Source organism: Stenella coeruleoalba, assembly GCF_951394435.1.
Source record: "Stenella coeruleoalba genome assembly, chromosome: 14".
Taxonomy (NCBI): domain Eukaryota; kingdom Metazoa; phylum Chordata; class Mammalia; order Artiodactyla; family Delphinidae; genus Stenella; species Stenella coeruleoalba.
The window spans coordinates 40,451,349-41,028,064 of record NC_137160.1 but is presented as its reverse complement, the minus strand read 5'-3'; the positions used below and the strand labels follow the sequence as shown (position 1 = coordinate 41,028,064).

Genomic DNA, 576,716 nt, shown 5'->3' with positions numbered 1-576,716 from the left:
ACACAATAAATGAAAATAAAAATTCTCTAAAAAGGAATCAAGAGCAGAATAACTGAGGCAGAAGAATGGATAAGTGACCTGGAAGATAAAATACTGGAAATAACTACTGCAGAGCAGAATAAAGAAAAAAGAATGAAAATAATTTAGGACAGTCTCAGAGACATCTGGGACAACATTAAATGCACCAACATTCGAATTATACGGGTTCCAGAAGAAGAAGAGAAAAAGAAAGGGACTGAGAAAATATTTGAAGAGATTATAGTTGAAAACTTCCCTAATATGGGAAAGGAAATAGTTAATCAACTCCAAGAAGAACAGAGAGTCCAATACAGGATAAATCTAAGGAGAAGACACAAGACACATATTAATCAAACTAGCAAAAATTAAATACAAAGAAAAAATATTAAATGCAGCAAGGGAAAAACAATAAATAATATACAAGGGAATCTCCATAAGGTTAACAGCTGATCTTTCATCAGAAACTCAGCAAGCCAGAAGGCAGTGGCAGGACATCTTTAAAGTGATGAAAGGGAAAAATCTACAACCAAGGTTACTCTACCCAGCAAGGATCTCATTCAGATTCAACTGAGAAATTAAAACCTTTACAGACAAGCAAAAGCTAAGAGAAGTCAGCACCACCAAACCAACAAATGCCAAAGGCACTTCTCTAGGCAGGAAATATAAGAGAAGGAAAAGACGTACAATAACAAATCCAAAACAATGAAGAAAATTGTAATAGGAACATACATGTCAATAATTACCTTAAATGTAAATGGATTAAATCCCCCAACCAAAAGACATAGACTGGCTGAATGGATACAAAAACAAGACCCATATATATGCTGTCTACAAGAGACCCACTTCAGACCTAGGGACACATACAGACTGAAAGTGAGGGGATGGAAAAAGATATTCCATGCAAATGGAAATCGAAAGAAAGCTGGAGTAGCTATTCTTATATCAGACAACAAAATAGACTTTAAAATAAAGACTATTACAAGACACAAAGAAGGACACGACATGATGATCAAGGGATCAATCCAAAAAGATATAACAATTGTAAATATTTATGCACCCCACATAGGAGCACCTCAATACATAAGGCAAGTACTAACAGCCATAAAAGGGGAAATTGACAGTAACACAATCATAGTAGGGGACTTTAACACCCCACTTTCACCAATGGACTGGTCATCCAAAATGAAAAACTTCCTTAAAAAACGAAATAAGGAAACACAGCTTTATATGATACATTAAACAAGATGGACTTAATCGATATTTATAGGACATTCCATCGAAAACAACAGAATACACTTTCTTCTCAAGTTCTCATGGAATATTCTCCAGGATAGATCATATCTTGGGTCACAAATCAAGCCTTGGTAAAGTTAAGAAAATTGAAATCATAGGAAGTATCTTTGGCAACCACAACACTATGAGACTAGGTATCAATTACAGGAAATAATCTGAGAAAAACACAAACACACGGAGGCTAAACAATACACTACTTAATAACCAAGAGATCACTGAAGAAATCAAAGAGAAAATCAAAAACTACATAGAAACAAATGAAAATGAATACACGAACACCCAAAACCTATGGGATGCAGCAAAAGCAGCTCTAAGAGGGACATATATAGCAATACAATGCTATGTCAAGAAACAAGAAACATCTTAAATAAACAACCTAACCTTACACCTAAGGAAATTAGAGAAAGAAGAAAAAAAAAAAAACCAAATTTAGCTGAAGGAAAGAAACCATAAAGATCAGATCAGAAATAAATGAAAAAGAAATGAAGGAAACGATAAGAAAGATCAATAAAACTAAAGGCTGGTTCTTTGAGAAGATAAACAAAATTGATAAACCATTAGCCAGACTCATCGAGAAAAACTGGGAGAAGACTCAAATCAATAGAATTAGAAATGAAAATGGAGAAGTAACAACTGACACTGCAGAAATACAAAGCATCATGAGCGATTACTACAAGCACCTATATGCCAATAAAATGGACAACCTGGAAGAAACGGACAAATTCTTAGAAAAGCACAACCATCTGAGAATGAACCAGGAAGAAATAGAAAATATAAACAGACCAATCATAAGCACTGAAATTGACACTGTGATTAAAAATCTTCCAACAAACAAAAACCCAGGACCACATGGCTTCACAGGTGAATTCTATCAATCATTTAGAGAAGAGCTAACACCCACCCTTCTCAAACTCTTCCATAATATAGCAGAGGGAGGAACACTCCCAAACTCATTCTACAAGGCCAACATCACCCTGATACCAAAACTAGACAAAGATGTCACAAAGAATGAAAACTACAGGCCAATATCACTGATGAACATAGATGCAAAAATCCTCAACAAAATACTAGCAAACAAAATCCAGCAGTACACGAAAAGGAAAATACACCATGATCAAGTGGGGTTTATTCCAGGAATGCAAGGATTCTTCAGTATACACAAATCAATCAATGTGATATACCATATTAACAATTGAAGGAGAAAAACCATATGATAATCTCAATAGATGCAGAAAAAGATTTTGACAAAATTCAACACCCATTTATGATAAAAACCCTCCAGTAAGTAGGCATAGAGGGAACTGAGCTCAACATAATAAAGGCCATATATGACAAATCCACAGCCAACATCGTCCTCAGTAGTGAAAAACTGAAAGCATTCCTACTAAGATCAGGAACAAGACAAGGTTGCCCACTCTCACCACTCTTATTCAACATAGTCTTGGAACTTTTAGCCACATCAATCAGAGAAGAAAAAGAAATAAAAGGAATCCAAATCGTAAAAAAAGAAATAAAGCTTTCACTGTTTGCAGATGACATGATACTCTACATAGAGAATCCTAAAGATGCTACCAGAAAACTACTAGAGCTAATCAATGAATTTGGTAAAGTAGCAGGATACAAAATTAATGCACAGAAATCTCTTGCATTCCTACACACTAATGACGAAAAATCTGAAAGAGAAATTAAGGAAACACTCCCATTTACCACTGCAACAAAAAGAATGAAATACCTACGAATAAACCTACCTAAGGAGACAAAGGACCTGTATGCAGAAAACTATAAGATACTGATTAAAGAAATTAAAGATGATACAAACAGATGGAGAGATATAGCATGTTCTTGGATTGGAAGAATCAACATTGTGAAAATGACTCTACTACCCAAAGCAATCTACAGATTCAATGCAATCCCTATCAAATTACCAATGGCTTTTTTCACAGAACTAGATGAAAAAATTTCACAATTTGTATGGAGACACAAAAGACCCTGAATAGCCAAAGCAATCTTGAGAAAGAAAAACGGAGCTGGAGGAGTCAGGCTCCTGGACTTCATACTACACTACAAAGCTACAGTAATCAAGACAGTATGGTACTGGCACAAAAAGAAAAATACAGATCAGTGGAACAGGATAGAAAGCCCAGAGATAAACCCATGCCCATATGGTCACCTTACTTTTGATAAAGGAGACAAGAATATACAATGGAGAAAAGACAGCCTCTTCAATAAGTGGTGCTGAGAAAACTGGACAGCTACATGTAAAAGAATGAAATTGGAACACTCCCTAACACCATAAAAAAAAATAAACTCAAAATGGATTAAAGACCTAAATTTAAGGCCAGACGCTATAAAACTCTTAGAGGAACACACAGGCAGAACACTATGACATAAATCACAGCAAGGTCCTTTTTGACCCACCTCCTAGAGAAATGGAAATAAAAACTAAAATAAACAAATGAAACTTAAAAGCTTTTGCACAGCAAAGGAAACCATAAACAAGATGAAAAGACAAACCTCAGAAGTGGAGAAAACATTTGCAAATGAAGCAACTGACAAAGGATTAATCTCCAAAATTTACAAGCAGCCCATGCAGCTCAATATCAAAAAAACAAACAACCCAGTCAAAAAATGGGCAGAGGAGTTAAATAGACATTTCTTCAGAGAAGATATACAGATTGCCAACAATCACATGAAAGAATGGTCAACATCACTAATCATCAGAGAAATGCAAATCAAAACTACAACGAGGTATCACCTCACACCTGTCTGAATGGCCATCATCAAAAAATCTACAAGCAATAAATGCTGGAGAAGGTGTGAAGAAAGGGGAACCCTCTTGCACTGTAGGTGGGAATGTAAATTGATACAGCCACTATGGAGAACAGCAAGGAGGTTCCTTAGAAAACTAAACATAGAACTACATACGACCCAGCAATCCCACTACTGGGCATATACCCTGAGAAAACCATAATTCAAAAAGAGTCATGTACCACAATGTTCACTGCAGCTCTATTTACAATAGCCAGGACATGGAAGCAACCGAAATGTCCATCGACAGATGAATGGATAAAGAAGATGTGGCACATATATACAATGGAATATTACTCGGCCATAAAACGAAATGAAATTGAGTTATCTGTAGTGAGGTGGATGGACCTAGAGTCTGTCATACAGAGTGAAGTAAGTCAGAAAGAGAAAACCAAATACTGTAATCTAACACATATATATTGGAATCTTAAAAAAAAATGGTTATGAAGAACCATTTGAAGGAAGGACAGGAATAAAGACACAGATGTAGAGAATGGACTTGAGGACACGGGGAGGGGGAAGGGTAAGCTGAGACGAAGTGAGAGGTTGGAATGGACTTATATATACTACCAAATGTAAAATAGATAGCTAGTGGGAAGCAGCCGCATAGCACAGGGAGATCAGCTTGGTGCTTTGTGACCACCTAGAGGGGTGGGATAGGGAGGGTGGGAGGGAGACGCAAGAGGGAGGAGATTTGGGGATTTATGTGTATGTATAGCTGATTCACTTTGTTATAAAGCATAAAGTAACACATCATGGTAAAGCAATTATACTCCAATAAAGATGTTAAAAAAAAAGAAGTAAATAAATATCACACACACAAGAATATCTGAGTATTTTTCAAAATTTGTGACTCATCCTGAAAAAAATGGGAGATGTCATTTTCGTTGCCTATGACAAAATAAATACTTCCATAATAAGCTGTAGCGAAGTTATCATAGGAAATTACTTCTGAGACTGACTTTAAGCAAAAGCGAAGTACAGAACTGCATTGCAGCAGAACTGTTGCAGTGAAAGGGAGAGGCATTGAGAGAAAGAGAAGCCATATTGCAACCTTTTGAAATCTTATTGTACGTTCAAATAATATTTATTCAGAATCCTTGGCAGGGTCCTTTTAAGTCCATCCTTTGCCTGTCTGTGTATTGTCTTTTATAAGCATGGAATTAAAAAATTACCTGAGCTAGTCCTTCAGGGAACTCCAGTTGTTAAAGCTAATGTCCCAAATTTTATAAATTAGGTCTTTGAACTTACCTCTTTTTAAGTCATTACTTTTAATCTGTTTGAAAGCCCTATTTATTTTGTTTATGATGTTTTGCTCTGAGTAATGTCGTTTAATAAAATGGTTTCTAGGGACTTTTGATTAAAGATACTCCAGCAAAATACAGTAGTCCTTAGAAGCCATAAAAACAGAGATAAAAAGATTAGGGGAATAACCAAAACAGAATTCTGGAATCTGGAAAGCAGATGGATACGAGGTAAATGCTTAGAAAACTTGAGAAAGATGAATTCTAAGCTTTAGTGATAGAAGTTGTGTAGTAGCATGAAATAACTGAAGAACTTCTAAACTGTTCAGAAATTGATGGCTGTGAGAGTAATCGTGTGGTTAAATAACAGGGGATCATTCAAATGCTATTTTGAGGAGAAGTTAGACCCTCAGATCCCCACCCTTACTCTGTATATCTAGGCAACTACCTCTGCCCCACCTTAACAGAAAATTGTAGATTTATTCTTTGGTGAGGAAAGAAACAGACATCCTGTGAACAAGCACTTTTTCTGTAATCTATTGGTGTGTAACAAACCACTTCCCAACATGTAGTGGCATAAAATAATCATCTATTATTATACCTCATTGTTCTTATGGGTTGACTGGGCTCAGTTGGGCGGTTATAACTGGGGCCCTCTAATACTGATGTACATGCATGGTACATCAATTCAGCTTTTTATTCCCTACTCCTAAATATGAGTAAATAGTTTAAGAGCAACAAATAAGAGAATATACCAAGACAAACAGAGAAATGTACAGGAAGAAAATAAACAAAATGATAGGTAAAGAAAACTTTGAATCATATCTTTAATATCATCAGAGAGAAAAGGGAATGTAGTACAATCTTGAAACAAGAGCAGGACACTATAAAAAGTAATATTCATAGAATTAGAAAACCTCTTGGAAATTATATACGCAGGTAGACAATGTGTGGGTGAGTGTGGTTTTGTGAGTTTGTAAATGATAGAAAATAAGAAAAATTAAATTAAAATATTGGAAGACAGAATTTTAAATAAAGATATGGAAAACAGGGGGAAGCTAATATAGTTAGAGGATCATTTTACAAGTTCCATGATCCAAATAACAAATGTTCCGGAGAGAACAGAACAAATACAGGTAGGAAATGGTTTTTTTCTTTTTTTTTGTGGGGGTACCCTCCCTGTGCAACTACCTACAAATGGGACCCTCCCTATCAACTATATACAAGAGGGACCCTCCCTGCCCAACCACCCACAAGTGGGACCCTCCCTGCCAACTACCTACTAGTGGGCTTAGACCTGCTCAAGAGCCCACACATGGCACCCTAACTGCCCAGTTATCTAAATGAGGGATCTGTCCTGCCCAAATGCCTACAAGTGGGACCCTCCCTACCCAACTACAGATATAAGGTACCCTCCATGCCCAACTACCTACGTGAGACCCTCCCTTCCAACTACATACAAGTGGGACCCCCCTGTTAAACTTCCTACAAGTGGGACCCTCCTGTCAACTACCTATGAGTGGGACCCTCCCTGCCAAATAGTTACAAGTAGGACCCTCCCTGTTAACTACATACAACTGGGACCTCCCTACCCAATTACCTAAAAGTGGGACCCTCTCTGCCAGCTACCTACAAGTGGGACCCTTCCTGCTCAATGACCCACATGTGGGAGCCTCCCTGCCCACCTACCTTCAAGAGGGCCCCCCCATCTGCTCAACTACCATCATGTGGGAACCGACCTGCCCAACTATCTAATTAAGGATACTCCCAGCCAACTACTTACAGGTGGGACCATCCTGGCCAACAACATACAACTGAGAACAACTCTGTCAACTACATACAAGTGGGGCACTCTCTGCCAATTACCTACAATTGGGACACTCCCTGCCTAATTACCTAAAAGTAGGACCCTCTCTGCCTGACTACCTACAAGTGGGAGCCTACCTGTTCAACAACACAATCCAACTGAGGACACTCACTGCCCAACCACTGACAAGTGGGACCCTCCTTGCTCAGTGACCCACATGTGGGAGCCGACCTGCCCAACTACCTAATTGATGACACTCCCTTCCTAACTACTGACAAGTGGGACCCTCCCTACCCAACTACCTACAAGTCGGCTTAGACCTGCTCAAGAACCTACATGAGGCACCCTAACTGCCCAGTTACCTAAATGAGGGACCTGACCTGCTCTGCTACCTACTGTGGGACCCTACCCACTCAAGCACCCCCATGTGGGACCCGACCTGCCCATCTGGTAGGAAAACTTTCAAAGAAACAAATCAAGAAAATTTTCCAGAACTGAAAAAATTGAATTTCTAGTTCAAAGGAGGCTGTGATGGGTTGAATTGTATCCTAAACCCCAGCACCTAATAATGTGACCTTATTTGGAAATAGGGTCTCTGCAGATGTAATCAAGTTAAGATGAGGTCGTTAGAGTGACCCATGATCCATTATGATTGGTGTCCTTACACAAAGAGAAAAATTTGGACACAGATATAGATGTTCACAAGGAGATGGCCTCTTGAAGGTGAAGGCAGAAATCTGGGTCAGTCATCTGCAAGCCAAACTGCCAAAGTCTGCAAGTAATCCTCCAGAAGCCAGGAGAGAAGCATAGAACAGATTCTCCCTCACAGCGCTCAGAAGGAACCAACCTTGCCGATATCTTATTCTCAGACTTCTAGCCTCCAGAACTGTGAAACAATGAATTTCTGTTGTTAAACCTCCTACTTTGTACTACTTTGTTATGGCAGACCTAGGAAACTAGACCCACTGAGTATCCAGTGGTAAAGAGAAACAGCTCTGCAGCAAAGCACATGACTGTGGAATTGAGGGAACTCGAGTGAGGACAGAAAGAAGACTCTAAAAGCTTCTGGGGAGAGAGGTGTAGGAGACTAAACTACCAGTTAAGTGTTAGGGTAGAATAAAGACACGTGAAATTTCAACTATTTCATTTCTCAAACATCTATAGGATGACAAGGGCCACAAAAATGATGGAGTAAACAAAGAAAAGGAAGATATGGGATTAAGGAAAAAGAACCTAGTGTAAGAGACAAATAAGAGGGTGTTCCCAAGATGGTTGTGAGAGGATTTTTCAGGATGAAGGCTATGTGGTGGGGTTAGAGGCCAACTAGGTCAGTTTGAGCATGTCAGATGACTCTAAACAAGGAGAGAGAAAGAGAGAGAGAGAGAGAGAGGAATCCAATTTGTTTGAGAAATTTTTACACTTATGACAGGGGCTAGTGGATGAATAAATAATCATTCGTGGAAAAAGAAAACTCCAAGGAAATAACAAAAAGTTGTGAAAGAAAGAAAATGAAATCATAATTACAGCTGTAAATTGGATTTTATAGTCATATTGATATAAATACTGAATATTGATTTTTTAAAAATTTTAAATAATTAGGATAAGAGAGAATTCTGATAATGTGAGGTAAGAGGTAAAGGAGAAAGAGTATTAAATACTCATCTTTTATAGCGAAAAATTAGTAGATAAAGCCTAATATTAAAAAATAGAAGTATAAACATAATATTGATGGCTAAGAAATCATTACCCCCATAAAGTGGAAAAGTGATTGCTTTGGGGAGTCAGAATAGAGGAGTAGGAGGGATACTGCTGTTTCTGATCACAAGCCTTGTAGAACCACTCTACCAGTTAAATATTATGCATATATAGCTTTGAAGCAAGTAACAGTTATTGAGAACCTCTACCGAATAATTCTATATTTGATGTGTAAAGGTAAACCTATGGCCATTTACTCTGGGCCAGTGCTTCTCAAAGTGGGATGTGCCCAGGAATTGGCTGGTACCTTGTTTAAAACACAGGGCTGGAGTAGGACCCAATATTATACACTTACCACAAACTCTCAGGCAGTGCCAATCCAGCTGGGCCATGGACCACATTTTGAGTAGCAAGGCTCTAGGACAGTATTTTCAACTCAAGCTACATGGTTCAGCCACACGAAGAGCTTTTTTAAAAAGTAAAGATGGTTAGGAACTTTTAAATTCCTTCAAAGACCCCCATATTGTTTCTAGCCTAGAGTTTAAACCTCATAATGACATACAAGGCCCCTTTGTATACAATTCTTGTCCTGTTTTGATGCCACTGCCCCATTGTCACCAACAATTCCATCGACTAACATTACTGAAGCAGCCCAGAGTGCCTGCTGTATAACTGAGCTGTAGACAGCCTCTGTGTATTGGCCCCTAGGTTGTTTGCTTCTTCAAAACCGGGTACAATCTGTTAGCTCAAAAGCCAGCCGGGGCTTCCCTGGTGGTGCAGTGGTTGAGAGTCCGCCTGCCGATGTAGGGGACGCGGGTTCGTGCCCCGGTCCGGGAAGATCCCACATGCCGCGGAGCGTCTGGGCCCGTGAGCCATGGCCGCTGACCCTGCGCGTCTGGACCCTGTGCTCCGCAACGGGAGAGGCCACAGCAGTGAGAGGCCCGTGTATCGCAAAAAAAAAAAAAAAAAAAAAAAAAGCCAGCCAGTGCCAAACTCAAATTTGTTTGTATTTTTATTTATTTTATACATTCATTTATTTTTAAATTCCCCAGATAAGCAGGTTTTTAGTCATTTAGAGCCTGCCTACTTTGCATACCTCCCAAGCCTCACCCCACATCTGCTGGCAGTAAATAAGGATAAACCCCAAGCCACAGAGATCCCAAGCTGCTCTTCCCTTCCTAGCTTTCCAGCCCAGAGGTTCCCTGAGCTGCTAGCACGTAAGTCCCCTCTCCAACTCTCTGATCTCTCTCTAAGTTCCCTTCTGAGTAGTAACCCAGTTTCCTCAGCCTTTGGACAGGTACCTGTAAGGGGCTGTGAGGGACTTTTCCTATAAGTCAACCAGCCAGTGTCACCCATAAAGCTTGTATGTGCTATGACCACCTGAGGGTCATAACTTTTCCCTTGATTAGCCCCCGAACCTCTCACCCTCACTCTAAGGCTTTAAACACTCTACAGTTCATTGTGCTTTAACTGGCTAATTTCTTTTTATATTTAGGATCCAAGTCCTCCAGGAAGTCTTCTGTGACCTACACCATGGAGAATGAATTAGTGTCCTGCCTTGCAATACCTCTGCATGTAATATGATCACCAATCAGAAGCTCCAAGAGTTATGTTTACCTTCACTGATCTCTAAAATACCATGGGGAAAACCTCACTTTCCCTATATGTGAATGGGGTCTGGGGTTTCATCCAGTCAACCATTGTTTATTAAGTAACAACCATGTACCAAGTATAGTCTCCGGATTGGATTTTCAATGGTAAGAAAAGAAAATAATGGAGTTTCTGCTCTTGTAGAGTTTAAAGTCAACTGAGGGAGGCAGGCATTAATTCATCAAAAGAATAAGTGCAATTGGGATAAATACTCTGGAGGAAGGTACTCAGAAGAGATTATGGACCATAATTCAGGTCAGCAGTACAGAGTACAGCACAGATGAGAATTTTTAATTCTCTCTTAATTTTCATTTCATCCTCTCTTGAAATTAAGACTCCTCAGACTACTCCCTTCTTTCTAGCCTATGCCTTTGGGCGTCCAATCTAAAATCATTCTACCTGTGCTTAGCAGTATAAAACTCTGGGCCTTTGAACTTGTTTGCTTGTAAATTGCACTGAAGTCAGATGGACCTTCAAAGACAACTCTTGGCACTGGTGCAGGTGCTCTCTTGGCCCAACCCAGCATGGAGATGGAGTTGCCAAATATCAGGCACATACCCCAATGAAGGTGGTAAATTTTGTTGCCTTCATTTCAATTTTTTCTCTGACTATAAATATTATGTGTCATAGACTATTTTGAAAATACAAATAAGTATAGAGAAGAAAATAATGTCACCATCAATGTGTGAGCCTGGTTGACAGTTTGCTGCACAGGCATACCCCCTTTTATTGTCCTTTGCTTTTTTTTTTTTTTTTTTAGTTTTTACAGGCATTACATTTTATACACATTGAAGGTTTGTGGTAACCCTGAGTCAGGCAAGTCTACTGGTGCCATTTTTCCAAGAACACTTACTCATTTTGTGAATCTGCATCACATTTTGGTAATATTTCAAACTTGCAATATTTCAATATTGCAATATTTCAAACTTTTCTATTATTATTATATTTGTTATGGTGATCTGTGATCAGTGATCTTTGATGTTACTGTTGTAATTTTGGGGTGCCACAAACCAAGCCCATATAAGACAGGGAACTTAATGACAAATGTTGTGTGTGTTCTGACTGTGCCACCAATTGGCCATTCACCAATCCTTCTCCTTCTTCTCAGGCCTCCCTATACTCTGAGATACAACAATATTAAAATTAGGCCAATGAATAACACCACATTGGCCTCTAAGTGTTCAAGTGAAGGGAAGAGTCAATCAATGTGGCAAACATCATTGTCTTATTCTAAGAAATTGCCAAAGCCACCCTAACCTTCAGTAATCACCACCCTGATCAGTCAGCAGCCATCAACATAGAGGCAAAATCCTCCATCAGCAAAAAGATTATGACTCTGGAAGGCTCAGATGATGGTTAGCGTTTTTTAGCAATGAAGTATTTAAAAAAATTTTTTTAGACATAATGCTATTGCACACTTAACAGACTATAGTATAGCATAAACATAACTTTTATATGCACTGGGAAATCAAAAAAAATTTATGTGACTCACTTTATTGTGATATTTGCTTTATTGTGGTGGTCTGGAACCAGGCCCGCAATATCATCAAGGTATACCTGTACTTCCTCTCCTTATTTCTATGTCTCTGTAACAGAAGAGGTATATTAGCTATTGTCCCACTGAAAGGTTATTCTAACCATCATCTTGTTGAACATCTCAATCCCCTACAGGTTTCCAGAACCATCAGTTAGTGGACTGCCTGCAGGTACCAGTTGGATGGGGGCAGATGCCCTGAGGCACTAAGCCAGTAAAACTCCTGAATTAGCAAGGAGAGAAGGGCTTGGCCTTGAGTCAGTGTCTACTCTTTTTCTACAGAAAATGTCTTTGGAAAAATGGCACCAATAGATTTGCTTGGTACTTGCAAATGAAAGGTTCTATTTTCCTCCCCAAGGATTGAGGTCTTCTAGTTCCTTCCTCCCATCTGCTTCTACTCTCAGGCTGCTTCTTCCTTTTCACAGCTCTAAGCCTTTCAGGGAATAGAAAAATGTGCTCCTCATGCAAGTCTGTGAATATTTTTATGCAGCACATCAGTAACTTGCAACTTCTATCTTTGAGATTTAGTCTTTAGAGCTCTTTCTAAGGTAGGTGATCCATGCCTATCATGTGAAACAGAAACCAAGCAGGACCCTGCAGGGCCTTCCTAGGGACAGACCTCCCCACCCCCACACCTCCTGTTTGTAGATAAGCTTTACCCTCCTAGGCCTTCCCAGAGTTCCAAAGAGCAAATTTAGTCAGAGAAGTTAGAAAATGCAGGAACAAAGGAAAGCAGTCAAGGAAGACAAAATAACAGCAGTGTAGTCATGAAACAAAGTCAAGAACCTTTAGTTCCTTCTCAAGGGTGATAGATAATACACTGAGCCATATCCTTGAGTTGTTTTACAGATATTAAAACCCCCACCAGGTGGAGGAAGTTAACTGCATGCTGACCACCAGCACATAGACCACAGACTGGTTGGAACCAGAAGGTTGATGACTGAGATTCCCAACAAATCACCCTGTTACCTCATCATCAACCAATGAAAGAACTGTGCGGGAGCTAATCACACACCCTGTGATCCTCTCCCTCACACTGACTTTAAAAGCCCTTCCCTGGGCTTCCCTGGTGGTGCAGTGGTTGGGAGTCCGCCTGCCGATGCAGGGAACGCGGGTTCGTGCCCTGGTCTGGGAGGATCCCACATGCCGCAGAGTGGCTGGGCCTGTGAGCCATGGCTGCTGAGCCTGTGCGTCTGGAGCCTGTGCTCCGTGACGGGAGAGGCCACAGCAGTGAGAGGCCCGCGTACTGCAAAAAAAAAAAAAAAAAAAAAAAAGCCCTTCCCTGAAAGCCAAAAGAAATTTTGGGTCTTTTGAACACACACTGCCCGTTCTCCTTGGTTGGCACCCTGCAATAAATGCTGTACTCTCCTTCATCACAACCAGGTGTCCGTGGATTGGCTTTGCTACATGTTGGGTGAGCAGACCCAAGTTTGGTTCTGTAAAAAAACAGGCTTGGAAACATGCCCCCTGGAGTAAGAATGAGAGAATTCTATGATCTAGGGAGTAAAGGAAGATTCAAGAGAATTACAGCCTAATACAGATTAATAATCCTGCCACACACGTGTGTAACTTTTATTTTACATAATCAAAATATACACAGTCAACTTTGTGTCTTGATTTTCTTAATTGAATACTATTTTGAAAACATTTCATCCAAGTCATAAAATATTCTTTGAGAACTCCATTTCAAAGTTTGAAGAATATTCCATCCTCTAGTCCACTAGCTGCTTAACTAGTTGCTAATCGGTAATTTCATGTAGTGGTAAAAATCTCAGGATCTGGATTCAGATGACAGCCTAAACTGTGCCAGGGAATAAGATATTTTCCTCTACCCTTCTAGATTTTTCTGGCTGGTCTAAGAATTAAATTGACATGAGACAGATTAATAGGAGAAAATCATATTAAACTTTAATAACATGTATACATGGAAGAGACTCAGGAAAACGGAACCACTGGCCAAAATGAATGAAGCCCTCAATTTAAATACCATCTTCAGTTAAAGGCAAAAGAGGATGCTGGGAGTAGGGGTTTGGGACTTTAAAGGGAGAAAGGCAATTGACAAGGAGATAGAAAAGTAAATGTTTGATAAATGGGACAGAGAAAATGGGACAGAAAGAGGATTTTAACAAACAGACTTTGCTACGTTCCTCCCTGTCTACACACCTAGCTCATACTATAATTATCTATGGTGACAGTTCCCTTCCTAGAACAGGTCCCCTGTCTGCATTCTTTTAGGCAGGGAGATTGAAATTTCTTCCTGAGTCTTTTGGGCCTTAAGAGTAATCAGCTTAACCCTCATGCCAAAGAGACACAATTTAGTGTGGCAAAATTTGCTCCCCAATGGCTAGAATCTCACCCACCACCACTGTGACCTTGGAAAAGATTCTTAACCCCTCAGTACTTTCCCTGTAAAATTATTTCCCTGTAAATAGGAATATTAATATTAGTTATCTCATAAAATTATTAGGTAATTTAAAAGTTAATATACATAAATCACTAAAAACAGCAAATATAGTCAATACATGCAGTGGCTGTTGCTATAGTTATTTGATTTTTTAATATAATTTTTCACTTTTCTAATATTCTAATTTTTCATTTCTATAGACAACTACAAATATATATGTATATAAATCTATGTCTTTCTTAAAAACCTTTTTAGATAGAATTGTAGAAGTTGTATTAGCAGGATATGAATTTTTAATGGCTCTGGATGTATTTTGCCAAATTATTTATCAGAAAGATTATATAATTTTACACCCATACACAGTTAAATGTTTTCTCTTAAATAAATTCTCCATCAACAAGGAGAGTAATCTTTTTAAAAAACAGACTGGAACAAGTCCCTCCCTAAATTGTTAGCCTGACTTCAGGAGCCCTGTATACACTGCCTCATGCCACTCTCCACCTCCCCTGCAGCTGTCCTCCTGCTAGGTCACCATGTTCCAGCCACACAGGATTCCTTTCCATTCCTAAACGAGACACCTTTCTTCCAACCTCTGGACGGCAGGATCTTTAAGCTTCCTATTCACTCTGCCTGGAATATCTTCCCTCTCCCGTTCTACCCCCATCTTCCCAACTTTATCTAGTTAACTCTTGGTTCTACATACACACTCTAGCGTCAGAACAGAGTGTTTATTCACCCTCTTAAATACTCTCAGGGCACTGTCCTTTGCTCCATAGCACTTAATGCAAATAAAATTAGTTAACTGACTAATTATGTAATAATGTCTTTAATGTTCTTCTCGGCTTGTTTCTGAGCACCATGAAAGAGGCACTGTGACTAGTTTCAGGATGATCATTGTATTCCTGCTGTCTTTTCCAAGTCAAAGTAAATAAAAACTTAAGTGAATAGAAAAGCAAAGGAAAGAAGATTCACATGACTGGATCTTGTTTTCCCTCTGGTAATATTTGTCATTAAAATTTCCATTCACTTACTAAAGTGTATTTTATACCTTTCTCTTCTACCTAAATACCTCATCAGAAACACCAAGTCTTCATCCATTAACTCAAGCCATATTCCTCCCATGATCCAGGCTAAAGACAGAGGCTTTCTTTCTGGAAAGGCTGAACTAATAGGTTCTACCTGAGACCCAGAGATAGGGCTGGGGTGAGGTACGGCACCATGATGGGACAATGGGATTAACTGATCCCTCTCTCCAAGGTCCTTAACCCACTCAGCTCACTGATCACTGGCAGTGGGCTTGTAGCCCACAGAGAGAGGTTGGAGGATTCCTCTTTGGGCAAACTGATTGGCTCAGGATCCTGACCTTTGAAGAAAACATTTAATGTGAGAGAGAGTAAAACACACAAACAAACAAAGGAACTTGGGTGAAACAGGAACAACCAGGCAGCAGAAGTAATGTCTATGGGACTTCCCTGGTGGTCCAGTGGTTAAGACTTCGCCTTCTAATGCAGGGGGTGTGGGTTTGATCCATCCCTGGTCAGACAGCTAAGATCCCACAAGCCTCTCAGCCAAAAAAACAAAACATAAAACAGAAGAAATATTATAACAAATTCAATGAAGACTTACAAAGAAAAAAGGTCCACATCAAAAAAATCTTTAAAAAAAAAGTAATGTCTATAATAAATTTAACATTGTAAAAGAAAAAACAGAACAAAAAAGTAATACAATTTTTTGAAGAATATTTGAAAAACAATAAAAATAACCCCTCAGAAATTAAACATAGAAAAGCAGAAATGAAAAATTCAGTCAAAGGTTTGGAAGATAAATTTGAGAAAAATCAATTAGAAAATGGGAGAAAAGTCAAAAAATAGAAAATAGGGAACAAGATAAGAAAAATAGGGGGTCAATCTAGGATTTATCATCTAAATGATAAATGTCCCCCAAAATAATAAGGAATAAAATATTTTTAAAAAGAGAACACAGGCAAGAAAAAATTATCAATAATAATAACAATCGTAAGTATGAGGCTAGACTAAAACATTTTCCAGAAATTTAAGATCTCAAGGATGAGCTCTCCCAAATGACAGAATAAACCAAGGAAGAAGGAGACATGAGATCCGGAGAACAGGGAATTCAAGGAAGTAGAGAGAAAGAAGTTCCAAGGATAATGGTGAAGGGACATTCCACAACAGCTGGGCAGCAGACTCAGAACAACCAGACCAGACAAAAATAGGGAGAGATGCCAAGGTAGTACCTCATGTGCTTGGTAATATTGAAAGAAATTTTACAATTCTTTCAGAGAGTTTTACAATAAATACGTGACAGTGTATTTCACCAAATCTAAGATATCATAGATTCTAAAATGTACCATCCATAAGCAGCACTATTCACAAAAGGCAAGACATGTAAACAACCTAAATGTCCATCGACAGATGAATGGATAAAGAAGATGTGGTACATATATACAATGGAATACTACTCAGCCATAAAAAAGAATGAAATAATGCCATTTGCAGCAACATGGATGACCTAGAAATTATCATACTAAGTAAAGAAAGTCAGAAAAAGACAAATACCGTATGATATCACTTATATGTGGAATCTAAAATATGACACAAATGAACTTATCTATGAAACAGAAACAGACTCACAGACATAGAGAACACACTTGTGGTTTCCAGAAGGGCAGGGGAGGGATGGATTGTGAGTATGGGATTAGCAGATGCAAACTATTATTTATAGAGAATGGAAAAACAGCAAGGTCCTACTGTATAGCACAGGGAATTATATCCAATATCTTGTGATAAACCATAATGGAAAAGAATATAAAAAAGGATGCATATATATGTATAACTGAATCCTTTGCTGTATAGCAGAAATTAACACAACATTGTAAATCAACTATACTTCAATAAAATAAATTTTTAAAATAAATAAATAAAATGTACCAAACATCATTTTATATACTACTAATGAAAAGATGATTACCAATTAAATATGACTGTTTTCTTCTATAATTATTGAAATTTAGACTTATGTAGACATGGACGTAGACATGGATTTCTATTACACTAACTATATATGCAGAGCAAATACAAACAAAACAACTCGATCAAGGTCTTTGTAAACTTTCATATTTGGAGTTCTAATTTCAGATATATTAACATGTAAAACAAAAAAGAGCATGTCTTAGAATCCATAAACTATAGTTAGGAACAAAATTACAAAGCAAATGCAAAAACAATGAAAAGTGATATTTTTAAGATAAGAAATATAATAATAGAACATGATGTGGTTCAACTGGAGTAATATTTATATAATGATTGTCGTTTAGAATAACATCAAGGGAATTCCCTGGCAGTCCAGTGGTTAGGACTCGGTGCTTTCACTGCCATGGGCCCGTGTTCAATCCCTGGTGGGAGAACTAAGATCCCCCGAGCCACATGGTGTGGTCAAAAAAAAAAAAGAAAAATCAAGACATGTGAAGTATATAAAATAACACTGGATGTTATTTAAATATTTGTAGATTTTGCAACCTCACCAAAAGTGAAGACTGTTAAACTAATTCAGAATATTATCAACCAGAATAATCCAATCATGTGACGAAACAACTTGATTTTGGAGGCATGGAGGTGAAGGGATTCAGACTTAAATTAAATTTAAAAATTGAGAAATTAGTTACTGGAATCCCAGGCACACAGACCAAGATCAAATTTTTTAAAAAATATTTACCTTAAAAAATAATAATAATTTTAGGCTTTGGCTTGGGCCAGCACTGTCCACTAAGATAGGAATTCCAATTTGCTCAGAAAAAGGTAATTGTTTTCTTTGTGTAATAGTCTTTAACTCTGGGAAATTTAGGGTAATGTATAAAATAATATATCAAATTTAGCCCATAACAAACACATTAATATCTCTGCTTTAATTTGGTATTTAAGAATTCGGCATTCCAACAAATTAGTTAATCCAAAGATTAGTCCTAATATTCTAGAGTATCTGATTTTGTCTTGAGGTTTTTATTTGGAAAGTATAACAGAAATTTAGGAAATATATCAGCCATGTTAGAATGTTTAGGATAACTGGAGAGTCACAATATTTACAAGTTTACTTTGCTAGATTTACTAGGATTATTTAAATTCTTGGTTTTGTTTATTAGTCAGCAAAATGAAATACTTGAAGATATTAAATAGGAAATAAAGTTTAAAGCTGTTTACAAGATTTTAATGAGCTAAGTTTGTAAATGGGACCAAACATTAGTAAAAGGCTCTCGTATAAATGACTATTAATACGAATTGATTAGGGATAGAATAATAAAATTTGTATGTTGAACTTAAAACCTTAAAGTAAAACATTTTAAAAATTATAACATTAAGGAATTGAACCAATATTTGAAATCCCAAATAAACACAAATACATATTGTTTTAAGTGTACACAGACTGCAATCATGAACGCACACAAAACGCCCCCTCACGGTCCTGATAATGTAAACGCTGCAATATTGACCAAAGCCTGCGTTGCAGAATAACTGTATCTGGAAGATGGGGGAAAAGCAAAGTTGTATGTTGGTGGGGGGTGAGTGGTAAGAAGGCAAATTGTTTCTCTCTTAGAGAAGGAGTCAATAAAACGTGTCTGAGGTTGAAAAATAAAGAAATAACAATAGGTGCATATTATTTAGAAATACAGAAGGAAATAACAGAAAAAGCAGTTCACAGAGTTGAAAGTGGTTGCCTCTAGAAAGCCTGAAGTAGGAGTGGGGAGGAGTGAAGCAGGCAAACTGCTGTTTTTATAAGCTTGTTTAAAAAAACTTTTTTGAATATGTATTACTTTGATAAAAATAAAAGTTAAATTTTACAAAGAAACACGGAGAAAATCACTCAGTTTTGAATTCTAAGTACATTGGAATTTTAATTTATTTTGGTCACCAAAACCAAAAATTCCAATTTTTTCGAGGTCTTCATTCCTTTTTCTTATTTCCTCACCCAAGGTTAGTTCTCTCTTCCCTCCTAGGTAATTCTAACCATACGACCAAAAAAGTCTCATGCGGACATTTATCATCGAGGGGCCAAATACAGGGAAGGACTTTGCTAGTAAAGAGTAATACATTTGATGCATCTGGAGGGGGGTAATTCCACCCATAGGGCCTACAGTGTACAGCGTACATCATGTGTGCACAGAAGCCTTAACATAATCACAACTATACTCTCCCAGCTAAAGTCAGATTTTGACAAATTAACAGAAAAGTTGATTTCACATTTGTACTCAAATCAATACACCCTCGGAGATCAATATGCTTAAAGTTTCTGCTTGGGCTACTTAATTCCTTTCTCAGAGCCTATTCACCTGTTAATTCCAATAAAAGGTTTAGATTTATTAAAAAACCTCAAAGGTTTAGATTTATAAAAAAACCTCAAAACTATTCATATCTCCATAAGAGCTTCTTTTTTCCAATATAGTTACTAAAATATTCATTACAAAGTCAGTCTTTTTTTATTCCCATCCTTTACAATCTTTTTATATCCAGACAAATCAAAGAGATTTAAATCATTGCAGTGTATTATTTTTAAAGTCACTCTTAGTATAATAAGCAGAATTGTGATGTCTTTATTCTCATTTATTCCTTTGTTTAGATTCTTTGTTCTCTACTTGCCTGGCAAACTGGTCCCTGATTTTCAAGACCCAACGTAAGTGTAACCTGCAAGTCTTCCTTGATGCCACCAGGTAGAATTGGCCACCACTCCCCATGTGTTTCCTCTGCCTCCTTCATCCTACCCCCACTCAGACTTTCATCCTAGAACCTGAGTATCTGGTGAGCTTTACCAGACTCTGGGCTCCTGGAAGGTAGCAACCACATTTTGCCCATCTCCATATCCCCAGCACACAGCACAGTGTCTGGTACACAGCAGGCACTCAATATTTATTTGGTGAATGAGTGAATGTAAGTGCAATAAATTAGAAGGCAGAAGACCAAGGATCTTAGAGAGTTCTATCAACTCTCTAAGCTTCAGTTTTTATTCTTATAAAGTGGGACTAATGACATGAATCATTTTATAGTTTCTGAGTGGTTGTGATTAAATAAAAGAATGAATATGAAAACACCTTGTAAATTATAAACAATTATACAAAATATCATTACCTTCCTTCAGTCATTCGTGCACCAAGTACATACTGAACACTTATTTGTGCTTGGTGTTATTCTAGGTACCAGGATACAGCAGTGAATAAAACATAAACTATCCCTGTCCCAAGGAACTTAAGCAGGCAATAACCAAATCAGTAAAATATACAGTCTGTTAGATAGTGATAACTACTATAAAGGAAAATAAAGTAGAAAGGGGGAATAGAAGGACTGGGAATACAATTGGACACAAAGTTGTGGAAGAAGTCCTCAGATGAAAAGTGACCCTTTGGCAAAGATTGGAAGGAATGGCATCCAGGCAGAGGGAATAGCAGATGATTCTGCAGAAGAGGAAATGAAGTTGTGGGAAAGATGGGAGAAGTGCTGGAGGACTGAGCTTGAAGGTTCAGGAGAGAATGGGATCTAGTCAAGGAGTAAGATGCTTCATCCATGGTAGCAGGGGGCAAGGCAGAGTAACAAGCACAGACACGGGTAGGTGGGCAGAGGTGGTCATGTGACCTTGAGGAGGTTTTCCTTTCAGTAAAATCAGAACCGGGATATCACTCAAACGTGAGGAAAAGTGAGGCAGTGTTAGATGTTGAAATAGAGAGGAGAAATAGTCTTTCAGAAGAATATGAGTGAATGGAAGAGGGACTATAGTATAACTGCTAGAAAATAGTAAGGAGCCACTTACAGTCAGACAGCATAGATTTTGGTGTTACCAGCTGTTGTATTGTGTTTTTGCTCAGTATTGGTCAACACTGCAGGTGAAGGCACAGTGGAGGCAAAGTATTGGATTTAGCTGGATTTGATTTAGTTAAGGGAGTAGGATACAGTGAGCAGCATGGGATTTGAGGGTATGTGCAAGGAACAGTGAGTAATAGTGAGATCAACATCATTCTTCATCTTGTATCTATGTAAAAATCATGTTTTGCTAGACGTAATAAACATAGAATTTCAGAAATAAAATATTTTCACATCATTTTTGCAACCAAATTAATTAGTCCTATAATTTGAGATATTAAATTACTCATAATAAAAAAGAAGTGATGTACAAACCACTAAGATTTTATTCATTCATTCCACAAATGCTTATTAATCATCTCCTATGTGACAGACACCATGCTAGTTCTCGAGGTACATTGGGGAACAAATAATAGACATGGTTTCTTCTTTCAAGGATGTTACAGTGTGGTGGAAGAGATACATTTTAATCAAAATAAATTACAAACAAATTAATTAAACAAAACAAAGAAATAAATTTAAACAAATTAATTACAAATTGAAATGAGCACTGTGAGAGTAAAGAACACCATTTTATTAGAATATTTAACACAAAAATGCAATTAAATATTGGAACAGGGTAGCATAGGAAATTTCTTAAAGAAGCGATACAGTGACAAAATAAAAGGCAGTGACAAAATAAAAAGGCCACCTACTGAATGGGAGAAAATATTTGCAAATCATATGACTGATAAGGGGTTAATATCCAAAATATACAAACACCTCATACAGCTCAATAACAAAAAAACAAACAACCCAATTAAAAAATGGGCAGAAGACCTGAAGAGACATTTTTTTTCCAAAGAAGACATATGGACAGCCAACAGGCACATGGAAAGATGCTCAACATCCCTAATCATTAGGGAAATGCAAATCAAAACCACAGTGAGATATCACCTCACACCTGTCAGAATGGCTATCATAAAAAATACCACCAATAACAGATGTTGGCAAGGATGTGGAGAAAATGGAACCCTTGTGCACTGTTGGTGGGAATATAAATTGGTGCAGCCACTTTGGAAAACAGTATGGAGGTTCCTCAAAAAACTAAAAGTAAGACTACCATATGATCCAGCAATTCCAATCCTGAGCATATATCTGAAGAAAAGAAAAACAATAATTCAAAAAGATACATGTACCTCAATGTTCATAGAAGCACTATTTACAATAGCCAAGACATGGAAGCAACCTAAATGTCCACCGACAGATGAATGGATAAAGAAGATGTGGTATACAGTGGAATATTACTCAGCCAAGAAAAAGAATAAAATTCTTCCATTTGCAACAATGTGGGTGGACCTAGAGAGTATTATGCTTAGTGAAATAATTCAGACAAATACTCTATGTTATCACTTATATGTGGAATCTAAAAATAAAACAATGTGTACAACAAAACAGAAATAGACACAGATATAGAAAACAAACTAGTGGCTACCGGGGGGGGGGAGAGGGAAGAGGGGAGGGGCAAGATAGAGGAGGTATGGGATTAAGAGATATCAACTACTATGTATAAAATAGAGAAGCAACAAAGATATATTATACAACACAGGAAAATATAGCCATTATTTGGTAATAATTTTAAATAGAGTATGATCTATAAAAATATTGAATCACTATGTTGTACACCTGAAGTTAACATAATATTACAAATCAACCATACTTCAATGAAAAATAATAAATAAAATAAAAATGACACTTCTGGTAAGATCTGCACTAGAAAGGTTAACCAATGAAGAGGGGAGGGGGGAAAAGAGGAGAGTATTCTAGGCAAAGAGGATTTCTAGAAGAATATAAGATATTCAATGATGAAGGTACCATTTTTCTCCTCAATCTTCCATTGGTAAAAATACCCAATAGACCAAGTTATGCAAAGCAATAACTTCCATTAAAAGCCTGACATAATGTCTTCTTTATGAAGATTGTGTAGATGCATTTTTTGGTTTTGTTCTTAGAAGCAATATTGTATGGTAAAAGCACAGAGTTGAATCCAGATGAGCTAGATTCAAATCCCAGATTGCCACTTATTAGCTACTTATTAGTGGGACATTGGAGAGGTCAGTTAGCCATTCAGTGCCTTAATTGCTTCATTTGTCAAAGTGGGAGTAGAAACAGAAGCCACTTGTTGTACAGATTAAATCAGTTCAAGTATGTGAAGGCGCTTAGAAAAGTGCTAGGCAGGGCTTCCCTGGTGGCGCAGTGGTTAAGAATCCGCTGCCAATGCAGGGGACATGGGTTCAAGCCCTGGTCCGGGAAGGTCCCACATACCACGAAGCAACTAAATCCGTGCCCCACAACTACTGAGCCTGCGTTCTAGAGCTCGTGTGCCACAACTACTGAAGCCCACGTGCCCAGAGCCCATGCTCTACAATGAGAAGCCACCACAATGAGAGCCCAAGCACCGCAATGAAGACCCAACGCAGCCAAAAAAAATAAGTGCTAGGCATATTAGAGATAAAGTAAGTTGAATAGGAATACTATTATCAGGAATAGTTGGCCTTCTGTTAAGAATTTAATCTGTTTTTATCCTACACATGTTATGAATTAAGAATTATGTTACAGGTCAGATGCACATCAGTGTACGTATCTATCTTTGTATTTAATGATAGAGAGCTTAGGACTGGTATTCTTTGACCCTCTGGTATAGCATGGGTGTACACTATATGTTGACCAGCATTTAGACTTTTTTTTAATTACAGTTGAGTATACCTGTTGTCATGGAAATGTTTATCAAATGGAACGTTTTACTCTGAAATTTTCAATAGAATGTAAAGTGGGGTTCATCTTGCTTCAGTAAGATGAGAGAGTCATAAAGAAAAATTAGGCTGGTGCCAAAAGAAAGATTTTACAGAACATATAAGACATTTGCCTCATTATTTCATAGACGAATTAGGTATAAACAGTAAGCAGTTCTACTTAAGCAATGGCTGTGCTTAAGGGCAATCAAGTTCTCTGTGATTGCTTTAATAAAAATAGGAGAGTTATACTGGGGCAGTGATTGTGATATAATTATTGGTGACATGATCAGTCTTATTTTCATGCTTTTAATCCCTTCAAGAATGCCCCCCAAAATTATGGCATTCAGAAGCATGATTTAAACCCAGAGTTTAAGAACCACTGACTTGGAACTCAAAGGAGGTATATAGGACCTCACTGGTGTGCATTTTTCTGTTGGCTTAATTTCTGGACCATTATCCATCCCTATCAATTTATTTCTTTGTTGTATCATTCTCAGTTGTAGTTTATGTTCTTTGGCTAGTTTTATGTATTTTTAGAAATCATCTTATAGTAGGCATAATAAGAGTCCCCAAAGATGTCCACATCCTAATGCCTGGAACCTGTGAGTATGTTACGTTACATGGCAAGGGGAGGTTAAGGCTGTAGATGGAAGTTAGGTTGCTAATCAGCGGACCCTGAGCCAGGGAGATTATTTAGGATTATCCAGGTAGGCCCAATGTAATCACAAGCGTCCCCGGGAATGAAAGACAGAGGCAGAAGTGTCAGAATCAGAATGATTTAATGTGAAAACTCAACCCATTGTTGCTGGCTTGGAAGGTGGAGGATAGGGGTCATGAGTTAAAGGAAGGAGCATTGACAGCCTCTAGAAACTAGAAAAAATGGATTTTCCTCTCCAGGCTCCAGAAGGAACACAATCTTGCTGACACCCTAATTTAAGCCCATTGAAACCCATTCCGGATTTCTGACCTCCAGGATTGTAAGACAATACATTTGTGTTGTTTTAAGCCACTAAATTTTTGGTAATTCATTACAACAGAAATAGGAAACATATAATCTTAAAACATTTGGGGAACTTGGTGACTTTTAAATAAAAATATAAATACTTTTTCACTGAAATACGGTCACCAACTTTAAAAAAATATGCTAACAAAATATGTCTAACTTCAAATATTAAATCACAGTAGGAAATTCCAAAAACTTGTACAACTCTTTTTAAGTTCTTAGTTACTTTAGAACTGAAGTTTTAGCTCTTCATTTATTTACTTTAAAGATGGTTGATTATCTGAGAGATTTTACTGCCCCACCCAGCCATTCACATGATCATGTTCCATTATTCAAACTAGCAGTGATCTCTAACTTGGAACATTGAAAAGCACATTTTTCTTTCATTGCTTTAGCAAATTTTTCTGTATGGAAGTACCTGGAAAACTTATTGCTGCTTCTTTTGCTATTCACAGACACTTGCTCAAAGCTTTTAACACATTCTGCCATCTGTAAAGTTTCCTGTTCATTGTTTTAAGACGAAGGAGAAAAAGAACAATTGTGAAAATAATAGGGAAAAGATAAAGAAATGAGATTTGACCTTCACACTGAAACAATTTCAAAGCTGTTTTTCTTTATGGAAGGTAAAAGGGATGCATAGGCGTTTGCTTGGAGCCCACATTCCGGTAGGGTTCTGGAATGTGGGTGGCATTAACTCTGGTGAGCCAAATTTATTCTCTAGGAAACAGAGATCCTCAGATTTGAGAAGCCCTGAGCTGGCATATTTCATGACTTTAAATTCAGCACAAAAACGCAGTAAGAAAGATGGTGAAGGACACCTCTATGGAAAACGCTAGGACCAAACTCGTGGGATAGAACAGCTGAGTCTCTGATAAGATAGATACACATTCTCCTGGATTTCTCAAAAACTTTCAGGCATCAGGGATGAGAAACTAGGTTTGCCCCCCAGTTTGTGTCTGCTTAATATTGTTTGTCAGGTTGAAGACAGATTTGGGAGACATTTGTCTGTAATTTCAAGAAAAAAAAAAAAGCCACAGTAAGGCATTTTTCTTTGCACACCCTCACATACACAAATTAGTGTGATCACATGCCTGCAATCTACACAGCAACCAGGCCAAAAATAAAATGGGCAGATTGGAAAATACAGAGATAATCAAAATCCTTTCAATCAGGACTTCGGATAACAGTAATAAGGTGAACATTTTTCATATAAATCTTTCATGAGCTGTTATGTTGGGATAAACACATAACCGTTCCTGAGTTTGTTCACGTGTGTATTAGTATAGTCATTGGGCACCGTTACACACAGCCTCTGCAATGCACTCCAGGGATACACAGTCACATGGTCCTAGATCTTGTGGGTCTAACCAAAGGACAAGTTAGAGAAATTTTACATTACAGAAAGATAGGGGTTATTAAGGAAATGTGAACAGATAGCCATTATTGAAGCAGAGAAGCACAAGCTTATGTCACGAGGAGAGGTAGACACTTGTTACTCTTTTTGCCGTTCAGCATCTTAGTTTGAATTCCTTTAGAAGCTGACTTTGAGGAAAAGATTCAAGTACAAGGTGATTATATGGGAAGTAAAGGAAACATGACTAGGGGAGGGGAGTTGGACCAGACAAAGGAAGGCAGCCAATAAAGGCTATGTTATCAAGCCAACTGCCACAGTGAGAGTTTAGAGCATAATCCCACTTGGAAATTCTAGGAAATGGTATAAAACACACATCTCATTGTTATTCTACCCAAGGAGAGAGGCAAGAGAGAGGGAACGCCTATCAGTCACTGGCTGAGGCCTTCTCCTGAGGCACCCAGTTCCACCCAGCACTTCCAGCCAGCCCTGTGAACGAGCAGAGCCCCTTTTACTGGAGTTGGAAATAGCCTTCAAGCAAAGACAGTGGCAACAGGATGTCACAGTCAGTCAGAGGACAGTGAAAGGGGTGAGGTTCAAGGGATATGAGTGAGGCACCTACAGTTCTTTCCTACAGCATCTGAACTACTTCCTAGGTTCGGACAATCCCCAAGTCGATGGCCTTTGGTAGGAAACAGAGACCACCTAGGACTATAAAACAAAATGGGAAACACTCACCTCCCTTGCAGCTAGGCCACAGCGTCTGAACCAGGCTCCACAGATCAGACACACCCGAGTAATTTAAGCAGAAAGTTCAGCAAAACTCTCTCCTTCCATCAGAGGTGATGGTACTAATTTATCAAAGTCAAATTTCACATCAAGCAGACGGCTTTCCCCACGTGTCTTCTTTCTCCTACTTTTTCTGCTGAACATATGCATATAAGGCCAGCTACAAAATTTGCCGGAGTCAGTGCGAGGTGAAAACACAGCCCTTTGTTGAAAAAGTAGAGGAAAGTGTCCTTAAAGGTACATGTAAAGCAGTTTTCCTGTCTGTGCTCTCTCTTTGTCCTTCTCTCGACTTGTCATGCTGTTTTGTATTCGCTATTTAATGTCATTCGAAATATAGTCAAACTAAAACGTTAAATTTTTAGCATAAATTTTACCATTCATATTTATATTGTGTCATGCTAGTTTTCAGTACAAATACCAGAGTATTTACCTTGTATGTGACATCACCAAGATGATAAAATGCCTATTCTGTGGCTCATCCCCAGAGGGTGCCTTCAGCTGGCCAAAAGAGACAAATCCATGCCAGAATCAGGAAAGTTGGAAGGAGGAAGAGAGGCTCCCTCCAGTCACAGAGCCGTCAAGTGAAGACCCTCAGAGTCACCCGGGGATCCTGCCTCACCATGTCGGGCATCTGTGCTCCTTAGGACTGCCGGGATCCCCTTGCATCACCCTCAATCCATGCACTACAGCCCACGGACGGGTGTGGCCTGGGAAAGGCTAGCCAGTCACCTTCCCTTCCCACAAGCCAGTCACCCCAAGCCACACAAATGGGTGAAACCCAATGATTTATTTTTTTTACTGAAATATAGTTGATTTACAATGTCGTGTGTCGTGTTAGTTTCATGTATACAGCACAGTGCTTCAGATATATATATATTCTTTTTCAGATTCTTTTCCCCTATAGGTTATTACAAAATATTGAGCATAGTTCCCTGTGCTATACAGTGGGTCCTTGTTGGTTATCTATTTTACATACAGTAGTGACTCACAAACATAGAAAACAAACTTATGGTTACCAAAGGGGAAAGGGTGGGGGTAGGGATAAATTAGGAGGATGGGATTAATATATACAAACCCAGTGATCTTTAAACCTCCACGCTGGGAAGTAATAAGTACCTGGATCCGAGATGGACTACATGCTAGTCTCTGCTGACACATGGCCTCTGGCCGGCCACGCACCCAACACTCCGTGATGCTGCCAGCCCGGATGTGCCAGCTGTCACTATTCCCAGCCCCAAGACATGGCAGGATGAACATATCCACCCCTGACCCTTCTCGTGCCCATGCTCAGGCTCCTTCTAGGGGCAGGGGCAGCAGCGAAGCAGAGACCAAGTGGGCCTGGAGCGCCAGGGGTTTGGGAGGCAAGTAGCAGAGAGCCTCGTATGGGGGGAGGGAAGTGGGGGGAGACGGGGCCCCAGTGCTTGTTTCCCTGTCTGATCAGCCCTCACTTATAAAACATAAATTAAAAGAGTTGCTAATAATATCAGGACAGCAGTGGAAGAGCAATAAACCCCAAGTGTGGTGCCCTTCTGAGCACAGGGCCCTGTGTTAATGTACTGGACACACACCCATGAAGCTGGCTCTTCGTATATACACACAACTCGCTTGACCACAGGCAAGATTTTACTGTTTTATTGTATTTTATTTTATTTATTTTTGGCCAAGCCACTTGGCATGCGGGATCTTTCTACCCCAACCAGGGACTGAACCCCCTGCAGTGGGAGTGTGGAGTCTTAACAACTGGACCTCCAGGGAAGTCCCTAGGCAAGCTTCTTGAAAGAATAACTCACACTCCCTATCTGCTCCTCTCCTCTACCATTTATATCTCAATTCATTGTATCAGGCTTCCACCTCCAAAGTCAGAAATGGATCAGGCGCTGTGGGACCTAAAGCTTATACCATTTTGAGGTCAACTTTAAGAAGACAGATTATGAATTATGACCATGAGATTAGGAATATGAAGGAGAATTTGCATTTGAGTGGTCCTGATGCTGAAACTCCATTAGCTTCAGAGCAAATCCTCCTCTGCCCACAATTTCCCTCTCTCTGCTCCCCCATTTTCCCTCCAGTTGTCAAATCTAATGGACAAATTTGAGTCTGAGTCTTACTTGACTTCTCCCCTGTAATTGATATGGATATCATTGACCGTTTGTGCCTTGAAATCCTCCAAATTGGCTTCTAATACATCATCTATCTTCTGATTAATTGATTCGTCATCTTTCACTGGCTTTTCTCTTTTCAATTTCTTTCACCTGTGGTACCTGGATAACTTTTAGTGTAAATGTTTGTTTTTAAAGGAGAGACGACTTAAAACCAAGATGATATAACATACGTGGAAGTGCACTGTAAATTGTAAAGCACTGTGTAAATATGAAATATTATTATTATTTGGTGATTGATTCTATAATTTGTTCAGCAAACACTTATCTCGATTTTCCAAATGATCTTTTTATATCCCAAAAGAAATATGTATGTAAGGGATTCACACAAGCTGTAGAAATGACTTTATATAGTATTTTTATGTGTCTTACATATTTTGTAATCCCTATTCCAAGATAAATAACACTGAAAAATTAAGGGAATGATGTTTATTGTGTGTAGCTCTCTGTTTCTCCCGTTACATGAGTGAAATTTTTATTTTTATGGAAATCAGTTGCATGAAACTCAAGCAGAAGTATCTAAATGTGGCAGATATATTTCCCTAACCAGAAATTAATCTGTCCAAAAGAAAAACCAACCAAAACACAAGATTCCTTCTTCCTTATCTGAATTTGCTCTTTTATGCCACTCAAAATGACATCTTGAGTGGCATAAAAGAGCCACTCAAGATGTCATCTTTTATGCTTGTCTCATCTTTTATGCCACTTCATCTTGCTATAAATTTTCTGCTGAATTTTTTGAGTAGCTTTGTCTCTGCATTAATAAAAATCAACCTATCTGAAGTCAGACATTACATAAACTGATATTATAGTCTTGTTTCAAAGTTAATCACAGTTTCAAAACTATCTCCACCATAAAAAAATACACTTAGGCTTATGAAGGTCAAGACAATAAAAACATGCTTCACAGCTAAGATATTAATTGCCAAAAGGAAAATGATAGTTTACTATTTATAATGGTGATTTTTCCTCTAAAGAGTGGACTAGGCATTCATGATCTTCATATTTGTAAATCCATCGTTATAATTGAGAAAGTAAGTTTTCGTGGCAAACATTCTTTTTTAAATTACCATTAATCCTCTTAAGAGTGGAAAAGCAAGTTTTTCCACGGCAAACATTCCTTTTTAAAATTACCATTAAGCCTACTACTGTCTTTGTTACAAATTCTGTTCAGATTTTGTTTTTGTTTTTACATCAGGGAAAAAACATTCTATTGGTTTCCCTAACGGTAAGTTTTCCAGAGATATCTGGCTTCAACAGCTATCTTGTTCATCTCTTGCCCATAAAATAATGAATCGTGTTTCCTTAATACTTATATGAGGATAGTCACTTCTTTAATAAACTCAGTGAGTTTGGGAACTCTATCACAGAATAATAACAAAGAGAAATTAACAGCATTGGTAGTTATTAATATTTCAAATTATGTTTCTTTAACAAGACCATTTTGGGTCATGGCATCATGCCAACTGTATTGCATTGGATTCTGAATAAGTCAGATTTTCCAAGCATTATTAACAGGTGTAGCTCTGGTACCCGCTGATGGGCATGGGCATCTTAGCAAAGCTGTAAAAACATCACTTCCCATAAAGCTGGAATAATAAATGGCATTTGACCAGAATAACTATGCACATTTAGAGATCCCTCAACTGTAAAACTGCCAGCAGAACTAAGATCATATCTGTAGCTGATATGAACAGTCAGAACTCAAAAGGATTGGACCCCTAGTTTTGCTGAGTTGCAGAATAATACCTGGCTTCCAGTCAAATACTTCAACCTTTTCTGTAAAGCGCATGAACTGACCTTGTCATAAATTCCCTGCTCTAGAGAAAAGACTGACAAAAGTATTAAGGAATTTTTGTACAATATTTATCTGTTATCTTCTAGAAAAAAAGTAATATTTTAATTTGCCCATTCCATCAGTTATTCAACAAATAATCATTGAGCCCCTGTCATGTATAAGATCACACTGTAAACATATGTAAGTTACAGAAATTTAACTCTATATATTAAACATCAAATACATCATAGCATATAAACACATGAGGTGCATTTAAGGGGGTTCAACTTGGCCCCTAAAATGCAAGCAAAGTACTTCATCTGTTCTGCAACCCATCATCTGTTTCAAAGCTTCAGGAAAATCTAACTGTGCTGGAATTATTGAAAGTTGTTCTATCTGACTTCTGTTTCCTTTTATTAGCAATGGAAGATATTTTAAGAGCATTTTCACAGGTTCAAGTTTTGTTTTATGTGTGAACTTTAGAACAGAAACCCTCATGCCCACACCAACCTGCTACTGACCTACCTTTTACAAGGAGATTCCATTCTACCATGTTAGATATTTGGCATATGGAGGAGAAAGGATTTTAAAAGACCTACTCATTGTCCTCAAAAAACTTGTAAATCAGGGAGAGGAATATATTTTGTAAGTTAGGTCTCTAGGTGAGGCAATATCAATCAGATACATTCAATACAAAACAAGGTCCCCGTGATCTCAGTGCCCACCCTCAGCCAAAACCCATTTCTTCTTTTTTTCTTTTTTACTCTTTGGCTGCACCACATGGCATGTGGGACCTTCAATCCCAACCATGGATTGAACCCACAACCCGTGCAGTGGAAGAACAGAGTCTTAACCACTGGACCACCAGGTAAGTCCCAATCCATTTCATTTTTGAAAATTCCATTTCTTCCACTAAAATTTTGGAAAAAAGAAAAACTATAAATAAGGAGAAAGTTTGTCATGTTATACACATGTTATGAAGAGAAAAAAAACTCTCAGATGTTTTACTTATAAATAATCTCTTTGGGTTGGTGCTCATTTACTCATGGCCCTCTGCTTGCTGGTGTAATAACAGGTATCTACCTTGAGCATACATATTTTACAAACTTTTTTTGTGACAATCTGCCTGACAGGCTGCAAAATTCCATACATAATTACATATATTATATTCCAACTTAATATATTGAGAATCATCTCCATGAAAAAGTGACACAGAAAGTCTCTGGACACTTAACTTCCTTGTCAGCTTCATTTAAAATACTCAATTCATAAAATGAGAAATGACTTTTTTAACTTGATAATATGAAACTTTAACTCTAGACCAAAGGGGTTGTATGTACTTTCTTATTTCTGTTACCTACAGAAGTTTCAAAAACTGATGTTTTTGATGAACTATAAAATGCAAGAAAAGGTAAAGCATAAAGAGTCACATCTTATTTAACTGAAGAGAACTTTTGTTTTTATTTTAACTTCCAAAGCATTTTCCCCCTGTAGTTTAAAAGGAATATATACTTTAATGTACTTTCTAGTCAACTTTATTTTAGATACCTAAAATTTTATCTCTCATTTGGATTATTTTCTGTTCTCATGCAAACACTTCTCTCATGGCACATATTGAAATTTTTCTGCTCATCAGTTGATTATGTACAAAATAGGACTTAGTCTCCAGCTGTCCTTTTCCTTGATGACCCCATAAAACAAAAATGTTAAGTGGCTTTATATGCAAAGGAGCCAGAAATTCAAAAATAGATAAAACATAATCCATTACTCTCAATGAGTGGTGGAGATACACAAATAAACAGTTGCAGTAAAGCATGAAAAGTGCTATAGATATTTAAAGAACATAAAAGAAGGTGTAATTAACCTCTCCCCATTTTGGAGTATAAGGATTAGGGAACACCTCACAGAAGACGCTGATGAAGCTTAGCTTCTCTTTGAGCTTCACTTAGGTAAAAGTTTTCCTGTCTAAACAATAGGGCCACATCAAGCAAAGAAAAAATGTGCCAGAAATCTCATGGCACATTCAATGTTCTTAGAATGGCTTAGTGCAAGGGTGGGCAAACTATTCTTTATGGGCCAAATCCACCACCTGTTTTCATGCAGCCTGTGAGCTAAGAACGCTTTTTAAACTCTTAAATGGTTGGGGGAAAAAATCAAAGAGGAATATCTCATAGCGCATGAAAATTACATATAATTAAAATTTCAGTGTTCATAAAAAATGTTTTATGGGAATACTTCCATGCCCATTCCTTTATGTATTGTCAATGGCTGCTTTTGTGCTACAATGGCAGAGTTGAATAGTGTGACAAAGACCTTTTGTCCACAAAGCCTAAAACATTTACTATCTGACTCTTTACAGAAAGTACCGTCTCCTGGTTTAGGGGACTGGAGCAGAAAGTCTTTAGGAAATAGTGAGACACGAAAGAAGCAAAAGAAATAATGAGGGTCTTCCTTCCTTGATGTCATGCATGTAGGCAATAGGTGATGGAGAGCTAGTGAAGCAGGATAGTTTTAAATGGTACAGCAATAATATTAGATTTCCATTTTAGTAGTTTGAAGAGCAAAACTAGAAACAAAGGGAACTGTTAAGTGGCTAGTGCTGTGATGGTGAAAGTCTGAGCTGGAACAATTATAGTAAGATCAAAAGGGGATATTTGGATATTTTGGAGATTAATCCTTTGTCTGTTGATTCATTTGCAATTATTTTCTCCCATTTTGAGGATTGCCTTTTTGTCTTGTTTATCATTTCCTTTGCTGTGCAGAAGCTTTGAAGTTTCATTAGGTCCCATTAGGTTATTTTTGTTTTTATTCCCATTACTCTAGAAAGTGGGTCAAAAAAGATCTTGCTGTGATTTATGTCGAAGAGTGTTCTTCCTATGTTTTCCTCTAAGAGTTTTATAGTGTCCGGTCTTACATTTAGGTCTTTAATCCATTTTGAGTTTATTTTTGTGTATGGTGTTACGGAGTATTCTGATTTCATTCTTTTACATGTAGCTGTCCAGTTTTCCTAGCACCACTTATTGAAGAGACTGTCTTTTTCCATTGTATATTCTTGCCTCCTTTGTTATAGATTAGTTGATCATAGGTGTGTGGGTTTATCTCTGGGCTTTCTGTCCTGTTCCATTGATCCATATTTCTGTTTTTGTGCCAGTACCATACTGTCTTGATTGCTGTAGCTTTGTAGTATAGTCTGAAGTCAGGGAGTCTGATTCCTCCAGCTCCATTTTTTTTTTTTTTTCTCAGATTGCTTTGGCTCTTCGGGGTCTTTTGTGTCTCCATACAAATTTTAAGATTTTTTGTTCTAGTTGTGTGAAAAATGCCATTGATAATTTGAGAGGAATTGCATTGACTCTGTAGATTGTGGTATAGTAATTTTCACAATATTGATTCTTCCAATCCAAGAACATGGTATATCTCTCCATCTGTGTCATCTTTGAATTCTTTCATCAGTGTTTTATAGTTTTCTGAGTACAGGTCTTTTACCTCCTTAGGTAGGTTTATTGCTAGGCATTTTATTCTTTTTGTTGCAGTGGTGAATGGGATTGTTTCCTTAATTTCTCTTTCTGATTTTTCATTGTTAGTGTATGGAGTGCAAGAGATATCTGTGCATTAATTTTGTATCCTGCAACTTTACCAAATTCATTGATTAGCTCTAGTAGTTTTCTGGTGGCATCTTTTGGGTATAGTATCATGACATACAGATGGCCAAGAGACACATGAAAACCTGCTTAACACCACTAATTATTAGCGAAATGCAAATCAAAACTACAATGAGGTATCACCTAACAGTGGTCAGAATGGCCATCATCAAAAAATCTACAAACAATAAATGCTGGAGAGGGTGTGGAGAAAAGGGAACCCTCTTGCACTGTTGGTGGGAATGTAAATTGATACAGCCACTATAGAGAACAGTATGGAGGTTCCTTAAAAAAACTAAAAATAGAATTACCCAGCAATCCCACTTCTGGGCATATACCCAGAGAACACCATAACTCAAAAAGACACATTCACCCCAATGTTCATAGCAGCACTATTTACAATAGCCTGAACGTGGAAGCAACCTAAATGTCCATCAACAGAGGACTGGATAAAAAAGATGTGGTACATATATACAATGTAATATTTCTCAGCCATAAAAAGGAATGAAATTGGGTCATTTGCAGAGAGGTGGATGGACACAGAGTCTGTCATACAGAGTGAAGTAAGTCAGAAAGAGAAAAACAAATATTGTATATTAACGCACATATGTGGAATCTAGAAAAATGGTACAGATGAACCTGTTTGCAAGGCAGAAATAGAGACAAAGATGTAGAAAACAAACATAAGGACACCAAGGGAGGAAAGGGGGGGTGGGAGGAATTGGGAGTTTGGGATTGACATATATACACTAATTACTATGTATAAAATAGATAGCTATGAGAACCTGCTGTACAGCACAGGGAACTCCACTTTGCTGTGCAGTAGAAACCAACACAACACTGTAAAACAACTATACCCCAATAAAATAAAATAATGTAACATAAAATAAAATAAAATAAATGAACTTTCATTTTTTTTAAAAAAAAGGAATGTTTGGGAGTTATCCTATATCAGCTATCCCCTGACATAATTATTTTTTTTCATATGGTGGTGAAAACACTGTAGTAATCAAAGTTACTGAGAGTCAACCATGCAAAGAAAATCCAGGTTTAAAGGTGAAGCAACCCATTGAAGAACATTGATTTTCTCTATAGCTTATAAAAATATGAGTTAAATAAAGATGCAAACACCTTCTCTTTTTTCCAGGTTTCTTATCTTCATCAATAAAATAAAATCTTCACCCACTCTGGAGTAATATTTATCCAACTAATATTGAATTATGTGCAAATGTATGTCAGGTATTAGCCACACCCACATGGAGAACTAACAAAGCTTCATGATGAACTCAATATAAAGGGTGAATGGAAGAGGAGACTGGTTTCTGATTGGGTTTCAGGATGATTGATGGTGGTGTCATTAACACAAGACAAGGGCTAAAACTTTTTCCCTTTTTTTAACCATTTAGGAAAACTATATATATATATATATATATATATATATATATATATAGTTTATATATATAGTTTATATATACACAATATGTCCCAGACTCTATTCCAGAGGTGCTCATTCAAAGTAATGTGTTAAAATGATGAAATACAGAATGCAAACAAAACAACAACAAAATCATTCATGGGAAAGATCAGGCAGGACTCAGAGATGGGAAACTGAGGCACATATTTGTGAGTGTGGGGAAGGGTGATTAGGGGAATGCTTCAGGTAATTGAAATCACATGTGCAGAAAGCCAAGGGATTCTGAAATAGTACAGATGCTAGTCCATATACTTGGGACTCATAGTTTAAGGTGGTGAATAGGACAATAAGATTGGAAAGTTACTGGGGACCATATCATGCAAAGACTTGTTTATCAAGCTAAAGAGTTTAAAGTTTGTCCTGAGAGCAACTGGAGTTGTTGAAAACAGAGAAGGTTTAAGTCACAAGTAACTTAATCAGAATTGAATCTGCAAGATACCACTCTGACTGTGGTTTAGGGGATACTGGGTAAAAAGCAAGGCTTAAAACAAGACTGTTTTATATTACAATTAGACTGTTTAATAATGTGAATGAGACATGACCTTAGATCTGGCCTGAACTGAGGTAGTGGCAAAGGGGATGGACAAGAGTGGGAACATGTGAGAGTGTTAAGAGTAGTGACTGATTGGCTGACAATGCAGGGAGAGGGTATAAGGCCAGAAGTCTGCACACCTTGGTATAAGGAGGTGTCATTCACAGAAATGAGAAACAGGTCTAGAGGCAAAGATGACTTTCCTTTTGGACAGGTTGAGGGTATACATGGGCCTGAATTTAAAAGCTGTCTGGTCTAGAGAGAGGGATTTGGGCATCATTAGTGCAGGAAGGGTGGGAGTGTAGGATGGGCCTAAATGGGATCAGCCAGGAAGAGTTTACAAGTAAGAGACAAAAAGGTTGGAATGGAACCCTGGAAAGTACCTACTTTTAAGGAAAGGGCCTTAGGAAGGAGACCTCAGGCTTAAGAAAACTTCCAGAATTCTCAGCCATCACCTTTCTCTTTCTCTTGTCACCAGAGTGATATATGCTCTCGTCGTATTTAGAAAGGGGCATCTGGTCCCAGTGGCATCCTCTATTGCTTGTGTCTGGTGATGGGAGGATTTTCTCTCCTCACCTTGGTGGTTGCCCTCAGCTTGCTCTACTGATGACCCTAACCACACTCAGAACTGCTTTCTCTGCACAAAGTATGGTGGCCATTGGGTTGGAGGCTAGCCCTTAAAGGTCTTTCCTGCTGATTCAGCCCCTGTCGCATCTCTTATTACTATTTCTTAGAGGAATCCCCAAGAGGCAGAGTGGCTCTTAATTCTCAGCTATCTTCTGCACCCTGCGTTGGCCTGGTGGAATGTTTTGATCTCCATTCTGTCTCACAGGAATGAAGGACATCTCTCCATCCTCAGCACCTCTACTCTGCCGTCATGAGGGAAGGCTGCAATACTGCCTCTCCCCAGAATTCATGTCTCCAAACCTATCTAGGACTTCTACTGCCCTTCCTTCTCCAAGCCTCCTCCTCTCAGACACTAGAGGATGGTATCAGAACTCTTACACTGATCTAAAATGTTCCTTCCATCCTTAGCAGTGTTCTTCAGACTTCACCCCAATTCAGAATCTGCTCTCTGGATAGTGGAAAAATATTTTTTGTTGTTACACATTATTCTTTTCTCTGTGATTTAAGATATGGAACTCAATGCCCTGATTCAGCCAGACTTTATACTTGACATGCAAAGAAAAGTCCTTAACATTCCAAAGCACTTTTTTTTCTCAAGTGTTTGCCTCTTGCAATTCAGAATTGCTTTTAAGACACTGCCTGCTATGGCCTTATCAAAAAAATACATGATGAAACTCAAAAAAACTGATTCTTCATTCTTCTTGGGTTGTTTTCTCTCTCTTCTGGGTAATAAATCTTAGTCTTTTTTTAAGACTACATGTATTTACATTAATTTGAAATGTTCAAAGCACAATATGTTAGAGTCCATAAAATTTTAAGATTTACATACACACAAGCATATGAACAAATGTTACTTTCCTAGAACATAGGTTTAGTCAATTACTGAGACATGTTGGTTTTGACAGTCACATACTTATTGCAGCAAATAATTATGATTGTAGACTTTCAATAACTTTTGTACAATGATAGAAAATGTACAGAATGTAAAGAAGATAGTAAAACAAATGTGTCTTTCTTACACAATGACACCATGAATGATATGGTATTACAGAGTAAATTTTATCACAGTAGTCTCTTCAGCCTTGTCATAAGTGATGAAACTAAATGAACATTTCCAAAATCTTATTTATTTTGTGTTTTATAAGCAAATCCTGCTTTTTTTCCTTCTATGTATTTAAAAAATAAAATAGGACAGCAATGCTTTTCTTTAAAGTAATTCAACTTTAATTGTAATAAGTTAGGAAAGCCCATTTTAACATTAATTTTAAGAACATTAATATATGGAGATTTTTTATTATTTTGAAATCTGATTTTAATGTTGGAAAGCCTTCAGGGGAAAAGGAGTCAGTTACAGAGACAGAAATACACAGTAGATAGTATCTCAAAATATTAACCCTCTCTACACTTTTACACAGAATATATCTCATTCCTCTCATCCTCCAACCTGGTGACTTTTTCCTTATTTTAACCATTTTTTTTTATTGAAGTGTAATGAATTTACAATGTTGTGGTAGTTTCAGGTGTACAGCAAAGCGATTCAGTTTTTTTTATATATATATATATATATATATATATATATATATAGTTCTTTTTCAGATTCTTTTCCATTATAGGTTATTACAAGATATTGAATATAGTTCCCTGTGCTATACAGTAGGTCCTGGTTGTTCATCTATTTTATGTATAGTGGTGTGTATATGTTAATCACAACTAAACTGCTTGTTCACGGTTCTAGAGTGCAATCTCCTTGAGAGTAGAAAGCATCTTATTTATTGTCCTCTATCAATAACTACCATATTACCTAGCACAGTAGAAATGCAATAAATTGTTGCTAAATAAGTAAATGAATGAATGCTGGTACCTCTTTATAGATAAAGGGATTGATGGTAAAGACATATTCCTACAAACATGTCTGCTATAAATCCAAAATTAAAACAAAAAATATATAATATCTGCATAATTTTACAAAATGATTTTGTCACTAGAGTGGAAGCAAAAATTCATTTTTCCTTTACTTAAACATTCAGCAATAACTATACTCAAAATCAGAAAATAACTTACTGATTATAACTTGATAGTTCATTTAGACCAACATGAAACTTATTCAAAGTCATCATGGTAATATGGTCTTAAAACGTTGGACTTCTGCAGAAATGTAGGTTTAAATTCTAGCTGTTTGACTGGGATGCCTTATTAGATTTCTCTGAACCTAGATTTTTCTTTATCCTTGACTTCTCTCTTTAACTTGCCCCTCCCCTGAAAAAACTGTAAGGATTAAATTTGGCCCTTAGAAGATAAAATTTAAAATTTTTTAAATCCTTAAAAACAGAAAAGAAAGAAAATAAAACTAAATGCGTGTCCTGTTGGTGGCATAATCACATAGAAAGGAACTGTGCCAAGTGACATTAAAACACAGTAATTTCACTGCCTATTGAGATATAATTTAAGGATGAAAAAATGTTAAAAGAAAACAGTATCTTAAACTCTTTCCATTAATCATATTGTTGGCAGTAGTGTCGATAGCTGGCAGGCTGGTATTGTTATTCTGGAACAGTTATATGTGGATGTGGAATAAACTAATTGAGTAATTATGTGATATTCTAGTTATATTCCTGGTGTGGTTGTAAACCAGAATTCTTTATTCTTATTGTGGGGGGCATAAGAGGTGCATATAGAAGATATCAGGTAAAAATAAAATAAAATTTTAAAATTAAAAAAGTATAAGAAAATACAAACAACAACAGGAAAAAAAATGGTAGTCCTGAAATTGAGTTGGATGTGTCAATAGAATTCATGATAGCATATACATACATGTTCATATTAATATCTATCTATACTTGTATATATATTTTTGTGTATTTCCTCACTTTATTATGTAAAAAAGTTGAAAACAATGATGAATCCAGTAGCAATGAGCACCCTTAGCACCCAGATTGTGGTCTCCACGTACATCACTAAAAGGAACAGATCCTTAGAGAAATGGCTAATTCCAGCTTTGCAATAGGCTAACTATAAAATAAATCCAAAGAATCTTGCCATATCAGTTATCAGGGAAGCTATCAACAAATACTAAGGTCATGTCAATAGGACTTAGGGGTCAGCTTAACGAGGTACAAACTGGCCAAATATGGGCTATGTTTAGCTTTAAAAATGATAATTACTGTGGATGGAGAAACCAAGTATGGTTAAGTTCATGAGTTCATAAGGGTGTTGAAAAAGAAAAACCTAATCGGTCACCTTTGGAGAATGATGAAGAATGAATTCATTATCTTGAACATTGGTAGATAAAGGGAACAATACCAGGCATTTATCCTGTGTATGCTATGTGAACTATACCACCAGGCAAAACCAAATAAGAGATAAAAAGAATAAATATGTATAAAAGGATCCCAAGTAAAAGAAGACCAGAAAAAAATGATAGTTTGATAATATTGGAATGTCACTATTTTCTACACCCCCAGTTGGACTTAGGCACTAAGTATCAATGGCTTCTGACACCACCAAAAGAGAAATAGCCAGACATGAGTGACTCCTGATGGTAAAATTCACTATCTTACCAAGACACTCCAACCTGAATCTGATCAGACCTCCAGAGCTACTTTTAATTTACAGGAAATTTACAACACAGAGCAACATGTTAGACAATTCCACAAGGATACAGTCTGCACGATTCAGACTACAGGAAAGTCTAGAGAGGCATGTCAACCAGTCCCAAAATATGATTTATTTAAATCCCGATTCAAACAAGTGGAAAAAGAAAAACATATAAGCTATTATGATGGTTATGAATAATTAAGTAATGGGTTAGGTCAAAGACCTCCGAAGGTATTATTTTCCTGAGTTACAAAATACATGCCCACCCAAGGAAAATGTAATTTTGGTCAGAGTAGCAATTAGCATGGTCAGTGTAAACCACGTCCTCATAAAAATATAGTTTTTTCTCTTACATTGCCTATGGAAGCATTTTATTCATTATGATAATTTATGTTTTTAATCTTTTCAGTTAATATACCCAGAGGCAATGAAATTGGAGCAGCTAAGAAGGCAGAAATGAATACAATATTATGCATAAATACAAAAGCATTAAGAAGCAACTCTATTCTTTGGTTTCTGAAATCAAGTAGGTCAAAAATGTTTAAAGAAAACTATAAAACTTGTATTTCCCTTTCTAATCACTGACTTTTGTTATAAAATTATTTTAAAAATCATAAAATCATGACTTTCAGTGGGTAAGGCTATTGTTTATCAAAATGGGAATATTGAACCTCAAATTAACAATTCCCATTTAAAACTAAATTACTCCAGGGTGTCAATTAGATACTCCTTAGAAGTAATGTTCTATTTTCTTACACGTCTAGGAAATCATCTATGGTACTCTCACAAATCTTATGGCTTCAAACTTGAAAGCAGTTTCAATTTTCCAATACCTCGTTTAATTAAAAATAAATATTCCATACAGTGTATGACTTACTGTTTTTCTTTGTCTGGAGTGAGAAACGCCATTAGATGTCTCCCCTGCTTTAAGGCTCAGATGCCTCCAGTTTCACCAGACAATGCTGGCACTAGCTTGCAGGTTTCCAATTCTGAGCCTCTGGATATTTCACACAAAGGTAATTCTTTTTTTTTTTTTTTAATAAATTTATTTATTTATTTATTTTTGGCTGTGTTGGGTCTTGGTAATTCTTTTCGATTCTGAGTTATCAAGCCAGTTGTCACTTCTTTACTTTAAAGCTGTCCTTTGGGGCTTCCCTGGTGGCGCAGTGGTTAAGAATCTGCCTGTGAATACAGGGGATGCAGGTTCGAGCCCTGGTCCGGGAAGATCCCACATGCCGCGGAGCAACTAAGCCTGTGCGTTACAACTACTGAGCCTGTGCTCTAGAGCCCGTGAGCCACAACTACTGGAGTCCATGCGCCTAGAGCCCGTGCTCTGCAACAATAGAAGCCACCACAATGAGAAGCCCGCACACCACAATGAAGAGTAGCCCCTGCTCTAGAGAAAGCCCGTGCACAGCAACAAAGACCCAACACAGTCAAAAATAAATAAATTAATTAAATAAAATAAATTTAAAAAAAATAAAGCTGTCCTTTTTTACTGGAAGCAAAAATAGCCATTATTTTCCTACCAGAACTCTCCTTTGATGCAAGAAATAAGTACATACATCAAAAAAATATTAAGCTCCTTTTTATTTTGTTCTATAAGGAAATGACAGTTCATAGCCATACCCATGCACTATCATCACCTGATTTGAAACCATCCTTAATTCTGTTTGTACCACTCAAATACTTTCATGCTGAGAGCATGGCAGATTATAATCTTTATTGGAAAATCATGTAATTTAAACATTTCTCTTCATGTCAGACTAGCTAACTCTTTTGAAGTCCATTGCAATAATACTTCAGTTAAACCAGTAAACCTCTTTTTTCACATTTCAGAGGATCCACTTAAAATAATTTTCTAGGACTCACAGAAAATGCTATTGTGGTCCCCTTTTAGATAGCAGAATTGAATATTTCTTCAGTGTGATCATTTTCTCCCTTACAGAATGTATGAAGAGCTAAAATTTCTCTTAAGGAAATATACCCCATCTTTTAAACTCATTGCTACTTATTTACTAAGACTTCACCATTTCAGTCATTTTTAAATTATTTTTGAAGGTATTAATAAAAAAGAATGAAGAGATTTAACAGAGATGACTAATCAAATATTGAAAACTCACATAACTTAAAATCGTGACAGGGTCTGACACACACCACAGGTTCAAACAGTATATTCTGAATGAATATGTGAATAAATATTCTGGCCATTATTGCACTGTATAATATAATGAGTTTTATATACAGTATGTTTAGCCATCCATACCGTGAACTCCAGGAGGGCAAGAAAAGTGCTTGATTGCTAAAACAACATCTGGAATGTAGCAGATAATAAATAAATATTGAAGGAACAAAAGAAGTGAGCAAGTCTCACTTAAGAAGAAAAAATTACCCATTCATGTTATTTAGACATAATCTTACAGTCATTGCTACTTTGACTTTATAATTAACTTTGATATGATGAAGTGCAATGATTATTTTGTACAAACTCTTCAATTTTTTATCAGAAATACACTGTGGCTGTTATATTACCTTTGGATGTTTTTGAATTTCGTCCTAATCTTTACTACCATTAGAGAGACAAAGGAAATGATATAATTCTACTCAGAATAGTCTGTGGATGCTCCACGTTGATGTAGTTGTGTATTTATTTCAGATTTCGTGTCATCCAAATGTACAGCTTCTCCAAGACCTTCAATATTAGAGATAACCCACAGCAGAAATCAATGCAGAAAAGCCCATTCAGGTGGGCTCTTGTTACAGGTCTGGTAGTAGGCAATCAACGCACAGAGCTGAATGAATATGATGAAATAGAGAGTTAGTGATGTGGCAAGCAAGAAGCACAGAGTTATTAGGGAGTTTGAGGACGTAGTAGTCCATGTGCTCAAGAAACAAAGATGGGAGTTATGTTACAGGAATGCAGATAGAAAACATGTAGGAAGCTACCTGACTGTGTGATAGGTCAAGACAAGTTGGAGGTGATGACATTAGAAAAGCAGACAATTCATGGATTCCAACATTCAATAAATGTTGACAAAACGTCAAGCACTGGGAACATAAGACCAATAAATAGTGGTCCAAATCATCAATTGGCTTATGGTCTAGCAATCAGATTTTGAAAATTGTAAATAAGTAACCACCGTAGTCTGTTACAGAGGCTATGATAGATTTCTATATGGAGCAGAGGATAGGGCAGAAAGTAGGGAATGTGATTATTGCTAGTTTGGGGAGAAACTGAAAGGGAAGACTGCCTACTTAAAACCCAGTTGTGGAATAAACAAATAAATGAGCAATTAATATAGTAAGTGTAGTAAGTGCTGTGACAGAAGTATCCCAGGGTGCTTACTATGACTACTAAGCTGGCCTCTGAAATTAAGCTATAAAGCAGGAAATTTAGACACAACTATTAAAGACTGTGGACATTTTGTAGTCTAAAATTTTTAATTAAATTTTCACCTTTTCAAAATTATCAAACAATGAGAGCCATAGACTCCTTCACCATATCCTTGAACCTCATCCCATGTCTAGATGTCACCCTATCCCTGAGCCCTTATCTGAGATATGGAAATATGGGGATGGATTGAGTGCAGGGATTGAATGACTGATACAGATGAGGTATAATGCTCTGGCTTCTAGGGTCTTTGGTATCATAGAAAGATATTTGTTTTTTATCCCTGGTTCCTGGCACAGAGTTCCTAAAACCCTTGGAATTTCCTGAGAAATAAGGGTGATAAAAGTATCTTTTTTTCTAATGAGGCGAGTCTTGGCAGCCCCCCAGATAGCTTTTGGGTAATCACCAGAAGACCAAACCTTGATGTTGAAGGAGGTTGAAATTTTCAGGCCCCAACACCTGGGGAGGTGAGAGGGACTGAATATTGAGTTAATCGCCAACGGGCAATAATTTAATCAATCATGCCTATGTAATGAAACCTCTATAAAAAATCCTGAACAATGGGGTTCAGAGAGCTTCAGAGCTGGCAAACACATTTATGTGTAGGGAGGATGACACACCCCAGATCCACAGACAGAACTCTGGCGCTCAGGACCCGTCCAGACTTTGCCCTAGACATGTCTTCATCTGGCTGTTAATTTGTATCCTCTATAATAAACCAGGAAATGTAAGTAAAGTGCCTTCCTAAGTTCTGTGAAATATTTTAGCAATTTGTTGAAACTGAGGAAGCAGTAAAGGGAATCCCTAATTGATAGCTGCTCAGTCAGAAGAATGTAAGCCCAGGGCTGACAACTGGTGTCTGAAGTGGGGGCAGTCTGCAGGATGGAGCCCTTTAACTTGTGGGATCTGATGCTAATTCCAGGTGGTTAGTGTCAGAACCAAATTAAATTGTAGGACACCGGGTTTGTGTCCAGAGAATCAGAGAATTGGTTGCTGGTGTTGGAAAAGTTGGAATGTCAAAATGTCTGAGATAATCAAAATGTCAGGCACCAGAAAGACTTTCAGTGGGCATAAGCCGAGTCCTGGAGGATGATTCAGATCTTGGCCAACTGAGGAGGTCAGGGGAATGGAAGAAAGCCATCACAGGCAGAAGGACAGGATAGGCAATGATGCAGGAATTTAAGAGAATGTGACTTGCTGTGCTCCGTGTGGCTGGCACATGGGAAGCCAGGCGAGGAACCCAGAAGAGATGAAATTGGAAAGACCATCAGGGCTGGAGTGGACAGGGCTTTGTGCTGTGTTCTCAGTTAAATATGATTATCATCTCGAACACTCCTGGAGGATTGTAAGGAAGCAGGTGGAACGACTATGTGTTTGTTTTACAAATATTAATGCAAGACTAGAAATCTCTCCCATTTCTTTCTCAGGCCTATATTTATTGTACACATTTACTGTGGATCACTAGCTACGACTGTCATCACAGGTTTCCAAGGATTTTGCAGTGGAGACACTTCAAATGGAAACACTCAGCTGCCATTTGAGATCCCTGATTTTGCAGTTGTCTCTGGGAAAACCAACATTTTTAACCTTGCCAGTACAAGATACTCGCTCGAGTCTCTCTCCTGTAGCAGATGCTGGGCTGTCTCTACACAGCACCTGCTACAGGAGATGCTGTAGCAGATGCTGTGTAGAGACAGCACAGCATTAGTTCACAGCACTTGTGAACTAAGTTTCCTTGTGAACTTAGTTCACAAGGAAAAGGAAGTATAAGTTCTCTTTTTTTGGCTTTGGCTCAAGGAAGACAAATCCACAGCAGACCCTCTCCTGGTTCAGGGATCTTGATCATACACTTGAATACGTGTAGCTTTCGCAGATGAAGTTGAATAGCACATACGTGCTTGCTTAGTCTGGTAGTTTACCAGATATTAGAGATGGAAGGATAGCTGAGATCCTGAATTTCCAAGTCCTTAAATCTCCTAGCAGCTTCTGTAATACCATGCTGCTAGATTACTAAGAAGGAGGATATGTCGCTCAGAGAATATATTCACACTGTAGGTAGATCTCAGAGTGTGGTACAGAGATTGTGGGAGTCCCTGAAACCCCATTCAGTGGGTCCTCAAGGTCAAAACTATTTTCATAATAACACTAACATGCTGTTTCTTTCACCGTGTTGATATCTGCACTGGTGATCCAGAGCAATGGCTGGTAAAACTTCTGTTGCCTTAGAACGAATCAAGGCAGAGGCAGCCAACTGTACCAGCAGTCACTGTGGTCTTCTCTTGCAGATCAGGCCCACCTAAGAATGCCCCTGATTGTGAAGTCAGAAATATTAAAACATGATTATACTCAATCCATGAGTACATGGCTTTTTAATATTCTGTATGACTCAGTGAGAAGCACACCTAGAGAACTTTTGCTGCCTCCCAAAGTATGACAGTAGTTGCAAGGAGATGCCCTTTGAGTGTCCGGAGCTGAGCTGAGCTGGGAGACAGAGGGAAATGAGCTGTCGCGTGTCGGAGTAGCCCATCGAAGCAACAAGCCAAGAATGAAAGTGTTAATCACTTACTGAGAGCGGTATAAGCAAGAAGCTAAAACAGGAAGAAATACTGACTCCCTCTGTTCTGCTTTCCCCCGTGGAAGGGCACACCAGTGTCAGGCTGATCAGCACAGACACTTGGGTCCATCTCACTGTGGAGGGAGCCCTGAACGAAAGGCTCTGGCCATTTTATGGACCCTGAAGTCAGGAAGGAAGGCTCAGGCCCGGGCTCGGTGTGGAAAAGTACTGGTACTGAGTCAGAGTGGGGGGAGAGGGGGCTCTCCAAGGGTTTTCCCTCCTCCCCCATAAGCACAGGCACCTGAGGAAGACCTCTGCCCAAGGCCTCAGGTAAAGAGACTGAGGAATGAAGCTGCCCGGACTAGGAGAGGGAATATTGTACAAAGAGCACGACAGACGGGGGCCTGAGTGCTCGACGCAGCTCTGTTCAGAGTCTGCAGTGAGCGGCTGTTTACCAAGGGTGGTGTGGGTAGGTCAGCTGCCCCTGGGAGGCCTGCCAGACAAAGCCTTTGTAAGAGCCCATTGTCAGGCCTGAAAAATCACACATGGGTTTTGAATCAGGAGCCTGACTCACACAGGATGTCACGAGAAACGTGATTGAGTTAAAAGCTGAACTAGCTCTTTTTACACGGAGCGCCATTTTCATCTGAAAAAATGACAGACAAACTGTGGTTATTGAAACTTCGGTGGGCATCACCAGAAAATCTACAAACAACAAACGCTGGAGAGGGTGTGGAGGAAAGGGAAGCCTCTTGCACTGTTGGTGGGAATGTCAATTGATCCAGACACTATGGAGAACAGTATGGAGGTTCCTTAAAAGACTAAAAGTAGAACTACCATACGACCCAGAAACCCCACTCCTGGGCATATACCCTGAGAAAACCATAATTCAAAAAGACACATTCACCCCAATGTTCATTGCAGCTCTATTTACAATAGCCAGGACACGGAAGCAACCTAAATGTCCATCGACAGAGGAATGGATAAAAAAGATGTGTTACATATACACAATGGAATATTTCTCAGCCATAAAAAGGAATGAAATTGGGTCATTTGTGGAGACGTGGATGGACCTAGAGATTGTGACACAGAGTGAAGTAAGTCAAAGAGAGTAAAACAAATATCGTATATTAACACATATATGTGGAATCTAGAAAAATGGTACAGATGAACCTGTTTGCAAGGCAGAAATAGAGACACAGACATAGAGAACAAACGTATGGACAACAAGGGAGGAAAGGGGGGGTGGGATGAATTGGGAGATTGGGATTGACATATATACACGAATTAATGTGTATAAAATGGATAACTAATAAGAACCTACTGTATAAAAAATAAATTAAATTTTAAAAAAAAGAAACTTAAGTATTTGGCAGACATTTCCTCAAAAATGAACAACGGGAGCCTGTCACTTCAAGGAAAATGAGTATTTGTTGCCAAAGATAGAATGCAATCTGCCAAGGAAAAATTCGAATTCTGGAACACTTGTATCCACCAAGGTGAGCCTGGCTGCTCCATGAGAGCGGCAGACTTTTTGGAGTGAGTTCAGTGGTGATGTTCATGACTGTAGTTGGTAGGGTTTGAATTGGATCCCTCAAAAAGGGTAGGTTAAAGTCCTAACCGCCAGTATCTCAGAATGTGGTCTTATTTGGAAATAGGATCTTTACAGAAATACTCCAATTTAAATGAGGCCATTTAATCCAATACGATGAGTGTCTTTATCAAAAGGAGAAATTTGGACACAGAGACAGACACACGCAGAGGGAAGATAACGTGAAGACAATGTGAACACACACAGGGAAGATGCCGTGTGAAGATGCAGGATTGGAGTGGTGCATCTGCAGGCAAGGCATGCCAAAGATTGTCAGCAAACCATCAGAGGTAGAAAGAGGCAAGGAAGGACTCCCCAGCAGGTTTCAGAAGGATTTCTGACTTCTAGACTCCAGAGCTATGAGACAATAAATCTCTGCTGTTTAAGTCACCCAGGTTGTGATACTTTGTAACAGCACCTCTGAGAAACAAATACAAGAGTTGTTTCATGTTGTAAAATAAAATGCGTCAACATTTAGAAGATCTGTACACTAAGGTGAACTAGTATTTTCCAAATATCATGTGTAAAGTTACAAAATCATACATGGGTAAAAGATCTTTTCAAGGTTTTAGTAAGTTTTAATGTAGCAAAGTACCTCGATATGGTTGGATGTAACGTATGACAACCAAGCTTTAAAAACTACCACTTGTTAACTTTTGGTATCATATCAAAAAAGAATATTGACAATTATCTAAAAAAACTATTAAAATATTTCTCCCTTTTTGAACTACATGTTTCTGTGAGGCTATGTTTTCTTCAGATGCTTCAAACAGAACAAAATATTGCAGCAGATCGATTGTGAAAGCAGATACAAGAATTGTCTTATAGTGAGCCAAACGTTAATGATATTTGTAAAAGTGTAAAATAACTTCTCTATTCTCACTATTTGTTTTACTTTGAAAAAATATAGTTTTTCAAATAAAAATATGCTAATTATAACTTATAATAAGTTGGGATATTTTTGATGAATTAATACCTTTAAGCTTCCTCAGTTTTGATTTCTAATACAGCAGACATTGATAGATTGAACATAAACAAAAGCTTTTGGGATCCTCAGTAATTTTTAAGACTGTAAAGAGGTACCAAGATCTAAGATTGGAAATTGCTTTTCTAGCAAATGCTCACTGTTATGATTCTCTGAAGTTTGGTTACCTTTTAAACCCTGCCTAGTGTCCCACCCCTGTGAACTGAGTTAGGCCAGTTTGTGAGCCCACAGATTCCCCTCCTTCCTCTTTCTTGGACCCAGTTGTGTTTTCAGATTCTTCTGCTCAATGAGTGGAGATGGACATCGTATGGGCCCATTTACTGCATGTGCCACGTGGGAGATGCGTCTTCAGAGACAGAGCTAAGCCTGGTGGAAAGAGCACTGTGCTCTTCCCACGAAAATCCCACCCCCAGCACACAGTGGGCTCTCAGGGAGTCTCCTAGCTTCTTTTGGCTGTAGAGGAAGGGAAGGAACCTAGGAGCCTTCCCATCACCACCACCAACACAGTGGATCTGTTACAGATTCCTAGGACCCATCCCAAGAGATTATAAAGGTCTGAATTAAACTCCAAAATCAATATTTTCAACAAGCAGCTCAAAAGATTCTGAAGCTGGTGGACCACATATAAAAAACAGTGCCAATTAGTAGGGTGTGCTGCCAACCGTGACCAAATACGAGAGGAAGTTACTGGTGAGCCCGGTGCTAAAGCCTAGGTGATTATCGAGAGTAACCGATCCATTACATCCAGAAAGAACACTTGCCTCATGATTTTACATAGATCAAGAGAGACACGTGCAGGATGCCAGCAGGGCACGACAATTGATCTAGTTAACTCAGAGAGGAAGAAGAGATGGCTTTGTCAGTGTGAGACCCTAGGTGGGAGAGTGGGCCCTTCACACAGACTCACCTGGAAAATAAAACCGATGCAAAATGAATGTCAATTACCCAGTTCCAGAGGGCCTGTCCATCTTTCACTTTTTTTTTTTCGACCTATCATTTGCTCCATTACTCTTACATCAAGTCCCCATGACAATAATACCTGAGTGCCCTTTAGACTCTTGAGAAATGCACAATTCATTGAACTGTCCAAGGAAACACAATCCTTGTTTGTCTTCACAAAGAAACAGAACAACAGTGCAATTTTCCAACCTAAGTTGGAAAATTTACACATATAATTTGTGTGACTGATTTTTAGGAAAGGTTGGGACTATCAGTATCACCTGGGGTAGGTCTAAATATCACAATTACCTTATCACAAATAAGCAAATTAGCATTTTGCTTTGGAAATCAGCCTTTTGTGTTAGGTTGCTGTCCTAGACTTTCAGAGTCCAGCAGAAAATTCTTTCTGCTTCTAGGATTTACCCTCCACCCCCAGCCTTTTCTCTACTCTGTGTAGCAGCTTTATCTTTGAAAATTAAAGTCGATTTCAGGGCTCTTTATACTGTGCCATGCTACCACACTGCTTTTCTTTACGGAGCACCTTCTATGTGTTGGACATTCCTTCAGATGGTTTTTACCTATTATCGCTGTTCCTCACCTCAGACTCAGAATGTATGCCTTATTCTCCCCATGTCACACTTGAAGAAAATGGAGTTCGAAGAGCTTAAGCACATATATCTTGGTAAAGAAACTATTCTGCTTGAGCTAGAACTCTTGCCCAGTTACAGGCTCTGACCCCTAAGCCCATATTCTGGCCCCTCCTCCACCCTGAAGAAGCTTGGATAAATTGATAGTAACAGGTTTCTAAATCATAAAGGCTGAGGTCAGTGCCCTTGGCTGGTCATCTCTGAAACCTACAGCTGGCCTTGTCTATTTCCTAGAGTAATACCGTGGGATTCTACTGGAAAACACACTATATAGCAGGACTAGTTAATTTGGCTTCACTAAAGTCCCATCAAGCCGCTAAGCAGAGTCGGAACTCTTCAAACAGTGGCAAAGATAGCTTTGTGTCAAGCCACAGAATCACACAGCAGCACAATAAAAATAAGAATGACTAATACTTTTTGGTCTCTGTCACGTACTCTGCCAAATAGCTAAAAATAGAAATGTTCCTCAAAATGTCACTTTAGGAGGAGTTCAGAAAGAGTTCCCACACTGTACGTGTAAATATCACTTCAGAATCTGGGACCTGCTCACACAAAGACGGACCTGAAAACCTTAGTTTTCAAGTCTTTAAGATTCAATAATCTAATATGCTGTACCTTTTGAGAACAAACCCAAGCATTAAGCTTGAAGAATTTAAATTACTGGAAACAAAAGTATTTTTCAATGTGTTTTCTAGTGCTGAACTGGATTTTTTAAAATAGACTGAAAATTTTGGTATTTGTCTATTGCACTTGCTTCTTTTTTTTTTTTTTTAAGAATGTCTGTAGCAATAACAAATAACAAAACAGAATACGGATGTCCTTTGTAGGTGGATTCCTAGAATTACTCAAAATCATTCTGAAGTTGTCTTATATTAACATGCTTCAAGCCAGAGCACTCAAGAGTAATGAGTCTCTTTATATCTATTACCTAATCAATAAGAAATAAAACCTCCGGCCCTAACAAATTACCATTTCAGCAAAAAGAGATTTATTTGGCTTGGACTGTATTTCCTCATTAGTAAAGTAAATGCAAGAAAGTCTGATTTATCTGGGTTTTTTCCCCACTGAACAAAAAGTAATTTGGTGAAGCTATTTTCATTGTACTGTATTTTTAAATTAAAACTGGCCAGTGGAACCTCTCTAGTCTCAACTCTCAAGGAATATGTGTATTAAATCTCAAGGAATCCTAAAGCAACTAGAGAGAGTTTCATTTTTAGTAAACTGCAAGGCATTAAAATCAATAAATGAGCTGATGATGCAATTAATATGCTAGAGGCCTTTAATGGAGAAAAGGAAGATTTAGTATTAACACCCATTACTTCTCTCAGTTAAAGAAATTTCTAAGCCTGTGCTTTACTAAGTAAACTACATAATCGGGACCATTGAACAGTAGTTGTGTTTTCATTATAGTTAATGCTAATTAGTCTGTTTATTTTGGGTGTGATTATCGTTAATTCAGAGATTTGTATGCTGTTCCCTGAACAGCTTCTGTATATAATTCATAACCAAGAATACATCCACTGGCATGGTGATGCACTCCAGGAAGGCTTTGAATTCAGAATATTGTTCAGTAGCTAATACAGGATACGTTTATTCAGGATCTTGCCAGAGATCAGATTCTCCCGTAGTCACCTCCATCAACTCCTATATTGCTATTCCATAAAGATGGCAAGAATAGAGGCATCTAAACTATTTTGATATTTATTTTATGTTTTAAAGATATTCAGTGATTTTAATGATTATAAATCAAAATGCAATAGGCTTAAAATGACAGTGAGACACTGCAAAGCTTGTGCGGGATGCTGAGACAACTTCAACTTGAACCCTGGCATGAAGGAGATTACAGACTTGTGGAGGTGATAAGCTTTCTACCCAAATGCCCTAAGCTCAGATTAATTCCTAGATGAAACTGTGTCCTTTGGGGTAGGAGCAGACCTGGATCTACAGCCTAGGTGGAAAACTCATAGTCATAGGAACTTGGACAAATCACTCTGCCTCTTAATGTATCAAATTCCCAATTTATAAAAATATGGAAGTAATAACTAACATGTAACATTGTTTTGACAATGAAATGACATTACGTACATTAAAAGTTCTAGTGTAGTACCTTACAAATAATAGGTGTTGAAGAGGAAACCTACTTTCCCCCTCCTTCATACTAGGTTCACCTCACTCCAAAGTTCAAACACGGTTTCATTGTAGAACACATATTCAGGTCAGCTCCTTTATCCTCAAAGGAGTTCCATGAACTTGGATGGGGACAAAAATACATTGCATTTTCACTAGTTAATTTCAGCTGGAGAACCTAAATTTAACATTTCCTTCGATGATGACTATAGGCAAAGAGCCACAGTGGTATTTGCAGCACCTATGACTTTGTCACCAATATAAAACCACACATATTTTTTATCACATAATCCTGCTTTTCAGATCCTAAAATATCATTTATGTTTATCATTACTTTGAAATTTAAAGCGTTATTGGATTCAACGTTAGATCTTTTTATTTAATGCAGTCATCAAGAAGCACATAAAAAATTATGATACAAATTTTAGACACTTTTTTGGTATCTATTTTTTAATATTATTAGTTCACTTTATAATCCTATGTACTTTACTTTATGCATTTAAAAGCATTATTCTCAGGACTTCCCTGGTGGTGCAGTGGTTAAGAATCTGCCTGCCAATGCAGGGCACATGGGTTCGAGTCCTGGTCTGGAAAGATCCCACATGCCGCAGAGCAACTAATCTCATGCGCCACAACTACTGAGCCCGCGTGCCACAACTACCGAAGCCCATGCGCCTAGAGCCCATGCTCTGCAAAAAAGAGAAGTCACCACAATGAGAAGCCCACACACCAATGAAGAGTAGCCCCCACTTGCCACAACTAGAGAAAGCCCACGTGTAGCAACAATGACCCAATGCAGCCAAAAATAAATAAATAAAACCGTTAGTCTCGGGAGTTCCCTGGTGGTCCAGTGGTTAAGATTCTGCGCTTCTACTGCAGGGGGCACTGGTTTGATCCCCAGTCAGGGAAGTAAGATCCCACATGCTGTGTGGCATGGCCAAAGGAGAAGATAAAAGCACTGTTCTCATGAGGAGGTGTCCCAAGATGGCGATATAGGAAGATCCTGAACTCACCTCCTCTCACGGACACACTGAATCTACAGCTACATATGAAACAATTCCCTCCGAACAAGACCTGAAAACTAGTTGAACAACCACTTCACATCCAATGAGAAAAGGGCCAAGGTGAGTAGGAAAGACTGAGATGTGCTCTCACCAAAACCCCACCCCCAGTGGGGTCCCCCACAATCAGCAGGGATCTCACAAATCCAGAGCTTCTCCCTGAGGAGTGAGGGTTTGTAGCTCACCCCAACTTTTAAGACCAGCACCTGATATATAAGCGCCCCCGACAGCTGGCTTTGAAAGCCATAGAGGTTTCCGCTAGACCCAAGGGGCTGTACTGAACTGAAGAATGGCCTTGAAGGGCTTGCACACAGACTTCCTCACTACAGGCCACAGCACAGAGGCAGCAGTTTGAAAAGTTCCCAGACTCTACAGAAGGGAGATTGATTTGCTAATCGCAAAGTGTCTACTGGAGGGACAGAGGCAGTGGCGGGTGTCATTTTTGTGATTTCCCTCTGCCATGCTCCACAGTGCCTGTATGTCCCAGAGGGGAGTCTTTATGCGTGTCTGATGCCCTGGGTTTTTACATCGGGTGCCCCAGTTTTTGCAGCAGCATCCCAGGGGATACCCTCGAGTGCCTGGCTCTGGAGGCCAGGGGACCTTGTATTCTTGGGTCCCACGGGACTGTAACAATCAGAGAGACCGTTCTTGGCTAAGTACCACCCCTAGGGCACTGCATAGAAAGCAGACTGAAACACATCCCCGGTCTTTCTGAAACTGAGCAGAACGCTGTGGGGCCCTCCCAAGTACAAAGGCCCCTCCATGTCTTCTGCCTCTTGTTTGTAGAAAAGTTGGAATCTCCCATGCCTCCCCTGAGCCACAAAAGGGCAGACTCGGGACTTAATTATCAGGACAATACAGTCACAGAATCTTTAAATCCTCCCTAAAGTACATAAATAGCAGTGTCTGATGCATATTCCTGAGTTGTTTTACAGATATTATAATTGCCACCAGAGGGAAAATCTAACTGCGTGAAGAGCAGACCGTAGCCATGACATAAGCTGCTCCACCTTGAGCAGTACTGAATCTATTGCACGCACAATGCCAAGAACTGGCCTCAAGAGAATGGGATTGACACTGTTGCTCATAATAATCTGTATCTTTGTGGGCATCAAAATGATTGTGGCTCGTTCTATCCATATATGTAAGCAGGCAACTAAAACTGTCAGCAAAGAGATGCTGCAGACCCATGTCAACATCTCCCACTCTGAGAATACAGCACCCTATGTCGGCATGAAGCAGTTACAGAATATGGACCTTCGCCACACGACGGGTGCCAAAATCTGTTACCGAACTCAGGCTCGGTCGCTTGTCTGTAGAGGACTGGCTTTCCAGCAGCCAAAAATGAGCTCGGTAACGTTTCTAAGAAAACCTATTTGCCTGTCCAGGAAGTTTGGCTTGCGGGCGGGCTCCTGGTCTGGCACATCTAGAGGCCTACACAGGGGCTCTTGGGGAATGGAGGCCCACGAACGCCATCACTGCGCTCTCCCTGCCTCACTCCAGCTTGCCAGTGTCTCCCAGAAAGGAGCTTATACCCTTCACTGGCACCCCGAGTTTTGCAGTTGCTGCCAGAGGACACCTCTACGTCACCTGGCTCTGAAGGCCAGTGGGGCTTATGCTGGTGGGTCCCACAAGACTACAGCCAATGAAGAAAAAGTTCTTAAGTAGCTACCACCCCCAGGGCACAGTAAGAGGCAAGAGACCCAGGAGCTCAGTCTCCCTGTGAAAGAGGCCTATTAGCTTATCATAATGTAGCCTGAGGGGTAGGCTTCAAAGGGCTGACTGTAAACCTCTCCAGAGACCTTGGAAGGTGGGGGCTATCTTCAGGCTTTCCCTCTGCCACACCCAGAGAGCCAGTATATTTTGGCGGGGAGCTCTCCCATGTGTCTGGTACCCCACTTTTTGTGTCTGATGCAACGGTTTTTGTGACTGTCACACAGGGGATGCTCATTGATCTCCTGATTCTGGAGGCCATGAGGACTGCATTCTTGGATCCCACAAGACTGTAACAATCAGAGGGACAGTCTTGGCAAGCTACCACCCCCAGGGCACTGCACAGACAGCAGACTGAAACACATCCCCAGTCTTTCTGTGAAAGACGCCTATTTATTTGTCCTGAAGCTTCAGCCAGAGAAGCAGGCTTCAGGATTGCTACACATCTTAGAGGCTACAGAGATGCTATCAGGGAATGTCAGTAGGGGAGGTCATCTTTGCACTCTCCCGCTGCCTTTTTATAGCTTGCCACTGCTTTTCAGAAAGGCTTATACATTCATATGGAGCCTTTGTTACAGCAGGCAGGTACCTAGATATGAGCAGAGAAATGGGGGCAGGGGCCAGGTGGTAGGGATTCATGCAGCTCATAAACAGCAGGGGTCCACGGGCAGACAAAGAGAAGCAGGAACCTCCACACTGACAGGAAACCACAACTTTTGGGTGATAAGTGTCCTGGAAGCAGGCAAAGAAAGGTGAGGAAAGGCGGGAAACTTCTGCATCCCAATGGAACCTGTTGCTCATCATGCTCTCATTACAATAAAATTAGCCTTACAGATAAGAAGCCTGTGAAAAGAGACCCCAAACACAGTAGTTAAGCAAAATGAGAAGACAGAGAAATACACAGCAGATGAAAGAGCAAGGTAAAAACCCACCAGACCAAACAAATGAAGAAGAAATAGGCAGTCTCCCTGGAATTCAGAGTCATGATAGTAAGGATGATCCAGAATCTTGGAAATAGAATGCAGAAAATACAAGAAATGTTTAAAAAGGACCTAGAAGAACTAACGAGCAAACAAACAAAGATGAACAACACAATAAATGAAATTAAAAATTCTCTAAAAGGAATCAAGAGCAGAATAACTGAGGCAGAAGAATGGATAAGTGACCTGGAAGATAAAATAGTGGAAATAAATACTGCAGAGCAGAATAAAGAAAAAAGAATGAAAAGAACTGAGGACAGTCTCAGAGACCTCTGGGACAACATTAAACGAAACAATATTCGAATTATAGGGGCCCCAGAGGAAAAAGAGAAAAAGAAAAGGACTGAGAAAATATTTGAAGAAATTATAGTTGAAAACTTCCCTAATATGGGAAAGGAAATAATCAAGTCCAGGAAGAGGAGAGAGTCCCGTACAGGATAAATCCAAGGAGAGACATGCCAAGACACATAATAATCAAACTATGAAAATTTAAATACAAAGAAAAAGTATTAACAGCAGCAGGGAAAAGCAACAAATAACATACAAGGGAATCCCCATAAGGTTAACAGCTGATCTTTCAGCAGAAGCTCTGCAAGCCAGAAGGGAGTGGCAGGACATATTTAAAGTGATGAAGGAGAAAAACTACAACCAAGATTACTCTACCCAGCAAGGATCTCATTCACATTTGATGGAGAACTAAAATCTTTACAGACAAGCAAAAGCTACAAAATTCAGCACCACCAAGCCAGCTTTACAACAAATGCTAAAGGAACTTCTCTAGGCAGGAAACACAAGAGAAGGAAAAGACCTACAATAACAAATCCAAAACAATGAAGAAAATGGTAATAGGAACATACATATCGATAATTACCTTAAATAGGAATGGATTAAATGCTCCAACCAAAAGACATAAGCTGGCTGAATGGATACAAAAACAAGACCTGTATATATGCTGTCTACAAGAGACCCACTTCAGACCTAGGGACACATACAGACTGAAAGTGAGGGGATGGAAAAAGATAGTCCATGCAAATGGAAATCGAAGAAAGCTGGAGTAGAAATTCTTATATCAGATAAAATAGAACTTAAAATAAGGACTATTACAAGAGTCAAAGAAGGACACTACATAATGATCAAGGGATCAATCCAAAAAGAAGATATAACAGTTGTAAATATTTATGCACCCAACATAGGAGCACCTCAATATATAAGCCAAATGCTAAAAGCCATAAAAGGGGAAATTGAAAGTAACATAATCATAGTAGGCAACTTTAACATCCCACTTTCACCAATGGACAGATCATCCAAAATGAAAATAAATTAGGAAACAAGAGCTTTAAATGACACAATAAACAAGATGGACTTAACTGATATCTATAGGACATTCCATCCTAAAACAACAGAATACACTTTCTTCTCAAGTGCTCATGGAACATTCTCCAGGAGAGATCATATCTTGGGTCACAAATCAAGCCTTGGTAAAGTTAAGAAAATTGAAAACGTATCAAGTTTCCTTGCCAACCACAATGCTATGAGAATAGATATCAATTACAGGAAAAAAATCGTAAAAATACAAACATATAGAGGTTAAAAAATACACTACTAAATAACCAAGAGATCACTGAGGAAATCAAAAAATACCTATAAACAAATGACAATGAAAACACGACCACCCAAAACCTATGGGATGCACCAAAAGCAGTTCTAAGATGGAAGTTTATAGCAATACAATCCTACCTCAAGAAACAAGAAACATCTCAAATAAACAACCTAACCTTACACCTAAAGCACTTAGAGAAAGAAGAAGAAAAGAAAACCAAAATTAGCAGAAGGAAAGAAATCATAAAGATCAGATAAGAAATAAATGAAAAAGAAATGAAGGAAACAATAGCAAAGATCAATAAAACTAACATCTGGTTCTTTGAGAAGATAAACAAAATTGATAAACCATTAGCCAGACTCATCAAGAAAAAAAAGGGGGAAGACTCAAATCAATAGAATTAGAAATGAAAAAGGAGAAGTAACAACTGACACTGCAGAAATACAACGGATCATGAGAGATTACTACAAGCAACTCTATGCCAATAAAATGGACAACATGGAAGAAATGGACAAATTCTTAGAAAACCACAACCTTCTGAGACTGAACCAGGAATAAATTGAAAATATGAACAGACCAATCACAAGCACTGAAATTGAAACTGTGATTAAAAATCTTCCAACAAACAAAAGCCCAGGACCAGATGGCTTCACAGGTGAATTCTATCAAACATTTAGAGAAGAGCTAACACCTGTCTCAAACTCTTCCAAAATATAGCAGAGGGAGGAACACTCCCAAACTCTTTCTACGAGGCCACCATCACCCTGATAACAAAAGCAGACAAAGATGTTACAAAGAAAGAAAACTACAGGCCAATATCACTGATGAACATAGATGCAAAAATCCTCAACAAAATACTAGCAAACAGAATCCAACAGTACATAAAAAGGATCACACACCACGATCAAGTGGGGTTTATCCAGGAATGCAAAGATTCTTCAATATATGCAAATCAATCAATGTGTTACACCATATTAACAAATTGAAGACTAAAACCCATATGATAATCTCTATAGATGCAGAAAAAGCTTTTGACAAAATTCAACAGCCATTTATGATAAAAACCCTCCAGAAAGTAGGCATAGAGGGAACATTCCTCAACATAATAAAGGCCATATAGGACAAACCCACAGCCAACATCATACTCAGTGGTGAAAACTGAAACCATTTCCACTAAGATCATGAACAAGACAAGGTTGTCCACTCTCACCACTATTATTCAACATAGCTTTGGAAGTTTTGGCCACATCAATCAGAGAAGAAAAAGAAATAAAAGGAATCCTAACTGAAAAAGAAGAAGTAAAACTGTCACTGTTTGCATATCACATGACACTATACATAGAAAATCCTAAATATGCTACTAGAAAACTCCTAGAGCTAATCAGTGAGTTTGGTAAAGTAGCAGGAAACAAAATTAATGCACAGAAATCTCTTGCATTCTTATACACTAACGTTGAAAAATCTGAAAGAGAAATTAAGGAAACACTTCCATTTATCACTGCAACAAAAAGAATAAAATACCTAGAAATAAACCTAACTAAGGAGACAAAAGACCTGTATGCAGAAAACTATAAGACACTGATGAAAGAAATTAAAGATGATACAAACACATGGAGAGATATACCATGTTCTTGGATTGGAAGAATCGACACTGTGAAAATGACTCTACTACCCAAAGCAATCTACAGATTCAATGAAATCCCTACCAAACTTTTCACAAAACTAGAACAAAAATATTCACAATTTGTATGGAAATGCAAAAGACTCCGTATAGCAAAAGCAATCTTGAGAAAGAAAAACGGAGATGGAGGAAGCAGGCTCCCAGACTTCAGACTACACTACAAAGCTACAGTAATCAAGACAGTATGGTATTGGCACAAAAACAGAAATATAGATCAATGGAACAGGATAGAAAGCCCAGAGATAAACCCAGGCACATATGGTCACCTTATTTTTGATAAAGGAGGCAAGAATAATACAATGGAGAAAAGACAGCCTCTTCAATAAGTGGTGCTAGGAAAACTGGAGAGCTACATGTAAAAGAATGAAATTAGAACACTCCCTAATACCATACACAAAAATAAACTCTAAATGGATTCAAGACCTAAATGTAAGGCCAGACACTATAAAACTCTTAGAGGAAAACACAGGCAGAACACTCTATCACATAAACTACAGCAAGATACCTTTTGACCCACCTCCTAGAGAAATGGAAAGAAAAACAAAAATAAAGAAATGGGACCTAATGAAACTTAAAAGCTTTTGCACCGCAGAGGAAACCATAAACAAGAGGAAAAGACAACCTTCAGAGTGGGAGAAAATATTTGTAAAAGAAGCAACTGACAAAGGATTAATCTCCAAAATTTACAAGGAGCTCATGCAATTCAATAACAAAAAACAAGCAACCCAATCCAAAAATGGGCAGAAGACCTAAATAGACATTTCTCCAAAGAAGATATACAGATTGCCAACGAACATGAAAGAATGGTCAACACCACTAATCATTAGAGAAATGCAAATCAAAACTAGAGTGAGGTATCACCACACACCTGTCAGAATGGTCATCATCAAAAAATCTAGAAACAATAAATGCTGGAGAGGGTGTGGAGAAAAGGGGATCCTCTTGCATTGTTGATGGGAATGTAAATTGATACAGCCACTATGGAGAACAGTATGGAGGTTCCTTAAAAATCTAAAAATAGAACTACCATATGACCCAGCAATCCCACTACTGGGCATATAACCTGAGAAAACCATAATTCAAATAGAGTCATGTACCACAATTGCAGCACTATTTACAATAGCCAGGACATGGAAGCAACCTAAGTGTCCATCAACACATGAATGGATAAAGAAGATGTGGTGCATATATACAATGGAATACTACTCAGCCATAAAAAGGAATGAAATTGAGTTATTTGTGGTGAGGTGAATGGACCTAGACTCTTATTCAGAGTGAAGTAAATCAGAAAGAGAAAAACAAATACCATATGCTAACACATATATATGGAATGTAAAGAAAAATAAATGGTTCTGAAGAACTTAGGGTCAGGACAGAAATAAAGACACAGACGTAGAGAATGGACTTGAGGACATGGGAAGGGGGAAGGGTAAGCTGGGACGAAGTCACAGCGTGGCATTGATATATATGTACTACCAAGTGTAAAATAGATAGCTAGTGGGAAGCAGCTGCATAGCACAGAGAGATCAGCTCCGTGCTTTGTGACCACCTTGAGGTGTGGGATAGGGCGGGTGGGAGGGAAACGCAAGAGGGAGGGGTTATGGGGATATATGTATACGTATAGCTGATTCACTTTGTTATACAGCAGAAACTAACACAACGTTGTAAAGCAATTATACTCCAATAAAGATGTTAAAAAAATTGAATTGAAAAATACACTAGAAGTGTTCAGCAACAGACTTGATGAAGCAGAGGAAAGGATCAGAGAGCTCAGAGACAGGGCAATGGAATTCAAACAGGGCAGGAAAAAGAAATGGAAGTTTTAAGTGAAGACAGTTTAAGGACTTATAGGAAACATCAAGCAGACCAACATTCACATTATAGGGCTCCCATAAGGACAAAAGAGAGAGAAAAGGGAACAAAATTTATTTGAAGAAATAATGGCTGAAAACTTCCTTAATCTGGGGAAGGAAACACATTCAGACCCAGGAAACCCGTTGAGTTCTAAATAAAATAAACCCAAAGAGATTTATACCAGGACACATTATAATTAAAATGTCAAAAGTTAAAGATAAAGAGAGAATCTTAAAAGCAGCAAGAGAAAAACAACTTGTTAAAAAAACAAAATCTTGTTATGTACAAGGGAACCCCCATAAGGCTATCAGCGTACTTTTCAGTGAAAATTTAACTTGAAAGGTTAAAGAGTCTTCTTCAAGCTGAAGAGAAAGTTTGCTAATTGGTAAGAAGAAAACATATTAAAGTGTAGTTCTCACTGGTAAAGGTAAATATATGGTAAAGCTGGTGGATTAATCATGTAAAAAGCTGATACGAAGATTTAAAAGAAAGTAATAAAAATAGCCATAAAATAACTATAATTAGTTAAGGGATACGCAAAATAAAAAGTTATAAAATGTGATACAAAATACATAAAACAAGGCAGAGGGAGTGAAAATATAGTTTTAGAATGTGTCTAAATTTAAGTTATTATCAACATACAATAGACTGTTATAAATATAGGTTGTTATGTGTAGGCCTCATGGCAACCGCAAAGCAAAAAATCTATAGTAGATACACAAAAGATAATGAGAAAGGAATCTAAGTATCACACTAAAGAGAATCATCAAACCCCAAAGACAGTAAGAGAAAAAGAAAGAAGCAGAGAAACTATAAAACAGCCAGAAAACAATGAACAAAATGGCAATAAGTACATACCTATCTATAATTACTTTAAATGAAAATGGACAATATTATCCAATCAAAAGACACAGAGTGGCTGAATGGATAAAAAACAAGACCCATCTATATGCTGTCTATAAGGGACTTACTTTAGATATAAAGACACACACAGACTGAAAGTGAAGGGATGGAAAAAGATGATCCATGCAAACGGAAACCAGAAGAAAGCTGGATAGCTATACTTATATGAAACAAAATAGACTTTAAAACAAAGACTGTAATAAAAGACAAAGAAGGGTGTTAAATAATGATAAAAGTGTCAATCCAACAAGAGGACATAACATTTATAAATAATTATGCATCCTACATGGAAGCACCTAAATATATATAGCAAATATTAACAGACCTAAAGGGAGAGATAGACAGCAATACAATAATTGTAGGGGACTTTAATACCCCACTTACATTAATGGATAGATCATCCAGGCAGAAAATCAATAAGAAACATCAGCCTTACATGACACATTAGATCAGAATGACTTAATAGCAAAACACTCCATCCAAAAGTAGCAGAGTACACATTCTTCTCAAGTATGCATGGAACATTCTCCGGGATGGATCATATAGCAGGCCGTAAAACAAGTCAATAGATTTTAAAAGACTGAAATCATATCAAGCATCTTCTCCAACCACAATGGTATGAAACTAGAAGAAAACTGGAAAATCACAAATACGTGGAGATTAAACAACATGCTACTGAAAAATCAATGGGTCAATAAAGAAAGCAAAGGAGAAATCAAAAAATACTTGAGACCAACAAAAATGGAATCACAACATGCCAAAATTTATGGGATGCATGAAAAATAGTTCTAAGAGGGAAGTTCATAGTGAAACGAGCCTACCTCAAGAAGTAAAAATCTCAAATAAACAATCTGACTAACCTTACTCCTCAAGGAACTAGAAAAAGAACAAACAAAAGCCAAAGTTAGTAGAAGGAAGGAAAAGCAAAATCAGAGTGGAAATAAGTGAAATAGAAATTAAAAAGACAATAGAAAAGATCAATGAAACTTAGAGCTGGTTCTTTGAAAAGATAAACAAAATTTATAAACCTTTAACTAGACTCACTAAGAAAAAAAGAGTGTCAAATAATTCAAATCAGAAATGAAGGAGGAGACATTATGATTGATAAGCACAGAAATACAAAGGATCATAAGAGACTGCTATGAACAATTATATGCCAAAAAATTGGATAACTACAAAAAACGGATAAATTCCTAAAAACATACAATCTTCCAAGACTGAACCATGAACAAATAGAAATTATGAAAAGACCAATTACTAGTAAGCAGATTGAATCAGTAATCAGAAACCTCCGAAAAACAAAAGCCCAGGACCAGATGGCTTCACTGGTGAAGCCAAACATTTAAAAGAATTGATATCAATTTTTCCCAAACTCTTCCAAAATACTGAAGAGGTGATAATGCTTCCAAACAAATTTTACAAGGCCAAGATTACCCTGATACCAAATCCAGACAAGGAAACCACAAAAAAAGAAAATTACATGCCAATATCCATGATGAACACAGACGTAAAATCCTAAACAAAATATTAGCAAACAGAATGCAATGACACATTAAAAAATTATATGCTATGATCCAGTGGGATTTATTCCAGGGATGCACTGATGGTTCAACATCATCAAAGCAATCAATGTGAAACAGCACATTAACAAAATGAAAGACAAAAATTATATGATCACCTTAACAGATGCAGAAAGAAGCATTTGACAAAATTCAATATCCGTTTAAGATAAAACACTCAACAAAGTGAGTGAAACTAGACTATAACGACACACAAAAATCAATTCAAAATGGTTTAAAGACTTGAATGTAAGACCTGAAACCATAAAACTCCTATAAGAAAACATAGGTGGTAAGATTTTTTTCATCGGTCTTAGCAACGAATTTTTGGATCTGACTCCAAAGATAAGCAAAAATAAACAAATAGAACTACACCAAACTAAACACATCTGCACAGCAAAGGAAACATCAACAAAATGAAAAGACAGGAAGAAATGAATGGGAAAAAATACTTGCAAATCATATATCCAATACAGAGTTAATATCCAAAATATATAAAGAACTCATACAACTCAATAGCAAAAAATGATAATAATAAAAATTTTTTAAATATGATTAAAAAATGGGCAGAGGGCCTGAATAGACATTTTTCCAAAGAAGACATACAGATGGTCAACAGACACATGAAAAGATGCTCAATATCACTAATCATCAAGGAGATGCAAATCAAAACCACAATGAGATACAACCTCATACTGGTTACAATGGCTATTATCAAAAAACAAGAAACAGCAAATGTTGGTGAGGATGTGGAGAAAAGTGAAGCCTTCTGCACTGCTGGTGGGAATGTAATTTGGTGCAGCCACTATGGAAAACAGTATGGATGTCCCTCAAAAAATTAAAAATAGAACTACTTCTGGGTATTCTACTTCTGGGTATTTATCTAAAGAAAATTAGAACACTAATTTGAAAAGATATATGCACCCCCATGTTTACTGTAGCACTAAAGTAATTCCCCAACATATGAACCTTCAAGTTGCGAACTTTCAAAGACGCGAACATGTCCAGTCACATAAGTTAGTTCACGTTTCTGGCATACATTGTCACACGCATGCATCCTCTACAAGTGGTTGTGCTTTTGTGTACTTTTACTGTACAGTACTGTATAGAGTACAGTAGAACAGTATCTTTATTTCAAGCTCAGGATGTCTGGAAGCAAGCGTAAAAGCAGCAGTGATGTAGCTGGTACTGCTAAGAAGCGCCAAGGGATAACAATGGAAACAAAAGTGAAAATAATTGAGAGAGTGGAGTGAGGGGAAAAGATGATAGACATCGCTCGTTCTTATAACATGAATAGTTCAACCATCAGCACGATTCTAAAGAACAAGGACAAGATCATGGAACATGTGAAGTCTGCTGTGCCGATGATGTCAACAACAATATCAAAGAAGTATGGAAAAGTGATGGAGGAGAAGGAGAAACTTCTCAGTGTGTGGATGCAGGATCAGCATCAGCGTTGAGTCCTGCTCAGCATAATGCCAATTCAAGAGAAAGTTAAAAGGCTTTATGAAGCCTTGAAGGAGAAACACGGTGAAGAATCAGAGGGCGCATCTTTTAATGCCAGCCATGGCTGGTTTCATCAGTTCAAGGCTAGAGCCAAACTTCACAACGTAAAAGTAAGTGGCAAGTGCATATACGGTAGCTGCCTGGGAATTTCATGAAATGCTTCGAGAAATTATTGATGAAGGCACGTATTTACCTGAGCAGGTTTTTAATGTGGATGAGACAGGACTGTACTGGAAGAGGATGCCAGACCGAAGTTACATAAGTAAGGAGAAGTTGATGCCAGGCTATAAAGCAGCAAAGGACAGGCTAACTCTTGTTTGGTGGCAATGCTTCTGGCGATATTAAGCTGAAGCCTCTCTTAGTTTATCATTCAGAGAACTCAAGAACCCTTAAGCATAGCCAAGGGCTCTCTTCCTGTTGTGTGGAAGAGTAACCCCAAAGCCTGGGTTACCCAGGCCATTTTTCAGGCTTGGTTTTTCCACTTTATCCCAGAGGTAGAGAAATATTGCTTGGAGAAGGACATCCTCTTCAACATTATTTTGCTGCTTGACAATGCTCTGGGCTGCCCCCCCTTCATGGACGACCTTCATCCCAATGTCAAAGTAGTACATCTGCCACTGAATACTACATCGCTCATCCAACCTATGGACCAGAAAGTTATAGCAAATTTCAAGAAATATTATTTACATCACACTTTTCATCAGGCAGTAAAGGCAAGTGACAAGTCAAGAACAACCTTGTGACGATTTTGGAAGGACTATAACATCTACAAGGTCATAAAAAACATTGACTTTGCTTGGAGTGAGGTTACGGCCATCACCACGAATGGGGTTTGGAAGAACCTTTGCCCACAGTTTGTTCACAATTTTAGTGGATTTGAGAAGGTGGAGGAGGAGCCCAAAGAGGTCTTCAGCAATTTAGTGACCCTCAGTGAGAAGCTGGAGCTAGACTTGCAAGAGGACGACTTCATTGAACTCCTTGCTGTACAATGTGAGGAGCTTACTAATGAAGACCTGATGGAATTGGAGGCCCAGAGAAAGGACGAAGAGAGACAAGAGGAAGAAGTAACTGAAGAATCACAGAGATTCATGACATAGGAAACGATAAGGGGATTTTCTTTATTGAAGGAGGTACTGTTCATTTTTGAGGCACAGGACATGGTACGTGAAGGTTGCAGTAGCCATTCAGAATGCAATCCAGTGGTACCGTGTCACCTATGATGAGAAAAAAAGAGATACTACCTAGACATCACTGGATCGTTGTTTCAAGAGAGTAGACAGAATTGAAACCAGCAAGGAACCAGAGAGTAGACAGAATTGAAACCAGCAAGGAACCAGAACCTGTGCCATCAGCGTCAGGCGTGAGTGAACTTGCCCTCCGTCTCCTATTGCTGACGATCCTTCAGCTCTACCACCTCCCACTTCCTGGCCCTCCTCCAGTCAGTAACTCTTCTTGCCTGTTCACTCGATGCCAGCCCCTGTATGCCAGCTGTTGTGCTGTACTACTGTACTTTTCAAGGTACGATACCATAAGATTCAAAATGTTTTCTTTATTTTTTGTGTTTGTTTTTTATGTATTATTTATGTAAAAATTATTATAAACCTATTACAGTACAGTACTATATAGCCGATTGTTACTTGGGTACCTAGGCTAACTATGTTGGACTTACAAACAAATTAGACTTAAGAACATGCTCTTGGAATGGAACTTGTTCAAATGTAGGGGACTTACCTACTATATTTACAGTAGCCAAGATATGGAAACAACATATATGTCCATCGGATGAAAGGATAAAGAAGACATATATATGTATATGTATACATATATGTATACGCGTATATATATGTATACACACACACACAATGGAATACTACTCAGCCATAAAAAGAATGGAATCTTGCCATTTGCAACAACATGTATGAACTTTGAAGACATTATGTCAAGTAAAATATGTCAGACAAGGAAGGACAAATATTGTGTGATTTCATTGATATGTGGAATCTTTTAGATTTTAAAGCAAAACAAACAAGTGAAAACAAAGCAAAACAAAAACCAAGTTCATAGGTACAAAGAACAAGCTGGTAGTTGTCAGGGGGTGGGGGATTGGGCAAAGTGGGTGAAGGGGGTCAAAAGGTACAAATTTCCAGTAAATAAGCAATAGGGATGTAATGTACAGCATGGTGACTATAATTTATAATACTGTATTGCATATTTTAAAGTTGTTAAGATTAAATCTTAAAAATTCTCCCCCCCAAAAATTAAAATTATAAAATAAAAACATAATTCTGAGAAGAGGCTCCTAGGCTATACCAGACTTTACAAAAGGGTCCATGGTAGAAAACAGTTAAGACCCGCTCTCACATAGAGAGACACAGTATCTAGACTCTGCTAAGAACTCTATGGTGGTAGAGACCAAAATAGAGAAGCCACAATATGAATAATTGAGAAACACCCTTAAAGATAGGAACAGATATATCGAGTGATTATAAAATCTCCAAACAGATCTGAAAGACAAGACCAGGAGGACAGAGCCTAAAACACTGTCAGCATTCTTGGGTGGGTTTTAGGTGGTATCCCTTGTAGGCGACAACTCCGTTCTTCCAGGACTAAAGCCAAAAAATTAGAATCTTTGTGATTGTCCCCCTTCTCTCCATACCACACTGGCCACACTGGAAATCTATAATCAAATCCCAGCTGCCCTATCTTCAAAATACATCTAGATTCTGCTCATCTTACCCAATTCCACCATTGCTACCTGGATCCATGCCACCATTATCTCTCACTCAGATAATTAGACTCTTAACAGCTCTTGCTATTTCAGGCAAGGCCTGAAACAATCATAAAGTTTTAGAAGCACATGGCCAAGGCACAGGACTAAAAATACCTCTTGCAAAAGTCTGGAGAAGTCCTCTTATAACACATCCCTTGGGTTCAAAGGAGAACTGGAAAGTAAAGGGTTCTGAACGTGATGTATTAAAAAATATACCTCAAAATAACGTTCTGCCTGGGGCTGCCAGCATTGCAAATTTTTAAAATTGCAATAAATCACCATGTCTCAAATGCCACTCATGATGAGAGATGACAACATGCATAGGTAAATTTTCATTCCCTGAATATGATGAATCTCTCACACAGGGAGAGTGCTCCCAGGTGTTGGTTTGCCAGACATCATCTCCAGACGTCTGGCTCAAGACTGGCTGGGAATCTGGAGAAGCAGAAATCAAATTTTCCTTGCCTACCCTCCTTCCTTCAGATCCCACTCTTATCTCTTCTTGGCCAACAGTAAGTAAAGCATTCTGGCGACATAGATTTGCCTGGACTACTTCATTAGGCATCGGCAATGGGTTTCATTTTTAAACATCATGAGTGAGAGTCACTGGTGTGATAATTATGTGCAGCCTGGGAAGTCTTTAACAATGAGGCATTTCAGAGCCCAGAGGAGCTGGACCCATTCCAGTGAACCTCAGCCCCAGGGGCAGCAGCTGAAGCCTTCTGGACATAATTTGGGATGGGAATAGAGGAGGGATGAGGTTTCAGTCTTGAATACAGAGTGGACCTCGAAATCTTTCAAAAGACCACACTCTTTAGGCATATTTCTGAATCTTCTGATACAAAATATTCACCCAACCGCCTTCCCGGGGAACTCCAAAAAGTTCCAGAAGTAGCCTCAGGAAGGTGGGAATCGGACTTCCCAATGGGATACTGATCAGCTTCCAAAGGAGGACAGACACACCTCTGGGTAACCAGGGGCTTAATGATGAAGTCCAACGGGCTAAGAAACCAAAAAGCTAAGCAGTGTTAGTGGAGAATGTTGTGGTTTCATAAGGAAGGATTATTGCTAAATACTGCTCATCTCTTGCCTTATTCCCTAGCCTTTCCCACAAAATTGAAATAAATTACCTGACAGTGCATGTGAGAGAAGAACTAGGTATTCAAACCCATTTTCTTTCTTCCCTTCAACATAGAAGCAGAGTGGAGTCTTCCTGTACACCATAAATCTTACCAGAGCAGTATTGTCAGTGGGTAAGGAAGGCTAGAAGGCATGTTTTGGCTTTATCAGTAATTAAAGGGCTATTTGATTCCCACCTGCTAGACTCATTTTTTATTTGGTTCAAAACTCAAGTAGAAAAACAAAGCTCTTATGTTACTGGACCCCTTCAAACCCTATGTTTTAGCTGTTTGATAAATAGTTCCTTTCAACAATCCAAGAAAGAAATATGTGTCCTAAGGAAACTTGATCTGCGTAAAGAACTGTGATGGCCGAGAAAGAAATAGATCCTCTTCGTTGCATAGTAGACAGAAACTTTAGGGAGTAAAACATGAGGTGGTCTTTGAAGAGAGGAAGAATTTACATATGAGGAATTGGAAAAAAAAAAACACAAGCAGGAGGATCCAAGCACTTGAACAAAAGACTGAAGGCATGCAGTGTACCATAAATATGGAGCAGAAAACAGCTAAGTTTGACTAACACACACAGCAGGGTCTTGAAAACCGGCTCAGCCTAAGGACAGCTGAATTTTGCTCAGTGAAAAATAAGGAACCACTACGGACACATCAACAGTCCCAAATGCAGTTGGAATTTATCTTTTGATATCTGTGAAACGTCAAACAAAATCCTTATGAGAGAGTATTTATTGGACATACACAGAAAGTTGGAATAATATAAATAAAAATAACATGACTCCTGTTTAAAGATGTTGAAATTCATAAAACTCTTTGTTATTTTAACATAGTATGATCAATTTCTTTCTTTTTTTTTTTAAAGATTTAATTTTTTTGGCTGCATTGGGTCTTCGTTGCATGCAGGCTTTCTCTAGTTGTGGTGAGCGGGGGCTACGTTTCGTTGCAATGCATGGGCTTCTCCTTGTGGTGGCTTCTCTTGTTGTGGAGCATGGGCTCTAGGCACGCAGGCTTCAGTAGTTGTGGCACACAGGCTCAGTAGTTGTGGTGCACGGGCTTAGTTGCTCCGTGGCATGTGGGATCTTCCCGGAGCAGGGCTTGAACCCATGTCCACTGCATTGGCAGGCAGATTCTTATCCACTGTGCCACCAGGGATGTCCCACTATGATCAATTTCATACAACTGAATATTATGCAGTCATTAAGATGATGCTTTTGAAAAGTAATGACAGAAGAAAATGCTGAAGTTGTGTAAATATTAAAAGGAGGAGTCAAAATATTAGACTGGAATCTCAGTTTTTGAAAGAAAAAGAAAAAAACGTGTGAATGTGTATATAAATGTAAAAATTGAACATGGCAAACTATAAAAAGCATTATTTCTGGGGTTAAAATTATGATACATTTCTTTTATTGTGTTCAAATTCCCCACAAATTTGTAATACTGTAACAGTCTTTGTAATACCCTTCAAGGCACAGAGTACTACTAGTTTAAGAACCATTTATAAATCTGATTTTGTATGCCAAATTGATTCCATTCTTACTACTGTATATTTCTAGCAATTCCTGTAGTTATATATTGGTGATAGTAGGAGAAAAATATTGGCTTACATGTATTTATATAGTGTTTTATAATTTGTATACATTTTCAGATGGTATACGATGGCTCCTGGTCCACTGTGTATATTTGGTTCCATGCTAATAACAACTATGTGCTTGAAGAAATTGTATTTCAGAGAAAAGTTCGTGTTTCCTATAAAGACCTCCTCTTATATAACTGTGAAACTTGGAATTTCCCAGATACCATGGCCCATTCTTTAATGGGTTATATCAGTGTAAGTTAAAAATCCTGTTAAAATCAAATGATCTCTAAGTCATAGAACGTAACATTGAAGAACATGGTGGGACAAGCAAAGCTTTGGAGATAGAGGCATAGAGATTAAATATAAATCTAGATATTAATAACCTTTGATAGTTATATGAATTTGGGGAACTTCTCTGAGCTTTATTTTTTTCATTTATAAAGTGTGGAGAATAATTCCTATTTTATAGGATTTGTGTGAAGATTGAATTAAGTAACACAAGCAAAACATTTAGCACAATTTACTAGGAGCTCAAAAAAAACCCATTTCGGGGCTTCCCTGGTGGTGCAGTGGTTTTAAGAATCCGCCTGCCAATGCAGGGGCCACAGGTTCGAGCCCTGGTCTGGGAAGATCCCACATGCAACTAAGCCCGTGTGCCGCAACTACTGAAGCCCACGCGCCTAGAGCCCGTGCTCCACAACAAGAGAAGCCACAGCAATGAGAAGCCCGCGCACCGCAACAAAGAGTAGCCCCCGCTCTCAGCAACTAGAGAAAACCCGCGTGCAGCAGCAAAGACCCAATGCAGCCAAAAATTAAAAATAAATGAATAAATTTATTTTAAAAACAATTCTATTTCCTTCTACTGAGAGTAGAGGCTGATTTAGAAAACCTGTAACTGTAACCTGTAACATATGTAATGCAAACATATGTATCCTTTACTCAGAGGTTAAAAGAAACATTCAAAATCTGTAAACTCGATCATTAAAACAACAAGGCAATAATATAAATACAATCTTTTTTTTTCATTGAAGGAGCCAAATTGGTTATAACCTTTGGAATTTCCATATGCATATTTTAAACCAATATTGATGATATATAGTCATACAAAAAGTATTGTGCCATTTTAGATGTACTAAATAGTCTTTCTATCTCTAATTAAGGGGGAAAGATTCTATTTATGCCCAAACACCCTAATGCTTAAGGGTGATTAAATGATGCCAAACACTGAACTGAAAAATGTAAAATTCAAATATTCAGATGGTTACAAATATCCAGAGTAGTCTTGAGTGTTAATTAAACACCTAGATGCTTCAGAGATTTTCTTTTCTTTTTTTTCTATTTTGTCTGAAATTTTGGTCACATACCAATAAAATTGAGTTCAATCATGATCCGTTTTCATTAATAGTGTTCTAATATGCTATTTTCTGGTTTAAAAGAAAATGCAACACAATTTCTTTTTGAAAAATAGTGAGGATGGATAGAAGATTCTTGGTTGATAGATATAGCTTTACTCTTACTTAGCACTTTGAACCTGCCACCTAACTTCCTTCTTTTTTTTTTTTCTAATGAATCAAAGTTTTATTTAACATCTTTATTAGAGTATAATTGCTTTACAATGGTGTGTCAGTTTCTGCTCTATAACAAAGTGAATCAGCTATACATATACATATATCCCCATATCCCTTCCCTCTTGCATCTCCTTCACCCCCACCCTCCCTATCCCACCCCTCTAGGTGGTCACAAAGCACCGAGCTGACCTCCCTGTGCCATGTGGCTGCTTCCCACCAGCTATCCATTGTAATCACTATGGCTCCCTCGGTGGCTTCTGCCTACCTCAGAGAGTTTGGAGTAGTTTCCAACCACACTTCTGGTCTTCAAAACTCAGCTTCACCGTATAAAAACAGTGTGGCCTTTGTGAGTGTATTGGCCTCTCTAAAACTAAATTTCTTCATCTGCAAAGTGGGATTATACTGGTAACCACAAGGATTATCGTGAGGCTTAAATGAGGTAAAGTGTTTAGACCAATGTCTTGCACACAGAAGGTATCAGTAAGTGTAAGCCCTTAGTGGATCAGGCTTGGATACTGAGATGAACAAGAACATGATACCTCATTCATTTGGTGGGGGCAGGCTTCTTTCCCATAAAAATAAACGATTTAATCACAGAAGCACAAATGCTTAAAACATACCAATTTCTACATACAATTATATATGATAAGAAAAAGGTAAAACTAAAAATCAATGCCTTAGATAGTCAAGATGGTGGATTGAATTGGTTTTAGAATTATTACATAAAATGTTGCTGTTTTTTAATCTTCTTTCACCTTGAAATATCTTGAGTTTATATGCAAGTTTGTCCTCCATCCGTTACCTGCTTATTCTCAACCGGTGTTAATTAAACAATCTTATCTGTTCTCAGCATATATCAGAAGAAGAAATTACTTCTGATTTCTTCAAGAAAAGCTTTATCTAGCCTTCCCAGGTCTGAACCCCTACCATGCCCTCTTTATTGCCACCTCCCTGATATAATCATACAATTTATTTGTTGGATCAACTGGGCACATGAATTACTCAAACATATGCCTAAAGAATGCACTTACACAATCTGGGTAATCACTTCAAATAAATGTTAGGTTCATATTTCTCTTTATACACTTGAAGTTCTAACTCTAACAATATAATCAACAGCATACATCTCTCTGTTGGGAACCCATTAGGACTGGTAAAGTGTGGCTTTTGTTCATTATTCTTAAGTATAGTAAAACCTTGTTGGCTCTCTCTAGCAATAAAAAGAATAACATATAATGTTTGAAAATTTCTTGCAAAAACTCTGTCTAGAAATTATGCTTCCTTGTTCGTTTAATGTTTTTATGAAAAAATAAAGAATATGACTTAGGGTCTGAGAGGTCTCAGTAAATTTCATCCTTTAACCTTCCTCCCAAATTCTGAACCAACTATGTGAGAAGAAAAGTAGTAAGGCAGGTGGGAAAATAAAAGTGTTTCTTTTAGTTTTGATAGAACTGATATGGAGAATGTGATTTATGTCTGTGGACAAGACAGACGTAAGACCCGTTTGAGCTTCCAAATACTAAATCTGAGTATTGGACCAAAGTCGGTATAGCCCTGGAAAACTGAAAGCTTCCTCATAGAGGGACCTACTTGGGAAAACTCGGGCGGGGGTGGACCAGAAATAAGACCTGGCTAGAATACGGAATTGGACCTGATTCTCACCTACTTCCTAAAACTAACCCAGATTCCTGCAAGTAAGACGCCTATGTCCAGATCAGCTGAATTCACCCTGACAATCAACACAGTAACTGATTCCTGACCTAGGCCTCTATGTCATGGCCACCAATATCCCTCACAATCAAAGATCTTTTCCCTTACCTTACTCATCTCCCTGCCTTTTGCTAGTGCCTGTTTCTTTCTTGAAGATCTTAGCCTTTTTCAAAATGAAACTTATATACCATATTTAAACACATAGATGACAAGAGCAAACATTTTTTATAGTGTTTACCATGTGCCAGACACTTTTCTAGGCATTTTCCATACATTAATACAGTTAATCCACAGGGGGAAAAAAAACCCTGGGCAGTAGGTACTAATATTATCCCCATTTTACAGATGAGGAAACTGAGGTACAGAACGGATAAGGACTTGCACTAGGTTACACAGCTAGTAAGTATGGGGCTTGGATCAAACCATAAATCAGCCTAAATTCTTAACCATCATCCTCTATAGCGTCTCCAGAGAAAGACTGATAGACAGAAACAGCCAGCCAATAGATGCTGGATATGAAGATATCAATTTCTTCAGAGCATTAAATCACAGTACATATATTTTTTGTCATTTAAATTGTTGTAGATAAATTATGGCATTGACAAGAATTCTGTAATAGATTGTGAAATACATAGACATAGATGATGAAAATGATCGGGAAGGGGTTGCTTATGACTTGATTGTGGTGGGAGTGGATCTTTCCAGGAAAAGGCACTCATATCTTTTCTTTGATTTCATTTTCTGACTTAATAGACTATTTCTCATTTTTACGTTACTACAGAACAAAACCTTGATTTATGTTTTATAATATATATAGCTGTTTTCATGTAGGTTTAACAGTAATCAATTTTTTAAAAATTTCCAGCCATGGGAAGGAAGAGTTTGGAAGGCCCAGAAGAAGTTTGTGGTGTTAAGTGTGTCTTCTGTTTATGTATTCCCTCCCATTCTATGCTTTTGCTTATGAACCTATAATATCTTCGTACTTATATATAAATTTTAATAGCAGAGTTAGGGGACAGCTTAATCTTATTTACACAGTACTCTTTATTTCATTGGTTCTTTCCTATCTAAAAGTTTGCTGCAATTCAGCAGAAAAGTGTGGGGGGGCAGTCAGGAAGAAATTTCTTGACTATTCAGTGTAACAAATGTAAGAAAAAAGTTACATTTTTAGTTAAACCCTTTGACTTCATTCTGTGAGATTTTTATTCCACTCATCAGTAATCTGCAAAAATTTATACTTACTTTCCCAACTTTTCTAGTTTTATGGAGATTAGGCCAATTTTTATCTTCTTTTAAATGAACCTTGAAGAATGCAATCATAAACAGCTTTGAAAAGTTGGTATACTTTTAGGCCATTTATTAGAAACTAACATTAAACCTAGTTATTGATTTTTTTTTGAAAGTTACCATAGCTAATTACTCTCATTTGAGTCTTAGGAGTTTCTGAATTGTGTCTTACAGGAATTGATGAACTTAATTGCCTCCTAAAAGCTCCCACAGGCAGTATACACCTTTTATGAAAAGTAAATAAAACACAGAGAACTAATAATTTACCATCTCTCTGTCTAGGAAAATATGAGCATGAAAAGTGTTTTCCCTCTAGTGTAGGAGAATTTTTCATAAGAATATTCTGTTAACAGGAAGCAGTTAGTTTTTTAAATTAGATCACATCCACCTCAGTAGTTCAGGTTTTCCCCACACACTAACAATTCAACTTAGATCTTTCTGGACAAAAGCAGAAATAGTACACTTGTGACTAAATAAAATTAGTCTTGAGAAGTGGTTATGTCTTCTCGGCCACTAAATACAGAATTCAGTACTTACCTATCTGCTTTGGGGTCAAAATGGAAATAAACCTTCTGGATCCACACAAGCTTTAGATAAATGAAGATGGATACAAGACTGAAGGTTGCTCTGGCCATTTGTGGAAAAGGTGCTCCTACGCAAGCTGTAAACAAATAGAAATTCATTAGTACATAGCTTGAAAAAGACAAATTGCCTAGAATTTACGGGCGTGTAATTTCTTTCCTTGAAGTCATGATAATGAATCTCCATTATCCAACATTTTTAGTTTACCCTCGGTCCTCAGAAATTGGAACAATGATTATAGGCTCCAGTGAAAAATAGTTCCCATCTTCTTTCTTTGATTCTCTTACACGCTAGGAAATGGGATTCTCTTCGCGCTTACCTTTGCTGAGTATAGGATCTTAGAGATGAATGTGCCACATGTTAACATTATTTCTAAAACTTATTCCCTAATCTATCATTATTAAGTTCTAGAGTAAGAAATTAAATAGATAAGCAGTTTTCAACTTAAAAGAACATTATGCCCCAAAACATTGTCCTTTGATTTTGCTTTATTTAAAACTTTAAATATATTTTCTCATAGAAGTAATATTATAAATAGTCACCCACTTCCCAATTAAAACCATAAAAGCTTACTCCATCAGGTAGCCAACCAATAAATGTATAGATTTATAGTATCAGTAATATAGGTTAAGTTCATCATCTTATATTACATTCTTTTTTTTTTAACCTACTAGTATAGCTCAGGACTTCTTTTAAATAAATACCCATAAGAAACTCACATCTGCACAAGAGAAGATACATATGTGGGTGTTATCGCTGGCATTGTTTGTAATACCAAAAACATGGAAACCACACAAGTGTCTATTGATAAGTGAAAGGAACTAGTTATATATATATACTAGATATAGGTGAATGGAACTACATATATACATAGTTATAAATTGAAATATTTATACAATGGAATACTATACAAACTTTAAAGTAAATGAAATGTCTCTATGTACCAACATGAATAAATCTTAGGACTTACTTTGAGAGGAAAAAAGTAGGTTGCATAATAATGCATGTAATATAAATAGCATTTAATATATGATTTAGATAATGTTTGGAACCGCTTGAAATGGTATATATTGTTGATTAATATGTGTATATATAATAAAAGTATATGAGCACGATGGTAAGAATGCACACCCACTTGAGGGTAGGGGTCAACTCTAGAAAAGAACGGAGGCTAACAAGTTTTAGATTAGAGGAGACAGTATCCCAAATATACCTGCAATATTCTCTCCTTTTAAAACCTTACCTTTCAGGCAGTCCATGAGGTCAAAATTATTTTCCTAATGATTCTAAAATGTTAGTCTTTTTTTCATTGTGTTGACATTTGCACAGGTGGTACAAAAACAATGGTGAGTAAAACTGCTGGCAGCTTACCAAGCTTCAAGGCAGTGGAACCAAACTGTACCCCCTGTACTCACAGATCTGCATGCACAGTAAAAGTGCCAAATTCAATTAAAAATGCCATTTAAGAAAAAAATTTAATTTTATTACATCTCAAATCTTGAGTAGATGTACTTTTCATATTATGTGTGACAAAATGGAAAATTCAGAGAAAACACTTCTGCTGCATTCCAGAATACGATGGCTGTCCTGAGGGAAATCTCATATGATTATTTCAGTTACAAGTTGAACTAACTGAATTTTTATGGAATACCCTGTTTACTTGTAAGAAGTATTATCAGTTACACTGTACTCAGACTAAAGTATTTAGCAGACATTTTTTTGAACATAAAGGTGAGCCTCTCATTTTCAGAAAAGCAACAAATCATATTTGTTACTAATGATAAAATTTTGCTTTCAAGAGAAAATTCAAATTTTGGAAAACATATCTGCCACCATAAGTTTTTCAGCTTTTCAATACTTAACAAATTTTCTAAGGTACACAGTGATATAACAAATGTGATTTATGAAATAGTATAACAAAATGTTATAATGTCAAATGTCAAAACTCCAATGACCAATGCATGACGTTACAAAATGTTGCATGGGCAAAACATTCATACAAAGTGTGAAACTAACCAATGCAGTTTAATGTATAGCAGATTAACGAAACTTCCTTAACATTATGTCAGATAACACATTGCAACTAACCTCTAAGGTATGACCAATTATCAATTTTTAGAAGAATATTACTATTATCTGAAAGGCTATTAAAACACTGCTTCCTTCTCTAAACATTTACAATATACTAAAAACAAAACAACAGATAGCAAACAGATTGAATGCAGATATGAGAAGCTAGCTGCATTCTATTAAGTCAAACATTAAAGAGATTTGCCAACATGTAAAATAATGCTGCTCTTCTAATTTTTTTCTTGTTTTGGAAACTACAAAAAAAAAGTCTACAGCCTATAGATACTACAAGAATTTTTTAAATAAGAAAAAGAGGAAAGAAAAAACTGTCCACAATCCCAGCACCCATGTATAATAATCACAGGCAACACCTCAATATATTTCTTTTCAGACAGTAGGCATAATCTACTTGTATCATTTGTCCATCTTCTTTGGCAAGTTTCTTTTCAATGTATATGAATTCTTTATATGTAGAAGATATTATCCCCCTTTCTGTCACACTTATCATAAACATTTTCCCTCAAGTCAGGGTATTTCAAAAGCCCATTGTTTAAAGTATCCAATGACTAACACACATGGTAGTTGAATTTCAGTATTTAAATGGCTCTAAAACAATAGTGTGCTACAGTCAGTTTTGAAGTTTGAAGCAAGGTCCGTTTAGGAATGACATATTTTCAAGCTATTTTTATTTACACCCAAGCTAATTCAATTTTATCTATAGTGCATTATTCCCACTCAGATTCCAATATACTTTTCTGATGGGAAGGAAAAGAATGGAGTTAGTAGCCTTGATGATAATTGAATATTACCTTGACTATTGTCCAAATAAGTGGTATCTTCCTGGAAATATCATCTGTCAGGGAACTTATGGCAGAAATATAGCTGAGAATTGCTGCTTTAACTAACAGAACTGGCTAGTGGCAAGTCTGCAGGATACAGTGAGCCTTTATCGTACTTTATGGTTATCACATAATTGCCTGTCTTCTCTGCTAGATTACAAGCTCTATGAGAACCGGCTTCACCTGTCTTGCTCATCCCTGTATCCCAGCACATAACTGTTGAATGCTTGGATGAATGAATAATGAGAATAAAACAATCACGTAGTATGTTCCACTATGTGCTTCCTTAATAGTTAAAACAAGAGCAGTAGAAATTGATATTTTTGTTTGCCCATAAATGACTTTGGTCATGCAACTTTGCCATGACTGTCTGAATGAATCAAATATTACCGAAACAATTTTCCAAACCCTTGAAAATAATTTTACTTATTTATTTATTCTATTTGCTTCTTTCCTCCTAATTGGGAAGACACATTGAATAGAAATTTTTTTTAAATCTCCTGAGAAATCTTGATCTACATGGTGGATTGTTTTCTTCCTTGTAACACAAATAAATAAGTGCTCAGTTTTGTCAAATTAGCAGCAAATACTGAGTTCTGACTTAAAGCTAATTACACATACACCCTTCAGGTAAAGACCCATTACAAGTAAAGACCCTGGTAGATGCACGATAGTTACACTGCTTCATTTATCTATTTCCAGTGGAATGTCTTGACCAGGGATCCTGACCACTGTCTGAACTCGTCTATAACATGTTATTTCCGTCTCTGGTTTTCTTTATAAAATGACAATTGCCTTTCCCCTTCTTTTACCCTTTCTTACATTAATTATCCCAGTAGATGCAACTAAAATGGAGGTACAGGATATCAGGCCATCCCACTCAGATGAGCCACACTGTGGAACAGTCACCATGGTTACCATGTTTGGACCCCCTTGAGCTGCTCCAGGACTGCAGTTTCATCCGTCCTCCCTGAACTGTTAAGTTTCAAATTTGTCAAACTCAGAAGACACTGCTTAGAAAACCAGACTGCCAGTTTATTAATTTGATAGAGAATACACATCAATACTTTTGCCCATGAGCCAAGGCATAGCTTTTCCTATAAACGAGACATTTTGGAAGTTAATCAGAAAAATCTTTCCGGTGAGCATAAAAGAACAGATTATTAGGTGTTCTTGACAAATATTTCCTTCAAGTTGTAGAGAAGTCTATCACTACCCTAACGCAGAGAAACCCTCTTTAGAGACAGAGTGCTCAAGCCTGCCAAATTGACTCCTTTCTCTCTCCTCCTAGAAGGATGCTGTGTGTGCATATACATTCTGCTGTTTGCTTCTTTTTAGTAGACATGAAAAACGCAACCATATGTAATAAAGCATAAATCAGTGCACATTCTTAGTAGATTACAGCTACATGTATTTACATGTATTTTGTACATGTGTATAAGTAGTCAATAAATGTTAGCTGCAATCATTGTACTTCTGCGTATCAATGCCTATCATGGACCTAAGGTAACTGTCTACTACAATCTTTATATAAACCAGAAATTTCCAAGGTAGAGATCAGGGTCAAATAATCTACTTAATAAGCTATATTTCTTACCAAAGTACCATTATTAAGCAATGCATTTTCATGTATATATAGAAAATGTATACAATGCTTTACTTCTAAGTTTTATCAATATTTTTGTATCATCTTTATGTCAGTCATGTTTTAAAGTTCAATTTCAGGGATGAAATTATGTTTATAAATCATTTGAAGAATGTCTATTAAATTTTGACCCTCTGTTCTATAATGATGATGACTATCATTAGTAATTCATCTTCTAGGATTGTGATTTTTATACTAAGTAGGCTAGGAATGAAAATCACATTTTGTACGCCTTACATCACATGTAAAATATTATAATAACAAGACAATTTAAATTAATTCAGTAGGCATCCTAAAACCGTGTCTAAAACACTGACTTGGCTTTCATTTGTTCAAATACTTGCATTCACTTTAAAGCCAATTCTGATAATCACCTAGTTAATTCTATTATATAAAATTTCTCATGAGTATAGCTAAATATTTCCAATCCTAGGAGATTGTATGGCAACCAATGCTAAAACAGTTAGAAATAAATTGGTTGCCTCCCTGGCATGCATTCCTTCTATTCCCCACCAACAGTAACCTGATTTTCCTTGGCGAGTTCACTCCTCCCAAATCCTTAACCATGTGGCTGGGATGGGATTGACCTCCCTCATCCAGCTTTTGAATTAAGCCCTCTAATTGGTTCAAGAATGGAAACTTTTCTCATTGTGGACCAATAGAGAGAAAAAAGTTCTATGGCATGTGCGCAAGCTATGATAATTGATCTCATGTCTTAAAGGTGTGAGGCTTGCCTTAGACACTTTGTGACCAGAAGGGGAGCCACCATACAGCTTTACCCACCTGAGGATAAAGGTGACAGGATTTTTTAACATCTTTATTAGAGTGTAATTGCTTTACAATGGAGTGTTAGTTTCTGCTTTATAACAAAGTGAATCAGTTATACATATACATATGTTCCCATATTTTGTTATAAAGCAGAAACTAACACTCCATTGTAAAGCAATTACACTCTAATAAAGATGTAAAAATGAAATAAAAATTAAATTTAATTTAATTTAAAAAAAAGAGATGACAGGATTGGAGGCAGAGCAGAAAGGCAAAGAGAAGCCAGATCTTGGCAACGTTGTTTAAACAGCTAGCTGGATCAGTCGTGACCCAGAGCTGGCTGTACCACTGGACTTTCAAGATAAAATCAGTGTATAATTCTTTTGTTCACTTGTTTGTTTTAGCTGTTTGAGTTTTATTTGCCACTGCATGTAACTAAAAAATTTCCACCTGACATAGAAACTAACATAGAAACTGACTTCAGAATTATATGGAGTTATATATGCATTTAAGAGCTATCACAGCAGATAAATTCATTTCTGCATTTTAAAAATAGTTGAGTATTTATTCCAGGCAATGTAGTAGTGCTGAGGATTCAGGGGTAAACAAAACATGCATGGTCACTCTCCTATGAATGTCCTGCTTCATTCTAGCAGGCAAGAAAGACATTTAAAACTAATTACACATTAACTCATTCACTTTAATTTTGCAAGGGCCTTGAGGAAGAGGAATGGAATTGCATGGAGGCTCATCACAGAAGACTAGACCTAGTCTGGGGTCTTCAGTTCCTTAATCACAAACTGGGGGGCTTGAAACAATAGGAAGCTATTCTCTCATATTCTAGAGGCTAGGAGTTTGAAATCAAGAGGTTGGCAGGACCCTCTTCTTTAGAGCCTTTCTCTGGGAAGAATCTCTGCCTCTTCTTGGCTGCTGGCGGTTGCTGACAATCTTTGGCATTCCTTGGCTTGCGGCTCCATCACCCCCTTCTCTGCGTCCATTGTCATATAGGCTTCTTCCCTGTGTCTCTGTGTCTCCAAATCTCTCTGTTCTTAGGGGATTAGGACTTCCACAGATTTTTTTGGAGCACACAATTCAATTCACAATGGGGGGCCTAGGAAAAATTCTCTGAGATCACCTCAAGCTGACATCTAAGGATATGGAGGGAGCAATAGGGACGTGTATTCCTGGTATATGTTGCATTTGCTGCTGGTCCACTATTTCTGCCATGGCCCATCATTGCACTATATTACCTTTCGGTCGTCCATCTGCACATCTCTGCCAACACTTTATGGGAGAGAAATTGTAGAAGGGCAACTCCTAATAATGATGCAATCTCTTGGGCAGTCACTGGGCCACATGGTAAATGAATCCTGCTTGTGCTTTTATTCATTAAAACTATTTTTTCCTAAAGTATTGTAGAGCAATTAGGACTTTCTCTCTCTCTCTCTCTCTCTCTCTCTCTCTCTCACACACACACACACACACACACACACACAGAACTGTATTCAATGTTTTTATCTGGAAGAAATAAGCATGTAATCTACTTTCTGCCTTTAATTTTCACTGCTAATGTTAAACTATTAGCACATACATTTTGTTAATTGCAAAAACCACTTTAAAATTTTCTCAATTAAATGTTCTCAAAATAAAATTTAGACACACTGCTATTAACATTTCCAAAGGAAACCTGGGTTTAATCAGCTTAAATGAGTGAGTTCCCTCACTGACTAAGAGCTTTCATTCAGAACATAAACAGCTTTGTCCCACATAAACTTCCCTCCTTCTTACTCACCCACTAGTGGCTGAATTCATTGTCTTTTCTTCCACAGATGACTTGTGTATGAGCTTTATTCAACATTTGATACTTACTGACCATGAGAAAAGATAAAATAAAATTAAATTGGGGGAAAAATTATAATTTGAGTTGTAGGTGTTATTTTGTATTCAGAAAAAAAAAAAAAAAGGTTTTTAACATTTTGATAGTGCTGAGACTTGGTGACAGCCGGGGCTGTGCAGTCTCTGGTGGGAGCTGTAGTCCATGACTCAGGCCCTGGCCAGCCTACACTCTCAGTCCTGATGCCTTCATTCCGAGGGCTTTTTATCTGAGATATTCCTCAAGTGCCTCTATTATTTGAACAAATCTCACCATGAATGTAAAACATTTTATTAGGTCGTGAAACAAAAATGTTTAAAAGATTACATACATATAGAATCTCACCATTATTTATCGAATCAGGTATTTTACTGCACTCATTTTGCAGTCTTATTTTCAAAACCACTTTATAAATACAATATTATTACCTCCGTTTCATGGATGGAGACAGGTGAGACCCAAGGTCACATAGCAAGTAGGTATATTCAAAGACAACAAAAAACCTAGGTTTGTCTAACTTTAAAGTTTGTATTTTGTCCATTAATGCCACTTTTATTCTTTCCCAAAGTCTCCTATACAGAGAAAATAACACATATTTTTAAAAGTATGTCTTACCTTCTCTTTTAACCTGAAATCCAATAGCTCATAGGGCACTACTCTTAGTTATGTGCTCTCATGAAACTAATGCCCTAGGAGCAAGTCTTCCTCATCACCGTTAATGAGCACATTTTTTAGCACCTACTATGTGCACGACACTGACAAAATGCTATCATTGAAACGTGGAAAAATGAACCCCGCCATGAAGGGATTTACAATCTACAAAGAAAGACAAGATATAGAAGATTATTATCTTAGAATTCTTAATTGACTATTGTTTCTAAGGTAAGGTCTAAACTCATTAACAAGACTGCATGACCTTAGTTTCACCTCAACGCTTTAGCTTTAGTTTTTGCCAGGGATGATCCTCTTTTCCCCACCCCTCCCCAGATTTAAATATACAGCCATCCTGAAATTCAAGCTCCTGAACCCCTATTTCTACCCTCACCAATATCTCTGCCACCTCTGGCAATCATTTGAGCAGGTTTTCTTCTATCATCTTTGATTAATCTGTGAGTTCCACCTTGATAGTATTTAGGACACAGAATACGCTCAACTGTTTATGGACATGCAAAAATAGACTATATGCCTTTGTTGTCTGAGTGTTGGTAGGCTGGGTGTTTGGTTGGTTTGTCTTTTAATGAATTCATTTATTGAGGAAAAGATTTTCTATAAGTAAGTGCAATGCCTCTGTGACTGTGTCTACATCAGGGAAAAGTTTACAATGTCTCTTCATAGCATAGCCATCACAGCAAACAAAAAAGGCTTTTGAATGTTTTTACAAAGGATTGGTTTTTAAAATAACCCTATGTAATCAAAGAGAAACTGTGTCATTAAAAAAAAATCTAGGGACTGATCATATAACTTTTATAGATTCCACATTCATTGAATAAAGCCATGTTTATTCATCCCTTCTAATTTGCTCTCCCATGTGCTATTCTTTCATAAACACTTTTTAAAAATTCACCGATCTACTAACTATACTCTTTCATAACTGTTAATATGCTAGTTAATGATAATGTGATAGGACAGTTAATGCAATGTAATACCAAGTTTGGAATTTTTTTGGTGAGACCAAAAGTTTAAAAGTACTGTTTAATACTCTTTCTCTTTTCTGGATGTTGGTGTTGCATTTTTTAAAAATAAAGAATGGTGCTATGTCTGGGCATGAGGCAACCAACTTTAATCTGAGTTACAATATTCACTATCATTAGCAAAATATTTAAATGCAATTACTCTGCCTGACACTGAGCCTCAAAGTCTAAGACTACAATAGTTCCTAAATAGTTTCCAGATCTTAAAGTGAGAGGTTATATGAAAAACATGCTACTAGATTGTGAAACTGGCCATGCTAACTTTAGATCACCCACCACACACCAAAATCTTGTATAAGAGGGGAGAAAAGAACTGCTTTGGAGACAGTCCTTGGAGTGCTAACGGCTTCCGTCTCACTGCAAGCTAAGGGAAAAAGAGATAGCAAAGTAAGGAGGCGAAAAGAAAGTCAGTGGGCGTAGCTGATGGTGGGCTGCGTGTACCCTCCACCCCCACCTATTCCCTGCAGGGGAGGGTGAGCATTAACGACACAGGGACTTCAAGAGAATCACTCTGAGAGTCCATGAGTGTCCTTGGGAATTTTGGCCCCAAGCAGCAAGCAAAAACAACAAACAAAAAAAGGCAGTATTGCAAGGGAACTGTATTTTGACAAACTATGCAGCAAGGAAGCATAAATCTTCCCTCGGGCCAAGCAACCTTTGCTAACCTTTGGGAAAACACAAGCCTGAGATCCGGTTAAATGGACTTTGCTCAAGAGGATTACTTTTCTGGAGAATAACGGGATCCCAAGAGAGGTAATCTGTGTAAAGTAGAAACCAGAACACCAGGAGGTAAAGGGAGAGGGAAAATTGGCCAGCCATAAGAGAGGCATTTCCCTAGACAAAGGATGTTGTGGTGAAATCTCTAAAAAATACAAAAAGGGCATTCCTGAGAGAGCCAGCAACTGTGCATCAGTCCCCAAAGAATCAGCCATGCAAGATAGTGCTTTTTCCCTTAAATCCTTCTTTCCCTGGGCTCACCTCTGCTGGGATCAGAAACGCTGGCTACTAGATAGAGGCAGCTATGAAACTAGGTTGCGGGGGAAGAAAAAGAACAAGAACGAAGAGAAGTCAGTTCTGCTCCTTTCCTGCCCTGTAGGCTTCCGGGTCTGGGCTGAGAAGAAACTTGAGCTTGAGCGACTAAAATTTTGCTTATTATACTTACAACAGAGAGACATTTACATTTGCTTAGATGAGCTCTATTCTTTGACTAAAAAGGATGAGAAATTTATGGGGCATGTTGCAGATCTGATGCAGGAAAGAAAAGGAATGAATTCAGTGAGCAAGTTTAAGGCGAAGTTAAAAAAAAAAATGTATGCTCTCTATCCTTACCAAGTTCAGTAAAACAATTACATGTTAATCAGTCACTTACTATGTACCAGGCACAGTGCTAAGTGCTAAATACCATCAACCCACTGGAAGATGGTAGGAGTGAAAGATGCTCAAGATGTTTCCCTTAGAACCTGGCGCTGCTTGGTCTGGTGGGGAGAGTGTCGCCAGAGCGAAAGATGCAGACAGCCCCAGAAAGAAGCACGAAAGGAAAGGTCTGTGGAGAGTCGTGCATCCCCGGCCGTCAGCAGCTTGTGGGATCCCAGCTCCCTGACCAGGGACTGAACCCAAGCTCTTGGCAGTGAAAGCATGGAGTCCCAACCACTGGACCGACAGAGAATTCCCTAAAATATGTACTCTTTAAAGAGGATTCTTTATAAAGGAGAAGCAGGCTTGGGAGTGAGCTGAAAGTCTGCTGAAAGAATACGAAGGACATCAATAGCAGACTTTATTAAGCTACCAGCCAAGCAAACCTTGGATTGGATCAAGATTATCACAAGGTCTAGAGAGACTTAAAAATATATATTATTTTTCTTTCCTTCAATCTTTCACAAGGGAATATGCAAGACATCCAGAGGGAGGGCTTGGATAACTAACTTTAAATGCTGAGATGGTAACTCCTCTGTGGCATGTTACTAGCTGGCAATTAAAGACATGTCCTAAAAGGCTAGAGAAAAGCTACCTGCAGGAGCGTCTGAAAGCAAGATGTACTGAGTCTTCAAATACAACTCTGATAGGATGAAAATACCCGAGTAGGGTTCAAAAGTTTTCTAAATAAACCTGAATAAAATCAGATTAATAATGATTGTGCTTAAAATTTAGAGAGAAAGGTACATGTTTATATCTGCTTGCTTTTCTATATAAACTCTTCTAACAAGAGAAAATGGGACCTATAGAATAAGTTTGATCATGTACAAGTCTTATAATTTTAGGGATGTGAGTCTAGTGGTCTTATTACTATGGATTATTACTAGTGGATTATTAGTATGTTTCTGCTTTCAGAATTGAAATCATGTGTTAATTATCTTTTAAGCTACAGTTGATATTAAAAATAATATTACAATGAAAAATATTCTAATAGAAAAATGCCTGGGAAGATAGACATCAAAATGGTAAGAGTAGGAAATGAGATCACTGTCTCAAAAAGATATCTGCACCCCCATGTTCAATGTAGCATTATTCACAATAGCCAAGACATGGAAACCACCTCAGCGTCCATCAGTGGATGTATGGATAAAGAAGATGTGGTATAGGTATACAGTGGAACATTATTTAGCCATGAAAAAGAAGGACATTCTGCTAAGTGAAGTAAGTCAGACAGAGAAAGACAAATACTATATGATATCACTTATATGTGGAATCTGGAAAAAGACAACTCATAGATAAATTAATATCATAGAGATTGGTAGTTGCCAGAGGTTGGGGGTGTGGGTAGACAAAATGAGTGAAAATGGTCAAAAGGCTCAAACTTCCAGTTATAAGATAAAAGTCCTGGGGATGTAATGTACATCATAGTGACTATAGTTAACAATATTGTATATTTGAAAGTTGCTAAGAGAGTAGATTTTAAAAGTTCTCATTATAAGAAAAAAAAAGTATATATGTGTGGTGATGGATGTTAACTAGACTTACTGTGGTAATCATTTCACAATATACATATATATCAAATAAAAAAAACACTAAAGGTAATTATATATGAGTACTTATTTCTTTTTTACTACTTTCTGTATTTCCAGATGATTTTTTTGCAAAGTGTAAATAAAAAATATACTTATAAGACTTTCTCTAAAAAAAAAAAAAATGTTGCTCAAGATCATCTATATATTACTATGCTACTCTGAAGAGGTGATATTCCTCCAGATGCTGCCTCTAAACTCCACCTGAAGCTCAGAGTATATAAAGTAATGAACTAGATGTTCATCATTCTGTTTCCAGTTCTGAAATATTCTCCTGAAGCACAGAAGAAAGATTATGCATCTAATAATAAATGTACCTATATTAAGCCTATATACTATGCACCAGGTACATTATATATTATCTCTAATACTCAAAACTTCAAAAGGAGTTATTGATTTTATTTTACAGGTTCAAAAAGGTTGAGTAACTTGTCTGAGATTTTACAGCTAGTTAAGGATGATGCCAGGATTCAAATGTAGTTCTGTTTGATTCCAAGAATTGTGCTCTTCCCACTACTCCATACTCCTTCTCACTAAAATACAATTTCTTACTGTTTTGTGTAAGATTCCTCAAAAAATGAAGAATAGCACTATCATAGGATCCAGATATCCCACTTCTGGGTATTCATGCAAAGAACATAAAAACACTAATTTGAAAAGATATATTCACGCCTATGTTCATTGCAGCATTATGGAAACAAGCTAAATGCTCACTGATGGATGAATAAAGCAGATATGGTATTTATATACAATGGAATAATAGTTAGCCATAAAAAATATGAAATCTTGCCACTTGTGACAACATGGATAGACCTCGAGGGTATTATGCTATGTGAAATAATGCAGATGAAGAAAGACAAATACTGTATGATTTCACTCATATGTGAAATATAAATAAACAAACAAAACACAAAACAAACACATAGATACAGAGAACAGAGTAGAGGTTACCAGAAGGGTAGGGAGGTTGGGGAAGGGTGAAATGGGTAAAGGGGCTCAAATGTAGGGTGACAGATAGAAACTAAACTTTTGGTGGTGAGCATGCTGTAGTGTACACAGAGTCAAAATATAATGCTGTATACATGAAACATACATAATGTTATAAACTAATGTCACATCAGTAACAAAAATTTAAAAAAAGATACAAACTCATGACAGGATATAGAGGCTAAAGATTTTGTCAATTAAGTTTAAATGGCCCACTTAATGATATACATACATAGATTAAATAATTTTTACATATTTAATATCTGAAATATATGGGAGAATTATTACTTTACTGATAGGATTTCTGAGCTCACAAAATTGAATGTCCATAGGCACAAAACAAATTAATAACACATGCAAAACTACAGCCTATATATCCTTATTTGCATGCCTTCTCTACTTCACAAAATTACTCACAACAATGGGGGTTATTGGATGGATGCATATGAGCAGATACTCAGATGGTGGTTGTCAGGACTAAAATGGTGAAAGAGATAGTGCTTTCTTTACATATACTTTCCCAAAATAATAAGAAAGCAATGCATAGACGCAAATTAATACACTCGTTAGAACATGTACAGTCCATCTCTGAATATGAAAAATCATAGCAGAAAACTGCAGGCTATTTACTAGTTGTAAAGTAAGAATTAGGACAAAGTTTCTTTACAATGTTAAAGGTCTAAAGTATTTTCAGAGCAATTTTACTTACCACTTTCTTTTTTTCTTTTTTTTTTTTTTTTTGCGGTATGTGGGCCTCTCACTGCTGTGGCCTCTCCCGTTGCGGAGCACAGGCTCCGGACGCGCAGGCTCAGCAGCCATGGCTCACGGGCCCAGCCGCTCCGCGGCATGTGGGATCTTCCCGGACCGGGGCACGAACCCATGTCCCCTGCATCGGCAGGTGGACTCTAAACCACCGCGCCACCAGGGAAGCCCACCACTTTCTTAAGACAACATTTTTCTTGACTGTTCATAATAAAATTCCAAGAGAAGAAGTACTTGGTGCCAAAATATGTAATTTTGTATCGAAGATCATAACAATTGAATTATTTCTATCAGAACTTCTTTAGAACAGAATTTATAAGCCGCAATAATTATAAAACAATCTGAGAATAGAAGTTAAAAAGCCAGAAATCACCGTTGTGATTATTACCTATATTTCCTTATTGTTTCACTGTGATTTTACACAATCATGTTTCAAAGCTGAATTATAAACCAAACAGCCATGATTACTTTTATATTTCCTTTCCTTCTTTAAAAAATGAATAAAATATAAAGAATATGGCAGTTACATTCTATCTTCCAGATTTTTGAATCACTTATCTCCTAAAACTAATGCTCAAATTATACGGATAACTCTGAGGGAAGAAAATAAGCAGCATATGTTTTCCTTCCTCATGTAATTTCCTTCATGATTCATTGATCAGGCTATTTTCAAGGATCAGCTGTAGTACTTTCCTGACTGTTTGACTCTGCGGGATAATGGGCTTTATACCTATCTGATATCTTGATGCTGTTTGAATTAAACTGAATATGGGCTAAACATTTGTATTATTGTCTCCAATGAAATTTGTTCTCTCTCAACTGCAGTTTGTCTTTCATCCCACTTATTGACAGCAAACGAGGTAAAGTTTGGTAAAATTCACAAGTAAAGCCATCTGGGCTTGGAATTACTTTGTGGGAAATATTTGGATAAGTAATTAAGTTTCATAAACAGATATACATTTACTCAGGTTAAATATTTCTCCACAATTACACTCTGGTAGTGTGTATATTTCAAGAATTGTCCCATTATATCAGACTGTTGACTTTATTGACCTGCATTGTTCAGAATATTTCCTTATTATCTTTTGAATGCTTGTAGGGGCTGCAGTAATGTTTCCTCCTTCATTCTTGATACTGATAACTGTGTCTTCTCTTTTTTCTTGACTAGTTTGACTAGAAGTTTATCAATTTATTGATCTTTTCAAAACTTTCAGTTTCAATGATTTTCTTTTATTGTTTTTATGTTTTTTATTTCATTAATTTTTGCTTTTTTATTATTTCTTTCCTCTGCATACCATGGGTTTAATTTGCAATTTGATTATGATATAACTTTGATTATCGTATGGTTCTCTCCAGTTTATTCTCTGAAGATATGCTGGTCTGTCTCTCTATGCATTGCCATCTTCTATGGTGTCTGGCACAGCAACCTCTATCTCAGTGAACCTCTGTTTCCTACACTCAGCAAGTCTCCTGAACTTGATCTGGACTTCTCTTTTTAAAATGTAGCCTGGAAACCGTATCCAGGCAGTAAGTTAAGGGCAATTATAGGGATAAGTTCTTTTGTTTCCTTTATTTCAAGAATTACAGTCCCTTGTTCTTTCTTTTCCAGTGTCTGAAAACCATTGTTTCAATATTCTGTTCACTTTTCTTGCTGTTTCTAGGAGGGGAATTCCCATGCCATTAATTCTTTGAGGTTTGAAATAGAAATCTTGCTTACTGAAAACACATTCAACAATACAGACATATACAAAAATAAAAAGCAGAAATGTTCTTCCTTGTTTCTTTGTGTCCAGTGGCAATTTTAGTAATTATTTTTTGAAATTTTGTTCCTACAAAAAATAATTACATATTTAGATATTTTTTTATTTTACAAAGATGGGAATTACACAAAATTTTCTTTTGAAATATAGTTATTTTTCTTATCAATGAACATGGATAAAATTTTATTTCAGTGTATACAGCTGTGCTGTCAGATTTTAGACTATCAAATTATATTCAATTGCATGCCTTTTCCTCAATTTACTTAATAAACATTTTAATTGTTTCTATTTTTTCTCTATTAAAAATAGTGGTGCGGTATATATTCTTGCCTTACTATATACTTTTTGTCACACGTACATGAATTCTAAGAAAAATTCTTAGAATTGCTGCATCAAAGAGTATGTGAATTTAAAAATTTAATAAATATTGCAACCTTCAAATCCTCTCCTAATGTAGTTATGCTTCATCTGAATGGCACAACAGGGTTATAGGGTTTTAAAGCAGTTCCTCACTGCTCTTCATGTGCTCTGTTGAACAAACCAAAATCAATTTAAATGTGTAGTCTAGACATTAATTCCCTATAGCTTTATAGCCATCACCTATGTTTCAATAATATAACATACATAGGTTTGCATATATATAGGACCACTGATTCAATGTGGTCCACTTTAGAAAGTCACTCCACATGTGCTATCCAAAAAAAAAAATTAAACTAATTGTGAATAGAAGAAATTCCAGCACGTGATAAAGGTGAAATTGATTCACATTCTTGAAAACCTTGTTTCTTTAACAGTATGTCATTGCTTTAAATTTAGGTACATGTTTCTTAATATATTCCTTTCCTTTTGTAGAATGTGTTATTTTACCAGAACAGTGTACCTTAATATATTTCTTTCATTTTAATAGTACCTTGTGCTATTAAAAAATAGCTTCACTTCTTATTTTATCTTAGAGCACTATATATAAACCTGATCTCTCGCCCTACATGCATAACTAATTCCTTCATTAGGCCAACTGGAGTTTAAGACTTGAAGACTGAGCTGAACTAAAGGCATGCTAAATCAGTTCTTACTAGTGTCCTGGTAGTATGTACAGAGAAAAAGAGAGAGAGAGAAAGAAAGGAAGTATGCCAACTTCTCCTGGCTTTTCAAGGTCTGGAAGAAAGATCAAAGAAGATGAAATATAACACTGGTATTTTATTAAAGCTACTGTGAATTGTCTCATTGTAAACTGCTCAAGGTGACAAAAGGGGAGCATCCAATAGAAAACCACCACCACAATTATCTCTTCTGACACAAAGAATTGATTATGAAGTAATTAACAAAAAAATGAGTTTAATATCCCCTTAGATATTAGAACTTCACTTCTGTGTCTCAAAGATTTTTCAAAATACCTCCAAAACTTATGACAAGAATTTATATTTGTGCGTCTAAGACATTCATTCAAGAAATATTTATTGAGCATCTATGATAATCCAGATACTATTCTAAGAACCAATAGCATACAGCAGTGAACAAAACATATAAAACTCCCAGTTCTCCTTAAGCTTTCATTCTAATGGAGGGAGACATACACACACAGACACACACACACACACACACACACACACAGAAAAATTAACATAAATATTGCATGGTGTCTGTGGTAGACAGAATCCTAAGCTATCCCCCGGTGACACTTGCCCTTGTGTGATCCTCTGGCCTTGAGTTGGGGTGGGGTTGAACCTGTGAATATGATGGAAATCACTCCTGTGATTATGTTATATGGCAAAAGGGATTTTGTAGGTGTAATTAAGATCCTAGATCAGTTTAATTTGTAACAGGGAGATTGTCTAGATGGGCCTGACTTAATCATATGAACTCTTTAAACTTGTACCTTGAGGTCAGAAAGAGGAAAGTCAAAGATTCAAAGTCAAGTAGGATTCAACACAAGAAGAATTCTCTGATGCTGCTAATGAAGGGAGCCATGGCAAGGACCTGAGAGCATCCTTTAAGAACACAGAGCAGCCACTGGCTGATAGCCAGCAAGAAAACTGGGACTCATTTCTGCAACTTCAGGGAACGGAATCTGCCAACAACCTGAATAAGCTCCCAAACAGATTTTCCCCAGAGCCTCCAGACAAAAGTTCAGGCTTGCTGATACCTTGCTTTCTGCCCTGTGAGACACTAACTAGTACATCCACCACACCATGCTGACTTTGGGTTAGAAGTTTTGCAGATAAGTTAGTATTGTCTTACGTTGCTAAATTGTGGTATATTGTTATGCAACGATAGAAAACTAATACAGTGAAACTGGGCTCAAAGTGGTGATATAGAAAGACCCTGGACTCACCTCCTCCTATAGAGACAACAAATTTACTGTTACATATGGAATAATTTTCCCCTGTAAAAGACCTGAGACCTAGATGAACAGGCCTCCACAACAAAAGATTAAAGAGATGAACCAGCATGGGTAGGAAAGGCAGAGACACTGTCTTGCTCAGGACTCCACCCTGGGAGCAGTGACCCACGATCAGGAGGGATCCCCAAAATAGGGCTCACCACAGAGATGAGCCCCCAAAGCATCTGATTTTGAAAATCAAGGGGATTAAGTCCAGGAAAACTACAGAACTGCAGAGAACAGAGAATCTGCTCATAAAGGCTGGTGCACAGACCCACTTGCCCTGAGATCCGGATTATAAATTACAGTTCGAAAAGCATCTAGATCATAAGTGATCTTAAAGGAGCTGCCAGAGAGGCGGGAACCTGCTGGGACTTTCTCTGGGGTCAGAAGCGCTGGAAGGTGCCATCTTTACAATTTCTTTCTAACTTTCTGATTACAGAACTGGCAGGTGCCATTTTTGGTGCCCTCCCCCTATCCCGCTAGCACCAGTGGGCATGCTCCTTGCACTACACACTGCAACTCAACCAGTGAGTGTCCCATGCCCCACGCTGCACAGCAGCCAGGTCGCAACCAGACCTGGTAAGCCCCATGTGCCCCACCAACTCCATGCCACAGCAGCTGTAACACAACTGAGCTGGGCAAGCAAACTGTGCCATGCCCTCCCCGCACAGCAGCCACAGCCCAGCCACAGGCAGCAGGCACTCACAGCTCACGCAAGGGACAACCCTTGAGCACCTAGCTCTGGTGGTCAGGGGATATTTGCTTCTGGGTCCCACGGATCATCTCCTATAAAAGACCACTTCCTCAAGACTGGGAGAGGTAGCTCTTCTGCTTAATGTATACAGACAAATACAGAGAGTCAGGCAATGTGAGGAGACAGAAGAATGTGTTGCAAATCAAGACAAATCCCCAGAAAAAGATCTTAATAGAATGAGGACAAACAACCTACCCAATAAAGAGTTCAAAGTAATTGCTGTATAAATGCTCACCAAACTCAAGAGAAGAGTGGGTAGACACAGTGAGAATGTCAACAAAGGTGTAGAAAATATAAGAAAGTACCAATCAAGAGCTATAACTGAACTGAAAACTACACTTGAGGGGTTCAACATCACACTGGATAAAGTAGAATGAATCCGCAAGCTGGAAGACAAAGCAATGACCCAGACAGAGCAGCAAAATAAACAAGGAAATTTTAAAAAGTGAAGCTACTTTATGGGACCCCTGGGACAACATCAAGCAGAATGACATTGGCATTATGGGGTCCTGGAAGGGTTAGAGACAGAGAAAGGGCCAGAAAAATTATTTGAAAAAATAATGCTGGAAACTTCTCTAATCTGGGGAAGGAAACAGACATCCAGGTCCAGGAAGCCCAGAGGGTTCCAAATAAAATGAACCCAAAGAGTACTACACTATGACACATTTTAATTAAAATGGTAAAAAAGTAAGGATAAAGAGAGAATCTTAAAAGCAGCAAGAGAACTTGTTATGTATGAGGGAACCCATAAGACTATCAGCAGATTTTTCATCAGAAATTTTATAGGCCAGAGGGAGTGGCATGACATATTCAAAGTGCTGAAAGGAAAAAATTTCCAGACAAGAATTCTGTACTTGGTAAAATTATCATTCAGAATTAAGGAGATTAAGAGTTTTACAGATAAGCAAAAGTTAAAGGAATTCACTAAACCAGCCTTACAAGAAATGTTAAAAAGAGTTCTCTAAGTGGAAAAAAAGGGCACTAATTAATAATAAGAAAACACGAAAGTAAAAAAGTTCCCTGGAAAACGTAAATATATAGTAAAGGTAGTGGATTAATCACTTATAAATCGAGTATGAAGACTAAAAGACAAAAGTAGTAAAATTAACTAAAACTACAATAATTTGTTAAGGGAAGGATAAAATGAAAAGATGTAAAAGGTGTCATTGAAAATATAAAATGTGGAGAGGAGTAAAAATGTAAAGCTTTGAAATGTGTTTGAATTTAAGTTGCTGTCAATTTAAAAGGACTACTATATAAGTAGGATGTTATATGTGAACCTCATAGTAACCGTAAAGAAAAAACTTACTGTAAACATACAAAAGAAAATGAGAAAGGAAGCTAAACATTACACTTAAAACAGCCAGAAAACAACAAGGGAAAAGAGAAAGAGAAGAAGAAAGGAACAGAGAGGAACCATAAAAACAGCTAGAAAACAATGAACTAAATGGCAGTAAGTATATACCTTTTGGTAATTACGTTAAATGTAAATGGACTAAATCTGCCAGTCAAAAAACATAAGAGTGGCTGAATGGATTAACAAAAAAAGAAAGAAAGAAAGAAAGAAAACCTATCTATATGATGCCTACAAGAGACTCATTTCAGAACTAAGGACACACATATACTGAATGTGAAGGGATGGAAAAAATTGTTCCATGCAAATGGAGATGAAAAGAAAGCTGGTATAGCTATATTTATATCGGACAAAGTAGACTTAAAAACAAAGACAGTAATATAAGACAAAGAAAGATACTACATAATGATAAAGGGGTCAATTCAGCAAGAAGATATAACATTGATAAATATATTTGCATCCAACACAGGAGCACCAAAATATATAAAGCAAATATTAAGGGACCTAAAAGGAGCAAATGAAAGCAAGACAATAATAATAGGGGAATTCAACACCTACGTTACAGTAATGGATGGATCATACAGACAGAAAATGAATAAGGAATCATCAGCCTTAAACAACACAATAGACCAGTTGACCTAATAGATGTATATACAGAAAACTCCATACCAAAGCAACAGAATGCACATTCTTCTCAAACGCACATGGAACATCCTACAGGATTAATCATATGTTAGGCCACAAAACAAGTCTCAATAAATTCAAGATTAAAATCATATTAAGCATCTTCTCCAACCACAATGGCATGAAATTAGAATTAAATTATAAGAAGAAAAAAACATGAAGATTAAACAATATGCTACTAAGCAACAAATGGACCACTGAAGAAATCAAATTAAAAAATTAAGAGGGCTTCCCTGGTGGCGCAGTGGTTGAGAGTCCGCCTGCCGATGCAGCGGACACAGGTTTGTGCCCTGGTCCGGGAAGATCCCACATGCCGCAGAGCGGCTGGGCCCGTGAGCCATGGTCGCTGAGCCTGCTCATCCGGAGCCTGTGCTCTGCAATGGGAGAGGCCACAACAGTGAGAGGCCAGCGTACCACAAAAAATAAATTAATTAATTAATTAAAAAATTAAGAAATACCCAGGCACAAATGAAAACAGAAGTACAGCATACCAAAATCTGTGGAATGCAGCAAAAGTGATTCTAAGGAGGAAGTTAATAGCAATAAATGCCTACATCAACAAACATGAAAAAATCTCAAATAAACAATCTAACTTTATACCTGAAGGATCTAGAAAAAGAAGAACAAAGACCAAAAGCAGCAGGAAAAAAAAGATAATAAAGAGCAGAGTGGAAATAAATGAAATAGAGACTAAAAAGACAATAAAAAGATCAATGAAATTAAGACCTCATTCTTTGACAAGATAAACAAAATCAACAAACCTTTAGCTAGACTACCCAAGGAAAAAAGAGAGAGAGCTCAGATAAATAAAATAAAAAAATTAAAGAGGAGATATTACAATTGATACCAAAGAAACACAAAGGATCATAAGAGAACACTACAATTATACAACAACAAATTGAACAGCCTGGAAGAAATGGACAAATTCCTGGAAACATACAATCTACCACGACTGAATCATGAAGAAGTAGGAAATCTGAATAGCCTGATTACTAGTAAGGAGATTGAATCAGTAACCAAAAATCTCCCAACAAACAGCAAACTAAAGTCTAGGACCAAACAACTTCTCTGGTGGATTCTTCCAAACATTCAAAAACGATTTAGTATCTAACCTTCTCAAACTCTTCTAAAAAAATTAAAGACAAGGAAATGTTTCCAAACATATTTTACAAGGCCAGCATTACCCACATACCAAAACCAGACAAGGACAACACACTCACTCACACACACACACACACACACACACACACACACACACACACACAATTAGGCCAATTTCCTGTTGAACATAGATGCAAAAATTCTCAACAAAATATTAGCAAACTAAATTCAATAATACATTGAAAGGATCATACACTATGATCAAGTGAGATTTATTCCAGGGATGCAAGAACAATTCAAAATCCACAAATCAATGAACATGTTACATCACATCAATAAAACAAAAGATAACTATTATATAATCTCCTCAATAGGTGCAGAAACAGCATTTCATAAAATTCAACATCGGTTTATGATAAAAACTCTCAATAAAATGGGTATAGAGGAAATGTACTTCAGCATAATGAAGGCCATATATGGCAAGAACACAGCTCACATCATACTCGAAGGTGAAAAGCTGAAAAGTTTTCCTCTAAAATCAGGAATAAGACAAGGACCCTCACTCTTGCCACTAGCATTCAACATAGTATTGGAAGTCCTTGCCACAGCAGTTAAGCAAGAAAAAGAAATAAAAGGTATCCATATTGGACAGGAAGAAGTAAAACTGTCACTATTTGTAGATAACATGGTATGTATAGAAAACCCTAAAGACTCCCCTAAAAATTGTTAGAACTAATAAAGGAATTCAACAAAGTCACAGGATACAAAATCAATATACAGAAATCTGTGGTGCTTCTATACATTAATAGTGAACATTCAGAATGAGAAATTAAGATAACAATCCTATTTACAACTGCATCAAAAAGAATAAAGTACCTAAGAATAAATGTAACAAAGGAGGTGAAAGACTCGTACACTGAAAACTGTAGGAAACTGATGAAAGAAATTATAGAACACACAAATAAATGGAAAGATATTCCATGCTAATGGGTTGGAAGGATTATTATTGTTAAAATGTCCATACTACTCAAAGCAATCTACAGATTCGATGCAATTTCTACCAAAATGCAAATGGCATATTTCACAGCACTGGTACAAATAATTCTACAATTTGTATGGAACAGTGAAAGATCCTGAATAACCAAAACAATCTTGAGAAAGAAGAACAAAGCTGGAGGTATCACACTCCCTGATTTGAAACTCTACTACAAGTCTATATTAATCAAAACAGTACAGTACTGGCACAAAAACAGACACACAGATCAATAGAACAAAATTGACAGCCCACAAATAAACCCCCACATATATGGACAATTAATTTATAACAAAGAATTAAAGAGCACACAAAGAAAGGACACTCTCTTCAATAAATGGTGCTGGGAAATCCTGGACAGCCACATGCAAAAGAATGAAAGTAGACCACTATCTTACACCATACACAATAATCTGCTCAAAATGGATTAAAGACTTGAATGTAAGACCTGAAACCATAAAATTCCTAGGAGAAACATAGATGGTAAACTCACTGACATTGGTCTTAGTGACATTTTGTGGATCTGACTCCAAAGGCAAGAGAAACAAAAAAGCAAAAGTAAGCAAACTGGACTACCTCAAATGTAAAAGCTTCTGCACATTTAAAGAAGCCATCAACAAAACAAAAAGGCTACCTAATAAACAAAAAAAGATATCTGCAAATCATATATCAGATACGTGGTTAATATCCACAATATATAAAGAACTCATACAAGTCAACAACAAAAAAAGCAAACCATCCAATTTTAAAAATGGGCAGAGGATCTGAATAGACATTTATCCTTAGAAGACACAAAGATGACCAACAGGCACATGAAAAGATGTTCACATCACTAATCACTAGGGAAATGCAAATCATAACCATGAGATATTGCCTTACACCTATTAGGATGGCTATTACCAAAAACGTAAGAAATAACAAGTGTTGGAGAGATGTGGAGAAAAGAGAACCCTTGTATACTGTTGATGGGATTGTAAATTGGTGCAGCCACTATGAAAAACACTATGGAGAGTCCTCAAAAAAATAAGAAGCACACTACCATATGACCCAGCTATTCCACTACTGGCTATTTATCTGAAGAATACAAAAACACTAATTTGAAAAGACATATGCATCCCTATGTTCATTGCAGCATTATTTACAGTAGCCAAGATATAAAAACAACCTAAGTGTCTACTGATGGATGAATGGATAAGGAATGTGTGGTGTGTACATAAATACACACATATATACATACAATGGAATACTACTCAGTGGTAAAAAAGAATGAAATCCTGCCATTTGCAACACCATGGATGGACCTTGAGGATATTATGCTAAGTGAAATAAGTCAGAAGGAAAAAGACAAATACGTATGATTTCACTCATGGGGAATAAAAAAAAAAAAGAACAACTAAACAAAAAACAAACTCATAGATGGGTTTGCCGGGGGGGGGGGGTTGGTGGATGTGGTGAAGGGGGTCAATTGTGTGGTGATGGATGGTAACTAGGGTTTGGGGGGTGATCACTTTGTAGTGTATACAGATGTTGAATTATAATTTAATATACCTGAAATGCATATAATAAATAGAAAAAAAGAAAAAGAAAATTAATACAGTATTTTAGGAGCTAATCAGTGTTATGTAAGAAACAGAGGAAAGATGTGGCAGGACATGAGGGAAATGGGAGTGGAATGGGTGCGAATGAAATTCTAAAAGTAATAGTTCCAATCCATTTTATATGGATTATTTGTAAATATATCTTCTCAGTTGGTAGCTTTCAATTATCTTCTTTTATGTGACTTTTTTCACAAAGTTTTTATATTAATGTAATTAAATATTTCAGTCTTTTACTTAAAAAAAAATAAAGTAGTAGTTAGCCAAATTTGAGTAAAACAGAATAAGGTAAGAATCCAGCCTTGTGGATATCCAGAGGGAGAAGTTTGCAGCAGTGAGAACCTCTACAAAGGCCCTAAGGCTGAAGTTTGCCTGGGGTGTTACCAACCAATTACCATAATCTGTGGGTGGTTTAAATGAAGTATAAGGAATAGATCCTGCCTGCTTTAAAGAGTACATAGTTTAGAAGAGAAAGCAATCCCTCCCTCCCTCTCTCCCTTCCTTCTTTCCTTCCCTCCTTCTTAACTCTCCTTCCTTCATTTCTTTCTTCCAATGTTTTTTCCTCCTTTCCTTCCCTCCTTCCATTCTCCTTTCAACAAGAATTTATTATATGCCTATTTTCTGCCTGGAAGTGTAATAGACAGTGGAAATATAATACTGAATGAGACAAACACCACTGTTACCCTCAGGGAGTTTACTCCCAGGCGACAGTAAAGGGGCAATCACAAGCAATTTGGTAAGTTGTAGGGGAAGAAAAATAAACTATGGCACAGAATAACAAAGGAGGGAGGGCTAGTCCAGATTTGGTGACTCCGAATGGTTTCTCTAAGCAAGTAGTATCTAGGCTGAGACCTCAAAGAAGACTGTTTTCCAGGAGAATGGGGCCAGGCGGCAGGCAGTGGTTTCCTGGCAGAGAGGAACCTACCAGGTTCAAAGACCCCGAACAGGGATAGAATAGGCTCCCAAGAGGAACTATGAAGAGTTCAGAGTGTCTGGAGCATGCGCTACAAAGGATGGGATGGGGAGAAGTAGGGAAATGCTCAAAATAAGCCTGGGAAAGTGGGCTGTGGCCAGGTCTTTTGAGCCGTGTGAATGAGTTTGGACTTTTCCCGAAGAGTAAAATAAAGCTGTTGAAGCATTTAAATGGAGGACTTTGCCTTTTAGGAAAATGTGTCTTTTAGGAAAATTGTTCTGGCTGTCACATGGAGTATATGCTTAAGAGTTAAACTGGAGAGAGGGAATCCATTTAGGAGGGAGGTCCTGCTAACCAAGGGAGAGATGGGGAGAGCTTTGGCAGGGGCAATACCAATAGAAAAGGAGGGATTCTGGACAAAGTTGCAGGGAAATTGATAGGAATGCGCTGTGGAGGGATTGCAGAAGGTTCCACATCTGTCAGATTTCTGATCTGGATGTTATTAACTGAACTGTGTCTGATATATTTTAATTAGCTCTATAATCAAGTATGATATCAAAGTAAGTGGTATGAAGAACTGTGGGAGTTGAGAAGAAAAGAGGATTTGGACAGGGGCAATGTTAGAGAAGGCTTCTGAGAAAGATGGAGCTTGGTTGGGACTTCAGGATGGCATCTGGTTGTAAGAGGGGTAAAAGGAAGCTGCTTTCTCTGAGTGGAACAGCCCGAGCAATGGCAGAATAAGAAACATGACTGATAAAAGGCCAGAAAAGACAAAACTGAGGATGCTCAGGGTGGCTATAGGAGTGAAGACCATCTCTCTAAGTAGAGTCAGGTTACAGAGGAACTGCAAAGGCAGGCTTTGGAGCACAGGACACCAGTAAGTAAGAAGAAACGAAGCAAGAGCTGTGTATTTTGCAGGTTAGCCTAGTTTCAGTCGACTGGATACTTTGAGCACAGAAAGGATATCTGAATGCAGGAAAGAGCAAATAAGTTGTTTCAAAACTCCATGTACAATGTGATGATGTCATATATCAGGGCACATCTCCCTGTCAATTAACTAGGAAGGAAGAACTGATGAATACAGTGAGATCTTTGAACCAGGACTACACGTTTGGAAGGACTAGACGCTGAGCAGATAAACCTAGAAGCATATTAGTGGGGCAGGGGCGGTTCTTGGTATAGCAAACAGAAGCTCCATGAGGCACCTAGCATCAAGGCATCCCAGCATGGACTAAATGAGGTCTGCAAATGAGTTAGTGAGGAATCCAGGTTCATATAATATTTAGAGACCTGAGGATGCAGATAAGCAGCACTGGTGGTTCACATCAAGAAAATCTGCCAACAGTTGCTCAAGCTCCAATTAACAAGCAAGGATTGAGAAGAAAGACACAGCCTTTAGAAGAGATACTGTCAGAGAAACCGGGATCACCAGGCAGATTATTAATGTGGGGACATGAGGACAGACAGTAAAACTAAGATCCACTCACTGTAATGAGGGATAATGTGAAAATCGGGTTAGGGAAAGATATAAAGGTCAGTTCAGATTCGGGGCACAGGAAAGAGAAAATAGTATGGACTAGACTATTGGGTGACTGAATTTCTTTATATTCACCCTGGTTAAACTTAAAATGGAGACATAGACTTCTCAGAGCCAGGTCATGCCTACTGGTTAAGTGTCAAGAATTGTTAAAAAGAGGAAAAAAACAGAATATTTGGATTTAGTTAGGGCCTGATAATAAGAGTCCAGAAATAGTTTCACTTTAATAAACATCTACTATATGCCAGGCACAGCGCTACTGTCAAAACCTTTATTATCTTTAGTACTCATATAAGCCTTGTAAGGAATTAACGCTACCTAGATTTTCTGATGAGGAAACTCAACAGCAGAAAGATTAATTCATTAATAAGTTCACACAAATAGTAAACTGGCAGAGCCAGAAATTGAACCTAGGCCCCCCGTGGTTTCAAAACTCAGTCTCATTCCAGCAGTAGATACAATGTGGCTTTGGTGTGAAAAATACTACACACTCTCTTGGATGCAGTGCCATGGGAGATTAAGGAGTGAATCCAAAAAGCCTGCCCAAAGGAGACAGGACCAATTAAATACGGAAGAAGATGCAAGGGAAGAGAGGGAGGAATCACAGATGATGCAACAGCTTTTGGCCTGCTAGATTATAAGATTGGAGATACGGAAATGAGAAACATTGAGGGAAATTATTTTTTGTGGTGTGTGCATGGATTGCTGATGAAAGAAGGAAGTGGTTTTGAGTATAACTAATTTAAGTGAAAATATTTTAGAGGTATTCGTAACTAACAACGTTTAAGAGGAGATATATATTTCGAAGCACATTTTAACTTGATTCTATTTATTAACACAGAATCTTGACTGGAAGAAATTAAAACTACTGTGGCCATTTTTATGATCTAGACTATGAGAAAATTGCTATAGATATGTTTTTGTATGTGTGCTGTCTTTAGGTGATATACTTTTAGGGATATACAATCAAATTATACATATAACCGATTATATACTATATGTATGCGTGTATGTGTGTAAGTGAGCATTTATAATTGCTTACAGAATATTTTCACTTAAACTAATTATGCCCCAAATTAAGTCTGTCTTCTCTCTTCCTTCTCCCACCAGCAACCCACACACACACACACACATATGGTATATACTCTGCTATATATAATTTGACTTTATATTCCTGATTTATATATATACACACACATACACACACACACACACACACTCTAGAGTGTAATTAATATATATGAATATGTATATGCATGAATAAGTTTATATATACATGTATACTCTGTATAAATTAAAATATGGTCCTTTAAAATACACTTAGAGTGTCGTTTATGTAAAAATTCACTAGATTTTAATATTCTAAAATTTCAAGGACATGTGCAGAATTAAGGACATATATATTCAGGTTCAATGCAAATATAAGAAAGATGTGAGAATTAGAAAGATGTGCTAAGACTCCTATCAGGGAAGTCCTTGATTAGAAAAGTACAGTTTTGGGCTTCCCTGCTGGCAGTGGTTAAGAATCCGCCTGCTGATACAGGGGACACGGGTTCAATCACTGGTGTGGGAAGATCCCACATGCAGGAGAGCACTAAGCCCATGCACCACAGCTACTGGGCCTGCACTCGAGAGCCCATGAGCCACAATTACTGGGCCCGCATGCCACAACTACTGAAGCCTGTGGACCTAGAGCCTATGCTCTACAATAAGAGAAGCCACCACAATGAGAACCCCTTGCACTGCAAGAAAGAGTAGACCCTGCTTGTTGCAACTAGAGAAAGCCTGTGCACAGCAACAAAGACCCAACACAGGCAAAAATAAATAATAAATAAATAAATAAGTTAAAAAAAAAGAAAAGTACAGTCTTGTTAGATGTATCAGGGCTGTGCCATTTGCACACAGAAAGAGGCCCTTTTCAGTTCTATTCGGTAAGGGGTACTGTTCAGTACCCTAAGTATTAAGATAAAATGTCAGATAATCTTTTTTTATTATAAAAGCCATACATTTTAATGAATATATAGGAATTTAAGGAATAAGGGCCCTTCCTGAGAAATCTACTAGAGAGTAAGCTTCAGATAGTCAAGAGCAATGAAGAGATGTCAACACAAAGATTGGTGATTTGAATTTGGAATCATGTAAATATTTTGCATAATTATGACTTAAATTAATTTTTAACAAAGAAACCAAAAAAATGAACATAAAATGAAACAACTGAACCTATATGGAAACAGTTCGTGGCATAATAATACAAAGAGGCACAATTCCAAGTCACTTCAAAGCATAATAATTTGTCCCAGCTATAACCTAAGACAAAAGGAACTGCAAAAATAATAATAATTCACCCATTTTAAGCAATCATATTGCTGGTGGTAATGCTTCTATTGGTATTCTGAAATTGTTATATATGTATTTTTGGACTATAAAACAAAATTATGTAATGCTCTAATTCTTATTCCCAGTGAATTTGAGACCTAAATTTTGCGCAGGAGAAAAGTGACTCAAATGTACATCTAAATATGAATTGGGAGTATAAACAAGAACTCATGATGTTGTTTTTGTTTTTTTTTTTCCTGAGTTCTGCCAGTGGAAAGGCCTAGAAACAATAAGCAAACCAATGGCAACAAATACCCCAAATGCTCAGGTTTAGATTTTCAAAAATCATTTTCCAATTTTAAGAAAAGGAAAAGAAAAGAAACAGGGGTCCTTGAAAATGGGGCTGATTCTAGCTCTGGTACCAGATATGCACAAGATGAGTCTGAAATACCAGATAGTAAGAAAACTATTGAAGACTACTAGGGTCATGTCAATGAGACTTACAGCCAACTTGAAGAAGCTGCCACTGGCCCAAAATGGGACAATTTGGCTGTCGATAAAGATAATAACTGAAACATATCAATAATTTAAATTCATGAATTCATAATGATATTAAAATAAACTAATTGGTCACCACTGCAGGATAAAGCAAGTCAACTCAACATTTTGAAAATAGTTAAGAAATCAACAGAATTGAGCATTGCTCCTGCCATCCCTATATGAATTGTGCCACTGGATAACCAAAGAGTAGATGAAAGAAATTTTTGCTTTTGGATTTTTTTTTAACAGAAGTATTCTAGACAATTAATGAAGAAGAAATAATAGAATATAGGTATTACCATTTTGCAACTCCAAATGGATCTAGGCTTTGAGAATCAATGGTTACCAATATAACTACAAGAGAGTGAACTAGAGATTAGATATTTCTTTTTTTGTTTTTAATAATAACTGGAAGTTTGTAACTTTTTGACCACCTTCACCTGTGGGTGAAGATAAATGTGTCTTCATGGTACACTACCACTTGTGAAATGGCCTTTAAAAATAAAACACAACTAACCTGAATCTGATAAAGCCCTTACCACTTTCCAACTGCTAATTTACAGAAAATACAGAGTTTAGGGAGATATGTTATAAAACACTATGGAGATGCAAACAATAAATTTTACATTGTGGGAAATTTTTCAAACAACTGACTCTGTGCCCTCAACAAACAAACTGCAAGAGAAAAAAGAGAAATGAGTGAGGAACCAATTGGAAGAAAATTAAAAGACATCATTAATTGAAATGTGCAGACTATGAAACTACTAAAAATGTAATATAAGGCAATTGGAAATTTGAACACTATACATTTGATGATATTAAGGAATCATTACTATTTTTTAATTTATAACAATGGTAGGTATGTGGCCAGATATTTTTTGGAGGAAGTGATAGAATCTCTAAGATTTCATGGAAATAATATGGGAAGAGAGCAAATGGGTGGAGGTATAGATGAAATAAGATTGGCTATGGGTTGATAATTACTGAAGCTGAATCATGGGTATATGTGGGTTCATGTTGTTATTTTATCTACTTTTGTATACATTTGAAATTTTCCAAAGTAAAAAATATATATGTTATTTGGGGTAAGAGTTTAGCCTGCACAAAACAACTGGCGAAATTACTAAACACAGGCTTGAACTTCGCATTGTACTCTCGCTAGAAGGAATCTTAGCTGTGAGATATGCCAGCGTTGATTGACATTGATCTACTCCATGTGGAATAAAATAAGTAGATTAGGTGGAATCTGATTTCCTAAAGAAGAGGATTTGGACCAAAATCAGGAAAGACATTTTTCTAGCTACTCTTAGATTAGAATGTCATTAGTACTCTAATTAGAAGTTGTACCTGGCAGTGTCCTGGCAAGAAACACATGAGATACTCAAAATCATTTAGCTGAGGAGACTTTAATAAAAGGACTACTTGCAGAAGAGTGGGTAGAGTGACAGGGATCAACAAGGGGTCGAAACACCCAGGAGGTAGAAGAGTGGGAAGCAGGGGCAAGCCCTGGGCCTCAATGTGCAAGGGGAGAAAACTGTAGAACCTGAATCCCCTAAGAGCTGGAGCTCTGCAGGTGGTCTGCCCAACAGGGGCTGTGGCTAGAAGCCAATGGGCAAAAGGAGCCAGCGTGACACATTCCTTAGAGGTCGTTCTCCTAGGGCAGGACACAGAAAGATAGACAAGGGAGCTAGATGGGGACCAGCTGACAACAACCAGTGCAGAATGTCTTGTTGTATTATATGTGTGCACACATATTGACTACATAGTTTCATATATTATATATATATGTGTTCTGTGTATTACATATAGATGTAATATATGCATATACATAATATATATGTAATAGCTGGAAACACATATAAACTCCTTATCGTGTGTGTGTGTGTGTGTGTGTGTGTGTGTGTGTGGAGAGATCGATCCAGAGTATGGATTTAGACCTTTACATCTAATCCTTTAGTTTTAAGATTTTAAAAATAATCCACAGAAAAGAAAATACAAATGTCAGATAAACTATAAAAAGATGTTCAACATTACAAGAAATCTGGGAGATGCAAAATAAAGTAAGATACTATTTTTTACCCATCAGATTGGCAAGTAATGAAACATTTAAAAATATCAAGTATTGGTGTAGGGAGTGGGATGGGAACTCACACACACAAACAGGGAGAATGCAAATTTGTTTAGCTCCTTGTTCAATATGGTGGTGTCACCAAACTGAGACAGTACGGTAACAAGGTGAAGAGCTCAGACCTGCTGTGGGTTCAGATACCTGCTCTGCCACTTAATCTCCACAGAATCTTCTGTGAATCACTTAGTCTCTTATACTTCTTATTAAAAATACTTCACCTCCCTATGCCTCAGTTTCTCTACCTGGAAAATGGGTAAGTAGCAGCATTTAGCTCACACTCTTAAGTGTCAGGTGCATAAATGCTCAGCAAACATGAAAAATGCCCATGTACCATGAGTCAGCCATTTCACTCCTCCTCTATTTGCATAAGAAGCTGACACATGGATATTTATTTCATCATTATTTGTACTGTTTGTTATGGCAGATAAATGGAAACAAACATTTGTGTTCATTGCTAGCTATGGAAAAATTCCTGGCACATACTGTTGAGTGAATAAAATATCAATGAAAAATGCATGCTTTCCATGGAGCTCTATTTTTGAGCTCAATTATAGCTGCTAACATTTATAATATATTTGTACCTATATCTATATAAAAGTTTTAGAAAAACTCTTGGGGAATATATCCAATCTGACAACATACTTATTTCTGCAAAGGGACTGGGATTAGGGGTGAGGAAAGATAGTCAAAGGAGCTTTATATTTTATCTGTTGTGTCTGAATTCTTATCAGGAAAATTTATTCATGAGGCACTTGTTTGATTAAAAATTAATACAGTGTTGAAAAATAATTCAGGTCCACCTGATTCCAAAACCAATGTGTGTAGTCACTACATATCAGAAAACCGTTTTCATTTACCAGGAAAGCCTTTCCTCTATGGCTATTTCTTTATTCATAAAAATTGTAGTTTAAAATTGTTTTCACTAGCTGCCTTGCTGGAGTTTTTATGTTAATCATTTATTGCCCATTAAATGTGAGTCATATCGAGATGCATGAATGACAGCAATGATCTATGTTATTTCCAATGGTCTGTATTACTTCTATCTGTTGGTGCCAAACATTATTTTCTCCTTGAAAAAAGAAAAGAGTGACAATAACTAACAGTAACGTACAGTTACAGTTTATAGTTACCTAACATTTTCACATAAGAAATAGGGGTTTTAAAAACGCAGCTTAATTTTTACCTAAAGAGTTGTAAATAAAGTTTACAATGTGAGATATGGAGTTAAAAATCAGAGATGGAAATAGAATACTTTTGACCAATTCAAAGTTCATAATGAGTTATTATCCAAACTTTCAGATGAAGTCTTTAACGACAACAACAAAAAAAGAGCAAGATGGACAGCAGATGAAATTTGGTGAAGAAAATATAAAATTGTAGTTAGATGTCTGAATTTGTTTAACAAGCTTTCTGAATAGTATGATTATTTTTAAAAGCACGAAATGTTCGAAAGTAGACTGTTATTAATCATTATTTTAATAATAATATTTTATGCTGTAGGAAAGAGGAAAATGATTTAATTGTATGTTTATCGTCTTTTTCCCTTTGGGATCTCCAAGTCAGGGAAAGAATGTGTTTTGTAAACAACTATAAGTTTAATGTTCATCTGGGGGCAACTTCCCAAACTGCGGTCCTGGGCTTTACAAGGAAATTGCCTCACACACAATAAAGTAATAAATCATTAAATCGGATATCACAATTTGCAGCCACCTCAACTCACCCCTTGGATGTTGATGTCCTCCTTGGCTATATATTATTAATATAACCATTTGAAAACTATAAATCATATTATTTATTATTCATTGACCTTGACACCACTTTCATTTTATTATTAAATTGATTGGTTATTTTTACACAATATAGTAATACTATTATATTGTAGAATTAATAATGATATAGAGTAAGACTTCAAGCTCTATGTAATTTCTTGATTCTATGTTTTTTCATTCATTATAGTTCTTTTATATTTGGCAACAATAATACCATAAAAATTACAGTTCTCCCTTGGATTATCCCTCCACCCCCAAATAATTTTCCTCCACAAAAAAAGCAGTAGTGTTAAGGATAATAATTTCAAACTGAATTTACTTTAAAAAAATGATATTAATAAATATATTTTTTAAATGTAATTAGGGAATTTTAGCAGTTCATAATCACCATACTCTGCAAAACAACTGATTTCATTCAGGATGACATATATTAAAAATAGATATTTGACTTAGTTTAATGTGTTTAACCTGAAAGACACTGAACAAATTCCAAGCAGCTGATGTAAGCAAATATCAAAGTAATTGATTCCACTTTGCTCTAAAACTTAAAAAACATAAAGTAGATTATGTGATACTTTCCTTGATATAAATCAAGGAGTACCATTCTAGACTGATTGATCATCTTCTCATTTTCCTTTCTTCTAGTCTACCACTGGAATCCAGCATTTCCTCATTACTGCCACCACCTCAAGAACCCCACATCCTACAGGTAATGTTGATAAAGGAGAATTTTTAGGGAGGTAAGAAAGCCTTCTCTGGGAACCTAATTGTGACTTTGAAATATTTCTGGAAGGATTTTGTTCTCAATCAACCCATTCTCGTTTTCTGTTTCCCTCTTTCCTTTCTAAGCCCCAGATATCATTTAGTATCACCAGATATTAGCAACAGGTAATACTGAAAACCCACCACAAATTATTCAGAACGTATATACTGGTTTATTTTGCTTTTCAAAAATTTCAAATAGATTATTTTCTTTTTAATTATTCAGATAACAAAAAAATACAAAAAGAAAACACACGTTTAATATCATTGCCTAGAGGCATCCACAATTAACATTTTGGTGTAGATCTTTCCAGAGTGTCTTATACATATATGATTATATAGATATTTACTTTTTTTGAAAAACACAGAAGCACTTTTTGTGTGTAACTTATTCACTTAATATATTACAATTTTATTTACATATAAATAAATATTGATTTACAAGCACATTTTAATGGTATCATAGTATTGCATTATAATATGTTATATGTAACATGTTGCATAATATATAATATGCAATATGTAATATATACATACATATGAAGTTTTAATATATATATGTATATAAATTTTAAATTTTATACATAAAACTTTAATTTAAAAAAATGTTTCCCAACCGTAATGTTAGCTATTAGAGGGCTGGTTAAGTTTTACTTAAGATCCCTCATTTACTCAGATCTGCAAAAAGGCCTTCACAGAGTTACGTAGCCTCTGGTAGTAGCTACCTTCTCCTGCTTCTGTTAGAGTTGGGGAACAAAATTTACTTAGAATCTGTCCCTGCCAAAGTATCTTCATCATTGAGAAAATTTAGTGGTTTTCCCCTTTGTTCATTTCTTCAGCAAATACCAATACTTACTGATCCCCTAAAATAGTGTTGACATCACATTGTTGAAACTTGGTTGGTATTACATTTTACCTACTTACTCCAGTTCCTCTGGGAATACCCGAGTAAGCCTAGAAGCCATATAATTGTGATTTAGAGAGAGGGTTAAAAAATCACAGTAATAATGACCAACAGGCTAAACAAGGGTGAAAAAAATCAACCGGCTAGGAAACAGAAACGGATTAAGAGGAGGTAGAATAATACACATTTATGTAGTCAGCCATTTCTTCACCCAACCAACATCCCTGAGTGTCTGGTAAGTGCCAGGAACTGTGCTAACTCTAGTGAGAAGACACGTTTATGGCCAGGTGACAAGTACCATGACAGAGGTAAACTCAGAGTGCCTACTATGAAAGATCTTAGAAAAGGCACCGTCCCATAATGGAGGTAGGAAGTGGTGGTCAGAGGAGAGTTCCAAATAAGAATAGAGATTAGGCATTTGGAGTGTTAAGTTAATTAAACAAGGAGGTCAATAGACTGAGGTGACTCTAAGGCCATAGAGCCTATGTAAGCAAACCAAACTCTAAGCCTGTAAATGTCTCAAGGTTAGGAAATCGAAACCTAAGGACAACCAATCACAAACAACCAACTAGGCTATAGGCTGTAGACAATCAGTAATTCCCTTTCTTTCCTTCTCTCCTTTCCCTGTAAAAATCATTCCCTGAGCTTCTGCCAGGGGAGTGCTCTAACCATTTCCGGTTTGCCGCTGCCGCACTCTAATCAGATTTTGCTCAGATAAACTTAAAATTTTTAATATGCCTCAGTTTGTCCTTTAACAGGAGTTAGAAACTACAGGATCTCTTACTGATGTTTCAGATCCATAGGTTTTGAACTCCAAATACAGTCAGTACAGAAATGATCCAGCAGCAGAATAAGGAAGTCCTATTAAAATGTAGATGCATGTTTGTTGCATCTACAACAAACATGATATATAGTGTCTGAGAGACTGTCAAAAAAGGAAGTGCCCGGAAGGGGGGAGGATTTAAGTCCAGCTTCTGCCATTCACCTCAGTTGAGTGGACCCTCAGTTTTATCTACTTTACAGGACTATCATGAGAAAAGAAATGAAAAACCATCAAGCATGTTCCAGCATTTCATAAACTGTTAAAAAGGTTGCCAATGTAAAATCTGCTACAGTAAACACTGCAGGGGCAGCTTGAATGCTGACACCATTGAAGCAGTGGCGTATTAAAACTACATTTAACACAATGGATTTCCTTCTGACAAAGTAATGAAGGAGATATGAGACATGTTAATCTATTAATCCAGTATTTTATAGCCCTTAACATTAATTAAAAATACTCTGCCTGCTTATACTCTTCTGCTCTCCTCAGAGACTCTCTCTTAGTAGACATGTTAATATAAGACTAATCTTTCCAATGCAGTTCATTTCTAGTTAAAAAATAAATAGGGTAGAATAAAATAGATTAGACAGCCATAAACACAGATAACATTTTATTATTTAGGTATATATGTTTGGCTCCCAAATAGTCAAAATTCTGATTACCATCTGTATGATCAGGCCACCCGAGATGGCTGTTCTCTTGCTCTCTGTACATCTCCTGCTGGACCAGTCCCTGCTTCACCTACACCCTACCCACACAATTGACCTTCCCTCTTAATCACAGAGCCTAATCAGTAAATGCCTACAGACTTGCCCCTGGCCCAGCTAGTGATTGTTCTAATCTTCAGATCAGAACTCTCCACTAGGATAGTTTATCAAAGGAACTGTGAGGGGCACGCTCCTCTGCTGGTTTCCCTAGTAACCGATGATGTCAATTCCACCCCCACCCCCACCCCCCCCACCCCCCCCCCCCCCCCCCCCCGCCCCATAGCTGGTAACCTCCCTCTACCCACTCCTTGGGAAGACTGCTGCCTTGTCCTGCCCGTCCTGCTGTCTGCCATCCACGGTGGGGTGTCTGTCACTCCAGGACACCCTTGTTTCAGATGTATAGGATCCCCTATCCAACCACTGACGTCGCATCCCCTGACTCTGGGCTCTTTCTTTGGTCTTGCAGCTGGGCAATTTACAGGGCTTGCAGGCCTGTGGGGTGCAGCCCAACACCATCAGTTTCAAGAGAAGTTGACATGACTAGAAGAAAATCAGAAAGTGAGTTTCTGTCAGGCGTGTGCACATAGATTCCCAATGGGAGACTCAGGGATACTGAGGCTAAGTCCCTGTTGAGGATAGTTGAGAGGTAGGGCTTTCTTCCTGTCCAGCCCCCACTAGGGTGACAAAAGTTCTGTCTTGAAAGAAGTATGCTGAGAATACTGGAGCACAGTTGCCTTTCCCCTGCTTGTGACGTGGACATTCCATGCCAGGAGAGCAAAGCTGAGAGGTCCCCAGGCTGCTGGCCCCCAACCACTAAGTGCTCAGCTTCTGGAGTTGGTGTGTCAGTCAGTGAGAAGGCTGCTTGCATTATTCCTAGCCTCAGCTCCAGAGCCCTGGCTCAAAGACTGCCTGGGGGGAGAAACAGGCCATTAAACAGCTCTCAAAACTCTTCCCAAAGAAACGGACTTCATTTGCAACAGAGAGTGAAGAAGTTCAAGCCTAAAGGCACTCTGAAGAAAAGTGGAGGTTGTGATGAAAGGATATTGGGAGGATATTCAATATATAGGCTAAACCATTTTCCCGAGAAAACAGGAAATAGGACACCTGGGAGGAGATCTTCTGAGATCAGAACAAAAATCAAACTCCATCCTAGGAAACTATTTCTTCAAAGGAGCCAGAATTTGATTGGGTATCATTTCTTTAAATGTTCAGTAGAATTCACTAGTGAAACCATCTGAGCTAGGTACTTCTTTTTCTGGAAAGTTATTAATTATTGATTCAATTTCTTGAACAGATATAAGTCTATTCAAATTATCAAATTTTTCTTATGTGAGTTTTAGTAGTTTGTGTCTTTCAAGGAATTGGTCCATTTCATCTAAGTTATTAAATTTGTAGGCTTATGTCTCTGGGCTGTGACCTTCACAAGTGCATCTTGACAAGAAGATCTTTCTTGGATCTTCAGCATGAGAACCTGGAGGGGTTCCTGGAACTAATGCCTCTAAAAGTGTGGGGTTCTCCCCCAATATGCAACTCCCAAGAATTTCTTACTCTCATGTAAGTCTACATTTGGCCTCTAAACAATTCATCAAATTTACCAATTAAATCTTCCTCTCAGTTCATAGTTCCAGTGGCTGCTGAAGTACATCTTGGCTGTGACCCTCTATATTTGTCTGTCCATCAGATTTCAGGGTGATGATTTGCCCTGCAACCTCAGCTCTCTGATGGGCTCCAAGAAAAGGCATTGCTTTTCGATTTGTTCCGTTTTTTGTTTTGTTTTGTTCTGATATAAAACAGAAGTGGTGGTAACTTCCAAGCTCTTTATATGTTGGATCTGAAACAGGAAGTGGTCAGTTTACTCTTTCTTATTGCTGAGTAGTATTTCATTGAATGAATTTACCAGTTTGTTTATTCATTCTCCTCTTCATAAGTTTTGGGGTTGTTTTGAATTTTTGTCCATTATGAATACAGCATCTGTGAACATTCTTTTAACTGACTTTTGGTGGCCTTAGTATTCATTAATTCTAGAATTCTGTATCCAAACTAAACAATGGATCACAACAGTGCACCTATATAGCAAGTGAATCACTCACAGTGTAGCTGACTTTGTAACTCACGTGGCAGCGGCTGACTAAGCATTCTCTGCAGAAAACAGAGCTGAGTAGCATCTAACTTACTCTTTGTAGACTTCAGCCTAAGAACCATCCCTTCCTGTAACACCATCCATGAACTCAAGTGGGCATAAAAGTATCTTTCTTTTCCTAAAACTACATTTCTGTTGAGACACTGACTTGGTGACAGCATATGCAATCTTAGTCACTTCCAAGTAAACTCACCCAGTCGATAAAGATTTCATATTCTTACTCATGCCCTGTCCCCAGTTTCCCTTCCTGATTCTAAGCTCTGAGGTGGATATTGTGCCATTACATTGGTGAGGTGATATCTTGTTCCACCCTGTGGTGGCACTTGCTGAGACAGATAGTTTCCTAAAGATGCCTTTGGATTGCTGTGCTTTCTTTTTTGAAAATTTACACACTGTTTTATTCTACTTTGTCAACTGAAAATATTACCTCCATAAACTGTAACGGGTTATTATCAAATAGCTGCAATTATTTTGTATTTGAAATTCAAATCACAGTACACAAGGTGTCTGGAAAATCATATCCCTTCTAACCTTAGGTTATAGCAAATCATCATGAATACCTGTAGTCAATTCACTTTATCATAGTGCCACATGCCTAACAAAATATTGTTATGACCAATAAAATCATCTGGAAGAGGTTATTTCAAGGTCACTACAGAATGTTTTCATTCTTAAGAGTGTTAACTTGTATGTGGTGGAGTCCATTTATCCTCAGTATAGAGAATAATTCTCTCTCACTATCATCCCCTGTTAAGGGCTATTCTCACTAAATATTAGTTGATTTGCTTTTTATAATCAACCAATTTCTGCCTCCACTCCCCCCCTCCCAATACATACACACTAATGAAGTTTGAGAAATTTTTTAATGCTACTGAAAGCCAAGCTTCTGAATTTTTACTAGACTCATCCTGATATTAGGCAGGCATAAAGTGTGAGCATCTCTTTATTGGGACCAGAAAAAATCTTAGATTCGATGAAAAGTCAGTTCAGAACTTGTCATTAGCTGGTCCATAGAACATGTGGGAAATTGGGCTTCATTTGAACTTCCTTGAGATAGTTTATGACAGTCAAATTTAGTAGATTTTTGGTCTTTACAAAAAATTATTTAACAAGAACTTAGGTTTTATGGTAGATATGAAACGAACCACATAATTTTCAAAATAAACTTATGCAAATGACTACTATAGTGTTCAGTAGATATTAGTAAGTATGAACCTACATTTTTGTGGTTCTCAGTTTCTTAAAATGGTGGAAGAGGTGACAGGTTGAACTCCATTAACTCTAACGCTTCTTACCAGTCAAAAATTCTGTAGTTTTCACTTAAATTTATCTCTATGGGCACAGAAGAGAAGGGAATGCCTACAAGGCCAGGGAAATGGCAAAAGACATAATGGCTGGAGAAAGTCAAGCAACTTGACTATAGTAGAGGGTTTATGTTGGGATTAGTATAAAGTAAAGCTTGAAGTGTAGATTGCAGCCCAGATTACAAAGAGCCTTGAATACTGGACTGAAGAATTTGTATTTTATTCTACAGATAATGAAGAGCTATTGTAGGGATTCAGGTGACGGTGAGCCTAATAATGGCGTTAAAAGGAATGATCCGGTGTTAACAATTAGGGATGGATTAAAGGGGAGCGAGGCTAAAAGAGGAAAAATCAATAGAGAGGATGTTTTCTAAAATAGGTGTGAGCTAATGATGGCTTGAGCAAGGGTGATGTCAGTAAGAATCACAGAGTAACAAAAGCATCTGGAAAAAAAGAATCAGTGAAACTGGCTGATATGATATATAGAGCTAATGAGAAGAAAGAGTCAAAGAATATTCCAATTTAATGTTAGGAGAATTATATTTCCACTTAGTTCAACATGGATAGCATTTAGAGAAAATCAGTTCAGTTTTAGAGACTTTTCATTTGAAGCACAAGTAAGTATATGAGAGGAAATGCATATCGTGCCATGGAAACTGCAGAACTAGATGAGAGGTGAGGGTTGAATTAATTTTAAATAAAACCTCACTGAACAAAAATAAGCAGATGAAATATTAAAGTTTCAACTTGAACATCCCATTTGAAAACTTAACAGACCTGGTCATTCCTATTATTTCTCATTTTTTAAATTTATATTCAAACATATTGGTTAGATTCTGCATTTGATCATGTCTCTTAAGTATATGCTTTGCTAGAACACTATAAGCAATGTCTTCTGATTTGGCAGGGATTAGTAAACTGAATGTCTGTGATCAAAGGGAAATTTTTACCGTTTAAGTGATTGTTCCCATTTAATACTGTCAATAAAATGTGAAGTGTTAGTGTTTCTGGCAAAAGAGGTCTCTGGATATACTACATCCACATAATATCAAAGTAACTCAGTGGTTCAAGGCAGTGAGAAAATAATTCTATTTTATCAACTTACTGGTTAAATCAAAATCAAAGCAGTTATTTAATAATTTTTGGTAGGTAAAACCATAATATGATCTGCTTGAAAATTAACTTATGTTCATTTCTTTGCATGTTAAAGAGGCTCAAAACATGTAAGTAATTAATCTAGCTTCGGTCTCCTCATCTGTGAAGTAGGAAGTTGGAATGATACCTGAGCAAACAGAAAACAAAAGGAGCTTATGATTGAACATGTCAGGGGTACTAAACCATGTGCCAGAAAGAACAATCGTGAAGAAAATCTAAAATCATGAGACATTGTGATTGATACTGTCTGGAATGTATTTTACACTAAGCCCTTGTTATCCAGGAAGCTTAAAGAGTTCTAATTGTAGTAATCACAGTCTTAAAAGGGAGGGAATAGGAGCAAATATTCTAAGCCCCATTTCAGCTGACATAGCAAATCAGCAGTATAAGTGGTGTCCTCATATCAACAGCCTAGGTATCGCCTGGGATCTCATTAGAAATGCAGAATCTCAGTCTCTACTCCAAACCTACTGAATTAGAATCTTCATTTTAACAGGATCTACAGGTGACACCTGTGCATATTAAAGTTTGAAAAGGATTGATGCACAATCCTACTGGATCTACATCCAATGAGTGAGGAAATTCACATCATCCACCCATGCAGATCCCATATCTGTCTTCTCTTTAGTTAATTACATTTTATGATGTCACTTGCCCTAATGTCATATGCTTGGTAAAAGAAGATATGTGACCCTGAAGAGATTCTTCATGAAGGAAGTAGCTTAAATTAGACTTCATATAAGAGTGGTATACCCCATTCATGGGAACCTCCTCCACTCTAGCCAAGGAGTGCCCGGAGAAATTCAGTTCAAAATCTTAACCAAGTTTCTTCATTCACCAGGGCACAAACAAAGGTTATCTGGAGAGCGAGACGGAGATACATATGTTCTTCATCATTTTGCAATTAATGTTCCACTCTTTTACATTTTTGATGCAGAAATTGCTTTAAGTTATACACAAAGGACTATTTCTTGCCTCAGCTTCACTAAGCTTTTTTAAAATATAGGGTTGCAATGATGCTTGGAAACAAGTAAACTGAACTGACTGAAAAGAGTACTTGTTTGGTTCACTAGGGGGAAGAGAAAGGGGAGGCAAAAAGAATGAAACCATTACTTGGGCATCTACTCTGCGCTAAGTACTACACAAGATGTTTTATATAAAGAACCAGGGTCTCTAAAATGTCAAGCTTGAGACCTGTTTTCTAACCATATAAACATGGTGTTATAGTAATCTGTCACAGCTCTAAAAACTATAAATAGGTAGCTTGATGATCATTCAATAACTTATAAAACTCTATGTGTTTACGAGGAGCTTCAAGATGGCAGAAGAGTAAGACGTGGAGATCACCTTCCTCCCCACAAATACATCAGAAATACATCTACACGTGGAACAACTCCTACAGAACACCTACTGAACGCTGGCAGAAGACCTCAAACCTCCCAAAAGGCAAGAAACTCCCCACGTACCTGGGTAGGGCAAAAGAAAAAAGAAAAAACAGAGACAAAAGTATAGGGACAGGACCTGCACCAGTGGGAGGGAGCTGTGCAGGAGGAAAGGTTTCCGCACAGTAGGAAGCCCCTTCACTGGCAGTGACGGGGGCTGGTGGGGGGAAACTTTGGAGCCACAGAGGAGAGCGCAGCAACAGGGGTGCGGAGGGCAAAGCGGAGAGATTCCCACACAGAGGATCAGTGCCCACCAGCACTCACCAGCCCGAGAGGCTTGTATGCTCACCCGCTGGGACAGGTGGGGGGCTGGGAACTGAGGCTCGCGCGTCGATCAGAGCGCCAGAGAGGACTGGGGTTGGCGGCGTGAACACAGCCTGCAGGGGTTAGTGCACCCCGGCTAGCCGGGAGGGAGTCCAGGAAAAAGTCTGGAGCTGCTGAAGAGACAAGAGACTTTTTCTTGCCTCTTTGTTTCCTGGTGCACGAGGAGAGGGGATTAAGAGTGCCACTTATAGGAGCTCCACAGATGGGCGTGACCTGCGGCTATAAGAGCGGACCCCAGAGACGGGCATGAGACGCTAAGGCTGCTGCTGCAGCCACCAAGAAGCCTGTGTGCGAGCACAGGTCACTATCCACACCTCCCCTGCCGGGAACCTGTGCAGCCCGCCACTGCCAGGGTCCCGTGATCCAGGGACAACTTCCCCGGGAGAACACATGGCATGCACCAGGCTGGCGCAACGTCAGGCCAGCCTCTGCCGCGGCAGGCTCGCCCCGCACTCCGTACCCCTTCCTCCCCTCAGCCTGAGGGAGCCAGAGACCCCGAATCCGCTGCTCCTTTAACCCCGTCCTGTCTGAGTGAAGAACAGATGCTCTCCGGCAACCTACACACAGAGGCTGGGCCAAATCCAAATCTGAACCCCGGGAGCTGTGCGAACAAAGAAGAGAAAGGGAAATCTCTCCCAGCAGCCTCAGGAGCAGCAGATTAAATCTCCACATAACTTGATGTACCCTGCATCTGTGGAATACCTGAATAGACAACGAATCATCCCAAATTGAGGAGGTGGACTTTGGGAGCAAAGATATATATATATTTTTTTCCCTTTTTCTCTTTTTGTGAGTATGTTATCTGTATGCTACTGCGTGTGATTTCGTCTGTATAGCCTGGCTTTTACCATTTGTCCTAGGGTTCTCTCTGTCCTTTTTTGTTTTTATTACTTTATAAAATATTTTTCTTAATAATTATTATTTATTTTAATAACTTTATTTTATTTCATTTTATTTTATCTTCTTTCTTTTTTTCTCCCTTTTATCCTGAGCCTTGAGGATGAAAGGATCTTGGTGCTCCAGCCAGGCCTCAAGGCTGTGCCTCTGAGGTGGGAGAGCCTAGTTCAGGACACTTGTCCAAAAGAGACCTCCCAGCTCCACATAATATCAAACAGCGAAAATTTCGCAGAGATCTCCATCTCAACACCAAGACCCAGCTTCACTCAACGACCAGCAAGCTACAGTTCTGGACACCCTATGCCAAACAACTAGCAAGACAGGAACACAACCCCACCCATTAGCAGAGAGGCTGCCTAAAATCATAGTAAGGCCACAGACACCCCAAAACACACCACCAGATGTGGAGCTGCCCACCAGAAAGACAAGATCCAGCCTCATTCACCAGAACACAGGCACTAGTCCCCTCCACCAGGAAGCCTACAAAACCCACTGAACCAACCTTAGCCACTGGGGACGGACACCAAAAACAATGGGAACTACGAACCTGCAGCCTGCGAAAAGGAGACCCAAAACACAGCGAGTTAAGCAAAATGAGAAGACAGAAAAACACACAGCAGATGAAGGAGCAAGGCAGAAACCCACCAGACCTAACAAATGAAGAGGAAATAGGCAGTCTACCTGAAAAAGAATTCAGAATAACGACAGTAAATATGATCCAAAATCTTGGAAATACAGAAAATACAAGAAACATTTAACAAGGACCTAGAAGAACTAAAGAGCAAAAAAACAGTGATGAACAACAAAATAAATGAAATAAAAAATTCTCTAGAAGGGATCAATAGCAGAATAACTGAGGCAGAAGAACGGATAAGTCACCTGGAAGATAAAATAGTGGAAATAACTACTGCAGAGCAGAATAAAGAAAAAAGAATGAAAATAATCAAGGACAGTCTCAGAGACCTCTGGGAAAACATTTAAGGCACCAACATTCAAATTATAGGGGTCCCAGAAGAAGAAGAGAAAAAGAAAGGGACTGAGAAAATATTTGAAGAGAGTATAGTTAAGAATTTCCCTAATTTGGGAAAGGAAACAGTTAATCAAGTCCAGGAAGCACAGAGAGTCCCATACAGGATAAATCCAAGGAGAAACACGCCAAGACACATATTAATCAAAGTAACAAAAATTAAATACAAAGAACAAATATTAAAAGCAACAAGGGAAAAACAACAAATAACACACAAGGGAATCCCCATAAGGTTAACAGCTGATCTTTCAGCAGAAACTCTGCAAGCCAGAAGGGAGTGCCAGGACATATTTAAAGTGATGAAGGAGAAAAACCTACAACCAAGATTACTCTACCCAGCAAGGATCTCATTCACATTTGATGGAGAAATTAAAACCTTTACAGACAAGCAAAAGCTAAAATAAATTCAGCACCACCAAACCAGCTTTACAACAAATGCTAAAGGAACTTCTCTAAGCAGGAAACACAAGCGAAGGAAAAGACCTACAATAATAAACCCAAAACAATGAAGAAAATGGTAATAAGAACATACATATTGATAATTACCTCAAATGTAGATGGATTAAATACTCCAACCAAAAGACATAGACTGAGTGAATGGATATAAAAACAAGACCTGTATATATGCTGTCTACAAGAGACCCACTTCAGACCTAGGGACACATACAGACTGAAAGTGAGGGGATGGAAAAAGATATTCCATGCAAATGGAAATCAAAAGAAAGCTGGAGTAGCAATTCTCATATCAGACAAAATAGACTTTAAAATAAAGACTATTAGAAGAGACAAAGAAGGACACTACATAATGATCAAGGGATCGATCCAAGAAGAAGATATAACAATTGTAAATATTTATGCACCCAACATAGGAGCACCTCAATACATAAGGCAAATACTAACAGCCATAAAAGGGGAAATCGACAGTAACACATTCATAGTAGGGGACCTTAACACCCCACTTTCACCAATGGACAGATCATCCAAAATGAAAATAAATAAGGAAACACAAGCTTTAAATGATACATTAAAAAAGATGGACTTAATTGATATTTATAGGACATTCCATCCCAAAACAACAGAATACACGTTCTTCTCAAGTGCTCATGGAACATTCTCTAGGATAGATTATATCTTGGATCACAAATCAAGCCTTGGTAAATTTAAGAAAATTGAACTCGTATCAAGTATCTTTTCTGACCACAACGCTATGAGACTAGATATCAATTAAAGGAAAAAAATCTGTAAAAAATACAAACACATGGAGGCTAAACAATACACTACTTAATAACCAATGGATCACTGAAGAAATCAAAGAGGAAATTAAAAAATACCTTTAAACTAATGACAATGAATACATGATGACCCAAAACCTATGGGCTGCAGCAAAAGCAGTTCTAAGATGGAAGTTTATAGCGATACAATCCTTCCTTAAGAAACATCTTAAATAAAGAACCTAACCTTACACCTAAAGCAACTAGAGAGAGAAGAACAAAAACACCCCAAAGTTAACAGAAGGCAAGAAATCATAAAGATCAGATCAGAAATAAATGAAAAAGAAATGAAGGAAACCACAGCAAAAATCAATAAAACTAAAAGCTGGTTCTCTGAGAAGATAAACATAAACAAAAATTGATAAACCATTAGCCAGACTCATCAAGAAAAACAGGGAGAAGACTCAAATCAATAGAATTAGAAATGAAAAAGGAGAAGTAACAACTGACACTGCAGAAATGCAAAGGATCAAGAGAGATTACTACAAGCAACTCTATGCCAATAAAATGGACAACCTGGAAGAAATGGACAAATTCTTAGAAATGCACAACATTCCGAGACTGAACCAGGAAGAAATAGAAAATATGAACAGTTCAATCACAAGCACTGAAACTGAAACTGTGATTAAAAATCTTCCAACAAACAACAGCCCAGATCAGATGGATTCACAGGTGAATTCTATCAAACATTTAGAGAAGAGCTAACACCTATCCTTCTCAAACTCTTCCAAAATATAGTAGAGGGAGAAACACTCCCAAACTCATTCTATGAGGCCTCCATCACCCTGATACCCAAACCAGACAAAGATGTTACAAAGAAAGAAAACCACAGGCCAATATCACTGATGAACATAGATGCAAAAATCCTCAACAAAATACTAGGCAACAGAATCCCACAGCACATTAAAAGAATCATACACCATGATCAAGTGGGGTTTATCCCAGGAATGTAAGGATTCTTCAGTATATGCAAATCAATCAATGTGATACACCGTATTAAAAAACTGAAGGAGAAAAACCATATGATCATCTCAATAGATGCAGAGAAAGCTTTCGACAAAATTCAACACCTATTTATGATAAAAACCCACCAGAAAGGAGGCACAGAGGGAACTTTCCTCAACATAATAAAGGCCATATATGACAAACCCACAGCCAACATCATCCTCAATAGTGAAAAACTGAAACCATTTCCACTAAGATCAGGAATAAGACAAGGTTGCCCAATCTCACCACTGTAATTCAACACAGTTTTGGAAGTTTTAGCCACAGCAATCAGAGAAGAAAAAGAAATAAAACGAATCCAAATCTGAAAAGAAGTAAAGCTGTCACTGTTTTCAGATGATATGAAACTACACATAGAGAATACTAAAGATGCTACCAGAAAACTACTACAGCTAATCAATGAATTTGGTAAAGTAGCAGGATACAAAATTAAGGCACAGAAATCTCTGGCATTCCTTTACACTAATGATGAAATATCTGAAAGTGAAATTAAGGAAACCCTCCCATTTACATTGCAACAAAAAGAATAAAATATCTAGGAATAAACCTACGTAAGGAGACAAAAGACCTGTATGCAGAAAATTATAAGCCACTGATGAAAGAAATTAAAGATGATACAAATAGATGGAGAGATATACCATGTTCTTGGATTCGAAGAATCAACATTGTGAAAATGACTATACTACCCAAAGCAATCTACAGATTCAATGAAATCCCTATCAAACTACCACTAGCATTTTTCACAGAACTAGAACAAAAAAATTCACAATTTGTATGGAAACACAAAAGACCCCGAATAGCCAAAGAAATCTTGAGAAAGAAAAACGGAGCTGGAGGAATCAGGCTCCCTGACTTCAGACTATACCACAAAGCTACAGTAATCAAGACAGTATGGTACTGGCACAAAACCAGAAATATAGATCAATGGAACAGGATAGAAAGCCCAGAGATAAACCCACACACATATGGTCACCTTATCTTTGATAAAGGAGGCAAGAATATACAATGGAGAAAAGACAGCCTCTTCAATAAGTGGTGCTGGGAAAACTGGACAGCTACATGCAAAAGTATGTAATTAGAACACTCCCTAACACCATACAGAAAAATAAACTCCAAATGTATTAGAGACCTAAATGTAAGGCCAGACACTATCAAACTCTCAGAGGAAAACATAGGCAGGACACTCTATGAAATAAATCACAGCAAGATCCTTTCTGACCCACCTCCTAGAGAAATGGAAAGAAAAACAAAAATAAACAAATGGGACCTAATGAAACTTAAAAGCTTTTGCACAGCAAAGAACCATAAACAAGACCAAAAGACAACCCTCAGAATGGGAGAAAATATTTGCAAATGAAGTAACTGACAAAGGATTAATGTCTGAAATTTACAAGCAACTCATGCAGCTCAATAACAATAAAACAAACAACCCAATCCAAAAATGGGCAGAAGACCTAAATAGACATTTCTCCAAAGAAGATACACAGATTGCCAACAAACACATGAAAGAATGCTCAACATCATTAATCACTGGAGAAATGCAAATGAAAACTACAGTGAGATATCTTCTCACACTGGTCAGAAAGGCCATCATGAAAAAATTTACAAACAATAAATGCTGGATTGGGTGTGGAGAAAAAGAATCCCTCTTGCACTGTTGGTGGAAATGTAAATTGACACAGCCACTATGGAGAACAGTATAGAGGTTCCTTAAAAAACTAAAAATAGAACTACAGTATGACCCAGCAATCCCACTACTGGGCATATACCATGAGAAAACCATAATTCAAAAAGAGTCATGTACCAAAATGTTCATTGCAGCTCTATTTACAATAGCCAGGACACGGAAGCAACCTAAGTGTCCATGAACAGATGAATGGATAAAGAAGATGTGGCACGTATATACAGTGGAATATTACTCAGCCATCAAAAGAAACGAAATTGAGTTATTTTATAGTGAGGTGGATGGACCTAGGATCTGTCATACAGAGTGAAGTAAGTCAGAAAGAGAAAAACAAATACTGTATGCTAACACATATATATGGAATCTAAGGGGAAAAAAATGGTCATGAAGAACCTAGGGGCAAGATGGGAATAAAGACAGAGACCTACTAGAAAATGGACTTGAAGTTATGGGGAGGGAGAAGGGTAAGCTGTGACAAAGTGAGAGAGTGGCATGGACATATATACACTACCAAACATAAAATAGATAGCTAGTGGGAAGCAGCCGCATAGCACAGGGAGATCAGCTTGGTTGTTTGTGACCACCTAGAGGGGTGGGATAGGGAAGGTGGGAGGTAGGGAGACACAAGAGGGAAGAGATATGGGAACATATGTATATGTATAACTGATTCACTTTGTTATAAAGCAGAAACTAACAGACCATTGTAAAGCAATTATACTCCAATAAAGCTGTTAAAAATAATATTTATAATAAATTTAAAAAAATAACAAAACCGCCCCAAAACTCTATGTGTTTAAATTAGCTTTATTATAAACTATTAACACTTCCTGGCATTTCTCACTTTCTGTTAGACACTATTAGGAAATATAAAAGTAGAGATCAGATGATCTTGTTATTACAATATCCAATAGTGCCTATCTTAGATCTTAAACACACATGGAGATTTTACCTGGGTTCCTATGACGATACTGTTTATCTGATTGTGGTCCCTGAAAGTATCTCTGGACCATAATTGAAAGCATTTTGCAACCTACGTTTTACCATATGGAAGATATCTTTCCTTCATTCAATGCATATCTATGGATACATCCTATCTGTCATACAATTTTAACAGCACAGTGTGAAAATACATAAGTAAAGAGACATAAATAATTATAAATTGTGAAAAGTGCTATGAAGGATAAAAACATGAGACCATGACAGAAAACTATCAGGAGACAGTTTCCTCTTCTGCTGTGGATAAGAAAGATCCAACCAGAACAACCAACCTCCAGAGAACAACGATACAGACTCTGAACAAAATCCAGGCAGTCCTCACATTGCATCATACCTGTTAAACGAAACTCGTGCGTATTGGAACTGTGTCCTTGCTTTACACAGTTCTGTAGTAAAAGTTCCTGTGCAAAGCGAGAGCCTGGGTACAAAATTCACAGGTTTCAGTTAACAAACCTGTGCCTGCAAGGACTACCTACATAACAAAACGACCACCTGAAGGGTGGAGAAAAGCAGGTGGATATTGGAGGAGGTCAATACTTTTAAAAAGGAATAATGCGGAAGCTTTTACCTTTTCTACAGTTCTTTGCCTGAAAGAATGTTTCAGAAGGCACCATGTACAGAATGGATAAAATTCCTCCAGAACATCTGCAGACTTTCTGACTCAAAGAAACAGGACAGAATCTCAGGGTCCTGTGAGACAGTAAGGTTTAATAAGCATGTAATTCAAGTTAAGAAGGAGAGGAGTACAAGAATGGGGCAGAAATAATATTTGAATACATAATGGTTGACTAGTTCCAAAATTTGGCAAGACATTTATATTTACAGTTTCCAGATTCTCAGATAACCCCAAACAGGAAAGATATGAAGAAAAACACTCATCAGTATGTCATAGTCAAAATGATGAATACCATTCAGAGAAAATCTTGAAGGCAACTGGAAACTCTGAGATAATCGATATGTGTTGTTGTTTTAAGCCACTACATTTGGGGGTAATTTGCTGTGCAGCAATGGATAACTAACACATCTATTATAGTGGGGGTATCAACACCCCTCTCTCAATAATTGATAGAATTAGTAGAAAATCAGGATATAAGAAGATAAAATATTATCAAGCAATTTGTCCTAAATGCAGTTTATAAAACATTTCAGTCAATAACAGAAGAAAATGAATTATTTTCAAGTGAACACAGATTATTTATTAGGATAAATCATATTCCGGACCATAAAATAAACGTCAGTAAATTTAACAGGGTTGAAATCATTCAAAGTATGTTTTCTGTCCACAATGGAATTAAATGAGGAATCAACAACAGAACAATGTCTGGAAACACCCTCAATATAGGGACATTAAAATCACACTTCTCGGGCTTCCCTGGTGGCGCAGTGGTTGAGAATCTGCCTGCCAATGCAGGGGATACGGGTTTGAGCCCTGGTCTGGGAAGATCCCACATGCCACAGAGCAACTGGGCCTGTGAGCCACAACTACTGAGCCTGTGCGTCTGGAGCCTGTGCTCCACAACAAGAGAGGCCGCGACAGTGAGAGGCCCGCACACCGCAATGAAGAGTGGCCCCTGCTTGCCAGAACTAGAGAAAGCCCTCGCACAGAAACGAAGACCCAACACAGCCAAAAATAAATAAATTTATAAAAAATAAAAATAAAAAAATCACACTTCTAAATAAAACGGATCCAAAAAGATATCACTGGGAAAATTAGAAGCAAATTTTAACTGAATACAAATGAAAAACAGTATATAACCATGAGATACAGGTAAAGCAGTGCTTAGAGAGAAAATTATCACATAAAACTCTAATATTAGGAAAGAAGAAGGGTCTCAAGCTAATAATCTGAGTTTCTACCATAAGAATCTAGAAGAAAGAGTAAATTAAACCTCAAATAAGCAAAACAAAGAAATAAAGGTAGAAATCAATAAAAAAAGAAAACAAAATGATCCAAAAAGAGACAATCAATAAAGCCAAAAGCTGATTTTTTGAATGGATAAATAAAATTGATAGCCTCTGTAAGGCTTACTAAGAGTTTATCAAAGAGAAATGAAAATACAGATTTAAAAACTAATCAGGCATATTTATTCAAGAGATGAAAGTATAGACGCTCAAAAAATGTTTATATAAAAACATTCATAGCAGCTTTATTCGAAGTTTTAAACACTGTAAACAACCCAAATGTCTATCAACAGAGGAGTAGATAAACATATTGTGATATATTTATGTCATGGACTCAACTCAGCAATAAAAAGGAACTAACTCTTGATACACACAATGACATTGGTTGTGGTGAATCTCACAGACATATCACTGGGTTAAAAGAGAGACACAAAAATATATATACTATCTGAATCCATTTATACGAAGTTCTAGAAGAGACAAATCTAAACTATAGGCATAGATATCAAAACAGTGATTATCTCCGGGTGGAGAAGGTGGGTAAAGATTTATTAGAAAGGAACACAAGGGAGTTTTCTTGGTGCCCTGTATCTTGATGGGTGTAGGTGGGTTACAAGGATGTATTCATTTATCTACATCATCAGACTGTTCACTTATGATCAGAGAGAGAGAGAGAGACAGAGCAGGACGCTGAGAGAAAGAGAGAATATGAAGGGACAAAACCAAGTAAAGAAAAACAGCTGCCCAGCATCTTGGGGGAAAAAAATTAATCTGGACCAGGTCAGAAGCAGAGAGGAGTTAAAAAACAAGACCAACTTGGAACACTAAGATGCAAACATTAAGAAGGAGTAGTCTCTAGAGAATGGACAGGAGCCTCCAGGGATGACCTGCCTTTAAGTTATTTACTCTGCATCTAAACACTTGCACTTGTAATTGTTTGTGTGTGTGTGGTGGCTATTTTATAAATAACCACACTGGCTTTAAGTATGTATGTGTGCAACAAGAACCAAGTTAAGATTCGTCCCCTAAACACAGACAATATTATGGTATTCTGCCTTATCTACCCCCATTGTGTAATTCTAAATTAAAATTGCATTAACCATAGACTGAAATATTTATGATGAATATATGTGATATCTAGGATGTGCTTCAAAGTAACAGGGGTGGAGAGATGAATGATGATGTGGAAGAGTTTGGCCATGGGTTAATAATTGCTACAGCTGGATAATGGGTATCATTATATGTGTTTGAAAGTTAAATAAAACCTAAGTAACCATATAATAAGTGTGCTAAGGCCAGTGAAGTTTTTATTTGCTTTTCATGAATAACTACTTTGAAGCTTTTAAAGCAAATCTTCTGTTTTAGTGCCCCTGTTGCTAATGTTAAAAGCCCACACATAGGGCACTTACTGGGTGATCCTACTCTGGTTAGACTGAGGATTGCTGCCAGCGAGTGTCTTATCTCAGGAAGGTTTTACAGGTTAAAGGTGCCCCAGGGGCAGTGCAAATAAAAGCTAAGAGATGGAGCCAAATCCTTTGTCACTGCCTAGTAAGAAGCATTCCAGCTAACAGGAGAAAGGACCGGAAATCTTTTCCACGTCAGATGACACAGAGGCAGCAGTAGAGCAGGTCCTGGTATATTTAGCTTTTCCATTTGGGACATGAAGAAAATTATAATTGAGAAATAAAACATAATTTTAGAAATAAAAAGTAAGGTAGCAAATTTGAATTTTGTAAAAACACTGTTGATTGTAGATTGCAGCTTTTTGATATGACCTATTGTTAAACATATGTATTTAATACATATTAGGCAATTTATAAATATTTTCAGTTGTTGAAATATTTGTTCATTTTCTCTGAGCAAATATAAACCATTCTGTAGTCATGTTGAGCATATAACTGGAAAAGTTAATCAGCTTAAATTTTTAGATTATCAAAAATTTACAACAGTGAGAAAAAAAATACCAAAGAAAGAAAATCCTTTATACTTAAATACTTCTACATTTGTTTTTTAAAATTTCTTAAAGTAAGAAATAAAAAATTATATTGCCCCCAATTAATGATCCTACAGTAATCTTTCCTGGTTAAGGTAGAAATTTACGAGATCATAGGTAGTATTACTCCTTGCAACTAAACAACAAACCAAGTTTTTACTTCTTATTTGTTTATAGAAATAGAGGAAGACTTCTGTTATCAAACTTTAAATCATTATTGTAAAAAAATTTAATACTGTGCTAGGAATATATATCTTAACACTTGGAAATGCACACAGATTAATAATAAATAGAAAGAGAAGACATTACTCTTACATTTGGGGCAACATCGTGTCAAAATAGTAACCTATTTTCAGTTAATCAGGAAAGCAATCAGCAAGTGTTTACTGAATAACTACAAGATGCTGTGAAATGTACAAGAGATGTATAGGATAAGGAGTTCACAACAGCTGATGAAGGAGCAGACAATTCCGATATCTAACACACATGAAATGATTAGATAACACAACACAGTATGTGAATAGGTTTCAAGACAGGGTTTCATATGAGTTCAAGGAGGATGGATAACACTAGGCTGGAGAATGTACTTTGATGATGGTAAGAACAGGACAGAATGCATTTGGAACATAATATTTATGCAATGCATATAATCCTTAAAGTATTCGCTCCACTTCTACTATAAAATAAGTAAATTGTTTCTATCTTCTTTGAAATCATAAACAGAAGATCTTAAAATATCCTCTATTTTCTTTAATGTAAACTGTAAAAATTTTTTAAATGCAGAGAATCTCTTCCTCTAAACATATAAGACAGAGACAGAGACCGGTGGAATTACAATTATTTTTCCTTGTTAAATTGAAGAATATGATTACAAAGAGAAACATACTGGCCTGGTATTGATCGCAAGATGTGCGTAACTCCATTTTCCAAAATTTGGGGAGTTTGTTTTAAACATACAAAGAAAGAGAAAGGTTTAGGTACCCCAATAGCAAAAGCAAGCCACACAGGGTATCCAATTCAGCTTGTTCACATAAAACATATCAAAACGTACCCTGCCAGAGGTATTTACAAGCTTAAAAGAATTATTTCCATATGCTTCATTGTGTCAGATTAAAAGTTTTTTATTTTCTTCACCAGAGTTCTCATCTTATACCTACAGCTATTCTCCAAGCACCTCCTATATGAAATAAACATGCTTGATTCTCTAGGGAGGAAAAAGAAAGGATGTTTTCATCATGGCCTCTGTCCTTGAGAATCTTAAAATGTTTTTTGAGTTATGCGCAAATAAAAAAAAATAACAACCTCAAAATCAGGAAACTTTCATGTTTGTCCAGTGAGCAGTACAAACAAGGCCAACTGTAGATTAGGAACTGGCTACAGCATAAGGCTTTTGGTTTTGATAAAATATTGTGAAATCTCTGCCATTCCTGTTCCTTTCTGACCAGCTGATTAACATTAACATAGAGAGTAAAAGTAATATGTAAATGAAAAGCATTAACATCCTATAGAAAGTTCACGCTGATCTGGTGATGCAGGTCAGGAACAAAATGGAGGAAAGGACAGGAGAATCATACACAATATTTGTGGCACAAATAAAAGACAAGATCTTAATTAACAAAGAAATTTGCGTATTAGTAAATATATTATCACCTCATAGGAATACTCTTTAAACTATCACAAAATGCACCTCCTAAAATGTAAAATACCATTATTTCCAAAAATAAATTTTAATTATGGATCTACTCACATATTTGTTACACATTTTAAAAGATTACAATTTGATTAGTTTAGTTTCATCTCTACCCCCACCTTTTTTTCATTTAGTTTTTTGTTATAAAATACAAGGCTTCACAGCATCCAATAAGTTATATGGTATTTACTGTAGGGATTAACTTTCAAATTAAAATGTGTGCTTGTTAACATGGTCCTGACCATCTACAGGAGATTTGGGCTGTGTCTATATGATATGCAAAGAATTATTTCAGTGGGAAATAATTAAATTAGGCAAATGATTTCACATAAATAAAAGTGTTTTGACTATGCTTTTCACTTTGTAACAGGTTTCTTTGGTATCATTGAAAACATTAGGTTTTATTTAGAAATCATCAAGGAAAAATTAGACATTTCCCTGAGATAATGTGGATAGCTATTCAGATAACTCATTTTCAATAAATAGCAATTTTTGGCCTTAATTATTTGGATTGGTCATCTACATTGACCAAATTTGTTAGTGACATTTCTACTTTATTCAATATTATTCTGGATTACGTGTATCAAGACATTCTGTATTCTTGGGCAAAACAAAAACAGTCAGCCCCAAAGCAATTAAAAATAGGGTCAATCATCAGCAAAGTGAGTAAACGATAGGCACTGTAAAGCTGTACTCTCCAGCTGGCGTTTTTTGCACTGTCCCCACTGTGACAGTACACATGAGTTCTATCTGAAACATTTGGGGTTTATGTTCCATTGAGAGAATAGATTCTTCCAGGAGGAAAGGGTGCACTAGCGTGATGCCATTGAGAGATGTAAACCACCATAAAATGTGTTCATGAATTGCCACTATAAGGTGGAAGAGCAGCTATTTAAAATAGCAGCAGATTTATTTATTTGAACCCTAGGAAACAAGATACACTGGACCGCTTAAACCCATTCTTAGGCTCCGTTCTCCCTTTCAGTGCATCCGAGGAGAGCATGGAAAATGCAAATAGCATTTCTCCTGAGGATGTTAGTCAGACAGGAAGATCAACTGAGGAGACACTGGCTGAGCACCAAAATAGGTGCTGCCAGAAGCAGCTGAGTTACGAGGCACTCAGTCTAGGTAACGGGGCAGGGAACACAGGTGGGTGCGGAAGAAAAACTGCCCTCCTGGGCTTGCAAATACTCCCTAACAGGTGTCAGAAGCGTGCCTCAAAGCAGGATTTCTCAGGCAAACAGACACCTGGCTTAACTATATAAATATGCATCTTGAAGTGATGCATGAGGAGGCTGAATGAACACCCTTGGTGTTTATAAATACAAACACATACTGACACCCCCTCAATTTTTATGATTGCTTAGGTCACAGTTTACACTTTTCAGTGCAGGTCAGAAGACCGTGTTCTGTCTGAGGCTGATGAGTTCCAAAACAGTGGTATCTTGGAATGTCAGAGAACAGCAAAGGGTTCTGACTATCCTTGGGAGCCAGAGAGAAGGCAGGACTTCTACAGGAAGGGGGGACAATGAAAAAAAAAAAGAGAGGAACAAAATTCGCCCACTTCATAATTCTGCCCAGGGCTCACTCTGGTCTCCAAGTTTTGTAGCTGTCACACCAAAAATATCATATAACCATGAATCCCCCAAGCCACAGCTCAGTTGATCCATCATCTCTACCTGTGTTGGACTGTTAATAGACTTTTCATTCTTGAAAGCTAATCAGTGTATTGGGGGAGCAGTATTTATGTAAATTTTGTGTTGTTCAAGCCCCCATATCATCCTTCTCTGAAACAGTAGTCTATAGCCGGGGGTATAAGTGTTTTTAATTGATAAAATAGTGATGTCTTTACTTCTTCAACTCTTTCAAATCCATTTTCTTTTATACTTTTGTCATTCAAATCTTTTAAATATTCCAAAATTATTAATTCTTCATTCCCCCAAACTAGGACCAGCTCACAGATGACAGCAATCATTCTGATTTGACGTATAACCCATATACACTCCACACGTCACTATGTTAATAAAGTACATACACACACACACCTAGTTTCTCTGTAACATAGTGAACATTCTGATTTGACCTATGGCCACTCTCATTTTCACTATAACCTATTTTAAAACTCAAGAAGTTATAAGAGCAAAATAGTAAATATGCGTAAATTATTTTCCTCGGTAAAGATAGGCTAAATTAGTAGGAACCACAAATACGTGTGCATAGTCCTATTAAAAATATTTTTTTTCCTAAATGGAATTTTTCTGACACAAACAGCTAGTGATTGTTGAGTCACTGGAGTTGTAATGTATTTCTGAAACACAGGCTATAATCATCAAGCCTAAATACATCTCTAATTAAAACAAATGCTGCCAAGAGTATGCAGATCAAAAGGAAAGTGCTCTTGATAACACTGCTGCTCAATTCAGGCCTCCAACCCTTGTGTAGAAATCTCCCAGAAATACGGCAAAGCCATCAGACTCCGCTACATGCTACCGCTTCTAGTTTAACTCCAACAGCATGTGTAAAATCCTAGATTATAAATCACCGTTGTGATCTATGACCAGGAATCCATCTAGTTGAATTGTTTATGAGAAGGATTGGAGGAAGGTGTACAAAGCAGCATCTTTAGGGCTGACCGATCACAAAATATAAATATTTCCAAAACCATGAGTGACAGTGCTCAGCACTTCTCCATTCAACGTGTGTAAAACTATGGAGGACCATTATATTCTTTTAAAATGAAGCCCACAGAGATGCCCACCTCTAATTATTATTAGGCTTAATAAAGACTTATGAAAAGCACTTTGAAAAATCAGAAGTGCTTTAAAAATATAAGATGTTATTATTATTATTTTCCTTTAAATATTGCAAGTCTAGCTCTGTTGCCTATTTTAATATACCTTTGCCTTTGGTTTCCCATATACCTCCCTGAATTTCAGTGTTAATTTCTTCTTAAAAATTTTAACTATGTCATGGCTATTTGATTCCATTGTCATTTTTCTTATTCCATTATACTGACAGGTCAGTCTATTTATTTCTTCTAGTGGACCCTGTATGGAATTATGAAGATTGAGATCACTCAGGATAGGCTCTGCAGAACTCACACCTGGTTTCTTTACCATTAAATTCCAATAAGCTTATCAAAAAGTAATGATAACAGAAGTCTATGATTTCTTAAATTTGTTTTCCATGAAGCAAAATTTGGAAAATTTTAGCTTTCACTTGAAATTTGATCCTCTTTTTCTACTTTTATGTTTTTTTCCCTTCTTCTCTCCCTCTTCCTATAACTTCTTAATACCCTTTTATTCTTCCCTTTCCCCCACCTCCTTTCTCTGCTTCTCTTTGACTTATTCTCTCTCTCACAACATTTTTCCTCTCCTCTCTTCTCTGCTGAATTTTCCTATATACATCTGCACAAATGCTATCCAAGAGTGCTCTTTGTGAGAACTTTTACAACATAAAAAAAATTCCCATTTAGTGTTTATGTGAGTACAGTGCATGTGCAGGTGAAGGGCAAAATAATGTATTACTTTGGCCATTGAGATACTGTGGAGGTCAAAGACAGATGAAATCTGGAACACAAAGACAGATGAAGTAATTTTAACATGGAGCAGAAACTAAGTAGGTAAAAAGAAAAGGAGTGTATCTTGTACTTTCTTTGTGATAATTTATAACACTAAAAATAATAAAGTGTTCAGTGCATATATATATATGCACATATACATATATATACGTATATACACATATACGTATATATATGTATATATATATCATCTCAACAACTAGATGTAAACTAATGGAGGACAGGTTCCATGTATTAAATTCCTTTATACCCTTCAAAAGAGCACAGCTCTTCATACACACCAGGCACTTAAAAGAGGATTGAATGAAATACAGAAATCGTTATGAAATTGGTGACTACCCCCCAAAACATTGACTGAAATTGCTTGTTACTGCTAAGGAGTTTAAAACACTCAAATGAATATGAATACACACAGGGACATGCAGACATAAAACAGCCCCGGAAAAACGAAAGAAAGAAAATAAATGGAAACATGAAACTGGAGATATATACAAATACACAAGAGAACATTCTATGAAAACCCATACTAGAGAAAAATTAATTAACTAATTTGCGATCTTAGGCAGAAGGTCATTTAAAAATAATCAAAAATATCTTCATTATTTTTCAGTACCTTAAGTTTCCAGGAACTGATAATAGTGAATTTGGCAAATTGTGAGTAGCTGTGCAATTAATGTTTATAGTGACATACTGACTTACTTGAACCTGGATAAGTCATGTTATCTGCCCTGTGCTTCTGTATCTCTGAAGTGACAGTACTAGTTGCCTTCTCATCCTCTTCCTCTGCAAAGATGTTCTGCAAATAAATGAGGTAATGTTTGGGAGATGTTCGCAGCTTGGGAAAGAAACCCACTGCACACATCTCAGATGGTATTACTATTCCATATTCAAACCTGGCATATTATTGCCTCTGTTTTAAATTGAAATTGTACTGTTTGAGTCTTGGGTTCTGACCAAAATCTGGGTCGACATAAGAGGACGATTATTTTTAATTTTAATTCTGAGGCTCTGTTCAGCTCCCTTGCACGTGTGAGGGCCAACTGTAGGAAATAAACAAAGCACATAAATCAAACTGTGAAAGAGGAAAATCTTTCTCCAGAAGGATTTTTCTTTTTCCTTTTTTTTTTTTTTTTTTCAATGAAGAGCGTGAACACCGTATTTCCCTTGAAGAATATTTCGGTCCAGGAAGGAGGATAGTGCATGCCGTGGGAGCGTATGTGTGCGTGTGTGTGCATGTGTGTGTATGTGTGTGTGCTGTGCGTGCGCGCCCGCGGAGAGAGGGGCGGGGGAGGCGGATGAGGAGGATGAGATCATAGTTTCAGGATCCTCAGGAAACCCTGGTACTGGCAGCAGCCAGCCTCTGCTGTGCCCACATGACCCACAACTCTGGCAGCGGACCGGGCACTTCCAACATTATTAAATAATAAGAAAGCGGCTCCTACTCCATGCCCAAACCTCCCCACAGACCGGTGGACACCTTCTAAGAGTTTGACGAGTCGGTGACTGAGGCGCCCGTCCATTCCAAGGTGTGTGCGAGGCGTTTTCTTCCCTGACAGCTCCGGAGTGGGGGAGGGCGCGGGGGTGGACGGGGTCCGTGTGGCGGGCGAGGGTGGGCGCGGGGCCCGGCTGCCGCGCGCTGACCCCGGCCGCCCGGTGCCGCGGAGCCAGCCGCCGGGCGGGAGATGCCGGTGACGCGCAGCCCTAGCTGCGCAGGGACCGCAGCAGCCCACGGCGCCGGGGCGCGGGCTGAGGAGGCTCGGCCGCCGGAGCAAGGGCAGGCGCCACGCACCCGGCAAAGTCAAGAGTGGAAGCGGGCGGCGAGCGCGGCGAAGGGAGGGAATCGCCCCTACGCCCACTCGCGGGGGTTCCCACCTGTGCGCGGGCGCCGGCCGCCGGGAGCGCGAAGCATGTGCCGGACGCCGCAGCCGGGACTGCGGCGCGGCGCCTCCCCGGGCGGCGGCGGGCGGCGCCTCGGGCCCGCGGGGCGGCGGGAGCGGCTGCGGCAGGATGGCCGGCCCGGGGGCGCGGGGCCGCGCAGGTAAATGTCGGCCTCCCGCCGAGGCAGGGCCGCGCCGCAGTCCCCGCCGCCACTGCCGTCGCCGCTGCACAGCTCCCGGGAGGGCGAGGGCAGCCGGCTCGCTCGCGCCGCGGGTTGAGTTGTTTTTGTGGTCACGGTTGCTCGCTCGGTGGTCCCCGCGGGCTGAGCTGCTGGGAGGTGGCGTGGCCACCTCCATTAGGGATGACACTCACGTGGGGAGAGTTCTGGGGGGCTACTGTTGACCGGGAAATCCGCGGTGGGATCCTCTCCCGCCGGCGGCGTCTGCGCGTGTTGCAATGCACTGCGGTGCCGGGGCGGCGGGCCGGGCGGGAGGGGGCGCCCTGCGGGGCCGGGGGGGCGGTCGGCGCGGACGGTGAGTGTCTCCGGCTTTTATAGCCTGTTGCCCACTCTGGAGTTTTCCTCTGAACAGAGGGCGGAAGCGAGGTCCGTTCTGGTACCGGAGTGGGAGGTGGCGAGGTGTCTATCAGGAGACCAAAGCCAAGGAGAGAAGAGGGATGGCGGGGCTGGGCTCAGGGGTACCATGCCCGGGACTTGGTAGTAAAACTTTCCTCTGGCGAGATTGGGGTATGGTTTTGAGAAGGTAAGTGTAGAACTTGAGTCGGGGTGAGGGGTATTGGATGTACTCTGGCAGTGAAGTTCACCGCCATTAGGTTCATTGTTGCTCTAAAAAAGGGTCTTTTGAGTTGATGTTTTTGTTCAAGTTTATCTGTTATGATCGCTTGGTGTTTAATGTGTCTTGTGTTTCCTTTCAAACGTATCAGTAACCTACATTGTTGACGTATGCCTAATTATTAATTTCTTTTACAAAAAGGACTTATTTTGCTTATTCCAAAGGTAGAAACTTTAGGAAAAAAACAGCCCTCCAGGCACAGTTCTGTGAACTTTAGCTTTAGTCACTCACTTAATTCTAACACCACCATAAAGAGTAGGTAATAATACTGTCCACCTTTTACAGATGAGGAAATCCAGACACAGAGAGGTGAAGTAATTTTCCCAAGGTCGTACAGTTTTAAATATTAGAGCCTAGTTGAGCTTTTGATGTACTCTAAACCAACATATATTTTTTTTTCATAAAAATAAGACCTAAAATCTTCTGTATTTGATATATTGACCACGTCTCTACCAAGATGAACCTCTTAACTGTGTGCTACGCCCTTAGGACAATTAACACTTTTTCTAATACTATAATTTCTAATACTATAATTACGGCAAGTATCCTTTGAGTCATTTCCTTTTGCCACAATTGACCGTTTCCTACAACAATTATAGATTAAAGTAGTATTTATCAGCAAAGTTAAGATTTTCAGCAGTTAAGATTTATCAGCAAAGTAAATTATAAAGCAGGCAGCTGAATCTCTAAATTTGCACTTAATTTTAAACTTCGTAAGGTATTAGTCTGTTCTTTGCTCAAAGCAGGGCCATCATTTTCTTCCAAACACCATGTTGCAGAAATTTTGAGCGAGTTTAATCATCTTTAATTCAATCACACTGACAAGAGCTTAGGCAGTTTTAAAAGAAGAATTATGCAATTCTCTTTCAACTCTCAGTGATTAAAAGCAGGCTATATTGCGAGTGTTTGTATATGTCATGCCTTTTCACCAATTGTATGTACTTTAGGCAAAGTTGTGTAGCAATGAAGACTGAAATCACATTTTCTCATTAGTTCTAAGCTGAAATACTGTAAAAATATCCACTTGTTTTAAATGAACCATGATGTGAAGAAAGGTCTCAATGGGGTGAAGTCCAACTGCACATATTTAGAGAATTACTTCTCATTTGAACTTATCATGGAACTCTTATAATATTCATTTTATTGGACAGATGTCTCTCTTAGGTCTTCATCTGTTGTTTTTTCAAGTAAATTTAATTTCTGCTTCACATAATGTTTCAAAATTATTTTGACATTCATAGATTTCCTTAAGTCTTGTCTTTCAGTTTAATTAAATTCAGTGTACATACTTCAAATGCTCACTTATTCCACATCATATGTGAAAAGAGAATACAATCCAACTGAACTATATGGAAACGTGATCTTTGGACATGAAAATAATTATCTTCAGTGGTTAAACTCTTCCACACGCCAAATTAGGGCTCCATCTTTCTTTGGGGGTGTTAGAGCACAGTGCTGTAGTCAGGAAAGTTGCATGCCATCAGGCACAATCGTTTTTGTTATTGAAAGTGAATTTGAATTTGCCAAGTCTATATAAAACGTTGATGGTTATTAAGGCATAAATCCTATGGCACATACATATATCCTTTCTGAACTGACTCACCTGTTCCAGTTTTCTAGTTTCTCTTACTTATTTTAGAAAAAGCATTCTCTCACTACTTTTATCTCACCTGGGGGATTTGACACGACTTTTTCCTTTCAAGTCCCCTACCTCTAGTTTTGGGAGAGTTGTGCTGTCTCTGTTTCTTGAGAGGTCCTTCGCCTCCAGTGCTGGGCAAAGAACTGGGGATCACTGGTGAGCAGAAAGATGAGTGCGCCCTGCCAGCACAGGGGCCAGACTTCAATACAATGATTATACAAATAAATGTTTATTTACAAATTGCCATGAGTTCTAAAAGAAGGATTTCTGTAAGAATGTGTAATAAAGGATTCTGGGCCAGACATGGAAGTTGGAACAGGATGCCCTAGAAGTCACATATTTACAGAGGCATGACGTGTGAGGAGGTGTTTAAGTCAGGTGGTCTTCTTAAATGCTTTCATCAATGTTTTCTGAATCAGAGATTTATATCTCACTCTGGTTATCTCTGCACTTCTCTATTTACCAGCTGATGTACTGTTTCACCTCATCATCCACCTATGGACATGGGGAGGATTACAAAACTTCTATCAATACTTTTTATAGCATGTAGAGCATGTGCAACCCGTATCTGGTTATTATCCGATTTTTGAAGTTATTTAAATTTAATGAAATATAGTCATTTTCTTTCTTTGCCTTAACAACTACTTTCAAATTTTAAAAAGCAGTTGTGTGTGTGTGTGTGTGTGTGTGTGTTTGGTTGTTGTTAAAGTGGCAGAATGTCTCAAAATAGAAACGTAATCGATTCATCGCACATCCATAAGACTCCCTGAAATGTCCGTAGGAAGAGAAGAGGCACCAGAGTGAGTGAGGTGAATTAAGTGTTGAACACGCTGGGGAAATGTGTATTAATAATTTAAAGCAAACAATAATAATAACTAAATTTATTGACTTACTGTGTGCTGGACATCATTCTACAGCTCTATATAGAGTAACTTAGGTATTCTTCACAAGAGCCAAACGAAGGCTTCCTATATTACCATTATCCCCATTTTATGGAGGAGGAAACTGAGGCACAAGGAGAACAGTAATCATGACCACTGTCACATAGGTAGAGATTCTGATTCAAGTAGTGATTCTGTAATCCATACTGTTAACTACAGATGTAGTTAGTACTAGTCATAGTTAGACTAATAACTGTAGTATCTGGTTCATAATTTTACTGATGCATTAAGTTCCCATCATTGTTAAAAATCATAACACCTAATTTGATCTTTTGGTTACTTCTCCCTCAATAAAAACCAGTGGAAAATCTTGTAACTGCCTTTATATAAATTCTTTTTGCCCCATATTTTACATGTAAAATATATAAAGCAAGAACAGGTATATAAATGCCTAGACAAAGCCTGGTGACTGCTGGATTATGGGGAATTTCTCATTTATGTTATATATTTTTTGAATTCAAAAATAATAACTTGAGGACCATTTGAAACTATAGAAATTTTTAACATCAAGAATATATACTATAGCATTTCAAATAATTAGGAAAATATCTTTAACAGCTGGAACTTCTATGACCATCAATAAACTTAAGAATTTAAAGTCACCTGTTTCATCTACCCCCAATATCTGTCTAGAGTACTGTATACTGCAAAGAGGATATAAAGTATAACATAAAAACACCTGTTGAATTATCTTGGTAAAATTAAAAAGTCTCTGTTAATCTTTACACTGGAAACTTTTGACATGACCCATAGTAATTGTTATGATAAAAAAACTTAATGTTAAATATTATCCAAATAATGTTAACCTAGAACACATGGCACATGTGATTAGCAAAGTGAAGTACTAATTGGTTAGGTGTGCTGATGCACGTGAAGATCTATTTACAGTGTTTGAAAACATTAATCAATGTTATTTCTCCCTGCAAATGATGGGTAATATGCAGTTGATATGATTAATGTTAATATTAACCATGAATCACAGTTTATATAGAGTGCACATATACAAATACCTGACTCTCTTCTTTGAAGCTGTTGGAAATGTTCTAGGCCGCGCATACATTTTCTGTGACTCATGTATCCCTGAAGAATGTGAAACAGAATTTCACTGTGTGCTCCCCAAAATACAAAGCATCATGGAGTAACTAGTAAACTATTGTTCCAGTTTATACCATAAGGAAAGGGACTCAAGGCTTGATTTGACTTTGTGTGTGTGTGTGTATTATCAGAGTGGAAGATTCCATCAAGTACACCAATGAATAATTCATTAACTATAGTTTACAGTTTGATGCCATAGAGCAGTGTCCTATTGCAAAGACTTTTGTGTGTTTAATGTAAATACAAAATATATTAGTCAGTTATAATAGTTTAGGTTATGCAGTCATAGCAAACAACTCTAAAATCTCGGGTCCTGAAATGAATACAGGTTTATTTCTTGCTAATGCTTTGTGCCCAAGTTGGTCAATAAAAGACTCTTACTTTACATCTTCCTCACTCGGGGACCCAGGCTCATAAGGCCCCTGTCATCTACAGGATCCTCATAATTCATTCATCAAACACATGGGAACATGGTGAATCACCCACAGGTTCTTAAAAGTCTTCTATCAGAAGCAACACCTGGAACTTCTACTCATATTTTATTGGCCAAATCAAGTCATAAGGCCACTCCTAACTTGAAGATGAAAGAGAAGTGCTGTTCTATCACACGCCCAGATGGAAGTAAACTGCAATATTAGTGAACAGACCTAATTATTACCACATGAAATTAGCCAGTTCCCTTCAATAGTTTTATCACATAAAAATGACTTATTAATGGAACAACTGTGTTTTAGAACTTCAGCCTAGGAAGGTAATCCCTGCATAAAACTACCAGCAAAGAGAGTAGAGGCTAAACTTGTAAAATTGGTGATATCCCTTTTTGTCAGTGGGGATTGGATCTAGGAATGATGATAAAGCTCTGGTTTATTTTGAGTAAGAAGAAGATTGCCTTTTTGACAGCAAGCACAAGCCAAGAACAGTGCCAAGACCTGCAACACAGCTATGTTTTCTGAACAGATTTGATAGTAGCAACACAGCACAGAAAACTGAACAGCTATGTGTGTATCTTTTTTTGTCACCTGCAGCAACATGAATGAAAGTATCATATGTGGTATCATATATTATTGTAAAAAGTAATACAGATAAACATATAAACATATTGTATGATTATTTTACATTGACAAACATAATCTGAAAAGTTAGAATATATCCAATCCATGTTTGTAGTGCTATAAATTTCCCTGATGCACTGCCATTGCTGTGTCCCATACATTTTGATATGTTGTGTTTTCATTTTAATTCAGTTCAAGTACAATTTTTAAATATTTCTCCTGAGATTTCCTCTTGGACCCATGGAGTTATTTAGAAGGGTGGCATTTAATTTCCAAATGTTTGGAGATTTTTCTGTCATCTTTCTCTTATTTTGGTCAGAGAACTTTATTTCCTGTGTTATCTTTCTCCATTTTGGTCAGAGAACACACTCCGTATGATTTCAGTTTTTATAAAATTTGTTGAGGTTTATGTTATGGCCCAAAATGTCTATCTTGGCATATGTTTCATGGAAACAATCTTGAAAAGATTGTGTATTTTGATGTTTTGGGGTAGAGTGTCTTGTAAATGCTCATTAGATCCTGTAGGTTGATGGTGCTAATGAATTTTTGTATGTCTTTACTAATTTTCTGTCTAGTTGTCTCATTAAGTGTTGAAATAATTTTTGAACTTTCCAATTATAATTGTGGATTTGTCTATTTCTCATTTCACTTCTATCAGTTTGACTTTATGTATCTTGCAGCTCTGTTGTTTGGTGTGTATATAAATATTTAGGATTGCTATGTCTTATTGGTGTATTGATTATTTTATCATTGCATAATATTCCTCTCTATATCTGGTAATTTTATTTGCTCAAAGTCTACTGTATCTGATAATACAGACATTCCTTTTTTTCTTTGATTGATGTTTGCATGATATTTCTTTTCCTGTCCTTTTACATTCAGCCTGGCTATATTATTATAGTTGATTTGAACTCCTTGTTCATAAAATATAGGTGAATTACATATTTTAATCCACTCTGCAGATCTCTGTCTTTTAATTTGTATATTTTCACCATTTACATTTACTGTAATTATTGATATATTAAGGCTATGTATGTCTGCCATTTTATTGTTTGGCTTTTTTTTCCCTCTGTTTTTGTTTTTTAGTTTCTCTGAGTTTTTTTCCCTGCCTTCCTGTCAGTTACTTGAGCATATATAAAATTCCTATTTTATTTATCTATAGTGTTTTTAAGTGTATCTATTCATATAGATTTTTTAGTGGTTGCTCTGAGTATTACATCATATACATCATATACATATAATTTATCACTGCCTGTCACTGTTGTCATTTTATCAATTATAGTGAAGCATAGAAACCTTACCTTTCCTTATGTACCTTTATCCTCTTCCATCTGTAGTATAATTGTCTTAAATATTTCCTCTACATACATCAGAAAGTGTTATAATTTTTGTTTCAACTGTCAAATATAAGTCAGAAAGCTCAAGAGGAATAAGAAAAAATTCATTGTATTTATCGATATTTTTGCTTACCGTATTCTTTCTTCTTTCTTGATATTGCAACATTCTTTCTTTTATTGCTTCCTTCTTGTTTCGAGAACTTCCTCTAGCCATTCTTTTAGAGCAGACTGGTCTCCTCGTGACAATATATTTTTGTTTTCCTTCATCTAAGAATGTCTTTATTTCTCCTTCATTCCTGAAGGATGTTTTAACTGGATATAGGATTCTGGGTTGACAGTTCTTTTCTTTCCGTACTTCAATATGTTGTGCCACTTCCTTGTGGCCTCCCTGTTTTCTGGTGAGAAATCTTTTGTCCTTCTAACTGTTTTTCTCCTATAGATGAAGCGTCATTTCTCTCTTGCTCTTTTAAAGATTTTTGTTTGTTTTTAGTTTTCATAAATTTGACTACACGTGTCTAGTTGCGGTGAGCGGGGGCTACTCTTCGTTGTGGTACGCGGGATTCTCATTGCGGTGGCTTCTCTTGTTGCAGAGCACGGGCTCTGGGCACGCGGACTTCAGTGGTTGTGGCGCATGGGTTTGGTTGCTCCACAGCATGTGGGATCTTCCCAGACCAGGGCTCGAACCCATGTCCCCTGCATTGGGGGGCAGATTCCCAACCACTGTGCTACCAGGGAAGCCCCCTTAGCCCATTTTTAAATTGAGTTATTACTCTTACTATGGAGTTGTGGGAATTCTTTATATATTTGGGAGCATAATCCCTTATGAGATATATAGTTTGCAAATATTTTCTCCCATTCCTTAGATTGCCTTTCCACTCTGTTGCTTCCTTTGGTGTGCAGAAACCTTTTAGTTTGATGTAGTCCCACTTGTTTATTTTTGCTTTTGTTATCTATGCTTTTGGTGTCATATCCATGAAATCATTGTCAAGACCAATGTCATGAAGTTTTTCCCCTATGTTTTCTTCTAGGAGTTTTATAGTTTCAAGTCTTACATTTAAGTCTTAACTAGACACATGTATTTCTTTGGGTTTTCTGTTTGGCATTCAGGTTCACGAATCTATAAATTTAGGTCTTTTGTCAAAATTTGAGAAATAGTCATCCTTTATTTCTTTGAGTACTTTTTGATCCCTGTCCATTTTCTCCTCTCCTTCTAGGTCTCTAAGACATGAACGTTAGCTCTTTTGTTATAGTACCACAGTGTATTAGTTTCCTATGGCTGCTGTAACAAATTACCACAAATGTGGTGTTTTACAGCACACATTTATTCTCTTACAGTTGTGGAGACCAGAAGTCAGAAATCAGTTTCACTGGGCCACAGTCAAGGGGTTGGAAGGACTAGTTCCTTCTGACGGCTCCTGGGGACAATACCTTTCTTTGCCTTTTCTAGCTTCTGGGGGCCACCAGTATTCTTTGACTCACAATCCCTTCTTCACATCACTCCAGTCTCTTGCTTCTGTAATCACATCTCGTACTTCCTTTCTATAGTCACATCTCTTTTTGCCTGCCTCTTTTAAGGACACTTAATTACATTCAGGTCCCACCCAGATAGTCCATGATATTATCCCTATCTCAAAATGTTTAATTTTATCACATCTACAAAATCCCTTTTGCTGTATAAGGTCACATTCACAGCTTCCAGGGATTAGGACCAGCCTGAAAATCTCTGGGAGCTTCCACGGGTTTCTGAGGCTTTGTTGTCATTGTTAGTTTTGGTCTGTTTTCTCTGTTGTTCAGACTGGGTAATTCCAATTGTTCTATCTTATCATACCTACCTATCAGATTCTTTCTCTGTCACTTCCATTCTGTTATTGAGCCCACCCACTAAATTTTATATTTGGTTACTGATTTCTTTCAGTTCTAAAATTTCCACTTAGTTCTTTCTTATATGTTCTGTTTCTTAGCTGACACTTTCTACTTTTTCATTTGTTTCAAGCATGTTCATAATTTCTCATTTTGATGTATTTTTTTATTATAGCTGCTTTAAAAACTTTGTCAGATAATTCTAACATTTCTGTCATCTCGTTATGGGCATCTGTCATTGTCTTTTTTCACTCAGTTTCTGATTTCCATGGTCTTGGTATGATGAATGATTTTCAACTGAAACCTGGCCGTTTTCTTATTATGTTACAAGACTCTGGATCTTATTTTAACCTTCTGTTTTATTTTATTTTATTTTTTAAAGATTTTTTTTGATGTGGACCATTTTTAAAGTCTTTAGTGAATTTGTTACAATATTGCTTCTGTTTTATGTTCTGGTTTTTTTGGCCGTGAGTCATGTGGGATCTTAGCTCCCTGACCAAGGATTGAACCCACACTCCCTGCATTTGAAGGCAAAGTCTTAACCACTGGACTGTCAGGGAAGTCCCTAACCTTCTGTTTTAGCTAGCTTCCAGTAACATCACCCCAGCGAAATGGGAATGGTGCCACCTCATCATCAGTGGATGTAGAAGTGTAGACTTCTTACCCAGTCTCCCCTGTCACCTGAGAGGGCTCCGGATTCGTGTGGGGTAGGGTATGAATTCAGGCTCCTCACTGGGTCTTCACTGATACCTCTCATTCTGTTGCCCATGTGCCCTCACCTGACGACATGAGGACAGGGAGGTGGTCTAATTACTGCTGGGCCATGATGATAGTCCTTACTCTCCTCTAGGCCTCCCATGACACCACCCAGTATAGAGGACAAGGGGAGACTTGGTACGACCAGATGGGGGTGGAAGTTCAGGCTCCCCATATGGTCCCCATTGACAGCCTAGTGGAGGTGGGCAGTGGGAGTCCCATTACTGCCTGGTGAGAAGGAAGTCCCACCTCCCTACTTTGCTTTTTGTGACATCACCTTGATGGGGTTGAGGGGAATTGGGGTGCCTTGTTACAGCCTGGTGAGGGTGAAAGTCTAGGCTCCCTACTCAGTCTTTGTTGGCATGGAGGTTGTGGGACCCCAGTTTTTCTGTCTCATATGGCTGGAGTAGAGAAGTTACTGTCTAAATGTTTTTTTGTTTTTTTATGCTGCTCTTTTCCTGGCCCTTTGGCTGAAAGAGCACACTTCTGGTGGCCTACCATTTTTTTATCTGCGCCTTTTGGCATTTCTGGGTTTCCGGTTTCTTTATATCCATGTCTGGTATGTATGAAGCAATGCAAAAATCCAGGGAACTCGCCACCCTGTCATTCCTTGGGCCCTGAGAACCCCTAGCTTCGTTTGCCTTCTCGCTTTAAGAGTCTGTATGTTTATTTTATGTGCAGTGTCCAGGGTTTTGAGTTATACGTAGCGAAAGGAAGAGGGAAAAGTACTTCTGCTCCATCTTCACAGACGTCCACTCCACAGTTTTTATGCAAGTGTAAACTTAAAAATATCACTCAACATTGATTCTCAGAGGATAAATCTCAGGGGATTACGACTGATCTGTTTCTGAATAATAAGCACTTTACAGATCAGTGGGATGAGGGAGTACTTGGACAAGGATACAAATAGGATTACAGAACATTCCATCAGTGCTAAGGTTCAGGGATCACGTGGCGGTACTCTTATTCCTCCGAACCAAGGCTTTTTCCTCTACAGGGAAACCATGACTGCAGGCTGCAGCAAGGTTGGAAACTTCCCCCATTCTCATAGACTGTCTTTTCTGGCAGAATGCTGGAACTATACCATCCCAGCCCTTCCTGAATTCTCACTAAGTGTCCTTCATTCCCAGGAACATTATCCATCTGAAATGCAGTTTTCAGCCAGAAAGCGTGTGGGAAAAGGTGGCTAAGCTAGGAAGAAAATAGTGAACCCCAAATCTATGTTTAATCTCTAAGGAGCACCTACCAGCAAGCATTCATGTTAATTTCTTTTGATGTAAAATTATGCATTAAAAATAAGTATATTGATTTTGTCAACTTGTTTGATCCCTACTCAGGAGATTAAGTACAAGAGCCGGGGCTAAGAAATAACAGTTGACAACGAGGCAATCACAAAGAACAACAGTCTAGCGAAATTCTTCCCAAAGACAAATCTAGTTAATGACATTGTAGTTAACCCTGAAATTCTCACCATAGTAGAAAAGTGGTTCTCAAAGTGTGGTCCTCAGGCAGCATCAGCACAACCTTGGAACCCTTTGTGAATGCAAATTTCTAAGACACTCTGGGGATAGAGCCCAGCAATCTCTTGCAACAAGCCCTCCAGGTGCTTCTGATGCTTCTACAGCTGGAAACCAAATACCTAGAGCAGCCCCTTCAACCATTGCAGGACACACTAAATTTATGCTTTTCATGATTCTTGACTCATCAGTTAAGGTTTTTGGAAAATCTGTGTATCACATTTAACATTCAGCATGTTTTAATTATAAATATGTTTCAAGGAAATATAGAAAAGAAATTTAAAATTTATACCCCAAATGGTCTCTTCAGTTGAAGCTTTCTTAATGATCTGCACAATTGTTTTGTATCCTTAACCCAAATAGTCATAACTGCTCCATGTCTGATTCTGTGATGGAAACCAAAAAATTCAGCCACGCCTACACTTCCCCGCCTTTGTTCCTCGTAGCTGCCAAGTCGTACATTAATGGGTTTTTCTAGATGTTTTCTAGGGCTGACACCAGGCATGAGGATATTTGGAGGCGAAGGTGGGGGGCGTTTTTGCATCACTTGAAGATTCATTTTAGGAGATCTTGTCACACAGTATTGTTAGAGACAGATGCATATGCAGATGTCCAGACTCATCATTGTCATTACCACACCAGCTCTACCATGGGGGATTCACTGTCTATTGCATGCTGGCATTTTTCTCTGGAGTCATGTGAGATTAAAGGAATCTTGGCTCCAAAGCTGTCCTGAGGAAAGAGAAGCTCCATTCCTAAATAGAGATTTTCTAATTGGGCTGCAGTTACAAACCCCAGGATGCGGTAAGACAAAATCAGTTCAGAAGTAAACGGTTAAAAGATGAAAAAATATGTTTTATGATTGTAATAAAATACAGATAGATGCAGATTTGAGAAGTAGTCTGTGGCTTATAGTCCTAAATATGGTTCAGTTTTAGTTTATTTTAAGGATGGTATTTTTTTTAATTATTTCACTCTTTCAATTAGCAATTCACTAATCTTAGAGAACATAATAGTTTTGAGTTTACTTAGTATCCGTCTCTTTGGGTGACAGATATTTTAGATTTTTGATCAGTTACCACATTTTACTATATGGAATTTTTTAATGGAATTTTTTAGTTTCTATAAATCACAAATTTCAGGTCCACATACCTTTTATTCCACATGCTTTTTTAAAGGTGTCTTGTTCTTGAGTAAATCAGGGAAATGGCTCATAAACAGTTTATCTGCTTTTGAATTCAAATGGCACGTCCTGGGTCTGGAAAAATATTATGTTATCCTTTCAATATTCCCCACTGCCAGTTGTATTATGCTTTTCATCCCTTCTGTTCCCTTTGTGCCTTACATATGATTATATTTCTCATTTACTCATCCTGCTTGGATGTTTAAATGGCTGTGCCTTCACAGTGTTTTGGGGAGAAGACTTTTCTAAACCTTCATTATACGGTGTTTGTTAAATAACACCATTTGGGCAGGTTGGAGGAAGCACCTCTTCGAAAATGTATTTTGAAATGGTGGAGCAAATATTTTCTCTCACACACTCATCCCTTATAAATAAAGGCCCCTAGACCTGGCAGTACTAGTCAGATGTCTTCTTTCTTAGAGGAATCACTTGGTTGGCATTTTTAAATGTGGTGGTTATATCATCACCAGAATGCTTAGGTAAGGCTTAAATATGAAGGCAAATAGTTCTTCCACAATAAATGGGGGGCAAGAAAAGGGGGATTCAGGAGGGGTAAGTGTCTTCTGCAGGTGGTACTCCAGATTTTCCTCTACAGTGTTAGTTTCTATTTATACACATTAAATGTCACGTGATTTTTTTCCATATGCAGATAAATTCTGACCCTTCCTTTTAACCTAAACACTGCCAAAGTAATGTTTACCATGAGAATGCATACAGAATAATATTTCTGCTAATGCTGCTAAACAACTTTTAGGAAGCAATATATGTCAGGTTGATTTTGAATATTTGGTCAAACCGTGAATCAGATTTTCAATATAGGAAAACATTTCAAAGCATCCAACTGTTCTCTTTTGTCTTCCTCAATGTCAGTGTAGTCTGTTGTTTGTGCATTTTTTCATTTTCTTTTTTTTTTTCCTTTATTGGCTTAAGAATTCTTTTTCCTCTTATGCCTTATTTTCCAGGAGCATATGACATAACAACTATAAATTAAATGTTCTCATTTTCTAACTACCTCTAATATTTTATTTTTTTGAGGTACGCGGGCCTCTCACTGTTGTGGCCTCTCCCGTTGCGGAGCACAGGCTCCGGACGCGCAGGGTCAGCGGCCATGGCTCACGGGCCCAGCCGCTCTGCGACATGTGGGATCTTCTTGGACCGGGGCACGAACCCGTGTCCCCTGCATCGGCAGGCGGACTCTCAACCACTGCGCCACCAGGGAAGCCCCCTCTAATATTTTAGACGTGAGATTGAGAGTTGCTTCATCTTTCTACAGTTTGAATCCTCATATTGACAAAGAAGAAAAACACCCATCTGCTCTGGAGTGGTTACAAAGGGAAAATAATGCAACTTCACCCAGACACCATCGTCTAAGGGGAAAAAATAGCCCTGTGATTTCACAAGGTTGAACATGTGGAATATTTTTTGGTTTTGATTTTAGGGTTGAGTTGGTGATAAAGGGGGGAGAAGGTGACAGATATCGGTGCTCCATTTCTTTCTTAGCCTTCATCCTTCTGCATGCTTGTGAACAGATGCTAATCTATGCCAATTACCTTTTTCTCCTACCTATTCTTGCCATCATTTTGTTTGTTTGTTTGTTTTGTTTTGATTTTCTCTTCTCTTCCCCCACTCCATACCCCAGCCCCCATCTAGCTGTGAAAGGTCATCAGGAAGACTCATCAGTTATGAAACTAGAAACATGTGAGTCCCTGGCTTGTGCTTCTCCGAGCTCTCACCAAGCCCGTGGCAAGACCATATCTTCTACTTTTCCTTCCTCCCTGGTGCATCAGTCATTCCACATTATTTACTTGGATTCAGTATCTTATGATATTCTGTGAGCGAGCTCACCTTTGCCATAATTTATACTCACCATGCCTTCTACGTGCCGCTCTGGCTCAATGGGGCTATGAAATTGGCCATTCATTTTTTTTAATCAGTCTCAAAATATGTTTCAAGGACCACCTGCATCAGAATTGTCTTTCTGACTCTAGAATTTCAAGGCTAACACTGATTATGGGGGTTAGTGCAGATCTGTGCTTACAGCCCAGGGTAGCTTTTTAAAAATCAGAATGCATGGATCCCATCCCCAGGTTGTAATTTAAACAGCCTGGTGTGTTCTAACATGCAGCCTCTGTTAACAACCAGAAAATGAGCTGTAGAAGTTGGGAGGAAAGACAGAGGTTGGTGTTGACACAGAAGCATTACTTCAGTGAATTCATCAAAGTCCAGAGATTGAATTCAGAAACCAGATCTTTTTCTCAAGGGCATAGTCACATTAAGCAAGCTTATACGGACTGAGCTATAAATAAGGATGCCATTTTTAGAATTATCATTGTCACTAGGATCAGCACGATCAGGGCGTTCTTGCCCTATAGGCAAGAATCTCCATGGAAAGAAAAATTATCATCAGAAGTTGGCTCCTGGCATCTGGAGTCAGACTAAGGGAAATGAGTTGAATAAAAGCAGTGGAAACACTGAAGAATTACGAGGTGTCAGGAACTCTCCTAAACATTTCACGTGTATGATTTCATTTAATCCTTCTCAACAATGCTTTACATAACTTGCTTAAGGGGTAGAACTGAAATTCCCAGGGTCTATGACTAAGTTTTTAGTGAACAAAGAAAGAAGCTACCAGACAGCTTTAGAGTTGCCTGGGCCTTGTCATCTAGGTAACTGATCAAGTGGGGGCAGAATAGCTTCTAGAAGGTGGAGAAGAAAGGAATGTGCAAAACACTGATTGTATGAATAGGATGCTTTCGAGTCATGAGTAATTAGGAAGAGCAGCCACTGGGTGGATGAAGAGTGATGCCTTGGTCAGACCTTGTGGCTTGTTTATCTGATCTCTCTATAGTTGTAATTAAGTGAGAGACCCGCATAATCAGGCTCTGCTCTCAAATTTTCTTTTTCTAAGGACATATCACAGCCATATACAAACAGCTAATCATATTATAATCACATATTAATCACATATTAATAAACAGGAATAAGACATATTTAAATATAATAGGCAAGTTTGCACATGTCAGCCTCATGGATGTCCCCAAATCCTGAGGTAACTCTGTCTCACAAAATATGAGTGAAATTGGCTTGAACTTCCACTAGCACCACCTCAAACATATTTCCTGTTTGAGGGAGAGGTTTCCATGTAGCTTACGGTTTCCCTGTGTCTCTGTTCTGAGTTTCTGCATCTGTTGAATGCCTGATCACCACTCTGTTTTGTTTCCTTGCCCACGAGGTCCCCCTACCACGAGGTGGTACAATGCCATCTACCACCCTTGAGCCTTTATGCCCCAAAGTACCATCAGCCCGGGCTGTGTGTTTGGCAGACTTTGCTGTAGGATTTGGGCAGTGGAGTTGAATTATGGCATAGAAATATTAGATAGCCCTAGTATTACAACTTCCTCAATCATTTCTGAAAAAAGTTATACTTTGTGATTTTCACTTATGCTTCAGCATCTCCCCAGGTGAGAAATGGGGTTATTTCTAAGTGTATAGATTCATCTCAAAGTGGCAGATACACACCAGTAAATCATATTTCTGACTTTCTGTTTTCCCAAGTTTATCTGCTAGTAACTGTTTATCTATCAGATTCTCAGCTACTATTGAAATGTAACCCTTACTCTCTCGGGCAGGAAAAGCAATGGCCCTCTCACCTATGAAGCAAATGGCGGCTAGCAGCAGACCTCAAAAAACCCTCAGCACATATGACTGTTCCACCTTGCATTGGTGAATCCAACAGACAAATTGCGTAGCTGCCATTATGGTCTTGGGGTTAATACTTCGAGACCATTTGAAGCCAGAGCGCAACCCTAACTCCACAGTGGTGCTGGTGTCACCATTCACTGAAAAGGACTTGTGAGAAGTACATAATCTGCTAAGAGTGGAAAACCTTAGGGCTGTAGGTCTGGAAAACATCATATATCGTTGAACAGACATCTTTCAAGAACAAAACAACTCTTTTATTTTAACTCTTTTTAGCTTAAACGACTCTTTCCGATATGAGAGATGACTAGGAACAATGCTTAAATAAACATGTTTGGCACCTTGCAGGTTAGGGTTTATCCATTTTTGCTTATTTGATGGAAAAAAGTAGAAATTTTCTACCGTGATGAGAAGTAAACACTGCATTATGAGATCCAAACTAGCAAGGCTTCGTAAAAGAATGATCCTTTTTTCCCATAAGATGTGATCGTTATAATCAGGATGACTGTGGTGAATGAGGTTCACTTGATGGATCTAACAGTTCATAGAGAATTTTAGAAGTTGCTTAAAATTGGTGATAAAAGTAACAGCCACCCTGTTTTAGATTATCATGCATTTACACAGACATAGCTTTTGAAGCTCAGTTTATTTTCCAGAAGCCTTTACTTCATATCTCTTAAAACTGCCAGGGTGTGTATTATTGTGAGCTTGATCTATTATACTAATCACCATGTCCATGACCCCAGAAAACACTCATCAAGATGGATGCAGACCCAGAAGATAAACACAAAGCTTAACCACAAATATACACTGATAGTGAAATTGACATTGCTGCAAAATTAAAACCTTTATATGGTCAAAATATGTCAGTCTTTACATAGTGATAGACTAAGAGGAATATAGAGCAGATCTCAGACGCAAAAATAGTATCTTACTGCTAACATCATTTTCTTTAGCAGCACCTGAAATGTTACCTGGGCTTTGCCAGATGCTGAGCCGGCAACTGAATGATTTGCCCTAAGGTCTCATGAGAGAAGCCATCAGCCTATTGCAAAGTAACGTTTCCTCTGCTTAGGTAGCTCAGGGCGGGACTGGAGGAAGATGAAGGTGTCCATTCACCAGTGTGTATGGGAAGGCAGGGCCACTCAGAGCAGTTGGAGAAGCACCACTCCCTTGTCCTCAGGGAGCTTACATTCTACTTGGGAGATGCAATTCAGAAGAAAAACAGTGAAACAACATGACATAAAGAAAGGTAAAATTGCTTTGTTGTATGAAATACTAGACATTTGGGAAAATGCGTTGAAATTCCAAGAAGTAGGAAGGCTCTCCAGAGTTATGTGACAGTCTCTCAGGTGCTTCCTTGGGTTAGAAATCAACAACAGCATGAAAAAGTGGGTATCCCCATCAGCTACTGCCTGCAACCCACCTCAGACCCCTGAAATGAAGACATAAACAGACCTCCCTAGACGCTACACTCATGTGAAGTGAAAGAGAAGACCAGGTAGCAATAGAAAGGGAGCAGACATCAGGTCCTGGGCCTCACTGCAGGATTTCATGCGTTGCGCTTATGTCTTTTTCTGGAAAGAGAATAGGGAAGAGGAAGGAGACTAATTTATCTATTTATTTTTAAGAATCTTTTTTTAAAAATTTACTTATTTTATTTATTTTTGGCTGCGTTGGGTCTTCATTACTGCACATGGGATTTCTCTAGTTACGGCTAGCAGGGGCTACTCTTCGTTGTGGTGCACGGGCTTCTCATTGTGGTGGCTTCTCTTGTTGCAGAGCACGGGCTCTAGGCACACGGGCTTCAGTAGTTGTGGTGCACAGGCTTAGTTGCTCCGTGGCGTGTGGGATCTTCCAGGACCAGGACTCGAACCCGTGTCCCCTGCATTGGCAGGAGGATTCTTGTGTGGGGGTTGGGAGCATGGCAGTGTTTTCATGGGTTGATTATCCTGGAATGTATAATTGTAAGCTTTTGAGTATTCGTTTAACAGTTCTACTATTGGCGCAGACTGCCTTCCCCTTGCTTGATGCCTTTTTAAATTCTCTCTCAAAATACTCCCAAACAGGGACTTCCCTGGTGGCGCAGTGGTTAAGAATCCACCTGCCAATGCAGGGGACACGGGTTCAATTCCTGGTCCAGGAAGATCCCACATGCCACGGAGCAACTAAGCCCACGCGCCACAACCACTGAAGCCCACGTGCCTAGAGCCCGTGCTCCACAACAAAAGCCACCGCAATGAGATGCCCGTGCACCGCAATGAAGAGTAACCCACACTCGCGGCAACTAGAGAAAGCCCGCACGCAGCAACGAAGACCCAATTCAGCCATAAATAAATAAATAAATTTATATATATTAAAAAAAAAAGAATACTCCCAAACAGCTGGCTCAACCTACTCTACCTGCCTCTACCCTGAGATCAGCTCTAAGCCATTCCAAATGGATTCTTCCACTTAGGTTGCCAGTAGGTTCACTGGCTTGGTTCATTTTGTTAGATGGCAAAGTCCATGAAGGAAAGACTCCCTCAAGTCGGTGTTTGGACTCTTGGTTGGCTAATCCCTGTGGTTTCCTAACTGTTCAGGAAATCTGGGCTACTATGCTCCTCCAGCTGCAACCTCCTACACAGACCTTTCCTTGGGGAAAAACAAAAACAAAACTATGATGCAAAAGGACATTAATTCCTCAGTTATTTTTAAAATACTTCCATACATGTACACAGACACAACAAAACCATTTTTTTTTTTTTTTTTTTTTTTGCGTATGCAGGCCTCTCACTATCGCGGCCTCTCCCGTTACGGAGCACAGGCTCCGGACACGCAGGCTCAGCGGCCATGGCTCACGGGCCCAGCCGCTCCGCAACATGTGGGATCCCCCTGGACCGGGGCACAAACCCGTGTCCTCTGCATCGGCAGGCGGACTCTCAACCACTGCGCCACCAGGGAAGCCCCCAAACCATTTTTGAAAGTGTCTTATTTATATTTGTGAAATTAGCTTTGTCTTCAATTATGTTGTATATTGTCCTGTTTACCATAGCGGACTAAATGTGTCACCTTTGTTCTCTATTAGTCGTGTTTTACTAGGATATTGCATTTATGTTTCCAGTTTTCCTAAGAAAGTGTTCCCAAGCACTGTATACTTGTTTGATGTATCCTGTTTCCAGAGGTTAAAGTTTCTTATCATCAACAAATGCTGTTCTAAAACCACATTCGTAATCTTACCAAAGGGAAAAACTTCACCTTTTTCTTCTAACCAGGTCCCAATGATAATCTTCCTCCTCCCCCTCCATCTCCTCCCCCTCCTCCTCAACTCTTATCCTCTACCTCTGGCTTAGGACTAGGATGTGCTTGTAGAATGTTAAAATCATCTAGCCCCACCCTCTCCTCTAAGAGAGGAGTTGACAGGAACTTTCCAAGGCCATACACTATGTCAGTCACACAGGCAATGAATAAAGATCGAGACCTTTGAGCTTTTAGGCAAGCTCTCTCTACTCCTGTATCTGAAATTTTAACTGATATAATGGAATTTAGTCAGCTCCATGACTGCTGGATGTGATTAACCAAAGCAGCTGCCACTGCTATATAAAAGGTGAAAACTTCTCCTATTGAAGCTGCCCTAAGCTTCTTCAATGCCTTCATTTTTTAAACAACTTTAAATTTTGAGATATAGATTCACATGCAGATGAAAGGAATAATAAGAGGTCCCATGTACATTTCAGCCAGTTTCCCCAATAATAACATCTTGCAAAACTGTAGTGCAATATCAGGACCAGGAAAGTGACATTGGTATGATCCACCAACCTTATTCAGATTTCCCAAATTTTACATACACTCCCCTGTGTATGTGTGTATGTGTCTGTTTAGGTCTGTGCAATTTTATTACATGTGTAGATTTGTGTGAACATCACTGTTGTCAAAATAGAGAACTGAACCGTTTCATCAGCACAGGATTCCTAGTGCTACCCTTTAATAGCCACTCCCACTTCTCTCCCCCGCCTCCTTCCCTCCATCCGTAATCCTTGGTAACCACTAATCTGTTCTCTGTCTCCATAACTGTGTCCTTTTAAAAATGTAATATAAATGGAAATGTACTATATGTAACCTTTTGAGGTTTTTTTTTTAACTTAGTATAGTTGCCTTAAGATCTAATCAAATTGTTGCATATATCCATAATTTATTCTTTTTTATTGCTGAGTAGTATTCCATAGTATAGACATACCACAGTTTATCTAGCCATTCACCCATTGAAGGACACCTGGGTTGTTTCCAGTTTGGGGCTATTACAAATAAATATGCTATGAACATTCATGTATAAGTTTGTGTATAAATGTAAGTTTCCATTTCTCTTAGATAAATGCCCAAGAGTACAATTTCTGGATGTTAAGTTTCATAAGAAACTGACAAACTGTTTTCCAAAGTGGATGTGCCATTGTACATCCCCTCCAACATTTCATGAATGATGTAGTTTCTCTGTGTTCTCACCAGCATTTGGTGTTACCACTTTGCTTTATTTTAGCCATTCTGAGAGGCTTGTAGTGATATCTCACTGTGGTTTTAATGTGCATTTCCTTGATGACTAATGATGTTGAACAGTATTTCATGTGCTTATTTGCCATCTATATATCTTCTTTGGTGAAATGTCTTTTGCCCATTTTCCAATTGTATCATTTGTTTTTTTACCGTTAAGTTTTGAGAGTTTTTAATATATTCTATATGTTAGATGTGTAGTTTGGAAATATTTTATTTCAGTTTGAAGCATGCCTTTTCATCTTCTTTACTGGGTCTTTCACAAACAGTTTTAATTTTTATGAGGTCCGATATATTCATTTTTTTAATGGATTGTGCTTTTGGTGTGAAGATTAAGAACTTTTTATGTAGCCTTAGATCCTCAAGATTGTTTCCTGTGTTTTATCCTAAAGGTTTTATAATTTTACATTGTATATCTGATTCCATGGTGCGCTTTTAATTTTGTATAACAAGAGAGGTTTAGGTTGAGGTTCATGTTTTTGCCTATGAATGCCCAATTACTCCAGCGAAAATGCCTTCAATTTTTTTTTTTTTTTCGGTACGTGGGCCTCTCACTGTTGTGGCCTCTCCCGTTGCGGAGTACAGGCTCCGGACGCGCAGGCTCAGCGGCCGTGGCTCACGGGCCCAGCTGCTCCGCGGCACGTGGGATCTTCCCAGACCGGGGAATGAACCCGTGTCCCCTGCATCGGCAGGCGGACTCTCAACCACTGCGCCACCAGGGAAGCCTGAAAATGCCTTCAATTTTGATGTATCTTTTTTTTCTAGTCAGCACACATTTATTGTGAGAAGCTACCACGTGTAGACATGATTAGGCAGTAAAGACAGGAAAATTAATAGAATATGATCCCCAAAAGATCTCATAGTTGGGGAGGTGCATATGCAAATACTTTGAAATTTTTAGGTTAAATTATAAGAGAGAGGAATACATAGAGGAAAAGGACTTGAAGAACATAAGGGGATGCTGACAAGAGTAAGTGTAAGCTATGTAAGCTAAGTGTAAGAGTAAGTGTAGCTTACATGAGAGATCATTAAAGCAGGGATATAAAGACTGAAGGGGAGGAATATATATGAGAAATATTTTATGAGGAACGTTTATCAGAGCCGCCAAGTAAGGGGTTACTTAGATAGAAGGAAGGATCAAAGGTTGACTGTATGGATGGTGGTTTATCCAAAAAGAAAAATAAGGAACAGGTTTGGGTGGGAGATAATGAATATGTTTGAAACTTCTTGAGTTTGAGGTAGCAATTAAACATTTTGGTGGAGATGGCTTAGTCACAGTTTTGACATGTGAAGTAATATTTCTGAGTGAATTTCATGGTGAGCAGATTTTGAAAATTGCCAATAATCATTTATAGCCAGGATGCTATACATTTAGGTTACACTCTTTTAAATCAAAGGCATAGAATTCTAGAAGGAAGCATTATGTTTAATGTAAAACCTTTGTGCTCTGGTGCATTTTAGGCTAGAGTCGGAAATAGAGTGTTTCTGATTACAAATTGTGTTAGCTAAAGAAGTTTGGGGTTTAAAAAAAACCTCTTCTGAGCCTCAATTTTCTCATCTATGAAATGGGTGTATTTGTAACCCTAGAGCTTACAGGATTGCAGTGAGGACCAAATGAGATGAACTGGAAGCCTAAAGTACTTTATCTACAAGGAAGATTTAGCACATATTAGTTCTTTTTTCCCTGCAAGGTATTTTTGAGATCATTTAGGATACTGTTTGAAAACATTAAGGAGGGGAACCCTTCTTTCAAATGAAGGCTTATTCAGACCCAGAAAACAGATAAAAGCAAAGCTGTATCCTCTTTACCCAGGTTCCACCCAAGCAACAATGTGGAATCTCAGGGCTCTTCGAAAATCACTAATATCAGTAGATCCTCAATTTAAAGATGAGAAAACTGGTCAGAAGAGGTAAAGAAAGTTTCCTCAAGTCACATGGTTTGCTGGAGACAGACCCTCTTCTAGCCCCCAGGTTACTAACTCCCTGTTACAAAATATTCTGAAATCCCATAGTACCTATGACTCAAATAACATTGACTTCCATGGATGGCTATAGTTACAGTTCCAAAAGAAACTGGTGTCTTAAATATTCTTTGAGGTGCAGCAGCATTCCTGTCTCTTGTGGCCTCCAAACCACCCTTCTGAAAAGCAAGCCTCTTTTTCATAGGTGTGCTTTGTTGTAGTTAAGAAATGGGCTTTATGTGCCCACTTCAGATAAAAGATGACCATGATGTTCTTTCTGTCCTGCTCTAACAGCCAGTGTTGGCAAACATTTTATGTCTTAGAGGGCTTGGAAGATCATGTCCTTGGGCAGTGGTTTTAAACATGGAGTTACCCAGGGGATGCTTTTAAATTATATATTCTGGGACTCAATCCTTGAAGATTCTAAGGCAATAGATCTGAAGTGTATCTTTAGAATCTCATCTTTGAAAACTTCCCAGGTGAGGCTAGAATTTGAGGACCATTGCTCTGGGGTTGCCACTGCTGTTCTCCTAATGTTTCCTTTCTAGATAACTATTGCTTTTGAACACTTAATAACTTTGCCCAAATCTTCTTTCTAGTTCAGAACTAGGACACATTCTGTCCTATCTGAGTCAGCCTGTTCCCATCCATCAAACCTTTTCCACGAGTAACATCTTAGAGGCAAAAGATAGCGTCAGCTTGGCAGTAACAACAATAACAACAACAAAGTTACTTATTACTTATTGAGTATTTACTATGTGACCGATGAGTTCTTGGTGTTTCGCTTATATTTTCTGATGACAGAAGTCTGAACCATAGACTTTTATTTACAACAGCTTACTCAATATTTCACACAGAACTTTTTTTTTTTTTTTTTTGCTGTACAAGGGCCTCTCACTGTCGCGGCCTCTCCCGTTGCGGAGCACAGGCTCTGGACGCGCAGGCTCAGCGGCCATGGCTCACGGGCCCAGCCGCTCCGTGTCATGTGGGATCTTCCCGGACCGGGGCACGAACCCGTGTCCCCTGCATCGGCAGGCAGACTCTCAACCACTGCGTCACCAGGGAAGCCCCACACAGAACTTTTGATTACTCTCTTCCCTGATATATGCTCCTTTCCCTGCTTCCCTCACTCTGTCCCCAGCAGCCTGACAGTTGCTCATGCCCAGATCTAGGTGTTATTCTTGTCCCCCGTTTCCCCTGACACCCCATAACCAAGCCAGCGGTACATTCTGTCAGTCGTGCCATCAAAGTGTATCCCAGTCTAACCACTTCTCACCTCTTCCACCAAGAGTCATTCAATACAAGTCACTACTATTTCTTTTCTATATTATTTTGGTAGCTGGCTGACTGGACTCCCTATTCTGCTTTTGCTTCCAACGGCTAGTTTTTCAGAGATGAAGTAGGAACAATCAGATAAAAGTACAAATCAAAGAGGGTCATCCCTCAGCCTAAAACCTTCAGTCACTTCCTATCACATTTAAGTTAAAAATTCTTGTCCTTACCAAATACTACCCACAAGTTCCACACAATCTGGTTAGTCTTTCTCTTCAGACTCATGTCATAGGACTCTATTCCTTGTCCTTCTTCCCTCTACTTCACTACTGTTCCCCAAATAAGCCAAGCTTTTGCCTACCTCAGGGCCTTTGCACTTGCTGTTTCCCATAGCTAGACCACTCTTCCCCTAGAGCTTCCCATGACTCACTCTCCTACTTCACACAGGTCTTTGTTCAAATATCATTCTCAGTAAGGCTTTCTCTGCCCATTCGGTCTAAAATAGCCTCCCTGTCACTCTCTACCCCTTTTCCCTCCTTCACTTTATAGGCTTTATGACTACCGAACACTGTAGCATACCTTTAGTTGCTTGTTTATTGTCTCTCTCCCCGACTAGAATGCAAGCTCTGTGGGGCAGGGGATTCTATCTGTGTCTTGTTCACCTTTGTATCCCTAGCACTTGGCACATAGTCAGTGCCCATTAAATATGTGTTGAATAAATGGATGAATGAGAAATCACAGTGGTTGTTACCCTTCTGGGTTCTCTGCAGCAATGCTTTTGATTTTTGCCCCTCAGACGTACATGGAATTCCTGTAAATTTAGATGACCTAAGCCTTGATCTCTGTCAGTCATTTTATTCATGATCTCGTTTGCCTTTTGTTACTACTCTTTAATATTTATAAAGAACACAGCCATTCCTAGAACAGCTAGTCATGAAAATACTTCACTATTTTCCCTCTATTCTGAAGCCACTAGGCTTTGCCTCCTGGCCTTTGCTCCAGCGCTGTCAGATCTAGATTGAAAGAGGGCTATAAAGATGGCATGTGACATCAGGTCGTGCGTGCCCTATAGACAGGGAGACTCCAGCCACACTTATTGTCTCTCCCAGACCTGTATAGAACCATAGGAAGGAGGGAAACGTACTTTTACACGATATGATAAGAATGCTGACTCTGGAACCTTCAGACTAATATTCCTCCTTACTTCTTGCACTAGAAACATACAGACGGGTGATTTTCCTTCCTCTTCTGTGGGCGGCTTCCTATAGAGAATGAGCCATTCTCTATAGGAAGTTTTGCGTGAGGTCTATGTTCACTGTTGCTGAAATACTAGTGCAGCTCTGTCCTCTTTTTATTCATGCTAGGAGCATTTGTTTTATGACACATGAGAGCCAGCAAGTGTGCTCAAGTGCAAACAGACCCATGTGTAGGTTGGGTGGAAGGGCTCCTTGCAGAAAGCCAGCTCTCACCACAGTGCACCCACACACAGACCTTGGAAGGCTGGCGGCTCTGCTGAAGTAGAATGGGCCAGCTTGCCAGTGGGCATCTTGCCATCAGAACAGATGGGCCCAAGCAGGGGCAGCAGCAGAACACGCATGTCCATTCTGGCCACATGAGTATTTCTCGTTTAAGTCTTTTAATTTACAGGAGACAAATTCTTGCAGAGAAAGGCTAAGTTTACAAAATAAGAGTCAGGAAGGATGAGCTTTCAGCCCTTCATTAAAATATTCAAGCAAAGAAATCAACGTTTTCATCTCATTTAGTAAAACTTAGAGTAACTTTTTGTTACAGACCCTCTTCAATCCCAAATCCCTCATCACTGGAGGTGATGCCCTGTCTTGCTCTAAGCAGTTTGTCACTTGCAAACTCACTAGGTAGCCTAATCTTTTTCAAAAAATCCAAAAATCTAGGAGAATCACTGCATTCAGTGAAACTAATTTTACCAGTGTATTTGTTATTTGAAAATATTATGAGAATTACTCTCCAAAACTATTTTTCTCTTTTTAATTTTCCCATTTTAATATAATAAGAACTCAATTTCATTTCTTTTCCTGCTAACTTCAAAAGATGACTGTATGGTGATAGGACTAAAATGGCAGCATAAGCAAAAATATTTACACTTTGAGAGGCTATTTTAATATTACTTGTTCAATTGTCCCATTTGCCCAAGTGGAAAACTTGAAAGAGAAAAGAATAATTGTGTCACTGAAAAATAGTCACCTTAGATGATTTATAAGTATTATATCCATCTGAATAGCAATGGAAAAAAGAAACCTTTCACAGACCCTATGTATCATTCATGGGCATATTATAATAATATTCACTTTTACATCACACCTGACATTTCCCACACAGTTTTCACATACATTATCTCACTTGAGCCTCACCATAACCTTGTGAGGCAAGTAAAACAGGCCTGTTAGTCTCACTTTGCAGTCGAGGAAACAGGATTGTGCAGGTAGAATGACTCAAGCTCAAACTTCAAGATCATTTGTCTTTTATCATTGGGACTTCAGTTTGGAGGCTGTTATAAAATGAGAAATTATCTAGTGCTGACTTCTAAATTTTCATAGTCTTTACAATCTTGCTTTCTTGTTTTTAATTTAAAAAATATATATACATACTTTAAAAATAACATTTGATTTATTATTGCAGAAGTAATACTTGTTCATTTTTTGAAAAGAAAAAATAATAAGGAATAATATACAAATAATAGAAAATGGAAAAACACCAAACAGTGGTAACTAACATTAACTCATGATTAATATTGTTCCAGCCTTTTTCATGTAGGTAGTATGTTAATAGGTAGATGAGAGAGATATAGAGGGATAGACAGATAATCATTTTGAATGAAAACAAGACCGTACTGTTGTATTGTTTAAAGCTTTGTTTTTATCACTGAATGTATCATAAACATCGTCAACATCAACAAGTATTCATGTGCAACATCACTTTTGATGAATGAATAATATTCTATTATGTGAACTTACAATTTACTTAACTATTATTCCATTGTTGGACATTTGGTTTATTTACATGTTTCATTATGACATACAGTATCTCGATAATCTTGTCATTAAATTTTGTGAGCATCTCTCTCAAGTGATTTCTTTATATATAACTCCTAGAAATGGAATTTCTAGATCAAAGGGTATATATACTTTTAAAGCTTTTTAATACGTTGACAGATTACTTTCCTGAATTATTTTATCACTGTATAATCTTCCAGCAAGATGAGAGAGCCCTTTTCTTTCAACCTCACCAATACTGAGCATTAGCATTTTAGTAATTGCCAGTATAATAGTTTAAATTTTTATTTTGTAGCTTATGCTTGCATTTCTTTAAGTAAGATACGGTTGAACATTTTTTCAATATTTTGAAGACAATTGATTTACTCCGTGATTTGCCTCCTACTGTTATTTTTCTATAGGGTGTATCTTTTTGTTGTTGCTTTATAAAAACACTTTCTATATTAAGGAGTTAAATTTTGTCATACATGTTTCAACCACTTTTATCATGTTAAAAATGTGTACTTCTATGTGTCTTTTACTATCAGATTTCATTAATCAGGAAAGAATGTTGAATTTTCAGTCTATTGAGATGATTGTGGCTTTTTCCATAATTAATCTGTTAATATGTAGAAATGTATGAATTGATTTCCTACTTGCTTTCTATTTTTGATTTTGCTTATGAAATCTGACAATGGAGACATAAGGGGAGCTCTTATGTTTCAAGTGTCTTGGCCACTGGCTGCAAAGTCAGTATTCTGGGCCTGCTATGTATGTTTTTGACAACAGTCAAGCCTTCTAGGGCTTTGAGTAAGTTACTGAATGTGTGAAATTTTTGAATAATCATGCTGATGGTTGTTCCTGATCTTTTTTGCTGCATTCTCTATCAATTCCATTTAGAGATATTAAAACAATATCACTGCTCAAGGGAACTGTGGGTGGAGACATATAGTACTTTTGTTTTCTACAAACTCAAGTGGTGACTGCCAAAATAAGTAGAGAAGCGATAAGTAGAACTCTGTAGTAAATTGCTGTGCTCTGTGGATGCTTTGTATGAAAATATCCTTGTAAAAAATGTAAATTTCATTTTGTACCACTGTGCGTAACCTCGTGGGGTTTTTTCCCAACTAAGTATGGACTTGAGGACCCAGGGAGGGGGAAGGGTAAGCTGGGACGAAGTGAGAGAGTAGCATTGACATATATACACTACCAAATGTAGAATAGATACCTAGTGGGAAGCAGCCGCATAGCACAGGGAGATCAGCTCGGTGCTTTGTGACCACCTAGAGGGGTGGGATAGGGAGGGTGGGAGGGAGGCGCAAGAGGGAGGGGATATGGGGAGATATGTATACATATAGCTGATTCACTTTATCATACAGCAGAAACTAACACAACATTGTAAAGCAAGTATACTCCAATAAAGATGTTAAAAAAATACTATGTTCTTATTTTGACATGCTAACAAACAACACTGCTGACAAACAACACGCAATAATTACTGTTTACATTTACCATTAAAAATTATAGATTTTTGCCCTTGGACCTACCTAAAGCTAATAAATGCAATTTTCCAGTCTTAAGAACCAATCAAAAATCTTCTGAAAGTGAGCTCACTTAAAGAAACCCAGAAAACTACTCTCCTCATGAAGCTTGGTAGGATATCATCTGACTCCTATAATAAATAGCCTGTTTGAAGAGATAGCAGTAAGTTAAATCACAAACAGTTTTCCAAGTAATTGGTATCCATTACTGAATTTGGATAGGGCAGAATTATTTGTTTATGGTGGCTGGTGCTCTGGTATGCAAAGATAGTGTGCCTTTTCTGTTGTCAGTGGCTTGCAGCAAAATTATAGTTTTTTTTTAAGACTTCGCAGAGCCAAAAGAGGATTTTTTTTTTTAAGGTTCATACATGTCTCAGAATCTAAGTGAAAAATATTCCAAGAAGCTGTGACAGCCCGGCCATATGTGTCTGCTAGAGGACTAAATTTCATCACTTGCGCAGAGAGCCTAGCACTCAATAGCAAGTGCGTTTGGGGCATCCTGGAGCCATATAATAAGAGATGAATTCTAGCGTAGATTGGACGACAGCTACATTTCCTAAACCCACTAGTTCCTTAATTCTGTCTTGAGGTCATAAAAAGGGAAATAATTAAATTCAACACGTACCCTAGGTGACAAATTTTTGCAAGGAATCAGATTTGATGTCAGCTTTGTAGTATGGGGTTGGCCAAAAAGTTCATGAGAGTTTTTCCATAACATCTTATGGAAAATCCTGAATGAAGTTTTTGGCCAACTCAATACACGTGGAAACAATCACTCCTAGGAAAACTGAGATGGAGGTCTTTGTTGCTCAACCCTCCAAGTCTGCATGAATCCCCGAAGAACAAAGAGCAAAATGAGAACGAATAAGTACTCTGCTCCCTAAGGCATCAGGGTGTCCAGTGGGGCCGGCAGATCCACAGCATTTGCTTCTCCCTCTCCAAAAAAATAGACATAGATATAGATATAGATACACACACACACGTTGAACAACCAGGGCAGGGATGTCATTCCTCTACCACCACGCCTTTGTCCACTTCCTCTCACTTTCTGTCTTTTCTCCATCTCAGGTCCTCCTTTTCCCCTCTGCTGCTCTTGGAGCCCCTTCTGTCTGATTCCTGGAGTTTATCAGTACCTACCTTAGACTGTTCTGAATGTGATCTGTCCCTGTTTGAGGGAGTATTTAGACTTTTGGTATATAAGTTTTAAAAAAGCATTGAGACCAGAGGTTCTTCATCCTTCAGATCTTTTGTTAAAAGAGAGCCTATTCAGCAATCACATTGTTCTATAGTGGGCCTTTCCACTATTCAAAGAAAACCACTCCTCTGATACACAGTGGAAGAACTAGAAAGAAAGAATTCCTCAACACAGTTTTATTGATTGAGGAAGAGCCAGTAGGTTTTAGTGGAAACAGAAAAGAATGAGATTTCTAAGAATTCCCATGGAATTATATTTGGACATAATGAAAACAGAAAAAGCAATAGATGGACTAGCTAAGGTGCTACCAAGAATTTTAAGTTATCAGTGCATCTGTTTTCTCATTCATGCATTCATCATTCCTGAGAATAGGTTAATATCATCTCCACATCACAAAGTTGAAGCTAGGCTCAGTTCCCCTGTGGTCTGGCCTGGTGCTCATTTTTGTAGGTTACTAGGGTTGTAGGACTATGATGGTTGGTACATCCTTGAACTCAGTGTTCCTTTGGCACACTGAGCCATGCTCTGTAGCAGAATGTTTGCCAGTAGAAAGGAGTGGTTGGTGATATATGATAAAAGAACATGACCCCACATATTCTGGTTAAAAACCAAAGATCCATTATTCACTGGGCTTTACTGTTAGAGTCTTGAGAGATTAGCAAATCTTCATAAAATTTTGTTTCACACAAAAGTAGTGGGGGACTTAAAGAGAAAGAGTTGTGATTTAATAGCTTTTGTCTTTTGTATTCTTACTCTTTAGATTGGTTGAAAATACATTGAATATAAAGCACTCTTACCAGGGACTCTTGACCCACATTGACTGAACTCACATCCCAGCATCTAACCCTTAATGGGTCGTGTGCTCTTGGGAAATTTTGCTTAGAAATTTTCCCCTCTGAAAATGGGAATAATAATGGTACCTACATCATAGGGTTGTGGTGAGTATATGTGTGCTGAATGTAAAATACTGAGAGCAGTGCCTGGCACTTATTTTAAAAATATTTACTATAATTATTAGAATTAACCAATAAAATAAAACTGCTATAACTCTAGATTTAAATCATCACAGAAATATATTAATGCTAATAATAGGAATATATAAAATTATAGTTTTGTGGAACTGTACTTCATAGAGTTGATTCAGTCCCATGAAAGCAGTATTTGACTGTCCCCAGCATAAGAAGCTGACCTTCTACTTGTTTAAGGATGCACAATTGGTATTTTTGCCCATTCTTAAAATGTTGATGCTTTTCTTAATGAGCAAGAGAAGAGAAGCCACTTCTATAGAGGCAGTTTCTGTTCCTTGGTCTACTGTTTTTTTTTTGTTTGTTTTTTTTTTTTTTTTTTTTTTTGCGGTATGCGGGCCTCTCACTGTTGTGGCCTCTCCTGTTGCGGAGCAACAGGCTCCAGACGCGCAGGCTCAGCGGCCATGGCTCACGGAACCAGCCGCTCCGCGGCATGTGGGATCTTCCCGGACCGGGGCACGAACCCGTGTCCCCTGCATCGGCAGGCGGACTCTCAACCACTGCGCCACCAGGGAAGCCCCCTTGGTCTACTTTTTAAATTTAAAGTTGGAACATTCTCTTGCACGTGTATATGGTTTCCATCCACAAGGGGCACTGGGGTGATCTGTTCGTTCACTAACAAGGAACAGACTCTAAAATCTCAGGCAGGATTTAATGGCAGGCTCTGCTTGCTTTTCCCACTACTTTTCTCAGGCTTATCACTTTTTAAGCATTTGGCCATAACTTTTTTTCCTCTCTCCTCTCTCTACACCTACCCTTTCTGTGACTCCTCCCATGTAAGTACACATAGATATATGCATACGTGAAATGTGGTGTGTGTGTGTGTGTGTGTGTGTGTGTGTGTGTGTGTGCGTGCATGTTGCCATACTTGAATCTAGTAGTTAAGTTCTTTCTGCGGAAGGAGAGCAGCAGTAAGACTGATTAGACAGGAACTCAAAAGGTCATTTAGTCAAACCCTTTTATTTCAAGTAGCATTTCCCACAAACCAAGGGGAATTGTCTACTCATCAAGAAATAGATTTCTTATCTTCCCTTAGTCCTGTACAAAAGTGTATTTTTAGTGGTTCACCAGATGCTGCCAACAGTTATAAAGAATGGCATTTTAATAGTAGACATTCTCGATACAGACAGAAACCTCAGTGAAACAAGACAATGTTTCATTTTGTTTTTGTTCAAGGCCCTGTGCTTCCTGCAAAAAAAGGTGAAATCATTTAAGTGGCAAAAACAAAATCTATATTTTGAGTGAAGACACATTGTTCTTCGTTTAGTTTCTCCAGTTTTGTGACTTGCAAATTTGACCTATCATTTTTAAAAGTTATTTTTATTCTACAGAACAAAAATAAAAACCTGGAAAAATATTTCTGTAGAGTCAAGTGCCTAATCAAAGGTCAGAGAAAATCATTGGTAAGACAGAGATTGGAACACCCAATTTTCAGTTGTTAAACTGTGACTTAGACCACTAAACCATGATACATAAGTCCAGATACTGCAGTTAAACAAAACCCCAAGTTTTGCTTGAGACTCTGTCAAGCTCAACAAATTACCTGTTTGTCACCTATTTGGGGAAATTCTTTGTGAATTCCTTCTTGAAGTGACGTTGCTTAGACCCCTATTGTCCAGTGAAAGTGCTCCTCTTATGCCTAGGCTTTAAGCAGGGGATTTGCAAGATGAGTGTTCTCAGCCTCTGGAGTACACAAAGATGTGACTATACCTGCTACTGGGATTGATTTATTATTTAATTCTATTTTTATTTCCTCATTTAATGAATTAGAGCCTCCATACTTCTGTCTTAGAAACCCATTTATTTCTGATATATGGTTGTAATGAAAGCATGCCCTTGAAACCTGGATTTCCTCTACAACCATTATGCGTTAGACAAGACCTTGAAATTAGACAATTGACTGAACCGAGGAAACTTCTGCCAGATCTATTAGAATTAACCATGAAAGTTATTTGGAACCAAAGAAGAGCATTAACTTCATAGCTTGGAATTTGTTCCTTTAAAAATTCTAGAATTGTCCATCCAGCTGGTAATGCCTACTCTGAGCAGAGAAGCAGTCATGGGTTAGTCTTATCAGCTCATACAACAGGGTGTGGCTACAAAGCAGAACAGGGAAGTCATCGTAACAACAAAAGTCATCGAGATAGTGCCTTGTTAATTTCACGTTCAGAAGCACCAAATATATTCATATATTTTTTCTGATTTAAATAAAGCTAAGTAAATGATGATTTACACTCTGGGTAACTGAAGAGTTTTAGGTTAACTACTTTCTAAAAGAAAAGCACCACCCAGAACTAATGCATTGGTGCCACGTTGCATAATGAGATCAGTCTTTGGGTTGCAGGGCCTAGTAAATTGTCTAGAAAAAAATGCCTTTCTATCCTCAGGATCTGTTGTACCCCTTACACACACTACCCATTGGGTAAGTGCTTCTGTATTTTAAATGTGAGTCTGTATTTTTCTTGAGAAGTTAGAGAATATGGCTCAAATTTGAACTGAGGGTTGAAAGCTTAGGGTCATTTTAATGAATTGCTGTGTTTCCTTGGTTCATGGCTGTGGCAGAATTCATGTCGTCACACCCAGTACCTAATCCGAACCCTACTCACTTGCCTGTCCCTACATTATCGGTTGTAAAGTTTATAGATTGTCTTTTCTAGTCTCCCTTGTAAGTATGGGTACAATGTGACACAGTTCTAACCACTGAGATGCAGGTGGTTGTCCGCTGGCACTGCCTCTGCTCCCATCCCTTTCCTCCTGTTGGGATCAACAGCTGAATGAGTGGAGTTGCAGCAGCCTTCACGCCACCATGAGAGAAAGACTTTAAGAATCTGAGAGATATTACATCCAACATGTTTGAGCAGCTAAACTCATACTAGTGATTGCCTGCTTCTAGAATCCTTGGTATCTGACTTTTTGAACTCTGTATAGGTATATAGATTGATATGCCCTCTGTCCTTCGTCCTGTTAAATAGCATGGTATAACTTCATCATCAGAAGTACTGATTCACTTATTCATTCATGATTCGTTACATGGTAGCATATGACTGAATTCAGCAAACAATATGACAAGGTAAAATAAATTTTTAATGATGAGAAGTATAGGGCAAAGAGAATATAATGGTAGAAAAGTGAAATAAAGCCAAAGAACACAAAAATATACCTAAAGGTTTTATGTATTTTTTTAGAGATTAGACAAAAATTTGGCTCATACGCTCCAGCATCCCGTGCAAAGGGGTATACATGATGAATTATACAATTTACAGTGTCCATGACAGAAAAACAAATCAGTTGCTTAGCAGAAGGCTGACTGCTGCTGACTAGGAAATGGTAGAGACATTTTCCCCATGGACAGTCACAAAGTGGTCATTGTGTCCTGTAAAGAACAAGACCTTCAACTGTTTTCATACAGTTACATGTTTTATAGGTTTTTTTTTTTCTTGGACTGTCTCTTAATATACGCTGGTGTTATTTGCCAAATTGCACTTTAATGAAAACAACTTTAAAAGTCACCAGTATGATACAGTATCAATTCATGATTATCTGAAAGGCTGGTTTATTCCGGAGTATAACCAGGAGTATTTAGAAAAATGGAATGTGAGAATGTGCTTCAGAAAGTACCTTCTTCAGTAGTTTCTCTCAACCAAAGTTTTGGTAGCTATTAAGAGACGCTGAGTCACAAAATATTTTTAATAAATGTAATTATGAGGGCTTTCCTGGATTCTCTGAAAAGATAGATATGATAACATGTTCCTTTCACTCTGTGAGGTTATAAATGAAGGCAAGAGACGGGTAGATCCCTCTAAACTACTTTATCCTTGAGAAAATACTTGTTGACGTAGCGTTTGGGACTCTTGATCATGGAAGGTGGAGAGTGACCTGGTGGGCCGGCCCACTCTCTTCCAGGGCAGAGCAAATTCCCACAATGGCCAGTCAAAGCCTGATGCTCAGAATGAGGATGTGAACATCATCAAGGCTAATTTATCCTAATTTGGAACTTTAAAGAATGATGACACTTTAATAAAAACATTAAGTTTTAAATGAGCCATTTACTCTTGGTCCTCTTATGTTCATGCTTCATCAATCTAGGTGTCTTTCTCCTTCAAGAAAAATGAAATCCTGATGAAACTGTGTCATGCTCATCACTTGGAAATCTGTCTCCAGTATCACCTTTAGTCTCTTCCCACCAATACCCTTCCTTTTCTTCAGTTGCCCTATCTCCATATCCACTTAACCCCCATCTCTGCTTTTTATTGTATTATCATACATGGAAAAGCATCCTGAATAATTCTGTACCACCAATACTATTAATAATAGCTAAATTACTGGGGATTTATTAAGTATCAAATCTTTCCTAAGCACTTTTACGTACATTATGTCATTTAACCTAAGTAGCAATGCTATAAAGAAGATAACTATCTTTATCCCATTTTTTCTGATAGAGAAGATTTTTGGAAGTCACTAAATAGTAGAACCAAAATTCAAACCCAGGCTATCCAATCCAGCACTGTCACTCTTGACCACTCTGCTTCTAGAAGTCCAGCTGACGGTCAGAGTATAGAACAAGAGTTCTTTGTCACCATTACCAAGGAATCAGCAGGGAATGCTTCCTCTTAGTATATCAGCAGCCCCTGGTCTCCTTCCCTGTTCTCCCCCCACCTCCCCTCCCAAAACAGTTACAGCATGTTTCAAATGTCCAGTTGAACATTTCTGTACAATCATATAGCAGCTGGAACTTGTGCAATTTGTTTTTCTAATGCTTTAAAATTATAGCAGCTTCTGGAAAGCCACTGACATAAAGTACAGGCGATTATACACTTAGGTCAAGAGATGAATCTGAATGGGAACATGGTATTGAGATTAAAATTGAAGGACACATGAGAAACACAATTTGGCTAGACGTCTCCACCTCAGCCTAGAATTTGTGTGTTTCCACTCCGAGTGTAATTCATGATCCTTTGGAGGCATCAGGAGCTTACACTAGTAAAACCAGCAGAGGACTGATGGTCAGGAGGTAAGGATTCCAGTCTGGCTCTCCCCAGCTGTCTGTGTGACTTTAAGCCAGGCTTTGTTTCCTCATCTCTCTCAGAAATACTCATAACTCTGCTGGGACTTCCTATTGTATTAGTGTTATGAAGACATGATTAAATAAGCTATTTTTTCCTTTGAAAATTTACAACTATGCTATAAGTAAATGATAACAAAAACATTTTACTCTCCTCCGCCTTTCATTTGCACACCCATTATCCAGGTTATAACTTTCTGCTCTTTTTTTTTTTTTTTTTTTGCTATCGCTTTATTCTTTGGGCTATAATCTATGTAAATTATTCAACTATGCAAATGCAGACACAAAACGCTTAATGATTAAGACTGTAGTCAGACAGTACAGAGCAGTTTGAGTACCTCAGTTTCAGTTCAGATTTTTTAATGAATCTAAAATTCATTCAGTGTTCTCTGTCCAATCAGGTAAGAATTCTGAACCATTTCTGACTGTGAGTTTCAACAGTTTTTAAAAAGCATCTGAGAAGCCCTGGAACAAAATAAGATAATACTTTGTTTTTATTAGTTTTAAATAGCCACATGGAAGGTTTTTTTTCCCATTCCTGTTAAAAATCCTCTCCCTCAGAGTTGAAAAAAACATGAAAATCTTCAGCCAGAAGGTTAAATCCTTTGACTAGAGGGCCTTTCAGGGAAAGTGCCCGAAGATCACAAAGAATAAAAATGCTTTCTCAACGATTTAATTTAATTTAATTCAACAAGCATTTACTGAGCAACTCCTAGGTGTCGGTTATTGTAAGAGCCCCTCTGGGGAGCTCAAAGATGAATGAGACATGGCACCCGCCTTCTATTAGCGCACAGGCCAGTGGAAGGAAAAGACGCATGCAGACGTTACTGTCAAACAGAGCCAACTGGGTAACTGGTCAGTGGAAGCAAGGAGTGATGTGATGGAGGAAAAGGAGAGATTAATTCTGACTAGGGCATTTTAGCAGACTTTCCTGATGAGGGGGTATCATTGAAGCCATTTCTCGAAAAATGATAAAGGAACAGAAGGCCATGCTAGGCTGAGACAACTAAATAAGCAGAGAAGAAAAAGGTGCTGGTGCTTGGGGTCCTTTGAGGAACCGTAAGAAGACAAGTTGACTGGATTGTAGAGCACGGGAAGATGCTAGAAAGCTCAGCTCAGGCGGCTTTATGGAGGGTTTGAATGCCAGATTGCCGCTATGGAATTTGGAATCCACCATATGCGACAGGAAACAATTGAAGGTTTTTATTTTTTAGCAATTAACACCTTGAAGCCTTGGGAATTCCCTGGAGGTCCAGTGGTTAGGACTCAGTGGCCAGGGCCTGGGTTCTGTCCCTGGTCAGGGAAACAAGATCCCACAAGCCGCGAGGCATGGCAAGAAAAAAAAAAGATAAAATTAAATTAAAAAGGAAGCCTTTGTTTTTATGCCCCTCTCCCTAGTCCATGTTACTGCCCCTTCCCTAATGTCATAGAACCTTATGCATACCAACAAAAAGAGTGTGTAGCATAGTGAGTCAGATTTGCCTACTCACTTCTCTATTGCTCTGCTAGGCTGTAAGCCCTCTGTGAGTCCGATCTGTCTGTTTCTGTATTGTTAGCATCTCACTAGTACAATAGGAGGCAAATGATTATCACTATATATGCATTCATGGAACGAACACATTTTAAAAATTAGAAACCATGTAGTCAGGGTCGTGTTTTAGGTAGACAGATTTGGTGACCAGGCATTGGATGGATTGGAAGACGGAGACATAGAGAGTAACTGGACAAGGGAGAGGGTTTGTAGCTCTCCTGGGAGGACAAGGGAAGGGACTGAAGCAGGATATCGAGGATTCAATTTGGACAAGATTTGGTGACTTCTTGAGTTTAAGATTAAAGGAGAAGATGTAGAGGGAATGAAGATGTTTCTTTCAGTTTTCTAGGTTGTGTAACAAGGAACTGACTATACCATTAGCTGGCTAGGGAAGAGGATGGAAGGAGAAGGTTTCAGGGTCACACATGGAGAGGGAGATGATGACTTCCTTTTGGATATGGGGAATCTGAGTGTTACCACATCAACAGCTACTACAGTATTGTCTCTGTCACTTACAGAAAGTGAAGTCAAAGATAAACAACAGAATTTAAACTAAGTATTTTATACATGTATAAACTCATTTAATCCTGAAATAATTCAATAAATTGAGTATTAGTATTACCCACCTTTTACAGGTGAGGAAATGGAGGCCAGCAGAAGTTATATTATTTAACCAAGTTCATGCACTGGCTAAGTATTAGAGCCAAGATTAAAATCCACACAGACTAACCCAAGGGGTTGAGCTCTTTACCACTTTATAATACCATAATGCAGGAAGGAAGGTCACTTTTGTTGGTGAAATAATGTAGAAGATTTGGGGAGATGAGCAAAATGATAGGTTTTTGTTCTCCCCAAATCTGGCTTTTGATAATAGACTCACAGTCTCATTGAGCTAAATGCACACAGTGGGAGATGATAAGTCCTGCCAAGTGTAATGGTCCCTATATCTGCTGTCTTCCACAGTGATTAAGTATCAGCAATTAACCTCTGCTAAGTCTAGTTAGTAGCTCTCACTCAAATGTGTGTAACTGGGAGGAGAGGGCAACCATCCACCAATAAGCACGGTTAAAACAACATTTCAGTACACCTCTCTGCAGGAAGATCTTCAAAGACTTGAGTTTATGTGTTGTAATTTAGTGACTCATTTATGGCATATATTTTCTGAAAATTCAGTCTTTTTCTCAAGAGAGAAAAAAAAACAGAAAGTAAGAGAGAAAGAGAAATCTGAAAATGTATCTGGTTAAAGCCTAAACCATAAAGAAACAAAATATCTGTTCAATATGTAAATATCTGACTCTGTTCTGGACATGATATTAAAAGATCTTGGTTGAGGCACTTTACGGTAACAGATGAAAATCTGTTGACGGTTCTAAAAAAAAAGCCAGAACTTTAGCGTTTCTGTGTTTCTTAAATTTGGTGAGACATTTTTGTTTGGATTCCGCAGGAGCAATTTAAATGGCTTTGAGAAATGAATGAATTTTAAAAAGAATAAAGATTTGCTTGGTTATCAGTCTTCTGAGAACTTAACCATTTGAAACTCAGTTTCCTTAGCTCAGAGTGGGAACAGAAAGGACTTCAAAAACATACGCTCGGGCTTCCCTGGTGGCGCAGTGGTTGAGAGTCCGCCTGCCGATGCAGGGGACACGGGTTCGTGCCCCGGTCCGGGAAAGATTCCACATGCCGCGGAGCGGCTGTGCCCGTGAGCTATGGCCGCTGAGCCTGCGCGTCCGGAGCCTGTTGCTCCGCAACGGGAGAGGCCACAACAGTGAGAGGCCCGCGTACCGCAAAACAAACAAAAAAACAAACAAACAAAAAAACCATACGCTCCATTGGAGAATTAATTAAATAGTGCTTGAAAAAAATATTTTTATTCTGGAGAAAGTCTTCAAATAAAAGGTATTGTTGTGTTACAACAATTTATGCCCTTGGTAAAGAAGAAAACTAAGAGGAGGATACATTCGTTCACTACTTTTCTTGTCATTATAGCCAAGACAATAAGATCTGTTAAATATATTCAAACAGAAGAGCTGGGGAAGAATATATATTATCCCTCTAAAGGTATTTGAATATTAGAAGAGGGTCAAGAAAGGGTTAATTCATTTCCTTCCTCCCACCTCCCTTCCATCCCTTGCCTTTGTGAATATTGAGTGCCTCTTAGGTTGAGATATTGGTGTTGGCATTGAGGATACAATGATCAAATCAGCCATGTCGAAACTCTCTTTTCTCCTTCCTCCCCAGCCTACCAAAATTTGCATTCTTGCTGTCACGTTTGAGGAAGTGGAAGTTCAGCTTTGTCCAATGAGAGGTGCTTTGACCGAGGTTTTCCTTAATACCCTTCAGATTTTAACCTTTATAAGCAACAAATGTTTCATGTTAGGCATTATGCAAAAAGCTGGCCTTTACTGTCATCTAAAGGATCCAATAGGCGAAGACTCTCCTAAGACATATTTCAGTAACTAACAATCCATAATTAAAACGGAAAGTGAAAATAATAGCAGTTGATCCTCACGTCAACTGCGGCAAAATAATTTGTATGGTTTTATATGTCAGCGTTTACAGAATTGACTCTTCCATTTTATTCCTATATCCTTTTATTCCAAAACTTATTTCATCACTTTCCTCTTGGCTACAAGCAAACAAGGACTAAGGATTAAATATTACTGGTTACCAAATCAATCACCAAAAGAACTGCTAGCTTTGGAATTAATTGCTTACCCAGTCCCTTTCTGTTTTCACTGTATCACCTACCCTAATTTCCTTTCTCAGTTACTGAAGACAGTGTGGTATTCTAAAAAGATGACTCAAAGACCTGTCACTGGTTTTGACCCATGTCCAACCATTAACTAGCAGTTGATATTTGTCATATCCCTTGGTTCTTAGTTTCTTCATGTTTTAAATGAAGAGGTTGCATCAGGTAACTGAATTTGTTCTAGCTTTAAATTAATCATTCTTTGTTTCTCTGGAGTCAGGCAAAACTAACCCCACTGAACCCCATTCCTCATATTTTTTCAGTTAAGTGGCTGGTCTGATCTCTGATTTGAGCAACTCTAATTCCTAAGCCTGTCAAACGCTACACTCTCTTTAAAACAAGTATTTGGTCATGCCTGATACTCTTCTGAAATAAAATTTATAGATAATACGACCTTATTTACACACAACTGAAACAAAATATCAATATATTCTCTAAGTTAAATAAGCGAGAAATTAAAGGAAAATAATTTAGAATAAAATGATATGCATTTCAACATGTAAGTGCTCAGACCTCACTATATAAAAAACAATGAAATATTAAGATGCTTCCACCTGGTCAAAGGCTCACTGTAGATGTGACAACAAGTACAATTGTGATTCACCTGTGTTGATACAGACAGATTGTATTGATGACTCACCTAGTGCTAATAGCATTGCTGTTGGTGATGTGATCTTTCAGAATGGTAAACAAGATTTGGTCAGTTTCCCAAAAAAGTACAGCCTTCTCTAATTTCTATGGTAACTATATAAAAGCTACTTTATGTGTGCGTGTGTGTCTGTGTGTTAGGTTATAGGCTCAGAAAATAGTAAACGGGGTTTCACTTATGTGACTTTCCCAAGGGACACTTAAAGGTCTCGCAAGACTCGGAGCAACTCTTCTTACGAAGAAGTGAGTCAAGTGTATTGCAGGACATCAGGCGTCCTTGACCTTTGCTTACCACACAGTTAAGAGGAGCACCCCCTGCTCTGAGGACCACTGGAGGAGTGAAGAGACTCGCTACTTTTCTTCAGATTAGCACAAAATTTTTATTTGGTTTGAAGAACTTTTCATGAGCTGCATGTTTATTTTAGTTGTGTTTTGGCATTTGGGCCATCTAAGCAGACAGGAATCTGATTAGTCTTTTGAGCTCTTGTGTCTTCCATGTCTAACGTGTTAGAAGATCAAAAATATTTGATGATTAAAAGAAAACAAAAAAGGGAGGGAATGTATCTTCCAGCCTTTACATAGGTTCCCTTTGAAAACCAAGGTAAACAATGAAAAGTTTTTGAACTACAACTGAATGGACTAAAATACTATCATTTATAATCAAAAGAGAATAGGGAAAGGAAAATGTGTAGTAATATAGGATTGAGAAAGGCATACTGAGAATGGTTGGGCCAAGACAGACATTTTGTGGGAAAGGGAAAAAAATTTTTTCTTAATGGAAGAATAAAGTAGAAGTTTCTGCAGATGTATGCCTTCAGCATTAACAATAAGTACTAACATTTACGTAGTGTTTACTGTGTGCCAGATACTGTTTTAAGTGCTTTACACATGTTAAATCATTTCATCTTCACAGCGATACCCATTTCACAGGTGAGAAAACTGAGGTACAAGGATGTTTAGTACATAGGTCATGCAACTAGAGAGATGGAGTTGGGGTTTGAACACAGCTACCCTACCTGTGTCTTAAACTACTGTTTTATATTGTTGAGGCCTATGTGCTGGTCGCTCAAAATAATACTTTAAAATAATATTTTTGCTGAGTAAATTAGTTTTACCATTATAAAGCCATGAAAGGTTTAAAATAATGTGATTGAGAGAATGAAAGGTCAGGACAATTCTCAGTTGTGAGACAATCTCCCACGCACATGGGCAGGATATCAAGCATCCTTGACTCCTGCCCACTAAATACCAGAATTCTGTGTTTTAATTACACAAATAGCACACGAAGGCATTCTCACGATAAAACTTTAAAATTCAGAAGTTTATAGAGTGAAATCATCTTCCTTCACTCTTCTAACAATTCTTCTATTTTTCATAAAAATAACAGTTTGGGATATTTCTTTCTGCTTCTAAGAATTTATGAACACACACACATACATAGTTTTCTAACATAAAAAGGCTGTGAAATGTATATTTCTTTGTTTCATTTATTCTTGCCATTTTTTTCATACCCAAATATATGGATCTTTCTAACTTCACTCTGTATGACAGACTCTAGGTCCATCCACCTCACTACAAATAACTCAATTTCGTTTCTTTTTATGGCTGAGTAATATTCCATTGTGTATATGTGCCGCATCTTCTTTATCCATTCATCTGTTGATGGACACTTAGGTTGGGACCTAGAGACTGTCATACAGAGTGAAGTAAGTCAGAAAGAGAAAAATAAATACCATATGCTAACACTTAAATATGGAATCTAAAAAAAACAAAAATAAAAGGTTCTGAAGAACCTAGGGGCAGGACAGGAATAAAGATGCAGATGTAGAGAATGGACTTGAGGACACAGGGATTGGGAAGGGTAAGCTGGGACGAAGTGAGAGGGTGGCATGGACTTATATACACTACCAAATGTAAAATAGATAGCTAGTGGGAAGCAGCTGCATAGCACAGGGAGATCAGCTCGGTGCTTTGCGACCACCTAGAGGGGTGGGATAGGGAGGGTTGGCGGGAGATGCAAGAGGGAGGAGATATGGGGATGTATGTATATGTATAACTGATTCACTTTGTTATAAAGCAGAAACTAACACACCATTGTAAAGCAATTATGCTCCAATAAGGATGTTAAAAAAATAAAATAAAATAAAATGGTTTTCCCAAGTACACATACATTAAGAGATGAGTGTGCCATGTTCTTGCTTCTGGACCATCAGTGCACATAACTGATTTTTAAAAACATTTTACCAATCTTATCTGTAAAAAGTGGTAACTCATTTTAAATTGCATTCACTACTAGTGATATTAACATCTTTTCTTTTTGGCTGTTTGTATTTCCTTTTTATGGATATTCCTCTTATTCTATTGAATTATTTTTCTCTCTGTGTAGCGTTTATTTCTTTTCTTTAGTGTCTCTCACGGTAGAGAAATTTAAATTATAAATGAGCAGATTTTTCTATCTTTTCCTTTATGGATTCTGGGTTTATGGATTCTGGACCTTTAAGGAAGGTCCTCCCTACCTAAGACTGTAATCATAAAATTATGTATTATTTTATGGTGCTTATATCGATTTAAGTTTAGGTATTTAGACTATATGGATTCATTTATGTGTGAGGTAAATATTGTCTAAATAATACTGGTAAACATGTATAGGATATTTACCACACATCAGGCATTGGGCTAAGTATTTTAAATGAATTACCAAATTTAATCCTCCCAACATTTATGCAAGATACTGCTATTTTCTTATTAATAACATATGAGGAAATTGAAACACAGCTTATTAATTTGCTATTTAGGGTCATGAAAGTCAGTGAGAAACAAATTTGAACTCAAGCAGGCTGACTGCATAGTGATTCAAGTAGTCAGAATTCACTCCACAGTGGATATTTAAGGATTCTACAAGTTGCTCTTAATTCTCACAGTGTTTTGTTAGGATGAAGGATTATCCTAATAACTTCCCATGATTGCATGCTCTTTGTTCTCATTCCACATCAAAAAGAGAGATGGAACTTAGGACCCAGCATATATGAAAAATAGTTGTTCCCAAACTTGAGCAAGAATCACAATCCCTTGGACACTTTATTAAAACACACACTGGGGGGCCCCACCCCAGAGTGTCTGATTCAGTAGGTCTGGGGAGAGGCTTGAGAATTTGCATATCTAACAAGTTGCCAGGAGATGCTGAGGCTGCTGACACATGATAAACCATTATGTTGTAGTGTCTTAATGAATATGAGTTGTCCCAACACAGAGCTAACAACAGTCCATCCTTTAACTGATCTGAAATGCTACTACTTTTCTAGAAACTAAATTTCTATATGTATATGGATTTCTTTTTCAACTCTCTTCCATTCCATGAATGTATTTGTCTATTTTTAACCAGGACTACACTACCTTAATCACTGTATCTTTATAGTACATCAGTACTGATATCTGGTGGGGTAATTCCTCTCTGTAAATAGGAAGTGCTTTTTCGAAACAATTGAGATTATTCTAGTCTGTTTTATCCTTCAGATAATCTAGAAAATTATCTTCTCAAATTCCATGATGGGTTTTTAATTCATAATGTATCAAATTCAAAAATAAAAGTGGATGTACTGATATCTTACCAGTATGATAACTAGAAAAATTGTATGTCCATCTCCATATACTATTCTGGTCTTCTTTTATTTCTGTCAAAAGAAGTCCTTAACTTTTCATGTTTGTTTATAAGTATTTTATATATGCCTTGTACTACTGAAGGGATTAATTTACTTTTCATCTTGACTGGTTATTTCTGGTGTAAAGCTATTGATTTTTTAAATACTGATCTTACTTTCTTATTAGTTCTAATTGTTTTATGGTAGCTTATCTTGGATTTTTTGTCAACCATATTATCTGCAATGAAGCATATTTTAAAATATTTCCTATGCTTTTCTAATTGTCTTGGACAGAATTTCCACTTTAATGTTGAATAGTAGTGAGAGTAATGGGCATCTTTTACATTTTCTTGATTACTTTGGAATGTTTCTAATGTTTCATTAAATAAATATGTTACCAAACCAAACTTGGATCCACTCACCTGTACCCAGTAAAGCCAAATCTACTGAAACCGGGTGGTGGTGAAGAAAAGTGCAGCAGTATTTATTGAAGGTGCAAACAAGGAGTCTGGATGGCTAATGCTCAAAAGAACCAAACTCCCTATGGCTTTCAGGGAAAGGTTTTTAGAGACAGAGTGAGGGACATAGTTGTGGGGTATGTGATCAGCTCATGGTTGGTTGGTGGTGAGGTAATTGAGAGTCAACATCATCAACCTTCTGGTTCCAACCAGTCTGGGGTCTACATGCTTGTGGTCAGCATACAGTTAACTTCCTCCACATGGTGGGAATTTTAGTATCTACGAAACAGCTCAAAGGAATATTATCTATAGCCCTTGAGGAGGAACTAAAGGTCCTTGACTTTGTTTAATGGCTAAACTGTTATTATTTTGTCTTCTTCAACTGTTTTCCTTTGTTTCTGCATTTTGTCACTTCTCTGATTAAATTTACTCTTTGGAACTTGGCGAAGGCCCAGAGGCTAAAGTTCTTCTACAAACAAGAGGCAGGTAGAGGAAATGGGGGTGTCGGTCAGGGGAAGGCCCTGTAGGGTCCTGCTCAGTTACAGTCCTCCCCTTTTCTTTGTTACTTCTCAATCCTGAGGGGAACAGATGAGGAACAAGAAAGAGAATAACATTTTGGATAGAGACGTAAATCATAAACTCTGCAGAGGAACTCAGTCTTGGGGGACTCAGTTTCAAATACAGTGTTTACTATTGATTTCTCATAGATAGACCTTTTCACAGGAAATTTCTTCTATTCACAGGTTCCAGAGAGTTTATATGAAGAATTGGTGTAATTTTCTTATTAAATACTTTCTCAACAGCTGAAAAATTATTACCATTATTACCACAGAGAGGTTTCCTTTTAATTTATTAATGCTACTCCAATCTACTAATGTATATACTGTGTTAACTGTACTATTTTGGTATTTCTGGCAAAAGCTTGCTTCACCAGTATGTTTGCTCTCCTAATACATAATTGACCTTCATGCACTTTATATTTTAGATTCTTATAGTTATGTGCATAATTTGTATTATGTGGTTATTTTCCTTACTGTTCTTCATCTGTGCTTGAAACAACTGTCATGCTAGACTATCTTTTTCAGTGACTTGAATCATTTTATTTCATTTGGGAATATTTGTTCCTATAAGGAAAATGTTCCTATTATTTCACATAGAGAGTTATTTCATTTGGGAGTATTTGTCCCTCTATGAACCTCACATTGAAAACGATCTGTATTTATAAATTTCTAGGTATAGATTTTTGTCTGGTTTTCAACTTCATCACTGAAGTTTTCACCTTGGATACTTCTTTAATCATATTCCATAAGTTTGAATATATTCTGTTCCCATGACGGTTAATCTCAACAGCAAAAATGTTTAGATTTTTTTTTTAACTGAGAACTTTTGGGCACCAGACACTTAAAATAGAGCATAAAACAAAGGGATCCAGGCTCCCACTCTGCTGGAGCTCACATTCTAGAAGGAGGAGGTGAGGCTGAAGAAGTAATTACATACACAACTGCATAATATCAGATGACGATTAGTGCTATAAGGGAAATGCAATAGGGAAATGTGGTGGGGGCAATTAATGGCAGTGGCTACTTTAGATAAATACTCTGAGGAGGGGCAAGTGAAGCTATGAACTGAATGAGGAACAGGAGTCCTTCATACAAGACTCTAAGAGAAATGGGATATACATAGAAGGAACAACATGATGGTGACATAATCAAGAAAAAGAGAGAGGATGACAGGAATAGGTTTATTAGTTGTATTATTAAAGTCCACTCTATCCTTAATTAATAATAATTTATATGAAAGTCAGAACACATGTGAGGGGTAGAGGGAATGCTATTAATACTTACTTAGGAAGAATGTCATAAACAGGGACCATCAGACAAACCAGAATATATGGACACCCTCTTAATTATTTTTCCTTCTACTTGACCTGTCAGTTGTTGAAAGAAGAGTATTTGTATTAAGATCAACCATCCCATTTATGGTTCCGCCATTTCTCCTTGCTTTTCAATGAAACAAAATTAGAGGGAAAGAGCATCTGTTTACTCTAATTCTCTTTCCCTTTAATTTTATCTGATTTTATATTTAGATCACCAAAACTGTTTTCCTTTTGTTAGCACTCACTTGGTTAACCTTTGACTATCCTTTGTTTTCAACTATTTGCTATTTTGCTGAGTATAGCTCTTGTAGACAACTTAGAGGTGCTTACCCAGAAGTGCGGATAACTTGTTTTGTTTTTTGTACTTATGATGATGGTTAATAATTTGGATCCATGCCTTGCAATTATTTTTCGTATTTATCATACTTTCTTGTTGCTTCTTTTTGCCTCTCTCCTACTTTAGAAAAATTCAACAATTTATCTTTATTCTTATTTTTCCCTTTAATGATTCTGGAGTTATGTATCTATTTATAATCTTCTAATAATTACTCAAAATTTTACAACATTTTAAAAATTCTAATCTTTCATCAAAGTCTAGAATTAATCTACCTTCCTCTCTCCCTCTACATAAAACACTTTAGCACACTTTTTCTTCATTTTACAATGCCACCCCCTATGTACTGAATTCATCTGGAACTATAGTTCCAGGTTATCATTAATTTTACTGCAGGCCTTTCCTCTGTGTGTTGTATTATTGCCATTCTTTCTTATTTTAACACATTAATCCTGTTTGAAATGCCTAAGATTTCAGAATTTAAATGCACTGAGGTAAATTTCTGAGCATTATAACTTGCTTTGTAAGGGGTATGATATTGAATATGTACTTCTTAGTTTTTTTCACGTGATGTCTTACATTTTCAATAAGCGTTGCATTCCAATATGTCAATATAATAAAGTTTTCATAGAGTTCTCCTTTTTCTTAAAAATGATTTTGAGTGGTTTTATGTGATATTCATAAATACTGTCTTTTCTTGTGATACGATATTCAGATTTTTATTTTCAGCATTACAAATTTTCTCTCTGTAGATTGTCATGTTAGCAAGAAAGAGTAAGTTAGTTAATAGAAAATTACAAATAGGCACCATTACTTTAAGAATATGTCAGATATTCATATTTTTGGTTGAGTCATATTAGTATGATGTATGAATTTCTCTAAGCCTCTTACCTGAAGGAGTTTAAAAACCAGCGTTGCAAAAATTTAAAAGGACGTTGTTTTGCCCTAATAGTCGTATGGATTTAGGCAGGTGTAGTTGGTGATTAGCAAGTTGTTCTGATAGTTCATAGAACAGAGTTTAACTTCAAGGGAGCAAAGAAGAGAATATCTTTCTTTTATTGTCCCTGCATTTTTCTCATTTATTCATGTCACTCCCCTATTATAAAAGCAGCTGGCTGACTTACATTGTCTCTGTAACTGAAATACAACAAAGGCACCTATATCCTCTTTCTTTTTTCCCCTCCCATATCATTTTACAACCAAAGAGAACACTTTAGCTCAGATATATTTGAACGCTCTTATACAAGCATTAGAAATATTGTTATAACACAGAGAAGAGGATAAATTGGCATATGGGTTTTTAATTTATTTAGTTCAGTAAATGGGTAGTACATACTTCTCATATGCAATTGAAAAAGAACCCCAAATTTGGTAATAGATATGCTTTATTATACAATAGGAACTTATATAGGAAACTGTTTTCTAACTATAAGCTGTATGTATATGAGTACATACAGAGGATATGCTTATAGTAAAGACTTGGATTTGAGAGAAATTTGTTGATTTTCACGAAGCAAAAGTAAGTTTGAAGAAGATATGTACCTAAAACTCATTATTACATGGGAATATTTTTATTTGGTAATATTTATAACCACAACAAAAGTTATCTCTAGATCAGTAATGGGAACTATTTGACCAGTGTCCTTGCCTTTGACCATGACAGACAGCACTCGCGCCGTCTCATGACCCTGTTGTGCCAAAGGATGCAACTCCAGAATCATTCTCAACACATGCTGTAACTGCTTTCAACTGAACAGCTGTTATAGAGGCGAAGGGCTTTTTCTATGAATTTATGTTGATTAGTCAGTGCATAGCACCGGGAAAAGAGAATTTGGTAGGGCTAAGACTGAATGATGAAGGTACTTAATACCTGAGATTGAATGAGGTTAGGACCAGAGAAAAAATAAAAATCACTCACAGCATTAATACCTGGAAAGAATTTTCTATCACTGCAAGCTCGTTTCTTGGGATTTTGTGATGTAGAAGTAAGGGAAAGAGATGAGATAGATAGGACTTATGATGCAGAAGATGAGCAACTTGCGTTAAAACCATCCAGTTTTTACTTAAGAATGAGAAGCAAGAACACAAGTGGAAAGAAAGAAGTGAATGAAAGAGAAGAGGGTTTGGTGTTTCAAGGAGAGTTTTGGCTGGGTACAGAGGGAAATGGTGTTTGGGAGATCTGGAGAAGTAACTGCCCTCCATCAGAATGGCAGCTATACTATATTACATGGGGTTTAAACCAATTAAAACATGTTATATGGCATTCTTTCCTTAAGACACTGAAAGGAATTATTCTCAGTTACATCCTTGATTGCCAGACTTTACTTAGATAGAAATCTACAAGTTATCTGAACTGCACGAAACCTTAGTTATGTGTGGGTTACTATGGGATTGTTCCTGATCACAGTGTAGATGTTTTAATTTACTGATACATCCTAAGGTATTCAAAAGTAAAAGTTTAGAAGTAGCTGCTTTGGTTGATTTAACTTAGAAAGTTAACAAGTTCATACCACTGAGATGTGGGTGGGAGTTGCACTGCAAGTGCTTTTTCTTCTACTCATACAGAGTTGATGAAAGAAACGTTTGTGCGTAGGAGTCATTGAAATGCACAAGTCTTAGAAATTCTTAACAAATAATATTATACCAAATGATAAATGTTCCTTTTTGTAAATTGGAAAGCAGATTTTTTTCTTTATTTTTGGTTTTGTTTTGTTTTTGTTTTAGCATCTTCATTGGAGTATAATTGCTTTACAATTGTGTGTTAGTTTCTGCTTTATAACAAAGTGAATCAGCTATACGTATACATATATGCCCATATCTCCTCCCTCTTGCATCTCCCTCCCACCCTCCCTATCTCACCCCTCTAGATGGTCACAAAGCACCGAGCTGATCTCCCTGTGCTATGTGGCTGCTTCCCACTAACTATCTGTTTTACATTTGGTTGTGTATATACGTCCATGCCACTCTCTCACTTCTTCCCAGCTTACCCTTCCCACTCCCCATGTCCTCAAGTCGATTCTTTATGTCTGCATCTTTATTCCTGTCCTGCCCCTAGGTTCATTAGAACCTTTTTTTTTTTTTTTTTTTTTTTTAGATTCCATATATAAGTGTTAGCATACGGTATTTGTTTTTCTCTTTCTGACTTACTTCACTCTGTATGACAGAGTCTAGGTCCATGCACCTCACTACAAATAACTTAATTTCGTTTCATTTTATGGCTGAGTAAGATTCCATTGTATATATGTGCCACATCTTCTTTATCCATTCATCTGTTGATGGACACTTAGGTTGCTTCCATGTCCTGGCTAGTGTAAATAGAGCTGCAGTGAACATTGTGGTACACGACTCTTTTTGAATTATGGTTTTCTCAAGGTATATGCCCGGTAATGGGATTGCTGGGTCATATGGTAGTTCTATTTTTAGTTTTTTAAGGAACATCCATACTGTTCTGCATAGTGACTGTATCAATTTACATTCACACCAACAGTGCAAGAGGGTTCCCTTTTCTCCACACCCTCTCCAGCATTTATTGTTTGTAGATTGTTTGACAATGGCCATTCTGACTGGTGTGAGGTGATACCTCATTGTAGTTTTTTTTTTTTTTTTTTTTTGCGGTATGCGGGCCTCTCACCGTTGCGGCCTCTCCCGTTGCGGAGCACAGGCTCCGGATGCCCAGGCTCAATGGCCACGGCTCACAGGCCCAGCCGCTCCACGGCATGTGGGATCCTCCCGGACTGGGGCATGAACCCGTGTCCCCTGCATCGGCAGGTGGACTCTCAACCACTGCGCCACCAGGGAAGCCCTCTCATTGTAGTTTTGATTTGCATTTCTCTAATGATTAGTGATGTTGAGCATCCTTTCATGTGTTTGTTGGCAGTCTGTATATCTTCTTTGGAGAAATGTCTATTTAGGTCTTCTGCCCATTTTTGGATTGGGTTGTTTGTTTTTTTGATATTGAGCTGCATGAACTGCTTGTAAATTTTGGAGATTAATCCTTTGTCAGTTCTTTCATTTGCAAATATTTTCTCCCATTCTAAGGGCTGTCTTTTCATCTTCTTTATGGTTTCCTTTGCTGTGCAAAAGCTTTTAAGTTTCATTAGGTCCCATTGGTTTATTTTTGTTTTTCTTTCCATTTCTCCAGGAGGTGGGTCAAAAAGGATCTTGCTGTGATTTATGTCATAGAGTGTTCTGCCTATGTTTTCCTCTAAGAGTTTTATAGTATCTGGCCTTACATTTAGGTCTTTGATCGATTTTGAATTTATTTTTGTGTATGGTGTTAGGGAGTGTTCTAATCATTTTTACATGTAGCTGTCCAGTTTTCCCAGCACCACTTATTGAAAAGGCTGTCTTTTCTCTATTGTATGTTCTTGCCTCCTTTATCAAAAATAAGGTGACCATACGTGTGTGGGTTTATCTCTGGGCTTTCTATCCTGTTCCATTGATCTATATTTCTGTTTTTGTGCCAGTACCATACTGTCTTGATTACTGTAGCTTTGCAGTATAGTTTGAAATCTGTGAGCCTGATTCCTCCAGCTCCGTTTTTCCGAAAGCAGATTTTTTAAAGTGGTAAAAATGTAGAGGTAAAAGCATCTAAATCCTCTTACCCAGAGATAAACCAGGTATTGTTTTGGCATATTTCCTTCTGGACATTTTTTCAAAGCATTTTTACATATTTCTATGTCCTAAATATTTTCACCTATTATATAACTATTTTTTCCATTCTATTAAAATGTGTAAGTGTAATTTGAACTTAAAATTTATTGTTACCTTGTGTGAATATAACATATTCTAGTAATATATTCTAATGCTCTGTATTCTCTCTATGTTAAGTACTTATACCAAACTTTCCAGATTAGAGAATAGACTTAGGCACTATAACAAAGAGACCCCACAGTACAGAGTTTGAACCAAATAAGAAGTTTACTTCTCTTCTTCATGTAACAGTCTAGTGGTAGCTAAGCTGTGTTGGGCTTGTAAGCAATTTTGCCATCCTCTACATGTGGTGTCCACCTGTGGGCTAAAGATGTTCTGGCCATCTCCGAACTTGGAAGAGGAAGAAGTGGATTGGAGAACCACAGTTATTTTAAGGGCAAGATTCAGAGTGGCACACATCACTTATGCCCACATCACATTAGTAGGACTCAGTTGATCACACTTGACTATAAGGAAAGCTGAATTTTCTGTTGACCACCCATGCATCCACATAAATTTTATTATTGTGAAAGAAAGGATAAAAGATATTGGGCGACAACTAGCAAGCAGTTAATTGCACTTTCAAATAGGATGTTGTGGGGATATCCATAAGTCCACGAAATAGAAGCCAAATATAAGTTGATGTAGGGTTATTTTCAATATCCTCATGCCATCAAATCACTAAAATTCCTATAAAATAATGTCTAACATGGATTCTATTTTATGACTTGATGACTTGGTTAATTACTTAAAACTGGTATTGATTTTTGCCTTAATTAATTATACCATTATTGCCTCTGACTCTGGATTGACTTCAAAATTTGATTCTAGTTCCCTAAAGTTAAACTGGGGAAAAAAAGGCCTACTCTTAGATGTCCACTGGAAATGTTAAAGCATTGGTGGTTCACTGACTTGTTAATTTAGAAAAATTGGAGACAGTCTACATTTACAAATTCCTTTCAAGTAATCTAATGAAAGGTCTAATCTAATAAGAGGTTCCAGACAGTCCAATTCCGTGTGATTACCACTATCAGCCTGCTTGCAATTTCATTTCTGTTAACATAGGTACTATTGCTTTTGGCCCATGGAGAGAGTCACATTGTTTGCTGCATCAATATTGACTTGTTAGTTGCTAGCAATAGTTGTAACATTCTCCATAAGTACATATCTCTTTCTTTTAGGTCAGGGCTTTTAAAGCTATAAACCTCTGACCATAGAGAATTAAGAATGCCATGAGTTGGAATGTGTCGTCTTAATATTAATTAAATTACAATACATAAACCAAAAACAAAAGTTGCATCTACTTTATACCTTCTTCAAAAATAATTTTTTTCCTATTTAAATTCCTTTTTTTGACTGGTAAAACTAATTGTTGCTACATGTTTTCAGAACCTTTTATCGATATAGTCACTATATTTTATTAATCCTAAATCAAATGACAAATCTGATAGCTATAGCTCTGATTTTTGAATAATTAGTTATTATGAAAATCTTATGTATTAATATATTAAGTTGCTTTAGACTTTACACTTAATGAATCACCTTTATGGAAAATAATAATAAAATCTAAAATTGAGGCTAGCCAAGAAAATGTGGAATATCTAAGTACTATTTTTTTTTTTTTACTTATTTCTTCCTTTACTACACAAGTCATTTGGCAGAGTTCATATAATAAAAAGGATTTTAAAAAATCATGAACAGAAAAACAGAAACATTGAGAAAAGGAGAGAACAGAGCACAAACATGCAAGCCATAAGGTTCTACATGGCTCCTAATGGTTGAAATTAACATTTGTCTCTGAGCTTCCTGTTGGCCACAGTGAAAAAATAATCATTATCATTTATATGATTTTCATTGTACGGACATAGAAAACAGACTGAATCTCCATGGGAAAAAAATTTTTTTCCTGGAACATAATCTTATTGGGGGCTTTGGACACTCAGATCTGGTGCGTGGACAGTCACCTTATTAACATCCCTATAACATATGCATTATCAGATTCCACAAAACAATATGTAGTATTACCTTTCAATAATATTTAAGGTTGTGGCACCAAAGCATATAACTAAATAAAAGAAGGTCTGTGGGAAGCCAAGACGATATGGCCCAAGGATACCCCTTCTGATAGTCCAGTTTAATCCACAGGAAAAAATATAGATCATTTAGGCAAAATCTAAACAACTCTCAGAAAAATAAATGAAATTCATATCCTTCAAATTCACTCCATAAATACTACTTCTCTAAACCAGACTTATGATGTATTGGACAGCCAAGAGTTTGAGGTTTTATTATGGTCATTGTACCCATTTGAAATATTAAATGGTTTCATTAGCCAGTTTGCTTCTTGAAGACAGGGTCTTCATTTTCATGGAAGCTCGTCTGCATCCAGGACAGACCTGAGTACCTACTAAGCCAACTGGAGAATGGTGGCCCAATTCAATGAAATAAACCTTCTTGTGTGTTGTGAAAATAGATTATGCAGCAAGACATAATATTCTCCTGTGTTGAGAACCAAATGAGACTTTGAAAGTTTTGTGAGATGTTAATCCTTTTTCTGGCCCAGAACATCATAAAGTTGCCTCCATAAAAAGTTTAGTTTTGAAAACAAATTTTTACAGATGTCAAACATAACACAGTTTTACAGGTCAAGTAGTGATACTAATGTGGTAAATATTAATTTGATTTTGTTTTAAGCTCTATCACTTCATGACTTTTTATCATGCTACTCAGATTTCAATCTTATAAAGAAGGAAATAAACTTTTGTATTATATATTACATGTATTACAAAATATATTAAGTAGCAAGATTTCATAGAGTATAATGATATCAGCAATTAAAATACAAATATTGAAAAAAATATCTTTGATAATCCATTCACTTATTCATTCATCAAATATCTTCTGAGTAACTACCCTATAATTCCTCAGTAAAGAAAATAGATATAGTTGATCTCACAATGTCCTATTAGAGTCATGGAAGTTTTGTTCTAGTGGAGGACACCAAATCAGACAAGTAAACAAAACTGTAAAAATACATGCACGCATGCACACACACACACACTCAGGTATTTATAGATAATTTTTTTTAAAGGGTAAGTAATTTGATGGAGAGTAACTGCAGGCACTATTCAAATAAAGAAGTTATGAAAAGCCTTGCACAGTAGGGACTTGAATAAAAAGTGGGAACAAAATTATCTAATTTGTGGGGAAAGAGTATTTATCAGGGATCTATATTTGAAAGAGTTCTTGAGACAAGAAAATGCTTGAATTTTGTAAGAAACCAAAAGATAGCCTGTGTGAACAGAGCAGAATGAACAGAAATAAAAGAGTAAAAGGAAATAAGTGAGAAACAAGGACCAAGAGCAAGTTCAGGTACCACCTCACAGCCATGGTGAGGCATTTGGATATTTTTCTAAGGGGATAGGAAACCATTAAAGAATTTGGGGCAGATGATTGATATGATGTGATTTATATTTTTGAAGGCTCACTCAGGCTATTGTGTGAGAATGGATTTTAGGTTAGGGATGCGGGGTGGGAGTTGGAGAAAGAAGGCAAAAGTGGAGGCAAAGAGACCAATTAAAAGGCTACTTTAAGTTTCAAATGAAAGATGATAGTGGCTTGGTCTAGAGTTGGAGTAATGGAGGTAGTGAAAAGTGGTTAAATTCCAAATACATTTTGAATATAAGACAACATGATTTGCTGATGGATATGAGACAGGCTGGGACCTGGGACACTTTGCTGCAGTGCTTGCACCTGAACAAACATCTCCTCGAGCAACAAAATACAAAACAAGTATAAGGGACTAAAAACAACTGTGTGCATGTGAAGTTGGGGCAAATTATGGACAAAAAAATACAAAAAGACCAAAAAAAAAAAAACCCAACTGCCACTTCTGAAGATCTGGGAGCAAAAACTGGGTGTCAGGAGCAAAAGCAGGGTACTGTGCATGCCCCCTGCACTCAACACCACCAAAAGGGTGGGCAAAACACCTAAGCCACCCCTCTGGCTGGACCCCTGGTCACAGTCCTACCCTCACCCCATATAAGGTACCAGCTCACCCTGCCTTGGGTAGTGAGCAAGGGAATCTGTTACTTGTTTTCGCTCCCTCCTACGGCCTCAGGAGCCCCAATAAAGCCTTGCCTGAGTTTCTTGACTGGCGTTTTATCAATTTCATTGATTGGGGAAGGCCAAGAACCCTGGTTGTTACAGACTGGGCATAAGGTCTATGAGGAAAAGTCAAATATTTCTTCCGGGCCTGAATAACTAGATGATTTTCTGAGATGAAAAAACTGTGGGATGAAGGAAACGTAAATGCATATTCCTGAGTAAAAGAAGTCCATCTGAAAAGCTACATACTGTATGATTCCAACTATATGACATTTAGGAAAAGGCAAAAGTATGGAGACAGTAAAAATATAGGTGGTCTGCGGATTGGGGTGGGGGACGACGAGTAGGCAGAGCACAGACAAGTTTTAGGGCAGTGAAAATACTCTGTATGATATTATAATGATAAGCATATGTCATTATACATTTGTCCAAACCCATAGAATGTATAACACCAAGGGTGAACCATAAAGTAAATTATAGACTTCTTATAGACTTCGAGTGATTATGATATGGCAGTGTAGATTCATCGTCGTAACAAAGGTAACACTCTGGTAGGGGATTTTGATAATGGAGGAGGCTATGCATATGTAGGGGCAGGGAACAATTGGGAAATCTCTGTACCTTCCTTTTAATTTTGCTGTGAAACTAAAAGTGCCCTTAAAAAAATAAAGTCTTAATAAAAATTTTAGATAAATATGGGATTAACCAACAGAAAGCACATTCAGTAATGATTTACTGAACACTAAACAAAACAAGAACTGTGGGAAAAGCTGGATAGCAGGGGAGTGGGGAATCAAGAGTTCAGTTTTGAACATCTTAAATCAGAATATCCATTAGACATCCCAAGCTGATATTGCCTGGGCAGTTGTAGACACAAACCTGGATTTCTTGGAGGTATATGTCTTGAGTTATAAATTTGAGAAATATCTGCCTTTAGATGCTAGAGGTTGGGCACTTGGTGAGATAATCTACTGAGTGAGTGTGCTTAGAGATGAGAAGGAAGCTGAATGCAGAGTTCTTGGGCATCCCGACACTAAGATGTCATGATCAGGAGCTCTGGCCAGGAGCTCCTGCGAAGCCCAGGTTGGAGGCTACTCAACTGAAGCATGTGTTTTGGCCATGAGGAAGTGTGGCAAGTTCTACTGAAAGGCTGGGTGCGATGAAAACTGAAACTTGACCCTTGGATTTGGGATTCATGACATTTACTGACACTGGTAGGAGCTGTTTCAATAGTGGTGGGGATGGAAGTATGAGTACAGTGAGTTAAGGGGAAAATGGGAAATGAAAAGGAAGCAGCAAATTTGGGGTACTGCTATAAAATGGAACATAGAAATGTGACAGTAGCTGGAGGGGGATATAGGATTAAAGGATGTTTTCTTTTTTCTTTTTTTTAAGGTAGTGACATTATAGTATGTTTCTTTATAAGCTTATAGGAATGATTCAATAGAAGGAGGAAATTAATGAAAAAGAGAATAACTCCAAGAATAAAATTTGTGAGGCAAGAAGGGATGAGAACATGTGGATTTGTGGATGGCTCCAACTTGAGGTAGTAGTTTGGACAACTTATCCAGTATAACGGGAAAGGAAGCAAATTATATAGCTACAGATGTAGCGAGGCTGGTGATGGGAGAATGAGACAGTTCTTCGTTGTTGTTTTTATTATTTCAGTGGAATAAAAAGCAAATTGCCATCTGGGAGAAAGGAACGGGGAGAAAGTGTGTAAGATTTGAGAGAGGAGATGGTGTTAAATAGACTTCATTCATGGAAGTGAGAACTGACCAGAAAAAAGAAGCAAGATTGTAAGGCGGTATTGAAAGCCCACTCATAGTTATAAATATAGGAGAGCAAGCCACGACTAAAATCTTTAACAAACGAGGGAAGTGACCAGAGCAGTAGATAATTGTACCAGCAAAGGTGTTAGGTACTATAAACTGATGGCATGTGCTCCAGAGGAGCTGGGTTTGTTTTTGTTGTTGTTGTTTATGTTTAAGGAGGAACAACAAAGGGCCTCGAAGAGACAGTATGGTGGATAGTTACTGAAATCTGGGTCCAGAGTGCAGAGATGTGTTCTCAAAGGATAATCATTTTAGTTAGGGCAAGAAGGTGATGAGAACATTCACAAAAGAGATGAGAATATAAAGGATTTTATGATGATGGACACAAAGGAAGGGTCTAGGTTTCACTGAGTAGTAAGGGACTAGGTCAGACTAGAAGATGGCCAGGAAAATGTGGGGAAAGTTGTCCCGGAGAAGAGGAATGTTTTGGGAGCCATGGACTTCTGGTGGTGACTGCAAGGTAGGGTGAATACAGTCCTGGAGTCAAGTAGGGATGGAGGGCAAGCAGTCCTAACTAACGCTCCTTCTTGGGAGTAAGCAAGTCATAGGAAGTTTGTGGCCTGGGGGATGGGGAGAATCCAGGGGCAGTGGGAGGGGGCAGAGGAGAGTGGTGGTCGCAGGGGACCACACCCTCCAGTCTAGCTGTGGACAATGTCTTATCTAGACTGGAGGATATAGAGGAGAAGAGAGCTTAGCAGGAACATGGGAGTAAATTGTTTCATTTTTTGCTGCCATTGATTTCCATTCATTCCTTTCCTTTATATTTTCAAAAGTTTCTGCTGATCATCCCAATCTAGAACTTGACAAGTTCAGTTTTATCATTGTACTTTACCCCTGAGAACCCACAGTACAAAACAATTGTTCAGTTTCAAATTGCTTCAGTGATACATCGTTAAAGATTTCCAGTTCCCTGAATTGAATCTCATGGAATTCATGAAACTTGGGTAGACATGCATCTATACTGTGATGATACATTCTCTGCTCCCATGGACAATTTTTTCCTCTCTGAACTGAATGCTTCTTTGCTTTTATGCCTGCTCATTAATGCCTACATAGTAACTCACTCCTGACAAAGTCCTATCTGCCCAAGTGTTTCACTTAACATACCCAGTTGAGGCAGAAGTGAAATTTTTTTTTAATTTTTAAAAATATTTATTTATTTGTTTGTTTTTATTTTTGGCTGTGTTAGGTCTTCGTTGCTGCGCGCAGGCTTTCTCTAGTTTCAGTGAGCGGGGACTACTCTTCATTGCGGTGCATGGTTTCTCATTGTCGTGGCTTCTCTTGTTGCGGAGCACGGGCTCTAAGCGCGCGGGCTCAGTAGCTGAGTTACTGAGCTATTTTTGTGACTAGGTTTACATTTTTGCATATTGTAACCATAATACACATGAGCACACCTGTTAGCAAAAAGTATATGCATAGGAAATTCACTGTCATAGACTCTCAGGTCTATTAAATATATAAAAGGTTAGTAATTTTAACTCCGTTAGATGGAGACTTGATTTTTCTTTTTATAGCCTTACGTTGACAATGTCTAGTGATGGGGAATTTACTGTTTCTCCATGAAACCCATTTTATTATCTGCCACCTCCAAAATTAACTTTACTTTTCACATACATTGCTTCCTATAATTTCCACAAATTTATCTTTTTTTCTGAATTTGAACCAGATAAATAGACTCATCACTTTTCTGAATGATGGCTTTTCAACCTCATACATCATTCCTCCTCCCAGGTTCTCTCCAGGCTCAGTATCTTCAGTTTGTGTGGTTACCATTCCCATAAGTTTTTCAAGCCCACTCATTAGTCTGTATGTTTTCCATGAACTGTCTTCCAGTTTGTCAGTTTGACACTGACTCACCACAATACTCTGGATGGTTTAACCAGCAGTGAATACAGTAGAATTAGCACTTTATAATTCTGTATATGATAATACAGTATAAGATCTGATTTTCTTTCTTTTTTTCCCAAGCACATCACACTGTGGCTTAATATCAACTAATATCTTCATATATTTTCCACAATTTTTCTATTCTTAAAATGTTCTATATGACATATTTAATTAAAATTTCACTTTGTTAGATTTAACCCTTTTTCCAACCTACAGACACTTTAGATCTCCCTTCTGTGGGTCTCCATCTCTTCAGGACTTCTTCCTTTTACTAATTGGAGTAGTAGTTGTTTTCAATGTCCCATCCAGCCATGGATGGCTGAGCATGACAGGTTGAGATGAAAGCACGGCGGCATGCCACAAATGGTACTTCAGTTACCTTACATTGCCAGCGATTCATTCATCAGTGCCACAGAGATAAAATCCCCCAAACTCTTTTCTTTCTGTCAGCATAACTCATGTATTATTTTTTAATTTTCTGTAATTACCTACCTGTACAAAGAATTGTATTAGGTGCTATGGGCTATTAGCGTGACTCGTGAATAGATTTATGGGATCCTACTAAATGTTATAATAGGCCCATATCTCTACCTATGATATATGCCACAATTACATAAAACTACTGGTTATCAATTTCATTTTCAATTATTTGATATAGAAAGACCAAAAACTTTCAATCCAATATGCCTTTGTTAAGTATATTAATAGTTATAAATAATTTCCATTTAGATTTTATATATGTATACACATATAAGGATGAAGAAAGTTCTATCCCTGCCCTTGAGGAGCTTACAAAGGCTTTGTCAGGCCTTGGAAAATTCAGATGAATTTAATCCATTGTGTTTTCCCATCTCATGACATTAAGAAACGAAGCCAGTTTGCTTGATATTTTTTTATTAGCAAGCCCTTCCTGTTCCTCCTCTGTCTCTTCCTTGATGAAGTTTTGTAAATTATCAATCCGATTATGAGATCGTGGTCTGCTTCCTAGAGACAAGGGTGGTCTTTTGACCACTTATCCCTGACATAACAAAAATAATCATCCATGTTATTGATTACATTGACCACGTTTATTAACTGCTTATTTTGTAAGTAGTTTTCATGCATTATATCACTTAGACCATATTTCACCACTTTATCATTACCCCCATGTTATAGATAATAAAAATGAAACTCAGAATTGTCAAGTATGCCCAAGGCCGTATTGCTACCAAGCAATGGAGCCAGGCATTCTAAATTTTTAAAAATATGTAAGGAAGAGCACAAGAAATGCAAAGCCATAAACCATCACATGAACTATAAATAATTTTCCCCTCAAAAAAATTATAAGGATAATAAAGGAATCCCTGAGGAAGTTGTCTTTAGCAGACAGAAGACCAAGTATGTGCAAAATAGCATGAAGTTGTAAAGGCAGCCGGAAATCCATAGAGCATAGTTAGTACCGCACATTTCTTCTTGGCTAGAAAGCTGTCCTAACACAAGTACTCTATCTATTTCATAGAAGAATTACACCTGCACCTGTAACTAACTTTTATGGATGTTGAACAGCATGGCAGAATCATCCTAAAGGGGAACCGGAACACTACTTCTTGCCCCGTGCTATAGTTACTTGCTCACAACAGTAAAATAGATTATACGAAAGTACCTGGGGCTTCCCTGGTGGCGCGGTGGTTGGGAGTCCGCCTGCTGATGCAGGGGACACGGGTTCCTGCCCCGGTTTGGGAAGATCCCACATGCCGCAGAGCGGCTGGGCCCGTGAGCCATGGCCGCTGAGCCTGCGCGTCCGGAGCCTGTGGTCCGCAATGGGAGAGGCCACAACAGTGAGAGGCCCGCGTACCGAATAAAAAAAAAGAAAGAAAGAAAGAAAGTACCTGGCACAACGTCTGGAACTTAACAAGCCTTGAATGAATGTTGATTAATTCAATCATGATATTGGTGCACTGGACTTGGAAAGCATGGGCAATAGAGGATAAAAGAATATCTCACAAAATGAGAACATCACACAAATACCATGCACCCACACACATACGCGCATAAAGAAATGCTTGGAAAGTAATACTTGATTCACTAAAAGTTCTTTTCAACATGTGGCAGAGCCAGCAGACATATGGGAAACCAGAAAGATGAGAAAGATGAGCCTGAACTATAGTAATCACGATGGAAGGTTGGCAAGAAAGGGTTTGTTTTTTTTTTTTGGTACAAAATTTTTGCGGCCAGCTGTTAACTTCAAGAGGTGGTTGCACAGAATGACAAGTGTGAAAGTGATAGATTCTTTCACATAAAAAGCCAGTTAGTTTTGTGAGTGTAGGAAAATATGAACTGTGCAAAGTGGAAATGAGAGTACTTCCTTAGAGAGATTGTACAGGTTAGTATTTTGTAACCACTGACCAGATGGAAGCTATCATCAGTGGCATCACTTATAGATACAAGGCATAGCAGAAAATGGGACAAGCCTGGGGGGTTTTTTGTCATGTAAATTATGGTACACTCCAGTTTACTTCAATGTAAAAATACATAACAGTATACTACAATGCTATTGTGTGTGTGTGTGTGTGTGTGTATTCTGTCCATGTCTATGGTAAAATAATAGAATAGTTTTTACATGACCATGGAAACTGTTGCTATGCTGGAAGCCTGTTGACATAATTGAGTAATATTAAGAAGGACCTGTTTCCACGGGCACTATCCCTTGAAAAGAGATCATACAATGTTCAACTAACAAAACAAAATCATACTTGGGCACTTGCTTTGATCTTAAAACAGAACTAGAGAGGAGTCAAGGAATTCAGTCTCAGTGAAATTTTCCATATAATTGTGAGCCTTTTATGGAGAGTTCAAAAGCTTAGTTGGTATATCAGAATTTTAAATTAGAGGATATATATGTATGTATAATTACATTGACGTTGGTGTTTTACTTGGAAAATGAACAGCCATTTTTCATAGCATCTTTAGAACGTAGTTGGGTGAAGTTGCAGGTATCTATGCATTCATGAGGAAGAGTCTTGTAGTCTGTGAATGAATGGCCACAGTAGTTATTCTGACTCCACCAGGCCGAAAGAGCGCTGGGTCCTCAACGTGGTGGGAGGAAGGCTGAAGACTTGCATGGGGTACCAGTGATGGTCAATAAGTGCCCAGTGCCTAAAAGAGCCACTTGGATAGTGTCAGAAGAGCTTGACACTGACTGGGTTATCCAGACACGCAGGTGCAGCCTCAGGAAAACATGGTGTTGAGGACTGTGATTATGGCAGGTGGCAAGTAGAGTTCAAGGTAGCCATCCTTGGCCAGCAGGATCCCTACAAAGTGAGTTCAGGAGGCACACATGCAGCACCCTTTCACGGGAAAGGGATGGATAAGTCCTTGGCACGATACCAGACAGAGCTTGTTGAGGGCTGATGGGAAGGAGAAATAGTTAAGTACTAGTCAGGGCAGCTATTCAGAACAGGAGAGGATCTCACTGGCAGTAGAGGTGATGGTAATGATCTGAGAAGCTCCGCAGTCTGGCTCACCAGTGCGCATGGGGTCTGGACATCCCAGTTAATCTTAAAGTCCCTTTGGTGTAGAAAGGAAGAACCACTGTGCACTGTTGCAATGGAGGACAAGGATATGCTGCAAACCCAAAGTTCTCTTCCTACTAGGGTATTCATGCCATAGGAAACTGTTACACCTTTAAAAATGTCTCTGTTATATTTTTGTAATATATTTCTTAAACGTGTGATCAACTCCGCCAGGTACCACAATCGTTAACGAAAAATTGCATTCGTTGATTTATATAGATATGTAGAATATTTAACTTAAAAAAATGGATCTAACATTTTCGTTTCATAGTAGCATGTGAACTGAGTGGGAGTGTGCCTTCCTTTTCTGTAGCAAAATGTCAGGTACACAGGTTTGAACACCAATGCTCCCTCTCCCTGATGGACTCAATCTTCTGCCCAACTCTAGGATTGTCTGAATTACATTTAACAATGTAAAATTTTAAAAATATTTTTATTATACATGGCAATAGGTAGAGTTTAGTGCAGTTTGTTCAATTCACTGTTTCTTTTTTTTTTTTTTTTTTTTGTATAGTAAGAAAGAGGAAATACTTTTGTTGGTTTCTCATGACAGGTTGTGGAATAAGGTTAATGGTTCATGGGGTCAGTTTCTTCTGTGCCAACACTTTCTCAGCAAGACTCTAGGTCCCAAGTGTACACAGCTTTCTCAGAGCACAGCGTACCAAGCATTTATCCAGAGATCATTAATTAAGAATCTACAGATGCTCGGCTCTGTACTACATACTGCAGGAAGAATGTTGAAAATACATTCTTCCTATAAATTGGTCACAAGGGCATAAGAAATACCCAGATGCTTTCAAAAATGATTTTACTGACCCACAATAGGAAAAGTGTGGGTCTCCCATGCCCCACAGCAGTTCTTGTTCTCCTGTTCCCTCCTCTGGCCTCTGTCTAACCAAAGGCGTGAATTTCAGCTCATCTTAAGTGAAGACCTGGCTTCACTCTGCAGCCATGGATCAGTGAAACTAGCTAATTTACGTGGCAATTTGCCCTATATTCACTTTACATGGAGATCTGTCCTATAAACTGAGTCCAGTTAGTCCAATGCTCTAACCATATGCACTCAAAACCATTCATGGTTCATTCCATCCAGCATTTAGTTTCAGTCAGTGATACCACAAGCAGTGTCCTAAAACTACCTATTTGAGTAAATCAGGGAATATCCACCATTTTTCACATTCTGAGATATTGTGAGCAAGCTCTTATTTACCCATCTCGCATCCTACTAGACATCCTACTAGACAAGGGTCACTCCTACCCAGCTTAAGATTTCAATAAACATTACCAGTTCAATTTAATTGTTTTGTTAAATCTGAATTAATCATGCCTCCCTAATAGGTGAAAGGAAGAGTCTTAAAAATTACCAAAAGGATCTAGGTTCACACATGACTTCCTGATTGACTAACTCTATGCTGATTAATATGCCAGCAAAAACTTAGTCACATCAGTTCCATTCTCCAAGAAACTCAAAACCCAAGACATAATTGATGTCTCCAGTATTATCTCACAAACATCAAGTTCAGCACTAAACCTTTAAAGAAAGCTGAAGTACTTTTTTTTGTGGGTAAAATGTGTGTCCTTTAGGGAAGGACCAAGGGGGTGAGAAGTAACCCAGTAATTACCTACTCTCATTTTCTTATAGCTTTCATATTATTATAAATCTGTTATTATGATATTGTCTAAAATGATACAGAGGGAATAATCATAACATGAATTATGTTGATGATTTGTTACAGATATGGACAATTTTCATAAAGATTGGATATTTTTATAATAGTATTTTGAGAGAAATTGTTTTCTGCCTTTGGTAAATTTGATCATCAGGCCCTGTCACTCACCAGCAAAAGAAAAAAAATATATATATGTATATATAAATATATACATATATATATATTTCAAAAGCATAGAGGATCTATTTTTCTCATAATGACAATTTTTTAATTATTAAATTTCTAACTCTTTATGCCAGGGAGCCTCAGTCAACCTGTCATCTTCTTGCCTTTACTTTCCCTCTGCCTCCATCAAAAAAAGAGTTACACCAGCAGAAATTGATCTTGCTATGGATTTTGCTCTGAGCTGCAACCAGCCAAGGAATTACTCTATTGTACGTGTCACTGCAAGACGTCCTGGGAGAAGTCCTACCAGGCGAGGATTACTCTGTGCAGTGACCTGTATGCATAAGGCCCGATGCAATGAAAATTACAGGCTGCCTTGATGTGGATGAGTTTATGAAAGACATCTATGATTATTTTTCAAACAACATTGCGTTCTTAGAAATGTACCTTATTGCTTCCCTTGAATACGTTGTTTTTACTTTTTCTTCATCGGAAAACAAAACATTCCTGCTTATGTAAATTGTGTTCTTTCTTCATAGGAGAACAAACCCAGCATTTGAAAATCCCTTCTAAAAAGACATAGGACTGATCTCAGGTGACAAAAGTTGGAATAGATTGTTTAGAAGACTTTTGAATATGAATTTTAATATATTCCAGGTACAATATGTGTCTCCATATATCAGCCAAATTGTCGTCACAGCAACCAAACTAAATGTGAACCCAGCCAGAACCTTTCTTGGATGGTTTTGAGATGAATCTAAAAGAAATGAAACTAAAGATACAATGAAAGATTAAAAGAACATTTTATCAATATAGCTAAATTTTATTTATTTTTTATTTATTTTTAACATCTTTATTGGGGTATAATTGCTTTACAATGGTATGTTAGTTTCTGCTTTATAACAAAGTGAATCAGTTATACATATACATATGTTCCCATATCTCTTCCCTCTTGCGTCTCCCTCCCTCCCACCCTCCCTGTCCCACCCCTCCAGGCGGACACAGAGCACAGAGCTGATCTCCCTGTGCTATGCGGCTGCTTCCCACTAGCTATCTACCTTACGTTTGGTAGTGTATATATGTCCATGCCTCTCTCTCGCTTTGTCACAGCTTACCCTTCCCCCTCCCCATATCCTCAAGTCCATTCTCCAGTAGGTCTGTGTCTTTATTCCTGTCTTACCCCTAGGTTCTTCATGACATCTCTTTTTCTTAAATTCCATATATATGTGTTAGCATACGGTATTTGTTTTTCTCTTTCTGACTTACTTCACTCTGTATGACAGACTCTAGGTCTATCCACCTCATTACAAATACCTCAATTTTGTTTCATTTTATGGCTGAGTAAGATTCCATTGTATATATGTGCCACATCTTCTTTATCCATTCATCTGTTCATGGACACTTAGGTTGTTTCCATCTCCGCGCTATTGTAAATAGAGCTGCAATGAACATTTTGTTACATGACACTTTTTGAATTATGGTTTTCTCAGGGTATATGCCCAGTAGTGGGATTGCTGGGTCATATGGTAGTTCTATTTGTAGTTTTTTAAGGAACCTCCATACTGTTCTCCACAGTGGCTGTATCAATTTACATTCCCACCAACAGTGGAAGAGGGTTCCCTTTTCTCCACACCCTCTCCAGCATTTATTGTTTCTAGATTTTTTGATGATGGCCATTCTGACTGGTGTGAGATGATATCTCATTGTAGTTTTGATTTGCATTTCTCTAATGATTAATGATGTTGAGCATTCTTTCATGTGTTTGTTGACAGTCTGAATATCTTCTTTGGAGAAACATCTATTTAGGTCTTCTGCCCATTTTTGGATTCTGTTGTTTGTTTTTTTGTTATTGAGCTGCTTGTAAATTTTTGAGATTAATTCTTTGTCAGTTGCTTCATTTGCAAATATTTTCTCCCATTCTCAGGCTTGTCTTTTGGTCTTGTTTATGGTTTCCTTTGCTGTGCAAAAGCTTTTAAGTTTCATTAGGTCCCATTTGTTTATTTTTGTTTTTATTTCCATTTCTCTAGGAGGTGGGTTAAAAAGGATCTTGCTGTGATTTATGCCATAGAGTGTTCTGCCTATGTTTTCCTCTAAGAGTTTGATATTTTCTGGCCTTACATTTAGGTCTTTAATTCATTTGGAGCTTATTTTTCTGTATGGTGTTAGGGAGTGATCTAATCTCATACTTTTAAATGGACCTGCCCAGTTTTCCCAGCACCACTTATTGAAGAGGCTGTCCTTTCTCCACTGTACATTCCTGCCTCCTTTATCAAAGATAAGGTGACCATATGTGCGTGGGATTATCTCTGGGCTTTCTATCCTGTTCCATTGATTTGTCTTTCTGTTTTTGTGCCAGTATCATACCGTCTTGATAACTGTAGCTTTGTAGTATAGTCTGAAGTCAGGGAGCCTGATTCCTCCAGCTCCGTTTTTCGTTCTCAAGATTGCTTTGGCTATTCAGGGTCTTTTGTGTTTCCATACAAATTGTGAAATTTGTTGTTCTAGTTCTGTGAAAAATGCCAGTGGTGGTTTGATATGGATTGTATTGGATCTGTAGATTGCTTTGGGTAGTAGAGTCATTTTCACTATGTTGATTCTTCCAATCCAGAACATGGTATATCTCTCCATCTATTTGTATCATTTTTAATTTCTTTCATCAGTGTCTTATAATTTTCTGCAGACAGGTCTTTTGTCTTCTTAGGTAGGTTTATTCCTAGATATTTTATTCTTTTTGTTGCAATGGTAAGTGGGAGTGTTTTCTTGATTTCACTTTCAGATTTTTCATCATTAGTGTATAGGAATGCCAGAGATTTCTGTGCATTACTTTTGTATCCTGCTACTTTACCGAATTCATTGATTAGCTCTAGTAGTTTTCTGGTAGCATCTTTAGGATTCTCTATGTATAGTATCATGTCATCTGCAAACAGTGACAGCTTTACTTCTTCTTTTCCGATTTGGATTCCGTTTATTTCCTTTTCGTCTCTGATTGCTGTGGCTAAAACTTCCAAAACTATGTTGAATAAGAGTGGTGACAGTTGGCAACCTTGTCTTGTTCCTGATCTTAGTGGAAATGCTTTCAGTTTTTCACCATTGAGGATGATGTTGGCTGTGGGTTTGTCAGATATGGCCTTTATTATGTTGAGGAAAGTTCCCTCTATGCCTACTTTCTGCAGGGTTTTTATCATAAATGGGTGTTGAATTTTGTCAAAAGCTTTCTCTTTATCTATTGAGATGATCACATGGTTTTTCTCCTTCAATTTGTTAATATGGTGTATCACATTGATTGATTTGCATATATTAAAGAATCCTTGCATTCCTGGAATAAACCCAACTTGATCATGGTGTATGATCCTTTTAATGTGCTGTTGGATTCTGTTTCCTAGTATTTTATTGAGGATTTTTGCATCTATGTTCATCAGGGATATTGGCCTGTAGTTTTCTTTCTTTGTGACATCCTTGTCTGGTTTTGGTATCAGGGTGATGGTGGCCTCGTAGAATGAATTTGAGAGTGTTCCTCCCTCTACTATATTTTGGAAGAGTTTGAGAAGGCTAGGTGTTAGCTCTTCTCTAAATGTTTGATAGAATTCGCCTGTGAAGCCATTTGGTCCTGAGCTTTTGTTTGTTGGAAGATTTTTAATCACAGTTTCAATTTCAGTGCTTGTGATTGGTCTGTTCATATTTTCTATTTCTTCCTGATTCAACCTTGGCAGGTTGTGCATTTCTAAGAATTTGTCCGTTTCTTCCAGATTGTGCATTTATCGGCATAGAGTTGCTTGTAGTAATCTCTCATGATCTTTTGTATTTCTGCAGTGTCAGTTGTTACTTCTCCTTTTCCATTTCTAATTCTATTGATTTGAGTCTTCTCGCTATTTTTCTTGATGTGTCTGGCTAATGGTTTATCAATTTTGTGTATCTTCTCAAAGAACCAGCTTTTAGTTTTATTGATCTTTGCTATCATTTCCTTCATTTCTTTTCATTTATTTCTGATCTGATATTTATGATTTCTTTCCTTCTGCTAACTTTGGGGATTTTTTGTTCTTCTTTCTCTAATTGCTTTAGGTGCAAGTTTAGGTTGTTTATTCGAGATGTTTCCTGTTTCTTACGGTAGGATTGTATTGCTATAAACTTCCCTCTTAGAACTGCTTTTGCTGCATCCCATAGGTTTTGGGTCGTCGTGTCTCCATTGTCATTTGTTTCTAGGTATTTTTTGATTTCCTCAGTGATAACTTCGTTAATAAGTAGTGTATTGTTTAGCCTCCATGTGTTTGTATTTTTTACAGAACTTTTCCTGTAATTGATATCTAGTCTCATAGCATTGTGGTCGGAAAAGATACTTGATACAATTTCAGTTTTCTTAAATTTACCAAGGCTTGATTTGTGACACAAGATATGATCTATCCTGGAGAATGTTCCATGAGCACTTGAGAAAAATGTGTATTCTGTTGTTTTTGGATGGAGTGTCCTATAGATACCAATTAAGTCCATCTTGTTTAATGTATCATTTAAAGCTTGTGTTTCCTTATTTATTTTCATTTTGGATGATCTGTCCATGGGTGAAAGTGGGGTGTTAAAGTCCCCTACTATGAATGTGTTACTGTCGATTTCCCCTTTTATGGCTGTTAGTATTTGCCTTATGTATTGACGTGCTCCTATGTTGGGTGCATAAATATTTACAATTGTTATATTTTCTTCTTAGATCGATCCCTTGATCATTATGTAGTGTCCTTCTTTGTCTCTTCTAATAGTCTTTATAGTAAAGTCTATTTTGTCTGATATGAGAATTGCTACTCCAGCTTTCTTTTGGTTTCCATTTGCATGAGATATCTTTTTCCATCATCTTACTTTCAATCTGTATGTGTCTCTAGGTCTGAAGTGGGTCTCTTGTAGACAGCAAATATATGGGTCTTGTTTTTGTATCCATTCAGCCAATCTGTGTCTTTTGGTGGGAGCATTTAGTCCATTTACATTTAAGGTAATTATCGATATGTATGTTCCTATTCCCATTTTCTTAATTGTTTTGGGTTCGCTATTGTAGGTCTTTTCCTTCTCTTGTGTTTCTTGCCTAGAGAAGTTCCTTTAGCATTTGTTGTAAAGCTGGTTTGGTGGTGCTGAACTCTCAGCTTTTGCTTGTATGTAAAGCTTTTAATTTCTCCATCAAATGTGAATGAGATCCTTGCTGGGTAGAGTAATCTTGGTTGCAGGTTTTTCTCCTTCATCACTTTAAATATGTCCTGCCAGTCCCTTCTGGCTTGCAGAGTTTCTGCTGAAAGATAAGCTGTTAACCTTATGGGGATTCCCTTGTGTGTTATTTGTTGTTTTTCCCTTGCTGCCTTTAATATGTTTTCTTTGTATTTAATTCTTGACAGTTTGATTAACATGTGTCTTGGCATATTTCTCCTTGGATTTATCCTTTATGGGACTCCCTGTGCTTCCTGGACTTGATTAACTATTTCCTTTCCCATATTAGGGAAGTTTTCAACTATAATCTCTTCAAATATTTTCTCAGTCCCTTTCTTTTCCTCTTCTTCTTCTGGAACCCCTATAATTTGAAAGTTGGTGTCTTTAATGTTGTCCCAGAGGTCTCTGAGACTGTCCTCAGTTCTTTTCATTCTTTTTTCTTTATTCTGCTCTGCAGTAGTTATTTCCACTGTTTTATCTTCCAGGTCACTTATCTGTTCTTCTGCCTCAGTTATTCTGCTATTGATCTCATCTAGAGTATGTTTAATTTCATTTATTGTGTTGTTCATCGTTGCTTGTTTCATCTTTAGTTCTTCTAGGTCCTTGTTAAATGTTTCTTGCATTTTGTCTATTCTATTTCCAAGATTTTGGATCATCTTTACTATCATTATTCTGAATTCTTTTTCAGGTAGACTGCCTATTTCCTCTTCATTTGTTAGGTCTGGTGGGTTTTTATCTTGCTCCTTCATCTGCTGTGTGTTTTTCTGTCTTCTCATTTTGCTTATCTTACTGTGTTTGGGGTCTCCTTTTTGCAGGCTGCAGGTTCGTAGTTCCGATTGTTTTTGGTGTCTGTCCCCAGTGGCTAAGGTTGGTTCAGTGGGTTGTGTAGGTTTCCTGGTGGAGGGGACTAGTGCCTGTGTTCTGGTGGATGAGGCTGGATCTTGTCTTTCTGGTGGGCAGATCCACGTCTGGTGGTGTGCTTTGGGGGTGTCTGTGGACTTATTATGATTTTAGGCCACCTCTGCTAATGGGTGGGGTTGTGTTCCTGTCTTGCTAGTTGTTTGGCATAGGGTGTCCAGAACTGTAGCTTGCTGGTCGTTGAGTGAAACTGGGTGCTGTTGTTGAGATGGAGATCTCTCGGAGATTTTCGCTGTTTGTTATTATGTGGAGCTGGGAGGTCTCTTGTAGACCAGTGTCCTGAAGTTGGCTCTCCCACCTCAGAGGCACAGCACTGATTCCTGGCTGGACCACCAAGATCCTTTCATCCACACGGCTCAGAATAAAAGGGAGAAAAAGTAGAAAGAATTAGTAGAAGAGAAAGAAAGAAAGAAAGAAAGAGAGAGAGAGAGAGGGAGGGAGGGAGGGAGGGAGGGAGGAAGGAAGGAAGGAAGGAAGGAAGAAAGGAGGGAGGAAGGAAGGAGGGAAGGAAGGAAAAAAGAAAGAAGATAAAGTAAAATAAAATAAAGTAAGATAATATATAATAAAGTTATTAAAATAAAAAAATAATTATTAAGAGAAAAAAAGAAAAAAAAATTAAAACAAACAAAAAAAAACGGACGGATAGAACCCTAGGACAAATGGTGGAAGCAAAGCTATACAGACAAAATCTCACACAGAAGCATACACATACACACTCGCAAAAAGAGGAAGAGGGGAAAAAAATCATAAATCTTGCTCTCAAAGTCCACCTCCTTAATTCGGGATGATTCGTTGTCTATTCATGTATTCCACAGATGAAGGGTACATCAAGTTGATTGTGGAGCTTTAATCCGCTGCTTCTGAGGCTGTTGGGAGAGATCTTTCTCTTCTTTGTTCTCACAGCTCCTAGGGGCTCAGCTTTGGATTTGGCCCCGCCTCTGTGTGTAGGTCGCCGGAGGGAGTCTGTTCTTCGCTCAGACAGGATGGGGTTAAAGGAGCCGCTGATTCGGCGGCTCTGGCTCACTCTGGCCGGGGGCGGGGGGCACGGAGGGCGGGGCACGGAGGGCGGGGCGGGCCTGCGGCGGCAGAGGCCGGCATGACGTTGCAGCAGCCTGAGGCGCTCCGTGCGTTCTCCCGGGGGAGTTGTCCCTGGATCCCGGGACCCTGGCAGTGGCGGGCTGCACAGGCTCCCCGGAAGGGGGGTGTGGACAGTGACCTGTGCTTGCACACAGGCCCCTTGGTGGCGGCAGCAGCAGCCTTAGCGTCTCCCGCCCGTCTCTGGGGTCCACGCTTTTAGCCGCAGCTCGCGCCCATCTCTGGAGCTCCCTTAAGCAGCGCTCTAATCCCCTCTCCTCGCACACCAGGAAACAAAGAGGGAAGAAAAAGTCTCTTGCCTCTTCGGCAGGTCCAGAAAAAGTCTCTTGCCTCTTCGGCAGGTCCAGACTTTTCCCTGGACCCCCTCCCGGCTAGCCGTGGCGCAGTAACTCCGTGCAGGCTGTGTTCACGCGGCCAACCCCAGTCCTCTCCCGGCGCTCCGACCGAAGCCCGAGCCTCAACTCCCAGCCCCGCCCGCCCCGGCGGGTGAGCAGACAAGCCTCTCGGACTGGTGAGTGCCGGTCGGCCCTGATCCTCTGTGCGGGAATCTCTCCGCTTCGGCCTCTGCACCCGTTGCTGTGCTCTCCTCCGCGGTGCCGAAGCTTCCCCCTCCGCCACCCACAGTCTCCGCCCGCGAAGGGGCTTCCTAGTGTGTGGACACTTTTCCTCCTTCACAGCTCCCTCCTGCTGGTGCAGGACCCGTCCCTATCCTTCCGTCTCTGTTTATTCTTTTTTCTTTTGCCCTACCCAGTTACGTGGGGGGTTTCTTGCCTTTTGGGAGGTCTGAGGTCTTCTGCCAGCGTTCAGTAGGTGTTCTGTAGGAGTTGTTCCACGTGTGATGTACTTCTGGTGTATCTGTGGGGAGGGAGGTGATCTCCGCGTCTTGCTCTTCCTCCATCTTCCCAGAAGTCCTTTTACCTTCTGTTTTTTTGAGGCTTGAGGGATTTATCCTTGAGTTGCAATTCGGTGGAGACTTTGATTTTCCTCCTTTAAAGAATGACCTCTTCCATGCTGCCTTCGATGTATTTCTCTGCTATGAATTTGGTGACTGGACGGACGTGTAACTGAGAAACGCATGGCTAACCCCGCCTGAACAGACAAGACTGAGCCCCTCTTCCTGCAGTCGGCCTGGGTTCATGCACTGTGGTCATTCACGCAGGCTAGAGGGGTTCCCCAGAGAGGGAACCAGAGCCAAGAGGGGAAAGGGTCACCAGGCAGTCCAAAGAGCAAGACTCTCTCTTGGGCTGAATTCTTTTTCTTTTTACTTTCTTCAGTAGAAACAATCTAAGGTGAAGAAGACAGTGATAATTAACATTATGTAGAGCATTTTACAATTGAAGCATTTCTTTCAGTGTTTAAAGTATTGAAAGTATCAAGTCATTAAAAAGGAAATCGAACCATGTGCTTTGATGTTAGGGATTTTAAGGAAATATTTGTCATTTTGTAACCGAGCAAGATCCTATGGGGCCTTCCCAGCACAGGTCTTCCCCCATATCCTGTGCTTTAGCTCCTCTCTGAAGGTACCTAGATAACAGTATTTCATGCACATTTCCTGAGCTGTTTTACACATGTAACAAACCCCCACCACATGGAAGATGTTAACTACCTGACGGCCTGGAGCACGCAGCCCCCAGGCCTGTTGGAGCCTAAGGACTGATAATGTTAACACCTGTCACAACACCCTGTTCCCTCACCATCAGCCAATCAGAGAATTGTGCTCGAGCTGATCACACACCCTGCGAACTGCCTCCCTCACCTGGCTTTTAAAAACGCTTTGGTGAAACCCTTCGGGGAGATCAGGGCTTTTAGGGCATGAGCCACCCGTCTCCTTGCATGGCCCTGCAATAAACCTTTCTCTGCTCCGAACTCCAATGTTTCGGTTTGTTTGGTCTCACTATGTGTTGGGGACTCGAGCTTGCACTAACAATTTGATCGTATCTGTGCACACCCCTTCCTGCCACCGAGGTACTTACTAGGCCTGGGTTAGTCTCCTAAGTGTCCCAGGCCAGGAGTCAAAACTCCTAATACCTGCTGTTTCTTTGAGAGCTTAAACTGGCCCCTGAGCAAAAATACCTTCAGATGTTAACAGAGGCATTTAACTTGTTAATAGGGAGGAACTACCCAGTGGCTTTGTAATTGTGCCTTTGTTCTTCCTAATGCCTGGCCAGTCAAAACCATTTTGCCTTGGAAGAGAAACAGAAAACAAGTTTGAAAGTGTTCTGGACCATTTCAGTTTTTATACTTGAACTCATGATTCCTATCCAGTCTCTAGAATGATTGTGACAATGATGCTAATGATGAGTCCTCAGCAGTCTCATCACTATGGTGTTTCTTCCCCTTATGCCCACCTTAGTAAGGGGTACCACCTTCTGTCAGATCCTTTCCAAGCCAAGAACAAAAGTTATCCAGAGCCCCGCCTTGTAGACATGCCTCCCAACGATTTCTTCAGACTCTTCCTCTCTCAGCTCCCACCGTGGGTATAGTCATGAGAGTCTGGTCACTTCTCTCTTGCAAGTGACAAGAGTCTCTGTCTTTCGGTCCACACTAGTGCCAGAGGGGCTCTCTCTAGAACATAAATCTTTCCCTGACCCCAAGGTGAGTGAGAGGCCACTTCTTTGGACTCTTCAGTACCCAGCATCCCCCTCTGTCCAAAAACCTGTCACAATGTACCTTACTTCTTAGTTTGAGTGACTTACACATCCATTAACCTTAGGCATCTCTAGGCTGTCCTCCAACAAGTAGTTGTCAGTTTTTAATAATTTGTGAATTACTCTATGCATAAACCTGCTGTTCTGTTATTTCCAGATATTTTTTTGTTTCTTTTCCCATTAGCTTTCATTATTTCCTTGCCTTTTGCTGGTTTTTCTCTACTTGCTTCTCTGAACATTATTTTAGAGCCAGATTAGATAAGACGTTTTATTAATCTTTAGCGACTACTGGCTTTTTTTTTTTTTTTCACTAATGATAATGACTGTAGTTAATTGGAGAGTTAGTTCTTAAAAGGGGTTTCCCAAAGGGTAACTTTGAAACTGATCTGGTGACTGGTACATTTGGCAGCTGAATCATAATTTGAAATTGAATGAATGAATTTGGCTTGATGAACTTTGGGCATTAAAAAAAATGACTTAGAGTATTATCTGATTCCAAAGGTTATCTTTTGCACCTGAGCTACGTTATTAAAGAAATGGTTTACCTCACCCTCTCTACCTTAAAATCTAAGTGTTCTCCTAGTAGATGTGTAAACAACTCCAGAAAGCTTCCAGTGGTACACTTTATCCTTTTTTCTGTTATCCTAGAGTGCCAGCTTAAGTGATTTAGAAATTTCACAAAATGAACTTGTTGCCTTCGTTGTTACCATAAACTAGAAAGTTGTACGAATTGGTAGGGTGAGGGTGGAGTTTTCTCAGAAATTCTGCAGTCAACATTTCCCATGTACTACTTTCCAAGAGATTAATAAGCAAAAAGTGTTGCTGTGGCCATTAAAAGGTATATGGGGTTGGTTGGTTGTTAAATGGTGTTAGGGCTTGAAGATACAAATGCACCGCTAAACTGGATCTTTCCTGCTCACCCGAAGAAAGATGCTGGATTATCAGAAAAGAGTCCAGATATCAATTTAGTATTTATGTCACGTCAGGATGGAGAGCAGGTGGATAAACACATTTTAAAATGGATTTTCCAATATTATCTAGTGAAATTCTTAGGTGCCCTTTCAGCCTAAGAATTGCCACTTGAGATCTATATAAGTTTTAAATATAACCCTAATTAATTGCATTGTTAAAAGACTAAGAAAATTAGGTAGTTTTGTTCTAGTTATGTTTACTGAAAATTCATTAAGATATCAAATGATTCCAACTCTAGGTTCATTGTATTGTCTATTCAAGGAGCTTTCTTTCATTCCTTTCAAGATACAGTAAAAGCCAGTAAAGCTCTGAATGTATCATTCCCAATCAAAACGAAATGCAATCCTTTAAAAGAAAACATTTCCATTTTCCTGTTATATTATGTTCTATCCTCATTTCTCCTGGTTACTGTATTTATGTGTATGACTCTTCGGTTAATTGCACAGCTTTGTTTGCCGACTTTGCTTGTATTCTGTATTGCTCAATAGAGGCCGTCCTTGGGCACTGCTTTTAGTCCCATAGTAACTCAAATTTCTTTTAAACCACACTGCAATGGAGCTCCTGTTTCCTTTGCTGTAAAATATAAGGCCATCTGTTGAGTCTGGGCTGTTATTATTTTTATCATCACTGTGACTAGACTGGACTCCATTCATACTCTCTTGATGAATCTAGGCTGTCATCCCTCAGAACAAAAGAGTTTTTGTTTTAGCTCTCCTATCTTATTTCACAGCAATTGATCATTTCTCACTCAAATTCTTACAGTTCGTGAGTTCTTTATATGAAGGCTCTCCCTTGCCTGCCCCCACCCCCCCTGCTGCCCATGTGTAGGCCAAAAGCAAGTCAAGTAGTTCTGCCTCCAAACTATATTCCACAGGGGTTCACCTCTGCACAGCCATATCCACAGCCATCACTCAAATCCAAGTCACCGGCATCTCTTACCTGAATCACTGTAGTATCTTCTGTACTGGTCCTACCACTCTACTAATGCACTCTTCACACAGCTGCCAGAATATCTTCTTGCTTTGCTTTTCATTGGAGTCTTTTCTGTCTTTGCCTGTTGGCGTTTCCAGGTTGGCTTCCCCAGTGCCCAGTCTGAGATGTTTGAAGCAAAAAGAAAACCCAGGGAACTCCCTGCTGTGTCATTCTCAGGCCTCAAGGTCCCTAGCCTGTCTGTCTTCTCTCCAGCGTTCAGTCTTCATATGTGTGTTTTGTCTATAATGTCTAGGGTTTTAAGCTGTACTTAGCAAAAGGAGGAGACAAAAGTGCATCCTCTCACAGGTCTGGACCCAAATGTCCAGAATATCATTTAAAAGTGTAAATCAGGGACCTCCCTGGTGGTCCAGTGGTAAAGAATCCACCTTCCAATGCAGCGGACGTGGGTTCGATCCCTGGTCAGGGAATTAAGATCCCACATTCCGTGGAGCAACTAAGCCCGTGCACCACAACTGTTGAGCTCACGTGCCTCAACGAGAGAGCCCGCATGCCCCAAACTACAGAGCCCACGCACTCTGGAGCCCCCATGCCACAACTAGAGAGAGAAAACCCACACGCCACAACTAGAGAGAAGCCCGCACCGCAACTAGAGAGACCGAGTGCTGCAATGAAAGATCCCACATGCCTCAGCTAAGACCTGACATAGCCAAAAAAACCAGAGAAAATAAATAAATAAATAAATATTTTTTAAAAAATAAAATAAATAAAAATGTACATCACCTGATATCACTGTCCCAAGTTTAAACCTTTCAGTGGCTTCCAGGTGATCTTGGTACACAGTGCAAACAGATGTTAGTAACCTACAAGACCCAAGATAATGTGATCTTGCCCTGCCTCTTCAACAGTGACCTTGTGGCAGTTGGTTACCATTGCATTAAGTTGACCTTTTTTTTCCTTGCAGAGACTCCTTTCTTACTCATAACCTTACGACAGGTCATTCTTCGTCTCAGCCATTTGTCATCAATGCTACTCTGCTTGGCTCCATCTCAGCCTTCAGTTTAAACGCCTCTACCTAATATTATTCTCTTACTTTCCTTACATTTAAATTTTCTTCAGGAATTAATATAAATCAGATTTTTTCAGTCATTGCTTTTCATAGTTAGTCTGTGTGAACAGGATGACAACATGGTCCTTGATCTTTTGAAGATGCATTTAACAAACACCTCATGTGGAGGATGCCGTTGTATTAGAATCAACCACTTTATAAACAAACACCCAGAAAGTCCTTAAGTTACAGGTCAGCATGTCATCATGAACTCGGTTCCTGGTTTTAGCTTGCTTATTTTTGATTTATTGATTCATTTAACGTTTACCGGGGCTTCCCTGGTGGTACAGTGGTTAAGAATCCACCTGCCAATGCAGGGGACACAGATTCGATCCCTGGTCTGGGAAGATCCCACATGCCATGGAGCAACTAAGCCCATGTGCCACAACTACTGAGCCTGCACTCTAGAGCCCACAAGCCACAGCTACAGAGCCCGCGTGCTGCAACTACTGAAGCCCACACACCTAGAGCCTATGCTTCACAACGAGAGAAGCCACCGCAATGAGAAGCCCGTGCACTGCAACGAAGAGTAGCCACCACTCGCCACAACTAGAGAAAGCCCGCGCACAGCAAGGAAGACCCAACACAGCCAAAAATAAATAAAATAAATAAATTAAAAAAAATAATAATATTTACCAAGTGCCTATTAGTATCATACACTGTTCTAGGTGTTGGGGAGACAGCTGTGAGCAAAACTAAAGTCCTAGCTCTTAGGGAGCATACATTCTAATGGAGGAAGAAAAACAATAAATAAATATGTAAGAAACGTGCAGTAAATATGTCATGTGACAAGTGTAAAAAGTAAAACAGGGCAAGGGGAGAGAAAGTGGTTGGAGTATTCAGAGAATAGGAGAGGGAAGTATTTTACATAGACTGGTTAGGAAATGTCTCTTTGTAATAAGGTGGCGTTTGAGTAGGGACCTAAATAAAATTGGGGGTCAAGCCATGCAGACATCTAGGGGAAACAGAGGGAAGAGTAAGGACAAATGTTCTGAAACTGAAATGTATGGGCCATTGTTGAGGGGCAGTGGGACACTGGTGTGGCTGGAGCTTAGGTAGGGAGGAGCAATGCTAGGAGACTAGGTCAGAGGGGGAGCCCTCAGAGTAAGGGCATTGATGAAGGTCATTGGCAGACTTTGACCATGACAAGCTGCCTGTGCTTTTTACACATGGCCACCCTTAATGTTGACTAAGTACTACCCATGGGAACATGGCAACAGTGCCACCAATAGAAGGAAGCTGTATGGTGAGATTTAATTCAAAACATTAGTTGATAGCTTTACGGTCTAGAAAGAATACTGTATACATGACACCTATCAAGACTGATTTCCCTCATTGATTCCACAAAGGCAGAGAGAATGAAGAGAAAGTAAAGATAATTAGGATGAATTATAAAAAAGTAATCAGAAAGAATTCTGAAAAGAAGTGAACTAATTGTTTCAGAGTTGTTTAAAATTCCAAACTCATAGTTGTTTAATTGCTTTCCTATACTGCAGTGTAACCAGTGTAAGCAACTGAATCAAGTCCTGTGGTTAAGTGAAAATAACAATAGAAAATCAAACAAAGTATTCTGGAAATACTGAATAAAAATTAAATGTATACAATCTTTTATTTTTTAATTGAAACTTGAAAACTGCACTTAGTGCATATATGTGCAGTGTTATATTTCATCCTGTAGATATGGGATGGGAACTCAATGTCACATCTAAAACTACAAAGAGTATACGTTAGTGTCCTGGACAGGCGATGCAAAAAGAAAGAAGTGGCCAGTGTCCTTTGTTGTACTCATCAATTTCATCCATCCATCCAGGGTCATATAGTGAAGACCTTTAAGCTGACGTTAACTATGTCTGATTGAAACAGAAAATAAAGGTTTCATCTGCACTTTTCCTGACTGTACTCCCTTCTGAAATCAAAAGTAAGGAGAGCCACTTTCTAGAGGTCTTCAGTAAACATGGATATTCTCAGAGCTGGACTCCTTCCTTTTTCTCATTTACTATCCATTTCTTCCCTAATAGGCTGGGATTAATGTTCCATCTTCTTTGTCATTACATGGACCAAACCACAAAGTATGTACAGAAAAATGCAAATTATACAGTGCTTGAAAATATTATGTCCCATTTTGTAATAATTATAATCATGTACTAGACCATGCTCACCATAATAAACCACTAGAGAGTCTTGCATTTCACCCTACTCTTTTTCACTCATAACCCTTCACATAAATGGTTCCCTTTATTTGGAATGTCTTCCTTCCCCACCCAAATCTTACTTTGCATGACTAACTCCCATTCATCTTTCTAAACTGAGGTTTTAAGTGACCTTTTCCTGTAAACCTTCCCTAATCATCCCTTCTTGGTAGATAATTTTTTGCACTTTAGCTTCCTGTATGCCTATATTACAGAATTTAACTGACGATTTTTGTTTTAGATACGTCTTCTTTAGGAGACAACAAACCCCTCAAGAGTAAGATTATGTCTTAATTTTTCTTATATCCACAATATATAACACAATGCCAGGAACATGGCTAGGCACTCTAAATATTTGTTGAATAAAAACAAACATATTATTCAAATATGATAATGGGAAAGTTATAGTAAATTCTAAGGTCATGAAGGTATTTATTGCTTAGAATTCCTTTTAAAGTAAGTGCACTGTAGTGTTCTCATAATTGAAATAAGCCCACATTTATATTTTACTCAATTATTTTGATGTTCATTGAGATGATTCTTGATTCCACTGAGTATCCTGAATGTTCAATACATCTTTCTTTTTCATGGCAGTCATTGAGAATTACAGCAATTTAAAATTTGAATAAAATTTCTTGACGGTATTTTTTTTCACTAAACAATGTCAGTGAACAAACCATCTAAAATTATTTGATGTAATATATAAAGTTCTGTATTTTCATTTCTTATCTTTTTAAATTCAATGCTAATTATAATCTGCACAATATATTTGATTGTGTTCTGTCACTTGGTAATGAAGAGAGTGATCTTACCAGAAAAAAGAAAAAAATTATAATTTTTTTCTTTTCTTTAAGACGTAACAACAATTTTGTAAACATATACTACAGCAAACATTACTATAACAATAATAGATTTTAGCATCACTTTCAAAGATGAAATGGGTTTCCCTAAAAATACTGTTTTTCTAACCTCCTTAAAAAGAAATTGAGATGAAATTTGAAATACTACCATTAGAATCCTTAAGAACTTTACAGGAGCACTCAGTAATGAAACCACTGCCCTCTAGGGATATATCTGCATGTATTTTAAAACACATAACTGTAGTAAAAGATTTTACTCTTCAGAATTTTGAAGTACTGCCAAATGAACTTGTTTTCTCTTCTAAATTTATATTTGATATTTGGTGGCTTTCCAACATTATGGCTGAGTCTACCAGAGTAATAATGGCTTCCTTACAATGCTGTTAAAATCTGAAAATGCTTTGATTTCTTCACAAATCAATGATTCAACTGTATAGGAAATAATCCATTCTTATTGTACCTCATAGATAGAAAAAATATTAAAATTTCCTGTACATGCTAATTACATTAGAGGAGAGGTTATAAGTGGGTGCTTATAGAAATATCCTGACTTATAATTCTTCTTACATTGGCCATTTTTTTGTATATTGCGATTTTTATTGATGTCGGAAGGTTTCGTTTTTTCAGCTACTTTTACCTACCTGTACTTGTGCAGGGGAAAATTAAGAATGCTATATCACAGCAACTATTCAATTATAGCAAATTTTAGCAAAAGTTAAATTATTGCATGTATTTTTTCTACTCTCCAAATCATCATTATTTGTATTTTAAGACGTTCATACCACTTTCTTTTTTTCCATACACTAGAACTATGGTAAAGATATATGGCTATATTTATGGTGTTTTCTGTAAAACCAGTTTGGAGTCATTAACTATTGCTTCACTGCTGAAGGACATTCATTTATTCAATAACTGTTTCTTAATGTAAAAATTATCACAAGTCAGTTTTGCTAGAAGCTTCTTTTAAAGGTATACACACACACACACACACACACACACACACACACACACACACACACAACCTAAATGCCTATACTTGAATAAAAGAAAGTAAGCCATGTCTGTAGTTTCACCATATTTATTACTGTCCACTGAAGTTGCCTTAATTTCACCAAAATTTGGAGACACTAAGCTATATTTAGAAAAGAAAAAGACTTCTCCTCTTTTTCAAATAGGAATTATAGTTCTTCAGGAACCCCAAACTAGCCAAAGGTCAGTATAATCATTCCACCTCATTCTGTTCTTGACCTCTCCATCAGTCAGAAGTTAATAATAGATGTATTTTGCCCCCGGAAGTGGCATCTTTCTCCTTTTCTTTCTTCACTATCGTATTCTACTGCTCTTCACCTTTAAGGATCAGTGTAGAAGGAGCGAGCTGGATAATGAGGGAAAAGATCTTCCTTCCTGAGAGTAACAGAGATCCTTACCTGACGATCATTTAGGACAGTGACTCTCAAACTGTAGTCCCCAGCATCAGCATCAAGATCACCAGGGGCTGTTAGAAATACAAATGTCTAACTCTGAGATCCCTGCAAATCCGTCTTTTTATTTTTTAACATCTTTATTGGAGTATAATTGCTTTACAATGGTGTGTTAGTTTCTGCTTTATAACAAAGTGAATCAGTTATACATATACATATGTTCCCATATCTCTTCCCTCTTGTGTCTCCCTCCCTCCCACCCTCCCTATCCCTCCCCTCCAGGCGGACACAAAGCACAGAGCTGATCTCCCTGTGCTATGTGGCTGCTTCCCACTAGCTATCTATTTTACGTTTGGTAGTGTATATATGTCCATGCCACTCTCTCGCTTTGTCACAGCTTACCCTCCCCCCTCCCCATATCTTCAAGTCCATTCTCTAGTAGGTCTGTGTCTTATTCCCGTCTTACCCCTAGGTTCTTCATGACCTTTTTTTCCTTAGATTCCATATATATGTGTTAGCATACGGTATTTGTTTTTCTCTTTCTGACTTCACTCTCCAGGTGCTTGTGAAGACCGTAAAGTTCTAGGCCCACTGATTTAGGGAATAATTACCATGATAATCACCCATGAGAGAGTGCACAGAAAATTCTATGCTATCTTTGAAGATCTTCCCCAAAGTTACTGGTTAAATGCAGGAAAATTTGATGTCATGAGGTACTGTGCCTTTGGATATATTGTAAATTCAGAAAATTTATCCCAAACAACTATGACTATGGGGCCTTTATCCCACAAGCTACAATACGAGGTTTGAGAACTTCAAAGACAGGGATTGTCCTAGATTGAACAGCCTCCCCCGCAATTTATTTCTACCTGGAACCTCAGAATGTGACCTTATTTGGAAACAGGGTCTTTGCAGATGTAATAGTTAAGATGAGGTCATACTGGCTTAAGGCGGGCCCGGCATTCTAGAGAGAAGGTCATGTAGAGAAGCTCCCAGGGAAAAATGAGGCAGAGATTGTAGTTACGCCGCCACCGAGCCAAGGAACGTTAAGGCTTGCAAACACCTTTGCTAGGAAAGAGGCAAGGACTGTTTCTCCCTTAGAGCATCCACAAGGAGCCAACCTTGCTGACACCTTGATTTTGGACAGTAGACCTCTTGAACTCGGATGAAATAAATGTCTGCGATTTTAAGCAAACCAGTTTTTGCTAAAATTGTTATGACAGCCCTGGGAAACTAATACAGAGAACTTCATAAGGTTTAAATCTTATGAGTGTTCTTTGACTTACTGTTGGTCCATAAAGACCTTCTCATGAAAACATGTTCTGTAAGAAGGCTGCCCTGTCACCCCGGCCCGGGTTCCAGCCCCCTCTCCTCTGCCCATCCCCCCACCCTTTTAAAGGACCTTTGAAAAGTCTAGCTTTAGCTGGGGAAACCATATTCTTATTTACTGTTGGAGAAAAAAAAACTCTCCTAGGAAAAAGATTAAATGTAAAACCCTTTTCATTGTGGAGAAATAAAGCATTTGTGTATTTTTAGTTAGAAATTATGCCTATTATCTTCCATCCATCTGTCTTTCAATAACATTTTAGATTGATGTGAATTATGTTTTTGAGCTGCTTTATACTCATTTGTTCAAATATATACCGAGCCTTTTAATTGGACCATTTTATATGCAAATAACTCTAATACTTTTAAGTGTATCTGTGTCTCCTTCTGTTGCTGTTTCAGTTGTGTCATAAATGCATTGACCCTCCACAAACAGGGTTAATTAGTGTGTGAGTGGGTGTGCTTGTGGCGGCTGCCAGCTGTAGATCTAAGATAAATAGGCATTTACCAAGCAAAGCTCTTTGTGTCTTTTTTTTTTTCCTTTGTGTCTTAAAAACAAAACACATGTAACTATGAATGATATGTTTAGGGAGCTGCCTTAAGGATGTGGATTTGTATTCACTGCATCTTATATGAATAGCTCTGTGCTCTCCTTTGCTATGTTTTATTTTTCTCAAATGACATAGTAAAAACCTCTATATTTTAACATACAGGTACGTATTTTAAAAAGTCATACCAATTGAAAGAAACATTTAATAAGACAGCTTTGATAGAATAATTTAAATGACTTAAAAGATCTCTTTTTTAAGATTTGTTAAATTTATGTTTTTAACAATTACTTCTTTTTTTGTTGTCGCTCAGTAATGCAACATTCCTGTTAATACGTAAAAAAAGCACAGAATGTTTAAGAGTGTGATTTTTCCTGTGCTTTCTTCCATTCTTCATTTCTACAGCTCTCATTTCTAAACTTGCTAATGTTTTGTTTCCCCTAAAACTTTGAACATTCTTAGTCAATTTGTCAATGTTGTTTTCTAGTATTTCTCAATTTTTTTTTCTCAATTATACTTGAGCCAGCACAAAGATCTCAAAGATATTTTTGAGACAATACCCTCAACACAAAATCGATTCCACACTTTAATACAACGGTAATGCAGTTTGAATTCCATACTAAGGATGCTGGAGTTTGCTTTTAAAAATCAGTGTAGGTGATAAATGTTTTTGTGTAAGGCAATAGCCTAGGAAGTGTTATGCTGAATCTGAAGGTATTAAGGAAGACTACTTGAAGAAGATCTGTCTTTATTATATTTAGATTTACGCTATTTCTATACTAACCATTCTTGCATACCTATTGTGTGCCGAGTATTAGGGATAGAAAAGGAATTCAGAGTCCTGCTTTCAAGGAAAAGTAGTCTAACAGGGAAGAGGGACAATAAATGGACAACGATGAATCAGCTTAAATATAGAATTGGGTCACTTGGACTGGGGGAAATTAAGAACGGGTACTCTATTGGTTTCCTAGACCTGCTGTAACAAATTACCCCAAACCTAGTTAGTAGCTTAAAACAGCAGAAATGTATTGTCTCATAGTTCTGGAGGCTAGAAATCCAAAATCAAAGCCCCAGCAGGGCCACGCTTCCTTGGAAGGCTCTAGGGATCTTTCATGCCTCTTCCAGCTTCAGTGGTTCCTTGACCTGTGGCCACATAGTTCCAGCTGGCCTCCATCTTCATACAGCCTTCTCTGTGTGTCTCTGTCTTTTCCTTTCTTGTCTCTTGAAAGGTAATGTGTCATTGGATTTAGGGCCCACCCTAATCCAGGATGATCTCATTTCAAGGTCTTTAACTTAAATACACCTACAAAGACCCTTTTTCCAAATAATATTACATTCATGGGTTCTGGATGGACATATCTTTTGGGGGCCACTATTTGACCCACCGCAGCTACCCGGAGGAGGTGACACCTTCATTGCAGAGTAGGTTTGAGGGGAGATGGGAGACACATGTGAGTTCTCTCTTAGGCGTGGACAGTGTGAAATGCCCAAGTCTTTTCTACTCTTAGCACAATGCCTGGCACATAGAAAACACTCCATGACTGTGGGATCATAATCCCACATGACATGTACTCATGAAAACGTTCAGCAGGCAGGTGGATATACAAGTCAGGAGAAAGATCTGGGTTTGACAGAAGGATGGATTAGATTACCAAGGGAAGCTTTGTGAGAACAGAAAAGACTAAAACAAGGACCAAGAGACAGTTCATCTTTGAGGAAGGAATTGCTAGAAAAACAAGAGGGAAAGCAGTAGAGTGGGTGGCATGGGAGACGAGAGGAAATAATCTTTCAGAAGAAAAAGAAAGGTGTCAGGTTAGGTGGAGCTGATTAAGCAGTATAAAGCCTAGATTTGGGGACTTTGATTCTATAAGCAATTTCAGCAGTTAGGAAGCCAGTTTTCGGTGGATTAAAAACGGTAGAAAGTTTGACAAACATTAAAAAAAATTTTCCAAGCAATGAACCTAAACCAATACATAGGCTTCCCTCCATAACCCAGGTGTACATGTTTCAAAGAAAGGGTTTAAAAGTTTTGTGTGTGTGAGGACACATGTCCATGGCCTCTTTCCTTTGATTCCAGAAACAGACTGGGCAAGTTGTTTTGCATTGTTACAGTTGCCTTGCTGCCTTCCACTTGTAACCTCTCTGCTGACAGGATGTCTAATCACATTCACCGTGGGAGGATGCAGTTCCCAAACTGTGATTCTGACTCTGATCGTCCATGTAAAAGAATGTTCTTCAGGCATACCACTGAATCTACTATAAAACACCAGTCGGGCATAAGTAACATGGACTCAGAGACCTTCCTGTTGAGTAGTGTGCAATACGTATATTAAGAAGAAAAAGATGCTTCAGTTTCATACACTAGAGATTCATAACCACGTTATACTTTGATGTCATCATCAGTTTTTTTTTTCCTTTACAATGGCAGTTACTGTTAAATGAGGGCTTTTTTTAAGTTAATAACTGAAATACCCTGGTGGCTATAATCTCATCTGTTATGAGGACACTGAATGAATTCTTCCATCGCCTGTTGTCAATATACCACAAATTTGGCCCTTTCAATTCCATGTTAAGAAGCTGAACACTGAGTTTCTTTTTGTAATTTATATTTCACCACAACATTCTTAAAGTAGTAACAATAGTAATCGTATTCTAGTTCATTTGTGTCAACTAATTTTTTTAAATTAAGGAGAATAAGTTTGGACATTTGGAATGTTGTTATTTTAAATGGTAACAATCATTGGCTGGTTTTGAATCATTTTCTAGGCTTTGTGAACTGAGATTATGGCAGGTGTGTTCATTTCAATGGCTAAAAATTGACTGGCCATTACTTACCTTAACAAGCGGAGCTTTAAAGTCAGGCCAGGGCTTCCCTGGTGGCGCAGTGGTTGAGAGTCTGCCTGCCGACGCAGGGGACATGGGTTCGTGCCTCGGTCCGGGAGGATCCCACATGCCGCGGAGCGGCTGGTCCCGTGAGCCATGGCCGCTGAGCCTGCGCGTCCGGAGCCTGTTGCTCCGCAGCGGGAGAGGCCGCAACAGTGAGAGGCCCGCGTACCGCAAAAAATAAAATAAAATAAAATAAAGTCAGGCCAAATAAAAGAACTTATTTAAAATGAACTATTTAACTGTTACTATTTTTTTTTTAGATTGAAAATGTAAGAATTTGGATGTGCTTCTTAAAGGAATTATTTAAAATTTTGTTTAATAGGGATTTTGTGTTAGACTCTATAAATCAGAATTAGAAAGTATATAAGTCAAAAAGAAATTGTTAAGTTGGAACATGTTCAAAACCTGATTATGCTCATTTATTATGCCATTTTATGATAACTGATATAGTTAAAACTAACAAACTTGGGATTTATACCAATAGGTCCATAGATAAACATAGCCTTTGTCTTAGGCTTGAATCACACAATGTTACAGATCTTTTATTTTTCTACCTGCTATTTTGATATGAAGTTCAATTAAGACATGATTTTTTAAAACTATTCAAACCTACTTTAATCCAGTGATTTTTTTAAAAATTGAAGTGTAGTTGATTTACAATATTATATTAGTTTTATGTATAGTGATAGTGATTCAGTATTTTTACAGTTTACTACAAGATAATGGATATAATTCCCAGTGTTATACAATATATCCTTGTTGCTTATCTACTTTATACATAGTATATACAATATATCCTTGTTGCTTATCTACTTTATACATAGTAGTTCGTATCTCTTAATCCCAGCTCCTAATATGCCCCTCCCCCTTTCCCTTTCCCTGCTTGTAACCACTAGTTTGTTTTCTATATCTGTGAGTCTGCCTTTGTTTTGCTATATACCTTCGTTTGTAGTATTTTTTTTAGATTTCACATACAAGTGATATCATACAGTATTTGTCCTTCCCTGTCTGATTTATTTCATTAAGCGTAATATTTTCTAGGTCCATCCATGTTGCTGCAAATGGCAGAATTTCATTCTTTTTCATGGCTGAGTAATATTCCAGTGTGTGTGTGTGTGTGTGTGTGTGTGTGTGTGTGTGTGTGTGTGTGTGTGTGTGTGTGTGTATGGGTGTATACTCACATACATACATACAAACAGTGGAATATATATATACCACATCTTCTTTATCCATAGTGATTTTTAAATACATGTTACAGCAGTGCTGGCTACCCAGGTTGCTTACTGGTTTATAACATTATATAAGTTTTATATATTTCGACTTCTGTATACACTACAGTGTGCTCACCGCCAGAAGTTTAGTTTCCATCCACAATTAAGACATGATCCTAAGGCTTCTTTGGCACAGTGTAGAAAAATCCAGCAGTATGTTTTCTGCTCTTTTAGCATTTATATTCACAAACTACATATATGTATCTAATTAGAATTTAATAAGCCTTTCACCCAAGAGAGAATTCTGATCTCTGTAAAGCTTTTATCCTTGTCCTACTTATAATGTCACCACCAAATTCTTTATTCTGCAAATGTATTGTTTTTTAAAAGTACAATTATATGTTATTTTCCTGCATGTTATAATTATGCAGTTTTCTTTACATGAATATTGCTTTCTGGGAAAAAATGCTCTTTGAAGTATTAGGGAAATAAAAACCATTCTTTCTATAGAAATAGGAATACTCTATATGAGCAATAGATTAGAAAAAGAGGCGTATTCATCATGCATCTGAGTCTTTGTTGTTCACACTAAATGAAGGGTGATTTTCTAAAAATAAGGCCAAGAAAAGTGAAATATGGGATTTCATAGTTTATTGGCAGTCAAACATTTTGACTGCCAGTAATTCATCAGAGTGTAGTCTAAAACCACATTCGACACTGCTGGAGGAGGGTGTGTGTGCATGCAGTGTTATGATTTGGCAAGGCACGCTGTCGTTTACAGATTTGAGAGAGATGGAGAATTCTGCTTGAATTTGATTATAAATTATTTTACTTTATAAAGAGAAGAACATGCAGGGTCTTAGAAGAAGTGATCTTTTTAGTGCTTCTGTTCTGGGCTTCTCTTGCTCCCCCCAAATCTCTTACCATGTCTTTACTTTGTTTCCAGATTTTCTTTCTGCCTTTTCTTTTGTCCTTTTATTTTTCCTACTTCTTTCTCTAACCTTAAGTTCCCCCATGCATAATCATAAAGGCTTCCATTTATTATTATTCCTTTTTCAAGTTTATCTCCAAAATATCATTTATTAAGTGAAAATTCAATACTCAAGGATGTCATCACTGTCAATCAAGCCCCCTTGATTGGCCTGACAAAACTACTGTTACTATTGTGAGTCTGTATCCTCTCCAAATGTTAACCCTTAACTTTGATTCCAGCAATGAAAAGCCAGGTACAATGTGCCCCCCTTCTAGTGGAATATCTAGTGGAATATCTGGCAGGATCTGAACTTATTGGATCTAGTTCACCAGAACATGAGGTCATGTTCATGAATGTACACACACACACACACACACACACACACACACACACACACACACACACACACACACACACACACACACACACACACACACACACCCCTAACAACACGTGAGCATGTGAAAGCTTGAGCACAACTCAAGGGAAAGCAGAGAAGCTGCAGCTGTGAGAGAAGAGATAATTATTGAATTAAACTCCAAAGGGAATGCTTGAGAAGAATCTGGAGCACAAATGAAAGATTAGTTGTAGGAAGGAAATGGTACTTTCCCTTTGAAACAGAAGAGGAGGAGTGATCCAATAAAGATAAGGGGGAACCTTTGAGTTAAATGGAAGGAGTTGAAAGAAATCATGTTGGATGGCATCTGTTTCTTGGGGAAACACGAGTCAAGGGTGGGACTTGAGTCTTGAGAAGAACAGGAAAAGATTCATGTAACTCAAATGCTTACCATATTACAGTTTTGCAGAGAAAGAGGACCAATATAGGATGTGTGTGTGCATATATATATATATAGAGAGAGAGAGAGAGACAGAGACAGAGAGACAGAGACAGAGACAGAGACGGAGACAGAGAGTGACAGAGAGAGAGGCAGAGCGTGAGAGACAGACAGAGAGACAGAGAGAGAGACAGAGAGACAGAGAGAGACAGAGACAGAGAGAGATTATTTTAAGGAATTAGCTCACATGATTATGGAGGCTGGAAAGTCCAAAATCTGCAGGGTGGGCTAACAGATTGGAGACTCAGGAAGAGCTGATGCTGTAGTTCAAGTCCAAAGGCCATCTGCTGCTCTGGGGAGGTGAGTCTTTGTTCTATTAAGGCCTTCAACTGATTGGATGAGGCCCACCCACATTATGGAGGACAATCTGCTTTACTCAGAGTGCACCAATTTAAATGTAAATCTCATCCACGAAAACATCCTCACAGAAATATCCAAAATAGTGTTTTACCAAATATCTGGGCATCTTGGGCACCCAAGTTGACACATAAAATTAACCATCACACACATGTTCCCTTAGATCCCTGACTAACTCCATGTTCCTCAAGAATTAGTTCTCCCATCTTTTCCTCAGAAAGCCTTCCCATAAACCCATCCTCAGGTGGAAGTTTGCTTCCTTGAACTAAATTCCCAGACTACCCTTCTGTAATGCCCCTCACTGGAACCTAGTCCCTGAGCATGGGGATTTTTCACTTTTTGGTTCACATCTGTATCTCTAGGACCTAAACTGTCACCAGCTATATTGTAGGCACTCCATTAAAAGTTGATGAATGAATGATGGAATGAATTCCATTTCATTTCTGTTTGTCAGTCTTATTTGAAAGGAGAGACAGTCTTAACTACATTTTGTACTCAATACCTAGCATGAACTAAGAGCTCAGTAAATGCTTCCTGAAAGAATAAATGGGTAAGTGACCTACCAAATGCCTGCTGTGTATCTTTCCTTATTCCTGATTAATTTTATTTTCTTCCAATAATTCAAAAAATTTTATACAGATTCTCATTGCTCTATGGGTGGAGAAACTATACTAGCAACTAGGATTACAAGTCAGAAAATGCTGGTGGTAGGAATCAGACATCAGCAGTTTTTAAAATCCTGCAGGTGATCCCAGTGGGTGGGAATCCTTGTAGTACTGGGTACAGTTAAAGTGGGGAGGATGTTAAGGAAGGCTAAAAACAGTGGATATCTCTGTGGAAGGCAGGGCCAAATGGGAACACCAGAAAGGAGGCTTTGAGTGGGTTCCAGAGGAAGAGGGAAGGACACCTACAGAGGAGAGAGAGAAATCCTGAAAAGAAAGTTCTGGGATGTTTTGTAAGCACTCTCAGTATTTATCGTGCACCAGGCACCATGCTAAGTGCTTTACATGCACTGCCACCCCCTTTTTTTTTAACATCTTTATTGGAGTATAATTGCTTTACAATGGTGTGTTAGTTTCTGCCTTATAACAAAGTGAATCAGCTATACATATACATATAACCCCATATAACATATAGCCCCTGTGCTATGCTGCTGCTTCCCAATGGCTATAAATTTTACATTTGTTAGTGTATGTCAGTGTTACTCTCTCACTTCCTCCCAGTTTACCCTTCCCCCTCCCTGTGTCCTAAAGTCCATTCTCTACGTCTGTGTCTTTATTCCTGTCCTGCCCCTAGGTTCATCAGAACCTTTTTTTTTCTTTAGATTCCATGTATATGTGTTAGCATATGGTACTTGTTTTTCTCTTTCTGACTTACTTCACTCTGTATGACAGACTCTAGGCCCATCCACCTCACTACAGATAACTCAATTTCATTTCTTTTTATGGCTGAGTAATATTCCATTTTATATATGTGCCACATCTTCTTTATTCATTCATCTGTCGATGGACACTTATGTTGCTTTCATGTCCTGGCTATTGTAAATAGTGCTGCAATGAACATTGTAGTACATGTCTCATTTTTTTTTTCTAACACATTTATTGGAGTGTAATTGCTTTACATTGCTGTGTTAGTTTCTGCTTTATAAAAAAGTGAATCGGCTATACATATACATATAACCCCATACCTCCTCCCTCTTACATCTCCCTCCCACCCTCCCTATCCCACCCTTCTAGGTGGTCACAAAGCACCGAGCTGCTCTCCCTGTGCTATGTGGCTGCTTCCCACGAGCTATCTGTTTTACATTTGGTAGTGTATATATGTCCATGCCACTCTCTCACTTTGTCCTAGCTTACCCTTCCCCCTCCCTGTGTCCTCAAGTCCATTCCCTACATCTGCATCTTTATTCCTGTCCTGCCCCTACGTTCTTCAAAACCTTTTTTTTCCTTTATATTCCGTATATATGTGTTAGCATACGGTATTTGTTTTTCTCTTTCTGACTTACTTCACTCTGTATGACAGACTCTAGGTCCATCCACCTCACTACAGATAACTCAATTTCGTTTCTTATTATGGCTGAGTAAAATTCCATTGTACATATGTGCCACATCTTCTTTATCCATTCATCTGTCGATGGACACTTAGGTTGCTTCCATGTCCCGGCTATTGTAAATAGAGCTGCAATGAACATTGTGGTACGTGACTCTTTTTGAATTATGGTTTTCTTAGGGTATATGCCGAGGAGTGGATTCCTGGGTCGTATGGTAGTTCTATTTTTAGTTTTTTAAGGAAACTCCATACTGTTCTCCACAGTGGCTGTATCAATTTACATTCCCACCAACAGTGCAAGAGGGTTCCCTTTTCTCCACACCCTGTCCAGCATTTATTGTTTGTAGATTTTTTGATGATGGCCGTTCTGACGGGTGTGAGGTGATACCCCATTGTAGTTTTGATTTGCATTTCTCTAATGATTAGTGATGTTGAGCATCCTTTCATGTGTTTGTTGGCAGTCTGTATATCTTCTTTGGAGAAATGTCTATTTAGGTCTTCTGCCCATTTTTGGATTGGGTTGTTTGTTTTTTTGTTACTGAGCTGCATGAGCTGCCTGTGTATTTGGGAGATTAATCCTTTGTCAGTTGCTTCATTTGCAAATACTTTCTCCCATCCTGAGTGTTGTCTCTTTGTCTCGTATATGGTTTCCTTTGCTGTGCAAAAGCTTTTAAGTTTCATTAGGTCCCATTTGTTTATTTTTGGTTTTCTTTCCATTTCTCTAGGAGGTGGGTCATAAAGAATCTTGCTGTGATTTATGTCATAGAGTGTTCTGCCTGTGTTTTCCTCTAAGAGTTTGATAGTGTCTGGCCTTACATTTAGGTCTTGAATCCATTTTGAGTTTATTTTTGTGTATGGTGTTAGGAAGTGTTCTAATTTCATTATTTTACATGTAGCTGTCCAGTTTTTGCAGCACCACTTATTGAAGAGGCTGTCTTTTCTCTATTGTATGTTCTTGTCTCCTTTATCAAAGATAAAGTAACCATATATGTATGGGTTTATCTCTGGGCTTTCTATCCTGTTCCATTGATCTATATTTCTGTTTTTGTGCCAGTACCATACTGTCTTGATTACTGTAGCTTTGTAGTATATTCTGAAGTCCTGGAGCCTGATTCCTCCAGTTACGTTTTTCTTTCTCAAGATTTCTTTGGCTATTCAGGGTCTTTTGTATTTCCATACAAATTGTGAAATTTTTTTTCTAGTTCTGTGAAAAATGCCATTGGTAATTTGATAGGGATTGCCTTGAATCTGTAGATTGTTTTGGGTAGTATAGTCATTTTCGCAACGTTGATTCCTTCAATCCAAGAACATGGTATATCTCTCCATGTGTTTGTATCATCTTTAATTTCTTTCATCAGTGTCTTATAGTTTTCTGCATACAGGTCTTTTTACTCCTTAGGTAGGTTTATTCCTAGGTATTTTATTCTTTTTGTTGCAATGGTAAATGGGAGTGTTTCCTTAATTTCTCTTTCAGATTTTTCGTTATTAGTGTATAGGAATGCAAGAGATATCTGTGCATTAATTTTATTTCCTGCTACTTTACCAGATTCATTGATTAGCTCTAGTAGTTTTCTGGTAGAGTCTTTAGGATTCTCTATTTATAGTATCATGTCATCTGCAAATGGTGACAGTTTTACTTCTTCTTTTCCAATTTGGATTCCTTTTATTTCTTTTTCTTCTCTGATTGTCTTGGCTAAAACTTCCCAAACTATGTTGAATAAGAGTGGTGAGAGAGGGCAACCTTGTCTTTTTCCTGATCTTAGAGGAAATGGTTTCAGTTTTTCACCATTGAGAACGATGTTGGCTGTGGGTTTGTCATATATGGCCTTTATTATGTTGAGTTAGGTTCCCTCTGTGCCTACTTTCTGGAGAGTTTTTATCATAAATGGGTGTTGAATTTTGTTGAAAGCTTTTTCTGCTTCTATTGAGATTATCATATGGTTTTTATATTCGATTTGTTAATAGGATGTATCACATTGATTGATGCGTATACTGAAGAATCCTTGCATTCCTGGGATAAACCCCACTTGATCATGGTGTATGATCCTTTTAATGTGCTGTTGGGTTCTGTTTGCTAGTATTTTGTTGAGGATTTTTGCATCTGTGTTCATCGGTGATATTGGCCTGTAGTTTCCTTTTTTTGCAACATCTTTGGTTTTGGTATCAGAGTGATGGTGGACTCGTAGAATGAATTTAGGAGTGTTCCTTCCTCTGCTATATTTTGGAAGAGTTTGAGAATGATAGGTGTTATGTCTTCTCTAAATGTTTGATAGAATTTGACTGTCAAGCCATCTGGTCCTGGGCTGTTGTTTGTTGGAAGATTTTTAATCACAGTTTCCATTTCTGCCCCTTGTTTTCATCATAGCCTTGCAAGTTACATTTCTTTTTTTACAGATGAGTATATTGAAGTTTCGTATAGTTTAAGTTCTTCAATACCTTACACCAAGTGAACAGAACAGCAAAATTTCAAGTCTATGATTGTATGGTTACAAAGTTTATCTTCTCTCGCGCACACCAGTGGGTCTCAACCCCAAATGCACAGAAGGACCCCAATGTATGCCGCACTTAAGATCTGTTGTATCAGGATCTCCGGGTAAGAGACCCAGGTATCAGTGTTTTATTTTAAATCCTACTGGTGTTTCTAAAGTGCCGCCAGGGTTGAAAAGCATGACTACAACCACGATGGATCCTCCACCACTTTGCCAACCTTCCCACCATGGGCTCAATGTGCTCTCATCCTAGAAAAGAGACTTGACTCAATCCGTTTATAAATGGCCTGCTCCCAATTCAGATAAGGGAGCCTGAATTTGCCAGGTAATTTGAAGTGCTCTTTATAGGTATCTGCTTTGATTTTAGTGAGACTTTTATCTCCCGTTGTTACTTTGAGTTAATAAATGGATTACGCCATGCCCAGGCTCTGACTCTCCACAAAGGGTGCTGCTCAGTGCCACTCTGCCTTTGTGAGTTTTATAACACAGCTGGTACTTTACACATCCTACTCCGTTCCAAAAATAGTTAGGTAATGTTGGGCCACACACACATACACACCTGCCCCACAAATGAATCAGGGCATGGTAGATGTCATGAAGCAATTATTAAGTTTAATATCAGATTTCCTTCTATTAATTTTGAGGATACAGAACTCATTTTTCTTTGTATTATAAGAAATATGTAGGTAATGTCCATGGTCGCTAACTCCACCTGAAATCGAATGCGTTTGTGCAAGACCCTGAGTCAGGTATTTTGATGCATGATATGTATGTAAAAGATTAAACTGATCAGTTTAATCTCAACCCCAATAAGAAAGATTAAGGGGAAAAAACAGTCAAAACAGATAATAGAGGGTAGAAGATCTCTACCCTGGCTGCACATTAAAACGTAGGAGGCCTTTTAAACGAACAGAATCCACCCCCCAGAGACTGATTAGATTGATTCACTTGGTCCCTTTGGAGCTCTGTGGATGATTCATATCTGCAGTTTCTTACCTTCCCCAGGCCTTCCACTGTTGTAAAAGATGGGTATTACGTGAGAATATTCTGATTCACATATTTACTGTCAATGATGGGAAAGATGATGATAATGATGATAGTAACTCTAATTGAATTTGCTCTTACAAGTGCTTTACATATAGTAACTCATTTAGTACTCACAAGAGCTCTTTTATGAGAGCAACATTATTATCATCTCTTTGCAGATGACAAACAGGTGTAGAGAGATTAAGTAACTCACTGCAGGACTTGGCAGAAGTGGAACATGAATCCAGAGTCTGGCTTCGCATGCCATCTTGTTACAGCCTCCAGTGAGACCATGAAATAAGCTCCATGATGTCACCCCAGCTCGCCCCTCAGGTTCCCTTTCCCTTTTCCTGATTTTGCAGTGTCTAATCTAGGTTCAGGTTCACCCATCCCAGTAATGGTGATAAGGAACATGAGATTCCTCCACCCTGCCATCTAACTCCTACACCCAACTTTGCAGTGGGACAGCGCCAAGTCTTCAAGATTCAAGGGCGTACTGCTAGGTAGCGAATCTGTTTTGGAAAAGGAAACATTTTTATTTCTCAGTACAACAGAAAAAATTTAAGGCTTTGGAACCAGACAGATAGAAGATCAAAGTTATGTACCTTTATTTATTAATCCTAGTAATCCAATTAATTTAATCTGACACTCAGTTTCTTAATCCATTAAATAGACATACTAAATTTTAAATCATAGTATTTTAAAAAATTAAGTGGAATAAAATTTTAAATCATAGTATTTAAAAAAATTAAGTGGAATAAAATATATAAAGGTCCTTGGACATATTAGGCACTCAATACACATGGGTTGCCTCCCCTTTAACCCTGCTCCCATTTCACATATACAGTTAGCTTCACACCTAGGAATTTTGTTCAGCTTCTAAATTTCTGCTTTCCTTTATTCCTTTAACCTCTAGGTTTAAAAATGCTGTATGGGGCAGCCAAAATTGTGTATGTAAAAGGTTTACATTTACATTCACTAATTTACCAGGTAAATTAGTGAGCTACTTAACAAAACTTTAGGGCCCTAAAAAATTAGCAACACAGATTGCTTCTTAAAACCCTATAAACACCACCCCTCTGCTACCAATCCATCCAAATACCTACAATCCCCGCCTTCAGATCTCACTAAGGAACTGTTAGAAAAGATTGCCTTTGTCTAAATAAAGCATGTGTCACCTTATTTTGCTTACAGCTAGTTACATGTCGGAACCTCCATATGCCATTACCATTAATGTGCAAAATGAGAGCAGGTGAAAGTCTGGGGGAAAAAAGGTAGATTTTTTTTGTTTTAAACAAATAAAATCTTACTTGAGTACACTTCAACTGTAGCCTTAAACTATAGAGAAAAGAAAAGATTTTGGCAAACCCAAATAGCCTTTAAAGTTTCCAATGTATCTAGTTGCTGTATAGTTCATGAAAAATGCCTGTTTTTCTTAATATTTATGGTGGTCTGGTTAATCAAGTCATAATATGATACTTTTACTACTTAAGAGTACAATGAAATGGTAATCATTCTTTTCTATAGGTGTCTGGCTTTTCGTGGGGGCATGGCTGATACTTCTATCTGCTATGGAATATTTCTCCTCTCTTTCTAAACTGTTTCTTCCCTAAACAGTTAATTTTCTGTGAGGTTTATTTCATTTTCTTGATAGAGTTCAGTCATTAGTTTCTTGTCAAGCTTTTGAACCTTGCTGTTAATCTTTACATTTTCTGATTCTAAAGATGCACAGTTGCTTTGAAGAGTTTTAATATGTAAGCTCTTTCATCTTCTCTAGCTAATTTACTACATATTTGATAATTTTTTCAGAGGTTTGTAAGGAAGCATTTGCTTGAAGGCATATATGTCTTCAAAGCTTCCCATCCAGGTGGTCCCAAGTTCTGACCCTTTTATCATATTCAGTTCCTACTGACCATCATCCATGTCATCTCCAAGGATAGCAAACAAATTTGTCATCTTCAACAATCATTCTGTCAGATTCTGGACCTGATGATGCTTCTTATGTAGAGATTTTTCCAAACATACCTTTGCGTTTTCAACTGTCCCTCCACCCCATGTTTACTGAGTTTACTTACTCTCTCTTTCCATCCTTTACCCCCATATGAAATAGTTTTAAACTTTCCTAAAGATTGGAATTTTATAGAAACTTTTCTACAATACTATCTACAGTTATGTTTTACTCTTCTGACATAAATTTTAAGGTTATTTTGGCTTAAGTCACTTGGGATTAGATGTGTTCCAATTTAACTTTCATTGGCTATATTGTATCCTTCTTGTAACATTAATGGTCACCCCATCATGTTCTGCATGTTTCCCCCATTTTTTCCTAGCAAGTCTATTTTAACCTCAATAAAAGGTAGGACCTATTCCATTTTTAAATATCTGCCTCCATACTCCGCATTTCAAATAACTTTGTTTCAAGTCTGGCCTCCAAAAAAGAGGTCTCCAGTGTTTCATATTCTTACTTAAAATGCTAGAGTCTGGGGCTTCCCTGCTGGCACAGTGGTTGAGAGTCTGCCTGCCGATGCAAGGGACACGGGTTTGTGCCCCGGTCCGGGAGGATCCCACATGCCACAGAGCGGCTGGGCCCGTGAGCCATGGCTGCTGAGCCTGCGTGTCTGGAGCCTATGCTCCGCAATGGGAGAGGCCACAACAGTGAGAGGCCCACGTACCGCAAAAAAAAAAAAAAAAAAAATGCTAGAGTCTGTCATAAATTTTAACTTTTTCTTCATCTAGGACAGAAAGCATTCTGTACAGCTCTTTGTTCCTATTAGCTTTTAGCTATAAGAAAACCCAGTGGTACCTGCTCATACCATCATCTCACAGGGGAAAAATCTCAGAGTCCTGGACCTGGACTCACACCTGCAGATATAGTGTTCACAGCCTTGCACAGTGTCTACAGGATAAGCCTGCAGTAAAGCTGTGTGCCTGTTAGTGTGACCTCTGTGGGATCAGTGGCTGCTTCAGAGCCATAGACTACTACTGGTCACAACAGACTGCGGGGAACCCAGAATATTCCACTCAGAACCAAGGCAACAATTGGCAATCAAGACAAACCATAGGGAGGGGGTCAAGGATGTGGACACCTTCCCTCTCACTATTGTCCCATGATGGAACACAAAAAAAGTAGTGATATTTGTATGACCTCCAAGGAAAATGGGTGAGGATGTTACTGACCCACCCCACCTGGAAGCCACAAAGGATAAGCAATCCATGTATTGTCACACCTGTGAATCTTCCACACTTGCTGGCTGTCAGGAAACTCTCCTGCCCATCTCATGTGCTAAGTCTCCTTTTTCTTTTTACCAGACATCTAAGCTTCAGTCCAAGAAATGCATCCTGCCTTGAACGATCTCCCCAGAATACACCCCACCCCCAGTTTATTGCTTGTCATTGGTAGTGTGTGTGTGTGTGTATGTGTGTGTATGTGTTGGGCATTAGAAGGGGTTTTGCTTGGCTTCATATAGCAACTATAGATTTGTCTTTTCTCCTTTTAATTCTATTTTTGCTTCATGTGTTTTGAAGCTCTTTTTTTATTTGTATATCTTCTTGATGAATTCTTCGTTTTTTTTTTACTGAAATCCCTCTTGATCTCTGATAATACACCTTGCTTGGTGTCTAATGTGTCCGATGTGTTTTAATATAGGCACACCAACATTCTCTGGTATAACTTTTTGTATTATTTTACTTTCAACCAATCTGTGTTTTTATACTTAAAGTGTATTTCTTTAAAAAAAGCATATAGTTTGGTCCTTCTTTTTTACTCTGTTTGATAATGGAGTGTTTATTCCATTTATATTTAATGTAATGTTTGCTATCTTTAGGTTTAAGCCTACCATCTTGATATTTGTTTTCTCTTTGTCTCATCTGTTCTTTGTTCTTGAGTTCTTTATTTCTTTGCCTTCTTTTGAGTTAACTAAATATTTTATCTCCTCTATTGATTTTTTTAACTCTATCTCAGTGGAATTTTTTTTCACTAGTTGTTTCTTGAGATTTTAAAATATGTATCTTTAACTTATTCCCTACTTTCAAATAATATTTCTGAAAGAACAGTCTTAAGAACCTTATAAAAGTATAATTCCCTTTACTTACTTGCTGTCCTTTTTCTTTTTATCACATATTTTATTTATTCATAGGTAATAAACACAAAATATATTAATTTTTGCTTTAGATAGTCATTCGTTTTTTTATGTAGATAATAGATAGATAGATAGATGATAATTTTTAAAAGGTCTTTGACACTTACCCAGATATTTATTCATTTATCCATTTTAGTGCTTTCCTTTTTGTAGATCCAGGCTTCCACGAGGAATAATTTCCTTTCACCTTGAAAAACTTCCTTTCTCATCTCTTGTAGTGTTTATTTTATAGAAATGAATTCTCTCAACTTTTGCCTGTCTTGTTTCACCCTCATACTGAAAGCTATTTTTGCTGAACAGAAAAGTCTGTGACTTCAGCATTTTGCAGATATTGCATTGTCTTATGGCATTCAATATTTTAGACGAAAAATCAGACATTATTTTCAAAGCTGTTCCTTGAATATGATGTCTTTTTTCTCTGGCTGCTTTTAAGATTTACTATTTACCTGTTTCTTAGCAGTTTAATTGTAAAATGCCTGAGTGTGTTTTTGTTATTGGTTGGTTGTTTGGTTGTTTGGTTTCTTTGTTTGTTGTTACATTTATCCTACTTGGGTTTCACTTAGCTTTTTTCATACATGGATTGAATTCCTTCAATTTTTGACAATACTCACCTATGATTTCTTGAAATATTTCTTTTTGTCACATCCTTCTGGAGGTACAGTTACACATATGTTAGACCATTGGATATTGTGTTACAGTCACAGATTTTCTATTCTGTTTTATCCCTTTTGTTTCAATTTGGATGATTTTATTGACCTGTCTTAAATTTTACTGATCCTTTCTTCTGCTGGGTTCAGTCTACTATTCAGCCTACTGAATGGATTGTATATTTATGATACTGTAATTTTTATTTTTATAATTTCCATTTGGTTCTTCCTTATTGTACCCATATCTCTGCTGAAATTCTCCAACTGTTAAATGTGTGCTTCCCATTTTTCCATTATATCTTTTTAACATATTTAATACTTGTCTATTAAGTCCAACATCTGGGCTGTCTGTGGGTCTGCTTCTATTGCTTATTTTTAAATTTTCATTAGGGGTCACATTTTTCTGCTTCTTCACGTGTTCTACATTTTTTATTGTATAATTTTTTATATTGTATAGATTTTGTATAGGTATTGATAGATTTTGTAGAGATATTGTATAGATTTTTTATAGTGTTCTATATTTTTATTGTATATTGCCTTCATGGGTAAAAGAATAGTAGTAAAATAATATTTAACCTCAGAAAAGGGCTCACTCCTCCTATCAATCAGGCTGCTAATATGTGTGTTATGTGTTGGTGGTGTATGTTGTGTGCAGGGGACTGAATCAATCTAATATGTGCTAGATCTGAACCTGGGCTTTGCTACAGCTTTAGTTAAATCCCTGCCTCAATAGGACCTTTCCTTTAGGTATACTGAGCTTGGCAATGCTCTGGAGATGTCTTCATGCCTAGCCTAACAGCCAACATTTCTGAACCACAGGAAATCTCTCCCTCCTTTACACTCCAGCTCCCAACTGTTCAGGCTTAATGACATCTTTCGCCTCCTTGTTGCCATGACCCCCAGCCACTGGAGAGCTGTCTCAATGAACAGAGTGAAGACCTCGTGCATCTTGAGGGGATCTTTGTCAGCTCTCCTGCCCTGCCCTAGCCTGTCTCAACTACCCACAAGCACTCAGTGAAAGCCTGCAGGAAAGGGTTGGCAGTCAGATACAGATTCTCTCTGTGGTTGGGGTACCTCAGGATTCTAATTTATGATACCAGGCCATTTGCACCTGTTAAAAGTTTGCTAACAGTTGGGCTGTTTGTCCTTACATGTCCCTACTCCCCCTTCCCATGTGATGAGGGTGTTCCTCCTCTCACCATGTCCCCAGGAGTGATAAAAGCTATAGAATTCTTCTCTCCAAGGAAGGGTTCATCTCATTTGGGAAATTAATTAATCTAGGTTTCTTTGGGTCTACAGTTCTTTGGTGGGTTATTTCATACCTTCTGCATTCACTTCCCCATGATACCCTCCAGCCACCCCTAAGTCTTTAAGGTCTGCATACCAGAAGTAAGCCCGCCTTGGGAAGGCAGACCTGGAAGCAGTCTCAAGGCCTTTGGGACAGAGTCCCAAGTACCAGCACATGCTGAGAAGAGAGTTGCTGGTTCTTTTTCTAATTCATCGCTCAGTGGGGAAAAACACAGGCAAAGGAGAACTAGAGCAGCAAGCCCTCTGAATTGTGAGGCCCGGGCTGGGTCTTCTCTCCTCGCTTGACTGGGTCTGAGGGTCGTACTGATGAAAATATATTTTATATTTTGGAGATAGGTGGGAAAACTTCATAGAGAGAGGACAAATATGGATGGAAAATGATGGATGCTAAGGATGACCTTTGACTCTTTGCCCATGGCCAACTCTTACAGCTGTAGAAATCATAGAATGTATACATCCTCTTTCCAAGAGTAGAAGGTAGCTTCAATGTTGATGAGATCCTCTTAAAGAAATAGGGTACAGTATATCTTCTAGAAAGCTAATATCTCCAGATTGACATATTATAAGGAGCAGAACTAATGGGTTAAATGAATCAAGACAAAGCTTGCCTCAAATAAAATACACAAACTTGGCCCACATGAGAATGACTATGACAACTTAAAAGGGAAATTACTTCATTGTCAGATTTACATTGCCTTCCAATCGAAAGCAAGCACAAAATGACTGCTGTGATAAATTTAAGATAATTTACTTGTCTTGATTGGATTATGAGTTAATTGATAGTTTAGGTAGAACTTCAGTTACAGAAGAATTTATTTTCATTTTTTAAGCTACATAGTTTTTACATATGAAGGAATTATCTATAAGTATATGTGTTCCTATATTTAATTCCACAGATATATAATGAAAGTTTTAATGTAAGGGACTACAACAAACTTCAGAATAAAAATATAACTTTATTTTAATTAAATGTTATTTTTCACTATGTCTGATATAGATAATTGTATACTTTGCTGGAATTTAGCTGTCATTTTAGCATTGGATATGTTTGTAGAAAAGTATGAAATATTATGTTGCCTCCCCACATACATGCACAATTGCTGAATTTGTTGGGATCATTTTGGAGAGAGGTTGGAGAATTTGTTTCCTTTTTAAAGCAATGCTGAAGAGTGAAGGCAGAGAATTACAGTTAATATGGTGAATGGAACACATACTTAATTCCACCCTCTCCCTCCCAAAGAAATCCTCTAATGACAGTAAACAAAAAATACTCACTAGAATAAAGAAAACAGGAGAGCCTACAACACAGGGAGCTATTGACATAGTATTTGGAAAATGGAAAGGGAATGACTGAGCGGTACTTGATTTAGCTGAGCAGAGATGTGGAAAGCCAGGTGCCTGAAGAGGAGATGCCTACGTAGATGGAAATGGAGACTCTCTAGAACGCTGGAAAGGCTCAAGGACTAGAGGTCTGTTGAAGCCAGAGGTGAGAAGTGGAGCTGAAAGCAGAACTTGGTTGAAAGTCTTAAAAAGAGTAGCTGGACTCTCAAATCGCCTCTTCTACCCTGTGCAGCCTGGCAACCACCTCTCCCTCACCTTGCAGGAGACATGGCGGGAGGGGGCCTTATTCTCTGGAGTAACTTAATTAGAGAGGTTACAAACAGCAATATTGGAAACAGTGGCAGGTGGGGGTGAGGTGTAACACTGAAATCTGGTGGATTAAGTGGAAATCTCCATGCTGAATAGTGGTGAACTTCCCTCAATTTCAAGCCTTTTGACCCAGCTTTGCTTCCAGGACACTGGCAACTGAACTTGTCCCTCCTAGATAGGACACTGGAGGGGGGCTTCTCTAGAGGATCTGACTACCCAAGGGGGCAGAAACCTAGCTACCCTTGAGGATGTTTCAGTGAAGGCTCAGCTTTGTCTAATCACTTTATGGTAATGTCGTAACGCCCATAACACAATGGCTGGGTGGATATCGAGGGAATACCAGATGTGGGGAATGTCTCTAACATAAAAGAGACCAAAACACACGAACAAACAAAGAAGAAATTGAAGCAAACAAAGATTGCAGGGAAGAGATGAAAGCTTTTTAAAAAACCTGAAATGTATATAGTCTTTGATATCAGAAAAGAAATTGTGTCCATGAAACAAAACGTGGTGTTTATAAAAACAATTCGAGACAAATAGAATTCTTAGAAATTAAACATATGTTAGCAGAAATAGAATATTCAACAGAAGAGAGATGAGGAATTATTCCAGAGAGGAGGTGGTAGAAAGATGAATATAAGAGAAAAGATAATAAAATTAAGGGGTCAGTCTAAGGGGTCCAACATCCAACTAAAAGGAGCTTAGTTTCAGAATGAAAGAACAGGGGAAATAGAGCTCAGAAATTGCTTTAAAATAAAATTTCCCCAGGAATTGGAGGAGATGAGTAAAATTTCCTTGAGTTTCAAACACAGTCAATGGTGCAGGGACAGGTGGTGGTGGAAATGGGGGACCATACCAAAGTATACTGTCATGGGATATTAGAACACCAGGGATAAAGAAGAAATGATATTTGGACGATGGAACAGAATGACTTGTAAATAACAGCACTAGGAACTACATGACAGTGGAGAAATTCCTTGAAATTTCTGAGGGAAAAGTATTTCTAAACAATGAATTCTGTAGTCAAGCTATTGATTAATGGAAGAAGAGAATAAGGATATTTTCATGCATTCAGTTTCTCCAAAACTTAATTTGTCCTGAGCATCTTTCTCAGGAAGCTGCTGTAGTTTGTGCTACCTCTAGTCACCCATCGGGGAGTCCATCAAGAAGGCGAGAACAAAGAACCCAGCAAAGGGACTCAATACCGAAGAGAAGCAAAAGCCAGTCCCGCGATGACAGCTCAGAAGCACTATTGCTACAAAAAGGACCAGGGTGGGGAGAGGGTAGACGGCATGCAGAAAAAATAGTTGATATGTTTGTCTGTATTAAGAGGAATGTTACATGTCTATTGGAGAGTTTGAAAAAAATGTAATGTTAGGCAGATAGAAAATTAAGCAAACAAAAATATGACACGGGGGCTTCCCTGGTGGCGCAGTGGTTGAGAATCCGCCTGCCGATGCAAGGGACACGGGTTCGTGTCCCGGTCTGGGAAGATTCCACATGCCGCGGAACGGCTGGGCCCGTGAGCCATGGCCGCTGAGCCTGTGCGTCCGGAGCCTGTGCTCCGCAGCAGGAGAGGCCACAGCAGTGAGAGGCCCGCGTACCATAAAAAAAAAAAATATGACACGACCACCAGTGTCAGGAAAAAGAAAATTGTGTAAAAGAAAGGAAATGGACTCATATATCCCATGTGGTTTACGTGTGAATAATATATACATAGCCAAAATAATGTAATCACTGATAAGTGCTTCCCCTAAAATTGTTGTGTAATTAAATTGTGAGGATTAAGGAAAGTGTGTGTGTGTGTGTGTGTGTGTGTGTGTGTGTGTGTATGTGTGTGTAAATGAGAATGAGGAAGGGAGGGAAAGAGGGAGAGAGAGGTTGAGAGCACACATGCTGGAGAAGGTGTGTATAAGAACTAAATTCTTATTTTCTGTAGTAGGAGGACAATAGATAATATTGACATTTGAAAAATTTTTTTTAAATAGGAGTACAAGAGCATCATTTAAGAATACAGACTGATTGTCATAATTAGCAGTTACGAGTTGATGGTCATCGTCTCTGGGATTCTAGGGTGAGGAGGGATGGGACACGTTCTTTTAAGCTCTATTATTCTACATGGCTTTAAAAAATACGTGCATATTTTTAAAAAATATATTACCGTTATACTTTTAAAATAAACTGAATGCAATGAGTTCTAGTGCTCAAAGGTTTTCAAGCTAAGCTTCCCAGATTCCTGGAGGTTTCCACAGGGACTGCTTAAGGAAGAGGCAGGGCCCCAGGTTTCACACCTGAGGTTCTGCTAAAGGAGCTATGCCTTGTCATTATTAAGTTTCAGTGAACTATTTCCTTTGAACAAAGGGTTCCCTAGTGAAACAACACCAGCAAACAAACTTGAAAAGCACTGATGAGTCACATGCTCATCTGGAGAAAAACTGCTCCCAAATAAATAAGTTGGGTGCAATAGCCACCAGACTCCGTCCACCTTGCCTATCACCTGTCATTTTCTTTTACCACATACAATAGAATTGTCCTATTTCCAACTCTTGATAAATCTCAAGAGGCTTGGAGTAGAACCAATATGGAGTATACATGTGATTATGAAAATGTGCACAGATTTGAAGTGATAACATTAAATACATTTTCAAGGCATCAGGTATGGCAGCTACTGCCAGAGCTCACGTAAGTGGTATCATAAGGTGTATCTCTCTGTCCCTAGGATGAGGTTGGATATTCTAGTTTTGCCTAGTGATTGTGATATATTTATGATTGTGCTTTAATTAGGGTTGATTTTGGTTCCACAAAGGAAAAATACCCCTACCCCAGCTTAAAGGAAAAGGTACAAATAAAACCTGTATTTCTAATATTAAAGATAATCCATATCTTTTGTGAATGTGGAGTATTGATTGTTTCCTGGGCTATAGAGCTTCTCAAAAACAAAAAAAAAATCCTTAACTCAGTGAGTTTAATTTGGGGAAAGATCAAATGCTGAAACACATACTCCTGAGAAAGTTATTCTCTCATCAACCAATATCTATCTCTCTCTCTCTTCCCCTCCCACCACCCCTACCACTTACAATTTGAAATGTTGTACCTCTTCTGTGGGCTTTCATTATTTCTCAGTCTAAAATAACTAAAAGCTTCTTTGAAAAGTACATATAATTTTTATAAAGTTTATATAACATACAATATAAAATATATTCATTTAATATATTTTATATATTCTTATTTTACATGTATATCTCATTTGATGTTGACAACAACTCTTTGAAATTTGTATGATTGTTCTCATTGTGGAGATGAGGAAATAGTGGCCGTTGGAATTTGACCCCTCCCAAGTTGCATGGCTAATGGGGGAAATGCAAAAAGAAATCTACAGTTTCTGATTATCATTCTACTTGGGCCAAACACCTGTTAATTAATAAAAAGACTAATCTTTATCAAAAGCATACACATAACATAAAAAAATTCCAGCTTACATGTATAGGATGACTAACTAGTCCTGGTTTTCCTGAGACTTTCCTGATTTTATCACTGAAAATCCTGCATCCCGGGAAATCCCTTAGTTCCATTCAAACCGGGATGGTTGGTCACTTTACATGCGGTGCTCAGCCTAAGAGGCTATAATAGCTACCTTTTATGGGAACTGAGAGTGATACAGGAAATGAAATGCAAGGAGAGGAAAGAGATCGAGATAGTTTATTTAGACAAGGGTGAAGATAATTTCTTACTCATATCAAAGAAAATCAATTTTAGCAACCACAGCAATAGGACAAAACAATTACTGAAATTTTTCAAAAACGTTCATGTAAATAAATGTCTGTAGCTTCAAGATCCATGTCAGTATCCAAAAGACACACAAATATGACACTGCTAGATATTGAACAATAAAGTGTTCCATGAGAAGAAATCATAAAACACACAGCCAGATGTCCTAGGGCCAAACTACCTAATCCTCCCATTTAAACCTTGCTGTCCTCAAAGTCTGCCCCATTCAAAGGTGCTGCTCCCCAGTCTGGCTTACAGTTTGGTCCCTGCTTCTGCTGTACCAGATTCTGTTCACCCATCCCTTCCCTGTTCTCACTGGTGCCTTTAAGATCACTCTTTCTTGGGTATTTCTCTTGATGCCCTTTCTTCACATCAACCTAAGCCCCTTTAAGCTTCTTCTGTGTCTCTTTCCACATTGGAGTGCCTCCCCATTTTCTGTCCACTCCCCTCCCAACCCACCTGCCACACAAGAGACCCTGAGAAGAGAAATAGAGATGTTCTCCAAGGACAAGGAGGAGAGAGAAGGAATGAGGAAGGGCTGCAATTATCTTTATTTGAATATTTTGGCTGTGTGTGTGGGCCTGTGTGTGGACCTGTAAATCATTTAGATAGGATTCCTTCTGGCCTTTATCTTACCTTCTAGTGCCCACAGGTGTTCTAATATAGTTGAAATCATGGGGCATATGCATTTATATGCTAAGCGTTAAACAATGTCTTTCTGTTGTCATCAAAACTACCATTGTTCCCAGTTATTTTCCACCAAATATGATATTATAATTAGTAAATTTATACATATGGCCCTTTCCATAATTAGGGCTATTTTCATATCATAGGCATTCAAAATGAGTGCCCAATTTCATCTAATTTTGAAATTGATCAGCATTTAATAAGATTATATGTAGTATGCTGCTGTTTTGAATCCCTTCCATATCTGTTGTTAGAGCCCCTATATATATAGTTTTCCTACTTTTTTCTTGGGCAGTGTCTATTGTAATTACTTTTCAAACAACTACTACTTGGATTTATTATTTTTTTCCTCAGGGGAAAAAAACCCCACAATTTATCCCCCTCCCCCACAAAAAAAAAACTCACTTTTGTATAATGAGTGTCTTAGTCCATTCAGGCCGCTATGACAATATACCATAGACCGGGTGGCTTACAAACAACTGAAATAAGCAACAGAAATTTATTTCTCTCAGTCTGAAGACTGGAAGTCCAAAATCAAGATGCTAGCAGATTTGGTGTCTTATGAGGGCTTGCTTCCTGGCTCATAGAGGCCCTTCTTTTTGCTGTGTCCTCTCCTGGTGGAAGGGACAAAGAAGCTCTCTGGGGTCTCTTTTATAAGGGCACTAATCCCATTCATGAGGGCTCCACCCTCAAGACCTAAGCACCTCCCAAAGGCCTCACCTCCTGATACCATCACATGAGAGATTGGGTTTCAACATACGAATTTTGTGGGACACAAATATTCTGTCTATAGCAAATAGTGTATTTTTTTAAAATAATAATATGTAAAAGACAAAATCATCCACAAAACTATCAGCATGAGAATACAGCCTATGCCAGTGTCTTAAGGACGCCAGGGAGGAAAAAATAACAGGGATCATTTGCTTTTCATTGCCCAGATTTTTCATACACAAGATGCCTGCCTCCCAGATCAGCTAAAACCTGAGTTTTAACACCTTGTTCACCCCTCAAGGAGACTGCTACCAGCATTTGCCATCCATAGAACAGTGCTAAGACAGTCTATTTCTGGAGAATGGAGCAGAGATTAACTGCTTGTTCATGATAAATCAAGGGTATTTGATTTGCCTGTTACATGCCCAGTTTTCTTTGGAAGCAAGCCCTGGAAGCTATTTTTTCTGATCAAATCCTAACTCTCATGTTAGTGCTTGTGAAAGAGAAAAATAACATTTACTCATGATAAAGACTGAGTTCTAGCCATTATAAATCTTATCAACTGCCACATGAAGGTTAGGGGGAGAAAAAGAAGAAAAAGAAATTCCCATGTGCTCACTCAACCTTGGGTTTGGACTCATGCTGCCACTACTGTTGCACACTGTTCTGGAATTTCTGTGATTTAAACAGATGAAAATATAAAAGGAGATAAATTTGGGAACCTAAAGAGATGTTTTCTTGTTGAATGTTGTACTGTAAGGAATGGCCAGTAACATTTCAATAAAGAAAATTGTTATAGTTTACTAGTTAATATGAATTATTAGGAGGGCCTAATATTTTCTTTATTTCTCTTAGAAGCCAGCAAGATAAATAGAAATAAACTTAGCAGAATTTGCCATGTTGGTGTTTAGAGTCATTCACTCACACAGACACAAAATGTATAATAATCTTTTTTTTTTTTTGCTTCTATAAAGGTGCTCAGTGCCTAATATACCTTCCATATAATCTTTTGATTAATGGCTTGAAAAGAGATATAATTCCCCCCACCCCATTATCTAAAATGTAAGCCAACATATAACAATTTTCCATAAGTTAAAATATACACTTTCACACAAGCAATTGTTTGCTTGTTTCAACAAACATTTCTTGGGTGTCGGTTGTGCTAATGTTCACTCAAAGGTACAGCATAAGTGAATAGTGTGGCCAAATGTGAAACAGATGACCTGCTGCCAACTCTGTCCACTCTCAGCTCACACGTGTTTTGACACCATCCATTAGCCTTGGGGAGAAGTGTTTTGATAGAGGGGGGAAGAAACACAAAGACAGGGATTTGTGCTCTCTGGGTGAGTGGTCATTTCTATTTATTTCTGAAGTTATTTGGATGTCTTTATCTATCAGCATTACATACAGCTTGAAATTTCCCTAAAATAATCAGCTTGGGAATAAGAATAAAGAAAGTTTCTTCCTCCTCTCCCTCCTTCTTTCACTCTTTTTTTGTTTTTTTTTAAAGGACATCTAGTAACAGGCTGAGGAGTGAGCAGGTTGGTAGGATCAGTCTATATGGGGCATCAAGATATCACCAAAATAAATTAGTCATAGGATGCCAGTTAATCAAGTGTTCACTCACAGTTCCCTAAAATGGTCTTGTTCAGATGTGGTAAAAGACCACCTAGGACAGAACATTTAAAACCAACCACAAACAAAGAGAAAGGTTTCTTTTTGGGAGTCAACCTTTGTCGTTGGGTATTTTCGAGATGTCTGTACAAGTTCCTAGGGGCAGCTGCGGCCACAGCACCACCCTGAGCCCAGCCAGCTGACATTCACCTGGAGCTGGCAGAGACAGCCAGATGAGATCTGGAAACCCCAGAATGCCTGGGGTTGTGGTTTGTCTGATGCCGAAATTATAAATCCTCTATCAGGCCTTTCAAGAAGTTGTCTGGTCCATAACATTGCACATAATACACTCACTATTTTGAACAGGGTGAGGTAAATTATTTTCAGCCGCAGCAGATCTTTTGATCCCAGTGACCACAAAATAAATATTAAATACAATTTTAGTAGTGATTTAAAGGGACTCCACATTATTCATTCTTGTCAGATCCTGTTTGAGAAAATGTACTTTTTCCCCTCATTTCCATTGACTCAATTTTTCTTTGTTCAGACATGTGTGTGTGAGTGTGGGGTGTGGGAGAGTATTGTACATGGCCAGCCCCACGCAGTCCTCACCAAAGTTTACAAGACAGTCCTGGAAAAGAAGCCTTGACAGGGAGATAGAAGTGTTTCTTGCACCCTCTCCTCCTGCTGTCTGCAATATAAAATATAGGACAGGTGAAAGCAGTTTTTTCACAATTCCTATGAGCAAGGTTTTCTCTCACAGAAAATCCACAGATGGAATAGTTGCCCTTCAGAATACCGTCAAGCATTCAGCATAACCATCGCTTCCTCTAATGGGTCCCAACTCATTTACTAATAAGGAAATTCAGCTCTTAACAACAAATTTGCCATTTCCCTTTTCTACTGCATCCATAGCCATTTGGGGTAAAATTATAGGTGAATATTCAAACATAAACGCTATGCAACAACAAAAATATTTGTCATGCTCCCAAATATTTGCCCCGTTTCTCCTCAAAGTTAAGGGGGAAAAAATCCAGAAAACTTACTTGTTTGTATTATGTATACCTGGGAAGTTTTTCATGCCGAGTAACAGAACACAACTTGAGCTGCCTTGCTTTCCGCTTCCAGGAATGCCAATCAGAGAACATTCTTTTTCAGACAGCCAAGTTTGGAAGTCAGTTGGTTTCTGGTAGGAGGTAGGGGGAGGGGATGGCAGTGGGAAAAGCACCGTGAGTCCTCCGGCTGATATTCAGTTTCCGTGTGTTTCCGTAATAGCCATCAATGAAAGCATCTCCTTTTACCCACGTGGAGACAGGTAAAAAGACAGCTGAGTAAATCAGTATTAGATGTAGCAACGGAAGCTCAGGCAGAGCATGGAGGGGGTTGAAGAGGGTGGAGGGGGTGGAGGGAGGGCTTTTGACAGCCTGCCATTGGTGAGCTTACCAAAGGCATCTGCCAGTGGGACTTCAGTGGAATGTGAAACCAACTCATTTTCAAGTTAAAGATAGACACAGTATACACCAGGATCTAGAAGCTGGATTTTAACCTTGTGTCTCTCCCTAGAATTTCAGAGAGTCCTGTTGTGATCTCTGTTGTAATTAGCCATTTGGTTAAGGTTTATTCTTTATATGAATGTGCTAAGAATTCATATATGTTCTGGATGTACTGGAATTAAAAGGATTTAAGAGATCATGTACATACTCTAGGGTAAGTGCAAAGATGTTGCTTCTCTGGGAAGGTTAATGTTGCATTTTTCTTTTTATTTGTGTGAATGAAAAAGTGATCAGGGAGATTTTCCAGTGTTGTAACTTTGTTACCTTTCTTGAGATATTTGGGGTTTTACATTTTGTGAAGTAGAAAGAAACAAAGTATTTCAGCTTAGTTTTGAAGATGACCTTGCACTTCTAACTTCAGTTTGGCTTTACCTTTACCTACTTTTCCCTCTATTAACTCCTTAAACACCCTGCATTTCTTGAATTACAACGTCAGTAGTTAAACATGTCACAACACCGACTAAATGTTATTCCATCCATGATGCCATTGGTGGTGACTGTATTCTTGTGAGATGGAGTTATTTCCCTTGCTTGGCACTATGGCATTTTTTAATTTAAAAAAGAAAAAAGAAAACAATAATGAAAGTGGGGGGGGAGGTGGTAGAAAGTGCATAAGGAGCCGTTGGAAGATATTCTGTTTCTTTTTTTTAAAAAAAAAAAGATGAGAAAAATAGGCAATTTTCCATTGAAGAGAACAATTTATTAATAGAAGTTATTTTTTGGTGTTGCCTCATTAATTCCAAGCAGGTTCTCGTCCTCCAAAAAAGCTGATATTTGCTAAGTGAATAGAGGCGTTCTGATTCTACAGAGCTTGAGAGTGGAGGAGGGGGAGAGCTGTCTGATTTGCTGCTGCCTTGCTATGTGCTGAGGATTTCAAAACTTTTTTAGTTAAAAGAAAGAATGACAAACCTTAGTCCTCTTCAAGTTTTTGACCATGTATAGGTTTTGTTTCTTGTTTTGTCCAGTGACCTCTCGGCTCTCTTAGAGACAGCTTTTCCAAACTTGCACAGCATTCCTTCTGAATAAATACTGTCCATAATAGTCACAGAGTACATGGTATGAATTGGAAATTCTACTTTATATGGGGAAAATAAATGTGCTGATGTGCTTATTACAGAGCGTGGGGCTGAACAGTTGTTGCACGTAACTGGCCGAGTTTTGTTCTGTCAAGTCAACCAGATTCTAATGAACTAAGTTGGCTGAACTAGGTACGAACAATGAATGATAACATGGATCTTTCACTCAACGTTGACCAGAATAAATAATAATACCACGTTACTCTTCTAAAATGAAAAATGAACATAATGAACATGATACTGATAGAGTCACTTAATTTTACAGTTCTGTTAGATCACGGTTAACCTTCCCTAATATCTATAATTAACCCATTAAGTTGTGAAAGTTGCAGTTAATTTTCACTTCTCTGCAAGTGGATGGCACGTTTGTATATTTTCCCTGGTGACATTGGATGCCTGTCCCCCTTGCTTTACCTGGCTGTGTCCTGAACTGTTGACAAGAGGAGGGAGCCTGGCAGGAATCATAGGTGTCTCCGAGATATTTGTGAGAGCATGCATCACACACACCAGGACACGCACACACACTTACATGTAAACTTACCTTTTGCTTAACTAATATATTTCTGATTGAATTATACATACAAATAAAATTATATTAGTATGGGGCTTTGTTTTTGTTTTCAGTGTGTCAAAAGAAAGCCAAAAAAGGATACAACATTTAAAAATTTTAAACTATAAGAATTTTAGACGTTATGTGGCCAGATCGCGTTGACAGGAGAAGGGGCCGATGAATATCTCTCTGCTGCTGTGATGTCCCTGCTGACATCGTCAAGCTTGGATTTTATTTCTTTGAACATAGTAAGTGTAGTTGTTTTATAATATACATCTGCTAATTCTAATATCTCAAGAGTTACCAAGATTTGTTTCTATTATTATTGCTCCTGTCAGTTTTCAGTCTTGTTTTCTTGGATATCTTTGACTATCTGCTGGAAATTATTTTTAAAATTACTTGTAGGGATAAGTTGAGACCTAGTGGTGATGATGGTCTCCTCCAGAGAGGACTTGGGTTTGCTTCTGCCAGGGCCCCTGGATCAGACCAGAATCACCTTAATCAAAGGTAAGGCTTTGATTAAGTAAGGCTACAAATTTGTGTGAGGAACGGTTGATTTGGTGTTCACATCTACCCTGAGGGAAGATATGACCTTTTGAGGTCCCAGGGGAAAGCTGGGTTAGTTTATTAAAGCCCTCACCTGAGGACCGTGGGCTTTGATGTTCCACCGACACCCATAAGGCTGCCCAGCATGAAGCTGGTTTCTCAGACCTTTTGTTCCTGATACTCAGATACCCAAGAGCAAAAGCTTTCAAAAATTAGTGTCTTTATCTGAGTTCTGGTCTTCTCTTGAATGTTCCTGTCTTCACCATCTTATTAGCTCTTTGTTGTTTTTACATTTTAAATGTTTTCGATTACTTCAATGAGAGTGTTGGTCCAAATGATCTCATTACCGTTACCCGAAATGGAAAGTCACACTTCTGCTTTTATAGTCATTTTTTTTAAAGACTCCTCATTCTAGAGAAGGTACCAGGCAGTCTGCTGATATCATTGATAATTCCAGGTCATTTTTCTGATTTGGGGTTTTAGCTGTGGCCTGATATGTTGAGGCTTTTGTGGAGAACTTTGCAAATGCAAATTTCTGATTGGAAAAATTCATGTGTTCCAACCTGCTTTGAGCTGTGAACAGTACTTAACGGTCCTTTTGTTTGTCCTTAGCTGGCCCCTTTTCTTAGTAATCTCTGTAGTCTCTCAAGCCACCCCTACTGTCATCACTCTCAGCTGTTGACCTTGACTCTTCATGCTATCCCTTGACCTATATCCAGCATCACCACATTTCACAAATTATCGTAAATAAATTCCTTCCTTTTCCTTCTCTCTGCTCTGTTTCAGGTGCTCATCACCTCCCTTGGTTATAGTATGGCTCCCGGTTGTTCTCTTGCCTTTAGGCTCCATCCCCAGCACATGTCCCATGCTGGGACCAATACACCCGTCTTCTAAAAGTCCTAGACATGAATGGATTCCCCCCACTACTTAAAAATCTCTTGTGGTTCACCATTCCCTTCAAAATGCATTCCTTAGTATGTCTTGGTATGTCAGAAAGCCTCAACCTGTTTCTCTAACATCACCTCCGCTACTTCACTGGTTATCACCAGCACTTTAATCACACATCATTGCTGCCTCCAGAATATTCCATACATGATCATATGTCTGTACTAGTCTACCTACTAGTTTCTTGGAGTTTTTTGCCCAGAATGCTCATTGTTTACCTCCTTTGTGGGCAAATCTTACTTCTCCTTCAAGGTTAATCTCATAAGTCACTTTCACTGTCCTGGCAGGCACTGTATCGTACTCATGTTTGTATTCTCAGTTACCGACACATAGAAACCATTCAATACATGTTTAAGGAATGAACAAATGACTATTTCGAGGACGTTTTCCCTCAGCAGTTCCTTTCTTACTTTATTCTTTTTCCTTCTAAACATCATTATTCTTTTGACCTTACGCTCCTTGTCTAGAACAGTGATCATTCATAGTTCTTGATGTCAAGTAGACTCAATTAAAAATGTTTGTTTGGGAAAAAAAAAAAAAAATGTTTGTTTGGTTATTGTTGTTTTGGTAAGGGGATGTTATCTATTTTCATTTTTGCCAAATGAGACTGTATACCTTGATTGTGGTGACAAAAGAGATGATAGACGTGTTAAGTACGATAAATTAGTTGTATGTTCATAATCAAAAAGAAAGTCATAGAGTTGGAAAACAGACATGTTTCAACAAATCTAGCCCAGAATACTGAATAGCACAAATGGAAAAAGTCATGTGACACAACTAAATTAAAATCATCTCATTGCATACAGCCTGAATCTGAACCATCAGAAAACACTGGGTTATTTTCAGATCACAGTGTGTGCTAGAAGGAAAGAAGTTGCTTGTTTATGTGATATGATATTGTGACCCCAAATCTTAAAGTTGGTTAAAATTTTTCCCTAAAAATTTTAAGGCCTTAAAGTGCAGTATTAATCATTTTGCTATGGTAAGTTAACAAAACTACATTTACTTATTATAAATTGAATATAGTTGGTAGGAGTCAGAGGAAGAGAAAATATAGCTTATTAATTCTAAGGGTGTTTAACCGATTTCATATTCCTCAGATCATTTATAAATTTTTCACACACTTATATTGTATGCCTTTAATATGTCAACTCCTGAGATTTAGAAAAATAAGAAACTTGGTTTCTATTTTTTCTTATATAGGGCTCTTTAACCTCCACAAAGACAAAAACCCTAATACGGACAGGGTCAAAATTTATCTTAAAATTTGTTTGAGTCTAATCAAATGTTCAAAGTCAATATTTAGATGAGAACCCAGATTTCTCCATCACAAAATATGAAAATATAATATTATTGAACTTTTTTTGCTTCATCAATGAAAGAAATTAAGACTAGATCTCGAAAACTGGCAGATTTTAAATTGTAACCTCCAAGTAGCTGAGCTAATTTGTCTTATTAATTTAACAAATCCCTATCAAGCTCCTACCTTGTGCCTTAACTGTGCTTGTCTTAGACAATGAAATTATTTACTTAGCCCCCTTCACTGGACACTGACACCAGAGTATGTTGTGTTAAGACAATGGGTGGGATTTACAAATTGCTTTATATTATTCTCTCATTTATATTCTTAATTTATTTGCACTAATCTCCACTTGTTAAAAAGTCACTTTGCCTTTTCCTCAACAATTTGTGTTTTTCTCTCAGAAAGCTAAGTTTTAAGAGTTTGGGGATTGCTTTTATTCTTAGAAATCTCATACTTTGCAGATATTTTATTATAGAATATTTTAAAGAGACCTAAACAAATTCTAAAAAAAAAAAAGCTAAATAGAAAATGTATCCTTATCGCATAGGAAACTGTGTTGTATCTTAACATAAAATAAAAGTGCATTTATTTGCAGAAATAAAGCTGGATTCTGCATTCTTGCAAAATATATATGGCATAAGGATGACTCAGAGACACCCTGAGTCATGAAAACTTCGTAAAGCTCCATGTATTTTAAAGAGAGCAATAGAGTTATTTTTATTATTTTTCCTTTTCAGTCTCATTTTACTTTTGTACCCCCATTCCTATGTAATGTGGTAGCACACAGATTTATGCGTACTGAAAAAATGAATTCACTGAATTAATCATAGTTCAAGAATACAGATGCCTTTATTAATTTTATTAAAAGATGTAGGCTAATTTTGAATGAAATGTATCTTCTCATGCATTGAATTTTTAGTCGTAGATGGTTCATTACTACACATTTGTAGAAACATTTACTCATCAAAAGATGTTTTTAACACCTCAGGTAAGTGTAACAATTCTCGTCTTAAATGCATCCAGTGTTTCATACTATTTTGTGGGTAAGAGACATATGTTGTTATTTTCTTTTATATATGATAAAACTAAGATGCACACATATGAGGTGCTCCAGATATACTATACGTGGTTTCCTGAGGTAACACACAACCTCTAAATCTCAGTGGCTTATAAAAACCAAGGTTTCCTTCCCACTCATGAAAATTATTCGTCAGGGGTTGGCTGAAGACCCTACTCCACATTGCTGCTTTTACCAGGAAATGACCCATGTTCCTTATGCTCACATTTCCTTGGCCAAAGCATGCCATGTGGTCACACCTAACTTCAGCTGGGCAAGTAATACAGTCCTACCACTTGCCAGAAAAGAGAAAAAGCTGGAATATTTATGAAGAGATCTAATGAATTCCACACTCATGGATGATAGGCAGTCCTAAACCCCCAGTAGACCAAAAGGTCTAGATTTAAACTCTTATATACCAGTGAACAGTTTTTGGTCCATACTTGGTAACACGTAGGCAAGCTACCTGCGGTCTGATGCTAACGTCTCTTGTCAGTTTTTATACTTTGACTTTGAGGCCCACTGAGAGTTTTTTGGGTCTCTAAATCTTCACCGTTTCTGGAGTGTCTGCCACCTTTCCTGTCACAGCTTCTCTGGTGCTTTGAAGTCCTAGCATTTTACCTGTCCTCACACTTAATCTCTCAGGGAGTTCTGCCCATGGAGAGCTCTGGGAAGGAAAAAGAGCCTCTGATAGGGCAATTTCTATAGAATGTAGAGAGTCAGTGTGCAATGCTAGCACTTTCCCATCTCTAAGAACTGATCAAGTGTAGCAGAGAAATGGAGAAAAAGTAATTGAATGTAATTCTAATCCCCAGCACCCACTTTTTCCAGGAGGCAAAAGAAAAGGACTAGGATGAGGGAAAATGCCACAGAGGAATGGTGATCTGTATTATACATTAGAAATGCATAGTTTTGAATAACATTTGTATCCCTCTGCTACTCTACTTTTTGCTTTGCATTTAGTTTTAAGCATTAACAAGGTAAAACTGGGGAATTCAGAGATTAATGAGGCACCTAAAAGTTGAAAAACTTATTAAGCCAATAATTTTAAGGGTTTTTTGGATTTTAATTTGAATCAGGCAATCCAATTTATGTTCTCAGGAGTGATAATTCTAGGAAATGCTATATGGAAGAAAAAGAAAAACAGATGAGGATCCTAGGTCAGATGAATTTGGGAAATGCTGTATACCATATTGCTCTCTTGGAGATTTATGTGACCTTTGCATTAAGGGCTCTTAAAGTTTTACACTAAAGAGACATGCTTGATTTTCTTTAACCGAGTGTTTCTCAAGCTAATTTGAATATATATATATGTGTGTGTGTGTGTGTGTGTATATATATATATACACACACACACACATATATATAATTTGAATATATACAAACACATATATCAACATTATTTATATATGAATATATCATTTTTAACACATACTTTAATATACTTGGTAAATTCTGGATAAATCACCCCTAGTTCATTGTATTAATAATTAAAAATGTGATAGTGTGGTAGCTTATATAATACTTGGAGAAGATAAACCTGAGAATTATAAAGACTTTAAAAGATATCCTTACCTTTGGGTACTTTGTATTCTCTTTATAAATGACATTGCTTTTAAACACCAGCAGAAATCAAATCTTAAACTGATAGTGCATCCAATAATATTTGTTTAACTTTATTCATGCCTGTCATTTGTGATATAGCCACTTATAAGGAGCCTAGCTGTATTCAGCAGAACCCAGAACTCAAAAGGGATTTGCTTTATCTTACCCATGTTATTCAAAACTCTAAAACTGTTATTCCATTTTAGAATATGTTCATACATTAATAATTTATTAGACTCAGTTATCTTTTCTTTATGAAGACCGTGTGGAAAGGAAACTTCAACTTCAACATCTGTTTCTTGACTTTTTTTTTTTCTTGTTCACCTCCTTTAAATTCAGAATGTTTAAAGCTTAAAAAGGAAAAAGAAACTGTTGGGTTTCAAAAGATGCTCTACTACATTTATTATCTATGGGAATTTTTTGTGCAAGAATAAGGGTAATAGACTAACAAGAGCAAAATGTCCGTCTTTTGCTTGAGAATGTTTGTTATATTCAGTTAAGTGCTGTGACCACTTAAAATGAAGCGATTGTTCCGTGAACTTTTATACCACCAGCAGCTCTATTCAAAGAAAATCCTAGATATTTGGTTCACTTACAAGTATCAGGGTGTTTAGGTGTGACACGTAGCCTGTGTCCTTTTATCACCTTGTCCACCCTGGTAATGTTATTCTGCTTTTCATTTAATTGCATCTCCTCCCTCGATTTTAAGAGTATGAGATAAATCAATACATTTTTCAGAAAGAAAATTATTATACCTTCTTTCTGTTCCATAAAAAGAGAAATCATTCAATCAGAAGTGTAGACAGCATAAATTCTTAGCAAACGTTTTTCCTCTGACTGATTTTTGTTTATATTTTTCCTTGGGGTTATAATAAGATTCAAAAACTGTAATGATGTCAGCAACACCTCTAAAATTCCACTGAAAGAAAAGCTGAAGATTTTTTCTCAGCACTGCAGGGCTGCTCCTCTGGAACTCTGTGAGTAACCACACAGCAGAACCTTACCTTTACCTCATTTGCCAAATTATGAAGTCAATTATATCTGCATTCTGAACTTGCTTAGCACCCAAACATTTATAATGCTGTAAATATGCTGTGTAACCATTTGCCATACACCAGAACGTACATCTAAGTTACTTAGATTTACAGTATTGTAATCTCTCCTTTAAAATGACATGAGGGAAGTGTTTAACTTAATGAGGCAGAGGATCCTGGTGTGCAAGTTACATTGTATTTTTCATTGCACAAGGGTAAATTATTGCTTCAGTCTCCTATATGGTACCCCAGTGGCCTCAAATACACAATGTAGCTTCCAGAAATGCCTGCTTTTGTCTTAGGCAATAACTTACTCCACTAGAGTGTGCTGAGAATTACCCATAACATTTCTTGCAGTAGGCTGAATTTCTTGAAAGTCATTCACAGATACTAACTGAATTTGACTTTTTAAATTTTTTTTAACGTAGGGACATTGACTGACATGGTAAGTCTGCATACATTAATATACAAAAGGGAAAACGAGCATTTACTTTCTGTCTAAAACTAGAAAACAAGCAAAAAAATTCTGAGTAAGAGATGAAATTATAGGACATAAAATTTTTTCTTAGCATTTTAACCCTGATGTTGCTAACTTTTTAAATAAATAAGCACAGGCCTTTGAAGGGTGGTCCATAAAGATTTAGGACTATAATAATTAAATACGTAGTTACATATTTGCAAAAGAAAAATCCTAATCCTGTATGGAACACCAAATTTATGAATCTAAATGTGGGGGGAGTTTTTTTGTTTTTGGTTTTGGTTTTTTTTGCGGTACGCGGGCCTCCCACTGTTGTGGCCTCTTCCGTTGCGGAGCACAGGCTCCGGACGCGCAGGCTCAGCGGCCATGGCTCACGGGCCCAGCAGCTCCGCGGCATGCGGGATCTTCCCGGACCGGGGCACGAACCCGTGTCCCCTGCATGGGCAGGCGGACTCCCGACCACTGCGCCACCAGGGAAGCCCTGGGGGGAGTTTTTTAAACAAGCTTTACTTTCTGATAAAGTAATATAGGAATTTAATTAAAACGAACCAAAAACTCCCCTCACCAATCAGTGTTGCAGCATTTGGGTAAATGTTAGAGCTTGTCAATTTTCAAGGCAGAGACGTTATTCCAGGCTTTCTGCCAAACCATTACTGGTAATCAAGAGACGAAGCACGTGAAAGTACTGTGCCTGGCTTAGTTAGATATGCATTTGCTAAAAGAGAAGCCAACACATTTCTCATGCAAGCCATCAGAATTACAATTGAGGAACACATACACACACACACACACACACACACACACACGCACGCACGCACGCACGCACGCATACAATGCTTTTATAAGTCTAGGAATATACACATTAAAATGACGCTCTGTGCTTAAGGGGAAAACAGTAGCAGACACAGCTCATGTTGACTGGATCCTTTCTTTATCGATAGAGTGGTTTTAATACCCAGCCACATTTCTCTCAATGGCTGCAGTGGGAGGAATTAAATTACTCATATCTGGACAAGATTTGGGATTGTACCACGTGCTTAAATTTTAGCAGCTATTTAAAATCTCTCATTGATAAATGGGTGGTTTAGGCTGCTATTTTCTGGTGGTTGTTTTTTTTTTATTTAAATGATTTGGATAAACATCTGTTTCCCCATAGTGCTAAAAAACAATTTATGTGATATAATAGTGATGTGAGAAAGTAATCAAAGCAAGCATTTTTATGAAAGGAAGACTGAAATGTTTTAAGTTCTTTGGAGGGAGGAATATTGGGTAAATAACTGAGTATTTGCATATATTATTTTGACCACTGGAGGGCTCTCAGATATTTTTACTTTAATTCTTTAGAAATCAATTTGCCATAGCTGTAACTTCCGTAAAACAAATTTAAATCTTGGCACTATAAGGTCTATATAGTCACCTAGCTCTTAAGATGGTACATGTTCTCAAAATCCAACATAAAAGAGCAATCAGGTTTAATTTACTGTGTTCTTTCACTGTTTCACAACTAAATTTCACAACAAATTTACTCTCCCCAAAAGTAAACAAAGCCAAATAAAACGATAAATGCATATCTCAAGGCAGATGACCTGGAGCCAGAGTTAGAAATGGTCTGCCGTGTATATCAAGTTCTTTGAATTCTCATGCATTTGCATTTACTCAATAATAAATCTTTGTTTCATTATCATAAAAGTATTTTTCTGCAAATTTCCAGGAAGATGCACCATGTTTATCCAATAACTTCTCATCCTCCCAAGTTGCTGCTGGTATCCTTTAGAATTTCCTTTGATTACAAATCTCTTTTGCTCAAGAAGCATAGGTGTAGGTAGTAAGAATGGCAAGAAATGCAATTTAAATATATCAATCACTCTAGACAGTGATTTTAAAGAAGATAAGAATGGAGGCAGACGAGAGAGGGGATAGTGCAACAGTCTATTCATAAAACATTAGAAGATTTAACTGATTCCATAATGCCAAGGTTAGATGGACCACAAGAGTGGAGGTTCCCATATGTTTTGTAGCTTAATTCTTTAGAAATCTATTTGATATAGCTGAATATTCTCAAAATGGACATTCTATGCAGAGCACATGCAAAAAAGAGACTACACTTCATAGTTTTCTCATAGTTTTAGCCCTTCTGCAATACTGTGAATACCCACTAGGAGAGATGGGGGAAATGTTTGTCACTGTCACCAGCACAGAGGTGTTCGTCCTGATGGGTCCCTCTTCTATCTTTTCATGACCTCTTGGCTTCTTGTGGACATCTCCCATGAACACTCAGAATTCCGAGTTTTGCTGGGCATTTCTTCAACGGCTCACATAATCCATTTTATCCAACGTCAATAGCTCAGAAGATGTAGAATTACACAGATCAAAGAGGAGAAAAGCAAAAGAGGTAACGTTCTGGTACTCAGTGAGGAAGATTATTTCCAGATGGTTCTGCTTAATAAACAGTGAAATACAAGGGGGAGGATTATAATAACCGTGCTTAATCTGGAAGTGGCTATGATTCCAAATCCCTATTATTTGAATCTGGAGTGGCTGTGGTGCCAGTTTAGGGAAACCAGAAAGCTTCCTCGCTCCCTGATGAGGCTACCCAAATATTACGCTCTTTTGACAGATTCAACTACGATTTTAAATCTTATTTAAAAAGCTGTTCTCCTAGGGCTTCCCTGGTGGCGCAGTGGTTGAGCGTCCGCCTGCCGATGCAGGGGACGCGGGTTCGTGCCCCGGTCCGGGAAGATCCCGCATGCCGCGGAGCGGCTGGGCCCGTGAGCCATGGCCACTGAGCCTCCACGTCCGGAGCCTGTGCTCCGCAACGGGAGAGGCCACAACAGTGAGCAACAGTGAGCGGCCCGCGTACCGCAAACAAAACAAAACAAAACAGCTGTTCTCCTCACTTTATATATCTAAATAACTGGATTGGTATTCCAGTAAATTGGAGACACCTTCATGTCCCCAAGCCTACAGAAATATAGGCAGCCTGAGCCACGATGATGACAAGGTTTTGCTGTCACAATCAGGAGTGGCCTTAATAAGCAGTTCTGCCTTTTACAAATTGCTACCTGGAAGAAAGACTTTACGTTAGCAATGCTAAAAATAAAATATACATCCCCTAGTATTCAAATGAATAATTCTCAGTAACCGTGCTAGGTCAGTTTCTTCATCTACTTGAAGTATTTAACACCCTGGAGGACACCTCAAGTATGTCTTTCTATTCAAATATTCAGATATTTGATGAAAGCGTTTCTTGGGTTTTTTTTAATGGATTCAGGCAGTATCATGGTGAGACCTAGCCATAAAAATGTCTAAGCCCGAATCATTTCTTTCATGCTTTAAGGAACTTATAAAATCACAGAGCAGATCTGGAACTTTATTTTCTTTTGAGAAGGAGTTTATCCACCTCTTTGTGTGCTGGAGTTACCCATCTCTGTGTGAGAATATGTCAGGCTTCTTAATTTTTCCATGAGAATATCAACCTGCTGCCTTTTCACCTGCTATTTAAACATATAGATCTTTCTTCAGTCAACCATGTAGAATATCTGCCCTTAGAGCAACTATCAAAAGATTTAACCTTGAATTGACTGTGTTAGGTAAGAGTATGCCAAGGTATGTTCTCCAAGTGCTATAGTAAGTTGAATCACATACCTAGGCCTCATTGTCTTAACTGTTCTCTTCCCTCTCTGTACATATGTAATGTCATTACTGAGGAACCGTTTCATTTTGTGCCCTTGAGTCCTGTTCCAGTTTACCGTAAGACATGGCACTTTGGGAAAATAAAGAAAGAATGATATTGAACAACTGCAGTAACATTGTGCTAAGTATTACTTTATATCTTCAGAATAAGGGACTATACCATACAATTCTCATAGGAATTTGTGCCAGGAAAACATTTATTTCTCAAGATACACTTGTAAACTTTCTTTACTATACAAGGAAAATCATATGATCTATCAATTTCCTTTTTTGTTGCGACTGCCCAAGTTACTTCTTGTTTCATAATAACGCTCATCTGTCTCATTGGGGTGTCATTCATGCTTTCCCCACCTGTGATTTCTGACTCAGGTGAGAGATCAGTGCTCCACTGTTTCTCATCATCAAGCAGACAGTAGTATTTGTTGATTTAATATGACTCTGCGCTGTCCTGTATGTTTTTAATAATGAAATACTCCATGTTAAAAATAGGAAGTAAAATTTCAAATCCTCAGGGATGGTGAACAAGACGGTTGAGAATAATGGAATAAATATAAACAGTAACATTTCTTAGGGGCATTTGAAACATTTTTTCCAAAGAGCTTGATGATATCCTTTTATCTGTACTCCCGTTTTGCCCAGAGTCTATATTTATTGCTATAAGTCAGGTCCCATTGTATTTTACTTAGTTTTATTTTCAATAAGTTTTCACTTTCTTGGAGTTTGCATCAGAGGACTGTTGACAGAATAGTTAAGCAGCAAGGTTATGCTTATTCCTCTGCACACTCCCCTCCCTCTTTGATAACGAATTTTCTAATATTATACTGGGTCCAGAGAAGCTCAACTCTGGATTGAGTCACCAAATTTTAGAGCTGGGAGTAGGCTTAGACATCATGTAGTGACTCGTACAATCTATTAGTTTGACAGAAGATGAAAGCACAGCCTAGAGAGATCAGCTTTGTCCGAGAACTCAAGGACCAAGAGTAGCATCCATTCCAGTTCTCTTCTCTTACATCTTAGGGCCTTTTAAAAGTTCATGGCAGCATTCTTTGGCCCTTACAATAATGATTTGCCCACCTCAATTATTTTCTTTTACGGAGGTCATCCTGCTTTACAATATTTGTAGGCAATATCATGAAATTGTTTTTGATAAGGAAAAACTAGGGACAGAAGGATTAAAAATTGGTCTGTAAAGCATTTTAAGTCAATGGTGACTATAAATCACTGGTTTAGGCAAACACAGTATCGGATAGCTCTCTACACACAGAGCAGGCAAATGGAAGCATGCCCTTCAAAGGCTGGAGCAGATAAGTCATAATTCTGTGACAAGCATTACAATCCTCTGAGCTTCTCAATCATTTTTCATTATTCCTTTCTGCCTGTGTCACTTTTAGAAGCTTAGACCAAACCGTTCATTGTTAGGAAATAGTATGTTCGATGTTTTCAAGGGCTTTGTGCTGTAAATAAAGAGAGAATTTCAAATCAGTGCTATGTGGAAACGTTAAAAAAAAATTACTTGCAGTTTTGACTTAGCATTTTTCACGTTCATAAAATCATTGGTCAAATGAGTGATCCTTGATAATGAAGAGACTCTGTATCTTTTTTAATTCCATTTTTCATTCATTCACCATCTGCTTTGGTCACCAACCATGTGCCAGTTACTGTAGGAGATCTATGGATGCAATCTCTGTCCTCAGGGAGTTCACAGAGTGCAGGAGAAAGCCATGTACACAAACAAGTTGTCATGATTTTATGTGACAGATGCCATGACATAAGCCCCAAAAGGCATAACAGAGAGGACAGAGGATTAATAGAGGGAAAGATAAATGATGTGAAACTTGAAAGATGGCTCCCAAGTTTGACAGGCAGGTTTGCGGGGAGGGGTGCACAATAGGAATGCAAAATAATATTCTGGGAGGAGCAAACATCAGTTTAAAAGTATTGAAGGGGTAAGAAATTATGAAATTCTTAGATAACTGAAAATGGTGTAATATTGCTGAAGCATAAAATGCATTGTAATAAGTGATACACACTAAGACTGGACACAGAGAGAGAAATATCATAAAAGGTCTTTAAGACTATGTTAAAGAGGTTAAAATTTATACTGAGGCAATGAGAAACCACTCAAGAATTAAGACCAGGCTATGGATTAGTCAATCTGAATTTTAGAAACACCACTGTTGCCGCAGTCTGTAAGAAAAGCTAGAGAACAAAGAACGCAAATCGAAAGAACAGCAAAAAGGCAACACACTACAAATCCCAAGCAAGAAACGTTAGAGCCTGGTGTTCTAAGGAAGTTGCAGCGATAATTGCAGTGAGAAAGAAAAGGGAGGATCAACCCACATGATATTTCTTAAGTAGAATCAATACAATGTAGAGATTGGACAGGAGGTCCTGAGAAAAGTGAGAGATCAAGGATGGTTCTGAGGTTCTGGTTCTAGCAACAGGATGGATGGTAATGTCATTCGTGATGTTAGGGAATGTGGGAAAGGTTTATGTATGGGAAGGGTGAACACAGTGGCTTTGGACATTTTGAGTTGGAAACTTCTGTGGGACATTCATGTAAAGATGTTCATTTGGCACTTGGATAAATAGGGGGAGGACGTCTTGTGTAGAGATATTGATTTAAAAGTCATTTGTGTATAAGTGGCTAAAGCTATGAAAAGTGTGACCTATCCCAAGGAGAGGTAGACTAAAAGGAAAAGAAGGATGAGAAAGAACCCAGTGAACAGTAGTGATTTGGGTTGAGGAAGAGGAAGAGCATCTTCAAGAGACTTTAGAAAGTATTAGCCAGAGTAACATCACCAAAATGGCAGCCTCCACCCCCACACAAAGAACAGCAATTAGTCAGATACCCATGGGCAAAAGCAGCTCTGGGAGAGCTCTGGGGTCCACTTAAGAAACTTCAGCAACACAATGGAACAAAACAGGCGAGAATCATACAAAAAGGAAGGAAGATGGCTTCATCTGCATTATCCCATCCCCAAGTCAGCTTTGCTCAGCCCCAAGAGGGAAGGCTCCAGCTGGAAAGAGGTCCCCTCACTGGGAAAGGAAGAGTGGGTCAAGAGGCAAGCTTCCAAAGAGGGTGGCTGGCCAAAAAGGGAACCCAAATTGAAGGACTTTAAAAAATATATATCACTTTTAAATAGGATAGACTTGAAAATATTTTAATTGTTTATATGAAAAAGTTCATGGAAATGGAAAATGTATAGACTCAGGAAAAAAGGGGGAACTGATAAATTTCCAGAACAAACTTAACAAGGGAACCCATAGAACAGGCATTTGTGTGCAATACAGCACACTTATTACAAACCAAGATGCACATTGCTGTTGTGTTTGGCCTATATATTGTTTTTTTGATTTGATTAAAAGAAAAACCTATTTGAAGTGACTGAATTGCTCAGGGGACTTTCATGAAAATACCATTAAAAAAACTTCAGCTATTTATTGCAAATTTCAGATGCTGTTTTTTCTTGATCAAGGGAAGATAAGTAGATACAATGTTGTCCTTTAGTCCAGAAAAATTTCCTGCTCTCACGTCTACAAATGATCACCTAGTGTTAGAAACAAGATTTCTTAAAGATCATTATGTATTATGGCAAGATATATTCAGCAGAAAACATTTTTAGAAAGAACGAAATTATGTGGGAACTGGTACTGCATTCTTAATAAAGAAATCAGAACTGGCTTCCAAATGTTGCAGCTAACTCATGTAATCAACGAGTGTGTCTTACCATCAAAAGAACAACTTGAATTGTTATCAGTAAGCCACACTGGTTGAATCCAAAATGCCAGTTTGATATATGACAGGAGTAACCTCAGACTCTCTAGAAATACAAAAGATTTTTCTTCTTAGAAAATACCATGGGATGAAAAATGTGGCTGTATGTTCAGGCTCATGGCAGGACCACCACAGGCTAGAACTCTGAGGGGCACCATTCACTTGTAATACATTGGATCTACACAACATGAAAACCCTACCAGTGTGGGGTCAAGGACCAAAAGATGCAGGCTTCACCAAAATAGGGAACAAAAACCTAATTCAGGAACCAGAATCTGAGCCTCAAATAAGATCGAGGAGACAGACTTTGCAGGACTTTCATTTTGGCTCTGCAGGAGCTGCAATAAAAATCAGAAACAAATCAAAGGGAACTCCATTCATACTGTATATTCCTTAGAATTGGATTTTTAGAGAATATTCTAGCAGATGGAAGTGGCTTTTCTTTAAAAAAGTGTATATTACAACCATTTTTCCTTTCTTGTTTGCACAAAGGGTTTTAATTTCTCTTTCTAGAGCCTCTGTTTCTCTATTCAGTTTTCACTAAGTAGTCATGGGAGCTCAAAAGCATCATTGTATTAGGAGAACGTTCTACTCTAGAAGCAGTAACTACAGTTAGTACAAGTAGAGGAACATAAAGGGACTTTGGCAAGGCTTTTCTATCCTTTGATCCATTCATTCATTTATTCAAGAAATACTTTTGAGCACCTGTTATGTGGCTAGAAGTGTTCTGTATTCTGGCCATCGGCCGGGCAAAGAGACTATGAATAAGCTAATGGTTCAAGGTCTAAGCACCTGCTGAGAGAGAAGGCATTATGTGTAGCAAGAAATGCAGCCACATCGGTGAATGAGGGATCAATGTTGTTTTCTGAAAGTTGCATTTTTAAAGCCATAATTCTTCCAAATGTGTTGAAAATTGTCCTCAGAAGCTATTTTAACTTTACACAGACGCAGCGCTTTTATAATAGGAAAATGCTCATATTTTCAACTCAAGTTCTTAAGTGGAGACAACACGGCAGATGCTTTTGCTAAGCTTAAGAGATCGATTTGAACTGAATTTTAATTAAAATTGCTCAAAGGGCTGGTGAAAAGTTTTCTCATGATTGTCTGAGTCCATCAAAAGTTCTGCCCCCTCTAAAGAAGGATGTAGTGTCGGACTTAAATCAAAATAGGAAGGAAAAATTGGTCATGTCATGAGGTTTCATTAAATATTACAATAAAGTTAATTTTCGTTTTACCCTTGGCAGTTACAGATATACTAATTTGTAAAGATATTGAAGTCAAGAAATTAGCATTGATGCACAATCTTATGCTGAGAACAACATAATACATTGGTATATGAACATTTCTATAAAAAGTACCTACTGACTAGTTCAATATCTATTTTTGCATTTTTTATTAGCAAATGCCTTTTAAGAACTGATGGTCTGACAACACAACTGATTAAATTAAATTTAAATTTAGACTTTAATGTTATTTTTTAATAAATGAATTAGGAAAGCATCAAACTGTTATTTTCTTCTCACATGCCAAATGTCAACATAATTTCTTCAAGGATAATCATTTTTAACTGTGGAAATGTTGGTTCCTCAAAAAGAGGGCAATAGGGAATGCTGCTGTGTCAAACAAAGTTGAAATTTCATAGAAACTTAATTAGTAACTATTGTTCAATTTTTTTTATTAACAGTGCTTTCTTAGGTACTTAGCAAGATAAAAGACGCATTAGATGGGACAGCAACTCATCCAGAGCTCACAAAATACAGTGGGAAACAGCTGTGATAAGTGTTTTAATAGCTGAATAAACAACATCCAGGCGGAAAGTACTGTAGGGAACAGAGAAATTAATTCCAGTTGGGGAAACCTTTTAAATTATATACACCAAGTGGAGCATTCGTTGCAACAGGGAACAATAATACAAATATATGACGTGGCCCTTTCCTTCAAGGAACTTACTGTCTTCTTGGGGAGAGAAGAATTATACATAAAATAGTTAGAGGACTCTATAAGTAGAGAAAGTATTATAAAATGTGCAATTACAAAATGACACAAAGTCTCTAATCAGAAAATAAAGGATCTGAGAGTTCAGTGGAGGGAGAAATTGGTATTGACTGGAGAGATTAAATGATACCTTGGAGATGATGGACCATGATATGGGCTGGAAAGTGCTGGAAGTATTTGCAGAGGCAGCAGAAGGGGAAAACTGAAATGATGAAAACAATGAACAAAGACAGGGCTGATTACAGCCTGTTCCGTGACCTTCAGAGGCCGACCTGGTTGAAGCAGAAGGCCTCCTTTGGGGAGTATTAGAAGAACAGAGTGGTTGCGTAAGGAAAAGCATAGGGTCGGGGTGCAGCATGAATGCCAAGATTAGGAATCCAGGCTTGATCTGATAGGAACAGGAAATCCCTGTAGTTTGTCCAGCAGCCTAGTGACACAAGGAGAGCAGCTAGAAAGGCACACTAGAAAGATTAGTCTGGAAGTTATTGTTTTTCTGAAGAATCATTTTATATAAAGTTCCCCTAAACCACTTGGAATCTGTAAAGCATTAAACAGATATACAATGTTGTCATTACCTTAGACACAGAGAACTAACGAGCGTGTATACAAGCCTAACTCTTTAGAAAGTGTACTGTAGGATCTTGTGACCGAGATGTAGAAGAAATCATTCGGTTGGCCTGCTCTACCATAAAGGATTAGATGAAAAACGGATATAATGGATTAGCCTTTGTTAAAACAACATGAGAGAAACAGAAGTGGAAATGTTACATGAAAAGAGAGATTTATTTTCAAAAGGACCTATCTCAGATATTTTAGGAACCTTCAGAAGGTGGCCTGTAGTGGGAAAAAAAGAAAGCTTCCTTTTGTAAAATTTTTAAAAAGGGAGAAATAGCTTTTGGAATTACAAACTGGTTATCTCAGCTTTCATGCCTGACAAGAGACAGTCAACAGGTTGCCAGCAACCAGCAGGGCATTTACTGTAGGCAGTAATCAACAAGACCTTATGGAGAGAAAATCAGGGCAGATCAATTCAATTTCCGCCCCAGACACAGAAATAGATCTTAGTGATAAGGAGGTTATAATGTGGCTGAATTTTCGTAAGACTTTGGTATCTGCTCTGCTTGGCATCCTTTTTTAAATAAGCTACACAGATACACTCTGTGGGGCTTGCATGTGGGCATAGCTGATGCGTTTATATTCAGATATTAATTATTGATTAAGGATGTCTCACCAATAATATGGAAACATTTTTCTGTAGCTGATAAACTCAGTGGTCAAAGGTTCATGCTAATGGTGCCAAAGTAATGGAATTGCCCTCCATGTGGCCTCACTTTGTCCTGGAGTCACATTACCAGCTGGGCTCACTCCTTCCCACAAAATCACAGTGCATGTTGTTGTCACTAGAAGAACCAGACAAGAATGGTAGAACAAAACAAACCCATGTTCATTACTGGAATAAAAACTGCCCTTAAATGCTACTTGGGCAGAAGTCCCTAAGCACAGATGAGTCTGACAGTCAAAAAACCTATTGGCTCATTCAAAATACCTACTGTATCAAGAAAACTGATGGTTTAACTGACTTGAACTTTTTTTTTACTCTACTAGTCAAATCAAACAAATTCACCCTTTTGAGACCAATAATGTTTGTGTGGGAATAAGTGACAGTTGGGGAACCAACAATCATACCAAGTTGAACCTGGTGCAAATTGTGTTTACTTTCTCTTATCTCATTGCTGAAATCTCTACTGCTCTCTTCAGCCCAGGAGAGCTTATTCCTCCCAGCTCCCCACAGCTCCTTCTCAATCCACTTTTTCCAGGGCCCTATCGGTTTCTAAAGCACTTTTATGCCTTGTTGCCTCCTCCCAGCAATGCCCACATAGCCATTCAAGACATTAAATTTAGGTCTACAGATGCCAATATGGCCTCAGAGGTCGTACAGAGGTGTGGCATCTGAAAAGACCTCTTCAATATCCACAGATGAAATGGCTCTCAGGCCTCTGTGCCATCGTCTCTATAATTGCCTGTGCCGTGTTCTTTGCCCTTTGTGTCACTGAGGCACGGTGCCCCACCTCGACTTCCTGTGTCTGGGAAGGAAATAAGCCATACCTAACCTGTACCAGCGCAGCTGTACTTATTGAAAATTCCACCCACAGCATGTGTACTCAGCCTGGGGCACAACATGAAAGATTTTCCTTAAAATTCTTCATTCTGTTTATTATTAATGACTTTCTAGTGCTGCTACTAGTGTTTCTTCTAACATTAGTTCCTTTTAGGAATTACTTGGTATATCTTCTGTCTATGTCCTATTTCTAAAAATATGAATTCTAATCTTTAAGAATAATCAAGTTTTCTACAAGTGTTAATAGCTACAAAACACTCTTTTGGTCATTTCTCTAGTTTTAATAAGGGGCATATCGAATTCTTCTTATGCATTCCATCTCTGCTAATCATCTTCTGTAAACCATCTTATTTTTAATAAAACAGTAAGTTAAAAGATATAAAAGAGCTCTGGCACATGAAAACTGTTACATATAGAATGGATAAACAACAAGGTCCTACTAACTGTGTTCAGCATCCTATGATAAACCGTAATGGAAAAGATATGAAAAAGAATGTGTATATATATATAACTGAGTCACTTTGCTGTACTGCAGAAATTGTAAATTTTTATAGAATTGTAAATCAACTATACTTCAATATAATAATTTTTTTAAAAAATTAAAAAAAATAAACAATAGTAAAAGAGCTCTGTGCCAAACGAATTCTACTGAGATGGTTTTAAGTGTTTTGGTAAAGGAGTCGGATATTCATGTGACACAGTGATTTATTTTGATCCTCTTGTGCCCTAAGGATCTTTAGACATGACATGCAACTTTATAAAGAAAACTAGCCGTCTGGTTAGTGATCCATTTATGGAGAAAGACTCATTTCCCTTGGCCTCTACTTATACAATGTTCAAATTGCATTATGTTCCTTGAGACTTTTTGTTTCATTGATCCAGATAACTCTGGTTTGATGCCTTTTCAAAGAACTGCTTATCAGAGAATTTCCGGTGACCTTCTGGCATTTCAAAATTGCATATTCCCTGGGTAACAATTTTATTTGTAGTAATTATAAAGCTTCAAACTTCCTAAAGATACAGCTAATGCAGAAAGACAAGCTGTGTGAAATATTGGCTACCTCAGTTTCATCCAAGCTCCGTACTTTTCCTTTTTCTCATACTTGAAACTGTCACACTTGCTAAATTTATATTTTCAAACTGGTTGAGACACTTTATACCTACTGTATTCATAATTCTAATCTATCAATTATTTAAAATGTATAATGTTCACAATGTATTGTTTCTTCATGTTAAATAATGTTGATCATTTATCTAGTACATTTCTTCTTAGTTGCGTAAATAATTTTATATTTTTTATTAGTGACCAAATGTTTTACTAAATTATGAAATGGCATATCATATAAATTATTTTAACGATAAAACAGTTCTTCCCTACGTTGACACAAGCTCTTCTAGTTTCCTAATTAATAAAAAACAATTCAGTTCTCATTACAGCTGTTTCAACTACAAACACAAACACCTTACCACATTATTTAGATTAAGAAATAACTCAGATTTTCCCCGGCACTTGAAAAATTTTCTTATTATAAATTGCCTCAGAAACTCCCTCAACTAAAGCAGTACTTACCAAAGAATAATATCTGTCCATCTGACCTGATGGAGTTTCCATAAGTACATGAACTGAGAGTCAGTAAGTAGGTTTGGGACTTGGAATTTCAGAACTGGTTTTATTTTTATTCCTCTATCGTACCTTTCTTTTATCTTATTGCTGTCGTTGTTCAGATTCCTGATGAGTGTGATACTTTCTGTCCTAACTCAGAGGGTTTCTAGAATCGGTCCTAGGAAGTCACTCAACATGCTCCTTGTTCTTCTGGGGTAGGATTTCTTCAGAGAAACAGTGAATCCAGGTCTTCGTGAAATCAGACTAGGGAAGCCTAAGATGTTCCATTGTCCTGGGCTTCCGAGACGAGTACCGTTGAAAACCTGCAGCCTCCCCAGTCCTCCCAGCCACTCATGCCTGTTGCCTTTGGTCAACCACAACCCCATATGGAAAGCCCTCCAAGTCCCTCTCCTCTCCTGACTTCTATTACCAGACACAACACCCTGAGCTACTTTCCTCCTAAGTCTTTCCAGTTTGCACTAAATGCTGTTCCCCACAACCCTAAACAGTCTCTTCACTAAGCAATTCTCCATGTCCTGACCTTCTAGGCACCTGCCAGGCCTCTGATTTTATGGTTTCACCAGGGAAGCTGCTAATCCTACCCTGCCCTCTGTGCCACAGAATTAGATGATGTGCTTGGCATTTCCCTCCCTCCCTAAAGTGGTTTCCAGATCTTTCTCTACGATGCTTGGATAAAGACCTCCCCTTGGGGCCTATGAAGTTGCCTTTACCCTTCTCTTCCTCCACTGATCGCTGTCATCCACCTACACGTTAAAGAGTTTAGAAGCCAATACATAGTGAACTTCACAGCTCCAGCAACTGCCGTCTTCTTAAGTGATTTCACGTCTGGGCGGCCCATCCAGGAAAACTATAGTCCCTCGGGGTCTTGGCCTCCTTAGCGGAAGTCATCTTCTCCACACTGCTTTAGAAACCCCGCTCCCTCCGTGACTAGTCATACGACACATATGATATTATTACTCTGTTGTAATCATACATTACAGAGTTATGTGAGGGTTAGAGAAAAGAAAATGAAGAATTCAATAGTGACTAAAAGAATGTAAGAGGAAAGTGGCAGCCAAGAAACCAGTGAAATATCTGTTTTATTTGCAGCAGAGAAGCTCCTGGGAGCCAGCATTGAGGTAATGCCAGTTTCCAGAGACATGAGTGAGATACAAATTTGGTATTGAGATAAAGATTTGTAGAATTTAGTAACCTCTTAGATTTAGAGAGAAGCAAGGAGTGGAGGCTGAGTCCAGAGTATCTATCTTGGGAGACTAGTTAGATTGTAGCTCCGTGAATGGAACTGGAGAGTGGATCAGTTAGATGATCAATTTTAGGGATTTCTAAGTCAATCCAGGCAAAAACAAGGTAGATGTATGTCTTTGGAGGGCAGAAGAGAGGTCAGAGTAGGAGATAAGGTTTTGGAATCATCAGCATATAAGTGTGATTGAAGTTATGAAAGTAGATGAAAACACCCTGGAAAAGTGAATGGAATGATGGAAAGGATAAGGTTCTGAAGGACTCCAGTGTTGTAGGAGTGGTGAGGAGACAGCTAGTCACAGCGCCGGAGAAGGAAGGAATGTTACGAGTTAAAGTGACGGAAACAATAATAATAGCTAACATGTACTGAGTGCTTACTATTTTTTAACTTTTTATTTTATATTGGCGTATAGTTGATGAACGATGTTGTGTTAGTTTCAGGTGTACAGCAAAGTGATTCAGTTATACATATACATATATTTATTCTTTTTCAAATTCTTTTCCCATTTAGGTTATTACAGAGTATTGAGCAGAGTTCCCTGTGCTCTACAGCAGGTCCTTGTTGGTTATCTATTTCAAATATAGCAGTGTGTACATGGCAATCCCAAACTCCCAATCTATTACCAGGCAATTCTGCTAAACGTTTTATGTGCATTATACCATGGTGGTTTAGAGCACAGATGGGTTCAAATCACAACTCTATCACTTACTAGCTGTGACTGTTGGCAAGTTTCTTAAGCTCTCGGTGCTTCTGTAGCTTGAGGATAACAATAGTACCAACCTTAGAGGTTGGAGTGAAGGCTAAAAGACTTAATGTGCCATATTCAGCAGAACCCGACTCACGCAAGGCCATGTACTGTATAAGGGTTAACAGTTATTTTTATCATTGCAATTTTATTTAATCTTCACAATAACTCGATGAGGAGGTATGATTATCCCCATTTTTTTCAATTGAGGAAACAAATTCAGAAGGTTACGTTACTCACTCCAAGTAAGTGTTGGAGCTGGTATTTGAAAGGAGGTGGACCCCATGTATTTAACTGGCAAGAAAGGATGTGGCAGAAAACAAAAAATGGAAACCATTTTAAGAAGCCGAGAGTGACTAATCGGATTAAAATAAATGCAATGAAGTTGTCATGAAAATAATCCATAGACCCAGTTCTTTTGATTCATCAGGTTAAACAGTAGCAACAGAATTTTTGATGAGGATAATGTGATTTCAAGGTTGGACACTAATGTGCGACTTTTACTACCTGGAAGATGAGCTACCAGAGGAGTCAATTTATGCTCCTAACCTGAGCCATGTACCTAAGACTCCCAGGTGCAAACTTGGTCATCACCAAGTGACGGTGCCTGGAAGAGCTCCCAGGCATGATTTCCTATTACACCAGTGCAGTCAGACAGCTGGGTTATGTTCACATTTCGTCAGCTATGCTCCTATTGGGAGTTTCACAGTTGTGCACATTTTATTTATTTTAACATCTGATTCGTTTTAGTTTGAAATCCATCCACTCTGACCATTGCATTACGTTGCTTTTAATCACAATTAGATGAATCTATTCATTCTACATTTTACAGAATTGAAGGTTTTTTTCGTTGTTTTAATTTTTGCTTACTATTTGCATAATCATAATGAGCTTTATTTAATCAACAGCATCTTGTAGGTCTGATAACATTTTCAATCAACTATGCTTTTAATTAAAAAAATAGAATTTATGTAAACTTCACAATGAGAATTTATACATCTCTTGGCATCAGAAGCAGATAACTTGGCATTATGCTTTTCCTTTCTGCTCGTGCGGCGGCACAGACAAAAATGGCTTGTACATTTAAGGCATTTTGTGTCCACTTTTCTTTACTAGTCCCTGAAGCTTACATCCCATTTGTTATGATGATTTAAAGGGAGGATCATTTAGAGAGCCAGCCAAGTGGTTCCTATTGCATCTCTTGGCTCTGTTTAGCATGATAGCTGCAAACTAAGTTGCTATGCTTTGTTGTAGATTTCCACATAACTCTGGGCATGGTGCCTTATTTAACAGTTCCCTAGTGTTATTTTGGAAAAGTCCTCTGTAGAAAATGCCAGAACTCAGCTTGAACCCTTGTCCCTGTCAGGGAGAATCTTTCTATCAGTGGGATTTCTCAGCTGTTTCAAAAATCATTCATTGCTTTACTAGGAAATTTTGTTCCTGCAGAATATGCCAACTTTAGCTTACCCTAATTGTTCATCCTAAGAGCTTTAGAAGCAAAACATTTAATCAGGGAATTTCAGCCTTTGCTACAAACTTTTTTATGGAGAAATCTTAATTTTAATTCACGAAAGATTTTTCTGTTGTTTTTCAACTCACCATTTAAAGCATATGAATGCTTTCATTTTTATCAATTAAATGAGTTTTTTCTTTAGAACCATCCCATCTGCAATTAATAACAATAATCTTCTAAATTAAAAGTCAGTATACCTTTTGTGATATTATATGCCAGGTAATCATTTTTATTACATATAGAGCTATTATTATACTCAATTACAGCTGATAAAACTGAGACAGAGGATAGGAAAGAGGATAGGAAATTTCCTTAAGTTAGTAATTAGTAAAACCAATCTTTATATCCAGGTAGTCTCACTCCAAGGCCTGAACAGGTGGACTCTGTGCCATATTTGATGAATGAGGAAGATCCAGCATTTTGAGCCAATGTACCTTATTTGTGATAAAGCAGGGGTAACTATTCTAATAGCTGAATGAAGACAGTTCTTTACAAACACTGAGTTCCAGGAGTCCACTGCAAGTTAATTACTTGGAATTCAGCTACGATGCCACAAAGGGCTGGTGCCCTGACCAGCCCACACAATCCTGTTTAAACTCTAAGATAGTTGAAATGCAATGTACTCATCATAACCAGTGTAGAAGCTCTATTGTTGCAATATCAGAAATCAAGAAACACATGAAACAATAAGAAACTTATTGTTCATATCAATGAACTGCATAGTCCATTACATTAAAATTCATTATCCTCCTCGTACTTTGTATAGATATTTTACCTTTGTATGATTTTACAACAGCGTGCATTGGTCATTTGGAGAATATCGGTTTACTGAGTTATGCAGATATTCCAAATATTGACACATTTCACTTTACACTTTTGTTAATATCACCATCCATCTCGCCCAAAAAATCTTTCAGGTACTGGGAAGCTGTCATGCTCATGGTGGCAGATGTACGCTTTCCAAAATTCAAATTTTTGCTTGAGAGCTCCAGTTTTATCATTGGCAACAAATACTGTCATTTGTTTTACTTGAAGTGACAGCTCGTTTTGTTCATTTTTTTTAAATAAATGTTTGTGAAATACTCAAGGCTACATAACCATAGTTTGTCTGTCAGTCTTTCTTTCACTTGAAATGGTTTACCATGAAAAAAGCAGCTAGTTCAGCTCCCAAGCAGTTAGAAACACACTCTTCGGTGTGCAGCAGACGTACTTCACGTGTACCTCTCATTTCATCACACAAAATTTTAAAAATATGTGTATTTGAGGGTTGAGATTTAATAAAATTAATAATCAGTTTTTAGTGGCCCAGCAAGGAACTTCTTTAAGTGAAGCAAATGCTTTTTTTTTTTTTTTAATTGCAATTAAAACCACTAGCACAGTTACAGTGATGTAACTCCCTCAATTCTTGCTGAGGTGCTAAAAATTTGACTCACCATTGCTCTTGCTCTTGTTTGTATTATTATGAAAATAGCATTGATCCTGTGACCACCCTCCAGGGACCCATGGACCACATTTTGAGGAACGCTTCTGTACAGAATACCTCTTTCAAAATTTATCTTGTTTTATCTTATTTGAAAGCATCTCTTTCCTCACCCATAGCTTTTAAACCATCAAGTTGCAGAATCCAAAGTCATGGTGATGTCCTAAGTATATGCAATTGTCAGCTAAAATGCAGATGATTGGTGGTGATTAAAATGAGTTTAGTGATTTGCTTGATGATGGTTTTTAAGTGTTATAGGAGAAGTTGATGTTCAGTGGATACTTAACAGGAGACTTTGTCATTGATCCCAACTTTCAGGTCATATCTTCTGAATTCAGTCTAGAAATGAGGGATGAAAATGGTTTAGGAACCTCCAAAAAAGCTGGAGCTTCTAAAGAAAATGGTTTAGGAGCCTCCAAAAAAGCTGGAGCTTCTAAAGAAAGAAATGTCACCCTTTCTACACAATGCTCTGCTTACTTAATTGCTGATATTTCCCCCTAAATTTGTTCCAAGAGAAGGGAAATGGATGGAATTATGACCAAATATTGTGCCAAGAGCAAAGAAAATAGGCATATCTTCAGCCCCAAACTAAGTCTGTCTCACAGCCAGTCACTGTTGCCATCGGTGGCATATTCTTTTTTTAACTGCAGTATAGTGGATTTACAATGTTGTGTTAGTTTCAAGTGTACAGCAAAGTGATTGTTTATATATATATATATATATATATATATATAAAATACACACACACACACACATATGTATTCTTTTTCAGATTCTTTTCCATTATAGGTTATTTTCAATACAAGATATTGAGTATACTTCCCTGTGCTAGTAGGTCCTTGTTGTTTATCTATTTTATATATAGCAGTGTGTATCTGTTAATCCAGACTCCTAATTCATCTCCCCCAACCCCCCACTATCCCCTTTGGTAACCATACGTTTTCTAAGTCTGTGAGTCTATTTCTGTTTTGTAAGTAAGTTCATTTATATCATTCTTTTAGATTTCACCTGTAAATATTATATGATATTTGTCTTTATTCTTCCATACAATTTCAGCAACCAGGATTTAATTAAGTGCATTTCATTGCCCCCCTTCAGCAGCTCTTATCAGATCCTCTAGAAGTATAAAGCCACTGCTGTTGCCTAAAAATATTCCTCCATATAGGGTAAAATTACAGGAAAATATATTTCCACCCTAGATTTGCAAGGAAAAGAAGTCCCCATACAAAGAGGTGAACTTCTTACATGTATAAATATGGTAAATTGGTTAATTAAAATGCCATTCCATTTGGCTCTCAGATACTCTTAGACCAAAGATTTGAGTAGATCTGAGTTTCCTTTCACAGAGCCCTCAGTCCAGCAGGCAGTGATGTTCCCTCTGAACAACAGTGCTGCAGGGGGCCTGGACCTCCTGTTATTTACAGGTGCAGACACAGTTCTCTCTCAGAGGTGGGATGCTATGATCCAGGCTCACAGAGACCAACTTATAAACCAACTAAGCAGTTTATTAAATGTTATACAATAAATATAAGTGCTACAAGGATACTCTCATGAGCTAAATGCCCATTCATTACCTGTAGGTTGATGTAAGAAGGGAAATAGAATCAGAGTTGTTTAATAAGATTAAATCCATTTAAAGGAAATTAGCTGAGCCATTCAACTACTTGAGAGCATTGAGCTAAGCATATCTTTCCACAGCAAAGGTAAATATGCTGTCAGAATCTTCTCCATGTGGATTGGTTGTTGCCATTTTTGACTGGGCAGCTCCTCTTGATAGAGTGGAAAGAGCAGTGATTGCCTGTTGTCAGACGGTCCCAGGCTTCTCAACACCACTTCTTACTGCAATCTGTCCTTTGATTAGTCACTTAGCCTTCTTTAGTTAAGGATTGTCCCTGGGAATTACATGAAATCATGGATACAGAACACACGAAAATGCCTGGCATACGATAGAGGAGCAATAAATATCAACTCCCTCTCTGACTCTTGCTTTTTTATCCCTCTGATGCTGACTCCCCCTGTAGTTCTCATTAAAACTTTATTCCTTTAGATCTGCTAATTCCCCAAGTGAACTTATAGTTCAGTCTTGTATAAACAATGGCTAATATTTACTGAGGGTTCACTGGGTAGTAGGCTTTGTATTTACCAAGCCATTGAATACATTATCTCATGGACTCCTCATAGCAACTCTATGACAAGTGCTATAGTTATTCCCATGTTATAGATGAGGAAAATGAGGCACAATGTTCAGCTAATTGACCTGCCTGGAAAATGGTGAAGCTGAGATTGGAATCCAGACAGGCTAACTCCATAAATCATGTTTTTAGATGGTACTCCACACTGGCACTCAAGTGAGACTTGCCCAGGTGCCATTCTTTATCTTCAGGGGGACTTTGCATGCTTTGGCTCAGTTGTGTTGATTTATATTGATAGTTTAATTCTCAGAGGACATCTTCGTTCCTACATTTCTATGTTCTTGGTGGGGAGACTGCACCACCATCATCTTGATTCCTAAGCATTTATGTTGACTTAATGTTTAAGTATACGAAAATATGGTACTCGTGCCCACAGTGAAAACAAAAAGTTTATTCCTTTATGTGGAAAAATTTGAACAGTTTTCCCTGACATTTATTTATATTTTTAGTAAGTACTTATCGATCACCTACCAGTTTCCAGGCATTGTTCTAGGAAAAACTGGAGATACAGTCTAGACCAGGGATTCTCAACCTGGGCACATTGACATTTTGGCCAAATAGTAAGATGTTTAGCAGCATCCCTGTCATCTACTGACAAGATACCAGTAGCATTCCTCCCCCTCCCCAGTTGTGACAACCACAAATGTCTCCAGACATTGCCAAATGTCCCCTGGAGAGGGACAGCAAAATCACCCCTGGTTGAGGCCCACTGGCCTTGTCACTCCTTTCATGGAGCTTACATAAAATTGGGCTAAAAAAGGAGCAAAAGAGATAAATAATACAATTTCAGGTAATAACAAAGTAAAGCAATAGAGCATGATGGAAAAGGGGCCTATTTAAATGAGATAATCAGGGACCTCACCTTCGAGCTCTCTCACACCCCAAAGCACTGCTAAAACAATACTCTCTCTGGCTGATAAATGGCATAGTAGTGCAAAAACTCATTCTAGCAGAGACTTTTATGGGCCAACTTGGGTTGAAATATATCTGCTCTAGCTATAAACCTGGCTCTCCTTGACCTATTCAGCTCTCAAAAGGAAAGAAAGACAAGTTAAATTAAAGTCAGAATGGATGAGGGCATTTGAGATCTCTTTATTCCCATTCTGCTCCCATGTGGTCTCAGCATTTCTCTCTACTTGGAGACAAAGAGGGGACTGTAAGGTCCACTGACAGACTGGCAGATCTGTGACAGCACCAGCTGCGTTCTTCTCACTTTCTAAACCATGCTAGTTCTTTTGGGGCCAAACAACTACAGATATGAGATATGTTAAACTTCGGCTCCATATTTATTTGGATGCATTTCCCAGAGATTTCCTGACGTAGGATTAGGAGAATAGTTCAGAGCCGGTTTTCTGCACAGCCCAGCAAATACTTGAAAATAAACTATCTTTCAATGTATAAATGGTGGTATTTTAAAAGTTCCAGTGAAAGCCTTTGATGAAGATTTCTGCTGGTCTAGGTTTCAAACTGTGTCAGAAACGGCTGTTAACTGCGGTTGGAAGACAATCAGAGATGATAATATTTTCATATTATCAGCACCATTTTGTTAACAGCTCCCTTCTATTTGTACATTGCAGACCATTTCATTACCCCTCACAACAGTGACAGCCCCCTGCCTGTGTGTCCCTCACCTTAGTTCTGCCTCCCATTCCCCCATACTCTCAGGCAGAAATACAGGCATCAACAGATTGACAATTCTTTCCCCTTGGTGTACAGACAATTGCCCTGGTTTTATTCTGCGTTGGTGCCCCAGGTCCAGTAGTTGGTCCCTGTCATACTTTCCACCCTCTATCTCTGTTCTTAGAGGGACTGCAGCCTCGCTAGGAAGACCTGATACCCATGGCAAGGACCCCCACTGCCAACTTGCAGTTCATTCATTTATTTGTTCATTCATCCTATCAACATGTGTCAGATGCTCCTATAATCCAGACTAAGCAAACTTTCTAGACCTCTTGCTTCTTCTGAGATTCCCTGAGCACCATTCTCTGCCAACTGCTGAGAATGTCTCCCATTATTTGTTCCTAAGTCCAGCCTGATTGTTTGCTTCATCTCTGTAAGTCGAGCCAGAGTTTAGTTTCCTTCCAGCCTTCCCCTAACCTACCCTACAACTGGCTACTCTCTTTTTATATTAAAATCTCAAAGTTTATTCTTTAAAAAAAGGTTTATTTCTTTCTACAGACTTCTAGCTGCTTTTCATTTCATATGAAGGAGCGATTTGGTTTTTCCAGGTTTTGTGTGTGTGCTTGTTTCGTTTCTTCAGGAAGGAATTTGAAACTTTCTTAGGCACCGGCAATTTATGTATCTCTATGCTGGGGATAAAGACTTCAGTCATAATCAAATAATCGATGTGGTAATATAAAATACATGTCAATACTAATATAAATAAGTATTAAAATAAAAACATCCTAGAAGATTTCTAGTACTCAACGTAGGTAATATGAACATAACAGTAAACCAGTGATGGTAAGTCTCTAACTATTTAGCAAATCATAGAATCTCAAAGATCTACAGGAACTTATTAGCCTTTTATCAAACCCCTTGCCTAAAAGCAATTATAATTATTAATTTTGTGATAACTAACATGTGTTGAATAATTTCTGTTTACCCTGTTATGAGCAAGGCATATGATTTATCAATTTAATTTAATCTTTGAAAATTATCTTTCCCAGCCCTGGGAACTCACCATTGACCTGGGCAGCCCAGAATGTTTCAGAACATTCCCTTCAGGGTATTGTGTCCAGACCTTCCACCCTCCACTTTGTTCTTACCCACCAGAACCTCATTAAACAGGCCTATTCTCTCTTCCACATGATAGCCCTTCAAATACGTAACAACAACAATTGTATTTCCTCAGTGTTCTCTTCTCCAGCTGGAACACTACTAATAATTCATTTAACCAATCCATCCTCTAACAGCCTGAGACTCTTTGGAGGGTAATTCTTCCAATCCCTTGACTCAGCTCTCTCCCATCTAATATTCCTGCTTCTGAAAGTGTGGCCCAGATCACCACACATTGTGTTTCAGGGATGGGCAGAGCTGAGGAATTCTCTCTTTGGTTCTAAATTGTGCTTTAATGTAAATTAAGTCGATGTGCGACACTGCAGCTTGGAGTTGAGTCAAGAGGTGGGTAGAGAAGCAGAAAGCAAGGTGTATGAGATAATTTAGTCGAATAGGTGACATTACATAGTTTCAGGTATACTGAGAGATAAATAGCAATCCTGAAAAACAGTCACATAGAGCAAAATCCTTGAAAATCATAACCCACCAAATAAGCATCAGTATTGTTCCTAGTACCATTACTATAAAAGGACTGTACTAAATTGAAAACCCTCATTTGATACTTTATAGATGCCTTTCAAGTAAGATACATTGATTATCCACTGGATATGAGGTTCTTTTACAATAGGCAGAAGCTTTCCAATCAAGATCTCACCATAACCCTTCCATAGCAACAGAATCTGTGAGGGTCTGCTGACTCATTCCGGGAACCCTCTGGGGCATCCCAGAGCAAAATAAAAAGTGGCCCAGGGACAACAAGAATGAAGGTATTTGGAGCTGCACTGGGGTCCCCCTCAGTGGTTACCCAAATAGAAGCTGGGTGAGGGTGGGCAACTCCCACCCTCCATGTTGGTATTCCATGGGACTCTAAGAAAGTTTGAGAATGAGCACCTTTCTTCACTATTTAAAACTCTTGAATGCCGTCCAAGTACACAGTCTCACCGCTTTAGCAGAGGGAACTCAGTCTCCTGACAGGAAAACAGCTTGCACATTCCACTTGACTTCAAGCCAGCTTGCCTGGGGAATCATGTTGCCTTGGCTGCAATGCTAAGTCTCTTTGCTTCAAACCCTCCCAGAAATGTCGCAGCAGTACAACCCTGTCCCAAACTCATTGAACCTGGAATCCATGGCAATAACTCTCATGCCATAACTCAGGCTGTTACAAAACATCTCTTGATATTAGGTTGGGCTGCAGCCTATGACTAGGGAATAAAAGGAATTTGGTGACTATTTCTGGAAACATTCTTTTAACTTGGGGTGGAATGAATATGTAACTTAAAAGCACAGAGTGGCAGGATGTGTCATGGCGCTTAGCCCCTCTGAGCCCCTCTTATGCTTACCATTGGTGCTTTTAACCACAATCGGAACCCGTGGTTTCTCATCATGGCGGTAAAACATGTGCCCCCCAATATTTTGAAATATCTATATTAGAAGAATACTGGACGTTAGTTTAATTTTCAAAATTAACACTCATTAAAGAGTATGTGATTTGCATAAACACATTCTTATTTTGTGACAATACTTATTTATATCTTATTTCTACAAGAAGCACTCTTTTGTTTGTTTGTTTTTTAAATAGACATTTTATTATAACTAAAAAAAAATAACACATTAGGCTTAGTTCTCAGCAACTTCTAATTTTAGCAGCTGGACAACCCCTAAATCTTACCCACAATTATTTGAGATCTGGATTCTGTCTTCAGTCTCTTCGCACTCGCCAAGGCATCCTGCATTTGCAACCTGATTCACATTCCTAAAACAACGTTCTTGTTCTATCAGTAACTCATGACCGGAGGCTTCTCCTCAGATTAGCCACCCTTTGTCCACAAGCCAGAATGTGTTCTTTCTATAAAGGATGAAGAATAATTGGGATCCTGGTTTCCCCTGGAGGTTGTGTGGACAGCTTCATCACTGGTACTCTGCTGGGGAAACTTGCCATGGTCCCTTAGCTCCGTTTATCACCTGTGTGCTGCTGGTACTGATCTCAACCCTCCATTATCATTTTTCTATTTATTATGCTTATTCTTTTTTTTTTTTTGCAGTTTTTTTTTAACATCTTATTGGAGTATAACTGCTTTACAATGTTCTGTTACTTTCTGCTGCATAACAAAGTGAATCAGCTGTACGTATACATATACCCCATATTCCCTCCCTCTTGAGTCTCCCTCCACCCTCCCTATCCCACCCCTCTAGGTGGTCACAAAGCACCGAGCTGATCTCCCTGTGATATGCAGCTGCTTTCCACTAGCTATCTATTTTACAGTTGGTAGTGTATATATGTCCATGCCACTCTCTCACTTTGTCCCAGCTTAACCTTCCCCCTCCCCATGTCGTCAAGTCCATTCCCTATATCTGTGTCTTTATTCCTGTCCTGCCCCTAGGTTCTCATAACCATTTTTTTTCTTTTTAGATTCCATATATATGTGTTAACATACGGTATTTGTTTTTCTCTTTCTGACTTACTTCACTCTGTATGACAGACTCTAGGTCCATCCACCTCACTACAAATAACGCAATTTCGTTTCTTTTTATGGCTGAGTAATATTCCATTGTATATATGTGCCACATCTTCTTTATCCATTCATCTGTTGTTGGACACTTAAGTTGCTTCCATGACCTGGCTATTGTAAACAGAGCAGCAATGAACATTCTGGTACATGACTCTTTTTGAATTATGGTTTTTTCAGGGTATATGCCGAGTAGTGGGATTGCTGGTCGTATGGTAGTTCTATTTTTAGTGATTTAAGGAAACTCCATACTGTTCTCCATAGTGGCTGTATCAATTTACATTCCCACCAACAGTGCAAGAGGGCTCCCTTTTCTCCACACCCTGTCCAGCATTTATTGTTTGTAGATTTTTGCATGATGGCCATTCAGACAGGTGTGAGGTGATACCTCATTGTAGTTTTGATTTGTATTTCTCTAATGATTAGTGATGTTGAGCATCCTTTCATGTGTTTGTTGGCAATCTGTATATCTTCTTTGGAGAAATGTCTATTTAAGTCTTCTGCCCATTTTTGGATTGGGTTGTTTGTTTTTTTGATATTGAGCTGCATGAGCTGCTTGTAAACTTTAGACATTAAGCCTTTGTCAGTTGCTTCCTTTGTAAATATTTTCTCCCACTCTGAGGGTTGTCTTTTCATCTTGTTTATGGTTTCATTTGCTGTGCAAAACCTTATAAGTTTCATTAGGTCCCATTTGTTTATTTTTGTTTTTCTTTCCATTTCTCTAGGAGGTGGGTCAAAAAGGATTTTGCTGTGACTTATGTCATAGAGTGTTCTGCCTATGGTTTCCTCTAAGAGTTTTATAGTGTCTGGCCTTAAATTTAGGTCTTGAATCCATTTTGAATTTATTTTTGTGTATGATGTTAGGGAGTGTTCTAATTTCATTCTTTTACGTGTAGCTATCCAGTTTTCCCAGCACCACTTATTGAAGAGGCTTTCTTTTCTTCATTGTATTATTCTTGCCTCCTTTATCAAAAATAAGGTGGCCATATGTGTGTGGGTTTATCTCTGGGCTTTCTATCCTGTTCCATTGATCTATATTTCTGTTTTTTTGCCAGTACCATACTGTCTTGATTACTGTAGCTTTGTAATATAGTCTGAAGTCCTGGAGCCTGATTCTACCAGTTCCATTTTTGTTTCTCAAGATTGCTTTGGCTCTTCAGGGTCTTCTGTGTTTCCATACGAATTATGAAATGTTTTGTTCTAGTTCTGTGAAAAATGCCATTGCTAGTTTGATAGGCATTGCATTGAATCTGTAGATTACTTTGGGTACTCTAGTCATTTTCACAATGTTGATTCTTCCAATCCAAGAACATGGCATATGTCTCCATCTGTTTGTATCATCTTTAATTTCTTTCATCAGTGTCTTATAGTTTTCTGCATAAAGGTCTTTTGACTCCTTAAGTAGGTTTATTCCTAGGCATTTTATTCTTTTTGTTGCAGTGGTAAATGGGAGTGTTTCCTTAATTTCTCTTTCATATTTTTCATCATTAGTGTATAGGAATGCAAGAAGTTTCTGTGCATTAATTTTGTATCCTGCTATTTTACCAAATTCATTGATTAGCTCTAGTAGTTTTCTGGTAGCATCTTTAGGATTCTCTATGTACAGTATCATGTCATCTGCAAACAGTGACAGCTTTACTTCTTCTTTTCCAATTTCTATTTCTTTTATTACTTTTTATTCTCTGACTGCTGTGGCTAAAACTTCCAAAACTATGTTGAATAATAGTGGTGAGAGTGGACTACCTTGTCATGTTCCTGACCTTAGAGGAAATGGTTTCACTTTTTCACCATTGAGAATGATGTTGGCTGTGGGTATGTCATATATGGCCTTTATTATGCTGAGGTAAGTTCCCTCTATGCCTACTTTCTGGAGGCTTTTTATCATAAATCATTGTTGAATTTTGTCAAAAGCTTTTTCTGCATCTATTGAGATGATCATATGTTTTTTCTCCTTCAATTTATTAATATGGTTTATCAAATTGACTGATTTCCATATACTGAAGAATTCTTGCATTCCTGGAATAAACCCCTTGATCATGGTGTATGATCCTTTTAATGTGCTTTGGGTTTCTGTTTGCTAGTATTTTCTTGAGGATATTTGCATGTATGTTCATCAGTGTTATTGGCCTGTAGTTTTCTTTTTTGGGGACATCTTTGTTTGGTTTTGGTATCAGGGTTATAGTGGCGTCATAGAATGAGTTTGGGAGTGTTCCTTCCTCTGCTATATTTTGGAGGAGATTGAGAAGGATAGGTGTTAGCTCTTCTCTAAATGTTTGATAGAATTCGCCTGTGAAGCCATCTGGTCCTGGGCTTTTGTTTGTTGGAAGATTTTTAATCACAGTTTCAATTTCAGTGCTTGTGATTGGTCTGTTCATATATTCTATTTCTTCCTGATTCAGTCATGGAAGGTTGTGCTTTTCTAAGAATTTGTCCGTTTCTTCCAGGTTGTGCATTTTATTGGCATATAGTTGCTTGTTGTAATCTCTCATGATCCTTTGTATTTCTGCAGTGTCAGTTGTTACTTCTCCTTCTTTCATTTCTAATTCTATTGATTTGAGTCTTCTCCCTTTTTTTCTTGATGTGTCTGGCTAATGGTTTATCAATTTTGTTTATCTTCTCAAAGAACCAGCTTTTAGTTTTATTGATCTTTGCTATTGTTTCCTTCATTTATTTTTCATTTATTTCTGATCTGATCTTTATGATTTCTTTCCTTCTGCTAACTTTGGGGTTTTATTGTTCTTCTTTCTCTAATTGCTTTAGGTGTAAGTTTAGGTTGTTTATTTGAGATTTTTCTTGTTTCTTGAGGTAGGGTTGTATTGCTATAAACTTCCCTCTTAGAACAGCTTTTGTTGCATTCCATAGGTTTTGGGTTTTTGTGTTTTCGTTGTCATTTGTTACTAGGTATTTTTTGATTTCCTCTTTGAATTCTTCACTGACCATTGGTTATTTAGTACTGTATTGTTTAGCCTCCATGTGTTTGTATTTTTTACAGATTTTTTTCCTGTAATTGATATCTAGTCTCACAGTGTTATGGTCGGAAAATATACTTGATACAATTTCAGTTTTCTTAAATTCACCAAGGGTTGATTTGTGACCCAAGGTATGATCTATCCTAGAGAGTGTTCCATGAGCACTTGAGAAGAAAGTGTATTCTGTTGTTTTGGATGGAATGTCCTATAAATATCAATTAAGTCCATCTTGTTTAATGTATCATTTAAAGCTTGTGTTTCCTTATTAATTTTCTGTTTGGATGATCTGTCCATTGGTGAAAGTGGGGTGTTAAAGTCCCCTACTATGATTGTGTTACTTTCAATTTCCCCTTTTATGGCTGTTAGCATTTGCCTAATGTATTGAGGTGCTCCTATGTTGGGTGCATAAATATTTACAGTTCTTATATTTTCTTCTTGGATTGATCACTTCATCATTGTATAGTGTCCTTCTTTGTCTCTTGTAATCATCTTTATTTTAAAGTCTAGTTTGTCTGATATGAGAATTGCTACTCCAGCTTTCTTTTGATTTCCATTTGCATGGAATATCTTTTTCCATCCCCTCACTTTCAGTCTGTATGTGTCCCTATGTCTGAAGTGGGTCTCTTGGAGACAGCATATATGTGGGTCTTCTTTTTGTATCCATTCAGCCAGTCTTTGTCTTTTGGTTGGAGTATTTAATCCTTTTATATTTAAGGTAATTATCAGTATGTATGTTCCTATTATCATTTTCTTCATTGTTTTGGGTTTGTTATTGTAGGTCTTTTCCTTCTCTTGTGTTTCCTGCCTAGAAGTTCCTTTACCATTTGTTGTAGAGCTGGTTTGGTGGTGCTGAATTCTCTTAGCTTTTGCTTGTCTGTAAAGGTTTTAATTTCTCCATCTAATCTGAATGAGATCCTTGCTGGGTAGAGTAACCTTGGCTGTAGATTTTTCTCTTTCATCACTTTAAATATGTCCTGAAGCTCCCTCCTGGCTTGCAGAGTTTCTGCTGACAGATCAGCTGTTAACCTTATTTGGATTCCCTTGTATGTCATTTGTTGCTTTTCCCTTGTTGCTTTTAATATTTTTTCTTTGTATATAATTTTTGATAGTTTGATTAATATGTGTCTTGGCATGTTTCTCCTTGGATTTATCCTGTATGGGACTCTGCAGTTCCTGGACTTGATTGACTATTTCCTTTCCCATAGTAGGGAAGTTTTCAACTATAATCTCTTCAAATATTTTTTCAGTCCCAGAGGTCTCTGAGACTGTCCTCAATTCTTTTCATTCTTTTTTCTTTATTCTGGTCTGCAATAGTTATTTCCGCTATTTAATCTTCCAGGTCACTTATCTGCTCTTCTGCCTTAGTTATTCTGCTCTTGATTCCTTCTAGAGAATTTTTAATTTCATTTATTGTGTTGTTCATCATTGTTTGTTTGCTCTTTAGTTCTTCTAGGTCCTTATTAAACTTTTCTTGTATTTTCTCCATTCTATTTCCAAGATTTTGAATCATCTTCACTATCATTACTCTAAATTATTTTTCAGGTAGACTGCTTTTTCCTCTTCCCCTGTTTGGTCTGGTGGGTTTTTACCTTGCTCCTTCATCTGCTGTGTGTTTCTTGGTCTTCTTATTTTGCTTATCTTACTGTGTTTGGGGTCTCCTTTTTGCAGGCTCCCATTGTTTTTGGTGTCTGTCCGCAGTGGCTAAGGTTGGTTCAGTGAGTTGTGTAGGCTTCCTAGTGGAGGAGACTGGTGCCTGTGTTCTGGTGGATGAGGCCGGATCTTGTCTTTCTGCTGGACAGGACATTGTCCATTGGTGTGTTTTGGGGTGTCTGTGGCCTTATTATGATTTTAGCCAGGCTCTCTTGTGTTCCTGTCTTTCTAGTTGTTTGCCATAGGGTGTCCAGCATTGTAGCTTGCTGGTCATTGAGTGGAGCTGGATCTTAGTATTGAGATGAAGATCTCTTGGAGAGCTTTTGCTGTTTGATATTACATGGAGCTGGGAGGTCTCTTGTGGACCAGTGTCCTGAACCTGGCACTCTCACCTCAGAGGCACAGGCCTGACATCTGGCCGGAGCACCAAGACCCTGTCAGCCACATGGCTCAGAAGAAAATGGAGGAAAAAAAAGGAAAGAAAAAAAAATAATCAAGTTATTAAAATAAAAAAAATTAAAAATTATTAAAAATAAACAAAAATTTAAAAGTAATTTTAAAAAGAAGAAAGAAAGAAGAGAGCAACCAAACCAAAAAAAATCCACCAATGATAACAGGCACTAAAAACTATACAAAAAGGAAAAGGAAAAAGGAGAGTCAGAACCCTAGGACAAATGGTAAAAGCAAAGCTATACAGACAAAATCACACAAAGAAGCATACACATACACACTCACAGAAAGAGAAAAAGAAAAAATATGTATATACATATTTAAAAAAAGGAAGAGAGCAACCAAATCAATAAACAAATCTACCAATGATAATAAACTCTAAATACTAAGCTCAGATAAACATAAAACCAGAAACAAATTAGATGCAGAAAGCATGTCCCAAGTCTACAGTTGCTCCCAAAGTCCACTGCCTCAATTTTGGGATGATTCGTTGTCTATTCAGGTATTCCAGAGATGCAGGTACATCAAGTTGATTGTGCAGAATTAATCTGCTGCTTCTGAGGCTGCTGGAAGACATTTCCCTTTCTCTTCTTTGCTTGCACAGCTCCTGGGGTTCAGCTTTGGATCTGTCCCCGCCTCTGCGTGTGTTTCACCTGAGGGCGTCTGTTCTTCACTCAGACAGGACAGGGTTAAAGTAGCAGCTGATTAGGGGGCTCTGGCTCACTCAGGCCAGGCAGAGGGAGGGGTACAGAATGCAGGGTGAGCCTGGGTCGGCAGAGGCCTGCATGACATTGCAACAGCCTGAGGCGTGCCATGTGTTCTCCCAGGGAAGTTGTCCCTGTATCACGGGACCCTGGCAGTGGCGGGCTGCACAGGCTCCCAGGAGGGGAGGTGTGGATAGTTACCTGTGCTCGCACACAGGCTTCTTGGTGGCTGCAGCAGCAGCCTTAGCGTTTCATGCCCATCTCTGGGGTCTGCGCTGCTAGCCATGGCTTGTGCCCATCTCTGGAGCTGTTTTAGGCGGTGCTCTGAATCCCCTCTCTTGCGCACCCTGAAACAATGTACTCTTGCCTCTTCGGCAGGTCCAGAGTTTTTCCCAGACTCCCTCCCTGCTAGCTGTGGTGCACTAGCCCCCTTCAGGCTGTGTTCATGCAGCCAACCCCAGTCCTCTCCCTGGGATCTAACCTCCGAAGCCTGAGCCTCAGCTCCCAGCCCCCGCCCCTCCCCCCCTCAGCGTGTGAGCAAGCCTCTTGGGCTGGTGAGTGCTGGTCAGCACCGATCCTCTGTGCAGGGATCTCTCTACTTTGCCCTCTGCACCCCTGTTGCTACGCTCTCCTCTGTGGCTCCAAAACTTACCCCCCACCAGCCCCCGTCACTGCCAGTGAAGGGGCTTCCTAGTGTGTGGAAACATTTCCTCCTTCACAGCTCCCTCCCAGAGGTGCAGGTCCCGTCCCTATTCTTTTGTCTCTGTTTTTTCTTTTTTCTTTTGCCCTACCCAGGTACGTGGGGAGTTTCTTGCCTTTTGGGAAGTCTGAGGTCTTCTGCCAGCGTTCAGTAGGTGTTCTGTAGGAGTTGTTCCACATGTAGATGTATTTATGATGTATTTGTGGGGAGGAAGGTGATCTCTGCATCTTGAAGGTCTCAAGAAACACTCTTAAATGATAGTAGCCTATCTCCAGCTCCTGAATTTAAACACAGTATGGTGAAAGATGCCTCAACAATGTGCTAATTAGTTTGGTTCGTGTCTTTAATGAAATCTATTTCATCTTTATTATCCTCTGCAAAAGTTTTGTATATTCACTGGGTGAACCAGAAATGTTGGCAGCAATATCACTAAGATCCACAGTTTCACTGTTAGGCCGTTGGCCAGAAGTATCTGACCATTACCCCAATTTTGTCCATAAACATATTTTAGATGAAATGATGGGAGCTGTCTTTTTTAAAAACTGGGATTATGTTTTCTGCTCTACATTTTAGATTTAGTTTCCTAATATGAAATCTTAATAAAAATACTATTATTATATAATACCCAGTCATCAGATTGTGTATTCCTTCATCACATGATTTATTAACTCCCCATACATCATTAAGTATCATCTTTATATAACTGTAAAAATTGTAAAATCTTGTAACCCAAACTTATATTGCTTGAACAAAACTCTACGACTCAACGAATGGTACATCTTTCTTCAGCCGTATATTAGGTTGTCTTCTCTAAATTATCTATCACTTTTATTATGGCTAACGTGATTATTGGGGATAATAGAAAATAGGAATAACAGATAATTGAAATCCACAAATAAGCCAACAGCACTTGAGTAAGTAGTTTCTGCCTTCCCTCGCAAGATCCTTAGTCCATTTATATCCTTTCATTCTCCTATTCATCCTCTCATAGGATTCTTGATAAGCAGTGGAAATGAAGATAGAGAGGCTAAAACTATAGAGAAAGAAAGGAGATTAGAGGGTCCAAATTGCCACAAAGCTGGATGATTCGTGGAACACTTGGGAGTTGAAGGTACTATTGTCAAGAGGATATTTTTGTGAATTTACTTATTTGTGACTATTTACAGTCTTTGTATTTGTTAGATGAGGTATGTGGAGAATAAAATGACATGGCAGCTAATAAAATAACATTTTTAAGATTCCAGCTTAAACACAGTCATCATTTTCAAAAGGCTTTCTGGAATGACAGACTCTGAAATGTATCCTAAATCCTACTGGGGAGCTAAAAGGCTCTTCCCAGGGTTTACAGTCACTTGAAGATCTCTAGCTTTATTTTCAAGTTCCAAGTTTGGTTTAGTCACTGTTGATTTGTATACTGGTAATCATCAGGAGTATTCTAGAAATACACAATTTGACACCTCACTTTATAATCCAAAGAGAGCATCACTGATGTTTTTTAAAAAGTTTGAGCAAAAGAAAACCATCATTTGCAGTTCACTTCAACCCGTCTTTTTTCTTCAGCCTAATATGGATATAAAATGTATCTGGCATTAGTGTTTCCTAGCATTGCTGCAGCTTGCCAGAATATTTGGATCTTTGCACAATGAATCCTTTATTACACTAAATAAAAGACATAAGCTTCAAAACAGGTCATCACATTCTTTTTAATGTTCCTTGTACTCATTAAAAGAACATATTTTAGTATATACTAAGTATTTGAATTTATTTTTTAAATGGTAAATATATTCTTTTAATTGTTGCCCTTTAGGAGTTCTTAGTGCATATTGGGGAGGTTGTGAACTGGATGTTCTAATTATGATCACTTTCACCCTGGATGAAAACTCAGTCTTTTCCTGAGTTTCTCAAGCTTATTTATTACATGGGTTTTTGACATAATGTAGGAGTTATCTTAGAAACAGAGATTATCACGAAGCCCAAGCTCTAGCCTGTAGATGCGGATTCTGGAAGACCTTTGGAGATTTTCACATTGTGTGAAGGACTTAGTTAAATGAATGGTGTGATTTTCAATGTGTTTATTACCGTCAATATTAAGCACTTAGAGGAAACCCTGCATATACCTGCTAGGGTAGTCCTCTTTGTTGTTAATAAGATTTGCATATCGTTTTTGAGCCTATTCAGAAAACTGACAAAGGTTGAGGGTGTTATTAATCCCACTCTGCAATGTGGGAAGGTAATTGAGAATTACTGTTGACTGCAGCAGGAGGAAAATTACTTTCGGCCTTGTAAAAGCGATATTAACTTGAGGAATACAGCAGACCCTCTCCATTCTAGCTACCTCTGCTCATAGAATAATCTACACATATGTATCTCTATATGCAGAAGGTAAAGAATAGACCTCAATAAGGGATCAGCTCATATGGATGGTGTGTGTCTACGCTAGACTCAGGTGCATGGAGAAGTTGCATCAACACCGACAACAAAGAAAGGTTCCTAGCCCAGGCCTTTGAGCAAGCACATGGGGTCAATGTTACTGGAGCAAATGGAGAGTCCCTTCATTTTCCTACAGTGTCTTTTCTGGAAGACTGGAAGAGAGGAAGAAACAAATAATTTGGGTGCTTCCCCAGCTGTATTGACTTTAGACGCTGGCTAACATCATTTTCCACTCTTGAGCCCATTTCCTAGTCTTGTGTCTGTTTTGTGAAAAACTGGGTCTCGTTTATTAATATTTCCTCTAAGCATATCTTCATCACCTATTCCCTTAATCTAATCCAGTGATCAAGAAACAGAGGTGGAGACATCGTATATCCCAGACACCCCACCCCTTCCTAGTGATGTTTTTAACTGCATAGGATGTGATTATTATTTTTATTTATTTATTTATTTTTTGCGGTACGCGGGCCTCTCTCTGTTGTGGCTTCTCGCGTTGCGGAGCACAGGCTCCGGATGCGCAGGCTCAGCGGCCATGGCTCACGGGCCCAGCCGCTCCGCGGCATGTGGGATCCTCCCGGACCAGGGCACGAACCCGTGTCCCCTGCATCGGCAGGCGGACTCTCAACCACTGCACCACCAGGGAAGCCCGATAATCTTATTTTTGATCTAAGAATTTTCAACTGAATAGATTTAAAATTAGAAGGATGCAGCTCATATGAAAAATACACACATTATTCAAAATGCGGATAACGCACTGCAGCCACTTTGGCTAATATCCCTATATTCTAATGTTTTTAGAAAGGTCACATGTATAACAAATTAGTTAGTAATAATACTTGCCATTATTACAAATAAAGCCCCCAATTTCTCCTTCATGTACTTCAGTTTCAGGTAGGTGTTCTTGGACAGCATGTGGCTTTCCTCCATGTGGTGATTCAGGGAACCAGGCCTATTTCATCTTGTGACTCTGCCATCCTCTAAAACTACAGAGTCCTCTGTTTCCAGCTGACAGGAGGGCACAAAAAGCATCGATGAGAACACTAAGCCTTACAGGGACAGGCCTTCACTTTTGTTCACATCCCATTGGCTAAAACTTAATCACATGACTTTAACTGAAAGGAAACCTGGGAACTAGAGTATGGCTGTGTTCTCAGGAGGAACAGAACACTAGTGGTCTTTGCCACACCTACAATTTTATATGCTCCTAAAAATAAGGAAAAGCACCACCTTACTAGGGGCAGGCTTCTAGGGCTAGTTTTGTCACTAAGGAATTGTGGAAAATTTAACAGGAACCTCTTTACCTTTTTGTATTATTTGGTCTCATAGAGGTCACCGTGTATAAGAAAAGAGAGATATCAAATAAACACATTAATAAATATACAATTGCAAAGTAATGTAGGCTCCATGAGAGCATGGACCATGCCTCTATGGCACCTAAAACAGTGCTTGGTGCATGGTAGGTGCTCAGCAATAATTGTTGAATGAATGCATGCCTAAAGGCATGAATGAATGAATGAAAATATGTGACAGAAATGAATAGGTGCTATGAAAGAAAGCAGTAGGGGAAACTGAATTCTTTGGGGCGATCAGGGAAGGTCTTTCTGAGGAACTAATATTGACATTGAAACCTGAAGAATGAGTACAATTTAGCAAAGAGAAGAGTTGGGTGGTAGACAGAATTTTGCAGGCAGTGAGAACATCAGGTTCAAAGGATCCAAGTTGGGAAGAGATTGAGACATTCAAGAGGCTAGTGTAACAGAAACCCAGAGGGACCAGAGGGTAATGCTGCAAGACAGGCTAGAAAAGTAGACAAGGAGTCTGATATGTTCAGCCTTTTGGTCTTTCCTGCAGGCACAGTGGAGAGCCAATGAAAAGGATAATGAAGGAAAAGGTGTGATGTGATCCTATTTTCATTTTGAAAGATCATTGCAGCTTTCTGGGAAGAATGGATTGAAGTAGAGTAAGAGTAGAAGTAGAGAGACTAGTTATGAGGCTATTTCATTTTTTAGAAGTCTTATTGAAGTATAGTTGATTTACAATTTTGTGTTAGTTTCAGGTGTACAGCAAAGTGATTCAGTTATACATATGTTTTATTTTTATATATATATATATATATATATATATATATATATATATATATATTCTTTTTTTGATTCTTTTCCATTATAGGTTGTTACAAGATATTGGGTATAGTTCCCTGTGCTATACAGTAGATCCTTGATGGTTATCTCTTTTTATATAGTAGTGTGTATATTTTAATCCCAAACTCTTAATTAATCCCTTCCCCTCCTTTCCCCTTTTATATACATGAATATTACTTACCCATAAAAAAGAATGAAACAATGCCATTTGCAGCAACATGGATGGACCTAGAGATTATTATGCTAAGTGAAGTTAGAAAGAGAAAGACAAATTTCATATGATATTGCTTATATATGTAATCTAAAAAAAGTGATACAAATGAACTTATGTACAAAGCAGAAAGAGTCTCACAGACATAAAAAACAAACTTATGGTTACCAAAGGAGGCTGTTTCAAATCATCCCAATAAGATGACCAAACCAGGGCAGTGTTTTAGAGCAAGGTAGAGGCAGAGCAGATGGAGACACTTGAAATGCATGTTGTGGGTAAAGGGAAATTGGAGCAGAAGGACATATGCAGCAGTAGAGTTCTCTGGTTCTATACTGCATGCTTATTCTCTTTGAAATGTCCTTTCAATGACTGTGCTATCCCTCAAAGCAAACCTCTCAATATATTTAGTTTTGCTTCCTTCAGATTCTTTTAGAAGCTTTGTCCCAACGCTGAAGATTTGCCTAAAGATCAGTCAAATAACAGGCATTTAAAGTTTGGCTAAATTCTTGAGGTTCTTCAAAACTCACTCTGGATTATGTTGTATTTCTGCTTCTCTTTGTCGTCAAGAAATTAGGCAAATTGCATAATTAAAGTGGAGGGTTTTGTGTGCGTGTGTGTGTGGATGTGTAAATCTTCAGGGTCCAAATATTTTACCCATAACATTTGTTTTAAAAGGTAAATTTTGGGCCACGTTTAGTATCTTCTTAATGTGGTTCTATTCTAATTTTTCGATTTAATGTCTTAGGAAGTAATCCAAATATTGTAATCGTGTTAAAACTTTATCCTTGAAGCTAGTGTTCTCCTGTTTCAGAGTTAGTTGTAATGGCTCAGGCCTTTATTAGAATTTCTTTGGAGATAAGAACGCTCTGTACTGAGGACTGGAAATTTGATGCTCATGAATTCCATTCTGCTCTCCTCCATTTCGCATTCATTCTTGGCTTACAAATTTATCTCTGTCTGTATTTATCATCTTGAAAACACACATCATAGTGATTTCCCAGAGGTGTTAGGAGGGCTATTTTAGTGTTTATCCATCAGGTTTTAAGACAATCTGAGCAAAGGAATGTTATGACTTAGGAATTGATATGTCTGCAAAATGGCTTCTTCGAACAAGTAAGAATGGCTGTGAATCCCTGGCAAGTTTCCTTTACGGACATTATACCCACAATCAGTGAAATACATCCAGTAGGTTCCCTGCCTCATTCTAAAGACAGAGCCTCATTTCTGGGATTCTTCTGGCAACAGCATTTACATGTATGAAATATTTCCACTTGAAATAATGTGAATAGTTTTCACCCAAATGTGCTATTTGTGCTACAAATCAGTAGATGAAATTCTTTGATGGCCTGTTGATCTCTGGAGAGGAAAAACTGGGGTGGGGCGGAGAGTGTGATTTTTACAAAGAAAAATTTTTTTGCTTGTTTCTGCCGAACACATCAATGTTTATAATCTTATGTTTTCATTTTGTGTCTAGTGTGATAGTCTTTACTTTCTCTTTGACATATGCCCCATTCCGTATAAAAACACTTTTCCAAAAATCTTTAAAGACGTTTCTTTTGTTTTTCTCCTGCTCTTTCCTGTCATGTAGCCACCTCACTCCAGGATTATGCTATATGTGATCCAAAGCTATATGTGATTATGCTATATATAATATATGCACATATATTATGCTATATGTGATCCAATTCAACCATAGGAAAGTGAAAACTCTTCTAAATTCACTTTGTTGTTCTGACATTAGTTTGTATGTGGTGGTAGGCTAGGAATATAAAAGTGGCATAAAGTTTGCTTTCAGATTCCAAGGTGTTCCTTATAGATCCAGTCAGGTATTTGGAAACTTCACTTATCTCAAAACTGGTACTTCTCACTCCACCAAAAAAAAAAAAAAAAATAGAGTCCAGGGCTCAAAGTTTTAGATAAAGTTAATTACATGGGAGAATTTGAGAGTCAAAGGAGTCTTACATTTTTTTAAAGATTCCCCACTGCACAGAACAGCCAAGCAAATCTCAGATTACACTGCATTCTGACACCTGGCACAGAAAATGAAAATCCTCACATCCTAAAAGCGAAGTGTTTGAAGAGAAAAAGTTGACCTTCTGAGCACCTGAATTTACTGCCAAAGCACTAAAAAGGAACTATAAGCAGAAAAAGTATGAGTCAGGTGAACTCTTCATTCTACTTCAAGGCTGAAGTTCCAGTTATATGAATCAACAGAAAATGGTGAAAGAGGTGTGTGGGTGTGGGTGTGGGTGTGAGTGTGTGTTGTTTTCCCTACTTGTACACACCTGCTTTGCTTCTATGCCGCCCTTGGGACATAGTCTTTTTATAGTAATGGTGGTAATTAGATCCTTTCCTTTTTAGATGCTCTTAATCATCTTTTCGATTCGGAGCCAGTGTCTCTACCTCAAAATAGGATGAAAATTCAGGTTCTTAGTCTGTGGCACCCCTGGTCACTCCTAGTACTCAATGAATATTTACTGAGTTTGGAGACAGACACTATACCAGATCTGTATGAAAAAGCTGCCACAATTGAGTGTTTATGAATATCCGTTCTAATGTCAGTAAAGAATATAAAATTAGTGCATTGAATCAGACTCTTGGTCCTGTTAAAAACGGTTTTTTCTGTTACAGTGACACCAGGAGATGTGTTATGAAAGAATGTAGTTATTCTTCTTACTGTCAGATTAAGAATTTGCCTCTAAATCCTAATGTTCGTTAGTAATTTATTACAGCTCCATGACTCATGAGTCATATGAATGTTTAAAAATTACTTTCCATTTCCAACCTACTCCTAGTAATATTAAGAGTACACCCTTATGGATCTTAAACTTACCTCTTTGAAGTTTCAGTGAATTTCTAGTGGATACGTTTGTTGTCATCTTTTCCAGATCATTCAAAGCTTTATACACTTCAGATCTTCTTTTTAATACCCTACATTTTTTAGGCTGTCTTTATACAGCTACCTCCCTATTCCCTTTAGATATTTCATATATATCTTGTGAGCTGTGGTAGCGAGAGCTACAAGTGGTACTTAAGGGATAGACACAGTGTTTTTGTAAGGTGGTCAGATCTTATTTCTGTATAATTGTATCTGTGCTTTCATTTCCTTATTACGTTCCTCATAAGACACTATGAGGATTCAATGAGGTAACGCTTGCAAAGTAACTAGCGCAGTGCTTGGTATGGTAAGCATGCAATCGATGTTAATTGTTACTATTGAATTTTATGGTATTTTAATGACCATATACCATGGCCAGCCACTTTTAGTTTTTAAAACCTGGGTTCCCCTCATTCAATAATATGGGATATGCTCCAGTCAGATGAACATTCCTAATACTCATGTCTGAACTTGTCTGTTTCATTCATGCAACAAATTCATTTAATGAGTAGTATAGGAATTGAGCTAGGTCCTGGGAATACAGCTCCCAGATAGGTAAGGTCTCTGCATTTGAAGAGCCCACAAGCAGGGAAGACTAACAATAGACATGTAATTACAATAAGGTGCCAGGAGATGTACAGAATCAATGGGACAGCATAAAAGGGGGAGCCAACCTAGTCCAGGGGGCAGGTAGGTTTCCTGGAAGAAGTGATGGTAAAGCTGAGACCTGGGGGTAAGTAAGAGTTAGCCAAACAGAGGGGGCAGAAGAAGGACAAAAGTGGAAAGATTACCAGAAGGAAAAGTACGTGTAATACTAGGAGGGGAAAGAAAATGCTGTTTACTGAGGAACTGAACAAAGTCCAGCATGGATGGAGAGGGGAGTAATAGAGAAGGCTGGAGACGTGGGCAGGCACCAGATCTCAGAAAGCCTTGGAATTCATGTCAAGGAGTTTGGACTGTGCCTGCAGTAGCTACGAAACTGTCCATGGCATATCTTCATCCATCTAATATCATTCGCCCTCTTTAACTACATTCTATACGGTTCAGCCCCATGCTATTTTTGTTATTGTTTTGTTTTTTTTTAATTTTTTTCTCTCTTTTTTTAAATTGAAATGTAGTTGATTTACAGTGCTGTGTTTCAGGTGTACAGCAAAGTGATTCACACACACACACACACACACATGCATATATATATTCTTTTTCAGATTCTTTTCCATTATAGTTTATTACAAGATATTGAATATAGTTCCCTATACTGTAGGTCCTTGCTGTTCATCTATTTTATATATAGTAGTGTGTATATGTTAATCCCAAACTCCTAATTTATCCCTCCCCTACTCTTTTCCCCTTTGGTAACTGTAAGTTTGTTTTCTGTGTCTGTGAGTCTATTTCTGTTTTGTAAGTAATTTCATTTGTGTCATATTTTAGATTCCACATATAAGCGATATCATATGATATTTGTCTTTCTCTGTCTGGCTTACATCACTTAGTATGATAATCTCTAGGTCCAGCCCCGTGATTTTGAAGCCCCTTTCCCATTAGTTCCCCAACATAACCCTGCCCACTGTCCACATGCCCATGTGTTTGCTTATTTCCTTGACTGAAATGTCCTTTCTCAAAGTCTGCAGTTCAATTCAGGAAGCATTTGCTGAGTAACTGGTGTGTGCCGGGCATTGTGCTCCTTCATCCCTCCAATGTCTTTTCATCCATCCATTCATTTATTTATTCTATAAATATTTATTAAGCACCAACATATAGAGGGAGTCATGCTACGTTTAAATGACACTTCTTCGGTGAAGGCCCCCAGATGCCCCAGCTGGACTAATCTCTCCCACGTTTCTTCATCCTCTGAAATCCTAATATCGTAAATGCATCTCTCCTCTGGCTCTTGGTACTTTTGATACCACATTACAGCTAATTACCTCATGAGTCTGAGTAATGAGTAGTGAGTCTTCATTACTCTACAAGATCTCCGTGCTATAGGGCAGGGGTCCCAAACCCCCGGGCAGTGGACCGGTAGCAGTCCACAGCCTGTTAGGAACTGGGCTGCAGAGCAGGAGGTGAGTGGCGGGCGAGCGAGCCAAGCTTCACCTGCCGCTCCCCATCGCTCCCCATTGCTCGCATTACCGCCTCAACCATCCCCCACCCCACCCCCGGTCTGTGGAAAAATTGTCTTCCATGAAACCGGTTCCTGGTGCCAAAAAGGCTGGGGAACACTGCTATAGGGGACAGAGTTCAGGTCCAATTTATCATTGTATTTTCCAGAGCTCATAACTTCACACTATGAGCTGCAATGTTCATAATAAATACATAAATGAGTGAATACATTTTCTGGAAATGGATAAGAATAACCTTATTTTGGTACTTTCTAATGACCCACATTGTCAAGCAGAGCAATTAAATTATTTGTTTCAAAGTGATTAAGCCTAAATCTAGTACAATTCCTCGAAAAAATTAGTTTCTTACAAGAGTCCAAGATTTACATAAATACCTCATAGGTGGATAATATTTTATTAAGGCTTACACGTCTCAAGTATTCAATACTTGAAACTGTATCACCTCTAAGATCAGCGCTTATGCTTTTTGTATATTCTTATAATTACATTCAATCAGAAAAGAGGAAAACTAGAGTGGGCTTCTACCTGTTGATTGCTAAAAATAACATTCTTCCTCGCCGTAGCTTTTCAGTTCTACAGCTCTCTGCATGGATTTACCACTAGCATTTTTAGTGATTACTGCTGCATTTCCTAAGCACACCCGTCGTACTTGTGGCAGGTTCTGTTATTCACAGTGAATACTGGACTTGAATCCTGATTGTCTCCCCAATGAATGCTCTAGTTGAGGCTTGATTCTCTCCAGTGTGTTAGTGGTCAGTTTGAATAAAAGGACAAGGAAAAAACACTTAGCCCTAAGGAATTTTAAAGTATCACTGTGGAATCTGTGCTGAAATTCCAAACAGTTTTGAACTAGAGACCCACGATACAGATCTTCAGATACATGGGCCATTTCAGCCAGTTTGTACTTATGAAGACTTGCTAAGGCTGTCTGAGCTTTATTTGAAACTGTGTAAAAGGGTTTGAGGACTTTCCTTGCCAGCCGTCAGAGGACATTTTAGATAATCTGCTAAAGCCAACATTCAGAGTGTTCTTCAGAGAGGAAGTCTGGGTTAGGGTGGTGGCTCAGCAAGGAACTGTGGACTTAGTTATGGGCTTGGGCGGCCTCAGTCATTCATCTGGTTGCCATACTCCATTTTCTGTGATTGGACAATGTTCTTCCAGCTTGAGTAGTGATATCTCAAATAGCTGATATAACAGAGCTGTTGTGAATTGACAGGGAGGAGATTTTCACTTAGGAAATGACTCTTTGTGGGAATGTAAATTGGTGCAGCCACTATGGAGAACAGTATGGAGGTTCCTCGGAAAACTGAAAGTAGAGTTACCGAATGATCCAGCAACCCCACTCCTGGGCATATACCCAGGAAAGATGAAAACTCTAGTTCAGAAAGATACACCTGCACCAGCAGCACTATTTACAATAGCCAAGACATGGAAGCAACCTAAATGTCCATCAACAGATGAATGGATAAAGAAGATGTGGTACATTTATACGATGGAATATTACTCAGCCATAAAAAAGAATGAAATAATGCCATTTGCGGCAATATGGATGGATGTAGAGATTATCATACTAAGTGAAATAAGTCATACAAAGACAAATATCATATGATATCACTTATATGTGGAATCTAAAAAAATGATGCAAAGGAACTTATTTACAAAACAAAAGTAGACTCACAGACATAGAAAACAAACTTATGGTTACCAAAGGGAACAGGAGGGGGTTGGGATAAATCAGAGATTTGGAATTAACAGATACACACTACTATATATAAAATAGATAAACAACAAGGACCTATATTATAGCACATAGAACTATATTCAATATCTTGTAATAACCTATAATAGAAAGGAAACTGAAGAAGAATATATATATGTATGTATAACTGAATCACTGTGATATATACCTGAAACACTGTAAATCAACTATACTACAATAAAAATTTTTTTTAATTTAAAAAATGACTCTTTGGAAATACTCCTGTGCTCTCATTTCTATTTAGTTACTTTCCACTCCTCACCCTGGTTAATAATCCTTGAGCAGTTATTGAGTACCTAGCTGTATGCTAGGTACAATACATTCATTATCTAAGTTAATCCACAAGATTACTCTAAGTAAGCACTAGTATTATCCTTAGATTAAAGATAAGCAGATACTTGTAGAGAAAATAAGTAATAGCTATAATTTCATGCTCTTGGCCACTATACTGTACTCCTGCATTTTGCCAGTGTATATTCAGAGCATGCAGTACTTTTAACACTAGCTGGTGCATAGCACAGGGAGATCAGCTCAGTTCTTTGTGACCACCTAGAGGGGTGGGATAGGGAGGGTGGGAGGGAGACGCAAGAGGGAGGGGCTATGGGGATATATGTATACATATAGCTGATTCACTTTGTTACACAGCAGAAACTTAACACACCATTGTAAAGTAATTATACTCCAATAAAGATGTTAAAAAAAAAAAAAGACTAGCTGGAACAGAGCTCAGTTGTGAAAGTTAATCTCTTGGGCACATTCTGGAAGCAAACCTCATACTCTGAGCCCCAAATGCAGAAGATTTTGGAACTCATCTTCCATGTAGGATAATTTTCTGCTATGTATGTATTTAGGAAGTTGGGTAGAATTATATATATAATAGAATTATATTATATATATAATATAACATTATATTCTATAGATATATAGAATATTAAGGAATTCTTTTAGTAATATATGTAATTTTTTTCAGAACCCTGTAGCATGCTGACAACATATGGTATTCTCTTATTCAGCTGGGCAAAATCTGGTAGTCAGGCAAGTAAACTGCTGGGTTCAAGAAATGACCTTCCCACAGTACAGCCACCTACCCCCAGCCTTCTCTGGGTCACTTATTGGAAATCACTGCCTCCCTTTCTCTCACACAATTGGTGGTACTTTGGGGTAAGAGGAAGATGAACATCAGCCTGGCATAAGCCGGGTCATTCACCCCACAACCAGGGCCTCCTCTCCCCTCCCCCACACCATCATTCCCCTGCTTAAAGATGCTCAGAATCCTACTTGTTTAACTTTATCTGGTAAAGGCAACAGTGGTTAAAAGCATAGCTATGCAGGTAAGTGTTTTTGAGTATTCTGTTCATCATTATTAACTATTATTAGATGAGAAGGAAAAACTCTTAGATATGTTAAGCAGACTGTTGTGCATTTTGCCAATTCAACTGTTGATTTTCTTATGTGTTTTCATCTTTTATCATGGAAATTTTATTGGTTTAATTTCTAATATTTTCTAAAAATATTCAAAGGGTCACTACTCTGGTTAAATTTTGTTCTCTTTCCTATTAGTACTTACGTTTACTGTTAGTACTGCTAGATAAATTTTTCTGGAAGTTAGATTGCCTGAGTATTTTTCTAAGAACTTGATGCATTTGAGTACAATAAAACTCTTATTTTGTTGGAGTATGAAAGGGTTGGTCTTTCCAGGAGTCTTATACTTGTGCCATGGAGTAGATAGACTCTCTGGGGAAAAAAGTCAATATTCATACACACAAAGAAATTGAGTTGTCAATTTACCTTATTCTTAAACCTATCAACTTTCCTTTCTACCCTTAAATGAGCACACAAGGGATGCTTCACACACACTCCCATCCCCAACACACACACACACACACACACACACACACACACACACACGTATGCTTATACACACGCTCACAGTAATATTTAATTGTTGACTGTTTCTCTTGCTGCAGATGAAAGAATTAAGTTATACAAATGGACTTTATGTTCTTGACCACCATTCTGTGCTTTGAGGAATACCATTACAGGATGGCTTTATCTCATTGTCAAATTTTAGCACAGTTGATAAGTTCCTTTTATAAAGCTACAGTTATAAGTTCCTTTTATTTCTTTAATTAGGCATATCTCAGTCGTGAGTTCATTTCCAATTTTAATGTTGCTAAACGCTAAGCACAGACTGTCAATCCTAGAAAAGGTGAAGTAAGCCATTCATTAAAGCAATTCATCATGGTGAAGCCAGTGAAAGCTATATACTTTGTTTTTGTTTATTTTTAATTGAAGTATAGTTGATTTATCATGTTTCAGGTATCATGTACATGATGTGTCATGTACAGCAAAGTGATTCAGTTTTAGATATATGTTTTTCAGATCCTTTTCCATTATAGGTTATTACAAGATATTGAATATAGTTCCCTGTGCTATATAGTAGGTCCTTGTTGTTCATCTGTTTTATATATAGTAGTGTGTACCTGTTAATCTGTACTTTATCCCCCCCTCTTTGCCCTTTGGTAACCATAAGTTTGTTTTCTATATCTGTGAGTCTATTTCTGTTTTGTAAATAAGTTTCTTTGTATCATTGTTTTAGATTCCACAAATAAGTGATAACATATGATATTTGTCTTTCTCTGTCTGACTTTCTTCACTTAGTATGATAATCTCTAGGTTCATCCATGTTGCTGCAAATGGCAATATTTCATTGTTTGTTTATGGCTGAGTAATATTCCATTGTATATATATACCACATCTTCTTCGAAAGATCTATACTTTTGAGTTTTATTTCATGCCAGGAATCACATTCAAGAGAACAGAGGGGCTCCTCTTACCTTTAATGTCTGAGAATCGTGTCATTTTTCTTCTTCTGTTAATGGTGAAGCCATGCTAAAAGGACTTGAGATGAACTGTCAATCACCATTAACCCCTTTCTTCCTGAACTTCCAGGTCAGGGAGCAACCTGAAGTTGCTTTTTACTCTCATGTCGAAGCCTTCCAAGCCCTGTCAGTTTTCCCAAACCATGTTTTACAGTTGTCACAGCTGCCATCAATGGTGTGGCTTTTCTTTGTTTGGTTTCTCTGAAAGAGTAAACCCGTAAAACCTTAGAATATGTAGGAGTCCTTAATTTTGTTACATTTCTTGGTAATAAATCTAGGATAAAGACAAGAGAAAATTCTAACTATTAGATGGTGAAATGTTTTGTTTAACACTGTAATGCAGTTATCTAAAATTTTGTGCAATTAAGTCAGTCTGCTTTACATAATCTTTCCATATTTGTAGTCTTACTTAACATCTTTTAAATCGCAACCATTGGAATCAGATAATATAAGATTGCTGTGCTACAAATGCTGGAAGCTTCTGCTAGGTTGCCTAAATTTTTCTTGCTTTGTATGTTTTCCAAATATAGTCACTTTTTTTTTATGTTGCTCAGAAACACTTGTCCAGAATTTAGATGAAAAAATAAACTTGTCAAAAAGTTAAATGTGGTATAAACCAGTTTCCTTTCACTGTCCAAACTGAAAAGATTTTTTAAAAGTTACCCAAAGTGGTGGTAAAAGTGTTTATCTAGCTTTGATCCCTTATGAAAATGTTCATATTGTACCACTTAATGTAACGTTCAAATTTTTTAAATAAGAAAGCATGCATATGAAAAATATCTGAAAAATTATTAAAATGCGAACCTGTTAATTTCCTTTAAAACATTTCTGTAACTTTACATGAATTCACTAAATTTTGGATATATCAATTTAAGGAAAGAAGAATATTAGAAAGAGATTTTATGGGTGTATAATGAGCCATTCTCCAATAGAAGTCCCCCTTGCATAGCTTTAAATGAAGAAACATTTGAGGAACTTCACCCTTTCTTCCAACTAGTTCAGGAGCCAAGAACACCACTACCGTTTTATTGCTAGAATATTCCATTGGACAATCGTTCAGACTGGCCCAGTCACCATCAATGAGCCCTCTGTTCAGCTCTTTGTTTTCCAGCTGTACTCATAAAAAGTAAAGTCAATAGTTAAAGTTAAAATGGATGAAAGAGAAATTTAAGGGTAAGAGGTGAATGGCTTTGGAGCCCCAAATTGGCATCTGTTCAACTCCAGGCCTCCACAGTCCTCGAAGTAGATGATGGCTAAGATGAAGAAGAAGAGAAGCTGGGTGACATTTCTGCTTCATGGACTAAAACTAAAAAGGATGGAGCAGCAAGGTACAGGAGAAAGGCTGCTAGGAACCTGTCAACACCAGCCAGAATTTAGGGGGATAATTTAATAGCACTGCGAAATCACACTCAAAACACAAAACACACATTCAGGCAAATCTGGAAAGTATGATTTTTCACTGGTTGATTTTAAAAAGCCAAATCAGTGTCTGGATTTTGCTTTTATCAAAATCCTTATTAAGTCAAAGTTTTAGCCCAATGTATTATGATCCAGTTGGTACCACCACAGTCAAATCATTCTTGAGAGCATCTATATCTAAAACAGATTGAAAAGTTCAGGAAGCTACACCAATTCATTTCTACAGAGCTCATTTTGTTTTTCTACAAGAGTGATGAGAGGAAAACATTTTCAGCATCTTTGGCGGTCCCTTTCATTCTTAGTAAGGTGGCCAGAATTAAATGAACTATGACAAATACCCCTTCACCCCTGGACCTAAAGTTGAGGCCAACTGGACATTTAAGGTAGGATGTCTTCCAGGGCTTTGGCTTACGTTGTACCCATTCTTTGGTGTAGATCTCCAAGTCAGCACCTTGAATGGAACTTTGAAGCTGTAATTTTTCAGTGACCCACTACCATGGCCCCCTTCCTATCCCTTGTGTGTGTGTGTGTGTGTGTGTGTGTGTGTGTGTGTGTGAGAGAGAGAGACAGAGAGAGAGAGAGAGAGAGAGAGAGAGAGAGAGAGGGAGAGAGAGAGACTGGAAGGAGATGAAATCAAATATCTTCTAAAGCAGCATTGTCCAGTTGAAATACAATGCGAGTCACATATGTAATTTTAAATTGTCTAGTAGCCACATTTAAAAATAGAAACAGGTGAAATTAATATAAATATATTTTACATAACCCAATATATCAAAAATATTATCATTTCAACATGTAAGCAATATAAAAAGTTATCAAAAAGATATGATTCATTATTTTTTGTGCTGTATCTTTGGAATCCAGTGTGTATCTTATACTTCCAACGCATCTTAATTTGGATGAGGCACATGTGAACTGCTCAATAGCCAGAAGTAAACGGTGGCTATCGGATGGGACAGCCCGGATCTAAAACATGACTCCCTCTTAGCTCAACAGTATCCCCTTTGAAATGCCTAGCTTCTGACATTTCAGCTCTCAACCTGAGTATGTTTTTCTTCACAGAAGAAATCCATATGGATAATATCATAATCCAGGTTCCAATACAGACACACACACATGAACACACACAGGAACTCACATCCGAGCTTTAATGACCTATCCGGATTTCCTTCTAAATAAACATGAAAAAAGAAATATTTCCTCTCTCTAGGGCTTTCTGATGCAGCATGGGTACCTGTTATCTTGCACATTAATGGGTTACCATATTTGGTGTTGTCAGAGCTGCTGACTCATGGCCCATGCTGCCGCGCTGCCCATGGTGCTTGTTTGACAGCATGCCAGTGACAGCTGCCTCCAGCTTCTGAAAGGCTGACCTTGTAACAGCATTCACATTCTTTTGCGTGGCTTTTCTGACATACTCTCAACTCAAAAACTGTTTTTAAAACAAAAGTATAATGAAGTATTGAGCTTCTAAAAACAATTGTATTTCAGTTCATTAGATTATCTGAGTGTGTCAAGCAGGGCAAACCACCAAGACAATGAATACACAGAGGGAACCATCCTTGAAAGTAGACATTTGAGCTAGAGGCATATAATACTTGGGGACAGTGTTTTAAGATAACATGGGCATCCAAGTGAAACAGGGCTGTCACAGGATCTATTTTTCAACTTTCTCAAGAACCTTTATTAGCTCTATATTACGGAGCTATTTGAAACTCTCTTTAATTTTTTCAAAATTAACTAATTTATCTCATTTCCCACCCTAAAAGTTTTTTCCTCAAGTTCAGCTTCTAAATAAGAGGATATAATATGTTCTCCATCAATTAATAAATGCTAAGCTACTATCAAATTCTTAAAATGGGGATCAAATTAGCCAGTAACTACTAGATACAACTCTAGCCAGTGGATAAGATGATCCTTCACACTGTACTCATCTCTGCATGTAAAACACAATATTTACCTTTCAGCCAGCCTGCCTTCTGTTGGAGCAAAACTTTTGATTCTTTCCCTGGTGGCTAGGTCTGGAACTCTTGTGCACTCTAAGTCTTAAGTCTCTCCTCAAACTGATTTCCCAGTTCCTTCTTTCTGTTGCCTATTATCCCAGAATCTAATCTGAACTAACAGTAAAATTACTATGTGGTTCACATCTCACACAAAGTAGCCAAAGTCTGCTTTACTGATTTTAGTGAGTTTCCAGTAAAGAAACAGAATGGAGTGTTCAGCTAATTGTTTTGGCACTTTGTAGCCACTAGAGGGCGATCAAGGCTCCCCTCTATCCTCCCTTCCCACCCTTGTAAACCCAATGAGTGGTGACAGAGATGAGTCAAGGGCACAGTACATTGATCCATGAAATGGAGGGGAAATGAAATTATATCTTTGGAGAAATGCAAAATATGGTAGCCTGCAAACCCTGCCAACATGTTATGTTTGATCTATCCATTTGTAAATTTGAAAATTTCTTGTAAAAATATGGATTTCCACCCTGACCATGAAAATAGGAATATATGGCCATACTGGGTCCATGCTTGTACTTGGGACAACCAGAGGAGCTGCTGTCTTTCACCAGGGCACACACTCTTCATTTCAATTCCATCTCTAACTCGCTCTATTATTTTTCCAACATTGAGACCAAATGGCTTGTGCCACTTATAATCAAGCTTTTTGCATCGTTGATTTCTTGTTGTTAAGAGCTGTTTGGTTTTGGATGTTTTCTGTTCTACTCAGGTCAATATCAAAAGTAATAAAAAGAAAAATAGACCAAGTGAACCTCTTATAATTACAAGGAAAATAAGAGAGAGCATACGTCTTTGAAGAAATAAAAAACATTCGTAGGGATAAAATATGCATGCAGAATGTGCCTGGGTCTCCTTGACCTATACCCACCTATTTCCCCCATTTACATCAGTTAGATGGGCCTATGAGCTTAGAGTTTTCCTACACTCAGAATCTCTGCCAAATTCCTGTTGGTGAGAGTGCAACATACATGTATGCACGTGTGTGTGCATACGTGCCTCACCCTTTCCTGAGGCAAATACCCTCATTCCCACTTTTTTCCTTAGAGACCATTTCCTTGAATTCAGTTTTCTCCACAAAGTGGTCAAATCTGGAGGACTGAGATTTGGGCAAGAGTAAATGTTGTAGGAAAGACATTTCTCAAGCGTTGGTTCTAGGCCTTAGGCAAATGGTGCCCCTGTGACTCCTTGTAATCTGGCTTTTTGATCAGTGTAACCCACTGGTAATATCCGCTTCCCTCACACGACTGTGGCAGGTGGCAGATCAGGGATTGAGAGATCATGGGTCCCCGTCAAAATCCCATCTCTCATTTGTCATCACCAACTCTAACTACCAAGAAATCTCTCTCCTGATTGACTACATAAGGATTTTCAAAATCAGCCTACAAAAGGCAAACTATCAATCTCTGTACTCAACTTAGTTGGAAAATATATATATATGCATGTAGCTTATACTCACAGAGGAAATGTAGAACTAAATTTAGACTGGTGTAGCATAAACAGATTCCAACAAACACAGTTGATATTCTGATTTACTCACATCATTGTTTCTTGATCTCAAAAAGAAGCGATAATATAAATGTTATAATCATAGTTAATACTTGTTGAGTTTACTGTGGGTCAGGCACTATGCTAAGGGATCTCCTTTAATCCTTGGAACAGCTCTGGGCGGTAAGATCTGTTGTTATTCCTATTTTAGAGGTGTGGAAAATGGGGCTTGGAGTGGGTAGGTAACTCAATCACTATTACATAAACATTAAATCAAAAGTGAGGTGAGATGTACCACCCCATTTACCACCACTCTGTCCAACCTCAGAGCCTCCACTCAACCACCTTCTTGTATTCCCTTCCTTTTAGGCCAATGGTTCTCAAAGTGAAGTCCCAAAGACACTTTCATGGGGCCCTTGAGGCCAAAACTATTTTAATAATAACCCTAACATATTATTTGCCATTTTGATTGTGCGAACATTTGCACTGATGATGAAAAAGTAATGGTGGATAAAATTGGTGAATTGTATTATAAATCAAGGCAGTGGCACCAGACTGTACTGGTTAGTAATTATCTTCTTCACTGTCGTGCAAAAACAGTAAAAAACAAAGCAGGCAACGATAACAACAACAAAAATCTTAATCCATCTTGAAACTCTGATGCACATCTTTTTAATATCCTGTGTGAGGCAATGGAAAGCGTAAAGTGCTCTTGAAATATATTGAGGGACCATGGGTGTCTGAGAGTAAGACTGTTTGCTGTGCAAACTGAACTAGCCACATCTTTCACAGAACAACCTGTTTTCTTGAAAGAACAACTGGCAGGCACACTATGGTTACTCAGATGTGGTATTTGGTGACGATTTCCTTGAAAATGAATGAAGGGAGCCTATCACAGCAGAGAAAACCAACAGTATTCTCTGACAATGACAAAATTCAAACTTGGAAGTAAAAATTAGAAATTTGGAAAGCTTACATCTTCCACTGTGAGCCTGACAGCTTCCCAATACCTAAAAGACATTTCTGATGAGATTGATGGTGACATTAACGAATACGACTCTTTGTTATTGAGAGTGAAATGGATCAACATTTGGAAGATCTGCATAACACAGTGAACCAATACTTCTCAAATGGCCAACTCATGATGTTGGAAAATCACGCATAAGTTAAAAAATCAATACAAATATGAGACAGATCATGAATTTTGGTGTAATGGACTATGCCAGGTTCATTGATGTGGTTTCAGATTCCACATGGCAACTCACCTTTACGAAACAATACTTGTCGAGTTTCAGAGGCGAATCAAAGGAAAATATCCACAATCATCTGGAAGGCTATGAAATACTCTACGTTTCTGAACTGCATATCTGTGTAAGTTTGGAGTTTCTTCATATTCTTCAACCAAAACAACATATTGCAATAGGTTAAGTGCAGGAGCAGAAATGAAAACGCAGCTATCTTCTTTCTATGAAGCCAGAAATTAAAGAGTTTTCCAAAAATGTAAAAAGCACACCCTACTTCTCACTACATTTTTTGTTTTGGAAAACGTTACTATTTTATTTTTAAAAAGATACCATTTATGTTACATTTAAAAGGTTTATCATTGTTATGTAAATACATTTATAAGTAAATATTTTTTTAAATTTCTAAGTCAATTTCTAATAAGTTAAATATTGATAGATATAACACACATAATCACAAGCTCTATGGGGCCTTCAGAACAAAAGGTTTGCGTACCTATGATGTAGGGTATAATATTTTTTTTTAACTCCAAAATGGCATGGAAATTACTGATACCAAATTAAATGTATATCTTTTATCTCCATTTTGTTAAAAGACACTCATCTTCTCTGAGTCAGATGAAAATAAGTCAGGGTCTCAGGTGTCCTCAGGGGCTACTAGGACATCGGGCATATTCAAGGCCATCAGTCAAGGTCATAGTGCACCACTGAAGGGCAAGGCCCGAATTGGCTCCCAAAATCAGATCCTTCTGTCTCTTTATGATTTCCAGAAGAAACACTTCTTTGTCTAAGAAAACACTCTCCATATTTTGCACATAAATATTTTTTCTGGGGAAACAAGATACATGAGATGTATTACAAACAAAAAAACAACGTTTGTCACTGAAATTGTGTCCAAATAACTGCTATTATGCAGACATGTTTTTTAATGAGAGTGAGCTTTCTGGTTAGGTTTTATGTAATCTATTAGAGAAGAGTAATGTTTAAAAATGTGGAATTCTATCTGCTTAGTACAAAAAGTTAATTCAAGATATTTGGAGGAGGTATGGTTCTCTGCATGGAAACCTTTATTCCCGTATTTATCCATCACTTCGTTAATGTTAAGAATGTAACTGGTAAAGGTCCAGAAAATCTTTTTTTAATGTGGCTCCCCGACCCCATATCCAGTTTCATGACTTCTTTCCCTCCTTCCTCCTTCACTCCCTCTTTCCTTCCTTTCTTCTCTCCTTCCTTCCTTTCTTCTTTTCTATTTGTTTTGATCTTTACATCATGGTAAAATCAAACAGAACATATCAAATCACAAGGCATGATTAATCTCTAAGAAGTGTGCAGGACTTTAGCAAATGAATGAACATAAATTTGAAACAGATATTGATGGTCACATATCACCAGGGAAATTTCAGTAGAATCTATGATATACCTGCCTGCGGCTAATTAAAATTTTGTCTTTTTAAAAATTCATTGGATAAATCTTTGACACATTCTGATTTAACACTCAAAGTTCAATTTAATTCTCTTTTTGATCAATTTGGCAGGTGTACTGAGATGCAAGAGACAAAAGGCTGAGCTTGGGTAAATCTTTTTTCTCCTGGTCAGCAAAAAATCTGTTCATCTTTCCGCCTTTCTTGGAATTAAGTTCAACATGCAGAGCTTAAAGTTTTAATGACGTCACCGCTAGGGGATAGTTTTTGTATGTACTCAGTGTAGGTGCATATTGTTCATAAAAGGAGATTTTCATTTAAGAAAACTTTTGAGACAATTCAGTTTAGTGATTGTGAAGTTAATGAGACACTCACTGGTCTCACGGTTGTATTTTTTTAAGCTACAAAATGAGGTAATCACTCTCTCTAAAAGCATATTCTGGAAAAAAAAATGGCTCCTGTGTTTCTGATATTTTGGGATACATGGGTTTTGTACAGTAGAGGTTTCTATAACAAAATAAGCACTACTATAAAATAAAATGATCTACTGCCTTCTTCTGAAATATAACAGAAATGCGTTCTGTGTGGATGTGAGCGTGTATAAAGCACATGAGTAAACTAAAGAAGGGTTTGGTGACTGTGGATGCCCGATAACTTCATATGTCATATCCTTTAATTAGCAAGTTTGATAAAATAATTTCAGAGCCAGAAACGAGGAAGTAGTCATGCTGAATATGTGTGGATCACTAATAATAAAAAGGATACAAAAAGCAAAATTAAAACTTGAAATAAAATTATATATAGTTTATAGTCCCTCAATTTCATTAAAAATTATGTGTGTATGCATATATATGTATAGATAATGAGATATAATGTTTAGATAATATAGTAAATGTAGAAAACCTTCATAGGGATTGTCTCTGGGTAGTGGAATGTGGATGGCATTAGTTTTCTTTATAATTTATTATATTTTCCACATTTCTTAAAAGTACTTTATTTTTATAAAAAACTCTTAAGTTTCCAGCCATCTCTGATTCATTTTTTATTAAACCTGCTTCTTCATAAATAGTGGTGTATAGCTAATTACTTTTACATTTATTATTATTATTATATTATTTATTTTTGGCTGTGTTGGGTCTTCGTTTCTGTGCGAGGGCTTTCTCTAGTTGCAGCAAGCGGGGGCCACTCTTCATCGCGGTGCGCGGGCCTCTCACTATCGCGGCCTGTCTTGTCGCGGAGCACAGGCTCCAGACGCGCAGGCTCGGTAGTTGTGGCACACGGGCCTAGTTGCTCCACAGCATGTGGGATCTTCCCAGACCAGGGCTCGAACCCGTGTCCCCTGCATTGGCAGGCAGATCCCCAACCACTGTGCCACCAAGGAAGCCCTACATTTATTATTTTAAAAAAGAAAAAATGATGGACACTCAAGTGAGCTCTCCATGATTGAGCTCCTCTGTGAGGGACACTGCCCAGGTTCAGTGCAAATCATTAAACATATGGGGAGGATGTTCTTTTAAAATGCAAATATCATCTGGGTAAGCAACTGCCTTCGCCTACAGTGAGATGCAGCAGATAGAAACACAAAGGCATTCCCTCTGAAAAACATGCTGTGCAAGGAACAGAGCTGAGAAATCCTTTATAAACCACCTTCTTCCTTCTCAGCACCTTTAAAACAGTTGACTGAATACCCGCCTGAACTGATGTTGACAAGCGTATATTTTTTTTCGTACGGGTTCCTGAATGTCAGCAGGCCTCTGGCTTTATGCTGGGAAAAAATTCCACATTCACTGCAGAATGTATATGTCCATTCCTCTGACAGCTATTTCATCCAAATAGTGTTGTTCTCTCCACTTTATCTTACTTTAACCTGAGTGATGAAGTATAATTTTTTTATCCCTGTCTGTTGGTGAAATATCAAGAGGAAAACGGGACACTCTGCTACTATCTTGCACTTGCTCAAATATCCTCTTGTGGTCTTGTTATATGTCCTAGGGGGTAGTAAAGTAGCTGAGAGGTGAGGCAGGCAGTGACTCTACTTTCCCTGTGTAGGTATCTAGATTCTTAGAATTGTGAAGTACAGCCCATGTTTCTGCCATCATTGGGCTGTATGTAATCTGATGGACGGGGATTGCAGATGCACGACTCCCTCTGAGATTAGATTCATCTCCCTGATTATTTGGCCAAAGACTTCAAAACTTCACAGAAATGAGGTGTCTGCACAGCAAGAAGCAGATGCAGCCATTCTCAACAGTAATTCCCTTGGCGCCCAGAATTTCTGCTGGGATTCTAGTGGCTCTGCCCTTCTGCGATTGGGTGGATCACACTGGATTGGAGCAGCTAGGCTGTCCCACCGCTACAGCCTCTTTATCCTCGGAGCCTGAAGCAACAATCTATGCGCTTAATAGGAAATATGTGCAGACATCCAAGACCTTCCTGGTTCTCAGGCTGAACTCTGTGTCAACAAGAACAAATCTTTGGAACAAAGAGGGTGCCCCAGTAGCCATCCCTGTGCACTAATTCTGTCTCCAGCTTTAAAGCATCCAGAAAGGCCCATCTCCACAGTCTCCTCCCTGATTCTGACCTAATAACCTTGTATCTGGAGTGATTCTGATTTTAGTCCAAAGGCCATGATCCCAAATCTACTTTACTGTAGCTTCCTGAGCCACTTTATTTTGTTCTTAGGCCAGTAACTAATGATCTGGTGACATGATCTCATAAGTTTATACCACAACTCTGTGTAGGAAAGAGTGAGAAAACACTGACCGTCAGAATGTTTGCTAATTGTTCCACCATCAATTGAACAAACATTTAGTGAGGAGAATTATTCATCATTAAAGATGATGTGCTAAAGACGATGAAGAAATAAACAAGACAGTCCCTACCAAGTTGCATATATTCTTATACAGAGAAGAAAATTTATAGCCATTGTACGTAGTAACATGTGCTACAGAGAAGGAACACAAAGCATGGTGTGCAGACACCAAGGTCCGGGTACGGAGGGGCTAAGAGTAGAGCTGGGCGATGCGGGAGGAGTTTGATGCAGTAGACAGAGTTGGAGGAGCTTCCAGAGAGGAATTAGGCCTAACTTGTGTGGCGTCAGAGGTCTGGAGGAGACCAGTGGTAAAATTAGAGGATACTATTAGGACTGAGGGGACTCGAACCATCTAACCAGTGTTTCTTAGCCTCGGCAGTGCTGTCACTTAGGACTGATAATTATTTTCTGACGGGAGTTGTCCCGTGCCTGTAGGGTGTCCAGCAGCATCCCTGGCCTCTACCTACTAGACGTCAGTCTCACTTACCCTCCCTCCACCATCAGAAATGTCTCTCTACATTGCCAACTGTCCCTGGGGTGGGGACGAAATCATCCCTGGTTGAAAAGCACTGGTCTCAACCAATACCCTCATTTTACTAATGTGAAAACGGCAACCCAGTTAAGTATAAATGATTTGCCCAGCTAGTTAGTGGGAGAGACAAAAATAAAACCCAGGCTTCTGATCCTATTCAGCCTCCTTTCTGTAACATCACACGGTGCTTCAAGGACCTTTCAGATCTGAGTTTTTCCTCTTCCTCCAGCCTCATTGTTGTTAGGTAGTTAGGGATCTGACTGATGCTGTGTGTGTGAACAGGGGTAGCCAGAGTCCTGAGCTCGGCCTCAGCACTGGCATGACACCCTAGCATGCCACTGGGTTTTGGTTTTTTAATTTTATTGAAGTATAGTTGATTTACAATGTTGCGTTAATTTCTCCTATATAGCAAAGTGATTCAGTTACACATATATATTCTTTTTCATATTCTTTTCCATTATGGTTTATCACAGGATATTGAATATAGTTCCCTGTGCTATACAGTAGGACCTTGTTGTTTATCCATCCTATAGATACTAGTTCCTAGCATGCCATTTGTGACCATGGCAGCAAAGAGTCATTCGTAAAAATCAGGACCTATTTAAGTTGTTGGGAAATTATCTGCACGAGTAGTTATTGTTTCCCAAGTGACTTTGACCATTCTTAGCCAAATCCCTTAATAACTGCTACAACTTAAGACAACTGACAGTGTAAAATTCCAGAAAAGCCCCACATGCATGCTTATGAGTGCAGTGCGACGCCCCATCTTTGCATTTTTCTGGGGAGCCCTTTGCAGATCTCTGGTCTTCATCATCTGTAACTGGTCCTCAAGACACTGAACCTGCCCCCTATGACTACAGTGATCTGAAAGTGGTCTCCATCCTAACCTCTGAAGTCTAGAAAGCTGGACTCATAACACTATAGTCTCCCAAGCATAACTAAAAGAGAAGAAAAGGCTACAGAAGACATACTAGACAACCTCGTCTTCAATCCTCCTTTTCACAGTTAGGCAATCCTAGTTCTACCTAACAAGGAAAATAGACATAATGCTCACTTGGGTTCTTCATTTTTTCGGAGTGAATAAAGGCCTTTGAATTTTTCCCATTGTGAGGAAATTATTTTCAGTATGGTGCAAACTCATAGGGGTAGAAAGAGGAAACTGGATCAAATGTTTATAAGAAAAGAGGACCACAAGGTATATTCATTCATTCATGCAATAAGTATTACTGCCTATTTGTTAGGCATTGTTCCAAGCCTCAGGGGTACAGTAGTGAACAAAGTTCCTGCCTTCGTGGAGCTTACATCCTAGCGTGAAGTGACAAACAATGAATAAATAATAAGTAGTAGAAGTGCTATGTGGGTGAATATATATGAAGGTAAGCAATAGAGAATGAGGGAGCAGTACTGTTTTAAGTGGGAAGATCAGTAAGGACATGAATGTGAATAAAAATGTGAATATTCACTCCAGTCTAGTATTTGGTTTCCTCCCACATAACCTCATTTGGGAGTGTATGTGCTTGATCAAGTCCCACTACCACCAATGATTATCAAGCCTTTATTTAAATTGATACCATGAGTGTAAAGATTACGATCTTGTTTTGGTGGTCCATCCTGTTTCTGTGTGCTCTACATTGAGGAGATTATCTTAATAAGAAACAATCCGACCCCAGCAACTTCCATCCAAACTATAGGACTAAAATATGGCGCCCCAGATGAACCAAATACTTCTTTCTCTTGTGGTACTCAGTGGTAAGGTATTGACTCCTAACTCCAATCCGGACACTGACCAAAAGCTCTTCAGGGAGCCCGATGAAAGGAGACAGAGTTTTATTTTATCCCATGACACTAAATTTTAACTTCAAGTCACACAGTCAAACTAGAATTTGATAGCTGATGTAGAATGAAATAAGTTAAAGAGAGAAAAGTATCATTTTCTCTTCCTAATCAATGTTCACATGAGAATTTTGCTTTGCAAGTGTCTACCGGGCTTCTGGGAGAATAGAGGGGAGGACGGATGCCTTTAATTCAGTGACAGTTTGGGAGGTGGCCACCCTCAGACTCAAGACTAGAAAGGATTATGGATAATCAGTCTGCATCCTCTGAAGTGGTCTCAGGGGACAGAAGCCAAGAGGGGTGGGGATGGAGCTGCCTACCAGACAGCTGGTTTCAATCACTGCCTATGAGATACAGGCTGAGATGGGGGCCACTTCCTGGTCGAGAAGGAATAGCAAAAATGAAAGCTGGCTCATAATCAAGATATCATCCAAATGGCAACTTTCACTGCAGTCACAGATCCCAGTTAAGGCGTGAAACCTGAACCTCCCTGTGGGTCCTTTCACACAGCATCTCTATCTGAGCTCATCGCCCTCCTAGTCGATTGCAATCTGGGATGACCCAGGGACCTGGGCAAAAACCAAAAATGCAAAACGTGCTTCCCAAAATTGCCAGGCAGAGGAGTATAAGCAGAAGCTTGATCCTAAGAGGTGCCCAGGCCTCAGAGATTTCTTGAGTGACTCTACATTGCCAGATATAGCTGGATGTAAGTTTATCTGTATGTGTAAGATTTATCATATACACATATATAGTTATATAAAATTATATAAGATGGTGTAAGATTTCCATTTATTTCCTGTTGCTCTGACTTGGAGAGCTGCATTCATGAGGGAGGGATAATATTTTTAACATATAACTTATTCCCAGATGCATAGGTCTAATTTACCCAAACCCCAATTTTTTTAAAAATTAGTAGCATGTACGTTAAGAAACCAAAAAATATCTGAAAGTGCTACTGTTGTAATAATACATTTAATTCAAAGAATGTCAGTTGTATGCATGTCCCTAGAATCTAAGTACAGTGAAAAACTATTGGATTCTAATGTGAGAGAACAGGTGTTAATTGTGTCGTGAAAATCTCTTTATATCCTGTTAAATAAATATAATGCAATCATGAATATATCTGAGAACTTGGATTAGAGGCAGGGGGGAGTTATTGTATAGAATTTTCTCTATGAACCCAAAAGCCTAGGAGGCCTGAAGCCATGAAAGTTAAAAATAATTATGCCCTTGTTTTAGATAACCTGGGCCGAAGAAGACAGTTGGGAGAGGAAAGCGAAGGGTGGGTCTAGAGACAGAGGCCATCTCCCACCAGCCAGAGTACAGAGCTAGGCTCCTCTGTCCCTTCCTTTTCTGGCTTTACTGCCATCAGACATCTTCTCCGCTTTATTTGCTGTGATCCCCCTTCCCCCCATTCTCTTCCTTCTTCTGAACATGGGATTTCCTGACTTCACATTTCTGCTGCTTCAAGCCACCTAGCACGTGGGATAGTAACATCCGGCCTGTGTGTTGGTGAAAAGAAGAAAGGGGGGAAGGGAAGGGGAAGAAAGAAAGGTGGGAAGGACTAGCTGATGAGAGATGGTGGGTAAAGCATCTGGTCACTTTCATGCAGCAGGACTCTTGGGCAAATTGCCGCGTGCGACCTGGAGCCTCTCCTTCCATTCTCATCTGTGAGTTTCTCAGAAGGCAAAAGATTATAAAAATCATTCCACCTTGTTAAGAAACACCAACAGACCATATTCTGAACTATTTACTATCTACGTCATTGCTCTACAACATCATAAAGCGTGCGGATCATTCAATCATGTCAGGGTGCCTCTGCGGTAGCCTACACCTGCATCTACCATCGGAGGCGATGCCAGTCTGAGGATTCTGCCTTCAACTGTAGTTTCCTTGGCTTTAGGAGAAATTATGGTGACACAATATTCCAGAAAATTACCAACTTGGAAAACAGAAGATTCCAGGTTTTCCCATTTCTGGGTTTTTAATCAACCAAAAACAAGAGGCAGTGTTAGCAGCCCAAGGTTCAAGGCTACTCTGTTACTAACCAGCTGCTTAATCTTGGACAGTCACTTTACCCCTCTGGTCCTCACCATCCTCCTCTGTAAAACAACTTCTGGCACAAATGTCTATTTTTTCAACATTTCTTATAGTAAATGAAAACCAAAGTTCTGAGTTGAGTATTACAAATCGTTCTTAGTGGATGAACGGATTTGTAAAACACCATATGTTCTAGATCTGCCCATTCTGTTTCTGTAATAAACATGTAAGTGTGAGTTGCTTAGTTAAATAAAAGTGTAATTTCTCATTGCAGATAAGTGAGATTTACCAGTCCCTGGATGAAACGCTTGGAAAGTCTTTAAATGCCAGAGTTGACTGCCATTTCCAAGGAAAGAAAATAGATGGTTTTGAAAAGTCCATGCTGTTTCTTCATTGAATTTTAGGTGAGTGAGTCTGAGACAAGAAATTTAAGATGGACATTGAACTATTTCCCCTTAAAGTGTTTCTCTTCTTTGCATGAAAAGAAAATGGGGTTCAATATAACCAGCATTTTATACTTTTAATGAGGTGCCACATAGTGAAAGACTTAGTTTCTGTGCCTTTTGTTTATTGATTTTTATTATCAGAAACCATCTTGAATGATGAGGTGTAAGACACAGAGATGACCTTGACATCTCTTGCTGATTTCTACTAAGCAGATGCGGTAATACTTCATTCTATTCTACAGGTCATCAAGTTTTTAAATATATAACAGTATTTAATATCAAAGTAATAAGCAAAAATGAGCTAAGACCGTGTTTTAATGATATAAATGAGAGAAAAATTTAATGGTGAAATGACAGTTTAATCATTACAGGTCTGGGTGTGAGATAAGGCTAACATTTCAGAGGCTGCCCCCCGGGAGATCTCATATTGCTTAATTTAAGGCAGGGCATGGTTTAGGTTAGGTGTGGTTTTCAAACTGCCGTGCACAATTAATCATGCACATGTGCTCACACAGTAAACTTTGTTTTCCTGATCATGAGATAGATGGATATATATTTTTTACATCACCATACGTAATTACCCTTCCATGCTACAAAAGACATGAGCATACAAATTGGTGCCTATTAGTCTGCAGTATGCCACTGTCATTTCTCAGCAGATCAGAGAGGAATAGAGGAATTGAGTGGTGGTCTTATTAAGGAAATTGTGTGGCTTTTTCCACCTCCTCCTGAGTCCTGTTTTCAAAGTGTGGCTTTATTATCTACTGTAAAGATTGGTGATTTCCAGAACATCAGAATGTACCTCTGTTCTCAGTTCTGAATAAAACAATGCAACTGACAGAGCATTGACCACTGTCTAAATCTAATCCAAAATGACAGTGATGACTCCTTTCTACCTTTTATTAACTTCAAAGTGAAGGTGGATTATTGTCTCATCATCTTAAGGGGGTGTAAATTTGGTTTATTGAGGTCATATGTGGAACTAAAATGGTGATTTCATTTATTTACAAGATATTTGTTGAATGTAATTCCCAGGAGCTAAACTTAATGCCCTTTAAAAATATCAGTAAATCAGTTTGCCTAGTGTAACGTTGCTCCGGAGGAGAAAATGAACATGGAAAACTTATTTTCTTAACTTACTTAACTCTCAGCTTTCCACTGTGCTGGTCTGGGCCTGTTTTGTTTTGTTTTTTTTAATATTTATTTATTTATTCATTTATTTTTTGCTGTGTTGGGTCTTCGTTTCTGTGCGAGGGCTCTCTCTAGTTGCGGCAAGCAGGGGCCACTCTTCATTGCGGTGCACGGGCCTCTCACTATCGCGGCCTCTCCTGTCGCGGAGCACAGGCTCCAGACACGCAGGCGCAGCAGTTGTGGCTCACGGGCCTAGTTGCTCCGTGGCATGTGGGATCTTCCCAGACCAGGGCTCGAACCCGTGTTCCCTGCATTGGCAGGCAGATTCTCAACCACTGCGCCACCAGGGAAGCCCCTGGGCCTGTTTTTAACTTCACATCCACTCCTTGCCCTGCTCCTCTTCTGCTGATTCCTTGGGGGCTGACCCCTAGAGGCTGGGTTTTCCAGCCCCTAGACCCCACCCCCTGTTGCCTCTAGCTTCCCGCAGTGACCTTGAACTCTGAGCTCCAGTAATGTCACCTCTTCCCTCCGTCCCTTGAGACTTGTGGGTAGTGGTGTCTGTGGCTTCCTGCTGGTACTAACCTCCAGGTTGATTTGCTATCCTTAGTTTAGCTTCTCAATTCTTCCATCATCTGTATAACAATTTTCCTGTATTAAATTCCATCTGTTTTAAATATTTAGACTGTTTTCTCTTTTCTTGGTTAGATCCTAACCGACCCATCAGTACTTCATTAATTTCTCCCAAAATTATTGGAAGAAAAGTGAACAGGGATTACTTGCTTCTCCCAAGGAAAATAAATGATTCTCAGGAAAGAAAATTTTAAGTTAAATGTAAAGCTGGATATTTTTACACTGAAAAAAACTAACCTAATATATTTAAAGCCATATTCTAAGCTATACAATATTGCAGCATTAACTTGTTAGTGTTAACAGAGTCTTTGTCAATATTCCCATTTTGCATATCAAATTAATGGGAAGATTTTTTAAATTCTCAGATATGTGCCAAATATGAGTTTTACTTTTCTAATATTCGCATTTCACAAGCTTCTGTATGACCAGTATAAGAACTTCATAGGGCATCAGTCTCATTCCTACATTCACATTTAAATCTCAGGCTTCAGATTTATTTTATTATGGATCTGATCACTGTCTTTCAGTAATGGTTGTTTGCTATTTGAAGATCCCTTATGGTCCGAACATTTCCCATGTGCCTTAATAAACACTGAGTATATTGGAAAGCAAAGTGATGAGGATGCCGAAGTCTGTCCTTTTTGACAGGTGAACGATTCGCCGCTGCCCAACAATCGCACTCACTCTAAAGGGCTTCCTGGATAGTAAAGAGGCTTTGTACTTAATCATTTTGGCACTTTACTTGGTTATTTTAAACGCCAGTGCCTCGCTATTTTCATTTCCTTCTCATTTATTTATGTAGACGTTTTCCTTTTCAATCTTTTCTCAGAGGTCATGATGACTGCTCATATGTCCATTTTAATGTATTGTGGGTACACTCACAAGGACATGGTGTCCCTCCTACCAACAAATTTTCATCTGTTCAACCAACGTCAGTGTTAAACCTGCAATACCTAACTGAGAATCCTTTGAGACAATGTGAAAATGAGGTCATAAGCAGAATTTCCTGGACCCCTCCATAACCTAAAATTGGGAGACACAGGGATGTGTAGCTTAATGGTATGGTTTAAAATGCACTATACGACTGGTGTCCTCACATCTTCCTTAGTTTGGTACAACACCGAAAATTCTGGTCATTCACATTTCTCTCTAGTTTATGGAAGTGAGGCTTTATAAAGTCATATTCAGAAAAAATAGTCTTGGGAAGAGAAATACACCCATTAATAATGCATACTACATTACACATAAGTCGAATGAATTAGCAAGGAAGAAACTCCTGAGACAGTGATGCAAACACTCAGCTTCTGAGCGTTTGGTACACATAAGTGGGCAGAGACTACTGAAATCATCTCACTAACTTTGTAATACTGCCTGGTGGGTCAAGGGGAACACCCATCATAAAAGGTAACTCAGGCTGAACATACCTTAATGTCATATTGGAGGAGGGGGTAGGAGAAGTGGAATTATTAGTCTTGAAACTAATGAGCAACATTAGGAATAGATATTTTAAACCACTGGTGCCCAAAGAGTTGTAGAAAGTGCTTTAACCAAGATATAGTCGTAGTACTTCTGCTGAACCACAGAATATGATGTTGGAAAAATCAAGTGTTATCCATCTGTTAAGGGAAATCATCTGTTATCCTCATCTTTGTGTTACCAAGTCCAAGCTCTTACTGCTCACTGCACAACAGGCCAATAAACTGAAAGACAAGTTATTGGGACAAGGAATAATGACTTTATTTGGAAAGCTGGCAGACCAAGAAGATGGTAGACTTGTGTCCCAAAGAACTATCTTGCCTTAGAATTCAGGCTTCTTTTATACTAAAAGGGGAGGCAGTAAAGTCAAACATTTCCTGGTTCTGGTCAGCCAGATGTGTTAATTTCTTCCTCCCTGCAGTCATTCACGGTGGGCCTAGTCAGGCTGTTTCCTGTGCGCTAAACAAAGGTATCTTAGCTTAACACTCATTACCGGGGAAGAAGAGTTCCCAGAAATGGGCCATTATGTATAATTTAAGCTTATAGACAGCGTCCTTTTAGTGATTAACTTGTAATGGTATACAAAAGTTCTTCCCTATTATATTTGCATCCCTGGAAACAAGCACAGTGCTTGGCACACTGTACATAATTTCTAAACAAACAATTGGTGAATAAGGACATAGGCACAAAGCAATTGCTGGTTAATGCTTACTGAGTTCCTACTTTATACCAAGCACTGTTTTGTATGAACATATACTTCATTTCATGTTTAAACAAATCTATAGGTAATATTATCATCTCCTTTTTTAAAGATGAGGAAACTAGGGCCCAGGAAGGTTAAATAACCTGCCTGAGGTTCAGTAAATTGGGGTGAAAGTTCAAATCCAGGCAGTCTGGCTTAGAGCCTGAGCACTTAATTATTATGCTGCACTGTCTCTTGTGTAATATAGTCATCAAGTAACTTTAAAACACAGAAGCAACACTGTTTATTATCTTAAAATGTATGTCATATTAGAATAAACCTGTATTAAGAAATCTTGCTCAAACCTCTAACAGCCTCACTTTGAACACAAATTCCCTCTTTTCAGTGTTCCTAAGCTCCTTTCCTTTTAAAACATGACTGCCTAAATCAACTTCCTAATTGACATTCAGATCTCATCATTTCCATTCTTTAATGGTTTGTCCTGATGTTAATATTTTAAAACCCTATTGCTCTTTCATGCCATTTGCTTAATGGAAGAATGTATAATCTTGAGCAGCAAGTTACTTAAGCTCTCTGAGCTTCACATTCCCCACCTGAAAAGATATATCCAATTTGTTGTGAAGACTAGAAAATGATATCCATAAAACAACAAAGTACAGTTCCTGGTATGTAATAGGTACCCAGCAGAACAGCAACTGACCTAGTTAACCTCACCCACTTCAATCACGAAGCCAGTGTTGGCCGCCCCATCGACTGCAGAGCAAAATCTGCCTCCTATATTCCTTAGCATGTCATAACAGAAGCACAACAGACCCCTTGAGTCTCAGCACCTGCCTTTGTTCCTCATCAGTTGACCTTGGCTAACATGGGGATGATCTGCCTTCTCTGAGCCATGTGCTTTTTGCCTTCACTTTTGCTCATGCTGGTTCTTCTGCCTAGACGTTCCTCACATCCATACCCCCCTCCAAATCCCCCCTTACCCACAAGCACACGTGCACTCTTCAGAGACTTGGAATATCTTAGTCATCTTTCAAGATCCACCACCTCTATTGCTCCTGTGGGTTCAGTGAAGTCATTGATGAACTCCTCCTGGCTCAACAGTTATCAGTTCTATCTCTGAATTCACATAGCCCTTTGGACCATTTCTAGGAGATCAACTCCTATTGTAGACAAGAAAAAGAAAACCCATCTCATTCAGTCACTCACAGTCTCATGTAATTCCTCATGTTATCTGTCCATCTTCCCTTTGTCAAGGACAAGTACCAAGTTTTTTGGTTAGTATTTGAATCTTCTTTACCAAGCTCAGAGTAGTCCCTTTTGGTTTTGCATGAAGCATGAAGCGTCATATTTTGAGAAAAGTTTGAGTGTTTTTAGTGTGGTGAAGATTCTCATACTTCGCCCAGCCATTACAACAAAAGGGGAGTGCTCCATCAGGGGAAAGGGGACCTTATAGGGAGGATCTGTACCATTCTGTGCCAAGCACCAAAACAGATGCTCCACAAACGTTATCTTATTTAATTTTCATAACAACCCTTCAAATTGCCTATTATTTCCCTTCTTATTTAGACAAAAGCTAGGATTCCAAGAGTTAAGGTAAATTGTTAATGTTATATTTCTGGTAAGTGGCAGGACAAGAATGTTAAGTCATATCTTTACTGCAGCAAATTGCCACTCTAAAATAGCTTTCCGTTTAATCCTATAAGAAGAATATGTTTGTAACATCATGCTAGAGTTTTCCATTTAAAATATTCCCTGAGGGTAAGCTATTTATAAGTCCACAAATCTTTTTTTCATGGCAAATAAGTTTATGTTTAGGTTGGTGCTAAAAATAGCACTATTTCTGTTCAACAAGAGTTTAAAAGATATAGCAGCTTGTGGTTCTGACACCTATTTGTGCAAAAACCTCATTTATTAATGTGAGCATAAGCCTGAAAATGATATCTAAAGCTGTAGACTGATAGAATTTGAGGGCTAAATGTTATGTCGAATCACCACTAGAACTGGGGACTTTTAAAGGCAAGGAATTCTCTTCCTTTTTCCTCCTTAAGAATATTTATGAAATGAATATTTATAACTAATTATGAAAGGATTTGCATTGGATGCGACATAAAAATTTCTCTAGACATAATGACACTATTAGCACTTCTTAAGAGAGTACGTAAACTTGCTCTGAATTTTTTTAAATCATATGATTCAAATACCATGTATAATATAATAACTGATATGAAATAAAACTCCAAGGTTTCAAAAAAGGAAAGACAAATATGATATCACTTATATGTGGCATCTAAAAAATGATACAAATGAACTTATTTACAAAACAGAAATAGATTCACAGACATAGAAAACAAACTTATGGTTACCAAAGGGCAAAGGTGGGTAGGGATAAATCAGGAGTTTGGGATTAACATATACACACTACCATATATAAAATAGGTAAAGAACAAGGACGTACAGTATAGCACAGGGAACTATACTCAGTATCTTACAATAACCTATAATGGAAAAGAATCTGAAAAAGAATATATATCTACACATATATATGCATATAACTGAATCACTGTGTTGTACACCTGAAACTAACACAACATTGTAAATCAACTATACTGCAACCAAAAAAAAAAAAAAGCAATCCTCTGACTTCATTTTAATTGCAAAAATCAGTATCCAGAGAAGGGTTCCTTCTTTTTGTGAAAAATCCTAATGATTCTTATGCCACATTTTTATACCTATAATGATCATTCATTTATTCATTTGTTCTTTAAATATATATTACACATCTCTTATGTTCCCTGACCCTGCGCTAGGAACCTGGTAGCCTGAGACAAATAAGGTATAATTCTTCTGAGTAATATTCTAGTTAGACTTGCCACAGATTATGTCTTAGCACTGTAGAATTTCAGCATCATAGGGGATATTTTAGATTGTCTAACCTAGACCCCTGTTCTTGTCCGTTCAGGCTACAATAACATAATACCAGAGAATATGTAGTTTATTAAAGACAGACATTTATTTCTCACAGTTCTGCAGTCTGAGAAGTACAAGATCAAGACACCAGCATGATCAAGTTCTGGTGAGGGCCTATTTCCTGCTTCATAGCAGGTGCTTTGTCTCCTGTCCTTATATGCAAAAGGGGCTTAGGAGCTCTGTTAGGCCTTTTCTATAAAAGCACTAATCTCATTCACGAGGGCCCCACCCTCATGACCTAATCACCTCCTGAAGTCCCCACATCTAATACCATCACATTGGGCATTAGGATTTCAACATATGAATTTTGGGGGGACACAGACATTCAGACCACAGCAACCCCTTAATTTTACGTTGAGGAAGTTGAGACCCAGAAAAGTTAAGTAATACCCCCAATATCAGCAGCAAAGCCACACCTAGGACCTATCTGAGTCTCTTACCACCTAGCTGCCCTCCTCCATGAAACAAACAAGCCAATATTCCTATATTCTTGATCTTATTTTCCCCCAAGAGAAGTTTCCACATGTAAGGAGAGAAGACTGAGGAAATAAGCTTGATTTGGGTTTTATTTATAATACATAGAAGTAGGGTTACTATTCATCAAGGACTTACTGAGAATTAACTAAATATCAGGAGCTTTGCTAGGTGCTGGACATCTGGCTGAGCAAAACCAGAAATGTCTTCCTGGCCCACATCTTGCTTACTGTCTTGTGTGCATGTGTGTGAAACCGCAGCATAAAAGCCCTAAATTGCCCTTTAATGGGAATCTCAAAACAGCCCAACTGATGGCAGGCATAATGTGATGCCAAAAAATGGCAACCAAAGTGATTGTAACATATTCACTGTAAAATAATGCAGTCCATAAGTACATTATATATAAAAACAAAAAGATACTTGTTTGTGTCTTTGGCTTACTGCTGTTATATGGATAACTTAACATTCCAGAAGTTGAAAAATAAGTTTTAAAAATAGGAGCATATGTGCTGTGCTGATCTTTGAGTAATATAAATATGTAATATCTTAGAAAAAATAAGAATTCTATTCACATTTCCAGATTATATCCCTGCCTACTGGGTTATCTTCTGTTGGTTGATTTTCCCAGAAGTTTGCAGAATGCTATTTACCTTTACATAAGTATGATTTGAAAAATTGTGATCATCACAAAAATGGATGGAGCAATGTTTTCCTGTCAAAACACTAAGGATTATGATGTTTACAAAAGTTAATAACAATGTGCTTTCATGCTAGTATATTCTTATGAGTGACTTTATTGTTTTAGCTTGCATTTTAATCAATCGATTTTTTTGGTAACTTTCAAAATCTGACTTTTAAATCTGTACAGTGTTTATTTTAGCAAAATCTTAAACTGTGAATCTGATAGTTCCAAATCATCAAAGCAGTTGAATAAGGCAGTTCTCTATTCTGTCAATTCCTAACAATTCTGTAACCATGAGCTGGAAATTTTACCGTTTATGTATCTAATATGCTTTCAGACTCAGATAAACACTTACCATAATCTTTCTTCCAGTTCTAGGTGCATAGATAAGTAAGGTGGCTGTCTTTTTCTAAAAACATGTTTTTGTCATTATACCATTCCTTCCTAACATATATGAACAACTCCTAGAACCACATGGTTTCCTTTCTGAAGTTGAATTTCTTCCCAGAGTAGGAGCAGCCACAAAAGGCACATAGGGGGAGAAAAAAGCCTACCACTATCCAGATAAGACTACATTCTTTTTTTTTTTTTGATAGAAGTGTAGTTGATTTACAATGTGTTACTCTCTGCTGTACTGCAAAGTGACTCAGTTATACACATAGATCCATTCTTTCTTATGTTCTTTTCCATTATGTTTTATCCCAGGATATTGAACATAGTTCCGTGTGCTATACAGTAGGATCTTGTTGTTTATCCATTCTAAATGCAATAGTTTGCATCTACTAACCCCAAACTCCCAGTCCATCCCTCTCCCTTGACAACCACAAGTCTGTTCTCTAGGTCTGTGAGTCTGTCTCTGTTTCATAGATAGGTTCATTTGTGCCATATTTTAGATTCCACATATAAGTGATATCATATGGTATTTGCAGACAAGACTACGTTCTTACCATTCAGCCATAGCAAATGAGCCTCTCATGACCTCAGTTCAATAGGACCCCTGATTTAGCGCCCCCCCACCTCAATTCATATACCTCCTACACGGCCGACAATGCCACCTTGAGTAATACAAAGCATGCCACCACCTCAAACCCTGCCACATTGCCACAATACTTTGAATTCTCTCTTGGCAAGAAACTTTTGCAGACATTAGACACAATGATAAGATAACTCTAATATAAAAACCTTCCTAGTTTCTCCTGGAGTCTCCCTTCCTACAGTACGGGGAGTGAAAGGGTCTGAGAAGCAGGGTTTGTAAACCCCTGTCCTAAACTCAGTTCTTAACCGGAATTCCTCCAGCCGATAAAAAGGACTCTGAGATTTTCCATATCATCCAGGTCTGAGGCTGTGGTGTGTAAGGCTGTCCCCTTGTAAGCACGAAGGCTTTTCAGGAAAATAGTATTAATCCACTTTCTAAAAGATAGTAAAGGCCCTCCTCGTATTTTGTCTTACATAATAACAAAGATAATCGTCTAGTTCAGCTCATGAGTGCCTTCTCATTAAAATACTCAGATCCCTTTCATACTCACACATAGAGTCCATGCTTAATGTGTACTTACTGCAGTGAGCTGCGGTTGCCTGGTAACCAGTGGAGGTATATCCGAGAATCTGAAGAACATGAATGAATAAGTGAACCATTGACATTAGTTTCAGCTGGGTGACCCACACCTTAATTCTGCACTAGCCGTCCCAGACATTTCTGATGGGCTGGTGGAACAGTAGCTTTCTCAGAAGTAGCTCATTAAATCATGAAAGTGAGAATTTGCATTTAATGTAACGTTCCTTTCTGTGGTCTGACAGGGGTTCAGAGAGTGACCATAGAAGCAAAGAGACTGGATCCCAACATCTTTTGTATTGTTTTTACAGGATACAGAATGAAATGTCTACTAGGGCTCACACTCTCAAACAGCTTTTTCTGAAGTTGTGATTCTGTTTGATCAGTTTTGGGAGGAAATTATTTCAGCGTTTATTCCATTCTTTGATAATATTACCTTTTCCAAATTGAATTTTTTTCTTATACTTTTTATTTTTTCGCCAGCTTTCCTGAGATATGATTGACAAATAAAAATTGTATATATTTAATATACAATATGATTTTTTAAAGATGTACAATATGATGGTTTAATATACATATGCATTGGGAAATGCTTACCACAATCTAGTTAGTTAATACATCCGTCCCCTCACAGAGTTACTGTTTTTTTGTGTGTGTGGTGAGAACACTTAAGATCTACTCTGTTGGAAACAGACTCACAGACATAGAGAACAGACTTATGGTTGCCAAGGGGGAGGGGGGTTGAGAGAGGGATGGACTGGGAGTTTAGGGTTAGTAGATGCAAACTGTTATATATAGAATGGATAAACAACAAGATCCTACTGTATAGCACAGGAAACTATATTCAATATTCTTTGATAAACCATAATGGAAAAGAATATGAAAAAGAATATATATATGGATAACTGAATCACTTTGCTGTACAGCAAAAACCAACACAACATTGTAAATCAACTATACATCAATAAATTTTTTTAAAAAGATCTACTCTGTTGGCAAATTTCAAGTATACAATAGACTATTATTAAATGTACATTAGATCTCCAGGACTTATTCATCTTATAACTGAAAGTCCAAGTTGAATTTTTAAGGATTCATTTCTCCCCCTTTTGAAAGTCCATTGTTTTAAAAAGCAGCGCAGAAGCAAAGGGAAAGTGGACTTTTAGCGGTTGGTGAAATTAACCCATAAAATAAAAAAGACCTGATACATTTTGAAGAAAACACCACCAACAACTCAAAGGTCATCCACATAACACCATTCTGTTCTAACTGGGCTGCTTGCTTGTATGCCTGGGGACTTAAACCCCAGGGTAAAATACTGCCCCTTGAGTATTTTACTCAAGTAAATAGGAGAGGGGACATTCCATTTTTATGAAGACAGCAATTACTAAACAGTTGAGTTAAAAGCAAAATTAGCATGAATTTTTAAGGGGAAAAATCAGACATCAAGGAAATGCTAGCGTTGGAAAGTGATTCTGCCGTCAGACCCCACCCTCACGTCCTGCTATTCCTTCACCTTCCTGTGCCCACGGAGAGGGAAATCTGAAGTACACCAGACAAGATACACACTTCAGTGCTTAGAAAGAAGGATGATTTTTTACTTAAATAGGAAAAATGTCACTAGTCATAACAAAGCCATTTGTGTGGACTGGGCCCTATATGTAGACAGGACAGAAAATCATCTACCTCTGTCTCTGAAGAGGTGTACAGAGACCTGCCCACCTGACTCTAAAGCAATAGTTCTCAGCCAGGGGCCTGACGGTGTGGAGGGCTATTAGCATCTAGTGAGTGGAAGCCAGGAGGCAGGCAAATGTGCCACAATGCTCAGAACAGTCTCTTAAAGGAAAGAATTGATCTGCCCCCGAATGTCAATAGTGCCAAGATTGAGAAATATTAAGAGCCGCGGTACTGTGTACCAGGCTCCCCATTAGGTGCTTCCGTATGTTATCTATTTAATATTCACCACCATTCCACTAGCTAGGTAATAGTATCATCCTCACTTTTAGATGATGAAATTGAGGCTCAGAAGGTTAAGAAAGTTGCTCAAGGCCATGCAGTCAGCAAGGAGTGCACCCTGAATTCGAAGTAGACGAGATTCCAAAGATCTGCTCCTCTCAGCCCACTATGCTCCTCTGTTCAGAATACCTACATCAGCCGCCTTCTGTGCTCTGTGAAACTGCGTGTCCAGAGGGTCCCTATTAAAATGCATGTGTGTCATCTGGGCAGGCTGACAAGATGGTGAACCATGCTATTCGTCCATCCCCACAGTCTAGAGTGAATTGCCTGAGTGCTAGGGGTGTGGACTGGACCAGAGGTGATGATGATGTTAAAAGGGGAGACAAAAGCTTCCTGAAAAAGGAAATTTCACTTTAAAAAGCCGCTCTTTGGAAGTTAACTTTGGTGGGGAAGATGGGATCCCAGGACAGAACTTGGGGTATAGAAAAGGCCAGCTGTGCACCGTAGATCTGACGGTATGAAATAGAGTATCTGAGGAAGGAAGCATCTCGTTCTAAAGGACATGACAGGCTAATTTCTCCTGTTGTAGAAGCCCCCTGGCGTCCCCCTCAGTGAATCTGAGCTACCAGAAGAGGAAGGGCAGCCGTTAGGCCGGGGAAGGGCAGCACCCCCAGGAAATGTCAGTAATCACCAGACAGGAAGCAAACAATTCACTTTAGCCAACACTGGGGGAAGAAAGAACCCCATCATCTGTAGCATGTGAAAAGAAAACACAGTTGTGATTCACAATTCCCTCAACCTAGTCCTTCACGCAATCTAGCATCTGCTGCTTTTCAGGACTTCTGGGATGGCCGGCTGAGTCCTGTACTTTTTCAGGCTCTTCTTGGGCCTTAACTCACCACTCACTCAGCCTGTTCACCAACCATACAGAATCATTTGCTGTTTCCTCATCCACCAAGTTTTTCTTTTCTCCCTGAGTCTCTTTTTTGAGTGAAGAGACCTTTCCCAGAAACTCCCTTTACTAGTTTCCTAAGGCTGCTTTAACAAATTACCACCAATGAGGTGGCTTAAAACAACAGAACCTTATTCTCTCGTAGTTCTGGAGGAGAGAACACTGAAGCCGAGGTGCTGGCAGCGCCATGCTCCCTCCGGTCTCTAGGGAAGAATCCTTCCGGGCCTCTTCCTAAGTTCTGGTGGCTCCAGCAATCATTGGAATTCCTTGGCTTGTAGTTGTGAGACTCCAACCTCTGCTTCTGTCTTCACGTGGTCTTCTCTGTGTGTGTCTCTCTCCATCCTTTCCTCTTCTTTTTTTTTTTTTTTTTAAGAGACAGAGACTGATCATTCATTTATTCAACAAGTATTTATTGAGTATTTACTATATGACAGCACTCATATAGGAACTTAGGATAAATCATTGAACAAAACGGACGCATATCCCTGATTTTGTTGAGTATTCCTTCTAGTGCTGTGTGTTGAAGACAAGATCAAATCTTACTTCAAGACAATCCTGGGCTTTCCAGTTTTGTGTCGATAAATTACTAATTTTGTTTAAATCAGTTTGTATTGTGTTTTATCATTTGGACCTAAAATGACCCTGCCTAACACAGGCAGTAATAGACTTAAAAAATATCTGTGTTGCATGACACGGTACTCTGCCTTCTTTACTAATTGTGCCCAGCTGAAATTTAAGAATATCCATCAATTTCCAAATTCAGAAAGGTTCGCAATTATTTATCCTTTGTTCCTTCAAAAACTATTTACTGAATAACTACTGGAGCTGGGATGAAATTGGTGCACAGTTGACTAACTTCTCTGCGGAGCTTACAGTGTGTCAGATGACAGATATTAAACTAATGAATACCAAAATATATTTATGTGTGTATAACATTTCAGATCATGATAGTGCCATGAGAAAAGTGTCATGAATGAAAACAATGGTACATCACAGAATGCCAGCGGGGAGATTAACATAGACATGCTGATCAAGTAAGAACAGGTTAAGGAACATTACACCTGGTTTAGTGAACTTGACAGATGATTTTTTTTTTCCACAACTCACACACACACACTGTATTTTATTTTTACAAGAGATAAATAAACTGACACCAAGCATTGTAAATGGATGACCACAACAAAAGCAACAACGATTGCAATTACCAAACATGAAACACACTCATACTATGTCATAATATTGACATTCAGTCCAGTAATCCTCCACTGTAACAGCTCCTTTACTTTGCAGTGAATTGATTTGTATATTTTTTGCCTCTGAGTCCTTGTGGGATTTTTTTATTATTATTCAAGCAGAAAGTCACAAAAATTATAATCATCCTCATCAGTTCACTCAGTCCCATGTAATTAATTTTTTTTATCTTGATCTTTTGTTAGCACTTTTATGAATTCATCAGTTTTCCATTAGAGTTCTGAAAATGCTTATTCATTCAGTTCAGCAGTGTAGTCAGTTACCAGAAACCTGTACTTGTCAGAGTCTTTTCCATGAATTCCTTGAATATGAAACCTTTTCATAGGAACATTTTTGCAAAAGCATCAGAGTACACCCAGAACTGTCTGTAAATGACAAAAGACTTAAGAATGACCACGGTTAAAGATTTGATGAAAGTTCATAATAATGCAATTGACAAGGAAATTTAGTTATTTCTGAGATATACATTTTAAAGTAATAACTAGAATTATGACATAACATTATACCAGAACATATAAGATTTTTAGAAATTTCATGTAATGTCTGAAACATTTATATTAACATATTTCCATACAAATAACCCAAAGAAAGTTTAGTATTAGTTGCTTTTTCTGTTTGTTTGTTTCTTTGTTTATACTGCAGTTTCTTATTAGTCATCAATTTTATACACATCAGTGTATACATGTCAATCCCAATCGCCCAATTCAGCACACCACCATCCCCACCCCACCGCAGTTTCCCCCCTTGGTGTCCATACATTTGTTCTCTACATCTGTGTCTCAACTTATGCCCTGCAAACTGGTTCGTCTGTACCCTTTTTCTAGGTTCCACATATATGTGTTAATATACGATATTTGTTTTCCTTTTTCTGACTTCACTCTGCATGACAGTCTCTAGATCCATCCACATCTCAACAAATGACTCAATTTCGTTTCTTTTTATGGCTGAGTAATATTCCATTGTATATATGTACCACATCTTCTTTATCCATTCGTCTGTTGATGGGCATTTAGGTTGTTTCCATGACCTGGCTATTGTAAGTAGTGCTGCAATGAACATTGGGGAGCATTCTTTTTGAATTATGGTTTTCTCTGGGTATATGCCCAGTAGTGGGATTGCTGGATCATATGGTACTATTTTTAGTTTTTTAAGGAACCTCCATACTGTTCTCCATAGTGGCTGTATCAATTTACATTCCCACCAACAGTGCAAGAGGCTTCCCTTTTCTCCACACCCTCTCCAGCATTTGTTGTTTGTAGATTTTCTGAGGATGCCCATTCTAACTGGTGTGAGGTGATACCTCATTGTACTTTTGATTTGCATTTCTCTTAGTGGTGTAATTAGTGGTGTTGAGAAGCTTTTCATGTGCTTCTTGGCCATCTGTATGTCTTCTTTGGAGAAATGTCTATTTAGGTCTTCTGCCCATTTTGGATTGGGTTGTTTGTTTCTTTAATATTGAGCTGCATGAGCTGTTTATATATTTTGGAAATTAATCCTTTGTCCGTTGATTCGTTTGCAAATATTTTCTCCCATTCTCAGGGTGGTCTTTTCATCTTGTTTATTGTTTACTTTGGTGTGCAAAAGCTTTGAAGTTTCATTAGGTCCCATTTGTTTATTTTGTTTTTATTTCCATTACTCTAGGAGGTGGATCAAAAAAGATCTTGCTGTGATTTATGTCAAACAGTGTTCTTCCTATGTTTTGCTCTAAGAGTTTTATATTGTCCAGTCTTACATTTAGGTCTCGAATCCATTTTGAGTTTATTTTTGTGTATGGTGTTACGGAGTGTTCTAATTTCATTCTTTTACATGTAGCTGTCCAGTTTTCCCAGCATCACTTATTGAAGAGACTGTCTTTTCTCCATTGTATATCTTTGCCTCCTTTGTCATATATTAGTTGACCATAGGAGCGTGGGTTTATCTCTGGGCTTTCTATCTTGTTCCATTGATCTGTGTTTCTGTTTTTGTGCCAGTACCGTATTGTCTTGATTACTGTAGCTTTGTAATATAGTCTGAAGTCAGGGAGTCTGATTCCTCCAGCTCCGTTTCTTTCCCTCAAGACTGCTTTGGCTATTTGGGGTCTTTTGTGTCTCCATACAAATTTTGAGATGATTTGTTCTAGTTCTGTAAAAAATGCCATCGGTAATTTGATAGGGATTGAATTGAATCTGTAGATTGCATTGAATCTGTAGATTACTTTGAGTAGTATAGTCATTTTCACAATATTGATTCTTCCAATCCAAGAACATGGTATATGTCTCCATCTGTTGGTATCATCTTTAATTTCTTTCATCAGTGTCTTATAGTTTTTTGCATACAGGTCTTTTGTTTCTCTAGGTAGATTTATTCCTAGCTATTTTATTCTTTTTGTTGCAATGGTAAATGGGAGTGTTTCCATATTTTCTCTTTCAGATTTTTCATCATTTGTTTATAGGAATGCAAGAGATTTCTGTGCATTAATTTTGTATCCTGCAGTTTTACCAAATTCATTGATTAGCTCTAGTAGTTTTCTGGTGGCATCTTTAGGATTCTCTATGTACAGTATCATGTCACCTGAAAACAGTGACAGTTTTATTTCTTCTTTTCCAATTTCTACTCCTTTTATTTCTTTTTCTTCTCAAATTGCCGTGGCTAGGACTTCCAAAACTACGTTGAATAATAGTGGTGAGAGTGACATCCTTGTCTCGTTCCTGATCTTAGAGGAAATGCTTGCAGTTTTTCACCATTGAGAATGATGTTTGCTGTGGGTTTGACATATATGGACTTTATTATGTTGAGGTAGGTTCCCTCTATGCCCACTTTCTGCAGAGTTTTTATCATAAATGTGTGTTGAATTTTATGACAAGCTTTTTCTGCATCTACTGAGATGATCATATGGTTTCTATTCTTCAGTTTGTTAATGTGGTGTATCACATTGATTGATTTGTTTATATTGAAGAATCCTTGCATCCCTGGGATAAATCCCACTTGGTGATGGTGTATGATTCTTTTAATGTGTTGTTGGATTCTGTTTGCTAGTATTTTGTTGAGGATTTTTGCATCTATACTCATCAGTGATATTGGTGTGTAATTTTCTTTTTTTGTAGCATCTTTGTCTGGTTGGGGTATCAGGGTGATGGTGGCCCCATAATATGAGTTTGGGAGTGTTCCTTCCTCTGAAATTTTTTGGAAGAGTTGGAGAAGGATGGGTGTTAGGTCTTCTCTAAATGTTTGATAGAATTCACCTGTGAAGCCATCTGGTCTTGGACTTTTGTGTGTTGGAAGATTTTTAATCACAGTTTCAATTTCATTACTTGTGATTGGTCTGTTCATATTTTCTGTTTCTTCCTGGTTCAGTCTTGGAAGATTATACCTTTCTAAGGATTTGTCCATTTCTTCCAGGTTGTCCATTTTATTAGCATAGAGTTGCTTGTAGTAGTCTCTTAGGATGCTTTGTATTTCTGTGGTGTCTGTTGTAACTTCTCCTTTTTCATTTCTATTGTATTGATTTGAGTCCTCTCCTTCTTTTTCTTGATCAGTCTGGCTAATGGTTTATCAATTGTGTTTATCTTCTCAAAGAACCAGCTTTTAGTTCTATTGATCTCTGCTATTGTTTTCTTTGTTTCTATTTCATTTATTTCTGCTCTGATCTTTATGATTTCTTTCCTTCTGCTAACTTTGGGTTTTGTTTGTTCTTTCTCTAGTTCCTTTAGATGTAAGGTGAGGTTGTTTACTTGAGATTTTTCTTGTTTCTTAAGGGAGACTTGTACAGCTATAAACTTCCCTCTTAGAACTGCTTTTGCTGCATCCCATAGGTTTTGGATTGTCGTGTTTTCATTGTCATTTGTCTCTAGGTATTTTTTGATTTCCTCTTTAATTTCTTCAGTAATCTCTTGGTTATTTAGTAATGTATTGTTTAGCCTCCATTTGTTTGCCTTTTTAATGTTTTTTTCACTGTAATTCATTTCTAATCTCATCACATTGTGGTCGGAGAAGATGCTTGATATGATTTCAATTTTCTTAAATTTACTGAGGCTTGATTTGTGACCCAAGATGTGATCTATCCTGGAGAATGTTTCATGTGCACTTGAGAAGAAAGTGTAATCTGCTGTTTTTGATGGAATGTCCTATAAATATCAATTAAATCTATCTGGTCTATTGTGTCATTTAAACTTCTGTTTCCTTATTACTTTTCTGTTTGGGTGATCTGTCCATTGGTTTAAGTGAGGTGTAAAAGTCCCCCACTATTATTGTGTTACTGTCGATTTCCTCTTTTATGGCTGTTAGCAGTTGCCTTATGTATTGAGGTGCTCCTATGTTGGGTGCATATATAATTGTTATATCTTCTTCTTGGATTGATCCCTGATCATTATGTAGTGTCCTTCCTTGTCTCTTGTAACATTCTTTATTTTAAAGTAGATTTTATCTGATATGAGTATTGCTACTCCAGCTTTTTTTGATTTCCATTTGCATAGAATATCTTTTTCCATCCCCTCACTTTCAGTCTGTATGTGTCCCTAGGTCTGAAGTGGGTCTCTTGTAGACAGCATATATATGGGTGTTCTTTTTGTGTCCATTCAACAGGCCTGTTTCTTGGTTGGAGCATTTAATCCATTCATGTTTAAGGTAATTATTGATATGTATGTTCCTTTTATCATTTTCTTAATTGTTATGGGTTTGTTTTTGTAGGTCCTTTTCTTCTCTTGTTTTTCCTGCCTAGAGAACTTCCTTTAGCATTTGTTGTAGAGCTGGTTTGGTGGTGCTGAATTCTCTTAACTTTTGCTTGTCGGTAAAGCTTTTGATTTCTCTCTCAAATCTGAATGAGATCCTTGCCGGGTAGAGTAATCTTGGTTGTAGGTTCTTCCCTTTCATCACTTTAAATATATCCTGCCACTCCCTTCTGGCTTGTAGAGTTTCTGCTGGGAAATCAGCTGTTAACCTTCTGGGAGTTCCCTTGTATGTTATTTGTCAATTTTCCCTTACTGCTTTCAATAATTTTTCTTTGTCTTTAATTTTTGTCAGTTTGATTACTATGTGTCTCAGCGTGTTTCTCCTTGGGTTTATTCTGCCTGGGACTCTCTGTGCTTCCTGGACTTGGGTGACTGTTTCTTTTCCCATCTTAGTGAAGTTTTCGACTATAATCTCTTCAAATATTTTCTCTGGTCCTTTCTCTCTCTCGTCTCCTTCTGCAATCCCTATAATGTGAATGTTGTTGCATTTAATGTTGTCCCAGAGGTCTCTTAGGCTGTCTTCATTTCTTTTCATTCTTTTTTCTTTATTCTGTTCCACAGCAGTGAATTCCACCATTCTGTCTTCCAGGTCACTTATCTGTTCTTCTGCCTCAGTTATTCTGCTATTGATTCCTTCTAGTGTAGTTTTCATTTCAGTTATTGTATTGTTCATCTCTGTTTCTTTGTTCTTTAATTCTTCTAGGTCTTTGTTAAACATTTCTTGCATCTTCTCAATCTTTGCCTCCATTGTTTTTCCGAGGTCCTGGATCATCTTCACTATCATTATTCTGAATTCTTTTTCTGGAAGGTTGCCTGTCTCCACTTCATTTAGTTGTTTTTCTGGGGTTTTATCTTGTTCCTTCATCTGATACATAGCCCTCTGCCTTTTCATCTTGTCTATCTTTCTGTGAATGTGGTTTTTGTTCCACAGGCTGCAGGATTGTAGTTCTTGTTTCTGCTGCCTGCCCTCTGGTGGATGTGGCTATCTAAGAGGCTTGATGGGAGGGACTGTTGGTGGTAGAGCTGACTATTTTTCTGGTGGGCAGAGCTCAGGAAAACTTTAATGCACTTGACTCTTGATAGGTGGGGCTAGATTCCCTCCCTGTTGGTTGTTTGGCCTGAGGCAACCCAACACTGGAGCCTACCTGGGCTCTTTGGTGGGGCTAATGACAGGCTCTGGGAGGGCTCACACCAAGGAGTACTTCCCAGAACTTCTGCTGCCAGTGTCCTTGTCCCCATGGTGAGCCACAGCCACCCCCCACCTCTGCAGGAGACCCTCCAGCACTAGCGGGTAGATCTGGTTCAGTCTCCCCTGGGGTCACTGCTCCTTCCCCTGGGTCCTGATGCGCACACTACTTTGTGTGTGCCCTCCAAGAGTGGAGTCTCTGTTTCCCCCAGTCCTGTCAAAGTCCTGCAATCAATTCCCACCAGCCTTTGAAGTCTGATTCTCTAGGAATTCCTCCTCCCGTTCCCGGACCCCCAGGTTGGGAACCCTGACATGGGGCTCAGAACCTTCTTTCCAGTGGGTGGACTTCTGTGGTATAAGTGTTCTCCAGTCTGTGAGTCACCCACCCAGCAGTTATGGGATTTGATTTTACTGTGATTGTGCCCCTCCTACCATCTCATTGTGGCTTCTCCTTTGTCTTTGGATGTGGGGTATCTTTTTTGGTGAGTTCCAGTGTCTTCCTGTCAATGATTGTCTAGCAGCTAGTTGTGATTCTGGTATTCTCGCAAGAGGGAGTGAGAGCACGTCCTTCTACTCTGCCATCTTGGTTCCTCTCAACAGATCCCTCTCCTCTTCTTATAAGGATACCAGTCATTGGATTTCGGGCTCACCCACTCTGGTATGACCTCACCTTGGTCCTTAACTCATTACATCTGCAAAGACTCTATTTCCAAATAAGGTGACATTCTCAGTTTCTGGGTAAATGTGATATTTTGAGGGACACTACTTGTATAAGTCAGAGTTCCCACAGAGAAACAGAACCAACAGGATATATAAAGAGATTTATTATAAGGAATTGGCTGACACATTTATAGAGACTAAGTCCCCAGATCTGTAGTCCAAAGGCCTGAAAACCAGGAAAGCCGATGGAGTAAGTTTTGTGTCCCAGCTTGAAGACCATCAGGCAGAGAGAGAAGATTCTCTTTCCTTATTTAGGCCTCCAGCAGATTGCATGAGAATCACCCACATTGAGTAGGGCAATCCACTTCACTAAATCTACCCACTCAAATGTTAATCTCATCTAGAAACACCCTCAAAGACATACCCAGAATAATGTTGAGTGAAATAGCTGAGCACTTCACAGCCCAGTCAAGTTGACACACAAAATTAACCATCACACTACTCAGTCCACTACAGGCACACCTTGGAGATATTGTGGGTTCAGTTCCAGACCACCACTCTAAACCGAATAGCCCAATAAAGTGAGTCACATGAAGTTTTTGGTTTCCCAGAGCATATAAAAGTTATGTTTACACTGTACTATAGTCTATTAAGTGTGCAATAGCATAATGCCTTTAAAAACCGTGTACAAATCTTAATTGAAAAATACTTCGTTACTAAATAATGCCAACCATCCTCTGAGCCTTCATCAATTCATAGTAGTAATGTCCAAGATCACTGATCATGCACCACCATGGCAAACATAATAATAATGAAAAAGTTTGAAATATTTCAAGAATTACCAAAATGTGACACAGAGACAAAAAGTGAGCAAATGCTGTTGGAACAATAGCACCTGTACACTTGTACAGTGTAGGGTTGCCACACATTGAACAATTTGTGAAGACACAATAAAACGAGGTATGCCTGTACACTCCCCCCTGCAGATTTTCCTTCATATTTTGCTGGCATCACTGGCAAGGGTATTGCAATAGCAGTGATTGACTTAGACCTTTCTGTGAGACCTACAGTGTAGCCATGGATAACAGTCCTGCTAGCAAATAAAAATAGAAGGATGAATATTGGGTAGGTAAACAACAAATCTGTTACATTTCCACATACTTCCTTTTTGTGAAACAGATCCACCCCTATTAGTTTATGCTTCGTCTTTGCAGGTGACCAAAAAAAAAAATCTCTCTGTATTTCAAGGCTAGCTTGACACACAGGAGCAGTCAGACTTCAGAAAGGGTAGATTCAGGGGTTCAGAGGTTATGCACAGGACTCTGTCTCTTTCCCCTTTCTCAGCTCTGTTTTCCTCTAGTGTTGGATTAATATTTAAGCAGCCTCTACCCATGCAATGATGAAGAAAGCCACTGGCACCTCCCAGCATATACAATCTACCCAACCATAGATCACAGAGAAAAGAGCTGAACTCTGTTTCTCACATGACTTTGATTGGCTCTGCCTAGGTCACATAAATATCCCTACTATACCTCTTATCTCTATTCGTGATTACTTCAGTATACCTGTGCGTAATCCAATCAATACCTTCCTTATTTATATCCAGGAAAAATCCCTCCATTTGACCTCAGCCATCGACTTCTTAGATGACCACTGGAGCTAGTTACTCAGAAACTGAACCACTTCCACAATCAGAAAGTAAGATATCCCACTCTCTCTGAACACCATCTCCTACCCTTCTAGCTCTTTTGCTCTGATCTCCACATTTGCAATTCTTTGTGTTCATTGCAGGGTCTTTTGGTCCTAGTTCTTTATCACTAACAAAAAAATTTCCTCCTGTCCTTACTTCCATCCTTTCTTGCCTAGATTCCATGGTCCAGCCCTTGTACCAACTGCACTTTTATGTACCTTCAACACCGTTGTACATATTCTCTCCCATCATATCCACCAGACAATAGCAGAGCCATGGATGAACCCACTCCCCTGACTTCCCAGACTTTCACCTATTGGTTGAGCCACACAACTGATCACACTGGTGTCATTCTAGACTCATGATCATCCCTTCACATGTGCTTGCAGCCCTCCATGACTATCCTACTATTTCTACAGACAGCTCACTCTCCTACTCTCAAGGACCAACTCTTTTATCTCCACTTGGATCAAACCCTTTTTCCAGTCTTCTGAGCTGGCAACCTTGCTTCTTAGAAGCAAGAAGGTAGAAGCCATGAGACAGGAACTTCCTCTTTCTCTTCCCAAACTTACAAACATACCTCCATCTGCACCTTCAGTTCCTTCTTCCCTCACATCATGCGGCCGTTTCTCTCCACATGTCCTCTGAACTTCATCCCCTTTTACCTTCTTTAGGAATGAGTACATTAAATCAGTCATTTTCTCTCCCACATCATCAGTCTCTGCCTTTAGTGGACCACTTTCCTCAGCCTGTAAATATCTTCTACAATCTCCTATATTTGAAATATTCTCTTGATTTTATTTGTTTCAGTTGCTACCCTACTTCTGCTCCCCAACAAATCCAACTTTCTCCCCCCAAAAATTTAGAGAGGCTGACTTCACTTCCTCATCCTCACCTTCCCCCAAAAATGTTCTTATTAAGATCATTATTATCTTCATATTCCAAAGCTATTGAATGCTTTTTCCATTCTCATCTTAACCTCTCAGAAGCTTTCAACTCAAAGATCACCCCTTCCTTCCTGGAAAACCCCTGTGTTAAACTCCATTGAAACATAGTCACAAGGCTTCCCCTCTACCTCCCTGACCCACCCTTCTGTCTGGGGGAGGAATCTTAGCCTGCTTCTCCAGGTATGGTCTCCTTTAACCAGGGCTTTAAAAAAAATTGCTTTGTGCCTACAACTCCCACCTGTATATCTCCATCCAAGCCCTATCTTCAGGGTTCCAGGTGCATATAGACACAGCGTATGTGACACCACTGCTTCACTGTCTCAGAGGCACCTTGCATTCAACACTTCCCCTCACACTTACATTGCCCCACTCTGTATTGCGTCCACTTGCTCCTGCATCTTAGTCAATGACACCTCCTTTTATTTCAGAATGTGGGGAGTTTTCCTTTACACTCTATTCTCACTCATCCTCCCACATTCAGTCTATGAATGACTCCCATCAGTTCTGCCTCCAGAATGTACATATTTCAAATGTGTCCATGTCTCAGTGTCCCCATTGTCAGCGTTTTAGTCCAGAATCATCAGTCGCTGCCCAGACTGGTTTCACTTCATCCACTCTTGCCCCTCTCCTATCCCTTCTCCACATCCTAGTCAGGGTGTTCTTTTAAAAATAAAATTATAATATGTGACTCTTATGTTTGGAGTCCTCCCAAAGCTTCCCACTGCGCTGAGAATAAATTACAGAACAGCTGATGTGGCCCACAAAGCCCTGGTCCCTGCCAACCTTTTCACGCACTGACCGTCCGCCCCTTCCTTGAGAGCTCCAGCCATGCTGGTCTTCCGGTATTCCTGGAACATGTCAGGCTCTCTCTACCTTGGAGACCTCACCTATGTCTGAAATGCCTCCTTCTCATTCTTCACAGGCTTTGTCTCAAATGTTACTTGCTCAGAGAGGTCTGAGATAGCACGGGATCACCACAGAGAGGACATTCTTTCCTCTTACCTGATTCCAAGCATGGACACGGACTTAATCACTGTGGGACTTAATCACTCACTGTGAAGCTGAGAACCATTCTCAAAACTTTCCTAAAGTCCTGATGATAAGCCCGATATTAGAATGAATCATCAGCACGGTTATTCCTTAGACTATGGTCACATCCTTCAAAAGGGGTCCCATCTTGCCACCTTCCTCCTGGGTCACCATGTTTTAGAACCTGCTTTGCCTTCAGCTAGGAGTTCCCTTTGACCTAGACCTTGATCCCCAAGTCCAGAACTCCAACACTCATTTCTCCCTGGATCTAGTTCCAAGACCCTTCCCCATTCCAGTTAATAACTCATCATTTTCTAGTTATACCACCCATAATGAACACAGCATTTATGAGCAGCCTAGTTTCTTTACCTTTGCCATTGTCTTCCAGGCTAGGCTATATATATCCAATAGGCCCAGAAAAAAAGCAATCTCAAAGATAGTCATGAAGTCTGTATGTGGAATATAGCTATATAGTTTAAAAAGAAAAATCCATTTTAAAATCAAGCTGTATATTGTATAACTGAATTACTTCGCTGTACAGCAGAAATTAACACAACATTGTAAATCAACTATATGTCAATAAATTAAATTTTTAAAAAGATCAATTTGTATATAGAGAGATACGAATAGGTAAATACAAAAATGTTAACTGTGGTTGGTGGGATTGTAAGGGATTAGAAAATGTTTTTGCTTACTTTTATTTTTTTAATTCGTCTGCAGTGTTTACCAAAGATGTCATAAAGCCTGAAATAGATAAAACGAATGTGTTTGTGTTTAATTCTTTGGATATTATTGCTACAAGTATGACAGTATGGGTAGGCAATCCAAACCACAGGAGCTAACATGTAACTTAGGGTTTCTCTCTGCTTGATGTGTGTTTATAGGAGAATATAAACACGTAATTGTGTCTTCACTGGGATGTCAAGGGTCTTTACATGGGTAACGAATGTGAGTGGCTAATATTCTCCAAACACATTCATCTCTGATGAACAATGTAGAATGCTAGTGCTAGTGCCTTTCTGCTTCGTATTACTTGTAAGCCATAATTTTGATATTATGTCAGGTCCTTCCTGAAGGACCAAAAGCAGACTGTAGTGGCTTCTGTAAAAAAGGGAGAACACCTGCTCACAATTATTTACATGCAGATATGCTTTCAAATGCTTAAGTGCCTCCCTCATGGACTTTTATGCCACCTCGCTTCCTGTGCATTGTTCACCATTGTGTAATGAATGGTTTCTCCAGTTTTTCCATTTCACGTGTCACTGTGAGGCTCTAAAGGGAATGCAATGTCCTGATGAAGAACTGACCAGTGTGAAGTATGAGCTGTGGATAATCCCTCCCAGATGGGCTCCAGTGAATCCCTGGGTATCATATATGAAAACCTCTGAAATGTCAGGCAGATGGCCCCTGTCGATGAGGTATTTGCAACCACAGTCACCCAGAAGGGTCCAAAGTGCCCAATATATTTATATTATGGGTCAATTTATATAAAATGTGTTTAACAACCAGATGAACCTTTTTCATTCATTCCAATCATGGAGTTCATTCAAGTACTTTTTTTTTTGAATTTTTGAATCTTATTTTATTTATTTTTTTAAACAGCAGGTTCTTATTAGTCATCCATTATATACACATCAGTGTATACATGTCAATCCCAATCTCCCAATTCACCCCACCACCAGCCCCACCCCCTGCCGCTTCCCCCTCTTGGTGTCCATACGTTTGTTCTCTACATCTGTGTCATTATTTCTGCCCTGCAAACCAGTACATCTGTACCATTTTTCTAGGTTCCACATATATGCGTTAATATACGATATTTGTTTTTCTCTTTCTGACTTACTTCACCCTGTATGACAGTCTCTAGATGCATCCACGTCTCTACGAATGACCCAGTTTCATTCCTTTTCATGGCTGAGTAATATTCCATTATATATATGTACCACATCTTCTTTATCCGTTCATCTGTCGATGGGCATTTAGGTTGCTTCCATGACCTGGCTATTGTAAACAGTGCTGCAATGAACATTGGGGTGCATGTGTCCTTTTGAATTATGGTTTTCTCTGGGTATATGCCCAGTAGTGGGATTGCTGGATCATATGGTAATTCTATTTTTAGTTCTTTAAGGAACCTTCATACTGTTCTCCATAGTGGCTGTATCAATTTACATTCCCACCAACAGTGCAAGAGGGTTCCCTTTTCTCCACACCCTCTCCAGCATTTGTTGTTTGTAGATTTTCTGAGGATGCCCATTCTAACTGGTGTGAGGTGATACCTCATTGTAGTTTTGATTTGCATTACTCTAATAATTAGTGGTGTTGAAAAGCTTTTCATGTGCTTCTTGGCCATCTGTATGTCTTCTTTGGAGCATTGTCTATTTAGGTCTTCTGCCCATTTTTTGATTGGGTTGTTTGTTTTTTTAATATTGAGCTGCATGAGCTCTTTATATAATTTGGAGATTAATCCTTTGTCCCTTGATTCATTTGCAAATATTTGCTCCCATTTTGAGGGTTGTCTTTTCGTCCTGTTTATAGTTTCCCTTGCTGTGAAAAAGCTTTTAAGTATCATTAGTCCCGTTTGTTTATTTTTGTTTTTATTTCCATTACTCTAGGAGGTGGGTCAAAAAGGATCTTGCTGTGATTTATGTCAAAGAGTGTTCTTATATTTTCCTCTAAGAGTTTTATAGTGTCCGGTCTTACATTTAGGTCTCTAATCCATATTGACTTTATTTTTGTGTATGGTGTTAGGGAGTGTTCTAATTTCATTCTTTTACATGTAGCTGTCCAGTTTTCCCAGCACCACTTATCGAAGAGACTGTCTTTTCTCCATTGTATATCCTCGCTTCCTTTGTCATATATTAGTTGACTATAGGTGCGTGGGTTTATCTCTGAGCTTTCTATCCTGTTCCATTGATCTATATTTCTGTTTTGGTGCCAGTACCATATTGTCTTGATTACTGTAGCTTTGTAGTATAGTCTGAAGTCAGGGAGACTGATTACTCCAGCTCTGTTTTTTTCACTTAAGACTGCTTTGGCTATTTGGGGGCTTGTGTGTCTCCATACAAATTTTAAGATTTTTTTTCATGTTCTGTAAAAAATGCCACTGGTAATTTGATAGGGATTGCATTGAATCTGTAGATTACTTTGGGTAGTATAGTCATTTTCACAATACTGATTCTTCCAATCCAAGAACATGGTATATGTCTCCATCTGTTTGTGTCATCTTTGATTTCTTTCATCAGTGTCTTATAGTTTTCTGGGTACAGGTCTTTTAGCTCCTTAGGTAGGTTTATTCCTAGGTATTTTATTCTTTTTGTTGCAATGGTGAATGGACTTGTTTCCTTAATTTCTCTTTCTGATCTTTTGTTGTTAGTATATAGCAGTGCAAGAGATTTCTGTGCATTAATTTTGTATCCTGCAACTTTACCAAATTCATTGATTACCTCTAGTAGTTTTCTGGTGGCATCTTTAGGATTTTCTATGTATAGTATCATGTCATCTGCAAACAGTGACAGTTTTACTTCTTCTTTTCTGATTTGGATTCCTTTTATTTATTTTTCTTCTCTGATTGCTGTGGCTAGACTTCCAAAACTATGTTGAATAATTGTGGCGAGAGTGGACATCCTTGTCTCATTCCTGATCTTAGAGGAAATGCTTTCAGTTTTTCACCATTGAGAATAATGTTTGCTGTGGGTTTGTCATATATGGCTTTTATTATGTTGAGGTACGTTCCCTCTATGCCACTTTCTGGAGAGTTTTTGTCATAAATGGGTGTTGAATTTTGACAAAAGCCTTTTCTGCATCTATCGAAATGATCATGTGGTTTTTAATTCTTCAATTTGTTAATATGGTGTATCACATTGATTGATTTGCATATATTGAAGAATCCTTGCATCGCTGGGATAAATCCCACTTGATCCTGGTGTATGATCCTTTTAATGTGTATTTGGATTCTGTTTGCTGGTGTTTTGTTGAGGATTTTTTTATCTGTATTCATCAGTGATATTGGTCTGTAATTTTCTTTTTTTGTAGTATCTTTGTCTGGTTTTGGTATCAGGGTGATAATGACCTCATAGAATGAGTTTGGGAGTGTTCATTCCCCTGCAATTTTTTGGAAGAGTTTGAGAAGGATGGGTGTTAGCTCTTCTTTAAGTGTTTGATAGAATTCACCTGTGAAGCCATCTGGTCCTGGACTTTTGTTTGTAGGAAGATTTTTAATCACAGTTTCAATTTCATTACTTGTGATTGGTCTGTTCATATTTTCTATTTCTTCCTGGTTCAGTCATGGAAGGTTATACCTTTGTAAGAATTTGTCCATTTCTTCCAGGTTGTCCATTTTATTGGCATAGAGTTGCTTGTAGTACTCTCTTAGGCTGCACTGTATTTCTGCAGTGTCCGTTGTAACTTCTCCCTTTTCATTTCTAATTTTATTGATATGAGTCCTCTTCTTCCTTTTCTTGATGAGTCTGGCTAAAGGTTTATCAATTTTGTTTATCTTCTCAAGGAGCCAGCTTTTAGTTTTATTGATCTTTGCTATCATTCTCTTGGTTTCTGTCGTTTATTTCTGCTCTGATCTTTATGATTTCTTTCCTTATGCTAACTTTGGGTTTTGTTTGTTCTTCCTCTAGTTCCTTTAGGTGCAAGTTTAGATTGTTTATTTAAGATTTTTCTTGTTTCTTGAGGTAGACTTGTATTGCTATAAACTTCCCTCTTAGAACTGCTTTTGCTGCATCCCATAGGTTTTGAATTGCCATGTTTTCATTGTCATTTGTCTCTACATATGGTTTGATTTCCTCTTTGAGTTCTTCAGTGATCTCTTGGTTATTTATTGACGTATTGTTTAGCCTCCATGTGTTTGTGTTTTTTGTGTTTTTTTCCCTGTAATTGATTTCTTATCTCATAGCGTTGTGGTCGGAAAAGATGCTTGATATGATTTCAATTTTCTTCAGTTTATTGAGGCTTGATATGTGACCCAAGATATGATCTATCCTGGAGAATGTTCCATGTGGACTTGAGAAGAAAGTGTAATCTGCTGTTTTGGGATGGAATGTCCTATAAATATCAATTAAGTCTATCTAGTCTATTGTTTCATTTAAAGCTTGTGTTTCCTTATTACTTTTCTGTTTGGATGATCTGTCCATTGGTATAAGTGAGGTGTTAAAGTACCCCACTATTATTGTGTTACTGTCGATTTCCTCTTTTATAGCTGTTAGCCGTTGCCTTATGTATTGAGGTGCTCCTATGTTGGGGGCATATATATTTATAATTGTTATATCTTCTTCTTGGCCTGATCCCTTGATCATTATGTAGTGTCCTTCCTTGTCTCTTGTAACATTCTTTATTTTAAAGTATATTTTATCTGATACGAGTAATGCTACTCCAGTTTTCTTTTGATTTCCACTTGCATAGAATATCTTTTTCCATCCCCTCACTTTCAGTCTGTATGTGTCCCTAGGTCTGAAGTGGGTCTCTTGTAGACAGCATATATGTGTGTCTTGCTTTTGTATCTTTTGTATCCATTCAGCCAATATGTGTCTTTTGGTTGGAGCATTTAATCCATTCACACTTAAGGTAATTACCAATATGTATGTTCCTATGACCATTTTCTTAATTGTTATGGTTTGTTTTTGTAGGTCCTTTTCTTCTGTTGTGTTTCCCACTTAGAGAAGTTCCTTTAGCATTTGTTGTAGAGCTGGTTTGCTGGTGCTGAATTCTCTCAGCTTTTGCTTGTCTGTAAAGGTTTTGATTTCTCCGTCGCATATGAATGAGATGCTTGCCGGTTAGAGTAATCCTGGTTGTAGGTTCTTCCCTTTCATCACTTTAAATATATCATGCCACTCCCTTCTGGCTTGTAGAGTTTCTGCTGAGAAATCAGCTATTTACCTTCTGGGAGTTCTCTTGTATGTTATTTGTTAATTTTCCCTTGTTGCTTTCAATAATTTTTCTTTGTCTTTAATTTTTGTCAGTTTGATTACTATGTGTCTCAGTGTGTTTCTCCTTGGGTTTATCCTGCCTGGGACTCTCTGCGCTTCCTGGACTTGGGTGGCTATTTCTTTTCCCATCTTAGTGAAGTTTTCGACTATAATCTCTTCAAATATTTTCTCGGGTCCTTTCTTTCTCTCTTCTTCTGGGATCCCTATAATGCGAATGTTGTTGCATTTAATGTTGTCCCAGAGGTCTCTTAGGCCATCTTCATTTCTTTTCATTCTTTTTTCTTTATTCTGTTCTGCAGCAGTGAATGCCACCATTCTGTCTTCTAGGTCACTTATCTGTTCTTCTGCCTCAGTTATTCTGCTATTGATTCCTTCTAGTGTATTTTTCATTTCAGTTATTGCATTGTCCATGTCTGTTTGTTTGTTCTTTAATTCTTCTAGGTTTTTTTTCTTTAATTCTTCTAGGTCTTTGTTGAACATTTCTTGTGTCTTCTTGAAATTTGCCTCCATTCTTTTTCCAAAGTCCTGGATCATCTTCACTTTCATTATTCTGAATTATTTTTCTGGAAGGTTGCCTGTGTCCACTTCATTTAGTTGTTTTTCTTGGGTTTTACCTTGCTCCTTCATCTGGTAGAAAGTCCTCTGCCTTTTCATTTTGTCTATCTTTCTGTGAATGTGGTTTTCCTTCCACAGGCTGCAGGATTGTAGTTCTTCTTGCTTCTGCTGTCTGCCTTCTGGTGGATGAGGCTATCCTCAAGTACTTTTATAGCATGAAATTTCAAATTAATTTGTTACTCATCTCAGTTTATTTAATTTTCTCTATAGTGGTCTTTCTCTCATATTCTTTTTCTCTTACTTCCTAAGTAACTTCGCTATGTGTTCTCTTGAATCACATTTGCTTCTCTTTTTATCTTTCCCCCCAAATCCCCTCCCCCACAGTAATCTATTCTCCCCTCCCCCACAGTAATCTATTCTAAGGAAGTAACCCAAGATACAACTGAAGGTTTATGTGCAAAGGTATATTGCTTATAATAGGAAACCTGGAAAAGACTAAAAATATATTTAACAATAAGGGATGGCTAAATAAATTCTGATACATCCAAATAGTAGGATTTTATACAACTATTAAAAAATATTTTCAAAGAATATATAATACATAGTGTGCTTATTTTACATGTCTTTCATTAAGCAAAAGAAAGCAATTTTCAAAATTATCCAAGATTTTTAACATATAAATTAAAGAAGTACAATACAGCAAAATGTCAGTATTTGTTACCTCAGATAGTTGAATTATATGTGTTTTAAGGTTGTTTCATAAATCACATTTTTCAACTTCTCTACATAGGACCTGTAATATTACCTTTTAGTGAGAAAATGGACAAGTATGGGTTTTTACTATTAAGTTTAAAAACCAAGGATGTTTTTTGCTAAGGAAAAATCCAGAATATAACTATATAATTATGAATGTTAGAGAGATGAAAAACAAACAAACAGAAATTTGGGCATAAATTTCCATAAGTGAGTAGGGCAAAATGATCCCAGGTTTACAAATAAGTTACCTGTAGAATATGTAGCCATCAATTTCACAGTGCTATTTAAAAACAGGTAATTTTTGTGATGTGTCAACAGTAGAAAAACACAAAGAAATCATTATTTATAGCAACATTATTACAATTCAAAAAAGGAGTGCATGTTTTGAAAACATCTTAAGGGTAAAATAGAATATTTTGATATTGAGCTATCTAAATTGAAATGGCTTTCAATAGCCTTGTTCTTTCATAAGAAATTTTCATGAATAGAATAGATACTAATCCGATTAATATTTTTTAGGTCTGCTGCTCAAAGCAGCCCAGGAAACTCTGTTCTTGCAAGAACTGTTCAGTAGATCACAATCTTTTTTTGTTGCTGTTAACAAGTTTTCTTATTTGATTTAAACCAGTGCCCTAACAATAAAGCACTTTGTGGTATTATAAAATAAATAACAGTTTAAAAATATGACCTGAAGAAAATTACCTTTGTAGGGGTTCAAATTGTTTTGTCTTGTTTTAATTTCATTGACATTAGCAGGCAGTTTTTTGTAGCCATGCTGTTTAATTCAAGCTCGTGACCTCTGAGCCTATGTTGTTACCTTGAGTTTGTGGGAAATTAGGTGCCCTCCCGTCTGAAGAGAGAGCAGTGAAGCAAGTAACCTTGTAAGCTCCCTCCCATGTCTCTGGGTCCAGGGCTTGGCAAATCAACTTCCTGGTGGACAGTATTCTGAAGCATGATGTCACAAAAACTGTTTCTCCCTAGGTGATTAAATTCTTCATATGAAATTAAGTGGGTCACACCAGCACAGGTTATATTACAAATTTTGTTCACACTGAGCGAGAAGTTAATCTTAACATTTGCAAAAGAGGATTTAAAACTTTGTGAAACCAAATATACTGACATCTTAAGAGAGACAATCAAACCAGTCGCTTTAGCCCCTGACAAAGGATGTTTGCTAATCATATTAAATGCTCTAGTAGCAGTCTACATTAACTACATAAACGATATGCTCTTAAATTTACAAAATGAAGAAGAATCAAATACATAACCAATCGGTAGGAGAAAAAAAGGCACACAGTAGAGACTCCCAAAGAAGTGAATGCAAGCAGTGAGTTTCTGTTCAGCCAGCCACACATGAGAATAGTTATGAATTATTCAAATTGTGGTCCTGTTAGCCTTTCCTTCATCAGCTGTCCTGAAGAGGATTAGGGGGTGCTGATTTTCCAGTGTAGGTGCTTCTTGCCTCTTTTTCTGCCTCACTTATGTGCTTTATAGAATTGTGTCGTCATGAATCACAACACTTAAGGATTTTTCAGATTTGTAGCAGTGCCAAAGCTATTTTAATAATCTCTACGGATTCATTGTAGGGCTTTTTTTTTTTTTTAATAATGTTAGAGAAATCTTGCTGTGTGCAACATTCATTTTATTCTTTCTGACAACTTCCTGCAATGAAAGTTTTTTCTCTCCCACGGGTCTTTCTTAACCCCTGGCTGCTTCTTTGCACTATGTCTTCAAAGGGATTTTGATGCTAATTTTCCAATGCAGTTGGCTTTGGTGTCAGGTAATTTCCTGAGTTAGATGACTGTGGAGAAAAACAGCTAAAAGGCTGTATTGGTGGGCAGTTTACAGCCCTTGTTACAGATGAAGGTGATTTTTTTTTTAATTGAAGTATAGTTGATTTACAATATTGTGTTAATTACTGCTGTAAGGGTGATCTTTTGAAGGCTACTGTCAATCCAACACTGATAAATTGTTTAAAATGCAATCTATGTATGTAGTTTCTAATCCGAAGCTCTTTATGATAAAAGTTCTTTATACCCCATTTTAATTTGAAAAAAAACACTAATAAATAACATATAGACCATTTCTTGAGAATCCAGGTAACAAAATGAACTGCTTTCCTTAATGTGTTTTTCTTTCATATTTAAAAGAAAATTTTAATTGACTACCAAGTTTAACATTCTTCCCACAGTCCGTTTTGCACTGAGAGTATGTATAACCTTTTTTTTTTTTTAACATCTTTATTGGAGTATAATTGCTTTACAATAACAACCTTTTGACTGGTTATCCCCCCCTAGCTGGTTTGGAGGTGGGAGCAAGCAACCCTAGATATTTGCCTGAAATGGCCGCTGTATTCATGCTGTGTCCTTACCCAAACTTATACTATGAAGCAAATGATCGATAATGTGTATCTGATTGAAAATGACAGTTGTATCAGCAAGAGAAAGTCAGGTGTCAATGCACTTTCTCATTGTCCCTCTTGTTAAAAAATCATAAACATTTTTACCAAATAGTACAAGCAATGATTTATTGAGCATTTAGTTTGTTTCCAAGCTCACTGCTTGTTACTTCCCTTGAACTATCTTATTTAATATTTTTTCATAACTCTTTAAAGTAGGAAGTTTACAGAAGAGTAATCTAGGTTTAGAGAGGTTAAATAATCTCTCCAAGATCCCAAACTAGCACGGGCGGGCGGGAGCTGTGTTTAACACCCACATCTGGGTAAGTCCACGATTGATCTTCTTAAGAACTCTGAGCTCCTACTGTCCAAGTCCTTTTGTGGTATAGAATATTAAGGAAAAACCTGTGCAGACCTCTTAAGGGTTTAACCACAAGAGGGAAAGCTTTGAACACAGTTCTGGAGGAGCTGAGGTTTCCTCCATGGCACTAAGATAAAACATTCATTTCCTGCTGTATCCATTTAAGAAATAGCAACTGAGCAAAATGAAAAGACAACCTACGGACTTGGAGAAAATATTTGCAAACAGTGCCACCGACAAGGGATTGATTTCCAAAATATGCAAACAGCTCATACAGGTCAATAACAACAACAACGAAAGCCAATCAAAAAATGGGCAGAAAACCTAAATAGACATTTCTCCAAATAAGACATACAGATACAGGTGGCTAATAGGCATATGTAAAGCTGCTCAACATTGCTAATTATTAGAGAAATGAAAATCAAAACTACAATGAGGTACCACCTCACAACAGTCAGAATGGCCATCATCAAAAAGTCTACAAATAATAAGTGCTGGAGAGGATGTGGAGAAAAGGGAACCCTCCTCCACTGTTGGTGGGAATATAAATTGGTGCAGCCACTATGGAGAACAGGATGGAGGTTCCTTAAAAAACTAAAAATAGAGCTACCATATGATCCAGCAATCCCATCCTGGGCATATATCTGAAGAAAAATCTACTTCAAAAAGATACAAGAAGTATCTTGAAGTAGAAAATATTCTACTTCAAAAAGATACGAGCTCCAATGTTCATAGCAGCACTATTTACAATAGCCAAAACATGGGAACAAAATAAATGTCCATAGACAGATGAATGGATAAAGAAGGTGTGGTATATATACAATGGAACATTACTCAGCTATAAAAAATGAATGAAATAATGCCATTTGCAGCAACATGGATGGACCTAGAGATTATCATACTAAGTGAAATAAGTCAGAAAAAGAAAAACAAATACCATATGATATCACTTATATGTGGAATCTAAAATATGACACAAATGAACTTATTGACAAAACAGAAACAGACTCACAGACACAGAAAACAAACTTATGGTTCCAAAGAGGAAAGGGTGTGGGAGAGGGATAAATTAGGAGTTTGGAATTAGAAACTACAAACTATTATATTTAAAATAGATAAACATAGATAAACAACAAACTCCTACTGTATAGCCCAGGGAACTATATTCAGTATCCTGCAATCAGCCATAATGGAAAAGAATATGAAAAAGAATAAATATATTTATTATTTATGCATATTAAAAACTGAATCACCTTGCTGTACACCAGAAACTAACACAACATTGTAAATCAACTATAATTAAAAAAAAAAAAAAAAGAAAATAATAAATAGCCCCTGAGCACTCCATTGGGCCAAAACTGTTGCTGATTACTTGGTGTATAAAGATGAGTAAGACATCTCCCTTCCTAGGAGAGTCCATATCTAAAGAGAGAAGTTAGGTATATAAACACATTATTATGAAATATGAGCTAAATTTAGGAAGTAAGCAAGATTGTGGAAGCAGGGTGGCAGTGCAAGGCCTGAGGGACAAAGCAGTCGCTGGCTGGAGGACAGACCCCTATGGTGGGAGGGAAGAACAGCGGCTGAAATAAGGTGAAGCCCCAGTCATCCAGGACTCCTCCATCAGCCTTCCTAAAGTATTGGGAAGAAAATGGAGGTGATTCCTTAAATCTTAATTATGTAGCCATTGGTTTGGGGATCCCAGGATTGTTCAGAGTTGATATTATCCCAACACCTAGATCTCTATTTTTAATATAGAGCCCCCAGATATAGTTTGGTTGATTCTAGTAGATGGATTAGGCTCCAAGATTCAAATCTACGAGCATTTTAAATACAACTGAAATCTAATCTGTTTAAGTAGCAGTTAAACACAGGGTTTCGATGAAAAGAAAATGAAGAATTTTACCTCCCACCTCTGAGCTGTGATTAGAAGTTTGCCCTAGAAAAATACTTTGAGACTAGCCCTTCATATAATGATGTAGTGATTTTCAGTGTCTGTGTTTATTGAGTCATTTCATGTATTTTTAAAAATATTTTTAAAGATGCAGTGAGATTAATGCTGCATTTCCAATGAGTTAGTAAGTGTCACTTCAAAATATTTGGTCAGCAGAAGTAGTAGATAATGATCAGTATTTCAAGGGATTAGTGGCAACTTAAAAGTGCATATAGGTATTTCACTAGTTGGTTTAAATGTCCTGGGAGCCCGTTTATTCTTACATCTCTGTTATTCATTTTTCTTTTTCTTTTTTCCTTGTTCATGAAGTTGAGTCAGCAACTGAAACATATTCAAATTAAACTTGTCATGCAGGAAAAAAAAACCTGACTTTGTCAGGGTGGGTGGAGGGGAAAAAAGCAACTTTTTGTCAGTCTTTTGTATTTCAGCAGCTGGATTCATTGCTACCATGGTAACGGACCACATGATGAGGTGTATTAGATTGCTGTGTGTTGAGCACAAGGGGAAGAATGAACACAGCGTTTTATTGAAGTTAAAGGTTACTTTGGAGTTTCTTCTGTGGAAATGTGTAAGGTCAAATACTCTAGTTTTCAGCATATGTAGTACTTTAGAGGAAGAATTAGGGGCATGTTGCTGCATTTAACTACAAAACCAGGTAAGGTTCAGTTGAATCTATGAAACTGACCTCCTCTTACTTCTTCTGTTGCAGTGGCATAACTTGCCGGGTGGAATTTCACTGTCACCCGCCCCCCACATGGGCACAGGACAAATTTCTCCTGTCTCCATACCCCAACTCCCCCACCTCCGATTTCATCTGTTTTTAATTTGAAAGTCTGAAACATTGTGAAATTGTATAGTTCTATGGTATTATGGGTGAGGGTGTGCATGCAAGTCAAAGAAAGAAAACTGGAAAGGAAGTCATAAGAATGCAATAATTCGCATCTTTGGATCAATGTAAACCTGAGAAAAGTGTTTCCTTGTTTTCTTCTTTGAAAACGGTCCACTTTTCTTAGAGGACACCTTATTAGTGGCATGGATCCAAAGCTGCTTGTCTCATATTAAATGAAGCCGTAGGACCAAGTTCTCCAGCATGTTATTCAGTGTATTTATTCTATCTGGGCTTCCATTCCTCTTTCTTTCTATTACTACCAACCTTATCCAACACAAAGAGTTCGGTTTTATCTGTAATTTTTACAATGTATTTTATTTCCATTAATATTCCATTCTTTCAGACACTGTGGTCGTATGTGTCATAGGGGATATGAAAATAGAAGTAAATACAATACGGGGTAGTAGAAAATGAACTCTTTTGCTTAGAGGCTGGTTAGAGCCGAATGTAAACAATTCAGTGTGGCTCCGTGAAGCATCAGGTCCCAGAGCACAGGCGACTCCTCATTGCGTTGTTTACGTATCACCCCAGCAGCTTGCTTCAAAAGGGGAGGCTTTGGTATGTGCGGAGCAAGTTAAAGAAGAAGAAAATTTATGAATAACTTGTTTTGATTTCTTGTTCCTGATGTTTGATGTTTAGCTTTCTCATAAGCCATTAGGATTTAGTTTCATTTTTTAGTTAAGGGCTAACCCAGGCAACTTTTCTCCTCCTTGAACAAAGTTGTCTTGGCAGCTTCAGAGACAAAACCTAACTAAACACTAGCAGAACCCACCGTTATTCAAGGGTATTCACTGCCCAGTATTCACTGGAGTGTTTTCTTATAGGAGAGGCTTTGAAAAGTACTTTTGAAAAATACTTTCTTAGCTAAAAGCAATTTATTTGCCACTAATTGGCACCTATTAGGATAAAATCCAATAAATTATCCCAGGGTTAGTCCTATACCACTCTTTCTTCAAAAAGGGACACTTAGATTTTTTAAAATTCATTTATGCTCTGTGATTTTCATTGCTATTTTCTTAGTCTCTCTAGTTTTCATACATTCAGGCCATCTTCTAAATTTGAGCAAGGAGTCATAATTATTCAAAACAATTTTTTGCCATGATTTCAAATAAGGGGAAGTATTTTCATGGTAACAAATATCAAAAGCATTATAATAGCACATTTGTAACATTTGTAAAATGTTCATACTTGTATTCAAATTCATTCTTTCTTTTTTCCCTTTGTTGCTTTGGATACAGAACAAGCTATGAGCATGTCCTCCAAAATATTTTCACAAGCCTAAGTTGTTATTACTTAAAAATAGGAAATTACCAAGAATTGGTGAAAGATGGTACCTGGTAAAATATTTTAAATTGTGAAATTCTCACAAGGTATTGGCAGTACCTGAGGTTGAAAGAGGGAGAGAGAGAGAAAGGCACAGAGAGACACAGAGAGAAGACACAAGCAAAGAAAAATAGACAAAAGGTAAAGCTAAAAGTGTGAATGATCTCTTAACCAAGCTTTCTTCTTTCTCTCAGTATTGGAATGGGTTAAACCTCTATATACAAAAAAGAGAGAAAGTATAGTGTGGATGAGGTGAAGTTAGCAAAGAATACTAGCATTCCACTTTTCCATGTTTCAAGTATGTGGTAAGGCATGAATAGTTCCTTTCTATTAATTGAAATGAAAACAAATTCCTATAGCTGAATATGTTTCAGTCCTTCCTGTTTTGGGCTAAGATATCAGCTAGCTTAGGCATTAGAGCTAGAAGTGTATAAAAATCAATATATACCCAATTTTTGTGATTTTTATACACTTGACACTAGGCCATATGCACATGTCCATTTTTAAGGTTATCATAACTGAGAGGTCCAGAAGATGGAAGCTCCTTTTAAATTTTATTTTTTAATAAGAATTGTATGTATTTAAGGTATACAACATGATTTGATATACATGTATGTAGTGAAATGATAACTACAGTCAAGCTAATTAACATATCTTCTGCTCAAATAGTTACCATTTTGTGTGTGTGATGAGAGCACCTGAAATCTATTAACAAATTTGTGTTATACAATATACGGAATTATTAACTCTAATCACCAGGCTGTACATTAGATCTCTAGACTAGTTCATCCTGTATAAGTGCCACTTCATACCCTTTGACCAACATCTCTGTTTCCCTCACCCCATATCCCCTGGTAGCCATCATTCTAACCTCTGCTTCTATGTATTGACCTTGTTTGGATTCCACATATAAGTGAGATCATACAGTAGTTTTCTTTCTGTGTCTGCCTTATTTCATTAGTATAGTGTCTTCCAGGTTCATCTGTTTTGTTGTAAATGGCAGGATCTTACTCTTTTTTAAGGCTGAATAGTATTCTATTGTAAGTATATGCCACAATTTCTTTATCTATTCATCTGCTGACAGACACTTAGATTGTTTCCATATCTTGGTTATCGCGATTAATGCTACAATGAACATGGGAGCACAGATATCTCTTCCGGTTCTGATTTAATTTCCTTTGGATATATACTCAGAAGAGGGATTGCTGGATTATACAGTAGCTCTATTTTGAGTTTTTATAGAAACCTCCACACTGTTTTCCATAACGGCTGTATGGAATACTTATAGTCTTAAGAAGCAAAATGACTTTTGATGTTCTTGCTTTAAATTAGAAATTTTGCAAAGATGTTTTGATTGAATCATTTTTGTCAGCTCTTGTTTAAATCATGCTTTATTGTTAATTTTGAATGGGAGTATTTCTTAACATTTTAGCTCTAATTTCTAGAGTTCCCTAGCCTCACAGACAAATAGCTAATTATCTGCAAACATTTACCTCTGTTAAGGAGATAGTTGTTCAAGAGTCATGATAAAGAAGAATCATATTGACTATTATAGGCTCTTCAACAAAACTAATGATAATTTTTCCACCCCAAGGCAATGTTTCTGAAATAGATGAAGATCAGGCCAATGAATGATGACTCAATATCAGCTAGATATTCTACTTTTAGGTGTTGCTATTTTTAAACCTATGACTTCATTAAAGTGGATTTTATTATTGACAACCATGTGGTTTTTTGTATGAAAAAATTGGACTCTTTTAAAATATTCTTAAATACTTCAAATGAAAAAAAGAGTAATTGTATCACGATCATGATCATGATGGTGATTATAATGGCAATAATGGTTAATTCAGAGAGAAAGACAGACTTCATTAGAAAGCTGTAAGCTCTGTATGTAGTCAAAGGCCAATGTTTTTAAGAAAGAAATGGAAAATTTCTAATAGGTGGTATGATTTTCAGATATTTCCTCCCAACTTTCATTAATTCCATTAATAGCATTTACAAATCACTAACAATAAGTGCTTGTTATGGTCTTCTCAGAGTTCATTATAAATGATGTTGACTTTGTTCAATAAGCAATAGAGGCTTCCATCAGTAAAGATTAAACTCACCAATAATTGTACAATGTGTGGGCCAGTATCTGATAGGAAAAGAGTAAGTGCATTGCTAGGAATGAACAATTTGTTACATTTTTAATATATAAAATGGTACAATCAACTGGTTTCACTTTCATGATAATATTAGCTTGATATATTTTAGAGTGATATTATTATTCCCCTCTACTTGGCACTTACATTATAAAATGTTCGCTCTTGACACCATATAAATATCTTAATTATCTTTTAAATTTTTAATTATTTGTTTTAAATAACAATGATATTTCATGTCTGAAACTTACTAATTTGGGTTTGTTTGGGGAAAAATTATACTTAGAAAAACCATTTGCCTCTACCTACCCTCACATGAAAAAAATAATAGCAGATGGATTAGTAATTCCAATATAAAATGTGGATCCATCAAAGAAGTAGAAGAAAATATAGAACTTGAGATAGAGCAGTATGCCTTCAAAGGCAGAAACCATAAAGGAATGGTTATATGAAACATTACTTCTGGAAAATGCTATAAGCAAAACTAAAAGTCAAATAGCAAACTAGAATCAATATTTGCAACATACATGAAAGAGAAAAGGTATCTGTAATATATAATGAAATCTCATAAATCAATAAGAAAGAGAACAGCACTAATTTTTTTTCCCCCTTGCAAAAGCTTCTTTATTTCTCAATTCCACCTTACTGCAGAACTCCTCAAAAGAGTTGTCTATTATCTCTATTTTATTTCCTATCCTCATATTCCCCCTTATATTCACTCCATTCAGGCTTTATAACTTTGGCAAAGTAATCAATCTTCATGTTTCCAGGTCCAATGATAATTTTTCAGTTTCATCTTGTTAACCGCCAGCAGTGTTTGACACAGTTGGTCATTTCCTCTTTCTTGAAATATTTCTTCACTTGGCTTTAAGGGCATCATATCTCTTTGATTTTCCTTCTACCTCATAGACCATTCGTTCAGAGCCTCCATTGTTGATTTCTCCTCCTCAGCATTTATTGGAGTCTACCAAGTCTTAATGCCCAGCTCTCTTCTCTTTTTTTTTTTTTAACATCTTTATTGGAGTATAATTGCTTTACAATGGTGTGTTAGTTTCTGCTTTATAACAAAGTGAATCAGTTATACATCTGTTCCCATATCTCTTCCCTCTTGCATCTCCCTCCCTCCCACCCTCCCTATCCCACCCCTCTAGGTGGTCACAAACCACCAAGCTGATCTCCCTGTGCTATGCGGCTGCTTCCCACTAGCTATCTATTTTATGTTTGGTAGTGTATATATGTCCATGCCACACTCTCACTTTGTCACAGCTTACCCTTCCCCCTCCCCATATCCTCGAGTCCATTCTCTAGTAGGTCTGTGTCTTTATTCCCATCTTACACCTAGGTTCTTCATGACCTTTTTTTTTTTTCCCTTAGATTCCATATATATGTGTTAGCATACGGTATTTGTTTTTCTCTTTCTGACTTACTTCACTCCGTATGACAGACTCTAGGTCCATCCACCTCACTACAAATAACTCAATTTCGTTTCCTTTTGTGAATGAGTAATATTCCATTGTATATATGTGCCACATCTTCTTTATCCATTCATCTGTTGATGGACACTTAGGTTGCTTCCATGTCCTGGCTATGCACTAATTTTTTAAGACCTTTTTTTAGTGCAGTTTTAGATTTGCAACAAAATTGAGGGGGGCAGTACAGAGATTTCCCATATACTCTCTGTCCCCACACCTGCATGACCTCCCTCATTATCAACACCAGTCACCAGAATGGTACAAAATTTTTTACCAAAGATGAACCTACATTGACATATAATAATCACCCAAAGTTCATAGTTTACCTTAGGGTTCACTCTTGGTGATGTACATTTTATATATATATATATATATATCCATTGTTATAATATCATATAGAGTATTTTCACTGCTCTAAAAATCCTCTGTGCTCTGCCTAGTTATCTCTTCTCCCCACACACACAAACCCCTCCCCCATCTCATTGTGGAAACAACTGATCTTTTTACTGTTGCTATAGTTTTGCCTTTTCCAGTATGTCAGGTGGTTAGAATTATACAGTATATAGCCTTTTCATATTGGTTTCTTTCACTTTATAATATGCATTTCAGTTTCCTTAATTTAACTTTCCTTCCTTAAAAGACATGGGTCTTTTCATGGCTTGATAGCTCATTTTTTTAGCACTGAATAATATTCCATTGTCTGGATGTACCACAGTTTATCTGTTCACCTACTGAAGGACATTTTGGTTGCTTCCAAGTTTTGGTAATTGTAAATAAAACTGCTCTAAACATCTATGTGCAGGTTTTTGTGTGGAAATAAGTTTTCAGCTTTTGGGGGATAAATAACAAAGAGTGCAATTACTAGAATATGTGGTAAGAGTATGTTTAGTTTTGTAAGAAACCACCAAATTGTCTTTCAAAGTGGCTATACCATTCTGAATTCCTACCAGCAATGAATGAGAGTTCCTGTTGCTCCACATCTCACCAGCATTTAGTGTTGTCAGTATTCTGGACTTTGGCCATTCTAATAGGTGTGTAGTGATATCTCATTGTTTTAATTTGCATTTCCCTAATGACATATGATGTAGACATTTTCCATATGCCTGTTTGACATCTGTATATCTTTTTTGGTGAGGTGTCTGTTTAGGTCATTGGCTCATATTTTAACCAGATTGTTTTCTTATTGTTAAGTTTTAAGAGTTATTTATATATTTTGAATAACAGTCCTTTATCAGATGTGTCTTTTGCAAATATTGTCTTCCAGTCTCTGGCTTGGTCTTCTCATTCTCTTGATATTGTCTTTCACGGAGCAGCATTTTTAATTTTAATGAAGTTCAGCTTATCAATTATTTCTTTCATGGATCATGTCTTTGGTGTTGTATTCACTATTATTTTTAAAATACCTACAAATTAAACAAAGAAATGCCATTTTAATCTTTAGCAAATATTTTTAAAAGAGAGAAGCAAGAGGAGGAGAGAGGGTGATAACACCCAGTGTTAGGAAGAGGTGGAAAATGCTGCTATTGAGAGTATAAATTGACACATTGGGGAGGGGGTCAGCCTAGAAATGTGTAACAAAGGCTTTAAAAATTACACACCCTTGGACCCAACAATTCTACTACTAGGAAAATATCCTAACAAAATAAAAGGTCAAGCATATACACAGGGTTTTTCATTGTTGTGATGTTTATGAGTATAAACAAGGCCAGTCATTATGAAAAAAAATATCTGAGAAATGTAACAAACATGCCAGCTTATGTTTCTGCTCTGATAGCTCTAAAGCTGTAAGAAGTCATAGACATGGCTCTGTGCTTACCTAAAGCTAAACCTGCTTCACTGCTCCTCTTTTTAGTTAGAACATGTATAGGCAGCAAGTTGTAGAGAAAAGGGTCTTGACTTGAGTCAGAACGCCTGGGTCCTACTGTGGACTAGCTGAGATAATCTAAGTATACAAATATAAGGCATTATTCAAATGCTAATGTTAGAGAGTAGAAAAGTTTATCAATCCCTTTATCCACATATATGCATTTGTCTTCACAACTGATGTTTTAAATTAAAAGTCCCCTATCAAATTGGGGGAGAGAGAGTACATTTTTATAATTGCACTGAAACAAAGTGCCAGATGGTGAAATCTGGAATGGCTTGACTTTGATAGAAAACAGCATAATATTTTGAATAGGATATGCTTCCCAATTGTTATTGTTTGAATTTCATTTAAAAGAAATTTCTGCTCATATAAGGATGGCAGAGGATAATTGATGTCAACTGTAGTCTAGCATTTAGGTGTAGTGGAGATGGCAGAAATCTAGAGGAGTGTTGTTCAATGGAAACTTCTGTGGTGTTAGAAATGTTCTGTGTCTACACTGTCCAGTACAGTAACTACTAGCCACATGTGGCTGCTAATCACTGAAAATAACACTAGCATGACTAAGGAACTATATTTCTAATTTTATTTAATGCTAAGTAATTTAAATTAAATAGCCACATTTGACAAGTGCTTTCCTCTTGGACAGTGCAGCTCTAGAATTAAGCACAATAAATCTGTGAGGATTTTCTATGTAATTATTTAAGTTTGTATTTAATTTAATGTATGAATTCATTTCAAGCATCTATGATGAATTAGGGTGACATAGGATGAAAAGGTGAATATTCTTTATGAAATTTCCCTTCCATACTGATCAGAGAGATACTTTGATTCTGGAGCCTGTTAAGTCCAAGGTTTCCCATAGAAGTCTTGGTCTCAAATATTCCTTAGCCTTGCTCACTCAAGAATTCTAGTGTTCATTCACTTTCTCGTTGATTAAAAAAAACCACTTAGGTTGAATTTATATGTGTCAGTGTGTAAGAAAAAATGCACTATTTTCCCTTATTCTCACACTACTACCACACTCACAACACTTCTTACCAATAACACGTCTTACCTCATGTGCTCGACGGGCAGTGAGGCCAAACAAATCGAAACGTTGGAGTTTGGAGCAGAGAAAGGTTTATTGCAGGGCCATGCAAGGAGACGGGTGGCTTGTGCTGAAAAGAAAACCCAAACTCTTGAAAGGGTGTCAGCAAAGCACTTTTAAAGGCAAGGGAGGGGCGAGGTTGGTTGTTGCAGACTTCTGGTGGAGGAATCCTTTGTTCTTGCAGCTGTCCATGTAGGCCAGGTCACGATGTACCTGTAAATGTCCAACAAAACAAATGTTATTCTCTGTTCTGCAACTTTTTATCTGTATATGAATGGACTCTTAAAGGTCAGAACCATGAGAATAGGCCATCCTGTGGATTTCAGGCTATAGGCAACATTCTTTTACGAAAGGTGCAGAGCCAGCATGACTAAGCACAGGTCAACAAAGCACAAAAGCTAAAGCAAAAGGAACAGATCTAATATGGGGTCAGATTTGTTCTTCGCTATTACGTGCTGACACCAGATGTATGGATTTTCCAAACCAAGCAATTATGACTAACTGCCTGGAGTCAGTGTCAGATCCCTCAGGGTAAGGGCTCAGTTGCACAGACTGCCCCCACTCCTACTTCACATGCCAGTTGCAAGTCCAGGTTGTCACCTGTGCTTCTCACAGACTGGCTACAAATTGGGAGGTTCCCACAACCACCTCCTCCGTTTCAATAGTTTGCTAGATCAGCTCACAGAACTCAGGAAAACACTTATGTTTACTGGTTTATTGTATAGTATTGTATAATATTATTGTATAGTAAAGAATATGATAAAGGATACGGATGACCAGCAGATGAAGAGATACATGGGTGAGCTCCAAAAGGGTCCCAAGCACAGGCAGTTCTGTTCCTGTGGAGTTGGGATACAGCACCTTCCCAGCACATGGATGTGTTCACCAACCCAGAAGTTCTCCAAACCCCATGCTTTTGGAATTTTCATGGAAGCTTCATCATGTAGGCATGATCATTCATTAACTCAATCCCCAGTTCCTCTCCTGGAGGATAGGGATGGGGCTAAAAGTTCCAAGCTTCTAATCATGGCTTGGTCTTTCTGGTGACCAGCCTCCATCCCAAAGCTACCCAAGAACCCACCCAGAGTCACCTCATTAAAACAAAACTCCTATCATCTAGAAAATTCCAAAGGACTTAGGAGCTTGGCATCAGGAACCATGAACAAAAACCAAATATTAGCACAAAAGATGCTGCTAGTGTTCTTATCACTTAAGAAATTACAAGGATTTTAGGAGCTCTGTGCCAGCAACTGAGGGCAGAGACCAAAATATTTTTTTTCTGTTATTTTAAAATCAGACACTGTACTTGACATTGAAAAGATAATGTCTCTCCAGAGTCCCTAGATGAAGAGTTTCCTTGGAATATGATTAGGAGTCATATGATACAGAACAGATATTATAGAGGAGGGGTGAGAAAGTGCTTTGTGAAGAAGGAAGCACTGGGATAAACTTTTAAAGTAATATGCATTAAATAGGAGGCTGGGGAAAAGAGAATTTATAGAGAGGGAACAGTATAGAAAAATCAGGGAGAAATGAGAATCAGAAATCTCTGGAAATGTAAGCTAGTCATGAAGATGTAACGAGGATAGAATTCAGAAAGATGTTCAGGCATCACCAGATCATCATCACCACCACCATCACCACCATCATCACCACCACCACCACCACTATCACCACCAGCACCATCATCACCACTACCACCACCATCACCACCACCATCACCACCATCACCATCACCATCACCACCACCATTATCATCATTACCACCATCGTCATCACATCATCTTCACAATCACAATAACCACGTACTGGACACTTAGAATTAGGCCAAGCACTTTTCATGCATTATTTTATTTGATTCTCACCACAACCTATGAAGCAAATATCGCCCTCATTTATTGATAAGAAAACTGCATCACCAGTAAGTAGCAAGCTGGGACCTCAGGCCAGAGGCAGCCCTGTTAAGCCATGCTGAGTCTCCACCTCTGCTGAGTGTTATCTCTCTTCTATGGAATTTAAACTGCTTTATCCTGAATAATCTGGTTAACTATATACATTTAAGGAGATTCATACCGTCAGCAGCACAGAAAATAGACTAGAGGGAAGACATACTTGATGGATGGAAATAAGTGAAGAAGTTGTTAATGCTACAATCCAGAACAAGGATAAGAGAGGTTCTGAGCTAAGGAAGTAGCAGTGGAACTTGAAAAGGAGATTGTTTGACTCCTTTGTCAGGTGTTGTGTCAGGTGTCTGTCTTTACAGTAAGTCAGGTAGAGAACATCTGACTTATTTTTTTAAGCCTCCCTGAAAAGTGTCAATTCCTATACACAGCACTAGAGCAAGATTATTGTGGCCAAGGAAACAGCATATTTTATAATATGCAAGTTGTCCTAACAAGATTAGCCTGCATAAATCATTCTGTTGGAAGCAAGTGTCACTACATCATCTATGTTGTTGAATGTGTGGCTCATCACAATACTATGTGAAGACGTAAGATAACTAAGGTGGGAACTTTATATTCATGAAATTTTCCCTTTCATAAAAATCTTACTGTTTTTTGATATTGATGAATAGTGATTTTTTTTCTTTCCAACATCCAAGAATTTTTAAAATACATAATCAAAGCTCATTTTGAAAGTTCAAAAGACAGTTCCCTTTATCATTGTGAAAGCAGTCTTCAACTTGAATTTCTGATTTGGGTACATTATTAGTCTCCTGCCTTTGCCCCATTTGGGTAGATTTTTTTTTTTCTTTTGGCAGCGTATCCAAGTTCATCTATGGGTGGAAGATAGTAGAAGCTGGTACTTCCAGCATCAGAGATCTACATTTCCCAAGAAATTAATTTTGATTTCTTCCAAAGTCTTACGATTCTGGTAAAATGCAGAAAAAGAAGGTGGAGGAGATGGAGTGTTGTCTTGGAGATAAAGAGCTGGGGGGAGGAGGAGAGGGTATTGCTGAAGGGGATGCACAGTAGCCTGACATTAAGGAGGACTTTGGTGGTAACTGCCGGCCAGAGGAGGTAAGGAGGGAATAGCAGCCATTTGGCCAATGGGCTGACGGTGGAATTCTTTCCAGTATTTTGGATGACAGTGGGAAACACAAACATACTAGAAGACACACAGGAGCACATTATATGAAAGTTCTGTGAATTCTCTGATATAATAAAATAGAATACTTTCTAAGCACCAGATACTATTCTAAATGTTTTTTGTTTAACTCATTTAATTTTAATTTATCCTCATTTAGAGAAAAATACCTAGCACATAGAAACCACCAAATATATATAAGTACTTATTGTTTTTCCTTTAATCCTCACAATAACCCCATGAATCAGGTACTTTAATCATCTTTATTTTACAGATGAAGAAATTAAGTCTGAGAGGTTAAGTAATCTCTCCAAGGGCGTACAGTTGATGAGAGAGAGCGCTATAGTTAGTGCGGTTCAACCACTATGCCATCTTGCCTTAATCTATGTAAAAGCTATCATATGTAAAGAGATAATACTTGTAAAGTGCTTACAAAGTATCTGACATTTGGTAAATTCCTAAAGATGTTAGCAATTATTATTATGTAATAAGATTTAGAAAACGTTCTGGTATTTATATTGTTCTATACAACATTGCTCAGAAATAGTAACATTTTTAGGGCAGCTTTGGATTTTTCTTATGTCAATTTAAGTAAAGCTTTGTTTATGACCATGCCATTATAAATTGGAGGAATCCTCTTTCTATCCAAATACTATCTATCTGTTTGACTGGCACAGTTGAAGTTTTCACCTCAAAGAATGTGCCTCATAGAAATGTTCCATATACACATCTATGTAGCTTTGACCTTTTGACAGAGAGTGATTAGTGAGAGCAAGTGAAATCCCCTTCCATGCTTGGTATTTCAATAATATGTCAATTTGTTCATTGCCATCTTGTTAGGAATTAAATGCTCTGACATTTGTATAACCTAAGGGAGCTAGTGAGCCGCTGACAGCCAGGAAGAGGAATCAGGCCAGAGGCTGGAAAGACTAGTCACAGGGGATGGATAGGTAACAGAGTTCTCAAGGTCACGCAGTGGTTCCAGGCAGAACCCAACCAGCCCCTAGAACAAGGTCAGGTGCAAACTTGGGCTCTGATCTCCTTTCCCAATAATATGGGTTAGTTGGGGGTAGGTGGATTGTCATCCTCTGTACCGAAAGAATGTTACAGAAGATTAGGTGATGTGAAATCTATCTGAAGTAGAACGTCAACAGGTGCAGAATTACAGATACTTAGACATCATAGACACAGGTGGTGCAGGAACAACAGCCCTGTTGTGCTGGAATTCCTGGAGAGAATGATGCTGCTCTGGCTGGTACATGAGAAATGGGCAGCAGACGAGGCAAAGGAGGCTTGAGGACACCACAGCTCAGGACGGTAGACATGTGGGGACCTTAGAGGGATTCAGGAGACTGCAGAAGAGAGAGGGCAAGGTGGAGCCTCAAGCTGGGTGACCTTATCTTTATCTGTGACCTCAGAGTGTTGGTGCTAATGATGTCATTGGGCGAGTGTGCCAGGCTGCCGACCCCAATAAGAGGATGACAAAGGAGACCAGCAGACCTCCCACCTCTCTGCTACTAGGGAAGGGTGGCCTGGGGGAATGGGGTGGGAAAATCTCTCTGGATGTTTGTCTTCTACTTTGGCATCCCCATCCCAGTTGACTACTTCTCCATGAGCTTAAATGGCAGTAGTTTCTTTCAACAATTGAGGAGTGTGTTGATAATGCTAGTGGTCCATAGGGTCTCCAAAGCAATCTCTGTGAATGTTACATGTAGTTTATTATCCGGAGAAGTAACAGGCTCTTATTAACCATAATAACTAATATTTTGTATTGTGATTTACTGTTTGCAAAGTATTTTGATTGCATTGTATTTGAATCTCCTAACAATCCTGCAAGGAAGATGATGTCATCATTTCTTTTTGAACGAGGAGGAGAATCAAGCTCAGTGTATGTTTCGCAGGCACTGAGTTAGCAAGCAAAGCATAGATCTTTTTTTAAATTTTTTTATTGAATTATAGTTGACTTACAATGTTGTGTTAGTTTCAGGTATACAGCAAAGTGATTCAGTTATACACACACACGCTTGTATATATATTCTTTTTCAGATTCTTTTCCATTATAGGTTATTACAAGGTATTGAATATAGTTCCCTGTGCTAGATAGTTGGTCCTTGTTGTTTATCTCTTTTATATATAGTAGTGTCTATCTGTTAATCACAAACTCCTAATTTATCCCTCCCCCCTTCCCCTTTGGTAACCATAAGATTGTTTTCTATGTCTGTGAGTCTGTTTCTGTTTTATAAACAAGTTCGTTTGTATTACTTTTTTAGATTCCACATAGAAGTGATATCATATATTTGTCTTTCTCTGTCTGACTCACTTCACTTAGTATGATAAACCCTAAGTCCATCCATGTTGCTGCAAATGGCATTATTTCATTCTTTTTTATGGCTGAGTAATGTTCCATTGTGTGTGTGTGTGTGTGTGTGTGTGTGTGTGTCTGTGTGTGTGTGTGTGTGTGTCACATCTTATGTACCCATCCGTCAGTGGACACTTAGGTTGCTTCCATGTCTTGGCTATTGTAAATAGCGCTGCCATGAACATTGGGGTGCATGTATCTTTTTGAATTAGAGTTTCTGTCTTTCCCAGATATATGCCCAGGATTGGGATTGCTGGACCATATGGCAACTCTATTTTTAGTTTTTTAAGGAACCTCCATACTGTTCTCCATAGGGGCAGCACCAATTTACATTCCCACCAACAGTGTAAGAGGGGTCCCTTTTCTTCACACCCTATCAGCATTTATTATTTGTAAACTTTTTGACAATGGCCACTCTGACCATTGTGAGGTGATACCTCATTGTAGTTTTGATTTGCATTTCTCTAATAATTAGCTGTTTGAGCATATTTTCTTGTGCAAAGAAAGCATAGGATCTTAATTTACTGATCTAGTAAGGCATGCTGCTTCGCTCAGAACCCGTCTCATCTTTAAAAGTAAAAATTTCCTCAGCTATTTGCTTTTAGAAACTTGCTATTATAAATGAAGAGCTCTTGCATTTGTTCAGATTATTCAGATTAAATCCTCTTTTTCATCAATACTTTCAAGTTTATGTACACAGTAGGTACTTAATAAGTGTTAACTGCCTGATTAATGTCTCTTTGAGCTCCTCAAAAGTAATCATTCTGATTCTCACACATCTGATGAAAAGATTATTTGGGAATGGAAGAGAGTAGTCAGCAATTACAATTCCCAATATGGGAAACTAATATGAAAAAAAAATATGTAAAGCAGTTCTTTTGAATTTAAGAAAATGATCTAACCTCTAACATCTAAATGAGAAGATTTAAAATAACTCAAATGGCCCAAACCAAAAGGCAACAAGGCAGATACTTTATGCCTACGTAAAACCTATAAAAGAACATTATTCTGAGACCCCTAAACTACTCTCGCTCATATTCACACAACAGCCAAACAGCATACAATTTTATCTTCCTGATGCAACGTCCTGCTGTATTCCTAGGTATGTGTTTTGTCTTCATGTTACTCACCATCTATCTTCTTTACAGCCCTCATTTACCCAACATTGCCCATGAGTTTAACCATTTTTCTTGTCTACCAGAGATATCAAAAATACTCTTTCCCTGGCTAATTCTCTGTGGGAACCAATGATTAATGTCTGGGCAGGAGAAATGAAGCCAGAGTGTATGATTGTCAGCAACAGTTTTTTTCAATTTGGCTAAACTGAAGTTATTTAGTGAATATCGCTGCTTTTTAGGTTTCCTTCTGCTTGTACTTCTCCTTAAAATGTAAAAAACAGCCATTCTAAATTGCAACATTTATCACCTTTGGTATTTAAAATTGTATTAAAATAATCCTTTGGGTTTAAATGTTCTCTTCTGACAGTAATGCTAGGATCTGAGACTCTTGTTTAGGATTAAGGTGAGGCAAGAAAAGAATGTTAAAATGAAGGATGGCTTTTCTTACCAGCTATTAAATATATTATAAAGCTATAATTATAATTAAGTTGAACTATAATTAAAGAGGGTGTTGATATAGACAAAATCCTGGAATATAAACAAATACTAACATATGTATTAATATATGCTAGATGAGGCAGCACATAGCAATAGGGAAGATCATTATTTTTATTATGCAGTAAATCTTATGGAGAAGGAAAAGGTCTTCATTCATACTGCAAAATAAATTCCAAACAGATTAGACTTAATACTTATAATAATAATTCAAATTACAGAAATTAGAAGAAAATATTGAAGAATATAAAAAGAGCTTTATTGAGATATAATTGATAGTAAACTACACTGTTCAAAGTATACAAATTAAGTTTTGGCATAATGTGTATCTCTTTTAAGCCATCTCTAGAATCAAGATGGTAAACATTTCTATCATCCCCAAAAGTTTCTTCATACCCTCTTGGTAATGCCACCCTCCCAGCCCTCTCCTATTTTTAAGCAACCACAGATCTGCTTTTGGTCACTATAGATTAGTTTGCATTTTGTAGAGTTTTGTATGTGGAATCATACAGTGCATGCTATTTTCTTCTGGTTTCTTTCACTCACCATAATTATTTTCAGGTTCAACCATGTTGCTGAATATACCAATAATGTATTCATTTTTATTGCTTTGTTTATTTACTGTTTATCCATTCACCTGTTGATGGACGTTGGTGTTGTTTCAAGATTTTTTTAACGTATACTTGATATACAATATTAGTTTCACGTGTACAACATAGTGATTCAATAATTTGCTAGATTATACTCCATTTAAAGTTATAAAATATTGGCTATATTCCCTGTGATGTACAATACATCCTTGTATCTTATTTATCTTATACATAGTAGTTTGTACTTCTTAATCCTCTACCCCTATAATGACCTTCCCCCCATCCCTCTCCCCACCGATAACCACTGGTTTGTTCTCTATCTCTGTGAGTCTGTTTCTGTTTTGTTATATTCATCCAGTTTTTGACTATTGCAAATAAAGCCACTATGAACATCCTTTAAATGGATATCTATTTTCTTTCCTTTTGAGTAAGTACCTAGAGGAATTTTAAATGATCTGTAAAAGGGAAAGGTTTTATAAGTATAAAAATGAAGATTCATAATAGAAAAAAGTTATATTTGACAATAACATTTTAAATTTCTGCATATCAAAAAATGTCATTAAAATGACAGGTTAAATAATAGTCAAGGAAAATATACAGGTAATTCTAACCTTAAATATAAGATTCCTTTCTATAGGCAAGGCATGGAAAATTGTATATCTGATGTATCAGTTAATCCTCACAACAGTCCTAAGAGGTAGACACTGTTATCTCAGTTTAAGGCAGCCCAGAATTGCCTCCCTGTGTAGAAATGGGGCATATATTATATGCAGATGGTGTACCTGTCAGGGAAAATTCAGTGTCCTAATGTAGAAGAGTATATATAAAACGTAATAGAAATAATTCATGAAATGGAAATGTCTGATATTCATATGTGAGATAATAGGTCAATAACCTTAATCTGTAAAGAACTTGGGTAAAATATGTATGAAGACACTAAGACAGAGGTAAAATGGGAAAGGGACATAAATAGTAGTTTGCAACCAAGTGAAAGTAAAAATATATGAAAAATACTAAACTTCACTTTTGATCGAAGAGATTAAAAATAAGGTAAAGCTGTAACCCCTTTCAAATTAGCAAATATTTTTAGATATTTTGTTGTTGGGTCATTTTGCTTTATTTTGAAAGTGGTAATATGTAATGTTAGTGAAGTTGGAAGCCCTTCTCATACTTTACTGGTAGAAGTACAAATTAATACAATCATTCTGGAAAAATTTGACAGTATCAGTAAGTATCAATGACTTTGAAAATAATTACACCCTTTGATAAAAATTTCATTCTTGGAATCACCCAAAGAAATACTCTGAAAGGGATACAAAGATTTATGTGCAGACATCTTCCTTTTTAGAATTATTTATAGCAGTGAAAAAATTGGAAACAACCAAAAGTCCTATAACAGGAAAATGAATAGCTAAAGTCATTCCATAGTTAGGAAATCCTATGCAAATCCTATAGCATAAACTATTGGTAGGAGTGGAAATTACTACAAATTTTCTGGAAAGCAGTTCAATAATATTTTTAATTGACTTCTGAGGATTGACCTGGTAATTCTACTTTTAGAGAATTTGAAGTGGAAATGCTTTTGCACAAAAATTTATAAACAAGGATATTAATCACTGAATTATTTAAAATAATGAAATTTTTAAAAACTAAATGCCCAACAATGGATAAATTAAATAAATTATTTAATAAATTTAAGAAGTTATTTAATAAATTAAATTATGGTACATCCATATGATGGAAACCATTTAAAAATGTGTTATAGGGCTTCCCTAGTAGCGCAGTGGTTAAGAATCTGCCTGCCAATGCAGGGGACACGGGTTTGAGCCCTGGTCCAGGAAGATCCCACATGCCGCAGAGCAACTAAGCCCGTGCGCCACAGCTACTGAGCCTGCTCTCTAGAACCCGCGAGCTACAACTACTGAGCCCATGTGCCACAACTACTGAAGCCTGCACACCTGGAGCCCGTGCACTGCAGCAAAGACCAGCCCCCACTCGCCGCAAGTAGAGAAAGCCCACGCGCAGCAACAAAGACCCAACACAGCCAAATAAATAAATAAATACATAATAAAATATATTAAAAATAAAATAAAATGTGCTATAGAAGTGTTTAGTAAGAGAGAATTTAGTTTTTATAAAACACCATCTACCATCTAATCCTGATATTGAAACTAAAAAGGAAAGAAAGAAAGAGAGAAGGAGGAAGGGAGGGAGGAAGAAAGAAATCAAAATGTTAGTAATGATTAATCTATGGGTAATAGATTACTTTTTCTTCTTTACTTTCTTGTGTCTTCTAAATTTCCTTCAGTGGAAATGTACTAGTTTTGCAATGCTGTGATATAAATTGGGTTATAAAGGCAGAATTTGAAATTGAATACTCAATGTGAATGCAACTTTGTCTAGAAAAGAGGCAAGAAGGATATCAACAAAGCATTAATAGGATGGTTTTTATTTTCTTTTGCATAATTTTTGGAATTTTTCTAAATAGTAAGGATTCAGGGAAAAAAATATTTTGAGAGGGAGAGGTAAAAACAAGGCCCTCCCTAATTTGTGAAAAGTAATGCAAAAGAACAGAAGGGAATTATAGTAGATTCCTCCTGCTGCAGGAGCGAGAAATACCAACCACTCCAACCAGGTTAAACGGAGGAATAGGCAGATGTAAATAAAAAGAGTCCAAGTACACTTAGCTTCAGACTTGTTTAGAGCCAAAGACACAGAGGATATCCCCAAAGCTCCAGCTTTCCCTGTTTCCAGGCTCTGCTTAGCTCTATTCCTATGAGTCCTACTCAAACATTATAACCAGCTCATGGGGCTCCACTAGCTCTTGGACATGGGCTTTCCAAGCAGCAGGTAGGATGGCTGCTGAGCCAGCAGCCCCAAATCACGTACCACCCTCTTTGTATCCCCAGCAGGGAATTTTTCTCAGTAACGCAACCAAGGTCCCAGCAAGTAAGTGGCCGAGGCTGGCTTGGGTTGTGCTTATGGTCCTGAATGGTCACCCTGTCCGGGGTCGTGGGGTATTCTGACCTGGTTCAGTCAAGTCAGCCCCACAGCATCACATGGAATGATTCCAAGAGAGGGTACAGGAGAAAAGGAGGAAAGGAAATGTTGGAAGGACAGTCTGACAGATGTCAGTGACAGAAACAATTAGGTACCATACCAGACATTTGACAAAATTACCTCATTCAATCCTCATGGAATTACATAAGGTAAATTTTCTTCTTGAGATTTCAAAGAAGGAAATTGAGGGTAAGGAAGACTTGTTATTTGCCCAAGAACATGCAGTGGAGAGATTTGAACTAAGATATGTCTCACACCACAGCCAAACCTCCCCTCCAAAATGTTGTAAGCTCCTCTGGCCGCTTCATCTGCAATCAGGGGCCACAGAGAGACAGTCTGTGTTTCATGTGTGAGAAATGGCAAAACAAAGGCTATAATCCCTTCCAAATTATACATCTAAGTAACCAGTTGTCCTATCTCCCCCGAGAGCACTGCTTTGAGAAAAGTATGTCAGATCATGTGCCTTCCGTAAAATGTTGGATATTTTCTGTACATTAAATTTGGGTGTAGTATTCAAATCTATTAAAAGAATTACACACTCAAATTTCTAAACTTTTTTGAAAAAGTTTAGGCACATTCTGTGCTTGGCATTCAAAGAGTATTTTCAACAGCATACTAGGTACTTTCAAAGATATAAATGTTAACACAACCTAAATGAGGACACAAAGAAAAGACAGGAGAAATTCAAGGTGGAGAGACGTAAATAGCCACCTGGAATAATGGTCTTTGCGGGTCTGGCAGTTCTCCAACCAAAGCATACAATCTAAAAGGAACCTAAGTTTATTTATACCTGCTGAGGATTTACTCTACCTAGTGATTAAGCCTCCAGACACACTAGATAAGTTTAGTAAAGCTTTAAGGCCTCAAGGTTTGCATTTCCTTAACTTTCTTATTTCCTGTCCTTGGTTCTGCATGAAAAAACTCATCTCCCCACAGTTCCAAGAAACAATTCCAAAAATAAATGTAGTCATTTGCTTGAGCCAGGACGTTATGTCCCCATTTTTCTTTCCAAAGCCTACAGGACATACAAGTCACTCTTAAAGTCTGTCCACTAGCACAGCAGATGCAAGCTCCACATTTGCTCCCTAAGTAGAGTCTGTGTTTGGCAAAGCTGCACGTTGTAGATAATGCCCATGAAGAAGCTACTAGAAGAGTAACTTACAGTAAAAAGCACTAAAAAAATCCTTAGCGTTTGTTTAGCACAATTTATGTAGTACTTCATTCAGAAGAAGTAAAATTCCATTCATTAAGCAATGTATGTAAAAGTGATTTGAACACTAAGCATTAAAGCAATACACAATTGCTGGGGATTCTGACGTGAGTATGGCCAGCCTGTACCTTGCTCAGTCTGGAGCTAATTCCTTCCAGAGCCATATGTCAACTGAAAAAAATGCACAACTTAAAAGTTGAGAATTATGTTTTATTTAGCAGACAAAACTGAGGACTTAAGAGGACTTATTTCTCAGATAGCTCTGAGGGACTGATCCGAAGAGCTAAGGGAGGAAGCAAGATATGTAGGAGTTTTTACAACAAAAACCAGGGAGTCGGAACATCAAAAGATAACTGTAAATTAAAGAAAACCAGATATCTCAAGTTAAGGAATTTAGCGTGTTATGTGTATGGGAAAATGCAAGAGTCTGAGCTCACTGAAATCCTTCCTTTGATACGCTATGTAGGGCCAGTATCCTGTGCTTCTCATCCTGAGTCTCTTCAGGGTCCATCATTGGGGCTGGCTGCAGCGGCTGTTGGTGGGCATCCTGTTTCCACCCTCAGTTTCCTTAGAGCTTACCGTCGGGGCAGCTGTAATGTGATGGCTTGATGGCTGCAACATCCTTTGTTTACTGAGATGGGAGGCAATGTTTTTCACTGACACATAGAGGATGAATAGTATTGCCTTGTGGCCCCTTCTTGACAAAACTAAGGTAGTGTGATGAAGTAGGAAGAGGACAGACCTTGCAGTCAGATTTAGGTTCAAATGTAATGTTCACACAATAACTAGCTCTGGGACCTCTCTGAGTCTACATGCCCTCATTTGGATAAGCCAGTTGTCATCTGGGACTTCCTATCCTCTTGGGGGAATCAGATCAAGTTGGTGGGAACCAATGTGTAAGTCTAACCCCTACCCACCAGCTTTGGGGATTCTTGGGGGTTATTTGTCTGGTTCCAACAGTAGACTGCTGTGTTCTCTTTTTCCCCTTTATCAGATTGTGAGTGCCTCCTCACCAGTGTCCACCAGAGAATCCACTCACACTGAGTGTCTAGTAACTTCACTGCAGGTTTGCGGTTGGCAAGGACCGGTAGGCCTGGGCAGCAGGGCAGAAGCACATGGCCTTTTTCATCTCTGCAGCAACCTCTGTCTTACTTTTCCCTTCTTTCATCCCTCACATAGGCCTCCAGATTGTTTCCTAGAAACTGCAAATATTTTCCCTCTCACTAGGCAAAAAGATTTAGCTCTCTTTTGTCCCTGTTCCAAACTTTCATTCTCAAATACATCAAGCTGCTTGCAGAACAAATGGCCTGCAGAAGATAGTCAAGGTTATACAGAGAAAAAAGGGAGTTTTCCGTTATCTTTTTAAAATAGTAATGCCTACTTTGCTCCTTTCCAAGATTTGTTTGAATTTTTGATATAAGAATATAAAATACTTTGCACATGGTAAATGCATGATAAATGATGATGATGATGATGTTTCTGTTTTAGGTAGCCAGTGTTTTGTAGTAACTGTACTTCTCTGGATATCACGTATCACAATTATAGTAATTATTTTTGCCATCATATTTTAATGTCCATCTCCCCCATAAGATGATAAATTCCCTGAGGGCAGAAACGATTTCTGTCTTGTTTCCCACAGTGTCCCAATGCCTCACACAGGGCCTGGCCCACATAGTTAACTCTTCACTGCATTCATGGATAGATGAATGAATAAATGGAAAGATGTTATGTGTGGAGGACTTTTCTCTTTCTTTAGAGTTAGTGACATTACAAGAAGTGACAGAGCAGGTGAGGGATGGAGGAGGCATGTAAGATGTTCTCGGAATGTTGTGAGCTCTGTAAGAGTTTGGAACATTTAGCAGAGACTCCGTTGTTTCTCTCTGCATTTTCTGCTCTCCCCACAGCATGTTAGTCTCCTTCCTATTCTTATTGGGTTTATTAGTCTCCCTGAAGCTGAAAAGCAGACAAAATATTTGTGTCTCAACCTCCATTTTGCCTCAGTCACACAAACCATGATCATTAGGTTTTTCAGACTAGTCTGGGAAAACCTATCTTCCCCATAATTTATGTGAAATAGTTGGGGTTTTTCCTTAATATTTTTCCGTGGCAGATCATTTGCTCTTTAGCTACCTTGTGGGATCACCTCATAACCTAACTTTAATGTTCCAGCATTTTCTGAACAGGAAAATGGGTTCTGTGCTGTAATGAAGCTTTTAAATTAACTTTAGGAACATAACTCATTCCTCTACTGCAAAGTTGCCTCTATGCACAGTGACAGCACATTGCAAAGCAGAGACGCTGCATTTACAGTCACCCTCCTCTGTGGGCCTTCTTTTCTCATCTGAAAATGAGGAGTCTGGCCTAAGGAAGTGGATTTCAAACAGTAGCGCAGGATGGAGCCTGAGTGGACTGGGATCTGCCCTCCTTCTCCTGCCAGAGCAACTCCCTATTATCTGTTTGAAATGCTTGGCTCCAGTTGAGGAATTAATTTGAAGAAAAGAGTCCATGGCAAAAATAAAAATCAGCAAGTTGGGGAACAGACTCTTCTATAATCCAAAGTGAAGGAAATTAAATCACCCACTAAATATTTTCTGAGTCTGAAGTGCTATGTTAGTAGGACTGTCAGATTAAAAAAAGGATATGCAGTTAACTTTCAACTTCAGATAATAATAAATAATTTTTTCATATGTGTATGTCCTATAGAATATTTGAGACATATGTATATATATATGTATAGATATATACGTATCTTTAAATTTATTTGCTAAATCTGGTAACCTTATATACTAGGCTTATAACACCATTTGAGAATGGGGGGTGAGCATCATACGTTAAGAACACAAAGGCTTTATAAATAAACTTGAATATTTTTGCTGTTTATTATTATTTTTGTTGTTTTTTTTTCTTTTTTTCTAATTTTTATTTTATATTGGAGTATAGGGTTTACCTCCTAATTTATCCCTCCCCCACCCACCACCTTTCCCCTTTGGTAACCATAAGTTTGCTTTCTAAGTCTGTGAGTCTGCTTCTGTTTTGTAAATACGTTCATTTGTATCATTTTTTAGATTCCACATATAAGAGATATCATATGATAATCTCTAGGCCCATCCACGTTGCTGCAAATGGCATTATTCCATTCTTTTTTATGGCTGAGTGATATTCCATTGTATATATGTACCACATCTTCTTTATCCATTCCTCTGTCGATGGACACTTAGGTTGCTTCCATGTTTTGGCTATTGTAATTAGTGCTGCAATTATTATTATTATTATTATTATTAGTCAGTATGGCTCTTGAAAATTCATTGCATTGCTTCATTGCCTCGCCTCCTGCTGGAGCACACACTCTGGCAATTCCACTTGCCAGCCAGTTGGCCTGGCTCCTCCTAAGTCTAACTTTTAAAGTGTTCTGTTTACAAAAGGCTCTAAAGCATTGCATGAGAAACTAGCCACTTTCTCACCTTCATCTCTGCCTTATTTTATTATATCATACAGGGTCCTCACCCCACCCCACTCCCAAGGCTACTTCCTATGACCTTACTATTTCTGGAATTTCTTTCTCATTTAAAAATTGAAATCAATGGGAAATAGTGTTCAGTATACAGAATTAACTTAACAGCAAATATACCTAGGGGACATCTATGCCATGGAGTTAGAAATTCTGGTTCAGTGCCCTGCACGTGAACAGCGCTCATAAGCTCTAATGGTGTAGTACTATAGTTGTACTCAGATTGGCTGTTAACACTGATAAAATTTATACTTACAAGAGAGCAAAACCACGTTAAATTCTAAAATGTTACTTTCCCTAATGAACATTGGCACACAATACTTACATGCGTGTACACTATCATTTGTTTCCATGTGTTAGAGACTTCATTTCTAAAAACTGGAGGGGAATCTTTTCAAATAAATTGTATGTAAGCCATAATTAATGTGAATACATCCATCCAGGCAAAACATTGTAAGATATACATTTCCATTTGGTTTTATAGTAAGCAGTTATCACCAAGTGGGGAATTGAATTGTGTTCCATAGCCGTTGTGTCATGGATCTTCAAATGAAGTCACAGTTAAGGGAAGAAGAATGAAAGATTATATAGACAGAATTGAACTCCAGGTTCTAAAACCACTAGGCTGGACAGAGAAGATGGAGACAGCTTTATAAGGGTAAAAATCTGAGTATTCTGAAATTTAAGGCTTCCTTTCAATGCCTTGAATTTCTTGGTATTAAAAAACATTTGCTGTGTCCCTGAAACTAACACAACATTGTAAATCAACTATACTTCAATTAAAAAAAAATTGCCCACATGCTCCTGAGCTATTCATTGCACATTTACAATAAGAATAATATTATGAACTTTCAAAAATATTCATAGTACATTTTTGCGAAAAACACAACAGATCAACCACATTGCTTGAATATAGGTCTTGTTTGAAAGTAGTGATAGAAAATTCAGTAGTAAATTTTGAAAAATTAAAAATAATCTGGTTTTAGAAATGACAAAACTTGGAAAAATGATTCTCTACTTGTTCCTCCTATAATTTGATCTTCCTACTTTGTCAAACATCCTCAATTTTGTCAAGAAGGGCATAACTTACCACAGGCGACATGTCTCACTTTCTTTGGCTTGGGAAGAAATTAGCTCTATTCAAAACTGGGGAGTAGAAAAAATTAATTTGTATTCATTTTAAACAGTTGTATAGTGAAAATATTAGTATTTGAAGACTATTTGGCTTCTTTGAAAATATTAAGAGTTATCCAAAATTGACCATTTGGGGCTTAGCTGAAATAGGACTGTATGTTTTTTAAGACTATCTTACTCATCAAAGCACTAGCATTTATTAGGGAGATTGAGTCAGATTGTACCTATGAAAGTTATCTAAGTTCACAACCACAAACAGCATACAGTTTAAAATTTTAAATGATCTATGTGTGCAAAATTATTTTGTGAAATAAACATGAAACTTCACTTACTTAGGTGAATTTTTAATTATTTCTTCTAAGATGGTCTGTTGTTCTTCACCCTGTCTCCCCATCTCTTAAATATATACTTGAAGCCATCAGAGCAGAAGTGAATGATTTTTTTATTTCTAAGCAGTTTCTCTTAGCAACAACTGACACATCAGTGTCACTGTCCTCCCTTCTACAGAACATATACCAAAGGCTACTCAGAGAGGAAGACTCCCAGTTCTTAGCTGTGAGTTCCACTTCCAGTGCTTCTTGGTCAAATCCTCCAAAGCTTTTTAGTCTTTCCCCATCCCCAATTCATCCTGTGTACTTACTTTCAGGTTAATATTCTGTAATCACTGCTTGCATTATTTAACTCCTGTGCACAAGAACCTTCCCACAGCTCCTTTTTTTCTCCTTTATGAAGTATAAGCCCCCTGAATGGCCTGCAGTCAGTGTAACTTTCCCTGCTTTCATTTATTCTAGGGACTAGTGGTACTGTTACAGAACCAAACTTAGTCCGCTTGCCCATGAGCAATAAAACCAATCTACTGTTACCGGGTTGTGGTGAAGGAAAGTGCAGCATTTATTGCAGGTGCCAAACAAGGAGTGTGGGTAGCTAATGCTCAAAAAAATAAAAAGCCCCAAACTCCCCGATGGGTTTCAGGGAAGAATTTTTAAAGGCAAGGTGAGGAAGGGGAGTCACAGGGTATATGATCAACTCGTGCACAGTTCTCTGATTCGTTGATGGTGAGGTAACAGGGTGGTGTTGTGTCACACGTTAACATTATCAATTCTCAGGCTCTAGACAGTCTGGGGGCTACGTGCTCATGGTCATCTTTTAGCTAACTTCTTCCATTTGATGAGGGTTTTGGTGTCTGTAAAACAACTCAGGAATATGCATCAGATACTGTTATCTTTGTACTTCAGGGAGGAACTGAAGATTCTGTGACTGCCATATGGCTGATTTACTGTTTAAATTGTTACCAGTTCTCCTGGTCTTACTGCTCTTTTTGTCACCACATGTTCACATCCTTTCAATCATTAATTCTTGAGCCAGGCTTCTGTGACTCAGGGGGGGCCTGGGACAATACAGCTTTTCTACAAACAAGAGACAGGCAGAGAATATGGTGGGAGGGGTCTGTCCTGGGAAGGCCCAACGGAGTCCTGCGTGGTTACAGTACTAATGAACATCACGGATATGGTGTATGCCTTCACGACACTGATCATCTTATGAGTGATACAGACACCAAAAACAATTTCATAAAATATTTTATGACTATAATTGTGATAACTGTTACACAAGTAAATTAGGAGGGCATTATGAAAGAGTTAGCTAGGATGTATTAGAGAAATTAGGAAAGGGTACCCTGGTGTAGTGTTACAAATGGGAGCTGGCCAGGATTGGGTCTGAGAGGGGTTAGGATATGCAAGGGGAAGAGAAGAGAGAATATTCCGGGGAAAGGAATCAACCGAAAGGAAGGCCCAGAGGTCTGTGTGACTACAGTGCAGAGAGTGGGCAGAGCGACATGGGCTTAGGCTGAACCTAGGAGCCAGATTGCTCAGGACCTACAAAGCCATTTAAAGGCTTTGGATTTAAACTGAAGTCAGTGGGAAGTCCATCCTGCATTTACTTGCCGTTTCCCAAAATGCATCTTAGTTTACTACAGAGGCCATTAGACACAACAGGTGTGTCTACTAGATTAGCTCATGTAACCCGAGCTGTCATCATAGAAGCACAACATCTAAACCAAGGAGGGCACACAGTACAGCCTCAGCTAGTGAGGAGGGTAACCCAGACCTCAGAAATGAAACAGCGCGGTGTGTCTGCTTCTTTCAAAACAAAGGTGTCCACATTGATTGTTTGCCATTCAAAACGTATGGTTTACTAACAAGCCAGACTACCAAGCAAACCACGCTAAGCCTGGACGCCTTTTTGATGATGAGTCTGTCACCCTCCTTTAGCTCCTCTCTCTCCTGTTCCCTCCTTATTCTCTCCTTCTAGCTGCTGTCCTGGTCTGCCGAATCCCTCCCCTCTACTGTTAGGGGTCTGCTGTGTCTGTGGGGGGAAAACATTTGACAGTAAGAACTGCTGATCTAATAATAGTCTGGGGTTTTGTGCAGTGTTCACAGTCCTGGGAGGGTCCTGGTTCCGAGAGCCCAGAGCCGTGTGTGGCACATTAATGAAGGATTAGTACAGGATGCTATGCCGGAGAAAGTTTTCCTGATCAAGTTTCCAAATAACTCCCGACAAGTTTTGCAGAGAAAAGCTGCATAATTAGCTTGAACTTTTTGAACTAAAAAACGCCTGCCTCTGATTCTGTGCGATTAGGATATAGCAGCCTCTATATTAAAAATAAACACGTTTTCATACTTCTAAGTGACATTTTATTAAAAACTAAAAATGACCGTTAATTTTTTCCTTTCTGTTTGGAGGTGAGAGGTTCAGTTCTCTTTTTATTGGTCACCATCACAGAGTCTTCCCTCTACACGCCTCCATAAAATGCTGGCATAATCCTGAAGTTTGGATGAATAAAGGCACATCAAACTTCAAAAAGCTCTGTCATTTCAAGGTCTCATTAGCTTGGCTACTTTGCAGACTATGAATGGACCTTAGGAAACAATAACTCAATTTCAAAACACTTTCAGACAAATGGAGCCACAGGGCAATGACTTGATGGCTTGGAAGGACTTCTGTGACACTCACTTGTGAACTTTGAGGTTCTCGTCCTTCATTCCCCCTCCCTTCCGTAACACCCCCTATTCATTTCTTGATAGGCGTTCTCTAGAGGGTTTTTACACTCAAGGGACTGGCTCAAAGAAGTATATCTGTAAAGCAGAAGAGAGAAAAAGTGTCATGACCTTGTGAAGGCAGCTGTGCTGAAACGCATCTCTAACCAGGACCCAAGAATTTTACATTTTTGACTTTGCTACTTCCCTGTGCAGCCTTGGACCACTATCATTTGACTTCTGACTGAGTGTCCTTGTTCTCACCAAGTGACACCACAAAGTAGAGAAACAGTAGTACAGACATATATTGCAAATGGGAAAGTCATGAGGAGGAACTTCTTGGTCTGAATCCTTGATTTACACACTGTTTTTGTTTGCCCCTGAAATGTTGTGCAGGCTCTGACTTCTTTTATTTGAAATGGTCTGACTTTATGTAACTGTCTAAGTGACAGAACTGATGCACTGCACGTTTCAAGCCTAATAATGTAACAGCTCGCAGCTGGAAGGGAGCATCTCTGAGATGGATTTCTATGCTATGTGAGCTCAAAGGATACTGTTGGTCGCGTGTAGTAAACTTCCTAAGTCCCAAAATCCCTTTCAAAAGCTTTTTGGAGCTTTTTAAAAGGACAGTTTTTAGTAGTTATTTCTCTCAGTGCCTAATCATTTCCAGGTAGTAGTTTAGGTTCATTAAGTCTTTGAAGTCACTAAGGTGCTTTTAAATGCATCACTGCCCCCGTGCATTGAATGACAGTGAAATGGCGGGGCCTGGTCTCTGTGCCCAGAACATCAGGAAATGGCTTGAGTGCCCTTCAGCAAGAGCCTTTGTTCAAAAAGAACTGCTTGTTCAGTCCAGGATACTGAGCCCACTGCTCATTACCCTTTGCTACGTTCTCACAAGGGTCAGGGAGACTTGTTTCCATAAATGCAGACACTGAAGCGTGAATCTGGAACACTTGCTTTCAGTATTCACAGATTCACAGGGTGGACACAGTGATGCATCACAAGAGTAACGTTTATAACCTCAAAGGTGTGTCCACCGTGGTGTTAATACTATTTCGATAAAAACGTTTTGTTCAGTTCTTACTTTGCATCACTGACTGTTTCTAGTGCTGTGTCTGTGCAGTGGGGGGTACTTTGAAGTATGGACATAGTGAGTCAGAGAAGCACAGTGTGTGTGTGTGTGTGTGTGTGTGTGTGTGTGTGTGTGTTTTATTTGTTCCTTTTACAAGCACTAACTTGGGGGATTATGATTCAAAAATTAACTGTGTTTTCTGGTTCTCTGGGCAGGTCTGTTTTCTACATAATTATATTGTATATCACTTTGTCCTTTATATTATCATAAGAATAACATAACGTAATAAAAGGATGTGCTCTTTTAATTAGGTTAATGTAATTCATTGTGGTACTGACTTGGGGATCATAAAGTTCCCAGTAGCAGGCATCTCATTTTCACAGCCTTTGGTTAAATAGCTACTTTCATGTTTCAGAATATTCTGTTATAAGCAGGGTATTCTGTCATCCAGGTGAGTTTTGATAAGTGGTAGATTGGGGGGTCCAATGATTCTCCTATTGTGATAGTCTTATGTATGATTGTGTATTTTAATAATCTGAAAATATTCTTTACTTAGTAAAATATTTACCTCTATTACGTTTGACTGTATTAATTAAGCAATCAGAGCTAATTCGATGTATTAATATAGATGGGATCAGAGTGTAACCTGGTTAATTACAATCAGGAAGCCCTTGAGATTGAAAGGGCTTGTGTCCATGGATTCCCCTACTAACCCTCTGGAGAGGACTATTCCTAGAACGTAGCTAATATAGTGACTCCTGTGTAAGCCATCTAGATGAGTTCAAGAATTACTGAGGGCAAATTACTCAAATTTAAGTTTGTATTTTATGATGGCATTTAGCAAATGCTCAATAAATCTTGGTCCAAAGGATGTGGCAGTAGGATGAACAGACTAAAAGCTAGTAATGAAAGTCAATCAGATAAACCTAAGTTTAAATTTCAGCTCTTCAAAATCTCTAAGCCTCTCTTTCCTCATCTATAAAATGGGGATAATAATGCCTCCAGACTTGAGGATTAAACAAGATCATGAAAATTAGGAATTAACACAAGTAGGGCTCAATAAATGAATAAATGATATTTCAGAACTAGTGGAGTCTAAGGTGGAACAGGGAGGGGGAACAGCATGGTGTCTGGGTATATGGCCTCTAGAGAGATTCCTGAAGTACAAATCCTGGTCTGTGGCTACCAGCAACGTGACCTTGTAGAAGTTTTTAATCTTTCTCAACTGTGTTAGGTCCTTATGGCTGCTGTAACAAATTTTCACAAATTGACTGGGTTAATTGAAACAACACAAGTGTACTACCTTACAGTTCTGGAGGCACAGGTGTCCAAAACGGGTCTGACTGTCTAAAATCGAGATGTCAGCAGGTTACTTCCTGTCTGGAAAGGAAGAAACCATTTCCTTGCCTTTTCTAGCTTCTAGAGTCTGCCTACATTCCTTGGTTTGTGGGCCTTTCCTCTGTCTTCGAAGTGTCTCTCCTTTCCTTTAAAGGACTCATAATTCCATTGAGCTCACCCAGATATTGCAGGATAACCTCCCCATCTCAAGATCCTTAATCAAATCTGCAAAGTGCCTTTTGCCATAAAGTAACATATTCACAAATTCTGGGGATTAGGATGTGGACATCCTTGAGGGGCCATTATTCTATCTACCTCATCAACCTTGCTTTTCCCATCTATAAAAAAGGGTAGGGACTTCCCTGATGGCACAGTGGTTAAGAATCTGCCTGCCAATGCAGGGGACACGGGTTCGAGCACTGGTTCGGGAAGATCCCACATGCCATGGAGCAACTAAGCCCGTGCACTACAACTACTGAGCCTGTGCTCTAGAGCCTGCGAGCCACAACTACTGAGCCCGTGTGCTGCAACTGCTGAAGCCCACGTGCCTAGAGCCTGTGCTCCGCAACAAAAGAAGCCACCACAATGAGAAGCCCGCCACCGTAACAAAGAATAGCCCCCGCTTACTGCAACTAGAGAAAGCCCACGCACAGCAAAGAAGACACAATGCAGCCATAAATAAATAAATAACAGGGTAGTATAATATGACCTATCTCAGAGTTACGATAAAAAATAAATCGGATAATTCATGGAAAATTCTAAGTTCAGAGCCTACCCACACATAGTAAGCACTTAATAAATGTTGACTATTATTGTTATTATTATCAGTGAATGAATCTCAGAGTCCCTTCCTGCTACATAACTCAGGCATTCATGCCTCTGCTTCAACAAGATGATTCAGAGGCCCTGCCTGATTCCAGCCAAAAAAGAAGGCGCCTTCCCACCAGCTATTCTTCCCCACTGAGATTCTTGGCCACTACCAGCTTAGAGCCATGGCTTTCTCAAGAAACAGAGATTTCTTGCAGACGTTCCTTAATTTCAAATAAAATTCTCTTCAACAGAAGAGACATAACTAAGAGCGTTATAATTCACAGAAGCAGATCCAGAAGCAAGAAATAAGGGCTGCCTCTGTTTCTCTCTTTCCATTCTGTACTTCTGTCGTACCAGTCAAGCCTCATCCCAGGGAAAGGACCCTGGTGTTCAAAATGCCATTGTTTGCTCCTGGGGATCTTGCAGCCATAACTTTTGGCTGTTCCTGCACTCTGTCTGCTTCTTCTCCATGTGGCCTATTTAATGTTGGCCTGAACCTTCATTAACCCCATATACTTGGCTGTGCTTTTATTGGATGGCAATCATCAAAGTCCCTACAATGTCATTGCTGTTTTCTGAGTTGTTTTATATTATATCAGCCTGAGATAGTCTCCATTGAGAGAATTTGAGTGGGGAAAGGAAAAAATAGCATGATATTCATTAATTAAATCAATTAATTAACAATGAACCCATGGTTAGCCTCTGTTCCACTTTTTACTGACACATTAAACTAGATTGAAAAGTTGTTGAATGTGTGTTCCCTTAAGTTCTCATTTTAAATGAAAACAAAATAGTTCTTCCTGCCATTTAGAATTCTTGAGACTTACCCTTTAAAAACACTTTGTTCTGCTACAAATAAGTTTTCAGAGACATCTAGAAGAATGACTAGGGAAGAAAGAGAATTTTTAAACTTAGTAAACATTCCCTATGATCTGTTCATACTCCTTATGGACTGTACTTGAAACTCCGTTTTCTTCTTATGCTTTGTTATTGGTTCTGAATCCACATGTACATAATGATGGTCAGATTGACATTCTCCCACCTATCTTAGCCCTCTCCTACCATTTTCCCTCCCACCTTCTTTATCTCAGAAGAAAGTTTTTTTCATATAGCCTCTGAAGTATATCATCCAAACCTGACCTCCCCAGAAAGCATCCAAGAGCCATGGTTATTTCCTCTTCCCAGTCAGTCAAAATTGCCATACCCTCACTGTGTTTATCTTAATACACAACCAAGCATTAAGAAGAAAGCAACTAAATTAATTAAGGTGAATTTTCTGATTCTCCCAAGGAAATTTGCATTTTTAAGGCCATAAAGCTAATGTTTTTTCTTTCTTCCCCCCAACTTTATTGAGATATAATTGACAAATAAAATTATAATATATATAAAGTATACAGCATGAAGTTTTTTTTTATAAATTTATTTACTCTATTTATTTACCTTTGGCTGCATTGGGTGTTCGTTGCTGCACGTGGGCTTTCTCTAGTTGCGGTGAGCGGGGGCCACTCTTCGTTGGCAGCGCACAGGCTTCTCATTGTGGTGGCTTCAGTAGTTGTGGCACATGGCCTCAGTAGTTGTGGCGCGCAGGCTCTGGAGTGCAGGCTCAGTACTTTTGCCTCACGGGCTTAGTTGCTCCAAGGCATGTGGGATCTTCCCAGACCAGGGCTCGAACCCATGTCCCCTGCATTGGTAGGCGGCTTCTTAACCACTGCGCCACCAGGGAAGTCCCACAGCATGATGATTTCACATGTGAAATGACTCCCACAATCAAGTTAATTAACACATCCATCACCTCACATATTTACTTTTTTTTGATAAAAACACTTGAGATCTACTCTCTTAATAAATTTCAAGTTTAAAACACAGTGTTATTAACTACAGTCACCATGCTGTACATTAGATCCTTAGAACTTATTCACCATATAACTTTGTTTTCTTTTCCCACTGTTCCTGCCTTGGTCTTTCTTTCTCAAGCTAAGAACTGTCTGTTGCTGGGAATCATATTCCCTAATACACATAAAAATGCAGAAAGTGATTAAAGGAGCAGAGTTAAGGAAAGGAAAAGAAAGGGCAAGAAGGGAAGTCTGGATCAGAGAAAGAGGGAATCAAATGAAAAGAGGAGAGATGGAAGCAAACGTTGGGGGGATGAAGAGGATACAGGCATTTTATGATGCGCAAGTCTCTTTCCGTGTCATCGCACAGCCCATTAACTCCATCCTGCCCAGCTCCCTTTTGCATCCACTATGTATATCCTCAGTTATGCTTTAGTCCATTTCAGTGTGTGTATGTGTGGGCAACGTCCCACCACCACTACCCGCAGGAAAAAAAGAGCTGTTCCCTTGAATCTTATTTCATACAATTCCATTTTGGTCTTTCTTAAGAAACCCAGTGTACACTAGTACACTGGTCAGAGATGTCTGGTTTTAAGCCCTAAATTGATCACCTGGGCAATTACTTAATCTCTCTGAAGCTCAGTTTCCACATCAGATGGGAAGAGTAAATACACCAACATTACGGTGTCCTTCATAGTGCTTCGTACCTAGTATGCTTCTTTGTAAAATAGTTAATTGTTTTATATAGTATTGTGGAAGTTATTATTATTATTATAACTATTACTATTTCTTCTCCCAGAAAAAGTCAGATTTTCTCATCCTCTCGCAGAAAACAATTTACTCACCTGCCTCTCCCTTTTCCACCTCTCCAAACTCAGCACGCCCTAACCCCAAAAAAATAAATGGAAAATTTAAAGCATGCATGCCTCCCTGGCTTACATCTGGATGCTCAGTGCTCTGCCCTACACTTTTATTCTCACTTTCCTTTTCCCAATTCTCCTCATGGAAATCGCACTCCTAGAAGTCCAGATAACAGCTAGCCCATGGTCAGTGGCAGCCCCAGTTGTGTTTTGTTGCCTCAGCACATTAGACACGGACAAGAGAGGACCTATTTCTTTCTCCTGCTCTTTTTAAGATCTTCCAAAACAAAAGGTGAGTTAGAATCCTTTCAAGCACCAGGAGTCATGTCGGTAATGTCCTAAAGCACTCTGCATTTCCAGATGCGAGTTTCTACCTGACACTTGAGTACTGACTTTGTATATCTGGCACCTTGGTTTCTACCACTTGAGGAGCTCATCACTGTCTTCTCCGCATCATCATGGCTCCACCTTGATTTCTTTCATGTTTTCCTCACCTGAGGAGGCCACCCCGAGCCTCTTGCCCTTTCCCCTGGGCAGTTGCTCTGTGGAGGCATCCATTGGCTGCTCCCTTTAACTAATGATTAGTGTTCCCTATAAAGTAAAGCTACCTTTGATTCTCATTAAATCCTGGCTTTCTTCCCCTAAACCAGTCCATGCAAGCACTTATAATTCCTTTATTTATGTATCCAGGGGCATGAGCATTTTGGTGGAGTGAGGATCCACATCTTTTATCAAATTACTGAAAGGGGCTAAAACTTAAAAGAAATTATGGACTGGATGGCATTGCATTGCTTAATCACCTAATACCTCTTCATTGAGAAGCTAAATTAACTCAGTCACTTGAAAAAAATTTTGAACTGCATCTTTAAATTTTTCCAAATTATTTTCCTTACATAAATGTGTGTATATATATATATATATATATATATATATACACACACACACATTTTTACATATGCAAGTAAAATAATATATACTATATATACTATTGTATATTATTTATATATATATATATATATATATATATATAATATACAGTATAATCCCACTATAATGAGATAAGTCAGGCTTAAAAATCCAAAACTCAAAAACTTGGGGTCTGGACTTCCCTGGTTGAGAATGTCCCCAATGCAGGGACACGGGTTCAAGCCCTGGTCTGGGAAGATCCCACATGCCGCAGAGCAGCTAAGCCCGTGCGCCACAACTACTGAGCCTACGCTCTAGAGCCTGCGAGCCACAACTACTGAGCCCACGTGCCACAATTACTGAAGCCCACAGTACTAGAGCCTGTGCTCTGCAACAAGAGAAGCCACCACAGTGAGAAGCCCACACACCTCAACAAAGGGTAACCCCCGCTCACCGCAACTAGAGAAAGCCTGTGCGCAGCAATGAAGACCCAATGCAGCTAAAAATAAAAATTAATTAATTTTTTAAAATACATTAAAAAAAACTTGGGGTGTTATTATTGCAAGATTAATGAAAAAAGATCTTATAATTATGGGGGGAGGGAAATTTTCATTTTTCATTTATTAGATATGTAAGGAAAAGAAACAGACCTATGTTTATGAACAGCGATATCCCACACTGAATGGAGAAGGTTCCAAACTATCGGAAGGCAGTCATTTCCTAACAAACACCTGACCCCCAAAAGTTAAGAATTTGGCAATCCCAGCAGGAGAACAGGGAAGACTCTTGCTCCAGTGTTAAGGTCAGCCACGGTTCCCCCATGACCAAGTGGGCCTATACACATAACACTATCGCTCTTGAGAAATACAGGTGCACATACACAACCATTGTCCCAAAGGCACATCATACTGGACGAAACATGTTCTCTAAAAAAATCTTAGGTCCTAATGCAGTGCTAAAGGCAGCAGTATAGACTACCCTCTCCCTGTGGTTGTTTCCCCTAGGGATCTTTGAGGTCCTTTTGTTGAAGCTCTTAGGCAGGGCTCCCGAGTCCTTCAGAGACTTTCTAATAACTTTGAACCTCACGTGACAGAGTCCAAATTTTTATCATCTTCCTTCCAAAAGGCTCCCTTTTCCCATACCAAGTTGCTCCCAGCCCGGTTCTGCAATCTTTAAACCCTGACTAATAGGTGATGCCAGCTCCTCTTGACCGGAAGTCCTAGCCTCGTACCAAGCCAAATGAAGTCAAACAAAACCAAATGACCTTAAATATCTTGTACCCTCTGACCCCAGAGCAGCAGGTTCCTTCCTGACTTGAAAGTACCACTGATAGTAGTTCTTTCCAGCTAAAAATGGTTTTCTCACTTTTTAATGGCATTTTCTGTTTCTTAAAGTTTTCCTCATTACGTACCCATATCAATGTACGTATCTGTTTATGTCTATGTACGTTCCCTGAAGAATCAATTTTCTTCTCCCTGGGCTCAAAGTACATTTTAAAGTGGGTCTTACAAGCTAGAGAAACATATTACAAAGCAACATAAGAATTCCAACCTAATGTTGTGCAAATAAGTTCAATGATCAAACTCAACTGGCATCATATTTCTAGTTCAAATCTGGGTAGGTATCAGGAGTGCCTATGGTCGTGACACTAAAATAGTGAGCTTGTGCCCTTCATCCCCCAAAAACAAAACTCAAGTTCCAAAAGCAGAAGTTGATGTTCAAAGTAAAAGGCAAAGCCAGAACCCCATTATAGCCATTTATTTTAGTGACAACATTTTCCTCCTTTCAGGAGCTCATCTAGATAAAAGACTAAGAGATAAAAGCAAATGCAATTATATTTTGCCTCAGGAAAGAGCTCTGAATACTTTTTTATTATATTGCCAGAGATTAGAACAAGAATGTAAATCTGAGAAAGTCCTACTAGAGGCTTCTTTCATTAACAGAAATGGAAACAGGCATTTATACGCCACCAATAAATCAATTAAAGGAGGAAAGGAGCTTGAAATGGCCTTCATTGCACTTATTAACTTTGGGGATTACAGCAGTTGGTGATGGCTAGACCCTGCCTCTTCCTGTCATCCACCTGGAGCAAATGGATGGAAATAAAGCCTGGGAAGAGTCTTATCACACTAAACATGAAATCTACAAGTCTTGTGTTTGCTACAGTGGAGCAGAAGCAAAGCAGAGCCAGACTTTTCTAAAAACATTGTCGGCTTTTGTGGATTTAAAATGTGAGAGTGTGAATCAGTGTGTGAGTTGGTGTGTTTATATGTGTCTGGGTTTACATAAATCCTGACGCTGGGAATTATTTTAATCTCTATGATAATTTCCAGTACAACGATGTTTTAAAATGGGAGGATTCCATTAAGAAGTAGCATTCAGAGGAATTTCTCAGTGACATTTGAGAGTGATGTGGACCCTTCCTCTCTAGGCTCCTTTTGGACTGTTGATCACGAACTTCTGTCAACTTCTTTGCAGTTTATCAGTTTCAGAAAATCTTCATTTGCGTTGGACAGTGGCAGCTGGAATAAGATTACTGGCAATTAGAATCCAAACTAGCTGAGGAATTTCAAAATTAAAGGCAAAAAAAAAAAAAATGGATTCAATTTCCTGCCCTGACAGACAATACTTTGTTTTGGGGGGCAGCCACCACCTGCCTAGTGTCAAGTTCTTCAGCTGGAATTTAAGAGTAATAATATCTCTTCAACTTCCTCACCAGGTTATAGGGAAAAACATTTTATAATCTTCAGAAAGTTATACAAATGGAAGACACCATTCGTTTAAGCTTCTACCTTTAAAATGTCTTATATATCATGTGTAATACAAATGTCTGTTTATTACTGATGATGTTGGATTATAGGCGTGTCGTGAAGGATGTGATATTTCAGTGGGAACTTCTCACTATGCCAAAATAAAATGCACTTTTCTTCCAATACTCTGTGCCTCACATTTGGATTTTATTCTTTATTTCTTGCTGGTTCCCACACTGTTCTACTCTGTTATTTCATCCCTCCCCCCTATATAGGGGCTAAGAGGTGGAGCCCTCCCTATCCAGCTTTCAGCCTCTTTTAATGACTGTGCTGGAAGAAGCGTGACTTGGTAACCTCACCTCCTACAAACTCATTGTGCCATGAGTTCAGCAGAATGTTTTCTAATATATGTGAAGTGCTGAGGGCAAGCAAAAGCTGAGGTCCTCTCCTCTGCTGTTCTCCACGTGACCTGCCAATCACCAAGTCCTATCAGATGTGTCCCAAATCTCTCTCAAGTCAGTCCTTTAGCATAAGACATATTAGTTCACTCCTGAATCACGGAAGTATCCAGCTAACTGGACTCTTCCATTACTCATGGGTTTCTATCCCCTACCCTCCTGCCTACCCAAATCTTTTCTCCACTCGACATGCTGGAGCAATCTTGCCAAAACCTAAATCTGTGTACATCAATTCCCTGCTAAAACCCTGGATGGTACCCAGCCTCCCGTAGGAAAGTCCTATACTGTCTAGACTTGACAAATAAGGCTTTGTAGATCAGATGCCTGTTCGCCTCTCACTTGCACTCAGCAATACTGAACTATTCCCAGTTGCCAAATGCACCATGTACCCTTTCTCAAGCTCCATGCTTTTTTTTAGTGATTCTTTCTAACTATAATTGCCATCTCTCCACCCTCTTCTGTCTGGAACATTCCTATTCATCCTTTAAAACTCTGCTCCAGAGTCACCCTTTCTTTGATGTCTCTTTTGAATCTTCCCAGACATAAACTACTATATCTAGCAGTACACACCAAATTATAATAATTTGTTAGAATAATTTGTTTCCCCTTCTGGACTGTGAGCTTCTTAAGGGCAAGGATCATGTCTTACTCATCTTTGGATCTCAAGAAGCTAACAGTGGTCTGACCAATTATAGCTATATTATAAATATTTCTTAAGTGAATGAAAGGATGGATTCTCATAAGTGAAAATAATACACACCCTGTGTAATCTGTGGGACTGAGTGCTAGTAAAAGAAACATCTGACGGGGCTCACCCCTTATTTATCATTGTTAGTTCTTTTTATACTTTTGACATTTCTGCAATCTTCTGGTAAAACTCTAAGTTAAGCATCTCATCTACATGAAGGAGCAACAGACACTGACCAAATCAGGCCTGTTGGTGAGCCATGCACCTTGTGATATTAGTATCGTCATAGATGGGTTATTTTCCCCTTCATCTCCTCCATATGACTCTGGGCAGCTGTCCTTATACTGAAATTCATGAAAAGTCAAGCTTCTTGACAATTTCAGAAGCGAAGTTGCTGTCTGTAAAGCTCTTCCTCCTTCCTCTACTGAAATTTTGCTCTTCTTTCTTTCTAAAACGATGAGAAGATAGTCAGGCATTGTATATCCCAAGACCCACTGATCAGAGTTAAATTGGAAACTAAGGAGCCCACAGTGGTGCTTTTTGCCTATTTGATTTATGAGCTCACTGTGTCCACGAGTCCCTCTGTGGAATCAGTATAAGCTGAAAACTGGCATGCCTCCATTTTTACTATTATGACTGCAATCGATGGGGAATAAATGAATGTTCTCCATTTTATCTAACAGCGCCGCTTCCCAGAAAACTCTGGGGGGAAAATGAGAGGTGTGCTATTTTTCCTTATATATTCGTAATCATTTTCCAGGATTTCCATTATTTTACACCACTGAGTTTTTTCTTTCTTTTCCTCATAAGGTACACATTTTACTTAGAAGTGAGAATTAATACCTATTGTGTAACTAATGATTGTTCTTTTATGAGTTAATTAACCGAAACAGTGATGAATAGACCAAAAGGTGACATCAATATAGTTTGCGTGTATTTCAGCCTGTTTCATAAGACAAGATTTTACTGTAAAATGCATGGTTCCAGATTATTTTAAAAATATAAATTGGTTTCTCTCATTTCAAATAATTAATCTCTGAAACTAATACAATTGGAATTTCACTCTTCTATGAGTCAGTTTTTGAAAATATAATTGAAAGTCCATTTGGGGGAAGAAAACTTATTTTTCTTTTCTCTCTCTTTCCTCTTTTTCTTCTGTTTTATTCTTTTGTTCAGTAAATAGTAACTGGACATAGTATCTGTTGACTGGATTTGGCTAGACACTGTGAAGAATTTAAAATTTTTCAGTTACTGCCCCTAAAAACCTTACAGAGACAAACAAAAAGTTAACTAAAAGAAGAGATGTCACAGACAGTACCAAGTGAGTAGTAAGGGCAGTAACTCTGCAAGTTCACAAGCCAGTCTTTACCTCCCTGACATTTTCTTTCTTTTTTTTTTTTAACATCTTTATTGGAGTATAATTGCTGTACAGTGGTGTGTTAGTTTCTGCTTTATAACAAAGTGAATCAGCTATACGTATACATATATCCCCATATCTCCTCCCTCTTTCATCTCCCTCCCACCCGCCCTATCCCACCCCTCTAGGTGGACACAAAGCACCGAGCTGATCTCCCTGTGCTATGCAGCTGCTTCCCACTAGCTATCTATTTTACATTTGGTAGTGTATATAAGTCCATGCCTCTCTCTCACTTCGTCCCAGCTTACCCTTCCCACTCCCCTGCTCCCTGACATTTTCAATCATAGCTTTCCAGCCTGCCATCCTCTGTGATTTATTTATAATGGTTCTTCTCATCTCAGTCCAACATATAGACAGATGCAGGAATATATCCTGTTTCTATCCCCTATCTCTATACTGCTTCAGCTCTACTTCTGAGCTCTTGAAATAAAAATTGGAAGCTCTTCCCAGACTAGTTTGTGAATGTCAGATTATTTTCTGCCCACTTCCTCTGGAGGAAAGGAGATGGGTTACGTGATTCAGGAGGGGTGTGTTTTTCTCCTGATCTATATATATCAACCATACCTACACATTTAAAATCTCATGAAAAGAAAGCATTGGAATGTGTTCAGCACTGCATCGTTACCAAGTTGAGGAAGCTTCATTAACAACTCTGTGTTTTTCCAGTTATTATTGAAGCCTGACCTTGGTTATATTACCACCCATTGTGAATGGATACACACTCTTAACTCTGTAAACTAAGGCTGTTCCATGCCCTTCTTTCCTTTCCTAGCAGTAGGCAAATAATCCTTAACTCATAGAAGCAACTGGAGAGGCTATTTGACCAGTTTGTCTGACATCACATTTTGTTTCTCCACCAATTTTCTTCTTTGAGTCCCCAGTGAGTCATCATCTTTTGAGCAGTCTTCTGCAAGCACAGCGGGCCCTCCATATCTGTGGGGTCCACACTGAGGACTCAACCAACTCCCCATCAAAGGCAGATCCAGGGGACCAACCGTACATCACTGTTTTATATAAGGGACTTGAGCATGTGAGGATTTTGGTATTGGGGAAGCAGGGGAGAGGCTGGAACCAATCCCCTGTGGATACCAAGGGAGGATTGTAGTTCCCTTAAATTTACCCCCAGGTAGTCAACCTCTCTCACATTCACATATCTTTCTTTACACTTCTACGGCTGTAGTTGCCTCATTGTGTTTTCATTGCTTTTATGCTTCTGTATCTCACTACTAGAGTGTAAGCGCCTGGAGGGCAGGAACTGTGACTTCATCACTGTTGTATACTCAAGAGCTTAGTTTAGTTCCTGGAGTGTAGAAGGCACTCGATAAACATTTGTTAAGTGAATGCTCAGCGCTGAGAAAGAGGCATAACAGACTATGGAGATTCAGAGGACAGTAACCAAACCATCACAGAGAGTGCAGGAAAATTTCAGAGGAAGATACAGCTAAACTGAGACCTGAAGGATAACTGCAACTTATCCATTCGTAGGCTGAGGGCAATCCAGGCAAAAATAATAACAATAACATGAGCAAAATTCATATTTGAAAAAGAACAGGGTCCATTGAAAGCCAAAAAGATCAGCTGTGCCTTCTGTTTACCATGCCTGAATCAAAACATATATATATGTATATAAGTGTATGTATATATGTGTGTGTGAGAGAGAAAACCTTGGTTTTTAAAAGCTTAATTTGCTATAACAAAAAATCAGCTCCATCAACCTATAAAACACGTATATTTAGCCCAAAACCCTCTATCGGGCTAAACAACATTTCCATTAACTTTCTCATTATTTTCTTTTTCCTTAAGTCAAATTTTAATTAAAAAATTTTTTTTATTCTCCATTTTAACTGTTGGTGTTTTCGTAGTATTTTTTAAGTAGTTCTGTTGCAGACGATAGTATGATTAAGTAGAGATAGGTAAACCTAACCACTTTGCCTGAAATTATTATGTACAGAAAAACAGTTGCAGGTTCCAAACACTTAAATTAGAAATGTAGTGGACAGAATGTAGTGGAAAGCAGACTGGTCTTGGAGTACACAAGTCTATGCCATTTCCCTTACTATGTCCATGAGACTCTCAATCTCATCATTTCTTGAATGGGATCTGTAATATCTGCTCTATATTATTCATAGGTATTCCCAAAATTGAAAGAGGAACTCTATGTGAAATGCATCACCTAACAGATGGTAGAGGGTTGTATTCCGTTATAGCACAAGGTGATCTGCTATTGTAGTTATTTGTACATTAGAAAATAAAAATTTTACACCCCCTCCACAACTACAATATTATGTATGGAAAATATGTACAACCATTTAAGTTAGTCAAAGTAAAGCTATTCTTTTTACAGACACAGTTTTAAGTAGTTGGTGTCTACATCTGTGGCATGACCATAGCAAGTGTGTTTATGTAGAAATAGCTGTTTGCCTTATTAACATGAGGCTAATACACATTGTAACCATTTTGTCTCATAGAATGATTGAAGATAGTGGGAAAAGAGGAAATACCATGGCAGAAAGAAGACAGCTGTTTGCAGAGATGAGTAAGTATGGAACTTTGAAGGAACATCCTTGAATACTCATGGAAGGCTGGAAACAACCACTTAATCCTTATGACATTTGTACTTTTCCCTAAAATCCTAAAGTCTTTACATAAAATGTATGTTTAGGCGTTTTTGCCTCCTCTTGAGTAAGAATTAAATTAGACAGTGAATCATCATAATTTGTTACTAAGACTGTATATCTTATATGAAAGAAAAAGGTTCGTGGACCTGAATGTATATATACATACACAGATGCTTAATAAACACTATTTAGTGTTGGCATTAATACAATCCACTAAACTTCAAAGTCTGTGTTCATTTCCCTGTACTACCACAGGGTCTGGCACATTGCAGGAAATAGATGAAAATTTTGAAATGAATCATTGAATGTCTTACCCACAAAACAATATCATATGTTCATATGGGAAAGAGGAGTCAGGCGTGATTACCAGACCAAGCTATAAGCTGTCATTTGAACTTCATGCAACGGGGGACAAGCTGTACTACAAACTAGTTTCTAAAAAGTGAAAAGGAAAACAAAGGTTTAAAAAAGCTTGGAGGTGACCTGCTATGCAAGGAAAACCAAACCAAGACTATATTTACTGACTCCAATGGAGAACTTATTAAATAAAGATTGTTGGTTTATGTAAATGCAAGGTTGCTGTGTAAGTAATTGGGTGGTAGTATCTCCTTCTAGACCATTTTTCTTATTCATAAGGAAGAAGAACTTGACATTGGGGGGAGAACACACATCTCAAATTAAATGTTATAAAGAAAAAAGTACGATTCTCTTATGGGCTTTTTATCTCTCCTTCCCTGCAGAAGGAATGAGGATGAGCAGAAGTGAGTCGTAAGCCTTTTACTCGGGGAAGCCAAGAGGCAAAATTAGGCTTCTACTGAAGATTGAAACTGATTGGCAAGAATGAGGGTCAGAGCAGATAAAGGAAAGCCCCAGACAATAAGATTCACATTTTCCTTTATCATTTCCCAATAATCTGGAGGCACCAAGACAGCATTAGAACTAACAAAGAGGAAGGAAAATTAAAATTGATGTGGAGAATCTCAATCATGCTCCTTGCTTTTTCCACTTTTAGAAACATGTCTAAAGTGCCTGTGACAGTTTCAGCCATGACCTTCCAATTTCCATGTCTGATACTGTAGCCTCACTTCTGGCCTGACCAGTCATCTGGAACTGTGACCTTTGTTGATACAAATCTGACAGAGGAAGGAACCTAGTTACTGCCTGGCCATCTAGACAAAATCCAAAGCAGCACAGGTATCCTCTCGTATCATAGATTCTTAGACTGAAGAGGCAAGAGCTATGTATATCATGGACCAGTGTTTTGTCAGAAAAAGAAAAAAAACATTAATTTTTAACATAGAAAAGCAGTAAAGTCTTAGAGGAAATCTTTAAATTTATCATTGTTACATTAAAGACCGTATTAGCCAACAGACTGTAAGAATTTTAAAAGTGTGCTCATGTCATGATTTTATAACATTTATCTGAATTTAAGTACATAATCCCAGCTCCTTCTAAACCTGGTGCAGTGTCTGGCACAGACAAACACATATGTCACAAATGTCTTTTGAATTAAAGTCCAACTCAGGGCTTCCCTGGTGGCGCAGTGGTTGGGGGGTCCGCCTGCCGATGCAGGGGACACGGGTTCGTGCCCCGGTCTGGGAGGATCCCACGTGCCGCGGAGCGGCTGGGCCCGTGAGCCATGGCCAATGAGCCTGCGCATCCGGAGCCTGTGCTCCGCAACGGGAGAGGCCACAACAGTGAGAGGCCCGCGTACCGCAAAAAAAAATAATAAAATAAAAAAGTTGTCCAACTCAAAGAAAGATCAACATAAGTTTTATAGCCATAGAAACAGAAAAGCTCTAAATTTTTCAAATGAGAGAGACTTAGGAAAATTGTGCATTCATTTCCCAAATGGTAACTTAACCTTTTCATAGAAGCTTCTCAGGGAGGTCATACAGTTTATTAAATCATTTTGAGTTCTCCTGATTAGTGATCAAAATAGTTAAGCAAGCCACACAGATATGTATCTTTCTTCCATTCTTCCTCTCTTAAAAAGCAAGTAAACACATCTGACCTTAACAATTCATTAGTGAGCATCGTGTTCAGATTAACACTAAATAGGACACACGTCCACAGTGAGTGGGATCCTGCCAGATAAAGCAGTTGGCTGATTTCAACAGGAGAAATTGATTTTGATAGTCTGTCAGACAAAAGAGAAATGTAATCTCATTGAGAATGTGTTAAATATTTGAAAAATATATGGGTTACCCCAGTTCTATCAGCAGGACACCAAAGAAAACAAGGAAACTATTATCAGAGAAGACTGACATCGAAACTTAGAAAGTAACTTCTTCCAGGAATCTATGATGTCTAGACAGGGAGCTGAAAAAGAAGGAAGAACTTGTAAATCTGGTCAGCTAAGAATTACCTAGAAGTAGTTCTTTTTAAACATGAAAGGAAAGTGCTGAAGAGTTTCTTGGTTTTGGAAATTGCAAATGTCACAGGAAAAAAAAAAAAGCAGTTAAGAAGGCAGGGAAGACTTCTTTCAATACTATTGTGAGAGGGGAGAGAGATGGAACTCAGCTCTGCCGGAACCAAAGACAGGAGGGTTTCTAAGCACTGGGGTGAGCTAGAGCAGAAGTACTGGAGGATACCAGAGGGGAAGTTGGTCAACTGTGTTTACTCATTGTCACAATGAGGAAGTTAGGCTCCTACCCTCCCACAGAGACTAGGAGATCTCTTTCAATGATTTCATTTCCAAAGAATGGCTCCCAGTCCTTGAGAAAGATATTCCTGGGTTGTAAAACTGGCAAAAGTCTGGGAGGTTTACCTCTTTAAAGGGGCAGACAAAGAATTTACAAAGGAAAGTTTTGTAGAAAAGTAAGTGCTCTAAGAAAAGGGAGATCAAAGACCTAGAGTCAGGAAGAAACCTGTCTAAAGGTTTGTCAAGCTGAGGGGAACCTTACAAAAGCAAAAGAGCAGAGAACACAGAAAACAGGGTGACGATTTTTTAAATTTAATTTAATTTTTTTTATAGACAGCAGGTTCTTATCAGTCATCAGTTTTATACAAATCAGTGTATACATGTCAATCCCAATCTCCCAATTCATCACACCACCACCCCACTCCCACCACTTTCCCCCCTTGGTGTCCATACCATTGTTCTCTACATTTGTGTCTCAATTTCTGCCCTGAAAACCGTTTCATCTCTACCATTTTCTAGGTTCCACATATATGTGTTAATATACGATATTTGTTTTTCTCTTTCTGACTTACTTCACTCTGTATGACAGTCTCTAGATGCATCCACGTTTCCACAAATGACCGAATTTCATTCCTTTTTATGGCTGAGTAATATTCCATTGTATATATGTACTACATCTTCTTTATCCATTCGTCTGTCGATGGGCATTTAGGTTGCTTCCATGACCTGGCTATTGTAAATAGTGCTGCAATGAACATTGGGGTGCATGTATCTTTTTGAATTATGGTTTTCTCTGGGTATATGCCCAGTAGTGGGATTGCTGGGTCATATGGTAATTCTATTTTTAGTTTTTTAAGGAACCTCCATACTGTTCTCCATAGTGGCTGTATCAATTTACATTCCCCCAACAGTGCAAGAGGGTTCCCTTTTCTCCACACCCTCTCCAGAATTTATTGTTTGTAGATTTTCTGATGATACCATTCTAACTGGTGTGAGGTGATACTTCACTGTAGTTTTGATTTGCATTCTCTAATAATTAATGATGCTGAGCAGCTTTTCATGTGCCTCTTGGCGATCTGTATGTCTTCTTTGGAGAAATGTCTATTTAGATCTTCTGCCCCTTTTTGGATTGGGTTGTTTGTTTTTTTAATATTGAGCTGCATGAGGTGTTTATGTATTTTGGAGATTAATCCTTTGTTGATTCATTTGCAAATATTTTTGCCCATTCTGAGGGTTGTCTTTTCATCTTGTTTATGGTTTCCTTTGCTGTGCAAAAGCTTTGAAGTTTCATTAGGTCCCATTTGTTTATTTGTGTTTTTATTTCCATTACTCTAGGAGATGGATCAAAAAATAACTTGCTGTGATTTATGTCAGAGTGTTCTTCCTATGTTTTCCTCTAAGAGTTTTATAGTGCCCAGTATTACATTTAGGTCTCTAATCCATTTTGAGTTTATTTTTGCGTATGGTGTTAAGGAGTGTTCTAATTTCATTCTTTTACATGTAGCTGTCCAGCTTTCCCAGCACCACTTATTGAAGAGACTGTCTTTTCTCCATTGTATATCCTTGCCTCCTTTGTCATAGGTTAGTTGACCATAGGAGCATGGGTTTCTCTCTGGGCTTTCTATCCTGTTCCATTGATCTATATTTCTGTTTTTGTGCCAGTACCATATTGTCTTCATTACGCTTTGTAATATAGTCTGAAGTCAGGGAGTCTGATTCCTCCAGCTCTGTTTTTTTCCCTCAACACTGCTTAGGCTATTCAGGGTCTTTTGTGTCTTCATATAAATTTTAAGATTTTCTGTTCTAGTTCCGTAGAAAATGCCATTGGTAATTTGATAGGGGTTGCATTGAATCTGTAGATTGCTTTGGGTAGTAAAGTCATTTTCACAATATTGATTCTTCCAATCCAAGAACATGGTATATGTCTCCATCTGTTGGTATCATCTTTAATTTCTTTCATCAGTGTCTTATAGTTTTTTGCATACAGGTCTTTTCTCTCCCTGGGTAGGTTTATTCCTAGGTATTTTATTCTTTTTGTTGCAGTGGTAAATGGGAGTGTTTCCTTAATGTCCTTTTCAGATTATTCATCATTAGTGTATAGGAATGCAAGAGATTTCTGTGCATTAATTTTGTATCCTGCTACTTTACCAAATTCATTGATTAGCTCTAGTAGTTTTCTGGTGGCATCTTTAGGATTGTCTATGTATAGTATCATGTCATGTGCAAACAGTGACAGTTTTACTTCTTCTTTTCCAATTTGTATTCCTTTTATTTCTTTTTCTTCTCCAATTGCTGTGGCTAGGACTTCCAAAACTATGTTGAATAATAGTGGTGAGAGTGGACATCCTTGTCTTGTTCCTGATCTTAGAGGAAATAGTTTCAGTTTTTCACCATTGAGAATGATGTTTGCTGTGGGTTTGTAATATATGGCCTTTATTATGTTGAGGTAGGTTCCCTCTATGCCACTTTCTGGAGAGTTTTTGTCATAAATGGGTGTTGAATTTTGACAAAAGCCTTTTCTGCATCTATCGAAATGATCATGTGGTTTTTAATTCTTCAATTTGTTAATATGGTGTATCACATTGATTGATTTGCATATATTGAAGAATCCTTGCATCGCTGGGATAAATCCCACTTGATCCTGGTGTATGATCCTTTTAATGTGTATTTGGATTCTGTTTGCTGGTGTTTTGTTGAGGATTTTTTTATCTGTATTCATCAGTGATATTGGTCTGTAATTTTCTTTTTTTGTAGTATCTTTGTCTGGTTTTGGTATCAGGGTGATAATGACCTCATAGAATGAGTTTGGGAGTGTTCATTCCCCTGCAATTTTTTGGAAGAGTTTGAGAAGGATGGGTGTTAGCTCTTCTTTAAGTGTTTGATAGAATTCACCTGTGAAGCCATCTGGTCCTGGACTTTTGTTTGTAGGAAGATTTTTAATCACAGTTTCAATTTCATTACTTGTGATTGGTCTGTTCATATTTTCTATTTCTTCCTGGTTCAGTCATGGAAGGTTATACCTTTGTAAGAATTTGTCCATTTCTTCCAGGTTGTCCCTTTTATTGGCATAGTGTTGCTTGTAGTAGTCTCTTAAGATGCTTTGTATTTCTGCAGTGTCCATTGTAACTTCTCCCTTTTCATTTCTAATTTTAATGATTTGAGTCCTCTCCCTCTTTTTCTTGATCAGAATGGCTAATGGTTTATCAATTGTGTTTATCTTCTCAAGGAACCAGCTTTTAGTTCTATTGATCTTTGCTATTGTTTTCTTTGTTTCTATTTCATTTATTTCTGCTCTGATCTTGATGATTTCTTTCCTTCTGCTAACTTTGGGTTTTGTTTGTTCTTTCTCTAGTTCCTTTAGGTGTAATGTTAGATTGTTTATTTGAGATTTTTCTTGTTTCTTGAGGTCGGCTTGTATAGCTATAAACTTCCCTCTTAGAACTGCTTTTGCTGCATCTCATAGGTTTTGGATCATCGTCTTTTCATTGTCATTTGTCTCTAGGTATTTTCTGATTTCCTCTTTGATTTCTTCTGTGATCTCTTGGTTATTTAGTAATGTATTGTTTAGCTTCCATTTGTTTGTCTTTTTTACGTTTTTTTCCCTGTAATTGATTTCTAATCTCATAGTGTTGTGGTCAGAAAAGATGCTTCATATGATTTCAATTTTCTTAACTTTACTGAGGCTTGATTTGTGGCCCTAGATATGATCTCCTGGAGAATGTTCTGTGTGCACTTGAGAAGAAAGTATAATCTGCTGTTTTGGGATGGGATATCCTATAGATATCAATTAAATCTATCTGGTCTATTTTGTCCTTTAAAGCTTGTGTTTCCTTATTAATTTTCTGTTGGGTGATCTATCCATTGGTATAAGTGAAGTGTTAAGGTCCCCCACTATTATTGTGTTACTGTCGATTTCCTCTTTTAGAGCTGTTAGCAGTTGCCTTATGTATTGAGGTGCTCCTATGTTGAGTGCATATATTTTATAATTGTTATATCTTCTTCTTGGATTGATCCCTTGATCATTATGTAGTGTCCTTCCTTACCTCTTTTAACATTCTTTATTTTAAAGTATACTTTATCTGATATGAGTAATGCTACTCCAGCTTACTTTTGATTTCCACTTGCATAGAATATCTTTATCCATTCCCTCACTTTCAGTCTGTATGTGTCCCTAGGTCTGAAGTGGGTCTCTTGTAGACAGCATATATATGGGTCTTGTTTTTGCATCCATTCAGCAAACCTATGCCTTTTGGTTGGAGCATTTAATCCATTCATGTTTAAGGTAATTATCGATATGTTTGTTCCTATTACCATTTTCTTAATTGTTTTGGGTTTGTTTTTGTAGGTCCTTTTCTTCTCTTGTGTTTCCCACTTAGAGAAGTTCCTTTAGTTGTAGAGCTGGTTTGGTGGTGCTGAATTCTCTTAGCTTTTGCTTCTCTGTAAAGCTTTTGATTTCTCTCTCAAATCTGAATGAGATCCTTGCCGGGTAGAGTAATCTTAGTTGTACGTTCTTCTCTTCCATCACTTTAAGTATATCATGCCACTCCCTTCTGGCTTGTAGAGAAATCAGCTGTTAACCTTATGGGAGTTCTCTTGTATGTTATTTGTCATTTTTCCCTTGCTGCTTTCAATAATTTTTCTTTGTCTTTAATTTTTGCCAGTTTGAGTACTATGTGTCTCAGTATGTTTCTCCTTGGGTTTATCCTGTATGGGACTCTCTGCACTTCCTGGACTTGGGTGGCTATTTCCTTTCCCATGTTAGGGAAGTTTTCAACTATAATCTCTTCAAATATTTTCGCTGGTCCTTTCTCTCTCTCTTCTCCTTCTGGGCCCCTATAATGCGAATGATGTTGTGTTTGATGTTGTCCCAGAGGTCTCTTAGGCTGTCTTCATTTCTTTTCATTATTTTTCTTTATTCTGTTCCACAGCAGTGAATTCCACCATTCTGTCTACCAGGACACTTATCCGTTCTTCTGCCTGAGTTACTCTGCTATTGATTCCTTCTAGTGTATTTTTCTTTTCAGATATTGTATTGTTCATCTCTGTTTGTTTGTTCTTTAATTCTCCTAGATCTTTGTTAAACATTTCTTGCATCTTCTCTATCTTTGCCTGCATTCTTTTTCCTAGGTCCTGGATCATCTTCACTATCATTATTCTGAAATCTCTTTCTGGAAGATTACCTATCTCAGTTTCATTTAGTTGTTTTTCTGGAGTTTTATCTTGTTCCTTCATCTGGTACATAGCCCTCTGCCTTTTCATCTTGTCTATCTTTCTTTGATTGTGATTTTATTCCACATGCTGCAGGATTGTAGTTCTTCGTGCTTCTGCTGTCTGCCCTCAGGTAACAATTGATAAGCAGAACAATTGATAAGAAATTTTGGCAAATTCAGGTGACTGTGACACATACATGTGTTAAACATCTACTCGGAGCTCATAACCGCAAGCAGCAGAAACAAAAACAAAAAGGCAAAGAAACAAAGTTAGGAGTAGCATGGACTCACAAATAAGCCAAAAACTAAAACTAAAACAACAAAAAAAAACAAAAAAAACTGTGTGCCCACATACTTTGATTAAAAGCAATTTTGGGCAAGTTGCCCTAAACCAAAATTTCCCCTCAGTATAATGCTCTAATTATCAGTTTGCTTAGTACCTTAGATTAAAACTGAAAAGTAGTTTTCAGTTAAATGTAAATGTCATTCTCACCTTGGCCTTTTCCGCCATCAAGTAAGTTTATCAGGTCAAATAATTTCATCCAACTGGTTTTTAGCAGAATAAATTGTTTGTTCTTGGAATCAAGCTCCCTTTCTTCTCTGTTTTTCTGCTCCGAGAGCACATTTACTCTGCTTTGTATGACACTTACTTACAAAGAATTTACAAAGGAAAGTTTTCTGTGTCACTCATTCACGTGAACTTCTCCTTAGGGATGGACGCTGAACCTTTCCCTTCAAACCCATCCAGCTTAGATGCTGAATCAGTGTTGGTTTAAAAGCCTCAGAGCACAGGATAAGTAGGTTTTAATGGGAGGGAAATGATTGGAAAACACTCTTTCAGAACATGGAAGGCTGCCTAACAAGATGAGGAAGGTCCTGGGGAGAAAGCAGAGTGATACCAGTGGGCTCTGAGTGGAGGAGGGACCAGAAACCAAAGGGAGGCAAATGGAGGTGCTCAACAAACACTGTTGAGTGGTTCAAAGGCAGACCGTCCTTCTTCAGAATATTGACAGCAGTCAGCATGTGCGTAGTTGGAATGGCATCTGAAGCGTGATTTTGCAGTGCACACTATGAGTTTTAGGAAAACTGATTTCAAAAATTCAAGGAAATTAATGATCCCACTCCCATGAGCCATGGTGGATACAGTGACTATTTTCACTTTCATCTTCATTTCTTGTGCTCTTCAGCACTTTGGGGATGTCAACACCATGGGTCACCATTCTGGAAATTCTTCCTTATGTCACCATTGTAGTCCAGTCTCCTATTTTTTCTGACAACTCTACTTCTCTTTTTCTGTCTCTTAGTAGCCTCCAGACACCCTGAAGTCAGATTTTAACCAAAGTTTTGTTCTTGACCGCTTCTCTCCCTATACAGTTTGACTTTCTCTCAAGGCTTCACCATTATTGTTATGGATCTCAAGTGTTCAAGGTGTCCTTCAAAACCGCACCCCATGTTCTCAGGAACCAGCTTATCCAGAATAGTCAGCATGTAAAGTCAGTGTCCCTTCCAGACTTGGCTTCTCACTGTCAAATCTTCTGCTGATGAAGCACCTTGAGATAGGCTCACCATTAGCTCCATTAACTCCCCATCATAACAAAGCAATGTCCCACCAAGGCTGCCACTTTCCAGTATTTCCAAAGCCACACAGTCCTTGAACAGCTACAAGGGCGTTGTTCAGAAGTGGGGAGGAAGTTTCTAACCCCAAATTTGTGCCTCATTTTGTTATCTAGAATGTGGAATAGCCCTACTTGTGCACACAGTCTCCTCTTGGGAAATATTCCCAGTCCTGGCTCAATTAAGGCACATTGGTACATTTTATATGTTTATTAATAATTCCTGGAATATAGTCCATATTAAGGAGTTCCATATCCAAATATCCAACTGACACTGGATATCTCCACTCGGACACCCCACAAGCAACTCAAACTCTGTAAGCCCAAAACTAAACCCTTCATCTTCCCACACCTACAGACCTGTTCCCCCTTGTTGGTACCTTAGCTCAATGAGGGCCAACCCGTCCCACTGAGTTGTCTAAGATAGAAAGTTGAACATTATTTTTGACCCCAAAACTCCTTTGCCTGCTCTCTCTCACTCTCTTTCTCTCTTTCTGTCTCTGTCTCACACACACATACACACACACACACACATCCAGTCAATCATCAAGCATGAAAAAGAGTTTAGACATGGAGTTCATAGGCTTCATCTTTATTCTATAAATATTTGTTGGGTGAGTTTGAAAAATGAGTAAGAAATTTAAGAATCTGAATGATTTTATAAAAGGTTTTATAAATGAGCTATGAAAACATATAAGGCAAAACATATGAATTGTGTGAAACTGTTCAAAGTGTAATGAACAAAGCTAAAGCCAAAAATTAGATAATACAGGTTGGTTGGTTGGCTGGATGGATGGATGGATGGATGGGTGGGTGGAAGGAATGAAAGAAGGCAGGAGGAAGGAAGGGACAGAGGGAGGAGAAAAAATCTTGAAAAGAAGAGCTAAAGAAAGGAAAAACAGGATTTGCAGAAGGTAACAATGTGATCAGTCAGAATTTCTGAACTTGCATCTTTGCTTTCCTCTCGATCATTTTTTTCCAGCTATGACCTGAGTGTGAGAGGTTTGAGGAGATGTTGCAAGAGCATCAACTTGCCTTAAATGAATTATCTTTAAATTTTTCTTATGCAAAGTTTTAAATATATACAGAAGTAGAGAAAATACTATTCATCTCTACCCTTAATTATTTACCCCCAGCCCCCACCATATAATTATAAAACAAATCTAATCTAAGATATTATTTAGATGAGTCAAGTCTCCATGTTTTAAAGAATTATAGCCCAGTGATGTAATAATAATGGAAAAGACACTATAAATTTGAGAAATAATTAAAAGGACATTGCAAAAAAATAGGGAAGTGCTGTACTGTTTTTTTATTAAAAAGGAAGAATTCGTTTCTTGAGAGTATAGAGTGTGAATTTGTTGTAGGTTTCAAGATAAAATGGATTTTTTTTCAGAACATGGACAAAATATAGTGGTAATCCTAGACATTTCAACATGCTAAGAATAAGGATTACTCTATTGACCTCATTTCCTTATTCATTTATCCAAATTCCATCTTTTTTATAAATGAATTAAGTCAGCTAATTTCCCTTTTTAATAAGGTTACTAGACTGCTAGCTCAGGAAAATACCATAGGATAAAAATGAACCTTAATTTCAGCAAGATGCTAACAAAAGTCTCTTAGATTGTGCATGCGTTGGAAAAACATGAGCTGGATCTTCGTACAATTAGGTAGGGATTGTAACCATGTTGTGACCATGTCTGGAGGAATAAGTAATGGATTCATCAACTTGGAGGACAGCCTCCAGTTGTATTCTGGAAGACTCTGTGGACCTGGTCAGGTCTTAGATTTTAGGCAACGACTTGGACACAGAAGACATGAGACTACTCTCAGGGTAGGCTATGAATTTATAGACTTTCAAGAAGAGACCACACATGTCAAACTGAACTAAGTCCATGGTTTATTGGGCCAGAGACAAATTTATTTTAAACAAGGTGGGTAAATGGAGCAAGAACCTGCCCAGCCTGTCTCAGTACAGCTTTTTTGGGTTCCAGAATCCATGATGGATCCCATGGTTGCCACTTACATGGTCCACGTGAGGCAATGGGCCGTTGTATCTGAAAAGCTAAACTTCACAGCTCACCGCATCCCTTTTAATATTTAGGGCTTACATCCTCAGCCAGGAAGAACTTTCACAAACTGGAGACATTGACAGGCCTCCCTACCCCTTCCTGAGGCTTGAACAAAACAGAGGGTCAGTTGAGTCCACATGGTGATGGGCAGAGGAGAGCAGTCAGTACACTCCTGACCCTAAGCATCATCTCTATGTCCCTCTTTACTGCATCCTGGAGAGCGGCACCTTAGCCAAATGCCCCCTAGGACCTCTATGAGATGGAGGAGCAGAGGAGCCAAAGTTTCTCTTCTCAGAGGATGAGGTCTTGCTGGAACTAAGAAATTTAATCGTGTACTGCATCATAGTCGTTTTATACCTGGAGCTTAAATCATTATTTTTGAAGAACTTACATAAATCATCTATGTCTCTAATGTCTTCTTTTAAAGGATTATTTACAGATATTGAGATTCTCTTGATTATTGAGCCAAACTCAGCATCACTAAAAGTACATCTTCATCCAGGGGTAAAAGATTTAGCGTTCATGTATTTCTGATGGTCTCTGTGTCTTTGGTTATCCAGCATCCTAGAGAGTTCATTTCCCACATGAGCCTCTCAGATTTATAGAGGACATGAAACTGGGAAGGCCCTTTGAAATGCCAGTGACAAAATCAAAATTTTTTTAAATATCAGAAAGGTAGAAGCATGAGCTAAAAAGTAAAAGAAACTAAGATTAAATATGAAGTCCTACCTTTAGCCCCCAAATAAGCATTTAAATAGAAAGTAGAAAAGACCTAGCTTTTTTAATGAACTGCTAGCTTAGTAAGAGCCAGAAGAATGAGCTATCTATGAAAAAATTGCATCAGTAAATGTCCTCATCAATGGTGGTAACTATTGTATTCTATACATTCCATACAGGTGAGGCAATAGCTGTGTCATTTGGGTTAATTTTGTATATCTCATTTCAAGGAGGTATTAGCCAGCCATAGAACAGGATAACTTGAATGTTTAAGGGTCTGGTCTCCAAACCGTGTCTGATGATAATGAGAATAATAGCAACATCTATGTATTGAAGCCCATTATGTGCCATGCTCTGTGGTAGACCTTGTGTTGATACTTGAAATGACTTTGGACTTGGACATCTTCAACCTAAGAAGGTCAAGGATAAGCTACCTCCCCATCTAAACTTTAAACTCTGTGATGACAGAGACCTTTGTACATAATGTCCAGATGGTAATGAAGATGCTAATGATGATCATGATAGCTGCTTCCCAATCTTTGCGGAATAAATTAATCAAGTTTATAATAGACAGGGAGAAAAGGTTATACGGCTCCAGAAGGGAAACCAGATCAAACGGATTGAAGTTATAAGGAGGCAAATTAAAGCCCAAATATAAAGAAGAAATTTCTATCACTTATTGGTGCTCAGAAATGACACCTGAAACATTATAAGGAGGTCTGTCTGCTATTAAGCGCTCACTAGGTACCAGCCACAGAGGTTACCAGCTGGTGAAGTTGATACTATTATCCTCATTTTGTACATGAAGAAATCGGATGGCAAGTAAAAACTTGTCAAAGTTAACACAACAAGGAAGAGAAAGATTAAGAGTTACTGACTTTAAAGCTCATATATTTTCACTAAATTATAATCATCTCTATCGTTGGAAATAATCTTACATGGACATTGGATAAATGTCCATCTACTAAGAACATGTTTAGGCAAATTCCTGCATTGGGTGAGGGTAAGTCCTACCTCTTTGATCCTTTGAGCACTCAGTATCAATGAGTCTGTTTGTCAAGTAATAAACTCTCATAAGAATGAATATTTAATGATCTGCCTCATAACACCATAGAGTAATAGAAGTATTGATAGTATTTTTTATGAATCTAAAGAGATCAGTTTGAGGTGAGGGAATGATAAATGCTCTCAGTGAGGGACACTTGCTAATTGATCCCAAGTTTCATTAGGAAAGCACTTAATTGGCCTCCTAATATAAGTGCTTCTAGGCCGGTTCATTTACTTGCTGCCCTAACTCTTCTAAAGCATTTCTGTAGCACATTTACTGGTAAAAAGAAGGTTCAGTACATGTCAAAATATAGCCATATGCCTTAATATCTGTTATGAACCATAAACATGGGCTTGAAGAGAACCAAATAGTTAGAAGTAGAGAAGGACAGACATTTGTTGAAAGTCTACTCTGTCCTAGAAATTAGCCCATTCAGAGGAGGGTGGGAGGATGGCCAGGAACTCAGGTGTCGATTTAACAAGCAGCCCATCTGCAGGGGATGGTTAGGAGACCGGCCCAAGCCCGGCAGAGGTTCGGGGGTAGAAAGCAGTGGGACATGTTGTGGGGTGGGTTACATAGGATAGAAAGAGCCTGCAGAGGGGCTTGGATTCTGAGCTGAACATTCAGCCCTGTGCTGCAGGCATCAGAATCCATGCTGGATTCTTGAGCAGAGGAGTGGATGAGGAAAGTAGTTCAAGAATGTGGGGAACACGCTGTGTTAGGGAGGAACTGGAAGCCGCAGTGTCAGAAATAGCAGGGGTTGTTTTTTAGAAAGGAGTCTCCTCTGAGGTTGACAGGAAGCATTGCAAGATAGACAGGAGTAATAATGATGCACTTACTGTATGCCAGGCAGTGTTCCCAGCGCTGTAGGTTACAGGCACTCATTTATCCTTTTAACAATCCTATGAAATAAGTAGTAATATTGTTGTCAGTCCCATCTTCCAGGTGAGAAAACTGAGGCTTCTAAAAACAATTGGCCTAAAGTCACCAAGAAAAGATGACCAACATTCAGCCTGTGCTCACCTCACAGCCATGCTCTGATGACCACTCAAAATGATTATTTGATGATGTTACTATCTGGTATCATCTAACTGTTTTGAGTCACAGCTTGAGCAGACTGGTCTCAGAAGCAGTAGACACCACAGGGCTGAGTTTGTGTTCCTTGGCCCATGAACATAGTCAATAACCTGATCTCCGTGCTGGATACACGTGCTGCCTTCCCGCAGAACCTGAGGAATATGGGACAGACCTTTTCAAGTCTTAAAGTTAAACTTATATTCTAATAATGATAAAAATCAAATTAAGTGTATAGTTTAGATCTGTAGTTGTTCTATTTATAAACATTATCACTTTCTTTCCCCACGCATGGCACACCACATGTGTACGTTTTTCTCCCCCCAGGGGCTCAAGATCTGGATCGCATCCGACTCTCCACCTACAGAACAGCATGCAAGCTGAGGTTTGTTCAGAAGAAATGCAATTGTAAGTATGCCAGCTGTTTGGACTAATTACCCTCATGAATCCTATAGTTTACATTTGTTACTTAGTTTATTAAAAGTAGGCTTTCTTGCAAGTATTGATAAAAATATGTTTATACAACAGTAAAAAGAGTATTTTGATGCACAAATGGTAGAAAGACTATTCCCAAGTAATTCTGAAGGCTTCATGGCTCAACTGCTAAAGTATGGAATGCATGGGCCTCTGGATATGTATATAATCCTGCCCTTGGAATGGTTTAAATCCGGATGGATGGTTTTCTTCTTTTCTCTAGCTTTGGTATTATAAATACAGTGCCAGCAAAATCGTTTCAAAGATCTTAGAAAATATCAAACATTAAGTCCTCCTTATATTTCCTTTACAAATATAGGAAAATGTCTACAAGCTCCTGGAAAACATTTAAGTTACTTTCTGAAACTATAAAAATTAGCCCTTGGTATCAGAGTATTAACTACTTTTGCCTACATCAGACAATAACAAGAGAAGAGACAATGCTTAAAGAAACAAAGAAACTTGCTTCAACTTTTTCCCAAATTTTAACATGTAAGCAGCAACCTAGCTCACTATTCACAGTGAGCAGGTTCACATTCCTTGCCAGGTCAATGCTTCCATTAGATTATCACATCCATTTTCTCTTGGAAAATATATTGCTTCAAAGTTCATTTATATGAGCTTACTCTTTGCTTTTTTGAAAACTGACTGCTATAAAAAATTAATAACTGTTCTCATTCTCTAATTAGTATCAGGTGAATTTTAAAAATGAAAACCGTAAAGTTCTCCTGCATACATAGACATAGTTCTTGAATATGTGGCAGGGGGACTAGGCACTTGGTGAACGTAGAAATCAGCCATGTCCACATCTCTACCCTCCCAGAGTCTCCGGCAGATGCTTCCTGGGGCCCTGGGCAGACCCCGCCCCCCAGCCGCAGGCTCCTGGGTTTACAGCTAATCATGACTGTGGAGGTGGGCAGGGCACAGCTGCTCCTCAAGTTACAGCTTATTCTCTAGCCCCAGTAGCTAGAAATGGGGCAGGACAAGAAGGGAGAAAAAACTTAGGTGGGTCAAATATCAAAGATGTGTGTTGACTCCTCACAGGAAGCTAAACCAGTCCCCCAAAATGCAGTGAGAAGAACAGTACAGATGTGGGAAGGAATCTGGGGTTGTACTTGCAGTCCTGGGTGTTGATAAGTCATAAAAGCCCTTTCGGGGACTGGTGTTAAAGGACAAGGAAAATGCTCCCAAAGAAGAAAATCTTTCCTTCTCCCCTCAACCCCATCAGCCATATTTTAACAAAAGGAAGAATTTCTGTGTTTTCAGCAATGAAAAAGTGATGGGATCCTCCCATTTTCCTTCCTCATTACCACTCCAGTGGCCCTCAACATAGAGGGAGCTCTGTCCCCTTAAAGCTTTGCCACGCAGAGCCTTCCTTAGACTACTTGCAGTAGAGATGGGGAATTTTAAAAAGACATTACAAAATGGTAAGGATGAGCAAATTAATTAATTAAAAGGAAAAGAAAGGAAGGAAGGAAGTAAAGAAGGGAGGAAGGAAAAAAAGATCAAAGGAAGAAAGGGAAAGGAAAAGAAAAGAAAAAAACCCACATTGATTTGGCAACCGTGCAGCCAACATTACAAAGGGCTCACATTGTTTGCCCTAACTGGGTCCAGCAACCCACAGGCCACTTCCCATTCCTCCTACTCTCTGACAAAGCCCCTTCCTCATTCTTGGGCACCTCGTTTTCCATTACCTGTTCTTCTCTGGCCCTCATCCTTATTCTATATCCAGAATTATGTCATACTTTCATTCACCCTCTTGGAAAACAGTGGAGAAAACAGTGACCTTCTTGGAAAGCAGCATTGATCCAACCTTGTCTAGTTGCCCCTCAGTGCATCAGTTCATTTACCCCTTAATTTAGGAAGCTTATAGTGAGTTCTTACTATAGGTTTGCACTGCACTAGGTACCAAGGATAGAACAGTGGTGAATAAGATGTGATCCCGCCTTAACCTTGCCCAAAGTCTAATTAGATAGATGGATTTTTAAACAGACGTATAAAACAATATGGAAGTATAATGCTAGGAATAAGGACATAGAGTGTAGGACCACCAAGAAGGCAGTGCCCTGACCTGGGTGTGAGGGCTGCGGACAGGAGCTTCCTGGAAAGGGTGGAGCCTTAAGGAATTGGTAGGCATTAGGGAAGTGTTATTTGCTTTACAATGTATCTTATAAATATCATACGTTTTTAGAAGGAGGAAAGATATTACATTCTATACAAACTAGACAAAAGTAAGGCTCAAGGCAGAAGAACAGCATATGTTGAGTGCTCTGCTAAAATTAAGTTTCATTTTAAAGTTGTTTCTACCTTGATCAGAAGGCTTAAATGCAAGTACTATATGTGTTTGCTGAGTTTTCCTTCCTGACAAAAAATGTAGCAGTTGTGATGTTGAGGTACTTGGAAAACGCTAACACAGTTGAGCCTGGTTTATCTTCATCACAGTTGAAGTCTTCCTTTTAGGAAGACAGCCAGAAGCACTGGTGGTTGTGACATATCAGTCAACATTGAATATACACCCCTGTATTAGAGAAGGATAATTTCTGTCTGCAATAAAACCTAACCCACAATAAATTATGGTACCTAATAATGGAGTTTTACTCTGCAATAAAAGAAATAAGAAAAAAATACAGAAAGTGTGCTTGTAAGTGCATTGTTTTATTGAAAACTCTTACATTGTATTTACTTCATGGAAATCAATAGAACTTAACTGAGAACAGGTTGTTTATTTTTAGGCCCAGACCTTATTTACAGGTAAAATTTATTTTGTACATTAACAAAAGTAAGCTTTAAAACTACATAATGGAAGAAAAAACATAAAAACTGATACTTGTAAAGTTATCACCTAGAAAAAATAAATATTGCCTGGGTATAGCATGGAATGTATAGATTTTTAGGAGATTTCTTTTCTGTCTAAATTCAAAGATCAAAAGAGTTAGTTCATTCCCCATATTTTCTTCCCCACAGCGCTTGCCTACTCTGTTTCTAGAATATTGATTCCTATCACTGACATTCGTGTTCATTTCGTTTAATACAATTCCTGACGGATGCTGAGAATAACTCGTTGTCAGTGTTCTAAAAAACTCTAAAGGAGAGGCCAGAAAACCATGGCCCATGAATTGAATGTGGCCCAGCATCTAATTTTGTATAGACTGTGAACTAAGAATAGTTTTCACAGATGAGTATTTGCAACCTATTTGATAATAGGGAATACTAACTTGTGACCCCAAATAAGCAAAATGCTATCTCCCCAAAATAATTCTATTCTTTTCATCGGTAGATGTGCATTTTTAAAACCTTGGGCTCAGTTATTATATTTTTAATTTCATAAGTAAAAATGTTGTGGAAACTTGTTTTCTCTACATAGTGTCTACACAGTACTACTATATAATATGGTGATGCCTCTTGGTCCACAAAAAATATTTACCAACCTCTGCTAGAAAAGAAAAGTTGTAAGAAGCCCATCTTTAGCAGACTCACCGATACAGAGAACTAGTGGTTACCAGGGGGAGAGGGAAGTGGAGACGGGCAGTATGGAGCTGGGGGGTAAGAGGTACAAACTATTATGCATGAAACAAGCTACAGGGACATATTGTACAACGTGAGGGATATAACCAATATTTTATAATAACTATAACTGGAATGTAACTTTTAAAAATTGTGAATCACTATATTGTATACCTATAACTTATATAATATTGTCAGCAACTATACTTCGGGGTTTTTTTAAAAGCCCATCTTTTTTTTCCTCAGGCAAAAGATTCTTCATTTCTTCCATTTTTCTCCGTAGGCTCTATTTTCCGAATCAGCTTTTCCCTTTACCATTCATCTTTGTACCCTGTCTTGCCTTCCCTCCCCTGTCATGGCTAGCACATTCTCTAACAGAATAAAGGAATGAATGTGTCTAAAAACTAGGGGACAAAATTCGGCTATTCTGTTTTCTGGGAGCAATGGGACAGAAGGGAGAATACGATAATATTCCCAATACTCCTTCCTAATCAGCAGCCTTCTCTTTAGCTTCCAAGTGTCCTGGTGACTTTCCACAAAATAAAAACTCTATATACCGTTTATAAGCCTGTATGAAAATGGCAACATCTCAGCCTTTATTCTGAACAAATAACCGTCTTCTACTAGAACATTATTTCCTCGGTCAGCATTGACATGGTAAATGACCCAGATACCCTGTGATGTCAGCAGATCTTTTTTCAGAAATTACTTTGGAGTCAACGAAACGCAGCCGTAAGTTCATGAACAATGAAAGGCAACAAGAGAAATCAATCAGAAATCTCTAATCCCTCCTGTTTAATAGTGGGGGGAAAAAGTAAGGAGGCAAGAGGATCCTCTCCTCCACACCCACAGCAGATGTTGCACCAGTTCTTCTGGTTACAGTCTGAATTTTCTTTCTATCACTCATATCAATTCAAATTGAATTAAAATTTTGTTTAAAAGAAAAAGAGGACAAAAGGTATACGTTTGCATGTGGCTTTCTCAAAATATCTTTCCTCTAGTAAATGAAACATTTTTTTAAAGTATCCTTCATTCAGATACAATTTAAAGTCAGAACACATGCTTTTGTCTGTAACATCTCTAAACTTCTTTCAGGATTTCTTGTGAACCAAAAAAAAAAAAAAAAAAAAAAATGCAGTTATCTATTTACCTAAATGTTTCTCTAACACTGCAAAATTAACCCAAGTGAATGCTCTCTATGTACCTGAATAAATACTCTCCTATGAATGAATGAATATGCCTCACTAGATTCATTCTTCACCAGCCAAGTGACTAGTCTTACACTGCAAAAGTAGCCTGCATTAACAAATGCTAATATCCCACTCACTTTTCTTCAAGCTAGTGTACCAGCATATTCCTCATCTCTGCCTCATTTTTAAGTGTGTGGATTTCTGGCTGCCTGTGTCAGTTTTCTATCTTTGCATAACAAATGACCACACACTTAGCAGCTGAAAACAACACACATTTATTATTACCCTGTTTCTGGAGGTAGAAACCCAAGCAGCATGGCTGGAGTCTCAGCTCAGAGTCTCATGGACTGACATCAAAATGATGGCTGGGTCTATGGTTCTTATCTGGGGCTCCAGGTCCTCTTCCAAGTGAACTGGCTGTTGGCAGAATTCATTTCCTTATGGTTGAAGGACTGAGGTCCTCATTTGCTGCTGACAGTCGGCTGGGGACAACTCTCAGTTCCTAGAGGCCACTCACATTCCTTGCCACATGGCTCCCCACAGGCCGTTCAGAGTTCAAATGTCTGCTTCTTCTTCCATGTGTTTCTCTGACTGCCTCCTCTGTGACCAACCAGAAAAATACTCTCTGCTTTTAAAGGACTCATGTGATGAGGTCAGGCCCACCTAGATCCTCTCCCTATCTTAAAGCCAACTGGTTTGGGACCTTAATTACGTCTGTAAAATTCCCCACAGCAGTACCTGGATTAGTGTTTGATTGGATAACTGAGACAAGGTATGTGCACTCCGGGTGCCAGGAACCTTGGGGTGGGGCGAGGCGGGGCATCCTTGGATTTTGCCTACCACAAATGCCCGAAGTTTAAAGTAAGAACGCAGGAAAGAGAAATAGCTCCCCCCCCTCAAAGAGATGTGTTTAAAAGAGAAAGATAGAAGGACTCTCTCCACTCGAGGAGTCAGAAGGAAGAGCAGGAAGGTTCACAGTCAGGGAAATAAGTGACAGATGTCAAACCCTCGGAGCTTAAGTATCTTTGTATTGTTCCAAATGTGTTGGACGCGCATTTTCATTCCTGACGTTGAATCATTCTAGACACTGTTTAGAATAAAGACAAGTGGATCGTGCTAGAATAAAATGTTCCCCAGAATTCCCTGTGGGGAATTTGGTGGTGGCAGCAGAACATAAACAAACCCATTAAAGATGCCCGTGCACCAGGCGGTGGAAACACTGCTCCCCTCTGGGCACGCTGGACCGACCGCAAAAATGTCTCCCCTTAATCAGGGCAAACTTCTGGTAGAGAAAAGCTATGATGTTAAAGCCCTGATGCTTGTGATACGAGTTTAATTAAAGCTACTTCCTCCCTTTAATTGCCTTTATTTTGAAGATCTTAAAGATCAGGGTTTTGTTTTCTTGTTAGATTTTTTTTTTTTTTTTGCGGTACGCGGGCCTCTCACTGTTGTGGCCTCTCCCGTTGCGGAGCACAGGCTCCAGACGCGCAGGCTCAGTGGCCGTGGCTCACGGGCCTAACCGATCCTAGGCATGTGGGATTTTCCCGGACCGGGGCACGAACCCGTGTCCCCTGCATCGGCAGGCTGACTCTCAACCACTGCTCCACCAGGGAAGCCCTAGAATTTTTTTTTATAGAGTGCTTGAAGCTTTGTCTGCTCAAGCTGCTACCACTGCATGTACAGCCTGTGAAGTAAGCCGACACCTGTAGCCTTGTTTCCAGGCGTCTGGATGTAACATGCATCATCTTCCTTCCCTCTGTCTTGCCTCTGCTTTATGCCAGGAAGCTGTGCTAACTAAGCATTTTTACTCTCACAGTTTAGGAAAGAGCATCATCTTAAGTGCTCCAGTCAGTTGGGAAAGAGTGGCGTGTAGAGAGGATTGCCTTTCGAGCTTCTCCAGCCCCATCTAAAGAGGGCCAGAGCAAGAAGCAATGAATGACCTTCCCTTAGCGTTCTGCTAAGCTCTGTTCCTGGGAGCCTGCAGGATCGGCCCAGAGCCGGTCAGCAGAGCGATGAAAGGATACCCAGGGGGTGTGCTCTCCCGCAGTCCGGCTCCCAGGAGCCCCGGGCTCTGGTGAACACTGAGAGAAAACAAAAGACAGTAGGGAGGACAGGGATGGAAGAATGGCCTCTCCCACATAACCACACCTGTTATCCTGCTGGAAAGTCATGCCTGGTGCCACCTTGATTTACTCCTCAGTGAAGCTTTGTTGGCATTTTGTCCTTGTTATTAACAATCACACATTTATTCATTCATTCAACAAATATGCCCTGAGATGTACTAGGTTCCAAGCGTTATGCTTAGACCATGGTGGAGGGAAAGTATGGTAATATTCCTTAGTGTACAAATGTATTATTAGTATAGCCACAAGTTTAGAATCTAATGATGTGTCCTATTTATTCAAAGCTTCTGATTTTGTTAATATCAAATAGTAGATACACCCAAAAACTTTGCTGTAATAAACATATGTAGCCTGTCGGTCCCCTGAGAGAGCTGTCATTTTCTGAAGCAACAAAATTACTTAAAGTTTGGTGGTTAAAAGAAACCAAGTATATCTATAGCTACTGAAATGGATTCAGTAGCTGTAAGTCTGTAGGTATTTTTATTTCTTCGTGGTGTTGGGCTAGGACTTTTGCTTTATCTCCTTTTCTATCAGGAATTGTAAAGTTGTTTGTTGCAGGTGAGGAGAGCATAGATGCCAAGTAGGTTCCCTTGGAAAAACACCAGATAAAATCTTATAACTGAAAACTCCACTTCTAACTTCCCAATATTAGCCGACTGCCGTGGTAAACAGTCAACTGCCCCACGATGTCTGTCAAGACTTGTCATCAAGAGGCAAGCACGTGGACCACTAGGCCTGCTGCAAAGCTAATAATAATGGCACCAGCCCTTAATTAACTTAGTTTCTCAGAAAAATAATGAACTTCAATGTAAGATCAAGTACGATTCATTTTAACTTTCAAATTCAACACTGATGAATAAGATGGTGATGTTATATCACGGAGAAGACTGAGAAAAATTTGTATGGCCTAATAGAATCAGAATCTACTTCAAACATGGTCATAATCATTTTCTTCTTGTTTATCATTCCGGGAGAGTTCCATCAGTGATGGGTGGAACTTGATTAGAATCAGTGCTTTAGCGTCTGTTTCCCCAGAAAGCAGACTCCACAACAAGACTTGTGTGGAAGTAGCTCATTTGGAGAGTGGACCCAGAGCAGAACAGAGCAGAACAAGAAAGGAAACCAAAAGACAATTCTGGCGCTTCTAAGGAGGCTTGTGAAATGCACCCCAGAACTGTCCATCCAGAGCTGAGAAGGAGGAGGCACTAGTCCAGCTGCTCAGTCCTGCACTGGCCAAGGGCAGCCTACAGGACTTAACGCCCCCGAGCTTCTGGGTTGCACATGTGAGCCTGGCAGGCGGTTTCCGGTATTTGTGCTGGGACGTCCTCGGAGGTTCGTGGCGGGAGCCTGAGGCCAAGTGATGTCTGGTTGCAGCTACGCTGAGCCGGTCAAAGTCTAAGTTGTGATGGTCACTCCCGCAGAGGCTGGAGAAAAAAAGTGCCCTTTTCCATCTGTCCTAACATTTCTTAGGACAGATGGAAAAGGGCAGACACTGGAGACTTGCTGTAAAAATCTAATTCAAAGTCGATAAAAGCCCAAAATAGGGCAGTAGAATGTAGGATAGAGTTAGGGCACATTGAAGAAACCTATGCAGAGTTATCCAGTGAAATCTAAAATGACTACCCAGAGGGGAGATAAGATACTAGATTTTCTTGCTTCTAAGGCTATTAAATATATTCTGAACAAAGTTGAACACTGACGGTGAGAAAGTAATCATTGTTCAGATATTTCTTTTCATTTACCTTCTCTTATTATTTTTACAATCCTTGGTACGATACTTTGAAAACTAATAGGCTTAATAAATGCTTATTCAATTGAACATGGTTAAATTTAATTTACAGTATGACATCTATTGAGCCAACAATTATCATACCTCATTTTGAATAATCACGCAAGTCTGCAAACACAATTTAAGGAAAACTGAATCCATTTTCCTGATAGGCAGTGGATGTACTGCCAGGGCCTTTGAGGACCAGCACGATACTCAGTTTGATTTTACACCAAAAATACGTTGTAGACCTTTTCCTGAAGTCTATTATATCATCCACCTTAACCAGGAAATTAAAGTGAAAATAAAATATTACGTTTGTAAGAAATGATGCTTCTCCCCAAAGATCCTTAACAAAGAGAACTATCTTGATGATAAAGGCATATGTTGAGAGCAAGGAAGATGTTGAGTTTGGAACAGAAAATAATTTGGTGAGCTACTCAGATGTTGTTTAGATTCATATTTTAGAAAGGTATATAGGTCATGGCTCACTAATGGAGATCAAGTCTGAAAACTGTCATTTGCTGACATTTTCTTTCTGAACTCAGTGTTTGGTTAATGTGAGTGATGACTAATATCTTCAGTGTAAATCACATCAAAATGCATTTGTTAACCCTGGTGAAGCATAGTACTTAACTGAGTTCCTAACAGCTTTTTTAAACACAGCTTTGTCATGATCAAAGACCTGAATAAGGGCATAAAGTATATACTTGAAAAATCCTAACTGGCTAATTTGCACGTGGCTTTCTCCACCACAGTGTTCTTGGGATTCTCATGATATTTTTTAAATAAATTTGTCTGACTCAAATGAGCATCAATTTCCTCTTCTTCCTGTCTCTCATCTAACTCCATCCTTTAAGTCAAGGGTCCCCAACCCCCGGGGCCTGTTAGGAACCAGGCTGCACAGCAGGAGGTGAACAGCGGCAAGCAGGGGAAGCTTCATCTGCCTCTCCCCATCGCTCCCTACCGCTCTCATTACCGCCTGAGCCATCCCTCCCCACCCCCCATCCGTGGAAGAATTGTCTTCCACAAAACCAGTCCCTGGTGCCAAAAAGGTTGGGGACTCCTACTTTAAGCCGTGCTCCATAGCAGTGGTTCTCAGATTTCCTTCTTTTTCAAAATCACCTAAGGAGTTACTGAAACCTAGGGATGCCCTGGCTGAACTCCAGACACATGGAATCAGAGGCCACGATCTGAGATCCACTCACTGCTCTAAAGATCACCTCTGATTTTCACTCCTGGACTGCTTGGCCGTAGCTGGGGATCTGAATTAGCTGACGTGGTAGTTGGAAAATGAAATTAAGCATTAAACTTTGCAGGATGCAAATTCTCAATCTCTCTGTTGACTTACTGAAAAATTAGAGAAGTCTTATATAATGGGCAAGAGGAAAGGTTTCAAAGGTATAGACCCTGTTTTCCAGTAAACACAGCACAAACTCCACTGGCCCAGTCAGGTCAATACAAGATCCGATTACACCATGATCACTCACTCCTCTCTGCCATTGGTCCCTCGACCCTCTTCCTGCTGGAGTATCCTCCCGACCTCATCTCCATGTGTTCATATCCTGATTCAGGAACCATCTTGAGCTCTACCTCCCCTCCTCTAAAACCTTTCCAAAGTCTCCAGCCCACAATAGCATCCTTGTATGTTGAGCTCCAGTAGTTTGTTTGCTTTTTTAACCTTCTCTATGAATATGGACTTTTTATAACATAGTGTCTCGAACAGGGCTTCAGTTAGGCCTTCTGAATGTGTCTCTCCCATGGGAATCGTAAGCTCTTTTAGGGCCAGACTCTCCTATTGTGTTAAATCACCTACCACATCAAACATGTAACGCATTGTAGAATCTTTAAAATTTCCAGTTGGATCTAACTTCTTTCAAAAATATTATGGAATCTCATTTCTTGCTTCCGTTCCCAACTCTTTATAAGCATATGGCAGTCTTTCTCCATTTGTTTATGCCCGTACGTGCAATAGATGTATGGTAAATAGTGATACGCTGAACTTTTTTCTCATGAGCTGATGCTCTCTGAATTTCAAGAAAAATATTTGATCTGAAAGTGAACTAAACTAGTCATCACTGTTACAATCTCTCATGGGTTTTTGTAACATCACATCTGTTAAGAGGAAAACAAACCTGAAATTATAGAAAAAAAGCTTGTATTAAGGGACAAATATTTTTATAACTGACAGAGTGGAGCAAAGAATTGAAAGAATTTGGAGGGGATTTTTATAATTCTATCTGAATACGACAGTAAATTTTCTCTCAAAAATAAGAGTAATGCCTAAAATGTATATAGTGCTTTACATTTTTACTAAACTTTTTCCATTTTTGTTATTCCCAGGACACCTATAAAATAAGAAAGGTGGATATTATTATTCCTATTGTACGAATGAAGAAAGACTTGAGTCCAAATCTACTATCTTTAAGTCTATTTATTTTCTATATAAGAAAAAACAGATTGTTGTTGCATGCTCAAGACACTTGTTTGCTAAATATCTCTATTCGTCACCACTTACAAGTTCTGTATGATCAGGTACCTGCCTGTCTTGTGGATGCTAATTCTAGAACCCAGAACAGTGCTGCCACATAATAAGGGCTGAATAAATACTTAATGTATGAATGAAGTTTTAGTCTCTGGAATGGAAGGCTAAGAAAGAAGGCTTGTTAGTGGCTTGGGGTAATGAGTTTGAAGAGGACTCTGAAGTCGTTCCTGGCACTCACAAGGGGATACGTTCCTCTCCCCACCTCCTCACACCCCACCCTGTGGCGGCCTGACCCACACGTGAAGCTCCTTAAAAGCATTTTTACTTGAAGTCTACTTGGCATTGTGAATACTGAATGAAATTTGCTATTTGAGAGCTGTCATAGGAAGAAGACAGTGCTTTAATGTGTGCTCATCTTTTAGTGCTAAGAGCATCAGAATTTACTGGACAACTAAACGAATGAATTCTCCATAATTAACTTTTCTACAAGCCTACAAACATATTTTCAGGATCTGCTATGTGAATGAACACAATTTGGTACTCCAAACCCACAGCATAAACTACTCAGAAATACCACCTGAACTTGGTTCTCATACTTTGAAGAGTGTGGTTACAAGGGAAAATTCCTGCTGGGAATTTTCCTGAAGGTCAGGAAACTTTGGTCCAGGGAGGGGAGAGTTGGATGAGTTTTCAGGAGAAGCAACCTGTCTCTTTTGCGGTGGGATTTGATGAGTAAATCAACAGCAGAACTCACCCTGCTCTTACCTGCATGTCTCAGAGGTGGAAAAACAAGTCATAACAAAGCCTCAGATAACGGTCACCATCACTTTAAGTATCGGTGGCAAGGGTGGGTGAGGGTTGAGAGGGCATGTGTGTGGGCGTGCACACGCATATACACACACACACACACCGTCTGCACACTAGAGGGTATGCATATTCCCAATGGCATATTGACAGATTATGTTCAATTCCCAGCCTAACTAAGAGTTGTGAGTTTAAGTTTTATTCAGGGTCTTACAGAGGACTGTACTCTGGGAGACAGGTCTAAGGAGCTGCTCCAAAGAGGTAGCAGGCTTATATGGGGTAGCGGGGATAAATTCATATATATGTGAATTTTTTGGCTGGGAAGTACATGATGTCAAACATACATCTTGGTAAAAGATTACTGCTAGGCGCAAAGAACAGGTATCTCAAGTTAATGATTTTAGTGTTTCTCTGTGTATAGGAAGATGCAAGAATCTGGGGTCATTGAAATTCTTCCTGAGATATGCATCTTAACTATCTAGGTGCCCATTTATACAAAGCACAGAATGCCTCATCCTGTTTTTTCATCCCTCAGGGCGCACTGTCTGTGGCTGGTCGCAGTGGGTTGCGACTTAACCCTTGTAAACCTGGATGATGAGTAATAAACATTCTTTGTTCTTTTTTCTCCCAAATGTGTATAGACATAATTACATAAATCATTCTTAAACTGCATAAATTGATAGTGACCAGCTTCTTGTGATGTGCCTCACAACCTATTAGAACATAGGAGGCTGTCTTGATGCGGAAGGACTGAGAACTTCTGCCTTAGAGCAGTGCTTCTCGTACTTTAATGTGAATACAGGCTCCCTGGGGATGTTGTTAAAATGCAGATTCTGATTCTCTAGGTCTGGGGTGGGGACCTGAGAGTCTGCATCTCTAACAAGCCTAGTGTCTTGGGATTCCAAGTATGGTCCTAGACCAGCAGCTGCAGCATCACCAGGGAGCTATTTTATAGCCTTGTAGGTGAGTCCAGTGTGCAGCCATAGTTGAGAACCACCACTCCAAAGTGAATGAGATGAAGTCACTAGATGATGGTTATTGACTCTCCCCAGCTGCAAGCCCTCTGAGAGCCTTCGAAAGGTTGATAAGTCAGTGATTGCCAAGAGTCACGTGGAGAGCTCTGTCAAAACCCTTTCCCATCCTGCTAAATTTTGGAATCAGTAAGTGGTAGAATCTGGAATTGGGAATTTTGAGGAGCCCTATTTCATGAAGTGTCTTTTGATTTTCCTATCCTATCTGTACCCTCTCTTCCAGATTTTACCCTACTTATATGATTCTCCTACTTCTCATAAAGTTTATGACCTCGGTCATTTCTATCTGGTAGAAATGAGTTTGGCATTTTTGCACTTATCTCAGGGATACTTGGATTTAAGTCATCTATATCTATGATATAAAGAGTCCATCTCTTGTTAATAGAGTGTAAGAGATCAGCAAACAGACAAGAAACATCGCTTGAGATCAACAAACTCTTCTCTACCCACATACAAACATTTCCTCCCACCCCCCCATCCTGCCTCTGACCCAGCCGTTTTCTTCCTGATATTGCCTGAATTTAAGGCAAACTATTGAAGCTTTGTCTATTTCCATTTATTTATAAAGACAGACCATGACGTGTTAATAATAAATGTCTGAAATTAACATATTATTTTTAAGATTCTGTGAAGTACTAAATATTGCTTTTAAGAATACATTTTGTCGGACTTCCCTGGTGGCGCAGTGGTTGAGAGTCCGCCTGACGATGCAGGGAACACGGGTTCGTGCCCCGGTCCGTGAAGATCCCACATGCCGCAGAGCGGCTGGGCCCGTGAGCCATGGCCGCTGAGCCTGCGTGTCCGGAGCCTGTGCTCCGCAACGGGAGAGGCCACAACAATGAGAGGCCCGCGTACCGCAAAAAAAAAAAAAAAAAAAAGAATACATTTTGTTGGGACTTCCCTGGTGATCCAGTGGTTAAGACTTTGCCTTCCAATGCAGGGGGTGCAGGTTCAATCTCCGGTTGGGGAGCTAGGATCCCACATGCCTCGGGGCCAAAAAAACAAAACAGCAGAAGCAATATTGTAACAAATTCAATAAAGACTTAAAAATGGTCCACATCAAAAAAAAAATCTTTAAAAAAAAAGAATACATTTTGTCTATTCTTGATATGGTTAATGTTATCTGAATAATTTCATTATGCAAACTGGTGTCTTATGTAATATATTAGTATAAAACGTATGCAGTTTTATAGATGAGGAAACCCCACTTCTTATCACCTGTGCATGATAGTAGGTGCTCTGTGATGGACATTTAAAGCTTGATGGCTATTTAGTAAAGTGTGCACAGTGCCATCTAGTGTTATACAGTCATCATTGCATGACCTAAATAAATTCCTCGGTTTCTAAAATGACTTGATAGCTCAACAATAAGTAACATACAACTGTCAGACCTTTAAAACAGACCTCTTAATAACTTCCTAATGACTCTCAACTTAGTTCATTTCTTAATGTTCCTATTTAATTAAGCAAAAGGCTTGTGATACTTACCTTTTTCAATAATAATAGGTATTGGGTGCTTGTTATGCACTAAGCACTATGTGAAGTGCTTTACATGGATTATCTCATTTGCTTCCCACAATAACCCTGTAATGGAAAAGCTGTTATTGTCCACATTTTACAGATGAGGAAACTGAAACTTAAGGACACTATGTGGCTTGCTCAAGGTCATAATGGATAGCCAGTAGGGAAATCAGGTGGAAACCTAATCAACCACCCAGCAACTTGTATCACTCTGTGCTGTGATCTGAACCTCTCAAAGTAGTTACCAGTGAAATAAAGCTTCCAAGAAATCTTTATGAAAGCAGGCCTTCCTTACCAGGTCTCTGTTAACAAATACAGTGAAATCAATTCAAACTCCACTAACGCAGAATATTTGACAATCAAACTGAATAGGTATCTGCTTTTGTGGCTGGGATGGTGTTTGTGCTTCTCTATATCACCTACATAATATATGCTCAAAATTGTATGTTAATTAGTTTATTTAATTTGGAGGACTGGGCTAAAGCTTAAGTTTGGATTCATAATAAATCTTGTAAATTAATAATAGCATAGCATAGCATGGCTGCAGATCCAAGAGTGTTTAATTATTTTAACACAAAATATTATGTGCCAAGCCCTGTGGTCAGCCCTTGTGTATACCTTTTCTCTTTTATCTTCACTACAACTCCCTCTGGGTGGCATTAGCTTTCTCATTTCTGAAAAGGGAATAATAAACTGTATGGAGGTGAGATAACTTGCCCACAGTTTCACAGTTATTAGTGGAGCCAGGAGTGAAACCTCAGTCTTTGTGATGGCAAAATCTGTACCGTTTCCACTCTGCCACTCCTAGAAAATAACGTGCATAATTATAGTTGTCTGCGTACTGCCACCCCCTATGGAAAAAGGCCACAGTGTCTTACTTGGACTAGAGCCATAGTCTCCAGCGATTTCTGCATGTGTGCCTGTCCACCTCTGTTCCTTTCTTCCCTCACTGTCAGAAATGGTATTTTTAAGCTGCATGACTGACCATGTCACTCTGCTGTTCAAAACCCGTGTCTTAGCATAAAGACCAAAATCCTTATAGCGGTTACAGTGCTCCTCCACCTTACCTTGTTCTTCAGGCCCCTTCACGACCATGTCGTAATCCCGTTTTGTACCTGGCACCCTGTCTGTCACAGTAAATCATGATTTCTGATTCTCTGTTTGTGCAATAGTGAGGCATGCCTGTATCCCCACCAGACTGTTAGTCCATGAGGCAGGAACCACAACTGTATGGTTTGCCGTCGAGTCCCCAGGACCCACCACAGTGCCCAGCACATAATTATGAAAACCAGTTTTTTTTTAAGTCACTTATTACTTAAAATATTACTATTCTCACAGCCAGAATTAGTATTTTATTTTTCCTTATATGGAGACCTTAGGTGTGTAAAGACACAAATACAGAACAGATTTATTTTTAATAACTTTCATATGATTTTCAGATGTTTTACTTGTCTATAATCATAGGCCATTATTATTTCCTATGGTATATGCCTTATCCCAAGCATTTTACCGGCATCATCCCATTTAACCTTCATAGTCATCATCAGAGGGTAAGGACTGTTATCAGCCCCGCTTTTCTAAGATGAAGATCCAGAGAAGTCAAGTAATTTGACTGTTGATATATCTAAGATTCAATCCAAGGCTTGTGTGATTGTTCATGACTACGCCTTGTTGTGTCATTAGCAATTGAATGCATCCTTAGAAGACCCTGTTTCACTGTTGTCATTTCCTTGTCATGCACTCACTTAGCCAACAAATATTCATTAAGCTCCTATGATGTGTGAGGCCCTGTGACAGTGCTAGGGGTGTGAACAATTATCATGACAGGCAGTCTCTTTCTGTGGCATGTGCGATGCAGAGGCGGAAACAGATGACCAGCTGGCGGAAACAGATGACCAGCTGGTCTGTACAGAGAGTCCACAAATACTGTGATGAGGAATAATAGGATTCTAAGGTGACACATAGGAGGGATACAAAACCTAGAGGCAGGGGATCCAGAAGACATCCTTGAAGAAATGGTATTGACACTAAGTTACGGTGAATGAGACATAGATACGAAGTAAATGAGGCCAGATCAAAAAGAACTTTGCAAGACATGTTGAAGAGTTTGGATTTCAAATTAATGAGAAGCTATTAAAGGACTTTCAGCAGCATACAAGTGACATGTCAGATTTGCAGTTCAGAAATATCACTCTGACTGCAGTGTGTAGGAAGAATTGGAATGGAGAAAGAATAAAGGCGAAAGAACTGATTTAGCCATCCAATAAGAGATCGTGAAGACAGCAATGGCTGATGGAATTGGGTGATGCAAATAAGGGTCCATGGAAATGGAGGCGTTAAAGTGACATTTAAGAGATATATTCATAGGACTTGGTCACTGAGAGCATGTGGGATGTGAGGACCCAGGAATGAAATGCAGATTCTGGCTGGACCAGGGGGAGGGACAGGGGCTAGTGCCATTCACTAGAGAAGGGAACCCCAGAGAAAGTGGGTTTGGAAGAGAAGAGGTGAGTATAGCCTGGACACGCAGAGGCTAAATTGCCTAAGGAACCTCCCTATGGGTCTGTTGGCCACTCCCGTGGACCTGTGTTATTCCGCTTGTGGGAATCCTGAGGGCCTGCCTGTGCTCTACAACGTCTCCTCAGGAGAGACCTAGCCGTCCAGACTATCTCCCTCCACCAGCAGCCATTTCCTGCCATCTCCCTCCTGTGCTCAAGTTCACAGTCCATATTCCTCTTCTCCAATGCCTGTTTCATGCGATCCATAGCCAGGATTCAGATCAGAATAGTTCAATACCCCACTTCCTATGGTTACCTGGGCACAGATACCAACCAGGACGATGGGGGAGATCTGATCATCACTGCTCTCTTTGTATCCTGTACCCAGACATCCCCAAGGACTAGATCCAGAGGATTTGTAGATCAAACATATAGGGAATAATTATAGGAATACCAGCTCTTTCCCTCAAGAAAATTTAATTAATAAACAAATTCAACTTGTAATGCTATCTCCCTTGGAGTACCTCACCTGCTAAATTGAAAAATTGGATAAATAACATCAAGAAATACAAAGAACATCCTTGTTATGTGATATACAGAGAAGGTTGCAAAATTGGAATCACATCTGAATTCATCCAAATCTAATAAATATTTAAGTAATTCAGTTGGAAAGTGATTTGTACTCCTCTGCTCCAAACCAGAGATATGCCAAAAAGTTTTCTTTTGACATGACTGACATTACTCACTTGTTCATGTATAATGTGTTGTACCCATGTACCAGGCACTACCACTTTGGATTTCATGCATTTTTCCATTTAATGAACACAATTCCCACTTTATAGATGAGGAAAGTGAGGCTGTAAGTCAAGGCTAAAAGGGTGTGCACTTGTAGTAGAAGAGCTAGATGTGGACCTAGGTCTTTGGACTCCAAGTCCGGTGTTAATTACAACTTCAAGTCCAGGGTCTCAATAGATGTTAGTTTTGTTTTTCAAATATAGGATCAGAAGTGAGCAAAGAGATAGGAGACTAAAACTTGAAAGTTGTTGGTGGAAAAGCATATGTGGTGTGTGTAGTTCTCAGGAATTAAAACATAAGTATATACTTCATTGAGAAAATCAACATATTTATTTTCAAACACCAAAGTGTAATGAAAAGTGAACCTTAAACTTGGTGAGGATGTGGAGAATCTGGAACTCTCACACTCCTGATGGGAGTGTAAAACACTACCACTACTTTGAAAAACACTTTGGAAGTTTCGTAATTAAACATACACCTACCATACAACCTAGCCACTTTGTTTCTAAGTATTTACCAAAAGAAATGGAAGTATATGTCTATACAAAGATTTGTACATGATCGTTCATAGCAGCTTTATTCATAATAACCAATAACTGGAGCAACACAAATGTCCGTCAACAGGTGAGTTGGTAACCAAATGGTGGCATATCCATTTAACAGAATACCATTCAGCAGTAAAAAAAAAAAGGAGCAGACTACTATCATGCAACAACATAGATGATTCTCAAAATAGTTACACTACGTAAAAGAATACAGACCAAAAAAAGAGTACATATGGTATGATTCCAGCGATATAGAATTCTAGAAAATCGTGATGGAAAGCAGATCTGTGGTTGCCTGGAGTGGGGAGCAGGATGGATCAGAAGGTGCACGAGGAGACCTTTGGGGCTGATACACGCGTCCATCGTCTTGATTGTGGTGGTGTTATCTGGGAATGTCATAACAAGACCTCGGGGTGAACAGGAAAGAAATAGAAATGGATTTCTTGACTATCCTAGTGAAAGTAACCATGACTTAAGTTACACGAGCTTACTAACAATGGAACCAAGAAACTGTTCTTGATCAGGTGAGTTAAGTGATCTCTGCCTTAGTTGTACTGCTGCATTGTAGAGATAACTTTTCCTTTTCCCCCACCTGCCTTCCTGCTTACTTTAACTTTCCCTTTTTTCTTATTTCAAACCTCATACTACTAAAAATACGTAAATAAATGAAAATATTTTAAATGCTCAAATGCAGTTTTGATAGCCTTTCAAACACTAGAATTTAAGTGTTGGTTTTCTCTTTTCTTTGTAAGGGGTCAGTGTGTACAAGTGGGAAAATGCTTTAAAGCCACATAGACTTGTTAATTTTAATCACAAGTACTATATACTTCAGAGTTGCTAAGAAACTAGATCTTAAAAGTACTCGCCACAAAAAAGAACTGATAATTATGGAACATGATATGTTAGCTAACGCTATGGTGGTAATTATACTGCAATATAGAAATGTATCAAATCAATATAGAAATGTATCAAATCAACACCTGAAACTTACACAGTGTTATATACCAATTATATCTCAATATTTTAAAAAGCCAACTAGACCTGGATACAAACGCCAGGTGACTTCCCTTGGACCTTTGCATTTGTCGGTTAACTTCCTTGATTCTCACATTCCTCACATGTTAGTATTTCAAGGGTCTATTATGAAGAATAGAAGTAACTCTCTACTGTGATGTTCAGAAAATCATTTGTTTGCTGTTTACACCTTGTACATCAGCTCTTTGAGATCCTGCGCTATGTGCCTTTACTGATGTCAACTCCTGTAGTAGTGGAACACATACCAAAGCCTATGAGGCATCTTGACAAAAGAGGACAGATGGTACATGTATAATAATGAATTTACCTTTCCTTGCACTCTGGTCTGATGTGTCCACTCTGCTTTCATTGTATGTAGTGCACCTGGTGGACATTTGGAACGTCATAGAAGCTTTGAGGGAAAATGGTCTGAACAACGTGGACCCAAACATAGAACTCAACGTGGCCCGATTGGAGGCTGTGCTCTCCACCATTTTTTACCAGCTCAACAAAAGGATGCCAACGACTCACCAAATTCAGGTGGAGCAGTCCATCAGCCTCCTGCTAAACTTCCTGCTGGCCGCCTTTGATCCGTAAGCTCCCTCTGCATATCTGTGACTCACTACATGTTCGGTCTCCCCTTCCTCTTGCGCTTCTTGGTCTTTATTCCAAAGAATTTTCTAGAGTAACCAACTGCTTCTTTTTTTCTTGGTCAGATACTTATCTCAATAAAGTTTCTATGTGTTTAATATAAATTTTAAATGCTTTGGAAATGACTTAGAGAGTAAAATAGCTCCATAGGAAGTGGAGGACAATTGTATTTTATGTGCTGACCTTTATTTAACTCATCCCATGCTTCCTAGAAGCTATGGACGCTTGGAAGTGTTGCGTGATAGGCCTGTGGAGCGATTTAATGAACCATGATGTGGGAGGATGTTTTTAACGCTCTCCTTTGCAAATTATCTAAGACAGTGCTTCTGAGGTGTCATAACAAGACCCCAGAGCAAACAGATGTTGAAAAGTGTTCCTTTCTTGACCAGCCTGGTAAAAGTGGCCGTGACTTGCATTAAATGGACTGGTCGATAAGGTACCATGTAAAACAACGTGATGCCATCCACACACCATGACTGAAACTCAGCCTCATTATCTTATAACTTCCCCTCGCAGACCTAGGGAATTTCAGAACTGTCTGAGATCTTAAAGACCATTCTTCCAAACCTCTCATTTTACAGATGAAGGACCCGAAGTACAGAGAGATGGTCACTTGTCCATTGACAATCGGCAGGTCCAGTGGCTCTCAGCATGATAGTGGCAGAGTGGGGATTTAGAGATTCAGCTTCGATGGTTTTTCCAAGGCACGTGTGGCAGCGCTGTGAAATGTAAAACCTCCCCTGAATCACATTATCAGCCGAAAATTACAAAGGGGGGTTTGCTGATGGCCCCTAGGCTAGATATAGGATCAGCACCTCCAGTTTCACCCCTGGTTTTGAATATTAAGAAGGAAAATTGCTAGCTTGATCTTTCAGCAATCCCATTTTAAGAATCTCAGAAGATTTTGCTTAGTCTCGTTGTCTAGCCAATGCTTGGGAATATTTAAACCCAGCACTGGAGATGTTCCAGCCAGGCTAATGTTATTATGCCGCTCACAAAAGTCACCAGCTGTCACGTTGCGACCTAGCGTGGTGACAGAACTGTGCATGCTCAGTTTGACCAATATACATTATTGTCTCCGTGTTAATATTCTGAGAAATTCTGAAGTTGAAATAAACAAGTAGTCCAGCCTGATAGATTCCATGCTTAGTCTGTGCAGCCTTCAGAAGTGATGTACTGCTTTGGGCTAATCACTGTGGTAGCCAAGCGACAGGGCTGGAAGAGGAAGATGTGGTGCCACATGACAGGTGGCAGAGTGGAACCAAGCCGTGGAATTTCTATAACAGCATTTCTGTCGTGTCCCCTTAACAAGATCATGGCAGCTTTCAGACCTGTTACTGAAGTCTTCAGGAGCTTTATTTGTTATAACAATGGAAAATGTAAATAGAGAGAATTTCCTGCTACATCTTGGGGTATTTCTAGAGGATTCAAAGCTTTGATAAGGAATCAAAGCTAAAAAATAATTTGGGGGCTTCCCTGGTGGCGCAGTGGTTGAGAGTCCGCCTGCCGATGCAGGGGACATGGGTTCATGCCCCAGTCCGGGAAGATCCCACATGCCGCGGAGCGGCTGGGCCCGTGAGCCATGGCCGCTGGGCCTGCGCGTCCGGAGCCTGTGCTCCGCAACGGGAGAGGCCACAGCAGTGAGAGGCCCGCCTACCGCAAAAAAATAATAATAATAATTATAATTTGGACCAACTCTGTAAATACAGAAATGGGGCCAAATTAACAATAAGGTTGGGGTATTTTGTGAAACAGATGGGGCTTAACCTAATAGATTTTTCACTTTTGTTTGGAAATATTGGGAAGAGCATTTCAAAAAACAGAGCTGTAAATGTTCTCTAAATAGCTATGATAATGTAGCTGAATCATTGCAAGATTGTTGGATGCTAAGCTTAAGGATTATACCAAGGTAAAGAGTAGTTCACTTTTCTCCACACCTCTCCAGCATTTATTGTTTCTAGATTTTTTGATGACGGCCATTCTGACCGGTGTGAGATGCTATCTCATTGTAGTTTTGATTTGCATTTCTCTAATGATTAATGATGTTGAGCATTCTTTCATGTGTTTGTTGGCAATCTGTATATCTTCTTTGGAGAAATGTCTGTTTAGGTCTTCTGCCCATTTTTGGATTGGGTTGTTTGTTTTTTTGTTATTGAGCTGCATGAGCTGCTTGTAAATCTTGGAGATTAATCCTTTGTCAGTTGCTTCATTTGCAAATATTTTCTCCCATTCTGAGGGTTGTCTTTTGGTCTTGTTTATGGTTTCCTTTGCTGTGCAAAAGCTTGCCCTGTTGGTGGGAATGTAAATTGATACAGCCACTATGGAGAACAGTATGGAGGTTCCTTAAAAAACTAAAAATAGAACTACCATATGACCCAGCAATCTCACTACTGGGCATATACCCTGAGAAAACCATAATTCAAAAAAAGTCATGGGGGCTTCCCTGGTGGCGCAGTGGTTGAGAGTCCGCCTGCCGATGCAGGGGACACGGGTTCGTGCCCCGGTCCGGGAGGATCCCACATGCCGCAGGGCGGCTGGGCCCATGGACCATGGCCGCTGAGCCTGCGCGTCCGAAGCCTGCGCGTTCAGAGCCTGTGCTCCGCAACGGAGAGGCCACAGCAGTGAGAGGCCCGCGTACCACAAAAAACGAAACAAAAAAAAAAAGAGTCATGTACCAAAATGTTCATTGCAGCTCTATTTACAATAGCCAGGACATGGAAGCAACCTAAGTGTCCATCATCGGATGAATGGATAAAGAAGATGTAGCACATATATACAATGGAATGTTACTCAGCCATAAAAAGAAACGAAATAGAGATATTTGTAGTGAAGTGTATGGACCTAGAGTCTGTCATACATAGTGAAGTAAGTCAGAAAGAGAAAAACAAATACTCTATGCTAACACATATATATGGAATATAAGAAAAAAAATGTCATGAAGAACCTAGGGGTAAGACGGGAATAAAGACACAGACCTACTAGAGAATGGACTTGAGGATATGGGGAGGGGGAGGGGTAAGCTGTGACAAAGTGAGAGAGTGGCATGGACATATATACACTACCAAACGTAAAACAGATAGCTAGTGGGAAGCAGCCACATAGCACAGGGAGATCAGCTCAGTGGTTTCTGACCACCTAGAGGGGTGGGATAGGGAGGGTGGGAGGGAGGGAGACGCAAGAGGGAAGAGATATGGGGATATATGTATATATATAACTGATTCACTTTGTTATAAAGCAGAAACTAACACACCATTGTAAAGCAATTATACTCCAATAAAGATGTTAAAAGAAAAAAGTAGTTCACAAAAATGTTCAGAAGAAATGTTTGATTCCTAATCTTCTTACAGATAGGAAGGCCCCTGATGTATTCTTTCAGTAATCTCATTGTAGTAGATTTAGAAACACATCCACCCAAAGAAATCTCATTGTAGATTTCACAGACACATCCACATAGAGACCCCAGTCTGCAGATGCTTCTGCCTGCTCTCCTTTGGCAGAGCAAATGAATACAGGCAGTTCTACTGAAAAACAAATTTTCTGTCTGATGGATTTTAAATTTTAGACAATGTGAGAGGTGAGCCGTCAGGAAGTCCCAGTACCTGGAAATACAATTTAGAAGTGAATATAAGAATAGAAACAAGAATAAAATGACTGTTCAATTCTATCTCTTATAATAGTAAACTTCTAATTATCCAATTGAGATCCAGTATGGAAATCTGATGTCACTTCCTACTACCTATCCCATAATACCCAAATATTTATTTTTTATTGAAGTATAATTGATTTACAATGTTGTGTTAATTTCTGCTGTATAGCAAAGTGATTCAGTTATACATATATATACGTTCCTTTTTCATATTCTTTTCCATTGTGGTTTATCATAGGATGCTGAACATAGTTCCCTGTGCTTTACGGTAGGACCTTGTTGTTTATCCATTCTATATATAATAGCTTACATCTGCTGATCCCAACCTCCCACTCCATCCCCCTCCCAACCCCCTCCCCCTTGGCAACCACAAGTCTGTTCTCTATGTCCATGAGTCTGTTTCTGTTTGTAGATAGGTTAATTTGTGTCATATTTTAGATTCCACATATAAAGGATATCATGTGGTATTTGTCTTTCTCCTTCTGACTTACTTCACTTAGTATGATAACCTCTGCTTGTATCCATGTTGCTGCAAATGGCATTAATTTGCAGAACCCAAGTATTTAAGGGAGCCTTCTGTATTTTGGTAGACATGAATGAGCCCGATACTGGTAGATCAATGATGTGCTGTTGCTATTACAAAATCACTGAAACATTTAGGAGATTTTCCCCTCATTTGCTGTATTTTAAATGGACATACTAAAAGAAAAAGAGAGGAAAAATCCAAAATAAAAGAGTTAGAGATGCCTTAACAACCTGGACTCTATAAAGAGGTAATGTAAAAAAAAAAATTTAAAGGAAAGACAGTAATTTAAACCCATGAAGAATAAGAATTTGTATTCAAAGAAATACGTTCATTAGTTTGCTTGTGCCTTAAAGTTCACCAGCCCCAGCCAGTTGAACTCTGCCAAGAAATAGTGACCTGAAATGAGGATCAAGGTCCACGTGACTTGGATGCATCCCTGAGAACCAGACTCACTTTCCCACAACCATAGTTCCCCAAGAGTAGCACCCTTCTGTTCCTCTCCCCGCCAGAATCCCTGGATCTCAGTTCTCACACAGGCATGCTTGCCGCAGGCTCTGGTCAGTTTCCCGGTTGTGAGGTTTCTCTGCTCTTTGGCCAAGTCAGCCTCAAGATACAGTACATCACTACATACATAGGATGATTCATAGACTGCCAAGAGCTAGCATTTGCCTCCAGTGGCCTATGCCATGCTTACCGTCCTGTCACTGAATAGGCAGTCCCTTCAGTCTAGAAGGTTTCTGTCTTGATCACTTTCCTTCTAAAAATGGATACTTGGGGGCTTCCCTGTGGTGGCGCAGTGGTTGAGAATCTGCCTGCTAATGCAGGGGACACGGGTTCGAGCCCTGGTCTGGGAAGATCCCACATGCCGCCGAGCAACTAGGCCCATGAGCCACAACTACTGAGCCTGCGCTTCTGGAGCCTGTGCTCTCCAACAAGAGAGGCTGCGATAGTGAGAGGCCCGTGCACCGCGATGAAGAGTGGCCCCCGCTTGCCACAACTGGAGAAAGCCCTCGCACAGAAACGAAGACCCAACACAGCAAAAATAAATAAATTAATTAATAAACTCCTACCCCCAACATCTTCTTAAAAAAAAAAAAAAAGGATACTTGGGAGGGATATCACCTAGTGGGCTATTAACCAGCCAACTTCTAAGCAGACCCTTTCTACAGCCAGATGCTTTCTTCTCTAAGTGTCTCTAGGGAAATGGAGGGGTGTGCCTGGGAAGCACGGGAAAGGAGGTCTCAGAAGAAGGGAGCAGGGCTGACAGGGAAGAAGAATACAAGGAAATGACCAGAGCCTTAAGTCAGTCTCCTCCTCTTCTCTCTTTCCTTCTGTGTCCCCCAGGAACTGGCCTGCCTTGCCTCCTTCCCTGTTTGGTGGCAGAAGCCTTCCCCTGAGGCTCTCTTTCAGAAGCCACTAACTCGGCAGCCCTTTTCCTCTCACTTCTTGTCCGTATCCCAGTGGGGGTGAAAATCTCTTTGAAGTGTTCTAAGGGCTTTTACTGTTATTACTGTTTAGGGAATTGAAAGTAACAACAACAAAAAAATGGCGGAAAGGTACAAGATGAAAATAATTCTTTTAAAAAAAAACAAACATGTATACCTTTATTGAGGTATAATGGTTACCTAGAAAATAATTCTTCAGAGTTGATCATGTATGGCCTTTTGGAGAGGTGGGGTCATAGACACTGATACACTGTGAAGCCCTTCAGCTCTCATGGCCAAGCTGCTCACCCTCTGCCAGGTCCCACTGTTCCTTGAACGTGACTCTGATAGTCTCTTGAGATGCCTGTCTCTCTGCTTATCTAACTGACCCCACAAGCTACTTTCAAGTGGGACCGTGTCTTTTTCTTTATATGTACAGCACCTGAGCCAATATCCAGCTCATAATGAATCAGTGAGTGAATGAATAAATGAATGAAAATCAAAGGTGGACTTAGCTCTTATCACACTAATTTCTTTTCATTCTTTTTTCTGAGATTAAGCCCTCCTTAATCTCCAATCTTTTACTAAATCTAGCCGGTCTAAGTTTGCTCTGTCATCTAGATTCATACCCTCTGTTTTCACTTCTCCTCCACAGAGAAGATCACTAGATGTCCATGGTTACTAATGTGGGCGGATCCCATTTTCACAGCAGACTTTAACGTGCTTCTCTTTACCCTCTTCCTGCTTCCCCGGGAAACACTAACATCAACTTTTGTCAGTTGACTTAATCTCATTTCAATTCAGGAGCCTCCCTTCTTGGCACAGTTCCTCATAAAGTAGATTATATGACAGGGGCCTCACTTTTAGCAAATATTATTTCCACGTATATTCGAAAACTTGAAGTAGGACAATGATATATATTAAACAGTGGTTTTTCTATTTTTGGAAGTCAATTCTTTTTTTCTTTTTTTTTAATGTAGAGTCAGATTTTTTTTTTAACATCTTTACTGGAGTATAATTGCTTTACAATGGTGAGTTAGTTTCTGCTTTATAACAAAGTGAATCAGCTATACATATCCATATATCCCCATATCTCCTCCTTCTTGCGTCTCCCTCCCACCCTCCCTATCCCACCCCTCTAGGTGATCACAAAGCACCGAGCTGATCTCCCTGTGCTATGCGGCTGCTTCCCACTGGCTATCTATTTTACGTTTGGTAGTGTATATATGTCCATGCCACTCTCTCACTTCGTCCCAGCTTACCCTTCCCCCTCCCCGTGTCCTCAAGTCCATTCTCTATGTCAGTTCTTAATGCGAATTCTCTAATGATGTTAATAATATTATAATTATGCTAAGATGTACTCAGCATTTACCGTGTGCCAATAATCTTACTGGTTTGGCGTTACATTATTATAATTTTTCAGGTTGAGTAAGTGATGAAGCTGAGACATAAAAAGGTTAGATAATTTGCAGGTCATACAGCTTCCTACTAGGTGAGGCAAGTGGGGGAAAATCCTTTTGTTTCAGGCATCAGTTTAAATTCAGCTCTATTCACGCTTTCTGTTTCATCTTTTTATATGAGAATTAATGTGCTTTTTTCCCCCAGACTTACCCTGCTTATTACAGGATATTATTATTATGCTCACATTCCTAACTTTTCCAGTTTGTGATCTTTAGACATATTTGACAGAGTGTATGTGAAAGAGCTATTTGGACTTACCACGTTTTACACTGTAGATTTACAGTCAGTTTTATGACAGCCATCCAGAGCTCCAAATCCATCGTATAATAGTCTTTCATAGAGAATACAAAATTCTGGAATTTTCCTCTTTGTTTGACATCTTGAACCTTGCTGAGCCATTTGAATATCCTATCCCACTGCTGAGCCCCCGACATGATGAAAGGTACCACAGCACTATTTCAGATGCATGGATACGAAATAATCCTGGAACACTGCCAAAATCCTTCTGCCTTTTGAGTTGTAAAAATGATTCTGATGTTCAATGGAATATGCACTGCAAAATACACCAACAAAACGTGTTGTTTACATGTGAGGCTCTATGGATGTGTGAGAATGAAGGAAAAAGAGAAGAGTCACACGAAACCAAATGTTCTTCTCTTGGCGTTTTATTATGTATGTGCCCCCCTCTTTAAAATGTACTTGGCTTGGTGATTTTTTTCTTAGCACATCTTAAATCCAAGATGTCCACATTCTCTACTCACTAAAATTTTGTGCTAGAGGGAAATACCTTGTTCCAAGATCCCTACATGTTGCTAAAATGGAAGCTCTTTCCAAAGAATTTTCGTAATTGTAGATAAATTGAACATCCGTAATGTCACTCGTCTTCCTGTCAGATGTACTTTGGCTGAGTGGCAGGTGGGATTTCATGGGAGAGAGGGAGACATGTCAACAGATTTGGCCCCTTCCATTCTCCATTCTAGACAAACTCCTGGCAAACTCACCTGGCCCGGTGCAATGAGGAATTATTTTCCTGGATGTTTTGCTTACATTATGGGGAGCCCAAAGCGATGCCAGGGCCAAATAAGGGATTTATTTCTATGTGTTCACGTGTTAACTTTAGTCTCCCCAAAACAAGAGTAATTATGTCTGTGATCCCTTCTAAATTCAACATCTCACATGACTGCACCATCTAATATGAAGGGCCGTTAAGTTAACCTTTGTAGTTTTCTCAAAACTTAGTATTGCTCAGTATAAAACTTAAGTGGTAAATCAGAACATTTCAACTTGTGCATTCATTAATTTAACTAACATGTATTAAGAACTCGCTATGTTCTAGGTGCTACAATAGACTGGGGATGATAGTTGAGTAAAACATGGACTCTGCCCTTAAAGTGTGTTGTATTAAAATTAACTAGTTTTGACTCCTCCCAAGTAGATGATGGGCAAATTTGGAGGGTAGGAGCCACGTCTTATTCATCTTTATATGCCCCACTTCTGAGGCATTGCTAATAAATATTTATTGAGTTAAAAAATGTGTGTTCCATATGAACAAAATAATTCCCAGAGGAGAAACGTTTTATGACAGAGGCATATTGTGGAAGACAGAGGAGGAAGCAGTTCTCCCAGGGAATTAAGCCACCAAAGTGTGTGAGAAACCCAAGTGTGAGCTGGGCCTTTGCTTATCATAAATGCTTTCCAAATGCTTTGGTAAAATATGTTGGTAAGAGAAGAACTCCTGGTTTTAGTATTCTTAAATAGAGAAATAATTCCTTGAGCCTGTTCAAAAAAGAATCGGTCAGGATTCAATCTCACTTTCAGGGACTTGATATTTGTCCTGGGGTTCTGTAATTTCAAACAGGGAACTCTCTTGGGAACTTGGAGAAATTTTATATTCTGTTTCTGTTGACCTAAAGCAAATAGACTACCAGTTATTTCTCCAGAAAGGGGAGAATAAAGGGTTTATTCGGGATCAACAAGGAATTGCTATTCAGGGTCTGCAATCCTGGCAGTCCCCACAGGGCAAGGCAAGGAGAGCACTTTTATAGAGGGGGAAAGGAAGTTGGGAGGGCTGTAGTAAACAAGGAGTCCATGGCTTTTCATTGGCTGGGTCTTTCCCAGGAAAGGAGTCTTTCTTTTTCCGGTTGGGCTCTGTTATCATCGCAGGGCAGGAGAGCGCCCCCTGCTGGCGACTATTTAATTGAGGTTTCTTGTTTATTAAATCTGTACAGTTCCAACTTCAGCCTACCATCCCAGACCTATTAGTATCTATTTGTTCTTTTTCCTTCTTGTCAAAAGTAGATTTTCCTTCCCAGACAACTTTTCCCTAAAAGTAGTATCTTAGTTAAAAGAAGTCAGTTTGTCTCTTTGTATAGTCATGGAAAAAGCCCAGCGTAAAGCAGTTACTCATTTTCTGTGATGATGAATCAAACTTTGAAGTAATGCATGTTTTTAAGACAGACACTCTACCAGTCTCCATATATATATATATATATATATATATATATATATATATATATATATATATATATATATATATTTAACCAAAGGGTAAGTGCTTTCCTTTTCCCATTTTCAATCAGATATCCTGTAGGAAAATTTGAAATTTTTCAGAATGAGCAAACAAGGTATAAAGGGAAATAAACAATTTAAAGAAACATTGATTAGTGAAGCAATTTTAGTTTCTACCTTTGATAATTTGCTGGTTCTCTTAAATATCCTTTTAGATGTTAATTAAATACCAAGATAACAATTTAATTGGGTAATTTTGATGTCGAGCTAGAACAGGAAAGTAAAATTTGCCAAGGCAAAAGCTTCAGGATAATTGGCTTAAAAAAAAAATCTATTTCATGATGCAAAAAAACAAATAGTGAGGGGGAAGTGAGTAAAATATGTATATGCCTTTTGTTCTCTCTCTACATTGAAAGAGAAAACATTAAAATAAGTAAAATTTTGTTTTACTTTAAAAGTAAAATTATTCTTTTAATAAAAATGATAGGCTGGTAGTAAACTTATTTTTAAAGCTTTTACTGTACCTTTTACACTAGCAGCTTTCATTCGCAAATAAAAGCTTATGTGGTCATGTCATTGATCACTGATTCTAAGGATCACTCTTGCCCTAAAAGTCACTGATTCTAATGGCTACACTGTTGCTGTATCCAGTATACACTGTACACTGCAGACAGTACTCTCAAACACATTTGGCTCTGTTGCCGCTTTCTTTTTTTTTTAATTTATTTTTTTTATTGAAGTATAGTTGATTTACAATGTTGTGTTAATTTCTGGTGTACAGCAAATTGATTCAGTTTCATATATATATTTCTTTTTCATAATCTTTTCCATATGGTTTATTACAAGATACTGAATATAGTTCCCTGTGCTATACAGTAGGTCCTTGTTGTTTATCTATTTTATATATAGTAGTTTGTATCTGCTAATCCCAAACTCCTACTGTACCCCTCCCCCACCTCCTTCCCCTTTGGTCACCCTAAGTTTGTTTTCTATGTCTGTGAGTCTGTTTCCGCTTTGTAAATAAGTTCCTCTGTATCATTTTTTTAGGTTCCACATAAAAGTGATGTCATATGGTATTTGTCTTTCTCTTTCTGACTTACTTCACTTAGTATGATCATCTCTAGGTCCATCCATGTTGCTGCAAATGACATTATTTCATTCTTTTTTGTGGCTGAGTAATATTCCATTGTATCTATGTACCATATCTTCTTTATCCATTCCTCTGTCGACAGACATTTATGTTGACTCCATGTCTTGGCTACTGTGAATAGTGCTGCTATGAACATTGGGGTGCATGTATCTTTTCAAATTAAGAGTTTTTCTGGGTACATGTCCAGGAGTGGGATTGCTGGATCACATGGCATCTGTTGTTTCTTGAGGTGGCAATCTGAACTACACATGAAATTGGAGGTGTGCTGTGGCCGTAGCTTTTCATAAAAGCAAGACAAGCGTGTAGACTTTTTCTAGTGCTCCTCTTGGAGCACCATTTGCCCTGCAGCATTAGGGACAATCTATGTTTTTCATCCTCAGCACACTCTGGTGGGTCTACTTCCTGAATTGTGCCAACATTCCATATGTGCCATTTAACCACTTTAGTCCTAGAGGTATTGCATGTACAGAACTCACTTTGGAACAATATGCCGCTTTCCTGCTTGTTCGCCCAAGACTCCTAGGAGCTTCCTGTTATCCATCCTCAAGAGCTTGACTTTTCACTTCTTAGATACTTAGGAGATTTCACTGACTGTTCATGAGTCAAACTGCCCTGACTAAGGAAGATTCCTAATGAGAATAGCTCTTATGTTCTCCATTCGGGATGTACCACCTTCTCCCTAATTTTTACTTCCGGTGTCAATGCCAATTCTTTTTTCACAACAAAATAGGGACCCTGATCCCAAGGTGACTTTGTTTAAGTAATGGCCCTTGGTGTGGAACCTTGTCAAAGACCTTTAGAAAATCTTTCTCTTTCCACCCCTTTTCTTCATCCTGTTATATCTACTGAAAACGTTCTTTTAAAAGATCCCTTTGTATTTAACTCTTGGGTGCCTCCATTCCCCATAGCCAAGTCCACCATCTCCACTCAGTCATTCAACTCCTTAAAGGTTTATCCAGTGCCAGGGCTGAGCAAGGTCTAAACTCAGCTGGTACTGGCGTGCTTCCCACGGTGTACATTCCTGCATACCCCTGAATCCTTCTTTGTGACAGGGGTCACATTTGCAATCTGACATAGTAGCTTACATATCAGTAAATTCCAGTGACCTAATTTCACCCTTCAGTTCCTGCAAAACTCTCATTGAGCTGCCCTCCACTGGGTGATTTGTCTAGATTTATTATGTCGATTTGGCAAAATAGCTCTGATACAACCACTCTTGGGTTTAATAGCAGTAATCTTGCATTTCCAGCAACAATACAGGACTGGTAATCTCCCTAGGACCTTCTACATTAAAAGCTAAGGTTTAAGAATTCACCCATGAGCTATCATCATTTCATCCTCTGGAGAGCTCTCTGTCCCAACATCATCTGTGGTCTGTCCTCTTTCTTGAGTTAAATTGTCCTCTCTGAGTAGCATTGACATATATACACTACCAAATGTAAAATGGATGGCTAGTGGGAAGCTACTGCATAGAACAGGGAGGTCAACTCGATGCTTTGTGACCACCTAGGGGGTGGGATAGGAAGGGTGGGGGGGAGGCTCAAGAGGGAGGGGATATGGGGATATATGTATACATATAGCTGATTCACTTTGTTGTACAGCAGAAATTAACACAACATTGTAAAGCAATTATACTCCCATAAAGATGTGGAAAAAAATATGGAAATTAATCCTGAAATTAACCCCAGACCATTTCAAAGCACTGGGTTTTACAGATCTTAAACTACTCTAAAGTAAATGTTGAAAATGTGAACTGCATAAAAAATAAAAATAAATTGTTCTCTCTGACTCATTGAAAGAAACTTGCATTTGCTCTTGAGGTCTCACATATAATACTCTTCAATTTCTCTGCATTTTGAAGATTACTTTATCACTATATTACTCCTATTCTTCCACACTTTGTAGACTCTCCTGTTATTACTTGAACCATGTTTCAGCTTAGGAAGAGAAGCTAATTACTTCCTAAAATAAAGTTATTGATACTTCCAGTTATCCGTGCAATTGGGAATGCAGGGGATATGGAATAATTTTGAATGAGGTGGTTTTTACAAAATCATTGCATTTTTATTACAGCTACCTGCCCCAAAATTAGTGAACCACTTAATCAAAATTCTAGGGCACCTATTATAATGATTAATAGTCATTAATTAATATAAGGAATTTATTGTTCACTAACGCTATGTGAGACAAAGTGTGAGGCACTGGGAATTCAGTTAATTGAGAGGACATAATTTCTGCCCCCAAGGATCTCACAGTGTGGAGTCGAAATACATGCAGACACGTAAATAAACAAATCAAGGTCATTCGGTGATAGGTGAGTGACAGATGCCAAATAATAGGTAAAAGTAAAGGGAAGAGTGATTGCTTCCACATCAGGGGAAGAACTGTTTTCGGAGCAGAGTGAATGATGATATTGAGCTGAGACTCCATGAATGGGTGGGAGAGTCCTGAGCAGAGCATAGGGGGAAGGGCATTGACAGGGCACTGTGGTGTGGAGTGCAACAGAAATGGTAGCAGACGAGCCTGGAGAAAACAGATAAGGTTAGAACTATATCCCGCGGGCAAACGGAGGCAACAGGGTTATAAATAATGAAGTACCATCATCCCTCGGTATCTGCAGGGGTTTGGTTCCAGGACCGCCTACTGATACCAAAACCCGGGGATGCTCAAGTCTCCTACAGACAACCCCTAGATCCACCCACGGTTGCTTAAATCCGCAGATGCAGAACCGCGAATACAGGGCTCTGACTGTAACATGGTCAGATCTGTGATATGAGTGTGCAAGCAGAGAGATCATTTAAGAAGTCATTACAGGGCTTCCCTGGTGGCACGTTGGTTAAGGGTCTGCCTGCCAATGCAGAGGACACAGGTTCGAGCCCTGGTCCGGGAGGATCCCACATGCCTTGGAGCAACTGAGCCCGTGTGCCACAGCTGCTGAGCCTGCATTCTGGAGCCCGCGAGCCACAACTACTGAGCCCACATGCCGCAACTACTGAAGCCTGCACACCTGGAGCCCGTGCTCTGCAACAAGAGAAGCCACCGCAATGAGAAGCCCGCACACCGCAAGGAAGAGTAGCCCCCGCTCGCCACAACTAGAGAAAGCCCGCACACAGCAATGAAGGCCCAACGCAGACAAAAATTAAATAAATACATTTATAAAAAAAAAAAAAAGAAGTTATTACAGTGTTAAAGCAAGAGCTGATAGAAGCCATGGCAGTCGGAAGGGAAAGAAGGAAGTGGGTTTAATACACAGTGAAGTGGGTATATCTGAGTACCTCAAACATTTATTTGGTTGGTAGTGAATTAAGGAAGAGCAAAAAATCAAGGGTGACCTCTTGCCAAAAATTCATTTCTGGGTAACTAGGTACATGGTGATTCTGACAACCCAAAGAGGGACTGTAGGAGGAAGAGCAGGTTAGTAGTTTAGTTGGTCAGAGTATTACGAGAGGGCTTTGAAAGATAATGAGTTCTACTTTGAATATACTTGGTTTGATGCAGGATATCCAAGTGAAGATTTCTAATATGTAATTATGTAAGTCTGCTGCTTAGGCTTAGAAATATAAACAGGATAGTCACTAGCATATAAGACTGGGTCAGTTTTGCATTCTGCCTAGCTGCCTTCTAGGTACTATGCTAAGAACGACAGCAACAAAGATGAATAACAAATGATTCCTCTCTGGAGTCTAGTAAGGAACAAAGACACAATAATTTATGATGCCTTATTCTTCTAATATGTCAGATATCTGAATTTATTCATATAAATTACTTATTCTATATACTAAACCCTTGTCAATACAGACTCTACTTACCTTTCAGCTACATTATTATTTTAAATAACTCTTTTGATCATTCTTAAGAGTAGCAGCCACCAAAGAAATGAATTACTAATATGATACACTTCTGGTTCCAAGGATATAATAAACAGTTTATTCCAGCTGGAAAAATCATTGAGCAGAAATATCCTACTTCTTATAGAATGCCCTTTATGTCACATTTTGTGAAGGACAAGTTAGTTATACCTCTTGAATCAACAAAGATTTGGCTGCTCTCATGTCATTTAGGTAGGAGAACTATTCAAAAGAGCTCTTACTTTTGCCCCTTTAAAATACCAACTCCCTTTGAAAAGTAAATGGATCACTTTTAAGGACAGTTGGCTTGTGGGTAGGAAATGATTGTTGAAAAAAAAGTGTGATGAAAACGTCTCCATATTAACCCTAACTCTTTTAAAATTCAGGAATTACCTGACACACACAACTTAAGATTTTTCTGAAGCCTTGTTTAAATAAATTATAGAAACTGTGGCATCATCATACATAAAATTATTTTATGAAACCCAAAGTGAAAAGAATGTTCTGTAATTTTCCTCTCCAGGTAAATAGCACATATTTCTATGGCTACCAGTCTATGCTTTGAGCAAGGGGCATAGACAAAGAATAACTTAAAGATTCTGCAATCTCTTGAAAAAAGGAAACATCGACTAGAGGAGTTTTTCAGAAACATGTGTTGAAATGTATTCATAACCTTTTTTAAAATGGATATGTTCACGTAATGCATGCAGCTCTGTTGTCCTATGGTTTCTACAGAACAGAAAATGTCAGACTGTGTTATTGGACGTTCTTCACATGACATCTCTTTTTTTCTATGATCATTAAACAGGGAAGGCCATGGTAAAATTTCAGTATTTGCTGTCAAAATGGCTTTAGCCACATTGTGTGGAGGGAAGATCATGGACAAATTAAGATGTAAGTTATTCTCTGCATCTCTGTTTGCTTACCCCTCCTGTATACCATGTTTTCCTCTACCCCATTCCCGCCAGGTCCCCCTGACCATTTGTGACTTTCCTCATTCTATGAGAGTTGTTTGAAGTATAATCTTCGTTGATCCTTGGATTTTGTCGTAGAAATGTTTTCATATTAGATTAATGTCAATGAAATGAATGTTTTCTTTCTACGTATGAATTATTATTTTTTATAACCCGTTGAGGATCACCAGTTAGACTGTTCATGATACTAAAGTAAGATATACATTCTTTCACATTCATTTACTGTAGAACTGCCTCACAGGCATAAGTCCATCACCATAGGGAGACGAAGACCATGTTGGGCAACCTTCCGTTTCTCGATCATCTCAAGCCAAAGTTCCCGGCACAATTCCTCATTCTTCTCCACCAATGCTGTTCAAATCACTGGGCACTCCAAAGTTTCCAAAGTAGACATTGCCAGAGTGTAGGCATAGGAATTATGTACAGAAACTATAAACTGAGAATTAACTGATGCCAATAAAGACATGATAGCTAGAGTGTTGAGTGATTATGGGCCTTTTGTGTACATTTTGTCACTAAATGTGGTAGTTTTTTAACCAACAAAAGTGAGAGTTTTCTGATTTGTTCTCATGTTTTAGGTAAAGAAGCTGAGACAGAGGGAGTTAATCACAGATGGTACCAGGAATTGAACCCTGACTTTTTCCCCGTATACCAGTGGTTTTCAAATTTTAGTGTATATGGAGTCACCTGGAGGGCTTTAAAAAAAAAATGGATTTCTGGGTCTCATTTCCAGAATTTCTGATTCAGTAGGCCTAGAGTGGGTGTAGAGCGGGCAAGCATTTTCATTTCGAACTAGTTTAAAATCATGTATAGGTGGCTGTTTTGAAGAGGAATTGTCATGTAACCCTCTCCCTTCCCCTAAATATTATGAGTCTGAGTTATAATGCCGTATGACAAACAGCACTGTCATGGGAATTGGGAGTCCCAGGTTGCAGGCCCAGCTGTGTGACTAATTTGCTGATTATTCTGTGGAAATCACTTCACTTCTTTAGTCCTCAACTTCCTTCTCCATCCTAAACTTGGGGATTTTGTTAGGTACCTGTAGGGTCCCTGTTGGCTGCAGGCCTCCATGACTCATAGCCTTTAGGCTCTTTTGTCACCTGCAGCCTGTCCGCTGCTGAATGTAATCTCTTGCTTCTTGACGCACCAACAGAGGAAGAATAAAGAAGGATACCGGGGTCGGGGTTGGGGGGGGACCTTTATTCCTTTGGAATTTCCCCAGACATGTTCCAAGAAGAGTTATGTCATTGGAGCAGTAGACAAGGGGAACCCCACATAACCACACATCTTCCCTCACTCCCAGGAACCTCCTTTCATGGACCAGCCAAGTGCACTCAAGTTTCAGAGAAGCCCAAGCAGACCCTACAAGGTCCAGTTTAGTCTCTCTTCAGTTAGCCTGAAAGATGTAAAACTTTAAAGACATCTACCTCAGTACTTGATTGAGGATAACAGCTAAATTAGAAGGTGGCAGAAACAATGTCCTTTTAAAAAAAAATAACTTAGAGTAATCCCTAAAGCATTTCCTTCAGGGTTAGGCTGGGAAGAGAAAGTTTAACAAAATGAACCAGGGCAGAAGAAGAAACTCCCGAGGGCCTTGCCTACTGACCCCATGTCACCCTTGGCCACTTATGCTGAGGACAGTAGGTAAAGGTTTTTTCCAAAGTCTTAAGAAACATTTCCAAATATTTATTCAATGTTAGGTACTTGGAGAAAAGGGTCCCTTAATAAAATAAGTTTGAGGAAAACTGAGAAAACCAGTTTTCTGCGCTTCAGAACTCCTCAGAGCGTTTCACTAACCAGGTTCATGCTGACCAGCAAGGACCCAGGTGCTTTCCATCTTTCCACTCAGCTCTCCTCTGTGTCAGATTTTATCCTTCTCCTGAAGGTAAAAGGGGGTACAGCAATTTCAGGAGTCACACCCACTCCAGAGGCCCCCAGCCCTTACGTCTCATGGCCAGGGTGGCATCACAGACCAATTACTACATCAACCACTGCTGACAGGAAAGGAATGCCCCTGATGGTCAGGGAGTCTTCCAGTCGTTCTAACCTCCTGGGCTGAGAAGGGCCACTGCTTTCCCATAGCCCAGGATGAAATTTGGGGCCAGTAAAGTTGAAGGGGATGGTTGTCAGGTAAGCAACAAATGACATCAGCACAGTTACACAATTCAAGATTTAGCTAAGTGTTCGAGCAGATCTTTACCACTTGTCAAATCCCTCAAAGTTCTCCCACAAGTCTGGGATTTCAAAGCAAACAGTGTAACTGCTCCAGTGCTGTTTTCTCACCCCATCCCATCATTCACCAAATACCCATGATCAGTGCATGCTTTCCAGGGTCCAAAGTCAATCCTCTGCAGCTCAGTGAAAGAAGTCACAAATGCACGAGTCCCATTGGAAAGAAACTGTTCTCCAGTGTGCAGAAATAAGCTTCAGAGAGTCACAAATTCTGTAGAGAAACAGACTGTGTGATCACGACATTTCACGGTACCTTCTGGCAGAGCAGCAGACCTGAACGTGCCCCAGTTCTCTGAATGAGGAGTCACTATATAGTTAATCCCAGAAAGGTAGTTTTAATGATTTCAAGGTAAGTCAGTTGAAAGCAATTTGGCCCAAAACAATTTAGCTAAAAGCAGTTTGGTTGGAAGAACCTCTCCAAAATGTTAATCAGAAATGAGTATCCTTAGTCACCAATATTTCAGTGATTGAATGAACAAATTGAATTGTTCAAACAGAATGAACAATGTTCATTGGCTGAATGAACAAATATGGGCAAATCCACCCACAGACAGCCATGGTTGACTTTTTTTTTTTTGACTTTTTTTTTTAATAGACCTTTATTGGAGTATAATTGCTTCACAATACTGTGTTAGTTTCTGTTGTACAACAAAGTGAATCAGCCATATGCATACATATGTCCCCATATCCCCTCCCTCTTGAGCCTCCTTCCCACCCTCCCTATCCCACCCCTCTAGGTCGTCGCAAAGCACAGAGCTGATCTCCCTGTGCAATGCGGCTGCTTCCCACTAGCTATCTATTTTACATTCAGTAGTGTATATATGTCCATGCCACTCTCTCACTTTGTCCCAGCTTCCCCTCCACAGCAAGCATCATGCTCAATGGTGAAAAACTGAAAGCATTTCCACTAAGATCAGGAACAAGACAAGGATGTCCACTCTCACAACTCGTAGTCAACATAGTTTTGAAAGTCCTAGCCGCGGCAATTAGAAGAAAAAGAAATAAAAGGAATACAAATTTAAAAAGAAGTAAAACTGTCACTGTTTGCAGATGACATGATACTATACATAGAAAATCCTAAAGATGACACCAGAAAGCTACTAGAACTAATCAGTGAATTTGGTAAGGTTGCAGGATACAAAATTAATGCACAGAAATCTCTGGCATTCCTATACATCAACAATGAAAAATCAGAAAGAGAAATTAAGGAAACACTCCCATTTACCATGGTTGACTCTTGGTAAGTGGAATTGTGGGTTTTCTTTCATCTTCTTTTGCTGGCTTGCATTTAATCATAAAACAGGCGGAGTAATGATTTTATAATAAGCATTGCCTTTATAATAAGAAAAATAAAATGAAAGGATATGGAATGTCTTGGGATTTTCCTTCTTTAAATTCTAATTCACTTTACGCCAATATGCCAACTACGCTTGTTTGGCAGTTTTTCTATTTTTGTGCATAGGAATGAAAGAGATTTAGTTCATTCCACCTAGTCCCTTCATGTTGGAGAACACAGGGCAAGAATAGTTGGCTGAAAATAATTTAGAAATTTTAAAAAGCAAAAAAGTAGAAAACAGCAGAAATTTTAAAGCTGAGTTTTAAAAGCTGCTTTAAATGCTTTAAAAGGGACAACAACCCCTAGGTTGCATCCCAATTTCCAGTACTCAGGTCCACCAGGAACCAATATGCAGGGTGTTCATCAGGTACCCCAGGCAGCAGAGAGTGTGAGGGTGCACCCTGAAGGTGTGGGACTTAGCTACCTATACATAAACGGACCTAATATAATATATTCTGTTTCTGCCAAACTGGTTTTGGTCTGATTATAGGCTGTTAAGGATCTTAAGGAATTCTGAATCCAGTGCAATAAGCCTGGAAAGTCAGGTGCTATTCTAAAGCTTCTGGGGAGGGCTTGTTTATGGCAAACACCTTGTATTTCCTGAGTTTCTATTACTGAACAGGTTGTTCGGCCTCCAAGCTTACCTCCAGGGTAGTATTTCTAACTTGCTGGCCTGTCTTTAATTCTTCAGTACCTCCTTCATTACTGATAGTTCTTTATACTTGGCCTAGAAGTCCCCTTTGTAAGGAAATCTTCCCTGACTCAATCCTCGCTCTAGGAACCCTCTCTCTGAGCTCCTGCTGCACCCTGTACACCCTACCGCTCCTGTACTCACACCACCTTGTCACCGTACATGATGTCGTGTCATCCAGGATGCAACCACATCTCTGTCATCCCCAATAGACTGGGACCTCCCAGAGGGCAAGGTCCTGATTTTATGTCCTGATTTTTCTGTATAACCATTGCTTAGCAGAATTTCATGTTTATTAGGTGCCAAGTTAATTTTAGTTTAATAAATCAATGAATGTAAGTTCTTCTGAAGTATCATTGTAAGGTGCTGCAGGAAACACAAAGGTAATTTAGACTATGATTTATAACCTTATAGAACAGTCCTATTGGAGAGGCAAAGTCTAAACATACAAGGTAAATGGCAGAAAAGTGTGATATAAAATTAATAATAAAAACAGATAACATTTCTGTACCATATATAGGTGCCAAGTATGCATCTGTGTGCTTTTCATCTAGTAACTAGCTTAATCCTTGAAACACCCTCTATATTATATAGATACACATATATGTGTATATATATATGTGTATATATATGAGTGTGTGTGTGTATATATATATATATATATATATATATATATATATATATATATATATATATAAAACAGAGGGCCCAAGATTAAGGTACAAACACATACCATGTTGAGAGCTTCCTCAGAGTCCCCTCATTTCCTTTTGAAAACCTGAGTGGTCATTAACAGCCACTTCCCTTTAATCCCAGGGACTGAGCCCTAGTTTGGCTGTTGCTTAGTAGAACTTTATCAGTACAAATGAATTTAATATTAGCTTCAAGTTTGTGAAAGGTCACTGTTGATACCCCTTCTGCTTTTACTCTAGTTAGTGATGTTGTTTAAATTATTTCAGTGGGAGATTTGAAAAGCCTAAGCTACTTTTCAAAATGTGCCCTGGCCTAGAAAATCCAAATCTAGAAGTTCAGCAGGATGGCCAAATGACAGTTAACCACCCGGCCCCCAAACAAACAGCATGGCAGCTTTAATGAGAAAGTACACTTACCTCTTCAAGGTTTCTTGTTCCTCCTTTTGATTGGAATTCTTGAGTTTCTATATGTGGAATTATACAAGAGTTTTGTTTTTGGTTTTTGGGGTTTTTTTTGCTGTTGGCAACTTCTTTTTTTGACTAGTTATAATGAAACATGAGAGATGAAATTCACTAAGTAAACAATATTGTGAAAGTGAATGAGAACAACATTAATTTTTGTTGCTCATGTAGAATTGCTGTAGCTTCATAATTGATTAACTATTTTAAACACAATAGAAACCCTTTGTAAGTGGACTATTTAAAGAAAATGAGAGCCAATTCACATCCTCAAAACATAATCCAAAAAAAGCCTATAATATGCTTAACATCCGGCTGCGCTGTAAAACAATGCCCCCAGATTACATTTTGACCTTGAAAAATTAAGTCCAAAATGAGCAGAGGTAGCATATTGACTTTACAACAGTTTATCCCAGCAGCTGTGCTGGCCTAGTTACAATCTAGCATGGTGACAAACCATATAATAGCCAACCCTTTCCTTCCAGTAGTGATCTCCACAGAGGAAATATAGAGTACCTGGGGAAATTATGCCGGTAATATTCATTAAGTGCCCACAGTGGCAGAAACTGAAGGAAAGAGGCTCAGTGAAACCAGTGGCTCTGCTGAGAATAATCTGGAACCCTGACTTTACCTCACTGATCGTCGGCAAGGCCAGGCTTCCTCTCGACTGCATGAGGCAAAAGACCCTTCCCCATAAATCAATTGCCTTCCACCCAGAACACTGTGATTTATAGGAAGTTTTCTGCTTCTGTGGGAAGTTAATCAAGTGTTTTCATTGCATCCTTATCCCCATTATGTCTTTCATTTTTCAATATCTTAAACCAAAACCCAAACGTTTTAGTGACAATATAGACGGGTAAATAGCTCACTTGCTAGATACACACACACCCTAACATTGTCGTAATATTTTCATTGTGTATTTCAAAAGAGGTAAGCATATTTCTCACATGTACAAAAATTCCTCCCGTCGAATTATATATGAGTTGATAATTGACCTCAAACTAAAAATGTGATGTTCTCTGTCTTATCAAAATATGCTAATTTTATCCAAATTACTAGTTAATGCTGTTTGCCAGAATCATCGACAGAAAGACACCAGAGGAAACACCATGCCAGGAATATCTCAGCATAAAAACTAGTTTGCATATTATTCTTTCATAATAAATTAAATATTTAGTTTCTGCCACGTTTTTTGTTATTTGCAGTAGATATATTGAACTAAAACAGTGGGGAATCTTTATGTGATGAATAAAGATCTTTCCTTTTCCATCCATCAGATATTTTCTCAATGATTTCTGACTCCAGTGGGGTGATGGTTTATGGACGATACGATCAGTTCCTGCGGGAAGTTCTCAAACTACCCACAGCAGTGTTTGAAGGGCCTTCATTTGGTTACACAGAACAGTCAGCTAGATCCTGTTTCTCTCAACAGGTAGGAGAAAACTTGTTTAAGGAAGTGTCTCTCAGTGGCTGCTCTCCTGTGTGTCACTCCGAGTCACTACTTCTTCATGGTAACTTGTAGTGTATCTTCCAGCTTCTGACAAATGACCTCTGAGTCAGTAACTGAACTCAACACATTTGGATAATCATAATAGGTGGTGTTTCCTGACCATGAACCAGGCATCCTGCTAAGTTCTTTATTTGCATTGTCTAATTTAACCCCTACAGCAACGCTATACCCTCGGAAACATTATTACCACCACACTATCAAAAGGGTTGAATTGTTACTCAGCCTCACATGAAGCATGAGTCTGACCCAGCACCGAGCTTCACCAACGTTTAGCAAAGGAGACAAGAAAGGAATCACAGCACATGCCCCATGCCATCTGGGAGGCCCTAAATCTTCCACTACATTGGGGCTCAGAGCAACATGTTTTAACTGGGGTGGTACAAGTCAGCCAAGGGAAGCTGCTTAGTTTGGGGGACTCTCCGTGTTTATATCTCTCCAGTCATGTGGAAAATCTACGTGTCTAGAACTATTCTTCAGCACAGCATAGTGGAGATTTAGAAATCCATAAACTGAAGATTTCTTTACAATTTTTAAAAATCCGAACTAACCAAGTATGTCCTCTAAAAGGATCCATTAAATAAGAAATCAGTCCTTAGCAGCCACCGAAAAGCTGCATTTACCTCCAGCTAGTAAACCTCATCTGTCTGTTTACTTGGTGATCTAAGAGGTCAAAGGTGGTGCCTTGGGCATCCCCGTAGGTCATGGATTTATATAGAATTATAAATGTATCCATACACTCAATAAGAGAAGGGATGGCTTGATACTTTAAGTATCAAACTCTACTGCCGCTGGGCGGGGCGGGAGGAGGGGGCGGTGAGGAGGATGGATTCTCACCCAGGAAGCCTTTCTGGCCTTTCCCACGCCCTCACCCCCAGGCTGGCTTAGATACCTGGCCTCTGTCCCCAGCTAAAGCATACTCCTCTTTGGAGTTCCCTTTCCCTTTCGAGTTGGTGACCTCAGAATGGATCCATTCACCTAAGCCTCCTTCTATACAACTTCTTCACCCAGAACTTCTCATCAATCACCAAGTCCTACTGATTTCACCTTCCAGACTTTTCTCAGATCTCTCTCCTCATCATCCTCGATTGCCTGGCCTATTGCATTAAACCCCAAACTGATCTCTCTGCCCCTGGATTTACTTGTTTGTTTGTACATTTGTTGATTTTAGGTAGTGCGTTGTAGAATCCTCAGGAAATATACTAATGCCTCAGAATATTTCTCATTAAAAGTCAGCCAGAATAATAGGACTTTTTTAATCTAATAGAATTTATCTATTCAAAAAAATTTATAGGATGTTGCCATTGCTCAAAATTCCTTTTGAAATATCCTAGAGACTGCCCATTATATAATCTTTTATATACCCTCAATGATGAGAAATTTATGTATGTGGAAATCATAGTAGCATTTCTTGACTTCCAGTAGTGATTTTTAGCCAGTATGATGAATGGTCAAAATAGATAAAATCATGTAAAGTACAAAAAGAGGCAACACTAATAAAAATAATAAGACCAGTTTATTTTTGTGCTTCATAAACTGGCTATAGCAGCAGTTCGAATGATGAAATTCCAAAATTGCTTTAATTGCTTCATTGCAAAGCCGCCCCAAGTGATTGGTTTGAAACACAGTGTTATTTTAGACATATGAATTGTAGTAGCTTTTGAAAAACTACTGTCTCATTACTTATACTTTACATAATTTATCTTTTAATTATAATGCTAATAACAACCCTATAAAAAGCTTATTTAGTATTATGAGGTAAAGCTAAAACTGTAAATATCTGCCAATAAGAAAACATTAATAGAAGGGTACCAAGACAGTTGTTTTGTGAATTACAAGGACAAGTGTAAGGTTTAAGCCTTGAAAAGGCACTGTAGCTCTTCAGGGCTGATTTCTTATCTAAAAATATCAAACTATCCCATCCACCTTGATATTCTAATTCAAAAATTTAAATAAAGTAGTGATTTTTGCATGTAAATTTTTTGTCATTCATACTATGAAAATATCATATATTAATATAACTTCTTATTTTTTTCATTTTGAAAGAAACTTATAGATAAAATACATTTCTTTTCTGCATCAGAAAAGCCCAGGATAATGACACAGAATCCGACTGAACTGTAAGAAAAGATACATAAAGAAAGTAGAGAAGAGAATTTTTTTTTAATTTAGAGTGTTCTTTTCTAACAGGGAAGGATAGCTCCCTCCGAACAGGATTCACTCCTAATCTTGTATAGCAGAACCATTCACATTAACCACAAAATATTTAGTCCTTATGGAAGTTGAGGAGCTTTGAAAGGGAAGCTGTTCTACAAATTTAGAAGACTGATACGGAAATTGTCGAGTGTGCTGTGATGTACTATTGGGTAAAATTTTATGGAGAATGTCTACTCTCCATCTTTCCTCACCATTTTCATACTGTCCCTCATGTATGAAAATGATCCCCTCAGAATTGTTTTATTCCTTGTGATAATATTGACTCAGCCTCAGTGGAGATAATCCAGTCTTATGTAGGCTTAAATATAAAAAGCAATTAATGTTTTAAATTCAGAACTAGTTTCAAGCTGTTTATTTATTAGAGGTTAATTGAATGTCTTGTTTCTTCTATCTCAAATGATATTTACATAGCAGGTAAGTTAAGATTATTCTTGATTCTAAATTTTTATGGGTTTTTTGATGCAGAAAAAAGTCACCTTAAATGGTTTCTTGGACACACTCATGTCAGATCCTCCCCCGCAGTGCCTGGTCTGGCTGCCCCTTCTGCATCGACTGGCGAATGTAGAAAACGGTGAGTAGTTACTACTGAGACAATTTTTTTAGCCTTTTTTTTAAATTGAAGTATAATTGATTTAAAATGTTGCATTAGTTTCATGTGTACAGCAAAGTGATTAAGTTATATATATATATATATATATATATATGTAAAATAAAATATATATTATTTTCCCTTATAGGTTATTACAAAATATTGAGTATAATTCCCTGTGGTATACAGTAGGTCCTTGATGGTTATCTATTTTAAATATGGGAATGTGTATATGTTAATATACATATAAATAACATATATGTATATGTTAATCCCAAACTCCTAAGGCAGTTTTTTTCATTACCGAAATTAGGCCATCAAATCTACAATTATTAAGCCAAGGTCATTGTTTTAGGGAGGTCTGTTTAGTAGTTCTGAATTTTAATAGAACTAACCTGTCTCCCTCATCAGTAAGGCCTTATAAGTGAACTGCACAATTAGGACTGTCCGTTCTAAAAATTTATTAAATCTCACAGTCTGCCTCTCAGTTACAAATCAGGTGTGGCTTAAAAACTTACTGTAGGGCTTTCCTGGTGGCGCAGTGGTTGAGAGTCCGCCTGCCGATGCAGAGGACACAGGTTCGTGCCCCGGTCCGGGAAGATCCCACATGCCGCGGAGCGGCTGGGCCCGTGAGCCATGGCCGCTGAGCCTGCGCGTCCGGAGCCTGTGCTCCGCAACGGGAGAGGCCACAACAGTGAGAGGCCCGTGTATCGCAAAAAAAAAAAAAAAAAACTTACTGTAATGGAAAGAGAACCTCAGTAAGGAATGTGACATTTTCTAGTATTTGTTTTAGGTATGAACTTCTACTCTTGGTATACCTGGCATTAACTATTTCTTCCTAGGCACTCCATCAGGAATAGGTGGAGGAGATAGAAAAAAGTTGGATGGTTGCACCTTGCTAGTCTTTAGTCATATGCTCCGAATTGTAAGCTTTCAGTGGTTGTAGTTATGTAAAAGAAATGAGTAATGTAACTTTCGTCATGTGCTTTTGTTTTTATAAAAGCAAGTATTTCTATGTTAAAAGTAATTACTCTTGGCATATCCAAACTTAAATATAAAATACAGTTCAGAGCAAGGTTTAAAGAAATTTAAACATGGAACAATCCATTGCCTCCATCTGATCTTTAGATGTTCTTATTTACTGTTTAATCTAACTCTGGGAATTCTCTAGCCTTAAATAGAAAATAATTTATCTCCTATCTCTTACTATAATCTTAACTTCCACACATATCTTTAATATACATTGGGGTTAAAGTTAGCTTATTTTAAATTCCCATTTAGAACATCTGGCATCTGCCCTAATTATCTCCCTTAGTTAAAGTTATAAATCTATCCTGTTCTGCTCATGGAGAAGATTTAAAGAATGAACTTACTAGTTTCTCTGTAAGCACTACCAGTCACAGATTTTTTTTTTATGCTACTTATTCATCTGCTAGAGCAAAGAGCAATCAAGGTCCAGATCATGCACGATGAGTTCATATTACTGTTTTGCAGTTTAAGAACTAGTCATTTTCCAATTATAAACTTGTCATTTCATGGCTTCTCTCTCAGCATTTCCTGTTGCAGGAAATGAGTTCCTTAGGCCCTGTCCCAGAACAGTTGTCCCTAGATTCAAGTCTCACTTCAGCCTTTCCCAGGAGGCAGAAAAAGGGAATATGATGCTGGTTCAGAAGACAGTGTGTTCAAAACTGGTTATGTCTTTGTTTTTACAATTTACTTTTCATCTTGATTTATTTTTATTTGCAATATTTTCCCTGGCTGCTTAGCCAGAGAAAAAGTTTACCAAAAGCATGAGTTGTTCTTATTGTTGTTGATATCTTTAGCTCATAACATGCAGTTACTTGGATTCAAATCTCAAATATTTTACCTTGCCTGCTTTATAATTCAAATTTTCTGCCAAAGGAAGTTGTGTCTCTTGAGCTATCTGACTTAGAACTGTATTCAGACAACTTATTCATCTCTTTGGGCCCTATCCATCTGCCTCTCGGGAAATTAAAAAAAAAATCTGTTAAACAAAAGCAGTGTCACTCATTAAATAAGCCCATTAGCTACTCCATTTTTTAAAAAGTAACTCAATTCTCCCATCCAGTTTTTCTACTCTTCTTCCATTTGCCTTTCTTTCTTCTTCCTCTCCTCTTCCATTTCTCTCATATTTGCTCTCAACCCACTGGGCAATCAGCTGTGTTCATCCGTTGTGCTTCTGAGTCTTCCGTGAGCTGTGCTGATCTCCTGGAGACAGAGAGCATTTGGGGGAAAGGCGAGCCAGTTTGGGTAATTTATAGTCTCGTAGTATAAGGGACGGGAGTAAGAAGAGCAAATGGAATTACAGAGATTTGCCCTTAAAAGAACCCCTATCCTCCATCCCCTTCTGTTTCTCCCACCTCCACACACATGCTGGAAAAGGGTAGTGAGAGTCTAGGAATAAACTTATTGCTTCTCTCGGTGAAAACTGACGATCATCGGAAATCATGGCGCACAGCAGAAAAATGCAATTCTTGTCGGACTGTATTTTTCCTTCTTCTGGCTCATACTTTTGTTTTCTTGTTTTTTTCTTCATTAACTTGCCCCTCAGTCTTCCATCCAGTTGAGTGTTCGTACTGCCACAGTGAGAGTATGATGGGATTTCGCTACCGATGCCAACAGTGTCACAATTACCAGCTCTGTCAGGACTGCTTCTGGAGGGGACATGCCGGTGGTTCCCATAGCAACCAGCACCAAATGAAAGAGTACACGTCCTGGGTAAGGCAAGGTCCAGGCAATACTTACAGTTGGATGTGTGAGTGTCGTCCAGAATACAAGGGAACGGCAAGCATGGTGACTGAATCAAGCGACACGCTTACCTTCTCCTCTCACATTCCCTCCTTCCCCTCCCACTCCCCACCTTACTGGGACCTCTTACTTATTGTGTCTGAACCCAGTGTAGCTTCCTAAGGCTTAAAATATAGGAAGACTCAAATGATATTACTTCTTGGAATACAGATAATTCAGTATCGATTTAGGTAACAGCCAAACAGCAAGCACCTTCTGGAACATAATCTCATTTTCACAGTAAGTTAAGGTTCTTTTCAAGTTTGGGGGTGGTTTGTGGGAATCGCCTAAAAATTATTGTTAGTTAGATTCTGGAGTTGTCTTAACTGCATGACTGGAACATGAAGGAAAGACCTGCGAGCGTGTGGGCTTAAGGATGCTGTTTCATTCTACTTTTTTAGAGGAGGGGGAGATATTAGAAAATCATCTTTTCATGAGTACTGCAAGTGACTAACTTGCTGGAGGTGATCTGTGATACTGACCTGCTAAATGTGACCTGTCCATGTGATGAAAATGTTCTCAGGAGCACATGGCCCTGAGTCTATGGGAGGAATTTGACCCCGTGAGCTTGCTGTTCAGGTGGTTTACAGTCTGCTGACCTCTGTCTCAGTTCAACTCAAAGACCAGATCCAGTGATGTTGTTCTGGTGCTTCTGTGAAAGTATTGCTCTATGTACAGATTCTTTTTCGTGGAATGTGCCATCAGTCCTGCCAACTCCTCTTGGAATAGTTGTATCACAAGAAAATGCAGACTTTTTAAAAGCATTTTTTCTATATTTTAATGTGTCTCAAATCAACCTATAGTCTTTACTTAAAAGAGTAACTCATTTTTATTTTTACAACGGTCTTCAGATATGCATTTTAATTGAAGTATAGTTTATTTACAATGTTGTGTTAGTTTCAGGTATACAGCAAAGTGATTGTTATACATATATGTATAATACACATAATATATTTATTCTTTTTCAGATTCTTTCCCATATAGGTTATTACAAAATATTGAGTATAGTTCCCTGTGCTATACAGTAGGTCTTTGTTGTTTATCTATTTTATATATAGTAGTGTGTATATGTTAATCCCAAATTCTTAATTTATCCCTCCCTGCCCACCTTTCCCCTTTGGTAACAATAGTTTATTTTCTATGTCTGTGAGTGTGTTTCTGTTTTGTAAATAAGTTCATTTGTATCATTTTTTGTAGGTTCCACATAGAATTGATATCATATGATATTTGTCTTTCTCTGTCTGACTTACTTCACTTAGTATGATAATCCCCAGGTCCATCCATGTTACTGCAAATGGCATTATTTCATTCTTTATGGCTGAGTAGTGAGAATATACATTTTAAATCAGAGTGTTCTTTCTAGGAATTATTATTGGGAACTGATATTCAGTGCAAATATATTAATTGTTTAGCACGTGTCAGATTCTGAGTTCAAGTAAGAGTTCTTCACTAAGGCATTGTATACTGAGGGCTTGATGCCAGTTCAAATGCCACCCATCACTACTGGCTATATCACATGCTGAGAATAGATATACTAGGACAGATCATGAAATACAATTTCGTATAGAACGCTGGAGGAAATACTTTCTATTTTCTTATTGTCAGCGTCTTACCAATTTTCAAATATGTTCTATTCCAAGTCCTAGAGGGTTGGTGATTATAGACTAATCGTTTGTAATTGTTGTTTTATGTAAAGTCAGATAAGGAGCCTTTTCTTAGGGGTTTTGAACTCTGCAATTATATGGCAGGACAATGTCTTTACAGAGTAGGATCAGACTCCTCACGAGGACAAAGGAGCCCCAATGTTTATGGGGTGAAGAGCTGTTGTTACTGCTGTTTTAAGTGTTCTAAGAATTAAACCTCCTAGCAAAAGCCAAAGAGGGACTTCTTGGACAATGTTCCCATTACTTAGCTTTTAAAAATGAGGACAAAAGTCACTTCGTTATGTTGCCAGTTATGGACTCTGTGTGTCAAAGAAAGTGACAAAATGAGAAATCGCTTCTCACAGAAAGGAAAAATTGGGGTAAAGATTTATTATATGTGGTAGGCTATTTTTGATCACCTTAGCTGTGAAATTTTAAAATAAACATTCCACTGGTCCAAATGAAAAAGAGGTAGCATGATGCTCTGGAAAGAACATAAATTCTAGAGACTCAGAGTGAAGTTCCACTTTTCCTTCTAACCGGATGTGTCCAGCCACACCTGAAACATCTTGCCCCTGGATTCCCGCAAAACGTCCTACCCATCTCCTTACTTCCATTCCTATCCCCTCTCAAACCTTTTTCTGTTCTTAAAGAGAAGCAGTCCTTCTAGAATCAGGTCACCTCTGAGATTTAACCTGTTCATTGTCTCCCTCTGCATTTGAGATAAAGACCACAGTCTTGGACGCGGCATATAAGACTTCAGTGGTCTCCCTCCTGCTTTCCTCTCCAGAACTTCCTCCATCTGGAATTACCTTCCAGTCCCCTGAGTTTTGTCAGAAGGACCCCTGCTGTTCATTAAGTCCCAGCTCAGACGTCCTGAGCACAATGACTGCTTCCATTTATCACAGCATTTGCTGACACTGTGCAGCCCGAGGCAGTTACCCTGATGGCTAATTCCAAGCATTCTGGTCCCAGCAAAGAGAAAAATCCTTGACTTAGAGTAGATTATCAAAGATTTCCTGAATGAATGAATGGATATCTACTATGAAAACAAATCATCTGATGAAATGTTACATAAATGTTGATGGTTATCACTTGAACCTTTCTTCTTCCTTCCAGAAATCACCCGCTAAGAAGCTCACCAATGCATTAAGCAAGTCTCTGAGCTGTGCTTCCAGCCGTGAACCTTTGCACCCCATGTTCCCTGACCAGCCTGAGAAACCACTCAACTTGGCCCACATCGTGTGAGTATCTCTACCCGCCAGACTGAGGGACAGCTTTCTTCACTGATGCGTGTGCAGATCCATACAAAGACAATTAATTTCCTATTAGTTGTCAGGGACCAAGTTTTAAATTTTATTGTCTTAAAAAAAAAGAGTGAAAGTCATGTTATTATAATTTTTTTCATGGAGAGGTATATAGTACTTCTGCCCAGATGTACAAGTATGCCCCACTGTGTAATTTACCTTGAAGTGGAAAATATTCAAAAATTTTATAATTGTAAAATAACGATGTTATTGGAGTTTGCACAATTGGATGTTAATAATCAACGGAATTACCGTGGTCAGGAAATTTTAAAGCATGCCGTACCTTAATGTCTTGTGTGCTTTGAGTCCCAAATAGAGAAGCCCTCTGTTTCCTTTCTCTGCACAGCCAGTCATCTTAAAGATGCCAGCAAGCCTAGGAATCATTGCTGTTGCTGTTGTTTTATCCCAAGTTATATAACTTTAGAAGAATCATGGCCTGTGCAAGGGAGGGTTGAAGAAGGGGTATTGGAGGGGAAGTTCATCCAAAGTATGTGTGAGTTTGGGGGGCAAAGGGAATTGGCCCAAGGAACGGTGCTACCACCCACCCCTTCCACTTCCCAAAAGCCTCATGTCGGGGGGCCTCTCTCAGGCCTGGCTGGCTCAGAAAACAGAGGAGGCTTAGGTAGAAGAAAGTATTTCTTTCTTGGGTGTTATCTTGGGCTCAGAAGAAGAAAGAAGTTCATTACCTACTTTGGGGCACAGTTAGGAGTTACGTAGTCACAAGTGTCTCAGGAAGCCTCTAGAACAGGCTTTCCCCCTCCTTCTGAACTGCCTTTCATCGTGCACACTTCAGCACTACCACGTGCACTGCAGGGCCTGTGTTTGCCTGTTGACCTCGAGAGGTTGGCTGATGGGACACATGGGTGTTAGGAATCCACCAAAGCAAGGTTCACGCTTCAGGCGGATGAGAACATAACCCATTAGAGGCACTGTGGTGCATCTCAGAGCCTTAGGAAAGCAGCCACTCTTTCCACTAATGGACATAAACAGATCCCATCAAACCACTGTGCTGCAGCATGTCTGTGGACTTTGTATAAATCCCACAGGGCTTTGTTTGGTTTACTCTGGGTGTGTGCTGAGGGTTCATTGCCCCCAACAATCCACACAAGTCTGGAAGCATCCACAAACTAATGTAAACTGATCCTGTAGAATGTGGTTGACTTATTTTTGGAAATTTTGCTCCCAAAAATAAGCCTTAAAGTAAACCAGGGGTAAAGAAATCTGGGAAGTGTCCCAAAGAACCAATCACCTGCAGAAAGCGAGCTCATACGAGCTGTTCTCCTGAAGTCTTGACTTACTTCCCCATAGCCAGGGACGATCACTTAGTTGCTTGTGAATGAACAAAACATAAGTGAGAGTAGGTCTGGGCTCTCTGAGCTTGGCCACGGAGTGACTGTCTACCAGCCCCCTTAGGGGCTGGTAGAACCCCTTAGGGGTTCCCCCCCAAGAGAACAGCGTTCAATCCGAGATGATGGGTGTGGGGAAGGTAGGGAGAGGATGGAGGTAAACAGCCTGGCTCTAAGAGCTTTGCAGCAAAACGGAGTTAGGATGGGGCCTCGCACTTGGAGACAGAATTAAGAAGCAAGGCCAGGGACTTCCCTGGTGGTGCAGTGGTTAAGAATCCATCTGCCAATGCAGGGAACATGGGTTTGAGCCCTGGTCCAGGAAGATCCCACCTGCTGTGGAGCAAATAAATAGCCAAAAATAACTAAATTAAAAAAAAAAAATGAGAACGAAGTGAAGCCATGCCACACAACTTGGGTTCCGTGGAGAGTTTCAGGATTCCCCCAAAATTCTACACGAAATGTGCCTTTTTCTGCTAAAAGTTCCATGTTTAACCAGATTCTTAAAATAGTCCTTGAATCAAAACACTGATCTGTACTCACGGATAATATATTTTTCCAGGGCGAATGTCAGTTTTAAAAGACAAATTATACAAAATATTTAATTGTTGAAATAACACGCAAGAAATTCCGGATGCAGAGTGGCCAATCTCTATTAGAACAGATTTTTTACTAATTTTTAGCTTTAGACATTTTTCTATTTGTTATTCTGATGTTATTGCCCTGAACAGATATTTATGTTCCTTTTTTTTCTTTTTTTTTTGGATGGGGATATCTAAGACTTCTAATCTTAAAGTATGCTGTTCATTTAGCTATTCTAAATTATCATAGGCACATAAAAGCCACTTAAGTAGTGGCATTTTGGTGTTTTGGCATTTGTTCTTAGCTATTACATTGCTTGTAAATGTTACCATGATTAACTGTCTCTATTCTATTCAATTTTTTGCTGCCAAAAGGGATACTTGGTAAGTCAATAGTCTTTAGTGTGCTTATAAAGACTTATAAGTGGTTATGAGACACAAAACAGGTGAGAGATATGAGGCTAGCTTAAAACTAATTCTGCCTTTAAGCTGAGTGCTTTCAGTTTATGAAAAGAATGCCAATTTTATAAAAATGTCCTTTGCAGACATCTTGTCCAGAAAGAAAACTTTGCACTAGGCCTCTGTGACCTTATCTTCTGGAGCTATTTCTTTTTCCTAAGACTAAATATGTTTAAAATTCCCAATGTGACCTATTTATTAGATGAGGTACCTTGCCATTTGATTGTGGAGGAAATAGGTCCCTTTGAAAACTGCTCTTTGGTGCCAAGGTTAGCCATTCTGTGTCCCAAGTTCAACATTTTTGTGATGAACGTTAAATGTGAAGCCATTTACTAAGGAACTGCAATTTCAGCTTTGGGGTGACCAGGTTCAATAGAGTAAATTTACCAGACTAGTTAAAAAGCATTCCAAATCCACTTGTTTTCTCATTTCCTAGAGATAGAGCAAGAGGAGAATATTAATAAAAAGACAAAAGAAAACCAGAAATGTTGTCAAGTTGATTTTTTTCCACTTTTTTCAAAGTTAAAATGAAGATATTTCATTCTGCCCACTGTTTTAAAATCTGATACACCTAACTTTTCAAAATTCACAGAACAATTTGTTTAAAATTAGCATCCTTCTTATAAAGTGAAAGTGTCCTGCTCAAAGCAGAATTAGCTTTAAACTAGTCTCATGTATCACGCATATCCTAGATAAGTAACATAAAACACTAAGCTAGTTTTCAGAACTTCGGCTAATATGTTCAGAGTAGATTAAATACTGAACCTGCTATTTTGACCTCACCCAACAAAGAATGTGTCTTTAAAAAATCTGAGAAATCAGTTTAGCATTAGGTTCTGAGAACCAAAAGTGTCAATGAATTTTTGCATGTAGTGCTGACATTTCATAACCTGCCTTGCATCATGTCCATTCCCATAAATACATTGGAACAAACAAGTCTACCTTTTTCTCTTCATTGTAGAATCCCAACTAACTCTGGTTTCCTAAGATAAAAATTAAACCTTTACAACTTTTTGCTCTTAGTCAAGTTGACACAAATAGATTCTATAGGCTACTGTATTCATGTTTCGTCTTCAAAAAATTCTGTACTGTCAGACTCACATATAGAATTAGAGTGAAACTAAGATTTCCTGACTCAGAACGCTGCCCTGCCCCATCACCCATCTTCTGAACTCTAAATTCCACCTCATTGTACCGCGGAACATCTTACAGTGAACCTAAAATAAGACTAAAAACAGCTTGGAGATGAGATGGGGATCTTAGCGCTATCATTTTACCTGAACTAAGACATCAGTTATAGGAATGAAAATTGAGACAGTGGAGGACAGACATGATGCAGTTGGTGTTTAAGGTTGTGGACAATTCCAGGGAATATTGAACCCTATTTTCCTTCTCTAATCATATGAAAAAAAGTGAAGTTTTGGGGATGCCTTGCACTATATGTCCTATCCTATAGATCATCCAGATAACAGAAAGTCAGTAAATCCCTGTGGTGCTTAATTGTGTCTTCACTTAGAGCAAAGAGCGAAGAAGGCATGACACGATTTTGCAGCTGGGTCCTTACAGGCCCGGGTATCCTGGAAGAGGGCCATCGTCATGGGGAACACAGGAAATTTCCAAAGCCTCAGGAATCTTCCTCTTTCCAAGAGGATGTAGATTCTGATTGTCATCAAGTTTTCTGAGCTTCTCTCTTGAGAAGTTAGTAGGCTGCCTCAAAATCCTCATTCTATCTGAGAATATGACTCAATGAATCACCAAGGCTCAAAGCTCATGAATAAACATTCCTGTGGTTTCTGGAGATCTTCCCCGCAATGCTTAAACAGACATTCTATCTTCTCAAGGAAATGTAACTTCCCAAAACACTTCAAGAATTGAATTGGAAAATGTAAAGTTCTGCGTTGATCCTGGGTAAGATAAGAACTCTGATCTTACCAACTCCTTTCCTTGAGAGATCGTATCGTTGTCAACTTGTGACTTTTATTTAACTTTCCATCCATTTTCCATTTAACTGTACTTTGTTTTAGGCCGCCCAGACCTGTAACCAGCATGAATGACAGCATGTTTTCCCACTCTGTCCCCTCCTCAGGAAGTCCTTTTATTACCAGGAGGTAAGTTCCAACCCTATTATAAAATAAACCTTTGGTAATGAGCCTTGATTTTGTGGCAAGAAAAATATTCTCCTTTAAGCCAAATGTAGAAGATTACTGTTAGAAACTAGTTTGTAAATATCTGTCACAAGTTGTTAATTTCATTCATTTGGATGTGTTTGAAGAGGGCTAGGATGGCTTTGGGAATGAATGTCACTTCTGGAAACTTGCATTTACAATCTATCCACAGTAAGAATGCAGGGTATATTTAAGTTTTACTGCTGACACACATGCATTCTGGCTCATTGAGAAAGTCACTTTTATAGCACTTGGAATGGCCCATTTAAGCCGGGGAATTGGAATTTCAAGATGCAACGGGGAATTACGATGGACATTCTGAAACATCTCGTAATATAAAGCTCCAGATATAAAAGAATCCTCTTCTTAGTGAACTCTAGAGTTCCTGAGGCTAGAGGCTTAAGACCAAATTTGGAAATATAGTTTCTACATAAGTAATTTATGGATAAGAACAAGAAATTTTAAAAAAAGAGGGTGGATGCATGTCTCATCTTTTTGCACAAAGATCCACTGCCCTGTAAGGAAACAGGTGAAGCAGATACTTCTCCTAAAACTAGCACAATGAACAGGCAGGGGTCAAGAGGTACGCCAAGTCATTTGATCAAATATCACAAATAAAGCACCAGAGAATTATTTTAAGGAATACATGGAGAAGGCTCACAGGAAGGCAGAAACAAAGGTAAGGACAATTGGAGTGAGTAATTGAATGTAAGATTTCAAATGCCTTTCGGTAGGAAACAAATGGCCTCATGTTTCAAAAACAAACATAATCAATCTTTTCCCTGAAGAGTTGCTGAGGTACCAATTTCCCTGTAATATCCTGGTACGTTCTAGTGAAGATTTGCAGACAGTGAGACTCAGAACACTGTTGATTTTTTCTCCGAGTTTCTGGATTTGTCCATCAGCAGGAACCTGAGATGAAGGTGTTCCCCATAATTGTAATCAGGGGAATAAACGGAATGGTGTTTCCCGCTATAAATTAAGCAAGTCTGTCACAGATAGAAATGGGAAGGCAATAGAACTGCATAACATCCACAGTGGAATCCTATGGTTGAAGCCCAGTTTGTTCCTTTCAGCACTCCGTTTCAGAGCCACCAGCAGATTAAACCACATTTTCTAAGACAAAATCATAAACTGTAAAGTCTATTAGAAACATGGGCCTGTGCCTCTATCTTGGGACGATCTGGCGTGATGTTAACAAAGATATGCTTTTATTAGGAAGCTCTGCATTCTGCAAATGTCAAGCAGAGATAGACCCCATCCTTACTGAAGGTCATTTTATATCATTTCAGCTTGGACGGTGCTTTATGATGGATGCGTCTAGATGGATAACATGGCTTCTTCTACTCTAAAATATTCCTATAATATTTTGAGCTGTTCTGGTTCCTCCAGGGGGCACGGTGCCCCAAAATATGATCATTTCCCTTTCTTCCCATTTTCAGTCCTTCTGGAATGTTCCCTCTGAACCTCAAGCACGTTGTTTAAAGTTCGCAGTTCTTCCTATCGTCACGGAGGTTGGCCTCTGGTTTCTGTTTTAAGGGTGCCGTTCAATAAAGCTGTGTACACTGAACGTCTTTCCTCTCTGAGTGGGCCTTGCTCTGTCCATGGGAGGTTTTAACGGGGTCTCATTGTTTGCATCCCTCAGGTTACCTGAGGGGATGAGTGCATCCAGCCCTGTGGCTGAGGAGCATTCGCTCATAAAGCTGTATGTAAATCAGCTTGACCACAGCGCACGGTCAGTATCCCAGCCCTGAAGCACTAATCATAGTAGTAGTTCCGTAGCTAGACCGCTAGTCCTGCTTCATCACTAAAATCCTCTTGTAGTATGCTTTGGTGGAGATACAGGTCTTCTGGGGTTTCATGAGATTCCTTTGAGAATTTCCAACTTGAGCTGGACTGGGCAGCTCTTTTTCTCTTTTCCACTTTTCCACTTCTTTTATTGATTTTATGTCTTCATGCCAGTATGTATGAGATGAGTAAATATGAAGAGTACCATGTTGGATCTCCTTCTTTGGACGATTCTCTGCTTTGGTACAGTTTGCGAGACCCCAGATGGTGATTCCTTAGACTCTTGTATTAAAGAGTCTCTTGGAATGATTTTAGCACTAACTGTGTGAGATCAGGACAACATCACATGGTTGGACCATATTACAGTAAAAGACTTGAGGATTTACATCTTTCTGTCCTCCTGGGCTTGGGCCATTTTCCCCCAGGTAGGGCAGTCTGATTCCTATTAAGGTAGCAATTTCACAACCAATTTCATGCTCTTAGTGTTTAATTTCTACCAGTTGATAATGCTGGTGGTGATCCCCTGTTTATTTCTTAGCCACGTCCATATGCTAAGGTTGATGGAAACCATCAAGCCAAATGTAGGCATAAGTTAAAGCCCCTAATCTTCCTACAGTTGGAACTTAACCAAAGAAATAGGACCTAGAGCTCTGCCCTCACTCCTACCCCACCCCAACTGCCCCTGTTAAAACCGGATAAAAACTAAAACCTAAACAAGCCAAGAGTGGTGCTGGTCAGTGTTGAGGCTGCATTAAAAAAGTAAGGAAGTTTACCGTGCAGATACTTTATTTAGCCTGAGTTTTTGGTCTTTGGTATTGTGACAGATCTTACAGAGATAAAGCAGAATAAGGATGAATTGAAATCACTACTCCAGAATCCTCGCTACAAACTCCTGGCATTCCTCACATAGAGTCCTTTGCAAGCATACACTTTGATCTTCAAAAGGCACTAGGGCCTATCTTTGAAGTCTTTTGACATCCTGGTAACCTAACTCACACAGATTTATGAGGGTATACTACCACCATCTGCCCCATCCCCTGTTCTGATATCCGTTTCTAGCTATATCCTTGAGTCACTTTTCCCTTAACTTAAAAGAGGGAATTCTCAAAGGCACTCTCCCTTAACCCTTTGAAGTCATCTGTGTGTGTGTGTGTGTGTGTGTGTGTGTGTGTGTGTGTGTACTCAATGCTGATTAGCAGTTAGGCACAGTATGGATCAAATGACACAATTCATGGACAAATTCACTTCATTCATTTTCTTGATCATAACTATATCCCTAAACCTAGATTGTTTTCTTATAAATGCATGAGTTTATAGGAAAAGAACAACTAGATCGATGGAAATTTATCATTACCACTAGGAAGAGAACGCCAATATATGATGTATGATTGGGCAGCCAACATTAAGCTTATGAAAGATAGCCTGCCATTATGGCAAATATTATTGCAAGAGCTGACCACAAAGCCCTTCTCCCCCTCACTGCACACAGCATTATGCCTTTGAGCTTCTGCTGTTGGCATCAGGCCCCCTCTGTAAAATCTTAATTATCTTGCCAAAATCCTCACCTCATTTACGTGAGAGAGAGCTGACCAGTCCTTTCCATTTGGAAAATATTTCATTAGTTATGGCCATTATGGCCATTTCTTCATTAGCTACAATAAGGACATTCTAAAAATTTGAATGGCTAGATACTTTTACCTCCAGTTTTAGAAACTTCTCTTAAAGATTTTACAGATATTTTTATAAATGCAACCTCTCAAGTCTTAACCACTCACAAAAAGAATCACTTTGGCTATTATATCTAGCCAGAACTGATCACTCTCCCAAATATGAGAACATTGCTTATGATTCATAGAGTGTGTTGAACACAATCTAATATGCTATTTTCTGGTTTGTCTGAAAAGCATTTGGTTAATTACTAATACTGTATTAGGTCCAGGGGTGCCTATGGGGAAGATACACTGCCTTCCCCACGCACTTTCAAAATCCTGATTCTTCCCAATGCAACAGCCTTTGTGAGCTATTTTTGTGGGTTGACTGGTTGTTCAGTTGGTTGATTTGTTTGGGTTTTCAACCACAGAAAGGCTAATTCATGTGTCTTTTTCAGTTTTTTCAAATACTTTGCTTTCCCTAATCCAGATTTTTAATCTGACATGTAATGTTCAAACTAAATTTTAAACACTTGTGTTTTGGTAATCAAAAGTGAATAGAAATAAAATTGAGGTACTGAATTCAAACTTTGCTTCTGAAAATCAGTTTTCTCCATGCTCAGTATTTTCTAAGATGAAAGTCCATCCCTTTTCAGTCAGGAAAGAAGGTAAATTTATAAATCAGCATCATAAAATAGATGCATTTATAAATCAACCTCAACTGAAGATTTCTTCATTCTTTCCACACTTTCTGGGCATGTTGTATGAAATTTGAAATAAACACTCTCTGCAAGTAATTATTTATTCCATGTAGCCCCAGAGCTCCACTAACATGCTAGATTTTTTTCGAACCTGAATTAAACTGGTCTTCGCACTCAACTCTATTTCCTATACTAAAATGTTAGTGTGTACTTAAATCTGCTGTCACCTCTTCTTCCCTTTGATAACCTTTATTCTCTTACTAGAGTTGCTTTAGCGGCTGTCTGTGTGTGCTCTGTACCCAGCAAACTTTTCTAGAGCATCTTTTGGCAAAAACGCAATTGATACAGCTTGATACTATCTGGGGGACAGCATAGTAAATGTAGTGAATCAAATATGACCTAAGAATCATTATTTCTTCCACGGTATCTGCTTAAGGAGGTTTGACTTTCATGCCAGCCTGAATTGATGACAACTCATTTTCCCACTGAGACACTAAGCTATTTTTTAATGCTTGTTTGCTGATTTGCGTGTGGCAGGTATTTTATGTTTCAGATCAAAGATGTTGAAAGCTAGAAAACGAAAGGGGAAAAAGAGTTTTTCAAGAAATTATCTCTTGGTGAAACTGACTTGTGGACTCTTTTTTATTTAAAACTAATTTATTTAAATTAGTTTGATGACCTTGGTATGGATTGTTTTAATTACATTGAGAAGCAAAATGTTATTCCCAATTGACAGTCAGCTAAGGAGGGAGCCAAGTTTACAAGTCATTCTTCACAAAGCCCAAACACCAACAAGTTTATCAATCATTTAAGAATCAGTAAAAAAGTAAATCTCTCTTCTTAATTTGCCATGGTTCAAATATCGTTTTCCATTTAACCATTGTGATGATAATCATGCCACATGACATAATTTGTTTATATTATATTGTTGCTCTGTGCAGGACTTTTATTTAAATCCTTTTATTTTCCTGTTCAATAAAAGAAAAAAATATTTGGCCAGAGCTAATGTAATAACACAGCATAAGCAGAAGTGGTTTTCAAAACTATATGGCAGTTTAAGCAAAAATCCAGGGAGCATTTGTGTGTGATTTTGTTAGCTTAGAGTACCCCCAAAATGTTTGCACTTAAGCAAAATCCTGGCATCAGTTGTCATTCTCCAAAACAAAAGGGTGAATTTAAATAAATAAATATGAAATATTTTGAAATTGTACTAATCTTCCAGAACGCATTATGCCTGTGTGTGTGTGTGTGTGTGTGTGTGTGTGTGTGTGTGTGTATGAAAATTTTTGGAAGAAGGCCATTTATCTTTGCATATGTTCTTTTCCAGAGTATAAAAAGGAATTGGTGAGAAAATAAGAGAATTTTTTTTTTTAGAAAAGAATAATCTAAAGGAATATTTCCAGCCTCTTTTCTTTCAGCAGAACACATGAAATTCAAATTTCACCTTGTCATACCCTCCAGGTATGATTGTCAACCACACCCAATAATGAAAATATGTGTGCTGAAGGAGGTGTTTATACATTGGCAGGGCCTGGTGAAAAGAAAATAACGACAATAAGAAAAGAGACGTGTATACACACAATTTTAGGGATGGTAGCATTGCTTCTCCTTGGGACTCAGATTAGAAAAGATTTATCACCCACAGTCAAGAGGAGCCCCAGGTCGTTAGCAGTTTCCGAGGTTAAAAGGAGGAATGCATTTAAATTTGAAGACAAGGAGGAATGCATTTAAATTTGAAGACGGGGCATGCAGAAGATGGAGAAGTTTCCAGAGCTAGAGCTGCAGGAAAGCCATTGGCACGTTTGGATGCACCGACATGCTGGAAGCAGTCACTTCTTGATAAGGCCCTAGGTTCCAGTGTTGCCTGATCCCAAAGCCCACAACGAATTGGAAATATCACCAAACTTCTCCAAGCAGACTGCCAGAGCTGCAAAATGAAAGTTTAAACATCCAAATTATTCTACAAAATATCGTGAGTGTACCTTGCTTTGAAGAGATTATCATAAATTACCTGATGTCACTACCTTTGCAACAACTCAGGAGAAAATTTTTTTCACTTTGCTTCCCTTCTTCAAGCTCCTTGGGAGCTGCAGAAGAAATTCTGGTGAAGATACTTCATGTGAACAGTCTTTATAGACCCAAGTTTTAAGTGAAACCTGCCTCCTGGTCTGCTCTCTAAGTTCTTGATCCATTTCATTTAGAAAGAGTGCTTTTTTTAATTCTTGTTTTCATCATGCACTTGGCTTCCTCTATACATGGTCATGTTTTCTGCTTCCCAGAAATAAATGATTAGGAGGAGAATTCAAGGCTAGTTCTAGGTAGTACAGAAACTATGTGGGCACTGAGTACCAAAAGTCAGAAATGCTCTTGGCACTAGATGCTAACAGCTTTAGCAAAATGAGATAAATGCAGAGAATATCATCCCCATATATTCCAAGAACTGGTTTTCCCAAGGATTCATGTGGGAAAGGAAAGGAACATGAAAGGATTTAAATGATGCCTTCAAACCAGCACTGGCAAGGGCCAAGGCAAAGAAAATGGCAACGAAAGGACAAGACGTGTATATGGAGACATCTGCTCATCCCTTTGCGGAAAGAAGGGACTTGGAGAGAGCAGGGGAGACAGGCAAGTGGCGTAGAGGAAGGAGAGAGGGGCCCAGAGAATTGGAGAGAAAGAAAGAATGAGCCACCAGAGGAAAATCAGGGCAACTGCTCACTTCCTGCTACCAGCCCTGCCCATGCTGATGTCAGCAGGGTTCCTCCAGTGCCAGTGCTCATTAGTAAGTGGTGGGACACACTTCTGCAGCTTTATTGACACATCACCTTCCTCCCATAAGACGTCACCAGAGTAACTTATAACAAGCATATCCTCGTGGTTGATCCTCCCGTGTTTCTTTTTTTTCCTTCTTGCACATTCATCATCAGAGGTTGTAACTGTATAATTATTAGGCCTTTGATTTAAGGAAATAACACAATTTCTGGGATTCAAGGGGAAAAGTAGCGTATGTAACAAGGCAGAGAAATGGTTTCATTTGGAGGGAAGAATTCTTAATATTTCACACAGTGTTTTGAGTGGTTTTACAGGCATCTGAAATCAATTATAGAGTGGGTAGATCTATCTTGTATTATCAAAAAAAAAAAGTTGGGGGAGGTGATTGGGCAGCAGTGAGACCGTAGTTACTAGATAATGAGCTGTACTTCAGGAGACAAGGTTTGGAATGCTGTCTTGGTGGGATGGTGGGAAAACATCAACTCCAGTGGCTTAAGATGCTTATTTGCTCCTGATGGGCAGGTTTCATAGTCTTTGAAGGTGCAGATCAATATGTTTTAAAAAAGAATTAACTTCATCAGGAAAGCAAATTCTCCTAGAACATTGATTTCATTGTTAAGGTCAATTTTGTTTGTGTGCAGTTGTACTTTTTGAGTAATGGGTGCATTCCTGAAAAGCTGAGTAAAGTCATAATGTTCAACAAACATGAATGCCTACTCTATACTAGATGTTTTCTTTATAGATCAAATTTGATTTTAAATTTACCAGAAGCCTCACGATTTAAGGAATCTTGTAGTATATACTATTATAAAACAAGAATTCCAATTATACCGTGCCTAATTCTAATGTGATATTCATTTATAAGTTGCTATATTTTGTGCTTTGTGGTCTGAAAAAGTGGTACTTTGTAGTAAAACTTTTAAAGTTTTTAAGATTTTTAACTGCTTTATTAAGCATTCTTATATATATATATATATAGATTTATAACTTCTTGAAAAGTTACGGAAGTTTGTGGTAAAAATCTAATAATTTCAATGCAAGTAATTAAAAACTTGGTATTCAAACAAAGTCAGTCACTTAATTTTTGTATTCTCCATGAAGGGAGAAAGGAGTAGTTTTAAGTACACCAGTGTAGCAGGGCAAATTGTTAACCTACAAAAGAACAAGCTCTCTTTAAGCACATTACAAGTACAGTTATAGTACTAAGAATCAATATCATATTTCCCAATGAACATGCCTATTCATTATAGTTATAAATTCATTTATATTATATAAATTTTGGGTGCCTTTGGCTTGGCCACACTTTATTATTATTTATATTTCTATTTTCCTTTAATAAAACTACATTAAACTTTTTAATTCTTCATTAAAATTGCCAATTAAAGTGAGTGTTCTTCCTAATAAATCTAAAATGATAAGAATTTGCCCTATTGATTGGACACACTGACTGGACACACATTGCCCTATTTATGGACAGAAGGAGGATGAATATATGTTTATAAGGCTCAAAGGTTTATTTCTCTGTTTCTCTGAAAGTTTTCTTCACAGCTTCACAGCCAAGGTCAGGTGACTTGTTCCTAAAGCAGCAAAACACTTTTAATATGACACCAATCTGTAGGTAATTTTCAATTCTCTGCTCAACACAGGAAGTCGGAGAATAGAGGGCAGGCTGGAGAAATAAGCTTCTTGTGTGGGATCTGAAGGCTGGCAGGACTTAGTGAACTATTGGACTGTGTACAGTCTGTCATGAACGCTGGATGAATTGTCATTGTGTCTGGGCATATGCAATCTATTTGTTTAGCAAATAGCAGAGGTCAAATCTGGGATCATAGCGGCTTGTGTAATTGTAATTGTGGTTCTCAGGCCAGGTTGCTACTCCTAGTTCAGCTATGTGGAAATCTGAAAACATCTTGAACATTTCAAAGTAATGAAAGAGCTGTCCAAAATGAGCTTGGAAGTAGTCTTGGGAGTTTCTGTTGCCAGTTTCTATTCTTGAATGCATTGCCGAGTTTACGCTCTTCTTGGCTTTCCCATCTTATTAACCAGCTCTCCTCCCAAGGACAGTGAAGTCGAGCAGAGCAAACTGCTGGCTAGGGCTGCTCCAGCTTTGCTGAAGGGCAAAGGGTAAGTTAAAGCCAGAGTGTTCTGGAACCCTGAATTAACTAAACTAAAAATGCTGATTTCTTGTGTCAAAGATGCTTTGTGTTTGAAAGACCGTCTTTGATTTAGTCAAAGCAGCTCTGTTATAACCCCATTAACAGCACCAAGTAGTTATTTTGAGTAGACACATCTGTGTTCTTACTCGCTTTCCCTGATTTCCTTTTCCTTTTTTGAAATGACTAAGCTTCAGATTTGATTTTCCAAAGGATAATCTTTGCTTGCAACCTATTTCAGTGTATTTACTGTACAAATGAATTTCTTGGCCTTAGTGGTTTGAAGAATGCAATTCTGTTTTCTTAAAAGTTACTTGACCTAAGTGAAAATCTATTTTTAAAGAGAGTGAAATGGCATTGTGAATTTCATTGCTTGGATTTTGCTTGTGTTTCTTCATAGAACATCGCTTAGTTTTCCTTTACTTGCTTGGTTTTCTAGATGCCTTTTCGACCACAAACTCACTCCTACCTGCCCTGCTTATTTCTGTCCACCTGTCCTAACAACACCCTTTCTTTCCTCCTGCCCTGTTTCAGGATACAGTACAGTCTGAATGTGGCAGACAGGCTAGCTGATGAACATGTTCTCATCGGGTTGTATGTCAACATGCTCCGGAACAACCCATCATGGTTAGTGCAGGTTTGGCTGCTTGACTGTCCTGCGAGAGGGAAACAGTCTGATCTCTTGACAAGCAGTCTCAGCAAGGGGCAAAGTCACTGGATGCCAGAGGTGTCACTAAAGCATTTTTTTAACTGATCCAATTAAAATGTCTTGTGATATTACTTAGGACACTGCCCGTTAATGTACCATAGAATTCACATTTTTGTTTATATCTTAGCTAAAGGGACAACTCATGTAAGCGGGTGCTGTGCTAAATATTAGCATCTAGGGAGATGCAAGACTCTGGGTCCCACCGGTCAGTTCTGTGTTACATGTGCCATGTCAAATTACTACATGACAGTGATGCAGGAATTTGTCTTATTCCAAGGACTTGTGTGTTTCTACTGATTTGGAGAACAATCCTGCATTCCCTTAAGATAGAAGTGAAGAAGAGGAAAAGTGATAGGATGGGATTATACAATGGAAATCATTTCATCAACAATGATAACAGTGGGAGAAATTGTCTTTCGACTCTTCTCTTACAAATGTTTCAGGGTAGCCATCCTGATACAGCCTGCTTTCAAGTCCCACAGTATTCAAAGCTTACTTTCCAATGTGTTAAATGTGTGAGTTCAGATAGCCTTATATAATAGAATAAAGGCATTCCTAGAGTTTTTCCCTTTCTATTTTAGTTGTGACATAGTAGATTCCTCCCATTGGTTCAAGTTAGTTAATAATAAATATACATTTTCAATTTGAATGAAAATAAATGCACAAACTGTATAATTATCACGTTTCATCCTAGTTTAGACAACTATTTTACAAATATGTTTAGCAAACCAGTTCCTTAGAAATATTCTATTTTACTTAATAACCCTAATACATTTTCTCTGAACTGAGAGCCTATGGATTTTTTGCCATTATAACTATTAAGTGAGCCAATGGGTTAAATTGCCTTTAAAATTGGTCCCCTTTCTTCTACTGTGTCACAGAAAGCATCCCTCAAACATTTGGCATTCATCACCCTCACCACTTGGTATTGTTAACCATGTCTTTGTTTCTAGAACTTTCCTCCCTTGATGCCTTAGAACTATTTTTTGCAAGATTAGTACATGAGGTGACTTTAGGTGATACACTGATGAACATTTATTTGTTTTAATAGTTATATATTTATCTTAATTTGAACTTTTAAAAATGTATGTATATAACCAGTGTACTGGTTTAATTTTATACTATATGCTACTCTTTCAGGAGATAAAAATGCACTCTTCAGCTAAGCCCATCTCTTTGTTCAAATTTTCCCGGCTTGTAGATCAAACAGTTCCTTTTCTTTCTTACATCTCAGCCTCTCAAAACTACGAGTGGAGTGATGGTTTTCATCTTATTCCCAGTGAATTTGGTTCCCCAATGTTATATGGTAGCTGAAACAATAGAACTAAATACTAAATTAACGCCCCCCCAAAATTTGTGTTGGTAATCTTCAAAGCAGGATATAGTCGATAAAGATTCAATCATGTCTGAATGCAATGATGTGATCTCACACCCTGTCCTCTCCTGTCCTTTGGAGTGTGTGTCCAAAATTCTAGCACACTCTGGTTATTTCCACCACTCTTCTTTGACCTTTTCTTAATTAAAGTTGTAACAGAGAAATCTCCAAAGAGGAAAGTGCAGAGTTTGTCACTCCCAGCCCTTTTCCCTCCTCAAGTGGTTAATCATATTGACTTGATGGTCACTTAAGACTGTAAAACGGTCTCAGTAGAGACACCTTACATCGACTTGATGAAAGATAGATGTGACTTGTATTTTGAAAACAAAGCAGAATTTAAGACTGATCAATGAAGCTGACTCGGTTTTAAAAGCTACTGCCCTCCATAATTCTCATCACTTTGTTCCATCCTTAAAAAATTCCAACTTCTCTTTTCTCAGTTTGCTCCTTCCCTTTCCTTGCTGTTTAATTAGATCCTAACCATTCCCCACATCTGCCAGGATTCTGTAAGCGATGCAGTGATGTCTCCCCTCCTTTATCATCATTATAGCTCTGATGCTTAACCGTCATTCAACTGTGGTGAGATCTATAATGGTAGTAATTACAAGAGCCACCATTTTTTAAAGCATTTGCCTCATGATAAGCACTGTGTTTAAAACTTTATTTACATAATTTCCCCTGGTCCTTAGATAAGCCGGTAAATACTCTCATCCCCATTTTATCGATCAGTAAAGGTATCAGTTTAGAGAGTTTACATGACTCTCCCACAGGCACATAGCTACTACACAGTGGGGCCGGGATTTCAACTTTTATCTAGCTGATCCCAAACTCATAACCACTGTGATACATTGCATCTTATAAAACCTACATAAATGCATGCCCTCCAGAAAGCTCTTCTGGACATTCCACAGCTGCATCCACCACATCTCTATTTACTGAAATTGCATATCCCATTGTATTATTTGTATTTCATTTTAACAAATATTTTGAGCACATACTAGTAATAGAAATAGTGGTTGTTCATAAGTTACCAATTATGTATTTAGTTCTGTGCCTTGCGATTTCTCATTTTAGTTGTAAGCTTCAAAAAGACAAAAATTTTCTCTTCAGCCTCTTGGACCTCATCACAGCAGCCAGAATATGAATAATAAATTTTACATTTATGAAGTGCTTCAAAAATGACAAAGCCCTTTCCCACACATTATTTAATCTGCTTGTCAAAGCCCTGTAGGTTTAGATATTATTATTGCCATTTCACTGATAAGAAAATGCCCGGTTACAAGACATCAAGTGACTTATCCAAGGTCACCTGCCAGCAAGGTCTTCTGATATTGAGTCTCATCTGTTTTCCACCTCCTACCTCGGCCTTCCTGTCTGTGCACCCTTCATGAGATGGTCTATAAAGAGAAATCTAATAGTTGTTCTTGCTTGAAAGGTGTGTTTTTGTAAGTATTCATATATGCTCCTAATTCACTCAGTGTAGGGGCCTTCTCCCCTATATCAACTGCTTAGCACAATGGGAAACTGACTCATCTGTAAATAGTTTGCTGCTAAATTAGAGATATTCTTAGGTGCCCTTGCTGGTTCTGATGTCAGATAAGCCAAATAAATAAACTGTAGATCAAGGGCAAAGTCCTACTGTCTTCCTAATTCCTAAGTGAAGTTTTAAAAGCCTTAATGGTTTTCAAGCACCTTCTTCACTGGGGGAGGAGAGGTCTCAGAGTTATGCAGTGAGGGCTTTTTCTGGCCTCTCCTAAAGCTTATCAAGTGCCCAGGCTTGCTAGTGGTTTATAGGACAGATGGTGGCAGGCAGACCAAAGGAGGTTGCAAACCAGCCCAGAACTTCCAACTCTAACCATAGTTTTAAGCCTTGATACTTACCAGTCAGAAGCTTCTGGCACGTTTCTCTCAACTCTGAAAAGGCCCCTTGTGTAAGGGAGGGAAGCAGTACCGTGAAAGGGTACAGTCTATACTTTGACGTCATGATCGATTGCTGTCACTTTGTTAGACCCCTGATCTCATATAATTAGGTTGAAATCTGTCCTGCTTATGTTTTTCTCAAGTACAAGAAATGGGACATTTTGACACCTATTTCCGGGTTTCACATATGACATCTAAGTTGTTACTTGCTCAATTGCTTCCTTTACTAGAGTCCTATGGCACTTAGTTCACAGCCCAGACCCATCACCGGGGCCGCAAGCCTGTGTGTGATCTAGCCCTCGCCTACCCCTCTCCCAGCCCCAGCTCTCATGGGGTTCTCCCACTCAACCACAATATTTAGTCACATCAGCTTTTCATCAGTTCCTAAAAAAAATTCCTAAAACTGCCTCAAAGACCATGATACTAGTTCTTCCCCTATGCCTAGAACATTCTTCCCCATTTTCCTCCTGCCCTTTCCTTCCACACACACATGAACTGGCTCCTTCTCTGGCTTCCAGACTCTGATTAAAGGCACCTACCTACTCAGGTAGGTCTCCCATATTAGTCTGAGCATGGAATACTATTTATTTCATTCTTGTCATAACTGTTATCATTGGTTCCTTGGTTGGTTGGTTCACTCCTACCTTCCTTTTGTGGGGCAGACCTTCTCGGACTTGTTTGCCACCATCTCTCTGGCACCTAGCACAGTGCCTGGCACACAGTAAGTGCCCAATAAATGTCCATTGATGTTGGAGAATATTGATAGTGCCACAGATATAAAATTCCCGCTCACCCTAAACAAAATTGTTAGGAGTCCTCAGAAAATCTTTTTTACTAGAAAAATACTTTTTGCTATTAAAAAAATCACCTATTATAAATTAACCCTGAAATTGAACATTTAGTATAAGAGTATAAAATAGGTGAAAAAGTAAAGTATTAAACTTGACTTGGGTAGAAGTGATAAATGTGGATAAAGACGAGAAGCAGCAATTCACTGATGTGACAAAAGCAACTAATAAGGGGCAAAAAAAAACCTAAAAGTGATGTTGGGCAAAAAAATTTTTTTTTAATTTTTTAATGTTCTCTGACATTTTCCACTTTGTATCAGTTCACTATGGCTACTGTAACAAAGTACAACAGACTGCATGGCTTGGACAACAGAAGTTTATTTTCTCACAGTTCTGGAGGCTAGAAGTCTAAGACCATGGAGCCTGCAGGGCTGCTTCTGCTGAGGCCTCTCTCCTTGGCCTGCAGATGGCTGCCTTCTTGCTATGTCCTCACATGGCCTTTTCTCTGTGCACATACATCCTTGTTGTCTCTTCCTCTTCTCATAAGGACACCAGTCATATTGGATTAGGCCCCCACCCTTATGACCTCATTTAACCTTAATTACCTCTTTAAATTCCCATCTCCAAACGCAGCCACATTCTAGGGCACTGGGGATTAGGGCTTCAACACATGAATGTGAGGAGAGACAATTCAGTCCATAGCATGCTTCTACACTGAATCCACTGAATTGTATGCCTTTAATATTTTTAATGTGTAGGCTAAGATTTGACTGACTCTTTTCAGTAAATGTTGTGATTTTGAAAAGTATAAGTTTATTGCAAGCTGCAGAAAGGAAAAGAAATTATTATCCACACATATTGAAAAGTATCTTCTTTTATGAGTTTTCATTTCCTTGTTAACACTACTCCTTTTCTTTTGTAAAATGTTTAGGACCTTCAGTTATAGAACTAGACTTCTGAGAAAAACATTTCCTTAGAATCCTAAAAATGTAAACCTTCTAAAGAATGTCAGAAGTGAGCCAACCTTTATTTGTCCAACTAATTCTTGGGTAGTTCCTGCTATGTTCTAAGCACTGTGCAAAACACTCAAGTTCCAAGGGTGAAGAGATTGAACCATTCTGTCCTCAAAGAAGTTACAGTTTAGTGAAGGATAAAGACAAGTGAAAAGGGCAATTAAAATGCAAGAAGAATGCAACATCATTTATAAAGTAGTCTTGCTTTTTTTTTTTTTTTTAGCAATAGAGACGCAGACAGAGAGAACGGACTTGTGGACATGGGGGGAAGGGGAGGTGGGATGAATTGGGAGATTAGGATTGACATATATACACTGCCATGTGTAACATAGAAAGCTAGTGGGAACCTGCTGTATAGCACAGGGAGCTCAGCTCGGTGCTCTGTGGTGACCTAGGTGGCTGGGATGGGGGGTGGGGTGGGAGGGAGGTCCAAGAGGGAGGCTATATATGTATACATATAGCTGATTCATTTTGTTGTACAGCAGAAACTAACACAACATTGTAAAGCAACTATACCCCAATTTTTAAAAAAGCAAAGAGATAACAGCTATAACAAGGGCAGCAAAGTGCAGAGGGCTATAGAATATATAAGGAGCAATGGACCTGAATTTGGAGGTCAGACATGAGGGCAGGAAATGGAAGCCAAAGCCAATACCAGAATGAAGAGGAATTAGCCAAGCAGAAGTGAGTGGAGGAGACAGAGAGACCATTCAGGACAGAGAGAATATGGTTCATTTGAGGAAATTAAGTGTGTTAAGGCCACGGGGGTAAAGGATGAAGCTAGACTATGCAGGACCTTATAAGTCTTATTTAGGAATTTGAAAAATGAGAACCTATTGAGAATTTTATGCATAAGAATGTTACAGCCAACTTCACTTTTAAAAGATCGATGACTTGAGGACAGGAAATGAATTGGAGGAAAGAATAACTCTCAAATCAGAGTGACCTATTGAGAGGACTTTACACTCATTCAGGATGAGATGATGGTGGCCTGGGCCACATTGGTGAGAGCTGGAATGGAAGGAAATGGAGGAATTTGTGAATTTGTAGAGGTAGAAGGCATGGCCTTGGTGGACGATTGTAACATAGTGGGTTATCAAAGTCAGGGTCTTGATAAAGGAGTTTGAAGGCACCTCTATAGAGAAGCCATTGTTATGGTAAGTTGTTTTATTATTATTATTATCCATGAAGATTCCTATGGCATTTTGCTCTCAACCAACTGTGAAAGACAGGACATACCCTGAGAAAGTCATCCTCCACTTAAGTAATAACTAATAATGCCTTCTCAGGCAGTAATCCTCCTAATAGCTATTTGCATTTTAATAAAAGAGTAGTGACACTTAATGACCTTAAAAAGTAATCTCTAAAGTTCCTGTCACCATTCAGACAAATGGAAAAAATATGAAGGAGAAATGAAGAAGTATTTATGGTGCCCTTTAGATCACATTATTATTTGTGTTTTTTGTTTTTTTTTTTTAAACATAGGTGAATCTCTTCATGACTCAAGTATAGACAAATACTTTTTTCTTTTACATTTATTCTGATTTTTTTTTTCTTTTTTTTTTTTTGGCCGCACAGCTTGTAGGATTTTACTTCCCCAACCAGGGCTTGAACCCCAGCCCTTGGCAGTAAGAGCACAGAGTCCTAACCCCTGGACTTCCAGGGAAACAGGCCTGCAGAGAAACCAGAGAAATGTGAACAAACCTTGAGTTCCCAGAAATCCCTGCTAAATCACAATTTAGGAAGCCCTAGCTCAGCTGGGGCCACTTGAGTTTCCTAGATGCCATTTTGAAATCACTAGCAACAGACACTGGCCATGTATTTAAGGCAGAAAGTGGAGAGTTTTCAACGTAATAGTTTTCCCTATTCTGAAATGCAGTCTACACAGCAGACCCTTTTAAATTCATCATGGTCTTGTAATAAGATTACTGATTATAAAGTCTGGAAATGAATAGGCAGGGATAGAGACAATGTTGGAATTGGTATTTCTTTAATGATTTAGGGAATTATTGGCCATTCATTTCCGACTATTTGTAATTGAAGTCTTGAAATAATGAAATTTATTAGGTGAACGCCTCATTCACCCTTGTATAATGCGAACGTACTGAAATGGCACATGTGGACTTATAAATCGTTTGTGTGCGCAAAGGGGCAATACATCACTCCACCCCTCATTCACTCGGTGCTGGAGGAAGGAGAAGCAGGGGAAGTAAGAGTTATAGCTTACTAGATGAAACCCCATAACTTCCCTTCTTACATTTCCAGGAGGCTTTTTTTTGATATAACCTTCATATTATTTATACTTGCTGGTCATTCATGATAAAAGGCACTTTTATCATGAGGTTTTTTATCAAGGTTTTTTTTATTATTTATTTATCAAAACACAAATGATTTTGACAAAGTCACTTTCAGGCATTCAAACAGATCATCGTCCTGGGCTTGGAGCTTTGGGCCTTGTTGTCTACACAAACTGTGTTGAGTTAGGCATATGGTCTCTAATACAGCAGCCAGAAAATGACCAATGTGTTAAAATCAAATTAAATTGTTTCTTTCTTGGGTGGTTTTATGTTTAAAGTAAGGACAGCATAAACTTTCACTTTCTCATTGAAGCTGTAACAAGAAATGCAGTTATTATTTTTAACCACTGCAGAGGGCAGATGTGTTTTATAACACATCTGCTTTTGTTTTTATTTATTTATTTATTTATTTTTGGCTGCGTTGGGTCTTCGTTGCTGTGCTCGGGCTTTCTCTAGTTGCGGTGATTGGGGGCTACTCTTCGTTGCGGTACACGGGCTTCTCATTGCAGTGGCTTCTTATTGCGGAGCACAGGCTCTAGGTGTGCAGGCTCAGTAGTTGTGGCACACGGGCTTAGTTGTTCTGAGGCATGTGGGATCTTCCTGGACCAGGGCTCAAACCTGTGTCCCCTGCATTGGCAGGTGGATTCTTAACCACTGCGCCACCAGGGAAGTCCTAACACATCTGCTTTAAACATCTGTTTTAAAGCATCCATTGTCCAGAACTAATTCGGCCTTTTGCTAGTAAAAATAGTTTCTTATTCCAACTTTAAATTTGTATGCTGGTTGAAATCTCAATCCACTGGGATTAATACTACACATAGGTGAGCCCTGAATCCTAGAATATCTGTCTTAAGGGAATTTGTGTGAAAATATCACAATGCTATATGGATATGAAAAATGATGTCTTTTATATGGCTTACATTTGGGGTTCATTTCATGTGTTTAACTTTTCCATTTTATTTTCAAGATCTTCTAGATCCTTGCTACTCAAAGTGTTGTCCTTGGACCAGCAATACCAACGTATCTTGAGAGTTTGTTGGAAATGCAGATTCTGGGGTCCCATCCTACCCCCCCACCCCACCCCCACTCCAGAATCAGAGACTGCTTTTTCACAAGATCCCTACGTGATATGTATACACACTAATGTTTGAGAAGCCCTGCTCTAGATAGCTGTTGGATTGTAGATGACATTTTGAAGGAGCCAAGAATCATTAATGAATCCGAACAGGTTACTCAAGAGGCAAAATAATAATAAAATTGTATTACCTAATATTTTTGAGCATTTAATGTGTTCTAGGCATCACACCAGCTTGACGTTTTTTACATGCATTGTCTCATTTAGGCAGCAGGAAAGTGAAGGCTCTTTTTCTGAGGATGAAGAAGTGACTTGGTAAATGGAGAAATTCAGGAATATTCTAGGTAGGGTACGGTAACTTAGAGAAAAGGGCTAAATCTAGTGGAAGAATTCAGGATAAGAACAGGTACAGTTTACATATGTGAGGAATATAGACTAGCACATAGATAAGGGAAACAGGAATATCTTCCAAATGACCAGAAAAAAATGTTACAGTAACAGATTCCACCAAGCAGAGAAGAGCTACTTGGAAGTGACATAGCTAATATGCTGCAATTTTCATTCATCTTCTCACTTTAGAACAAAGGTTGAAAGACTATGTTGCATGTTTACTTTTTATGTAAGTGTACAAATAAATAATATAAATGTATATTACTTTATATGGATCCAAGTCTTTCAGTGGATAATTTTTACAGCCTTAACATTGGCATAGAAGTGTGTCATTTTTCACGTATAACCATGAGTATTGACTTTTTTTCTTTAAGGAACAGGCTTAAATATAAGCCAGTGGAGAATATAAGTATATTTGGGGATTGAGAGGAACTGGTTTCTAATCTTGATCCTGGCCTGATACTCACCATAATAACTGATAAACTAAACTATGACCAACTAGTCTATTAACAGGATTAGTGTTACTGGTATGTTTCACAGAATTTTTTTTTTAGTGGCATCCAAAACTTAGTCTTACGTGAAGGGCTTTCTGAAATATCAACTCTCTAGGAGAGTTGAAAATGCTTCTATTTGCATTAGTTTTTTTAAGGGGTCAGATTATTCTTATTCTAATAGGAAGAATTTTTATAAATTTATAGGAGACACTAAATGATTCCCACTCATGTCATTAGAAGCCACTACCATAATTCTACTTCTCTGGAAGTAAATATAAAATGGCAAGTTACCTGGGTAGTAGTACTGTAGATGAGAATTATATTCATTGTGTATTGCTGCATAACAAATTACCCAAGAGCTCAGCAGCTTAAAAGAACAAACACCGTGGGTGAGGAATCCATGTTTGGCTCAGGACTTTCTCCAGGTTGTAATCAAGCTGTGGGTGGGCTGTGATCTTATCTAAAGGCTCTACCGAAGGGGATCCAGTCCCATGGTTACTGGCTGGCTTCAGTTCCTCCTCATGTGGGCCTTTCCACAGAGCCGCCTGTGTATGGCATCCAGCTTCCCACAGGGCAAGCAATCCAGAAGGGCTCGAGAGAGAGAAAACATGCCCAAGACAGAAGCCAGGGTCTTTTTATAACCTAATCTTGGAAGTTACCTTCCATTACTTCCGCCACATTCTATGCATTAGAATTAAGTCTGTTAAGTCCAGCCGTACTACAATAAATGAAGAGGATTACACAATACCAGGAGTGGGGGATCACTGGAGGCTGAACAAATTGGTTTCTTCTTCCTTCTTGCTTTCATATTGTCTATCATGTTGGTTTCAGATGTGTATTACTTTGTCATAAGGAAATTAAATTGTTAAAGGCAATATAACTAAATTAAAGAGAAAGTATTCTTTCATCAGAAATGTTGATCAGGAAAGTCACTCCTCTTTGGAGATTTCTTTGTAAGGTAGGATTTATTAAGGACCTTCCTGGCCACATATTAGATCACATCATGAATCCAGGTCTGATGTCATTAACCTAATAGGATTTTGTATAACGATCAAATTTTTTGCACTGAAACATTGAAATAGCCAACCCACTCCAGGTGGTAGTATGAATATTCCCGTCTTTTCTCAGTTGCCTGACTGACTCTTGCTCTGTTCTCAATAGTATGCTTGAGAGCTCCACCCGGCTTGATGAAGAGCACCGGCTGATCGCCAGATACGCGGCAAGACTGGCAGCAGAGTCCACTTCGTCTGTAAGTACTCTGAACGAGCGGATGTCACGTTGATTGTTACCCTAATAGCTGACGCCACAACAGCAGAGCTGAGTAGTTGCTACTGTGCCGTCTGCAAGACCTAAAAAACGATCTGGCCTTCCACTGCTTCCATTTTCACTTTCCAGCTATCATTCTGGTCTAGCATGAGTCAGAGCTCGAGGTATTCCTGTTACAATAGTGCTGAACCAGACCAATACCCAATTTCTCTGGATAATTCCTAATCAGTTAATATAAAGAACAAGCAATGATTCAAATCCACAACTGGCTCAGATAAGTTTCTACTTTTATCAATATATCAAGAAATATATATCAAAAGTTGTTTCTACTTTTCTCAATATAGCAAGAAAGAGAAAATTATGTCATAAAATCAAAAGAAAACTCTGCATCACATGTCAAAGTTCCCATATGCCAGCTATAGAAGACCATTTAGGATATAAAATATAGGACCTCACACTTCTTCATTAGCAACACAAATCGTTTCTTTGTTAAAAGAAATGCTAATTAATAATGATAGAAAAGCTTTATAAAAGCCAGACCTTTACCAAGTTTAAACCCTTCCCTATGGTTAGTTTTCTAGAAATGAAAAATCAGGCTGAGTTTCACCATGTCTTTGGGCTTAGGCAATGGGTGTTATTTTTTAAAGCTTGGCATTCTTTGGTAGAAAGATTAGTTGTAATTTTTTTTAATTTGCTTTAAAAGCACTAAAGACTGACATTGAGGAATTTCTATAATGTACGGTAGAGCAAAGAAGGCAAGGCACAGGGAAGTCTACATAATCTGACCCTGCTTTTACAAAACAATATCAAATAAGCCCTTGACTAAATACACATACACATAAATACATATATAAATATGGTACATGAGGTATATATACATATATATTCTTATATAATCATATTCTTATATATATGTGATTATGTAAGAATGGAGAGGGACTTCCCTGGTGGTGCAGTGGTTAAGAATCCGCCTGCCAGTGCAGGGGACACGGGTTCGAGCCCTGATCCGGGAAGATCCCACGTGCTGCGGAGCAACTAAGCCCGTGCGCCACAACTACTGAGCCTGTGCTCTAAAGCCCACATGCCACAACTACTGAAGCCCACATGCCTAGAGCCCATGCTCCGCAACAAGAGAAGCCACCGCAATGAGAAGCCCATGCACTGCAATGAAGAGTAGCCTGCTTGCTTCAACTAGAGAAAGGCCAAGCGCAGCAATGATGACCCAACGCAGGCAAAAATAAATAACTTTATTAGAAAAAACAAAAGAATGGAGAAAGTTATGACTGCATATACACCAGTTGTTAAAGCTGGTTGCAATCCATCAGTGTAAAATTACATATATGAATACAGAAATGCTAAAAGTATGTTGACCAAAAGAAGAAAAGAAAGTCATATTAACTATGACTTTAAAGCTATACAATTTTTAATTGTATATTACAGTGGTTAAACAGTAACTCTAGAGAAAGAGATACTTCAGCAGTGATATATTTTTTTAACCCCACCTTTACTGAAAGAAGAGTTGCGATGGGAACAGCATGGCAAGAATGAACTAGTTCCCCAAAGATTTCAAGTCAGAAAGCTAAAAACCAATTTTTCCCATGTTTTGTATATTTGCCTGCCAAAGGGTTCTATTCTGCTTTCCACTGCATAGATGTGCTCCAGATCCCCAAAAAAGCTGGTCCTTAGGAGAGGAATGGCCATTTAATTTTACGTTTTGCTTTTTTTGTTTTGATAGAAATAGTTTTTTCTTTCTTGTGCATATCTCACGACTCCTGTCTTTTCAAACACAGGTCAGTTCCCCTTCCCAGTACTAAATAGTATAAACCACGTATTTTCCAGCAGCCAGCGCAGCAGAGGAGTGCCCCTGACATCTCCTTCACCATTGATGCAAATAAGCAACAAAGGCAGCTGATCGCAGAACTAGAAAACAAGAACAGGTAAGGTTTTTGGGACACTCCTGCTTCTTTCTTTCTTTACAGCCTTTAAAGTATCGGTTGTTTTCGCAGCTTAGAAAGCTCTTCCTCGGGGTCTCTGCAGAGATGGCTCCTTCCCATCACTCAGATCTCAGCTCAAATGCCACCTCCTAAAAGATCACCTCTCTGATCTCTCCCACTACCTCCTATTCCAGGAACCACTCTCTGTTATATCCGTGTGTGTGTGTGAGTGTGTGTGTGTGTGTGTGTGTGTGTGTATGACATCTCTCTCTGAAAAAAAGTCGCATTTAAGTGTTTGTTTCCTTTTTATTGTCTGTCTTCCCTGACTGATATGGAAGTTCTTTGAGAACAGAGGCTGTGACAAATGGCCCCTGAGCTCCAGAACCATGCCTGGTACATTGTAACAGTGTAGAAACTCAGTCAATATATACTGAGTGAGAAAGGAATAAATATCTGAGTCAGATCTCAAACTCAATGCTGAGTAAGCCTCATATAAGAACAACTTGTACGTTCTGTATTTCTTAGAACAACACCAAGCTGTCTTAATACTTAATCTCATCTTTAAACACTGATGTCCCTTCTGAGATCAGACCGGTAAAGGAGGAGGTTTTGATCATTGTTGCATACCTGTAGGGTTTGACCTGAAATTTTTGGGATAAATAGTCATGCTATTCTTTTTTTTTTTTTTTTTTTTTTTTTTTTTTTGCGGTACCCGGGCCTCTCACTGTTGCAACCTCTCCTGTTGCGGAGCACAGGCTCCGGACGCGCAGGCTCAGCAGCCATGGCTCAGGGGCCCAGCCACTCTGCAGCATGTGGGACCCTCCCGGACCAGGGCACGAACCCATGTCCCCTGCATCGGCAGGCAGACTCTCAACCACTGCACCACCAGGGAAGCCCGGTCATGCTATTCTTTAAAATTCTATAGAAAAAAATCTTAAAAGGAAGATACAAACTCACTTGGCACATTTTCATATTCTTAGAAAGAAAACAAGACTAAAGTGAAAATTTACAATCCCACAAATATCTTGGTTGCAATTTTAATCTACTCTCCCATCTCTCCAAAGCACTTTGTTTTCCCTTCCGATTCTCTGCTTCCACTCAGCATGGGGATAGCACACTTGAGGGGAAATCGGGACTTCCTTTAAGGAAATACCCCAGGGATATCTACCTCCATGTGGGATTCCAGAATCAGCAAGAAACCCCGTGAATGTGCTGGCTGTACCATGCTACCACTCTTACTGCTTGCTTCTAGGGCATTTTGGGATTGCAGTCTCTGAATACATGTTTTTAGGATGAGAGGGAATAAAGGAATGGAAATGAGAAGAGATGGCAGAAAGAGAGCTTCATCCTTTTCCTGAGTTCTTTCCCCACCCCGTGCCTGAAGAGCATCTAGTCCCTCCTGAACTCATCTCTCTAAGCCAACGGCCTCATGCCTTCCAAAGGCCCCAGAACCACATCCCAGAAGCTTATCCAGGTCACAGTTCCTGCATCACGGAAATTCACCCAGGGATCCCATGGTCTCCAAAGTGACAGTTAACCCAATAATCAGATCTCTGGGCTTCAAGGAAGGATAGAATTCCTCACCTGACTCCATGACTACCCTACGTAGTCATTTAGACATTTCAGAAATGATCTTTAGAAGATAATGCTTTCTTAGAGCCTCCTTAGAGGAGCCAGTTAGAGTTAGTATTAGGAGTAGCTGGACTCTTCAGATTACATTGTGGAAGTCACAGCCTGCCTAGGCTAGACCTGTCCAAGCAAGTACCAAAGACTGAAGGAGTCGAACACATATGGGCTTTGGGGCAAACCTGCCTGAGTTCAAATGACTGCTACCACCTACTTATTGAAATTGGGCAAGACTTTTAACTGGTATGTGCTTGATTCCCTCATTCATAAAACAGATAATTGCAGTACCAATAGAACTATACTATACTAGTCTATATACAATAGAACTGTTATGAGGATTAAATAAGACTAAAGAAGACAGCACAGTCCCTGGGTGTAGTCTAAGCACCTCATGCTCCTTACCTATCTTACCTTTATTCTCATCTGATCAGAGCTGCTTCTCTCTTTTTCTTGCTTGGGCTAAATGGCTGTGTCATGGTTCTGTCCTGAGAACCAACAAGGAGAACTAGTGGAAGTCACAGGATGTCAGGATGTTAGCCCTCAAGATCTTGGAAATCTCAGTTCACTGATGTTCAGGCTGGGCTCTCTGGGAGTTCAGGGGCCCTGTAGGGGTGTATGAAGAGGAAGAAGAGCTAGTAGCACAGGGCACCTCCCTTTCTTTAACCAGAGAAGTTCCTTCTTAACTGTGTGACATGTTGGGTTTCCATGGAAGATTTCTTTTAAAGAAAATTTTCCACTATAGAACACCAAGGGGGACAAAAAAACAAGTTGAAAACCACTGAATTATGGTCCAAGCTCCCACCATACCCATGAGAGGTGTAGTGACTCACTGGTAATTAGCTTCTTGATTCTGGCCTGTTTGTGAAGCAGGAGGTTGTAAATCAGCCTCTCAGATGGAAAGCCACCCATCCCCCTTGCTCACCAAGTTCACCTTCCATTCTTGGTGCTTCCTTCTATCTTATGGGCTCTTCTGCGTTTTGCTGGATGGGAGACTGACCCCTCCCCCAAGAACCTGTGACTTCTAACCTTGCTTAATAGCTTCTAACTCACTTAGGGATAATTTGTCTTACATCGGTCACCCATCCCTTATGGCTGGCCTAATGTTCACCTCAATGCAGGGCAGCCCCGGCCCCAACATCAATAATAGACTGACATGTCTCACCCCTGATAGGGGTCACACCAATAGCACTCTTATGTCACAGACTCAATTACAGTGAATCCTTTTAAAAGCACTTTCCTTCACAAGGCTACCCTTATTCAGATACATTGTTAAGGCTGAAAATATTAAAGAAAAGAGAAAGAATTTTGCCTACCTGGGGGCTTCTCAGATAAATTCAGTGAGAAGAATTTCATTCCTGGTGAGAGAATGGGGTTATTTAGTTTTGCAAAATGAGCACCATTTATCCTTATTTTTTCCAAGCATCTCTTACTTGGTAGCTGCAGGTACTTTATGGTGTCAGACTGAGATCATAAATAAGTGGAAGATTCATTTTTGTCTCTTAAGCAGTGCACTTTGCAAAGTTGAACACATTACCACAGCATTATATTACTGACTAGAGAGAGTGTTAGGTCCTGGGGAGAACACTCAGCTTGAAGGCTCCAATGACATATTGCAGTCTTCCTAGTTTGGATGTACTGGAGATGAAGGCAGTATCCCCTCACCCAGAGCACCCAACTGTTGCAGGAAGGGGCAACAATGTTCCAGGGCCGGAGAGTGGGCTCTCGTCTAACACTCAGAAATGAATTGTCCAAGGAGACACATATTGACAAAGCAAAGAGTTTATTGGGAATGAACGGGCGCCCGGGGTCAGAGCAGCAGGGTAAGGGAACGCAGGAGATCTGCTCTGCCACGTGGCTTGCGGTCTCAGGTTTTATGGTAATGGGGTTAGTTTCCGGGTTGTCTCTGGCCAATCATCTTGTTTGGCCCATATTTGGTCTGACTCAGGGTCCTTCCTGGCGGCGCGCGCATCTCTCATCCAAGATGGATTCCAGCACGAAGGATTCTGGGAGATTGGTTGTCTCCTCCCTGTCTTGGCCCCTCCCAAATTCTCCTGGTTAGTTTTTAGTGGGAGCACCATGTTCCTTATCGGAACCTCCTGTTGTGAGACAACTCAGGCAAGCAGTCATCAGTTATCATCGTACCTGGCCAAGGCGGGAGGTTTCGGTCAATGGTTCCCTAACCCAACTAGCTACAGCCAACACCTCGTAAACACAGTCAGGTAATGAGGGTTGGTTCTGCTCCAACACATAGGATGACCCCTTCTTTCTTTGTTCTGGTGGCCCTGATCTACTCAGATGTTAGATCCTGGACATCCTGGAAGTTAACTGACCTGGGTTTCTTACCTTCCTCCTCTCTCCCAAGAGAAATCTTACAGGAGATCCAGAGGCTGCGGCTAGAGCATGAACAAGCTTCTCAGCCCACTCCAGAGAAGGCGCAGCAAAACCCCACTCTGCTGGCAGAGCTCCGCCTCCTCAGGTAAGAAAAGGAGCCCAAGGCGTCTCAGGAAATACAGGTGTCTGAGATCATCAATAAAGTCTAACAGTGTCCACCAGAAAACGGTCCTCAGCCACCATAGCTGCTAACATCTGTTTGGTTTTTTTTTAATAGCACACATCTAATTGCTGGAATTTGCAGGTTTGGGAAAGAGGCTGTTTATTTATTTATTTTTTTCTTTGACACAGAGAAAAGGAAACAGTGTTCTTTAGATCCGAAACAAAATGTTTCACCGGAAAATAGAATTTTTTATAGTACACTCTCTTTATTTAATTAAAGTATAGTTGATGTACAGTATTATATAAGTTACAGGTATACAACATAGTGATGCCCCAATTTTTAAAAGTTATACCTCATTTATAGTTTTTATAAAATCTTGGCTGTATTCTGTGTTGTACACTATATCCTTATAGCTTATTTTATACATAATAGTTTGTACCTGTTAATGTCCTACCCCTATATTGCCACTCCTCCCTTCCCTTTCCCCATTGGTAACCACTTGTTTGTTCTCTATATCTGTCTTACTGGAAAAAATTTGAACTCAACTCTCTTTAGTTATTTGCGCTATCAACAATAGGTTTGTGATAAAAGTGATCAACAAAACAAACATGTAAACAACTAAAGAATCATCACAGTTTTTTAAATTTAAAAATTTACCTGTGACCCATAAATTATCTCTAAATCTTGGTCCCTAATAGCTTTGCATACAGATTTTCATACCTTCTTGTTCTACAAATGAATTTAAAGGCCTGGTGTTACCTAGTCTGTCATCATGAAATATTTGAGTTGGGAAGGACCTAAGAAGGTCATTTGGTTCAAGCCCTGAATTTCAGGGCACTTCTCAGGGTCAGGCCGGTAGAGAGTAGTAAGACGTGGATGAGGACTGTGACCACGTGCAAAAGGAGAGTCACACCATGGGCTCCAATCAGACTTAACCACCATACCTTGAATACGGCCCTTACCCAAACCTGTCTGTGTAGTAAACAACACAAACATAAACTCAAAGACATTCCCTCATGAAAATGTCATGTGGATATTTCACAAGGCACTTGAAGTTATAGCAAGTATAACATTCTTTCCATCTTTCAATTTGGATGCCAAGTATATTTCAGGTAAATCTAACTCTGAGGCATAATTTTTATAATAAGTACAGATGCCTCTTCTCAGAAACTCTTGTCAGAGTTAGAGTGCCACTTACTTCCTCTATACAAAGAGACTAAATTAAGCAGATTCTCTATGGCTGTATTTGGATTTTATCAAGTCCCTATTGATTGTAGTCATGGATGTTTCCGGGGGTTCCACTCTAACCCTGCCCTTTGGCCATATTAACATCTGGGCACTCAGCACATCTGGCCAGGGGGCAGGCCCTGCCTCGCAGCTGGGATCCAGTCTCCCCAGGTTTGTGCACCTGGCTAGAGGGGCAAACCCACCAAAGGCCTGAGTTATGGAAAGGAGACCTATAGAACTTGCATCTCGTGGGGGCTGCTTGATGTGAAGAGATCACGTCATACTTTGGAAGAACAAAATAATTTAATGGAAGAAACAGAAATTCCTCCTTTTCAACGTATGGGATTTCTGGTCCTACTTTCACAGAGATGTATTAGAAATTCTTGCACATTCTACTACCATCAGCCAGAAGGGATGAAAATGAAAAGAAGGAAAAAGGGATGTTCTACATCCTCCTCCTCAAAGGCATATGAAAGTAAAGTCACTGCTTGAAAGCATCTTTTGCCAAATAGGATCACGTAGGCCCTCGAGACTTACAAGAAAGTTAAGTCTAGTGTACACAGAAATATAACGGAATAAACCAACTTAGAAATAGAATAGTCATTCATCTACACCTCAGGGCACCCTGTCTCTGCCTGGAATGTTCTTTATACCTCTTCACTGGCCATCCCATTCTCTAGTGGAAGGGTGGTGACTAGGAATTTTCATAAGCATTTTCACTGGTTCCCCCCAGTTAGCATTTGCTTCCCAAAGTATTTGGTTCCATTAGGATGATACCATCTGGGAAGGCATCTTTATGTGCCTGGTTCACTGATGATGACTTTTCCAACTGATATTTCTTCCCTCCTTGATGTTGCTATCTTGGAACAGACGAATAATTTTAACCATCCTCTGGCCCTGACTCGTGGGCATTCCCATGACCCCAGCCTAGCTCAAAGCTACACTAAGGAGTCTGGTTCTGTGGGGAACTTCTAGACTTTCGGCCCTCACTGTCAGCTGGTGGCCCACACATAAGGCTTGAGGCTTGAGACACCTAAATCCTAGCTGATTAACTTGCCTGCTTCCATATTCTCCACATTTCTTCTGCCTGGAAGAAGAAGTACACTCCCTTGACGTATATTTCTTTAGATGCTTATGAACCATTTATACTGTGCTAAGCACTTTTTAACAATTTGGGGATTTCAAAGATACCCTGACATCCCAGGTTAAGAAAACCTGCTGTGGGTGTTTTATCTTTTAGTCATTTCAGACTTTCAAAGAGTTCCAAAACAATGACTTCTCGCCAGTTACTTTGACCTTGAGTTCCCATTGAGGGACGACCATGTGAAGCCGCCAAAGGGACTCCTTATTGTAGCTTTGACAGAGGTCTTCTCCACCTGTTACATCCTTTCTGGGCCTCTTACTGAGAAGCCAACAGGAGAAATGTATTTAGTAGGGGAATGGGGGCAGCAAGATCAGAGCTTTGCTTTTCATGAACGCATAGTTTATTTTTATCTTAAGGGCATCATGACCTTTCTAAATGATCATATTTCCCTTTTTACTTTAGCCACAAGAAAGTGGAAAGCCAGATTTGCAACCGAGATCTGGCAACTGAATAGGATTATAGGATAGACATTTCTGCGTGCTAATCTGACACTTTCTATGCACTAAGCTCTACATACACTGTTCCATACAGTAGCTGTAAAAAACAAAATCCTGGGAGCTGGACATTACTATTATAGTCTTTTTATAGATAAAGAAACTGAGATTCACAGAAGTTAAATAACTTGCCCAGGATCCTGCACAATGAGCATCACAGGTATATTCTACCTCTGTTCCTTGGGTCTTAATTATCTCCTGCCTGTACTATTATAATAAACACTTTCCTAATTCCCAGCCTCCGGTCCATCTATACTGCTATCACATTTATCATCCTCCATTTTATTGTTCATTTAGTTCATTCATCTTGAGGATATTGCTATCAATCCTACAATAGGAAGCCATTAGAGGATGAGTTACGTATCAGGTTAACACAGTGGATTAGATTGTCAAGTCAGATTCACATGATCTTACTCTAGTATTGAGCTTTACTCATAATTTCAAGAATACAGGCAATCAAGAGGCACAGATGAAGCAGAGAAAGGGCTGGAACATTCCATGTGGTTCCCTAGGTCTTTCCTTCCCATATTGGATGGAGTATCTGAGGGAAATTTTGCAAGGTGATCTAGTGAGGCTTCCCACTACAGAACCATTAAAAGACAGCTAAAGAACTATGTTTGCAAAGACAATACCATGTTCTATAATGAAGAAAACATTAATGAAAACTGCAGAAGCAACTTGACACTACAAATCTTAAGAAAAACAAGTATAAATTTTCATATCTATCCCTTGCCTAAAAAATAAGCATCATATTATACACGTGGCATTCTTTTCAAAGTATATAAAATTATTCTTCGAGAAAACTTATTAATATAAAGAGACTTTTTTTGTTTTTACCAATTAAAAATGGAATCATAATCTCTAATGCACGTCTGTGGTTTCCAGACTTGAATTTCATTAGACCAGCTTAATTTTTTTATTATTTTGGGGAAACAACATAAAGTTGAGTACTTTTTGTTTTACCATATAATGACATTTTTAAACTACCATCATCTGTTATTGCAAGTTTCATAAATGACAGTATATTTTTCAACTTTTTATTTTGAAAAAAAATGTAAGAAGTGTTGTAAGAATATCACAATGAATTTCCTTCTACGCTTCACCTAGAGGTTGCAAACATTTTGCCACACCCTTCTGCATCTCCCTATATATGCTTATATATGTAAATTACATATGCATTTTTGATGAGCCATTTGAGAGTAAATTGCAGACATTATAACACTTTACCCCTAAATACTTATGTATATATTTTCTAAGAAAAAAGAAGACATTCTCTTGTATAACCATGGTATCATCATCAAATTCAGGAAAGTTAATATTGTTATTTATTATTATCTAATATACAGTTCATATTAAAATTTTGCCTATTGTTCCAACACTGTCCTAAAGAAAGTAGGTTTTAACGCACACACAAAGCTAGAAATAATCTGACAGAATAAAAGGCATTCGTTCAGACGTGAATATTTTTAGCTCAATGAAAATAAAATCACTACTTAGTCCTTGTTTTCTCATTTTTCCTTGGAACAGTGGAGGCTACACCACAGATGTGTTACCCACATTTGGTAACCACTGGTATAAACACTTATAGAGAAGACATTATTAAATGATTTTTTTTAAATTATTATTATCATTATTAAATGATTTTTAAAAATGTAATTCAATCAAATGCATGAAAGAGTAAATGTCATGTTTTGAAAGAGTACTACTGTAAGATAAATGTACAAGTAAGGTTTTTTCAATGTTGGTTAATTATAGATTACTATAAGCTAACTTTTTCTGATAGTTTTTGGGTGCTTCTCTTAATATTTCTTACCTATAATATTAGAAGTTTGCTTCAACCTTCTTCTCAAAGTGCTCTTATGATCAAAAGGCCAACATTTATAGAACAGTATCTAGAAGAGAACTGGAAATAAATCAGAAACATTATCTACTCTTCTGCCAAGCCCTTCTGAGGATGTAGTTGGAACACCATGTGCAGACAAGGTCAAAGAAAAACCAGCTAATGGGTTTGTCATTGAAGAATATTTTCGAATTGGCAATACTTTCAAAATTAGAACACTACAGACCAGGAAGACCAAAGACTAAAATAAGATAGCATTAAAGTCTATAAAATTATGATGTGCCTTGTCCTCGGGATCCAGAAAAGAGGCAATTGTAAAGAAAATCAAAGGAAGGATTGCTCTGGAATAAGCTTTAAATGGCAATAAAAGCCAAAAGTATAAATATTTTTAAAAAGAGTGATGTGTTTATAAGTTTTAAATTCATAATTCATTATAGAGAAGGCCTATATGAAAGCAAATTAAAAATGTCTCCTTTATATCCATAACCTGTCCTCCCACAAAATATCTTTTAATTGGATGAGTCATTGACCTAACTCAGTGTGACATTTTTATATTGTCAGTTTTTCATTTCAGAGTCCCTGCTATAGCTCCACTTAATATTGTGTCTGTGCCATTGAGATTAGGCATACTTAGTCATACATTAACACATACGTGGTTAAAGCATCCACACACTTTTTAAAATATAATTTCCAATATTTCAAAATCAGACAGGAGCCTTTGGGGCAAGGAAAAAATGTATATATTACTTTTTCACTAATGGTCATGAAATAATAGATTTGGAAAATATACTTCAGAAATGTGAATCATTAATATTCGTGTCCTTCATTGTTTTCATTCTTGCTGACAGCTGATAGAAGTTCTGCAAAACAAACCAAAATTAAGCAAACACAAACCTTGTAGATTGTTAGAACAATCGTATAGGAACTCCTTTTTTTCTGACCTCACTCTATGCAGCCAAACCGAAGCCAGAAGATTTATATCGACTATAAAAACTATACCATGAATATTTCTCCTCTGAAAGGCACCACACTGCATACTAAGAATTGAAGAGATGAAAAATGTACTTTTCTAAATCTGATTTCCACATACTAAGGTAATCAGTGTTTTCTGTGAGATTTACAAAAAGGTCCTTAGTTTTGGAGGATCTGAGGGATTGGCCCTTTTCAGTGACAATTTGGTTTTTGTTTATTATCTCAAGGGGACCCAATGGCACAGCACAGGACCCATGACATAATAAGCATTCAGAAAAGATTTCATTAAATAGTTAATTCAGGGTAGATGGGGGTAAATATCCAATAAGAGTTTAATTCTGTTTTAGTATGACTTTTAACAAATAAACATACACCCAAGCTATAATTGTTCATTCATTTGACATTTCCCTGCCTGGTAACCTATGTCAAAGACCCAGAGATGCCCTTTTTCTAGCGGTCCACAAGACTGGCAAATGTGATTAGCTCAGTGAATTGAATGCTGTTTCTGATGACAACTGCTTCTTTCTTAGACAGCGCAAGGATGAGCTGGAACAGAGAATGTCTGCTCTCCAGGAGAGCCGGAGAGAGCTAATGGTCCAGTTAGAAGGTCTCATGAAGCTACTAAAGGTAAGATGTTTCAAATAAATGTTTCCTAGACCTACAACTATGGCATTTGTAAAAAAAAATTTTAATTAAAAAAATAAAAGAAATTTGCACATAATGTGCAATGATTTTTTCAATTACTATATGTGAGTTCCTCCAAAATGTGCTTTCAAACTCAGTTTTAGTATCTCTTCTTAGGCACATCAAATGATAGCAGTCAATTATAGGGCTCATTCTTGTCCATTTCCTGGAACCAGACTACTGAGGACCTTCATGGCACAACTTATTTCCAGTTGGCTCATTTACAGTTCCTTTTGTCCTTGGAAGTAGTAAAACTGGATTTATTTAGAAATATTTTACATTTCATAGCCTTCAGAAATTCTGACTAATCTAAACAGAAGCTAATATCTAATTCAGAAAATCAAGATACAGCCATTAAATAATTTTGGTGATTATAGTTTTATTAAGGGGAGTAACTTTGTTAATTTCAGTAACTGTTGTCAAATCTGTGTGGCTTTAGCAGCAAGTCACATAACTTCTCTGGGTTTCAAATGCAAATTGTAAATGGGAATATCTCCTTAACTTTTCTGCAGGTAGAGCATTTAATAAGATGATCTATAGAAGTCCTCTGCAGAGTGTTATAATAATAATTCTCATTGGGAAGTGGCATTCTTTCTTTCATAAATCTTATTCCCTTCTTCAGTATGCTCTAAATTGCATTTCAACCCAAAAGTAGACTAATTATGGCCTCATGTCCATGATTGCCCCAGCAGAGGTTTCAGTGCTCTGTTGTCATCCTGCCTGATGTAAATAAGCATGAACCAGTATGGACTGGAACTGTGACATGCCAAAGGCAGGAACTAAAACTTCTGATAAAAGGACATAGGCAAAGTCTCTGGGACAACTCACTTGTGAGACAAGATGTCCTGCCTTTCAGTCCCTGGATCTCGCATATTCCTGACACCCCATCATTTATTGTTTCTGTATTGTTTTCTTTCTTTCTTTCTTTCCCTTCCTTTCCTTTCCTTCCCTTTCCTTTTCTTACTTTTCTTTCCCTCTCCCTTCCTTCCTTTCTTTATTTATTTTTTAATTAAAAAAATTAAATAGTTAACAAATATTTGTTGGAACCTACTGTGTCCCAGGCACTGATGTAAGTGTAACACTTTTTTCTTTTGTTTTCTTTATTCTTTTATATTCCTTAGTCGACTTTTCCTGCCATCCGTGTCAGGAATGCTTTATCTTTACTAAACAAAATTTACTTTTCATTGTATTAGACATATAAAGCGCAGAATTCAGTTTTTGTTGTACTATCTATGTTAAGACAGGACTAGATAACTAATAACCTCTTGCTGTTTCTGCCCTATTATCTCATTTGATGATATAAAAAAGCTCTTTCTGGTTTTTGTTTTTCCAAATCTACCAAATGAAGTGGGCCCATCCCATCTTTCCCTTCACTGAATGACAGGAAACTGAAAACAGCCCCCTGGTTCTACTTCTGTAGCTTCTGTCACTGTAGCAATGGGATAGGAGTCTATTTACCACCAGCTCTCTTGGCATCAACGTAGCCTAATTAAGCATAGTCTATGGTATCAGGATGTACCAATAGCAGGACAGAGAGAGGAATCATGTTGAAGGATGGTTGGATGCATGGAGGAAAGAGATGGGTCTGTAGTCTCAAATATCCAAATAGACTTGGAACTAAAGTCACCAGGAGAAGAGGCTTGACCTGCCATCAAAGCCACATTGAGGTTTCCCCCACCTTCATTCCTTCACACTGTTTACCTGCTCTTATTGGAACCCTGGGTAATCTAACTATTATTGATTCGATCTTTCTGTAGGAAGAAGAATTGAAGCAGGGAGTAAGTTATGTCCCCTACTGCAGGTCTTAACTAACAGTGGAGGGGCCTGCCGTCCTGCCGTTTTTCTCATTGCTTTCGCCTCTAATGTATGTTCATGCTTCAGTTTGGAAAGAGAAAAAAAAATTATACTAATTTGCTTCCTTCTCAATGTAGTGCTTGATTGGAGACATATAAAATTTAGCATTTTTTATAACTATTACTACCGTCAACATCAAAAGAAGAGCTATTATGTCCTTTAGAACAGGGAACACGCTTTAACTTGTTGGAAACTTTTTAGACCTCCAGGGGTCTAAGTTTCAAACCAGTCTCATGCTCTTCTGGGTTGTTGATCAGACCCTTCTCTTCATAGAAAGACACTCACCACAATCACTAACATTACACTAGGTAGAATCCACAGCGTCAGAAGCTAACCTCAACATCCTCTCATGCTATGAATATTCAGTTCAGTTTCCATTTTACTGAAAAGATGTGGAACTTCTTTTTGTAAAAACCAGCCAATTACATCTCCTTTCATTGCATAATGTTTAAGCCCTGCTCCCCACTGCTCACCGTTACGTGCTCAGTCTAATAAGAGAAAGACTGTACTCCGTAACTGTTCACTTCCCAAACCAGAATCCCTACCATTGGTTGACAGTCATCTCCAAAGAATAGGTAACTTTCAGCCTTTCTCGTACCACCAAGCACCTTTCTGCTGTAGGAGTTCACAAGGTGTTACATACATCTTCCCTGGAAATAGGAGCCTTGTGACTGACTGTCTAACTGTAGCCTGAACTGAAGCCCCCTGTCTGGCCATGTAGCCAGTTGCAGAAGCCAGCAGAGGGAGCAGCATACTCAAAATACAATAATAATAAAACAATGGCAAAATAAAAGCAGCTTTCATTTCAAGTGCATGTACCAAGCTGTGTATAACAATATATCCCACTTACTGGTCTTATCAAAAAGTTATATGGTATTTCCATGGATCCATTAGAACCGCAGCCTATCTGATTTCAACGTACCTTTCATTCTTCTGTATTCTCTTTCCTATTATTCACTGTGCGTGTTTGTGTGTAACAAAAAATGTTTGCAAAATGCTGGACACATTTTTACCCTTCATTCCCAAGGTCTGTAAAGAAGGAAAGTGTAAAACAAATCTGTAATGTCAGAAAATAAAGACAATGTATTACATTATTTGTATTTTGTGAAAAAAATTACTTCACTAAACTGAAGTCAAATTTTAATGAGAGACAGTCCCCCTGGGTAAAAGACACACATTTGCTGCCTGTATTATTGCCCATAAATGCATATATGGGGTATTGCTGTTGTACGTACAACACACTTAGATCATGGTAAAGAAAAATGCCATCTCATGCTGCTTCTCTGCAAACAGCCTCTTTCTTTCCTGTCTCTTACTCAGTGTGTGCATAGAAAAAGGAAATAAGGCTCACATATAACCTTCCTTCTCCTAGTGGAGAGAGTAGGCAACCATCCTGCAGCCAGTCAGCCCTGCTTTAGCCATTTCCCTCGGGGACCCTCTCTCTACCATTTCCAAGGCAGCACATTCTTGAAAGGCTCAGTGGACCAGGAAGTTCATAAACAGATGAATGCATAGAGCCAAACCATGGCAGCGCCCATAAGAGCATTACTGCCTTCTTTCCCTCCAGTTCCTCCCCACTGGGCCCTCAACAGCTGCCACATCTTTGAAAGTCAGCCAGCAGTGGGTACTGCTGCCTAGGTACTTAAGGACCATTATTGGCAACACCCAGATGTCTGCAATGCGTTGTCTGGGTGGGGAGAGTGTTTGCGGGTCTTACTCATTTCTTTGCTTACATAGTCAAGCCTCTCTTCAAAAAGGACCCAAGGCAGCTTACAACTAGAGACATAAACAGTGACTTCATAAAATGGAAATAGAAAAATCGAAAACTGAAGAAGATGCAAATGTGCTAATCATAAAGGACAGGGTGTCACTCTGACCTTTCTAGCAGTGAGGCAAAAAAAAAGGAAAACATAATTGGTGGTTTTATCAGAACAGAAATGCCAGTTCTCAAGGGACCAAAATTTCTGTTGGCATAAAATATAAAATGAAGTTTTCACTCAGAGCTTTATAGAAGTAGTGAATAATAAAACAGACACACGCAGTAGATTTCGTGTGGCTGATTCTTATACTGACCTTCAGTGAAAATTAAAGACAGAACCCCATATGTCCCAATCCTGCAGAGGCAGTTCTACAAGGAAATAAACAAATGCCATCCAAATTTATAGACTTCTCATGGTATAACATGATCTAAGGAGAGAATTTAGAAGTTTTAGTCTGGCATCTGCTTCTAAATTCTGTTTTTATTTATGAGCCTTTCCCCTTTGGCGACATTCTCTTTGTAAAATCAGATTTAAGACACCACACACAACAAATTGTGCTTGATTTAATAACCTCTACTTGCTTTATCATAAGTCTGTGTGGTTCAATGTATTTTATTATACTGGTATATATAGTTCCTACTTATGCTGTTTCTTGTTAGAGGTAATGCATGAATTTATTCCCCTTGAGGAGAGAACATGATTTTTTTTTTAAAATGGTGCCTGTAATATAATATGATGATTATGGTATCATAAGCAATAAATTTTTTTTACAAACTTGAATCGAAATTATCCTACCCTCTTTCTTCTTTGTGTATTTGTAAGATTTATTGAAGGAACCATAAAAAGAACACTCATAAAAAGTTTAATAACAAAGGCGGCTGGGATATAATAACAGTGACAGCATATTCCAGAGTTTCTGGTATCCTTCCAGTGCCAAATACTATGACCTGGTCTAAAACCAAGTATCCTTTAGTTCAGAAGGTAGGGTCTCAATAATAATTTTCTAAGAAACATTACTGGAGCTAGACCTGAGTTATGGTGGTCCCAGTTCCTCACTTACAACTATAAGATCTTGAATAAGTCAGTTAACTTCCTAGCAGTTTATTTCAAACATACCGATAATACATGGCTCACAGGGTTGTTGTATAGATTTTAAAAGGTAACAAATGTGGAACCACTTTGTGAAATACTATATGCAAGTCAGATATAAGCATAAATGTACGTATATATGTATACATATACACAGGAGAAGGTATAAACTTTTCTAATTTGACCCACATTTTACACGCATGCGCACATACACACACTCGCTTCTCTTCCTTACATTAACTTGTTAGTTAATTGTCTCAGTCAAGGGAAGAAAGTCACACATCATTTCAAATTCCATCTCCTGCTCCCATTGTCTTCTCTATTTACTACTGGATGGCCCAATTAACTCGGGAAATCATAGTCATTCAGGTTCCTACTTCTTCCAGATATATTATGGAACATGAACAGGCCAGAAATGACAGATTTTAACAGTTTAGGTTCACCTTCCATTATTTCCCCTGCTCATCCTCTCTTATGGGTATTGTATGGAGTAGTGAAGCGATCAAAAATGAGGGCAGGTGGGGATCAGTCACATCATAAATAATCAACTGCAATATTACGACTAACATCTGTGTTCAAAAGCATACCTTCCTAGCCTCTGTCTCTCTTTCTCTTTCTCTCTCTCTCTCATACTTCTTTTAAATTAGGAGTTGTTTAATTAATTCTAGAAAAGTAAAAATTGCTTCTGTGCTTAAAAGCCTTAGAAAATGACGCTTTATTTCACGATAAAGACTAAGCCCCTTTTATGACACTGGAGGCCCCCAAACCTGACTCCACCCCTTCTCAGCCTCATCCCACTCCACTCCCCACAGAGAACCTGCTGCATCAACCCCACTGGCTTCCCATTGTGTCTTCAGTGCCCCTCACAATCCCCACGCCTTGCCCTTGATACTCCAAACCCTGGAATGCTCTTCCCCCCCCCCCACCCCAGTACTTGCTCTTTTCTGCCTGGAAATCTCTGCTATAAGACCCAGGGCAAATGGTGCCTCCTGTCTGACCAATCAGAATTAGTCATCTCATCTGTGTCCCCACAAGAAGCCCTATGATGATAGTCAGTCAGTGTGTACTGGAAGAAAGGATGAAAAGAGGGTTGAATGTAGCTAAACAGGCTGCTACATAAAACCAGGCCTGACTACACTGCATTCTGCCCCAAACCTGAGAGGCTGACTTTCGGGGGTGGGGTACCTGGGTGGGGGAGGGTCCATAGTACCGCCTCCTCCTGTCTCATGGTCATCTGCTCTGCCATTTCTCCAGACAGTGCTGGCCCCACAATTAGACATTAGGCACTTCCCTTGGAGCATCCCTCCTTTCTGGTGCTGAGTGGAAACCCAAATACTTCCTGGAAAAAAATCGGAAAACTTATGGATCTTGTCAGACTTTTTAAAAATTGATACAACAGCAGGTTGAGTGGACTCAGAGAATGGAGGGTAGAAATGAATTTTTCATTTATTCTCTAGGAAGAGAACAATTTTAAATTTGCCAAGTATGATGTATGTTTTCCTTCTTCCATAAATCACCCCTCTTCTCGGGAATTTGAGATCTATATATTGATCTGCATGGACCATTGTCCCTTAAGTCTTTGCTCCATTAATCACCGGATAATTTCCAGGAAAGGATGTTCACAGAGATTATTCATTCTAACTCTTCTAAAGTTGTTAGCCGACAACCATGCTTCATGACCAGACCAGAGGCCACCATTCCATAGGGGCCACACCTGTGAAAATGAAACTCTGTGACATCTTCACTGATCTACCCCAAAGCCAAGAGGCAACTACCATTCCCTAGTGGTCCTGCAAGAACAGCAGGAAGGAAGAACAGAGATGGTGTTCCCAGCAATAAGTCTACTATGCATCAAACTGGCCAGTGTCCTGACAAAGGGTGATGGGGCCCTGATCACCCAGGGAGCCAGGGTTCTACCCCCAAGTCTGGGTAAAGACTGGTCATGACTGGGGAGTTACAAATTGTAGGAAAGATGCAGTGAATCTTTACTTCAGCGTAGAATCTTCCACCTAAATTCTTCATATAATCAGACTGCTTGAAGTTGCACCAGTTGGAGATTCATTTAGGAGTTGGTGGCTATTAGCCATTCACACATTGGTGTAATTTAGACTCCATCAATTGTTTTTCCCTTAACATGTAACCACAGTCCATTATTCTTCTCTTAACACAAGACCGCTGATGGGAGTTTTGAAGACAGGAAACAGGCAGAAAGGTGTAGGAAAAGTTGCCTTTGGAGACAAGGTGTTAAGCAAGAAGAGGTGGGGCCGGTGCGGTACCCAAAGGGGAGGGGGGAACCCCACAAGCACCCTATGCTGCAGAGCCTGGTGGCACAGGTATGAGCAGGGCTGGCCTATACTACAGCCCCAGCACAGCCATCAAACATTGAAAAGCAGGCCCACAGCCTCATATCTGAAATCACTGGGTCCGGAGATCGTCTGGAACTCAGAATCTTTGAGGTTTTAGAAATGCAATACAGTGCAGACACCACATAAGTAGCCTCACATTAATTATGAAACAACATGTGTTGCCCATTGGATTTCACATTTGCAGATAAGAGACTGTGGACCTGTATTTCTGTACTGGCTGATAACCAGCCTGAAGGTTGCTTGCTCCACCCTGGGCACTCACGCTGCTCTCCATGACCCAGTAACTAGAAGGTACTGCCTGGCCCAGCAGAAAGCCCTAGGCCACTGCTCCATCACCACTCCCTAGTGAGTCTGTGTCCTACACCTTCTGAGTCTTCAGGTTGTTAGTGAAAGTATGTTATGAAACATAGATGGAAATATGTGATGGTTGGTCACAGTGCCCAGGAGCAGCCTGGGAAAGCCCTGGCCTTGTAGTCTAAGGTCTGGGGATCCATTTTATCTCTGTCCTTCACTAGCTCAGAGACCTTGGGTAATTATCACCTCTGATCCTAGCTTGCTAACCTGAAAAATGAGAGTAATAATACCTCGTATGGTTGTTGAGAGGATTAAGTGAAGTAGATGGGATTAAAATGCTTTCTAGACTGACAATTGCTATTCAGATATAAGCTACTATCATTCCTAGCACTGATTAGTGGGAGAATAAAACAAAACTCGGTATGTAAATGTGCTTTAGAGACTGTAAATTACATACAAAAATGGAGTTTTATCATTATTGTGAATCTCCTATCGCAGAAGAGGATCTGGCTTCCAGGGTTGAGAAGGTAAGCCACCCTGTGTAGCCAAGAGGAGCCTTCTTCCTTCAACCCCTCTGTCCAACTTCCCATCATCACCAGTCCCTCCTCCCAGCTGCACCTGGTTCCTTGGTAAAAAGATCAGATGAGAAAGGGCAAGGAGCTCTGCTGAGGACCCTGTCTTGAAAAGGATGTGCAGGACGGGTTGCCAGGGAGAGGCACTTGATCTCAGGGTACCTAACCAACACCTGTCTCCTTTGAAGGATCCGTCACCAGCCATAGCCCATCCAGGTCCCCCCACTCCAGGGCAGGCAGACCACCTGGGCTCAGGCCCCAGCTCGGACACTCTAGCTCCATCTCCTGGGCAATTCTTTTCACCTCTCTGAGCATTGTGGTCCATAACGGCACATTTAGCATAATGGGACCTACTTCAATGGGTCATGGAGAGAAACCCATGAGGATGTCCATGAGAACCTTGTGTGCATGGCAAAGCATGACTCAAACATGAGGTCACCTATTGGTGTGGGAAGCAAGGAAATGCCCAGGTACCTCAGAAGCAGAGGTTTCGTGGTAATGACATTGAGCTGCCCAAGTTTGCTGGGGGAAACCAGACCCGTCCTGTAGCAGGCTGGGGCAAGGGGCTGCAAAGCCTCACAAGCAGGCAAACTTCTCTTCCTTGGGCCCGAAAGGCCACTCCAAGGTACTGTTGCGAGTGAGAGTGGAATCCTCAGCACCTCGAGCATCACACGAGTTATTTTCTGTTTTGCTTCGTTTTTAATTCGGGATTTTCCTCAATTTATAGATTTGACTTTTCTGTGTGACGCTGAGCCCTGGAAAGCTAACAGCATGGCATTTTACAAGATTGATGTTGTGTGTTTTAACTGCAAGTAGCTGAACCCACAGCAAAGACCTAAATCGAATATTCCAGAGCACGGCTCTGGTAGTGCATGTCTGGGGTTTGAATGGGGTGATGATGAATCTCTGGGCCTTGCTGTGGAAGAGTCCTCACTCTCCCTTGGCCAGACCCAGTGGACTGGAGTGGAATTTATGTGAATACCTAATCTGTTGTATATGCACTTCTTACATTTTCTTATTCGTGCTGACTTTACTTCCTTTGTAAACTAATTATTAAAACAGGAAATGTTTCCAAGAGACCTCACTGTAGAACCAAGACTGCGAAAGTCAAGGTTTGACAGCCTCAGAATTATTTCATGCCAAGGGCTGAAATGAGGAGATAAATGGCTTTGAAGTTGTGTTCTCCTTTTTTCTTTACTCATTTTAAAACCCCACTGTTCTTGCTGCTAGAATACTGCTTTTTCATAGGCAAAGAGGACAATTCCTACAGGAAACATTACCCAAAAATTAGAAACCAGTATTTCTTTTTTCTCTTCCCCATTTGAATCCCTGAATCACAGAGCAATTCGACAAAGACAACTTTTACTGTAAAACAGGGATTAAACAATTTACACTTCATTTGATTCTTTATTTGAGACTTAACATATGCAATATGGCATGACATGATTGGAACTATAAATTATCCTCTACAGATGATGCCAGGACAAGACAGGTTGAAAGTTTAGGAAGAATGTAAACCACATCCATCCCTAACAATCTCCGAGTTTATATTTAAAACTCTCTCCTAATGTCTTTTTATTCTATATAGAGCTTCCTTCAAGGAGAACATAAACACACCTTGTAATTATCACTGCTTAACAGTAGCTTCATTACATGGGCAAACATCTCCTATATTACAGAACAATGAATGCAGTACTAATATTCTTAGCTTTCAGTTTGTAACCAAAACTTCAGATCATGTACAGCAAGGTCCTAAATTATCTGCACCTGCAACTCAGGCTGAGAATTACCATCTTAATTACCTAGGATTTCCACCTACTTTGGAATTTCATTGTCACTGTCTTTAACATTTGACTGAGACACTGGGAAGGGCATCTGGCATCTTCTTGCGAAAACAATTAATGACTTGCATTGTCTCTCCAGACCCAGGGGGCAGGCTCTCCCCGCTCCTCCCCCAGCCACACCATCAGCAAGCCCATCCCCATGCCCGTCCGGTCAGCTTCCGCCTGCTCCACCCCAACCCACACGCCTCAGGACTCTCTCACAGGGGTAGGGGGAGACGTACAGGAGGCGTTTGCACAAAGTAAGTGGCTTTATTTGTGTTTGTGTGTGTTCTGCTTTTCTGTTGCAAATAAGTCGCCAAGGATTGCATGATCTAGAGTTATCAGAGCCTCACCGTGGATGCTCTAGTGTATTCCACAGTTCGTGTCAAAGCCGGGCCTGCAAGACTTTTCAGAAACTCCCTACACTAATCTGTTCTTCCCTTCACCATCTTATCTTCTTTTGGCTTCTCTTGCCCTGCCCTGTTTTTTTATGAGCCTTTGCTCATTAAGGGAAGGGAAATCCTTTCATCAATATTCCAGGAAATCTTATAAATGTAATCCGTTTTAAAATTCCGAAAGATATTTCCTCCTTTCGTCTCTTTACATGAAAGCAAACTCAAGATTGAGAGTAAACAATCCCAGCTCTTTAGCACTGAGGCGATCAAGAAGGATGCTTAGTCATTTTCCAGATGGCTTAAAGAGTTGAATCATTGCCTCTGTGTTATGGGGCTGCGAGGCTAGCTCTCCATAGTCAATAGAAGAGGGCAAAGAGGGATGTGAGATGACAAACAGCAACAAACAGCATTCTCCCACCGCTGCCTCTTCTGCTTATGTACTGCGGAGTGTCGGGGTGGGAGTGGGGTCCCAAAGCAGGTGATCTTATTCATTTGGAAATATTTTAACACTTTATAAAACTTTTTTTTGTCATCACTTTTTAAATTTGTAGAAAATTAGAAAAAAAGAAATCCTCCTGCCGACCCTCAGCCTGCCAATCTCATTCCTAGAAGTAAACACTATTAACAGCTTGGCCCTTCTCAACGTTTCACTTATATATAAATATCTATGTTTAAGTTTGCTTTTATGGACATATACTCTTCTTTTTCCACACAAATTCGATCATGCATTGCATTTTGGTCTGCAATTTGCATCTCCCTTGAATATGGTGGACATCCTCCCAGGTCCTCACGTGTAGATCTAAGGAAAAGCGCGACATATTCGACTACTAGTTTTAAGACAAAAAGAAACATAAACAGTTAAAAGACAAAAGAATAGACTTGAGGAAACATTTCCAGCATATGTAGCAATCAAGTTTCATAATTTCAGTTATACATTAAAGCACACACAGCTCAGTCAGAAAAAGACACTCCCAAAACAAAAATAGGTGAAGGATAGGAACCGACAGAAGAACAAATAGCCCATAAAGATGTTCAATCTCACAAAGAGTTGTAGAAATGCAAATTTTAATCAAAATCACCTTTTGCCTAGCAGATTCAAAAAAAATTGTTTAACATCAGTAATATCCAGAGAGACTGAGGAAAAAGATGCTCTCATCCACTGTTTATAAGGGATAAAAGCTTACTTTTTTTTTTTTTTGCGGTACGAGGGCCTCTCACTCTTGTGTCCTCTCCCGTTGCGGAGCACAGGTTCCAGATGCGCAGGCTCAGCAGCCATGGCTCACGGGCCCAGCCGCTCCGCGGCATGTGGGATCCTCCCGGACCGGGACACGAACCTGTGTCCCCTGCATCGGCAGGTGGACTCCCAACCACTGCGCCACCAGGGAAGCCCAAAAGCTTACATTTTGAAGGGAGAGCATGATGTACTTTCTGTTCTGAGGGAAAAAGGAAGATCTATTACAGGGCGTTTTTTCCTGAAAAAGAAAATGATTAAAGTTGTACAAATATAATTTAAGTTATGCAAAATAATTTCCTTTTTTTAATTTTTAGAGGGAAAACTGCCCTTTCCCTAAATCTTAAAGAAATTTACAGTATATTAAATCAATTTGAGTTTCCTGTAATATTGTTTTACCTTTGATTTCTTAAATTTACATGTGTTTATTATTTTACTTATTTAGTTTTACTTACTAAGAAATCACAATGAAATGTGACCTATGTAAGCAGCCCCAGCTCATCCTGCATAAATTCATCTGTAAGTCAGATGTTTGGAATCTTGAGTCTTTTTTCCAAAGATATTATGAATTCGGCCCTCTGTTCTACATCCACCTTGCCCCACTCCCAGTCCAGCCCACAAATACCCTTTAACCCTTAGTGGGATGGAAACCTCATAATAATCTTCCTCTACCATAGAGAAACATGCTGTAAGTTCCAGTTCAGGGTACCCGGCATACATCTGCCCACGTCTTGGCAGCAGGAGCAAGAATCCTCACCCCTTTTCCAAACTTTGGGGACATACAGTGCACAGGGTTCCCATTCCCAAGGGGTACCTGAAATGACAGGGGAAGCTCGGGGAGCCCTGATGGGAGACAGAGGCTATGGTGACGGAGATCAGAATCTGATGTGCTCAGCCACCAGGTAAGAGCTGAAACAGTAGCAGCTGCCGGGAAGGCACAGCTCTCGTGGCAAAACCAGGCTTTTCATCTGTGAGGTGATTCTGAAGGATGACCACACGTGCTGGCTTACCTGGGATCATCCCAGTTTGTGCCAGGTCACCCAGTCTTGTTATTAATACCTTCCCTTTCACTTGTAAAATTGTCCCAATTTGGACAATAAAGTATATGAATCCCCATCCGTTGCCATGTCTTCTTATATCAAAGGCCACTGGCCTGAGTACAATGTGTTTTTTTTTCAGGAAATGAACCAAAGCACTTCTGAAAAGGAGAAGTCTTGGACGTTTTCTTGCTTTAGGATATCAATGGAAATGATAAACAGCATAGAAATTGGGGGAAAAGGAGAGCTTTGATTTTTTTTCATTATCATTCTTTCTTAAGGTTCAAGAAGAAATTTACGGAATGACTTACTAGTAGCAGCGGATTCGATCACTAACACCATGTCCTCTCTCGTGAAAGAGTTGAATTCCGGTGAGTCCCTGGTCCCCTCCCATTTGTCGTCTCATTGCAGAAGGACCCATAACTTCTGTTAGAGAGCTGCTCATTGTCAAGTATAAAAAGATTTTTTAAAGGTCTATGTGATATTTTGTTGGGATATTAGATTGTTTTAGTACCGTTTATACTTTGCTAATGAGAAGATCATGAATACATGCTCAATGCACAAAATTTGAAAAATGCAGAAAAGAATAAATATTAAAATTGACTTGTAAATACAGAATCCCAAGTTAGCCACTGTTAAATATATCATGACCCAAAGTGACATGATGCTAAAGTTATTTTATAGGGTCAAATGTCTTATTTACTAATTAAGACTTGTTCACTTGGAATGCATGGCTATTTGAAAGAGGCGAAACTGAAATTTACCTTTGCAATATCACTAAAGAAAGATCTGCGAAGAAAATAAATAGCATAAAATTGCAGCACTCTTCATCCTAATACTACTACACAAAGTTTTAAAAACTTTTACAGCGTGAATATGCAAATAAATATCTTATCAGTTACTAATACATCTCGTCTATTCCTTAAAGCCCTCCTAGCAAGATATCTGTCTGAAAGGACTGTGGTCATATAGTTGAGATTACAACAACTATAAGAAAGAAAACTTTAATGTTAAAAAAAATCTGGATTTAAATTTCTTAAAACCTCTATAATTAGAATTAAAGTAATGAAAAGTGTTGCTATTATTTTAGATTAAGATTACCAAATAGCATAAAAATGACAGTAGTTAATACATCATGATTAATGGCATGTACTCACTGCCCTAGCAAATGATGACTAAAAATGTTATTCTCATTGTAGGCGTTTCAAGGACTATTAGTTTATACTCTTATAAGTTTTTGAAATATTAAGTGAATGTAATATTTTAGGTCTGTGTTTCCTAAATTAAAGTAATATTAAGCAAAAGTAACAACAGTTTTAATAAAGACTTTTTATATTTTTATTTTATTTTATTGTTTTTTTTTTTTGCGGTACGCGGGCCTCCTCACCGTTGTGGCCTCTCCCGTTGCGGAGCACAGGCTCCGGACACGCAGGCTCAGCGGTCTTGGCTCACGGGCCCAGTCGCTCCGCGGCGCGTGGAATCTTCTCGGACCGGGGCACGAACCCGTGTCCCCTGCATCGGCAGGCGGACTCCCAACCACTGCGCCACCAGGGAAGCCCAATAAAGACTTTTATAGAGGGAAAAAACAGATGGCTTCAAGAATTAAGTCAGTTATTAAGACAAAGATTCCTTATAATATTATTGAGATAAAAAGACAATACTGTATACTAACTGATTTTGTGGTAATTCATGTCAGTATCAATTCTCATTTTGAGAAAAAACGAACACATACTTGACTTACGTAAAATAACTGGTCAGTGTTTTAATCAGCATAGGTTGGTTAATGTTAAGCCTAGCCCTTTATTTGCCAATCGATCATAAAAAAGTCTAGGTCATTCTTCACTTCTTCAATTGTACCTAATAGAGGCGGGGAGTGAAACTGAGAGTAACGTGGATTCTGAACTTGCACGGACTCAGTTTGAAGATCTGGTCCCATCACCAACCTCTGAAAAGGCTTTTCTAGCGCAAATCCATGCCCGAAAACCCGGGTACCTTCACAGTGGAGCTACCCCAAGTGCCATGCGTGGCGACATGTAAGTATTTTCTGCTTGGGGGTATTTTCTCAGTAACAGAACACTCTGCAGGGAGCATAGGAAACTTAAAATATGGTTGCTTGCTTCTTTATTTTGGAAAGGAATGGTTCAGTTTCCTTTTCTGCCAGAAGAGGTAGAAGGGTGCTACATTTCAATTTGTCATTGTGACTTTTCCCCCTAACAATTTCCAGAGTATCAGTAACAAAAACCAACCAGTACTTACTGAGAGCCTGGCTTGCCCAAGGCACTGTGCTAATTGGTTACAAAATATTGTCAAAAATCTCTCCCACCCTCCCAGGACTCATAGACTAGTTCAGGAGATAAATCATCCTATCTTCTGAATTTACTAGATTTGCTCTTAAAGGACCTGGTGATACTAGAGAGGTCTCTGTTCAAAGTGGGTGTAAACAGCATCATATACGCACTTGTGATTGAAATAACTAAATGTATAAAGTCTCATTATAAAGAAGTCCAATTCGCTTGAATTATTGAATATGTATAAACCTGACCTTCAAAAGACATTTTGCAAAGATTTTTCACCCAATTAGGCATCTGTAGCTTGACAGGAGCCAGCAGAATCACTCACGTAGCCACTAGAACTTCTGTGACGTTGGATCAGCTCAAAGCAGTCAGGCAGGGAAAACCAAAGCTGAGAAACAAAGGCAAAAAGCTGGGACAGACCTGCAGAGCCCAGCTTGGGAGGGAAAAGGGTAAAATGAAGGAAGTGAAGTAAGCGGAGTTCTGAGAAATGTGGGCAGGGGCTCACCCAAATTCTGGAAAAGAGAATTGATGAATAGTTCAAAAAAAAACTACAGAAGGGTGATGGTGCTTAATGTGAGAAGAACTGCAGAGGAGTCTACAAAAATAAACTATCTGTTTTAAAGACCCAGAGAAGAAACTAACCAGAGGCCTTTCTGGTGTTTTGGCTGTCCATCCAAGCAGTGAGTAAAAGGCCAGTAATAATGGGGAATTATAAATAGACATGGCTTGAAAGCCAGCTGTGAAAAGGCAGAGCGTAAGATCAAAACAAAACAGTTATAATTTTACGTAGCAGGAAGCTGCTGCTTTTAGTTTCAGTTTGCTTTCTTGAACTTTCCTCTATAATTTAGAATTATTTGATTTGTTTGTTATTCAAACTGGTGAATTAATTATCAGTTTAGTCTGATAAATACAAATCCATTTGATTTTTTTTATAATTAAGCATTTACATGGTGGTTACCTAAAATTTTCTTGATCTGATCCTAAGGTCCAAAACTGTAACTAAGGCCACCCCATCTGCTGTCCCTGGTACACTGGTGGCAGGACCAGCTACAAACATGGCTGTGGGGCTTGGGAAGGGAAAGTTCATAGAGGTCTCGTAGACCTATTTAGGCTGACCCCAAACCTCTAAAAATAACGAGGACATGTCGTACAAATATAAATAAACATGAACATTGGCATTTAAGTTCCAACCCAGAAACTTCTACTTGACCACTCTTTTCATTTTAGGGGATATTTTAATATCTGTACTATCAAAACATGCACTGTGTTTTAGCGTGAGAATATTTTAGTCATATGATTTAGGTTGTGAATTTATGTTCAGTCCCAGGAAGAGCTTTATATATATCCTGGGATGAATAGATGAAGAGAGTCACACATTTAGTGAATGAGATCATTCTTATCTATTTATTTCATAGTGGAATTGGACAATTTAAATGGATTTCTTTTTTTTTTTTTTTTTTGCGGTACGCGGGCCTCTCACTGTCGTGGCCTCTCCCATTGCGGAGCACAGGCTCCGGACGCGCAGGCTCAGCGTCCATGGCTCACGGGCCCAGCCGCTCCGCGGCATGTGGGATCTTCCCAGACCGGGGCACGAACCCGTGTCCCCTGCATTGGCAGGCGGACTCTCAACCACTGCGCCACCAGGGAAGCCCGGATTTCTTAAGTTCAGAGCTAGTATAAATTTTGAAGATTAAGAGCTATGGGTTAGAGTATTAGTCTTCCTGACATCGATTAGCTGATCGGTGAGAGAGACTTGACTCTACCACAGGAATAAAGCAGATGCGTGCACGATTCCTCTATACATGCATAAGACAAAGAGTGTTAAATGATGAACAAATGTCCTAATCATTATTTCACTAGAGGGCTTACTTCCCTTATAGAAAGTGTTCTTGGATTCCATTTTTTTTAAGCCCCCAAACTGGAAAAACTATGTCCTCTCAAAGGATAAGCCTACCCTTTTCAAGAACAACAGACATTTAAAGGTCAGCTCATTCCTGTTACCCCTAGGAAAACATAGAGGACACCAGATTGCCATAGAAAAATTGTCTGTGAGAACACCTTGATCATATATTTCTCCAAACTTCCAAAGCATTTTTAAAGTTTTTTCATTCTGTCAAAGAAGAGACAGAATTGAAGTGAATTGAAGCAAAGAAGTGAATTGAAGGACTAAATAAACGTGTGCCCAGAACTACAGCTAACACAGGAATTCCACTCATACTTTCCTTTAAGATTTGCTCCGAAACTCCCACTGTGGTTGATTCCCAGGGTTACAGAAGATGGGGACCCATATGTGCGGCCAGAGGATGAGAACTATGAAGATGACTCTGTCCGGCAGCTGGAGAATGAGCTGAAGATGGAGGAATACCTGAAACAGAAGCTACAGGACGAAGCCTACCAGGTACCAAGAGCTGGCCCACATCCTTTACCACTCCTGCCCCAGTCCCTCAGTAGCTGGGTCTCTTACATTACTCCAAAATTCGGTGCCTTCTCCTTCCTTCCACACTCCCTTTCTGGAATATTCTGACTGAACTCCTTAGTCCACGAATTCTAGACAGGAAAAATGTTAAATACTTCTTATAGCTGTCACTCACCATGAATTCCTATGAATTCTGAGTTGGGAAGTAAAAGAGGCCTTCCACATTAGTGGAAACATGGTGACTAACAGTCCATGATCCTCCAAAATCATTAGGAAAATACTTTTTAAGAAAAGATACAGTCGGCCCTCCATATCCACAGATTCAGAATCTGTGGATACTGAGGTTCAACTATAAGGGACTTGAGCCTCTGTGGATGTTGGTATCTGCTGTGTGGGGATGTCCTGGAACTAATCCCCCATGGATACTGTAGGATGACTGTCAGGGAACAAGGCTCAAGGAAATTGACTAAGCATAAATATACCTCCTCCCTTGAATCATTTGTCCTCAGCTTCCCTCGCTGCCTGCCTTATATCAAATGTCAAGAAGTGAAAGAGTGACAAACCTCACCAAGAAATGTTAGGGGAACTGTAGGCCCACATTCAGCAGGGTATGGTTGGGCAGATTGTCATATGTACTGGAGCATATTAGTCCATCTGAGAAGTCACTGGACATAACACATGCAATTGGGAACAAGTGTAATTAGCCACTCATCCTTAAGGGGGTGCATTTTCCCCATGGAGATTGTTCTACTGCCATGTTTGTTTTTCTTGTATGTTTCCCTTCCCTGTGTCTTGTTGGGGTTCTGGGAGTTCAGGGGTATTTGGCTCGTTGAGACCTGCTGCCTCCCAGACCCCGGGGGTTATTTTATCATGTCAGGCTTTCTGTCCGATGGCCAGACAAGCTTTTTTCCACAGTCTTAGGTTGGCAGTAGCCCCCTCTTTCTCTATTAGTGAAGGAAAGAGAAGCAGAGAGAATAAATGATCTTCTCCTTCTCATATGTTTATAGATTGTTTGGAAATATCTTCCCAAGAAGAATAGAGCAAGAGGGAAGCCCACCAACCCCATCTTGACAGTATAACACAGAAGCTTTGCCTCTCTGGAATGTTCCTTTAGCCTTTTCACTTTAACAGCCACATTTCAGAAGCAACTACAATGTAGGCCTAGATAAACAAAACAAACAGGGACCAGATACGTAAAGCCGTACTTTACTGCTACAGAAACAAACTTGCCTTGAGTGCAGACCATGGAGGCCGCTCTTTCTTTGCGACTTCTATGGCCTGTCCGCGGAAGGAAGTTAGTCTGGATGAAGCTCCAGGGTGTCCGTGGGAACTCTGAGGGATGGCATTCCGACTCGTATCTCAGTTGGCTCTGCTGCATAGCGGGAGAGAGAGAGGTGGTGAAATAATCAATATTCTGGTTCATGCTGTTAGAGGTGCCTATTAGATCTCCCTATTTGAGCCCATATCAGTTTCTGGATTTTGGTGACCACAGTAAATGAAATTCTAGATTTTTTTTTAAAAGAAAGTGAGTCATTTCATATAAGATATTAGATTTTTATTTATTTTAATGACTTAGGAATTTAACCTGATATGACCAAAATGAAGGGAAATTCTATTAATAGCATCAGCTCTGATTGGAGTTCATGCCATCTCTGGTAGATGTTAAGCTCCTTCTCTCTCTCCTTTCCTTTCCACACCCAGTGACTTCAAGGGAAAGACAAAGAAAAGGGCTGAGAGATGACAGGCCTGTGTGTCCCCACTCAAGATATATGCCCTGGAGAAGGTCGAAGTGGTTTTCCTTGACTGCTCTATGAGCATATGGTTGTTGGATGGGCCAGAAAGTTACTTTCATTCCTTGCACTCTCTCTCTCTATTTCTCTCTCTCTCTCTCTCTCTCTTTCTGCATGGCTTCCAACCAAATAATTCACCAGCTTGACTACATCACAGACATGACATGTCACCTTTCTTGTTTGTGTCCTTTGTCACCCACAGGTCAGCTTGCAAGGTTGAATGCAATATCCTTTTATCACTCTCCTCTCAAGTAAGTATCCTCTTATTTAGGAGGAAACGTGGCCACTGTACACTGGATTCTGATAACTTGTAACCTATATTCACAATCACTCTCTCTTAGGTTTTCTCTATGATAAAATACCCTCCTTCCCAATCTATGAAGCATTTCATTATAATCCAGTGGAGATTTGGCAGGCAACCTTGGGAGTTGACTTTTTACTCTATTAATTAGGAAAGTTGGCACAGAAATTTCAATAATACCAAAGATGCCCCAGAAATTCTTAGCTGTGAAGCCATAACACTGATTCATAACTGCATTCAAGTTTTCAGCCTCTCTAGCATTTGAGAGAGAAAAGTCCAGGCTTGCTCAGCACTTGCAGAGATGAGTCAGCTCCTTGGTCCTGCCGTATTCAGGGCCCAAAAGATCAAAGTGTGTACCTTAATGAGTGAAAGCAAAAGCATGTGTTATTAAAGAAAACAAAAGAAGCAAAAACAGAGAGGAAACCTTCTACAGCCTTATGGTTTTAGAACAGCGGATTCAAATCCATTGTGGAATTCAGCAAGATATAATTTAATTTCAGATATCATTTCTGTGGCATGTGGTCCCCCAGCTTTAAGGATCTACCTAAATACATGGGAAATCCTCAGTAACTTTTTTAATGTAAAGAGAATAGCCCTTGATTGGCAGGATCACTTCACTATAGTAGTCTGAAGCTTAGGCCCTGGACTCGAATAGACTGATTTCAAATATGAGTTCCATCAAATCTTAGCAGCATAATCTTTGACAAACTACTGGACTTCTCTGAGCCTCTGGTCCCTCTGTACAACATACATCACAATACCTACCCCATGGAGGAGTTGTACTCACTGAGATATAGCTTTTAAAGAGCGTAACCTAGTGGCAGACGCACTATCATTTTATTCCTAGCACACACATACATGCCTAGCACTAAGCTCAGTGCTTTACAAGCAATTCAGTCCCTAGGAGTGACTATAATTATTATGTGAGTGTATGAGAGCCCCCGGGACTCAGAACCAGCTTGCTCGCTCTGATTGTGGAAATACGGCTGGGACTCAGCTTCGTACAATGACTTGATATACCTTCAGCTACACTGTCCCGTGAGACTTGATGGCTTCTCTGGCTCCAGCCAATGGCCATTTAGATGTCCCACATTACACTTCAAAGCTAATACACCTCTTATGGTCATCCGGATGCACGGTCCCGAGGACTTGTATCCACTTTAGTTCTACAGTCTTTTCCCACCCATGGAATAGTGCAGTTGATAGGAAACTCAACTCTGGCTGCTAAATTGAAAAAGCGATATATATCTCCTAAATGACCTATCGATTAGTAAAGAATACATTCTAGTTCAAGCACCACTGACCTCCTGTCTTGGTCCTCAGGTTAAGATTAAGCAAGTAAAAATTAAAGTGTAATTGTTATTATGAAATACAATTTTTGAGCTGTGAGGCCCTCTTGGTATAAAAGGGAGGATCTTATTGAGTGCGTTTTAGTCTGCCTCCCTTGGATTTGAGAATGCTACACCACATGTTCTCCTGATTCATGATAACTGCAGTGAAAAATTCCCAGGAGCTGTTTCTGAAAATATTCAGTCCAGTTATAACAAATCTAGTCCCAAAGGAGCAAGCCTTTTCCTTTCATAGCATTTTCTTTCTCTGAGCTCCAGCAATCTGATCATTTTTGTTCTGCACATTATTTAAACATCAGTAGGTAGTGCTTAGAAAAATATACTTTTCTAAAAGCCTAATGAAATGCCCTTGACATAAACCCAGATAAAAAATGGTATTTGGTTCTTGTCCATAAACGCCAGAGATTTCAGTACTCTGAAAGTTCTTAGGCCCTTTTTCAATCTTCTGTTGCCAATTTGGCAGTGAAAAGTTAAAACAGTTGTGGCCTCTGCTGCCTACTGCATCCTTACCTACCTAGCTGGCATCCCACAGAACTCTAAATATAAACCCGCCTGTCACTAAATCAGCAAATCAGACAAAATTCATTGAAGACCGGGTAGAACCCTGTAGGAACTAGTAGCTTTTCATCTTTGCACCTAGTTCTACCCCACTGTAGTTTTTCTTGATGTAGCCAAGAAATACAGCTGAAATTGTAGAACAGTTCGTCTGTTGAAATCTATTTGTTTGGACTTTCTGGCTACACTACAAGACCAGAAATTATCCCAAAGTATATGCATCTCTTCTGCAAGGGTCCTAGAGCTGATTTCAGCAGCTCAGAGTCAATTAGGCATCCACCAAGCAGAGCCCTACGTGACTAAAGGGCAAAAGGTGAAACACCAGAGACATGGACCACCCATCCTCTGCTCAAGAAGAGCCTTAGGCCTCTCTGAAGATAAATAGGCACTTACCAACACACTAACAAGAGTGAATAGAGTGAAAGCTGACTTATTGCTTTTCAACTAGCCACATTAGAAGAAACAGTACACAGAAAGGTTCGCACTCGAATTAGAGTCCACCAAAATCCCATTCTGGCCCATTGGGATCTTGGGTTGGTCCCTTTTCCATCCTTCTGGCCACACGGTACTCCACGTGCCTTGACCAGCCACATCCTAACTTGAGAAATTGGAGGGTTGGAAGAACAAAGTGGATTTTTTTTTAAATTAGCATGCCATTCTGAAGGTGAGTCAGTGCTCTCATCTTCTTGTCCAAAGGACAGCACCACTATTTCTGTTTACGTTGCTTTAACCCTCCAGATGCCTCAGGTACCCGCTAGGCAAGAGACTCAGCATGGAGGATTCTTGTCCTCTCTTCTTTCAGAAGGTGCAGTAGCCCACAGTGTCCCAGGACGTTCATTCCTGACTGTCAGAGGAAGAAAGTAGAGGGTGTGTGTGTGTGTGTGTGTGTGTGTGTGTGTGTGTGTGTGTGTTGGGGGGGAAGGGGTGATTCTAAACTTCATAACCCTAATTTAGAGAGCAGTTACCATCTTTAAAAAAAATTACACATTGCTTATTCCCAGGCAAGCTATAGTCAGACAGATGAAAGTAACATGAGAACTGGTGATGAAGGACAGAGCTGCACCCACCCCTACAGAGGAGAAGACGGCAGCCTGGCAGCAGCCTCACCTCACAGAAGAGAGGACCCACTACACGCAGCAGCTCCCAACAGACCCCTGCCCCTAAAGACGTGTTCTGCCGGCTATAGCGCAGCTAACTTTTTGTTCTCAGATTTGTAGTTCATAGATGTGTGTTTTGAGAAGGAAAAAAAAAAAGACTTCTGTTCAAAGCTAACTTATCAGCTACATCTTCTGTAACATGTCTCATCCCTCAAAATAAAAACACAGGCTGAAATCCCACGCTGCTGTTGCTCACAACGGCAGTATTAACAAGCATCTTAAACCTTTGCACATGACATTGAACCTGGTCAGTTTACAAGGACAATATTAATACTGTTTATAGCTAGGAGTTTGATTTCTGAATTCTCTGAGATTTTAGCAAAACAATTGATTATATACACTGTACATTTTTTTTTTCCACAGCAGTTGGAGAAAAACAACCACTTGCAATTACTCACTAAGCCCGAAGGATTTGGTTCCCGAGGGTACAGACTCAGAGCCCTAAAGCCAAGAAGGGCCCTTGGCCTGCATGGTCTGCACTTGTCTCCAAGTCTCTGAGAGCAGAGGCTTGAACCAAACACACCAGGAGAATCCAGTCTTTAGGGCTTCTTTCCAACTTGGGGTTGTTTTCTTTCAAGATACTCTAACCAATCAGCCCTAGAGTTTAGTGTAAATACTTTTTTCCAAATAAAGATCATATTCCCCCCCAAAAAATAAAGGCAACATTCAAATTATATAGAATCTAGTTTTTAAAATCAGCACAGATCTTCTTAAAAACTGTGAACTCTGTTTTAAAATACTCGTTACTAAAGCTGTTTATAAACCACAGGTGCCATAAGTTCCCCCCAATGGACTCAAGTTATCTCTGCTCTTCCACGGGCTGGTTCCTCTCGGTTTAGCTTTAGGGAGCATGTTTCTAACAGCACCGCTCATCCGCAAGTTCCCCTATCGGGTCGTTTGGACGCCTTTCAGCTTTAAATATACAGGCTTAAAGCGCGCTTGCAAACGTTCGCCCTCCTCTTCTTTCTGAATGTGTATTGCCTTAGCTGGCTACCTGGTGTTCTGCATGCAGCCTCCTCTGGTCACATGAGAGGAAACAGGCTCTTCTAAGTGGAGTTGGGATTTTGCACTCCGTGAAAAGCTAATGTGCAAAAGAACTGACAAGGAAGGGAGAATGAATGACTCTGTCGATGGTCCTTTCTGAGGGCCCTCTTTGGGGAGCACTAAAGACCTCCCTTAGGGATTCTGGGGAAATGAAAACATCATCTTCTACTCGTTTCAATATTTGATGAAAGAAACATCCTACAACATAGTAGATACGTTATCCTTAAATTGGCAGCTTCCCTGGATTCCTGTTTCTCCTTTAAGAGAAAGAAGAGAACATAATTTTAGAACAGTGGTTCTCACAGTGTGGTCCCTGGACCAGCAGCGTCAATATCACCTGGGAATTTATTAGAAATGCAGATGCTTAGGCTCTAACCCGGGCCTAAGGAATCAGACATTCTGGGGCTGGGGCCCAGTAATCTGTGTTTGAATAAACCGTCCAGGTGATTCTGATGCACGCCGAAGTTGGAGAACCACTGCTTTAGAATAAAGTTGTATAATAAAATCTCTGAAAAGGCCTTATTCAGGATAAGCAAGAGATTCTGAGTCAACCTCAAAGCTTCAGCTATTCGGTTTTGCTTCCAGGGCTGGCAAAAACCTGCCACCTCCCAGAGTCGGTAGTTGGTGGGTGCCCAGCTGAGAAGAGACATCCTGACATCTTCCAGCTTCCTCTCCAGAGAGTTCTAAGATGTTCATGCCTCTGCACTGGGTCAGAAACCATCTCCTTGGCTGCCCTGTGGAACAAAATCGCTTGCTTTGGGGATAGTAAAGCTCTTGGTTGGCATTAGCAAGGAGCCCAGTCTGCCCACTGATGTACTTAATCATATTTCCCTCGGGAGAACCAGCCTGAAAAATGTCCCTGAGAACAGGCTGACACCAAAGGGACACAACTGCACAGTTCTCAGATTTCTTTGCACAGATGGATTTTATTGCGGATTTTGTTGGTATATCTTAATGTTCATCTCTTTTCCACTGCCCATCCTCTGTGAACCCGTGCCTCTCTAGATGGAGCAGGTGACCACTGGTGCCTCATACTCAGTACTTAAAACCACTACATCCAGCTACCTACATGGCTGTCAGCTCTCAATCATAGCCGGGCAGTTCCCAAACTCAGAACCCTGACCCTGCAGGTGGTATTCAGCCGCCAACTGGACCGAGCTGACAGATGTTGTCATTTTGTGTTTCCACATCAAAACGTTTGTCTAAGGTTTGAACTGTTCTGCCAATAACCTTCCCCCGTCATAGCATTCATTGCCAACTCCATCACACGGTTGTCGAAACCATCGTACAAAGCCATTGCAAGGACTCTGGAAACTGCTACCAATGACCAATTCCTGACTAACCAGCCACCTTTTCTTTCTCTTAGCTCCACGTCAGCACTGAGACCAGACTCAAGCACCCCTGTCCTGTAACCGAGACAAAATGGCGTGTGTTGTTCTGGGTTTTTGTGGTTTGCGGTGGGTTTCTTTCCTTGGCTCTCCAAATCTACTTTTGGGGCCTGTTCTAAGTGCAAACCCAGCAGGTGCCACCTGTCCTGTCCATTAGATCCAGTTCCGTCTGGCGGGGGTTGTTTCTTTCTTGTTCCACGATGAATTGCACATCCACCTCCATTAGAGATGTTGGCCTATTAATGAGCACTGGTCTAACACAGCCAACCCTCCCCCACGGGGCCATGTCATGGAGGGAGGGAGGAGGGTGAAATCTACTGTAGGGGATTCAGGAATCAGTTGTGGTTGGTCAGGACGGAAGTCGGGGTAAATTTGGTTGGTCGCAGGGAGATGTGCTGGAGATTGTGAAAAATGGATTCTCGAGTGATCTACTATAAGGCAGGGAAGGTTCATTTGTAAGTAGTGATGTGAACTGAACTACATAAGAGTGTGGCCTTCGTTGTGATATACTATGTATTTTCTTATATGCATGAGCCAGACTGTTGCCTCATAATTTAGCACTAATGTCTGCTTTTATTTTGATCATCTTTGTGCACCCTTATTAGTTCTTGGCTGTTAACTGTAGGTAGACGTTGTAAATCGGGCAGCCTTTGGTCGCTGCAATCACCTTGGTTCAATTCCGCACAAGGAGCCACAAACAAGAACTCCACCGTGTCCTCAGAAGAAAGGGCATTTTTACCTTTGAACCAAAAAGAGGGGGAAAAAAATCAGAAGTATCACATCCTGAGGCTAATTAACTATAAGACATTTTTAATTATGACTACTGTAATTTGACACCATTTGAAATAACCAATTCAGAGACACTAAAGATTTCACAACATTCATTGGTATGTAACAAAACTACTATTGTATGGGTTTTTTGTATTGCTGTTAAGTATTGTTTTGTGTGTATGTGTGTGTGTTGGAACCTCCTGGGGACATGTTATATTTTGAAGTGATTAAACTATTTAATTGTGTGTCTATATTTTGGAATGGAATTATTTCTTCATTAAAAAATCTTTTTAAAAACACTATATCTTGTGTATTTTGTTCCTTTGTTTCAGTGAGTTTCCTAAAGCAACATGAGGTTAGTCTGTTCTAAGGAGAAAGACCACAGGTCAGTATTTGCAGCATGAAGCATGGACCACGCATTGAGGATCAAGCAAATGAAGCCAAATACCTCACCTTTTCCTGCCTTTGGGGATGCAGGGTTTTTTTAAATGAGATACTATTCTGCTGCTCATGGAAAGCCTTGTTGTAATCAACATACACAATCCATACACCCTCGCCTTTCTTCTCTTCCTCTTCTTCTTTCTTCTTTCTTTTCTCCCCCAAATTCCAAATACTGGGAAAAAATAACTAACATTTGTGTAATCCTTTACAACTTTAGAAAAAACTGCTTTATTTACATTTAATCCTCACAATATCCATTTGCGGAGTGCTTAGTCATCCAGAAGTATAACCTAGGGAGCTGCCTCTGTTCTGAAAAAATCTGCAGACAAGGCTGAGATGGGAAGAAGACTGGGCATGCCATCAAACAGGAAACAGAGGGAAAACAAGAAATTTCCCACTTCTGAGAAGATGGTGCACTTTTCAGAGGAGTTTCTGAAATTAGGCTTCTCCCTCTATCCAGAGCTATGAAGACTTCACTCACCCCTGCTAGATCTGGCATTGGTCAACACTAAGATTCATCCAAGGAGTTGTGCTCAATTCCTTGGCTTTGGTTTAAGTCCTACTGCTGTCTTCTGGTTGCCTTAGCAACACATATTATAGTTTGCGAATTTTTTGTTCTAAACATTATCTGAGCTAGTAAAGGAGAACTGGGAGGCAATGGAAAGACGAAAAGAGATTTTCAGTATCAATTTTTTTTCTAAGCCATCAGATCCTGAAGCAAGACTGTGATAGACACCAAGAACCAGCACAGCCCAAAACATTCCCCTAAGATTTCACTAGCATAGTCAGGAGTAATGGGGCAGGTCTGGTTGTCCAACACTGGAGCAGCTTACGGCAAGAACCTTTTCCTGGTTTGTAGCCAACTTGGGAACAATGGTCCTCTGAAAAACAAAATACTTTATACTCCTTTTAAAAATGCTGGCTTTTGGGCTTCCCTGGTGGCGCAGTGGTTGAGAGTCTGCCTGCTGACGCAGAGGAAGCGGGTTCGTGCCCCAGTGTGGGAAGATCCCACATGCCGCGGAGCAGCTGGGCCCGTGAGCCATGACCGCTGAGCCTGCGCGTCGGAGCCTGTGCTCCGCAACGGGAGAGGCCACAACAGTGAGAGGCCCGCATATCGCAAGAAAAAAAAAAAAATGCTGGCTTTGGGGAGTTAGTGCAAGAGAAAAGAGTAATATTTCCCCTCTACTGCAAGGAGATCCGAGAAGCCTCTTTGTTGTAGAAGGATTCAAATATTTTAACAGGATAATAAGAAGAGTATAATTTTACCAGAAAACCTAAACCAAAGCTAAGAAAAGATACTGAAAACCGCATGTAAAACATAACTTCCTAATTCTTACTGTCCACTACAAACGAGCATACTTGTTCAACAGCAAAGACACGTTTTTCCAGCCATTGTACAGGGTACAGTACATTGTACAGTACTGTACAGTACAGGTACTGTACATTGTACAGGGTCTCTGTACATACTGTAAACATTGAGTGGTGTAAGGGACAGTCTTCAATTTTTCTTTTTCTAAAAAAGCACAAAGTCAGGAGGTGGAGAAAAGGGAACCCTCATACACTGTTGGTGGGAATGTAAACTGGTGCAACCACTATGGAAAACATTAAGGAGGTTCCTTAAAAAACCAGAACTACCATATGACCCAGCAGTTCCACTCCTGGGCATATAGCTGAAAAAAAACAAAAACATTAATTCGAAAAGACACATGCACCCCAAAGTTCATAGCAATACTATTTACAATAGCCAAGATATGGAAGCAACCTGAGTGTCCATCAACAGATGAATGGATAAAGATGTGGTATATAGCTCTATATATACAATGGAATACTACTCAGCCATAAAAAAGAATGAAATTTTGCCATTGGCAGCAACATGGATGGACTTGGCATTATGCCAAGAGAGAGAAGTCAGACAAAGACAAATACTGTATGATATCACCTACATGTGGAACCTAGAAAATACAACAAACTAGAGAATATAACAAAAAAGAAGCAGACTCGCAGATATAGAGAACAAACTAGTAGTTACCAGTGAGGACTGGGGGGAGGGCAATGTGGAGGTGTGGGAGGTACAGACTTTTGGGTATAAAATAGGCTACAAGGTATACTGTGCAACACAGGGAATATAGCCAATGTTTTGTAATAACTGTAAATGGAGTATAACCTTTAAAAACAAATTTTTAAGGGCAAAGTTGTTTTACTTAGCATAAAGCTAAATTGCAAATCTGTGATGGTGAATAGTATAAAACTAACAGAATTTATTCCAACACTGTAGCCTCATCCTGGCCTGGCCTGATGAAAGGATTAAGCTTTGTAAATAATTGCTTGGTTACTTGTCTTACCAGACTCCACGCTGGTGGTGAGAAGGGTCCGCATTCATGTAGAACATCACCGAACCCAATGCCTCGTACAAAGTAGTTGAGCAATAAATATAGAAGATATTGAAAAATAAGGAAGACACACCATTCCTCAGCCTACTCTCCTAAATATCAGTAGTCACAGCCAGGACTTTTAATGGAAGCTCTGGAAGAGGTGAAAGTCTATCTGGAATAGACTCTGGTAAGCACCGGAAGTAGGAAGTTGCGGGGCACGCCTGTGCTCCACAGCCAGATGGAAGTGATGCTCGTTCTGAGAAGTGGAGACGCTGATTTGTATGTTGATCTCCGGGCTGCAAAAGACCTGATAACAGAGCCAGGACTCCTCACAGAAAGTGAGTCAGCAGTTTGCCTGAGACTGACCCAGTTTTGCACTGAAAGCCAAGAGTCCTGAGAAATGCCTCAGTCCCAGTCAAATCAGAGGGACTGATCGCCCAAGAAAGCAAGCAAAGAGACACTCCAGCATCAGGCAGGAATAAGTCTCGGGTGAATTCTGCATCGTAAAGCAAGTAAGATATTCTCCCACAGTGGGACATTTAGAGAACAGAAAATGCTTATTCTACCATGAAGGTACCTTTCTAGTCAAAAGTTTAATGTTTAGCAGGACTGTATTCTGATGCCTGATGTCCCTCCAGAATGATATTAGCTGCAGAATTCACTAAAATGAGAACATCTGTGGGTTTGTTCACTTTGGGGGTTTCTGAAATGAGATGACCTATGGATAAGACTTGTTCAAACATCTAGATGCTAAGGAGAATCTGCAAAAATCAAGTTGAATTTTGGCATCGCTGATAGTGAGCTGCTTTTGTTTTTTTAAGGCACTGATTGACTTTGTGAATCCACATATTCTTGAGGCTACCTCAGAAATTTTGACCAGGTCATTAACTTGCCCTCCCATTTCTTTGAAGAGGGACATTTTTCAGTTCATCTAAGAGCAGAATCAAATTCTTTAGACATGAGATCAGAGGGAGGGGCCTAAGATAGCCCTGTTTTCGCCATTTCTTTGTTCTATCCTTTCTCTCCACCGTAATCTCAATGGGGTGTTGGAACAGACTCTGGAAATAACCATATAAGCTTGGACTCTACAGAGGAAACCTGCAATCTGCCTCTTAGAGATTTTTCCATTTATTGAATCAAATACATTCTGTAAAAGCTTGTGTTCTCCATTTAGAAAGCACCACTTCATGATGTAAAAAATAACTAAATAAAAAATTTAAAAAATAAAAAGCACCACTTCATACGTATAACTGAATCACTTTGCTGTACACCAGAAACTAACACAACATTATAAATCAACTGTAGTTCAGTTAAAAAATAATAGTAATAAATAATAATAAAAAGCACCGCCTCGATATTTCTGGAATAGCTACTAACATATAGTAGGATTTGTATATCATTATAGAACGTCCCTATCGTGCAATTTCCGGAAGAAACTTGTTCTAACATATTTTCTTCTTAATTCTCTAAATAATTGAAAGTTTGAAATACATAATAAGCAAATTCTGGTGACCCAAAGAAACTATAGAACACACCACAAATTACATGAAAGGTCCCCACCACTTCCTGGGAGAGATGCTTCAGCAGTTGCCTCAGGTTCACCTCTGACTGAACTTTCATCCTTACCAGAATTACTCATTCAGTTCAATAGTAATTGCCAATAAAGGAATCTGGGGCTGTAGACTTACACAAGTATAAATCAGTCATATCAGTTTTACTTAGCTTTATGTTGCAAGTAGTGTGTATTCTTTGAATGCAAAATATATATATATGTATATATATTAAAAATCTTGATATTTTTGTATCAGTGGCAATATTCTCCTAATACATGTATCAATACATACCCATTCATTATAGCAACCAAAGGCCACTGTTACCACAGTGCTGACATGGGTGGGACCCACTGTTTTCCTTGTTCGTAAATCATCAACAGATCTGACCCTTTGGGGTTTTTCTGTTTTAATTCCACTCTTTTTGGCTAAAAGAGAGCATTTATAAATACAAGGATGAGGGCTTGACGTTTATATTTCAATGTTAGACTGGCGATTAGAAAATATTACTAAGATCTGTAAGTTACCCACAGATTGACATGGGAGCTATTGCACTGGGGAAGGACAATATATGACAAGTCCTCCCTGACTGGAAGGCGATGGGAAAGCTTGAATTAAAACATGAGAAATGCCAGGAAAGAGGAAAAAATGTGTTGGAATAATCATGTTTATTCTCTCTGAAAACGTATATCCCTTGTGAATTATTTGTAACCGTAATCTAAATCCTTGTATTTCCCACGAATCAGCAGTTACTGAACAAACATAAGAGGATAAGTGATTAGCATTCCCCCTCTAGGAACATCTGCTTCCAAAGGAAGTTTGGCAGAATCTACAAGTGACGTCAGACTGGCAGGCACAAAGATTACAATCTGGTTAATCCTTGCCCTGGTATTCCTACCTCTGGGGGAGCCTGGTCTAAATCCACGAAAGCCAGAGTTTGAAATGGATTACTGTACATTCTCACTGGAAAACAAACAAAAGGTTGGAAGCCGGAAGTGCTCAGAACTAGCATTTATTTCACTGAGTCTCTTAAATATTTATACTCAACATCCCACAAAATATCCATTTGGAAAGATGTTTGGGAAAATAAAATAAAATTCCAAAGAGAAACATTTCCAGTCATGCTCTTTACCATCTACAAATATTTGCTGAATAACTCCCTTGAAGTGTGAGGAGCCACCAGACTCTTTATGCCCCAAAGCAGGTCCACGTTATTCACAGAATAGTTATACTTCAGACACCTCGTTGGCTAACTGGGATTTCACAGGATTCTACAGTCACCAGCTTCCACTGAGTCTTCAGAAATTTGGTTAAGAAAGGATTTTGAGTGAGCTACCTGGGCCAGGAATTCCAATAACCACTTTTGAATGAGATGACTCATTACCACCGTGAACATTTTTAATATGGATGGAAGGAGATAACATTTGGGTTTGGTTGTCACCTACAAAACAGTGGTTTAAGGAAAAGTAACTTTGAAATTAAGGTTTCACGGATAAGACAGACTTTACCCAAAGTTAATTCAAAACAGAATTAAGCAAAACGCTTCACTGAAGTCAAGTGAAAATCAGTCTTAAAGGCCAAAAACAAAGAGGGAGGAGGGGGCGGATAGAGAGGAATGCAGCCTGTGTCACTGCTGGGATCCACAGGAAGAAGTGATGATTCTCCCAGCATTTGTTCTTTTCCTAAGTCAGAACTGGGTGAGTGGAAGAACCAGGATCTACCTTACAGATCTTTCTCGGGATGACATGTAATCATTTTATTGTATTCCAACTGTTGAATCACTATGTTTTGGCTATCTGTCAACATTTCGTGAAGTCAGGTGATACACTGAAAAATAATGTGGTTCTGGGAATCAAGAGAACGGGATGGTAGGCTGGGGTATTTGAGCCTATGCAGGTCACTTACCGTCTCATTCCCAACCAAATTCTCACTGAGGGTACGGATGCCTATTTTCATTTCTTTACAGATTTATTGTGTGATCAAATACAGTCATATTATAAAATATAAATATAATCATATAGTAACTTATAGCAATATGAATGAAAAGCATTATGAAAAAACACATCAGTTCCGGCAGTTTATCTTAATTTTTTACATTCCGAGAACTTACTGTGATCAATTCCCTTCACCTCTTCTAAGAAGTCAAGGGCACTGGTTCAATTCAACAAATGACGGTATTCTTCAACTGATCACCGTAGAAAAACGGGTCTGTTCTGCAGACACCAATCAACAGGTAGCGTCCCTTGCCTACTGGCGAGTTCCCGGCCCCGCCCCCTCACTCTCCCTTCCAGTCCTCACTCAGTCAGGCAGTTAGGGTAAAGGTTACAGAATTGCAGCAGTTTCCTCTAACGTTCCAGATTAGGTTACCTTGGCTTCCCATAAACCGGGGAACCGATGTCACTGTTAACCAAGTAGCTGAAGTAAACTGCACAGTGATTACACTCCCCCTCCTCCTGTGATTTGACAGGAACTGCTCAACTAGAACAACAAAAAAAAGAGAGAGAGAGAGCGCAGGCAAACACACAGGAAAATCTGACCCAATGGCAAAGGAATGTTGTCCCCCTCCTCCAAGTTAACACAAATATGTATCTCGTTATGAAAGAATGGCCCAGAATGGTTAGCAGGTAAGGAGCCTGCTGACCTGTCACTCACCAGCCGCGAAGTTTCAACAGGAACTCAGGACATCTGAGTAGACATGATCGAGGGGTTTTTTTGTTTTTGTTTTTTTCAGAGTGAGGTACTGAGGGCTGGCTCCCATTCCATGGCTACGGGCCTTCCTTTAAACACAAACAGCGGCAAGAGCTGAGAACGACTGCCGTTCTTGAATGCCAAATAAACACAAAATGACAAGCACAGATTTTTGGCTTTCTATTAAAGTTTGGTTTTTTTCAACAGCCCTTTTTGTTGCCTCTGAAGACAATGGTCTCAGTGTTTCTGAGCCAGATCCTGGAACTCTGAGCAGAGCCCTCCTTGCCGCACCCCAACCCAGTTCACTCCGCAGGCAGGGCTGATGTCCCCTTTGGGTTTGACAGCGAGCCATCTCTCCCCTCCTGGCCCACTGCTGCAGAAGGATTTGTTTATTGAAACGAAAGAGGAGTGGTATCTGAAACTTGGATTTGCAGACCGAGGCCCAGGGTAGTTTGATGAGGGAGGTGCTCAGTGGTTTCTACTTGTTTGGGAAACAGTAGCTTAATCGTGAGTTCTGCAATGGACTCAGCTGGAGAGAGTTGAGGATTTATCCACTGCGTTAGTTCATTGCAGGTTTAACTTTTTTTAAACTGCTGTTCATCATTTTGCCTTTATGTCACTTAGGGGTAGCAATAGTTGACTTAAGTAGACGGAACCAGTGGGCTTTTTACTCTCTTTCCCATCCAGCAGTTAAAACAACCTCCAACTTCTCTTCCAGGGCTGAGTAAAAGCTTCAGGTATTTACACAGGTATGTATCTCAGTGCAGACATGTTGGCCACCCAAATAAGAAGCTGTCAAGTCATGTATGTCACCTCCTTCCCAAACATTGCCATTTTCTGAGGCTCCACATCAGGATTTCAAAGTCGTGTAGCAGAAACACTTGAATACTGAGGGCACTTATTTCTTACTCTTTCCTTATAATCTCACAAAGGATTCTCTTTGCTGATTTTTAACCTCAAAGGGGAGAACTGGATTCAAAATGGTCCACTAATATTTTACTTATTATTATTTCTATAACATAGTTAATTTCTCATTATTTGCTTAGATAAGTTTAGCAAGTTATTAAGAGAAATGATTTCAGCATAAACACAGTGACACACGTTACAAGGTTTCTATCGCCTCCAAATCTGTGACAATGATAAAGTAATAGACTCATAGACATAGAAAACACACTTATGGTTACCAAAGAGGAAATGGGGGGCAGAGGGATAAATTCGGTTGGGAGTAACAGGAAAAAGAAATAATACAGGGCTTCCCTGGTGGCGCAGTGGTTGAGAGTCCGCCTGCCGATGCAGGGCACACGGGTTCGTGCCCGGTCCGGGAAGATCCCACATGCCGCGGAGCGGCTGGGCCCGTGAGCCATGGCCGCTGAGCCTGCGCGTCCAGAGCCTGTGCTCCGCAACGGGAGAGGCCACAACAGTGAGAGGCCTGCGTACCGCAAAAAAAAGAAAAAAAGAAATAATACAGTGTTTGTAAACCACTTGGTAGAGCTGGACATAGTATTGTCTTATTGAAGCTCAAAAAGAACACATTTATTCTTCTTCAAGTTCAAACAGCTATTTTGTGCCAAATTATAGCTCCTTCTCTTTCACAGTATGAGAGTTGAGTCACCATAAGAATTATCTGAAGAGGTCATTCTCAGCATACCTTCTATTTAAGTATTCACTCATTCATTTATTCATTCACTTTTTTACTTATTTGCTTATTTATTCACTTATTTAGATGAGGAGCATTTTTTTTTCTCTCTTACTTGCACTATCAGTCTTGGAAAACTTGATAAAACAGTCTAACACTTAAAGTACAAGAAACAGTAATGCAGCCATTTCTCAAGGATGTTGTGAAGGATAGCTAACAAAAATTAACATGACACTTAGCAACCACATTGTTCTAAGCAATTTTACAGACATCCATAGCTTGTTTCAATGGAACATATCTGTCCTTCTCATGTTAATCTATTTCCAAATCACATTTCACTAGCTCTAAAGAAGCTAAGTGCATTCTAAAGAAGGCACTCTTTATAATTCTACCAATTCATTCAGCATTTGTGGTAGAATCATAATAATTCGTTTCACATATGCAGAGTTCTGTGCATCAAAATTACATTGAATATTTTTTAAAAAAAGAACAGCATTCTGCATAACTAAAACTCAGTTCACTATATCCTTAAATGAAGGATGCATTAGGGAGATCGTTTACTATCAGAAGTTCTTAACATCCATACATTAATTCATGAAGGCAAAGAGGGAAAATAGAAGCTGCTGTTATTAAAAGATATGCATTCTCTGTCTATACATTCTATACCTTTTCTGTGCAAACCCAAACTAAACTCTGGATCTGATGGATTAAAAGAAGGCTGTAGTTTCTACACGAATCTGATGAACTATGGACCGGAAGTTTCATAGACAACCAAATCCTTCTGCTGTGTATGCTTTACAAATACTCTATGAATTGTTCCCCAGACAGTGTTTTCTGAACAAAAGAAAACAGCAGGCCCCAAACCATAGCCATGAGCTCGGATTCCTCAGCTTTCAATGTGCTCAGAGGCCTGAGCAAGAGCAAGTGATTACTTGTAGATAAACTTCACGTTGTACAACACTCCAGTTTTCCAAACAAAATGTCAGGAGAGGATGAGAGAAAAACAAATCTGAATGTTTGCTAGACGTGTCATCACCGGTGATACAGGTTTAATACATATTTGGGCCTAGAAAACTTTAATAAGTCAACAAAATTTTCCTTAGGCATGGCCTGTAATTAACAGGAGGGTGGGGTGACAACGCACAACTCAAGCCCTGACGTCAACAATCTGAAGGAGGAAAAAACTGATGAGACCATAATTTTCTTTTTTTATTAGAATTCTTCTTTTCCTAAACACTTTCTTTCAGACTCAGCCTAATTTTGTTCACTTCTGGGACACTGACTTTTGCACTTACAAGAAAATATAAAAATGCAGGGACTTCCCTGGTGGTGCAGTGGTTGAGAGTCCGCCTGCCGATGCAGGGGACACGGGTTCGTGCCCCGGTCCAGGAAGATCCCACATGCCGCGATGCGGCTGGGCCCGTGAGCCATGGCCGCTGGGCCTGCGCGTCCGGAGCCTGTGCTCTGCAACAGGAGAGGCCACAGCAGTGAGAGGCCCGCGTACCGCAAAAAAAAAAAAAAAATGCAAACAAAGAATAAAGGATACTTTTGAGGAGAACAGCATTCACTTAGGAATTCTAGAAATATCACTGAAGTATCATTTTGAGGTGAAAAAATACCCTAGAAAGTCAACATGTAGCTCTTCCAAAATCGTTCCCACAGATCTAATGTGTAAATCCAGTTTATTTGTGTTGTTTGTATGAATAATGTTCATGCAAAAAAGGAAAATCAGAGGCCTATACAACTAACCTCTTTTTTTCCACAATAACCTAAATTCTAGTAAAATTAAACTTGACTGTAAATAGTTGCAAAAACCAAGGGAGGGGAAGAGTGGTGATGAACACAAACGTCCCAAAGTTCCCTGCTGTGCACTTGTATTTGATGCCACCAACAGTTTCCTATTGTCTTTCTTCCTTTCTTTTCTTAGAAACTCTCTTTAGAAATCCCTACATGTCCCATCCCCCCACGCCCCCTTGGTCTATGCGCCCAACTTGTAGGTACCATCATCTTTGAAGTGAGCCTCTGCTTTTGCTCTGGGCTGCTGTGTCAGGTACTACCGGTTAATGAATTTTTTTAGGCAAAAATCTGGGAGAAACTGATAGAACTTTGATTTTTTTTTTTCTTTAGTTAAATAAGACAAAATTTTTCTCTCTGGATAGCCATATAAGAGACTTAAACTGATTAAGACTATGCTCTTTTTTTTTTGTAAGACTGTGCTCTTTTAATTACATTTCCTTCCCTAAACACCATCCCCAGCAAAACACTCTCAAATCTTAATCTCAAAATCTCTTGTGTTCCCTAACCTAGCAGGTTGTAGTCTTGTTCCCAGAGGGGAGGTTCTCGTCTCGGGGGAGAAAGGATTCAGAGATGAGATGGGGAGGCCAAGAAAGTAAAGTGAAGATTTAAGCAATACTACACTCAAGGGGAGAGCAGGCAGTCTCAGGTGAGTAGCTGCGCTGAGTTTCTTTGGCAAGCCAGTTATGTGGGGTGTAGAAATGAAGGGGCAGAATATTCATCAGGGAGGGAGGGTTTGGGATCCTATTCCCTGATTTTCATCCCAGCTCCACCTTCCTGAGGGGAAGAGGGATTTTTGCCCTTATTTAGTCTTGATGGGAAGTGTCATGGCATTGGTGAATGATGGGAACTTCTTACCTGTGAGGCTAATTTTATTTAATGAGAGCATAATAAGCAAAAAGTTACATTCAGATGCGGGAGATTCCCACCTTTTCCCACCTTTTCTTTGTCTTCCTCCAGGACACTTATCAACCCAAAACGTGTGGTTTCCTGTCAGTCTAGAGGTTCCTGCTTTTCTTTGTCTGCCCAGGGACACTTGCTGTTTACAAGATGCGTGGTTTCCTGCCATCTGGCCGGTACCCCCCCTTTCTCTGCTCATATCTAACTACCTGCCTCCTTTAACATTCCCCCCAACCTCAAGAAGTCTGGACCCTTAAAATCTTCTAAGGGGCAAAGGGTCAACAGTCCATCTGCTGTAACTGCTTCAAGGTGAGCATGGGCATTGTCCCTACCAGTGGGTCCAGATCTCCTTGCTACCTGTCAGAGATAGGGGTCTTGGGGTTGTTTGCAGTGGTGGAGATGGAGAGTGGAGGGTAAAAGAAAGCAGCAACCTTCTCCAGTGGGTGTTGATGGCCCCCCTCTTCAAGTGGGGTGGGTTGAAATCCCAGGCGTAGTATCATCTGAAGTTGGAGTTTTGGGGTTTTTTTTGTTGTGTTGTGTTTTTGTTTTTGTTTTTGAAGTCATGGGGTTTTTTTCCCTTGGCACCTCAGCTTTTGATACAGCAGATCTAACAGGCAGAAATTGGAGTATACCTGACTATATTCATGTTTTGCTGTTAACCCCATCTTGTCCCCCAAGGAGGCAGGGAGCCCTGAAAGACTTAGGTCTTCTGGGGAGGCGTGGCTACAGGGGCAGATCCAACAGTCATATGAGTCAGTAACTTTAGCACTGGTTCCAGTGCTAAAGACAGTTTAAGTCTCTTATATGGCTATCCAGAGAGAAAAATTTTGTCTTATTTAACTAAAGAAAAAAAAAATCAAAGTTCTATCAGTTTCTCCCAGATTTTTGCCTAAAAAAATTCATTAACCGGTAGTACCTGACACAGCAGCCCAGAGCAAAAGCAGAGGCTCACTTCAAAGATGATGGTACCTACAGATAGCAGATATCTGTAAGCTGGAGCTGTAACAATGTGAATAACCAGGAGGACCGTTAGGGTGGGTGTGGTTAAAGGAGACATGACTTCACGAGATGCAAAAGAACAGAGAAATGAAGAGTTTACTGGAAACAGAGGGTATTGACGCTTGGAAGGGAAATTATTAGCCTCCTTTAAGATGATTTTTCTTTTCTTTTTTTTTTTTTAGGAGGTCCCATGCAGGCTCCCTAAGACAGGACTGGTTCCAGGCATCCCTGTCCACCTGGTCCCATCAACCCTAGTCATGGTGGGGGTCAGCTAGTCCCCCATGGGGCAGTCCTGCTGGCCCCCGCTCTCTGTCCTGGCATCTGCGGTACCTAGGATGAGTGACTTTCCTGAAGCCTTCTCTGTAGGCTCTGTGACCACCAATGAATCCCTGTGTTCCCAGGTATGTTCCCCTGCAGCAGACATCCTCATGGTTCCAGAACCTATTTAAGTCCCAGCTTTTTTCTCTTAAAGAGTATTAAGTTTCTGAACACAGGCACTGCCCATTAAGGGAAATAGTTTGTGAAAAAGCCTTTTTCCTTCCCTTTTCTGGGTGGTGCCCCCTCGCCCAGTGCCTCCTTCCCCCTACGCTTTCACATACCCACTCGTCCAGTGGTTGGCGGGGCCAAGGGTTGGTGGGAGAGGATATGGCACCGTGTCTGCACTTGGTGGGTACAAAGGGCCCAGCGACTCTGCAACGACACTGCCAATCGAATGACCCGGGCAGGCAAGCACTGCTAACGCGGGTCGCTGCCCTGACATGAATCCCTGGCTACCCCACCCTGACAGCGCAAGGCGAGGGAGGACGCTCAGTAGAACGTGGAGGGGGCGGGCCAAATGCTGGGCGGCGAAGAATGGCAGCTCTGACGCGGTCCCACCGCTATGGGCCCCGAAGGCACGGCCTGGGACTGTGCCCCTTCCCAACATGTGGGATCCGCACACAGACCACCCAAGGCGAGAGGGAGCTCCTGAAGGGGCCGCAGTGGCCGCAGCCATCTAGAACTCTCTCTAGGTAAGGCTACATTTTATATTTCCTTACAATTGGACGTGATGACAGTTAATTAAATGGTGGATAGGGCAAACCTAGAGGTCAGAGCTCCTATGGTTCGGATCCCCAGCTGCCTGTAAGAATGGCTGGAAACTTGTCCTGACATGGCCTTGAACATATGTAACAGTGACAAGAGGAAAACCTAGCGGTGAGGTTGGAAGATGCCTGGCAGGTTTCTTTTTCCCCACTTCCGGCAAAGTAAGGCCGAAAGTAAGAGTGGAAAGTAAGAGTGAGAGAGGACCAAGAGAGCATAGGAGAGACAGAGCGAGGGTCACAGGAAGTCAGGCAGCACCTCTCAAGTGCCAGGGAGGACAGAGGCTGAGGCTTACTGAATTCTCCTGGCTACTGCTCGCCAAAGATGCTCCTGGAGGGTAGGTTCTTGTCCCTTGTCACGGAAAGAATTCAGAGACAGAGAAGTCAAGAAAGTGAAGCAAGGGGCTTCCCTGGTGGCGCAGTGGTTGAGAGTCTGCCTGCCGATGCAGGGGACGCGGGTTCGTGCCCCGGTCCGGGAAGATCCCACATGCCGCGGAGTGGCTGGGCCCGTGAGCCATGACTGCTGAGCCTGCGCGTCCGGAGCCTGCGCAACGGGAGAGGCCACAGCGGTGAGAGGCCAGCGTACCGCAAAAAAAAAAAAAAAAAAAAGAAAAAGAAAGAAAAGAAAGTGAAGCAAGGATTTATTTAAGCAATAGTCTCTCACAAAGGATGAGCAGGCAGTCTCAGGTGAGTAGCTGCGCTGAGTTTCTTTGGCAAGCCAGTTATGTGGGGTGTAGAAATGAAGGGGCAGAATATCCACCGGGGAGGGAGGGTTTGGGCTTCATATTCCCTGATTTTCATTCCAGCTCCATCTTCCCAAGGAGAGGAGGGCTTTTCGTCCTGATTTAGTCTTGATGGGAAGCGTCATGGCGCTCGTGCATTATGGGAACTTCTTATCTGCAAGGCTAAGTTTTTTTTAATTTAATTTAATTTATTTATTTATACAGCAGGTTCTGATTAGTTATCTATTTTATACATATTAGTGTATATATGTGAATCCCAGTCTCCCAGTTCATCCCACCGCAACCCACCTCACCCCACCCCTTACCCCCCACCACCACTTTCCCCCCTTGGCATCCATACGTATGTTCTCTACATCTGTGTCCCTATTTCTGCTTCTGCAAGGCTAATTTTATTGTAATGAGAGCATAATGAGCAAAAGGTTACATTCAGATGCAAGAGATTCCCACCTTTTCCCACCTTTCTTTGCTTCTAGGACACTTACCATCCCACAATGTGTGGTTTCCTGTCAGTCTGGAGGTTCCTGCTTTTCTTTAACTGCCCAAGGACCCCCCACTGTTTATAAGAGATGTGGTTTCCTTCCACCTGGCCAGTGCCCCCCTTTCTCTGCTCATATCTTACTACCTGCCTGTTTTAACAGTCTCTCTATTGCAGAGAGATTCTTACACCCTAGTTTCCTAGGACTTCTTCATGTGCAGAAAGCATTCCTTTGATCAGAATTTGGGTTCAGCTACCAGCTGGCTCCACATTCCCAAATCCCTGGTGCTTTGCTTTACAGCTGCCCAAGCTGGTCCCACTGCCTAGAGTAAGAAGCAAAAAGCAGATTCTGGCCCTGTTTGCAGCAGGGAGAGTGTTTTCTGGCATCTCACACTGGAACCTTGAAAGCATCTCTCTACAGGGAAATATACCTACACACACAATAAACTAAGACTTGAAATGTTTAAAGAGAATTGGGAACTCTAAGGGTTTTTTTTTAAAGAAAATAGTGTTCCCCAAAATAGGCAACAGTTAACTTTGGTAATTAAGCAATGACTTAGGTCTTGACTCTGCTCTTCTTATTCAGTGTCCTCCTCTGAGCACTTGTTTTGTACAGTTAACGTCAATGCTGATCTTTGATCTTAGCTTCCTTCTAAACTTTCCTGGACCCTCTCTAACTTGCCCTGTCCCTTTAGTCCCAACAAACTCTCCTGCCTCCATACTACCACTTCTAACCTCACAGACACCCAAATATACCAGAACCCAATATGCTCTGCCTCAGTGTCCCTCCACCCCTGGGGGGGCGGGGAGTGTTGTGTGATACATACTGCCCATCAATCATGACCCTTCCGGGTGCAAGAAGACCTTGCCTCATACAACAAAGAGAAGATGTGCTTTTGCACTTAGAAGAACCTATAACCACAGAGGAGTGACTAGTCCAGGAGGAACAGCCAGCCTGTCTCTGTATAGTAATGAACAAGAACATTTCTGGAAGTTGCCTCAGGCACTGCATTGGCTTTTCTGCCTCACCCTATACACCCACCCATTCTCTGTGCTGTTACGAGCACCACAGGTCACCAAATTTACCCTGGAAAACCCACTGAGAGGTTTTTCAAGTTAAAAGGAAAAACTCCAAATTCATTTTCTGGAAACACGTTCAAGATAGAAACAGTTCCGTGCTGTGTACAAGAGAGCTGCAAACTGTCGATATGGACAGAGAACGGCCAACAGGAAAAGTATTTTTAAAAACTGACAAACCACTTGTGGAAGTTTTGGCAACATTTCCTCCAATGACTGATAATTATTTAAGAAGAAAATACTAGAAATAGTACTAACCAAAATAGTACTAACCAAAAGCCTGGTAGCAATAAATTCTTGATCATTATCTGTGAATGGGATCACCAGCCCCTGGATAATGAAATCTAATACTTTTGTTAGAATGGGGATTTTTTTTAAGTCCTAATTACACTTTAGTCTAGAATGATTCTAGCCTTACAACGCATCTCTCTTCTTAGAGAAAAACACATCAATGTGTGGCCACGGGAGGAGAACTTTGACCTGGAAAGGGTATTTAGGCACTCTCCCAGACAAGCTGTTGATTTCCACATAAAAATTGGCAAAAGAGAGAGCCATCTGGGATAAATGTTATCCACATTGTTGGTGTCTCACTGTTGGAAGTGTAGTTTAGTTTTTTACCACAAAAAATATGATATTATGCAGCTAATAGAAACTATTTCTCAATAAATCACAGATATATAAGGAACCCAGGATGGGTGTATTAGTTTTACCTATTTCAAAAATCTAAAACATCATTTTTTAAATGAGCATTTGGTGCAACTATCTACTTACCAGCTTTTAGAGTTTTCTAGAAAATGCATCCTCTGTTCCCAGATCCCATGATGCCTTATGCAATGGAGACCATCAGAAAACGTAACAAGGAGTTAAGATATCTGGGTTCTAGTCATCACTCTACCATTAACTTTCTACGGGATGTTGCACAAGACATTTAATATTCCCCACTATATTAGTTGATAACACTAGCTGTGTAACAAAACACAAAAATGTCATTGGTGATAAAAGATTGTTTCTTGCCCTGAGGACAGTTCAATGCAGATATTCCTAGTCAGCAGGTAGCTTTCTTTCCCATAATGATTCAGGGGTCCTAAAACTCCCCCATTCATGAGGACAGCAAAGTCCTCTGCTTCATGCTAGTGGAAAGGGAGAGACAATATCGAAAAGTCCCACCCCCTTTGTAATAGTCTGGCCTACAAGTGACACATCTCACCTCCTTCTCATTCCAACATCAAGAACTAGTCATTTGCCCATGCCTGTCTGCAAGGACAGGGGCCAAAGACTGAAAAATACGGTCCAGCCACGGAGAGCATGAATTTTGCATGCACAGCTATAAACCTTTCTGCCACATCAAACCTCTATTTATTCATCTGTGAAATGATAATACTAACTGACCTGCCACCCCACAGAGATATGGTAGAGGAAACAGTAACAAATGTTAAGAAGCTTTGAAAAGGGCTCAAGAGAATCAGAGGTCCACAAGATATTATTTTCCCTCCTATCTACCCACTTATTTGTGCTCTCTAGTATTGGAATCCATCTTCAACAGATAGTGTTGTAAGAGCACGTATCTCCGCGTCTCTGTGTCCACCATTCTCACCCTCTAGCAGCTTTTGACAAAGCCTTACCCCTGAGCCCATGAAACAATATATTTTCTTGGCTTCCACGTCATGGCATTCTCCTGGCCTTCCCACTTTCTCACTGCCCCTTCTCAGTCCACCTTGCTGAGTTCTCACCCTCTACCCTCTACCCTCTTACTGCAACACCTCAGGACTCTGTCCTAAACCTTATCTCTCACTACTCTCACTCTCTAGACAATTTTATCCTTTCCTATGGTTCTATGCTGAGGATCCTGAAATGGTATCTTGAGTCCAAGCTGCTCTTCCGGGCTTCAGACTCCCACATACCACAGCCTCCACGACAGTTCCATCTGAAAGCTCCATACATAGCTCAGACTTCACATGGTCAAAACAGAACTCCTGATTTTCCCTCCCTACACCTGTTCCTTTGCTAATTTTCCTTTATATAACTTTCCCATCTTAGCAAATGGCATCAATTGCTCAAATTCAAAACCTTAGAATCATTTTTACTCCTTTCTTTCCCTCACTTCACATTGATAAATCCTGTTGGCTTTACCATAGCCTCCCCCAAAAAAGTCTTCTTTCTGTCCACTTCTATCTACCTGCTGTTTCCCTAATACCAACAACTATCTTATCTCACCCTGATTGCTGTAGAAATTTCTTAACTAGGTTAGCTAATTCCACACTTGCCCCCTACAACCCATTCTCATCCAAGCAGCAAGACTCACCTTTTTAAGATGTACTACATTTTAGCAAATCTCTGAAGCCCTCACTTTTTAAACACAACTTACATATAAAGGAAAAATCATCCCACTTGGACTGTGACATGATACTTTCTTATTACATCAGTTGTAAGTACATTTTTTTATGTCAGACATGTTAAAATTTGAAAAAAAAGTAATGGCAACTGGCTGATTTTTTATCTACCCACTCACCCTCCACCCTCTGATAAAGCATAAAGCCAACAAAGGGAGCAAATAAAATTATACGTAATTCACTGCTTTAGTAATACTTTGTGATAGGGAATATCATGGCATGCAAGTTATCTGTTGTTAAGAAATAACCAAATTCCAGCAGAACTCTGATTGTGCACCCACCACTGTAAGCCTGTGGGTGCAGGGTGTGGGGGGAGGGGAGTTTAATAGACACCATGAAAATACTGAAGCGGTGCAGAAGACTTATAGTATAGATGAAATCATCTCCAGGAAGAAAAAATCCAATAGTAAACACTGATCACAGGTTAGAACTTGGTAATTAATAGCACCAGCTACAGGGCTTGTAGGTGGTGGGACTAGAAGCAGAAGTCTCTGAGAAGCATTGCTCAGGGGAAGAAGATGTAATCCTTGGAAATATAGCAGTGAAGGAAAAGAAGGAAGTAAGAAAGGAAGATTAAATACTTTATGTTAAATCAAATAAAATAGCAAAGGAAACAATAGAGAAACAAAACACAGCCACCCCTTGCCTTCCTGACACCATCAACAACACTATAAGAGCAACACAGAAGAGGGCAGAACAGAGAATTATCAAGCTAAGAGCACTGACTACAAAATGCATAGGAATGGAAAAAGTGGACCACATCCAGGCAAAACTATTATAAAAATTCAGAAAATGTGAATTAAGGCATTTCAGTTGATAAGAATTCTCCCCCCAAAATCAACCATAATGCCAAAGAAATTTTAAACAACACTCAAACTGAATTGAGTATTTTCACATAAACATTTGTAACTGTGAAGAAATACCTTGAATCAGAAATACAAAAACTAAGAACAGAAATGGAAGGAGTGAGGGAGACATGAAATAAGAGTTGATTGAACTCAGGAAAGAAACAGAAGAAAAAAAGTCACAAATCATATCAGAAATGAAGACTAAATCATCAGGTACTCAAGAGAAGATTCAAATGAAAATTTAGGAGAAGAAAGAAAACAATCAAGAGAAAAAAAACTGAGGTAAAGAAGTAAAAATGAAATCTAAACGGATAAACACAAAGAGATTCACAGTCTAACACATCTTTGTTGAAAGTAAAATACAGAGAGAAAATCAGAGAAAAATGACTTGTCATATGTTAATCTCCAATGAGATTAACAGATGACTTCTCTTCAGAAAAGATGGAAACCAGAAACAGTAGGATAAATATCCAAAGTGCTGAAAGAAACTGTAGATCAAGAGTCTTATATCTAGCAAAACTATCTTTCAAAAATAAAGATGAAATAAAGATATTCCCAGATAAACAAAACCTGAGAGAATTCATTTATCTTTACAAGAGAAATAGAATGGCATCAAACATCTCAGAAAAAAAGTAAGGCAACAGCAGACCAGTATTTTCAAAAAACTTAAGGAATGAGGGTATAAATGAAAAGTATTACAGCCATTCAATGGAAAAGGAAGATGTGGTATATGAATACAATGGAATATTACTCATCCATAAAAAAGAACAAAATAATGCCATTTACAGCAACACAGATGGACCTAGAGATTATACTAAGTGAAGTAAGTCAGAAAGAGAAAGACAAATACCATATGATATCACTTATATGTGGAATGTAAAATATAACACAAATGAACATATCTACAAAACAGAAACAGAGTCACTGACATAGAGAACAGACCTGTGGTTGCCAGAGGGGTGCGGGATGGATTGGGAGTTTGGGGTTAGCAGATGCAAACTATTATATATAGAATGGATAAACAACAAGGTCCTATTGTATAGGACAGGGAACTATACTCAGTATACTGAGATAAACCATAACGGGAAAGAATATGAAAAAGAATGTATAACTGAATCACTTTGCTATACAGCAGAAATTAACACAACATTGCAAATCAACTATACTTCAATAAAATATTTTTTTTTAAAAAAGAGAGAGATATGATAATTAGTTACAGTATGTGATCTTCTACTGTGTCCTGGGCTAGAGAGGAGAAATCTATAAAGGACATTATTGGGTCAACTGACAAAGTTAGAATACAGATGGTAGGTGAGACTAAAATATTGTATTAATATCAAATTTACTCAACTTGCTAACTGCACTGTGGTCTTTTATTCTTATTAAGAAATACACACTAAAGTTTTTAGGGGTAAAGCACCATGATACATGCAACTTTCTCTAAAATGGCTCAGAAATATTACATATACTATATGTTTTATATATATGTGTGTGTGTTTTGTGCATTTTCTATGTGGTTGTGGGGAGAGGGGAGAGACAGACAGACAGACAGCCAGAGGAGGCAAACAGCAATGCAAATGAGACCAGATGTTAACATAGTGGTACATGGGTGCAAAAGTGGTACATGGGTGTCCTATGTACTATTCCTTTTTTCCCCCTTGTTTTTTCAGCTTTATAGAGAATAATAAAATAAAATAATTGATATACCTACGTGCTATCCTTATTCTTGCAACATTTTTATAAATTGAAATTATTTCCAATTTAAAAGTAGTTTACATATAAAGAAATATCTTAGAAATTGTGAAATAAGACAAATCAAATTATATCACTCCCATTTCAAACCCTCAAACAGCTTCCCAGTGCCCTGAGAACACAAGTCAAGGTGCTCTCCCTAACACCTGCGTGATGCATGCCTGGCTACACACCCCGCCCAATCTCCACCTCTCCTGCCCCACCCCAGCACCAGCCATACTCATCTTCTCTCTTCCGTTCTGAACTCTTTCTGGTTTCGAGGCTTTTCACATTTAGGCGGCTGCTGTTTATACTGATCCAGAATCCCTTTCCCCTCGGGGTAAACCCCACCCACCCACCATCAGTCCACGGGGTTCAGAGGGATCAGCACTGCCCACACTCTGAACTCCAGGTGGGCTGTGAGCTGCTGAGGGCGCCCCTGAGAATGACGCCAATACACGGAAAGCAAAGGTACCAGGTAAAAGCAGGACCAGATCCTGACTGCATCATTTGAGGCTTTGACTCCAGCCTGTCCTGAAATGAGATCTACCCCTGGACTTTCTGCTCACACAGCCAAAAACTCCCTTCTGCTTGCCCTAGTTTGAGTGTGAGTTCCTGGATGTGCTGTTCCCTTTGCCCAGAATGCCCTTCCCTTCTCTCTCTGTTAGACTGGCTCCTTTCCTGCCTCGGTCTCAATATAGATGTCACCTCCTCTGAGACGCCTTTCCTGAATATCCTACTTAAAGGTCTCCCATTTCAGATCTGTTTTTCCATTTCTTAGCCCTCTGGTTTTTTGTTTTTGTTTTTGTTTTGTTTTGCCTCATCACACTTAACACAACTTGCATCATTTCACTTATTTGTATGTTTACTTCCTTCCAAAATTGTCCCCCATTTGAGTAAAGGCAGGGGATAAGGTGGTCTCAGGCTCCATTGCACCCACGGAGCCTGGGATGTTGCCTTATCATAGTAGCCACCCACTGTTTATTAAATAAATGCATACTTCTTTTTTCCTAGTTGCACTAAGTCTTGAATACTGAATAATCTATGTCACTTAAGAGAGGAAAAAACATGAATTGGCACATGATTTTTAGGCCTAGAAACTATTTTACTACATTAAAAACTCCTGAAGGAGTGTTTTATTGCATTTTCATTTTCTGCTTACCCCAAATATCTTGCATGGGCCCTTACCCACAGCATGTGTACAATTATGTGATTTTTTTGCTCCCAATTATAATGCCAATTAAGTAAGCAAAGGAGCCAGGCAGTACTGAACTGACAATGATACACCCAAAACTGTAATTCTTCCTTTCAGAAGCTACTGTAAGACTCCAATGGGACCGGGTAGACATTGGGGGAAGAAAATTTTCCAGTGTAGTGGATTAGAGCACTGTAAATATTTATTGAATGAATCATAAGTCTCTGTAGCTAAACAAATTCCAGAAAGTAAGAGACAGAGAAAGACAGATGAATACAGAGAGAGATAGAGAACTCTAAAACCCTCAGTCACTGGGACAGATGAGTAGAACTTAACAACCACACCATAAGCTCTGACGTCAGTTCTGCTTCCGACATGATGTTTCCAGGTCCCATGAGTAAACTTTCAATAATCTATGAAAACATTACTTAGCCCCCGTCTCTTCTTCCTTCCACTCTCCTCCAGCTCATAATGAGGCTGGCCGCGGATCTGGGTGGGAGAAAGAGGATCAACTGCTATCGTGCTGGGGCTACGAGATCTAAGTCAGGACATAAAATGTGTATCCCCCCTATGTCTTGGTCAAGTCACGTAATCTACCAAGAATCTGTTTCCTTTCATCCATAAAGAATGGATAAGAACACGCACTGGATGTAACTCACAAACTGTTTCTATATATTGAATAGTATACTAGTAAAATACTTCATAAATTATGTAAATATTATCAAAATTCAGTTACTAAACATAATCTGTTTTTATGATTATTGATACAAATCTCCACTCAGAGTTTTAGAGTTCCACAAAGATGAAATCTCTATAATGATTTAGTTCTTTATGGGCACCTAAGAGCTGTTGGAAAAAAAACTATGATCCAACTACTTGTGATAAAAGCACTTTCAGAAAAGAGTTCCTGGTATTCCCTAAACCTAAAGAAAACCTTCAGCTGCTTTATTTGTTTCTTTCTGATAGTAATAATAGTATATAATAACAATGTAAACTAGTAATCCTAGTGAATCTTTTGTTTTGCTACTAGGTTTTAAGCTTCTACATCCTTGCCTTCAAGTTACATAAGAGATCCAATGTCTCCTTATTATGAAAAATTAGGTCCTTAGCTCCTTACTAAGAGCCCTAGGCCATTTTCTACCCTTGTTCCAAGGGTCTGAAATAGCATTTTCTAGGCACAAAGGAGAATCCTTATTGAAGATAAACCCTTCTAAATGCTCTTGTGTCACCCCCCCTTGGGTCACATCTGAGTATCCAGGCCATAGAAGACATCTGATTAAAAGTGGCATTAAAGATGAAGCCTAGAATTATTTTCATAAAATTTCATGGTTATCCAAAGGCTGTAAAAAATTTGTTTTAACTGTAAAAATTTTTCTCTAGTCTCTTAGTTAGCTGTTCTCTCTTGATCGTAGGAAATAAAAGCCTCATGCAATTTCATTCATTTATACACTCATTTGTTCATTTATTTATTCAACCATTCATCATACATTTATCGATATTACAGACAATGTTTAAGCTTTGGGAATATAAAATTGAACAAGAAACAGCCTTTGTGAAGTATATATTCATACAGACATATCAACAAATAATTGTAATGTTATCAGGGCTTTAATAAAAATATGTACCAAGAGGTAAGGAAGCTCGGAAGAAAAAGTGGCATTTTTTTTTTCTTCAGGAGTTGGAAGAGATTTCAAAAAGTGATGAAATAAGATAGGTATTCACAAAGATTAGAAGATAGGTAGAAAATAGGGAGAAAATCATTAATTATAAATTAAATACCTAAATAAGTTGATATATAGAAAGGATTTAGACCACTGATTGGTACAGTAAGTGCCACTGAGATGATAGCTAATACTAGTGTTAGCATCACCATCATCATTGTCTAAACAATAGGAACCATCAGGGTGCTCACCAGCTCCGTCTTTCTTAGTTGTGATTTTCTGTGCTGACATCACTCTCACCTTCAACAGGTTCAAGTTCCAAAGGTTCTATTTAATAAAAGTCCAGCAACACCAAGGTAAAGCATGAATACTAACCACCTAGCCTACTCCAGTCTGGCGCACTTTCTTTATCCAGCTAAAAACAATGGGCCATAAATACAAACTTTGTAATAAGGGAAGGGAATAGATAGAAGAGATTAAGGTCAAAACTGTATAATTTATAAACAAAGGCATTGGAGAATAGAGGGGAAAGGTAAGGGGGCTCACTTTTCTTAGAACAAAGTCAATGTGCTTAAGAGTTTCATCGTAGGACATTGAATGGCACTAGCAACGGAATGTGAGATACTGGCTGTTGATTAGTCAGTATAGGTTAGCTCTGCTGCAAAATCAACAAGGATGCTCTCTCAGTGGGTTAACACACAGCAAGTCTGCCATGAGTCTAGAGGCTCTTTGGGACCGCTCCCTTCAAAGTGCTATTTGGGGACCCAGTCTAATTCCTCCTTATAGCTATGCCATCTGGAACACAGGGCTTCCAGGTCACCACAATAGGGAAGAGAGAACCGGAGAGTGACACACCTGTTAATAAATGCTTTGACAGAAGTGACCCACATCAATTCTGCTTCTACTCACAACTCATTCACCATAACTAGCCACATGACCTTATTTAACTATGTGAGTATTAGAGAATTTGTGGGAGTATGTGGGTATTTGGAGAATGGAGTTTCTGCACAATTTTGGCTCAGCTATATTATAATTTTATTTTTATTTTTCGCAGAGGTAGAGATTGGGGAGAATGCTTTTGCTGCTTTTGTCCCTTATGAATAGTTTTCTACTAGTTAGATTTACTTTTCTCAGTAGACTGAAAAATCATAGATTTTTTTTTAATTGTGCTCCCTAGGACTTAGTACCACTGCTGACAATAATAGGTGTTGAATAAGTAAATAGATAGATAGATTCTTTAGATAAAGCCAGTATAGATTATCCATGTTGTTGCCAAAACTGTATCCAGAAGTCAGCTACCACAACTTATTCTGGTGATTAAACTGATTTTATTAGTAGTAATGTAGTCAATTCGTTTCATTATTTGAGGAGTTACCTGCGGGAACAGTAATCAAATTGACTCAATTCTTTCACTGTTTACAAAAACAAGCCAGTACTACAAGTCTCTCCAGTCTGCATTCAACTACCTAACCCATCACTTGCCATTTTACCCACATAACGGTTTTCCTTTCTCTTTCTTAATGTCTCATTAAAGCTTCCTTCTGCCGTCGAGATGTTTTATAAGGAAAAAAGAAATAAAGCTTACATTATTTTTTCCATATATTACTATCTTGGTTTATTGTTTTCTGCTTGTATAAAATTTTAATTCATATTAAAGGAAAATATTTAATTCAGCTGTTCTTAAGAGAAAAATAGCATTCTTCCACTTCAAATATTTTCTTTGTCAAAATATTCCTTACATATTTTAGTTGTTGTTTAATTTCTTATTTCTCCAGTGGAGAAAAGCTTGAAAGCCACTGTTCTTCGTATCTTCAACTTCTCTATTTTGCAGACCTTGTAAGTGATGTCATTGCATTCACCTATGCCTTTACAACATTTAAACAGCATCTTAGTTGTCAAAGAAAAACAATCCTCTTAATTCTAACAAAGAAATATGGGGCCTGGCCAAGCACAGCACCAGGCATATAATATTTATTCAAATATGTTCGAGTTCTAATTCTCCAAACTCTCCAGAAATGATACCCAACCAGAGATTCTGAAAAATCACGATTGATGTAAATGAAGTCCATTCATTATTCTTATCCCTAACTCATCAAATTATATGCCCAGATTGGTCACCATCATCTCCATAAAAACGACAATTGATTTGAAGTCCTAATGGAAATACACATATCTATTTCAAAATTCCCTGAAAGCATTTCTCTTAGAAACATAGTCAATAAATGCTGTTGGTGAACAGCTCCCTTCAATAAAATCAGTATGTTGCAATTAATTCAGGTCTTGAATTCCTCTACCCAACAATAATAGTGAAATCTTGATAACTCATAATGCTTGGGTATTCGCCACAGCCAGGATCCTCTAGACCAACAGTCATCAAATAGGCTATCAGAATAGACTAGTGTACAATGCTGTATGCTGTAGTGTGTTTGCTGAAAACAATAAAGTAGCAACATTTTTAAATTATTTTCTTTTTTAAAATGTGATACTGGTGAACTCAAGCATGTCCTTATGTCTTTCTCATTCATTTACTTTGAATATATGAGAACTGTGTATAACTGCAGTTTATTCTGAATAGCAGTCCACAGTTTAACACGATGCCAGTAAATGTTAGTAGTTTTAGCAATTATACACTACGGTGTGTGAAAAAAATACTGAGAATTTCTTCAACATCTGGGTATTTCCAAGACATTCACATCCTTGACATTCACGTATTTCACATATGTGAATGTCAAGGATATTACAACAGAGAAAAGGTTGGGAATTACTGTTCTGGGTAAGCCTTGGTGAATATTCCTGAAACTCATTTTCTGCTACATTTGGTCTAAAGCAAATATAATTTTTCTCTTGGCTATAATTCTGTGGTATAAAGTTTCCATATTCAGACACTTAATTCACATCTAAAATATCAAGTTGATAACCTGGTAGTGTTTCTCCTCTACTGAAACCATTTTTTAACATAGTTTATTTCACTAAAGTACATCCCACTCACCCCCTTGAAACTAAGTAACTCTGTGCTCTCTACCAGCAGCTCAAATATTTGCATCCACTTCAAAGAGCAAACAGAAAAAGAGACAGTATTTCAGTTCAAATATATCAGTTGAATGACTTTAAGAAATATTATCCCAAATGCTCATTTATGACTGTTATGTCATCAAATTGAAACCACAGAGGCATTGTGAAAATAACTGACATACATAACACTTTTTTATGATTATGACACCATTATGCAGAAGTTCTAAGAATTCAAAGAGTTTGTCTTTTTAAAAAAAATCTCACAATGATATTCCTTAAGCCAGCAATAAATTCTCAAAGACAGCTAATATTATGCAAGATCCCTTAGCAAGCTCCTGTAACTGACAAATATAGTTTGGCCATATATTTAAAATACTGTTCTCTGTTTGTTCATAGCAACATACTTCCAGTCCATGGGTCTGAGAAAATGGATAATTTAATATGAAATATATGACCTGCAACTCATGTGCATTTCTCTAAAGAGTCTCAAACTGCTTTCAAGCAATGAGTCTGTGTGTGAAAAAACCATTTAAGCAATTTTAAACTGTCCTAAAGCAAAAAAGACTCTAGTTGTAAATAAGTATTTTATAGATAGTGTTTAAATAAAAGTCAGTTGAAAAATAAAAATCCCATCACATCTGAAACTACTTATATCGCCTATTCAATAAACAAAAACACATAAGCCAATGTAAAATTTATTTGAGTTGAAATAAAGAACATTTCCAAGGAAGAGTATTCATCCAGAGTGAATATTTATAGAAAAGCTCTATTCCTCAAAAAATATGTGTGTTTATAATGCCAAACTTGGCCAGAATCCTTAAGTTTAAGGCTATTTCATGAAAGTTTTCTAACAAATTTGCTTGGGACAAAAATATTGGCTTATAAAAAATGCCCAAGGATTATTAAAAAATCACTTTAGAAAAGCCAGTAAAGATGTTAAGTGAAAAATTTACCCCAAATCCTTTTCCTCTGACAAAATATATTCTTAAATCATCTTTGTGAGTTTCCAACGTATTTTCACAGTAGAAAACTGCCTCTATTTTTCTGCCCAAAACATTCATAAATTATAACAACCTATTTCTGTTTTATGACCATTCAAAACTTAAATAGAATTAATCGCATTCAAAAGTGGGGGAATGGGCTTCCCTGGTGGTGCAGTGGTTGAGAATCTGCCTGCTAATGCAGGGGATACGGGTTCGAGCCCTGGTCTGGGAGGATCCCACATGCCACAGAGCAACTAGGCCTATGAGCCACAACTACTGAGCCTGTGCATCTGGAGCCTGTGCTCCGCGACGAGAGGCCGCCATAGTGAGAGGCCCGCGCACCGCGATGAAGAGTCGCCCCCGCTTGCCACAACTAGAGAAAGCCCTCGACGCAACACAGCAAAAATAAATTAATTAATAAACTCCTACCCCCAACATCTTCTTTAAAAAAAAAAAAAAAGTGGGGGAACATGTAATAGTTTAAAAGAATGAATAACAAATGCAATTTGTAGAAGTATTGACATTAAAATTTTCATGACAGTTATGCTAATTGTGCCATAAAACTTCACACAGGATGAATATAAGAGCAATCATCCCAAGCACTGGTCTTAAAAATACAACGCAAGGGCTTCCCTGGTGGTGCAGTGGTTGAGAGTCTGCCTGCCGATGCAGGGGACACGGGTTCGTGCCCTGGTCCGGGAAGATCTCACATGCCGCGGAGTAGCTGGGCCCGTGAGCCATGGCTGCTGAGCCTGCGCGTCCGGAGCCTGTGCTCCGCGACGGGAGAGGACACAACAGTGAGAGGCCCGTGTACCGCAAACACAACAAAACAAAACAAAACCAACAAAAGGCAACATAGAATAGAATAGATATTTTGATGTTAATTTTGGCAAGAATTTTATCTAGTTTTTATATCTGGGCCTTTGCACCACCTAGAATCCCCCTCCCAGCCAGCTGTTTCCAGGAAGGTTGTGACAGCCAAGTTCTCTTTTTTTTTAAATTTATTTGTTTGACTGCATCGGGTCTTAGTTGCAGCATGCAGGATCTTTCGTTGCGGCGCACGGGCTACAGAGCGCACGGGCTAACTGTGGCACATGGGCTTAGTTGCCCCATGGCATGTGGGATCTTAATCCCCCCACCAGGGATCGAACCTGTGTCCCCTGCATTGGAAGGCATATTCTTAACCACTGGACCACCAGGGAAGTCCAGCCAAGTTCTCTTATCCATGTAACCTCCAGGATTTGGTGTGAAGCTCCTTATGCCAATCTCATTGCAGTACTCATCATGATGAAACATAATTTCCTCTTCACTTGTCAATATACAACACTAGCTGAAAGGTTCTTGATGTCAGTGACCACATCGTATTATGTTGTTATTATGTATTTTACGCTGCTATCACCTAAAATGTGCTCAATAAATAATTGTCAATTACTGCTAAATAGATGATCCCCAAAATACAAAGTAAGGACTGGTGCTTGAAAATCATATAAACAATTTGTTTTAGCATCAGGAACACATACTTTTCACTTGAAAATATAGTTCTGCCACCACACATCCAATTTGGATGCTGGGCTAAAGGCTTGGGGAAAACAATATTATTTTGAGACCATTCTACCCTTTTAAACAAGCTATATAATAGTTCTCATGAAATCTGCTTATAAACCCCCAATTTCTATGTTGCCTTAGTTGAAAATAGTCACAACCTAAAATTATGGTGCCTGTTCTTCCACTGTAAATAACATTTTGTTTTTCAGCCTGAGTTCCTCTCAGTGGCTATTCTAAAACTCTGTCATTCTTCTTGAGTTCTCTGCTAATGCCCACATCATCTTCAGGAGATGACCTCAACTCCTTCTTGAATTTAACCTTCTTCAACTCTTCCCATCCCCATCATCCCCTCAAATTTTCTTCATGTGATTACTCCCTTATCTCCTTTCCTCCAGTCAAAGATGAAAAGACAACCCACCTCCTGTACTTGTTTCTGGATATAAGGTCAATATACAAAAGTCAATTACTTTCTTATATACCAACAATGAATAAGTGGAATTTGAAATTAAAACATATCTCCACTTATATTAACACCCCCAAAAATGCAATACAAAATAGGTACAAATTTAACAAAATATGTACAAGATCCATATGAGGAAAACTACAAAACTCTGATGAACAAAATCAAGGAATAACTAAATAAATGGAGAGATATTCCATGTTCATGGATAGGAAGGCTAAATATTGTCAAGGTGTCAGTTCTTCCCATTTCGATCTATAGATTCAAGGCAAGACCAATCAAAATCCCAGCAAGTTATTTTGTGGATATAGACAAACTGATTCTAAAGTTTATATGGAGAGGCAAGAGAATCAGAATAGACAACACAATACTGAAGAACAGAACAAAGCTGGAGGCTCAACACTGCTCAACTTCAAGACTTAGTATAGGGCTTCCCTGGTGATACAGTGGTTAAGAATCCGCCTGCCAATGCAGAGGACATGGGTTTGAGCCCTTGTCTAGGAAGATCTCACATGCCACGGGGCAACTAAGCCTGTGCACCACAGCTATTGAGCCTGCACTCTAGACCCCGGGAGTCACAACTACTGAGCCTGCGTGCCACAACTACTGAAGCCAGGGTGCCTAGAGCCCATGCTCCGCAACAAGAGAAGCCACCACAATGAGAAGCCTGCACACCGCAACAAAGAGTAGCCCCTGCTCGCCACAGCTAGAGAAAGCCTGCATGCAGCAATGAAGACCCAACACAGCCAAAAATAAAATAAATTAATTTTTTAAAAAACATTAAAAAAAAAGACTTAGTATAAAGCTACAGTAATCAAGACAATGTGGTATTTGTGAAAGAATAGACAAACAGATCAACACAAAAGAGTTGAAAGCCCAGAAATAGGACCACATAGAGTCAACTGATCTTTGACAAAGTAGTAAAAGCAATATAGTGGAGAACAGATAGTTTTTTCAACAAATTGGACTGGAACAACTGGATATCCACATACCAAAAAAAAAAAAAAAAAGACTCGACACAGTTCTTACATCATTTTCACAAAAATTAATTATAAATATATCATAGACCTAATGCAAAATGCAAATGTAAAGCACAAGACCATAAAACTCCTAGAAGATAACATAGGAGAAAACCTAGATGACTTTAGGTATTGTGATGACTTTTTTAGATATAATACCAAAGGCACAATCCATAAAAGAAATAATAAGCTGAATTTCATTAAAATTAAAAACTGCTCTGTGAAAGACAGAGTCAAGAGAATGAAAAGACAAGCCATAGACTGCGAGAAAATATTTGCAAAAGGTGCATCTAATAAAGGACTGTTATCTAAAATATGCAAAGAAGTCTTAAAATTCAACAGAAAGCAACCCAAGAACCCAATTAAAAAATGAGGCAAAGACTTAGACACTTCACCAAAGAATGTGTACAGGTGAAAAATAAGCATGAAAAGATGCTCTACATCATATGCCATCAGAGAAATGTAAATTTAAACGACAATGAGGTGCCACTACACACCTATTGGAATGGACAAAATCTGGAACTCTGACAACATCAAATCCTGAAGAGTATATGGAGCAACAGGAACGCTCATTCATTGCTGGTGGGAATGCAAAATGATACAGCCATTTTGGAAGATGGTTTGGTGGTTTCTTACAAAACTGAACATACGCTTACCATATGATCCAGCAGTTGCACTCCTTGGTATTTACTCAAAGAGTTGGAAACTTATGTCCACACAAAAACCTGCACACAGATGTTTACAGCAGCTTTATTCATAATTGCCAAAACTTGGAAGCAACCAAGATGTCCTTCAGTAAACAAACTGGTACATTCAGACAAAGGATATTATTCAGTGCTAAAAAGAAACGAGTTATCAAACCATGAAAAGACATGAAGAAAACTTAAATGTGTATTAGTAAGTGAAAGAAGCCAATCTGAAAAAGGCTACATACATATTGCATGATTCCCACTATATAACATTCTGGAAAAGGCAAACCTCTGGAGACAGTAAAAAGATCAGTGGTTGCCAGGGATTTTGTGGAGCAGAGAGGAGGAAGAAGGATAAATTAGTGGAGCACAGAGGATTTTTAGAGCAGCGAAAATACTCTGTATGGTACTATATGTACAATACTCTGTAGGATACTATGATGATGGATACTTGTCATTAGACGTTTGTCCAAACCCATAGAATATATAACACAAAGAGTGAGCCCTAATGTAAACTATGGACTTTGAGTGATCATGATGTGTAGCTATAGGTCCATCAGCTGTAACAACGTGCACTCCTTGAGCCTATAACACCCCCCTGGTGGGGGATGTTGATACTGGGAAAGGCTATGCATGCATGCATGGGGGCGCGGTAATCCCTGTACCTTCTTCTTAATTTTCCTGTGAGCCTAAAACTGCTCTTAAAAAAATTGGTTTTATCCTTTCTCAATTCCACTTATTCCTCTAAATACTACTCATTTCTTTCCTTCCTTTTACAAGAAAACTCAAAGAGTGTCAATACTTCTGTGTTCGATTTCTCTTCTCGAATCCACTCTTACTGCTCTTGTCAAGGTCACCAGGGACTTGGACTCCAATGATCAATTCTCAGTCCTCCCTTTACCCCCCACCCCTCCCAGGGTCTGGCACAGCTGGTGACTCCCTCTTCTCTGACACGTTCTTCCCTTGGCTTCACATCACTCTTTCCTAGTTTTCCTTCTCCCTTTCTGGCTGCTCCATCAGTCTGCTTTGCTGGTTCCTGCTCCTTTTTCTAACCTCTAATCACTGGAGTGCCCCAGGGCTCTGTCCTTTGCCCTCTTTGTTCTACCTCACTTCTCTGGGGATTTCATGAAGTCTCAGTCAGTCTTGGCTTTAAACCCCATCTATATGCTGATTTAATCCCCAAATTCACAGATCTAGTTAGGACCATAAAAAAAATTTTTTTATTGTTTTTATTTTTAAAAATAGGAGGGGGGACTCATAAGGATTTTTATTTACAAGCATGAAGATAAAAGGTAGCTTAAAGTTCATAAAGACCAAACCCTACAATCTATAGCCAAGGAAAGGGAGATCCAGAGGGAGTAAGAGACTTGTCCAAGGTGAGAAAAGATTCCAACATTAGGAAAATTTTCCAAGCAAAGGCATTGCTCTCATTTTTCCAAGGGGAAAAAAAAAGCATATGTGTAAAATGATGTGTTCAGGAACAGGCAAACAAGTCTCGTTTGACATCATTTTGCATAGACATATATAGATTAAGTAACTTTCTGAATATTTTGTACCAAAAATAGATTTAGCTGGAAATGTCCAGGTAACTGGAGACTTGCAAATTTTTTTTTCTTCAGTCATCTAAATGATTGCGCTAATCCTCTGCTTCACTTTAATACATGGACACCACTATACAGTACAAATTTAAAATGCTACACCTTTTAGATAGACACCTCCATCTTTAGAAACTATTAATATTTATACTTCAATATTAAGTCTCTGGAGCCTAATCAGGTGGCAGATGGGGGGGGCAGAAAGGAACATATTTGAATGTAACAGACCCACCAGCAAACTAAACCTAGAAAACCTTCTATAAAATTTGTGACTTGACTCTGAAGGGCAATTCTGACCTGCAGAGCTAATAGCTTGCAGTCAGCTCACTTGCCTGTTCTTATTACCTTAACACATCGGGAAATTTCCCAAAATTGCCATACAGGTCATTTATTCATTCTGTCACATTTGCCAAGAAATAGCATGCCTATAAAAAGAGCAAGAGAAAATATCGTCCATCTCCTATCCATCACCTCCCCAAACATCCAGAATAGATTATATTCTCTTATTTTTCATGTCATTTAATAACAGTACTGGTGCATTTTAAACAGTAAAGAGCAGCATTCAACCATCTCTGGGATGGTGGGGCTTTGCTTCTGACATCCTGTCAGTGTATTTTAATAAAAAAGGTGATAAATGTCTAGTGTCTTTTCATCTGAAAGTGAATGCCTTGAGGGTTTTTATTCACGTTCATTTTATTCCTGAAACATTTCAAGCCTACAGACCAGAATAGAACAGAGACTCCTGTATCCCTACTACCAAGATTAAACATGTTAACTTCTTACATATTCGCTCCAACTTCTGTATCTATCCATCGATGTACCTCAGCCACTCACTCTTATTTCCTCTTCTTCCACAGAAGTAGACACCATTGCAAGGTCTTTGTGTATCATCCCCATGAATGAGGAGAAGCAGAAGAAAATAGAAGAGAAGGAGCTGGAAGAGGGAGAACAGGAGGGAAGGAGGAGATAGTGCAAAAAGAAGAGGAGGAGGTATTTTAATATTTTTCAGATGTATTACAATGAGCATATATAACTTTTGCAATGGGAAAAAAATCATTGTAAAAGTAGAAATTAAAACTACAACATTGTCTTATTTCAAGAAGTAAAGGTGGAAAATATTCTGGAAAGATTGTAGTCTATCACAGTTTGGAAAAGGATGTGTGGACAGACCTGGTTTGTTCTACCTGAGCAGGGCATGTACAGAGGCAGGGCTACTCCCGCCATCCCTGAATGTGTGTCATTCCTCCATTGGTGGTGGCTGGGACCAGCACTCCCCTCCATCCTCTCAACATCCAGGTGAGTGAACTCCTGGCGTCACTCTGTTATGAAGCACACCATCTACATCAATACTACATTGCTAAAATTCATTACAGGCCACTGTTGCTTCGATTAGGAAAATAGGACACCGTTGGCAACCATGGTGAGAGTAGTTTTTTAAAATTGGTGGGGAGGAAAGATAGTCTTGTCAACAAATGGTGTTGGAACAATCAGACAATCACAGGCAAAAGAGTAAAAAGGACCTTGGCCTAAACTTCACACCTTATAAAAACTTAAAATAACTCACGGATCTAAATATGAAATGCAAAACCTAGAACTTTTTGATGAAAGCGTAAGAGGAAAACTTCATGATGTGGAGTTAGGAGGAGAGTTCTTAGGCATGACACCAAAGACATGATCCCTAAGAGAATAAAATCCATAAATTGGACTTCACCAAAATTAAAACTTTTGCTCTGATGAAAAGATAAGCCACAAATCATGTACCTCACAGTGGACTTGTATTCAGAATGTGTAAAGAATTCTCTAAACTCAGCAGTAAATAAACAATCCAGTTAGAAAATAGACGAAAAATGAAGGGATATTTTGCCAGGCATATATAAATGGCAAGTAAGGACATGAAAAAATCCTCAATATCTTTAGCCATTAGGGAAATGCAAATTAAAGCTACAGGGAGATACCTCTACACACCTATTAGAATGGCTAAAATTAAAAAAATACTTATAATACCGACTATTTTTGTTACTTCTTGTGAGTCAAACTATTTCATTTATTTATTTATTTATTTATTTTGGCTGCGTTGGGTCTTCATGGTTGTGCGCGGACTTTCTCTAGTTGTGGTGAGTAGGGGCTTCTCTTGTTGAAGAGCACAGGCTCTAGGTGCATGGGCTTCAGTAGTTGTGGCACATGGGCTCAGTAGCTGTGGCACATGGGCTCAGTAGTTGTGCCTTGCAGGCTTTAGAGTGCAGGCTCAATAGTTGTGGCGCATGGGGTTAGTTGCTCTATGGCATGTGGGATCTTCCCGGACCAGGGCTCGAACCCATGTCCCTTGCATTGGCAGGTGGATTCTTAATCACTGCACCACCAGAGTGAGTCAAATTATTTCAAAATACAAAGTTATTTTATAAAAAGTGGTGAGATTGCAGGGTTGATCAGGCAAACGGAGGTGAGGAAGTGGAGTCAGTGAGTGAACATCATTATGGAAAAGTATCTGACCAGCTATCTCCATGGAACATGACCCTGCAGAATGGAACATTGGCAGGCAAACACAGAGGTAGAAGAGCGGCAGACTGAACAGCAGAGCAGAGTCTTCAAGAACATGAACCCCAACTTCTTCAGGCTAACACAGACTCAAAAGTTTAAAAGCTCTATGATCTTAAGAAACAAATCTGTGCCTCAGTTTCCTCATCTGAAAACAGGAAAAACCACAGCATCCATCTTGAGGGATCATTTTGAGAATTAAATGGAAAACATTACACATATAACATGATAAGTGTTCAGTCCACCTTAACTTTTTGATTGTTATTATAATTCACCTAAATTTTGCCTAAAATTGGCAATTCTCAAACTATCTTAATTCATTTATTTTCTCTTCTCCTACCCCTTATTGTCAAAAACCTTCTCTTACTACATTTCAATCCCTGTTCCCACCTGCCTTCTCTGTGAAGACTGCTATTCTATATAATTTGTGCTTTTTAATGATTTTGATTTTTTCATTCTAAATTTAAGTATTTTTAACTTTTTCAAATGTAATGATCTAAAATGGATCTTTTGGGACTTCCCTGGTGGTCCAGTGGTTAGGACTTTGCCTTCAACTGCAAGGGGTGCAGGTTCGATCCCTGGTTGGGGAGCTAAGATCCCACATGCCTCATGGCCACAAAATCAAAATATAGAACAGAAGCAATATTGTAACAAATTCATTAAAGACTTTAAAAAATGGTCCAGATTTTAAAAATCTTTAAAAAATAAAGTAAAACGGATCTTTTAAAAATAAGTGCAATTTAAAAAAGAATTGTAGGGCTTGCCTGGTGGCGCAGTGGTTGAGAGTCCGCCTGCCGATGCAGGGGACGCGGGTTCGTGCCCCAGTCCGGGAAGATCCCACATGCCGCTGAGCGGCTGGGCCCGTGAGCCATGGCAGCTGAGCCTGCGCATCCGGAGCCTGTGCTCCGCAACAGGAGGGGCCACAGCAGTGAGAGGCCCGCGTACCGCAAGAATAAATAAATAAATAAGAATTTTATTTTATTTTTATTTTTTAACATCTTTATTGGAGTATAATTGGAGTATAATTTACAATGGTGTGTTAGTTTCTGCTGCATAACAAAGTGAATCAGCTATACATATACCTAACCCCATATCCCCTCCCTCTTGAATCTCCCTCCCACCCTCCCTATTCCACCCCTCTAGGGGGACAAAAAGCACCAAGCTCTTCTCCCTATGTTATGTGGCTGCTTCCCACTAGCTATCTATTTTACATTGGTAGTGTATATATGTCCATGCCACTCTCTCACTTCATCCCAGCTTACCCTTCCCTCTCCTCGTGTCCTCAAGTCCATTCACTATGTCTGTGTCTTTACTCCTCTCCTGCCCCTAGGTTCTTCAGAACGTTTTTTGTTTTTAGATTCCATATTTTGTGTTAGCATATGGTATTTGTTTTTCTCTTTCTGACTTACTTCACTCTGTATGACAGACTCTAGGTCCATCCACCTCACTACAGATAACTCAATTTCGTTTCTTATTATGGCTGAGTAAGATTCCATTGTATATATGTGCCACATCTTCTTTATCCATTCATCTGTTGATGGACACTTAGGTTGCTTCCATGTCCTGGCTATTTTAAATAGAGCTGCAGTGAACAATTTGGTACATGACTCTTTTTTAATTATGGTTTTCTCAGGGTATATGCCCTGTAGTGTGGCTGCTGTGTCATCTGGTAGTTCTATTTTTAGTTTTTTGAGGAATCTCCATACTGTTCTCCATAGTGGCTGTATCAATTTACATTCTCACCAACACTGCAAGAGGGTTCCCTTTTCTCCACACCCTCTACAGCATTTATTGTTTGTAGATTTTTAGATAATGACCATTCTGACAGGGGTGAGGTGATATCTCACTGTACTTTTGATTTGCATTTCTCTGATGATTAGTGAAGTTGAGCATCCTTTCCTGTGTTTCTTGGTAATCTGTATATCTTCTTTGGAGAAATGTCTATTTAGGTCTTTTGCCCATTTTTGGATTGGGTTGCTTGTCTTTTTGATATTGAGCTGCATGAGCTGCTGGTATATTTTGGAGATTAGTCCTTTGTCAGTTGCTTCGTTTGCAAATATTTTCTCCCATTCTGAGAGTTATCTTTTCACCTTGTTTATGGTTTCCTTTGCTGTGCAAAAGCTTTAAAGTTTCATTAGGTATCATTTGTTTATTTTTGTTTTTATTTCCATTTCCCTAAGAGGTGGGTCAAAAAGGATCTTATTGTGATTTATGTCATAGAGTACTCTGTCTATATTTTAAGAGTTTTATAGTGTCTGGCCTTACATTTAGGTCTTGAATCCATTTTGAGTTTATTTTTATGTATGGTGTTAGGGAGTGTTCTAATTTTATTCTTTTACATGTAGCTGTCCAGTTTTCCCAGCACCACTTATTGAAGAGGCTGTCCTTTCTCCATTGTATATTCTTGCCTCCTTTATCAAAGATAAGATGACCATAGGTGCCTGGGTTTATCACTGGGCTTTCTATCCTGTTCCATTGATCTATATTTCTGTTTTTGTGCCAGTACCATACTGTCTTGATTACTGTAGCTTTGTAGTATAGTCTGAAGTAAGGGAGCCTGATTCCTCCAGCTCATTTTTCTTTCTCAAGACTGCTTTCACTATGTGGGGTCTTTTGTGTTTCCATACAAATTGTGAAATATTTTGTTCTAGTTCTGTTAAAAATGCCATTGGTAGTTTGATACAGATTGTATTGAATATGTAGATTGCTTTGGGTAGTATAGTCATTTTCACAATATTGATTCTTCCAATCCAAGAACATGGTATATATCTCCATCTGTTGGTATCATCTTTAATTTCTTTCATCAGTGTCTTATAGTTTTCTGCATACAGGTCTTTTGTCTCCTTAGGTAGGTTTATTCCTAGGTATTTTATTCTTTTTGTTGCAATGGTGAATGGGATTGTTTCCTTAATTTCTCTTTCTGATCTTTTGTTATTAGTGTATAGGAATGCAAGAGATTTCTGTGCATTAATTTTGTATCCTGCTACTTTACCAAATTCATTGATTAGCTCTAGTAGTTTTCGGGTAGCATCTTTAGGATTCTCTATCTGTAGTATCATGTCATCTGCAAACAGTGACAGTTTTACTGCTTTTAAGATTTGGATTCCTTTTATTTCTTTTTCTTCTCTGACTGCTGTAGCAAAATCTTCCAAAACTACGTTGAATAATAGTGGTGAGAGTGAGTAACCTTGTCTTATTCCTGATCTTAGTGGAAATGGTTTCTCTTTTTCACCATTGAGAATGATGTTGGCTGTGGATTCGTCATATATGGCCTTTTTTATGTTGAGCTAATTTCCTTCTATGCCTACTTTCTGGAGGCTTTTTATCATAAATCATTGTTGAATTTTGTCAAAAGCTATTTCTGCATCTATCGAGATGATCATATGGTTTTTCTCCTTCAATTTGTTAATATGGTTTATCACATTGATTGATTTGTGTATATTGAAGAATCCTTGCATTCCTGGGATAAACCCCACTTGATCATGCTGTATGATCCTTTTAATGTGCTTTGGGTTCTGTTTGCTAGTATTTTGTTGAGGATTTTTGCATCTATTTTCATCAGAGATATTGGCCTGTAGTTTTCTTTTTTTGTGGCATCTTTGTCTGGTTTTGGTATCAAGATGATGGTGGCCTTGTAGAATGAGTTTGGGAGTGTCCCTCCCTCTGCTATACTTTGGAAGAGCTTGAGAAGAATAGGTGTTTTCTCTTCTCTAAATATTTGATAGAATTCGCCTGTGAAGCCATCTGGTCCTGGGCTTTTGTTTGTTGGAAGATTTTAAATCACAGTTTCAATTTCAGTGCTTGTGATTGGTCTGTTTATATTTTCTATTTCTTCCTGGTTCAGTCTCAGAAGGTTGTGCTTTTCTAAAAATTTGTCCATTTCTTCCAGGTTGTCCATTTTATTGGCATATAGTTGCTTGTAGTAATCTCTCATGATCCTTTGTATTGCTGCAGTGTCAGTTGTTACTTCTCCTTTTTCATTTCTAATTCTATTGATCTGAGTCTTCTCCCTTTTTTCTTCATGAGTCTAGCTAATGGTTTATCAATTTTGTTTATCTTCTCAAAGAACCAGCTTTTAGTTTTATTGATCTTAGCTATTGTTTCCTTCATTTCTTTTTCATTTATTTCTGATCTGATCTTTATGATTTCTTTCCTTCTGCTAACTTTGGGGTTTTTTGTTCTTCTTTCTCTAATTGCTTTAGGCATAAGTTTAGGTTGTTTATTTGAGATGTTTCTTGTTTCTTGAGGTAGGATTGTATTGCTATAAACTTTCCTCTTAGAACTGCTTTTGCTGCATCCCATAGGTTGTGGGTCATCGTGTTTTCATTGTCATTTGTTTCTAGGTTTTGTTTTGATTTCCTCTTTGACTTCTTCAGTGATCTCTTGGTTGTTTAGTAGCATATTGTTTAGCCTCCATGTGTTTGTGTTTTTTATGTTTTTTTTCTGTGTAACTGATTTCTAATCTCATAGTATTGTGATCAGAAAAGATACTTGATATGATTTCAATTTTCTTAAATTAACCAAGGCTTGATTTGTGACCCAAGATGTGATCTATCCTGGAGAATGTTCCATGAGCACTTGAGAAGAAAGTGTGTTCTGTTGTTTTTGGATGAAATGTCCTATAAATATCAATTAAGTCCATCTTGTTTAATATATCATTTAAAGCTTGTGTTTCCTTATTTATTTTCATTTTGGATGATCTGTCCATTGGTGAAAGTGGGGTGTTAAAGTCCCCTACTACAATTGTGTTACTGTTGATTTCCCTTTTTATGGCTGTTAGCATTTGCCTTATGTATTTAGGTGTTCCTATTTTGGGTGCATAAATATTTACAATTGTTATATCTTCTTCTTGGATTTATCCCTGGATCATTATGTAGTTTCCTTTTTTGTCTCTTGTAATAGTCTTTATTTTGAAGTCTATTTTGTCTGATATGAGAATTGCTACTCTACTTTTTTTTTCCCCCCAATGCTCTGCACCAGTGATTTTAATAAAAACGTGCTTCTGAGAGAAAATAACTGAGCTGGCTGGTCTGCAGTCCTTCAAACAAAACAGTCTGGTGTGTAGCTGAGGCCAGTGTCACCACGGCGTAGGGCACCTTGCTCTCAGTGCAGTTCAGCGACTCCCCATTTCTGGACAAAGACACATCCGGACCTGTTTCCGTTTAGGAGGGGTGTACCCACTGAGCCGAGAGGCCAGACTCCACTTTTCACGAGATGGTCTCACTTTGAGCTTCATTTTCTTCTTTTCAGGGTCATGCACAACAGCTTGACTGCTGAGGCTCTGCTTCCTGGCAGATGTCTTGCCACAACCAGTGTGCTCACACACGAATGGGTGCTACTCCTTGTGGAACGAGAGGATGTGGCTCTGGAGGTTGAACACAGTGGTTTAGGTGCAGCCACAGCCTTCCGTGGGGCACCGACACACATCCCTCTCTGGGGCATGAATTCTCATGTGCTGCTTCAGGAAATCCTTGCATTTAAATATTTTCTGGCATACATCACGTTATGTCCTCTTTATGGGTTTCTCTCACATGTTCCAGAAGCTCTGTCCATGTTTTTGCCACAAAAGAACAGTCTTTTTGACATATATAGCCCTCGTGGACCTTCCCATGTCACTTCAGACTGCTGGGGGAAGCAAAGATTTTTCCACATCCTTTGTGGGTACACCTGAACAGCGGTTCATTGGTGTGCTGGCACTGATGGATTTTCGGCTGCTGATGCTTCTTAAATGTCTTCTTACAACCGTAAAACTGCATACATATTGTTTTTGCTGATTTTCATGTTTGCTTTCAAAATGTTTCTTCAAGTTTGATTTTGTGTTGAATTTTTGATCACAGCCACTAGCTGTACAAAGGGCTTTTCTCCACTGTGAACAGGGCGTGGCGGCTGAGGTCATAGTCCCTGACGAAGGTCTTGGCACACCCTTCATGGTCACAAACAAACAGTCCCTCCCCCGTGTTCTTGCACAGGTGCGCATCTAGTTTCCTGGCCTTGTTGTAATTGGCGCTGCAGTCGGGGAAGAAGCAGATGAACCTCTGAGGGGGCTCCGGGAGCTCCGGGGCTAGGCTCTCGCTGGCCATGAGGACCACGTCGGCAATGGTCAGAGATGACACTGCCTCAGCAACCAAGTCAGTCTGGCTCCAGGGTGCCTGGTGCCAGACACTCGGCCACATGCTGAGCCACATGCTGTGAACCGATGCTGACCATCTGCTCCAGGAGATCCTATGCATGACCCCACTTCACTTCCGGGAGTGCGGCCCTGGTGGAGTGGGGTGGGGCTGGAGTGCCCACTCCAGCTTTCTTTTGATTTCCATTTGCATGGAATATATTTTTCCATCCCCTTACTTTCAGTCTGTATGTGTCCCTAGGTCTGAAGTGGGTCTCTTGCAGACAGCATATGTATGGGTCTTGTTTGGTATCCATTCAGCCAGTCTTTGTCTTTTGGTTGGAGCATTTAATCCATTTACATTTAAGGTAGTTATTGATATGTATGTTCCTATTACCATTTCTTAATTGTTTTTGATTTGTTATTGTAATCTTTTCCTTCTCTTGTGTTTCCTGCCTGGAGAAGTTCCTTTAGCATTTGTTGTAGAGCTGGTTTGGTGGTGCTGAATTCTCTTAGCTTTTGCTTGTCTGTAGAGCTTTTGATTTCTCTGTCAAATCTGAATGAGATCCTTGACAGGTAGAGTAATCTTGGTTGTAGCTTTTTCCCTTTCATCACTTTAAATATGTCCTGCCGCTCCCTTCTGGCTTGCAGAGTTTCTGCTGAAAGATCAGCTGTTAACCTTATGGGGATTCCCTTGTATGTTAATTGTTGCTTTTCGCTTGCTGCTTTTAACATTTTTTCTTTGTATTTAATTTTTTTTTTTTTTTTTTTTTTGCGGTACACGGGCCTCTCACTGTTGTGGCCTCTCCCATTGTGGAGCACAGGCTCTGGATGCGCAGGCCCAGTGGCCATGGCTCACAGGCCCAGCCACTCCACAGCATGTGGGATCTTCCCAGACCAGGGCACAAACCCATGTCCCCTGCATCAGCAGGTGCCACCAGGGAAGCCCTGTATTTAATTTTTGATAGTTTGATTAATATGTGTCTTGGCATGTTTCTCCTTGGATTTATCCTGTATGGGACTCTCTGTGCTTCCCGGACTTGACTGACATTTCCTTATCCATATTAGGGAAGTTTTCAACAATAATCTCTTCAAATATTTTCTCAGTCCCTTTCTTTTTCTCTTCGTCTTCTGGGACCCCTATATTTCAAATGTTGGTGTGTTTAATGTTGTCCCAGAGGTCTCTGAGATTGTCCTCAATTCTTTTCCTTCTTTTTTCTTTATTCTGCTCTGCAGTAGTTATTTCCACTATTTCATCTTCCAGGTCACTTATCCGTTCTTCTGCCTCAGTTATTCTGCTATTGATTCCTTCTAGAGAATTTTTTATTTCATTTATTGTGTCGTTCATCATTATTTGTTTGCCCTTTAGTTCTTCTAGGTCCTTGTTAAACATTTCTTGTATTTTCTCCATTCTGTTTCCAAGATTTTGGATCATCTTCACTATCATTACTCTGAATTCTTTTTCAGGTAGACTGCCTATTTCCTCTTCATTTGTTTGGTTGGGTGGGTTTTTGCCTTGCTCCTTCATCTGCTGTATATTTCTCTGTCTTCTCATTTTGCTTAACTTACTGTATTTGGTGTCTCCATTTTGCAGGCTGCAGGTTTGTAGTTCCCATTGTATTTCGTGTCTGCTCCCAGTAGCTAATGTTGGTTCAGTGGGTTGTGTAGGCTTCCTGGTGGAGGGGACTGGTGCCTGTGTTCTGGTGGATGAGGCTGGATCTTGTCTTTCTGGTGGGCAGGATCACATCCAGTGGTGTGTTTTGGGGTGTCTGTGAACTTATTATGATTTTAGGCAGCCTCTCTGCTAATGGGTGGGGCTGTGTTCCTGTCTTGCTAGTTGTTTGGCATAGGGTATACAGCACTGTAGCTTGCTGGTTGTTGAGTGGAGCTGGGTCTTAGCGTTGAGGTGGAGATCTCTGGGAGAGCTTTTGCCATTTTATATTACGTGGGGCTGGGAGGTCTCTGGTGGACCAATGTCCTGAACTCAGCTCTCCCACCTCAGAGGCTCAGGCCTGACACCCGGCCAGAGCACTGAGACCGTGTCAGCCACACAGCTCAGAAGAAAAGGGAGGAAAGAAGGAAAGAAGGAAAGAAAGAAAGAAAGAAAGAAAGAAAGAAAGAAAGAAAGAAAGAAAGAAAGAAAGAGAAAGAAAGAAAGAAGGAAGGAAGGAAGGAAGGAAGGAAGGAAGGAAGGAAGGAAGGAAGGAAAGGAAGGAAGGAATGAAGAAATATAAATAAAATAAAGTTATTAAAATAGAAAAAATTACTAAGAATAAAAAATCAAAAAGTAATTTAAAAAAGAGCGAAAGAAAGAAGAGAGCAACCGAACCAAAAAACAAAACCACCAATGATAACAAGCGCTAAAAACTATACAAAAAGAAAAAAAACGGACAGACTGAACGCTAGGCAAATGGCAAAAGCAAAGCTATACAGACAAAATCACACAAAGAAGCATATACATACACACTCACAAAAAGAGAAAAAGGAAAATATGTATATATATAAAGATAAACAAAGGAAGAGAGCAACCAAATCAATAAACAAATCTACCAATGATAATAAGCTCTAAATACTAAACTAAGATAAACATAAAACCAGAAATAAATTAGATGCAGAAAGCAAACCCAATTCTACAGTTGCTCCCAAAGTCCACCACCTCAATTTTGGGATGATTCGTTGTCTATTCAGGTATTCCACAGATTCAGGGTACCTTAAGTTGATTATGGAGATTTAATCTGCTGCTCCTGAGGCTGCTGGGAGAAATTTCCCTTTCTCTTCTTTGTTCGCACAGCTCCTGGGGTTCAGCTTTGGATTTGGCCCTGCCTCTGCGTGTAGGTTGCCTGAGGGCGTATTTTGGGAAGTCTTCTGCCCGCATTCAGTAGGTGTTCTGTAGGAGTTGTTCCACATGTAGATGTATATCTGATGTATTTGTGGAGAGGAAGATGATCTCCATGTCTTACTCCTCCTCCATCTTGAAAGTGCCCTAACAGAGAATTTTAAACAAACTATATTACTTTATTACATATCTGTGGATGAATCCACATAAAACTGGTACATTTAGAGTTACCAAACAGTTATAAATGTAATGAAAGAAGAAATGTTTACCTGAGATAATTACACTGCGAGGAAACAGATTTGATAATTGTGTGCTGACTTTTTCTGTAGGAGGTGAAATTATTTTCTTGGTCCTTCAGGGAGTCACTCTTCTTATTAACAAAGAGCATGCCTTTTTTTCCCCAAAGCCCCACATCCTTAGGAACCATTAAGCGTGATTTAAGTTGTCAGCAGATTAATTCGAACTTTTTACCAATAAACTATTCACATTTTTTCCTCCAATAATGAGTGATGGAATATGAAGGACGTGTGGAGTGTATTCACATTTGATAGTCATTTTTATCAGAACACTACAAGCACATATTCTTAAACATTTATCACCGGACTACATTAAAATTGGTAGCAGACAAAAGAAATGAGAGGAGAATCATTATCTAAATTCCTAAAGTACAGAATGATGTGGCTATGACCTTTAATTAATATAATGCTTTATACACAAGAAAGTCTGTCATACATGCCTTATATTGTATAAGTGTTTATTTTAAATCAACATTAAAAGCCATGAGTATTTAAGATGCTGAGTCACACATATTTAAAGCTTTTGATCTTTGACCTGGAGAAGACCACATTCCAAATGACAGATGCCTTGAAATACGCATACAATATGAAAAGACAGCAGCATATCGTCACGTTGTACTTCTCCTCACACCTTGTAGAATTTCTTCATTGCCACCTTCTCTTAAGCAAAAATAACTAGCTGTTCCGAAACATGGGCTGGTTTTATAAAATGATCTTTCATCTCTTCAAGGAAGATTAACTATGATCTCAACTGACCTCAAGAACATTACCGCAGAGCTACCAGCCACTCAAGCAGACCGACTCTGGACATTATTGAAAGATGTATGGATAAAGCCTTTTATTTTCCTTAAGTGAATTCACTACTCCTCAATGTTTGGGGTTTGGATGAATAAGTCCAGGGGCTGCTGCTACTGTCTGGAAGGAAAATACAGCATATTAAAGAATGTCTATCAGGTTATCTTGCAAATCAGATCCCTTTCCAATCTAAAAATGTGGTATTGAGCTTGTAGAGACTCATGTTTAAATAAAAAGTTTTTCCTTAAAAAAAAAAAGCTTAAGACAAATTACTTTTAAAATATAAATACTTATTGATTCTCTTTATCAGTGACTGTTGTGTTGTCCTACATTAGGTACTTTTTTTCACTCCAACCAATTTATTCTACTCAGAATAACAGACTCATCAATCAAATCAATCAAACAGTTTGTCTCTCTCCTGCCCTGAATGTGCTGATTGACCCGTTTTCTTCTAACAGGTAGTCAAGGCACAAATACAGATTATGGTCTGGGTTTTTCTTCTGCCTTAAAAAAAATTCACACCAAGCAAGGTAACTGAAAGAAATGTTAGCTTTTCTGCCAGATCACGTTGAGCTTTGTTTATTGCTCTTTTGAAAGCATATTACACAGGACTCATTTGCTCCCCACTTTCTAAGCAGTTCTATGGAGGATGACAGAGTGGGTAAGCCTCAGATCCGGCTTCCGTTCAGGAGAGGGTTTAGGGAGGCTGTGGTGACAGTGCAGAGAAGTTCCTCCAGGCTGGCTGCCCACCTCCTTAATACCATGACACACAGAGCTGGACAGGACTACTGACTCTCCAGTGATTCCACAAAGTGGATAATGAAGCAGCTCTATTTACTGACTACTAGGCAACTAGGCCAGGACAATCAACTGTAATCACAGCTAATGGCTCACATAAATTAGATCATGCAGACCAAGGATCTAGCAGAAACTCAACTCCTTTCCTAGAATTTATTTTGCCAAAATATACTGTGTATCGAGTGTTCATAGGGATCTCCACCCCATACCTGCAACCACGTAGAGAAGCTGTGAAGAGGAGACCCGCTTTCTTCCAAATGGGAGCACTGCCTGCCTAAGAGAATTCCATTTGGGATGAATCTTTCTAGCAGCCTTCACATTGTACAGGACCACTCAGAAACTCTTCTCAGGGGTTACCATTCACTCTTATGTGTGGCCTATAATTTCTTTCAGCAGCCAATAGTTTCATTCAGGACCTAGTTTTATGGTAGAGTCACTAGCCCCATCATTGAAGTCTCTCTACAAAGGTCTGAAGGATCCCCATCGTTTTATAACTAACTGAGTTGAGTTTTGTCTCATATTGGTCCATAAGCCTGCTGTAGGCAGCAGCTACGGAACTTGACTTTGTATTACCCATAGTGCCCAGAAGAAGGCTTTGCACACTATAGATGCCAAATGACGTTATAGATTTCAGTAAATTAAAAACCTAATGCTTGACATGGAAGAGTGCAAATTGCTAAGTGATTTTGGAAATCAGAAGAACCGGTTCTGCTTTTCCTACACACAGAAAAATTATTTGTATTGTTAGGGCTATTACTTTATCCAAATACCTAACTGCAATTAATTACACTTCCTTATGATATCTTCAGAATATGTATGTAATTAGAAAGTGGCTCGGACATAAAATGTTGTTTTAAAAAGTTTTATTGACAACTGATATTATGTTCCTCACTTTCGACTTTGGTGTTTACAAAATTTTAGATAACCAGAAGTTTCATTATGGTCATCATCTTAACACAAGACCAGCCCTGGCTCATGTATTATCGGTAATAATTTGCTTTAATCTCTACCAAACATGTTCCTTAAAAAAAAAACTTAACTCAATAATGCTAAATATTAAAATAAAACTTTCCTATTTCCATTGTTACAATCACATGGTACCAGAAGGGTCTCAACCCTCAGTGCTAGTTCATTTACTTATTCTAAAATAAGTGTATTAATGCCCAGCAGTGCTAATCCTCTCTGAACAAATCACCATCTGTCTATATACACATGACTCATATTCTTTCCTTTCTCTAGTGATCCAAGAAACATGTTTATTCTATTCCTTTACATCTACATCTGGGAGTCTTATTAGTAGAAGTAAAAATAAATAACTCAGCTTAGCAAATCTGCCCTCTCCTGCAAATTCACAGTTACTATCCAGCACTCTGAAAATGCCTCATAGTTATTTTAAAAGGTTTGGCAATTTTGGAAATTTTAATTAGTGTTTTTGATCTTTAACTATTCTTATTTTATATAAATACCTAACATTAAATTAGAGCAAATATCTTAAGTGGGAAAAAATAACATAAGGGATGCTAGTGAGTACCCCATTAATATCCCTCAACCTTACTGCTTTGTGCATGTGTCCAGCACCTGTGTTCCTTTCCCTAAGGGCTTTTTCTAGCCACTATGCAGCAGGTCAAAAATGCCAGGGAATTAGCCTCCCTCTACAGGAGCTCTCCACTAATGTGGAAGGGAATTAGTAAATAAATACTCCAGATCCCTTACACTGGAGGGGAGCAGATAACACGGAGGTGTGTGTTCTACATAAGCTCCCAAAGGACACCCCACCCCGCGCCCAGTGGGATTGCACCCAGTAGCCCACAGTGGTACCTGGCCGGACAATGTACCTTTTTATTGGCTGTCATCCCTCCCTGTCTTACTGCCCAATTCTCCTACTGAGGTTTGCTTCACCTCCCAAATAAACTTTTTGCATTCAATCTTTTTCTAATAGTCTACTTCTGTGAAAGCTTAAATTAAGACAGTTAGTGAGATAAGAGGTCCTGAGAAGCAGATCCTCAGGATGGGACTCTAGAACTGAATGACTTACCAGCCAAAAGACAATGAGGGGTCCATTTCTTGTGGCAAGTGGAGTGATAACAATCCCAGACATGCTGTGGCAACCCAATTAATAAGCCACTCAGCAAGAATGAACTGGGGCATGATACAGATGGAAGAGGATGTATTGGATGATGCAGTAACTCCAGCATTTAGAAGATTTGAGGGTAACAGTGATTAAGAATGACGAAATCGGCTTGTTGTTGTTAAGTGCAATTGAAGCTCTGAAGGAAGAAAAAGACAGGCAGACTCATGCTCCTACCAACTCAGCTCCTGTATTCCTTTGCCTGAGAGCGTTCTTGGCCGCTGAAGCCATTTTGCCCTTGTGTGCAGTAGACTTAAAGTGCTGGGAATTAATGACCTCCAGGAACAGCATTCAACCCATGAGCAACAGGTATTGGTGTATAAATACCCCAGCTCCCTCACCCTTAGAATAGATGACTCTGAGATGCATGTTCTACACTGGTTCCCAGAGTTTCCTCATTGGCATTAAACTCCAGTAGCCCACAGTGATAACTGGATTGATGATACACTTCTTAATAGTTGACTTCATTCTCTGTCTCCCTTCCCAGTTTGCTTTACATCCTACTTAATCTCCAGTCCTAGTCTCAGGGTCTGCTTTGGGGGACATCCAGATTAAATCAAATGGTCTTATCCATCATTAATATGACTTCAGTGTTGCACCTAAAGAACCAGGCAAAGCCATGAGGAATATGCAGAATCCAATCAGATATTATTTAAATATTTATAAAAGTTTGGGCCCTATCAGGTTAGAAAAATATGAGACAAATTCAGAATAGACTCAAGGGATAAAGAGATTAGTTGA

General features: G+C 38.6%; 1 protein-coding gene and 1 pseudogene across 16 annotated transcripts; one reads left to right on the top strand and one right to left on the bottom strand.

The window, feature by feature from the left end:
* The first annotated feature begins 137,192 nt into the window (after positions 1-137,192).
* Positions 137,193-528,010, top strand: DTNA (dystrobrevin alpha). 15 transcript variants are annotated; one of them, XM_079942540.1, is made up of 23 exons: positions 137,193-137,384; positions 319,714-319,843; positions 398,812-398,879; positions 413,670-413,750; positions 433,474-433,687; positions 449,117-449,202; positions 455,970-456,124; positions 458,882-458,987; positions 461,578-461,744; positions 464,576-464,700; positions 469,171-469,254; positions 470,957-471,046; positions 478,265-478,342; positions 478,906-478,998; positions 489,594-489,681; positions 491,538-491,635; positions 495,621-495,734; positions 501,960-502,056; positions 511,972-512,131; positions 514,816-514,905; positions 516,399-516,567; positions 519,094-519,226; positions 526,807-528,010. In XM_079942540.1, exons 3-23 carry the CDS (start codon positions 398,813-398,815, stop codon positions 526,945-526,947), a joined length of 2,436 nt encoding a protein of 811 aa, XP_079798666.1. In that variant the 5' UTR covers positions 137,193-137,384; positions 319,714-319,843; position 398,812; the 3' UTR covers positions 526,948-528,010. The 15 variants fall into 15 exon arrangements, with proteins under 15 accessions (XP_079798666.1, XP_079798661.1, XP_079798674.1 ...); XM_079942535.1 differs by lacking the exons at positions 478,265-478,342; positions 478,906-478,998 and adding an exon at positions 521,237-521,285 and having other exon boundaries at positions 526,807-526,916; XM_079942548.1 differs by lacking the exons at positions 478,265-478,342; positions 478,906-478,998; positions 526,807-528,010 and adding exons at positions 521,237-521,285; positions 524,241-525,061.
* A 39,991-nt stretch (positions 528,011-568,001) lies between these two features.
* On the bottom strand, positions 568,002-569,189 carry LOC307197263 (transcription factor IIIA-like; annotated as a pseudogene). Its single transcript has one exon. The product of its transcript is annotated as a transcription factor IIIA-like (transcript).
* Positions 569,190-576,716: the final 7,527 nt, after the last annotated feature.

What these genes read in the sequence shown, in the direction of transcription:
- DTNA (XM_079942540.1), top strand. Translation starts at nt 398,813, where the DNA reads ATGATTGAAGATAGTGGGAAAAGAGGAAATACCATGGCAGAAAGAAGA. An exon ending in AGTCCTTTTATTACCAGGAG is followed by an intron (nt 469,255 to 470,956) that starts GTAAGTTCCAAC and finishes TGCATCCCTCAG; the next exon opens with GTTACCTGAGGGGATGAGTG. An exon ending in ACAGGAGGCGTTTGCACAAA is followed by an intron (nt 512,132 to 514,815) that starts GTAAGTGGCTTT and finishes TTCTTTCTTAAG; the next exon opens with GTTCAAGAAGAAATTTACGG.